At 37.2% G+C, this 576,716-nt stretch overlaps 2 protein-coding genes across 8 annotated transcripts; both read left to right on the forward strand.

Annotated features, from left to right (window-relative positions):
- The first annotated feature begins 2,006 nt into the window (after positions 1-2,006).
- On the forward strand, positions 2,007-310,471 carry DACH2 (dachshund family transcription factor 2). 3 transcript variants are annotated; one of them, XM_074882876.1, is made up of 13 exons: positions 2,007-2,584; positions 158,820-158,935; positions 208,658-208,789; positions 237,753-237,908; positions 240,701-240,873; positions 252,302-252,437; positions 254,293-254,373; positions 254,681-254,710; positions 291,981-292,126; positions 292,659-292,806; positions 296,805-296,948; positions 299,977-300,042; positions 309,599-310,471. In XM_074882876.1, exons 1-13 carry the CDS (start codon positions 2,082-2,084, stop codon positions 309,634-309,636), a joined length of 1,869 nt encoding a protein of 622 aa, XP_074738977.1. In that variant the 5' UTR covers positions 2,007-2,081; the 3' UTR covers positions 309,637-310,471. The 3 variants fall into 3 exon arrangements, with proteins under 3 accessions (XP_074738977.1, XP_074738978.1, XP_074738979.1); XM_074882877.1 differs by lacking the exon at positions 254,681-254,710 and having other exon boundaries at positions 299,977-300,047; XM_074882878.1 differs by lacking the exon at positions 254,681-254,710.
- Positions 310,472-446,558: 136,087 nt separating this feature from the next.
- On the forward strand, positions 446,559-546,566 carry KLHL4 (kelch like family member 4). 5 transcript variants are annotated; one of them, XM_074882635.1, is made up of 11 exons: positions 446,559-446,755; positions 523,892-524,065; positions 524,523-524,659; positions 528,392-528,588; positions 531,703-531,915; positions 532,972-533,158; positions 536,187-536,411; positions 538,827-538,989; positions 542,166-542,378; positions 543,976-544,147; positions 544,909-546,566. In XM_074882635.1, exons 1-11 carry the CDS (start codon positions 446,745-446,747, stop codon positions 544,966-544,968), a joined length of 1,752 nt encoding a protein of 583 aa, XP_074738736.1. In that variant the 5' UTR covers positions 446,559-446,744; the 3' UTR covers positions 544,969-546,566. The 5 variants fall into 5 exon arrangements, 4 of the variants coding, with proteins under 4 accessions (XP_074738736.1, XP_074738738.1, XP_074738737.1 ...); XM_074882637.1 differs by lacking the exon at positions 446,559-446,755 and adding an exon at positions 446,781-446,993; XM_074882636.1 differs by lacking the exon at positions 446,559-446,755 and adding an exon at positions 454,794-454,903.
- The last annotated feature ends 30,150 nt before the right edge of the window (positions 546,567-576,716 follow it).

Raw genomic sequence — 576,716 nt, forward strand, 5'->3', positions numbered from 1 at the left:
GTCCAGAAAATGAACCCCCAAAAGTTTCTATTTGAACTTAGTTATTTGTTATTTCTATCATTTCCAGTATATAAAAATCTCAGATGAGTTTAGGGCTTGATTTTACTAAATACTTTGCTGAAGTAAATACCCCCTGCCCCACAGAGCTTCCAAGCTAAGGTTCTGATTCTAAAAAGATGTATGAACTAGTTAGGAAATATGAGCATTCTTATTGAAAGGTATTCATTTAAATCTAGCTTATGTGAAAATTCTGCCATAGTTTTAGGCAGCTAGAGTAGGGGCCTAAAACAAGTGGCTAGTCTTCTGAGAACACACATGTAATCAGTGGAGAGAAAGTGAGGTTCCTCCAGAGCGTAATTTAGATCATTTAAGTTAACAAATATAGCAATTTAGTTAGTATACAATCATCTCCCCTCATCTAAAATTGGGTTACTCATAATGCATAAAATATTAAACTTTGCAAAACGGGTGCCTAACTAAGCAAGCTTAACAAAAGGAAGGAGAAGATGGCATACACAATCACTGCCATCATGGAAATTGTTGAAATGCTCTGTTGGTATTGCTTCTTTGGTATCCCCCTGAAAAGTTTTGTTCATACTTTTCTGCTTGCTTTGTTTAGTGAATGCTTTAGGAGGAAGCTAAAAAAAAAGGGGGTGTGTGTGTGTGAAAAAGTTAAAGGACTAGGAAAGAAAAAGAGATAAAAGATTGAAAAAAAAAGTAGAAACAAATAGGAAAGAAGGATATTGATACAAAGGAAGAAACAGAAGAAGCTGGGAGAAGAGGCATAATCTAAGTACACTGGGAGAAGCAAATAACCAACCTAGCCAGCACGTCCTGGATGCTGCTGGGTGTGTATCTGTCAGACTCGACTTCTTCATATAAGATTTGTCTGACCCCCTTTCAGGACAACTTGTTCAGGGAGAAGGGACACGCAAAACTTAGCGGTGCTTGTGTGAACTAACCTGGTCCAGGTGAAGGAGATACAGGATCTGTCTGGCTCCCAGGACTGCTGGGTTTTACTTGTGTGCAACTGAATGAGTTACCATATGGTGCTTCTGGAGGCTGCCCGACAGTCAGGCGTGAGGAGATGACCGATGCTATTGTATCTAAAACACAATTGATGCCTCACTTGAATCTGGAAGTTTCAAGCAATTACACGCAAGACCTCCCGAAAACGGCCGTTGCTTCCCGTGACTGATCACCCCCTCCTCGTCTCCCACCATCTCCCTCCGTCCCGCCCGCGCAGCACACGCTCCCTTCTCCAGAGAGACCGAGTTTGCTTTAGACCTGACTCTCTCCCGATACGCTGCGACTGCTTCCACCACCACCTCCTCACAGAAAACAGTAACGACGCAGCATCGGCTTCTCAGGCAAGAAGTGGAAAGTCGGATGCACTATTTCTCTAACGGAGACGCGCACTGCTACCCTCTCCCCACGCCCCATCTCTCCTGATTTCTTTCAGCTGTGGCAGGGCACAGGTGTTTTAACACTCGGGAACGTACCAGAGCGCATCGACGGCTGAAACTACCTTGGAAAAGGGGGGCGGCCGTGGGCCGGCCCCCAGCTTTGCCCTCCTCTCCCTCAGCGCACCGGGGCAGCGCCCGCGGGATCCCCTCACGGCCCAGGGAGAGCCCGCCGAAACTTTCCTACCCCGCGGCGCAGAGAGGGAGTTTTCGGGAGCGCGGGCGAGGCGCTGGCCGGGCGGACTCTCCTCACATACCCCCCGCCAGGCCGCCCGCCAGCCCCGGCCCGGCCGCCTCACGCCCCGCCGCCCAGGTGCTGCGGCCGGCGCTGCCCCGCCCCGCCCCGCCGCCCGGCAGCCACTCGCCGAGGCCGCGCTGGAGGCGGGCGGGGCGCATTGGCTGGAGGGCGCTGTCACTCTTCTCCCCCCCACCCCGCCTCCTCCTCCCCTCCCGCCGGCAGCGCTGGGGAGGGGTCTGGGCGCGCGGCTGGCGGCGGCCGCTGCGTGTGGGAGGGCGGGCGCGCGGCGCTGTTTTTAGTGGTACCGCAAAGAGCGCGGCCAGAGAGTGCGCGCGAGGGGCGCGGGGCTGAGGCGAGCGGCGGCGGGAGCCGGGCTGGCCATGGCTGTCTCCGCGCCGCCCGTCATCGCCGCAACTTCCAGCGGCGGTGCGGGGGGCTCGGCGGGCTTGTTCCGGGCGGACCCGCTGTACTCCAGCCCCGCGGAGTCCCCGCGCCTCACCAACAGCCTCGTCAACAGTTTCCTCTCCTCCGGCAGCGGTGGGGCCGGCGCGGGCGGTGGTGGCGGCGGTGGCGGCAGCGGGGGCGGCGGCAACGAGTGTAAGATGGTCGACCTGCACGGGGTGAAGGTAGCCTCGTTCCTCGTGGAGGGGCAGGAGCTGATCTGCTTGCCGCAGGTCTTTGATCTCTTCCTCAAGCACCTGGTGGGAGGGCTCCACACGGTCTACACCAAGCTGAAGCGGCTGGATATATCGCCCGTGGTGTGCACGGTGGAGCAGGTCCGCATCCTGCGGGGGCTGGGGGCCATCCAGCCCGGCGTCAACCGCTGCAAGCTCATCACCAGGAAGGACTTCGAAACTTTGTACAACGACTGCACCAACGCGAGGTGAGCCGCAAAACTTCGCTCTTCCTCCGGCCGCTGGGGGCCGGCGGCCCGCGGGGAGCCGCGCCCGGGGGTGGGGGAGCGACGGGTCCCGTCCCCTCTCCCGCGGGATCCCGCTGTGTGTGTCGGGGGAGGGGGGGGGTGTGGAGGATGTGGGGGGCGGCCCTGAGGGCTCTACGCGGGGGAGCCCCCGGGCCGGGCCTGAGCGGGGGCTGGGGGGGAGGCGGTGGTGCCGGAACACCGGGCCGACACGGGAAACTCTCCGGGATTTCTCCAGCCCTGAGGGGGCCGGGAGCGCCGGGCGATTCGGCGCGCCGGTCTTCAAACTTTTCCCCTAGCAGGGAACGCTGATAGTTCCCGTATACACTTTTTTTTTTTTTAAAGTTTTCTCCGTTATTTTTCTTCCGCTGAAACTTTGAGTTCTCCTCAGGATCCCTCGCTCCCGAGAGGGCGAGCGCAGGCGGCGGCGCTCAGCCGCTCACGGCCGGCCGGCAGCTGCCCGCCGGGGGAGGCCGGGCGGCTCCCGGGCAAACTGTTGCTCGGTACCATTCCGGAATAATTTTACGTTATGCAGTCAAGAGGTCTGGTGTGGCCGTAGCCCCTGCCCTGGCGTGCTTAAATCACTAAGCCCGGAGCGGGTTGTATTCATGGGAGATCCCTGCTGGGTCCTTCATCCTTGGGGTTATAATCCCGGTTTGTGACCTCATAGCTGCTGCCTTTAGAAATGATAATGATCTAATAAACACAAAAACCCTCTCGGGGCTTAATAGAAATACATAGTGGAGTGGGGTAGGGTGTAAGACAGGGTGTTTGGAGATGACGCTTACTAGTTTAGCAGTTCGTGAGATGCCTCTTCGGAAACATTTGCATTTCAGTGTGCTCCTGCTTTCTCCCTGGCAGGAAACTTTCTTTACGGAGGTTGTTTCAGAGAGCTTTGAGTGCGGTATCTGACTTGAAAGCATGCGAATATGTATTAACTTTGTTTTTTGTGTCACTAGTTCTAACCGCTTAGTACTGAACGTGTGGAGTGGGGTTTTTCAATAACACCTTAAGTACGCGCTAATTTGGGGCCTGATCCTGTTCTCGCTTCTGTGAGTTTAAGCAGGAGCAGACCGGACATCCATTCTTGAATAGCAGTATTTGTTTTGTTTCAAATTATTTTGTTACAGGTGACGCTTTAGAGATGCTTGCACTCAATTCCTAGATATGTTTATTTGAAGTATGTGGTTTTTCACTTGCTCGTGTGCTGTTTCTGTAACACTTTCTCCTGCTGCCTCTTTATTTCAATGTCATGCACCTCTGTGACATCACAACTGCTGCTTTATTAAATGATGGTGCTATAATACGGTCTGAGGCTAATGTATTTGGATAAAATTAGTGTAAGATTACTAAGGGACACACTTAACATGTAAATGCTTCTCTGAAATGTTTCTGAAACTCAGCTAGCATGAAAGTTGACCGTTAAAGAAATGTCTAATTTCTGTGACCGCGCCAAAGTTCTCCTTAGGGAAAGGCAGGATCTGATTTGATGATACAGCCTTCAGATGCAATGTGATGATTTCTGCTCTCTTACAACCAATGATTTTAAGATCCAGAAATGCTGAAGTGTTAAATGTTTGAAACTTGTATTTCACGACTTTTTTTTCCTTTGACAAAGATTTATGGCTGTGATAGGATAAGGGAATAAGTAACGCAGGGAGCAGCTGAGAAAGGAGGCCAGGGGAGCTGTAAGTGAGGAGCTGAGCAATGTTCTGAGAGAGTCTGAAAGGAGCAGTCAGTGGAATGAAGACCTGGTCAAAGGCTGAAGATACGGCAAGAGCACTGGTGAGGGGGGATCTAATAGGACAGAAACATGCCTGAAGGGAGTCAAAACTCTCAGCTGCGAAAGTACATTCAACATGTGTGTAAGCACAAGCTCTCCCTGCCTACTTAAGAAAACACTACGTATTTTCACCTGTTCAGGAATAGCAGATCCCTTTACATTTCTTAAAATGTTTCTCATTTATTGAAACATCGCTCAATGAAAATGCCACTGGTTCAAATAACCTACTGATATCAGTGTATTTCGCGTTCATGGTTTCAGGTGTAATGCACGGTAAGTGTTATCAGCACGTATGAAACTTTTCTCAAGTATTGTAACTTAACAATGTTAATTGTATTCCATCATGCTAATTGAATGCTTGATGTATTTACAGATTTATTTTTTTCCTTCAACAGCCCATACTTAATGGGAAACAATTTTGGATAAAATTAGCTAAATACATGAATGATCTAGTTTTTGTTTGCTGTGAAGTGACCTGGGAGCCACTGCAGTGCATGGTACCAAACAAATGAAATGCGATGGAACTGTTAGAGCTGAACATACAGTATTTGGGTTCTGTACCTGGGAAGTAAAGTCTTGAAAAAAAGTGATCTTTTAGAAGCAAGCCCTTCAATATGTGTTGTTCCACTGCATGACTCTAGCATTACTTTCAACTCGGAATATTGTGAGTTGCTTTTGTAATATATATATATTTTTTAACTTAAAGAGAATTGTATATATTTGAATACTGTAGAAATACTGAATTAAACTCAAGAGCTGCCAGAAAAAGCAATAAGAAGTGCTGGCTATCAATTGTTTTCCATGTGAGTTTACTTCTAAAAGTCAACGTCTATTATGTTAGTGTATACTTTTAATTATATTTTTAATTGGAATACAAACCATCAATTATATATAATTAAAAGAAAGAGAAATTCTACTTCTGTTGCTTACTCTGTTGCATTTTTCTTTAGTGGATGTTGTCTACAGAGCTCATAAGAGCTCCAGAGAAATATACCTGTAAGAGAAAGATTTTTTTTTTTTGGTATGTTTGTTCTGGTTATGTAATACTAGTTACCTGTACCTAACATCTTTGACCTCTGTATTTTTTTTCAACAGTATATGTATAATTTTCATTCACGAGTAAACAAAATGTTCCTCACTTTGATTATTGTTAGTCATCATCGTCTAATCTAATTTGGAAGCAAGGTTTGTAAAATGAAACTAACTGTTCATTTCATTACAGGTAACATCTTCAAGTGGATAGTGAGTACAACATATTTACAAAATTTAGTTACCAATTTGCAAAACCATAGAAGATCACTTAAATTATGGACACATGCTTAATTTTAGTAGTAAAGCATAATGTTTACTTGAAGTATAAAAATATAATGGGGTTTTATTTAAAAATCAAATTCAAAACTGTAGTGAGAATGTTTTTATGATGGTAAATATATCAATCCTTAAAATTAGGATTAGATGAGTATGATTATGACATGTTCTGCAGGGTTTTGTATTTGATGGATGCTGTTGGCTACTGAAAAAGCATAACGTTGGTCTGGATTATTCAGTGAATAGTAAGAATACTTCCCAGAAAACAGCATTTCAGTACATGGCTTATTTTTTACGATTTGAAGTATCCAGTTAAGCTAATATTTTTTATTTGGCTATTCACAAATAATAAAAGGCTTTAGAAATGAATTTAAGCAGTAAATGCAGACATTTTATTTTATGAGATAATGAGGGTCTAGTCATGTTGTCTATTAAAAGCTATCCTATAGTCAGCAATACTCTGTCTTTTATTAGGAGAATGATGTCAAGATTATAATTAAAGCAATTCAGTCATGTAGCACTGCACAGAGCTTCCTTGTATATTGTTTTTAAATGTGGCCATCTGATTATATAAAGTTCTTTGACTAAGTAAATATTTAGTATGCATTCAGACTTGCCCAAACTTGTAAATTTTGGAGGTGCTAGTGTGTTAAAATAATAATAAAAAAATAGATCAATTTCTGAGGTTCCTTTTCTTGGAGAGGAGGCTCCAAACATTCTCGAGAGAGATCACTAGAATAGTGCATTCTGCTAGAGATGCAGAAAGGAATTTTTCTACCTTCTGAACAGATTATTTATACTTTTGGAAAAATCCCTCTTTCTTTTTGGACATCTTGAAAGTCTGTGCTTGTTTAAAACTACTAGAATACTTGAGTATTTTCATCAGATGCATATCTAATCTGGAGAAGCCTTGATTAAAATTCCCTTCTTTTTTCATAGCAATAGAGCTCCCCATTTGAAGTGTAACATGCTTTTCCTCCAAAATGGAGTATTTGTATGTTTCCTGCATGTGTATATGCATAATACATATGTAATTTTCTACTAAGACTTCTACGACTGAAAAATACTGTGTTTTTGTAGCAAAGACAAAAAAGCTAAACAATTAGGTATTAATGATATTCTTGTTGCATATTCAAAAGGTCTTTGCAAGCATTTCTTCTCCTTTTTTTCTTTTCACCATTTCAACCTGCAGAACTCTTCACTGTCACTTCAAATCACACAATTCTACAAAGATAAAACAACATTTAAACTCATTTGCTTTGGGAGGGAAATTGAGCATTTGCACCCAATAAGCCTGATTGTGGAACTGCATGCAAATTGTGTTTTGATTTATCTCTTTTGCACTTTTTTCCATTTGAATTGATCTTGCATTAATTTTGCCAAGCGGCTCTGTGAGGCTGCAGATGTTGCCCTGTGTTTAATAAATCAATGAGACAGATCTGAATGAATCACTTCAGATGGATTCTCTGCTCGGTTTGATGTCTAGATGTTATTCTTAGCTTGTTATCATGACAGATGCATTAATGTTCCCATACACTGCCAGCAATGTCAAAGAGATTGAAGCTTTTAAAGTGGCGGTATCCCCTTTTCCCCCTTCTGTTGGAATAACTAAATTGCCTTTAGGAATAGGTCAAAATATAAATTTAATCATGGCATCATTGTGGGGAAGATGCTAAACTTCTGATCATATTATAACACAAAGTCAGACAAATACAGTTTCATACAGAATGATTAATTATTCCAAAATAGTGGAGATCAATATTAAAATCTAAACATAGGATAGCTCCTTAATAGAGTAACCACTTTCTCAACATTAATATTTCATTGCAATAAGAATGATCCAAATAAATAATATAAGACTAGAACATGTTAAAAGTGTTGCTATAAATAGAATATCATTGTGTCCAAATTGATTACAGGCTGAAGTAAGGCTTTTTTATCTTTTGTTTTAAATTCTTATTAATAATTTTCTTAAGTTAAACGTATGTGGATTCAACATCTGTTAGATTTAAAATAGGATTACTTATTTATTGTGTTTCTGTTACTACTTACCACTTAGTGCCGGATATGTTAGAAAAGTTGTCGATCATGGTTAATTTCTGATCTGTATAGTCTGGTATCCATTATCTTGGAGCAGAACCTGTGGAACGCAAATCATAAAAGAGGCTGGAATGTGTCTTTGTGGAACGGTTTTAAATTCTGGAAAAGATTGCACAAAGTGTAAAGTACTCTGCCATGAATAATGAAGATCTGTTTCCCACGTAGACTACGCACAGTGTTTATTGGCTTTTATTCCTTAGTGTTTATTAGACCACTTGTGGTCTTCCTTGTTTTTCTTCAGAAGATAAAATACTATTTCGTCATTTGCTTCAATCATTTTGTTAAAGCTGATTTCTTTCTCTGTGATGCTTTATTTTAATGTTTAAAATTATCATGAATGTTCCTTTTCCTAATCTCCCCCCCAAAGAGAAGAACTTTGACTTTTTGTCATTAAGGCTTCTGAGAATAAATTGGAGAAACTGGCTGTAACAGATCTAGATTTATGTTGGCATTCTTGGTATTCTTGCTCCAGTAGTTCCAATTTGATAAAGGAAACAATATATGTAATAGAAATTCACAGTTTATTCAAATGAGTTTAAGCTTTAGCATTGTTATGTTTGCCTTTCTTTCACCAATATATCAATGTGTGGCAATAGCATTATACTTAGAAAGCCTCCAGAAGTGACCAGCTCTGTAGATGGGAAATTATTCTCACACTGGGGCTGTGGTTGGACATGCAGCCTCTCTGTGTGCGCATTTGTTTTAAGGGCAGGTGAAAATCAGCTTTCGTAGAACTGAGGAGCACAGCAAAAATCACTGATTTAGAAAATCATGTTTTGCTGCATGGCAGTGGCCTTAGAGTCAGAAACTAGTATCAACCTCCCTTAGTAATTTTGCAGAAAATACTTTAAAAGACATTCTGAGGTGTTTTAAACAATTCTATCTTGTTTATTTCGCTACTTACAGACTGGAATTCACCTTGTGTAAGAGCTATTTGTCAGTATCAATATTAAAAAGGTGTTGAAATCTGGGCTGTAAAGTCCCTGTTTTGACTTTGCTGAGGTGAACCTCTCTTTCATGCCAGTGGAAGTTTGCCAGAACAAGGGCAAAGAACTTATGTTTCTAGGATCTGAGCCCTTCTTGTCAAAGGTGGGACATATTTACCTAAAACCTGTGTTTTAAAGAATTGCGTGTATATGGTGTTTTCAAACAGGTACTACATTTTTGTGTCTAATCTTGTTCTTCCTGAATGTAGGATCTTTTAACTTTTTCTGTGCCTGTTCCAGAAATGATAATTTTGGATTTTCTGAAATTATGAATGAAATTATCCAAATCCTTACTTCAAAATACCTGGCAAGTTCCCATCTAGTTTCTAAGTTCTTCATGTGATTATCAGTGTAATAAAACCCTGTAGGTGAACAGAAATGCAGCATTTTAATGATTCCTTATGTAAACAATACCAATAGCAAAACCAAACATAATGATACTTTAAAGTTATTGCTGTCTGTGACATGTTCCTTTGGTGTAAACTAAGGGAAGATTTTTATGTGTTACAATTAAACATGCATTACCAAGCACAAGTATGTTAGTTAGTAATGATTCTTAGTGATTTAGATTTATCCTGCTTGATATTAGAACTGTCCCTTGGGGCTACAGGCTTTTGATCTTTGTTCCCTCTTGGTAAAGCATGGTTATCCGAAGTGGTTTAGTAATAGGGTTTCCCCTCTCCCCTCATTCTACAACCTGTAAGAAACACTGATACCTATTAACTAATGTACTTCGATACCTGCCCCAGAAGGTTCCAATATCCGAATCCTGTAAAACATAAATTTGTTTGCTTTCCTTTCTTTCTGGTAGCACAGCTATGTTGTTGTTTTGTGTGTGCATATAAAGTTTATTGTCACTAGCAGGCACTGGGAGATTATATTTCCTTGTCAGTACATCTTGACCTGCTAAGCCCATTTTACTCATTAAAATACATTGTGTCAGAGCCTTTCTTGACGCAGTTACAAATACCACTTCCTCAAAAAGTAAGAACCAAAACAAATGAATAGTGCTTGCTTTATTACTGCATAGTGGCTTAAAGTGTAATGTTTAGCAGAGTATATTGTTGTGTATATGTTGAAGTATAAAATGTTCAATTGCAATTGTGTCTGATCTTATCAAGTTTCTGGAAATTGATATCTGGTAACAGCATTTAACCTACATCTAGTCTATCTGCTATCTATGTGATGGGTTAAAAAGAAAAAGTAGTATTGATCTGTCACTGGATTAAAGTTTGAAATCGGCAACAGCATGAGCACAAAAGGCTTTTTTATGATTTCTCAGCTTGCCATTGATCTACCAGTTTTATTGCATTCATTATTTATTAAAAGAATTTGCAAGCTAAACATAACGTTAAGCTAGTTTGCACACAGGGACTGCACTTAGGAAATTGAATGGAAATTGCATTAGAGATGAACATCTGTGCTATTTTTCCACTCGTGTGTTTATGGGTTTGTATAAAAGGTGTATTGGATTAACAGTTATAACCATTATAGCTTGCAGCAATATGTTAGAACCCTAAACATTTAGTAGTTATTTAAGAGGAAGACTCTTTTTACTTATACTAAAAAGTATGGTAATGCTATCACAAACAGTGCTTTTATTGGATTATTCTTTATTAATGGGCTTTTTACTAGTAATGTGTAAAACTTGAGGTATCTAGCTATATTATACATGTATTCTATTATCTATGCTGCATAAAGCTCCATTAATATTGTCATTAATTGAAGGTTTCTAGTGACAGTATTAGTTAAGGATTTTGCACATAGACACCAAAGTATTGAAATGTATTTTATAATATGCAATAGGAGTGTTAATTATTGAAGGATGTTCTTAATATGTGTTCCTTCAGATTTTTCCCAGTGATTCAACTAGTTTTCTGTCCTTCTTGAGCTAGGCAGTTTCTGTAATATATCGTATCGTTGAATCAGGTGAAAATCTGAAATATTTCGAACTCTTTTTTCCACTTCAGTTCACAAGTTCAGTTGCCCTCAACAGTAGCTGTAGTTGTGTGTGACATGTAGAGAGTAGACCTAGAATTCTGAGGTCATCACCTGTAATGATTTTAGGTTTTTTTGGATTGTGCTCCTTCTATAAAAGAGATTATTTTGCTTGAATACCCGATGGTGAAATAGGGAAGAACAAAGAAAAAATTACTTTGGGGTCTCTGGGTGAAAACGTATATATTTAGAATCAGGATGTTACCTGTTTTATTTGGTCAAAAAGTATGTGCAGTCTAGTCTGTTTATGACTCGAATGTACTCAAATATGTCATGTTTTGCATCATCGGTGCACTTCCCTTTCAGCGATTCTATTCGAGACTCAACCTGATACATCTCACCAGCTTGTAAGACTGTTAAGGGTTTCCCGTTTGAAGAAGCAGAAATGTTCTTCATACCGGAAGGTTGTGCTTACTCTTTTGAATGCCACCTCTACATTTCTTTTTTGTCTCTGGTAGGATGAACCCTTACAAGTCCTAATAGTGTTTTGAACAGAGATAGCTCTTATTTTTAGTTGAAAGAATCTCAGTACTATTTTTCCGCAGTTGTGCACTCGTTGTTATTAGTCTTCCTCATTGTTGTTCCTGTGATCATGGTTTTCGTGTTATATTTGAACATATTTATATTATTGAAAACATTCATCATATAGTTTGAACACATTTCAGCTACCCTGGGAATAAAAGTGGAAGTTAGATTTAATATGGGATTTATGTAATTAATATATATACACACATATTGATTAATATATCCACACATATATAAAAAATAATGCATTTTAAACTAAATTTCTGGATTATTCTGAAGCCTCTTCCAAACTGTGGAAATCAACTTTGATTTTTTTTGAAAATTTTGTATACGTACTTATAAAGAGAGAGGCTTTGGAATAATCCAGAAATTTAGTTTAAATTGCATTTGCTATGGACATGAACTGAATTTTCTAAGTTAACTTACATGGCTGTATGAGCTATCTTGGTGTCCTTACCGAAAGTCTTTAATTGTTTTGATGCTTCTCATAGCCATGTAAGTGAGTAACATTCTCAGCATGTAATTTTATTTCTGTCCAGTCTGTGGCAAGAGAACTTTTAGCTAGCGATGCCTTCATGGTACTTTCAATCAGCAGAACATTAAGTCATTTTCCTCTCCTGTTTCCAAAACTGTATGCACAGTGGAATTAAAACAGAACACTTTATATAAAAAAAGTTAGTCAAAATTATTTCACACTAGATGTGTACAGAATTCCAAATCTAATGTGTTTTGCAGAATCACAGAATTGTTGAGGTTGTCAGGGTCCTCTTGAGATCATCTAGTCCAACTCTAGTTTAAGCAGAATTGGCTAGAGCTGGTGTCCAGAGCTGTGTCCAGTTGGATTTTGAGTATTTCGAAGGATGGAGATTCTCAGCCTCTCTTGGGCAACTAGAAATGCCTGTGCTGTGGAAGAAGGATCTTATTGGCATTTATTGGGGTGACTGGATTATGTGGGAGCTGTTGAAGCTACGGGTAGATGTCGGCTAGCCACTGACATGGTCACTGCTCTACCGATGAGCTGCTTGGGCCGGCCCGTACGGATGCTCTGCCACTGCATTTGTACTTACTGGAGCAGCGTATGAGTTGTATGTAACCCTCTGAATCAACCGTGTCATATTCAGATTGAGCTTTCTCTGTCTCACAGATGATTTCCTGATATCCTATATGTGTGTGCTGATGAGCTGACTTGTCTTATTCCCCACCGCTACCTGAGAAAGAATATTTGTAATTAAAAAAAAAAAAAAGTAGCTGTAAGAAAGCTCTTAACACAGACATTGTGCCAGTAGGGGGATTTAGTTACTTCTATGTTACAGTAATTTAAGAGTTGCTAATTAAGAAGATCAAGCTAGTTTAAAGAAAAAATACTTTGTTTCATTTAGGACTTATAATCAGTATATTTAAAATATTATGCATTGTGCTTTTTTTTACACATGTAACGGTTGTTTTTGCCTAGTACAAGTTTTGTGTGATAGCTAATAGACTGTTTTTATAACAGTTAATCAGAAAATGTCTTGTGTCTGTGAAACATTATCTCTGTTGTTTTTTTGTGAAATTGATGAAGGCACCTCGCTTCACTGCTGCAGGTCTCTGGAGCTGCTTCTTTTTATCCCCGTATTTTTAAATGTTGTGTGCTGAAGGGGGCAGTTTTCTAAAAAGCCTCTCTGATAATACTGAAAAATAGAAGTAGGAAGAAGGTCAAGTCTTTCCAATGAGACTTAAAATACATGTTTAAAAAAACCTTCCAACCGCCCAAAAGAACAAGATAGTAAAATACTGGTAGTTAGGAAACAGCAGAACATGAATATTGAAGCAGGACCTAAGGTAATGAACTCAGTGTTTTTTGTTGTGTGAGCTTGTTATTGGAATATGTATTTGTAGGTCTGGGGAGTTTTTTGTAGGCTTGTAAGGCTTTTATTTTTTTGGTGTTTTTTATATGGCAATTCATGTATCTGATAGCTGACTTCTCCAAGTACCTTGACTTGAGCACCTCATCATTAAGAAATCATTTTTACCTGCTCCAAGGTTGTTCTGACTTTTTTTTCAGAGAACTGAATAACTAAGTGATATGTCAGTGCACTTAGTGCTCTCCTTGTGAGACTTGCTGAAAATGCCATATATCCCTTGTGCTCCTCTACTGCCTCACACGTGTGTGTGGCACAGCAGCGTGCTGCGCTCTGACTCGGGGCCGTACCTGTGCCGAAGGGGGTGATGCATTGCCTCGACTTTTGCAGCCACGATGCGTCGTTTAGAAGGAGCCCTCAGAAGAGGTTTGGCCAGAATGATTACTGTAACATGCTGCAAACCTCGCTGTCATGGAAGTGCTTAGGAAGGGCAATGGATCCTGTTATCATACGCTAGAAGTAAGACTTCATGTCTTGGATCACGACCGTAATCACTGTCACTTCTTTCTGCTCCGTTTTTATAAATTGCCTTACTTGGTGCACGACTGATTTTTGGTTCAAACAAATCTGTGTCTTCCTGCTGGAGCTCAAGAAAGTTTCTGTCTTGCAATTTCATGAAATACTCTTCTCTTGCATGTTAAGCTAGAGGGGTTTCTGATCATTCACTTACCTTGCCTTTTAAATATGCTTTCTTCAAAATTTCATTACCCCCCCTCCCCAACCAGCAGTCCTCTGATAAACTGTTCCATCTTCTTAGTTATTCATCCTTAAAGGTTTACAGTGTTAACTTTTAATCTTACCTACTGAAAAATTTAACCCTTTATATTGGGAGAGTCTGTCTGTATTCATGTTGGTGTGGAAAGAAAACAAAAGATATTTGTGATACATTTACTGTAGGCATCTTTACTGAGTAATGCAGTGACTGTTGTAGAGTAGTTCAGAGTACGGCAGTAGACTGTTAGATACATTTAAGAAACCCTTTTCTCTGAAGATCAGTCGAGTGACTGATTTCTTATGCTCGTGTATTCTGATCCAGATAGAAACTCTTTATAAGAACTTTTTTTTATCCATTCATGTGAAATTTATGATCGTATAAGCTCTGTATTTTTGCCATTTTTTCCAAAATTGGCTATTAACAAGAAAAAAATTAAATGCCTGACAGGGTTAAGCTATGTCTGCTGCTGAGTCTGGCATGTAAGCCAGCTAGCTTAGGGACTTACTCTACCAGCACTGCAATTTGATTTAAATAGTGTGTTGTATTAGGGTCTGAATGATTTTTTGGTTTTTTATTGCATCTGTGAGTGTAGTTAGATAGGTCTTGTATTGGCTTCTCCTAATGTACAGCAGGTTTGTCTGTTCCTGTGTAACTTTCTAGTATTTGTCAGCCAAACAAAAGTAGGAACCTTATGCAGGTTGTCCTCTACCTGCATGTTACAGAAGGTATGTGAATGTAGCAGCCTCCTAGTGCCTTTCAGTGCTCTGAGATGGGTGGATGGTTTCAGAAGGAGATGTGGTTATTTTAAGTTGTTGTCCTGCCAGTGTTAGGTTATAATAGCTGCTCCATACATCTGCTTTCTAGGGGGGGGGAAAAAAGGAAGGACGAAAGAACATCACACACCACATCTTATGCCCACCTACTGCTAGCTCACAGTGAAGTTGTGTCTCACAAAGTGTCAACCCTTAACAGGAGCTGGTTATTGATTTACAGGGAGAAGAAAGGAGGAACGGGGAGGCCGAGCTGGCAGATGCAGTGTGTTTGTCTGGGATTCCTGGGTGCTGAGAAAGGGTGAAGTAACTATGTGTTGTGTGCAGTGGGTGTGCGATAGGCTGACACGACCAGAGCATGTTAGGATTGCTGCGGGAGAGGTGGTGATCTCTATACTGCATGCAGAGTAAGTTGAATTTATTGCAGAATTTCTTGCTATGCCTATTCTGCGATTCTCCTTCCCCTTTCCCCCCCATTTTCTGCAGCCCCGGAATTTCTCTTTGACACCTTCAGGTACTTGTGGCCACGTGGCTACACAGATTCATCTTTCCCCCGTCACCTAGATTGATCTGTCTTTGACAATAACAACACAATAACTAAATACACAAATGGCATTCCACTGTAGACAACAAGTGCAGTTTTCATTTGTTGTGTTGAATGGTCATGGAGTTGTCTTCCAAGTTCTGAAAAAATCTTTTAAAATTTCCTTAAGATATTCTTGAGCATATTTTGACATAAGGGTTTAGTAGACCCTCTGGCCTTGTAAACATTTTTTTTTTTTTTTAATCTCTGAACACCTATTTTGGGGGAAGTTTTTTGTTTGTTTGGAGGGTTTTTTTGATGCTGCTGTTAATTTTTCTGCTTTCTGATTAGAAGCTCTTTTATAGTATCTTATGCACACAAAGTAGTTTATCTGACCATGTCACATTGTTTCCAAAATAATCGTTTATCTGATGATGTCACATTGTTTCCAAAATAATCGTTTATCTGATGATGTCACATTGTTTCCAAAATAATCCCTTTTGTCTAGGGCTGTGAGAATTTGAGTGATAATAAACAAATCTACAGACAGTAAGTGTGCAAAGAACATTTTTTTTTTTTAACTGCTTTGGATGATTGCTTAGTTCTGTTATGTGGCTGTGGACCAAATTGGAAACTTCCTTTTTCTGCTCTTGACTCTTCATAATGCCTTATTCTGAAACATTGTCTTGAATGGGACTTTTTTCAGAGCAGATCAAGCCTTTCTGTTCGTCATTGTGTGTCTTGGAGTGATGCTGTTGAGGATCTTAAAATGTAGGTAGTCAGTGGTGGTCAGGAACTGACCCAACTGCCTCATGAGATAGAAAAAAGCACAGGAGATTGAACACTGAAGGTATTTTAAATGTTAATAGCTCAGTTAAAGAATGCGATAATATTTGGCTATAAGGTTTCTATGCAACACTATAGGGGAGGCTGAAGGAACATGAAGGCTTTGGATCTCATGTGAGGGAGGAGATTGCTTTGTCCTTTTGACCTCATTGCAGATGAAATTCTGCAATGGAACCGTTGCAGAACCAGAGTCTTTCAATTGATTTCAGTGGTTTTGGATCAAGAGCACAGAAAGCAATCAAAACTAAATGCATGCCCGTGAAGGAATCTGTAAGTCACTTTGGACCACACCAGGAAATGTTTTGTGTGAATTCGGAAGTGGAACAATGAAAGGATCCTTAAGAAATCAGTTGTATCCCCTACATAGTTACCTAATCTCATATTTGGATAGCTTTTAATTACTCTCTTAAGTCCGTATGCTCATATAGAAAATAAACATAGAGAAGGTGTATAGTGGAACCCCAACACATTCAGGGAGAATATCTGTGTGTTTGATTTCTTCTGATGAAAGGCACTACTACACAAGCTATAAGTAGTAAAAGTCAATAAATGTATGCATGCATTACCTGCTAAACTTTTGCTAAGAATAGGGGATTATAGGTTGTTCATGCAAACTTGTGTAGGAATTTTCACTTTTCCCATTGTGGAAAGTGTTTACCAATGGTGATAAATAGAAAATATTTAGAATGAATAACTCAAAACTTGTTACTATAAACTTGTTACTGTGCATATGTTGTACATTGCTGATACTGAGAAGTCCTTACTTAATCTCAAATATATGAAATATGAGTATGCTCAATCTTGATTATTTTTACTCACGGGAGGGGGATTTAATATTCTAAGTGGAGGTGACTGCATGCAAAGAGTAGTAGAAAAAATTATGCACCCTACTAGTCTAAAAAGTAGGAAACTGATAATAATTATTAATAAGCATGTACATTGCATGAAGCTTACGTTATCATAGACAGCACCCTGGCTATTTAGTCAAATTGATTTATTCTTGCAGGTAGAATTCAGAAGAGCCTTGGGTTTTTTTCATAGCTGTTGATTCAAGTTCTTGGACATCTTAAAATCAGTTTCTTCTTTTATAACTCTTCAGTTGAAAATTATTTCAGCAGAGTATCGGGAAAACTAGTATTTAAGAAACTTTAGTTCTATTCAAGGCCTATTGATTTCAGAGCAGTAGCAGTCTCTCAGAATACAAGGGATTGTTCATTACTGGTATTCACTAATATAGGTGGGAAAACTTTAAGCTTTCTTAAGCTGAGACTGAAAAGATGATGAAGGGTAAACCATCAAGTACCCGGATTTCTGCATATTGTGGAAACATAAATCACAGTCAGTAATTAGTACTTTACACATGCACCTGATTTTTTTTCTGGGAAATCCTATGCACTTTCTGAATGGGAATGGCAGTTGCTGGACTATTTATTACTCATTCTGGTTCTGGTGGAGAATTTGGCCTTGTATGTCATTTAGACTTTGTGACACATGTAGCCTCCCAGGGCCTAATGACTTGTCTGCAGATGGGCTGTTATTTATTACAGTCATGTAGAATAAAATTGATTGTCTTCTAAAATTAATTTTTCATTTGCCTCCAGCTCTGCTTTAATAGAGGACACACAGTTGCCTGTTTGCAGAAATACTGTTTAATCACATTAATATCTCAGCCCCCCAGGCCGGTGAAGATAATTGTACAAACGAACAGCAAAATCTGTATCTTTAACTTCTTTTTATGATTAAATTATGCAAATGACTTATCTCCTGCCCTTCCAAGCACTAATCATCTAATTAGGAATGATGTGTTAAAGGGATGGTTTTGAATCAGGAGAAGGGGAGAATGGAGGAAGCAGAAAATGGGCCCTGACAATGAAACTGCTGAAGGTTCTATAGTGGTACAAGATAAATCTGTGTATTTGTTCAAAAAACAATAATAAAAGCTTGTTGTGCTATTTCTAGCCTTGCTTTAATGATCTTTATCATAAGAAGATAATTCTTCTGTCTGATCTTTGCCCATAGTTTTCCATATTAACTTTAAATTATTAAGGTTCAAGAACTGAGTCACTTAGTACTTTATTTTCCAGTTTTCATAAACAAGCCAGTGCAAGTGTCTCTTATCTGGCTTCAGTAGTAGTATGGTTTGAAAGACAGAATACATGTATTTGTACGTTGCTTTTTATAAAAGTGCTTGTGATTGTACTGCTAGATGTGCTGAGCCTGTCAGATACTTTTCTATTTGCATATCTCAGTCTCTCTTTTTTGAACACTTAACTGCTGGTTAAAAAAAACCCAAAAACTTTGTCTTTTAATATGAAAATGCAAGTGCCCAACTAAAGAGAATGGCCATCTCTTTGGTAATGACCTGTTCCTGGTTTGGGGAGTTTCCCTTTGAGTTATGAGTGAAGCTCTGCTTAAATTTAGATGTTTACATGATCATACATTTATATTTTAAGCATATGTATACAAAAGAATCATGCCTTGACCTCTCCAAGAGCCCTATTTTCTATGTTTTCTATTTCGTAAGCAGATTTTGGGTTTTTTTGTAATTCGTGTCTTTATAAGCAGATCCTCCTGCTTAAGGCACTTTCCCACAGTGGGTTCAAACTATCTGTGTTATTACTGTTGCTAAAGGTACGACAAACCAACTACTGTGTCGGGTGATAACACTGAGAGTTTGCTAACACATGACTTTTGTTTTCCCTTTACTCAGTTATTGATGTACTTACTGTACATGATTAAGATACAGTATACCAATAAAATAAGAATATTCTAGAGACTAACTGAAAATTTAGGTATTCCTACATGAGAATGTATTAATTCCTTTGTCAATATATGAGAAAGTATTCATGAGAGTATGTGAATTCATAGAATAATACACAGTAGGTCCATGTTCTCTAAAAGCAAGGTACAGACCAGTCTTCCAGACAAGATAAATCCTGCTGTGTTTTCTACAGATCTGGTAAATACCTTCACTCAGCTCTTGTCTTTTATAAATATATGAAATAGTGGGAAAAGGTTTACCATTTATGACGATCAGTTTTGAAAGTTTGAGGGACGTGTTGCTTGCAACATCTGCCTTATTCATTAAGGAATCCCAGCTACCCTGCTTGTATGTATGGCTTGTGCTTATGTGCATGTATGCATACGCATATGTACACACAGGGGTTCACTGATATAATCTGATAAAAGCTTAATAACTTCCCCAGGAAGGTGGGAAACAGTGTTTTATAAAGGGAGGTGTCCCACATAAATGCTGAAAAGCCAAAAGCAGTGATGTCAAAATAATCTTTTTGTTAATGATTAGGTATATGTCATAGGGATTTAAAAAGACAAAAATCACACAAATTAAATTTGAAAGCAATTAAAATGCTGACTGTGGTAGATAATCTGGCTTTTCTGTGTTGTTTTTGGATGGTTCAGTATAAAGAATGCAAGTCTGACACAAATGTAAATTGCTGGTGGAATGTTTCCATAAACACTTTATGGATGGGGAGGCTGCGTTTTTTTCTGTACCTTCTAGCACTATGATTGAATTAAATTTGTTCACATCTATCTTTATGTGTATTTGCATCGTTATCACCCCAAAATTCTTCACAAAAGGAAAGATTAGAAGACCTTGTTGAAGAACTCTCACAGAAAACTTTTGTACAGAGAACATTTGTATAAGTAATTTCAGTACACAAGGCCTAAGTATATTTTGTTAAAATTATAGAAGACTCAGAAAGAAGAAACAGTTTCTCATTGGATTAAAAGGTTCTGGGATTCATTGGGTTTCTAAATTGCTATGAGGGCTTTGAGCAGAATGGTTTTCCTCTTAGGATAGGAGATTCTATGATACTTAAGGAGCAAATAATCCTAGACGTCTTTCTTTTTCATTTGCTGGATCCAGATATTCAGTGCAATACAGATAAAAATAGAGGCCTGGTTCTTGCACTGATACTGTGTGAGAAGTCAATGGAGAGAGTGATGGACAGCATCCAGTTACCATTCTTTATATGACTGAATTTCCTAACCCTGATGGCTTTTTTGCTGAGGTATTTTAGTATGGTAGAACTGTAGTACTGAGGTCAGCACATCTGGGGTGGGTATCTGCTGAGATACCTCATTGCATCTGATAGAAAGTACTGTTTGTAGATGCTGATCTTTAAGGTTTTAGCATCAGTGATGAATCTAAAAACTTCTGTAGTCTGTATTGACCAACTATCATGTATAGGCAAATTGGAAGAAGGTGGTTTGCAGTAAGGGTTCAGATATCTCTTACTTTTCTGTGTCCACATAGGCTCAGGTCTTTATTTTATCCAGTTGCTGATTCAGATGTTTTTCTTATCTTTGTACTGGGCAGTTTTCATTGAGTAATGATACATGACAACAGATCTCAAATCATTTTATGAAATAAGTTGTTAGTTTTGCAAGAAGTTGAACTGGAAAGAATTCTTGTAAGACTTCACAATTGATAGATACAGTAGTGGAGCCATCTCATAATTTTTCCTTTTGCATTTGTGTTCAGAAAGTATTAAATCATTTAAGTACATTCCCTCGAGTTCTTCCTCTTGGTGGGTTAAGTGTTGGGCTTACTTTGAATGGCTAATTCTCTATGCTGAGATAGACGATAATCACTAAAAAATCTAGTGGCCTTTCTTAACACAGTGCCCCACAGTAACACTTAATCAAATTGTGAAGTCTCTTAAATGTGAGATTTTTAGCCAATCTTGACCTCTCTGTATGTTCTCGAAACTGCTTACTGCCTATGCATGGCATATTGAGAGAAGTTGAGATGAATGTATTTCAGTTAGAATTACTAATTGGCCTTTCATTTTATGAACAAAAGGATTATACCCAAGTAAAAGGGAGGGAAGCTAATACCGACTACTTTTTTTCTTTTGTTTTGATTTTTCTTTGTTTTATAATAATCTGATACACGGAATAACCCATTTGAAGCTATATTGTTGCTGACAAGTGGGACACCTGAACTGGGTTTTCAGTTTCCATGCGTCATGAATATTTTGAGGGAGAGTCCACTGCATGGCTCTGACTTTTCTGTGCATTATTTTTTGTTTTCATTCTGTGTCAGTGATTCTGCGTGTTTATGAGACGATGGGTGGTCTTACCGCTGGCAGTAGTTTTCAGGTGGCTCTTTAGGGGAAGAGAGAAGTTGCTGCATCAGTTCATGAGCCTGTAAAAGGGATTTTCTCCATGTACTGTTTGTACCTCCTGGAATGCTTACTGCTTTTGAGGAGGGTATTCTTAACCTTTGTGGAATGTACTGTCTTTACCTTTATGAGCATATGTTCCTCCAAAGAACCACCAATTAAAAGATCTTCCAGTTGTCCTTGGGATTTGTGCACTTAAAACACTGTTCAATAGCTGCTAATATCTCTCATGCTAATAGAGCGACTATTTGTAACAGTGAAGTAGATAATAATCTTTAAAGCAGTTAAGGTAAAGGCTATTTTAATATTTATCAAGTTTGAGTTATGTATTAAACTAAAATAAATTATTGCACAAAACACTAAACCAGTGTGCAGCTTCAAACCAGTATGCACTTCGCATGATCTTAAAGGAAGATCCCATATCACTGGTAAGGTCTAAGCCAATTGTGACATTTAGGGGCAATGAGAATTTTTACAGAGAAATGGTCTTGAGTAAGTTATCGATTTGTCTGCTAATTTTGTATTAGTTCAGTCTAGAAATGCAAACGTATTCCCTTCTGTGGTCTTATTGTGGGTTGGGGTAATTGAATATTTTTGAAGAAACATACAGTTCTGTCATTGAAAAGAGGTTTTGGCATATGTTGAGAAATAGTAGAACGCTTAAATGTTCATGGCTCCAGACTGTCAGTGTACATTGAGTATGTCATGCATAGTTTCTGAAATTGTGGATAATACAGTACAAAGCCATGTTTGTTAGATTTCCTTGACTTCACAAGAATACTGTGACCAATCTATCTTCACCCATGTGGGTGAAACTCCAGTTGGATATACTGAAAGCAATATGGTTTCATGCTTTCCATGAGTTAATACCTTTCTAGGAATCATTCTGATTTCTGCAGTACTTTAGACTTTGGTGTTTGCAGACCCTTGTTATTAGCCATGTTTAATGCAAAGCATGGCTTGGGCAGGTGGTCATCTCATCTTTTTCAAGTGGCTACTTTGGCCAGTTTCTAAGTTGGTACCCTAATGGTTCTCTGTATGTGCAGAACATACTTAGTATTGTTATTAATATCACAGGAAATTAATACCTGATTTTGGCAGTGGACAGAGTAATTGTTTGGGAGCTGGTGAGAGTGCTTAAGTTGTGTTCACCTTTATGAAGCATGCCTGTACATGTGTCTTCTATCTAATGGGTTGCTAAACCTTCCAACCCTCTGCCGGTAAACAGGATGAAGTAGTAATGGGGCACATCAATTTCAGATCCATTTAAATATAAACAGATTGCCTGAGGGCTCTTTATGTACTTACTTTTATTAAGAAAATACTGGTATTAGTTGTATCACAACAGGATCTTGTTCCTTTACCTTTGAGATCAGACGTGTCTCTAAACCTGTATAGGCAGCCTGCCTGTAAAATTATCTATCTGAATAATTATCTAGATAGCAAGGATATACATTATCTAGTTTAGCATTTCTTAACACAGAGCAGTCAAAACCAAGCGATTGTTAGGATTACTTGGAAAAGTGTATAGAACAAATGGAAAACAGTGATATATGACCATGTAGATTCAAGGTGCAATTTTCATCTTGAATATAATGCAGTTCTGGTCTCCTTCCAGCTATCTGCCAAAGGACACAGGAAGAAAAAAATCAGAGTGAGAAATAGAAAAATGATGAGGGTGATCGGTAAAGAGCAGCTCCCGTATTGTGTGATGAAGGGTGGTAGAAAGCTGTGTGAAATCACAAATGGCATGGAGAAGGTGAATAGGGAGTCCTTGTTGATGGTTTCTACTAATGTGAGAATTAGAGGACAGGTGACACTAACAGATGTTAAACTCAAAGCAAACAAAAGCAGGTGGTTTTTCAAATACAATAAACTCAAAACTCTTTACTACAGGTTGCTGTGAATGCTCAAATTTATGTGAGTTTGACAGACTAGACAAATTAGTGCAAGAAAATTCTCTGAGAGGCTATTGTAGAAAGATATGAGTTCTGATCAAAATTTTGTAGTTACTCAGTGCATATGAAGTTCTTGTTCTTCTCTGTGCATCTGCTATCAGCTGCCTTTAGCCAAAAGAGGAGGGAGGAGAGATACATTTTTGCTGCTTTGAAGAACTACATCTTCTGGATTGCTTCTAATTATTAATTATGAGGTACTTGTGAACATTTTGGAGGGACTCATGAAGAGGACTTGAAGTTGCAAAGTAAGGTAATTGTGTTGAAATGTAGCAAATTGGAACGAAAACCATGGAAACGTAGGAAACTTGTTAAATGGGAAATTCACTGAACACAAGAAGCCTCCAGAGAGAAGGGCATGGGGAGTGGGAACCTTCTTTGTGCATACGTGCACATATGCGGAAGGTGCTCTGGATACTACCAATCTAGCAATCCACTGATTTTATTTTTAAAGTATGTGAATAGTATCACTTCAAGAAGAATGACTGTGTGTTAGTGTTTTGCTGATTGGAGGCCTAATTCATCTGAAAGTCTCTGCAAAATCACCCTGGCTTCCAAACTGGGACACTCTCTATTTGTGAACATTGTCGATACCCAGCAGTTCATCCTCAAAAATGACTGTCCTATTTTATAGGTGGCAGAATTAAAATTGTCACAGAAGAAAGTAAGCTAAACTAGTCCTGTTCACCTGTTTAATTTGTTGGTTGATAAGCATTATACTTAATGACATATGTAATCCTTTTTTGTTCAAGCCTTTCGTTGATAAATAAAGTTGTAAGGCTTGGCTAATTAACTCAATAACTGGTAAATATCTGTTCTGTAGTGAAATATGTGATGTCAACTTGCTCATGAGTTCATTTCAATTCTACATTTCATTTGCTTTCTCTTGTGTTTTTGAATAACAGCATTTGTCCTCCTAGCCACAGCTGCTATTTGGCTTTAAGGAGAGATCAGATTTCTTCGAATAAAAACAGTGTAACTGTCAAGATAAATCAGCTGTGATTTATCAGTTATCAATAGTAGGAATTAGGAATGCAACATTGATATCACTACTTTTTTCAGGTGAACGTAACGTTTAGAAGAATAGGAAGATTTTTGGTATAGAGTTATGAACCTTACATGTGGGTTTAAGTGTGCAGATAAATGAGGTCTAACTGCCTTTCAAGTGGCCAAATCAACATAGTTTGGAAATAGAGGTTTTCTTAGATATGCCCTTTACTCTGTAGTGGAGTATGTAATAGTGGACTTTACTAATGAAACTTTGTTGTATAATGAGATATTCTACATTCAGTCTTAAAATAAACGGTGGGTTTATCTTTGGCGGGGCGGGGAATGAAAATCAAGGCAGCCCAAGAGCGTTATGGGTGTAGAACCACTGTAAGGGAGAGATGAAGCACATCAGGTGCCAGAGCTTTGATCCCCTTTGAGGATGCAGCATAGTGCCCTCTGGTGAGTTTTGGGGATTCACATTTGTTTTCTTCTCCTCCCCTCTGTTTCCTTATTGCTGCCACTCTTCCCCCCCACCCCTTTAAAAAAAATTTAATCGATAAATCTGATGCTTTCCACTTTTTTTTTTTTGAGGGGAGTGGGGGTGGTAGTGGAACCCAGTTGGTTCTGAAGTTAAACTCTGTCTGACTAACCAGATAGGTCCATATGGATGACTCCGCTCAGTAAAAACAAGAAAGCATTCTGATTGTATTCCTCTGAGGAAGATTCCTATTGCTGTTTTTGTGTTTCTTCAAGATCAGATTTGTGCTCATGATACACTTACTGGACCACAACAAGATGGAAAGGCTAGCCTGTAGGAGAAAGCATTTGACCTGTGGTCCCAAATGTTAAGGATCCAATTTTGTTTATATTTTTTTCTAGTATAAACTTAGTTATCTGTTTGTTTTCTAAGGGATCTCAGAATAGTCAGAAATATCTTCATACTCCATTGAGACTGATATTATGTGTGTCCAAGAAACAATTCTTTAGCTCCTTTAATAACTGTATTAAATAGTTTAGTACTGTTACCCTTAATCACATAACTGATAGTGACCTATAAGAAATAATGACTGTTCCAAGTCCAGAATTTTACAGTGACTGCAGTGACTTTTCTTCATGTAGAAAACTGTTTCAAGACTAGCTGTAGGCAGTATTTACTTTCACAGTTGATGGCAGGGAGAACCTAAACACCATCTTTTAAGGCCCTAATGCAAGAAGCTGTCCTTATCCCAGGTTGGTGCTGGGATGACTTGAACACTGGTCCCAAGACCGTTTGTAATTAGAAAAACATTTCTAGTCAGCTTCACAAAGTGGAAATCCAAATGAAACCAGCAGTCTGATTAGTAATAAAAGCTTGAAAATGATAAATTAAATCCCTTCATAAATGAAGGTTGTAGCAAAAGGAAGAATTGAACTGCAGATAGGCATAACTGCTTGACTTGTAAGTGGCAATTTAACATTGTGAACTGGTTTTATAAGTACATCAAATTTGTCAGTGTACACAACCATGGGGAAAGAAGGAACCTCTGTATTCCGGAAATATTCTAAAGCTGATTTAATGTAGCAGCACAAGAGGATAATAGCAAAAAGGAAGAAAGAGAGTGAGGAAAGGCAAAACCAGTTCATGTTTACTCTAGCGAATGCATCTGACATAATAGAAGTTCCCTTGTGAACTAGTGTATGGCATTTTCTCTTTGTTTATAGTGAAGTAGGATGGAATAAGAACAACATGTAAAAAATATTAAGGGAGAAGGAAGTAATGACTTGAAACTCAGGGTTTTTTGATCCCATCTTCAGATTTCAGGAGGCAGAGGCACCTGCTGGGTAGTAAAGGAGAGCTGGAATGCTGGGTGTCCCAGGTTATAAAAACACAGGGTTTATGCAGTTCTGGAGGCTGGCAAAGAAGGGGACAGCACTTAAGGATTTCCTCTTCCAGGCATCTTCAGTGCTTTACAGCCCCTGGGGTGTGAGGAGAGAGTATTATGGCTGTAATACGGGCCAAAGTGGTACAGAGAACTTGGTAAATGAATTCTGGTAGCCATTCAGCATATGGCTCTGTAAATCTTTGCAAATACTGTTTTTTTTAACTCCAAAGATGTTATTTAGAAATAAAAGTAGACAGACTGATAACTTGGTGAATTTTCAACTTTATCTGAACAGACGTGACTTAAGTTTTAGCAAGGGCAAGCTGAATCAATTTTTGCATTATTAAAAAAAAATCACTTTTAGGCAGATAATGCATGTGTGAATTATAAAGTGGGAATGAAGAAAAAAGTGAATGCCTTAGGTATTACTGTAGGAAAAAGTTTAAACGAATGGGAGCAAAGCTATCTGGGAGCATTGACAATGTGATCTTTTTTTGTTACCTGCCGACACTGAAAAATTCTCTTTTAGCAGGATAATAACCTCGGGTAGATGATTAATTTAAAAACAACCAACCACTGTGTGTGTCTATATAATATATAATACACACATAATAATCTAGGAAAGTAACGTACATCTGCCATAATACAGTCTTTTGAAGCTGGAGAGCTACTCAGAATCCAGTTTAGACTTTAAAAATCAATTTTTAGGAGCGGCCTAGTTTCTTTATATGGTAAAGTATAAACTTTAAAAGGATCAGTATTTCTCCATTACATTTTTAAAAATAAATTTCAGATAATTTATTTTACTGAAGACAATAGGAGAGAATAAGTCATCTTTTCCTTATGTATTCCTTACAAATTTTGTCCGTGACTGGTTGTTTATTTTTGGTGTAAAATATTTATAGAATATATGTAATATGGAAGGAATACATTCCAGAACTCGTTTGAGTAGAGCAGTTGCCCTAGAAGACCTAGTGGGAAGGGTGAATAGAAGACGGTTATGTAGACTGAACAACCTTGTGTCGTTATGTTTGGTTGTCAACCCACAGCTAATCAAGCATGAGCTAGTTTGATTCTTGGTTAGAAGCCTTGTAAGAAGGTGCTGTGCCTGGCAGGAAGTAGTGATTCTGTTTTGTTTGAATCACTGCAGAATCAATGTTGCTTGATGCTATGGAATGCGGCTAATGGAAATATCTTCTTCAAGATTTGCAGAACTGAGGTTGCATTTGATTCTGGTAATCAAAGAAATTTTTCTCTGTAAAAATTCCCAGAAATGTGGTATTCCTAGACAAAATGTTGTGGATTGTTGCATGATAAATTATCATTTTTATTATTTTCTAAATTTTATTTTGATATATATGCACTATATTTATGCTATATATGTATAATTCATAATATAAATTAAACAGTTGTTAAAAAAAAGTTCATTAAGCATAACAAAGTTTTATTTGCATTTCTATGGCACTTACTGTTGTAATCTCAGGATTTCCCTGAGGTGTTAAATCTCACTGTGTGCTGCAGATAAAAGTGCTGAAATAGTTTATGAATCTCAGGTCTTAATTTTCAGGTACTTGACAAAAAGCATGAAGATCAGATATCCCAGAGTTCACCTGACATTTTATTGGATATTGGGGCAAGATGCGTAGTTTAGTGGCTGGTTTTTAAAACTTAAGCCAAAGTCAGTCAGGGTCAAAGGAAAGTTAAGGCACATCCAAGAAACAAAATCTAGAGGCAGCTCTTTCTCACGTGCTGCAGATATAGCGGTGTAGAAGGTGTACCTTTACAGAAATCTGTTTAATAGCAACTCTGTATTATTATGGGATGAAGGTGAAAAGTACTTTCCAGATTCTCCTCCTTACGTTTTCATAACAGCAGCCTTAAATTTTACTAGTGTTTTCAAATATTTTGATTCTTTTTCATGTGCAAGCTCAGTTGGAATTAAGATGAAAAAGCCAAACAAATTGAGCTTGCCACATCTATGGTTAGGTAAAAATAGGGTTTTACTTTATGATATTAAAACAATGAATTACTAGTTCATTTATAGAACAGGCAGATCCTCTTTCTCAGTATATTCTGGTTTTATTGTTTATAGTTCTCTGAGTATCCCTACATAATTTGCACTCTACAGATAATGTAGACTTCTGAAGATTTTCAACCTGGAATTTGTATTTTCTTTTTGTGGTGAGAAGTAGAGAAATAGGGAACAACCCTCTCATCATTTATGTATCATGACCCAGCATCTCAGAGCCTTGGGCTATTATTTCAAAATCCAATATATTCAAACTTTGGCCTCAGAGAGCAGTAGGATCAGTACACAAGAACAATAGAGTGATAAATATAGATTTTTCATTAAGGAAAAGACTATATCCTGTCACTTTTGAATCAGTGTTCAAAAGAGGTTCTGAGAATTCATAGCCTCCTATAGGCTTTAACGTTATTTTTGTTGCGAAAAAGAACTTAACAGCCTTTTCATGTTACTGTGAGTGAGGCATTGTTGACACACAGAAATAAAATTTTAATATATGCTAAAGGAGAGATCCACTAACACTGTGACAGTAATTTAATGCGAGTCAATTTTGAGCCATGCATAATTACAGGCGTGGTGTGGAGCACTGCTCAGTCTTAAGGATGGTTTGTGTAGAGCGACACAGATCCAGTTGCAGTACAGTTGGCTCGCTGGGGTAAGCTTCAGTTTTGGGAGCTGGGTTGCCTTTCTTCACTGACTTCTCTCCTACACTAGAAATTTGGTAGTTGAATTATGGTATAATTCTTTGTAGCACGGAAACTGGATTTCTAGTACCAAAGTTAGGTTACTGAATGGATAGCATATGCTTTTAGGCGTATGCTGTATAAATGTACATATGTACATGTAAGCACACCACCCTCACATAAGAAGGGGTGTATCTGCTTAGGTTCTAGAAATTGCTGAACTTCTCAGAGCCGTTAACACATATGTTACATTCTGGGAGACTCTTTTCAGATTTTAGAAATGGTTTTTCTTTTCATTTAAACAGATTTTCACTCAATTTCTGTAAATAGAGCAGCTGTGATAGTGTACAAACAATCACAATTTATGCTGAAAAGTGATTTTTGTGCTGTTTGTTTAATTCTCAAGGAAACAATTTATGTTCTTATTTTGAAGCCAACAGCCTAACACTTGTTATTGAAGAATGCACCAAACAGTGAGAAGTTTTGGTGTCTGCAGTAAATTTAAGAAACCCATGTTTTTCACTGGGCTCAGTTACCACAAAAAGGACGCTTGACCCCATATGTTAATGTATATGTTCCTACTTAAACACATGTACTTCAAACTTGAATGTAAACAACAATACTGGGAAGGGTTCCTTATGTACTTTGTACATATGCAGTGATTATATATTGCTGTTGTACCTTTTTTGAAGTTTACCAGAAAGACCTGTGTTTGATTTGGTGGGAGGGAGGGTGGAGGTGGAATGATAAACTATGGGCTTGCTTTCCAGCTCCTGACGGGGAGATGCTTTATTCGGTATTGTTATCAATGCGAAAATAAAATTACAAAAATAATATTATTTCAAAAGTTTTCTGCTTGCTTTTAGCTGACAGGTCTCTAAGTGGATATAGCTTTTTCCACCTGCAATCAAATGTAATAAACCTTCTTCACTGCAGAAGTCAAATTCCTGGAAAAAAAGAAGTTGGAAGCTCACACTTACACCATAAAACCTTGTTTATTGCGACCATCAGTCTTCGAAGATATGCCCCACAATGGGGTTTGGTAAAGCCATTACAAGGTGCCGTATGAGTTCCATTTGCCTACAGTAAATAGAATGTCAGAAGTGTCAGGGGGAAATAAATATCGGGCTGGTTAAAAGGGAGCAGAGATGGCTCAAAGCATCATTGAGAGGATTGATTTATCTGGCATGCTGTAATGACTGCAGATGTGGATCTGTTATTCTAGATGAGCAATGAATTTGATGAGCTGATAACACAGGGCCAGAGAGGCCTGGTTTTAATTACTGATGAGGAATTTATTTGTGAAGCACTGTGATTTACTGAGGGTTTGTTCTGTTATTGACAGGTGACCTTGGGGCTTTTCTCTTTTGATGAATAAAAAAAGCGGCATTTTTTAAAGGAAAACTGTTTTATCAGTGCTATGAATACAGCGAGGTCATTTTAGATAGAGTATTGTCTTTCAAACCATCTTTATATATAATTATTTTTTTGTAGCAGTTGTTAATTGCCTCTTTCATTGAGATTGTCATGTATGCTACACTTGCTACTTGAGAGAGACTAATTTTGCTGCAGATTTTTCTTAGCAAGAGTATGTTGGGTAGAACTTTTGTGGTAGAGATCTTAAAGCAAATTACAAAACCTCAAATTATCCAAGTATATATTACTGGGTTGTTTTTTCAACTATGCGTCTCATCCAGCATGTATTACTTTTACTGTCCTGATTTTCCTTACAAGCTACCAAGGGGAAAAATATCTAAGAAATATAAGGAATCAAAAGGCTTTTTTTGTTTGTTTGGGTGTCTTTTTAGGTAAACATATTGTCTTAATTATTTTAAACAGCAATTTGAGATTTTCATCAGGATAGACTCTTTTACCTGGCAGAAAGTTACTGACATACCTATTTTTATACACTAATTTTACTTTATTTTCTCACCTAAAATATACTTTTCTTTTTGATCTGTACATGTAATGGGAATTTTAGAGTAGACTTCTGTGCTTATGCTCTTAATTCTGTCTTGCAAATTGCAGAATATTAACATCAGGATAAATTAGTTTCTGTCTAAACTGTGTCAGAACTGTGTGCAGGTACTGTAGATGTCTTCCAGTTTGTATGTAGTATTGGATATTAAATTATAAAAAGCTAAATAGGAAGCTATTTGGATGTAACCTTTTGTAGATGATGTTTTGCTGAGTGTATGTGATAATCTTACTGTATCCTAGGGAGAGGAAGATACTGGAGCAGGGAGGTAGAAGACCTTCTTTTTTGTTTCCCTTTTGTGAGCTTCACAACAGAAGTGGTATTATTCAGAAATTTCCTTTTTACTGCTTTACTGTCAACAATTTTTTAGTATGGAGAAAGCTGTTAATTTTAGTATTTTCATTCAGTATATTTTTGGGAAATGAAGAGACTTTTCTGTCTTATCTAACCAAACACCATTATTCATTTGACCTATACACGAAAGTGTGTTCAAACTACTTAGATATTATTTTCATTTATTGAAGCAGGGAATTACCAGCTCATTGAATAGGTGGTGACAGGCAGATGTCATGTCTGTTTTGATCCAAGGGTAAAGAAATGCTTTAGCAACATAATGCCAATGATGAAGAATTTTCTGAGGTGGAAGGAAGAAATGGGGAAATAGCTGAAGTCTGCACTGTGTACTAATGGGGTGCTAATACTAGCTGGAGTTCCAACACTTCTACACAGCAGAGCAGCCCTCTTAGTGAGCAATGTAGTGTGAACCAAAGGAAGACTGCCAGGCAGTAAGTGGGCGGGAATAAAGCATTATCAACCCTGTAAATAATGAAATTGAATCTAATATTATGAGGGGTTTTTTGTTTAGTTTTAAAACCATGAAATAGGTCTTTTCAAAAAGTGTTTTTGTTTGGTTTTTAGTTTTTTCGCAGACTTAGGTGAATTTTGTTTGAACTTTTCATATGAGTCAAAACCACATTAGAAATGGAGATGGAAGAAGGATGAGGAGAATTAAGAAAGAGGAGAAAGGAAGAATTTTCCTTCATTTTTATATGAAGTCTTACTTCCTGAGATACTAGAAAAAACAAAATAAACGAAGATCACTTGACTAAATGCAGAAAAAAAACCATCCCAAACCAAACCCACCAAAACCCGCAAACCCCTCAAAGCAAACACCTCCACTTCTCTACCTCCCCAATACTGTAGTTTTGCTCCCTTACTCTCTCCTTATATCCTTGCTTTTTCTGTGGGTTTTTCCATGGAAGGGGAACAGTTAGCTATTTGTGAATAGCATGTATCTTGTTATAAAAACACGCAGTGTTTAGCTCCAGGGGTAGTATTTCAATTAAATACATCTGTCAATTTTAGATCTAGTCATGACTTAAATATTGCAATTAAGCAAACTGCAGTTAATAAGGGTATTAAATAATGTTCTATTTTACGGATTTACTGGTTTTAGGTCTTTTTATAAAACCCATGTGATTTTTAAACCATTTAAGTATATTTCACCTGTATAACTGAGTATTTGCTTAAGTAACAACAAAAATCCGTCTCCACCTCTTTTATGGGACTTGGTTTGGTTTGTTCAGAGACTTTGTGCATTGAAATGTGCTAGTGTATTTTGGCAGTGGAAATGCCAGATTTTCAGCTTATGCAACAGCTTAAATAGTAAACTTGGACAGTGCAGGATCATAGAGGAGGTGGTGGTGGTTTTTATTTCATTTATTTATTCAGCAAGAGAGAGGTTCACCTGTAGTATGCTGTTGTCCACACAATAGTTTCTTAGTGAGTGTCAGCAGTTGTAGATATAGTTAGTAGTTTAACAGAAGACTAATACAGCATTAAGCCTGCAATATTTTGGATCCCACTTGAGCTTCCTGATGTGTGGTGGGTTTTTTTTTGTTGTTGGGTCCCCCCCAGCTTTTATTTTAATATTTTTCTTGAATAAAGCTGGCTTGTATTTTGCCTGTCCCTGTATCAAATGTCTTTCAGCCTTTACATAAGAGGAATGACTTCAGACCTTTAGAAAGTATCCTTGAGGCAAATGACAGTGCACTTCTTTATCTCCTTCAGTTACAAGTATTGGCCATGTTCATGTGAAGGGGCTGCTTTGCCAGATGTAATGGCAGCAAGGAACTGTGGTCACCGACAGATGTACTGAAAGTAATGGGACTTGCATGAATTTCAAATACATTTTGCAAAGCAATCCTGACATTAGATAAAGAGCTAGGTAGAGGCTCAAGAGGTGGAATCATGTCCCCAGATCTGCTGTAAAGTTCCTGTTGAACTCTGTATTGTGAAAGTGTTATCTTTAGGGAGACCACGAGGCTAACAAGGTTTGTGTGTTCAGGAGTCACCATGGTTCTTGGTTGGATTCTGTTCAGTGTCCACACTGTTACCCTGGGACACGGGTGGACATTGAAGACTGATTTGGTAGAGAAGCACAGGCCTGTAAAATGTCCTAATTATCCTCTAAGCAAGTCAAATGCTACTTCAGAATACTATGTGCAACTTCCCTGATATTAATAAAGTTAAAGAATATATTTTGTGTGTGTTTTCAGCAAGTATTTGGGTATTTATGTACAGTTATTGCAAGCTCAAATTACAGTAGGGGATCTGCACCTGCTGAGGTCAGTTGATTTTTTTGTCATTGATTACAACAGGAGATGACTGCATCCCACAATTTCAAGCAATTGCAATGCTATTTATAAAATTTGTTTTTTAAAAGCAATACTTATGTAGCATCTTAACATGCAGAATAAATATAACAGATTTAGCAGACTTGGAAGTTTTTACAGCTTCTGTGGGACTAGGCTGAACTTGGAAACAATGCTCCAGAAGACACATTCCTTATTGCTGCTTTCCCCAAGTGCCAATCTGTGTTTTGTGTCAGTGTAAGTATCAAGGATGCAGGGGACAAATAAGCTGTTGTACAGAAATTCTGCTTGTTTAGACCTTTCTTTTACTCCACTCCCCGCTCCCTGCCCTGGGATAATTAATGTAGTTCTTGTTTTAGGGTTATAGTCTGCTTCTGAATTTCTTCTTGCCCTCATAGGAAATGTTCTGTGATAGTTGTGTGCATGAAAATAATTTCTTTTATAAAGTTGGCATTGTAAATTAACTGAGACTTTTCCTAATTCCATGCCCTTCTGTAAAAGTCATTTTACTCTCTGTCAATACCTGTGATCCAAGCTGTTGGTATAAGGGAGTTGGTGCTTTAACTCCTCTTTCATCCCTGTGTGGCCACTTTGTGATTAGCGTTTAATGCCTTCAGCTTCATTGTCTGGATTTACCGGTGCCGTCAGTGAAGAGAGCAAAACTTGTGAATTCTAGGCCGCTTGGTAGAGTGTAACAAGAAGCTGTCTTTGTGAGAAGGAAATACAAACTTGGGTCTGACTCTGAGTGTCTGTTTAATGAGTATTCTATTTTTAAATTTTTTTTTTGGGTGGGTGGGTTTTTTTTGGTGGTGGTAGGGTGATACAGAAATGACCACATGTTGCTGCTTGCCACTAAAATTTCCTGGCAGCCCTCTGATGGAGCATACTGCTCTGGGCTCCAGAAATTGATTTCTGAGGAAGAAAACCTCACTTTTTTTCTCCCACAAAACCCCGCTATGTTAAAATGCTAAACCCCACTTTAATCTGTAGGCTGAGCTTCTTAGATATAGATGTGTGTATATATCTAGTGAGTGCCCTATTTGCTAGGCTGTGCAGAGACTTGCAACAATATGTAAACTTACGTATTTGAATTGCCCTCTGCTGTTGCTACATGACAACATGCAGGAGTAGCAGATGCAGTAGAAGGCCTGTGAGGCAGATAATCAAAGTGATTTGGAATATTAATGTTTCAGTAGCAGTATCTTACTTGAAGACAGTCTGTAAATGGACATAAAGATTCTGTTATGAATTATAATTACTTTAAAAATGTGTGTTTTCGTATTTGAAGATGTTGTTAGATGATTTTTCTAATGTTCATATGCAATCGTGTGTGTGTGTATATATATATACACACACACGTAAAGCAATCTAGAGGGGCAAGAGTTTGCACTTTCTGAATGTTTAGCCCACAAATGCTGGGGTCTTGCCCAGTGCAAGACAGATTATGGTCCTGTCTCTGCCTCAGCGAATTGCATACAGCCATTAGAGTGAGTTACTGCATTTGTCATAATTAATGTAGAAGCCTTAGAACAGAAATTAAGACATGTAAAGTGTGTTGAAGCTACAGATGTTAAAACATAGTTAACTGTTAATATCTGGTGGGTTGCATGGTACTGTTTAAATGTTCAAATGTAAACAGCCAGTCTGTTTCAGGGCAGAGTTATTCCTGGTGATCCCTTTATCCTGTGGAATAGAACAGTATTTCAATTTAACAGTTCTCAGTAGTTATGTGAAAATTGTGAAGCTGGAAGCAAACAGTATTTTCTCCCATTGTGAGTGGTGAGAGTTTAGGTAGTCAGAATGAAAAGTACTGATATGGCTTAGCTGAGATATCTAATGATGTTGTAAGTACAAAGCAGGGTAGCTGCAAGACACAAAGTGCGTGAAGGTGAAAAGTCAGTATTTAAATACATGTCAGGTAAAGGAGTAAGTGTTCATTTAAAAATATGTATAGCAGTACTTTCTTTAAAAGGTTGTAATCTTGAAATGTTATCTTTTTGATCATAGAACAGTATAATAAGGCACAAACATTCTAATTCAGTATGGTAATAATCTGAAAGGTGCCACGCGCTCTGAACATGCTCCAAAATGAGAAGCTGAACTGTCCTTTCAGTCCACGTAGAACTAGTTCTGGTATGACTCAAGTCACTGGTTGTTTATCAAATCCACAGTTGTGTAGAACGGAGCAAATATGGCTCATGTTGTCTGTGGAGTTTTATTAACACAATAAAATTTGTCTCCTCTGTTGTTGTCAAGATCTCTGGTAACTTTTGTGAATGGTATAATTGGAAAAGGATACAGGAGTGCTACTTGCTTTCTAGCAGTACCTGACATCCTGTCTAGTTTTATTGCTCTATGGTAGTAATTCCTGTAGAAATTCCAAAATATTTTTATTTGCACAGTTCATAAAATTAGATATATTCTGCTTAGTTAAATTTTGTATCAGAATCAACACAATGTTGAAGATGAAATGTTTTATTGTAGTTCCTTCACCATTAGAAGATCGGATTTTTATCATCCAAAGGGAATAGTGACCTTGCCAAGTGTAGGGAGCGGAGCTGGGTTGCAGCATTCACAGCTTTTTGATCTCAAACTGAGAAGCAGTACATGCTTCCATGGGCAGATGCTGACTTCTGTAACACAGCCAGTAATTACAGTGTTACATAGGTAGAGTAGAGCCAGTTCCATGTAAATTAGTAGCCAATACTTGTGGAAATAGGATTTCATCAGATGTGGCTCTGTACAAAAACTCCTTGTGGTATACCTGCACTCAGGTTTGAGCTCCCTTCTTGCTTCTGTCGAATTTGAAGGTAAATGTTTTCTTGACTTGGCAGTCCTACTTTAGTTCTCCTGTTATCCATATGGGACCTCTATTTTTAAATGTTACGGAAATTGTGTTTGGGTACCTTCCATAGAAGTAGAGACCTGCAGTTGATGTTTTTTTTCTTGATGTTGTATTGATTATTGGTATTGTTAGAAGGTATGCAAGATCGCTTATACCTTCAAATACCTCTGTCTAAAACAAACAAAAAAGCCATGCCTTAGTGACATTAAGTTAGTGTTGAGGGGACTCAAAGAATCTAACAGTCTAGAAGATGGTGGGTGCCTGTGTGCTTGCCATTGTGAGCTTTTTTCCATGTGAGGCTTGCATTTATTCAGAGATGCTGTGTACATGGCTGACTTCATTTAAACTGGCATGGACTCAGCCTTTGTAGTTCTTTATAAAATAGGTTGTTGCACTGTCAGGCATCAATAATGCCATTGTAGTGCACCTGCCAGCTTAATGAGATATCCTAGAAATTCATATTTAAGAAAATTCAGGTTCAAGTTTAGTTTGAAATCAATAATGTCAAATTCTTGGGGGGGAGGGGAGAACATGGCAAGGAGCACTAACTGAACACAAATGTATGGCATAACTGGTTTAGAGCCTTTTAATTCTGTTTACAGTATCTGTAAAGTATATGTACTTAAGACAAATAGGGGAATGTTTATTTAGTTTTTATTTAGATTTCTATAAATTTGTCCTATGAAAATTAATTTTAATTATGTTAGGATTTATTTATCAGTCTATTTTACCAAGCATACCTCTAAAATGATATAGTTTAGTGTGGTATTCATTTACATAATTTAGAAGTGAATAGTGAAACATGCAGTTTTGCAGAGATCATCTTTAAAATACTCTGATTATTGGCATCACCAATAACAGCTCAGATGGGATAAAGCAGCTCTGTTTATAGACACACTCACACTCAACATAATCTCATGTTCCAAGCTTTTTGTCACTACATTAAAAGTCATTTTTGGCTTATAGCATTACTTTGAATGTCTTCTAAGTAATTTTTTTTTCTTGTGGTATGATGAAAGAAATACCAGTTGAATAGTTAAACTTTGACTGGTTTTGAAAGAGGAAAAAAATGTCCAATTTCAGGAGCAGATTTGATATCTTTCTGGAAAAGAAAACACAGAAATCCATTCCTTTGATTTATGAGCTTGTGGTGTTAATGTTTGAGCAGATACTGGATATTTGTGGAAATATCTGTAAGTCTTGAAGGTTTCGCAACTTCCATCACAAAACTGTGTTACTATGGAAAAGTGGTGTTCACTCTTGACAAGTGTGACACTTAACCAGGGAATAAAAATAATACAAACCACACAATACACAAACTGAGGAGGGAGTTGTCTGTGCAGACAGTTTGTTGACACTTTATTGGAAAAGATTTCTCTGATCTGCTTGTTGGGAAGGAACAAAAATACATCCGAATGGGACAGAGTTGTGAACATTTTGTTGGGGATGTTGCTACATATACATACTTTCTAAATTGATGCATAGTTGTTACAGGTTCGGGGCCTAAATGTTAGACAGATAGACTGTCCAGGCCTGATGAAATGCCAGTAGCTTGTTAGGAAAAGCAGAATCCAACACTTAAGCACTTTTTTAGAATGAATGTCTTCACAGTTTTCCATGAAGATGCTAAAATGTAAGGTGTGTGGTTCTTGTCAAATTGGAAAAAATAGCGTGTCTCTTTTTGTTTTTTTTTCTTTTTAAGTTTGTTTTCCAAACATGGATGCAGAGAAGACAAAAATGCGCATTTTTTTCTTAGCGTAGGCTGTCAGAAATGACACTCATGAAGGTTTATTTCCGCAAAATATAAAAATGTGCTCGTAAAATGGATGCTCTCATTTTTTTTCATGTTTAGAGTTGGCTGTAGTGCAGTTGAGCATTTGGTGCTTCCCCCCCTCCTCCTTCCTAAAGATTTGAGGGTAGGGGCAACAGTGTTTGCATATAGGGTGGACTCTGGTACACCTCGTGTTGAAAATAGCCTGAGAGATTCTTCCTTTGTTGTCCCTTTCCTCCTAACGGGGTCTCGGCGTAGGGCTCTGAGCCAGACTAGCTCAGTGTGGATGTTGTTTTGGAGTCTTTTGAATGTGGATGTGAAGCAGTTTGTCTGTCCTTTGCTTCTCAAGAATTCTCTTTTTAAAAAACAAAGCTGTAGCTATGAAGTAGCCTATTTGTCCTAAAACTTATGAAAAGGAGGGGGAGGGAGTGCTGGGACCCATCTTTATAACAACAATCAGCCTTTGTAAGGTTTCATTCCAGGCTAATGGCTGGTGAAATTGTTCTGGGTAGTTAAAATGAAATGAAATGAATTAAAGAACATGAAGGAGAGCAAGCAGAATGGTTTATTGCTTTTCTTTGAAGGCACAATAGCTATACTCTGTCTCTTTTTGTTACTCATATCTGTGTGGCGGATATTTAAAGTCAGGGTTTTGAATAGCATGATGGCTAAATGAGGGCTATAAATCGAGGGCTATGGTGCAAAATTCTAGTGCTAGCAAGTACTAAAACACAATACCAAAGAGGCTGGGGTCTAAAATTGTTTTAGACTGATGAATATGCAGACATAAACCCAAGAAAACTATATATATTCCCTACCAAAAAACCTCCAGAAAACATTAATGTTCATTTTTTTTAAAAAAGCAAAACAAGTATTTTCAACACATTAATGCTTTCAGTTTATGTTGGAATATTACTGATATTTCCTTAAAAGCCTGAAAATCCATACTTAAGAGTTTTACTTAAAAGTGTGAAAAACAGGAAGTAGTCAAATAATTTTATTGATGTGAAAATGTCAAGAAGTTGGTGTATAGTATTTCATTTATAAACCTATGAATTTAGCCAAAAGAAAAAAAAAAAATCATGTGTTAGCTTGCTGATAGCAACACAAAAGTTTCCCCAAATGGGATAATGCAGCTTAGAAAGCACCTGGTTTAAGACTGTTGTTACACAGCTGAAAAAATAAAGTGTCATATCAGGTTGGGGTCACGTTTGTCTAAGAAAAACTAACAGGAGGATTTCTATTGTCAACACAGGAGATGAGCAGTACGATAACGGCAAATTATACTCTCTGATCCACCCCTCTGTTATAGAAGTGACTAGAGATTAAAGCCTCAGCCAGGAATTTCATTATTCTTACACATTTTTCACAAAGGCAGTATTTGCAAAAATACTGGTAAAGAAGGGTTAGAAATTTTCATGAAAGCATGAGATCATTTTTGACTGCGTGTGCATGCGCATATATATGTGTGTACTACTATAAGCATATTTAGAACCAAAAAAGATACACAGTGCATCTATTAAAATTAGTATATGTGCCTAGGCCTTAGGCTTCATAATGTGGAAGTAGATGTTTGCAAGGATTTAGTTCATGTTACGTGAAAGGTCTGGGGTTTTTTTGGCTTTAATTTTTTGTGGGGAGGGGGTGTGTGTTTCAAGACGTTAGCCTAAGAATATAAACTAAAATTGAAGATAATTTTGAATATTACAAGTTAATAAAAAGTGACAGGTTTTCAGGGGGTGAAGAATACAGAGCTTGGTTACTTTCCAAACAAAAAAAGTTTATTAACGATACTGGTTTTATTGCCACTCAATTAAGCAAAACCGAGTGGGAACCTAATTTTTCAGCTTTTTAATAAACAGTAGCTCTCAAGCCTTTTTGTAGTTGAGTCTCCGTGAGGAACTGGCAATGCTGAGTCCAGCTTTCTCCCTGGCTTTCCCTGACAGGCTGGGACCTCTGATGCTTCACAGCTCTCCTTGTTAGTCCCCAAATGTGCACGGTTGTGTCTCTGTTCCAGAGAGGTGTTTCTACTTCCAGCTGTTATCCTTTTGCTGCTCCAGAGGCTGTAAACCTGACCGGATCCAACTGACCTGTTGCAGAGCTGGTGAGGTGCCTTTGTGCTCCCGGTTTCTCTCAGGGTTGCAAACGCATGAGCTAATCTCTGTGGATCCCACTGGAGCTGAGGTTCTACACTGGAGTAGATGGACACCATCCTTTTCTTGATTGTTGAGGTCACTCAACAGAGTGGGTGAACTTTCATTTTCCTCACCTTTTCTTCCTGCACTAAATGTCAAGGCATTTCTTCTAAATACACAAATACTAAAGAAAAAACCATTTAGTAGTGACTGTGTCTGTCTCCAGTGAAATGCAAATGTAGCTAGTTCACCTTTAAACTAGCTGGATAGGCCCCTTGCAGCAGCTGACCTACAGCAGTTCATTGCTTAGGGCTGCAAAACCTGTGGAGAACAAGACATGTCATACTTTGTCAAGCTCCCTCCTGGTATCCTTAGGTTGCTGCCTTACACTGGCTGGAGTAAAGCTGCCTTGGTTCTTCATACAATTACAGTGGAGTCACTGCAGTGCAGACACAGTTCCATGAAACTATTATGTGCACTCAAAAAAACCCAAACTAAACCAAAACAAACCCAACCCCAGCATAAAAACCCCAAACAAGGTGGGTGGGAGAGTGATGTACTAAATCATGATAGCTCTTGTTCCATTGTGGGTGGACAGCCAAGCTGAAGGATGCGATGTGCTCCTGGGTGATGCTGTCTAGATCTGCCCATCAGTGTTGAGAGTTGTCCTGTGAGACTGGTGTGATGAGTGGCACCAGAGAGTGACTTTTCATCTCCAGAGTATGCAGGTATATCCATGTTAGGTGGAAAGCCAGCCAGCACTGATAATGGTTGCCTTGTCTTTCGTAAAGGGAGCCTGCTGAAGAAAGAAGATAAACCTCCCGAGTCACACTTGGGGCCCACAGAAGTAAGAGCAGATATAGCATCTATGACCAGGAAGCTAGATGAGACCTGAGGTGTGCTCCACTTCATATACCTCAGCTGCTAATGAACTGTTGTTAGCTTCTCACGGGCAAAGGCTGCGTTAGGATGAGCTATCCAGTTTTATCAGTAACAAGTATGATAAGCCTTAGAGCTTTGTTAAAAGAGTACTTTGGGGAGTAGAAGCAGGAATCTGAGTTGTAACCTGAGCATTTTGCAAGCGTGAAACCGCTGCACAACTTGTGATAGAAAGCAGCACTCATTTTTTTTATCATGTGTTAAGGAAGTTCATCCATCAGATTTAGGAGATGGATTAATTCCTACCCTGTGGCCTGCTGTGAAATTGCTGTTTGGCATTGCCCATCTATTATTGGAGAATGCTTTCTGCTGCACCTGGCTTTGTAGTTGTTTCCTTTTTGAAGAAGTTAATAATGCAAGGTATTTATTTGCATGTGCTTTACCATCAATAGGAAGTATCAGAATGTGACTCCAAAACGAGAGGTTGGCTTTGTTGGGTGGTAAGAAGTCTGGATGTGTGCCTGCTGCCATTGCCGAATATGAGCGTTCTTGTTTCCTACTTGGGAAGCTTTTTAAATTTCCGAAATATGGTAGGTGACTGACATATGCTTAGGCAGACACTAAGAAAAGCTTTTTGTAGTTCTACTGTTCTTTGAAAGTTTTAAATGTATATGTGTCCATGAAAATATTTATTGCAACCATATGAAATGGCCCATTTTTTACCAACTGCTAGTGTATTTCCATAACGAGCATGTTACATTGGGATTGTGTTTACTTTAATAAAATTCTTCACTGCTTCACCCTGATTGTATCTGTTCTTGGATAAGAATAGTTTGCAGGGCAAAATGAATGAGTAGCTTTATGCATAATACAAGAGTATCAAATTAATCAAAATGTAAGGTGCTTTCTGCTTTTTAATACTGACTAAATGTTTTTCTTGCAGAAGTTAGTTGAGTTGACTGCAAAATAAATTGTTATATTAAGATGTGTATTTTTTTCACCCTTTAAAAAAGATTTGTCTTGTTCTTTCTAAAAAGAAACCTGCCCCAGCGCATGCAAACCCTGTTAAGATTATTTAGCTATGGGAAGAATGCAGTGCTAGAGTGTATGTTTGAGGCTTAACTGTGACTTTGGGAAGCTGTGACAAATACTGAGGGTAGCGAAAATCAGAACAGTCACTCATGAGTTTGGTTTCTCAGGTTTCTAGCCTGATTCTGATGAGTGAAGGACAGTTGACCCATTAAACCAGATTGTTCTCTTCCAGTTTTCATTGCAGCTGAAAGCCGTTGCTGATATTATGAACAGCTAGTGGTGAAAAACTGGAGCCATTTCACACTTGTGTGCTTTTTAAAAAGAAATAAAAATGAATAAAAGCTTTATACAGACTACCAAGCAACCAGTATGGTAGGATCCTACAGTTAGTGGTACCTACTGTAGTGTAGCACTGCACAACTGACACTGTCATTTCGATTAAGTAAAATCCTTGGGGGAAAAAAGCAAGTAGTACATGGCTTAGGGTCTTCACCTCTTCCTTTTTTTCTTCATATACTGTGGATCCTCTTACAATTGTTCTTTGTTCAGAAACAAAAATACTGGGATGTTGCTGCTTGCTTCCCTGAAGTTGCTTGCCATATCGTTAGTACAGCTGTTGTCTGGTCTGTAAACCAGTAACTTTGAGGTGAGAGGCTGTTTTCTGTTCTCGCTGTCCTGAGCCATTCAGACTTTTCATCTGTTTTGCTGCTAAATTTTGCATGGATAAGAACGGCATTGCCAAAGGGCTCTTCTGTTACGTTTTTACTGTTGATCTGTACATTTTGTACAAGTTTGATAGTTCATAAGTAAGGACAACTGTGATGTACTGTTCAGTGTTAACATTTTTAGACTATGTTTAATGTCACTGATGAAATTGTGTAATAATGCCATGAGTTTACAGTAATTTAATACAGAATAAGGAACTTAGAATATTGATCTTTCTGGGTTATTACATTTGCTTTTAAAGGTAGATGAAGCATTAACACCTGAGACTGCAGCATTGATCATAACATTGTCACTGTAAAAGCCTAATGGCTGTCAGTTTACTTCAGAGATAATATAAAAAGCAGCCTACCTTTAAATCAGGTGATTAACTTGCTTCTCTGTGCTGAGGCTGGAAGAGCGTTTCCACTAAGTTTCAACAAAGAGCAGATTCACAAGATCTGCTTTCACCACACAATGGGAGTTTGCCAGTGATGGTGACGTGAATTTTCGAGTTGCTGAGCGTTTCTCAAGTGGGCTTCCCATGATGAATACTCAGCCTTTTCTTAGGTGATGTGCTGTGTTGAAAACCAGTTTCAGAAAATAAGTTTGAGGTGTGTAGGAATAGAGATATTTCAAGATTTTGTTTTTACAAATATTTGTGGTGTTTTGTGGAAAACTGACTTGGAAATGTCACAGGTAGCCAGTGATGATGATTTAGGGCATCTGTAGGGTGAAAAGTGTTGAGAAGATACATTTTGAAAGTAAGACCTATTTTCAGTGTTGCAAGTATTTTTTATGAAAAATCACTGTTTGCAGGTGGAAACCTTTGTTTCAGCTTAATTATATAGTTCTAATTCTGCAATGATTGTTTCAGTTTTGATAGCCTCAGTAGGTTCCCACACTACTTTAACTGTTTTTCAGAAGTTTTATTTGATGATTTCAATAAAAAGGTTATATGTGGTTGGTTTGGTTGGTTGTGATTAATGTATTTATAATAAAATATAAGAATTTCTGAAAGCCTTTCATAACAGTCTGAGAGTTAAATTTAAAATCTAAGTAGTTCTAGAAAATAGAGGTCTAAAGCACTTTTGACAGAAGAGGTAAATACTAAATTTTTATAGTGTCCAGGAATATGAAGAGAGCTGTGTATTAATACATGATTCTCAAAGGCATCTCCCACTCTCTTCTGCCATTTTTTTTCTTCCTTGTGCTGTGGTTGCTTTTTTGATAAGTAAATGTAATGAATTTAGGGAGTTCTGGGAGGACGGGAAATGAAAGGAGTAGACATTTAATACTGGTAGTAGTATGTATTTTGTACATAAAACCTTGAATTAAGATGTTAAAAGATCAAGAAGTTGTTAGTGTGATACAATATTTGAAAATGATTAATGAACAAATACTGTGGAGGGTTCATGATTTCCCCTCCCCTTTTTCCCCATCCTTTGGAGTCCTGAAGGTACCTGACAACCTTTAAGGTTGGGTGTTGATTTCTGAATCTAATAATGTAGTAAAAATCTCATAAAGTAAAAAAGGTCTCATGGTTTAAATTTTGGGGGTTGGTTTTTTCTTTTGCTTTTAAGCAGTTTAGCAGAAAGCAATTAAGAGAGCTCATTCTACTGGCTAATCAAAATCATAAACCAAAACACAAAATAAAGGCAAAGTATAAATTAGTGCTGCTGAAAAAATGCTCCCAAACCAGCTGTGCTTACATACATCAAGTTTACATTATTAACTATACCATTTCTCCAACCAGTATGTTGTCAGCACAGAGGAATGAAGCCTTCATCTTTACCCATTATTTCCTTTCATAAAAACTAAAATAACTTCATCATAAAATAAGATGGAAAATAAGGTCACATAGATGCACTGTTGAAAATGTGCAGTTTCATTCAAATGTATTTGTTTAAAAAAACCCCCCAAAACCGGTGAAACTGCATTTGAAGAGTTTGTTTAAGAGGAACTGCAGAGCTTGCTGAGATAAAGATGAAAAATGTGTGTGCGAGGTGGTGGTGCTGTTAGCCCCCGTGTTGGGGCTGACAGATCAGTCCAGAAGTGGCATCAGGGCAGGGAGACATCAGCTTCAGTAATGGAGAGATGTCTGGTGGAAAGATTGCTCTATCACAGTGATGGGTTCCTCACATGTTATAAATCTAAGATTGTTCTTCCCTGCTGCAGAAATGAGCAGCTCTTTCTCCTTCCTAGAATGAAATGTCGGATAGAGAAAGGAACAGAAATGAAAGCGAAAAGTGAGGAAAGTTATCTTTTTAACATAAATCTCTTGTGGAAACAGTATCAGACCCATTAGTGATTCGAAAAACAGCACTGTGCCAATCTTCTCCCTACGTATGGAAAGAAACAAGCTGCTTTATGGTATCTCCTCTCTCCCTTCCTCAGTGCTTTTAATCTAGGTGCAGTAGCAACGGACTGCTCTAAATTCTGTGTGGAAAGTGAGGTCCAAGGTGCTGACAGCTCAGGGAGCCGCTGCCTGTGCAGCAGTGAAAAGTTGGGAAATGGAGGTCCTGCACATTGTCTGCCGATTGTGATGAGGAGAGAGCAAGGTGTGGTTGTCCAGTCCCTCCTGCCCCAGAAGGGAAGCCCACAATCAGCCATCCAAAGAGGACCCCAAAGCAGCAAAAAATGATACTGTGGCAAGCACTTGCCAGGGACTTGCTTCTCTGCTGGGATGTCTTTGAGAAATTCGAGGATTAGCCCATGGTGCCTTAGGCACTGCCTATGAAAGCTAGCTCTGAGTATAAGCAAACTTTTGTTTACTTTTTTGTTGTTTTTTCTCCCTGTTGCTGCCATTTTTGCATCCTTTGTGTCGCTTAGTTTCATCTTGTATAGAGTTTCTTCATACCAGATACCAGGGTTTGCTTTAAATCCTTCTGAGTTTGTTCAGAATGCTTTGGGAGTCCTGAAAATAATGCTTGTGGTTATGTTTTTCTTAGATGGAGGCAAAGCTGGTGAACTCCGAGGTTTTTGTTGCCCTAATAAGCAAGTACTTCGTATTCTTCTTATTCCTCTGTAAAGACAGATACACAAGCATAACCTAAATTAATTTATCTTGGGAAATTTATATGGGCTTTGATAAAGCTTAGTTAGCTTGTCAGTATAGATTTCATAGTAGGAAATACAGAAATTTAGATGTAATCATTTATCTAACTTGCAAAGGGGAACTTGAAACAAAATTTGTTACTAAATATAATTCAAACCAGGCAGAAAAGCGTATAGTTAGATACATGTAATGTGCTTTTCAATGGGTAGATTGTGTTAAACTGACTTGATAACTGTGTTTGATAAGATTACTGATTTTCTAGACATAGGAAAGGCTGCCTTTGCTATCTGGACTTCTGTAGAGCATGTAGTATAGGAAATTCCTGGAGAGGTTGGTAAAAATGGGGAAAAAGTCTTAAGGATGTAAATTGTAATTTGTAATTATTAGGCTTAAGGAGGGTTACCAATTGAGTTTTCAAGGATTGTTTTGTGACTGATCTTATTTAATATTCTTACTGATCGCCCTGGCAAAAAGAGTGGGTGTGTGGTAATGCCGTTTGCTGATGAAAAATGTAAGAAGATATTGTCAATATATAGGAGAATAAAAAAGACAACTTGGTGACTTGAAGGACTAGAGTAATAGAAACGGGATGAAAATTAGTGAGTTGTAAGGCCAATAATTCACTTGAGACAACTGCCAGATCTGAAACACTAGGCCAGACAAAATAATGTAGTTGATTAAAAGAAAAAGACTGTAAAAGATGCTGAGAGAAGGAATGGTAGAGACAAGTGAGAGAAAGCATCTGGTTCCTATTAAAGCGCAGATGATTAAAGCTGTTCCAGGTAGGGTCTTGCCAGTGTCCTGAACAAAGGCATCAATACTTGTGTCTTTACAGGAAGCTTCACTCTTATTTTATCTAGATAATTCTTGTTACCTAGAATTATATTTGGATTTTTATGCTCTGCTCGCATTGGTGACTTGCTGTCAGCTTACAGTTGGTAACAGATGATCTGCTCCTCAGTGAAGGCAGTGGAAAGCCTCTGAAAGACCTTGGAACACTCTGTTAAAATGGTTGTAACTCAACCTTAACTACTTTTATCCGTCTTGTTAAACGTTTTCAGATATGTTTCCTTACTGGTTTTTCTTCACTACTTAAAAGTTTTTCTGCCTTCTCTGAACTGTGTATACTGTCTCTTCTGTTTTAGTCTCTTAATCGACTATACTGTCTTTGTCTCGCCTAATGTTTCAGATTCTTGTGCCCCTTTTAATTTGTTCCTCCCTTGATGTTTTCTTATTTGTATTTAGTGTTCTACGTATTTATTTTTACATAGTACTTTTGTCTTTTTGTTTGTGTAATCTGTATGTTCTGACTTTATTATGAGCAATCATTTGAATCCCTTCTGTGCCCAGTGGGACGCTTGGTTGTGTTAGGCATTGTGCATACACAATCTTCTGCCTCCGGACTAAACCTTACAGTCCTCAGTAACCTTTGTTTTTTGGGGGGCAATTTTTTTCTTCTATCTGTTCAATCAAGGAGAAGAACAAGCTAAGCTTGATGAGCGTTAGAGTATTAGCACTGTGGTTTTTATCTTGCCTTCTCATTTCCACCTGCGAGGAATAAATATTCAAGTTGTAGTGAAATAAAGGACAACATTCAAATCAGACAGCACCCCAGGAGGGTGAGGCCATGCTTTCACAAGCAAGCTGTTGATTCTTGTGACTGAGGTTGCACAGTACACGAATAAAGTAACAAGCCTGGTTTTAAAGGGATCCAAGCACTTGCAATTTAGTGAGAATGATCTGAAAAAGGTTCCTCAGAGCAACTCAGCACATGAATATCGGTGCAAGGAATGGAGAAACAGTGACAGGATGGTTGGTGTTGGAAAGTACCTCTGGAGTTCCTGCTCTCCAAACCCCTGCTCAGCCAGGGTCACCTATAGCAGGGTGCCCAGAACCATGTCCAGACAGCTTTTGGAGATCTTCATTATGTCATCTCAGTTACTCTTGATCTTAATTTCCTATGTTTATTTGACAATGCATATAGTTCAAATAATTCATAGGAGAGGAACAGCCCCAGAGGTTCCTCTCCCATGAAGAGGAGGGGAACATCCTTCTCCCTTGTTGCTTTTTTCCATGTTTTCAAGGAGTAACTACACTGAAGTATATTGCCCCTACATTTTGCAGTGAATGTTATGATGATTTGTACAATTTCTCAAAAAGCCCGAAAAAAAGCCTGCAAGAATGACTTAGCACTTGGTGACTGGGAGCTTGCACGTGTTCTTTTCCTGCAGTTCTGTTGTATTCTATATTCTAAGCTACATGCAGTGAAATTATCTACTGTGAAAATAATACAGATATCTTATTTTAAGACTTGACTTTGGAAAGTTGTGCTTGATTACACCAATTGATTTATTGTTCAGAAACATTCCAATAGTTTGTTCCAGTTTCTGAGCTGTCTGTGTACTGTCCACTCTGCTCTCTGCCCACTGCTCCTTTTAGCTATAGCACATAGGCTGCAGGCTATTATTTCTCTTCTCTGTGTGCCTGAAACTGCTAAAACTGGGGATAGCAGATGGGTAAGTGGATAAGAAATAGTGAATAGTAAACATTAGTTTTCATGTTTTGTCTTTTTAGACAATTATTTTGCAAACACTAATGTAACTTCTGAGATTTACAAACAGCTGGTGGTTGTTCAAAGACTCTGGAAGTAAAGCAGAACTGGACTGTTTTATTCACCTCTCTGCTAACCTCTGTTGTTGTAGCTGCTCAGCCTTCCCTCTGCACGGTTCCTTTCTCACCACCTTTGGGAGGTTTTCCTGCTCTTCCCCCCAAGTTTTCAGGTTAGTAATGAAGTGGTGTCCTCCCATAAAAATGTCATAATCCTGGAGTGATTTAAAGTGCTTCTGGATCTGAGATTGATGACACAAGAAGTAGTTTGCTGTAATACAGTTAAAGGCATCATGGTCTAGTTGCCAGAACTAGGAGTCAAGGAACTTAAGTCTCATTGCTGGCCCTATAAATGATTCTTGTTGTGACCTTGGACAAATCACCTAATCTCTTTGTGCCTCTGATTTGCTGGTTGTGAAATGGGTATACTACTGCTCACGTAGCTTCATCAAGCACAGTGTGAGGAGTGCTGTGTACAAAATAAATTTGCCATGAGGGGACAGCTTAAGTCTATAAATTCCCTATCAAGTAAAATTTATCTGCTTATCTGAGTTTATCTTTACTGGGAGCCTGGAAACAGAAGTGCATAAAATTCTGTGTGAGCTTTCTCATCAGTCTTGGCTATTTCAGGATCTCACCCTTTTCCTGTCCTGGAATCAGACACTTGCTTCCCTTGCCGTGTATGTTTTCGTTTTAATCCACTTGGTGTATTTTTCAAATTTATAGTGCCTGTTAAGAAAGCAGGTTTGCCCAATGGGCCAGTTGCTGTGTTTTAAAGAACGTATTTATTATATAATCGATTTCACTTTGCTGTTCTAATATTCAGCAAGGGTTCATTTTTCCACAGTTATGAACCTGTCTTGTGCTCACATCCTGGATGTATACGTAGACTACCTCTATTGACCTGTTGAAGGTAAAAAAGCAAGGAAGGCAGATGAAATACAGCCAGTCAGATTTTGTAGGCAAATATAACTTCCTTGATTTTTGTTGATTCTTATGGAATTTGCTCGGTTTCAACAACTGAGGATTTTAAGAAAAAATGGTTAATATTATGATTTTCACAACAAAGTATGCATTTGTTGGCAACAAGTACTCCTGATGAGTGTTACTTACCCTGGAATCAATGTAGCTGTCTTAGCTGCCTGAAGGTAAAATGTCTCCCTTCCCTTTTGTTCTTTGTTAGTAACTTACTGACTAGTCTCTTGGAAGCTATAAACACACATTTACGCATAAGCTTCTGTGTAATATCTGTTTTGCTTGTCTTTTAAATACATTCCAGTTTTAGAACAAAAGTAAAGTCAGAAAAGGTCCCTGTGTTGGTGCTAGCAGCTAGGAAACTTCCACGATCCTCCAATTGGAGGTGCTTTTTGTTTATTGGAAAGGACTGGAAGTAGATAGGAAGGAAATTAGATACAGTATGTGAAGGCTTATGTTCAATTCTTTATGTATCAAACAACTTAATAACAGAATTTAATTTAAAATTATTTTCCTGGTCTATTGAGGGGGTTTTGTCTACACTGTAGGAAGATTTTTATTACCATTTAACCTCACCGTTTGAGTCTTTTCTTCTTCACGTTTTCTTTTAAAAGATGTATTAAAAAGAACATACCAGACTGAGAATGGACATGACATTCAGGTTTAAAAACGGAGTGTTTAATGGAATCATGAATAAATGGAAACAGATTTGTCTGTCAAAAATTAAATAGGAGTATTCTTTGATTAATATCAAAATCTAATCTAAAATAGTTTTAGCCATTTCATACAGGTGACATCTGTGCTTAAATATAATTTCCTCTCCCTGTTCTGGCATGACTGTTAATTACTTACTCAATGTAGTTCAACATTTAGTTAATAAATATGTCAAGCTTTTACCATGGTGTTCTTTTTGCAGAGTTGTGAATTTGCAATTAGTTTTAGATTTACTACATGGTGACAGACAGTGCTGTATAAATAGAGGTTAAACACACAATTTACATATTAATTTCATGATTCATTTATTCAATGATTTATGTGGATATAGATTGTATTTAATCTCTGTGCTGTAGTTGTTTCAGGCATGACGAACAGAATCACTATACTGGTGGAGAAGTAATGATGTCTGTATTGAGCTACAGAAAGCAAAGAGGAAAAATAAGAGATTTTTGAAACCAAATTATTCATTAATCTCAATACTTTTTGAGAGGCTAGTGAAAAGCAATCATAGGTTTCTAAAGCGTTTATATACAGACACTTATACATGTGTACACATGCACATACATATACACTGAAGAGTTTGATACTCCATCTTGTCTCTATAATAATGCATATTATCATTAGGTAACGGTTTGTGCCCAATTCTGTTAACCCTGGAAGCCAGGAGATTAGTCACCATCTTCTCGTTCTAGGGTTCATACTGCATGTGGCCTATTGTCTGTGTTTCAGACTTATGTGCATGTGTGCTTAAAATTAAGTGTGTGCTGTGTATTGACTTCAAGTCTATATATCTATTTCTTGTGGTCAAAACATTTGCAGTAGCTCTCTCTTCATTTATTACAATGCAGCTCCAACATTGTAGGTCATTTTAAAAGGGAGTTTAATGAATATTATTTTATCTATAAAAACATATTTCTCTGGTTTTATCCATAAGTTGTAATTTTGTCTGTTCTAATTGAAGGGAAGAGCAAAGTATTCATAGGTGAGATGAGAACTTCAGAAAATTCTCTGTATGCTCCCATTTTGTATTTACCTATTATAGATACATGGATATATAAACTTAGACTAAGTTCATTGTAAATATAGTTAGGTTTATAATTACTTAAGCTCACACAGATGTATTTGATACTATGAATGTACTAACTTAAAGCATGTTTTTGGTTTAGTATCATTTTCCTTTCTGCCAACTGTGAGAGTATAAAGGCCTGAAGTAAAGATTGATCTTTGACCTCATTTAGCAGAAATGGACTTGATACACTTCAAGCAGTGTTGAATTAAAATGTATTTCCTATTTTGGTGTTGTGCTTGGTTCCTGTTCCCTTGCAGTACTGTGTGTGTAAATCTTGCATGCCTCTTTTTCCAAGTCTTTTGTGATAAAAGAGGGAGGCTCCACCTTCAACATGTTTTCCGAATCCCTCTAGACAAACAGTGATTTAGCACAAAAAAAAAAAATCATAATTGAAACAAATAAACCAGGGTAGTTGAAAACAGATTAAGAACCTGAAACAAAAGACATAATTACTCACTTAATTCATTAACATAAATGGCACATTATTAGTTGCTTTTTGAAAAGATGGGGACCTCTTCTCTGGGAATGTTCTAGGTACATCCTTGGCTTCTTCTCTCAGGCCCTGCTGTGCTGCGCCGTCCTCCCTGCACCTTCCTCCCTGCACCTTCACATATATTTTTCACATACATTTCAGTAGATTTTTTTTTGGAGGAATGCTTTGATTTTTAAAGGACTGAAAAGAGCCACTGATTAGGTGAGAGTAACGGATGAATGATATTTTTCTTTTGAGATAATTAGGTGATGGAGTGCTGACCACTGTTGGTCCAAAACGCTTCAAGTTGGAAATTTGGGGAGGGGGGAGGAGAATCCCATTTTGCTGCAAGGAATTGTAGCAGTGTGAGTTGTCTTCAGTCATTGAGCAGTGCCATCTAGAGTATACCCATGGGGGAAGATTCACACAGAAAGCTCGGGATACCTTCTCTCCTTCGAACAGAAGTGAAAAGAAAAAACAGTCTGGAAATTATTTTTCTTGGATTAAATGTCAAAGAAGCTGCATGGGGGCAAACTGACAACTTTAGTCTCTTTCTTATATCCATTCTTCTTCTCACACATTTGTTCTGTAAATTTTTATGTGTACCTAAGTATGCAGATGTGTGCAAGCACATGCATTTTAGTAGTATTTCCATTTACTTACCTGGAAAGAGTTGCAAAGTGTATATTGAAGCAGCCATTTCTGCTTTCTAAACCGAGTCCCTGAAATATGTTAGTAGAGGCAGGGAGCAGGAACCTCACTTCTAAACCCCTTGAAAGTGTAATGTGCTGAGTAGCTGACTGCAGGGAGCAGGTGTCAAACAATATTTAAATGACATTCTCAACAAAATAAATATTGAGCTGCCCTGTCACTTTGGTGGGAGAATAATCTGCTCAAAAAAAATCCCATTCATTGTAAACTGCCTCTGACATTTGTTCTTCAGGAATTATTTGCAGTTTATCTTCTGAGCTAGAGCCTTTTATCAGCACAGCAGTTGAACTGCAGTGCAAAAAAAAATGGTAATTGAGTATTTTATCAAACGCTTCCAACAAAACGGACTTTGCAAGTCGTAAATGAAGATTAAAACCATTGTTGGCAGGGATGAACAAATTGGAATGATTTATTATCCGAAACATCAATATGTCACTGCTCAGAAATGAAATAAAAAGAAACAAACAACTGCCCCCCCTTCCCCTAAAATGTGCACTTAGTCTCAGCCAAGCGATGGAAGGTAAATACATGTTTTAATTATTTGTGCTAGAGAGGCTGTTTAAAAAAAAAAAAAAAAGAAAGCATCCTCATAATGGCACAGCTGCTGTGGGACATTATGTGAGGAAAAGAGACAGTAATAAGAGAACTGTGTCAAAGGAAAGCAACTCTGAATGTGTACTTCAGCTCTCCTGATTACAGAAGGAAGATTAAATATTATAAATGGGGCAATTTGACAAAGTGGATTTACTACTTGTGTTTAACACCTAAAGAGCCAGTGTTTTTAAAAGGGACCTTATCTCACTTATGTGAAATGGCTTCAAAAATAATATGAGAGGAAAATATGTTGCAAAATTGTCTTATTAGGGTATATAAATAATTGAATGGTCAGGAATAAAATAAGTGAATCTGTTACGAGCTCTGTATCAGTTTCAAATTACAAAACCGAGGCCATGGGAAGAGTCTTACAAAGATTATAGGGCTTAGGAGTTTTATTTTCTGTATACATTCATAAAACAGGAAACTATATAGGCTTGATCTAGGGACTTGTTGACACCGGTTTGGCAAAAATAGCTCTCTTTAATAATGCATTTGCTGTCTCTATGGTGAGTAGCCCAGTAGGCATCAGTAGGCTATCAGGGTTAAGCAGCGAGGCCATGTTATTACTTCCCTTGCCCCTGCTTGAAAACTTCATTATGTAGACACCGTGTAGACAGCCTGCACCCAAGCACAAGGTTCTCGGCAGCTTGGGGGGTGCACATGTGTCTTTATGGTGTTACAGTAGTAGTTCTTCTTGGCCAGGAGCTGGCACATACTGGGCACGTCATGATGGGACTGCAGCTGTGGTCTGGAGGAGGCAGGCCGTGGCTCTCCGGGGATGCACGCTGCTTGTTCAGTCTCGACACTAGAAGGTATCAGAAGCTTAGGTGTGCTTAGGGAAGTTGGGATTTTCAGAAATTTTAATACACATTCGAGGAATATCTAATTTCTTATGGTTCTTAATCTCATGCAAACTATGACTTGTGTTTCCCAAAGATTTGTGATTTGACCAAATTTAGGGCTGGTGCAAAAATATTTCCAGGGACAGTTCTAGTCCCTACTAAAAAGAATTGTAGCATTTCCAAATAAGACACTCGGTTTCAAAGTTTTAACACTGAAAAATGTTCTTGACAGAGTTTGAGTTTTTTCACAAATTCACTTTCAAATGTGAAATAATTTCAATCTCCAGTATCTCAATTGGACAGAATTATATAACCGATTGATCTCGTATATGAATGATCTTAATATGGCATTTCTAATTATGGAGAAAACCGTTAATGGATTTATTGGAAAGAAAGAAAACATATGTTGGAAGATTGGGATGCGTGCAGTTTTTTCTTAGTATTTAAATGCCATAAAACTAGGGAAGGTGGTATGAGTAGAATCTTAGAAATATTAGTTTAAAACCATTTCATCCCTGTTTCTTACATCAGGCATGATCAAAGGGTTCTGCTTGGATCCTTTGTTTATGAAAAGATCAAAATGACTGGGGGAAATTATTTTCAGGTAGCTTACTGGCTGCTGTTTTCATTTCTGAATCAAGGTAATCACAGACTTGAAACTTTTTGTAAGTTTATGTGTGTGGAGCCATACTCTTCACATCCTCACTTCCTTTAATTTTCTTCCTCTTCTTTCTCAGTAATGTGCTTTTGTATTGAACACCATTTTTTTTTAAAGAAAAAAATAAGGAAGGTGGAAGAAAAAAGTGAAAGGTGCTGTTCTGACAGCAGGTTTACCCATAACTACTTTATTTTTATTATTTAAATGAGAGATAAAACTTGTGCACCAATATTTTACATATTGTGGGGTTTTTTGTATTGAATAAAGGAGACAATTTAAAAACAGCAAAAAAACCCAAACCCAAAACCACACACAGAAAACCGAAACAGTAATTAAAGCATTTCCTTAGCTTAAAAAAAAATTTTCTGACTCAAAACTACATGGTTCTTGTCTCTTCTGAGCGGTAGAAGTCTGTGTTTTCTGGAGGCAGAAGACAGCTGGGGAACTCAATCTCACTATGCTGGAGTAGAAAATTATGTCAGAGAAGTCTTGACTATTTGCTGTCTCATACCTTGTGTGCAAGGGGAAAAAAAGCATGGGCGAAGGAGCATAAAGCTGACTCCGATGAAGATTCATGCTGGTTGAACTAGTCATTACTGTTAAAATGGACAGTGTGAATATCCTCCAGGTTCATGCTTTAAAAGAGGACGGTTGGTCCTGAGAATGCCCAGTTCCAAGAGAATGTCTTAATGAATTGTTCTTCCTACCTCATAATTCCTGAGATGGCACAATGAAGATAATAAATCAAAAAACTTGCTTGGTGGTAGTAAATCTTGTTCCTAAGCGTTCATTAGGAATGTCAGATATCATTGCTTTTAGGTGGATTTTTACCAACCCCGATAATGGGGGAAGATGCACCAACTCTGTGTGAAGCTGTATAGCAGTGCAGCTATCTTTGGGGAAACTTTCACAAATTTTCAGGTTGAAGTGTTGGGACAGGGGTGATGGTAACATGCTGGTCACGTGGGGCCCCAGCACAAGGTGCAGCAGTTCGTCCCACATCCTGAAGAGCTGTTTCCAGTGGAGTTTGCAAAATCAGTCTTGGTGTCCCAGCTGTCATCCTTTGTGCTTTGCTAATACTTTTAAGACATGACTGGCTAGTAGAGGATTAGCTGAAAGAAATATTTGTCTAAACTTTTGAAAGGGTGGATATGATAAAGCCTAAGAGTGAGTAATTAAACCTTTCTATACATTGTTTTCCAGTATAAATGTTTCTGGTTTACTGTTATCAAAGTTTGCATGTGTGTTTTTCTTGTGTGTATTAAAGAAACAGACCTGTGTCCGTTAAACGTGACATTTTGCACTCGTTTAACAAAGTTTAGATGTATTTATGCCCAAGAAACTGCTTATTTTGTTTTGTTTGTTCTATATGTTTGGGAGAATGACATGTATTACACGTTTGTTGCTTACAACACATTACTTGAAGTTGCTGGTCCTTGCAGGCTGAAGGATCTTTTTTCTAGCACAAGGCATCAGGAATCTGTAGTTTTTTTACTGGAATGTTTGGAACTTAAATAGATGAATGTGCTTCTTGTGGCAACCTCCTTTCTGTGCAGAACAAATTTGCCTTGGAAAAACAAAACCGCTGAAAAACCGTTTGTGATTTTCTTGTAGAATTGCGGTGTTCTCCTCACAGCTGGAGTGTCTTGCCTTAAATACCTGTGTTGGTGTGAACTCTGGATGTGCCACTGGCATGATGTAGCTTCTCTTTACTGAGGAGAAATCATGGCCCTCGAGAGCCTTTTCGGAGGCTGCTTCATGATTCTCAGGAGGCACTGAAGGGGTATTTGCAAACATATTTTTTCTTTTTATTCCCCTTCTCCCCTCCCCAGATGTTTCTCTGTAAAGTAACCAAGAATAAAATACTATAGTCTTAAGATTTGTGACATACATGAAGTAAAAACCCATAGATTAATTGTGGTTGCCACTTCTGTATGTTTCTTGAACGCTGTTTTTAGTTGAAGTACTGCTCTCTCTTTTTCTGTTTCTTTCATGAGAGACATATTGTGTATGCCAAAACCAGGCATTATAGTTTATGAAAAAGACAATATTTCCCAATCAGAGTGGTCTGCCATAATATGTTAGTACAACCTTGACTTTTTAACTCTCTACTGGACCCTACAGAAGATAATTTGTTCCATCCGCCTACAAAAGCAGTTTTTAAAATATATGTATTTTGAAGGAGAAGAGTCCAGCCTGTTCTGGCTGTTTTTGAAATGTTTTAGAAGTGAAACAGATATATAGATTGATTGGTGAGATACAGAGCCTGTTTCTGCTCCAAAAGTTAGATTTCCGAGTTGTGTAGAGTACTCTTAATGTGTTCTCTGGTCATTGTTTTAACTGAGAAACTTGAGATTTGTTAAAGATAGATATCTCCTGCTGTTCCTTCATATTGCTGAGGATGTAAGAAAATAGTTTTATCATTTAAAAAAAGGCTTAATTTCTCAGTCTGATGCAGCTGCTTATATGTTGCTACTCGTTTGATTATTAAACATCCTCACCATTAAACTCTTAAGTGGAGGAGAAGAGGCTTCAAAGTGATGAAAGTGTGGGGGGAAACACTACTGAAGAATATGAAAAGAAGGAATTTACTGTGCCTGTGGGAGGAGAAGGCAGAGTGGGAGGTGCCAGGGGAATTGAGGGGAGACCACCAGTGTACAGGTTGTGATGTACCTGACATTTTATATCTGTAGCTTGGTAAGTGTGTGCAATTAATAGTGGAAGTAAATAGGAACAATTTCCATGTAAACTAGGCACTGGGAGGGAAGGATGACATCTGTCACATGCCTTTTTTCTTTTTTTTTTCCTTTGGTGCCTGTCAAAAGTCGAATTTTTATGTTAGATTGATGTGATGGTAGTGGTACCAATTTTAGCAGCATCAGAATCCTCTGCAGGAAATGCTGGTCACAGGCTCTTTTCCTTGACATGCTGTGTGCAGAGCTAACATACATTTACAGCCTGATCCTTTCCATAGCAACTGTGAGTTGTCGTATCTACCATGTTGTTGCTTCTGAGTAAACCTCTGACATCATATAAAGAGTTCTAGATATCTTTCAGTACCTTGCAGTAAAGGTGATCCCTGGGAATTGCTTGCTGAATAACTCCTCAGTATACTGTACATCACTTTTATTTGTTGTAATAAAGTTGGAGAGGCTATGTACCATCTGTACAATGTTGGTTGGAAGTTTGTTTAAAACATTATGTTCCAGAGCCATTTGGAGTTCAACAGAGATAATATTCCATCTTCTCCAATTAAAAAAAATTATCTCCAGTAACATAATATTAAGGTTGGAAAGTAAAGCTCTTAGTAATTGGGCAAATGCCAAATTTGGGAAATATGACCCTTTTCATACACTAGTTACATAAATGTATGATACTTTTTTTTATTAAACTACGCTTTCACAGATTCCTGAGTTACACGTAATGTGTTGAGGTAAACAATGTCTATGGAAGTTGGTGGGCTTCAGGAGAACTGGCTCCAGTGTCTGTTCTGTATAGCTTGGAAGAGGGGGCAGGAGGACTGTCTTGCAGGACCAGCCCTCTGGAACCGGTGCAGAGATGAAGGCAGATTATGAGTGGTCATCTCCATCCATAGTTGGTCCTAGACCTCATCAGAAATAATTAATCCCTTAGCAACCATACTTAAAGTAATTCTTGTGGTATATATCACGAAAAGGTCTATGCTGCCTCACATTCTGAACTGCTGGTTGCTTCATTGTTTGGTTAAAGAAATGTCTTTGAATACTGACAAAGACTTGCTGACTAAGGAACATCTTGGCTCTAACCCTATAAATTTCTTATATTGTAGCCATTTCTACATAATAAATTGGTCATATCATAGAATTAGAGCAATTTGACAGGCCTGTATATGGCAATTAATCTTCGTCACCTTTTCTCTGTTCATAAATTTAGTGTAACAGTTTACATGTTGGTACAGATTTAATTGTTATCCTTAAGAAATTTAAATGGGTGAAGTGTAACTTTCTATCCCACCTATAGCTATCCCACTTATACCAGCTCTCTATAGCACTAGCTTAAACTATATAGGGAGAATAACATTATCAAATTAGCAAGGCTTGAGGCATTCTATGAATAGTATCAAAGTATGTTATGCTGGCTGAATATAAGGTAGTTTTGGATTATATTTAGCTCTTCTGAGTCAACATCTTCTATCAAGTTCTAATATAATATGTAATAAAAGAAGTACAATTAAAATAAATTGTTTATGTACTTGTTTCTTCAATCAGCAGTTTTTTTCTTGGCCCCTAATGTCCCAGTGACCTTGAATTTTGAGCAGCTAAGTAATAGTACCTATTAAACTCTCTGCTACCCAAGCTAAAATAAAGTACAGGACAAAACATATACTCTGCAGGCTAAATAAAATAAGATTGTTACTCACAATTTTAAAGACTGCTTCCTTATTGTTTACCTTCCGATTTAACTTATGTTTAAAATGTGCAATAATTAGAACATGTATTTGGAAAAAAAGCCCAGCATTTATGAGCTGATTTAACCAACACTGAACGATTTTTGGGAAGTTAGTTTGGTATTTTCCAAAGGTGGTATCAAGAAACTATTTTTGTCTCTTCAGAGAAGACAAATATTCAAGAGTTCTTTCCGTAGTCTGAGTGGTAGTGATTTCCTTACCTGGAAGAAAAAGCTTCATTCATACTTAATTGTATGATGCCTGTAATGTTCTAAGAGCTGTTCTCTTGTTGATTTCTCTTCTGAGACTGCCGGCAACTGTACTAGGTTAGCACTGGTTCTGTTCATGTAAATTTTGAAGAAGCTGGACAGAATCTGTCAAATTTGGTCTCCTTGTGCATCCAGGTCTGCTGATCTCTGTGGCATACTGCTAAGTCAGTCTAATATTAATTCTTTGTCAGAAAAAGGTGACTTTGAAGTAGATCTCCCCAGGGTATCTGGGAGGATATCCTTCTGTGAAGCAGTGCCTGTGTGTATCTATCTCTGGATTTCAGAGTTGTGTGATCTCCTGGAGGCAAAATTTAGGATTATGCTGTTGGGCAGAAGGTGTCCAAAACTCTTAAGCTTCATTGTACCAAACAATCTTCAGATGTGACTGACTCACTAAATGGGTTTGATACTGAACTAGTAATCAAAAGCTGAAAAAGTTCTTCTATCCCCAACTGAGCCTCATTTTTCCAAAACCAGCAGGTTTCTTTTTTAAAAAAATTCCTGTTGCAGCCTTAATCTAGTGGACGTCATGGGAGAGAGTTAATATAGCAATAAATGTTGTGAAACTTCATTTTATTATGCAGTATATGATTGAAGTAAAACTGTGTGCCACTCTGAATTGCATTGCATAGGTGCAGTTTTTACCTTTTTCTTCTTTTAAGGTAGCCTTTTACTGGCTGCTGTAGAAAGAGAGCTACTTGCTTGAGGGATCAGATTTTCATACAGACTTGTGTATTCCAATGGGAAATGCATAAGTACATCTGAGACACAGCAGCATTTGTGATAATACTAGGCAAAATAAAATGGTGCCGACTCCCCAAAGTCCAAATAAAAATGTGCTGAACAGAAATTTGTGTAATTGCTATTAGATGCCCTCTGTTGCGGTGGTGTCCACAGTGATGCTACCGCCCTAGACAGAATTTTGGCAATCACTATTCTTTGATGTCCATGTGTGTATTAAGTATTCAGTAGATGTGAGGAAACCATACTTTCGTTTTTTCTGATATCAGCAATGTGGTGCTGGAGCGAAAGGTCCCCTGAAGTCCCAGGACTTGCTGTAGGAGGACCCTCATCAGCAGTTGGGGCGTGCTGGGGGGCTGTGCGCTGTTTTTTCCTGATGAACACGCAGGGTTTGAGGACTGAGGAGCAGGTCTCTGTTCTGCCACCCAGGCAAGTGCCAGCTGAAGGGCTTTGGGCCAGGCAGGGGGGTACCTGCCAGAGGAAGGTGGATGGTGGAGCTGTTACACTGCTCCTTCTCCTTCCCAGGTGTTTAACCTCCTCAAAATAGATGAATATCATCTCTAATGAGACTAATAAAACTGCAGACCTTTCATGATTTTTGCCAGAATAATGCTATATGTCTAAAATTATTTATAAAGGGAAGTGTTTTCCCTCTGTTACAAGTATCTTATTCCTCCCTACTTCAGAGTCTTCAACATACTTTCCTAACTGCATGATGTCCACCCATAGCAGCCTTTCTGAGGCGAGCCTCTGTTCCCATTTCAGACATCCTACCTCAGTGTTTAAAATACGTTTTTGGTGGGGCATCTTTAGTTAAAGAAGAGCTCACTGCTTGTGCTGGAAGTTTCACTCAACCACAAACATTTTTCACAAGTTGAACTTAACTACAAAAAGACTCAAAATTGCTACTTCATAGCTCTTTTTTAGCCCTTTTACATCCTGACAGCTGTAAGTGTTGGAGCATATTTAAAAAAAAAAAAAAAATCTTATCCCAAATTCTGAATTAGAGCAGGAGTTGGAGCATGTTTTTTCTTCTACCTCTTGAATAACGAGACTCTGTCAGGTCATTTAGAAATAATAATGCTAATTGTGTTGATTCAGGCTTCATGTATTCAGAAGTCTTTAGACTTAAACACGGCTAATTCATATATTTGTTTTGCTCTGTAGGTGGTGTATATGTATGTGCAGTGTGATCTCAGGGTTTTTCTTATTTTTTTCACATTTTTTGTAAGTTTCTGAGATAAAAGGACATAAAATGACAGTATTTCTAGATCTCAAGGGAGTCGTTTGGGTGTAGTATTTCTATTCAGCAATGGAAGTATGTTCTGTATATGGTCTTAATTTCTGTGTTTTCCATTGGTAATGTAGAATGTCAGCTTCTAGATTTATACCATAGCTAAGTACAAGGTTGCTTCAGTTTCATACTTAATTTCATTAAATACGTGGAGGTTTTCAGAATTTTCCTTCAGAATGTGTTGGCAGTACAGGAAGGATGGTTAGGTAGCATCATATTTTTGTAAATCTTTTAGAAAATAAAAAATTCTAGACAGCTAGAAATCTGACAGTTATGAAATCTGTGAGTTTGGAAAATAATTTGTAAGATGTGCACATGTTTAATTATTTTATGCATTTGGTAGCTGACTCAGGTCACATTTGCACCAGAGAATAAGTTACTGTGTGTTAACAAGTATACAAGAGAGATGGTTTTCTTCAAGTAGTTATCAGGTCTTTTGAAGTGAGAGGTAAAATGCAAAGGGAGGGCATGAGAATGACCCTGTGCCAGGAAGCAAGCTAACTAATTGCTTGATAATAGTGGTTTTGGGTCTTCCTTGTGCACTGATGTCTCCGTCTGCTGCCACTGATTGGCATTGTGGTGATGCTCTGTGCTCTCCAGAAAACAGAGTGGAGGAGACTGAGTGATGAGAATAGTAGATATAAAAATCTAACAAACTATCCTTGCTGTGAATTTTTAAATGGTAATTCTTTTAATTAAAGCCTGTAAATAGCTCAGGTAGGTCAGTTACAGACAGTATGTATCAAAGAGCATTACGCAAACTGCAGTTTGAATTTAAAGGATTTTTGTGTTGATTTTGGGAGAGAAGTCAAAGGTGGCCTGAAGAGAAGCGAAACAGCCAACTTAAAGACTTGGGGTATATTTCTCTTTTGGGGATTTTTTCATATAATCTTGTGACAGAGTATGGTTGGTTTAAGAATGGATGTCAAACTAAGTATGTACGTTCTGTGCCCAAAACTGGGTCCTCATCTTCATGGTAGTTTACTTCTGATGATCCTCGTCTTTACTCCAGCCATCCCCAAAAAGAGTTTTCGTTTTTTGTTCTGAGAAATCATCTCCAAGATTAGGTTTTACTTGGAAAAGACTTTGCAACTGTCTTGATCAGATAATAGGCATTAGAAAAGGAGAGGACGCAAGGAGGCTGTCTTTCCTTTCCTTGCCATGCTGTAGTCCCTGGGTAGGCAGGTACAGCCCAGCTGACAAATGGCAGTGCCCAGAGGTCCAGGGGAGATGTATGCAAGATTGGTGCTGAAAGGAGACTGTTTTATAAGCGGTACAATGAAGGATATATTCATTTTATCAGTACCTCTAGTACCATAATAGTTTTGATTAATGGAATTGGTCCTGGCTGCTGCTTGAATCTCAAGTTTGAGTGAAAAATCTGTGTGGAATGCGAGAGCACAAGTAACTGTGACATTGCATGAAACGGACCATTTTATTTCTTGCAATTTTCTGTCTGCAGCAAAGTTAAAAAACCAAAAGGAATAGGTTAAAGACTTTTGTGCTCTTGCAGTTGTGCAGAGCAAGTTCAAGATGTAGATGATTTCTATTTACACGGCTGTCAGTCAGACATTAAATTAATTACAAATAGGCAAAGATTTCACAATGAAACAAACAAGGTCTTTGACATAAATTATATCCTATCATTAAAATATTTAGAAATGTGTAATTATGGTATTTAGCAATGTTATTCAAATTATAATTAATAGGAGCCTCAATAATATTACCTCTTCTTAAGTGACTTCACATGTTGAAATGCTTTCTTTTATCTTTATGTGCATTTTGGATTTAGATATCCTATTTAGGTATTTTTATACTCTTCCTTCAGGGATCATTATTCTAGTGCATCGTGTGCAGAAGTTTCAAGGTCAGCATTACTCGAACAGTTGTAATAGTCCCAACAGAAAGATAAATATATATTGACTAAGGCTGGAGCTTCAATTCTTTCAGTTGCTGAAGGTCAACAGCCCCTCTGAGGTGCTCTCCAACCTTCAAATGTCTATAGGTTAAATCACTGATGAATTACTGCACTTCCCTAAATGAAGGAAACATATTCTAGACAGAGGCAGCTCATAGTATCATGCCTGTTGACTGATGCAGTCTTGAATAACTGAGAGGAAACACTGTTCTCAGACTTCATGGAAATAAGTACGAACCTGAACGTCTGAATTTGGTGCATTAGAGCTATAATGGAGAACAAAGCTCCCGTTCTTTTTCATATGAAAATCTTGTCCCTTGCGTGCTGGCTACATTGAAATGCATTTATGATAAAATATTTTTCACTAACTTGAACTAAACAGTAGCAATCACTGCTAGTGATCAGTAGCTCTTTGACTGAGAGTATCTGTGAGACTGCAGTGACAGTACTTGGTCTCAATATTCAAAGGCAAATTTCCTCAATACACTGTTCTTCTCGGCTTCCCTGTCACAGGAGAATATACAAACATGCCACACTGTAAACAACGCAGAATCTTCTCCTTCACTAAAAATATTTTGAAGGCTGGAAGTAATCCTCTTACAGAGCACTTCAAACCCGCACAGTAGGGTATAGTGAGACTAAATGAGATATTTGGCTTTGCAAATATTCCAACAGTATTCCAGAGAATATGATCTGCAAAGGTCAGCTTGAGATCACCAGGGGGGCAGAATAAAGAATCTTATGTTGTAGCTATGTATTTTATCTGTTAGCCTTTTACATAAGCAAGCGATGTAACATTGGGATTTAGACTTTTCAGCAAGTTTAAGGGGCTTTAAAATATATTTTGATTTAATAGTATCTTAAAATGTCATTTCAAAATGAAATACTCTTAAAAACTTCATTTTGGAATGTAATTTAAGGCACGTTATCCTAGATATTTTCAATATTTTTAATTTCAGTTTGCTATTTAGACTATGTATACAGTGAAGCATCCTTACATAAAATTCAAATTAAAATGTTACTTTTTAGAAGATCTATTTTTAAATGACTTCTGAAGTCTGAGTTGTTACACACAGGTTATTTGCTGCAGTTTTAATATAGCTTGTATCAGGAGGTTCAGATTGACCTGTAGCTAGTCTAGAATCAAGAGCTTTATTTTTTTATATAGAGCTATATATATGTATACATCTTTGTATATATATACTTTACAATTTATGATATGTATAAAATACTTTATACTGGGATCTTTGTTTATAGTATTTTAATAAGAAGCTTGCTTGTTTCTTAATACAAATGAAAAAGCTGATATATTTATCAACAGGGTGAATGTATTATGAAATATAGACTGACTAAATCAAGTCTTGTGGCCAAAATTTTGAAATTTAAGGAAAATGTTAAGCATCATAATGCCTGTAATACTAAGCATTTCTACAACTTGTTTGGTGACTGGTTTTACTAACGGGTTTTAAGACTTTAATGCTTGACACAACAATGGACTCATTAAAAAATTGTGGTGACACTATGCTGAACTTTAACTGACAGTAGCCTGGAACACCCTTGGAACTCGGGTGTCGTCTGTTAATTATAGTGTACACTGCTATTTCTGGATCTGCTGGGTACATCTCTGTTTATGGGCTACTTAAACTCTGTAGGCTTCATTTTGCCTACTCGTGAGGAAGTGCCACAACATCTTTCAACTGGTAGTACATATTAGCATAAGTAATTTGAAATAAAGTTTGTGACTTACTATTCTGAATTCCTATCATATTCACATAGGGAAAGTAGCTTTTAGGTTCCTCATTTCCATTTTCTAAAACTAAAATGAAATAAATCTTATTTTAGAGAAATAAATTTTAGTTTTCTAAGACTAAAGTGAAATATAATTCAAAAGAAGTAATTTTCTTTTTAAAATGAGTTTATTACAGAATTACTTACATAATTTAGCTTTTAGTTTCTTTCAGTGGTTGAACAAATACAGCATAAGGCATCTCAACTTCATCCGAATGGTAAAAGTAGACAGTATACTGATAGATACATTGCACTGGCTTTACTGTCTGGGTAAAAATAACCTTTTAATGTTGTCATTGCTCCAGTCTAATTCAGTTACATTATTTTTCTATCTTTTGTCATTTCATCCTGATGTGTTATGAATTTGGAAAGTTCCTCTTTTACTTGTCAACATAATTTTCTCTCATTTTCTTTTGTCAAAGCTTTTCAATTTTTACACTGAGCTCTCAGCTACCATGTCGGTATGTAATTAATATCAAAACAATTGCAAGTACAGTATTTGATAAGTTTTTCTTTGGCAAGCATAGCTATTTAGTGTAGTTTGTGCAAGAACAGGTATTTGTAAAGTTAAAAGACTTTTAAATATAAATTTAGAGGTATGGAACACATTTCAAGAAATCCAGTTGTCCTGGTGGCAGATGAAATTCAACCTCAAAACACAAGTGAGTGGATCCATTTTCATTATCTTGAACAGTTCAGAGGGATTATGTACAGTATAAAACTTCAGAAGCCTATTCCACAGAAGTGACTGTAACACATTGGGCAACATTTTTCTAGTTTCAGATTATTTTCCCAACTTTTCATTGTGCCATTTATTAAATGCCTTTGTTATCTGAATACAACTCTTGGGGTTTGGTCCAACAGCCTGTAGGAAGATGTGTTGCTAAAATGAGGAAATGTGAGAGAAAGGGAGGTTAGGAAGAATTGGGTTTCAGCAAATAAATTAACACAGTTTTAAAAATGCCCGCATTTCATAAAAATCAATGTTTAGATTTTATTTGCTTTCAGCCTTCTGTGTTGTGTTTTTTTTTTTTTTTTCTTCAAATGGAAGTTGGTTCCCATACATATACATGACACTCGGAGTTGAGAACTTTTATAAAACACCGCATCCTGTGAAATCTATGAAAAAAAACTTTGAACCTTGGTAACATAAGTCTTCGATAAGATTTGGATTGCAACGGTATACCCTTAGGGGGAAATTAGGAAACACTGAAACTAAAGAGTGTATCAGCAGATAAGTGCAACCTTCTGTTTGTGCTTGTGACCATATGTTATTGTCTCAACTTCTGACTCATTGGATTCTTCCTGAAAGATTAAACCACAAGGCTTTACAGTTTAAGTGACAATTACGTATGATTACTGAAGTCTTCTTAAATGCTGCTCAGTCCCATTGAATAATTTGGTATGAATTGTAGCACAAATGGGAAAGAAATTATGTGGCCACAAGCTGTGTTTGACGTGTTTCAGGTGTACCAAATCTGTGTGACCTTTATCTTGCTGTGGAAAGCCTTTGTTTTATTTTATTACCATTAGATTTCACTATTGATACAATTTCCTGCATTTCAAAGGACTTTAAATTTTATTGAAATTTGATTTGATGTATGAGGATTGTATTATTCTTGTCAAATTTGTTTTTGGAAAGGATGTTGTTCATCCTCTGCTGTTGTTGATCTTTAAAACTTAGACTGGTTGGGGATAAAATCCTGTTCAAGGGGAGGCAAAATTGATTTGGACACCTATAATCCTCACTTTGCTTCCTTTGTCCTCCTGAGCAAAGGTTGCTAGAGCAGAGAAGGATCAAATTAGATCAAGTTAGATTGGTCTGTCCTGTTGCGTGATTCCATGGGAGGGCAAAGCTGTAGATGACAACGGTGGTCGTCAATATTTCTGGTAACTTCCAAGTGCATCCTTTTATGGAGGATTGCCTGCAAAAGGTTGTTCCATCATCCAGTCTTCAGAAAAATCTTATCTTTGTTGAAGAGACTAGGGTTGCTGCTCTGTGTCTTGTCTCACTTGTCATTTTATCATCTTTTGGGTTCTCTTGCCCTGGGGAGGAGAATTGGAAAAAAAAGGTAAAAGTCTCATGATAAGGACAGTTTAGCAGGGCAACACAAGGAGAGAAAAAGTAATAATAACAATAATACTAATAAAAGAATGTATAAAGCAAGTGATGCACAATGCAGTTGCTCACCACCTGGAATCTGATGCCCAGCCTGTTCCTGAGCAGTGATCCCTCTTCCACCATGGGCTCCTCCAGTTATATACTGAGCGTGACATCATATGGTATCAAATATCCCCTTGGCTAGGTTGGGCCAGCTGTCCTGGCTGTGCCCCCTCCCAGCTTCTTGTGAACGTTAACTCTGCCAGCCAAACCTAGGACAGGTGATAATTTGTTGCCTGTTTTTCTAAACCTGCTATAAATGGAGTTTCTGTTGAGTTCTTTAAGTCTAATGCTAGATGGGCCAAACCATCAGAAATGGACCCATATGAGTGTCTCCTTAGACATTCTTACTGATACGATCTCATTGCAGTTATCAGTATTGATTCTAAGCATTTTTATTGTCTTACAAATAAAAAATGAACATTAAAGGGGAGAAAATGTAAAATCAAAACAATTTATTTCTTTAGAGACCTTAATGTTAATAAAGAACAGCATAAACTCCTTTAATCAATCAAAGTTGTCACTTAAATGCAGTAGCTTGGGCAGAGGATAATGTAATTCGGCAGAATTTTCACTGTCTTATAAGTACCAAATATAGATTAATATATAGTTCAAAACACTTTAATTTTTAAACTCTTGTCTGTCTTCTTCACTGCTGAAAAATTATTCTTGAAAAATAAAGAAACTGCCCTGTGGTCAAAGATAGTCTTAACTACCTGTCAATCAAAAGGAGAAGTTTGTTGAGACATTTAATTACAAGATAATGTAGTCATCAAAATCTCGTTGTGGTAACTGACAGCTCATTTTGGACTGAAAGCGTACAGCTACCTCCCCTGAGGTCAGAGATGTTCCGAGGTTAACGTAGTAATGACAAGTCCTTTATTATCACATTATGACATTGAAAAAAATTGCAATTATACTAATAAATTAATAACAGTAATAAAATGACAGTCATAATTGCATAATATACATGTTGTCAACGGCATTTTTGTTACATGGCTGGAATTCATATTTTATCTGCATATCTCCCAGTATATTAAATTTTCCCAATGCAGTGCAGGCATGCAGTGGCTTATGAAATTTCTGAGAGCCTGAGCAGTTAGAGTAACTGCTGTGAATGAGACTTTAAGGCATGAGTTGTTTTTCACTTCTATAGATCAAAAAAAAAAAAAGTGAAATTAAAGAATTTCACACTCAACTGTAATTAAATGTTAGTATTCATTTTTAGCCATATCCCTAAAGAAAATTTCTCTTATCAGATATAATAATGGATAAAAAACCCGAATGAATTAGACATGAACTCTTAAACTGTTGCTCCTCAGTTCATAAAAAGAAAATTAAATCAGACAAAGACTCAAGTTTGAGTGTACACCATGGATCAGTGTGGCACAGGGACGGTTCATATTACCGATACACTTTCCGTTATCATCCTGAGAATGGAGCAGCAGTTTTCTCCTTTTACTTACAGTGAAGTCAAAGTCTTGTCTGATCTAAGAGACGCAATATATTACCCCATGACCTGGTGCTGCTCGCAGTTTCCAGCACACAATGAATGTTCATTTACCTCTGTAAATAGGGAATTTCATGGCTCTTTTAATTCAGATCTTCTTTAAAACTTTGCCTTAGAGTGGGGTAAATTGCCTATGGACAGAACCAAACAAAGAGGATGGGATCAAGATATTACTGTGTTTATTTCAATGTTGTTGAATTCATAATGCTGATACTTAGATATCTTCCAGTTTGATAGTTAGCCATACCTTTAGTTTGCGTATGTTTAGTTTACTAGTTATAAAATTACAATGGTAATTGCAGAGTTTCACCCATTTATCCATCGACAGTAGGTTTTCTTCCAGTGCTAATGCAGCTTTTTCTGACATAATGCTGACATCTCTCTGTCAGCTTAAAATTAATAAATATCTCGTACACTTGCAGCGGGGACAAGTGTGCTTTGTCCTTTGGTCTTCTGAAGAGTTCATCTGAGCTGTTGACTCACTTGTTATTTTGCCTACGTTTTCATAACTACTCTGCTGGTCGTTGTGAACAATTTTGAAGTGATGTAGACGTTAAGGCTTTTCATCTTTTCCCAAATGCTGTGAAGAGCATTGTCCTGACATGCAGTATTTGTTTCAAAGTCTTAAGTTTCAACTTCTGTTTTTTGTGGATTAAGCTCTGTGTAACTTTTATCTCCAGTCTCTTCCCTTGTTTTATTTTCTTTTTACAGCAGAGTGTGAAAGCAGTTTTCATGACCTACAGTTGTTCTTTGATGAATTCGAATTGGGTTAATTCTTGCTTCAATTCTCTCCTCCCTCCCTTCTTCCTGCTGCTGCTTCTCCAGATTTGCTTTCTACCCCTGTGGTTTCATTGGTGCTCTTAGGGAACTGTACCCTATGCACACTGCATATCCAAGTGATTAACTAGCTTCTTTAGGTGTTGAAGAATTTCTTCTTTTTTCTTTTTTTCCACGAGAGCTGGACTTATTGCTGGTATTTCTAACTTAATGGGCACACACTTTCTGACCAGTGCAGCTGTGGTCTGTGCAAGAGCTTAAACTGGAGAGAAACAGGTTGCTGCGTGGGGTTCAATGAAAGATTGTAATGGGATTCTGGTTCTGTTCTTCTGTGTTGGTGAAAATGTATTTTATAGTCAGAAATCAATAGCAGAGGGATAAAAAGACGAAAAGATTGTCTGTGAGGTCTAGGGGGGAGAACGTCTCAAAAAACAAAGTACGCTAAGGACAAGGTTATTTACAAAAATAACTCATTAAATAAAGAGAATGTATGTATTACTGTAGTCCTTAGATATGGACAGCTAAACTTGTGTTCATGAATGTTAATGCTAGTTGTTATTTACTGCTGTTTATACAATTCCTTTTGAGCCATGAATGGCTTTCAAATTATTTTCCTTGTCCATATGCGTAGTTAAATAATTTTGGTTTATGTTTTGTCCAGTCTTCGCTTTATTTCCTAATTTTTATTTTTAAGTTTGTATTGCAGTTTTGGGGCAAGAGCCCTACAGTTGTTCTGCCCTTTAAATTATTTAATGTTTCAGTGAATACATAAATACACCTTTTTGTACAGTTACACAAAAAGTAAGGAAAAGCTTAGAGTACACTCACAGTGAGGCACTGTTATCCTGAGAGAAATCCTGAAATACTGCTTTTTCCTTTGATTTGAGTTCCTTTGGTACCTCCTTGGAAGGAGGTGGCAGATAAGGCGTTACTAGTATCTCATGATGTGATGTTGAAATCTGCTTGTGTTCCCCAGGCTGCTTGTTCTACAGGATTCCTTGGAAAGACAACTGTAATTTGGGTTTAGATTTTTTTATTTTATTTAAAGTTTATGTAACCTTACAAGGAGAATACAGAATTATTTCTCGCATAGACAATTTTAATAATTTAGATATCATATAATTAACATTTACAACATTGGATTTACTCAAAAGTTTAAATAATTTGATTGCATTTAGGTGAACTTGCAGAGAAGGATTTAACGTATTCCCATTACTCAGAAATGAGTTTCTTGGAAGGGTTCAACCGATACTTAGTATGTGAAGATGCTGAAGTTTTGCAATAAAAGACTTCCATTTTATTAATATGGGAGAAATAATCTGTTTCCCCCTACTTTTATCACAAACTTAAGATGGAAGCAGACACCAGATGTTGAAAATTTTGATTTAAGTTATTAGTAATTTGCAGGGATGTAAAATATTATCTGTATGATGATATTGCTGTCTGTATAAAAGCAGTTTGTTATGCTAATGTAGCTATTAAGCAATATGTAATAACAGAAAAGCTGGGCAATGAACCTATAGCCTGTATGAAAACTAATTCTGCTCCAGACACAGAATTTTAGTTTCTTTCTTCTTGTTTTCTGTTTTGAGCAGACCATTTGGGTTGGTGGCATCTGTCCCGTGCCATTCCCTTTATGCTTTGTATGCTGTGTCACCTCTTGGGTACGCTTCAGAAAGATCACCATCTGCGTGCTGGGGAGGAAGTGTTTTGCCCCTTAGTGCTAAGAGTTTGAGATTTTCCAATACTAAGCACAAATGCAATTTGGCAGTAGCCAGAGAATAATGTATTTGCAAGCAGTCTGTAAAGAGTGTGTAATATTCTACACTTTTTCCTTTCTAGTTTTCTTTCTGAAAACTCTTTTACAATTTATTTTCTTCTGAACAGGGTGATACATTATACATGAGGAATATATAAATGACCCATAGAGGACAGCTTTTTACTGTGACAGAGCATGTTTTATTTGTAGGTGATCGTTGCTCTGTCCTTCCTAAGGAAAGTAGGGTCCAACAACTGTGTTATAATACTTGGTTGGAAATTAATTACTGACTATCGTATAGAAGGAATAAAGCTAGGTTTTGGGTGTTTTTGAGCTCTGCTTAAAAAATAAAAAAAGTAAACAATGAACCAAACTTCAAGCTTCTAATAGTTATAATTAGTGCTGAGTATTTTTGGATTATTTTTTATGGCACATCTCATTCTTAAATTTTGTTGCTTTTTCCCCTAGCCGAACATTTTTTTTTTATTAATAGCTTTTCAGAGTAAGAAGCATAAATTACTTTTTTTCCCTTTAATATTAGTGACAGCAATTTTTGAATTAGATAACATAGGAACCAAAGAATTTGATGTTGAATAGATACATGAGTTGTAAGTAGTACGTTAGCTGATAAATTCCATAATGTTTAGCTCAACAAATTATGAAATGCAAGGAAAATAAAAGTTAAAACTAATGTTTCATTAATTTTAGTCTAGTTGCGTGAGTCTTACATATTTCAACAACTCAACGCAATATGATTCCTATTTTTCTGTTCATGTGCATGTCAGTAATTCTCTGGAGATACTGATGAATATCAAATAATTAATTCAGTTGAGAATGTTTCTCTGTAGCAATGGGTAATTTGTCAGCTTAAGGGGAAAAATTTTTTTAAACTATCCATTATTCCTAGATTTAGTTCGTATCAGTGCTGATTTCCTGTTCCAACAAAAGTTAAATGTGAAAGGTCCTTTTATTTGAAAGATTATCTGGGTTCAAAAGAAATATAAATGGTAAATATTACTGAGATGTCTGATACAAATCCAATTAAAAAAATAAAACAAAACAAAAACAAATTAAAAACCACACCACCTTTTAAAGTATGCAGAGTTGGTATCCCCCTTGTATTTGGATGTATTCACTGTTGGTGAGAAGTCTGTGCATAGTTTAGTAACAAATACCCATACCCAGTGATGCTGGGCTATTTAGCTGCACTTTTCTGAGGGTGGTTTGTTGATGTGCCATGTTTTGCTTTGGCTGTTTGTCTCAAGTGAAAGTAGACTTGCTTTTTATTTCCTTTTGGTTACACTGCGCTGCAGAGGTTATTGCTGCAGAGATGGACACTCTTGAAATTACAGGAATGGCAGCTAGAAAAAAAATCTTGAGAAATAGGAAACAGTTGAAGCAGAGGATGCTGATATACATAATGCCAAGATAACTGGTTTTGAGTGGAAAAAGTACATAATAGTTTCTGAATCTATATCAAGGAAAATAATGTAGGTCACTTAGGTTTGTAATCCAAGGCCAAGATGTTGGAATCATGCTGAATAGAAGTTTTGTGAGAAATGGCTCAATAACTATAAAATGTAAGTAATAATTATGACATCTTTCACACAGTGATATGATACAGATTTCAGGTCTTTTTACATACCTCTTTTTTACATAACTGTGTGCACATTATTTCATGTATTAATACTTCATACATTAACAATGTAATGATATTTACAAATGTGTATATAGAGAAACAGATAATTTCATAAGTCAGTATAGTTTTGTAAGTAGCATGTTGAATCTACTGAGATTAATTTGTGTCTGAGGGGACTTCAGTCAATAGACGTGATCATAATTTTTAGGTAATGTTCTAGGACTGCTTTGTTAAATGTACTAGACTAGGTAATCATAATAGTTTTCCATGGCCTTGGTATCTGTGGTCCCAGGGGTTAAGCCCTACCTTTACCATTGTCTGTACAGATGAAGGTGGTCTTTTGTTTTGCACTAAAAGGTGTTTGGAGTTTCTGGTTGTTATAGTTTAGCCTAAAGTTAGCAAGAGCCGATGTGTTGTGTCAAAGTCTGCTGTAGGGGATGTTTTTATCTGCAGGGTGTCATGGATTGACAGAGATATCCGTCCCTAACTGGAATACAAAAATTCCCATCTAACAATGAAATGTGTGGAAGCAGATCTGCACCTGGAACAGACTGGGCACATCCTGAGCCTCATATTTCATTACTTTACATTGCATTTAGTCACAGCCATAAAAATTTGATGTAAACCATTACAGTCTGGTTCAGTAGTGTGTTTCGATGTGTGTTTTGGTTTTTGTTTGTTTGCTTTTGTTTACATCAGTTTTCCACAGGTACAGTGATCACAAGGGGAATGTCGCAGATGAAACGGCTGTTGCTGCTGAGTGCTTCCCATTCCCCTCCCCTGCAGGAGTCACAACCTGCACTTTCATCCAGATCCCTCTGAGTATAGGTCATTCAGTAACCAGTTGAGTGTGTAGAATCTTGTTCACATTTAAAGTATAATTAGTTTCTTTATCACTTTTTATTTTTTTAAAAAAAGAAAGGTAATGTTTTGCTGATTTTACACAGACCTATTATTGCAATTCTTTCATTTTGCAAGAAAACCAGTTAGCAGTTAAAAGTGACACTGCAAGAATACTCGGAATGTTTTGTAAGAGAGAGCATGTCAAAGGCAGATAAACAGAAAGCTGCACCCAAATTTCAATAAGCATATTTTTGTAATCTCTGAAGAAATGAGAGGTTGGATGCACGTATAGGTATTCTATATATAGAGGATTTACTGTATTCCTGATATCTAAATCTACAGATACAAGAATTCCATTGTAGGGGAGAAACTGGTTGTCTCTGTCAAAAAGTTTTATCAGGATTCTGAAGTCAATAGGAATTAAACTCACAATTCTCATCAGAAACTCAGAGGTTTTGCAAATACGTTTATCTGTAGTGTACACAGTGCGGTGTCCCTTTTTGCCGCTTGTTTTTTTCTGCTCTTAAAACATTTATATTGTAAGATCTTACTGATCTTTATTTATAGTGTGTGTTTATGTGTATTTAAGTTTTTTCTGTATTTGAATTTAAACAAAATCAAGCACAAAACTCAAAATTTAAGAGCCTGTGTCTTTGAAGGTTTGAATCCCATGTGAATGTTTTATTTGATGCCATGTCTGGACTATTATTTGCAGAACTTTATTGCTTTAATGCTTACATCTCTACAAAGAGACTACAAAGCATCTCAAATATGGTAGTGCTTCTCTGGTTTGCTTAAAGTTATGTGTTGGCCTCATGCTCAGTCTAGGCATGTATAAACGGTTATACAAGGGGCTAAAAAGATGGAAAAGTTGTTCAGATTTTTGGACTTATTAGAGACATCTGGCTCTATGCTGGCCACCTAAAAGTAATTGAAGTTTCCATATGTTTATTAAAAAGTAGAAAGTTACTTATTTTTACTGTTGTCCTTCTTGCATGTAAGCTTGTTTTTGTGTCTCCAATTTGCCTTTTCCTGGTGGCTGAAGCTGATGTGTTCCTGACATTGCTGGTGCTGTGTTCACATGAGTCAGCTTTAGATGAGGTGAAATTTTCCTTGGGAGGCTTGGGGTAGGGGGGGAACCTTCTACAAAAGAAGTTTCAAATCTATTTTGTGCAATTCTTTTACTATATTGCTTCCCTTGTAATGGCGAAGGAAGCCCCAACAAAAATTCCCTTACTTTATTCTCACTTGTTATTATATAACTTGTGATTTATTTTATCCTTGTTACCTACATTCCTTTACATCTGATCTTAATCTTCCACGATCCCCTTTTGTTTCACTTTCTTTTGTTTGTTTCATTTTCCTTTCTTCCTTTCCCATTTGATCCAGGTAGTCTTTTATTTAGTGAACAAGTTTTGATGATAGTGTGAAAAGTCTGATCCTTGGAGCACACTCAAAGGATGTAGAACTCATCAGCAAGGTCACTCTGCAGATAATGGAGACCTGCTTGGCTTCTGCAGGGGGAGTATGTGGCTGGTGAAATAAATACTGGTGAAATCGCACGTAAGCCAGAGAAAATAAAACTGAAAGCTTTAATTCCCGAATGTGAAACTTAACACTTCATGTTCCATTTTCATCTTATATAAATAGAAATATTGAGAGACTGTGGTAAGAATCAAAAGTGATATCACCGTCATTCTCATGGTGAAGCAAAATAACTCTATCGAATAATGTGAATATCTTTATTTCTGGAAGGAGGAAGACACAAAAAAAGGAAACCAGAATGTAAAATAATCGCTTTTGTTCCCCCAAATCGACACTCCCCCCCCTCCCTGCTTTTCCCCCCAGACTTTCTGTTTTGTTTTGTGGTTGTAATGCAGTCTCCAGTCAGTTCTCATTTGAGTTAGAAGATGGGGATATTATATGCTTTTGCTTAGCTTTCAAGTCATTCACCTCTAATTTCTGAACTGCAATTAGAAATAAACTTTTTTCTGCCCCTACTTTTCTTTTTGCATTCTAGGGTAGCAATTAAGAAGAACTGGGTGAATAGGTTACCATTTTATCCAACTCTATTACTCTGACTGATGGAGCTATTAGATAAAGGCAAACTGTAATTCTTTATTACCTGCCTGGCTCATTTCTGCACTTTGCCCTGGAGAAGAGCTGCATAAAAGATCAGAGTGTTATTGAAAACTCTTGAGCAAATATTGAGCAACTTGCTTGGTCACTCAGGTAATGACAGAATTTCATGGAGAGGTAACGTGCACATGCGAGTGGTGCCCATTCGTTTGGGTAAATATGTGGTGAGAAACTGCTGGCATGGTATAGCTGAAGTAAGATGGCTTTCGGAAAGAATAGCTGAGAACACTTTGTGTATGATAAATACGCTTATAATTAGTGAGATCATTAGCATGGACACCATGTACTTAAGTATTCACAAAGAAGTCTTTAAGCTAAGCAGTTAGCTTCACAATGAAGGAAAGAGACAAAATGAATTATATACAGCTGAATAAGCTTTTCAGAATCTCCAAGGAGGTGACTTGTCTGTTGATGGCCAGTGGGGGTCGAAGAGTGAAATAATTACTTAACAGCGTGTAAACAATGTGAGATGTGAAGTGTGCATTTTTTTCCTTTTCTTTTTCTTTTCCTTTTTTTTTTTCATTGAGAGAGTTTCTTGTTGCGATGGCTCCACTGGGACAAGCAGCAGAGAAATTTGATTAAATGGATGCCTGGGGTCATGACCCTGTCTAAACATGCTGCAGCTCTCAGCATTAATCAAAGAATGTTAAAAAAAAATTCTGACCTTGCTGCATATGAGTATTGGTGAGCTCTGAATGCAGTCGTAGATGGATAGAGGGCTGTGTGGCTGTGTGAGCGGCCTGCTTACAAAGAAGAACAGAAGAGGAGGCAGGTTTCAAGGACAATGGCAACCCATCATGTTGTTTTAGTTCATGTTATGGGACTTTCATGTGATGATAGCCCATCAACAGCAGTGAAGTTTGGAGATCCCATTAGAATGCAGTTGGGAATGAAGCTTTTTATTATGAACTACTGCTGCTTGAACCCTGCGCATGGAAAATATTTACAGCTCTGTGATAACATGTGAGACCTGTGGGTTCAGAAGGGTTCTTGGCCACCTCCCCTTAGTTTAATGGATCTGAAGGAAGCAATTCTCCTTTGTAGGAGTAGCCAGGATTAGTATCATGCTTATTGTTTAAGTGTGTATTTTTAAAGAGTTCTTGTAGTACCAAGGTGAAAGGTCTTGATTTTTACTGAGCAAAGTACACAGTAATAGAGGTTACAGTAAATCAGTGAATGATATGTGGGCATAAGTCCACAAATTATTAATTTTTTTAAAAAAATTTATTGTATTCTGGATGCCTACCTGAAAACTCCTGATCCATTTTATTTAGCTCTCAGTAGCAGCAATTCTCATTGGAGGTAAGAATATTTTGGGTAGACAGAGTTATCAAGTGAGTCAAGTCTCATTAATGTTCAGTTCTGGAAACAGTCCAAGATGGGGATAGACCTTTCATCTGTCTTTTAATTCTTTACCTGGGTATTGGAAGCAGTGTAATCACAATACCATACTAATTTCTTGCCTGTTACCCTGCTGTAGAGTGGGATACTACTTCTCTAAAATGAGTTTTGCAATATTTCATTGTGTTTTACTTCTATTAGATGATATGAAAGACGCTACATAAAGAACAGTCTTGTGGATAATATCATAGGCTCTGAATTAGAAACTTAACCCTGCTTAGTAGAAGTGCATATTCTGAATTGTATTTTGTCCTCCTTTGAACAAGTATTTTGAACTTCTCTTATAGGTAAACCAAGTAATAAAATGGAGATGATACCTTTAAATGCCTTTAACTGCATTTAAAGGCGCATTGGTTAGCTTTCAGAAGGCACATGCCTTAAAATTTATTTTCCAGTAATGCCCTCCAAATTCTACTCTCTACAAGGACTTTGTTGGATGCTCTTTCCTGAGAGAAATTAGTAAATTATGTAGACAACTTGCACCTAATCTAAGTAGGATTTAAGGGAAAATAAAATACTACACTAGTATAGACCTTAATTTTTCAAGAAGGTAAGAGTACAGAGGAGATGAGTAACTCCATGTTAGAGGAATCAGTTTCATCTTTCTGTCTATTGTTCTCCCTAATGGTGTCACTATTATGAAATGTTCTTGAGCTCATTAATGGAAACAGCTCCCATATATCCACATGTTGGAATCTGGTCAAAAACAAATGCCTGAAATGAACACATTAGAAATTACCAATCTATCAACAGGTGTAAATAATGTGAATATATGTGTAGAGAGCATCTATATGAAGAAAATATCCCAAAATTTGGAAACACCTGAAGTAGCTGTATAAGGAAAAGCAGTAGTAGGGATTACATTCAGTGCTGCAGCATGAACAATAGATCCACACTGTGAACTGTAGAAACCTTCAGCTGAAATTTTAAGTTTGTTTTCAAAGTGTACTGATTCATCATGGAATTCATCATAGAGTATGGACCTTCATTCAGAGGTCACTCGTTTTACTGTCATGACTTTGCACGAAAGGCCTAGCAAGCCAATTTTCAGTAGAGCTATACTGTGTGTGTTACTGTGATAGAAAAGTTGCAAAAAGCAAGCCACATACTTGAATTTCAGAATTACAAAAGAATAATTTATGAAAGTTGGTTTAAAAGATCATTTATGTAATCTCAGAAAAGTGGCCTCTTCTGAGACCTAGCAAGAACCACCAGTTACAAAAGGGTTTTAAATTACAATGTAAATCACTGATGATAAAAACAAAACCTGGTCAAGTTGTTGCTGACTTCTGCATGGCCTTGTCAAATTGAGACTACTAACATAGGGGTGATTGTTACCATTATTTTTGTTACTCTTGCTGGACTTCCTGGTTTTAGCTCCTACCTTTCTTGAAATTTCTTCCTGAAGAACAAAATAACTTTATCTTAGCTCTGGACCTTCTCACAGACATAGTAACTTTTGAAAATTCACTGATTGGAAGAAACTTAATATTTGAAAAATATTCAGCAATGCTAGTGAGTTTGGTTGTTTTTTTGTTTTTGTTTTTTGAAGTGGAACCACAGAGAACTTGGAGAAGCAGAGGTGCAATTTTTTACTAGTTTGGAGGGGCAGTTCAGGTTTCAGACAGAGGTAACATCAACTGTGTATAGCTATCATCTAGAACATGACATCTGTCATAGCCTTCTGCAAGGAGGTAGGAGCTGTTACGCTGTGAAACATGAACTCAAGGTGAACACTGCTCAGAGCTAGTTCTGTGCTAATCCTGGTGCCTACAGGGGAGTGCGTTTAACTTCAGCTGCAACTTCCCTGTTTGTGTGGGCAACTCCTTCCTCTCTGGCCCTCCTACTCTGTCTTCTAAACATCTTACTCTTCCAAAACAAGCTGTTGTTGCTCTGTTTCCCCACCAATTTAGAGCCAATGTTCTTGGTTCTTGTGCTTGGGAAGGGAACAAGACCTCTTATGCCTCCCAGTTTTTCCTATATGGTATCAAACAATCTCTTTGCAACTGAAGAGCAATGTTGAGTGCCAGTTACAAGAGCAGCAGAAATTGTGACATAGGGTTGGATTGAATTCCTGGTGGTTTCATAACAGCTCTAAACAGTTGTCAGAATACTATATACTTGGCTTTGTTAAGAAAAGAGTTAATCCAACAGCAGGTGTTTTTCAAAAAATCCTCCTCAGTTTCCTACCTCTTGAGCCTTTAAACCCTTTTGAACTCTTTGACGAGATTTGGACAAGTGATGATAATAAAGGCAATGGGTGTGCCATGATGGGCCCCAATACTTCTCTCTGAGAGAGAATAATTAAGTTTTAAAAAGTTTCTTTTATGCCAGTATCATAAAATTCATTACATCTGTCAAATGCATGATTGTTGCGTACGATCCCCTGAGGACCGTTATGTCCGAAGCCCTTCTGGTGGGGAGTTAAGGTTGTTCAGATACTTTAACTGTGCACTTCTAATGTATATGATTTGGGTGCAGTTAATCTCTGAATTTCTTAACAGTGCTTCTATGATAAATATTTTGTAATTGTAACTTTTGAAGTTTTAAGTCATTGATAAACATTCCTGATTTATTAGCTTTATTTTACACTGGTTTTTGTCTGTGATTTTGTCTGGTACTTGCTACGTATTTCTATAATTACCTATATTTGTATTTAAGAAATTATGCAGAGGGGGGCTGCTGTTGAACTGAAGGTGATGGAGGTCATTGCGTTCATGTCAAGCTGTTTGTATCTTTATAATTACAGTGCTGAAGAGCTGTTTTGTTCATTACAGAGCAGGTTATTCGTATATAAATTCCTTTCTGTGAATGTTTCTGAAAAAGAATAAAAAAATCATGGCACATCAGTGTCCTTTTACCATTACGCTATGACAATCATAACACATTATGCCATAACTAACTTGAGGATTTCCCATTTATGAGACTTTTTTGTAATAAGCCTTATATAATTGTAAAAATTCATTTAAACACCCCCACCCATTTTTAGTCACTTTAGAAGCAGCATTTGATATTGTAAAACAACCTAAATGGACAATGACTTTTAAATACCTTTATTGACCTATGCTAAATGTAACTTGTATTATTAAAGTTGGAATTTCCTTTATCTAACACAGAAACTTTTTTTCACGAACAAAAAAGTGCTTATTTTTGTGTAATAAAAATAGAAGAAGAGAAGATGACCAGGTCTCAAGTTGTGCACATGCATGTAAGACTAATTTAATGTGTTTTTTTAGCAAGATGAGTATCTTGAGTAGGAGTTAACTGGTTAAAAAGAATACATTTATAGAAGTTATAGATTAAGAAAAAATATGATAGTGTTCAGTAAAATTTTTTAGATAATTTTTCACAGACTAGTCTTGTGTATTCAGTGTTTCACATCATAATACTAGGCTTTTAAGGTTTACTGTCAACTTGTTTTATCTGTAAAAGTGAATTTACTGATTGTGAAAGTGGAATTGATGCATCTGTAGACTGCAATTCCTAGCTAAATACCTGTTTTATCCATACTTCAGACACATTGTGAACCATTGCAGGGTTAAGAATGTTTTTTTTCTGTTCTGCCTCTGCAATACTTAATCTCTAATGAGTCTGCCAAGAAGTGTGCTAGTCATGGCTGAAGTACTCCTGATGGGTTGTTCTGTTCACTCTGGGCTGGACTGACACCGCTGATGATTTTTTCATTGGTCATCAAACATCTGTCAGATGGCGAAAAAATTTTTTCTAAGTTACACAGACCTATACCTACAACTGCAGCTGACTTAAAATGGTCTCATGATCTTTGCTATTCCTTTTTGCTGCTTGGGTCAGTACTTTCTCCATTCCCTCCTTACATTCATCTTATTCCTGCAATTCTGCTCCTGTTTGCTGCTTCTTGTGTGTGTTCTGTAATACAGTCAGAAGTGCAGCTTGCAAACGATTTTTCTTTTTTTCCCTGTTCTTTTTTCCCCCTTTTTTGACATGACATTTGATGCTATTTTTTGATCCTCCAGTCAAGAATATGAGTGTCAAATGGGTAATATTTTGGATGTGCAAATAATCATCACAAATTTTTTTATTAAAGTTTTTAACTAGTACTGGTGTGCGTAGCTAGGCTCACCAAGAGCAAAACATTGTGTGACTCTGTAATTAGCAGAGGATGGGGAGTTGCATGTTGCAGGTTGTGATTAAAGTGATTTCTATAAATGTCACAGTTTTAGAGTACAAATAAAACCAGTATCTGTGTGTCTGTAATCTCTGTACACATACTTAAATACAGAGCCTGGAAGCCGTGGTTTGGTTCCCTTACAAGTCATGTGTTTATTCGGATATTAAAAGGAACTTCATGAAAAGCATACTTTTTAACAAAATATTTTGTTAAAAAGAGTTAAATTTATTCATCAGTCTTGCTAAAACAATTCTACAGTAAATATTTTAAGTAAGTTTCTTAGGGAACACAATGGGCCATCTAGACTCAAGTCACATTGACAGCACTAAAAGGCATTGCTCGATTTATGAGAGCGCTCTGTTTACCCAAGAATGTAGAAATTTCCCTTTCTAAATGGGACAGCCTTATCTTTATTATTCCAGTGCCTTTTAGTTTACAGTTCTGCTGTAAGCAATGTTTCAGGAGCTTATTTCAGGATTCCTAAATAAATGAACAGACAAAATTAATGCTCAGTGCTAGCAGTCTACATTTTATATATTGTGTGATTGAAAGTAAGCCTTGCAGAGCAGCAGAAAAGAAAAATGACGATGGTACTTTATTTATACAGAATTTATGTGATAACAGAAGGTAAATTGAGCTTCTGAAAATAAACCTTGTTTACAAATCTAGGTGTTTTTTTTAAAAACACAAGCCAAACCGTGATGGCAATGAAAATCCAGTTCCAGGAACATCAAAGAAGCTATCCCTCTTCTTTTTAATCAAATATGTGTCAGAATAGCTATAATTGTACATCATATTTATTCAGTTGATGCAAGACCACTACCAACCTGCACATACCGTAGCTGGTTTGTAAATGCTCCTCTGTCACACGAATGGGAATAAAGCCAATTTTTTATTTGCAAAAAGCAGCATTCCTTTGCGTAAACCAAATAGTGTAATGCTAATTGCGTTGTCTGTATCCGGATGTCCCCAGGAAGTATCACTTCCATGCGTTAATACGGACGCAGGGTCTTTGTGTGCAGAAGAAAAGTTTTCAATATGTTGTGTCAATAGTAACTAGAAAAACAGCTGATGTGAGTTCAAGCACAGAGCATTCTTTCCTTGCAAAGATAAAATTCTACAAAATATAGCAGCTGATGGGAGCTAGAGCGATGTGTACTGTTTCCATCTTAAGATAAAAATCTGATAAAGAAAACAGCTGATGTAAGTTAAAACAGACTGTACTATTTATATGCTAAAAATAACATTTTGAATGCTTTTGCGTTGAGTTATCTTTGGTGCCTTGAGCAGCAATTAATAATTTACTCTCTTTCTTAATCTGGTTTTCTCCCTTTTTATCAATGGACCTTCACTGGAAAAAGCACTGACAAGTCAGTAAGATTCTGTGATTTGATATACTTATGTCTTTAACTGATGGGTTGTTCTCTTTTTTAAGCATACTGCTACTGCAGTACCTCTCTCATCTGCAGCTGATATTTTACTTAATGTGCTTTTCTCAATTCTGTTTTGTTTACTTTAGCATGTGACTGCTTCCCTCTTCCAACCCCATCTTCATCAAATAACCCATCATTCTTCAGGGTGAACCTAAAAACACCCACCACAACCCCCCCCACTCTAAACAAAATCAAACAACCCAAAAAAACAACCCTGATGCTTGCTGTACCAGACTGATGGTTTCATCTGATTTAGGGAAACACTTTGGCCCTGCAATAAGGCACCCAGCCAAAAAAACCTATCTGTTGTTTTTACGTACAAGTTAGTCAGGTTCCAACAGTAAATTTTTTTAAAAATTATTTAAATAAAATGAATCTTTAAAGTTGATCTGTTTTTCACTTCTTTAGTAATGTTTGTTATCCTCTAGATTTTTGCTTGAGGTCTTGCCATCTTATTGTAGAAACTAATTATTATTTTTAAAGTTGATGAGAGGCCCATGGTTTAAAAAAATTGTAATCTGAACACAGGGCCTAAAGTGCAGTTTGGAGAATAAAAATCCATGCTAACCAGGTGGCTGCGCTTGAGTGATCAAGATTTAACATTAGTTTATATCCTTACCCACACTTCATGGTGATTAAATATGGAAAAGCTTTCACCGAACTTCCCATTTTGTGTATTTTCTTTACTTTTCAGTATGTACACCAATTGAAGAAAATCATTAAAACAGTTCATATGTTTGCCTAACTTGGCTTTTTTTGCCCTCAGAGTGCTTGTGCTGCTTAAATGCATTTTGAATTTTCCCAGGCTTTTGAAACAAGTGATGAATCAGCCAGTGCAACAACAAGGCATGCATTTAGGACTCGTCACAGCCTCCCTACCCGTCCCCTGCGTCCTCGGCACAGGGACGCGCTCGCACGGTCTCTCTCATTACAGCCTAACTTCAGATGTTTGTCTTTCCCTAATTAGATACACGTAATCCATTCACCCGGGTTGTGACGTTCCCCTTCCCTTGTCCTCGCTGTCTTCGGCCAGACAATGAGCACAAAGATACAGTAGGACTCGTTTTCTCATTATTGATTTCACGCACCAGCTGGCAGCTGTTTTAGCTTGTTCGTTTTTATAACCCTCTGGGCAACTTTTTAAAAGTACTTTTCTTTGACCATCTGCTAAATGCAATTGGTTTAATAATTAAAGACTTGCCATCCCTTTTCAGATAAATACAAATGCTGTTTCTGCAGCTGAGAGTTCAGCATTTTTGTTTTAAGCATAGGTGGGATGTTTTTTGTCAGTGCTGGGAGCGATGCAGTGATACAGTTACAGCTCCTTCAAGGATCTCATCTCTCATGTTAATAAGGGTGGGGGAAGGAACTTTTCTATGGGTTTGTTTCACAACCCAAACTGAGTGCGGGGTGGGGGAAGGAAGGGATTGTGTCCAAGCTCTGCCTGTTTTTAAGTCCTGAGAATTCCCAATTCTTGCATTTGTAGGAATTCAGGGAAAACCTGAAGTGCGTAAGTGCACAAGCAGTATATTTCAGTCTGAATTGTGTATCAGGGCTGGTAATAAGGAGCAGAAGCATTCGGAGGTATTTTGCCAGTGCTGGCTGTGGCTGCACTGATAGTAACAGGCCCTGGAACCACCATCTGCCTCTTCCCTGACTGGGATTGGGGCACAAACTGGAAACTCATGGAAACTGTAAATGTTTCAAACTTTTCTGGTACATTCATCTTTGGTTTTTTCTTTTCCTTTTGAAGTGACAGAAAGTGAGACGCTGGTGTCTTACTTGGACTAATTTGAGATAAGATTATAAGGAGTACGTTAAAGTTGTTTCTTAAAAAAAAAAAAAAAAGTGCTTTATAAAAGTATAAGCAAAGACAGGAGGACACTACTATGAATGGGTCCCTTGGAGCCCATGGTTTCTCCATGTTGTGTGCTTCATAGGCAGGATGTGTAAAAAAGATCCAACCTTAGTTTGAACTCATCTTTATGCTGTGATTAGATCTAAATTTTCCCATGTTTCCTTCAAAAAGGGCTGCTGAAAAATCCTTCTGTTTACCAAACAGTTTACCATTTGTTTCTGATGTACCTCAAAGCTGACCTGTAGGATTACTCTCTTGAGAGGTGAAAAAGGGTAATTCATTTTTTATGTTCCTTTAATCTTAGAATTCCTTCAAAAACTCGCTATGCAGGAATCGGTGCTTTTTATTTTGCTGTGGCATCAGTTATTCACCAAGCATTCTTTGCTGCACAATATATGCTTACAAAATTGGTTAGAAATTTGTGTGGAAGAAGAAAGCCTATCTGAATTTGTGAGGGTTTTTTAATACAATTGAATGAGACTCTTTTCTACAGAATGAAAAAGGAAATAGTCATATGTTTTCTTAATAAGATGAAAGATATCTGTGTTTGCTTTGAGATTTTTATGTTTATTTGTTTTAAAAGTATTCCCATCTTTAATATTTTTGTACGTTACAAACATAATCTTGTTCCAGACAGCTGTGATCTCTGGTCTCCTCTAATTCCTAAAGTAGACAAGAGCAAGTCAAATTTTCCAGAGTATCTGGCTAAATATCCCCTGAAATATAATTGAACTGAAAGTGAATGCTTACAGTAAAAGTTCAGATTAGAGTGCAAAGTTTGCATGAGAAATTCCTTTCTTGAACTTAATCCTGTGGTGGTTTTCATATGAAGCATTCTCATCATAGATTTCATGGTTGTAGTATTTTTTTAGATTGCAACAAGTATGCAGTAAGCTGTGTAAACCATGCTGTGCTTTGGATAGGTATTTTTCTTTCAAACAAACCTCTTCATTTTCTGCTGCTTAATTTCATGAGCTGACTCACTTTGTGAGGCTGTTAATTACAAGCCTGTTGAACTCCATATAAATGTGAAATGGGCAGAGGAGATAAATACAATTTCTTGTATTTGTTGGAATAACACAGTTGACAAAATCAATGACAGCTGAACAAAGGACATTTAGGTCAAAATGATGTTTCTCTTTAGTAGTTTAGAATTATTCTTCCTTGAATGCGCTAAACCTCTTAAAGTGTTTCACAATACTTTGTATAGTTTCTTTGAAGTGTCCTTTTCCTGTGCTAAGTTTAGTTATAAATGAACTGCAGGCAGATGAACAGCTGATAGGCCAAGGCAGGGAATTTGGTTCAGGATCAGGCCATGAGTTGTGGTGCAGGCTCTCATGGGCACAGCTCTACCGTGGATAGAAATCTGGTCAAATCCTGCAGATCCTGGGACGACTGCAGGAACCGCTGCATTTGATTTTATTTAAATATAGTTAATGCTCCTTGATTTGCTCCTTGATACTGTTTACATTAACTTAGGAGTGTGGGAGAAACTGCTCATCCTCTGCCTCTCAGTGCTGGTCTATGCAGACATCTGAATGCTTCCTTCTTTCTGAAATCTTTGTAAAGAGGTTAGGAAGGAAAACTCTTAAAAGCAGCTCTGCTGACCTTTTCCTGCTTTGGAGCTGCACCCCTTTTCCAGAGAGAAGGGCAGAAACTCTGGACAGGGCTTGCAGCACAGTGCTCCATAGGTCTAAACCTTGTGAACAAGTGGATTTATTGGGTTTTTTGGTAGCATTTTACACCCAACTTCTTTCACTATGCAGAAGGCAAATTTTTCACAAATAGCGCAGTCTAGAAGTAAGTTCAAGGTGTGTAAAAGGAACAGTCATCATAAAATGTGTTCATGTGTCTGCGGTTCCCAGGATAAATATTGTTGTTTGCGCTAAGTAATGATTTGACATTGGTAAATTCTGAAAGCAAGAAATGGTGTTTCAGCAGTTATTTTTTTCTTGGGTTTTTTCTTTTTTCTTCTGACAAACCTTACCCAGATTTTTTTATTCTCAAGTGGCTTTTTTGGTTGCTGGGCTGTGGGGTGGTGTTTATGACAGGCAGGTTTCTTTGGGATGTGGCTACAGACAGCTGTCTCCTTTTGAAAATGGACTTCTGGCTTTGAGGTACGGTTTGAAATGGATGTTGACATGTGTAAATTAATCCAGTTTGTCACATACATTGGAGTGTGGCAGTGAGTGGGTTTTTTTCCCCCTTCCTCTTCAGCCTGTCCCCTTTTAATAAAAATATAGACAGAGGTTTTTTTACGCTACAGCCAGAATCATTATGTAATTACTTAATTGATCCCCTATGGGATATGCCTCACATCTCTGCTACAGGACTCCACATCATGGTTCAAAACCAAAATGTGAAAGGATTCATTCTCTGCTAAAATGTGCATTTTCTGTACCATGCCATTGATTGCTTTCAGATGGTGAACCGGAAAGGATTTATGTCCTACCACACTTTTCTGTAAAGACTGTCAGTAAAAATGGGATCTCTCTGCAAAATTTCAAGTCCTGAATAATTCCTGTGCTTTTAAAATGGGAATGCAGACTCTTAAGTGGAGTAAACTATTGATAATGCTATAAGCAATACACTAAAAATTTGATATATCTAGTTTTGTCTCTAGTCTAATAATAATACTTATAAATAGAATGTTTTATTTATGGCACTGAAGGAATTTAGCTCATTAAGTGGTGGTCTAGAATGATTTGCCAGTTTTGATCCTGTCTCCATGATGGTGCAATACATTGTGTATGCCCTTGTTTTCCGTCCTGTGGAGTGACTGATACCCTCACCTATATATAGAAACAGTCAAACATTTTTTGCAGATCTAATGAGCTGGATTTTTCAGATCTGTTCTCTAGCTTGTGGCATTTGTGCAAGCAATTTATGCTGATCTCAGTGAGATTTAATTGTGCAAATAATTCCCGTAGGACAGAAGGAGACATTAAATGCTTTGGACAGTACAGGAGAAAACACGGTTGGTCAGTGTTTCTATGGTATAATCTTTAATTACAGATAATATAAAATAAATAGTGTATTGAGAAGTTTTTTAGGGAATGTTAACACTAAATTTTCATTTTATTTCTTGCTGTACAAGTAAAATGTTAACTGCAATTAAAAGCATGTTTTCAAAGGAGGATTCAACTCAAGCTAAGAACCCATTGCTCAAAGTAGTTCACGTAAAGATATTATGCCGATTTGCATGTCAGAAAGCAAAGCTGTTTACATCAAAGTATAAAAATGATTTTTTCTAAATACTATAAATTTTGATGTATTATTTCAGTTTTATGCAGGTTCAGTTCAATTAGTATATTCTAACTTCTGAAGACCCTTTGAAAAAAAATCATGACCACAAGCACTGCTGGAAAATAAAGTCTTCAGTAATCTTCTGGAATAGAAAGAACAGCTTATTTAAGATCCATCATCTTAAGTTCTGTAAAACTAAAAAAAAAAAAAAAAAAAAAAAGACAAAAAAACCCCAAGACCAAACCTTAAAAAAATTCCAGATTGGTATTGTTGATGCTTCCAAGTGAGTGAAATGCATAATGGTGAAGATGGCTAGATAGTAATTATTTTTCAATTTCACATACTTTGTTGTCAAACAAAATAGTTTCTTGAAGATTTTTTCTATTTGTTTGCAAGTTATGTCAAATACAGCAAGATTTGTAGGTGCCATTAAAAATCTATATTGATTTCCCACAGTCAACTGGGAGTTTTCTTGAAAAGTCAGTCATTAGTTGAATGAGTGTCCAAACTATGTTCTATTTTCTCTTAGTAGTTCAACTTTTTAAGCAAAAATGAATATTTTGTAGTAGGCTCTGAGTTCTGGCATGTAAAGATTCATATTTTTCAACCAGTGCTGCTGCTGTAGTCATGTGCTGTTCTGCCCCGTGTACCTCTGAAAGTGATGCTTGAGGCTTCATTATTGTTTCATGTTCTAATTCAGTTGGATTCAATCTTTGAGCTTTCCTAGTATGCAGTGCTTTACTGTCTAACCCTGAATATATATTTAGCCCTGCAGTGATTCATTGTGCTGGGCAGTGACAAACACCAATGAATTGGAAACTCTTGGCCTGAGGATCTTGCAAACTCAGGATAAGGGTGGGGGAACAAGATTACAAGCAGAGTGAACAAGATAATGGCTGGTGATGGTAGACCTCTTTCCCCCTCTCTAATGCCTGAGGTAGGATTTAATTTAAGGGGTTAGAGGAGCAAATGAGAGGTAAGAGGTCCAGAAGAGAAAGATGCAAGACAGGGCAAGGCAGAGGGTTTCGGTGAGGTTAGGTGACTGTCCTGCAAAGGACGGCGCTGAAGAAGACAGTCTGTTAGCAGCTGGGGAAGGCGTGTTTGGAGGCTGTGGAGCACCTGATGATTTACCCTCAGTGCTTAACCTGCTCTGTGGGTTAACTGCACTGCCTACTGCAGCTCCTCTAGTTTCTTAGCTTCTTTCTGCAAAGTGATGTGGAAAAAGAGGGGGGGTTATTACAGGGGTAGGGGTTGAGGTTAGCTAATGATTCCTGTTACTCCATCCATGTCCTTTCAAGTTCGGATGGTGTAAGTTTGGATTTGGGAGACTGAAGGAGCTAAAGCTTTGCAATATGTATTATCTGCCTCCTGGGATGCAATCGTGCAGCTTGTCCTTGTGCATTCACGGTGTCCTGGAGCTGAGTGGAAGGAATTTAGCTTTTCATCTTGTTTCTGTTGACAATTCCTTTCTTACACTCCTGAGGAGAGATTTTTCAGAGAGGAGGTGGCACCATCTCTACAGGTCAGGTAGAGTGGTTATAATTAATTGATGATACATTGTCCTTACACTTACTTTCACGGACAGCTTATGGGATATCTACGCTAATGGATTGATCCCGTTTAATGTATATTAGTAATTAAAGAAAATACATTTTTAAGAGGCAGGATATATTTAATTTTAATAACTACCTTTCCCTGAATCAAGAAGTCTTTGCACAGAACTCTAATGGGTAACATTAGTCAAATCTGTGATAGATCAAATTGTTAAGTATGAAGGGTGTTGTTAATGTAACGCAGAAGAGAAATCTTGTGAGGTAACTCTGAATAACACACAGAAAGAGTGCATTCATCATGGTATGCTGACAAAACATCTGAGTAATGATGGCCATTAAATCTTTTGTCATGGCTAAGATATGAAAAAAGAAAACAAGTTAGTGTGAGCCATTTAGGAAAATTGCCATTTGACATGTAAACCTTTCTGTCTCTATGTATTCATTTTTATATTATGGAATGAATTTGCATTTTAGAAGGAAACTTGATTTGCCTAGCAATTATGGGGGGAAAAAGGTGAGTTTCAATCTCTAGTTAGTCAAACATTTAAATGGAAAGAGCGGAGCTTTCTTTCTTTTTTAATTTAATTTATTTTTTTCCCTCCTTGATCCTTGAGTTTGGTTTTAACACAGTGTGAGGGGAAAAAAGAACCCCACAACACTGAAGAAGATTTGATTTATTGATTTATTTATTTTTGAAAAAGACCCAGTATCCTACCTTCTCTATTGTCTTTGCATGACCCTGTGTGTGAATAGATTTTAATTGGGCTGCCTTAAAGCCTGGGAGAAGGGAGTGATTCAGAAACGCTCAGTACTGCTCTTGTTTCCTGTATAAATAAGCTTGCTGAATTTTGTGGTGGGGGATTGGAAGAAGACAAAATTCAAACAGAAGTGACTTCATAAAGTACAATTTCAGTGATTATACAGATCTGTAAATATCTAGTCCTTGCTGATGCTTGTGTTGACAAATGATGGTCTGTGTTTATCTGTCTGGACACAGATGTTTTTGTGTACTAAATTACGAGTTTATCCATCAAAGGCAGAATCTAAGTCAAGTTTCTGCTATAGTGCATGTTCACCAAAGGGTTGTTGGGAAGAGCAGTACCTCATTAGGCTCAATCCTGTCCAGTTTTTCTGTAATCTCTGTATGCTTTTAAGTACAGGTGATGTCTTTAAGTTATACCATACTGTGCATCTTGAAAGTAAGAAAAACCTGTAGAAGCCTTTCTGAGAAGGGCATGAGTTTTAGGGAGAGAATGTCTGTCCTGTCGGAAAGCGATGGCCATTCCTCTCCGTGGCACTGCTGCTACCTCCACTCCACTGGTGATATGTGGAATTTAGTGGAGGGCATCTTATTCTTTTGGTGACATGGCTATTAATTGCCCTTTCAGTTTTATCTGGTATAGGTCAGGAAAGACTGTGCTTCTGACCAAGGACATAGAAGTGGACAGAAAAGATGTGATTTGTGAAAAAGCCCTGTATTTTTTTTTTTTTCCTGATACTTGCTTGATGTTCCTTTGGCTTCCTTGTGCTTTCAAGGAGAAAAGGGTAATATTTTATGTAGTTACAGCTAGGAAAATATATATAAGGAATCACAGAAATACTTTACTAATCAAAAAGAAAAGAAGGTATGCCGAAGCAGTACAAGGCAGAATAGCAGCAAATATCACATAAAAGATACTATTAGACATAAAGAGAAACAGTAGCAATTGAAATCTCCAGGAAGAAAGAAAGAAAGAAAAAGAAGTTTCCAGAAGTCACATAATGGAATCGAATTGCCATTCTCTTCCCTTTCTCTCCCCAAGCATATTACCACATTTTGCATTTTTGGACTGCGTGATGATGCTGAGAGGGCTTTAGTGGTGGTTGACCCACAACTTGGAGTTGAGGCAGTTTGCTGCTATGTTGTTTGGACACACATACTGTATCTGCTTCTCTAGTATTTTTGTGTTTAGTCTCCAGTCTGGCCACATCTGTGGCATCTTATGTTCACCTGAAGAAGAGGAATACTGTGAAGAGTGTTGACATTTCCTCCAACAAATGGCTTTTTGTGAAAAGAACAGCCATAACTAACCAAGCCAGGAAACTCAAGAGAAATTGGAGTTAGGCTGTAATCTTTTAAACTCAAAATTGATACCTGACAGCACAGACTAATGTGGTGTGAGTAATGCCAGAATTTGAGCTGCTTGTGTACATTAGGATATATTTAGAGAAATTAAATTACTTTTAGAACTTTGAAAGTTTTAATTCTTGAACTGCTTGACAAAAAGGACTTTTTTTTACTTAATTGTGAAGACTTTAAACTGATTTAGTTTAAAAGAGCATCTGAGACCATCAGTGCAGTTGCTGAAACTAGCGGTGAATGGAAAAACTGTGACAGCAGTTTTGTTAGAAGAAGTGGGAGATGCTGAATTGAATTATTTGCACAAAGAAGATTGGGGCCGATTCTATATCTGACTTTCCCTGTTACCATATCTCAACTTTAATATCTTACACCAAGTTAAACGTGCATTGGGGTTTCAGGAGATCTTAGATTTACTGCTAAAAAATAAGCAAAGAGTGTATTGAAAGATGGGCTGTTTATTTGTAGTCTATGGTTCTGTTGTACTGTTAGAATATTTGTTGGGATAGCTGCTTAGATAGATATAAATGCTTGCGTGATGACAGATGTGAATAAAGCAATGAACTTAAGAGTATTTGGTGAAGTCACTGAATCATAGTCTGTGAGAGAGCATTTCTGAATTGCTGTAACAGAAATAAGAGACACTGAAGAATTACAGTAAGAGAAGTAAAACTCAAGAGTACGCAGTTATTCTGATATGGTGGCTGAAAAGCCAACCGGTAGTTAGTTATCAATTTTAGGACGTTGATGGAATTGGCATTTTGTAGCAGCTGGTTCCAATACCACATTTTCATAAGAAGATAAGTAAGAAGAAACTATGATGTTGAAATGAAGAAAGAGTGTGTGGTGAGACATTTTGAAGTTGATAGAAAGGTCTGTCAGGTCACCAGAGTGTATCCACAGAAGCAATGTTCTGTTATTATATTAGGAGGAAATGAGGCAAATTACAATAAAAACTACATTTAGCTAAGAAAGAATTTGTAGCAAAATGATCCAGATGGTTTATCTTAACCCTGACAGCAAAATATATTAACCAGATTAGAAATTTAGACATCAGTGATATGGGAGGGACTGTTTGGAGCAATGCTTCTGTGGCTCAGAAAGCCCTTGTGGGAGAGACGTCGCCTTAAACAGCGTAGCTGGTGAGTCATTGCCTTGAGAGAGCCAGAACCCATGACCAGCACTAACCCCTTAGTATTAGTAATTAAATTATTACTGCGTTAATGTGTTTGGAGAGAGTAACCCAACCAATAGCCTTTCTCTGGAGACGAATTCTTAGGTTTACTATACACTTTTTTCCTGTGGGGGTGGTGGTGAGAGAGGGAGCTCTGGTGGCCCTGCTAAAGATACTGGTGTTGTGCAATAAACAGGCTGATTAAAGATGACAAAAGTGAGCAGCCTTTGGGGAATGCTGAGTGCTGCTTTAAAAAAAAATCTTCCAGATGACTTTGAATTGCCTCAAATTATATGCAGTAGACAATCAGATGAACTTTGCTATTTTGCACAACTGCTTATTAAAGGTCTCATAGCTTCTCAAAACTCATCCTCTGTTCTTTTGTCCAAGACATGGCATTGAATATCTGTGCTAGCAAGCACAGTGAGACTTGGTTGTATACAAATTACTTAGGCTGTACATTGATGCTTATACTTCTAACAATTTTGAGCACTTACCAGTTTAGCTCTGATTGAACTGAAGTCAGAAGAAGAGGAAAAAGTTCAATTTGCCTTTACAGGTATTTTCTTTCAGGTGTTTTTCTTTTACTCACATTATATAAAATGTATCTACCGTCTAGTTTTCTGTTGTATTTCTTGCAGCAATATGAAATTTTAAAAATTACTTTGCTAAAAAATTTCTATTAATTCTTGCCCTTGGATGTGTCTTCATCTAATTAGGGAAATGGCAGCACAGCTTTGCAGTAGTTAGGGTTTGGGGGTTTTTTTGATTGGTTACTTGATTGAATTTATTTAAATAAATGGTCAAATTTTAGTGATGCAAGTTTTATTTTAATAAACATGGCTCTTTGGAAAACCTGAAACTCATATATGCAACTTGGAAACAATTCATGTGTAACTCATGCAAGTTTATTGAGTTTGTTTTAGTGTAATCCCTTCCAAGGGTAAACTTAAGATAGCTTTGAAACATTAAACAGTGTGGTATTTAATTAGCAATATTTATACAGTAAAGAAAGAAAGGCAAATTCTGGAAATTCTTCTGCAAGTTGTTACAGCAAAGTAGCAGCCCTAAAAGAACTCAAGTGGATTGAATCTATTTATAATTTTAAACTGTAGAGGCATCTGTAACATAGCTGAAAACACACATGAAACATGGAGAGAGGAAAAAACTGGGAAGGAGAAGGGGTACAATAGCCAGTAATGGAATAAGAATCTAAGGAATATGTGTAAAGGTTATGAAATCTTCTGACCTCACTTAGGATATTGTTTTTGTTCTGGTTACCATATTCTTTAAAGATGTAACATTTGAAAAGGGGAATTTGATTGACCTTATGACTAAAGATAGGAACTCTAAAGAGAGGCTAAAATCATGAATTTCTATAACCTTTAAAGAGCAAAGGTTGAAAGGCATTTAATTGAAAAATATAAAATCTTCTGAATTATATATCACTATATAACTCTATTTCTTTTATATCAGAAATTATTATAAAAGGAAGACTATTTGTCAGTTGAGGAGCAAGTAACTCAGCAACCTCTTGCTCCTTTTGCCTTTCTGTTTCAAGCGCAAGGTCCAACAGGCACCAAGAAAGCAGGCTTCCCTTTCACTTTTAAAATTACCAAAGCCTATTCGGAAAAATATAAAAATGTGTTAATAAATGAATGTGGAGAAAAAAACAGAAATCTGAAATTACTCTCAGATGTTCAAACAATCTTACTTACTGATCATTGCTTGAGAGGGTTGCAAGGATTCTTCTGAGTTTGGCAGTGGTTATAAAGTTGGTCAGCCTTTTTGAAGTGCGCACAGACATTGGGGATAGGCATGTCAGGGGACTTAGGTTATATTTTGTGCATATTGTAAGAGCAGAAATACCGCTATTTTCCTTCCAGTAGGACATAAAAGGACATTGTGTGTGTGGCGGGGGGTCTGGAAGTATTGAACAGAGGTTGAAGTGGATGAGTCAGTATCTAGAGACTAACGCAGAAGACCCTGACTGTTGCTAGCTGACACTGTTTGGTGATTGGTCTGCTCTCGGAAATGTATGATTGAGTCTCGGTAGTTGGCTTGCGGTCTTCAACAGAGACCATGGTACAACTTTACAGGAAAACTTGCAGGATTTGGTTCCTCAAAGTTCCCAAGGTAAGGGAGTGGTTCCACACCCACACTCTTCAGGAGAAATGCCTCACTGCTGTATTTGTCTGCTAGCAGAACTCTTCCTGTGAAGGAGCAGTGGGAGATGAACCAAACCTGGAGGAAGCTTTGCAGCACTGTTGTAGCCTAAAACTCTTCTGGAATTACCAAAACACAGTATTTAATTTAAAACTCATTACACATGTAAACAGGTTTTAAGAGATGGTATAACTAGATGAGTTTTAAAATTATGCTATTCAATAAGTATTTTGTCTAATTATGTAATATTTCAGCTTTATTTACTCACTGAAGAGATTAGCATAAGAAGACAGGCTGGTAAAATCAAGAATGCCTGAATCTTATATACTCAAGAAATATACCCAAGAAAATAAGGTGCATTTATGGCCTCATGTTTATAATTTAAAGGTGCAAACTTGAAAGTTTGGACTTGAATTTTTTCATATGTAAAACCATGCTTTGTGATTTACCAGAAAGAACAATCTTTATGGTAAAATGCTCAGGTCCGGGTCAGTCTGCATCCATCTGTGACAGATCATTCAAGAACCATGTTTTAAAGTAGTTGGTAAAAATAAGAAACTGATAAAAGGAAGATAAGCAGCTGCAGTGTCTCTTATCATGTAGTTTGGTAGGCTTTGCAAGGCCAGTGACACCAAAAAAGAACTGAATCAGCTGTGCTATTAACTTGTAGAAATGAAATAACTTTCCTAGGAAAAGAAGAGCTCTGAGGATACACTCGGCATTTCCCTTTATCTTTGATGAATGTCGTTTCTTGTACTCTTGATCTAATGGAGTTTTTGCCACTGACATCACTGTTTAGATACAATAATTTAAACATGTTCATTGAGTTTAAATTAGGCAGCTTTTAAATGCAGGTCTAGTGCAATCTAGGACTGTGCAATAGTTTTCTTATTTGCCTCTTTCAGTATACAGTCACGTCATCTAAACATTTTATGCCAAGAACATTAGGATGTTTTTGTTATTTTGTATTTGTAAATAACTACCATTTTGAGAAGAATGTCTGGTCACTTGAGCTCATGTATTGATTGAATCTTACTGCTGAATAGGATCCATGAGAATGCTGAAGGTCCCATTAGAAAATACATAGCTTGATATATACTTGATGAGAGCTACATTGATCACATTCACATACTGAAACAATTATTGATGGAATCTATGATGAACAAGTCATTCTAGTTGTGATGAACATTGGCTTCTAGCAGACATTTGACACTGAACCATGAGATTCTTTGTTGTTACAGCACATCTGAGAAAATCATTAAGCTTTTTGAAGCCTTTACAGGCTGGGTCTAAGTATTATTTGCATTAAGACCCATCAAGTTCCTTTCACATCAATTTTGGCGTTCTTGTACAAGTACATTAGCAACTTTGTGTTATCAGTAGCTGTAGCGTATATTACAAGCAGAAGTATAAATGTAGCTCACTTAATTATCAGCATGTACATGTTCTTCCTATGCAGACAGTAGCAAAGTACCCTATGAGAAAAAGCAGAATGTGTTTAAGCTGTATAAAATGTGCTTATAACATTGTGAAGACAAACTGCAGCAACTCTAAAGGAAAGACTTGGAAATATTTGCTGTTCAAAGTTCTTTTGGTTCCTATATTCTTCTCGTGGAAAGGAAGGTTGAAAATCAGAGAAATGTCTTTCTAGGATTGTTTTAACCAAGCTTACATCACTGGGAAGAGTGTATGCTGTCATTTAAAGAAAGTATGTGTTTGTGTATTTTTCACACTGCAAGTCACAGGATTTAGTTGAGAATTCTTAGAGTGGAAGCAGATTTCCAAGAATTGTAACAGTTTTTGCAATCTGAAATGAAGAAAACTGCCTGTTAAAGTAAGCAGGAAAGTCAGTAAACACTCTCCAATGACGTTCAAACCATTTAAATGGTTATGTAATGTTCTGTAAATGATATCAAACTGCTTATGAGCAATTATTTGCAGCCCATTTCATGTCATTGAACATGAAGGGAAGAAAGATGTGCTTGGATTATTGGCAAGTTCGTTACGTGCCAAAGTATTATCATATATATTTGGGGCTATGAAATCTGCTTCCAAGAGAAACAGGAAAAATTTTTGACCACCCATAGACTAGTTGAAGACAGAGCTCATGAATTCAACAACACAATGGTTAGAAACTTGACCAGCAGAGGAATACACTTCGTCTACTTAAAGATCTGAATTGATTTGTGTAACAGCCTGAATAACGAATGTGGATTTTTATTTTGGTCTCCTGAGTGAGCGATGCTGTTTCACTCACTGCAAACTCTTGGCTTATGATTTTTAAGTTAAATTTGCTTGGTATAATTTTAGATTCAGGAAGAATGGAAGAATGTCGTTATCTTAAAAATACAACATTTTTAATTGTCTTTTCTGAAAGACATTGATAATTGCTATAATGTTATACAATAGAGAATAGCTTGCAGATTTACTACTGTTCTAGTATTTAAGTCTTTGGAGTTCCCTGACCCAGTGTACTCCGGCCTGCGGGCTTACTGTCAGTCCTCTTGACCTTTTTGCACTTGCCATTTTCTTTGTTTTTTCAGTAAAGTGGTGTTAAATGTAATGAAGTAGATATATAAAAGCTAATAACTGCTTGGAAAGAAGAGACTATTTGATATAAGTGCATGTAAAAGTCTCTTATGAAAGCAAAACAGGGTCATGCTTTGTACTTTACGTGCTGGGTAACTGATGGGCAAAACTCCTTGCCAAAGGATGTTGAAGGGCAACCGCAAGGCTAATTATTGTCCTGTATCTTCCTGTTTCCAACACACACACATATATATTTTTTCCAATATTCTTGAGGACCAGAAATTGGAAGGTCATGAAAAAGAGAGTTTAACGATCTTAATGCTAGTAAGTTTTGCATCGACCTACATCAGAAATGCATGAAGTAAAAAAATGTTAAAAAGGATTATTCAACCCACCAAACTTTCCCATTAAAACAGTTCAGCAGTGATTTTTTGCTCAGGATCACTTTCATTAGGTAACCACTAGGGATGTGCCACATGTAGAAGAATCAAATAGATGGAGCTGACTCACACTTGGACTTGCACAGGTATATTTGCAGAATGTAGGCCCTGAATAATTTAGAAATCAATAGTACAGAAGAGATGCAGCTCAGTCTTACAGCGTACTGAAAAAGTTATAATTTCGTAAATTTTTATTTTATTTAAAACCTGGGCCGCTCCAAACTTTGAATATTTTTCAGTTTTCTTTCCAGAAGCTCTTGGGTGGAGGGGAGGTGGGGGAAAACGTGGGAAAATACTATTAAATGCAGAAGATGGAGTAAAGGAATAAAATACCCATTTTACTTCAAGTTACTTCTGAAACCTGCTCCCAATTTTTGTTTTTTGCAGAATGTTTTGCAGAACTTTCTGGTTTTGAAAAATGTATTATTTTAGCTAAAAAAGATGAAAAAAATTCTAACCTTGTGTTTTCAAAACATTTAGGATTTTGCTGTTTGCATAGCAATACATGTACTCAGTTCAGTGGGAATTCAGGCACTGTGTGCTTTGAAACACATGAAGATGGCATGTTGTATGCCTGCTATGATGGATAACAAATTCATCTCTGAGTACTTAGCTGCTTGTTGTGCTGGTCTTAAATTCTAAGAGTTTCTGCTGCTAAATGCTCAAATTTGCCCCTTCCCTCCAGATTTTTGGAATAACCGATGTGAAAATCTCTGGGGAAGCTGCTTTGGTGAAGTGTGGTATCAGTACTAAATGCGTTGCAGCCTGTACAGAATGCCTGTTAAAAGGCATGATAAAAGCAAAGTGGAAATGCTAGAGGGTTTTGGAAGAAGCATCTTTTCACATGTGGTCACTCATCATTAAAGTGAGCTAAAACACTGATACATTCTCTCAAGATAGAAGTTGTGGGTTGTTTTTTTTTTTGTCGACTAAGCTGCTCCTGTAAGCACATTGCAGGTAACATGGTACTCCCTTAGAGCTTCCTGCACCAGAAGGCATGGTTTAGCATTGGGTGATCCTTGGCAAGTAAAAAGTAAGATTTAGTACATTTTTAAAAGTTTTTTTGTAGTGAGTATGGCATCAAGTGAGAGTTACACAAAGATCTTTTCAAGCATATATGGAAAGAAAGTAAATTTAGTGATGTTGCTTCCATAACTGTAATAAAATTGTTAAGAAAATTATTAAAAAATTGAAGAGTGACATTGGTGATTCTCCACATCATTTAAGCAAGAGTAAATACAGAAGAAGGAAAAGACCAGAAATTAAAGTTCTTCAAGAAATAGTGAGCTACTGGGTGGTGTTGTCAGGGTAACTGTAAAGGGTGAAATAAAATATCATTAGATTTGAAGGCGTTTGGACTTTTGAAGCTTTTCAAAAAGTAGAAGTTACTTAGGCTCCCAGCTATTCCTAGGGAAACGTTCTTGGCATACACGAATGCATTTTGAATCTTTCCAGTAATGAGGGAACGTTCCAATTGTTAGGGGTTTAGCATTGCAAAGAATGGATCTTTAAATATCATAAACCATTGGAAATACAGATACTAAATGCCACAAGAGTACGTTTCTATTTGGGTAGACAATGTAGAGGAGAATAATCTTAGTAGGACTCATTTGCTCTTCAGATGCTTCAAATTTATGTCTGTTTGTCAGTGCTGCGTGAATCAATCGCCTTTAAGTATTTTAATACATCTTAGTTACACTTTTCTTGTAACACAGAGGAAGGAGAATGTTCCAGCATTCTACCAAGATTGCAAATTCAAGTGTCCCCTTCAGCTTACTACTACTGGAAAAGGAAGCAATGTTAGAAGAAAATGTTTTGAGAAAATAAGTGTTATATAGTTTAAGATAGTACTTTATATTTTTGTTTGAAGTACATACAACATAGAAAATGTGCAGGGTGTAATAAACAAATGTCCTGAAAACAGAATATATGGATTTTCTTGGCTGATTTCTTGTTGTAATTACATCCTAGTTGGGAATACCGTGCAAAAAAGTTACTGTGGCTCCCTGCATCTGGGGCTGGTTCTGCCCTGGTGCTGAAGCGGAGTGATGGAGCAGTCGCAAGGGCACTTCGGGTGCCCCCATGGGGGCTGCCCACAGCTGATGATTCCCAGGGCCACTGTACTGTAGCTAGAGTGGCCTCCCCTGCAGGGCCTACCCTAGCCCACCTGAGGAGTGTGGGCAGCGGCGTCATTAACAGCTGCGATGTGAAACTCGGTCTTTATTTTGTGATGTCTGGGAGGGGATAACTGTGTATAGAGAGCTTCTGTTCAGTACCTTTTTTTTTTTTTTTTTAACATGTCGGGGTGTGTGTGTGTGTATGGATGGTGGTTTTTTCCCCAAGACTTTCAGCTGCTTAGAGAAGGTAACCTGTCATGGCAATGTTTGTCAAATTTTCCAAAACTAACCATTCTGATAGGGCATTGAAATACACGAGTGTGAATTTACTCGGTGAAAAATGAGTGGTTTGCTTTGGCTTTTTTCAAAGGAATCTTTACCCGCTCCCCCTTCACGTATTCATGTTTGTACCGGGTGGGCGGTGGGGAATGACAACTGATTTGATTTTTGGGGAGAGGTTTGGTGAATGAATCTAAAGTTTTCATGCGTTTTTCTTTTTTAGGTTTATTTAGTAACAACTTTAATGATCCCGTTTGGGAGTACTTTGTTAAGGGTTACAGAAAAAGTGTCACAGTGACAATTCTCAATTCTAAAGAGAGATTTGAAACATCTTTCACTTTAAATGGCCTGCTAAATGTTTTGGAAAGTGAAACAATGCAGCAGTAGTCTGCAAAGCAGGATGTTCTTCTCATCCTTAGCAGTGAGAGTTTGTTCTCTAGTTTCTATGCCATGAGATAGTAGCATCGTTGACTTGCTACTATATGAGCTCTCTCTTGCTGCAGTTTGTTTATTTATTCCTGCTCCCCCCCCCAATGGCAAGAGGACAGTTCATTCCTTCTAGATGCAGGACATCTTGTTCCTAATGACTTAAACTCATTTTTTCCCCCTCCTTGCATTCCAGATGCTCACAGATGATAGTTCTGTTATGCTATCAGGCATATTTGTTAATAAGAAAGTAACTTAAGTAGTTAACATAACAGAAGTTGATTTGACCTGCCGATATGCATTTTTGCAGAATAAACAAAGCTTGTTATCTGAGATTTTATTTATAAGGATCTGCTCAAGTGATCTGAGATCCCCCCTTGTTTGCATGTCCTGCCCTAGACCTCAGCACATAATCTCACTGTACTGCTGCCCTTTTGACATCTGATTGCCCTTTCCATCAGTATCCATCCAAAAGCATATTTGTCTAAAAAGGAAACAATTAAATTCCAATCTCATACAGAAAACCTTTACTTTTCAAAGAAAACATACTGAAAAAGTCACAAAGTCGTACATGATGGGGAACCCTAGCTAAATCAGAACCAGAAGTCATTAGGCCAAATTCAGCTCCTGCCAAAATAGACACCAAGTCACTGATCTTGATGATACTTTGCCCCTGTTTATATTAGTAATATTATATGCACTTAGTTTTTGTTTTCCATTAAATCCTGTAGTAAGACTATGTTATATTGTATGTGACAAATATTAACATGTAACATAAAAAGTATGATTGGTGAATACATCAAATATGAAATGACCTACGTGTTATAACCAACTATGACAATGGACTAAAATGACTGAATTCTATGAAATTCAGTTTAAACAATGTTACTGTCATCAAATACTTGTGTGTCCTATTTCATGAGAATCTGAGTTGCATTACAGCATTTTTCAAGGATAGCAATACATTACTATAAGTGCACAGTAATGCAGAGAAAGAGCAGATCTGCTGCTTTCAGTGTTTGCATATCCTTTTCTGTTTGTACATCTTCAAACAGTCCCACCTGGGAAACACCTTTTTTTCCTTCACGCTGAGTATTGTACCCTGATTTTGACCGTAGTCACAGGCTGCATAGTTTTGGATTTTAAGTTTGAGCACCGTGTTTTCCATTATCTGTGGCTGCAAACAGCTTCTAAAAAGGTACAAATAATTCATAATGTATTATCAGTGGCATAATTGAGTTATACTCTTCTAATGTAGGTTTGATAGGGAAGCAGTCCCCATGTCTTGTCTTCAAAGCCCTTCACGCTGATGATTTACTAAAGGGAGTTTTGTCACCGGTGGCTCATTGTAACTTTCTCCAGGAGCAACCAGGTAGATATGCAGCGTGGCGCTGTCAGAGTGAAGTGCAAACCCGATTTACTGTGTGGCCATCCTAATTAACATCAGCAAAGAAGAAAGGAAAGAGGCAAATGCCTACATCTTACATGTAGAGTAGAAAGTGGTGTAAAGGGAAAAAAGACTTTTTTTTGTGTGTTTTTTTTTTTTAACTGTTAACATTCAGCTGTCAGGTTGTATCTGTTGATTATATACTATAGATTAAAGGTTGATTATATAAACTTAAGGGACTAACGGCTATTAAGACTTGTTTTAGTTTAAGTGTGTACCGTATACGTATATACAGCTAACAATGTCACTGTTTCTTCCTTGGTTTGCTGTTGAAAAATGAAGATGTTTGTAATTTGATCTTTGGAAGAAGAATACAGCCTGGATGGCCACTGATCAGATTAGGAACTTTTCCCTGTGTTCTTACCCAGACTGGTAAGTCTGCAGCATAAAATGAGGAACGAGCTGTGAGGAGGCTCATGGCTCTTGCTGACAACCCACATCCTTAACAGTAGCAAGTTGAAAGTTGGTGTGGACAGATTTTACTCCTGTAGTTTTTTGGCAAAGGCCTGTTTTTATCAGTGAACTTCTGAACATAATTCTTACCTGAAAGAAGTTGAAACATCATAGTTTTGTCATTAATTAAATTTCCCACAGCTACTGTTTAAGATAGAAATGACTGAAATGACATTTCCAAGGATCTGGTATGTCAGTGACATTTCCCTGGGTACCACTTCTCTGCAGGTGGAATTCCCAGGAATTATTAAAGCCCCATTACTGATATGGCTAGCTAAATCCCAACCCAACCTAATTTTGTTACGTCTCCAAGTATGCAGGCTTGAATGTGTGTGGATTTACAGTGCGTGAACAACTTTGGAGATTTCTAACTGCTAGCAAGACTTTCTCTGTTTAGTCAGTTTTATGTTACTGGAAAGGGATTAACTGGTGCATTCCAAACCAGCAGAGTTAATGGACTTGTAAGCTATTATCTCCTAATTGTAGGATTGCAACTTGCTCACCTATGCAATCTTTTTGTCCAGTTCAAGACCAAAAAGTGTGCTAAATTTTTGGTGGCTGAGAACTAGACAAGTGTCAGTATCAAAGGGACTCTGCCACTATAGCTGGTGACTTTACTAACAGCAGTTTAGCTGGGAATGCCACATGATGTATCTGTCCCTTAGCAGAATTCTTTTTGAAATATATATAGACTGAGAAACATCTATGTGCACGGAGTTACCGTATAGTTGTTAGGGGAAAAGAGATGCATTCGCTCGCTTGACTGTTTAACAATTGAAATCACAAAAAAAGACTGTAAATGCTTTCCTATTTGATATTCAAAGGTAAAGCAAATTCAGCTAAGTGAATTTAAAAAATTGGTCTTAACGATGAGGTTAATATTTTTTCCCAGCTCTCTGATTGACAGTTTAATGGAGATTTTATTGTGTTATGTTAATGATGTCATTGGAATATATATTTCTTTGTTTGCATCTGTCACTTATAGAGTTAATTAATATTCTGCTGGTTTCATATAGCTTTTTTTACAAAATCAGTTCTCGTTGCATATATTAGGCAGCTGAGTCCTTAACTTACAAAAGAAAAAGTTTGCAGTGTTCTGACCAACTAAATGTCCTTACAAACAGAAATGCATTTTGCTAGTGATACCTTCTACAAAACAATACTAAAATATTGGTGTAGTACATAAGCCTTTTACCACCCTTGAAAACCCAGCTTGAACCTTGAGCTAGTCATTTACATGATGTTTCCTTGGGATTACCTACATTCTTGTCCACTTTGACCTTGTAATTTTGCTCACAGTTGGAAATGTAATGCAGAGTGACTAAGATAATGTTGTTTACACAGACTTTAAGTGGAGTGACATTATAGTCAAGCAAGTGTCACATCACCCAAAGTGAAGGAAGACTTAATTACCATAATCCTGTGAATACTAAAATTCCTTAGCCATGTGTAGCATAATAATGTAATGTTCTGCATGTTACATTTAATAAGCTGAAGGTAATGTATTAACTCTCGGGGATCTTTTAGTTATCTTAAACTGAGAGCAGACAGATTTTAGCGGGTCAGGAGAAATTCTGTGGTCAGTGTAGATCCTTGGTGTGTTACACTGCTAACAGTATACCATCTTCCTTTAAATGTGTAGTTTGACAGGCAAAAGAAAAGTGAAGCAACTGTACCAGTGTCTCTGATCTAATGGGTATAGTCTGGGTCCAGGATTTCTGCAGGTGATGAAGGCTAAAGTTCATTAAATAAAGGAATGATAGGAATGGGACAGTCATAAAAACATCCTGTGTGATGGCAAAGATACCATTAAGTGGAGTGTTAAATACTGCAAGACTGGAACAAGCCATTCCTTAAATATTCAAACAATCCTACCTTTTTGCTGATAGTCAGTGCACCAGCCTTATGTACTAACCAGAATAAGAAGTGAGATCTTGGATGAGTATATAATCGTAAAAGGCAAATCATGAGCAATTATTGTGATTCAGAAAAGTAAAGTATTTGTCATGCTCTATTCTGAGCAGCATGTAATAATTTTATAAAAATGGAGTGACTATTCTTAATATATGTTTTTATTTCAGTAACACTAAGTAGTAGTGCACAGGCTACCGCATGCATTAAACATATTTGCCCTAAAAATCAGACTATTTAACAGCTGAAAGAATGCTGTTTAGGCAAAACCAGAGTACAGCAAATAGCTGTTTTCCTTTTACTACTTGAGAGCCCAGAGAGTTCTCCAGATCCTGTCTGGCCCATTGTCCTGTTGTTTGGGCACGACACTTCTGTGGTCAGTGGCCAGCAGTGATGGATTCAAAAGCACGGGTGAATAACCCACTGTGATATAGTATTGTTTGAAATACAAGTTTTGAATTTGCATCTTACTGAGAGTAGCAGCAGATATAATGGTTCATCTTGGAAGGTGGTGTGTGCTTTTATGTAGGAACTACTTTTTAAAATAACTGTAAGTATTTAGTTTGAGTTTAATGTCTAAGGTTTGGTTCTTGGGACTGCAAACCAATATAAGTTTACATAAAAATGTGGAAAAGCTGGACATTGAATAAGTAATATGTGTTGCTGCTGTATGATAACAGAATCATCTATTTACATTTCATAGAATCACAGAATCGTCTAGGTTGGAAAAGACCTTGAAGATCATCTAGTCCAACCATTAAATGATAAATGATATTAGTGTACAAACAGGCAGAAGCACTTGAGTAGTGATTTGATAGATGTTGTTAGTTTGTGCTGGCACAAAAAATCTTTTCGCTTACTTACACCAGCGTGTAACCTTGATGCAATTGCCTTTAATGGAATTGGTCTTATTTGTGGAGAGGGGGTGGGGAAGAAGGCTTTCTGTATATTTGTAAGGATTTTTTAAAATGGCTGTTGGCATTAAGGATGCTCTGTGAAAGGAGGGTGCAAACTGTCATCGCGTGGCCTGTGTTAAGGTTTTGTTGTATTACAGCGGCCTTTGAAAGATGTTCCTTAGAAGTGGTGCTCTGCCCTGGGAATGAAGTGTGGAGGGAAGGCAAGATGGTACCCTGCTGTCTCCTGTGGCTATCCAGGAGGGCATCTGTTTCTGAAGAAGCAGCAATGCCAATAGGAGCACAGGTTGCACTTGGGCGTGCAGCACATCGTGCTCCCTCCTTGCTGAAGCCTGGCCTGTCCTTCAGCCAAGGACAGGCTGCCCCTTTGGTTTTGTGCCCCTAATTGCCTCTGTCCTATGAAAAACCAGTGGGGGAAGGGGTGGTCAGTCTTGTAAGTATTTCTGTGGTAATACTGAGAATCAAATCCTCTATACACTTCCAGGAAAAATAAATCAAAATTTTGAAGAATGACGTGAGTATAGCAAAACAACTGTTAGCCGTCGTCCTGATGCAGAGAGGTTCTCTGCTTACTGGGGTGTTAGTAGACGCGCACATACATTAGAGGCATGCTAATATAATTTTCAAGATACCTCTTTTTTCTGTTTAGTTTCCAACCATTTTGTGTGTTTAAAATAAAGTGCTAAATCTCTGATTAGGGAAAATAATGTAGACTTGCTGTTTCTCAGATTGTTTTTGTAAAATTAAGCCCTGCTTAACGCTGCTGATTGCCAGAGGTCACTCCTTGCCCTGTAGTATCCACTTAGGGTATTAGGAGCTAAATAATAGAAGACAAAACAAATGCAAATCACAGAGAATGTAGATTATATATGAGAAAAGTTTTGTTGTTCTTTTTTAGAAAAACAAACTTCCAGTATGAGCAGTGATTGCCTCAGCTGTGCTACGTACTCATTTATGCATCCATGCGCTCTCTCTGCTGGCTCTCTTGGTAGAATAGGATGATTTGGGGCTGCCACTTGAATTTCTGAAACAAGACTAAAAAGCTGTGGAAAGCAGAAGCAGCATTTCATGAAAAACCACCTTTGCGTAAACTCCTATTCCAGCCTGTGCGTTGTTCAGGGGGTTGTTCGACGGCTGCTTGTGTGCAGATTATTTTTCATTGCTTCAAGCTGACCATATTTCCCTTTGAAATCAGGGCATTGGAGCTTTAACCTTGACACTGTGGTAATGCAGAAATCCTGCTGCACAGCCAGCGAGCTGGTGCTGGCGAGCGCGGAGCACCTGTGAGCACAGACTGTCGGGCTGGATCGGGGGCCCCAGGAGTGCGGAGGCTGCAGCTGCCGGGCTGAGCAGCAGTTGGAAGCGCTTCCTCGCTCCCTCTCGCCAAGCCCCCCGAGACCCACTAAAGGGTTTTAACTTTCTTTGGATGTATAATTTTTGTTGATTAACAGGAGTTCTGGGAAGGAGCCCTTTTGTAAAACTGATGACAGGGAGGAGCTGCCTGGGGCAGAGGCTGTCAAATGATCTCCTTTGTGACTGCCATAGTGCAAATATTACCAAGGAACCAAAAATCCCTTCCCTCTCCCTGGGGGCGGCAGTGCTTGAACGGGAAGCTCTTCATATCGCCAGAGATGAATCTTACAGGTTCTGTCTTTTTTTTCTGCCATTTCAAATTACAGAGTGGTTTGGAATATGCAACTTTACAATACCATTCTTTGGAGCAGAAAGATCAGAGACTATTCCAGAGATCAGGATGCCAGATCTTGGCTTTTGTCATTGCTGACTGCCTCAAGTAGGTTTGTTTTCCTAGATGACTGAGTAGTTACTGCTGTCCTGGTTGAGAGCATTTTGGGTCCCAACATGTTTTCATTTTCCTTGTAGAGATTTCACACGCTCTCCTGTATTGGTACAGAACGCAGAGGGTGGGGAAGGCTTTTCCAAGACATCCAGAAGTGCTGATCATGAAGATCTGGAAGAATGGTCAGAGTGACCGGTGCTTGGGACATGATAAACACTGTGTTTAAACACGTTTAAAGTTTAGTTTGGATAAAATCTGATCATACTCCTTAAATGGAGCTTGACTGGAGGGCCAGTGTCAGTGGCCACTGGAGTGTCATCACTTGTGTCCATTTTGCAGGGGAAAGACGCAGCATTTTTGTTTCAAACTTTTCACAGTATAATACGAATTATTCTACTATAAAACTAAACCAGTTTTTCTATCATTTCTTTTCCATTCCTATAAAAATCCTCCCAGTCACTTAAAAGTTATATTTTTGAAAGAAGTGGGGTATAAATATGTAATTTATTGATCATCATCTGTGCTCAGAGAGAAGCGGAAGGGTCTGGGGAGGCAAAGCCCAGCGTTGGCGTGGGGAGGGCAGCGCTGCCTGCCCTGCCTGCACCCAGCTTCATGGAGAGGCGGCAGCCTTCTCAAATTCCTGCAACTGCAAAACTAATTAGTGAAATTAAGTTGAAAATGCTGTAAACAAGTGAAGTTGTTATTCATTCCGTACGGCACTACAAATGTGGGAGGACATGTTAAATGATAAATTAGGCATGAACTGCTTTAATCTGTAAGCTGAACATGCTAGCGAAGGGCCTGCATTTGTAATTAGTATTGGGGGCCACAGGAGAGTGGTGCCTCTTTTAAAACAGTGACAGGGAATTGATCAGTTTAGGTTGCTGTGGCAACCAGGAGCCCTCCATCGCTTTCCCCGCATTCTCCTATTATGCCGTCCCTGCGTTTAGAAATATATTTATGAACTGTAAAGATAAACTACTCAATAATGCAAAAGAGGCTACGATGCTCAAATGCCAAACTGACGGGGGCCAAGCGGATGCCTGACTACCCGATAACAAGCTTAAGTGTTCTATGGTTGTCATGACATTTCTTTTACAAAGCAAATGATGTCTGCAGAAAAAAAAAATCTTAAAATTAGCCGAAAATGCAAATCTCTTTATGAGGCTGTCACCTTCATAATAACAGACAATAATTGATGATTTATGAGATGCCACCATAGCAACCAACTCCTTCAGCACCCCCTGGTTCCTCTTATACAATAGGCTTGGGCTCCTGTGAAAAAGTTTCCAGCGTGAAGCTCAGGAGATCTTCTAGCATCTTACTCCATTCGGTCTTATTAAATGAGATTCACAAATGTTGCAGGGATTTTTGTACTCATCCAACACATTAAGCGACTGTAGTACCTTTTGGAAAAGCTATGTAAGGCAGGACCGAAATAGAGTGGTTTCAATCAAAACCTTTTTAGGAAAACAGATCATTTTTATTTGCTATTCAAGTTGAAATGGAAGCTGAGACACACAAATTGCTGCCGTATACTTGGCTTTTCAGAGTCCTTTGTCTAGTACTTGTATTTAAAAGTATTGGTTACATAAATCATCCCATTTTTTTGCCTACTGATGTATAAGTTAAACTGACTATTATGGAATAAATGATGTTTTATTTGGATTGCAATTTCAATGACTGCAAAAAAAGGCTTTTATTTACAAACGTGTATTTAAACATGTATTTACACGTTATTTACAAACGTGTATTTAAATGTCTCATGGTTCGTTACATCTGAAGTGTTATTCATGAGAAATTTGCTCTGTAAAAAAAGTTTGTAGTCCTTCAGATTTCCGTCTTTTCTAACCGATAAAATCAAGTTCAGGAGAATTAGGGTCTGTAGTCTTGGTTGAAGGTCATATGGTACTAAGAGGTATCAGGTGTCTTCATGTCCAAAGGCCATGTTATTTGCTCTTCCTCATGAGAACCCTCATATCACAGTTCTGCATAACTTTGTCCCTAAATTTGGTACCTAGAAAGGCTAATTTAGTGTTGAGGGAGAAGAACTGGCATTTGCAGTTTCTGCTTAAGGTGCTTCCCCCCCCCCCCCCCCATAATTCCTTCTCCTCTCCCTGCCATTAATGAATGGAGATTCCAAATGTGCCTTTTATATTTCAGTTCTCTTTTTTAAAATGAATTGCAGTAGGAGGAAAAATCCACTGATTAGAAAAAGCATTCTTAGAGTAATATGTTAATTCTTAGCCCATATCTTAAGATCCATACTCAGACAACGGTTCCAAAAAAAGTAATAGAACTTATTTGAATTAAGAATTCATGATCTTTCCCATTCTTTTTTACTTCGTCAAATATGACAATTAGAGCTGTCAGTTCCAGAAAGTGATTTCTGGTAGAATATTATCTTTCGGTCACCCTGCCTGGTTTGTAGAGAAAAAGAGAATAAATAGATGGAAACCCTTTATGTTGTTACTGGTTATATGTAGGCATTTACTTTTCTGTTCACATTTTGATATATTTTCCATTTCTTAATTTAACTCTTTTTGTAACTTCTTATGGAATAGTTTTTATAGAACTATTTTTTTTTTTTTAAATAGAGATTTCTTTACGTATTTAGGATGAAAACAAATAAGCTTGGTGGTTTCCCCCCTCCCCGGCTGTGTCTTCTTTGCATCCTCAACTCTAATTTCAGCAGAACTTGCTTCTGTCCTCTTTCTCTGCCACTGACTGCTCCAAAACAACAGACTGACCAAAAAAACCACAAACTCTGTAACATCTCCTACCTCTTTATGGATAACCAGGTTTGAATACTGTAAAGAAAAATACACAGAGTAAGAACAGGAAGTCAGAAAGGCTGTTACCTACGGTGATCAGTACAAAATGGGTATGATTTCTATTGCTGGACCCTTGAACAACCTCTCCTATTTTGTATGTTCTCTTTCTTTTCCAGTGTTGATATAGTTTCAGGAGTATTGTGGGCATTTTCTGTGCTCCTCTGGAGCTGGGCTCAGTGTAGAGGTGTTCTCATTAGCATTTTACAAGCTCTGTGTGTGCAGCAAGTGTAGAAATTGCAGTAAAATTTTTTGCAGCGTATTGACCTGAAGTCCATTTGAAGTTGATAAATACCAGCTGTTCAAACAGAAAATTAAACAAAAGCAACTCAAAACTTACTCTGAAGTAAACAGGTGAACAGTATGTAAGACAAAGCAGTTCCCCAAAGGCATTTTTAGTACATGGTCATTATTTAACTCCTGACTGAAAATAAACAATGCTGACAGAGTGTGTGTTGGGGGGCTATGATATATGAACAGTGTCAGTACTGTAGGCTGATAACCTATAGCTTGACATCCTTATCTATAAACTTTGACAGATACATCAGTTTGTTATTGTCACTTTATTAACTTGCTTTTATGATAGCAGAAGATAATCTTTCTCAAAGTCTAACACAGCTAATACTTTACTAGGTAAAACATTTTTTGTTTTCCCTCGAAAGGAAAATCCTTTACAATTCATTACGTATTGAAACAGGATTCACAATATGGAAAGGAGTTGTTTGCATATCAGCAGCAGACAATAAACTGTTTTGTCACATTAAATTATTTATGCCAGAGTCATTCCGACAGCCTCTCTTAAAAAAAAAGAATATATTGCTAGGAAATGTAGTTGTGGCTGCTCGAACTGAACACTTGCTTAATAAATTAATATTTTGGTCTTGTGATTTTTAATTGGAAAATAACAGCTGTTCCTAGTTGGAACTGTCTACTTTGTCTTCTGGTGGTTTACAGCAGAGCTGTAATAAAGATTTCACAAGCCTTCTCGCTCGCTCTATCCCACTCCCCGCTATCCTGCCGATGCCACGGGGGTGAGTGAGGGGACAGAGCTTGAGCTGAAGCAGCATCACAGCATGTACAAAAACAGTGCAGACTTTTTTTTTTAAACTCTCAATCTTACTTCAGAATGTTAGTATGAATTATACTTCCAAATGAGCATTTTTTTTCATGTTCTCTGAAACTGAGTTCTTTACAGTTTGTTTGAGTCTGAAACTTTGTCCAACATCTGTTGCATCACTTCATGCCAGACTTTTTCCTCTTAACACCTTGCCCCGTCTATCCTACGCTTAACGACGCATTATATTTTCAAGGCTGTATATCCATGTGCGTTTACCAGTGAAGGAGATGGGAAATGATCCTGTAAATGCTCATACGTTTGCTTATTTTTATACAGAGCAGTAAGGCAAGGCCAAGCTGCTCACCAGCTGCCCGTACCCACAGCACGCTCTCGGTGTGCATCAGCAGGGTTGTGGTCCTTTGGGGTGGGTGGGTGGGTAGGGGAGTATTGAAGGGCTATAATAGGACAGCAGAACTCAAGTTGCACAAGCAGCCTGAATTCTGAAATGATACGATTTTGTGGCGCATGTGTTGTCTCAGCAGTGGGCTTTTACATTACTGTGCGTAGGTGTGATTACTTGAGATATTTAGAAACGCAGTCAAAACCCCCAGAACTTCTGTAATCTGCAGCCAATGTCACCTATAAGGATCTTATAGTTACTGGATTGTCCAGACCTTTCACAGGGACTGGCGGAATAGCTGTACGTGCTGCAGTTGTCCGTATGAGCCAGCAGTGGAAAGAGGGGACGCCTTTGGCAGTGCTTTTCATTGATATTTGCTGCTGTGGAAATACTGAGCTGCACTTGTCTTTGGAGAGTACTTCAGCGAGTAGAAATTTTCTGCTAGTCTTTCACAGCTCACATGACAGGCTTTTCTTTCCTTCTCTGCTCGAACACCAGTTCTTCACTTTTAACATGCCCTCATCTTTCATCTGTCTTCTTCAGACTTGCTCTCCAAGTCCTACTTTTCTTGCCCTGTAAGGTCTTGTCTCACTCCACTGTACTCCAGTTATCCTGAAATTATACCTCTGCTCCCACCCTAGTTTGTAATCTTATTTTCCAGTTGTTTCAGGTGTCTCCTTTCCAGGAAGTTCTTTGTCCCCAGTCTGTCAGCACAACCATCTCCTCAGGATCCTTGCCTTTGTTGGCCTTAGCTTCATGTGTCTTCCTTCAGCTGCTTACCTTGAACACAACTCTGGTTTCTTTTTGCCTTTAAAAGATTTGCAGGGGTAGGAGATAATTCCCCAGTGTCTTGAAATGTTCCATTTCTTCTGCAAACTATGTTTATGGCAGGGAGTTGCTACTGAGGCTCATTCTGGGAAGCCAGAATAGATTTGGGGAAAAAGGGGAAGGTAAAATTAAAGTGGCAGTGACATGGGCTTACTGTTGATCTAGGCAGTAATTTAGGAGAGGAGAAGGAGGAGATCCAGGCAGGAGTTTAGACCAGGAATTGAGCTGAGGCCCCAGTTTGCTTTGTTGTACAAATTTTAAGAGAGTAGACAATGCTAATTATCAAATGCATAACACTGGGAATGGGGAAAGGATGTTAATAAAAGGAAGGTTCAGTTTATGAAATCCCAATTAAGTATGAGAAAATATGGATTTTCAAAACTTGACAGCTTTTCCAAAAATGGGTGTTGTGAGGGTGCCCCAGACCCAAATCTATTTCTGCTGTATAGAAGTCAGTATTATGAAACATAAGAGTGTAAAAGGACTATGTGTAAAGAAAATGCTGTCATCATAGCAAATGGCAGTATTTTTCTCTTGCCTGTTTCTCCAGAATGGTTCAATGAGGTCTTATCAACATTGTGCATTTGTATGATTTGCATAAGAGACACTGCAACCAAGCCTGCCCAGGGTATATTACTGGAGCTTACAAATATTTATTGTTTGGTTTTATTACGGTAATAGTATTATGTAGTATAGCATTATTACTTCACAAATGAAATAATTTGTGTTCCAAGTCAAAGCTGTATGGATGAGAAAATATTAGCTTTTATAAATCATCCTGTTTCTTTTAATGAATTTGTAGATACATGCTGACATTTTTGGAAGAGATGATGCAGAATAAACTCAATCTTTAAGGAAATATATGTGGCATCAGAGAAAAATCTTGCAGTGTAACATTTGGTCTCTTTCTTCTGTTCTTTATTTAGGTGAAAGTAATGTTCTTAATTTAACCAAATGCAAGTTTAGCATGGCCTAAAAAAGTAAATCATTAGAGAAAAGATGGTCCCTGGTTGAATGGCTGTAATGAAACATAGCTTGAGGAAGACAAACTCCTAATTCCTCTAAACAGGTAGAATTCTGCAGTATGTTGGTAACTAAACAAAATGGTCATAAACAGAAAGATTTTTTTTAAACAAAGTAAAGAATTGTGAGCATTGATATTAATATCATAATGCATTGTAATCAGTGTAACTCTTCAGATATTTTCCCTGACTCTCTAGATATCTAGTGCTGCATCAGTTCTTTTGCAGCTGCATTGCAGACATGCTGCCACACAATTTTTGGTACACCCTTGATGACTTTTACTACTATATCACATTGTCAGCTGCATGACAGCAGCAGTGTTCCTGGATCAATATTATATTATGTCATTTTGTGTTGTGAAAGAGAGCCGTATAAAACTTCTAGATTTGTTTCTTTGGAAACGTACAGCGGAAACTAAAAATGGCCTGATAACAATCTGCAGTAGTAGTCGTGTATGAAACTGGAAAGGGGTGGATGAGGGAAGTAAGTGTGTAGGAAAACAAGAGGCTTTGAGATATGAGAGAGGAAAAGTTAACACTGCTTTTACATACTGGGTTGTATCGTTGCACTCAGAGACTTTAACAAACTGCAGATAAGGTTGTTGTACCTTTGAATCCACTGGATTTTGCTGCATTTCTCAGGTAGAGCAAGACTATGCACAGTCTGTTACCAATTATTTATGCAAGAAACAGGGTAATTATACCTACCCACATCAGTTAGTGGATCAGGAACTCTCCTGACAGTATGATTTAGGAACTACCTGATTGTTCTGCTGGTTTCTTCCTCTTGTAACCTGTTGTTCTGAACAAGTGGTAATGTTAATACCAGAGGTGAATAAATGTGTTCACTAGAATGCACCTCCTGAAAAAGTTGATGTGCATGTTTACATAAGAACTTGCTAATGTAGTCACAAAGATTTTTAAATTAGGATTTGGAGTGGAGTGACAAAAGCTTAGAAGTTAGTATAAATAGTGACAACTGGTCAAGCCTTTACAAAAGCAGAAGTATGAAGTTGTTGTTAATGTGTTTAAAGCAGGTATGAGAAACAGACTGCTGGCTTGGTTCCAGATCACCTTAAAGTTGTGTTGGATTCTAAGCAGTACAGGGAAATAAAACAGGAAAAACAACAAAAAAAAAATTCAGTATATGATCATAATTTATGTTTTTTATGAAAGAGAGTTGATCAGATAATTCACATAACTAGAGTATTATTGTAAAGGATATGGCTTGTTCAGGAAGCAAAGCAACTAAAGAGGAAAAAGCTGTTGCCTTATAAAAGAGGTCATGTGCTCTTGCTCCATGAGGGAGGTCCACGCTCTGGAGGGAAATGGCCTGGGAGAAGAGCACTGGATAAGATGGTAGCCTGCTCTTAAAGGCTACCAAAGCATGAGGGATCCATGTGGATTTAGATAGAATCATCCAAAGCACAGGACTTTGTGGTAATGGGAATTTTCCAGTCCAGACATACAACCAGCAAGTTCTGGAATGCTTTACAGAAGCTTTTTTTATGTATATACATAAGATAGAGAAAGCAGCTTTAAAGGAAAGTTTCTCATTTTTTTTAAACTCAGGTGTAATCAAGAAAGAAGAATTAGTTGAGAATGTAAAAATGTAAGGGAAGTTGGGTGAGAGTGGCTATGAAATGATAGAGTTTGAGCTGTATGACAAGTAGAAGAAATAATATATAATGAAAATGATGCTTTAAAGTAATGCAGACTGATGTATTTGAGTTGGGAGGTAAGAACTCCATGGTGGTAGAAGGGTAAAATTTTCAATAAACCCTGCAATTCCTTTAAAAAAAATTAGTATGGGCATAAATACAAATGATTCTGTTGCAGAGCAAAAAGAGCAACTGTAGAAGGAGGTCAGGTTTGCTAAGTTGGGAATCTTTCTATGACAGTCTCAGAAGCAGCATGCTAAAGAGGGAGATCAGTGAAGGCAGTTGGGTTAGAGCAGAATAGCATGAGCATGTGGAGACAGTATCAGAAAGGCCAAAGAAAAGCAATCAGCAGATGCCTTCCAGAGTAAGAGGAATTGGTTCTACATGTTAGATTAGATGTTAGATTAGATGTTTTCAAATCAGTTGGGTGTGATGTAGTTAAGGAATGGTGGATGAGATGTTGGAGTAATTAACAGCTAACTTTGGTAAGTCATGGAGGGATGAGTGACGTATCGGGAGAGTGGAGAGAAGGAAAGAGGAAGACATGTTTGGAAATTATAGACCACTCAACTTCAGATCAACTAGAAAAATACTGCGACTAATAAACTGTTTGTGAGTGCCCAGGAGATAACAGACAACATGGATTTGTCAAGAGCAAATTATGTCAAACTAATCCAATTTCCTTTTATAAAAGAATGACAGTCCATAGAGGACAAAGGTGAAGCAGTGGATGTCATGTATCTTTAGGAAGGTTTATGATAGTGTCTCACATAGAGTGGAAAATGCAGTCTAGGTGAAACCAATAAGGATAGATGCAAAACAGCTTTGAAAATTGTACTTGGGACAGTATTTATCAGTACACTGTCAAAATCAAACGCAGGGGAAAAACTGGGAGTACAGCAGTTGTGTAGATGATCAGTGTACCATACAGCAAATACAAGTCAGCAGTCCTGTGGTGATGTGAACATGGGAAAACTGTGCTGGGTGGTATAAAAATAAATATTGTAATTGCAAGGCAGGGTGGAGTAAGTTGAAATTTTGTATCTGATTTTTGAAGCTAAAATTTAAGAAAATCTTGGACCAAATTAAGGGAATCAATCAAGTGCAACAAGCGTCAGAACTCTGGAATGGTTCATGTGGAAAACAGCAAGTAGTAAAACACTGATTTCAGACATTTTCTCAAAACTCACCTTATGTTTACTAGTTAACTAGTATGGAATTCTGCCTCTGTAATACTTGGATATTTAGTAATAAGTTGAAACTAAAGTATTGTTGTTTCCTTCTCTTCCGATGTAACAAGGAGTATATTATATTCTGTCGTCACAGTTTGGCTCCTTATGCCCGTTGTAACTGGTTGCCAGGACTGGGATTTATTCCTCTAACCCTAAAGACATGGAGTTCATGATCTCTCAAAACTGCTCTGTGTATGGAAATCTTTAATTTGCCTTTACCTATGGGGGGGGGGGGGACAAAAAGGAAGAAGACACACACACACACACACACACCCCCCTTCCAAGCCTTCAGGCTTCACTGTCCACTACAGGGCATACTGTGTTAAATTGTATTTCAAGAAAACCTGGCATATTTGTTCTTTTGGGGAGTTTTATTCAGAAAATGCAGCTCAGTCAAAGTGTTAAAACAATGTATCTTTTTAGGAATACATAACTTTTGTTATTCCTTGTGACTGTGTTGACAAATACTCAAGAGGAGTCATTCCACTTAATAAGGATTTTTAATAACATTAAAACACAATTTATTCTTTCCTTAATATGACAGGTTTTTATCTCCAGGGGATGACTGGGTATAGATTATAGTTGAAGGGCCAGTTTCTTTGCTAGATTAGTCTTCATTGAGGGTTCTAGAATGAGGAGGAGCTAATCCCCATGGGTTGGGTCTAGATGCCCGCCAGTCATAGAGCTTGGTGAGTCCATCAGGTGTGCTTTCCCACTTGTGTAACAGGAATGATGTGTGTGTCTGTCTAACTGAAGCTGTAATTAATTCTAATCACTTCCATTCCAAAATTGTGAATTCTAGCAGCCAAACTGTATTTTTCTTTATGTGCCAAATGCTACATTTCATAAATATAATTATTAGGACCAAAATGAATATGAATCTGTTTGCAGTATAAAGGAGAGAGTAGTACCAATGGTGATTAAGACAGGGTAGCATGATGGGTTTGTACCCAAATATTACTGTTTGCACAGATAGGATAAAAATGAGTTCTTATTGAACTTGGTCTGAGAGGCAGGCTACCTGGATTACAGTTACTGGGTAATTTTCTGGTCTTTTGCTTTCTCATATGCAGATGCTATCAGTTACATAGGATTAAGTTGTGACCTAAGGATTATAGTTCATGCTTAACATCTGGGCTAAGTTTTTGGATGTTTATTTCCCGTCTTATTTTCCTGCAAATTACAGCCAATATTTTTACCATAAAATTTTGTGTTGCCCAGGACAGTGTCTTAAGACCATTTCAGTTATCTCTTTACACTAGTTACATTCTGTGTTTAAAGTATAGTCTGTAGATGATGTAAAAAGAGGAGATCCTCATTTTCATTTTGCCATCTTATTCCGAGGGCAATTGCATAGGATTGTGCTTGTTAACAAAAGAAGGAGTCTGATTTTTAAGGGCTGCAAATCAATCTGTAGGATGGGATTTGAATCACTGTCAGTGGAAGGAAAGTGTGTTTATTATAACTAAAATCCCACGTGTTCATAATTGACATAATTAGAGGCTATATGCACAATTTCCCTGTAGAAAAGAAAGATAATGATTTTGAAACCTTGTTTGTTAGGGCTTTTTAATATACTTTATTAAAAAGGAAAAGGAAATCTGGTATTTGCAGCGGTCTATACTCTTACTCATGTGGGAACTTCAGATAAAATAGTGGCTTCCTTTACATGATCTGTACATCATTACAAATCATCATGCTGCATTCTGTTTCACAAAGCCTGGTTGGAAATCATGCCTTTTTGTCAGGATATATTTGGATAGCTTCTTGATTTATCTCCCAAAAATTAAGTTGGTGTTGCTGGAAGCACTTTATTATTTTGCCAGGAATACATATTCTAGATGTAATTTTCTATTGACTTATATGCTTTTGCCATAAGTTTCCAAATCTAATCTAAGAGAGCATGATTTCCTCAATATGTAGAATAGGAAACCCAATGTTTTCTAAAAAGTAGATACTTGAGAACTACTGTATTGTTATGCTGTCTAAAGAGATATACCTCAACTCCTGCTGCTCAGTCCTATGAAAATTCTAATTTTCTAGACTTTTAGATCCTGCTGTTGAAAACACTAAAGGGAGTCATGCCATCCTGTTGCCAAAATGTTGGTTACAGGCTTTAATATAAAATGACCATTCTGTAGTCAACATGCTATAGTGACACCAGTAATAGGTAGCATGCAGGCGATGAAATAATACATTTCTTATATTTTTGAGAATCTTCTTCAAGTCAGCTTCAGTAGAAGTTGATTCAGTAGGAACCACGAACATTTCAATTTGCTCTCTCCAAATGGTAGTTTTTGTAATAAAAAGTGAATTTTAATGACCAGGGAAAGCTCATTTGAAACAAAGAAAGCCGTCTGTTAGTTTTATTTTGATTGACAAGCGTGCCAGGGATAAACTGTTGGCTGACACTAGAACATGCCTCATCAGAGCAGTCTACAATGTCCCCAAAGTCAGCTGAAAACGTTAAATAACATAGAGCATCAGGATCTTGGAACGGTTTGAGCGACAGGAAACAAACTGTTTTTTGTTTTTCATTTGGTTTGTTTGTAGGTACAAAAAAGAGTCTGGTGAGTGTTTACATCTTCCCATGACATTTTGCACTAATACTGTTGCAAACAGATTACAGAGTAGAATATTAAATAAATACCACAAAAGGAACTCCTGGTTTTCAGTTTCCCCTAGTGCTGAATGACAGTAATCCTCTCTGACAAAAGAGGGTTATTGCCATTAGTTAATCCTGTTATGTAGTTCCCTCAACAGCCTGTAACACACGTTGATAGAGACTGGGAAAATCTAAAATGTCAAATTAAAGAGGCCACTGATCATCTTGACCATAAGGCGACCATAGAAGCAACCCAGAGCTGGATATCTGCATCAGCAGAGTATTTACCTTCTAGATCTAAGCTGAAACGATGCATTTGGGCTGAAAGATGCACATTGTTGTTGTCATTCCCTGTTGGCTGCTGTTTGCCCAGTGAAGGGATGATTTCAATCACCTTCTACGCATGCAGTGTATCAACTTCAACGTAAGTAGATAACAACACGCAGGAGTTAAACCTGTTTAGATCATTTTTCATGTGCTAAGCCCTGCCAGAGCACAGAAAGTGAAATCTGCAGTGTGCAGAAATTTTAGCTAAGTTGTTGGTGTTGGGCAGTCATCAAGACTATTTTTGTATGTCTTCAGTTTTAGTTAAGTCCTCCCAGTAATTCTAAAGTTACATGTAAGTTATGGGTCAGGTGATTGTTTAAAAAAACCAAAAAGGCATCCATGGACAGTTAGATCATCAAAGCTGGGGCTCGTGGTGAAACAGTTAATGAATCTGTAGTTAATTTAAAATTATAAAAGGAGAGTTCTTGTGCATTAGGGTAGAAAGTCTGTTTTGCAAAGTAGAGCCTTGTCTTTCACTGCTGCCTTCAGATAGCAGCTAAGACTTTGGAGTCAACTGAGTCAGTTACTATTAATCATCTTTGTTACCATAATGAAGAAGAGGCAGTTTCTTTTCTGATCTAATACTGTCTGCTGCTTTACAACAATATTTTCTAATAAAGTCACTTCACATGAGGATGGTTTAAAGCATATCCACCATATCTGTTACATGGAGACAGACGTTTTAATTCCATCCTGTGAGGTTGAGGATGCTCTTCCACTTATATTGTGACTTTGAACTTCATTAAAATTCGAGTGATTTGCATGATTTGTGTGCTTTCCCTATTTCAGAGCATGCAGCAGATTTTTAAAGTTGCTGCAGATCTGAGTGAAACTTCAGCAAAACATAAGTATATTGTTGTGGCAAGAGACGCTAGTTCTTCTTTATCTGTCAATGTATTTTAGTGCTTTTCAGTAAGAAAATAAAATGGGAAGGTTGCAGAACAATTAAAAATATTGGGCGCTCATGACATCTTTTCATATGCATATCCATCAGTTTTTTTGGTAGCTAATACGTTTCTAACTAATTTTCAATAGTCACGAGTTTGGCTCCACTAATTTTCACAGAACAATTAATAAAGTTCTTATGCAGCATATAATTTAATATCTAACACTGGAAGCAATCTTTAATATATGTTCTAAACATTTAAAATGCATTTAGTTCTGGCAGTTTTGAATGCATGTAAGTTATTTGCAGGGTATTTGAAAATATCTGAACTAGTCTTTTCAAAATGGAGTGCGTGTGTGTGGGCCTCAAGTGTTAGACGTTAGGATCTCTTTGGGATATCCAGTAGGAATAGTTTCTCTGTGTTAGGCTGAGTTTTTTTCTGAAGACCATGGGATGTTTGGTAAAGGAGAGGCAATTATGTTTTAGCTATCTAATCTATCAAATCACAAACTGATTTTTTTCAGAATACAGGAATTACTTCAATTACTGCTTTTTCTTTAAATAAGCCTACCCTGAAAGCCTGTAGCTCACTGTGCTGCTGCTTGGAAAATGGCTAGCCATTTATTTCTAGTCATAGCAATTGAAATCCAATATTTATTCATTTACCACTCAGTAATATATTTGACAGATGTGTTGAATAACTGAGTAAATTGCTGCCTTTAAACTCCTACCCTTTTTTTTTTTTTTAATTCACAGTATCTAGAAACACTGTTGATAATATAGTAAGTTACAGTATCTACAAATTAACATTGTTGAGATGCTACTTACTGTTGTGATTATGGCTTCAGATCGGACTCTTTTTTTTTTTTTTTTTTTAAAAAATAAAATAAATCACTGATTCAAATTCACCCTGAATAAGCTATTACTGTGAGTAAAGTCAGTTCAGAAAATGCTGTAGAAGTCAGATCCATAATGTTCATTTACAAAGAGCAGTTGGTTTGGGTGTTTTGAACCCGCTGGAGGTTTTAACTATGATTGATGCAAGTTGGAATCTCACAGCTCGTTCTCTGTATCTTGGAATAGATACGGTGTGTCTCTTTCTTGTTTCTTTTTAAAACCTTAATTCATGCAGCCCAAATATCAAAGTGCTGTTCCCCATGAAGATGTGGAGATGAACTCAGGTCTCCGTATCAGACAACAGAAGGACCCATGCAACCTGCAAATCCAGCGTCAAGGGGTGATCCACTGTGGTTAACGGAGGATGTAATGGATTGAAGAAATAGAGTAACAGAGGGTGTTGGTTTGTATGGTCAGCCCTGGGATGCTAGTTGAAGAATCCAATTTTATCTTTTTATCGTGAGACAGATCTTAAAGATATCTGTATAAAAGGTCTCAGGACCACAGATAGTAAGATCCTAATAATAACGTAAATTAAGTGCACTCTTCAGTGTCCAGCTAGATGTAAAGTTATGCTGTGTGCTTTGTATTTATGTTACTGATACAGAAATTGTAAGGTGGAGAAAAATACTGTAGAAGAAAACCTTCAAAATAACTGTGTTTATATTTATGGAAATTATTCTCACAGACTAGTGGGAGATTGATTTGCCAGGGCTTTTTGAGTACCTTATACCGTTGCACCTACATCTGCTTGCTTTTGGTCATAGATATTCTGTAGGATATCCAATACAATTTTATAGTTCTGTTTCTTGTGAAGACATTTTCACTGCTGAAATAATCCTTCATTTTCTTGAATTACTTGCCTAAACAGTGGATTTATCCACTGTTTGTTGACCTTTTGTGATGGGGTGACTACATGGAGGTAACAGGAGCTCTTGTAGAGGGAAGATGCAAAACCTGACACACGGTTGTGATGGGTCTGGTCACTGGGCATCAGACTGTAAATACAGCATTTTTGTTAGGAATATAGCATGCTGTCCTTTTGGGCTGAAAAAATTAATGGTCTTTAAGAGAGGTGGAAGATTCCTTGTCTTGTTATTTTTTCTGGAGGTATTAATTCATCACTTCTACTTTTTCCAGACTAAATGGTGAAATGGAGAACATCTTTCCATGTTGACTTCCTTGCTCATGTTTTGTAACAAGAGGAACTGCTGCAGAGTAGCAAGCGTAGCTGACTCTGCAGATAACTGAAAGATGTAGCAAATAATTGCTTTTGTAACTGGATCAGCCAGTGGTAGAAAACTGATGAAAAGAGTTTTTTCAGACTTTGATTCTTCTTAGTGAACTAACTATGATTAAGGCCCTTCCCAATAGTAAGACCATTGTGTTAGCCACTCTCAAGTACTAAATTGATAACGGATAGTAAAGTCTGAACATTTAAATACATCTTAATAAGCCTGCAGTAGGGCACATCTATCTAAAGAAAGGCTTTTAATGAAAGTGTGTTACTTGTCTGCATTCCCTATTTTGGGATAGGCAATTTGGGAATACCAGTTTACCTTCAAAAATATGTTAATCCGAAGTACAGTTTTGTTTTTTTAATCTGGTGGTCATTTTTGCTCAAATAATGTGTTAAGAACCTTAATGGCTTCTGCCAAGCGTTAGTAGGGACAAACAGAACACAAAAAATGGGAGTGAGGTTCCCTTTTCCTGCAGGAGTGCTGCAGGTGATCTGTTCTCACAGCATTTTGTAGAAGCACAAGAGATGCAAATAAGTGAGTCCTGATGAAAGAGTACATTTTATTTTCTCACTTCATCTCCTGCTAGAAAAGCTTAATGGTGTTTTAGAGCTGATATTACACCTCAGAAAAGGGGTAATGCATCTTTAAAAGCTAAACTACATCTTCTTTACTTTTATCAAATTCTCTATAAATCTTTCATGACAGTTTATTTAACAAAGTGTCATTGAAACTGTATAGATGATTGATGTGACCCATGTAAGATCAACATGAAATGTTTGTAAATGTCAGCAAAATGTGACCATCTAGAAGCAAGTAAGGATGGTGTTGCTGTGAAAGTGAAAAACAAACAGAAAATGTTTATCTTATTTCTTACTTTCTTGGATGAAATTACAAATTCATAGAAGTAGTATTATATGATTTTTCTTGGACATCATGCCATGAAGCGGGGAGGAAGATCAAAACTTGTCTTGACATACTGTGCTTTTACTATTTGCTTCTTTTACCATGGATAATAGTTTCTCACCTATTACAAAAGGATTCCAATTTCACTTCTCAGAAGAATAATATTAATTTGGATAAAAAAGTAATAGAAAATTGACCTGAGTCTGAATGAACTGGCTTTATTCAAGCAGTTGCTGTCATCAGGAGAGCTGGAAACCAGTTGAGGGTGCCTTGACCTACTACTACTATGAAGAATGCTAATCATATGAAATCAGATCTAATGGTACACGTGCACTGTCACCAGAAGTTTCGTTAAGATGTTAACCTGTTAACTCTATATCAGTGCCATGCTTCTGATTTTTGTACAGTTAATTAAAAAAAAAAAAATCAGAAAGATTCTACCGGAATCCTTCTGAACTAATTTTTGAGGTCACCTTTTTGTTCTTCATTCCTGACTTATCTTTTGCCAGGATCCATGGGATCCGGGAAAACCAGTGACTTCTGGGGCTCTTTAGAGCCCTTTGAATATCCTGGGGCCTTGCATAGTACCAGCCTTCAAATTGGCTCATCTTTAATGCTGCACAAAATGGCAACATATACTATCTTATGTCCTGCAATTTATAGTTCTTTGTTGTTTTGGTGGATATTTATACACAGGTAATGTTCTGGTTCCTTAGAACCAGAATTTTGCAACAAGAAATCTATTGTTTGTTATTTTGTTCCTGAGAATAAGTATGGAGAGATGTTGCAGAATATTTTTTGATCAGAGGTAGATGTTTTTGCATGAGTTGGTGAGCTTTAGCTCTTCAACTGTTTTACCTCTTTTGGCATAGCAGGTGCCAGGGTACCGCTGGGCCATTTACAGGTCCTGCGTGGAGGCAGTGGAATACCTGGAGCTGTGCCCCAGTCACTTCTGGCTCTGCAGTATGTGCCGTGCACCGCCGGACACTTTGTCTTACCCCAAAACTCTACGTACTGAGCTGCTCTGGGAGCAATGCGGTCACTTCTCTTCAGTGTAGATGTCTGTAAAACAGTCCTGGAGCTCTGCCATCAGATTTGCAGCAGGTGTCCAGTTTGCTGTGTTCTTTACAGTAGGTATGATCAGCCACCAGAATTTGAAGGGAAAAAACAATATTTATCACCAGATAATTACAAGCGTGTGTGTGTATGTAAGTATGTGGAATTCTTGGTTTGCTTCTCAGCCCAGTTTAGTACAAACCACCTAAGATCTTAGGGCTCAGACAGGGTCTCCTGCTTCATTCATAACCAACCAAAACAGCTGTAATCCTCGTGAGCAGTGCTGCTCAAAGTGTTCCGAAGGAAGTTCATGAGAGCTGGAGATAAAAACATTTTTGGTCAACAGCCAAAGAGAGTCTGAGCTCAAGCCTAATGGTTTTTATAGCATTGCAAAACTTGCCTGTTTGCCAAGACCTTCCCACAGTAACTGAAGACAAGGTACAACAGCTCACAAACATATTGTTAAAAAAAAGAATCTGAAGGTGAAAATAAAATCCGTTCTGGTATCCACTTGGAGAAAAGCCTTTTCAAATTACTATAATGAGGTGATAAGATACATGGTGTTAAAAATCTTGTAAATCAGACATGTTTGTATTGCTTTTAAATTAAACTGAGACAACATCAAAGGAAGGTGATTGAAAAATTTAGTATCTAAAATGGGAGACAAAATAGAGGAGAGAACAAAAATCAAATACTGTATGCTAATGTGTTTTCAGATGCTACAGGATCAACTAAGCATAGCACAGAAGCTGTAGTCAAATTAGCCAGTATTCCCTGTGATCTGACTCAGCCATTCCTGTTTTTTTCTTTTTTTTTTAATTCCCTATATTACATATTGTATGATGTATGTGTTTAAAATGAATATATTGGCAATAGAGTATTACCTATTTACCGTGTACTGCAGCAGTGCCTCATTATATGCCATTGTATGGTAAATGGAGAATCTTTGGCATTTTTGTGGTAGTAACAAGAGTATGTGCTATTATGACAAATAACACTAACATCAGAAGCTCAAGTGTCAAGTAGCCTTATTCAGGTAACAGGAAGCACTCGCGTTATACTGATACCTCTAATAACCACAGTGCCCTGTTTTGAAAAGTATTACTTCAGATGCACTTAAATGATTTGAAAAGATACTTGAGTGCTTTTGGAAGAAGCATTGAGAAGTTCTGGACCATAATTTAGTTCTGTGTGAAGATGTGTGTGTGTCTGCATAAACTTTAATTTAAATGGAAGACTGCTTAAGTTCAAGTAAGCCTGTTTGTGACAGATAAATGGTTAGTGAACTGTAAGCAAAGCAGGGTGTCTTAGTTATTTGTAAACTGTCTTCATTTCAAAGTAACCTACATTTGTGAGTTAATTTATTTTTTAATCATAATTAAATGATAATCTAGCATATGGTTATCATAAAAAATACAGTAAGTAGGTGGAAATTAAAAAGTGGAGAGTTTGTGAGTTCATGCTGGTATTATTAACTGGTCACTAGTAATAAAAAAAGGCATAAAGAAAGCAATAACCAAAGCAGAAAGGATTATATAACAAATAATTTATAGGTAAATATAGATTGCATATTTTTTAGGAAGTTTGAACAGGCAATCAAAAGAGCCTTGGTGTTGCACAGTTGATTATAATTATTCAGCCTCCCTCACTTTTCTGCCTTTCCTCCCTATCCCAGTCTGCCAGATGAACGCCTCTCTGTGCGCCAGTTGGATCCTTGCATCTCACTTGCACAATGAGAGTATGGTTATTTCTTATAACCATGGTAATGAATATGCAAATATCATTAAATTAATTGGCAGTTACAGTTTTCTGTGCTCTCACAGCACAGAGAATTCCGAGCTGTTAATAGAAAAGCAAAGAAACTGAGGCCTCTAGGCGACCAATATAAATTCATACTTTTTTTTCTCCATTTGTTCCACGGTACTACATTTCCTGAGTATGAGTGTTGCACGTGCTCATGTTTTTCTGTAAAACTCCAAGAATCTCTTTCTCAAATTCACCTTTGACGCAAGTCCAAATAAAAAAAAACAAACCAACAAACCAACCCCTACATGTATTCTGATAGTACGAGCTTTGCTAATCTGTGGAAAAGAAATGATGGAAGCAGAGAGAGAAAATTAAAAGCATTTTTTGTTTGCAAATGTCTTCAGTATATGGATAGTTCTGCTTGCTTCCATGGCTCCTTGTACTTCAATTTAAAGTATTGATATAGAGGTTTAAGGAAGATTTTGCTACCTGGTTTTATGTACAGATACATATACACGGTAATAGTAAGAGCGTCAAGCTTTGGTTTTTTTCTATTAAAGCCTGCAGTCAAAAGCAGGGTTATTATTTAGTCCTGATTATTATAGCTATTACCAGGAAAGCTCTGATGCTTTTACTGCAGCGCACAATCACACTGTGTGTCAGACTAACATAGGTCAGAAAGTTGCTTAATTAGAATGAGTAAAGGGCTATCACAGTTGTACAGCATCCATGTATTTGGGTGCATTGAAAAATTCATGTTCATATTTAGACGTGGCCTTTCATAAGCATTTGCTGCCCTACGTCCCTCCAGTGTGGAGTATATGCATTTAATTCTTCCTTGAGTAATTTAGGAAAAAGATAAAGTGTACTAAGAACTGCTGAAGCAGTATTATTTTTGGTGTTTAACCATATATGTTTCTACTACTTAGAATGCAGATAAATTGTGGGAATTCTTTTTTAGCATGGATGTGTGCCCAGTTCCGAAAACTTAACCTTTTTTTAAGGGAAAAAGGGAATTTGATCTCTAAAATCCCACCTGAGCAGTGGTTTCCTATTGCACTTAGTTTCTGTTAATTATATAGAGCAGGTAGTCAGTAATCTTTGAAGATAATAAAGATTAATCTCTTTAGTGTTCTCAGCTAAAGAAATAAGTAAAATGAATGGATAGTTGTGAAAGAGTGATATGCAGTTCTACTGTGTCTTCTGATTACTTTCTACGTTACATCCTTTGCATACATTAAACATTAAAACTGTAGAAATTGTTCTAAAAATGACTGTATAGTGTTTTTCCTTGGCAGAAAGGAAAACCGATGGCTTGAACTGGCAGCCAGCCAGTTCAAAATCTCAGTGGAAATCTATAGCTGGCTTAGACTTTGGTCTTTAATTGAAAAATGAAAATTAAAATGTAAAATGTAATTTGTTCAAATGTAGAGAAAATTGAAATATCTACAAATGTACTTTCTTGTCAGGGCTATGCAGGTAAAATGACACTTTTCTACAAATTATTATTTTTGATGTAAAAGGCACACATAATTTAGTGACAAGGAGTTTGGACATCTCAGTTTGAGACTTACTTTGAAGGGTACCCATGGGGGTTAACCATTAGTTGCATATTTTCTTCCTGAGAGAGAAATACTGAAGGTGAAAACCAGCAAAGCTTTTCATGACAGAAGCTCCAGGATGATGTACTTCGGGAACCAGAGGAGCCGTCTTCTGATTTGAAGTTATGGCTTGAACCATCTGTCTGTTTGAACTATCAGAAGGAAACTGTAGATGTGGTTTAACATTATTTAAATTTTAAAAACTTCAGTGTAATGTTTATATAGTAAAAATCCAAGGTGCATTAACGTATGGAAAGCTATTAATTTAGAACAGTTTTCATTTTCTGTTTTGAAGCCAGATGTTTGTAGGTGTCACCTTCCAATCTAATGAGTGCTTAAATGGCTTTCTCCCCCCTCTTTTAACACTGCATAACTTCATGTGAAGAAAAATCAATTCCCAGAGGCCTGCGACACGTGGATGTATTTGATGAATGAGAAATAGTTAGTGCCATTTGCTCATAATAAAGCTTCTTGCAAGAATTTAAGACAAACAGCTATCATTAAGCAAATAGGGTAATACTGATTTTTTTGTGAAACATCAGATTAAGCTGTCTGCTATTTAGTGACTAGATAGAGCAGCCCAAAGCATGGGTGTTATGCTCACCAGAGTTAGTGAACAAGGAGTGAATTTGCCATCAACCCATTATTTTTGGTTAGGAAAAAGAGAAGATGTTAGCATTTTGGAAAAGTGGAAAAACCAGGATGAATCTAGTAGTGACAGAGTCGGCGCTGCTGGTGTATGTGTGTGGGATGGGGCACTCAGGAGTGGTGGGGGTCAGAGCTGAAGGTGTCCAGCAGGCAGGACGGCGCTCCCACCATGTTGGGAGCTCAGGGTTGATTTCAAAGGCTGCTGCCTGCCGAGGCAAACAGAGGGATGCTGGGAAATGGCCTTTCTCCCAGGTTTTCACCTTTAACATCATTTGAGACACACAGTTTTGTAGGTTCTCTCCTGTGAACTATATGCACGATTCACAGAATTGTGTTACTTTGTGCAAGATGGAGCTATCTGCTAACTTCCCATGCGCGCACACACACGAAAACCAGCGGATGCCAGCTTTATAAACTATGTCAAACTTTAATTAAAATAAACTAATTATTTAGTAGCTACTGTGGGACAGATGTTATTGAGACTTTTTGCAATGAACTGTACAACAGCAAGATAGGGAGACTTTCAGGACTGTCAATATTATTAATTCAATTAATACATAAAGCCATGTAGCTTTTAACACTGTTTTTGCCTCCAGTGTATTTGTAGCCTCTATATATTGATCTTCTTACAGATTCATTGTAGAATATGTTTTGTCTTCTTACATGCAGTATAATTACACTTTAATAGTTATACAAATAAATAATACCAATATGTTAGAAGAATAATTTCCCATTCCAAATCCTTTAGTTTTTCTGCTAAGTGCAGCTATTATGTAAGCCATAGAGCTGTATATGAATATCACATGTAAGATGAAGCTTTCTGGAGGGGTAGGGGAGGATGTCATTGCACACAGTGTGAGTGACTGTGCCACTCCTGTGTTGTGACAAGTCATCACATAACAAGCACAGATAAATGCCCCGCCCAGAGTGAAACGCCATTATTATATATTCTGTTTATAAAACACCGTTGAAGTGTCAGTCAATCAAAAGAGTAGTGACATGTCTTAGTGAAATGAATGGGTTGGTGAAACTGCACAGTGTGGGGTGCTGAATGCATCCAAGAAGGCAATGGATGGCAGTCACGTGGTGAAGGGACTCTGAACCTTCTGGTGTGTCACAAGTGGGTGATTTCATGTTTTTGTGCTTATTTAAACTGATTACTCTAAAAACATTTGTTGTTCTGTGTATAGCAGCTGGTATGGTTTTATTTCCCAGACTATTGTACTATAGAAATGTGTAGAATTTTTTATTTCTGAGGTGTAATCTTTATAATCATAGAATCATGGAATGATTTGGATTGGAAGGGACCTTAAAGATCATCTAGTTCCAACCCCCCTCCCATGGGCAGGGACACCTTCCACTAGCCCAGGTTGCCCAAAGCCCCGTCCAACCTGGCCTTGAACCCTTCCAGGGAGGGGGCAGCCACAGCTTCTCTGGGCAACCTGTGCCAGGGCCTCACCTCCCTCACAGGGAAGAATTTCTTCCTTAGATCTCATGTAAATCTCCCCTCTTGTCAGTTTAAAACCGTTACTCCTTGTCCTGTCCCCACAGCCCTGATCAAGAGTCCCTCCTCAGCTTTCCTGTAGCCCCTTTTCAGTCCTGGGAGGCTGCTCTAAGGTCTCCCTGGAGCCTTCTCTTCTCCAGGCTGACCCCCCCCAATTCTCTCAGCCTGTCCTCACAGGGGAGGTGCTCCAGCCCCCCAAGCATCTTCATGGCCTCCTCTGGCCCTGCTCGAGTAGGTCCATGTACTTCTGATGTTGGTGTCCCCAGAGCTGGACCCAGCACTGCAGGGGGGTCTCACGAGAGCAGATTAGAGAGGGAGAATCCCCTCCCCCGCCCTGCTGGCCTCACTTTGCTTGAGGCAGCCCAGGACATGGTTGGCTTTCTGGACTGCGAGCACATGTTGCTGCCTCGTAGTCAGTTTTCCATCCGCTGATACCCCCAAGTCCTCCGCAGGGCTGCTTTCAATCCACTCATCGTCCAGCCTGTATTTGTGCTTGGGATTGCCCCGACCCATGTGCAGGACCTTGCACTTGGCTGTGTTGAACTTCATGAGGTTTGCACAGGCCCAGCTCTCCAGCCTGTCCAGGTCCCTCTGGATGGCACATCCCTTCCCTCCAGCGTGTCAACTGCACCATGCAGCTCGGTGCCAATTGGCAAACTTGTTGAGGGTGCACTCAATCCCACTGTCCGTGTCACCAACAAAGAATCTTGAAGGGATGACTGATGATGAAACGTTTATTTTTCCTTCCCACCCAACAGTTTCTCTAAAATTCAAGTTAAAAGAGAGTTAACAAAAGATAGATAGTTAAATCAAAGCTGTTGAAAAGTGTGAACTTGAAAATCTCTTTCTGAATCAGTTGTGTCAGGGTTGCTTTCTTGTGATTTTAACAATCCCACTGGTTCTTCAGTTGTCAAAAGATTTCCTGGAGAAGCAGGAACTGGCTTCTAATCTGAAAAATAAGCACATTAAACTCCCCAAAATAATAAAAACAGAGCAGTTGAGTCTGAAGAACAACATAACTGCATTTTCTTTTCCTTTTCTGGATCTCATTTGAAACAAATAGCTCAATATGTAGGGCATATGAAATTTTGAAGAGGGATATCTTTGCATTGTAAAAGTTAATTTAATGCTTGTGAAGGATGCTGGAAGCATGCTGAAGTGAGCTGGTATTAGACGAAAGTTAATAACTGGACAACATCAAACTCCATATTTGCCTCAGTATGTCTTAACTGTTCAGCAGAGGGGTTTCAGAGGTGTGATATAACTAAGTCACTTTTCATTGGTCAGAAAGAGTCATTAAGAAGTTGTTGCTCACATCAACTGTGGTTTGTCCTTTGATCCATTAACTGACGTTATGCAAATTATGAAAAAAATTACAAGGTATTCACAAATTACTGTTATGTGTTTATATTTTATGCAATTGCTTTAATAGCAGCTAATAGCTAGAAACAGTTTGGAAACAAACTGTTTAAAGCAGTTGGATAAAAAATTGGGTGGAAGAACATAAATAATAGGCTAGTTTTAATAACATAATAAGAATACAATAAATGGAGCAAAACCTCAATGACTGTAAGGTATGAGCAGTGTCTCTGTAACAAGTGGTTATTGCATTAGCCTTTCACCTTTTGAGATTTGAATTTAAGACCTGGTTGAGGCTGCAGTTAATGAAGTTGAGTGGTTTCACACATTCTACTTGGTGCAATTATCAGTGATGGCTCTAAAATGCCTCGGGCTGGGCTAGCAGATGCATTGCAGGTCAGTGCTTAGTTGCCAGAGCTATGTGAGGACCTTACAAAATGCCGCCTTTGCTGGCAGTTTTGTCCCTTGGTACATTTGTAATCAGTGTGTTAATTCAAACAAAAAAATGAAAGGAAAAAAGATCAGCCAGGGTACTGGCATTACATTTTGCTGTTGCTCTTCCCTGAAGCCACTGCCTTGGATGTTGGATATACAGGAAATCACTACCAAGTCACTGGTAGGGAGGCTTGTTCCAGACCGACTGATCAAAATAAATGTGGAATGGAGGTTTTATTGAGACTTCACCCACTGTTATGACAAGCCATTAAAAAAATTAATCTAATTAAAAATACATATATTTAGCCAATTGTTTCTACTTAAAAGGCTTGTATGAAAGGAAGAAATTTGTTTCCCAGATTAATTTTCAAGTCATAAGTTACCTTGTGTTCCCAGTGTTAGATGCTTAATGATTATGGGCTAAGCCTAAATAAGAGTATAAAACTGATTTAAAAGTAGGAAATGTATGTCAGTATTGGGTTTGATTTTTTTTTTTTTTTTCCTTGTAGTTTGAGCCTATCATTTGCATGTAGGTCATGTTCTTGTGGTTTCTTGGAGGAATTCTTCATTAAAGCTGTGACCATCCTGTCATTGTATGACTGCAGGTGTATGAATAAGGAAAATGATACTGGGCTGTGATGTATAGATATCCATGAGAAAGTAGCTGTAGGGATGAGGGAATGTGGTTAAATAGGCAAGGAAATGTCAGACGTGTGTTTGGGCACTTAGGCATGCCTGATCTGCTCCTGTGCTGATACCGGTTGTACAAATACTGGTATTAGTGTAAAGCAATTATGAATACATTCTTATTTAGCTGGAAATGGTAATGATGCTTTTAAAACAAAATGTTCCACATGTATATATGGCTTACCTAAAAATATTTTTAAAAGCTACAGAAAATTACTGGGAAAATTTCGGAGGTCTGAACATGTTACTAATTGAGAAAATCCAGGAGAGGGGCTCAGCTTCCTCCATCAGAGTCGGGTGACTTAGTGGGTGTTCTGTGAAACTTCCTTCCATGATAGAAAGAATATTGACTCTCTGATCTGGTTGCTTGAAGACTCCCCCAAATGTTCATCTTTAGCTGACAGATTGAGCTGAAAAGAATCCATCATGTTTGAGTCGGGTATCTATAAGCGTGCTCGGGGCGGTGTGTGACGGCGGAAGAAGATCAGCCATATGGAGGTGGCTTTCTCCGAGGTACCAGCGGGTGCAGTTGGTGTGTCTCAGTGCGCCTGTTGGCACTGTTGGCAGCCCCGCTCCCCGAGAAAGGCATTGCTTTCAAACATGAGTAATTGATGAATTGTATGTAATATGCAAATGTGAATGCATAAATCTCCTGAATGACAGCTTAATTTATGTGAGCCTTTAAGAATGTGGGATTAGATTTTAATTAAATATCTTCAAAGGCACCCTGACTTACTCAGTTTTTTGGCTGCTGTCTGTATGAGAGTTTAGGAGGGGACAAAATCCTAATTTTAAACATATTATTTACTGTTTTTCTAATGAATTGTCACTGAACAAAAGCTATATATATCGATGCGTGTATTTTAGGGACTGTGTTAGATAAATCTAGTGGTAGTGATAATCAAATAGAAGTGCCATGAAACTTGTTTGAATTGAAATCATTACTGCCGCTAGTTCACTTGTTTCTGTATGTTTAAAATGAGTGTCCAACTTAAAGCAAGTATAAATGTTTAATTTAATATTTTACATTCAAGAAGTACGTTAAACTGCTAAAACCAAGTATTTCCATTTTAACAGTTACTGTTGCTTTGACTGTTAGCCCAAATGTGATGAACGGATTGGTTCTGTTAGGGCAGTTAGAGCTAAATCCCAGCATGGCTGCTTCTGCCAGTTCATAGTAGCTGCAGGAGATTATCTACGTATGTAGAGCACTTTGAGGTACTAGAGTATAAATAGCGGGCACCTAATTTCCATGATCCTAGAAGGGGCAGATTTTCCTGCCCTGGTCCCAGCAAATGGCTTCAGCAGTTGATGAAGTTGAAGCAGGCGGGAGCAGTTCAGCTGGAGTCAGCAGAACCATGGGGAGTATTAAGTGTGTCTCCTGGTGTTTTGCTGGACCAAGATTATCAGTCTTGAAGAAGCAAAGCCAGTGTGATGGGAAGAGGATGTAAGAAGACAATGAGAGATTTTTGCATGGAATTTAAATATGTGTAAAAGTCATAGTTAGACCCGAGTAGTGCCATAGTCTTAAAATTCTTTTTAAAAAGAGGCAATTAAGCTAAGCAATGTAACTACTCCCTCTAGTTTGGCCAACTCTCTGAAATGATACAGCAAAAAAAAATGGTTTGTTACCTCTTCATAAAGACCTTTCATTTAAACAAGGAAAGCCATGGTAAATAACAAATGTCAGCATGAATTTTTAGAATTGTATCCTGAAACACTGCTCAAAACAGATGAAAATGTAGATATTTATGATTAAAACTGTTTAGAAAAATGTCAAAAATATTTCATGGTACCCTGATACATTTCAGAATTAAACATGTTCATTAAAATGCTATTAGCCACAATGTGCTAGTAAGGCCCAACGACATTGTAGAGGGCAGGATATGAGCGGGAGGATCCTGCTCTGTGCCGTGGATGGTCAGTGGTCTTTCATATGCAGAATGTGAAATTGTGGTTGATCACAGCAGAGAAATTTCTTGAGCTCCATTACACTTTACAAATTCTAACAAAACTTGACTATGTCTTATCTAGAAACACACCCAGAAAAAATTAAAAGTAAATTAATTTCAAGTAAAGTAGTTATTAATTTTTAGTGTAATTTAGCAAAGAATTTAAATATATACATAAGGGGCACCAAGCTTACTGAACTCATCTATATGATGATGCCCTTTAGGTATTCATCTGTAGTGTTTCCATTTACATTTTGCCCCTTTACTCACACCCACTGAGTTGGATCCTTGCAATAAGACCAGAAGTTCCAGATCTCTTTTCTGGCTGAGGAACCGTCTTTGAATTGGTCACCTGCCCTACCTTTTGTGCAGGCCGTTACTCCTGTTGCAGGCATAGAGCAAAGCTCGCTCTTTCTCCATCTTTTGGGGTGGTGTGAAGGTGTTGGTGCTGACTCTTTCCATCCAGGGAGAAGCAGGTAGAGGAAGGGGCAGGAGCTTTGTTTCCTCCTGTGTTCTAGGTCATTCTTCTCCTTCTTTCTTTGCTCTTTGATACCATAATACTAGTTCAGGGAAAGTAGCTGAGATGAGAAGTTTCCCAACAGTGGCAGAATAGGCATGTGGCTGTGCAGTGGATGTGAGGCCAAGAGCAGAGAGTTTGCAGCGATATTCTAGAGGCAGATAGTTGTGAAATACTCATCAGTTGGGGTAGATGTTGATTAGAAACATTAAAGTTGGAGGAAATTGGTTTTGAGTCTTGTATTACACAGTTTTTTGGGCTGGAAATAACTTTACCTTAATTTTAATTGTTACTCCTAATGTAATACAATTGCAAAACAGGTCAGTCGTGTAAACAGTACAATATGTAAGCACGCTGTATTTTTCAGTTTTTTGGTGCAAGTACTTAACCGCATCCTTTGGTCAACTGTCTTCATTTAGTTCCTGTGTTTTGAGCATGGTGGTTGGAGAGATGTTCAGTTATCAGTATTAGAGCTTGCTGTCTGAAAGTATTGACTGTTGCATAAACCATGGTAACAGATGAAAGAAGAAACTTACAGTTGCTGTAAGTACAGTATTTTTTAATGCCAAAAAGTAAACAAAATCTCTAGGTATGCTGCTTTTTATTATTGAGACTAAGGACTAAGAATTTCTTGAAATAGGATTGTAGACTACATACAACAGTGAGAGAGATTCCTGAGATTCAACAAGAAAACACTTCTGGTATCAAATAGAAATCTCCCCTTTTAAAAAAACTGATGAGGAGAAACATCACCAAAGTAGGAGACCAGAAGCGTGCCTGGAAGGAGTTGCCAAAAGTTTGAGAAATAATCTCATTAAGTGGTGCAACCCCCTAAGTTTAAACTGTTTTAGGTTTTTTTAGCTGTTTTTTGTAGGCAGAGATGTGAGATAGTTATCACCCTTTTTCTCTCCCCCCCTCCATTTGCACCCTTCTGGGCCTTCTATATTTCAGGGTATCTCCCTTACATGGTAGGGTCTGGGGGGAATATCTGAAGGCAAAGTCTTTTCTGTACATCATTAAATCTTCTGCATTTGGACACTGATGGATAATGTTAGCTAGATATTTTATTACTGCATTATTTAATTATGTTGACCTGTTCCTAATAGATTAATGTTTCCTGTAATTATGCCTGCATTTAAAACTCCAGCCTTTGTAACTTTAAAAAATAAAATTCCAATAAAAATAGCTGTACAGATAAGAACGTGGTACTGAATTAAATTTCTTTCCGGACATTTTTGGTTTTATGTTGCTAAAGAGCAAGAGCTATTTTAAATCACAAGATTGAAAAAGTCAAGTTAAAAATAACCCTAAAACATAGAAAGGCTGGTGATGGAAAATGTAAATATATAAATACATAATTGTTAAAGATAAAGATAAGGGTAAAATTCAAATATAGAAGAGAGAAAAAGCCAGTGCAATTTTTTCTGAACAGCTCTGTGTTGATTCATTTTTAGTTTTGACCAATGTCTTTTTAGTTTGGAATCATTTGGATAAGGGGCTGCTGCTTTGTGAAACACTCAGTTGGATCCTGATAATTACTACAAATTTTAGTCTCCTGTACAATATGATAGGTCTGAATGTCTTTACTAAAAATGCAAATGTTAAAAATATATGGCAAAAATTTTCTGGACTTTAATGTGCACATCAGTTATCAATTGTGTATTTTTTGGCTGGAAAGTTAGAATTGATGTCCAGTTTTGTTTTGCTTTTTTAATCAGTCTCAGATGCTCTTTTTTTCCTTTTTCTGATATCAATATAGTATGCTGATAAAGTTTATCATAAAACGAGTGTAGGCACAAGTGCTCGTTTCTCCCAAAGACTTTCAGAAACTGAGGTCTAATATATTTAACTGATCCAATCTCAGCATCAATTTGTAAGGCAGTATGCATGTATCGTAATTAGGTGTATTTGAATAATTTATGATGGTCCAAAGTTTAATTCCATTAAGAAATGCACAGAAGGATAATCCTGGAGTTCTTACTTGGTGCACAGACTTGCAAAGAGAGATTCTGTCTGCTGCTCCCAGGAGCTTTGAGGGTGTGAGCGTTTTATAGGGTCAGTCTTGTTCAGGTAGATGATAACATTTCTATCCAACTGTGCTATAGTAGGGATTAATAGGAACAGCAGCATTTGGTCCACAACGGAAGGGATATGCTTTCTGAAGTGTGTGATCACGCTTCAACCTATTTATAACTGACTTGAAAATAGCTTCTTATTAAGAAATCTAAACTTGAGTAATTTTAAATCATTTTTATGCTCTGCAAAATCACTTTAATCACTGTTCGAAAGTTAAAAATGAGCATACTTCAGAGAAATAATGCAATATTAAAAGTGAAGTCCATTCCACTCCTTTAGGGAAAGCATGTTTTAAGAAATTAAAATAAGAAAGAAATTTTCAAGGCCTCATAAGTTCTCTTTTTTTGTTTTGTCTAGGAAATGTCTGCATCCAATGACAATAAAAATGAATGAATAAATAAACACAATGAGAACATGCTTACCAAGCACCAAACTTTGGGATTTCATGACAAAAATTGGGCTTACAATGAATTACTGAAAAAATGTTGTTGTACATTTTCCTTTGAGATTACAACAGTGCAACCTAGGCAGAATTTCGTCCCAGATGGATTTTATGTGATTTGAAAATAAATGACTTCTCATGTATTTGAAAAAGAATCAAGTTATGTACCTTACACTTCTTTTAATGTCAGTTAGTCATGGTAGAATAATGCTTTAGAATAACTGTGCTCTTTTAAGTAGCACTGAAAATAACCTTTTCAGTTAGCTAAGGAATTTATTCCGTCATTAATATTTGCTTAAGGAAAAGCTGTACAATTAAAGCTAAGGAGCAGCAGTGAGCAATACTGAAGGAGAAAACTGAAAGTGGTGTAGCATGGCCATTCTCAGAAGGAAAAGCAAGTTCGTTACGCATCATTACAAAATAATGTGTCCGGTGCAAATCTCTGTACTATACATGTTTTAAATCTAAAATACCTCTTTGGGTATTCTGAAATAGTGGTCAGAAGTGTGGAGTGGTGAAATCTTTGTAAGGGCTGTTTTTCAGAGTTGTATAATCAGGGCAGCAAAAACTTAACCTGTTCCTTTCACTTCCTCAACTCTGCCCACAGGTGTCCTGCAGGGATTTGAGGTATTCTGTGCCTTTATACCACTTGTGCTTTAAAAATGATAATTGTTGATTTCTACAGTGTCATCAGACCAGTGAAAAAAGTTGCGCTGTTTTGGCTGGTATATGCCAAGATCTGCTTAGATGCATTGTTTGATTTTGAAGATTCTTTTTGCATCTGCTATTTACCACCTATAATATAGTAATGTAAATCTTAATCTTTCATTTTAAATCAGCTCATTCTTATGACAATCATTTTGACTGCTGTGTTTTCAATTCCCTCTAGCTTGGTAATATCTTTCTTGTAATTAGGTTGCCTAGAAATACACATGCAGTTCCAGGTATAGCCATACAGGAGCAGATGAGTTAGGGCAATTTTTTCCTTTTCTGGCATGATGCTTCTAGGCATGCAGCCCAGCCAAAAGTTGGATATTTTCCTTGTTTTATCACATCTGCCTAATTTGCAATCTTTTATAACACGTAAATGTCTCTCAGCGTATTAACATTACAGATGTTGCTTCTCTTTTTCAGAGCTACATTTTCATTATTTTTCATGCTTCATTAATTTTTCTTTTTTTAAAAAAAAGAATTAATTTTTAAGCTGCTTTTATTCATTCCGATCTCACTGATGTTTTTTGTAATGTTTCCCCTTTCCTGTCAATGCCATCTTTTCTGTGAGGTTTTGTTTAAACTCTTCTGCTTTCCTTTTAGAATGTTTGTGAGGATACTAGATGGAGTTAGAGCCAAATCAATGTATTGCTGAATCTTCAAGGTAGCTCCTCTCCATACCATCTTTCGCTCCGTTTCAGTCCATGAGTGCTCACATCCACACTAATCTTGTATTAGAACAAGCCACTCTGTTAGTTGATTTTTGTTTTTAAATAGCAGTCTAAATGTATTGCATCTTTTTCCCCATATATCAATTAATTCTGCAAGTCTCTTTCTAGAAGGATTTTACTCTGCCTAATGGCAATGCAACTGTGTGCTATCATCAGCCTGAGATCGTTCTCTTTATAGTAGTTTAACTATTTATCAGAAGCAGAAGTTATTTCTCCAGGTCAGTAAATACCTAGACCTACCTAGACTGGATACCGACATAGAACAGATTTTCATGCTACCTTATCTGGAGTCCTTTAAAGTATTTTTTCAATAAAAGCTACTTTTAAAATTAAGGGAAAAGAACTCATTGGTCTGGAAACTAATTGCATTGCTTGAACTCAGGTTTTGCTTATTTGTTTGTTTATAATAAAAGGAAAGTTAGTAGTTAATAATACTATTTAGAAACAGTTTTTTCTGCAGCTGTAAATTTTTGCACTAAGGTAATGGGTATGTTTTTATGTATTGTTGATACAGAATTGAAGCTGTCCCCGCATGATTTCAGTTGCAGTGCAGGGTGAATTTTCCTGTTTGTAGTTATTTTAAGTGTCTCTGTAATACAGACTTTAAAAGACAATCCAAATACCTCTTGACAATGAACAGTGCTTTCCAACTTCAATAAATTTTGCAAGATTATTCTGTAAGAAAATGCTAACTAAAACCCCAGAGAATTCTGGTGGCAGTGTGAGGAGCGTAAGTGGTAGTTGTGTTTCTGGTGTTCAGACACTGTTTGATGTGTGTTACAGAAATGCTTTCTAGTCCTACATACTTTGGTATATGCCATAGCCTATAGGGTGTAGTTAAAGGCTCTGTTGCTGCTCTCTGTGAAGTTACCTTTGACTTTGAAAAGAACATCTGTGGTATTGGAAACAGGATTAAAACTTATGGTTGTATTGAAACTGCAGAAGGCCCCAATGTCTTGGTCTTAGCTTTTGGACAGCTGTTGGAGGAGGGGCTAAGTCAGAGTCCCTGTGAGGGGGGAGCCATTGTGGTCACTCAAAGATCACAGTTCTGTGGATCTTTATGTTTCTTCATTATTTCTTTAATTTGAGATTTTCTTCATGAATACTGAAGTAAAGGAACCAATAGTCTTAAAGAATAGTAATCTGTTCCTTTTTGAAGGCTGATTGTTTGCATGCTGAGTACTAGTTGCTGCTGTGGCTAACTGAACAGTGTCTCTAATGCCTGAGATGCTGGAGAACTCACACTGTCACCTGGTCAAAAATGGTACTGATATTTGTTCATCTTTATGTTTATCCCTCTCTTGATGAAATAGTGCGAGTCTGATTTTGTTTTTCATATAGTTGCTGATAGTAGGTTACTTTCTTTTTCTAGTAACACTGAGGAAAGATAGCTATTGCTTCTCTTCTGAATTTATTTTTTTTTAAAAACCCTAGAACTCTTAAATTTCAAGGAAAGAAATGTGTATCTAAAATGATAGAAACTGGTAATAATGGGACACATTAAATTATGGGAACAAGAGCAGTCCAGATGACCATCACCGTGGAATTAAGCAGTTGAGTTTATTGTCAAATCAGTTAGTTTACTGGCTGATGTATTTGGTAATTCTTGTAAGTTAATTAGTTCCAAGCAGATATTTTACAGCACTATGGCCTGGCTGTAAAATAATGCAGCTGGGTTGTTTTCAAATGGGAGAGTCTTCTTATGTAATTTCTCTACAGCTTTAAAAAATATCTTAGTGTTGTCTGGAATAAAGCTAAGCTGGAAATTCTGTCAGCCATTTAGTCCAAGGTGATTACACCAATTTGAGAATGTCAACAATTACACAGTACTCATGCTTAATTAGTAAAAGGGAAGCACCTGTATTTTTAGAGGAAAAGACTCCAAGATTAGACTGTACAAATTCAAGTTGTAACAAAAGACAAAAATGAGCATATTATTCATCCTTGGGGAAAAGCAGTCACTGGATGGGCTCCGTTCACGGAAAAAATGCGACAGATAGTTCTTTTTGCATATGGTTTCTCCATGCTTTTGTACTGATGTGTATCAGTAATGGTGTTTACAACTCTTTTGTCTGTCCAACAGCAAAACAAAAAAATTAAGAGCACTTCTGGTGGTTAGACAGACCTGTAACATTCTCACTTTAATATCTCAAATTTTACACTTGACACATCATTCCAGACTGAAAATGTGACTTTTTATTTATTTTCTTCAAATCACTTTCTTGAAACCACCATCTGGTTGAGGCATTAAAATAGGCTATATTGCTCGAAGAGTTTTATTAAGACCTTTCTTTGGCTGTTAATTGCACATTTATAATTATGTTCTTAGAAAAAGATAAAAGAGTTTTGAAAGATTATTCTTGGCAACAGACCTAAGGTGAAAACCTGCTGTTTTAATGCGTAAATTATAATGTGTGTGGTTGTGAAGAGTGGTTTTGTGAAATGCTCAAGTAAGCGCAAGAATCTGAGAGCTGTCAAATAGTTTGCACTCTTAAGGGGCTAATGTTCATTGAAAAACAACTCATAATATGCTGTGCCTGAAGGTTAAATGAGTAGTTTAAGTTAAACACAATCACCAACTTTCTGGAAGACAGATAAAGGAAACAATTGTTCCTCAAGCAAAGTTAGAGAAATGAAAAAACAGCCTCACTTTGATGCCTGTTTAAAATCATTAATTTTCCTGTAAGCTAATGTAAATCAAGGATTAAACAGAAACTGTTACCATCTGACCCTTATAAACTAAACTTCTGTGTGGCTCATCTATTTGAAGTCAAATCTGTCCATACATCTAAACAGGAAACTGAATGAAAACATTTTTTCTTTTCATTTCCTATATCCTGCAAATTTTTTCAAAACCTATTTCCTTTCAAAATTTAGTCTGCATACTTATACATCTTTTTTTTTTCTCTGTAGGGTTTTGTAAACTGGCCACCAGTTACTATACAGAGTGTAGTGTAAGAGCGTGCTTTCTGGGTACTGCAGTTTACTCATCTGTAAACATTTCTGAAAGTACCTATTTTTGCTGGATGGTTTTGGACTCTGTGAGGGATCCAAGCTCATATGTGAGTGCCTGTGTAGTATATAAGTATCATAACTATGATCAGCTGGATTTCATGACTGTAAGTGGCAGATGCTGGGGATTCAGGATTACAATTTTTACCTACAGTTCAGGGTGATTTCCACCTTGTAGATCTGTATTTCTCTGTCTGTAGTGACATTGATCTCTAGAAAATACTTTGAACTCTACAGATTAAATTGCTATCTATTAGATTATTATTATTACTATTATTTATTTGCTGCAAGGATAAATGACATAGCTCTGTTGCTCACCACTTAGGTTTGACTACTGTTGACAGTTTAAAAAGGTGGTAAATATCTTAACAGATACTGCTGTCATCTGTCATGTTGGAGACATACATAGCGTGTGGTTTATAGAAAACGCTTTGTTCACTGAATGTGTCTGTTTTCTTGTGTGTGTGTGTTTGTCGGTAAAATTCTCATCTTAATGAACTGACTTGCTCTATGTAGCTTCATTATCAGATGTTTCCATGTCAAAAGATTGTCATTTTATACCTGGTCAGTTCAGCTTCATAACAACATTATGAGCAGTCTGAAGTCAGATTCTTCACTCTTCAGCAAATAATCTAACTGTAAAGGTCAGATATGGACAGTGAAGAATTCACAGCCCTTAAAGGTACTGAGTTGTCTCTCTCCTTTTGGTCATATCTCTGTCCTGCCTTTGTAGCCCCTTGGTGCAGGATTGGCTCCCAATATAAGTTGCTTATAGCAGCACTGTTGCTGTTTATGATGTGTCACTCCTAGGTAACAGACGTGCAACAACTTCTGGTGTTGCACTATCATGTATTGAGTTTCCAGAGAGTCGCTACGTGTTTACTGCAATCCCCATCTTCGGTAGAGTTACATGGATAGCTGATACCTGAGTATTTCATGCAAACAAATGCGAGGTATGCAGTGTTTCTAGGCTCTGTGTGGCAGTACTCAGTATGTTGCTCTACACAGTCATTTTGGTTGCTTACCATTGTTTCTCTTCTCTCCGTGCATGGCTGTAGCCTAAAAAGGGGAAGTTCTGAATGGTTTTCATTTGTCACACACCTACAAAATAATTTTGAGATACACGCCTGCGCAATCTCAGTGTGGAGGGCGTACCTCGGCTGTCTTGGTACTTGTTCCTTCTGCCAGTTTGGCTATGAAAGATGTAGTCCCACATCTGTGTCCACCTGATTTAAATGCAGTTCTGAAGAATCCTGTAGCTGCTGTTTGGCGACATAGTTACCCCACGAGTCCTTCAGGAGAATGTCCCTCCCTAAACAGAATAATATATTCAGTATAGGAGGTGTTTTATTTTTTCTTCAATAACTGGATGAAGAATATAAAGCCCATTGCTTTTGAAAAGAATTCTTATGCATGAGGAGTGGTATGCAAGCATTTTCATTAAAGACATGGTGCTAAGGAAGATGATGCTAGAACAGCAAATTGCTGCCATTCACAAAGGAGGAGTCTGTTACAGAACATGGAAAAGGAAAATGTAGAGGAGCTTTTGGAGCCCTAATAATGGGCACTTGATAATGCACTTTTAGCAAGATACCTGACAAGAATTCTGTCTTAATGTAGTGTCTACATGCTTCCCCTCTTTTTTTCTGTAGTTCGCTTGAGTTAATTAATAAGTATGTTGGAGGATCGAAGCGGGAGAACAAGCCTCAGAACTCTGGAACTGACACTTTTCAAACATACAGCATCAGACCAAGACATAGCACATGTCAGAACTGTCACCTTCTGCAAAAACACCTTTTTTCCTTGATTTTGCAGTTAATTGAATAATAGTTGTATTCATCTGGCTCTTCATTGTTGTGTAAAAGCTGTGTATCTTGGACTGGTCCAGTGGAAGACAATAGCAAACTTACTCTGCTTAGCAGGATAAATGGTTACAGTGTTAGAGCATGATCCCACTTGCATTGAAAGAAAAAAAAAGTTCTTTTAATGATTTTGAGTGTAGCAAGATAGGACTTAAATGAATTTGGCTCTCGACCAGATAATCCTCTTTTGTTGATGTTAAAACACTGGCCACAGCAGTGATTACAACATAAGAATACAAAAGAGGCTTTATTTATACTTTACTTTTTCTTTCATGTTTCCAATCATAAAAATAAATGTCTTATTAGAAAAGAAAAATTTTACTGGTTTGCTTTGCATGCTAGGAGGCATTAAGTATTTCCTTTTTTTTAGGGGAAATGTGTCACTTGAGTTTAAGTCTGTTAAAAATAAATGAAGATAAAACTAATTCAATTTTAGAATATATTTTTTTTATTTGTTGAACAACTGTTGTTTTAAAATGGATAGCCTGCTGAGAAAGAAACAAAGCCACTTCAACAAAGCAGGAAATCAATAACCACAAGAAAGCCTAAAGAAAATTAATGCATACAGTGTGAGCAAGTGACACAGAAATTATTTTCTGGTGTAAGAATGGTAATAATAGAAGGCATATGGAGTGGATGAAAAGCATGATAGAAATATACATAGAAAAGACGTGTTCTCCATTCCTATTTATAAATAATGACCTCTGTGTTACAGTATTTAAACTTTGAAGGGTCTAGATGGTGGTTTCTTCCTGATTTCCCCACCCCCTAGTCCTAGGTAAATATTTATGCTTGCAAAATTTAGTAGGCCGGCAGCCATGGAAACGTATGTCTTTCATTTATCTCCAGGAAATCTGGTTACAAACACTCTTTTACTTGAATTCTTTTAGTCTTTTTCAACAGCTTTTAAAAAACCATCTTTATTAAGGAGCAGTGAATTGTGCATATGATGTATGATTGCAATTCTGGTGAAGTCAGTGGCAAGACTGTATTTGCCCAGAGCAGGAGCAAGATTGTGCTTACACAGTCTCCTGCCATACAAGCCAATACACATCTCTGTATTCTTGAAGCCGAGTTAGATGTTAATTGTTCAAACTGAGGGAAGCAGCAGTGGATGCTAGTAAGTTAACACATACCACATACTTTTTGGGAGAGTCAAACTTTTCCATCTGAAGGGAGATCTTTTGAAGAAATCAACAGCAGGTATGACTTGTCTGATAAACCATTGTATCTACTGTAGGAGATAATTTATTTCAGGAAATCACTGAGCTTGTGAATAACTCATGCCACTTTTCAGTGCCCTGAACTGATTTTGACTTTTTCTGTAGTTGGCGGCTTCTGGTTTTTCCTCATCATATATGAAAAAGTCTACATGATTTTAAAAAATGCATTTACAAAATGACATTGTGTTTCTCTGTCAGTGGCAAACCAGTTGTAACTGTGGTGAGAAAAGTTTGTGGGTGTAGCTGTCAATAGAAAAGCAGAAAAGCTTTTGGTCAGAAAAGTACTTTTTTAAGTCAGGTATAAAAAAACATAAGTAGTATTTGAAGCTAACTATGAGTTGAGAATAATTACTGTCACTTGGGTTGGATATGTATCCGTTAGACCACCTGGGAGGGAAAGGGTAAACGTTGCTGGTGGAGCAGAGGGAATATTACCAGGAAGGGCAAGAGTGATGCTGTAATCTCTTAGGGGAGGGAATGAGACCTGCTGCTCACAGAGTGCAACAGGGAGAGGTCAGAGAGGAATTAGATATCATGAAACTGGTGTCTTTATTGAATCCATGTTTTTGGTAGCTGGCTGAGTTACAGATTCTAGTTGAAATGTACTCCTTCTCATATAGTCCACACTGAGGTTGGCCAGATTCAGAATTAGAGTGCAGCATTGTTTGTTTACACAACCTTTTCAATTATCTGCCAATATAGAGAGTTTTAATCGGGTAAAGTTTGTGTGTGTGTGTGCATATGTGCACGCAAAATACGGCAAGCTTCTAGGATTACTGCAGGGTAAATTGTGCTTAATGTAACTGATGTTACTACTCTGGTTTTATACTGAGGTAACAGAGAGAAAAATTTGGTCATAAATCTTGTGTGTATCAAGATACTCCTCTCCTGCCTCTTCTCCAGCTTCAGCTCCCTTTGCTGCTCCATGAAGCTGTTCATAGTAGTGACAGTCCTGATGTGATGTTCTTGAAGAAAATTCTCACCTTTTTCAAGAGCCATGTGGCAGTATTGAGATAAATGGTACAAATGGACCAAGGTTTGCCTCAGATGCAAACTAAGTTTATTAGCATATAATTTTAATCAGGCTTCAGGCAGATTCAATATCACCTTGGAGAGCAAGATCCCTGATCTCGTTTGGAGAAGTTTTAACTTCAAGAAATGTTTGTTAGGCTTTAGAGTCTGTTCCTAAGCCTGTTACTAAAGTCAGAATCTCTGAGGTCGGGAGACTTATGAAGGTGATACCTACCAACCGCCATCACGGTGTTTCTCAGATACCCTGCTAGTCCTTACAAAAGCTACCCTTTTATTCCATATTGGTGAGGCATTTACTCCTTCATAATAACATTACTAACTTTTCTGTCTGAAAAAATTCATTAGAGTTATTTCCTTTAAATTAAGTCACATTTTTTTAAAATATTAATACAATTCTTCTCTTTAGAGATGAGGGGTTTTTTATAATTTATTTCAGTGTTACATGTTGAATATCCCTAGTACCAGCAGAGGCAATACCGTGTACATTTGTGATAGTTTTTAAGTCACTTGCAGGAAAAGTAATGTGAATATTTGTTGGACAAGCTGCAGAATTTACTGTTTAGCATTTATCTTCATACGAAAGTTTCTTTTTTCTAGAAGAAAGCTTTTGAAAAAATGTAAAAAAAAAAAAAAGCACAGGGTTGGTTTGTTTGCATTTGTATGTTTATAGTCAAAATTAAGGCTTTCTAATGTTCTTAGAGTAAACCTATACCCTTTGCTTATTAGCTGAAGACTAGCTTGCCATGTCCAGTAGCACAGTCACCCATTGAGGGTCAGGATAAGGACAGGGAGATCTCCTTGCCACAGAGGTGCCGCCATCTTTGCTGGTGGGCTCAGTGGTGCCCTGTGGTGGGGCCATTGTGGAACCAGAACCAGCGGGAACCGGCCGTGTCCGGCCCGGGGTGGCCCCAGCCTCCCCTCACAGAGGCCGCCCTGCTCCCCCCCCCCCCCCCCCCCAAAACCTGGAGACGTAAGCCCAATACATAGCGGAAGGCCTCAGAAGCATTATCTTTTGATTTACTGCCAAAAATATTAAGATGTTATTTGTTCAGTCTGCAACTCCATGCATGTGGAGAAAAATTCTGTTGAGTGTGCTTTTCAGAGTAGGGGGAAAAGGCCAGAAGATACCCTGTGGCTCAGAAAAGAAGCTGGACAACACCAGCAATGAAGGTTGGTTTTTGTTTGGTTGGTTTTTTTGTTGTGGTTTTTTTTTTAAATAGTAGCAAAAAAATTATTGCAGTATTGATTATTGGAAAAAAAATAAGAATGCAGTGGCTAATCCATTAAGTAAGGCCTTTAAAATGAAAACTGAGTGGCTCTCCCAAAGCTGTGCTATAATCTTGCAAGTGTGAGCCCGAATCAGGATTATATGCTCAGGAAGGAACATATTTTTTAACTCAAAGGAGAGGAGTGTTTTTAAGTCTCTAAAATACAGAATGATGGCTAAGATTTAGGGGGAAGATCCAAGACTGGACTTACACTGGTATTGGTGCTTAATGCCACAGAGCTATCTACCAAAACATTATCTGAAGACATGTCAAGGAGCAAGTAGCCAGGCACTTGACGACATCCCCACAGGTTCATACTGTAGTGGGGATTGCTCTTCAAATATGTGCAGGTATTTGGTAGTTTCCCTTTGGAGTGCTTGCTAGATGCCTCTATTTTCAGAAGCTGTGAATACTTTAGCCTCAAACTGAAGGAATGGCATTTAATGTCCTCAGATACAGGAAGGACATCAGTCTCCAGTGTTGTGCTGGTTCTGGGATCATCCTGATCAGTGATTTCCACTTGTGCCTTGGGAGTTTTACTGACCGGTAGGGCTAGGCTAAGCAGGGCTGTTGCAATGGGCTCAGCGTACGGTCCCATTCATATTAGCATCTTATAATAACAGGAAGATTTTAAAGACAAATTTAATGTGAATTTTGAAAATTTTGCTTCTACCCTTTTTATATTTTTGTGGTCCTAAAGGTTTCTGTTTTATTATTTAAAAATCCTCCTCCTTTTGTACATTTGCAGTAGAAATAGTAACCTTGTTTATCTTATATATTAAATACTACCAGTCACAAAATCTGGAATGGTAAAGGTGAAGTAATGTAGCTACTTATATCACTTATTTCATTTCATACTGTTCCAGGACCACCAGCTACCTAAAGTGTATTTTCCATGTTGCAAAGGTTAACCTTCAGATGTGTACTTCTGGATACAATCACCTAATCATAGAGGCTCCTTTTGATTGCTGTGAACAATTCTTCCTTTCAACATGGATATAGGTGCAAAGGGTGGTACAGAGGACTGTTTCTATGTTCTTTCATTTATTATTCTTTGAAAGATGAATTTCTATTTTCTAACTTTGAAGAGTCTTTGCAAAATTGTGAAAACACTGAAACTTGTAATGCAGAGATTAAAAACAGTTAAGGCAAGAGTAGTTTCCAGCTGCATCAAAATTGAATTGCTATGACAATATTGTACCACCACACTGCAATATACCACTGTTGCGGAATTAGCTATCATCTCATGTGGTTATGTGATACTCGGTGCTGTAAATACATCAGGTCTTGCTATTAGGTTTCTGTCCATAGATAATAGGCTTAAACAGTCACATTTTTTACAAGTTTCATTGAATTGAGTCTTATTGAGATACAGCTCAGTGGAAAACAGCCGTATTTCAAAAACCTTTCTTTGTAATAATGTTCCTCTAAATTGGCATTGAATTCAGATACAGGTCAAAAGTAAAACTTGTAAGGATCTCATATAATTCAGACACATATGACATATCATGAGTATTTGTAATAGATGGTGATTGCCTGCTTGGAAAGTATCCATGCAAATATTTGTAGAAGTATGTGTGTGGAAACTATAAAATAGTGCTTGAAAAAATTGGTGCTAAATTAACTCAGAGGAAAGCAGATTTATAGCTCCTCAGTGTAATGGCGTATCTTTGCACTAGGTTGGTCTGTATGCTGCAATGTATGTGATGTTCAGCTACATTAATGAAAGTGAGTTTCCTCCTGCCCTTTCTCATTCAGTTTTCAGTTCGGTACTATTTTTTGTCTTTGGGGCAAATCCTCATGATTTTTTACACATAATTTTCTCATTCAGGTAGTTTCTTTTTAGGTGAGACTGGGGCTGTTCATTGTCACCATGAGGTCCTCACAGGTTCCTTTTCCTGAGAGACGGTCCGTGATTGAGTCCCACAGTCCTGGCTTTGGGACCCACGTCTGAAAGGAGTAATGGCTGGGCTGAGCGATATCCTCCAGCCCGGGGCAGCACCTGCTGACAGCCCAGAAATTGAGCTGTCAGTTGGGGAAGGAGCCCATCAGGCTCTGAACAGACCCGCAGTGAATAGCAGCAGGTAACAGAGACCTGCGTGGTCCTGTGCAGTTGTCCATATGCTGTGTTGAGGCTTCCAGAAAGAGAATTACTGAGGCTTTCTGGGGCTCTTTGAGGAAGGCAAACCGTTAAGGGCTTGCCCATGTAAAATCTTTATTCAGTCTGTGTCTTTGCCAGCGTCAGCTGTAGGCTGTTCGGAGTGGAGCTGTGTTTGTTTCCATGCTGACCCCAGTGCCTGTCTTGTCAACTATTTACGTCAATGTTGTGCTTTCACATACAGGTGGAATAATCCCAAAAATGTTCTCAGTGACTTTGTTCTACATAACAAATAGTCAGATATTTTAGGAAATGAAAAAATATCCAGAATGCAGATTGCATAATAATATTGCCTATAATCTCCAGTGGTTCACAGCTTTCACTGGAATCAAAATCCAAGTAGAATTATCTGCGTAGGTGAGTCAAGGTTTGCAAGGCTCATTATACACTTGGCAATATCTCTGGGACTTTCACATTTGGTTTAGCTGGACATCTTGGGTGAGCATTGTTTTGACAACAAATGTGTAATTTAAATTTGTGGTTCTGGTTATGTAGTTAGTGGCACGATTCCAGCACTGACAGGCCCCCCTCCTGCTATGTTTAATCTAGGTAGAGTAGGTAACAATAGTTGTAAAGACACAGGCAGGAACTTTGTCCCACTGGGTATGATCACAGTTGCTAAATGAACTGTATTTTATCCGTGCCACTGCATCTGCACTGCTACAGTTACTAATTTAATGTAGTTATATTAAATCAGTGTGTGTATACGTACATGTGCTGTAGTCATGCTTTCAATTTCATTACTGACATACCCTTAAATTGAGCTGGTGCAGTGTGTTACATAGATAGGCCTTTCGTCTTGTCTGCAGCTGTGAATCACCACAATTCTGAAATTTGGTGATTTATTCCCCTTTTTCCTGTGACAAGTGTTATTTGACAGGAAAAAATTAACAGCAGGAATGTTGAGGTACTTCTATATCTGCAGGCAGAGTCATAAGTAATTTCAGAAAGAGTTATTTAAAGTTTTAAATCCCAGTGAACCAAAAATCCTTTTTTGGTTTGAAACTTATTTTGAAATGCCTGACTTCAGAAGTAAGCAGTTGAACTTTTTTAAGTAAGAACCGATCGCTTGTTCTCTATTGCAAGTAGATTATGGTGACATTTGAATACTAGAATTCAGGTAATTTTTTTGACTGTAGACCCAAACTCAAGTTTTAAATAAACAACCTAATCAGTAAATAACCAGACCTTGTAGACCTTGGTGGGGATAAATCTGTAAAACATGTCTCTATGAATTGAATAGTTTTACGAAGAGTATTATCCGGTATTGACTCTTTCATAATCTTAAGTTTTTCATGTAGTACTCTAGCAGGGCTTCTTAATATATTTGTTTAAGACATTTATAGAAAGCCTGTTTAAATTCTGTATTATCTTTCTGCACAGTTAAAAACAGGTAGTCCTGAATTTGTGATCTTTTTTAAAGTGAGATAAGTAATAGACTGCACTGAGATATATTGAGACCATGTTTTCAAAAAAAAAAAAAAATTTACTATCAATTAGGTAATTTTATACTTCTCTATACCACTTCAGTATTTTTCCAGATAGCTTTATTGAGGATGTTTCAATGAATCAGATACACATTTATTTTTTTAAAATAAAAGTATTTTCTTTAATCCTGTTGTACTATCTGAAGACCTCTTCATGTGGCAGGCAGAGAAATGCCTGCCCTGTCTCATACAGCAGCTAGACTAAGAGCCACAGATAACTCCTAGTTATAACTCTCAGTCACAATTACTGCAGAAGGAGACTTCTACTTTTGCACTTCTCATAATTCTTAGTGTGTGTTCTGTTTATTGTTTTCTGAGAAGCATCTAAATTTACATATCAACTGATCAGAGAATGTCAGCTTTCAATTGTGAAACTTTGGGAAGAAAACACCACCGCTCTTCTTTACTCTTCTGACCCTTCCTAGAGAAGAAACACTTAGAAGTGTGACTTCTAGAAACTTAAAGATTACAGAATTAAAAGCCAGATAAAAACATGCAAAATGAACTTTAAAAACACTAGAATTTTATTTATTCTTATGATTTCAGGGTCATAATTTGTGAACATTTGGGGTTAGAAGTACTGTAACTAGGTTAAGTAAATGAAGTATAAAATAGCTTCACGGTTACACTTTCTGTCAGGTGAGTAGTCAACCCTTAAATTGTCCATTCCATCACCTTCCTTTCTTTGACAAAGAAGAAATATAATGAATCTTTATCAAGAAGATGTCAACACTGGTATTAATAATCAGAGATATATTTGGGCTCAGTTGTGGAAAATGTGGAAACTAAGAATTTGCTGTGGGCTAAATAAGGGAGAATAAAGCACAATGGATTGCACCTCCTCTCCCCAGGCAGGCAGCCTTGTCTGCCTTGCCAGGGGAGCCAGCACTCCCAGGATGTGCAAGACACAGCTGGCATCTAGAAAATAAATACGTAGGTGTAATTTAGAGTGATAGAATAGAGGGTTTCTCTGCTCCCCAGAAGATCTTCAGGTGGCCAGTTGAGGAACACACAGGGTGAAGGGACTTGGCTTGCCTGACTCCCTGGCTTGTTCTCCAGGGGATCCAACTTGCTACTGTTCGGTGTCTCACCTTGGACCTTGGTGACAGGCTTGGTGAATCACGCTTCCAACTCCTCCATGTCATTGTTGACTGTGCTGGTAGAAGCCGAATGGAGGTTCCTCCAGGAGTACTTGGGAAGGTGCAGCAGAGCTGCCTCGAGGCAGCCCCTTTTACCAGCCGGGAGTTTGAAGCGGGACCCAATTTTGATGTCTGTGCATGAGAAACTGGCTGTGGGCTGTGAGCTGGGGAACCTGGAGACTGCAAGTTAGAAGGGGAAGAGTGACCATATAGACAGGGCCAGCTGGTGTGATTGCTCACTTGCTGTCGCTGCTGCCTACCCAGCTGGTGTTGCTGGGGAACTTGCTGGATTAACCAGCCTAGTTCTCGGTAAGTGAAGTATATGTGATATTATTCAGATCTATATGGACTTGCACTAATCTATGACTTTTAGGAAGAACACAATGATATAATGTGCAACTTTCCATTCTTAATAGTAAAGTTAATCACAGAATTACAAAATTTCTCACGCACAGACATCAAAATTGAGTCCTACTCCAAACTCTGGGCTTGTAAAATAATAAAGATGTATTCCACTTTAGTCCTGGCTCTGAACAGTTGGGTGGTATTAAGGAGTGTCAGAGCTTTTCTCCACAGTTCCCTTCTGTCCACTGGAGTGAGAAGGGAGCGCGCTGAGCCCAGGGAAGATGAGCTGTGGCTCTCCTCGTGCCAGTGTGGGCACTGTGTTATAACAGGAGAGTTGCCATAGGGACCAGGTTCTAGTTATCGGCTCAAACAGCTTCATGTATGATTAATGTTAATTGCCCATTTTGCATGGATGACTTTTTTCCTCCTGCTGAATGGGCTCTTGTTGCCTTTGATGTGGCTGGTGATCCAGTGTCCTGCAATGGTTAGACAAGTGATCAGTTTGCCAGCGCTGAGAGGAGACAGAATCAGGTTGCAGCGAGGTCAGAGTTTGCTTCTCTTCTTAAACACTGAAAGGTCAAGTAGAGTTTAACTACCATTGGCTTCTTTGAAATGTTGTAATAAATGCCAAAACAAGGAGATTATTTTAAATCCATGCTACAACTAAAAATCTTAAGATAATAGGAAATAATTTTAAATCAAATTATCAAGATGTTACATTTATTGGTAAAGGCTTCAAAAAGTACCTTTCACAATCACTAGGAGGTATTTCATGGTCCTTGAGAAGAGCAAAATTTTAATTTGTGGATCCTGTTCCAGTTTCAGGAAAGCAACTAAGATTGTGGGGTTTTGTGGTTGGTTTGGGTTTTTCTGGTTTTTGTTTTTGTGTGTGTTTGTTTGTTTGTTTGGGTTTTTTTACTTCTGAGTACTTGCACCAGTTACTGCTGCTATTATCAGACCGATTTATGCAGCATGTCATATGGTACTTCTGTATTTCTCCTTTAAGCCTAATAAAATATGTTGCTATTGAAGAAATCTGTGATACATATGAGAGCTTCCTAAATCACAAGTCTACATATTTTTATACCAAATAGCTCAAGCCTCATGGAATCAATAATTAATTTATTAACTGGATATCTTTTGAAAAAACAAAATCAGCAGTCCTTGCTAGACTGCCTACTGCCAATTCATAAATAGTTGATGACAAAAATGAAAAGTGTAGAAGTAAAATTCAAATCTTAACGATCAAAGTATCGGGTACCTCATCTATCACAACTTGGAATAAATATATCACAGAATGTGTCATATCTCATTGACACTGCAAGACATAATGCTTTCCCTTGTTATCTAGCTAACTGCCAAGTCTACAAAGTTTATAGGCTGCTAAGATAATGTGCTGGTGGTAATCCACTTCAGTTGCAGAAATATGAAGTACTGTTGAAATATATTTCTACTTGGTTTATTCTTTGCTCTCAAGAGGATAGGATACTATTTCAGTTCCTCTAAAGAAGCCCAGAGAATGAAAAGCAAAACATCAGGATAAATTATGCTAAATGGTGGACTAGACCCCAGAGGAAATCATGCTTCTGTGGTACAGTATTCCTCCATTTATCTTACAAATGTTACATCTAATGTTAATTTTGTAAAGGGAAAGCATTCAAAGATTCATCTGATCCTTTTAATAATAGCTTTAGTGTTATAGTGTTATTTGTCAAACTCATACCATCATAACTTACTTTTCTAGTTTTGACAGACCATTCATACTGAAAATATTTTGGGCTACTAATACATAACATTTTATTTCACAAAACACAAATAAGCTAGTAATTAAACTCCAAAACTTAACAAATAATTGCCAGCAAGCAATTACCATTCAATTAAAGAGTAATTACATGGTTATTTGTGCCCTGTAAAATAAAGCATTACTGAAATCAGTAACGCAATCAATATTTTAGCAGAAACAGGATGCTGCAGTGATGGACCTTTCAACCTGTGCTGATTAAATTGTCATCCAAATAACAGTTTCCTAGTTAAATCACCACATGTTTATTTGTCTTGATTAATATGCAAATTCACTTCTGATTCTAGTAAATCTCCTATATTTAAAAGCACAAAAGTAGAGCACTATCATACATCAACAGTGATGTGCTGTATGTTTCCACTGATTAATTACATTTCATGAAGTGTTGATAAATTTGTGGATTTTATGAAATATAGTTGTCTGTAATGAGTGTAAAATAGAGCTATAAATGATGGAGCTGATCAGTAATTTTAACAAAATCACAAAAATAGCCTTATTCTATGTTTTGATTCAAATTAAAAATCCTTGGGATGTCTAGGGAATATATAAAACTTTGAGAGGAAAATAATAAAATTAGCTCTCAACAGGAGCGGAAAATAAAGGAAAAACAGACATTAATGATTTCTAAAGATTTCACTATATAAATTTGAACTGTCAAATACACTGCTTAAAATTTAATTTAATCTCTGACAAATTTAATTCCAAACAAAATACAAAAATGAACAAAATTCAGATTAGTTCATTTTTCTCTTCCAGAGTTAGTGATTTTGCGGGGGTGGGGTGGAGAGGATCACAAGAATGACTGTATAACCATAGTGTTAAACATGGGTAAAACACTAAAACCTCCAATCATCTTCTCTTTCAAGTAATTGATGACCCAAGGGCTTTTTGGGTTTGTTTCTGGTTTTGAGAGATGCTAATAGAATTTTAATCAGCTTAGACTTTGAGCTGGCCAATTTATTTGCATATATTTAGTAAAAAAGAGTAAGATTACTAAGTTTATTAATGAGAAATGGTATCGTACTTCTGTTTTAGTCTCCATGGTCTTCACTTGTGACCATAACTCTTGTACTTTAAAATGTTTTTAAGAGATAATCTGTAAACTAGCAGTTTCTAACTGAAGTAACATCTAATTTAGAATTGAGTCATTTTCTTTTCACAAAGACCTATTGATGGCGAATATAAAATTTATGTAGAGATTTTAGAATCTCAAATATATTTAAAGCTAATTGTTCCTGTTTATGCTTCCTTTGTTATCAATTAGGAAAAGATTTTTCTACACTTCTTGAATATATAACTTTCTTGAATGAGATAAATGAAAAGGTGAAGAAGAAAATGCAGTAAAAGAGCAGGGTGACAAAAGATTAGGAGAAATAATATTAAATAAAGTTAATATTTATATGCTAACGCTGTTAGCATTTATATACTAATACATAACCACAAATGATGTCTTACTCTCCCCAGATGATAATTCTACTTGCCTTACGATCTCTGTTCAAGGCATGTATTAGCAATTGTCTCCAAATTGTGAGAGTTAGATATGTTTTAAATAGTAAATGTGAAATTTGTCAAAATTCTAGACTTCGTAAGACGATAGGAAGCAAAGTAGGTACTGGGAGTGTTAAGACAGACCAGTGAGATTCCAGTGCTTGGTGATGCCAGCCCTAGCCCTGACAACAGCATATTCACAACATAACGTAAATCCCATAAAAATGTTGAATCTGCTAATGTTTTTGTTTCCTTTCTGTATATCTTATAAAAAAATAATATTTAGAGCAAACATTTGTCCCCTGTCTCTATGAAATTTCTGGTTTCATGTTTAAGTAAAAATGCCAGAAAAATTTATTTCAGGCCAAAATGGAACTGGAAATGTTTGGATTCAGCTATGTTACCACGGTACTTTGTGAGTGCTGGTGTCCTCCCAGGCAGAAGATCTTGCCTCATGATAGGTGACATGGTCTCTGGTCATCTCCGGGCAACCTAGGTGGAAGTGTGAGGTACCTGCTGCAGGCTCGGCAGCTGCGTATCAGAGTGCCAGGTGGCTCCATACTCTGTTCCCATGGTTCAGAACCAGGCACAGAGCATGAAAGGTGCTCACATGTCGACTGCAGAACACAACGTACAAGACCCAAATAGTTCTTTCGCAGGTTGTGTATGAGTGACAGTCAGCTCTAAGTAGCTTCCAGCTTTGAGTTTTTCATTTAAAACCTAACATTAAATTAGAGACAAAAGACTTTGATTTTATTTGAACAGGTTCAGCTGGGAACAATTCCATTCAAATTATTATGGCTGCAACTGTAGAAGTAAAACCAGAATCTGGTCCCTAGTAGTTACTGCTTTATAGTAATATTCACTAAAAGGGTGTGAGTAGGTTAGAAGTGTGCTGCTTTTTTTTTATCTTCAGAGTCTATCAAACCCTCTCCCCAAAATTACCACAATCCCAAAGACACCAAAAGCCAGGGAAGACAGTGCTGTTTTCCCAGTGCTGCTTGCCATACTTGTGTAAGCAGGCAGGATGTAAATGCAGTCTGTGGGACTCTGAGAGGGACCTGAGTAAGTTTTGGTGTGAACTTCTCTTTTGTCATCTCCTAAAACTTTCTAAACTCTGGGCATCTATATGGGTCAGTGCACAACCACAGGTTGGAGAGTTTCATTTCTGCTTGTAGTATATGCTGGGAAACACCTACAGATCTGATCTGCTAAACCTGTGGGCTGTGTGTTGTCTGCTCAGAGTCAACAGTCATCGACATAAACTGTTGTCTGTGCAAAAGCTGCGTAACCAGGAGTGAAACTCCACGGTCTCCCCTCCTCTTCCTCTGAAAACCCAAATCATAAATAAAATGTCTCTTCATAAAAATAATTGAAAACTTTTTAAAATGTTTTCTTAGATTGATATCAACATACAGAGTTTTATGCAAAAGATTTGTTAGTATTTGAGCTTGAGAAGAGTCAGTTTTGTAGTTTTGTTGATTGAGCTCTTCTGCTGGAGAAAGCTGCTAATTTTAGCTGTTTTGTAATTTTTTTTCAGAGACAGTAAGTGCCAAATTAGCACTTACACATTCGGGTGTATAAGCACAGACTTCTGTAAATCAAAAGAGCAATGATTCTTTTTTGTTTAAAACCCCCACATACCGGCCTTATACTGTCTGTTAGACTATTCTTGTGCAGTGGATGATTTCAGCAGGTCATTTTAGTAGAGAATGCATGTGTGCCTCTGACTTCCTGTGAAACTCAAATACTCTTATTTTAGCTTTACTTTATTACAGCCTAGTGGATCTGGGCTCTTGTAGTAGGCTTTACTACATAGCCATCATAGTATGATGAACAACTTAAAGCATAAAAAAGAAAAATGGAAAAAGTACTGAATAAAATGAAATACAAAATGGACAAACTCAAAGCTAAAAAGAGGGGGGAATAGTTTTATAGAGATAAAATAATAAACCAAAAAAATGATTTTGTGCTACTTTGATGTACAGTAAAACAAAATAACACTAGCACACTGTGAAAAATGAACAGGTTAATGGTACCTCTGTGTAGTGTTGCTGGAAGTTGTCTTCATTTAAACGCAGAGTTTGTCTTACATTGATGGAGGGCTTTGCCACTGTAAGCTGATAGAGTGAGGTTTAACTTAAATTTCTTTGTGAACTAGAAGTCATTTTGGAAATGCTTTCTATTCAAACCTCATTCATTGTTGCAGCTTAGTTATTTTATACAATGTTTCACTATATTTTGTCAAAAGCTCTATTATTCAACAGAGGAAAATTTGTTTTGACCAAAGTGAAGCAGCAATACTTTTCCAAACATGAGGAGTTGCATTTTTATTAGCTGGCTTGGGGAAGAATTGATTCAAATGTTTTTTTGGTCTGTAAATCTCTGTATTATGATGGCAGCTGGGTAGGATGATTACATGTATGCACGCTGATGTAAAGGATAAATGTGGTAGTTGAAAACAGTAGTTAAATGTAACAGGTCCATAAACAGATGTTTAACATTTTGTATTAAAAACTGCAATCATAATTTGTAAACTGGTCAAGGGACAGGGAGATTTTTGACAGGAGTAACATTCTTGATGTAACCTATCTGTAATAATTAAAACCACCAGTCAATCAGTAAAGCTAAATAATCAGTTTTGGAAAAGCTCAGTGTTAAATTATTGCTGCATCATCAGAAGTAGACAGTTACCTGCCCTGGTTCAGAAGGCAAGGTTTAAGATTATGTCGCATTCAGGGTTTCAACTTCTCATCTTTAGGCAGCACAACTTTCAGTTTTCTGTGGTGCAGGCATGTAGCACAGACTTTGGAGCAATTACTGCTGAGACCCCTCTCCACTAGCCACCTGTAAGGTCATGGAAGCCCTGGATATTGGAGGAGCTTGACTAGTGTATGGATAGTAGAGGTAGATATAGATGTGCCTTCTGCGAAGCAGCCCGATCAGCCCTGAGCTGGTCTGTAGTGGCAGCTGGAAGCAGTGTGGCTCTAGTCGTCCTGCACAGGGTCTCAGCTCATAAATTCTGGTGCACCCAACCTGAATAGCTCTGGCATCCCTGTAGTCATTGCATCATTAATCCACAACCCCTGTAAACCGTGGCTTGGGAGCTGAGTAATGCGTCTAGTTGCATTTTCAAGACTTGGCACGTGAATTACACATGCATATGAATTTCTTGAGCTCCATTTTACAGACAGTAATACTAAGAAAAAGATATTAATTAATGCAGTAGTGGTGCAATAGGGCTAGAAATATGGATTGTTTTCTTTATGTTTCTGTGGTGCAGAATAAAAAAAAAAAATCTTACTGGTCATTTATGTGACTTTGAGCTCATGATTGTGTTAACTGTAGGTGCTGTTTGGCAGTTCTTGTATGTTTAATCAATGTATTTTTCTTTTTTTCCTGAGCAAGAATTTGTAATATATTTTTGTGTATCACTGATAGTTCATATATTTTATACAAATCAATACCATATATAGTAAGCAAATATTTCAAAAAGAAAATAAGTTTTCATTTATCCTCTTATTTCATCAGCTCACGACCAGGAAGACCCCCCAAGCGTTCACTAGGAGTTGCGATACAAGAAAATGCACGTCTTCTGCCCCATGGAGTTCCAGGCCTCTTATCACCAGGACTTATCTCTCCGACAGGTAATAAAATCCATCAGATGATCAGCCTCATCTCTTCATACTGCACAGCAGTTAAAATAAACTAATATTGATCTAACTGCCTTGTCCTTCAGGGCTTTTTCAAGCTTTACCAGAGGTTACATTATTGGATTTTTTGAGTGTTCATGAAAACTCTGTTTTGTTGCTGCAGTGACTGAAATCTAATGGATTTGTAATTTAGTTCTTTATTAATTGTAATTTCCTTACAGAAAATTCCATTAAATGCGTTATTTTAGTAAAAGAAAAAAAACTGAGAAAATGAACTGTTGTCTCAGAGAACCTGTAGCATGCATTTCTTCCTTTCAGATGCATGTGTATTTTTGTTCTCATGGGATATGAACAGCATGGCTGATGTGTATTGTATTGTAACGTTAATGTATGCTGGGAAGATAGAGAAATGCTTGTACAAATTATAGAAGAAACACTTGAAAAGCAGATAAGTCCACATTGCCACAGTGGATTGTGCTTTAATAATCTGTATCCAATATCATAATATGGAAAAACTAGCATGAAAATATGTGAAATTATAAACAAGCCCTAAACATAATTTAATGCATAGTATTTTATTTCACTTCATTAATTTATTAATAGTGTTTCAATTAAATCCTGTGCTATCCTGATGAGTGTTTTAATTTTTTATTAATTGATGTGTGCTAAAGGTAAGTTTAGTTTGGTTATAAAGCTATATTAACATACTATATTCATAGAAGTAATTGTTTAAATATTCAGCAAGCTTAGCAGTTGTAGGATTACTGTCAAAGTCCAGTCTAAATATATTGTACCTCCATAATAACCAAATGTAGTGAAGTGCTTAGCAGAATATATAGTCATAGAACATCTTACAGGAAAACAAGAATTAAAAAAAATGATAGGGGTTTAGTGACTTCTGTCTTGATCTTGCAGATTACTCTGCTTGCAGAACCTATTGCACTGCAACTGCGTGCCTCAGTGGGTCTCAACGTTCAGGGGAGTAACAAAGCTGAGATCTTTAATTTCTCCTACAACTCCAGGTGTCACGAGGGCTTCACAGTGAACCAATAACCTTTGTCACTGTGGAAGTGGGAATGAACATGCTTAAGCAACAGTCACAGTAACCTTAACTGATGTAGTTAATCAAGTACGAAAGCATTTTGCTAGACCAGGCGCCACAGTTGAACTAGTGCAACTTCATGTACTGTTCATATATGTGTCAGGGATCAAGAACTTTGTTTTCACTCTTATGATGACCAGCTTATAGATGAGGGGCTTTTTTAGTAGCTCTGTCATGTTCTTAGCTCAAGAATTTCATGGATTTTGTGTTGTTTATGTTATTACCAATAGACAGGAAAGCACGAGAGCCACCTTTCATTAATAATTTCTTGTCAGAAATCCAGAATATTCCCTATTACTTTTCCACCCTGTGTGTGTTCAAATAGGACATGAAATTATGCAGGCTACCATACTGCTTTAAATTGTGAAATATTTTAGGATGCAGTGTGCTGAGTATGCACAGTAAAATAGTATCAGACACATTCCGTGTCTCACAGATATTTTAAGTATCACGGAGTTTGAGTAAAAATTCTTTAAGTTGGATTTCTAGACTGTTGTAAGTTGTTTGGAGTCTGAAGTGATGACTGGGATACATCCCACTTTATTTAACACATGAAGGTTGCATGAGAAGATTGGCCCCAGGGGGCTGTCTTTCAGCTGAGGCCCAGTGTGGTCACCTCCGTGACCCTGGGAGCTGCCTGTGAAAACCTCTGCATGACCAAGTGCCAGAAGTCACAGACAATGTGCCTCGAGTAGCTGAAAGGGAATTTTGGGAGCAGCTTGTAGGTGGGAGAAAATGCACATTTCCAGAGCACTGCAGTCATTGAGGAGCCTGGACAAGAGAGGTCCCGCAGATGAAGCAGCTCTGCCGCGAGCCCGCAGCAGGCAGCTCCACACTCATGGCCTCTGTAGTCTTGTCACTCAGGAATCAGAGCTCTTAAACTTTTTGAGTTGCTTTATCTTGTTCATAAAGAACAGTGTAAAAGTTGGGGGAATGGCCGAGTAAGGAAAGGTGCCAAAAGAGCCACTTGTAAACTAGATGGGGATTTGAGCTGTTGTAAACTTGAGGAAGCACCTGGGATATGAAGCCTCCATTAGCTTTATTTATACCAATTTACAGTTAATTACTCACTGCTTTGCTCTGGTTGCCTTCAACACTTTTGCAATTGGATTCTTTCCTTTTGGCTGAACTAAGAACAAAATGTGTTTTAACACTTCTCACAGAATAGCATTTTTCTTCCAGACTTCTGAGTGGTGGATAATAGACTAGAGTAAAAGTTGTAAGGATATTAACCTGTTGTCTACGTGCTAAGTTTTAATTTGGTTATTTATGATCTCACTTGCATATAGTTTGCTCTGGTTCTGACAGTTTTGGCCCACACAATTTGTATGTAAAACTGAATCCATTTCTGCCCCTGGCTGCCCCCTGCTCAGTGACATGGTGGCTTGGTGGAGGCTTTCTGCTTGGGGTACTCTCTGCTCCCACGTGGGGGTTTTGGACGGTTGTGGGAGGGGAATAGGACCAGGCCTGGGGCAGAGACTGAGGAAGGTTTGCAACATGGTAGGACTGGATCCATCCCTTCCAGTAGAGCAGGTGCTTATATGGAGGCAAGAATGACTCTTTACATCTTGTGGCTTCTTTAGTTACCTGCTTCCTCTAACTGCAGTGTAATCGCCCAAAGCATTTCTTTTGGATGTCTCCTTGTCCACTCCTTGATAATCCATGTCTGATCTTGCCCATTCTCCCTACAGCACAGATAGGCAGATGGTTATGTTAATCTGCCTGTGTTGTTAAGAAAAAAATAAAATCACACACACTCTTCTTATGTGGCTACTTCATTTTCTAATGTGTCTAATTTAGCACCTGAGTGGTTTTCTTCTTCATATAAGCTCATTTTAGTAACAGACTCCACATCAGCAAATGCAGCATCCATTCATTGCAGTTTTTCATTTTTACCTCCTCTTTAGTCTTCTGTCAAGTTAAACTGAAGGAGTGTGCGTCCAGGCTTGCTGTTGGTTAGATGGATAGGTCTCAAGAAGTTGCTGTTTTGTCTGCAGAGCTCACAGATCTGTCTGTAGAGGGTATTACAGAGTGATGATTAGTAACTTCCTGCAGACTTGAGAGAGCCATCTGTGTTTCCACTCCTTTAAATGTGCTGTTATTTTCATCACCCATTTGGTTTGTGTCAGCTCAGTTTACATGGTAATTTTCACATAATAAACAGGTAGTTAAATTAGGCACACCGAATTTCCCAGTGTAGAGTGTAATTTTTTTTACCTCTTGGCGAAGTGGTCTACAACTACTCTTATACATAAGTAATTTGTGAAGGAGGTATAAGTGAGGCCTTGACCTTTTTAAATATTTGTAGGTACCTTCCACCTTTTGAGAATGGGAACATTTGAGTTACGATGAGACTCAAGCAGCAGGGTGGTTAGAGCTGCTGTGACTGAGAAAGGTGAGGTGGTGTGTCTGGGATGCATGTCACCAGGAAGCGCTTGTGTAAACAGCACAATAACTGTGCCCAAACTGCATCCTTCCAGAGCTGATGTTTAAGTACTGTCCATTTCATGTTAACTTAGGAGAAAGTGGTTTTCTTCTTGTATTCATGTAGGAAATGTGGAAATCAGCATGGTGCCCTTGCCTGCTGTGAGAGCAAAGGAAAAATCCTGTATGTCACAGAGGGATGGTCATCAAAGGCTCAGTTCTTCAAACAATGCAGTGTGATGAAGTGACATTAACAAAAAAAGGCTTTATCTCCTATTAATGTACAAGTCTTTGTCATCAGTGTATCTTAACAAGACAGTTGGGATTTATTTATGGAATAGGTTCTCAAGGAGGTTTTAGGATCTGAAGCAGTAGTTTGCTGTGGGGAGAGAAGCTGAAATCCCTTATCTGATTTAAGCCAGTAGTTCAGAAAACTGGTGATATGGAATGAAGCTGAAAGAATAGTTGGATCTTTTGATAGCTATCTGTGCCAACTTCAGTTCTCCTACACTTCGTTTAGGTTGTCCCCAAAAAAAGGTTAGAAAACCACTGTATGAAGTCTTCATTGCAGTTTTTCTCTATTCAATTTGAATTTCTCTTTTCAATTAGAATGGCTACTATTATTTCAATAAAAACAATTTGAGGGCTGCTCCATTTTGTTTTCAAGATATTGGAGAGGGTGGCTCATGAAGAAAATCATCCTGCCACTAGAACTTTGTTAGATTGTGCTACAGGGCACAAACCTGCTTTCTGGGGCAGTTGTTTTTTTTTTTCAGGGGGTAGGATGGGCATCTGACTGCACAGGGGCTGGGAATCCCGCAGCTGAAGTTGATGGGGAGCTGGAAGGTCTGGTGAGGCTGGGTGCAAGGAAGATGGATGCAAGCCTGTTTGAAACATTTCTGTTGCCCCTTTATGTTTCTGAGATTTGCTGTCCAGAGGTGCGAGCAGCCTGGTGGGGCCAGTACAGTGTACGCTGGCAGGGTAAGTGCAGTATAGGCCAGTGGAGAGATTGCGGTGAGGATTTAGGGCTGAGGGCTGCTGAATGCTCAGCACAGGAGATGGGAGGAAGCCTGGCTGATGGGGAATCCTGTGTTAGAAAAGGAAAGCAAGGCATTTTCAAATGGGTACTCAACTTCGGTGGCCTTTACTGGATGCGAGGTGAGAGAATTCAGAATTTCAGAGGTTAGACAGAGATTCACCCGCAGTTGATGGTGGTTTGGTAGTGAAAACTTGTTGGAATGTGCTGTGTGCAGAGGCTGGTGGTGCTGCCAGGAGCGGGCAGGGTGTCCGAACCCCTTCCTGGTGTTAATGCCTCCTGATTAAACCCACTGCCAGCACCTATCATCAGGTCCCTGCTATTTTCTTACATTGGTCTGCCCAGGTGACAGAAGCAAACGACCTGCATCTCCAAATGTGTAAGATAAACTGCTATTTCCGTTATCAGCTACATTAGTTTCACCTCCCTTGAAGTGATCCTTTTTTATTTCATGAACAGACAGTTAAAATAGACAGTCTCATTTGCTGTTTGTCTAGAGTTTTTGAGAATGTAATAATTCGACCTGTTTGTACAGATACAAATACTTTTTCAGTATAGTTTTGTCTTATTAATAGTTAAAAGAAGCTGTTGTGAACTGAATAGCTCCATGTAATTAATATTTTAGTGAAATTAATATTTTAATAGATATACTAAGTCACATCATTGCAGGACTCAAATAGAGTAGCTCACAGGAGTATGATAACTTCATGTGTTACTTCAATTCACAGTGATAGCAGCAGCCAATTAGTCTTTCTACAGGGAAGAGAGGATAAAACAGTATTTGCTGCAGTCTTTAGGCACTTCAATTTGGTGTATCCTTGTTAGAGGAATGAATGAGACTAGAGGCTTTCAAGGTCTTTGGTATCCAGTTGCTGTTTATCAAGGGGCACACAGTCAGCCAGCACAGCCCCGCTGATGCGCAGAGCTGCTTGTGGGAACTCTCTGCTGCTGTCGACCCCACGGATTGTATCCTTCTTTCCATGTGGGACTGGTGCTGCTCCAGTGCCCACCAGTCTCTCCTGGCAGAGGACCTGTAAGATGCACTCAGGGTCAGAAGAGCCGCAGGGGCAGCAAGGACGGTCTCTTCTGGAGGGACGCAGTGGAGCTGGAGGTGGCGAATCTGTTCCACGTGTAGCATTGGCTCAGAGACTGGCATTGCCAAAACCAGGCTCTGAAGGTTTGCCTCTCTGTATCGTAAAACCTGCTTCCAAGAAAGAGCTGTTATTTGAAGCAGCAGCATTCACTCGGGGTCGCTTTACAGAGCGTCTATTGACCGATTTCACCTCTTGGGGTGTTGGATGTAGGGCTGCTGGGACTGGCAGCTGCTGGCAGGAGTCCTGGAGCCTCCAAGAGAGGGGAGCGGAGGATTGTAGCATTAAGGGAACCCTTTCCTTTCCTTTCTGAGCACACTTAACTGAACATTTTGTATGTTTACATCCTATTTCCGTGGCTCATTTCACTGTTTACGATTATCCTTTTTTTTTCCAGTTGTCATAGATGTCATCTTAAAGTTCCATTTATAATGAGAAACATATGCATGACACTTTCATTGTTGGCATTACCTGGCTTGGTAGAAATTATTATTTTTAATCAAAGGCAAACATACTGATTAAGGATGCCACAACACTCCTCTGCCTATGGGGAACGTTAACAGTTTATAAATTGTTCTTGGTGACAATTCAGTAGTGAATTACTTTGATATATATGGCTAATAAATTAATATGATTAAGTTAATGAGTGGTACAAGTGTTGGCAAACTCCACTTGTCGGGCTTTTAATGCTGCTCCACATTTGCAGCTCTAGCTTCCCCCTGTGGTGAGAGGATCAGTGCTACCTACGCACTGTCATTGTGATAAATGGCATATCCCACAGTGCCCTGCACTCCATCTGGTGTGTCCCCAAAATGAGAAATATTTTATACAAATCACACACTCAGAAGCTCAAAGGACTGTAAAAAGATCTATTTTTTCAAACAATAATAAAAATGCATACATCTCTTTAGCAACTCTTCATTTTTACTGTCAGAATGAATGCATATAGCTTTGGGAAATGAAAGCTTGTGTGAGTAACATAGGAAAGTTATCCACTACACAGTAAAGCTGACAAATAAGTTACATGCTCACTCTTTTATTTTATCATGAAATGTTCTTAGATAAAAAATGATGTTAGAACATCTATTTAACTGGATTTTAAAATTAAAGACCATGTATGCCGCATGATTGAGTACCACCCCATCTCATGCCAGCAAATTTCTATGCTGAAGGGAGCATGAATTTGAGTGAATGAGGAATGCAAGATCATATCATTACTCTTTAAAATGTAGCCATTCAGTAGAGTTCTGATAATCTAAAAACTATACTTGGTGACTGTGAGTCACTCGGTTCCTCTCTTTCCTTTTCTCTTTTATTATTATCTTTCTTTGGGGATTAATTTTTAGTGTCTGCTTTATCTGGGTGGGACATCACATTTTTGACAAATGAATAGTTAAAGCTGTTGAGAATTTACTGAATGGTTAACCTTGTTGTAGATTTAATTTACACATAGCCTCAGCTACTAATTATTGTCCGAGAAGTGTGAAACTCAGTAATATACTTTCATTTTTAAGCATTTGCACAGATTTTTTTTTTAAAATTTGATCGTACTGAGTTCCTGCATCTTTTGTGATGACAAAGTTCAACCAAAGTGGTCACACTGAGAGAATGAAGACTATATTATCTTGACACGCGGGGCAGGTCTGTACTGAATTTATCTTGATTTGCAGATGGAAGGGAACCATTTGTAAAAGTTGGCTGAAATACCATAGAGTTAGCAAAATCAGTAAATTTTCATCTGTCTGGTTTTATAATTTGTAACATTCTTTACTACCAGCTTTTCTGTTAGCCTCATGCCTGATGGCATTGAGGTCTAAAATGATCACAATACCTGTCTGCTTCTCTCTGTTGCATCTTTAACTGACTTTGAAACTGCTTTAGCTCTTTTAAGTCATCATTAAGAAATGTCTTAAAGTCAAAAATAGTATCAGGAGGTATGACAGATTTATCTTCATTGCTGTTTTCTGGAGGACTGTTTCGGCAATAACAACACACTTTTAGTTGAATAGTTTTTGTAAGGTTTTATTTTCCTTTACAATAACACGATTAAGTTGAACAAATAGTTACAGTCTGAAATGTTTTCCATTCGGTACCGTTAACCACTATCACAACAAGTGTATTTAAATGCCTTAAGAGTGTTTGTGTAAGAATCCCAGATTGCATATTGTGCGGTCTTGCATTTTAATATAGGAAGCTGGTTTTTGGATTCACTGAAGTTATATTGTCATTGAAGAATTTTTACACTCATGCTAATGGAGAACATCAGATGTACTGTAGGGTGATAATCCTGTGGTAGGCAAATCAAGGATCTTCAGCTTCTGGGCTGTTACCTTGGGTGACATAAGACCTATTCATGATTCTCCATTTTAAAAGAAGGATATTTTATGCTAACAATAAAAATTGGAATATTGTGGTATACAACATCAGAGACAAGAAGCATAGATCGTCACTGATACCTCTACTCTGATTTAGATTTATCCAGCAGTATTTTAGAAGCTCAAGATACCAGTACACACTTAAATTTTTATTCCTATGACTTTGGAGAGGTAACTGTCTATAACTGTTTAAATAGATACAGTTGTAACTGGCTGGATAATACATCTCTGGTTGCAGAAAAATGTTGATCCATCATCTATTTGCAGTGCTAAAATCTACTATATTTACATAAATAATATTCTCTTAAAATGTAACATTCAGAGCTATATTAGATTTGAGTAGGGTGGTTTCCTAAAGGAAAGCTTCATAAGGCTGCATTTTGGCAAAATTCTTGGTATAATGACACTGTTGCAAATTTTTCAGAAAAAAATAGGGAACAAGTCTCACTGGATTAAAAAGTAAACATGTACTATACTTAAATCCAAGTATTTCCGTAGTTACAATTCTGGTCAGGTATTAAGTACTTTTAATGTAATTTAACAGCTGGTGTTCTTTGGTCCTTGTCATATAGACCTCTGGAGACCTAAACAAGTGAAATAAGTATGTTTTTAAGATTTGCAAACAAATAATCCCGTTGATCTGGATTGGATTACTTGTTTGCTTAAACATAAGTGTTTTGCTACTTACTATAGTGTTTTGGAGAACATTTGCTGTGAGGATTCTTTTGCAAAAGTGTGAATTCAGTTAAGTGCCTATGTCAAACCAATAGTCCCTTTTCATTGTCCTAGTGGTCTTCATTCTTCTACTGTCTTGTGTGGACTAGGGTCATATTTTTTGAAAAAAAGTTGGAAAAAATGTCGATGACATGGTCCTGATTGGGAAGTCACCTGAAAGATGACTGTTACTTGTTCTTTTTTGGCCACATTGAGCAGCTCAAAGTGATGGGAGTGGCTTGCACTTGGATTCCAAGGTGATGGATGGAAAATCCTGCTTGTCTGAGGAGGATGATTTGCAAAGCACCGGTACTAGTTCTCCCTTCTCCTGGAAATATTTCTCCTGGAATTGAGACAGTGATTACAAATAGTAGAATTTTTTTCATTTGCTGCTGCTGATTTCTTGATTAGCCTTTGCATTGGTTTTGCAGAGGAGAGAGCTTGGTATGCTGAAAGTAAGAGGGTAAGTATGTTCAAACTAGGCAAAGAATGCTGTGTGTGATCAGACAGGGACAATTTGGGCCTGTCTGTGTAAAGTAGTGAAAAGCTGCCCTGGTAATCTGGGAGAGAAGATTTTGGCATGTTTTTATGCATGTGCAGAAAATTGAGAGAAGCAAGTCTAGCAATGAAGGCTGCCTCAGTGTCCTTTCTGGAGAAGCTGCGTGTGTAGCTGATCTCCCAAGGAGCAGACCTTTGCTATATAGAAAGTACAGCGGCTGCAGTTGGTGTTTCCTCCTGCGCAAGAAGAATGTGCTCTTCTTTCAGCCCTTCCCAAGTAATAAAACATGATGCCAAGTGCTGGCAACAAATTAGGATTCATGATGAAAAGGAAACATCTCTTACTGAGCATTTTGAAGAGGTGCACGTTTTTTTATTTTGAAGCTAGCATAACTAAAATAGATGTCGTTGTCTGATTGTTCTTGTTAAGTGACTAGGACCATATTAAGATTTCACTGCAAATGTATTTTTATTGTATAAGCTATTTTATCACAGTCAACATTAATTGGTGTAAAAAACCCCAAGCTGACTTAATGAGTGCAGTATCATACACCATCCTTTTGCTGAAGAGCGACACCTCTTCAGTTTGCAGAGAGGCATGCTGATAGCAACTGGCGCTGCTGCTACCCTGTTGTACCTGTTTTAAAGATACATGTAGCACCAGAGTTCTGGAGGATTCAGTCTAGAAACTGAATTCATCCTGAAAACCCTTTGCCTAGAAAAATAATTCCTAGAGCTACCAACCTCCTGTGGCTTGAGTATGAGAAGCTTTACTTCAGAAAGAGAAGCATTTTATATAATACATGCCTGAATGTTAATGACAGACATTTTATTAGGAAAGGAAAGCCTTTATTAAAATATAATGATCTACATTGTTTTTATGTAATCTAATGAATTACAGTAAAAGCCTGAGAAATGAGCTGGAAAAGGTAGAGTACTCTCCCATGAAAGCGAGCTATGATAACCTTTTTGTAATTCTTTAACATGTTGAAAGAGTATTTCTACACAGAGTTATTAAATTAAGCAAGGTCACCTTTTCATTTTATTAACAGATTTAGTTTGCCAGATCATGGACTTTGATACTGAAAAATGTGGATGAATCATGCAGTAACATATGTCAAATAGAAAATTGGTTATAAAATGTTAAATCATTTTGATACACATTGTAACTTTGTTTTTACCATTGCACAACTGTAAAAATTAAAATGCTTAATTACTGTTTTTCACATTTGCATATTGATTGGATATGCTTTAATAATAATAATGATATTTCTAAGTGGATCATCTCTCCTGACCGAGACAGTCTCAATCTAATATTTGCATAAAGGGAAGAAAATATTCTTTCCAAAAGGAATATAAAATTCTGTTCTTTTGACATGCAGTATACAATCATTACTTTGAAAGGTTAGCTATAAATAATAACCAGTGAAACTGGTCATAGGCTTAAAGATGAGCACATATATTGCATTTATCAGTCTGACCCCAGTTCAGCAAAGCAGGAATAAAACTGGCATAGTGTCATGCAAGTTGTTCATGTGCAATCCTAAATCTCTGCATGTATATTATAGTCTTTTTATATAATACGTGTATGAGGACGAAAATTGTATTTAACGGGTGTTACATAAATTTAACACACTATCTTGCTGTAAGAAGTTCTTTAAAAAGAACTTCATAGTCATTTCTGATTAAGACAGAAAATGTCATTTATATTTCCAGTCTCTTGGAATTACATTTTTCCCTGTATTTGCATCTGTCAGTTCTTTTGTCTAAGTGAAAATAATGCATAAGCCCTTTCCTGGTATGTGTAACAGAACTGAGAGGACATCCCATCAGTAGCATCAAACTTTATGTAAATAAAGGAGTTAATGGAATAAATTATTTTCGTATTGCATATCTGGTTTCAAATGAAAATACAGTAATGTACAGATGTAGCTAAATCTCACTATCGTTAACAGCTCAGTAGTTCTGCACACATATGCAGAAAACACGTTCTTGCTACTCAGGGCACGCAGGCGGGGTGCAGCAGAGTGCAGTTGACTTGGCCCTGGCAATCGCAGAGCAGGTGACTTGATTACACTGAAATCAGGCAGAAAATGTCCTCTTCTGGCCACTCGAGTGAATCAGTCAAATTATCGAGTGGCAAAACTAATTCTATGCCTTGGGCCATCAGAGCTGCCACTTCCTATAAGTCAAGCCTTCACTTAGTGTGAAATTGTTTTTTATTTTATTCTCTTTCATTTATTATGCTTATTTCAGCTAATCCACTTAGTGAATGTGAATTATCCAGTATACTAAAGCGATTTCAGATGTGCAGCCTTCTCATGCTTTACTGGTGAAATACGAGGGCTGCTCTCCTTTTAAGGCACTCCTGACTCTGTTATGACCTATACAGTTAAAGTAATATTTCAATTTTTCAGATGAGAACTCGAATGAGGAGAAGAGGTTGAATATGATTTAGAATTAACTAAAAGTGCATATGGTTGAGCTTTCTTTTAAAAGCAGATATAATTCAGATGGGTCACATTTTTAAGAACTAGAAACATATCTGCAGTGAGTTGTAGGCCATTAACTACCAATTCATTTGAAAGAGTTTGACGGAACAAATATTCCCTCGGAAAGCATTGAATATTGTTTTCAACTTTAAAATATTGCCTTAAATTCTGGCAGAAAGAAAGCTGAGATCTGCTTAAAGCGCTCATACAGGTGATATACCCTAGGCAATCCTTGGGTATATAATTCTGTCCAAATGGCAATCCCTCATTTGACTGTGCCCTCTGGTACACTGCATTAACATTTTCCAATAAAAGAAGAGCAAAACATACGGAGTCTTTTATTTCAAGCAAAGAAAAATCAAAAAGAATAATGAGAATAAAAAGTGGAATGCCTGTGGCGATGGGCAGGGGAAGTTACAGGGGAGTTGCTACAGCAGAGTGCATCGGGATAGCAAAACAAAAGTAGCCAGAAGGCACCTCCCATAGACATCTAAATATAGGTTTCCTATACGTATAAGTACAAAAATACCTAGATGTGTGTGTGTCATGTGCTAAAACAAAGAGGCATGATTCAGGAGAAACCAGATACATTTTTTTAACTCATATTCACACAGTGCTTTGAGCTGACCTATGTCTTGGGCAGATGAGGGGACTTAAGTGTGAAAGGAAGTAAGCAGAGCCTGCAAAAGAAAAGTTGAAAGGATCATATTGAGATTAAGATGGATGCATTGCTGACAGTGTCAGAGCAACCGCTGCTAAATCTGGGAGGCACTTGAAAGAGTCTCTCTGTTTTGTTATATATGGAAGTCAATAGGTTATTTGGGCTAAGAACACCCTATTATTCAAATTCAGCTGACCCAGAAAGCCTTGCCATCTTTCGGTGGCAATTTGGAGGGCTTTGCCATTTAGGTGGTGGGGTTGGTATTTCCCAGTACAAAACTGTTCTGTTTAGTCTTGTATGACATATGGATATATTGATCTCATTTTTTTTTTCCTGAAATGTGTTAGATTAGTCTGTATAAGGCTTCAGAAGGCTATTTTGTGTTTGCAGCTGGATTACATTGCTGAAAACTTCTCACCAGAATCTCTTTTAAACCTATTGAACATCAAGGAAATGTACCATAAATGTTTTGTCCTTCCTGTTTTGGAACTCCTTCATTAAAATTTTTAATTATAGATAATATTTCTTCATAGTAGCTTATCAGTCCTATGTATTAGCTAAGTGTGAGTCCTAATCCTGTTGAGAATTTATGTTCATTGATGGAAAGTTTTCACTGTAGATTGTGCATAGGAAAATATCGTGAGAATAGTTTTTTTGCCCATTGATATGGACATGTCCTTCCCTTTCTGATGTGTCTCTCTTGATCTCCATTTTTCATTGCATCATATTACTCTGCCTTTCCCCTTTATTTTTTTGCCCTTGAATTTTATGTCTACACTACAATTTGTGTTGACCTTGAGGTTGCCCTCAATTAGCTGAGCCATTTCAGTATCATGGCCCACACCAAAATCCTCTGCAGCGTGCTTCTGATTTGAAAAGCAGAGCCATCCTAGAAACTGGTATGCGACCGTTTTTCTCTTCCTTTCAAGTTAGTGTTTATTTCCAGGCAATAAAGAGAAGGAGTGATACAAAAGAGATAGAAATCAGAAGCAATAAATCATAGGATTGCTTCTGGTAGGTTTCCTGTGCTCAAGCCTGCAGTGTCTGCGCCACCTGCAAACGGAGGGGGATTAGGAAAGGTTTGGATGGGAGAGATAAATCTTATCCCTGAAGGTTCAGCAAACCTCTCAGGATCCAGAGGGTGCCTGCCAGGGATCAAGATTGGGAATTTGATGAGTAACGGTCAGACAGCAGGTTAGGCTGGCCTCACGTTTGACCCTAAATAGGAGGATGGTGTTGGAGTGGCTGAATCACAGTATGGTCAGGTTCTTTGCTCTGCCATTGATGACAGAAACCCCAAGACCCTGCTTTGTACGTCTCCTCCTATGGCCATGCTTGGTTGCGTGCCATGCCCTGTGTATGGAAAGCCAGTGTTGGCCAGTCTTCTTTGGCTGTCCCCATTCAGTATTGGAATTTGTTCTCTGGACAAAGTTCTGTACTGAGAGCAGCAAACCTTGCTATCTCCTGGCTAGGTGGGGAGTGGGTTTGGCTTGTGAGTAGACAGAGATGAGGGTAGTTTGTATTGTTACCGTAAAAGATGTGGTACCATCAAAGGATGGCCTTTGATCTCTTTGGCTACTTCCTGTTCTTTTTTACCTCTTTCTCTTATCATTCATCAGGTATTTTTCTGTTTTTCAGATTCTGATCTATGGAGCAGCAATGGTCCCAATGTGTATTTGTGTAACATCTCTCTAGAACTTCTCTGCTGATACAGTAAAATTAACAATGAGATCCAAGTAGTTTACTAGATAGTAAAATATTGCTTAGTTTTATGATTCACTACCTGCATATTTTTAAAGGCTAAGATGATTAGCCACTATGTTAATTGAGGAACTGGTTGGTCTTGGTAGTGAGCTGATTTTCCCTTGTTTTCCTGTTTTTCAGCTCAAGATGATCATATTGGTCTTTAAAAGAATGGGTGAACTGTGACATCTAATGTTATCACTCACATGTCACACATGTATTTTTGCTAGATGACAGTCAGTAATATAACTCCAATACTTCTATCTTCTGCATCATCAATTTCTGTTTTTATACATCTTCTGTGAAGTAACAAATGGAAATTTTGCAATGGATTTTGTGTGATGACATTCAATTGCAATTGGAAGGACAGTTAAATATAGTGGTGAAATGATTTCTCACAAATATCAGTTAAGGGGCTATAATCATCTCTTTTAAAATGTGCTCAAAAAACTTTAAATTTTTTCAGCCACATCTTTTTTTTTTTTTTTCCCCCAACTTTAGGTATTTTATTTTAGCTTAAAAAATAAAAGAAGTTGCATTTGTGTGCCTGAAATCAGTTATCAAGATTAGAGTCATTTGAATGTTAGGTTTTGACCTGTGCTTTTGTAGTGAGATTCCTTCATCAAGAAGTTGAAATAAAATATCAATAACTTCCTCTTAGTTTTTACGTTAAATCCCAGATTAAAAATTAAACTTTTTCTGAAGTGAAAGGTCTATGCAGTGTTGGTGAATCTTGGTTTACCTGTGACTCTGAAGATTCATGAGTTAAATTAATAAGATAGAGGGGGTAGATAGTGATATTGTCAGTCCAGACTTCTAAGTATGTTAGTATTTACTATTGATAAAGTAGTCCTTGTTTGCCTGGTTCTACACATTTACAAGAAATGGCACGACATCTGTGCTAGTCCTAGATAATTGTTTCTCCAGCACCTAGATCACATTCCCCTGCATAAATTTAAGCCTTAGTGAAACTGGATTTTTAATGTAAATATTTGTGACTATGGTTTTACTTTCTGTCTTGCTTGGAAAAAAAATTAAAATTCTGGTTACCTTTGCAGTTAAATAGACCAGCTGAGAAGAGTTCATAAAGACATAACATTTTGCAGCTTTGTTTGTATTAAGGGGAATTCAGGCACTCATGGCAACTTTGGCAGGAAAAGTACTTAGGATGGCTGTTGTACTAAGGTTAGTATGGAGGTGGCCACATCTTGATTTTAGAAGGCTTTCAGTAAAAGCTGTCCTGCCTCAGACACGGGTTGGTATTTTGCTGGTGGTTAGACATGGACAGAGCATGGAGGTGGGCTGTGGTGGTTGGAGCAGGGGCTCAATGCATCGTCTGTGGTGTCCCCTCTTCTGTATGACATTCTGTGAGAAGGGGGCAACTTGGCTGTAGTAACAGTTTTAATCTAGATCTTTCATAGCTGCTGACGATTATCTGAAAGAGGGTTCTGCTAGTTAGGTAGTTTTTCTGGTAGAGGGTGTGGAAATGACTGCATGCCTAAGAAAATGAGAACTTGTGGTATGGCTAAATGTTCCCTTGTGCATCTCTTACATTCACGCCATAATACACTGGAGTGTCTTATTTTCTATATTTCTTTTTTGTTCTTTGCAGACAATTTTATTGGAGACAATTAGCTATGTAATGTATATATTAATCAGATGAACTTATGATTTTTCCTTTTGGTAGGAATGCCTTGTTTTCTCAATTTGAGACATTCCTTCAAATCTATGGTGAACAATATCTATAAGCAAAAGGGAATTGAAGTATCTTCCCCAGGTTAGTTTTAATTTTGCTCCATGGATGAAGGAAGATGAAAGGCAACCTCTTCCCAGGATTATTTAACATTAGACCTTGAACCTAATTAAGGGATTTGAGATTTTTTTTTTTATATCGATTGTTTCAAAAACTGAGAATTATTTAAAGCACCTCCTAATGGGAGGTGCATGGCTTCTGGCATGAGAATGGTCTGGGAACTCATGCGGGATCTTCTGGCATCCAGTCCCCATTGTGCCATTTTGCTGTGTGTTTGGGTTCTGAATAGCAGATGTCCATCTTCTTGCATCCCCTCCTCTGAAATGATGCCAACAGTTGGATTATACCATGTAGGGAGTGAGGAGGTTGATTAGTCAATAGATGCAAAATACTTAGTTGGTTGAAAATGTGTATAGTACAGTGAGGCCATGAGTATTAGTCATGTCTTAAAAAAAATCTTGCACTCAATTTCAGGGCATTCTGCCTGCGTAAGAATAGTGAGAGCAGACTTTCATGGTGAAATTGTAGAGAACTGTCATAGATTAATTAAAGTTATAGGCCCTCCACATTTGTACTCTATTTGGGACGTCACTTCCAGTAAGCTTTTTAAAAGTGTAGTGGTGCAAATGGAAAAGTTTCAGCAAATATGAAATGTAACAATGAAGACTTTTGTTCCTCATTAAACCGTTTCTTTATGTTTCCTGATAGATTTTTGTCTAAACACTTGCTAATCCCAGAGCTCTGACAGGCAAGGCCTGCTGAATTAGGCCAACCACTGCTACAAATAGCTACTGCACATGAAACAGTAATCATTGCTTTCCAGTCTATTATTAGATTAACTTCATAGGGATTGCTTTTTTCTCCTGTGAGTTGATGCATAAATGACATGCTTTACCCTCCAATAAATCTAACAGCAGAGTGGCTATGACATGATGTTCATACCCCTTAGTCCCATGACAGATTATTTTTGATGGCTGCAGAAGTTTACAGCAGCTTGAAACCATTAGAATTTAAAGGCATCATTGAAATTTTACAGCGTACCTGACTCAGACACAACAGGGCTAGTACCAAGCTAAGTTTGTGGTGTATTGACTCCACGTCGTGATTACCTGTCACAGGGAGTCTGTCTTAGTTACACCGATCCCCAGCTGTCGTTCGGTCTCACGGCACTGCACCTTTGCAGTCTCTCCTTGGAGAACATACCCTTCTGTGCATAATGTTCCTGTGCTTGAAACTCACCTGGAGACAGTCGGAACAGCTGAATGCGTGTGGAGACAGTGTTGTGCACACACAGGACTTCATATACTTGCATGGGTGAACATACTGAAAAGCATTTGAACCTTTGTTGCTTGTTAACCTTTTTTAAGATTGTTATATTGCTGATGGTCACTTTTCCCCCACTTAGCAATAAATAGAAGTTTGTATTGTTAAAGGATGAAATTCAATTTTAGTAGCATATATGTGCTTTAAATAGTGTTCTTTTTTTCCAGATTTAAGAACTTTGTTTTTTCCTGGTGAAACCCACATAAAGTTTGCAAAGCTCAAGACTCTTCAAATCCAAGGTGTTTACTACTATTTATATCTCATGTGAATGAATGACTGTATTTGGCTCTGGTTCTGAACTGTGTTTACCTGTTGTTCCATCCAGCTGTCTAAAATGTGCTGCTTTTAGATGTAAGAATCACAACTATAAAATTGCTATCTAACTTAATAGGAAGATATACATTGATTTCTATTGATTTGTATTTGTGTTTGTACATACCTAAAAAGCATCATACCAAATCGAGCTCTGTAGATTTCCATAAATCTCTCAGTAGATTTCTATTCTATGCGGTTCCTAAAAAAAAAAAATGTTTTTCATCTAACAGCTTTGATTTTGTATTCTGGACAACATGATTGAACCTGCTTGTGTTCGTAACTTCTGTCCTATAATAGGTATGTCAAGCAGATTCAGGTCGATGAATCTGGTATCAAGTAGAGAGCTAATCTTAACACAGATCTACTGTAGCCTGACAGTTTTATATTTGACAAATATCCTTTTTAAGGAATGGCATCATAGAGAATAAGATATGAAGATAGTATCAATGATCATTATTGTTGATAGACAAATATAAAATTCTCCAAAGAAAGCTTTAAGGTATTTGCTCCAATTAGGCTGCCCATTTTTCTTAAAACAGATGTTTAGTAGTTACATGGATTGAGTCCCTTAGTAAGCTGTTGTTGGAAATGGGTTCTCAGTTCTGCATATATTGTGGTCACAGGCTGGCTTTTTCTGAGTACTCTTAAGCATAACTGTCCTTTTCTGTTTGAGAGAGAAAATAGAACAGGAAATGACAGAATTTTTTGTGGAATTCTTAAGCTCTATAGTTTTATGTATCAGTATGCTTATAATCTTTTTGGAAATAGGGCTGATTTTATTAGGGTAAAATATTTATGCATTAAGAGGAGGATAATTAAAAAAGGTATTGAGAAGGCATTTGGAGCTTCCAAAGGTGAACTTTCACTACAGAACCTCGAGCATTAAAAGCTATGCTCATTAAATCAGGGAAGAGAATTAATGCATTCTATACCCAAGCACGGATTGAATTCGGTCTTATTAGGACATCTTGAAATTTGATTTCAGGTGTTTACAGCATTCTTGAACAGGGTTTGTGTCTCATCTCCATGATACTGTTTACTTGCATATTTGAATACTTGAGCTGCCTAACTTAAGTCTAGTTGTGGTTGATCTACACACTGTCGTGACAGCAGTATAGACAAGGCTGTGTGGTTTTTATGGTGCTGTGCTCGCCCATAATGTCTGCAGGAGTGACCTCTTTTCTTTCTCTTAGTATGGATATTTATACCTATTTTGTGATCTTTAGTTTTATAAATGATGATGAAATTATAATCAGTTAGGGTCTGTCTCACAAAACCTTCTGCAGATGAAACAAAAGGTGTTGACAATACAGGGAACCATACAATTTCAGAATTATGCCATTTTTCTTCTGACCCGTAGGAGTCAAAACTGAAGGGAACTGAGGAATAGTCCATTGTTTATGTCCATATGTAACCTTGCAACATGTGGATTAAATCTTCTCTGCACCTGTAGTATAACATTTTCCTCATGCTACAGAATAATACCTTAACTAAAACCACAGCAGCTTTCTAATGACTTCAAAGAAATGAAAAACCACATTCAGGTTGAAAGCATTTTATTGTTTGTAATTTTTAGCATAGTGCATATTAAATGTAATAACTGATGAGTTTAGTAGAATAATCTCTATTACCATATGCAAAAAACATGCTTCATGAGTTATATACATCTTTAAGAACTGTTAACTTTTATAGAATTTGCTGCAACAAATCATTCTGGGAATGCTGTATACTTGTGTTTTCAATTGAGGTTCCAACATTTGGTTGAAGTATCTTCCGTACTTCTATCATCTCATAATTTCCGTCAGAGAAAAGAGAGAACGATCTGTGTGTTGGGTGGGAGGATGAGGGAATGCTAATTGAAACCATGTAATAAAAAGGTAATTTAGCAAAACTATTAGTTTTTGGTTTTTTACTATTTTAAGCCTATTATTTTTAAAATTACTTCTGTATTAAAAAGGCTGTAAAACTACACTGAATGTCAGCACATTGCATCTTAATTCTCATTTTCCTTTGCATGAATAGTAAAATCTTTATAAATAGAGAACTAAAATTAATTGAATAAACTTCAGTTGAACATTTTTATGTTTCTGTTTGAATTAAAAAAAGCATATTGTAGACTTTTTCAAGAACATTTAATGGTTTCTAGCATTGACCACACCTCGAACACAGTACAGGAAAAAAAGTGCTGATGGAGAGAAACAAAATCCAAGAACAAATGTTAATTAGCATTACAAGATTTACAGCTGTGTTTACTGCTGTAATGTAGTTGCTAACACCCGTATCTATTGCTGGATCATAGTTCTCCATCCAGTAAAGAACCATTGTCAGCGACTGCTTTTTTCAGCCAGCGAGTTGCACCAGCTCAGCACGGAGGCCTACCTGGAAAAATGGGCTACAGGTTTGACCCAGATAACTGATTTTTTGGCAGTTCTCTGTTAAGCTGAATTGCTTTCTCCATCTAGTTCCTACAAACCCCTCACAAGAAGGGCCTTTATATTACACTGGTAATACTGAGGACTTGGCAAGCAGGGGAGGTAGTGGCAGGACTGGAGCAGCAGAGCGGAGTGCAGCTGCTGCTACTCCTGGCTTTAGGCAAGTCATTATGGGGTGTGATCTATCTGGCCAAGAAACTGAATGAGAACAAAGAATCTATAGGTTGAAGTGGATCACAAATGGAATTGGTTGCTCCTGGTTTGGTAGCTTGGTTTCGGTTGTTTTTTTGTAAAAAGCTAGTTCTTGCATTTGGGGTGTATTAGTATTGTGTAGCTGTGCTGGTGCGTGCATTGCAGGGGAGGCCTGTGCTGCAGTACCGGGTGTAGAGAGGTGAGCATCCCACCTGCAGAAAGAGGTAGATTCTCCTCAGTTCTTAGGGTTTTGTGGTATCTCTTACACTGCAGTACTGAATTCTTGTTGTTACACAGAGTGGGCTTTACAGCACAAGATGAGGTGAAACCAGGCTGTGACAAATAGTCACAGGAAACCACAGAGGAAAGCAGAATGCAGAATGAGCAGCTTTTCTGTATCTCTGAAAGGTACCGAATGCTTCCTGAAACAGCAAGATTAGTGTTTGGTCTTTTTCCCCAGTCCCTGATCTGGAAGTGATGTTACCTGCAATTTCTGAGCCAATACCGTGGCTTAAATACCATTTACTTCTCCTGGTGTATCTTGATCAGTAATGGATGGCAAATTTTACAAGTGCCTCCTTTTTTCTGAAGTTGAAAACGGCTACAATCCATTTAGTGTAATAGAAATCACAAAGCAACCCACGTATATTAATTAGAGGACATACAAATCAAAGATGTTACTGTTCAGTCGTTGTTTCTAATGGTTGAAAATGCTGTAATAAATTATTAATCATGTTCTGTTACGCCATAACTTCCAAAAGTTTTATGATTTTTCAGGAAATATAACATCAATTTAGAAGTATGACTGTAGCAATAAATGTAGAAGATAGCATTTAGTAAATCCGGGATACTTATATATAAACAACGTTTTCATATGAGTATATTAATATAAATAGAACAACTGTTTATAGCAAAAACCTGTTGTTATTAATGATAATAATCATTAGTGAATTAAAAGATACAAGAATTCATTAGAACGGATTCCTGACATTCTTGAATCTGAAGACATGGTCTCAGCAAGGCATAAAGTGGATTAGTGCCAGTTTTTCAGAGCATTAAAAAGATTTCTGAATCCATACATAAAAGGTTTCCATTAGCAAATCTTACATTAAACCAAATTACAAGGTACAAATTGGGTAATTCATATGGCAGTTAGAGTGATCTAAACTTTTTATTTCCTGATGATGATTATTGTATTCTGTAAATCAATACACATATATATTTAAAGCTACCGAATAATTGATGCTGATGAACTCCTTCTGCATCCCTGCGTGATGTTTTAAACAGCTTTTGCGTGCAGTTACATTTTGAAATGATGCTTGGTCTTTTGAAACAGTTTAAGTAGTTTAGGGCATGTTTACATCCATGAATGCTGTCCATATCAGGTGTCAAGGTGAAAAGATACAAACCCTCTAACATGGAGTTCGCTGTCCTTGTGCGGGCAGGGAACTTTTTTTTCGATTGTTGTCTTGGCATTTCAATTCAACTCCATTAGGCTCCTGAAAATCAGTAACAATTGAGGTCATGGCGCAAAGTAAAGTAATTTTTGCTGCAGTGGCCTGTGTTTACAGGAAATGATGAAACATGATGTTAATTCCTGTTAGCTACTATCATATTTCCACCCCATTTAACTTTGGGCCACTTTGAGGGTGTGTAAGAACCTCATGGGCTCCTGTCTCGATGACCCAGTTGTAAGGCTAAATTGAAGAATGTCCTTCTGGATTTAAATATCTGAATCTATGGTGCCTAAACTGGGAGGTTCTGGTATTGTTTTTACATATTTTCTAAATTTTATATGAATATACACATTTCGCAAGAGTTTAAAAAGGAAGTTGAGCACCTAAGTCAACTTGGGGAATATTTGCTGGAAGTGTAACTGTATTTCACTGCCTGCATACTGCTCTTTTTTTCTAGGAAGCAACAGCAGCTTTTCTTACGTGCTAGGAAGAACTGGGAAAGGTTCCCAGACTTGGAGCCTATGGGCTTGGTTGCAGCCTCTCTTCTAGCTGTGGTCATTACATGTTACTGGCTCTATCTTCATGGAGTCCTCATTAGTGCTCCCCTGCAGAGAGCAGTTGTCCCCTCATATCTCCAGGCTGAGCTGCTCAGGACACCCTTTCTTAACCCTTTTCAGTCAGGTTAGTTTAACAATTTAACGTATTTTTGAAATGAGGTACAGAGCTACAGCAGGAGTGGCACAGCTGACACACCTGACAGCAGTGTCGCGCACAAGTTGGTAACCTGTGCCTGATGTGGTAACTTCCAGAGTCAGTAACGCTGCAGTTGGAAGGGATAAAGTAGAGTTAAGCTCTTTTAAAATCAGTTTCTACTCTCCAATTTGGGTGTATGAATGCAGTCCTGTTCCCCTTGTTTCACTTGTGGGGATTTGCGAGGTTGGATGTTTCCTGGGTACCCAAGTCCTGCTTGCAATGCCCTTCAGTCTCCAGGACGTTACACAGGGCAAGTAGACATGGCACAAGACCATGTCTTCTGGAGTGGCAGCTGTTGCTGAGTAGGATCTATTAGGACATACCAAACTACTGGAATTTTCTTCATCTTAGTCAACAAATAGACTACAGAATGAAAATAGTTTGTATATATTGCTACCCAGAAGTATATTACAATTATCTTTAAAGAAGCTCATCCAGAATTTTCCAAACATCGGAAAACAGTGAATTACAGTAAATGAGCTGCTGTATATTCAACGAATAAGTAACAAAGTAAATGATCTATAGCAATTTATTATAGTGGATTAATTGTTTTACCTTCTTGTTACAGTTTTAAAAAATTTCTTGTAATGGCTTAGTGCCATGTCTTAGGGTTGCCTTTGACGCACCAGTAGCAGTGCTAGAAAGAAAATACTTAAAGCAAGGTTTGCCCTGGTAGAAGATCTGAACTTTTCCCATTTTAAATATGAAAAGTCAAGAGAGGTGTCCACTTAGCATACATAGAATTCTGCTACTTTATTGACGTGTTCATACACAGTGCAGTGCTTCATATGCCTTCGCCTGACTGCAAGGGAAACCCCATGTTCACTTTCCTGAGCTCACGCCCGTTACTCCTCTAAACGTGCTTGTGTGCGTGGGCCTACGAGCATGCACGTGTGTGTGTGCGCATGTGTATACACACGCGGGTCGGAGCAGTGTTGACAGAGCTTTTCTATTTGCTGTCAGTTATAAATGCTGGGATTACCTGGGCGATTGTTTTCTCAGAATGCCATAATGTAATCTCAAACCTAATACTCCAACAACCATGCACTAATTAAAACTGCAATTATATTTTTGCTCAAACAAAACGACTTAATAAACATTATCACAAACTGTTTACCCTTCCCAAAAACAATTTATGCTCACTAATACAATTTCCCATTAAAACTGCTGCCAGGTAAATTAAAAACTCTTGAAATAGTAAGTAAGTGGGAAATTAATTCAACAGTTTAATCTAGAGCTAATAACAGTTGCAAGCTCAGAAAAAGATTGCTACAGCGGGGAGTTAATTAACAGCTTATTCCCCATTTGATAAAAGTAATCCACTCTAATTCCAGTGTAATTTACCTCAATGTAATATAAAACCACAAGCTGCTTCTGGTGCTAGTAATTATTAGCTTTGTCCTGTGGCCACACTGACAATAAAAGTCAGCAGTATCTTAATAATAAGAGGCAGTCTGCTAAATGCCCACAATTAAAGATGTAACATGAAATCTTGAAACTGCAACCATCATGTATATTGCTAAACAGACTGGAGGTACAATTGCAACAGAAAGAAGCATGTCTAATTGCTGTCCCTAGTTCTGATAACCAGGTGTGCCTTTCAGAAACCCAGGTTACTCTGCTGCTGTAAGTTCTGTCTAATAAATGCACTGGGGAGGCTATAGGATACGGGTGGCAAACAGGTCTGCTTGTTGTTCCAACTTCTGAGCGAGCCAGAAGTTTTTGGTGCATTTTTATTATTTTCTCTGTTACGCAAATGAAATACAAAGTTTGGAGCTCTTGACCTGAAATACAATACTGGGATCATAAATTCAGTGTGGCTCTCTTGACCTCAGCTATATTCAAGTCTATTTTCCTTCCTTTTCTCTTTTCATGAGGTTACAATCAGGGATCAGGTTTTATACATTCATATACGTATATGCATACACACGTACACGTGCACAAACATATATACAAACATTCACCTATACAAATATATGAGAAATATGTTTTATTATAAAATTTCTTGTTTGATCCCAGGATAATATTTTCTGATAATTATTTTGATTTGCTCTTGAGCAATCGTGACAGTCTATCACTAGGGAACTCAAACTTTATTTAAGTATTGCCTGTTTTTTTGGTTTGGTTTCTGAGTATCAGGTAGACTCCCTGGTTGACTTGCATGATGTGTTCTTAGCACTTTTCCATTGTCACTGATTTAGGGATGTCATAGTAAGGATAAGGATAAGTTAGTACAGTGTAATCACAATTTAACTTAAGTGCATGAAATTAAATGACCTATTTTATCATATAAATACTGATACTTGAAATACAAAATGTATGGCATGATTTTAACCCATTGGTTATTAACAAGGGGTGAGTGGTTTTGATTTTCTGCTGTCACCTAAAACATTTGTTTACAATATTGATGTACTTGAATAACTCCCTTCTGAGACTTTGATGGATTTCTCAGAAAAAAATTGCCTACTGAGACACGCTACATTGGTTAGCAATTGCTAACAAATACATCTGATGTTATAATTGTGGGGGTTTTGTAATTATTCTAATCAGAGAAAGAATTAACTTTAAAGGCTGACTTTGAAAATAAAAAGCACAGGTTCCAGGATTGTGTGCACATGTCATTATAAAGGTGTCAGAGCTGGTGCAAAGGTGAGGACAGTGGCCGCAGTGATGGTTCAGTTACAGATACAGTATTCTTTCCCACATGTTCTTCAAGAAATTTGAATTTTCTTGGGTTAGTGCAGATGTTGAGAACTGAAGTAATGCTTTTTGCATGTCAGGTACGATATTCTGTATACTGTCATTTTTCTGCTAGTGCCAGTTAGCAAAGCCAATACATGTTTTTTCTACATAGATGTGGCTCTTCCTTATTTAAATATTAAGGGTTTTTTTCAGGTGGAAGTTTTGTCTGCTTTGAATACTGATTTTTAATTTGTCTGAGTAATCAGCTCTTGGGCAAGGAATGTTTTCCCAGGGAGAGCTGGGAAAGGCCACTGTATTGTACGTGCTTCCTTCTTGGCAGGGAGCCTGCTCTCCTTCATTGAGGTGTTATTTTTTTAAACTGCGAGGATGGTTGAACACTGGAACACCCAGTGGTGTGAAGTCTCCATCCTTGCAGATACTTGAAACCTGTCTAGACACTGTCCTGGGCAATCTGTTCCAGGTGACCCTTTTTCAGAGTGGAGGGTTGGACTTACATGATCTTCCAAGGTCCTTTCCAACCTCAACCTTTCTGTGATAATTCTTAATGCGCTGGAATTTCTCCTTGATCTAATGGCAATTTACTGTTTTAAGGTTTCTCTTTCAGGCTTTTTCCATCAAGTAAGACAAGGTAAGAGCTGTTAACTGAAAGAAACACATGAGAGAGGGGTAGACTGAACACATGAAATGACAGTTTTTTATTTCTGATAGCAATAGTAAGAACTCTTAGGAGAAACTGTTAGTGTCTGAGTATAGCTATGCTTAAACTATGCTACCCATTCCCACTTCATTTATTTACGTAGTTAGCAACAATTAGGTCTACCAAGTTTAAACTTAATTTACAGTTCTGAGTTTGGAAAGATTTATTTTTCTTGTTAACCAAATTTTCAGTAAAATAAATAATCTTGACTGTAAAGGATTTTCTTTCCTTCTGGCATAGAAGTCATCCATAATCTGTATTTTGTCTCTACATAAAATCTCTAGTATGAGTGAAGTGATGCTTAAAATTCCGTAGGTCAAGGATTGAAGCCCAATCATTGTGGATGCTCAAAGTAGATAGGCCTAGAAATGAATTAGCACACCTCATCAGCTGCTCATCCTTGCTAATGCAGCCCTCCGTGCTTCCATGGCAATCACTGTGTCCATGCTGTCAGAGCTGTAGCAGACCTGGGGCAGACTTAGAGCGGTTCTAGCACAACAGCTTGAGCTGAGTTATGCTCAGCCCGAAATTATGCAGCTTAAGGAACTGCTCTGCAGTGCAGTTTAGGCCGAGGTGTTCTAATGGCCACATAAAGTCTTAGATTTAAATATGATTTCACAATTGAGTAATTTGTGGTTTTTGTTTAATTGCATTTGACAACTCAGGAGAAAAACACTTAAGAAATATTTGAAAAAAAGACAGTTTGGTATTCTCGTTGCCTGTTCTTCAAACATATCTGCAAGGTTATCGTTATGAAAGGTTGTATAGAAATTAATACAATATTTGCAAGACTTTGGTACTCTTGACAGTTTTAATACTTATTTAGTATTTAACTTTTCAACTAGACTGTGTAGGATATGATGGTGAAGGGCTGAGACTTGCAGGAGAGACTCGGGGTATTGCTTTGTGTGTCTCACGATGGTGAGTTGAGCAAGGAGGCTCCTTCCAAGTGGTGTGTACCGTCTGTTGTGTGGAGATGGCCAAGAGAGTTCTGTGGCTACTTCAGAAATTCTGTAATTTACAGACTGACGGATTAAAATAAACTGACACCAAAAGAGCACCTGCTGGGTCAGAGGGGACGGTGGCTTCTGCTGGCCATGGAGCAGGGAGGAGGTCACGTGGTAGAGGGCAGGGCAGGGAGCGGGCTGGGTGCTGTTGCAGGCAGGCAGGGGGATGAGCAGGGCACTTGCCCAGAATCACCCTTGGGTCGTATGGACAGACGCCCTCAGCGCTGGTGCGGCTCCCGCTGGCCCCTGTCACTGCGACGCAGACCTCAGCTCAGCACAGCACCGTGCTGAGGATGGGTGCTGTTCCACATGTCCTCTGCATGGGTACCTGAGGCATGAAGCTGAGAGACAAAGAAGGTGCCTCATGTACAGGGCACAAACATCAGCTCTCTTCAGTTGGTTATTCACCAGCGGTATCATAGTCAGTCTCAAGGTGCATTAAAATAACCTCAAGGACACAACTTGATTTCCATATCAGGCATGGTTAAACTTGTTAGTCATCATGGATAAATGTGGAAAAACCTCAGCCACCAGGGACACAGGTTTGAACCGACTCTTCTTGCCTGTTATAAATGTACGTTCCTAAAGAACAGATACATTTGGAGAGAGCATATGCAATAAAAAACAGTAGACCATTAGAATAATTTTTCTTAAAAAGTTTAAATTTCACCAAAATATTTAAAAAGCAAATTAACTGTTTGTGTACAGCAATCCACAAAAACGAAGTTATGCGATATTCCAAGTTCTCCGTTTGCAATGATTCTGACTCTTCCACAAGAACTTTTACACTGAGTAGGGTAAATTTGCAGAGCAAGTGGTAGCCCATGGGCCTGGATTGCTCTTGGATTGTGTGCATGAGTAAATAGCAGTCTGTTAGAGGACCATACTGGTGATCTGTATGGGCCTCCTGTGTAATCTGGGCTATGAAATTTCACCAGGCGATTCCTGCGTTAAGCCTGCAACTTCTAACTAAACTCAATCAGTACCTGAGCAGCACATCCAGTCCCAGCTCAAAGATCCAAGTGAGGGAGAATTCATCCCATGCCCTGGCAAATTGTCCCAGTGTTTATTTATTTGTCCTATTAAAAGTTGACCTTTTTTTCCAGTTTATGTTAAACTTTCTGCCTATTGCTGCAGATTCATTGAACTTTATCTCTGTGGTCAAGTGCTAGCCGTTTTTCTTTCACCTGTTGCCTTTTTCTCTCACTTGACCCTGAAGTCAATGAGCTGGTAGCAGATGTACCTAGTGACCGGGAAAGAGCAGGTCCCTGACACAGAAAGAGAAATTATATTAGTAGTGTTGGTAACAAAAGTTGATGTGGAATACGGCTGCAAGCAGTGGGGGCAGGGATTGGGATTGACCATGGAAGGAGGATTTCAGAGCTCTATGTTCAGGAGAGAGCTAGGTGATGCCATTCATGATTTATATACAGTTTAAACTCATGTTTATAGTCATACAACTTGTTAGCACATTTTTAGCAAGTAATTTATTTTCTTCTACCCAGTTTGTCTGGCCTTTCAGACAACTTCCATTATGCTAATGTAATTAATATACATTCTAAAAAGCAGGATTGCAGCAGTTTATTTCAGGAGTGTCTACTTTGCTTTTTTAGTTTTCTTTCCCATGCTGCCACTCAACATTTCACAACTAATGCTAAAAGAACCTGCTTTTCTGCAATTCTTTCTGGCATGGAAGGGCTTTCCTGTATTTCTCTGCCTCATTGACTCTCCATCTCATTTAAAAATCTTTGCTGAAAATACATCTTTTTCCCCTTGCATGACCCTCATAATTTTTATCTCTCTCTGCTGTTATTTTAGTACGTAATTTTACTTTTAAACTAGCTGATGGCCCTTCATTTGAGAAAGGGCAATCAATAAATTATGTGCTGATTGTGGATATTCTTCATATTTTTGTATTTCATTGTCCACACTGTAACAGTTGATATATATTTTTGTTGTACTTTTTCACCTTCTTCAGGGTACCATTATTCTTGGCTTTTAATAATTGAAAGAAAATTCAATCTTTTTCCATCACAAAAGAGAAAGAACGAAGGAATGAATATCTACTGCTAAATATCATTTATATCAGTTAATGACATTGCTGAGGAAACACAAGCTTGAGCAAACTCAACATGGGTTGACCAAAGAAAGTGAATGGTTTTCCTGAATAATTTTTAGCTCATGTCACTAAATCATCAATTATCAGCTTCTGGAGGTAGTAAACTTCTATGAAAAACTGACTAAGAATTTCTGAAATACTTTTTTTGTGAAAACAAACTTTTTGGGGGGAACTTATGTGACACCTTTAACAAGAGAAGTTTTGGTCCTTTTTTCCCAAGGTGTGAAGGGGAGCTCTGCATCCTTCAGGATAACTTCAGGGTGACTAGAACCTGAGTGTGCAGACCGGGCTGTGCAAGGCTTGGCTCCATGCCTGTGCTTTTCCACTGGGACAGGTCTGCATGAATAATAACATCCATGGGAAGTCAGTCTCTCCTGACCCGGAGGGTATTTAACTAGTTACTCCAAGGACAGCTCTACCAGGAGAGGGGTGGGAGATGGTGGTGTAGCCCAGTGTCACACTGCTGCCCAGATTTTGGAATTCTTTGTTTACGTGCAGAGGCAGCCATCATAGGAGCCGGCCTTCCTTGTTGCCCAGGGTTTTCTTGCCTCTGACAAAAATCTGTTTTTCAGTGGAACACTTCTTCATCCAAAGGCTTTTAAATGGGTTTTGCTATAATTTTGTGTGGTTGCGCCTTTTTTTTTTTTTCAATGTAAAGAGGATACTAGTGACTATAACTAGAATTTGTAATTAATAATGTTTGCAGGAGTGAAATTTAGAGAAATAAGATCCTACCTACGGTAAATATGCTCAGTTCTGACAACGCAGAGATCTGGATATGTGTGCAGGTAATTAAGCACAAATAATATGTCCTTTACTCCCAGATGTATACTGATATTTCTTGTAGGTTAGTTCTGTGGTCTCATTACATGGAAATTAAGAAAAAAAAAAGATAGGATTGAGCAACTTTTGGCAACTTAGATAATTTTTCTGCCCATGAAACTTCATTTTTAGCACTTTTGTCAGCAGTGGTATTTCTTGAAAAGATGATTGGAACATATATGATGAGAAAAGTTTGTCTTAATGCTGTTTTATGTATTTTTTTATTCATTTAATATAAAATATCTCTTTATAGAGCACCACCCATGTATGAATTACTTTCCCACCTTTCAGGAACGGTTGGTGCAGATTCGTCTTCATGCTGTCACTTGATAACTAAATTGTAATATGTAAAAAACCAGGAACATATTCTTAGGTCATCTCAATGCATGAATCCAATCTCGTAAAGATTTTCATTATAGTTTGAGGGATGAGATGTGCATCTTATTCATTTGCTCATACAGATTCTAGCTGCTGACCCATTCATCAAATGCACAAGTCCAGGCCAACAGGAATGATCTCTCCAGGAAAGATAAAGAGCAGAAATTTCAAATGAAAGACATTGTTCTTTGTACCAGCTCACCTCATCTGCCATCACTTGTAATTGATATTATCTAGCTTGTCATCTGCCACTGTATCTAAGCACTGCATATCTATGAGAGCAGCTGGGGAGAAGGGGTAAATAGGAGCCATAGAGTTTATAAAATAAAATTAGGGGAATTCCATTTCCCAGGTGTTTCATATGCTGTTAAGGGAATGCTGGAATATTTTTAAGTAGCCTTTCAGTTGTTTCAGCATAGCAATTTCTGAAAAAAAGAGCAAGCAGTAAACACATTATTGGCGAGGGAATGTCATCAGTCAGCCAAAAGCAAACACAAAGAGACACTACCTTGCAATCTGAAAATGCTGATTGCACTTTCCATGAAGCCAACAGCAAAAACATGCCTATTTTATTTCTTACTTTTGGTAAACAGCTTAATTAATTAATATCTTGTTGGCTAATGCTGTGCCTGCAGCATTGCAAATGAATGTGTTCCATGTTGGACTGGTAGAGCTCCAAAAACTTTGAAGCTGACACTCAATTTTGTAGATGTAAACCAGAACGAATTTAGTATGATACATTCTCAAACTCCTTAGCAAATTGAAAGGGCAGGTCTTAAAGCCATAAATGTTATTTACTAAATTTTAAATATACTCACCAGTAAGTTGTGTCATGAAATATGTCAGTGTATCCAGAGTACCTCTTATCGTGCCAGGTGATTTGGTAACAAATAATCAGTGCTGGTCTGTTTTGCCCAGAAGTCTTTGATACAGAAGACTCCTGCTTCAAAGATTACTTTCCTGGTTAAACAACAATTGTCATATTACAGTTTGCTGAATTGCATGAAAAGCTCCTTAGAGTTGGTCCCTCTGGTAGAATTAAAAATTTGGTAAGGAATATCTCGGGAGTGAGCAATGTACTGGCTGTGCTGCAGATAATGTTTGCAGGAGATGTGCAGAATTCCTGAGGTCTGGTTCATTATGATTATTTACTTAGTTACTGATTTCAAGATACATGACAACTTTTGTTGTGTGCTTGTTTCTTTCTTTTTTAGGAGTATTAACATGAGGAATCCTGATAAAATAGCTTTCATTTCTCTCTAGGAGTGTATGGGTAAACAAGGAAGAGGAAGCAAGTTGCTGTAACTGCAACAGTGCCACTCTCAAAATTTAGTTCTAACTATCCTGGAAGTCTCTTCAACTTGGTAATAATATTGTTTGCAAACTCCTAAAAGTGGATAGCCAAAATATTTATTTTAATGTGCATTTTTATTAAACTAGACAGCATTATTACTGCCACAGATTAAAGACCTGTAATGTGACTTTAATATTGTTATTAGATGTTACTGTCTTAGGATAGCGCTCTGAAGATGAAATAGTTCTCATTTACTTTTCACCATAATGAATACTAATGTGTCAGGGGACAATAGGCATCTTCGCCTTCTGTTCAGTTTGGCCAAATAGGAAAGACAAGAATGGGAGACAACAATTAGTCATCTGTGAGTGAATGCAACTGGAAGTTGTGAGTAAAGCCAATTGAAATCCAGTCGTACAGATCTCCCTCTCATTTTTCTGTTCTGACTAAATAAAATAAGAACAGACAGTAGGTTGTGCAGTTTCCAAGATTTCTGGTGGGAATTATTCATAAGAGATTTGTTATTTCTACAGTGGTTTACAGTACCATTTCATCTCATTATTGGTGATGTTATGCTCATCATATTATGAGCTCTTTCAGGAAGGGAAAAATAACTGATTTCCTGGAGAGAGTTTCTTTTTAGCACTTGCAGCTAGAGAGTAAATATTTTTGCTCAAGAAGAAAAATATTTAATCTTCTGGATGAAATTAAAGTAATGCTCTCTTCAGTAAGTCTGGGTACCTATCACAGGTGTAACAGATAGAACAAAATCTAGTTTTATTAGTATGTACATAGGAATATGTCTCTTTACCCATTGTTAAAATTGTTCAGGGCAATTTTTTTCCAAGTTAGGAGCCTGCATTTAGTTATCAGAACTTACTTGCTCTTTGAGCCCACAATGGAGTATCTTAAATATAGTTTATAGTAAGTAACAACAGGGACATATGTTAAAGTGGTTACAGATAATATTTTTATAGTCTTAAAATGTTTTGCTTTTGGCAATAGAGGTTACATATGAACTTGGTACATATGTGATCTCTTTCTCACTTTGCTCGGCCTAAGGGGCTTCACAGATGTTGGGTAGAAGAGCACTCTTCCTCTCCCATGCTTGCATGACTCAGTCCAAATTCCAGAGGTTTGGGAGCTCTAAGGCTTCCAGCCAGACTCACTGTCTGAAGAATTGGCAAAAAGTTTGTGCATGCTTTTGTCACACATACATCATCATAACACAGATATTAGGAGTGTAGTTTATCAAGGTGTTACTGCTAAGCACCTAAGAACAGCAGTGAAATTCATTGGATGCAGTTGTATTCCATCACCGCAGTTTTGAGTGCTGTTGAGTCTGGAGTATCCTCAAAATCAAATTCAATCTATGTCTAGACATGCATATAATGTGAGAGTGTATCTTCTCAGTGTTGTGGGTTTCTCCCAGCAATAAATAAGCAAAATACAGCAGCATATGTTCTACTAGGTTTTACATTATTTAGGAGAAGACAGTTCTGTGGGATATTTTAATCATGGAGCTAGTTAACATTTCATTTTAATTAAGTATTTTTATCATGTTACCTAATGCAAATTATTCTTTTAAGAAGGCTAGCATTTTATATCAAGCATAAATGAAGCAGCAGCACAGTACTTCTCTGTGTGCCCTTGCCTGTTACTGCAGGGTCTGTGCACTGGCAGCGAGACTTGATGGTGTGAAAGCGCTGAGGGCTCCTGTGCTGCCTGCGAGGAGCGGCCGCTGCTGGCAAGGCTTGCGTTTAGTTCTGTTACACCTTTCTGTGCTGCTATTTTTCTTTGGAAAATTCCCATATTTAAAAAGAAAACAAAAGAAAACCTCATAGTGTTAATTTTTGGTCTCTGGCTGTTACTTTTTAAAAGGTGTAGTTATTGATGTCTCCATACCAGATGGTGTGATCCCATGATGCCTCTTATAAAATGTGATATATAAGCATATATCTCAATAGTTCAGTGTTCATAATACAAATCACTCTTATGATATGTTCCAACAGATAAGGCTGATCCTTTTATATTCCCACTAAGGACCAAATTAATCAAGCACTATTTTGCTTAGTTTTTGCTTTATATTCTGTGTATTTTATTTGGTAGGAGTTAATTTTTATACATAAATACTCTCTTGTTTTTTAATAAATTCCTTTTCTTACACAGAATCAGACACAGAAGATTATGAAGAGTTTATTTATTTTGTTATTTAAGAAGCATAGTATTTTGAAACTTGAGCCCACCAACATAACGGTTGGAAGACTCAAGAGATAACTGTGTTTACCATACATCTGAATTATTTGTACAGTATTCTACTAATTAGTCATTCAGCAAATTTCTATATATTCCATATAAAGAGGTCCTTTCTGATTTTGAGCTTCTTTGTTCAGAAATTCCAGTAGGAACAAATTCCATAGTTTAATCTGCAGATAAACTTATACGTTCTCCAGGAAATGTATAAAATGCAAGATGTCGATTTGTGCTACTAGACAGTGAAAAGGACGAGACCAAGACCTGTTGTGGTGGTGACTAAATCCACTCTATAATTAATGTTGTAAGTTTTCGTATCCTTCAAGAAAAACAAGGGCTGCAGAATAGCAAGCGTCTGGCTCTTGAAACACAGGAAGTTATTTATTGAAGTTCTGTAGGCTTAATGTCTTAAGGATAGAGAAGTGAAAATAATCCTAGCTTCAAGAAGAACAGAAAGTTTTCAATGCCTGAAGAAACATAACTACGAAGAGAAACAGGGCATGGATTCCATGTCGGGTGTTGTTTGTTGATCAGCAGAAACTGTTGAGAATTAAAGCATATATATTTGCTTGTGTGTGTATATATATATATAAAAAAAGTGTGTGTGTATATATATATATATATATATACAGGTACATATGTAATTACTGTCAACTTTGAGTTTATCTTAAAACTCACATCAACTGACTGTAGGTCCAGTTAATCTCTGTGTGTGTGCCTTCCCCTCGCCTGCTGCGTTTTGGTGGAATATAGGTGTTCAGCATATATCCTCGTGCAGCAGGCAGGGAGACTCCAGCAGTGACTGTCCCACATTTCCTTTCTTGATGGCTGGTTCTTTTGCATCCTACTTCTGTGTTGCCTAGAGAGAGACGGGGGGTGGGTACGCAACCTTACTCTGTCTAAAATGCACGTTTACACTTCAGCTAATATCCACTTGCTTCAGTGGCTTCCATCCTCAATGTATTCAGTGTTTCCTGTCCTTCAAAACAAGATACTTCAGTACTTCTCGGCATAGCTTTTCTATGTTGGTTTAAAAATTAGCTGTCTTTCTAGATATGTTTTTTTCTTTCAATTTCTAATCCTTCTATTTTAAGGCAGGGATGTTTAAGCATCAGGTTTGCAGTAGTGTAGATCAATACTGGCTTGCCTTTGAAGTTAGGTAGAATTTGAATGGTAAGGTTCCAGTTTGGCTGGAGGTGTAAGTCTTCCGGTGACAGTAAACAGAAGTAACTGAGGTGTTGAGAAAGTAAAAAGGTTTATTTGTGATGTATGGCAGGGTCTTGCAGGTGGGTTTAGTACATAAAGGGACGTGCATATTTGTAATATTTGAGAATGACATAGCTAAAATATTGCTGGGTGCAGGTGTTCTGTACCTGGAGAGTCAGATCCAAGCTTATTAGGTTTTCTGGTCTGCAGAGATCTTCAGTGTCCAGGTGGGTTCAGCAAATCATACATATTGCCTCAGCAGCAGAAATATGGTACATAAAGTAATAAATAATATAAAAAGGAGTAACCATGTCCTTTTTTAAAAAAAAAGGCGGGGAAAGCCTGTGATACTGTCCCTTTTTAAGAAATAAATAGTATAAAGGAATGAATGAATGAATTATTGCTTTGTGTGGTTCAATTTGTGGCTAGATGTTGGAGAGCAAATGGCTGAGGCTTCTTGTGCCTTTTTGTTTTGCTTTAAGTGGCCCTTGAGAAAGGCATTGTGATAAGTGGAGAAGTATATGGGAAATCACCTCTTCCTTTCCTAGGTTACTTTTAGGGTTTGTGGTCAGGTATGTCTCCTTTAATGATGATAAATACCTGACCTTATATCTTTGGAATTTCTCAGCTCTTTATCAGTTCTTTATCATTGTTATAACACAGTAATATAATAATTTGAAAGTAAGATCAGGAAGTTCTTCCCTTGTGTATAATTTCTGTGTCGTTGCTAAAACCAAAGGTTTGCATAACACAGATACAGTATTTTCTGTGGTAATATATTTTGTGGTATAAATCATAAATTCTTACCAAAACTCTAAAGAAGCAATTTGAAGCTAGGGGCTGGGGCGTTTTCTGCCATCACTGTTTTTTATCAGAGAGCTGAGCTGGCTGGGCTGATGGAACTCCGTTGTAAATTTTGACTGTGTAGCCTACTAAGTGGTTTATAGGTTTTTGCAGTGCTTCTAATGGCTAATGACAATTATTTTTTTCTAACAATAATAATAATTTAAGCATGTTGTTTTAATGAATGTCATCTTTTTCCTCAATTAAGCAAGTTGTCTTCAGTTACCAAACACCATTGTTACTGAAGGAGTTGAAAGTAATAGCTTGCAGATTGTAATCCATTTCTCCCTTACTACTATTTAGTTTACAAATTTGGATGTCCATAGTACTTTTTAGGAGGATTACAACTGTGAAATAATTTTGTTAAAAGGATCTGATACACACTCTTGGCTAGGGACACAGTTGTTTTATTTGAATAATTCTAATACATTTTCTCAGTGCTCTGCACCTCCCCTTAAAATTTCTTGCTAAGAATACCAGTGGTCCTGATTTAACAGTACTAGTGGGTAATAACTCTTAAGTTTGCCTATGGTTAGGAAAATATTTCTTAAAATTGTTTATACCTATCTAGCATTAGCAGCAACAGCTAAGTTTGACCTACTTCATTCCAGTGAGAAAAAAATCTAGCCAAATACTTAGAGAAGTTTTTCCAAATGTTGGTACATGTTAAAGTCTTACTGAACTATTAAAACCTCAGGACTTCAGCTAATTCATTTTAGTTGTGATATGGCCTAAAGTTGAAGTATTTTATAAAAGCTAAACAATGCCAAATGCATTTGGCTGAGATCAAAAGCCAAATCTATTTGTTCTCTTTCATCTTCAGTGTTCCATTTCCTAGGAGTGTGACCTTAGTCAAACATCTATTAAAGTTAGCTTTTGATCTTACTCCCTTTTCTTAAAAAAAGAAAAAAAAAGTCAATCTTTAAAATTTTCTTCCAGAGACAATCACACTATTGTGTTTTAATGTTCCAGTAGTGTGTGAGTAAATAGGATTCTCTGATGTATGTGATAGAACAGTGGTTAAATGGGACAATCATTTTTGTGTCAGAGACAAGAATCAAAAGGAAGCATTCTTCTGAAGCTGTTAACTGGAAAAATCCCCCCAGGTCAGTGGAAACATGTTAACTGGTCAATGTGCTGCATTTTTTGGTCCTTTGATGAAAATGCCTTGTAATTTGATAACAGGTAGCTGTTCATTTGTAATACAATTTTCTCTTCACCAGTCAAAGCTGCCTAGTGATTAATCAGTAAAAAGGTTAATTTTCTTCTCAAGTATGAGCAGTTTAGTGGCTTTTTGAAAGAAATAAGGACTGATGGGTTTGTGGATATTACATCCTTTATTTCCTGAATAGAATTATAAAGATGTTTCTTGGTCATCCTACACATTAGGGCAGCCCAACTGACATTCACTTCTCAGCTTAAGTGAAGTCAGTAGGTCTTTCTTAAATACATGCTAGTTCCTAAAACTATACAGAGGAATAAAATTACAGTTAAGATTTTTATTTACCATAGTGAACTGGTCAATTACAAATTAATCCACAATAACTATCCTATTAAACCTACTCTTATCAATGTCGTGCCACTGTTAGGGAAATCTCAATTAAAGGATATAGTAGGTAAATACTGAAAAGATTTATTTAAAAGTAGTATCTATGGAAGAAATAGAATGTGTCTTTTTAATAAACCATTAATTTGATGGATGTATTGCATATTAAACTTCTAAAACCAGAGTTAAATGCTTACTGGAAACACATTGGAATATTACCTAGATAAGTTTATAATAATATATAACACTCAACCTATCAATGTGGGAAAAAGCCTTAAAATAGACTTAAACCTCCCAGCTCTAAAAAGATAGCTGCAAAAAATACAATATTAATATAGAGAAATGGCTGAGGACTGCAGAGTGTAATAATTTTAAAGGGAGTGCTTGCAAGGGGTTGCTTATATAATGTAGACTTCTGGAAAAGCAAGATGAAGAGATACCTGCAGTACTTTTCTGAATTGGCTAAAAAATTTTCAATACATCTTGGACATCATTTATATTAAATAATTTTTAAAGTAAATTTCAATAGTTTGAATAAAAAAATCAGAGAATCTATTATAAGATATGAATGTACTTTGACTACTGAAATAGTTGCACAAAAGCTAAGCTAAAAATGTTTGTTGCCATAGTTTTAGAAGAAATGAATCTGCTATACTGATGCAGACTCAGGAGTAAAGACCAGTAGAGTTTATCTGTAAAGATTTGCAAGGGCAAAGAGAATATTTGCATAATTTTAGATTACTGAGTGTTTCAATTCAGTGACTAAATTATTCCTCTCCTTCTTGAGCCTGCATTTGGCTTGGAGGCTGCAAGTTAATTCAGCTTGACCAATGAATAGAGACACATCCTTTAAGATTTTTTAAATGGTGTAGTTCATCTTCTAAGTATTATTTTTATTCACCACCTGGAACAAGAAAATAAGCTTCCAGTCAGTGTCTCAACTTTGAAAAATGTTCCTTACCTTGCATAGCATAAAATGGAAATAGCTATTCTGGCATAACTTCATAAACAAAGAAGATATTAACCTATTGGGACTAAATTACTTGTCTCCTTTGTTATTTGTGTAAGTAAATGTGCATGAATAAGCTTCAACAAAACTATATGAAAGTAACTTAAAAACCAGAGAGATCAGAACAATCAGAAGCAAAAAATGCTTAAAAAAAAGTAGTTAAGGTACACGCTCCTATATAATCATGTTCCATACACTCTCTGCTTGTGTGATCAATAGTCATTAATTTACACCCCAGAGGAAAATACAGCGCTCTGTGTTTCTTTACCTGTGGTCTAAACATAGCTAGAAGTTACATCTAGTTTCTCCATCCTGTGGGCTGCCTCCTTGTTTTTCCTTTGCGGTATTAGAAATTCACATACCCATCACCTATTTGCAGAAGGTGCGCAAAGCAGCACCTCGGCTTTGACCCAAGGAAGTGTTTGGGCAGCATTCGCTGCCTGACATGGTTGTTCTTGACTCACAGAAATTTGCTGGAAAGTTGCATGAAAACTTGTCCTTTCCCATGTATGGCTGATGGGATTGCTGTCCAAACCCTGCTGAAATAAACTAATCTAAAACATCTCATTTTCGTCTTAGAAAGAAGAAATACATGGCATATATATGCCATGACACATCACTAGTGCCAACTCACCACAGAACCGTACTTAAAATAATCAATTACAATTCAAATTACTGGTGAAAGGGACTTCGTGGCAAAAGCTACGTTCCTGATGACTGTGTGAAGCATAAGATTATGACTGTTTGGGATGGATGCATTATTCCACTCCCTGAATTTAAAAAAAAAAAAAAACAAACCCAAAAAAAAACCCCAAACCCAAAAAAAAACCCGCAAACAAACAGATTTTGTTATGCCAGAAGTGTATAGAGAAAGAGATCATAATATAGAAGAGCAGGTAGAATCTTCATTTGAGGAGGTGGAGACCTGGAGTCTAGTCCTTGCTCTCCCATGTGTTACTTTATTTTACATTGAGCAAATAATCGCAAATTCGTTTAGGAAAACTATGAATCAGCTATTCCAAGAAAATTTTAAGTCATGTTTCTACACTATGTTCTACATCTTTTGTCAAATTGATGGTAATTGTAAATGTGGTATGTTCTACCTTAAAGCTGGAGGTCCGCTTGGAGCCTGTCACTGATTTCCTGATTTTTCACTGAACTGTTTTCCTTTCTTGCCAGACATTACTGCTTTATTAGTCTGTCCTAATACCATCCAAAAATACTTTCACTGTGAATAAGCTGTGGTATTTCAAATGATCTTAAAGTGCTAATATTTTGCTTTCATTCAACAGCCAGAATTGAAAAGTGATTATAGGTCTCAGAAGAATTTATGTTCTTAAGTGATGCTGCTTTCAAACTTGCATCTTCTGAGGTTGTGTTAATTAAATGCCATTTGGAGAAGAGTGCATGGGCTCCCTCTTTTCATCGCTTAGGTTATTGTGCTTCAAATAGACGTAATAATTTTGTGGGTTTTATGAAGTGGTCACACATTTCTCAGCCTTAAGCCTGCTAAGAGCAGTGGTAGCTGTGTTATCATAGCATTCAGTTTCTGTTCTGGCAGAGGTCTTGAAAAATTGCTTTTGTGGAAGAAATATCATGTGTAGGGGATGATTCTACAAAGTTGTGCAAGTGGAGAAGCCTGGCTTAAATTTTACCATCTGAGCTAGCACTAGTCGCCACCCCAACTGATGATCTATCCCCAGTAATTTTGGTAAGAAGAATCTAACCTTTGCAAACATTCCCACTGATTTTAAATTGATTGCAGCGGGATTGCTGCAGAACTGGAGGATTGCAATGCCTAGGAGGAAGGCAGAATTGTATCCTTGGTTGAGTGCTTCATCTACGCTTGCAACTTAAGCTAGTTTGAGTTTGATGAATACAAATTTATTTCCCTCCTTCTAGCCAGTGCGAACCATAATGGAGAACAGTTTATTGTTCACAGTATTTCTGCTGTTCATTTGCAAGCAAAGTTTCTATGGTGCAGTTGCCATCTTGAGCAAAGAGGGAGCTCACTGCTGCTGTTTGTAGCTTGGTGAGTAATAATGTGAAATTATTATTTGCTCAGTTTCAGTTCAGTGAAAACATCTGATAAAAGACTGGAGTAACATTTCTCCCCTCTAACACTTCAGCTTCCAGGAGGGGTTAGGGAAGGGATCTGCGCAGTATGATCCTTGAAAGCCTGTAGTGTTGGTCAGCCTGGTCCTGCTGAAGTGAACAGTGGCTAGCAGGGGTAATATTTTAACAATCCAGTCTCTAACAGCAGTGCAGATCTTGACAGTTTATTGAGGTTTCATCTGAAATACTGTAGCACAATGAATTTATGGAACTCAGTATTCACTTAAAATCCTTGAAATATACCATTTTTTAAATGGTGATTTGAGGCAGCTGGGACATAGCTGAGCTGTGCCATCTGATACAAAAAAAATATTTATGTGGTATTTTCCAATCACAAGTAGGAAGTAGCTTGAAATCACTCACAAAGATATCCTTATTCTCAGAAGACTTTCCAGCCCAATTAATTTTACAAACTCAAGAGATTTGTGCCGACTCCAGATAAGCTTTCAGACTTTTTGGTACTGAACTGAAAGGACCTCCAAAAACTTCAGCAATTTCCCCATCATTCCTCCTTATGGACAAATGCTTTAAACCCACAAAAACTGATTTAATGGGAAAAGAATAAATGTGGAGAAAAAAATAACAATAGCTAATTCTAATTTCAGATGGCAGCACATGCACCATGACAGACTTCTGTGATTATAGAGAAGTTACAGAATGTCCATAGTGAATATGAGGGCTGTTAGGTTTAAATGTATTTATAACATCATTTTAGGTTCCCATGAACCCAAATGTCTTCTAAAATGGATAACTAAGTCCTGCAATCGGAAGCAAATGCAGTGAGCTCTGAAGCCCAAGAGAAGGTGGCCATTAAGACCTGTTAGTGTATCCAGGCCCTGACTGTGTGTGAGCTTTCCAGGCCATTGGGCAGTCCAGGTTGTTTTGAATTTGACTCAAGTAAATCTGAGATTGCCCACCTGGGCTGCGTCGCTAGATGATAGTGCACAGTCGGGTGCCAGTGTGTGCCAATACCCTCCTTTGTCCTACCGAAAGAATTTCTGAAGGAATGCCTGCTCTGCAGGTTGTGAGGCCGGTGTCAAAGGTCTGGTTTCTTTTTGGGGCTGATGATAACCACCACTGTATTCTTTCCTGTGGCTTCTGATATTTAGCACTTTGGAGTTAACATTTTTTTCTTATAAATGGAATTTATTTTGTATGTTGCTCTCAGGGAGGTAATTTAACATTTCTGGTTCAGTTTTTAATTTTTCAAGTCCTTATCTCAAAGAATTGTAATCTTCATGACAGCATTATGAAAGCATAAGCGGATAGTTTGAGAATTTGGATGATTATGAGCATTAGTTTAACTTGTCTTATCCTTACTGAAATCTGAGTCCTAATGCATGAATTTACCACTCTTTTGATGTATGAAAACACTTTTTAAGTACACCACATAGTGTGAGAGTGTTCATTTTATGTTGAAAATTTTCAATGACATGACTGAAATTGCATCAGATATGCACCGAAGAACATACAAATTATCTGTATAAAGTGATTGTGATCTTTTCAACAATAATTCAATGGCTGATGCATGTGTCTTGTGTATGCTTCCATCTTCTGAAACCTGTAGATCAAAAATGGGATGGTCAGTCAATCAAATATACAGAAGATGGTAAAGGTCACAGTAGTGCAGCATACTAAAAGTATTACGCATTACAGTCTTGACAAATCATTCTCATGGCATAGATTGTAAAAAGGAGCAGAAAATGTCACAAAATTAATCAATTCTCATGAGACACACTGTAAGAATGAAGGAAAAAAAATTAATGTAACCCTCTCAGTGCTCTTTGTAGTTCTGATTTTTCTGTTTCATTCCAATAAGATAAGCTGCAATTTTGTTTAACATAAGATACAGGCTACCTTTTTGGATATGAAGTAATCTGTAAAATATGTAGCTTGGTATTGCTGTGTATCAGCTTGAACATGAGTGCTCATGTTAACATAGGTTTAAGTACAAATTCAGGATTAAAATTTCTATATACTTCAAACTGAGCCCCCTGACAGGTCTTTGGTCATATCTTCATGTGGATCGAGAATAAGATACATCTCAGGTACAAGGACTTGATGGAAGATGTTCATGTTAAAAATGTTTCCAGTCTTTCAGATGGATATCAGGGAGGGTAAGATTAGACTATACAAACCACAGAGGTTATAGCTGAGGCGAGAAGCCTAAATAATAGGGGCAGACATGGGATGAAAGCATCTGGAAAGCAAAATCTCTCCATATTTTCAAGTGAACACCCAGATTTGTAAGTATCAGGACTTTTGCTACTGTCTAAATATGTGTGAAATTAGAGAATGACAACCTGTTACTTCTGTGAATTACTCTATGTAGTGGCAGGGATGTTTTGATGTGTAAAGGTTTTAATCTTGTTTATGCTTAGGTGAACTTTTGCATGAAAATATAATTTAGAATTAAAATAAGGTGAGCAAGCACACCGTGTTAAACAAAAATTACTAGGATTGCAAAATCAAGCCGTCAAAAATTCAGAAACATTCGTGCAAGCCTAATTCTGATCCCTTGAGCATTTGGCAAAGTCTTTAAATTACATTATCACATACTGGGTTTTTTCCCCAGCATAACTGCCTGGTTGATGATAGAGAATCCATTGACCTGTGCGGGAAGCGAGGTTGTATGATGAAGAGACCTATCTGTAGGTCTGTCCCTATCTATCTGCTGCAGAAGTGGAAGCTTTGTAGGGAATATTCAGGGATGTGCAAAGGCAAAGAATAAGGTGTCTCAAGTAAAGACTGTGTGACAGTTCATTGCAGCAGCGAGCTGACTGGAGCTTCCCTGTGGAAGATTAATTTCTCACAATTCCAGACAAATATGCATAATACTTGTTCAGGATTTTTCTCCCTCAATAAGGTTCTTTTGCCCTAGTGTAATTTTCTTGACATTTTAAGGTGGTGGTATTTAAAAATTTTAGGCTACTTGAAAATTTTAACTCTTGTTTGAAATGTTTTGCTAAGGATGGTCTTCAGTAGTCTCTGAACTTTCATTAACTGAACACATGTAGAGACTTAGCCTTTATTTTCTCCTTCACTTTGTAGCAGGATAAATACTGTATAAATACTTCCAAATTTCTTACTCTAAAGATCAATTTTTGCTGTTGTTTGGGGTGCTTTCCTGTTGCAAAATGGGAGAGAGGAACATATTTTTAAAATATGGTTGTAATATCAGACCAACTGGCTGCAGGTAACAGAACAGATGAAAGAAATTCAACTGTTGTAATACATTTCTTGGCTATTGACTACATTTCAGCTTGGCAATGTCAAATGGATGTAGCATGGATTTCAGTCTGGGCTCCAAAGTGTCCTCCCAGGGCCTGGGGTGAATACTCACACAGGTTAGCCCGTGATAAAGCTTAGCACTATGGCGCTTACACTGAAATCCCATCCTCTACCTGCAGTGGCCAATTACTCACTAATTTCTTTCCTTACAGTCTCTCAAATGTTTCACCTGGATGGATTATTATGACCTATCTGAAATGGTAGCCAGGGTATCTTTGAACAGCTGTTGAAAACAGAACGTGCGCTAGAGCTAAAACTTTCCTACAGTTTCTAGTTGAGTCAGTTTACAGAAATGGAAAAAATCTGCAATAAAACTTATGTGTTTGGACCTGTCTCCAAACTGCTCTAACGCTTTGGTCATTTTAATGTTCTTATTCAAGAATTTGGTTTCACTCTCCTTTGTGTTAGTAGCTGGGTTTTACCTACTTTTTTATGACCAAGCGAGGATGATTCACTTCAGCTACAGAGAAACCTCCACTTTCTAATGTGAATATTTAAATTAATTAGCAAATTCTTTCCAGCATTCTGAAAACATAAAGTACGTTATATGTATTTATTTTTATTAATTTCCTTATTGGAAAAAATAGGAAAGCAAGCATATCCTTTTCAGTCTTCCAAGGCCTAATTTATTGGATGTTTCAGAATTGTTTTCACTGTTTGCAATATGGTATCTCATATTAACATTTCATACTACCAGATGTTTCATTATTCCTGTTTTAGCACATCATACTTGACCCATAGCAGATTTGAATGCAAATAACAAACAAGCTGATGCACAATGCTTGACTGTTAGATGGAAATAATATAGCAAGGCTAAACTGGTTTTCATTTTTCCTTTTGAATATTATTAATTGCAATGTGTTGACTGTTAATTTAATTAAATGTTTTGTTTTAATATAAGACCATTCTTCAGTTCACTGACTCACCGTTTCATTTAATTAATTGCAAACCTCAGGATTTGATTACTCATAGTTCTCCTTTAGTTAATTTACTTGTTCACAGTTTTGACAGAAAAGCTTTCAAACTAATATGAAGGAGGGGCACAGTCTAACTAATTAGGGAACTGAAAAAAAGAGCTGTAACTAGAGTACAAGATTAGCAGATAGTCAGGGTCACCTTAAAATGCTCAGAGTCCTTGTATTCACCATCAAAATCCAATTTTCAATGACTGGACATTAGTTAAACATGGAGGATTCACTTGCACACAAGACACCCTGCGTTCCTCTGTGCAGGAATGAAATTGAGTTTTGGTTTCTTATGTCTCCAGAAGCGTATTTGCTAAGGAGTAAATGGTGATGTTTACTCGAGGCAAGAGACACTGTGCCCTTGTCTCCTGGTGCTCAGGGGAGTGGGTGGGTTCAGCACTGCCTCGGAATGGGGGACCAGCCCTGAGGGGGATACGCTACAAACGACCTTGTGATCTGTGGGCCATGCAGTGAAAATTCTTTTTTTGTTGAAATAATTCCTGAGACTTCACAGAGGAATAATCTTTGGTAGTCTTTTTGTCTGTGTAGGGGATATTTGAGTAAACAATTAACCACTAACTTCAATAGGATGCAGACAAGGGACGGAGAAACCTCTCTGGCCTTCACACCCTCTCAAGTACTTACAGGTACCTTGGCTTTGGGAGCAGAGGATGCATTCAGTGGGTCCAGCCCTCACGGAAGCAGCCAAGCCTCACACTACATTCCTGTCTGTTCCATCTCCAGCACCCCCCAGGCAGTGGGTCTTCCCCAGAGCAGTGCAGCACGCCATGTTGAGTAAGCTGAGTATGGCCCTAATTTGGATCAAAAACCTTAATTTGAAAACTTCGGTGCTTAGATATACTTTAACTGTGGCTCAGAATACAGTCGCAGAATTTTACTTCAGTGTAACCTGAGCATAAAGTGTGCTGGTTTGTGTGTCCTTGAAGGGTTATTTCCGGGCTAAATTTGTGTGTTGTACAGCAGAGTTATGCAGACTTGTCAAAGGGAGAGTACACAGTGTCCTGACAAAACCGAAATTACGGAATGAAGATTACTAATGGCAGTTGGTTGTTTTGCCATATGCACGATGCAGGTGTACCTGAGCGCACACCATCACAATCTGTTATGCAATTGTAATCAAGATTCATATAGAGAGAGCTGACCCAGAACATGGCTCTGAGATTTCCGCATTAGCGCTGATGTGACCCTCTTGAAGATCCCTACCAGCTCTTCAAGGAGCCACTGTCTTTCAGCCAACTGGTGGCTTGTGGGCTACTGTTAGCAGGACTAGTTCTGCCAGCCACATGGTTTCTAGCAGTTTTGAAAACAAATCATTGCAACTGTGATGAGACTCATGCTTTTCTGTTGTTGTTGTAAAGGTTGTAAATGTTTGATAATAAGCAGTACATAGTTTATTTCCTGGGTGTTTAGTGATTGATCACAGCTGGCAGAAGATAACTGAAGGAAGAGAAATTTAAAGTGTAAATGGCGAGAAAAAAAACAGAAGCTTTGAAGTATGTAGTCCAGCATGTCGGATTTCCTAGTGATCTTTTTTTTTTTAGGTGAAAGTAGAGGGATAGCTGTATACGTTACAGCAGTTTTCAAGTACATTTTTCAAAGTGAGGTACTCTAAGTGAGATTCTGCTGCTGATAATGATTCATCTGAGAGGATGAAAATGATTCTTCGGTTCTTTGTAGATCTTTAGATAAGTCAGTTGAAGAATAGCCCTCTTTGCCACAGCTAGCCGGAGCTGAGTCAATTACAGAAAGGAGTTTTATTAATAGTTAAATTAAATAGTAGCTTCAGTAATGTTAGCCGCGGCAGTAGCCTTAATTGAAGATTATGCCAATGGGTGATTTGCTGTACGTTTTCTTCCATCATTTCAATCAGTAGCACACCCTTACTGCTGAAACCGTTTGCTTTAACCTTAATTTTATTAGCTTTCAGAAATGCAGAAGGATTAGTACAGTGTTTTTAAGTGCCTCATACAGTCAGATTCTGGGGCTATTACTGCTATCACAGTTCAAGTAAGAAATTACATAGACTGGGGAATAAGTGAATAAGAGTATAAAGACTTTGCTGATACCAAGCTTAGAGATAGTGTAGGCTATATCTGCTTCAAGTTTATGCCTGCCTGCTCAGGATCTTCAGGCTGTAGAGCTTTCTACATTAGGACTGTGCTTTAAACTTTTAATGCTGCAGTAGAGTGACTTTGGTGTGGCAGATGGCACAGCATAGATTTCTGATACATCACTGTTTTTTGGCTGTTGTCCTTATGGCAGCTGTGTCTGGTTAGGGAGCTCAGAAATGCCTGACAATAATTACCTTTAATTTCTGCAGGCGGCATCGTGATGATTTTGGGACTGTGTTTATTCTTTTCTGTTTGTTCCTCGGTGCCCTTTCTGCTTTTGTTATGCTTCTGATACAACTGTTCAGTAGTTTTTTGGGGGGGGGGTGGTGGTGTCTGTTGTTTTTATACAGTGCCCTGGGTAATTTTTTGTCTTGTCTTTTCTCTGAATGTTTTACTAAAGGTCTGAATTTACTTTCCATTTTCTGTTTATCTCCTTATGAATAGTTTCTTTACTCTTGTATATATTTATACTAAGTAAAGTTTTATGACTTACTGTATCAAGAACCTGTATAAATACTGACCCAGATGAAAATATTTCCTGGAATATTGGTTCATCTGTACATATTTGGGTACATCCAAATGACAAAATGTTATAAAAAACCTCCATGTTCAGACTCTTATGTTCTTTGTAACCTTCAAAATAAATGTGAATGCATATGGATTTGAAGTATAAAGTGAAAAGAGAGTAGGCTGTGAGTGGGTACAAGTTCTGAAAATGCTTTAGTGATGGCTGTACCTTAAAACTTAAATTGGTTGGGATGAGGAGGAAAAGTGCAGGTGTGCAGGTAGGCAGGCAAATCACACAGGTGCCTGGAAATCTTGAAAACAGTAAATTCCTCAGAAGACTTGTGTTGATGTTTGTCTTTTTGAACTTACTGAAAATGATGTGAAATTCACTTAGAGAGCAATCCCACTTCCTTTCGCTAGAAAAAAAGTGGAAAAGTTTATAGACTATTTCATCTTCAGAAAGTGTGTGAACAGTTTTATCATTGAAGATACATTCTTTGATGGATTAAGTGTGAGTGATGTCAGGCAGAGAATTTGTAAAAACAGGAGTTTAAACATCAGGATTTTATATCTGCTTGATAAAAAACCTGTAGCATTTACAAAAGAACTTTAAAGGGTATTAGAAAAAAAGGTATTTTTAAATAAAAAGTGAGTACTGTTACGGTATAGGTATCTTCTCTATGAAGTGACCTAAAAGATGAGATTATTGAGGATATTTTCTGGTTATATGTTTGTACTTAGTGTATATTAATAATGAAATCAATATAGTATTTCATGTATCAATGACAAAACAGTAAAACAAGTGCCTAATTAGTGTAGGTTATATATGTTAGATATGGCATCAGTGCTGTGGAAGTACAGGAGTGTGTAACTGCAGCTTGGTTTTGCAAATGTTGGGAGGCTCTTAGGCAAGATGGAAGGAGGAGGCCTGAAAAGAGGGCTTGTGTAACTCCCATCTCATAATCTGTCATCTCCAATTTACTGATATTAATCAGGAATATCTTTGCTGAAGTTAACCAAATTGCTGTATCCATATGTGATAATACCTCTCCCTCCCCCATGCAGTTGGAGTCTATGGATTGCTTGCTTACTTAAGTCATATTAAAATAATGAGAATGTTTGCGAAGCCTATTAGAAAAGCAGCAGAGCTAATCTAAATGTCAAATTCATAGCAGCTTTTAAAAGAAAGTATCTTAATTTATGGATGTGTGGCAGTATAGGATGTGAAAATTATTAGTTCACTTTAATCAGTATCTAATCTCTCAGTAAGCAGTACTTTCCAGAAACAGCAAATTATTTAATTCTGTTTCGATGTACAATATCTTTGTGAATTGATACAGCATGCACCACTGACAAAAAATCATGGGTTTTTTTTGGTAAATGCAATTCAGTGACTTTGTGAAACTATTGCACAGTTACAAGACAGCCAATAGGAAATATTTAGCTTTGCTTTTTAGCAAATGGCAAAAGCAAGTCATACTGTGCTGGGAGTAAACCCATTTAATCCATAACTGAATGAATACACAGTTATACCTGTAGAGACCTTTTGGTTACATGGCCTTATTCCCTGTGTTTTCCTGCAAGACAGATGAACTTCAGATAAGATATTTTCAGTCACATCTTGCCCAGAGTAAAAGTAATTTCATACTCTGTGGAAGAAAATCTGATCTCTGACTTACTGACCAAGTCAAAAGGATAAAATTTTAAAAGTTTACTCTTAAGGATAAAAAAGTATTTGGAATCTAAATAATAATAAAATAATTATGGTAATGATGGTAACCTGTAGCTTGATGCTACTCTATTTCTTCTCTGTTACTATTGGAAATTAATTGGTTTTTAGTAACTTGAAAATCTTCTGCCCCTAGCCCCCCTTAATTCTGTGAGTTTGTGATGGTCTTAATGGCTTCTTAAAGGTGGGATCAAGTTTGTAATACCAATACTGTACTCTTCTAATATTTTCCAGTAGTAATCATGTTAATCCAAACTAACAGACTTCAGAAAAACACAAAATAGTATTTGGATATATAATATAATAGTATGTACAACATTGATTGTTCTGTGTTAATTGGCTTTGAACTGTTGAAATTAAGGAATACTGTATCTTACTAGTGTACTTGGAAATTATGTAGCAGCTAAATAAGTCAACCAGAAAGTGTTCAAAGTGACAAAATAATCAAAGTGATGGGAAATTATATTTAAAAGTATACTATTAAATAAATATTCTTTATGCTATACATGTTAAAAAGAAGAAAAATAAACATGAATGAATTAAAAAAAAACTCCTTAGAATGGTGTACTGAAATAACTTTAAAATAAAGATAGTGTTCAGAATAACATTACATAACTGGACTAAGAATGTGTATTGAATTTATGTGACTTATTCTCACTGAAAGGAATTTTGTTCTTCATGTTTCTCAGTACTGTATGGTACGGTATGATATTATTTTTATTTATTTATATTTTTCCAGGTCTGACAGCAGCTGCCATGGCAGAGGCTATGAAGTTACAGAAAATGAAACTTATGGCAATGAATAGCCTTCATGGAAGCGGAAGTCAAAATGGAACAGAATCAGAAAATGAGGAGCTCAATTCTAATGCAGGTAAGTAATGCGGTGCGTGTGAGCTGCAAGGGAGAACCTGGTTTTGTGCATGGGAAACAAAACCAAAAATCTGTCTCAAATTCTTCTGCTCTTTTATTTTGTAAGCTTTGCTCTGCCAGCGTCAAATCAAAACTACTGCACCTATTCCTCCAGTACTTGCCAGTTTTCCTCCTAACAGACATCTTCATTAGTATTTTGAAAAATACTGGCAAAAGATTGTTTTCATTATGTTAGAACACAGATATTTTAAACTGTTCCCTAAATATATTTGTATTAACAAAAGGCTTCTCTATTGGCAATAATAGAGTGAGTCTAGAGTTTTCCTGTAAATGATGGAAGGTTTCCAAAACGTCAGGTTGTTGGAACTCATAATGAGTTGCACAGTTCACTGGAGAAAGGTAAAGTAGGGAATGCTAAATCACCAACTTTCTGGCTTTTCTGCATTTTGTTCTTCCCTTGAATGGATATTTGCAAACCACAGCTATGAAGGAGAGTTATGACAAATGTTTGTTATGGCCTACCTGGCTGAAATAACCTTGGGTAGATGACACTGACACTGAACACATGTTCAGTCTGTACTACTATAAGCATTGGTGTAAACTTGAACGAAGCTCCCCGAGTCCCAGCTCCACAAGAGTAGGGTTCAAAGTTTAAGTTGGAAATGGATCCTTTGAAGAGGATATCTTCTTTGATTATTCTAAGGTCTTTTTCAGATGAATAGAAGAGATTTTTACTTGGATAATGTAGAGAACCTAGAATAAGATCTGTCTCAGAAAGCTTCTAGATACCTATTACAATAAGAGCAGTTTCACTTGAACTCACTTTTTTTGACACAAACAATCGTACCGTGCACTCTTACCACTTTGGAAACCTATGCATCCTTTGTTTCCATTATCAATTCAAGAACAGAGGCATTGTCTAATCCCTCATTGCATTCAGATCTCCCATCGGCATTCACACGTCTCTGAAGTCACACATGCATCTCTAAAGACGAAGCTGCTCTAACAGTTTGCTTGCTTGGATGGGGTGTAGTGTATATGCATTGTACCATCAAAATGGTAATTTATTAGACCAATAAAGCAGCAGCTGGGAGGTCTTAGACTCATTTTCTAAAGGAATAACTTTGAATTCATGACAAATTATGCACAAAGCAGTCTTTCCAAAAGTGGTATTGCCTTTTGCTAATTTTGTGTACTCATCTGTATTGAAGAAATCTGGCTTCTAATTCATGCATTAAACCCTTTCCCAGCTTTCTATTGTGTAGGATATGTATTTCTTATTCACCTCTCAGACCCTAATCAATTAGTGCGTATTGAATTCAGAGGAAAAGCACTGAAAAAGCGTATTTAGTTTGTGTAACTCTTACAGTCTGTATATAGTTCAAAATTAATTATGAAGTTTCACTGAATGCTAAGAAACATGACTGAAGATAGAATTCCTACAGAAAAGCAAGGAAGCTTCATACATAAAAGATGTAGGGTTAGTATTAGGGGTTTTAAAAGCTGCTTTACAAAAGCTTCCTAATTTGAATGTTCATGGTTTCATGTGTTACCTGATACGGCAAAACTGGTATGCTTCATATGGGGAGAAACTACAGTACAGTAATTAATATTATTATTTTAGGTACCTCGTTGACAAGTTTTATGGGGGACTATCATATCAGCCTTTCGACAATACGTCAAGAGTATGCATATTAAATGTGGTTTAGCAATTCAATGAGTTCTACAACTGACTCAATACCAATTTAAATATTTGGAAAAATTCCCACTGACTTTAGCTGAAGTTACAGTGGGGCCCAAGGATAAAGGTATGGTGTCAGTTATGTAAAGATGTCTTCTCAATTCTTTCCTCTTTTCATTGCCTAATTCAGTAAAATTGCCAAGAGCGAATTTACTGGGTCAAGTGCCAATGTTGCTTGCAGACAGAAATAAGTCCTTAACAAAAAGAACTACTACTAATTATATTAAAAATCACAATTTCCCCTCTTCAGTATCTGCAATGGCAGCATTAGGATTATTTTTGTAATGCATGGCTTCTCTCTTTATTGGAGGATCATTTTTTAACGATTTACATTGAGCAGGTACAGCAGGGCATGTCAAAAAGGAAAACCAAAATGAAAGGAATGTAAAACTTGACTGTACATTTCCCTATACAAAATCACTGAGGAATTACCAAATGCTCCCTACAGAAAACTCATTGGAGACTGAGGTGGGGCATGAAGAGAGTGGGCATTTTGTTTAGAAGTTGATATACATTTTGTAACTTTGATTCACTGTGAAGAGAACACCATGATAATTCTGTGTGCATGAAAGCTTTACCAACTGTTTGTTTTGCTCTAGACTCTTACAGTTTAAATGACTATTAAAAACAAAATGGGGATGTGAAATGAGAAAGAAAATTGAATTTTGAAATTTTTTTTACTAAGAAGAGGTAAAAAGGAACAGAGCAAAGGAGTCAGAAGCCTCATAAGTGAGAAAAACATTTTACTTTAGGAGAGAGACCTACGGTTTCTTTGATTTGAGGTTGTGTTTAATAGCTTCTGTAATGGCTGCAACATGACTCTGCATCTAGATTTCAGCATGAGTAACAACCTGTTCGTGTTTCATTTAGCTCCAAATGAGAAATTCTGTCTTTTATTGTTTTAGGAAATTAGTCTGTGTACTATTGCTCCTGGAACTTTATAATTAATCACTAAAGGTTATGGCTGTGGAGAGTTTGTGGGAAATAGATGTCTGAATGATTATAATTGTAGCTGTCAAATCAGAAATATAGTTATACAGAGCAGAGGACCTTTTGCTTCCTTTGATTTTATGTTTTTTTTCTTTTTACTGTAACAAAGACTTGAAGGGTTGCAGTTTTACTTAAAAAAACAACTAGAGAGATTGTTGTATTTTTACCTCAGTGTTACACATTAACTTCCTTTGGTGAACATAAGATACAACACCACTAAATATTTCACATTAGGATGTGTCCCTTCCTCCTCATTCCATAGTCTGACAGATGAGTGGAATAGTCTCTTCTGCTGTTTGTTTTGAATTAAAAATGTAATTGATCAGTGTTAAGTCCTGAAACTTTATTGCCAGATTTTTTGGAAGTGTGTCATTATGTAGCAGCCATTAGTATAGTAAAAAAGTGTTGAGGTTGTCTTGTCATATTCATTTCAATCCCCATCTGTATCTGTTGAAGTTAGTATGAAATAATTCTGGATTTGCTTCTTTAGTAATGCCTAGAATGTCACTTCTGTAGTATCTTTGTGTGTGTGCACCTATGATGATGGAAATTTTTCAAGAATTTCTCTATCTGAATCCAAAATTCATGCTACCAACTTAAAATCTGAACTCTTAACTCTAGTGATCACTGACTATAATTCCTCAGATATTATATTGTCCTCTAGGAAATTACAGGTGTGGAATTGAATCTTATAACTGTGTCTAAGGAAGTGGGGAGTAAATGTGCCACTTCTTTTCCCGCTTCTAGTCCAGCTGGTATGCTTTTGCCGTCAGGTCCTATCTACCTCCTTTTTGTGATATTACAATAATCTCAGTAATGGTGGAGTTTAGTACTGGAATATTCTAAATAACTTACTAAAAAAAAATGCTGTAAGAGACAATACTGAAACTGTGAAAAAAAATGTACCAAAACCCAAGTATTACATGAATTTTTTAATTGAAGTAATGCATTAGTTCACATTGCTGTGAAGAATGTCGTTACACATTTGAACATTAATGTCCTCCTTCCACTCTCTGCAGAAGAAAAAGAGATTTTTTGCACCTTCCTACTCATCATATGAAGTGTTGAAGCAAACTTCTTAGGCAGTTGAAAATCTCATATTTAATCTGGCACTATAGGTTCTCTGGCCCCACAGTCCAGCTGATCTCTGCTAGCTGTTCCTGTGGCTTGGTGTCTGTCTCCATCTTCTTGTAGGATCTGGGAAAAAAAGGTTGAATTTAGAGAACCGTGTAGTTGGGGACATAGGTGTCTGGAAGTGGGAGAAATTAATCTCTCTGGAATCTCAAATTCCTGGTGGCCATAAGTCTTTCATAATCCTATTCCTCCTTCTTGGCTACTCCATGTGAGTCCTTGGAGATGAGACGGTTTGTTGACAGCAGTCAGTGCACACATCTGAGGATTGCCGGGAGTTCAGAGGGTTGCCATAGCTAAGGCAAGTCATGCTGTGAGGCATGACTGATAATACGTGCCAGGAGTGATATGGCCTTTCATATTCCACTTTGGAAAATGAGTAAGATCAAGAGTGTGAAGCTGGCAGCTGAAGCCAGGTATGCTGGATGCATGTGCAGATCTCTCAAAGCCCAGCCACGTAATCGATTTTGTTGTTCTATAGAAATAAGATAAACAAACCTAAACCTCTCTGGTTGCACAAAAGTGTTTCTAAAGATCATCTGTTTCATCATCATGCAATACTAAAATTAGGTGAAGTGTATTCTGGAAATTAGCATATAATTGCCTAGGGAAATTTGAAAGTTATTTGAAATCAGAGCTTTTTTTTTTTTAATAACATGGCAGCAGGTAATTTGTGCAAGTATGTGATAGAACTGGAACCTGAAGGATAGATTGCAAAATACAGTATTGGTGATATTACCTGAACATCCTTTAAGCTGCATAAGCGAAGAAGGATCAGTGCATAGCAATCCGTGACAGTACCCGTTTGTACAAAACCTCAGTGCAAAGACTAAAGCAGTTGTTTCCTTCTGTTGGCTTTTGGAGTTAGCATGCATGATTTAATAAATGTGTTTTGCTTTCCCAAGAGAGATATCAAACAGTACTAAGTGTTTCAGTGGTATTTCCTTAGGAAGTCAAAATGTTATTCTGTATGTAGAGTCTTGTTGCTGAATTTCCAGACAAGGAGCTAAGTTAGGCAGAAAAGAAAGGAAAAACACCCTAGCTTTTAGCATATGAGGATCAGAGAAAAAGCTCTATATAGAAAAAAAAAAAGTGTTATCTTTTTATCCTTTTTTCCCTTCAGTACCTGCCATGCAGTTTTCTCATAAATGCAAACATCCTTCACAATCTGTTTAAAAAACCACAAATACATCACTCAGAGGAATATTTAAGGAACCATCAGGAGGGAAAAAACTCATTGGTTTAATGGAATGCTGTCAAGGAAAATCAGCATCACAAACGACACAGGGGCAGAATTGATACTTTTGCACTGACATGTTAAAAGAAAATCCCATGCATTATTTAGAAAACCCAGAAATCTGTCAGCTGTATGATTGCCGAGTTAGCAGAAGCAGGAGGATGCTGCTCAAGTTGAAAAGAAACGCGTAGGCACAGATCCATATTGTAACCTTTCATGTTCTCCACCCACCATGAATACCCAGCTATTACACGGTCAGCATTTTTTAGTTTTTCTCTTTTAAAATTTTCAAGTGCTTGAAAAGTCAAAAGAGGTAGGTCTTTTATTCTAAAAAGCAGGATGCCGAGGCTGTTATTTTATTGTAAGGGTAAAAATGACAAGACCAGAGAACAGATTTTTTTAATCCTTGAGTGCCATGCAGACTTCATGTAGTCATTTTTCCTGTTGTTAAAGCAAGTATTTTTGTTACGTGAGCAGAGAGTTATTGTTTCAAAGATGATAATTTTATTTAACGTACACAAAACATTCATGCCATTATAAAAATATAACCAGTCAAAACTACTATTAATATTTTTAGAATCAATTGAAGAGCTAGTGAAGCATACATTTAATTTTCTTTAATTGTTCTTTTGCCAGGAGGACTATATACAGTCTTGAAGTAAGAGAGAATTTAGTATGTTTTATTTTCTGTGCCGTCCATCCAAAAACTAGTCTTGTTGGACTCTGGCTCTAACAGATCTATTAAAACATTTCTTCCTAAAAATTGAGACATCTGTGCTGTTTCTTCAGACGTGTACCTGCGCTGGTCGTGGTGAGTGTGAGGATACTTGCTTTTCATGCTGGAAGTTGAGAGTAGCATGCGGTGGCTATGTGGACCTTCCTGTTCACCAAGTTGTGAAGTGCAGTTTGCTGCTAGTTCGCAGCCATCGAACACAAATGGATTGAGCACTGGGATAGGTGGGATAGATGGAAAAGATGATGGTTTTGATACGCGTTTTTTCCTCAGCATGCTCCTGATGTTGTACTGTGATGTGGTACAACACATGTTACACAGCTGATGGGAACAGGCTGGGAGATAGGCAGTGATGGTCAGAGTTATGCAGAGACACCACTTAAAAGATCTCCTGGAGATCAGGAATGAGTTCAGAGCACTTCACGGCTCCTGTTCAGCCCGTCAGTCTGGGATGGGGGTTCTCTGGGGGAGATTGGATGCTGCATAGGACTGGGCCATGTTACAGCGTGCATCTGAAAAAAAAAAAAAAACCCAAACTACTGAGCCCCTGGACAAGACATTGGTTCTTCAGGAATGACAGCGCAGAGGCGAGAGAGCGGCGTGCTGAAGTCTGGTGTGCGAATGAGGCTCCTCTAGGTAATGATGAAGGCATGTATGGCCCCATAGGTGACCAGCTGTGAGGACATGCTCTGCGTAAGAGTGCTTATCCCAAGGCCATAACACCTGAAGAAGATTCACGTAGTGATAAAATTCAGAGGCTTTCAGGATGCACTTCCATACATAGGTTTGGAGGTGTGGTTTCTTGGAAGTTTCTTGAACCCAGTTGCAAGTGATGTCCAAGAAATAGTAAGCTTTCTTTTTGGTGAAAATGGAGTGGGGGAGCTAAAACATTCATGTAACACTGAGGCTTTAAAAGCTTTATCCATTGCTGCTTGTCAGAAAATGTCTGTGGTTGTTGTATGTTACAGAGCAATGAATTCCCTGCAGATAATTTAAGTGAGGCCTTCCTGGAGCCAGCGACTGATAATTCGGGAGGAAAAGGTTGATGTGTTGTTTTCTTTTTTAAGATACAGCTCCTCAAACATTAGCTGGGAAGTGATAAGTTCTTTTTTCAGTTCAGTTGTACCTTGCTTGTATTCTGCTCTATTCCCTTCTGTTTCTTCCTAATGGTGATGGCTTTCATGGGCCCTCTCAATTATCCTAAGAACCCAGTCTCTGTGTGTGAAGCTGGGAAACAAGATGCACATATATCTATTTCTTTGGAGAGTGAATGTCAGTGGATAGATTATGCTGTGTTGCCTCACCACTGGGCAGGATTCAATACCAAGGGTTTTAGCATGCTTTAGTGAACCACAGTTTCAGTGGAGTGCAGAAGTGAATTTGTTTCTTATCTGCAAACTATGTTAAGGTCCCATTTTAGACAGATTCTTAAGCAGTTACCTATTGAATACATGTGAGTACTTTAACTGTCTTTTAAAAAAAGTATTTTTATTCATTTAAATATAAGCATAAATCCTTTATAATGTATATGATTCACACATAAATATTGACTCATCAGCTAATATTTACATACTTGGATTGACTGACACCCAACTCACAAATATGAAGTAGCTCTGGCTGTAGTTTTAAAACTAATAAAGGAAATACATCTTTGGACAACTTCTGAAAATTAAATTCTCTGTGCTTTTCTCAGTAACTCTGAGGCATCTCTGAGAGAAATTTCTGTTTCAGGTTTTTGATGCTTATATATGATGAAATTAATTGATGTTTGTATAACATCATATGCTAATGTAAACTATTTTAAAGGTCAGGCAAATGTAGGTATTATAGAGACTTCTTTTTAGAAAAGTTCTTACTAAATGTCTAAGCTCTGGTTTGTGTGAATGTTTTTAGGGTATATTTTAAATGGATTCATGACAATTAGATGCTGCTAAATGTTTATGAATGAAGAATATATATTCTTGTAAGTTTATATTTCAACAGTTAAACATACCACAATCTGCTTCCTCAGTATATTTTGGCTGTTATCTTATTTGAAGTCAAAGAACTGCTGTTCCTTTTTTGCAGAGCATAAAGTACATTTTTTTCATAAGACAGAATTCCTTACAATGCTCTCTAACTTTTTTTGGAATAAATTTAATCTAGAAAATCAAGATTCATATCTATTAAAAAAACCCCCTTCTAACGCCAATTAAAATACCTCCGGGTGCACACAGCGTAATCATAAACAACCTCTCTAGATTCTTGCCATATCTACTATCAGAACTAAGTGCAGCAAAAGATAAACTAATGACAAAATGCAAATGGTATGGCTAAACTGCTTAGAATTGAGAGCTTTCACATGTCTGTCACCTTTCAGATCCTTTACAAATTTATAGTCTCAGAGTGCAGAGGTCTAAATCTTCAAAGCTTGAAAAACAGAGGTGCAGCATGAACTAATCTTCATTTTTTCCCCTATCTTCTTACAGCAGCACTAATGGAAATGTATTTTGTTTAATGACTCTGAAATCCTGTTTGTAATTAGATGTGGGAATTGGTCTTACTTTGTAACAGATGATACTGGAATAATAATATGAGAGATGCTACGCTGAGACCACTATCCTCCTAAATCTATATCATTTTTCATTTTATTGACAGGAAATGTGTTCCTGGAACAAAGAGATTGATTTTAAAGAGTAGAAAAAGAATATCTAGTAAAAACTCAAATGAAAACATTTTAGCATTACTTGAAATGTATCACAAGAGTACATTAACCTTTTAACTTTATTTTTAATTTTAGTAAACAGTCTTCTTATAATTGTTGCTTTGTCACTGATATGATCTTTGAATTAATGCACCAAAAGGTAGGGAACTTTAATTAATGACAGGGTGCATACAATTAAAATGCATATCATATTTCAGAAGGATTATTCAAAATAATTAATTTTGTCTGTTAAAACACTTTTACAGTCCTAAATGAAGTAATTAGGAGTGGGCACAGAACATGTGAGTGCAGGCTGAGCTCACACAGTCCCTTTAGAGTATTAGTCGTCTTCACTAGATCTTGATGTCATAAATCATTTTGGCCACTGTAGAGCCAAGGCTACATTTTTCCTTGGCTTTAATTTTAACATTTGTTAGTAGCAGCAGATATTTGTGGTCAGTATCAACCTGCGGAAGGAAAGACAAGGTCTCATGTTTCTCTGCAAGGCACAGGAGCTGCCATAGCGCTGTAGGGAGCGATACTTATCAGAAATATGCCAAATTTAGGACTTTCAGTATAAATTTTTATTAAGACCAATACAGATGAGATACACTGCACTTTAAAAGGAAAATTATTGCAGTTTAGACATTTTAGTAGGCTTCTGTGACTGCTGAAGGACATGGTGTGAAGAGTACTCTCCTGCCCTTTGGGAAGCAGAGCTGCTCTCTGAGGCCAGCGTAGGGTGAGAAGGGATCTCCAGGTGTCTCTGCCTCTCTGGTCTTGATACTTAGCGGAAAGGGGAAAGAAAAAGAAGAGCGTGGTCCAGATCTACCTTTCTGAAACACGTTTTGTATTTTATGTTAAACCACTACTGGATAAAAGCAAAATCAGTCCTGAGAGCAGGAAACATCAACTGGTGATCAGATGAACTCTGGCAATTAGGGATGCCAAAAATGCTAAAAGTACACTTAGCGATTTGCAGATTTTCCACAGTGCTACCAAAGAACAAGAATAGTGAAGTACCATATGTCAAATACATTTTTTTTTTTTCCTTTTGAGGTCCTTGTATGTACTCTGTTTCAACAAAATCTTATCTGCCTATCATTTTGCACAAAGTAACGTATTTGTTTGAACACTACGGTGTATTAGCATGCTTAATCAATGTGTTTTAATTTCCCATTTCAATAGTTAGGCATGTAAGGAATCCAGTACGTAAATAATTCCAGTATGTTAGGAAAAGCAGTATTAGTAATAGTTGCTTTTGTTAATACTAGGGAGTCAACTTCAATCTCACATTAATGATATTTTAACAATAAAAAGTATTTTAATATTTTAATTACATTATAAAGTCTGGAACATTCTGGTTAAGGCATATATAAGTTAGGATGAAAACTGGCATATTACCTTTGATGCAGGCCACATGCTGAGAGTCCCCCAAAGGATGTCATTGATAGTGATACAGCTGCCAACAGCAGGAGTCTCATGAATTACAATTTTAATCAGATTTAAAAAAAAAGTCCCCTAACGTACAGTTAATTTATGTTTGATGTAAGAAATATTTGTGGTGTGATCATTTGGAATATTTTCTCACTCAAAAGAGTAGCATTAATCCAAAAAAGCCCCTTTTAATAATGTGGGGTTTTAGTTAAGGATTCAGTACTAGATTTTTGCAGAGTGCCCTGAACTGACATTTTTGCAGCTGAGATTCGATAGCAGTTTTACTTGCAACAGTTGGCGCTGTTTAAATGTCTAGCTGATTTGTGAATTTGATGAGACAGAAGTCACAGTGGTCTCAAGTAATTCTGCCTTTACTTGCACCCACAAAGTAAGAGGCATCCCTTAGTTCTGGAGTAGGGACTATATGGGTAAACAGGACATACACAAATCAGAACCTTACTACTTTTTATAGAATACCTTGACTATCTTGAATAGTTATATTCAAGTTTTGTTTTCCTTTAATAAAGTTTTGATCCACAAGAAAATCGGGATTATGCATTTATTTCTGTGATTTTAAAAGTAAGCATCTGACAGTTTTGCATAATAGGTTATGCTTTCTGCTCCATATTCTGTTTAAAAAAAGCTGGAATCCAAAGCTGTGAGTGACATTTTGGTAGAATTTTAGCAAGTACAGTCATTACCAAATTAAAAATAGATACAGGTGGGTAGTCTGTGTTTTTAGCTCCTTTTAAGAAAACCAACCCCTAACTGTATACAAGAGCAGCAATTTATCAGATCATTCTAGTTACAATTATGAAAAACAAGCAATGTTGTTTCGGACCAAGAGTAAATGTACCTTTATCACCAGAGTGTGTTAGAAATCTTTAATTTCCATGCCTGCAACATCTTCTCCTCAAATGAAATTCTTACTCTTAATTTCTTAGAAGCGTAATTTAAATTAATAAGATCACTGAAGAATATTAAAACCTGGTCCATTTAGTCATGGAGAAGAAAATCTTGTTGGCACCATATAATTGAAGTTACTAATTTGTCCATAATCTAAAGGGAAAATGCATGGATTTTTAGTACATGTTTCAAATGCCATCTTAATGTGTTTATTATCTTGGAAACATAACCAATATTATTTTATCAGGTAAGTAACTAATAGGTATTTTAGGATGGCCAGTTCATGTGTTAGTTTTTGCAGATAGATGTTTCATGTTGGGAGGCACAGAAAGCATGCATCTCATGCTATTAGCATAGCAGTATCTTCTCAAACTGTGATGTTTTCTTGAAGAGAAGAGTAGGTAAGGCTTTACCTGAACCATTCTTGTTGCTGAAGAAGAGACCATAATGTAGATAATGATCCTCTGTTGTGGATAAACACTCAGGGCTGTACCCTGCAACGTGCTGTATTATGTTGCAGGGAACAGATCTAGGTCAGGTAGTAGACGCAGTTTAGCAGTGGCAGGGTGAGTTCAGCCCAGGCCATTGCCCTGCAGTTTGGCACTGCCTCTGGGTCTGGTCTCTGGCAGTTTGTAGTGTTTGGGATGATAGGAAGACAGCACTTTCAGGCTTCTTTTCTTGTCTACACTCTCAGTGAAGCAAGAACTCTGCCAGCGTCATGTCTGACTGATAGTTGTCCAGCTTAATTTTAGAGATTTTATAGGCTTACTAATCATGACCAGTTTCCCTAATGTTTAACCAAAGTCTTCCTTATTACAGTCTTCCCTTGCTGTTTCTTGGTCTCTACGCTGTGGGTATGGAGAACTATTTACTCCCTTTTATCACTGAACATGTCTTTTATCTAGAGAAGACTATTAGTGAGTCTCCTATCTGTCTTCCCTACATTAAACTAACCTGCTCTTCTGAACATGCCTCATACTGATGATTCTCGAGGTCCCTGGTCAGTCCTCACTGCACTCCTCTGGCCTCTCTCCAGGTGATTCATATCCTGCCAGTTCCCAGCCCAGCCCAGCGCTTCGGTCAAGGCCGTGCCGGTGCTCAGTGCAGCAATGTAGACAGGATAGGGAGAAAGAATTTCCTCCGGTCGTATGTACAGCTATCTTGTATAAACGGGTGAAAGTCTTATTCTCCTGCCATTTCCTGGAAGGAGGATACTGCTGACCTGTGTTCATCTGCAGTTAACTATCACCGCTAGATCTTTTTTTTTTTTTTTTTTGTTAATATTTTTTTTTTTTGCAGAAGAGCTATGCAGGCAGTCAAACACCATTCTGAATCTGGGAGGATGGTTATTCCAGCCTTTCACCTGTCCTGACCAAATTTTCACATTATATCACTTTTAAACGTTCACAGAGGTTTAGATAGATTCTAATAAAGATCCAGAGTTTTGGATAGATTGGTTAATTCTGCAGTGTATGCTTATGATATAGACTCTAACATGCTAACATCTGCCCTTTAATGTGAAGTGTTTCATTCAGTTGAGTTTGGCCATTTTATACTTTATTCTGTATTTACAGGTTGACTGGAGGTACATTCTGAAGGTAAATTAAAATTGATAGTTGAAACTGAAAAATCAGCATTTCCTGTTTAGATCATGTGCATTTTTTAAGCTGTACAGAGCCATCTGCAATTAATGCTCTTTGTTGTATATCTTCTGTATTTACAGTATATTTGACAATAAAACCTTTTTTGACATTTAATCAGTAGCAGAGTTGTTCCACTCTCATTATATATTCATGAACTTTATCACCAAGACAAGACATAAATGTTGAGCTTGCCTTTAAGATTAGACATGCATTGATATTTGAAACCTAGAAAATTGGAAGGTTTTGTGTCTGTTCTACATTTGTACAATATAAAAATGAGAATAGATTCTTCTTTTAGTAAGATGCTCAGGCTCCTCTGAAGACAGAGACAAGTGAAACTTTGGGACTAGGGGAACTTCCAGCATACCTATATGAGCTGTATATTCAGTTACTAATGTCATGGAACGTGAGAGGCTGTATTTTCCCCTTTATCTGCAAGGCATATAATGTTAGTCAAATTGTGATTTATTTTCTCATATTTAGGGTGGAAACTGGAAAGGTAGTAGGAAGACGTGTTGTGCAAGTTCCTGTGGTTCCTATGGATCTGTTTTCTGATTAACCATCTTTAAGAATTTGATGTAAAGGGGATTTTGACATGTCATCCTTGAGAAATACTCTTCCTCATTTGAAATGCCTGGGGGTTTTTTTCTTGATTTTGACAAAGTAGGTATTTTTTTAGAAGTTGAATCCAACTTTATTCCCTTCCTCTGTAAAATCCTAGATCCAGGGAGAAAAGTCTTTTAGAAAACACTAGAATAGCTAGCATGGGTAAGATTTTAATTTCGTTTTTTATAAATACCAAATGTATCTGGGTATATACTGTATGTTAAATAACATTTCTGTGTTAGTGAGAGATTGAACTTTAATAGAAAAACATTATCTAACCAGAAGGGCATTTGCATGAAACTTGTAGGTATCTTATATTTAGGAGGATAATCTCTAATGAGCCTCTCTGAATTTAAACTCAGTGATTCTGTCTGTAGAAGAAATATTTGCATTGTCCTATTGCTAGCGATTGATACTCATTTTCTATGCAACTAACGAACAGCTCTTCTTTCTTTGAAACTGCCTTGAATAATTACAGCCCAAACCCTGCCCCTGTACTATGTAAATGGAAAATCCAAGTCATCAGATAGCAGTGAATCTTCAGTTTGGATTAAAAAAAAGTATTTTATTTATTAGATGCAGTTATGGCACTGAAATAAATGGTTGGTGCAGTTATACAACACCTCACCTTCAAAATTTAATCATCTACAAATGCCATTTATTTTTCATAAGCTCCTTCCCTTTTAATATGATTCATTAGATACCCTTCTCTTTTTTTCCCCTGCTGTTTCTTCATCTATTTTGAATGTAGACTGCAGACATTTATTTCCCCTCTGTCTTAACTTATGGTGTGGTTGATGTAAAAATATTTTAAAATAATGTTCATATTATTTAAATAATTTCAAATTTTAAAGTTTGAAATTGCAGATCTATTCTGCTGTAACCTACTTCTTATAGATTTGTCCTGGAATTTTCATTGAGGCTGATTTCTTTACTTTTCAAGAAAATTTGTGTGTTTAGTATCCTCCCATTTACACCACATGTAATTTAGAAAATTCCCCTGCATAGATTTCCTCAAGCATGCAGCAGAAGTTCTTGCAACTGGTAGAAAGCTGAACATTCCCACTCCCCAGCAGGGGAGGGGCACTGATGGAAAAAGATACCTCGGCAGAAAGTGTGTGTTGCTTTACTCCCCTGTGGTTGGTTGTAGCTGTCGAATGGCTCAGAGTCCCAGCAGTGTGGGATTAAGGCAATTTCCCTTCCTCCTGCTGCGGAACGTATCTTTTGCACAGTCATCAAGAGCTGAGGCTCTGTAGTTTTACATGGCTCTTTCTGATTCAGCGTGTGAATTGGTAAAGAGGGAACCTATGCAGATCAAGATGAATGATTTTTTTAAGGGTTACTGATATCCAATGCACTATCTTTGCAAATGCTAGTATTTCCTCTCCTCTGTATGTCTGCAGTTGAATGTGGTCTGAACTCAGGGATTGAATTTGAAATTGGAAGTATTTGTGTGGCAGCACGTGAGGTATGTGACAAAAGCACGGCCTAGGTAGACAATTGCCTCCCAGCTCCGCCATTTTTAGTTATCTTAATTGTATACACGCAATAACTTCTAATTCAATTAAGACTAGCAATATTCCACATTAGCCTGTCTGTTAAAATCCATGCAGTATACTATAAAAAAGTCATTAGTTTGGTAATATCAATTTAACAAGTTTTAGCTCATTAACCTTGACACCAGCAGTGCTGGAGAGAGGAACCTTTTGATACCGTTTTTCTCAGCATATACCAGGGAGCTCTGAAAAGCTGTTGAAATCCGTGGCTGTTATCCTCAACCATCAGTTACAGCTGGGTGTTAGCTCTTCTATGCACATACCCCATAGTAAGCCACAAATTACATCTTTTCAAGTCAACTTTATAGATTGGGGTAGTGTTTATTCAGAAAAAACATTTTTTCCATAGGAACTTTCAGCGGGTTTTAGATGGTCCTTTAACAGCACTGCCAGCTATTTCCCATGTTCCATTTTTCAGATATATACCATTCCAACATCACTCTTAAAAAGCTTACCTGAAGTGCGGCAGATGAATGTTTGTGATAACATTTTAGTAAGCTGAGTAAGGTGCTAATTGCAGAAATACTACTTCAGTTACTTCTTTTTGCTATCCAGGTTTGCTTTTGAGAAATCAGTTACCTTTGTAATAATGTTGTTGTTTTAGCTTTAGAAATCTGATATAATACTGCTGTAGGTACCATTATAAAATAGGAAAATGAGCAATCCTTTAAAACTAGGGTACAAATAAATAAAAAAACTCTACCAGTCAAAAAGCTGTTGTTTATTGTACACTTACTTTTATACTCAAATTGGATGTGTCTGAGTTTCAGAATTGAGAAGAGGTAGAGCAGAACTCATGTTTAGCCTCATAATACAGCTGTAATCACAGGGGCATTTGAAAAACAGCAAGAAGGGATTCTATAAAAACAAAATGTATTTTCTTGGGAATGGCTTCACTTAATCCCTTGCAGTCATCATGTCTCTGTCACATTTTATGATTTGGGGATGGGATTTTGGTATAAAGAGAATTAGCATCCACCTCTGAGCAAGGGCTATATGAAATGGAGGAGAAAGAAGAGACTCGTACAGATGTTTTAATGTGGAAGTGGGAGAACAAAGCAAGATGAACATGGAAAACAGTATTTCATTTTCAGCTCTCTTTGTCCTATTCCTGTCAGTGTAAAATTTTTCGTGTGTTTATTTCTGTTTTATCACCTTCCTTTCCTTTGTTTTCTAGCTTGCTCAGTCAGAAACTGCCTTTTACTACCTTTTAGGCTATGGAAGTATTCTTGAAATTGCCATCCTTTCTGTGTTCAGTAACCTATTGAAGTCAGGGAACAGTTTTGATCCTTTTTCTCCTTTTGCCTGTGCTTAAGTGGGTCACTGTCCAGATTTGGGTCTCCCCATTGCATTGTGGTTTCTGCCCTTTCTGAAAGTCCCCCCTGAGCTTTGCCCCCCGGCCTGGCCAGAGCACGTGGCCCTCAGCCAGCCGTTGGTCTTCCTGCAGCAGCTCGTGCCAGTGCTGGGGGCGAAGGACAAGGGGCACACTGAGGTGTAAAGAGATCGGGCAAGTCTTGCAACAGTTTTCTCAAATGCAGAATAAAAGGCAAGAGCTGGATTGGGCATGGTTGACTACAGCAATGCTGACACACGTCAGGAGCACCCACAGAGCCGTGTATTTTGGCTTTGTTTGAGAGCACTCAAGTCTCTGTGATCCCAGGAGATGAAGGCTGGCAGCATGAGTGTCGGTAAGTGTGTACAGCTGTGGTGCAGGTGTGAGAAGGCAGGACAGAGCTGGAGGGAGCCGCTGCCGCTCTCCAGCCAGGTCATGGGCAATTCTTCCCACCGGAAAGCCAAAGCTCTGCTCCGTGTGACTTAGTGTGTACACAGTCAATCACAAGATTAAAAATCAACTCGGAATACTTTAATAAAGTGTCAAGCCAGAAGATGGGCAGCAAATAATTTTGCTCATTTACACTGTTAATGAGAAGAGGGTTTCAGTAAAAGACCAAAGGTGTAATATATGCAGTTTGAATATTGCAGACTAATAAAAGAATCACTATTCTGAACTATATGTTAAAAACTGATTGTATAAAGGAACAGTTACCTCAGCCAAATTTTCAGCTTCAGTAAGAAAAAACAAGGTAGATTTAAACTTAAATATAAACTATTCTTTTTTTTTTTTTTTTTTCCTCTCCTGGTATGCTTGCCTCATAAAAAGTGAACTATTTTTTATCTTCTATAGAAATCTAATCCAAAATGAAAAAGTACATTAGATAAAGCTAAAATTACATCACAAAAGTGCATTAGATAAAGCTGAAATTTTGGTTGACCTGTAGGTGGCAGGGAGGAGGGCAGTGTTGAGATTGAGAAAAGTTTTGCATATGCAAAAAATCAGGAGGAGATGTACTTTGCAGAAGTTCTGTGAGTTTGAAAAGGGATCATTTCAAAAGTTTTCAGCTTTGACAATATACCAAAGAACTGTCCTCTACAATACAAAGCAATTACATTGAAAATTCACATTACAACGTAAATCTATTAAATTGTTGCTCTTTTAAGATATTTAACATTTTTCTTCCAAAATTTGCTAAAATTCCTTCTGTGCATAGGAGCTAGGCTTTGTTTTTTAACTGAGGAGCGTTTTTCAAGTAATCTGTATTTTTTTTTAAATAACTGAAGAAAACATGGATGCAGGGAACTGCAATTTTATGAAGTCTTTCATCTAAGACCTAATTCAGATAGAATCACCTATATATGAAGCAGAAAATTCACATGTGGTGTGTAGTTAGACAAACGTGTGTAAGCCAAAGCTGCCTCTGTAAATATTGGTTTTCTTTCTAAAAGGGATCTTACATTATTTGACATTTATGAAAAACTATGTTAGAATCTTTTGTGAAACATACAGTGGCATTTCTTCTGGCAAATAGATTTTTTGGTATCTTTATGTTAAACTGTATATATGTGCACAGTTTTATATGTGTATGTATGAACGTATCTCAACATATTTGAAAGAAGAACTACAAATCAGGCTGCAGATTTGTGTCTTTTAATTTGGAGGTTTGTAGTCTGACCATGTTCACTTTGGATTTAAATACCTTTCAAGGTATTCAAGCTTGATTACTTGGCCTCACTTGAATAATATAGCTTAGAAATAAAGCTCATATCTGGGGAGCTGTCTTATTATGACTAAAAATCTATTACTTCTGAGACCTTTTGTAGAGTAAAATGTGTATTGTAGACATTTCACTTAAGGTTTTTTGACCAGTGTTTTTAAAAGCTAGTGCAACTGAAAAAATGGAGGTCCAGCTGCATAATGTGGAGCTAGACTTTAAATAATCCATATTTCAGGGGGATCATGCTCTGGGGTTGTTGTTTTGACCAATTACATGGATAGAGTATATTTACAGAATGAGACGCCAGGTACGAGAATCAGAGCTGTGGAACAGTCTAGGCTCTCTATGGCACTGAGGGAGGCAGAAGCCTTCATCCTTTTGGTCAAAGCCACAAAACCAGCACCAGTGCTATATATCACTGCCAGATCAAGAGCTGTGTTTTGAAATCACAGATACTGTGCCATAGGTGTGCTGATACAAAGTGCATTGCTCTTTAAAAATCTCTACTACTCTTTGGGTTTTTTTTAAACTGAAAACTGCCTAGAATCTCAGAATTGAAAATCATATCTTCAAGCTTCCCAAACTAAAGAGCTTTGGGAAGAGTGTATTTGTCATTATGTTTAATTTGCACATACCTCACCAAAGAAAAGGCCAGGGGAGCTAGGCCGAGAACACAGCTGTACAGGCAGCTCAACTAATTGCCTCTCCATCCTCAACCTCATTTATCTTCATTTCTTCCCAATTATACCAAATTATCAATAGTCTCTGTTGCATCAGAGTCTTAATCCCCTTTATTCAGGCAGCATTAGATAGTGGCAGATGAATTCTTGGAGGGAGTCAGGGTAAACAGCCATGAAATGCCACCTCTGGCAGATGGCATTGCTCACAAGAAATGTGACAAAACATTTGGAATTTGTTACTAGGCATTGGTATGAGAAGGCAAGCTGTCAATATTTTTTTAAATGATAATCAAGGTGGTGCATACTTATACCACAAGCAGAAATGAATCCTGTCCAAAACCTCAAGCTTAGTTAAGTTCAGCTTGGCACTGTGCTGTTGTATTTTGTTGCTGAAGCCTTTCACTTTTTCTTCTTAAGAAATATTTTCACTTTATCCGGTATTAATATCAACATTTTAATAATGTTCATTCTGATGATAGTTGTTATTTATGGTTTTGTATACCTCAGAAAGAAATACTCATTTGAAGACATAGAATATCCTTTACACAATAACAAATTTAGGATGCATTTTCTTGAATAGTTTCTTTAGCATTATTTGTCTTTTTAAGGGGTTTGATCCTGCTCCTTAGAGAAACTAATGCAAAGCTTCCACTGATAATTCATTTAGGAGATTTTGCACTAGAGATTAGATGAGAGCACCTAATGGCTAGGTTTGCTGAATGAGAAAGATGTTCTGAAAATCAAAGATTGATTGAACATGTGAGGTGTCCAAGTGTTGTGGTAGGTATATATTCAGCTATTACTATGAGCAAAAATGAAAACTGTTTTTAAAGGAAGTACCAAGTTGGCTGCTAATATAGTTCAAGATTTTTTGCATGTTATTTTTAGACTGACATTAAATGAAACACAGTAGATTTCACTGCTGACCTTTTATGTGAATTAGGTTTACTCACAGGCCCTCCTGGTTTTTGGCGGCATTCTAAATTTTTTTGAAGTCGGTAATAACTTAGTGCAAGGAATCAAATACCAGAAATAAAAAATAGTGCATCTTTAGATTTAGTATATACGTTGCCAATGTTCCTCATACTGACACAACTTGTTGGAACTGTGCAAGTGCAGGTGTCTGGACTTACTGGTCCTTCATGGAAACTGAGGCTTATGACGGTAAATCTTGTTGGAGAGCTTCTGCAGTCGTTCCGCTTCTATATAAAAGGATGTTAGGCATCCCTTTTGCAACCTCTTGTTCCCTAGTAAAATCTCCAGTGTCACTGAGTTCTGTGTAGATGCTTCAAGTTGGCAGAGGTTTGGAAGATTGTCTAAATGCATATGTATGACGTGCCACAGACTGTATTTAGTTCTTGCAAGCCACACTTTATATTACACAGACTTCTTTTAGTACTGAGAATTTTTTAAAATATTATAAATATATAATTCACTTATGTTACTACAAATTAACTCAGAAGATGACAATATGTAACTTGAACTGTTCATAGTAATTATTTCAGAGAAATAGTAAATGATAAATTGTTGAAACATGAATGATCTGATTTTGTACGATAATGTTACCTGTCTGGTGGACGTTCTCAAAGCCTCTCAAAATCAAACTAAACTATCTGGCTAGTTACAATAACATTCAGAGTACATGTATGTCAGTGGTTGTTTCAGTAAGTTGTTAAATATGGGAAAATATTAAGTAATTAAAAAAAAACCCAAACCAAATCAAAAACCAGTTGGTTTGTGGTGAGTGAAGGTGTCAATGATTGTCATCACTGGAATATGAATCCTAGTCCCTTGCTTGCTGGCTGCAGTTGTTGAGTTTAGAAGGATGTATGTTTTATCCTTTCTGGCAGCCAGCCCTACAACTGTGTTCAAGATCTGAAAGTTAAGCTGTTTTATTTCTGGCTTGTGCATCATCAACAGTAATAAAAACATGACAGACCAAAATTTTGACCTTATTTCTATTTGTGAAATGCGCGTGTTTCTGAAGACAGACTTCGGTCCTACAGTAGAAAACAGTTATTTTTTTTTGTTGATGGTGTTAAACCAGAAGAGATACCATGTTCTAGTACAGTATTTTTATCTTTGTATAGAAAAATAAATAGCGATAAAGTCACACACTTATTACTAAAAATGTTAGCAATAACCATTCAGAGGCAGAAGGGAGCAGATCAGTTGTGCAAGAATGAACCATAATCCTGTGGTTGCCTTTCAAAATAGTATTGAACATTTAAAGCTTGTCCTCTCTTTTGAGTTCACCAACATCCTGTCTGTTGAAATAATGATCTGTGCAGATTTTTGTAAGCCCTCTTTTGCCAAAAGCACATTCTGTAAGCTGTCAGGAGTAGGGGTGTCCCTGACCCAACTTTCCAATAAGAATGCAAACATATATTGTCTGCCCACTAGCTCAAACTTGCTGGGGTTCATACAGCAGTGCCTTGAGTGACAAAGAATAGAGGTCACTTACTATCTTTCAGGGAAAGAGATGGCATATGCTTTTGACATTGACATAGGTCCAAAAGAAGGTTTAGGTTTTAACTCTAAATTCCCTAGTTCCAAGAATAATACTACACATTGTATAGAAGAAACTGAATAGGGATTTATTACTTATTATTTCACCCCCTACAAGAACTAGAAGACATCAGAGGAAGGCTGCAAATGCTAAGTTAACCCCCCAAAACACACCTGCAAATAACATGAGGTAGCTTTTCATACAGTGCATAGGCAAGCTGTGGAACTCCTTGCTACAGGATATTGTAGATACAAAAAGTTGAAAACCATTTAATTTAATGGAAGTAACATCTATTAAAGGTTATTAAAATCAAGAAATTTCCTAATACATAAATTGTTGGAGAGTATTCTGGGAAAATGTCACTATAGGTTTTCTCTGTACTTAAACTCTTGAGTAAGTACTGCTTTTGGCTCTTGCTGGAGACAAGGTATTAGGCTGGAGGGACTGTAGCTGTTCATATGCAGTCATTCTGGGAGCCGTTATTTCCTTAGTTATATTGCACACACACAGACATACACACACACCCCATATCATGACTAATTTCCTTTTACGAAGCTATAAATATCTGAGTATTGATATGAAGATTACAAGCTTTTCCCCACCCCCCTACCCCCTTCATTATCACAGAGTTAACTATCAGGTAACAAAGAAGAAAGACTTCATTTATTAATTATCAGAGCTTTTCTCCACTGTTTCACATTCCTTCCTAGGCAAGCAGCAACTTGTTTTGATTAATATTTATGCATGACTAAAGCAGCATGAGAAGAGAGGAGAAGGGGTACAGATAGCTACCTTTGAGAAGTGCTTTTCGATATTAGTGTATTTTTATGAAAATTATTATAATAGTTTGTATAGTAGATATTATAATAGTTTGTAACTTTCTGTAAATACAATGTTTCATCTTGCTAAATCTAACCTTAATGGTGTGAGTTGAATCAGCTGACCCATTGGGTTATGTTTGGTATTTTGAGTTTAAATGAAGATACTGCCACTTTGAGCAGTTTGTGTTTTTATCAGATTAGTCCCTTACATCATACTGCACTGTCTTGCCTTTTCCTGCATCTCTCTATTTGTGTTGAAACATTTTTCCCATTTTTTAACACTAGTTACCCAAGGAAAATGCCATCCATATTTTTGCAATTGCCTACCAAAGGCTGTTTTGCTGAAAAGTGTTCATTGCTACAGCAGTAGTTCTTCTACGCTGATCTTAGGAAGTAGGAGAAAACACCCTGCTGTATTTTAGTAGCTATCAGCATTTGTGTGTATGTAATCTGAAGGGATGAATGACCCAGTCTGTTAGAGAGAGAACAGGTTTTATGCTGTTACAAGTGTTTGACGCTGACCACCTGATTTTAATTGTGAGATCTTGTTTTGCCTGGAAATGCTATTGTAGGACAGTCTTACTTTCCAAGGTAACTGACAATAAGACTACTTTTCTGGTATTGTGCTTTAGCACTATAATCATCAATCATAATTTGGGATCTTTAAAACACATTGCATTTACCATTCTTTCCTTTTCTCTGTTCATTTTAAAGGGAAGGAATTGATGGTTTGGGAGGGATGGCCAGGTTCCTAAATAAATATTACATCTCTGCTTTTATCTTCTAAAAAAAGTGTCTTCCGGGAATTAATTGTTCTTAATTAAATTGGCATCAAATATTCTGACATATTCCCAGTTATCTTCAGTATCCTGTTGCTGTGAAATAAACTTTGATTTTGCTGTCATTAAGACTTTTCAAAAAGTTTAGAAATTATATTCAGATTTCATATGCCTTCTTATTGTATAATTATCAACAGATTACTCCACCTAAGTTGTGACAGACATATTTTTTAAGTATGACTGACTGATGGACAGATTGGGAATTGCTGAATTAATGGGCACATTTCAAAGCTTTGGCAGGGCTAAGCAGTAATTACATCTGCTGAACCACTTGATAAGTTTTTGGAAGTAGCCCAGTAAAGCCATCACTGGATTTCTTGAGTTTTAATATCTTACTCTACACACTTTCATGGCTTTCTTGCAGGGCACAATCCAGAAGTTGATATAGCCGAATACACACAGCTAAACAAATCAATGCATTAAACCTTTAAATGCATTGCAAATCTTCCATTTAGATTTTCAGATGTGTGTCATGCTTTTGGGGGCTGATTAAAAAACCTCATTCCCATTTTAAAGAAAGTTTATTTGGGGGTAATAAGGGACCACAGAAAGTGTCCATGCTTATGTGGCCTCCGTAAATAACATCATTTACTGCCAATACGAGGGACAGAATTTGGCGTTAAATGGGTCCTAATCCTGACCCAGAACAGTTTTATGTTTTTCTGACAGGAAAGTGACAGTGTACCAAGAATATAACCTGGATGGTATCTTCCTATCCTTACTGTAGTGAGATTCTCAGTCTATCAAATATGACAAAAATTGTTTTCTACCTACTCTTCTCTTCCTGGGACATTCAGATGCTGATACCGTGAAAAGACTTGACAGGAAATTGTAGGCTGAAGTGTTTTCAGCAGAGGACATTCTGTGTAGGCCAAAAAAACGACCGTTTTTCCCAGTATCGAGGTGAGATTAGGATAAAGTAAACAGTCTGGGACACCTGAAAATGCTGGAGCTAGGAATGCTGGCAAATAGGCCCATGTTGTTTTAGGAATACGGGGGTTCTAGATAAGCCCAAAAATTTCAAAGGCCCTGTGTGTGTGCTGGACACTTATAAAAGAAGTTAGAGGTGATAAATACTTTGAAATTATCAATGCTGAAATAGCAATGCACTGAATACCTTTTTATTTGCAGCTGATCTTATGCTTAATATGCCCAACAGCATGAAGAATGTGTTTAAAAATAATTTTAAAATAAAATTGGACAGTGAAGATGGTATTGCTTTTAACAATTTGAGTTCAATTTTTCAGAAATGTATCACAACAAAAAATAGAACGACAGGCATAGATTGAAACAGTGTGGTTGTTCAATTCAAAGGTACCTCTGACAGAGTGGATTTCATTTAGCTAGACCAGACAGTGTTAAGGCTGATAAAATGAATTTGAAACCAAATGAAAAGAAACTGTCACAAAATTGAAGTTTGATTACTTTCTGGAGATCTTTCAATACCTAAAAACAAGACACTAATTTAATCGTCACAAATATATTTTCACCCAAAAAGTTTTTTGGATTTTGTTTTGGAGAACACAAATGCACAGAGAGGTTTATTGTTAGAAAACATGTAGCTTTAAGAGTTACTGTATAAAATCACTAGAATCAAAGAAGGGTGAGTAGCAGCATTTTCAGAAGAATGAAGCTGAGCTTATTCCTTGCATTTCCTTCAACTGAACAAAGTGAAACTTAAACAGAGGCATTTTGCTTGCAGACAGGTACGTGATTGTAAATAACCTTGCAGTGGCTTTGTGAGTACAGCGTGTGTCATCAACAGCACATGTGTGTATTCCTTAGGCTGATTTGCCCTGTTTGGTTGCATTACCTGTGATTTAACTCCCTGTGCATCTGAACTCATCTGAATTCGCTGTTCATAGGGACTTGGGAACAGAGAGATACAGAATTTGGCCACTGGGCTGTAAAATGGCATTAAGGGAATGCCTACCTCTCACCGCATTCTAATTTAGAAATGAATGGACTGGGGTTTGTTACATTAGTTTTGCGTTTGCTTAGTTGAACATGCACTGATAAATAAGTTCTCTCAAATAACCTGTTAAGACTGGTAAATACCAGATCTTAATTATTAAATATATCATAAATAACTCTTTCTCTTACCAAATCCATGTAGTGTCTCTCTTTATTTGTGCCCTTTGAAACATGCACTACATTTCTGTGTGGGTGACTCTGTACAGTGCAGACAATCAGGCCTTTTTTTTCATCCATAATGTGCATTTAGCTGCAAATCTGAAAGCAGAACTGTACGCCACACACTGCTGTGTGGCCTGAACTGGATGGTTCAAACAGGTCAGACCTTTTTTTAAGCTGCTTCTGCTGGGCAGCCAGTGCATTCTGCAGTCTTTTTGGATGGCTGACCAGCTGGTATCTCTGCCTTTTTCTTCCCGCTCTGGTGTGGCTACGTTAAGGAGACAGCAGTCTCAGTGCTTGCTTCTGACAAGCGTCAGGAGCTCTGGAAGATGGAGGTTCTTGTCTCTCTTGCCCTTTTTTAATGCTGAGTACAATCTGTTCTGGGACAAGATCGACTAGAATGCAAACAAGATAAGGAAAAATTACCTTTTTGTCCTTTATTTTTATCTGTTGGAGAGAAGGTCATATGGGCAGTGGGTAATAGTGTTAAATGTAAAGCTTTTTGTAAAGTATATAAATGATGTATTGGCATTTTGACAAATCAACAGACTTCTGAGTGCTCTAATAATATTCCTATGACACTTATGAATCAAGTTAGTAATACTTTAATATGAAATATTCTTTCTCATTTAAAATAAATAAAAAACTATGTTTCCCTTCATATACAAGAGTTTAAAGTAAGTTCCATTGCTGTTTTCTGTCGTTTCATTTTCTGTAGTGATGTATATTTGCTTTTTTCATATATTTTTTCCCCTTTTGTTTCATATATATCTAAAAGAAATTGCTTGAAGTCCACCTCTCTATATACAGTATGGATCATTGTTTAATTTTAGACTCCTTCTATATTAAAAAGTGAGAGCCTTCATTAGCATAGTGTGGACAAAGAAATTGTTTTTTCCTAATACAGATTTCTTCAAAGACCAAACCTTTTGAATATAATGAGAGAAAAAAATTTCAGCTCCTGAAAATTTATTTCTTTGCATGATTCATATCAGAAAGTTTCAATTTTAGTTTCACCTATAAGGTCATCATACCAAAGACAGGATTTAGAATCAAAACATGACATCTTTGCCATATTGATGGCACCTATTTGGACAAAAAATTACAATGAACAGAAATCTGAAAAATTGTAGCAAAACCTAAACTTGAAGTATCAAGGAGGGTTTACTTTTTCTAGATGCATTCACTTCTAATTGTTACAGTAACAAAGAATTTGAAAATATGCATTGATACATATATGTCAAATATGTATTTGATGATATAATATGCTGACAGCAGTGTTACTAAATAAGAAAATGTGTATGCTCCAAAATGAATACTTTTTTTAAAAAAATTGCATGATAGTAAAAGTACTGAGTATATTACCACAGGTTTACATTTCACGTGTTTGGTTTATAATGTGAATCTAGTTCTGGCTTACTATTAATTCATATGTAAATTTTTCTTACTGTGTGGGAATAGATACTGCAGGGAAGGATGCAAGCTTTCTTTTAAAACTATTATTTTTTAGCTGTGCAAAGGGACTGTGGGTGGGATGAACTGAAAGTGTCTGTGGTGTAGAGCACAGGAGTAGGACCCGTGAGACCTGATTCTGTTCCAGTTTCACCATTAGTCTACCAGGTAACACGGAGGAAGTTGCTTCATAAGCCTACACCTCAATTTTCCCACTTGTAAGTTGGAGATAATTGTACTGCCCTTATAAAACACATCACAATCAAACAGTTCTAGGTAAGAAGAAGTTCTAATTATCATTTTCTTTTTAGGAGACTTCCTACCACATAGTATATGCAGCCCAGATTAAATGATGAAGCTGTTATCTATGTGGTATACTGCAGACTACAGGATACATTTCATTTAACATGCACTTTTATTATACATCATACACTCAGCAGTATTTTTTTTCCTTTCTGTAAGGAGAAGTGATAGGGAACATAAGAATACAGGAATGGTCTGTAGAGATAAGTGTATCACAATTTATTCCTGTGTTGCTGGCACTGAATACTGGAGCAGATTTACAAGTGGAATTTGCAGGGAAAAAAGTTATTATTGTCCCCATCTGCAAGGAAAACTGGTCCAGTGATTTGGACTGTACGACATAATTTAAATTCAGTTTCCTCTTCCATTGCAGGTTTCCTGATTTCCTTAAGCAAGTCACTTTTCTGTGCAGTGCAATTCTCCATCTGTAAACCAGGAATAATTGTACTTTCTATGGAACGTACAACAGTTGTAAAGCTGGGCACAGAAAGCTGGTAGGGCACTCTGATACTACAGCTTCAGGGCCACAGAAGTATGGTGGGTAGATGCATGAGGCTTTGGAAAGACAAGAACTTCCAGAAACAAGTAAATGAGCTGAGAGTTTAGACCATCTGGGCCTGGGGTTCGAAGTATTGGAGAAAAACAAATGGGGCGAGGTAGACTTTTAGATGAAGAATGAAGTTTTTTCTTTTCATTCAAAAATCTCTGACAAACTGTCTTGTGCAGTTTTCACAGCCACTGCCCCGATACATGAAATTACATGTATAAAATCTATTTCTAAGCAAAAAAAATCATTATAAGGTACATCTCTTGTTTTTTGAGGAAGAATAAAGTCTAAATGTTAAACTTAAATTTACTGAAAAAGTGTATGGAGAAAAATAAAACTCAGTTGGTAAATTCAAATGCTAAGTATTCCCTCAGAAAATCTTTTTAAAATTACACATTTAACTTGAGAAATACTTTACCAAATAATACCACCTCTGTTTCACAATAGTCAGAATGAACTAAGTATCAGTCAAATGTTATTTGAAAGAGCTGATATACAGTATATTAAACAACAAAGATGCTGACACAGCTTTAACTGTAGTAGTTCTTCTAATTACTGCCCTATGCCATGTTATATTATATCACATGGCATAATTTAGTGTATCTTTCTTTGTCAATGTATTACTCATCATTTTACAAATTACAAATGTTTTATAGGAGGGTAATTCATACTTGGACATAGTGCTAAAATGATGGAGTGATTTCCTTTTTTCTCAATCATTGATCTTTCAAACTTTTTCATTTAGTGGTATTACTCATGTTTATTAGCTGAGTGTTGTCATAAAGAATGGAATTTTTCTGTTACTTTCATATTCAATTAAAATGGTTTTTTGCTTGCTGCCTTTATCTGCTGCATCACAGTAATCTGTTTACTTATTCTAATTGAAATTCTTGTTCATAAATTTAAAACAAAGTCAATACTGCAGTTAGACATTTTCATAACAATCTATAGTCTAATTGAAAATATGGGGCATACCTGAGAAGGGCATGTACTTAAAATACCTTTTTACTCTAGAAAAGTTCAATCTAACTTTTTTAAGGTGGTTTGGTTTTGGGACCGGATGTATTGTAGAATTCACTAACACGGTCTTCTTTATGGCTCTTTAAAAGGAACTTGTTGTTATTCACATGTGTAAGTGTAATATAGAAGAAAACTACAATCTGTAAAATTGCTGCAGAACACCCTCTCTTCAGAAGACCAAACAGATATTCTAGACCAAACCCAGGAGTACTCAGTTTGCTGTACTGTGGTTTTGTTGTAGACAGTAGTTACTGTACATAATAAGTATCTGGACTCTTTAAACTGAAATTCCTCAATACTGATGATTTCCAAGCCCAACCTAAAGCCTGGCTTGTTTAACCTAGCAAAGTGGTTTCACTTGGGACATCCCCAGGATCAAATCCAGCAGTGGAGGGAAAGCTGTTTAAGCTCAAAGATAACATAGCAGCAAGTTAAATTGTTGTAACCTGTTCAGGGATGAATTTAAGCTGGAATGCTAGTGAGCATTGGAGGGAGTGAGTAGTGGAGCAACTCTCCAGAAGATTAAGAGCAGCAAGAGACCTGATGAGTCCGAGTGTAGACACTGACTAGTCTCTGGCAGGGACTGGGTGGCCAAGTTCCCTGTGATAGCAGGAGATTGTGATTCAGTGTCTCAGACGTTCCCTTTTTGCCTGCCTTACTTGTGACTGATGTTTACTTGGACGATTTTATCCCTAAATATTTAGCTTTTCCAGTTTCCAGAAACTACTGTTATGAAGGTAGGTGATGCTGAAAGTTTCTAATAATATTTTTTGCCTGCTGCATATTTATTAATTTATTTTTAAAAAATTCAGGTGTTGGTTTTGGATGCTGTGGTTGTGCTAGGTGCTTAGCTATGAAGAGTATTAGCTCATTGCTAACCGAGCAAAATGTCTTTTGAAGAAAAGTATATGCTATCTGTGCTTTGTTTGTACCCTGTTTTGCAGGTGGGAGTGAATCCTCCTGGGATAAAGACAAGCTTCAGTCTCCCATTACAACAGGATCACAGCACAGCATTGGTCATCCCACACTGTCAGGGCAGTCCAGCCTTGGAAGTGCGCACCCACTCAGTCCTCTCCAGCAGAATCACCTGCTCACCAACAGTACGTACTGTGCTCTTACAGGGAATAAAAAAAAAGTACATGGAACCCTGCTTGGAGGCTGGACTTGCATTCCTTCCCAACCTCCTTGGGGGTGCAGGAGGTGGATGGGAGACACTCGAGGGACAGGAGGGTCAGTCTTCCTGCTGCCTGCTGCGCTTGTGCATCATGTCCAAGCTACCTGCTGGGATACAGCCGCCCTCTCTGAATAGTCACCCACTGCTGGGTTAGGGACTCTCAGTCCTTAACTGACATTTCCATGGCTGGACTGAAGGGAAAAATTACCATAAAGTTGCTTAAAATTTTAGCTATGTGAGAAAATTCTCTTCCAGGTGAAAATGCTGACAACCAAATAAAAATATGAGAACCAGCAATAAATGCAAAATGTCTAGCTAAAAGCGAGCAGAAGCAATCCCTCTGCCTTGTTCTGCCTTGTACCTGCCAGATGTGGGCAAGGTCATCCATTGAACCCAGCTACCCAAAGCAGCTGGAAAAAAATGACATAGATAAAGTTTGAATTTGGAACTGAAAGCTCCCTTCAAACCCATCTCTGTTCCTTCCCTTAAGAAGGGAGCAGGTGGGAAGCCAGCAGTTCCCCTTCTCCTTTGCACCTGAAGAGGGAAGGAAGGGAAGGGAAAGTTATTCCAAGAAAGATTAATATTGTAAAGATTAGTGAGGAGTGAAGTTAATTCAAACAGATGATGATGGATGAAGAATGAAAATCTCACTATTTCTGAACTCCTGTTATTTGTTTAAGCTCTTCATTCTTAAAGTTTTGAAAGTTGATTTTTGGTGTTAGTTAGATGAATGACATTTCTGGCTCCTTACTCAATTTTAGGAGCAGATAGTTCCTTAGGGCTCCAGACTTGAACAAATCAAAGCTCTTGAAATGACTCCTACAGTATGGGTCTGCTTTGTTCATTGGAAGGTATGGACCTGAGCATTTTGAGTTACGTGTCAGTAGTTAAGAATCCCCAGATCATAGGACTCAAATTCACTGTAGTTTATCCTTTCATTTTATATCCTTGCATAATTCGATACCTGTGTATATTTTATATATAGGGATATTGTGATCTTTGCTGTTGAAGAAAACTTTAAAGATTATTTTACAGTAGATTTTGTAGTAGGCAAATGTCTATAGGCTATTAAAGGGTTTATTGAATGTCAGACATTATGTCCAATGATTTGCAAGTGTAGGATATATTTTCATCATAGTCCTCTGAAATGTTTGACGGATTGTGTCTTAAAACTGGTGATGTGCTGTTAAATTCTGTTTGTAGTTTGCATTTAGTTTGCATGTCAATTGGACTTTAAGTAGACATACAACTCAATGTGGCCAGATGGTGTCTGGGAGTTTTGGAACTCTATAGAGTATGAAGAAAGATTATTGGGCTGTTAAGGGAGATATGCAGGGGAACAAAGGCTTATGGATGTAAGCACTGAAGGGGATTGTCAGTATGGTTTGAAGTGAAGGGAGATGTATGTGGGCTTTGTTTAGTATCTATCATAATTAATATTGTCATGGATCATCATATAAAATATATAGCGAATCATAATACATCACAGTTGTTGATCATGACATACTGGAGCTAAACAGAAATAGTGTGGGAGCTCAGAATATATACAATTCTGCCTTTCTTGGTGGGCGCAGTGGTGTTTTTATATCGCTATAGTCAAATTGAATTGGAATAACATAAGCTGTATCAGTCAATGATATATTTTATTGTGGATTCTGTCATACATCAGAATGGTGAGTGGCCTTCTCATTTAAAGTAGTTAAGATAGAGCCAAAAGTTAAAAAACTTTTAGAAATAATTAATGTGAATAGCATATGGTTATGACTGGGTATATGATTATGTTATTTACTACTTGTACCTGAATTTTTTAATGAGAATTTCTAATCTAAATTCATTCAGTCTGGCAGAATGAGTCCTATTTTTTCTGGAAAAATAATTTTGGATGCCCAAGGGTAGCTATCTTCAAGTAGTCTCTCTAAAGAATTCTTAAATGTAAAATAACCCAAAACAATTTTTTCAGTGAATTTATGTCTTGGTCTTGCTTTCCATTGTAGTCATTACTAAATACAGTAAGTAATACACATGATGAAACAGAAGAATCCAATTCTTGCCAGCAGTAATACCACCTTTTTGGCAATGTCGAGATCTGCAAGTCAGTCCAAATGAATTTCGTACTTTCTTAAACTGTTTTATATCCATAGCAGAAGACAATTTAAAGTGATTTTTTGGAAATTAAAACCTCTGGCAACAATTTTAACCTCTCATCACATGGTCCAGTTCACAGACCTTCTCTACAGTAGTTCAGTAGTGTCTGTAGTCCAACACACAGCTTCCTGTGTTCAAGAAATAGTCCTAATACAAAAATTTAGTCTCAGCTTACTGTGTATGTGAGGTAATAATAGCAAGAGGACATGGCAGGAGTATATTGTCAGATAAATATCCGTCTGATATATTGGAAAAACATGCAAATATCTGCATGTTTTGTGGGTTTTTTCTTTATTGCTCTTAATAAAGAAATCACTGAATTTATACACTTTCATTCATTTTGCTAATATTGTGTTACTTTACAGCTGTATGTTTTTTTCCCCTAATAGAAACCATACAGCCTTTTCTGGAATGCAAAGACAATTATTTCCTGTGTAACATCAAAATTATTAACACATAATACTACTGCGTTTGACTAGTCAATGTTCCAGTAGAATATAGACTCTAAAAATTAAGGTGTTGTGTTATAAAATGAGGGACTGACACCCATAACCTGCCCGTGTTCTCTTTTAGGGATAGACCTGCCGTTTATGATGATGCCCCACCCTCTGCTTCCCGTCAGCCTACCTCCTGCTTCGGTTGCAATGGCAATGAATCAGATGAACCACCTCAATACGATAGCTAACATGGCTGCAGCAGCCCAAATGCACAGTCCTCTTTCCAGGGCAGGGGCCTCTGTTATAAAGGTAAGAATCATCTGCGAGACTTAGAAAAAAATAGCTTTTTGTGGCTAACAAAAACATTTACAGTGACTTTCTTAAGGAGGATAACTAAGAGGCAGTGAGCTTATACTGCCTGTAGCACACCTGGTCTGCTGTTCCTGATAGTGCTTCAGTCTGAGGAAACACCCACGAGTACAGTCAAGAAGTTAAGATGCTCTGCACTATCTACAAATCTGTAATGTAATTAAAAACAGATACTAACACTCGCTACAGGCTGGGGGAATAAGTAGTACTGCATCTGTTAAAGCTCAAAAGCAATTCTAAAATGTTTAAAATCAGACTTAATGTTACACTTAAAAGAAAATGCTATGGAACATAAAGGAACTCTAGTGTGGTGCAATTCCAGAACAGGTTAATAGCAGAGAAAATCATCAGAAGTACCTTAGTGAGTATAGTCTTTGGTAGCCACACCTAAATTTCCTTCTGGCTGGATAAAACATGTTTATACTTTTGAAAGGCTTCTGATAGGCTCTTCCAAGCAGGTTGTTGAGAAAATTTCATGCCTGTGTTGAGAGCTGAAGTCCTGACACACACTAAAAAAAAAAAATATGTTGAGACAAAAATTTCCAAAGTAGAAGGGTATAGGATCAGTGCACGTGAGGGATTGGTGCTATGGGATTCTCTAAAACACAGTGTCCTCTTTTTTTTGAGCAAAATTGAAAGGTTTTATCAGTCTAAATTTTGTGTGTATTTACATGTACATGCATGTTTCTTCTTGACAAAATTTTGTCAGCTATCAAAGGTAGTTATTAATCCATTTTTTTTGTTTTTAAATATGTGAGTCTTTAGAGCTATCTGTTCTGGAAAGTGCGTGTCTTTATTTTTATATTTATGCTCTTTTACACTCAGGTATCCCCCTCATAATGGAATCCCAAAGTTTTGAGTTGCTTTATTCTAATAACTCTCACTGATTTGCTGAACTTAATGTCTTGTATCTTTATTGTAAAGCATCTTAATTATAAAATATGGTTACTTAATTATAAAATAAAGTTACTGTTGCCAATATTACAGGTCAGTTGTAAGAATAAATCTGGTGGGGTTGTGGTGTACTTCCTATTGTCACAGCTTGCCACTGCAGGAAATTTTGTTTCTACATCGAGCGGGAAAAGAAACTACGAGTACAAAGCTACATGTTTATTTTTCATACTCGTATTTAGTGATATCAACATGCTTTCAGGGAAGAAAGCAGATCTCTTTTGTCACATTATAGTAGCATAAAATATTGTATCTCTCTGTTGCTGAGGTTCTGGAGGTCTTTGTTTTTCTTCTGATCTTCTTCTTCGCCCTGAGCATCTCCAAAATTGCCTCAGGTTGTTTTTCTTCTTTGCTGAGAGTCCACTTCCAAGTTAGGGCAAATCTTGTTATTAATACTTTGATTTTGTTTATATTTTGTTTTCTTGGATTCTGGGAGGCTGGTAAAATTCAAGGAGGGCATTCCCCAGGTAGAGACTATTTAGGAATAAGATCTATAAAAACAACTTCTTACCATCATTGTATTGGCACAGTTGTTGATTGGGTGGGAGAGACATGATATCTCTGATGTCCAACTGTCCATTAGTTAATGCGAGTCACTGAATTGTTAGAAATTAATTGAAGTTCCATTCGTTTCACTCAGTAACCTTTTCTTTAGCTGTTCAGAGACCTCTTGAGAAAACCATAACTTAAATACAGCAGCGGAATATTTGTAGAAGCAAGTAGACTGCATAAGATTTGATTATATTTTAAATGCGATCTGTATGTCAAAATGAAGATTAAGTATGGATTTGTAAACAATGCTAGTTCTTTGTGATATAAACTACAGTTTTTGCAAGCAGTTAGGTTTAAGGATGCTGTTTAGCAGGCCCTTGCTGATGTTAGTTACTCATTTACAGCTATTTTTTCCCCAACACCTGCACTAGAGGATACCCAATATCTCCACAGCAACATTAGGTCTCACCAGCACTCTAGTGGGAAGTATTTCCTCTACATGATGTAGAGGAAGATACACCGGTAGCTAATGTGGCAGAGGTAAAGTGTGCATCCATTGCTGTCTTACTCTCGCCTGTCAAGTGATGCTGCATCTTTCTCTCATTTGTTCTGAGTGCTGAAACTGTAGATGAATTTTATTACAGAGACTGTGAGGCTCTTTTTGTCCTTTCCTTCCCTTATGTACAATCACCTAGCTCTGAATGACAACTAATTAAGATTAAATCCTTGTACAAAACACAATATGTAAAAGATACTGCTACTGTTGTTATCTGTCAGCAGTATTACTTTTATTATATTGCATTATTTAAGTACATTTAATAACTACAAAAAATGACTAGTTTTAGATAGATTGCAATTCCAGCATCATGTTGTTAGTTAAAATGGGAGAAATGAATCGAATATATTGAGTGCGTATCTATTTCCATATTCTGATGACTAAAATACCACTTGGCCTGTTTTCTACAGGTGTGAGAATCAGCTGCGTTATAAAGGTTTTGAATGAAGTCATTATGCTTTTTATATCACGTTTGCCATTTAGAAATAAGCTGTTCTACCAAGATATGCATGATCAGCAAAGTTAACATTTAGTGCTCCAGAAAGAAATGTCATAACTATGAAACTTGATTTCTTCCTGACAGGAACACTATAAATTAGGCAGGCACAATGGCCAGGCTCACAAAACCTTCTTAGCCATCTATAACATGATCTGATGTGATTATAGCAGCACCCGCTAGCAGTGCTATAGCTATAGTTCTGATAGTGCCCCTGTAATAAATCCAATCTTTCAGGGATTTATTGCACATCTGAAAGAGCTTGCTTTGTTTGAAACTTTACTCAAATGGTTCTGAAGAATCTGTGTATTTGAGGGTCTCACATGGCAAAAAAAATTTGTCAGCAACACTGACTTCGCCACCATGTCTCTTCTCCCTCTTGCATCTACTCTCCTGTTTTTGTTTTTTTGTTTTGTTTTGTTTTTTTTCCCCCCAGAGCTCTTTTTCAGCTGGATAAACTCTGCAATCCAGTTACCAGCCTAGGTGTAAAATGCTTTGCCAGCCTGGTCTTGAGGATCAGCCTGGGGTGAAACTTAGCTGAAGTACACTTGAATCATGGTTTAGGCTAGAAACAGTAGTGAATAAATGCAGCAGTTTACTGTCATCCAGTAATTTTGTTCCCGAAACACAGAAAAATCTACTCAGTGACAATATTTTAAGGTCTTCAGAAGTGAAGTTTGCATGGGCCCTTTAATACAAAAGAGAAAGTTTTTTTCACTGAAGTTTATAGAACAACTCAATTCCAGAGAGCAATAACTACATAACATCAAGATTTTTCTTTTATAGTGGACCTATAATGAATATGACTAATTATGTAACTAGTCAATATGACTATTAATATTCATTCACAGCATATTACACAGTTTATCATAAAGGAACTTCTAAGATTTATGCTGAGAACACAACTTGAGTAGAATGCTGAAAGCACACCTAAATTGTAACAGATCCTTTAAATTTAATGTGGTCCAAAGGAGTTGAGACCTCATGGCACAATGTGGACGGAAAATACATGAAGAGGTGTCACAGCAAAAATGGGAATAGCTCTTGTGTTCACTGACAACACTTCTGAACCTCGGAATCAGACCATGCCCGTATAACGGGCCATGTCTGTAGCGGAATGAGGCCTCACGCTGCGGATCCTCAAGCCGTGTACGATAAAGGCATCAGGAGTGTTAAGGTTGTGTCATTAAGCCTAAAGTCTCCATTTATACAGGTTAAGCCAGAAGGGGCTTACATGACTAAAAAACATTAGCTGACATGATTTCAGACAAAAGGCAGGGAGAGGGTGGGGGGGAGGTTTGGGGTTAGGGAAGTATAAGGAGGGCTGGCAAGAGCCAAGTTTCTGGTGCTGTGGCTGTGCCAGTCGGTGTATATTCACGGAAAGGTCACTTTCCCAGATGTCCTTTGAAACAGGTTGATGGGAGATACTGTGGTTTGAGTGGGCTTGAAATTGTGGGAACCGAATCCAAACCAGGGGCCTTAAGCTGCTCACTTTTATGTTATATTTCAAAACAGTACTGAGAGTAATGAGGCAAAATTTTATCACAGAGATTTGAGAGGCTTTTTTACCCTTTTCTCCCAGTTTTTCCTTGCTTCTTGTTCTATTCACCCCATATATTTTGCACTTCCCTTGCTCCACTTGCTCGTGCCTCACCCTTCCTCCTCCATTTCTCCTCCTTCTCGTTGTTCTCTCCCTTTCCTTCTGGCTCTCTAACAACCTCTTCTGAGCTGCTGAGAGATGTGCTTCTCCTGAGTAGGAGTATTTCTGCAAATTGGTTTCCTGCTGTCCATTTTTTCTTCTATCATCATTTCCTCATGCTTGCTGTTTTCCTATTTTTCTCTTAATCTTTTTCTCTTAATCTTTTTTCTCTTACTCTTTTTGCTATTATCAAGGTCCCAAAATGTCAAAAAAGACATTTAGGTGAAATGCAATTTTTTGTTTTGGTAGGGAAACTGAAATCTTGGACTTCACATCAACTCTACACAATTTCTGTCTGAATCTTTTGGTCAACTGATAGACAGTACAAAGCATTATTTGTACAGTGTGATCTAGACACGTAGAGATTTTTGAGTCTCCTTTCCTTTGTGTTCTGTTCTTCTCCTGATTTTGTGGGATTGTTAAAGCATTTGTAAAGGATGTATATGACATGATTTTAAATTCCCTAAAGAGAATACAGATGGGCTGTGTAATTATTGCTGAGAGGTGCTATTTTCTATGTGCTGTACAACTCATATTCATAATATTTACCTGACAGCCAGAAAAATGTGGCCATCTCAGAATGCTCTGAAACAATTCTTCTCAGTATAAAAACATTTCTCATAACAGAATTTATAACATTTAATTTCCTATCTTTCTGTGCATTCATTCTGAATTGTTTTCAGAATATTACAAGATTTATAAAATAAAACTTCCATAAAATTTATGTTATTTTTCTCATTATTAGATTTATTCTGTTCTGTTTCATAGCATGTGTTCGTTGCTGGCAGCTTACTGCTGAAATGGGTACTAGAATATGTTAGGGGAGTGACACGTGAGACAGAGTAGTTGAAGTTTGCTTCTTACAAGGCTAGTTTTTGTGGCTGTATCTGTAGCAAAGGAGAAGTGAGCGTGCAGTTTTGTATCTTTTTGTTCACTGATACAGAGAAACTACTATGTTGGGAGATGTTCAGGTCCCTTGCATTAAATTTCTCTCATCTCTTCTCCTTTGAAGGGAGGCATATCCCCCTCCCTGCAAGAATACCTGGCTTGTTAACACTGAGACACCTAGTTGCTAGGTTAAAGAATAAGCAATGAATACTTATTTTAAACTTGCAAGTGGGAAAAACTACAGTAAGAAGCAAGTACATCTCTTTTTTGCAGAGCTTGCAAGGCAGTATTGTTAGGCCAAGCACATACTAGCTTTTAGTTCTGGCTCAGATCTTTTTAGTATTGGCTTAGTCATTTGCATTTGTACTTAATAACTAATATAGCTATAAAGTAGATTAGATATAGCATTATCATCATTAGTCCTGGGAGTGCCTTTCTTTCATTCAGTAGCAGCACTGGGTGAAACAATTCATAGGAGGATTACAAGTAGAAAGCTTCCACTGCAAGATCCTTTCCAAATCTAGTCAATATTATACTTTCAGATTCAAAGTAAAATGTAAAGGTAAAATCTTAATATGCGAATGAAGGTTGCTGTAGTTTTCGCAGTGACTGCTAATTTAAGAAATGGTGAAGAAGAAAGCTCTTGTTTGGCTGTTTACCAATACCATCTGATTAGCTGCGGTTTTCTGTTTGGCTGAGCAGCTGGCAATTAATGAATTGATAGGAAGTAGTCACAAGGTAATGGAATTAGCAAGTGAACATCTGGTATTAAAAAATAGTAAACGTAGAAGAGTTTGATTTCTTAAATTTGGTGGGAAAATAATTGCCGGTTTACTACAACTGAAACAACTATATGTACACAGTGAAAAAACTTGCATTTTAAATGGTAAAGTACATATTTTTAAGTGAATGACTTCCCGATACACTGTAAAAGATGAATGAGATCCAGCTGGCTTTCAGACATACAGATCCTATCTTAGTTTTTAGACCAGCTGTTTACCTTGTTCATCTCCAGTTCTTACAGCAATTGGAGATACTATAAGTGGCTCAGAAGACCAACAAGTCATCCATACTCTTCGTGTGTGCCCGTTTCCAGATTAAATGATTCAAAATATAAACCTAACCACAAAAATAAACCTAACCATCTCTTGCCCAGAAACAGTAACTCTAACCATGGTATTTCTTGTCGGCCACTGTCCAGCATCATTGCAGATTTAGCATAGCTCCTGCTTACTGTGTCAGGATTATTCTTTTTTCTTTGAAAAGCCTGAATGCCAGTTATGTGTTGCTTTTCTCAATAATGCATTAGTTAAGGACTGTAAACTTTAGAACACTATTAAAAATGTACTTGTTATTAGAATTCAAATAGTATTAGTTTCAGCTAAAGTCAATTGGAAAGAAATGTGTGTCTTAGTATTAACTAAAAAAAACCCAACTTAGCAAGTCTTTGCTAACTGAAATTGAGTTAACTTTTCTTATTCTTCTCTCTTACTGAGAATTCAGCCAGGGAGATAGGAGCAGTGATATCACAGGCATGAATCTGTGTGGCAGTTTTGGAGAGGAGGTGAGGAGGTCTGCAGCCAGTCTACGGGCTGACTGCTCCTGGCTTCACAGAGCCCTCCGGAGAAATGAGACTCTGGTTCCTAGATTTTTTTAACTGAGTAGTCCATTTTGAGAATCCGAGTGGTGGTTTGGTAAGCACCGGGAGATCAAGGTGTGGCACAATAAACATTCCAGTGGGGAGCTAGTGTGCAAATTAATGTTGGAAAATTTATTCTGCCAGAGCCCATGAACACCTTTTTTCCAACGTGGTCATCTGCTCTGAATCTTTCTTACAATAGTTGAAAACTCTAGTCTAGACTTAAAGACAGTAGAATCCCCATTTTTCCTTCCTCTCTGTTTCATTAGCATGGTCTGGTGAATTCCAGCTCTCCTGCCACTGCAGAGCCCTGTAGAGTACAGAAGCAGCACCTCAATTAAACATGAAATATCAAGATAAATGTCTGAATAAAATATCCAGGACTCAGACAAACTTCCAAAACCTGCTTGTCAGCAGTGAAATGCCATTAAATCCTCTAGGAACTCATTAATAGATTAACATTTGGAAGAGTAATTACAGCGAGATTAGATCTACGAATAAAGAAAAATAAAGGAAAATCCAGCAGCATCATTTCTCTAAACTCTTGACACAAAATGGAGATCAATACTATAAAAAATCAGAGGTAAGGAATTAAGGTCAAGATGATTATGTCAAGAATAGGTAAGCTGTTCATATATATTTCAAATAAAACTAGTGTGGATGCAACTGTTATGTAGTGTTTCATATTATTTGTGTGCAATACTACCTCACAGGGGATAGAAAAGGGATATTGAGGTGAAATCAAGGATGTATCTGGAAATTGGATGGGTTGATGACTTCAGTGCCGTTAACCTAAATCACAACTAAAATTAACAATGTCAAGCTTTGTAGCTACATTTTCTGAGCCAAAGCAAGACACTGATCTTTAGTGAGACAGAAATATATTACCCTTCAAAAGGATTAAATACTGCAAAAGTCTTTTTTGAGAATTTATGTTACAGCTCAGTAAAGGGAAGAGAAAAGATAAGATAAAGTAGGTGCTATAGTTAGATAAATAGGTGAGATCTTGAGAAATGTTTTCATTTTTCATAAAATTCTCACAATCTGTAAATTTTATATATATAATTCATTGCATTATAACCTAGAATATGAATCTTGCAAATTTATAAAATAGGAAGAAATACAAATGGAAAAAATATTACTTTATTTAGAAATGCTTCTCTCTTACTGTGAGCGCACCTACTGTAGAACCAGGCTGCACAGCAGTGTGCTGCTGGGAACTGAGCTATTTTCAAGGGGAAAAAAAATAAAATATATGAAAAGTAACAAGGTTGTAAAATACATAGATGACAAATAAAATGAAGTCATCAACGTGTTAAAAAAATGTTAAGGTTTTAGATTTGCAATTTTCCTATTTAAATGCCCTCATTGATTTGTTACAAATACTGTTAACCCTGTGTTTGGAAAATGGTGAGGACATTATCACTTGTGTTCTCATTTGTAATAAAATAGATTAACTTGCTGTGAAATTTTAACTAGGCTGAGACACAACAGTAGCTACCTAATGAACCAGAGCACATTGCTGTTAAGTAGCTAAATAGATGCATACTGATTACAGGACTGAAAAATGGATCTGTTTACTTGCAAAAAAAAGAGTCTGTTCATAGTGTTATTCATTATAGTAAGGGAAATTCAGCATTACATTTCCACACAAACATTTAGAAATAGACAATTTCTCGATCCATATGCAATCTTACATGATGATACTCTATTCTCATTTGTAGTGCATATGATACGGAGAAAATTTCAGCTCCTTTGTTGCTTGTAGGGAAAAGTGGATCCCTGTATATGTAAATTTTTGTAACTAGTAAGACATTAGATGACATAATCAACTAATTCTCTTAGAAAGTGATTCACTGCGTGATTAAGAATGACATTATTTGACACTTTTATTTCTGTCTGAACATTTCAAACCAAGACCCTGAGTTTGAAGGCAAATTACTTGAAGCAGATTATTTTATAGCAAGAGACAATGGGAAATGCAGTTACCAGAAGGAGCTTGAATACTTTGCTTTTCCAAATCATCAGCTTTTGAATTACTCAGATAACTCCCATTTAAAATGACATATATGGCTGTTTGTGTGATATCTAAGTGTTAATTCATAGTCATATTTGTTCATAGTTTTTTTTGCAGAACAGTTGGCATGTCCTCTCCTTGGCTATTCATTTTCATGGTTGCAATAGACAATGAAATTTACTTAAACTATGTACTCTTCTGTGAAAGTAATAATTTCAAAATGATATCTTAATTGTAAATTGAGTACTCTTTGTGGTAAAAGGAGAGGAAATAGTGCCAAAGAGGGCTGTTAAAACTGAAATCCAGGCAAACAAAATTACAGTCGGAGTTGTAGCCTGTTAGGAGTAACCTATTGGAAGCTATTATTTACACAAAGGTGAAAGACACATAGTATTTATAAGCTCAGGATTACATGTATATGATTCATCATTTATTTAGGAGAATACTTCTTGGGGTAAGAATGTGACTTTTAAAAGTAACCTAATAAGCAGCCCATCCACAGAATGAGTCATGGCTCTCTCTTACTCTTCTGCTCATCTCAGCAACCTCTAAAACCACTGTTTTGGAAGCCAAGAAGACGACGACACAGGAGACTTTAAGATCAGTGACTTTGACTTTTTTCCCCCAGAATTTGAAAATTTGTTTAAAACCATTGTTTTCAAAAGTTTAAGAACTTGTGACTCAACAGAATAGAGTCATGTTTGTTAAAACTTAATAAACATTTTTAATTAACGTTCAAAAAAACTGCAATTAAAAGTCCCCCTTTAAGATTTGTTAGTTATTGTATGTTCATTAAATAACAGATAATTAGTGAAAACAGATCCATTGAGGATTAACAGCTATGTAATAGATACACATCTGTTACATGATTTAGAGGCTCAGTTGTTATTTAATGTACAATAACTATCCTATTAAAAACACATTCAGTGCTACGTTTTCAGCTGGTGTGATTGGAATAGGCAAATGCCACCCCTTGCTACTAGGAGGATCCAGTCTCAGATTCCCTTTGCATCATTCTCAAATGTATCTGTAAATATGAAGATGAGTGTGGTTTGGAGAGATGGTTTTAATGGGTAACAGAATATTCTTAAAATATCACTTACTGCCAGTGCTATCAATGAATTGCCTCAATAGGTTATGAACAGAAGCTATTATGTTAGCTATTTATAATGGAGAAACTATTAGAATCTACAATTCCCTTCCTAAAGCTGTATTATTGATCTAGGATACTGTCTAGCAAAAATTGCATAAAAAGTTCAGATGCTCTCTCATTTATTTTCAAAAGCATTATGGTAAATTGCCACCAAGTAGCCAGATTGCATACTCCTAATGAAAAATCTTTGAGAATAGGTTAGAAAGGCAGAAAAATTACGAAGTTCCTATGAGACAACTTCCCCAGATTACACTGTAATTGTGATTTTTAATGAGGTGGGGGCAAGAGGATCTCCCTTTTTGAAAAAAAGAGAGTTATATTTCAATTCTGAGTTTCTGCAGGGAACAGCCAGTTGCCAGGGATGAGGGCAACTCTGAAGATACAGTTTCTGGAATTCTGTAAATTCAAGCATCTCCTTGTGAGTGTGGATCTACACTTCCAAGGACTTGTAATAGAGGGTTTAAAACATAGAGGGATTTTAAGGTAAGAATATCTGGACTATCTCAGGCCATGATCTGTCCCCTTTAGAAGATTCTTACTTTTTATTGGTTCTGGGAACAGGAATGAAGGATACTGGAGTTGTGAATTAATTCAGAAAAATTATATGTGTGGAATCACTGGGTTGGAAGGGATCTCAAATGGTCAGATAATCTCTTGTCTTCCTCAAGACAGGATGAATTATTACTTATGCCACGCTTGTCTAACCTGTTCCTAAAGGTTTTTACTGATGAAAATTCTATGGCATCTTCAGGCAATCTGCGAGTATAGATACACAGAACTGTAGAATTCAATTTTGCTAAATTTTTATAATTTCTTTTTTTTTCTCCTTACCCAGAATGCTATATATATTTAAATTAGAGGTTAATGTCAAAGTTGTGTGTGCAAATGTACACATAAGAATTTGCAAGCACATTCTTATTTTTGTTAGCCAGTGGTGCTTTTCATGCAAAAGTGAAATTCTTACCAGTGCCACAGGTTTTAAAATTTGTCTGCATGCTACCCTGAGAAGATACTGATGTAATTTATTCAGGTACAGATTCTAGCGAGTTTACAAATTTGACTGCATTTAGTGACAGTTTAGTCCAAATCTAAACTGTTTACTTGAAATGAGACTCATATATGTCAATTTTACTATCCATAGATTAAAAATAGTATGTGAAAACATGAAAGAACATACTTTATGTTCCTATGTGTGAAAAAGTTAGAAAATAAAAAGTTACCAAGAAAAAAAAGAGAGGTGACAAATGCTGTCATGACACAAAGGATGAAAAGCTGTGCCCAGATACATTGCATGTAGAAGGCTGTACTTTTTTTGGCTATAGAAGACTATACTGCTCTTTCGATGTGAATTCTGTTCGCTATTTATCTTGGAAGGACCAGTTGTTATTGCTGTTTTAGCCAACTTCATTTTTTTCATTGAACTTCAGTGAAGTTCATGAATCAAATTGCACAGACCTTGTTTTATTTCTGTTTCAAGGAAAGGATTCAAGACAGCCCTTCTCCAGCTCCATCTCTAGAAGACAGTCAGCGGCCTGGGAGCCATGCTTCCTCCCATCAGAGCAGCAGCGTGTCCAGCTCGCCGTCCCAGTTGGACAACACACCAGACAGAATTGGTTAGTCCTCTGCAGCCTCACACCCCTTTGCAGTTACTGACCTCAAGAATTTTAGAAGTTCCTTGAGGCCAAAATTTATTTGCTGAGAAACTCAGGAAAGCACTCGCTTGCTGAAAAAAAACACAGGAAGTTCATCACTATAGTTTGTTTTATTAGGTTCATCACTATGCAGAGCCCAGCAGCTCAGATCCATTCTGTGCCAGTATCCACCCCTGCACAGAAGATATCACCCCTTCTCTGGTACAACCAACTTCTCTCACATGCTGGAGTAAGAAGGTGCCTCTGAAGGCACCTAGAATTGAAAAGTAGCAAGATATCTTTTTCTTTGTATGTATGTCAGAAAAGTCACAGATAATATGATGGCTTTTCCATTCCGAAAACCTCCTCATGCCCACACGTTCCCTCATCACCACGAGGCTGAGGGCTTTCTGATTCTTTTTGTCTCCACCACAGCTTTCACAGCCTGTGCACTATCGATCTTGTGTTTAAATGCTAATTCAGTCTAGAGGAAGTTTAGGTCCTATTCTTGGTGCTTCCAAGAGGGATGTAGGGCAAGTCAATTAACATCACATCAGTGTATGTCAACACTGTTGTCTTCACAGTGACTGGAGCCCATGCAGGCATTGCTGAGCTAGATTTAAACTACAAAAACAGTGCAGTCCGTGTAAGTCAGTGTAGACTTCACTCCGATCAAATAACTACTCAGCTGCTTGCTGGAGTTTTGCAGTTTTGACTGTGGTCCATGCACCTGTGCTGTGGCACTGCACAGCACAGTTGGCTCTACACAAACTAGTCAATAGAACCTGAACTACTTTACCTAAACATTTGCACACACAGGACGGAGACTAGAAAGTAGATTCCCCTCAGCTTTTTCATATGTAAAACAGGGCTAGAAATATTCAGGACAAGAAATGTAACTTCCTATAGCAACACTGAAAAAGGGACTTTTGTCCTCATTGCAGCTTTTGAAAGCTACTGTAACTTGTTTTATTAATAGTAGTAGCACACACTGCAAGCCTCTGGGCTCCAGAAATGGTGCTGAAAGTTTTTAAAGAAAACTTAAGCTTTATTTATGTTGAACCGAACATTTCTCTGTGTTGAAGTCTAGAGCTTATTGTTGTAAAGATGTGTATATATACTTTGTATCTATATATAAGAATATTTTTTTTACTTTTGCAGTTTAAAAAAAAAAAAGCTTTCCTTACAGTACGGCGATGAAGTTTTTTAACAAGTGTCCTCACTGGAATAACTTTAAATTCTTTAATTGGTTAATTGCAGAGAAGGAAATGTTTTAATCAAATAATAAAATGGGCATCCCGAAATCGTAAATTTAACACCTCTCACTGATCTTGCAGGTGTTAAGTAAATTTCTTTTAGCACTACAGCGTATTGTTTTTTCGCTGTCGTCCCATCAATTTGGGTTACTATCTGTCAATCTGTATTTTTTATTAAACTTGCTGCTTTATAGATAATTACTAACACCTAAATCCTTAGATGTATTTTTCCAAAAAATGATTTCTGTGAAGTACTTTTCTAATTAGTTAATTTGAACATTTCATAAGAAATCACATTCATCTCTGTAGTGATTTGGGTTCTATCTTGGTATCTTTGTTTAATCAACTTGAGCAAATTTGCTTTTGCTGTATATTTTACTTGGCTCTAAGTGTTGAACTGGGGCAGTGAAATGGTTGATTATGGACAACAAAAATGGTCAATTGCTTTAGAACTTATATAGTAGAAATAAATATTAAAATGCCCAAATATTGACAAAGATTTAATTTAATTTAGTATTTTCCTCTCTTCTGGCTTTTTTTTACTGACGGTGTTATATAGCTGTGCACTCTGATTTTTTTAGCTATGCTGACCAACAGCAGGGAAGGAGAACTCATTGATCAAGAAACTGGGACCAGCCTAAAAAAAATACAAAAGGAGAAAGGTAAAATTACAGACTGTTTTTCTCAGGCATTTAATTACACTTACTATGTGTTTTATTCCTTTTTGTAGTATTCTGCATATGCAGTGGCATTATATTATAAATTTAAGAGAGCTAAGTGCCTAATTGCAATGAATAATGTATCCAGTGAATTTACATGGTGTTCTTAGGAAGTGTAAACAATCAGGTCTTTGCTTCTCTCTGTTTATATAGTATGGGGCTAATATTTTGCTGGTCTTTTGACTCAATTATTTATGAAGTTCCTAGCAAATATTTGATTAGTCACATGGTATTGTTTCTTTGCCTCCAGGGGATGTGTGTGCAGACTACGCTAATGCTGGTACGTAGGTGAGGGAAATAAGCCATTTTTTGTGTCTAATAATATTACATGACCTCACGAGTGAGAGGCAGCAAGGGAAGGAGCGATGTTTGGCCTGTAGTGATTGTCCTGTAGGCAGGGAAGTGCCGCCTCTGCTCAGTTCTCCCTGCAGTGATTGTTGGGCACTGGAGAAAGCAAGCGAATACTTTGGTCTGTGCAGGTAAGCACTGGGGAAGTGTTTTAGTGGCAGAGAGCATGTGGCTGCACATCGAGGAAGAAGAAGCCATTTTGGTTTGTTGCAAATATAACAGAAAAAAATTCATATTAATAAGCGAGAGGTTTATTCTGGCAGTACATACAGAAAGGACCATACAAAATGAATGCCTGCAAAAAAATGAAGATGGGATATAGTTCTAGAAATAAAAGCTGAAGGTAAGTGGATACTGGAAAATTACTGCAAAGGCATATACTGAGGGAGATGTTAAGGTTTCGGAGTGAAAAAGATATGAAGGAAAAGAAAGAGAAGGAAGTGACCAAAAGAGGAGGCAACATAAGCTAAATGTACTTATAATCCTACTGTAAATATGAACATTTGATCATAAATGAAAACACAAACTGATTTATATTTTGATTGAGGTGATTTTAATGTATTTTCTGAGATAACTAAAAGATGGGTATAGACAATTTTATGTGCTGCTCGAAAGAGAATTTGAAGGCTCCATGTGCCCTGTGGTTCCAGAGTTGTATAAAACTGAGCAGATTCATGATTTTGTGTGATCAGCTCTTTCCATAGACATCTATGACTGATCCAGTCATGAGTAAGAGCCTGAAACTTCCTCCTTATATTTTGTATTTTCATACTCAACTTTCTCTCTTCTTGAAAGCTGAAGAAGTTGTTTTCTATTCACTAGTTTCTCTAGGCATTTCAGCACTTTCCTTATGAACCCCAAAAGAGCCTTTTTGTGCCATTCTGAGATAATTTTCTGTCTGGATCATCACACTTAAATCCTTCTCTCTTGACTTCTGTTGGCATTTATGAACCAACACCAGAGGCTAAACAGTTATCAACCATACCTTCATTCCTAAGATTAAAAAATTGTATTTCTGTAGTAATTACATAGGTGAGCGTTTAAATCTGAAATTGTAGCTGATTTTAATTTTGTTGAACTGTGCATGGTTTCTTGCCACATGTTTAGCCATTTTTCCGCAAAACAATTCAATATCCTATGGGGTTTGAAGATGCAAATCATGTAGTTATTGGTAGTAGCAGTTCTGTCACTCAGGATGGATGAAGGAAGGTACAGTTTAAGAATCAGAAAAGACAATTCAGAAATACCAAAAAGCGTGAAAATAATTTAAACCCCACCACCTGTGAACCCAATTCCCAGGCTCCTGTGATCATTGAATGTTCCTTGTAACATGTACGAAATCACAAAGATCTGATGCTAACATTCTGTGTACCATAATTCACCTTAAGATTAAAGTTGGATAGGTTTTTTCATTTCCTGGTCTACATTTTTGCATAGTATTATCTTTCTTTAATTGATTATGTACTGGGAAATATGTCTATACATGTGTTACTTCTGTGTGCCCTTATGGGATTTTTTTAGGATGAACTTAGTGCTCAGAGATTCATCTGCATCAGAAAAAAGTGCTTCAAAATGATGAGACATCTTAAATTATCATTTTAAAGATAAAGTTTCTAGTTTTCTACTTGGTCTGCACAGGTGAAGTTTTGTTCTGAAAACATGAGAACGAGAAATTATTCCTTTTTGTCAAGTAAAGATGTAATTTTCAAGGAAACCCACAGCTTCTGAACTGAAACCTCTTGATGACATTATAGTGGGACAAGTGCTGAAATTTTCAAGGCACCAGCATTGTATTTCCAACAAGTCCAAGCTGATTTTGCGTTTGGCAGTGTGACAGACCTGTATGACAGTTCCTGTAGGAATCTCTGTTTTATAAGATACAAGCACCCAATAACGGAGGGACTGCACCAGTAGGACAGTCAAAACTCTGCTTCTGAAAATCCCCAGCCTGTGTGTGCTGGGCCTTTCTGTCACCCCATACAATGTTTGTTATTCCTCAGTGATTTGTCTTGCTCCTGTATAGATTCTTTGTTCCTAATACTATTACAGTTCTCTTGTGTAATTATTTGGGGCTCTGATGCACCTCAAATCTGTTGAATGTTCTTCATAGTCAGATGTGGACAGTCACCGAAGTGTGTGATCTGTGCTGAGTTGCTCAGCAAAAAACATACATGTAATTTGTATACAGAACAAGCTTTGTTTTTCAAAACCTGCCATTACTTTTACCAAGGCAAAATATATTTACCATGGAAAAGATTTTCAAAGTTATTAAGAAGGAATGTAGTTAAAATAAAAGTATCAACATTTATTAAGTATGACAAGTAAGCGGTTTATACAACCGTGGCAAACATATGTTTTCACATCTGTTTTGAGTAATATCATCATGATTTTAAAAATGATTTATAGCTCTGCAGGCCATAAAATGCCAGCTTTGCTGTAAGTTGGAAGTTTTCAAACAACAAAGAAATTGTTGAAGGCATATATTGAACATGTTTTCGTGTTATACACCTTGATACAACTTTACAAATCTGAGCACTCTGTAACAATTAAGATAGCAACGAATGAAAATTAAGTAACTAAAATTTAGCGGTAGTACTACTTACGTGAAATCCTAGCATAAAATACAATGAAAGTTTTTGTAATGATTATAGGCAAATACTGCGATATCCTGCAGGATACACAGTTTTTGTTTTTCATGTCCCATTTTAAGTGATCTCAGCACCAGACAAAAGTGTGCTACTTTGTTCTCATCAAAGTAATTTCAAGGTAATTAGGGCTGAAGAGAATATCGCTTAACAGTTTTTCTTTAAAAGACAGTTAATTTGAAGTTGTTCCAATTATGTCGAGCTGTTTGCTTGTTGGTGGGCAGAATTTACAGAATTAGTGTCTGTCTCAGTGCAGAGGGGTTGGAGCCCATTTACAGACCATACCTTTAAGCTTTTTGAAGGAGAAATGCTATAAAATCTCAATTACTCTGTGTCCTTTCATCACCTTTTTTGGAAGTATGGTCAGGCTTAACATTAGAGGACAACAAAGTCAAACATCTTTATAGGCTTGCAGTTGGTTTTTTTTATACAAAATACATTATATTTTTGTCAAAGGTCTTTAACCATTGTGGCGCACAAGCATTTTGCCAGTGCATCCATGTCAGGGTGTGAGTGAGAACCATATGAGGAGTAATCTGTACTTTATTTTGAAATCACTGGTGAAAGGAAACAGAAAATCCCCCACAGAACATAGCCCCAAATGTTTATAGAAATTCTTCCTGATTCTGCTTACTTGCTGTGCCTGGTTTTAAGCAGTTACATTTTGCCTGCACAACTGCTCACAGAAACTAAATTTTAAATTCATCTGCTTCACTATATATCCTGGAAAAACTCTCTGTCGTATGGGAAAGGATTGTGTTTGACACAGCCCTGTATGGGCTTTATAGAAACCTCCATATGAATTCTGGCATTAGGAAGGTTAAACAAGCCAGAAAAGAATTTGGCCATGCCTTCCAGTTGGATTTAAATGCTGGTACAATTATTCTGTTTGACTGCATGACAAGAAATATTTCAAACTCCTCATTTAGGATGGAGTAATAAAAGGCACTGGCCCACCTCTTGCCCCAGTGAAATCGATGGGAATGTTTGTGACGTCTTCAGTGGGAACAGAGTTTGGCCAGAGCCTGTGTTTTGGAAGATTGCTCCCCCAGCTCGTGTTACTGGTTATTACTCCAGACAGGAATGGCACAAGCTCACAGGCTGCGCAAGTGCTGCTCATCCTGGACCGACAGCATGCCCTGAGCCCTGGTGACAGCCAGCACACGCCAGCCCTGCCCCTCGGCTCCGATTTTAGCAGGGGACAAGCGGGACCTGGGGGACCCAGTGTGCTTTGACCAGGCATTCACATGAGTGTTTGGGGCGCTGGAGCCACGCTCCACCCTAAGTGAACCAGAGTAAAATTTCATAGGAAAATTTCATAAATGACCAGTATCTTCCAACATTGTTAAGACTTTGAGTAAAATAAAAAAAGGCAGTCTTTGAGTAGAAATAAAGATTGTATTTGTTGAGAAAGTGATTTGATATGAATTTCCCAGAGCTGCTCTGTGGTGATGCTACCCTCCATTAGCCCAGTGGTGTGTGCATCTTCAGAGCACAAATCTGGACTCGAGGGCTATGTCTCATGTTTCCAGTAGTCAGTAGTCTCCAAAACTGTGCATCTGGCAGCTATCCCTTTTCGTTTTATTAAAGAACACCTTTCCCTTTATTACTTCAAGGAAATGGGAATTTTGCATCATTTCTGTCAGCTGAGTGAAATATTTTCAGATGGCCAGAGACTACGGTAATGAAAGAATAACTATATTTATTTATTGTATTTCATTAGCAGAAAAGAGGTTTTATGCTGTTTAAATTAATCATTGCCAAAGGACTGGGTTACTCATGGTGTGAGGGGAGGAGAACGAACAGGTGCAGAACACCTGAAACAGCAACAGGCCTCGGAGGTGGGGGTGTCCTCCAGAGAGAGGACTTTTCCAACAATTAATCTGAAAGCATCCAGATGGAGAGTGCAAGGAATAAGAAAGAGAACTAAGAGTACGAAGCTGTACCACACAGCGTGTATACAAAGTGTACGATAGGTGCCAACACTTCAAATGTTCACCATGCTGTTTCTTTGACATATCAATACTTGCATGTTAAAGATATAATGAGAAAAAAGCCATTTTCTTTACGAATGTGCTCATGAATCTCCTCTTGAGATACATGAAAAACTCCCCAAATTAGAAGTGAAGTCATGTTCCTTTTAGTATCGAAGTGTGTATATTAGGGACCCAGGTGTCATTTCATAAACAGTGGATGCACTAATACATGGGTTTAAAGGTTGCAAGGGTTTCTTTTTCCAAAAACCTTAAGTGACATGCGCAATGCAAATTTTCATTGGAAAATTCAGCGATATTTTTACATTTTCTGTCTTTTGAGAATACTAAAAGATAAGAAGCACAGTGCTCTATTCTGGGTAAAGGCTTTTTCCACAAGTTTTTTTTGTTGTTAAATTTAACCCACAAGTGAACTGACAACTGTTAAAATGGTGGCCTAACAGTAGATGCGACCTTTCGTCAGTCAATCAATCAAAAAAAAAAAACCCAACCCAAACCCATGAAACCAAGGCAAACTCTTATTAACACTTACATTCACAATATATGTAAATAGAAAGTAATAGTAAAGCTTTAATTTTTAAAGTGTCTACACTCATTATGATTGTGTGTTTAACCATTGCTCAAACATTTATAAATACAAGGGCAGTTACGCAAGAGATATTAATGAAGTATTCCAAGGTCACATCTTTTACATTAAGTTTATATTTGATCTTTATTTGCAGAATCAGTTTTAAGAGTGCATTTTTTCAGAAGAGTGAAATACCTGCTTCATAATTATCTTAGCAGATGGACCAAGACAGTTTCTTGCATTGATATATAATTTATTAATACGTTTTATTTATTAGATTTCAGTGACTTTAATGTATTGCTGTCTAAATGCTACAAATTATGAGTCTCTATATATGTGCTGTAATAATGAAATTTTCTTTACTGAAAAGGCTTTGGACCAGATTTTTTAGTAAGGTGTTCATGTAAGTCCATGGAATAAAATAGGCAAATAAGAACAAAATAAGATGAAAATAAGGTAGCTACTCTCAAAGTCAGGTTGTCTCTTCAGAGTTTACCATTTCCAATTTTCTTCCAGTACTGTGAATTGAGTGTTAGGTAGGTCTGTCTTAGTGAGGTATATTAGATTTGAAAGGCATGAAAACGGGAGAAAAATTGCTGATTGGCACCCAGTGACCTAAGAAAGCTTTTGGATTAGGCCCAGGGATCTTTTCCTTAGAGTTAGCACTTGTATTAAAACTGACCCTTTGAATTCTCTGATTCATAATACCTCTGATGCAAAGTCATTAACCTGAAAACTGCAGTTGATGACATTCTTAATGTCTGTGAGTTATGTAATAAGTTTGCCTTCAGTCCTCATTATGAGCAGCAACATCTGAAAAATATGCATCCTGAAAGGTCGCTGAATGGTTTTCTCATGTTACAGAAATCCTTGAGATCTCTGGGAATGCTGTGAGAGGGGCTCAGCCTCCCCCTGCCTGTGCTCTGAGCCAGCCCTAAGCACCAAACCTGCTCCTGAGAAACTCTCTGTGTGTATTTGTGGGCCCAAGTGCGTAACCATGTAATCATGGAGGGAAGGAATAGGTTCTTCTCTGTTTGAACTCATCCAGTAAGTCTTAGACTGTCCCCACTTGAAATTTTTGTTTGTACAGACAGTGTATGTTACTGAAAAGACATGTCGTTTTTAGCAAGGACAACAAAGACTACCATCAAACACTTCTTTACTAGGAGGCTACTTAGAAGCCAGCAGTATCTGCTTTCAGTACAGGTGTCTGTTATCAGAAAATGCGTTTTTGGTATATTTCATGCATTTGATTTAAGCCAAAGTAAGTGAACAGATAAAGATTTAAACTAACAACAAAAATTATTAATTGGTGATTTGAAAGTTTTGCAATATATGTGCCTGAGAAAGACCTTCAAGAAATTCATAGAAGCTGCACTTCATCAAATAGAGCTTTCTTTTCTAAGGGCTAGGCTTGAGAGTTTGTCATGTTTCCCACAGATGGATGTTACGTATCAGTGAAATACCAAGTGACATAGTGACAGTCGTGGCCCTGGCTCCAGAACCTTTGTTTCAGTCAAGAACAGAGAGGACCAAAAATGCTATTGATGGTGACAGCAGTGTGTGCTCCTCCTGTTGAAGAGCAAATCCAGCCTTTATAGATCACTTTGCTTTATATAACCTAAATGTGGAGAAGACAACTCGAGAGCTGCAGGGGCTTGCAGGGGGATGCTCTGCATGTCCATGCTCCTGGGCCAGTGGCCTTAGGAAAGCACAAGACGTGGAGAAGCCTTGGAGCATACCTAGCACAGGTGAATCATATTTTGTGTAGCATTTTTATGTATTCAGGACTTTTTTCTAAATTGGTCTTTTGAATATCTTAAGATCTCTCTGTGGAGCGTGTCTGCCTTCTGTGTAAAAGTCACATTAAGATGGCAATTAAGAACTCTCTTTTCCTTATTGGGGAGGTCTTGCTGCCCAGAGGTTTCTGGGGACAGGAAGGCTGAGGACAAAACCATACATTTAGGTGCATCTCCAAAGTGTGTACATGCTGTATTAGAACAAATATTCTTGATAATAAAAAGTAATAGATCCTTAGTGGACATATAAGGTAGTGAACTGACCTCAGACTGGAAGTAGAAAAATATTATCCTCTTGAAATAGGGAGTCATGAAACCAGAATGAGTATGTTCTTCATTATATTTCAGACATTGCATTGAATTACATCGATAAAGTTACATGATATCTTGTTAGCAGAGCTGATATGACCCAGATACTGAACTCAGAAGCCACTGGGGCTGCAGAACATGAGGAGGTCCGGACCACAGCCAGCTCAGGCTGTAATTTCAAGGAAATCAGATTTCATGTTCGATTGTTGGGGCAGAGGGCACCACTACAGCACTATTTACTGTGCTAGATATTTGTTTATTACAGCCATACTTATGTCTGGGGGTGGACAGTTCTATTAATAGCTTTTTCGTATTATCAGCTGTACTTTGGAAATTAAGCATTGTACCTGCAAGAGTGGGAGACCACAGTAGTAAGCAATTAATATAGTTTCAAGAATTTTAAAAAAAAGCACTTTATTGGAAAGAAAGATGGTCCATTTTGAATTCTTTTCATGAAACTCCCTGCACTTTTGAATAAGCTCAATATTAATGTTGTGATGTTCTTTTAATGATTTTTATTAATACCATAGCAGGTAGATGCATGGGTGAGACAGTGTAAAAATCAACAAGTAAATGAAGTATATATTATTTATGTTACCCAAAACCTTACTGTCCTCGCACAAAAAACCACACATACATAGAACTGTGTCTGGAAACCTTTTTTTGTTCCTTTTATTTGTTCTAGACTGTATTCAAGGTTTTTTTCATATTCATGTCGTTATTCTATATATTCTCCATAAATGAATTTAGTGGGGAAAACAATGTGCAAAATAATCAAGGAGTTGTCATGTTTCTGAAATGTCTCCCTGCTTTTCCTCTCAACTTACCTCAATCACAGGAGCAATTTATTTGCCAAAAGGATAAACAAACCTTAAATGACTGATTGTGAGATTAACATTATACAGTCATTATACAACCCTGCAAGTTATGGAATAACAGAATGAGAATAATAAGGAGGACATAATCATTCTTACACTAGCGGTAACATTTTATTAGTACCCATCTCAGCGAGCTGGCAAGTGTAGGGAGGTGCCCACGAGAGGGGCTGCCAGGTCACTCTCAGAGGCTGGTGCCTGCTGCAAGATGGGAGACGAGTGCTTACATTTGCTGAAGATTTCCAGCTGTGAACATTCTTCTTGTAGCAGGTACTTAGGACTGACAAAAAGATGGAAGGAGAGACGCCTGTGCCTTGCTGTATTTGGGATACCCCAGTCATTGGGATACTCTGTGGGAAGTAAACTTCCTTCTCAAAACTCCTCAATTTGCAGCAGGAGATTGAACCTCCTCTCCTATGTGAAATTTCTTTCAGGCTGCTGTGTCTCTACATCACATCTATCACACTACCTCCAGTTAAAGCTGATACACTTTGTCTGGGTGATTAAATATTCATAAGAGCAGGCTCCTTAACTAGGTCCCTTGGCCTGCTGCATTATCAGCTATACTGTTGAGCTGCTTTGTGGCTTTTCTCCCCTCCCCAAACTGCTTTACTAAATAATCCCAAACCAATAGTCTGATTGTTTGAAAACGGAACTCTTGTCTCTCAAGTGGCCACTCCATTTGGGGCTTATGAGACCATCAGCCAGGGGATACTGTCATCCCTGGGCTTACAGTCTAGCTCAGATTCTCCAAATAGGACCCAAATTAAGCTCCACAGCCAAAATACATGTGGCCAGAGGGACCTTGGGCATAAATTTAGAAGGCTAAAGGCAGCTGTGAGATTGGCTATTGGTTTTTTTACATATCTCATCAATGTCTCATCAACACATCTGTGCCCAGGATTAGGACACCAAGTGCCTTTGTAGCTTTAGCTTGAAGGATCAGACCTCTGAGAGATTTTGGGGCATCGCTCCTATTTCCATAACTGTAGTTCGCATGAATACCTGTGAAAATTGGCCCCTTAGTAACTGAGCCACTTTTAAAAGTAGAAGTTGGACTCCTGAGTCATTTTGAGATGTTGTTAATTTGCGATGTATTTGTAATGCTGAACCATGTTCATAACTGTTAAAAATGTATAATTTTCCCAAAAGGTCATATTGCACATGCACAGGCTCACTTATACTTTAAACTTTTAGCCATTAGAGTTCTCAAATTCAAGACAAATGAGTACAAAGCTAGAAAGACAGCGATTATTCCAATACAGAATTCCCCAGGCACACTTCTTTCTTTGGTCATGCTTGGCCATTGTGTGTTGCTCTCAAAATACCAACTGATTTATTTTCTTCTTTTATTTTGTAGTCAGTGTGACAGTAGTTTTGAAAGCAGATTTTTCTTCTATTTGACAGAATATGACAGGCTGTAACAAGTAGTTTAATAAATAAAATTCTCCTTCTGGGTGTATTTTGAGATGTTATAATCTATAAAACATTGTAAAGTTTTGAATCTGTCTATTTTATCCGTCACCTGGACTGCTGTGCAGTATTTTGATAGCTAGACTTCACTTGTGTGAATTTCCTGACATATCCCATGGCTTATTTGGGTGAGTGCTGTCAGTGAGGGGATACATAACTGTAAAATTTTTAATGACAGTTCAGTGGAGTGCCTCTTCTGGTGGGTAGAAGATACCTTTTTGATGTAGAATATGTTGGAGGATGGAGCATCTCTGGTAGATGGCTGAGCTGGAGCAGAAAATGGAATATGTGTGCGTACACGTGTCTATTCACAGAGGTCAGAAAATATGAATTGCTCAGAAAATAACATATTATTTATACATCTGAAACCTTTGGAGACGTTTTAGATGCTGTCAATTAGGAGATTGACCTGTATTTGTTATTGTTGCCTTGTTGTTGTTAGTTTTAAAATCTAGAAAGTGATTGTAATGAAGGTGCCCTCCAGGCAAAAGTGTGGAGAAATTCACATATTAAAGGAGGAGTCACCAGAGTTGCTGTTTGACTTTTGACATTATTGTCATATAGCCTACGGCATTACAGGCAGAAGGGATTTAGATAGAAAGGAGAGCTTGAAATTACCCTATAGAAAGAGTATATTTATATATACTGAATTTTCTTTTAGCTGGTGTATTTTAAGGAAAGCATAGTATTTTTGTAAAATAATAATAACAATAATAATCTTTCCATTCCAGCTTTGTGTAAAACTTTTGATATTTGGTATTTTTGATATTTAAAAAAAGAAAAAGAAAAACTATTCAATGAGTTCCTGGGAGATAGTTTTATTGTTTCAATAACATTCATTACTTATCTCTCTCTATGCACACATGTTGAAATCTCAGCAGAAAATAAGTCAAGCACTTCTGGATTATAGTCTTATTTGTAATAAGAATTCTCTCTAATATAAAACATAATTTTTCAGAACCCTATTTTAGGATAAGTGTTTTGTAAACATCACTGCCTATATAGCATATATTAAATATAAATCAGGCTGGAGTTGTAATTTTACACAACTAGCAGCTCGTATATCATCAATCGCATAAAATGCTGAAGCTAAATGGTCCCAAGTATCTGAAAAGTATGATTATCATTCTGTAATAGTTGTAGCTAAATTGACAGAATTTTGTGGGTTTTTTCCAGCAATGAGGGCTAACTTGCAAAGGTATGTGGATTAATAAATTTTAATGATAGGTAACTGAAGTCTCAAAATTTGAAATTTGTACTTTTCCTAGATTTTTTTCATGTTTGTGTTCCAGTGTCTCAAAGGCAGTGCATGGAGTCTCAGGCTGTTGGAAGCAGAAAAGTAACTGGGTTGGGGCCTCCCCTTTTGTACTCTGGTTGACTTCACTGAAATTGTGTTCTGATGTTCAAACGCGTAAGTGGAAGCTGTTGAGGAACTGGTTTCTCTTCTGTGACTCTACAAAAATGTCTGTTCCCATTTCCTCTTAAGAAAGCTTACAGCCTCAAGGACCCTCATTTATTCCCACATCTTCCTTCTCATCTGAAAAGGAATATCTCATCTCTCTATACACGAAACTGCCTATCTTCAAAATTGTATTTTACTATACGGGGGGGTTTACCTCAGAACAAAAGGGAACAGAGGAAAACAATGCACTTAGTTTCAAATACAGAATAGATAATTTACTTAAAGTTCACATACGGAAATAAAGATGAAGAGAAATACAGAAACAGAGGTCGTCAGGTTCAGAGCAGCCTCTTCAGCCTCTTCCATGGGCTATTCCAGCTCTCCCTTAAAAATCTAATAAAAGAAGAAAAATGTTGAAGTGTCTCTTTCAAAGATTTGACTCGTACCTTCACAATTCTGCAGTCGTTAGAATGAGAGAAGGTGATCTGGCCAGTTCATGTCTCAGCCTTCAGAGAAACAGGTTCATTGGTTGTGCCTGCAGTGCACACGTCCCCTCAAGAAATTACTGCTAACAGAGGAATGCAGTAGTGCAGCCCGGTTGTGCAGTCCCACAGTGCTCTCCTGGGGGAATTAATACGTCAGAAATAGGGTACGCCTCAGTGGGAGCCTGCTCGCTAGTGTGGCTGAACTGCCTGTAGCACGCAGACTATCTCGGGTCTTACGGACACATCCTGGCTGATAAGTAGCTGTAGCATAGATTTAGAACGTTTGCATCGCTAAAATGAGACTGTTTATCTAAAAAGAAAGATTAGAACAGAAGAAATCCAGAAGGCAAAATAATACATATTTAAACCTTGTTTTCCAGGCTGTTGAATCAATTTATAGTAATATGTGAGCGAGCAGGAAGGTAACAGCATCTGGTAGCAGTAAATGTTTCCTTTCCTGAGTTACCAAATTAGCTACGGGAAGGTGATCAGAAATAAAATATAATGATTTCTGATAGAAATAGGTAACACTGCATGGGCTTTGAGATAAGAACTCAACAAACGTGTAAAATAAATGCAAAACTAGTTTTGAAAAGGGGGGAGATTACCATTTTCTATGTTGTGTGCCAAGATTTGTGCATTTCAAATGTTAGCAGTTGGCTTCTTTTCAAAACTGATAAATAATGATGTTTGTTGTGGAAACAATTATCCTAAAAATAATTTAAAAGGATTGTATCCCCTTTTTGTTTGCCTATAAAGACCACATTCAATTTATATATAGACAGAAAGAGCTCCACTTGCATCTATAAAACAGTTCTTAAATCATTCTAAATTATTGATGTGCACAAAGAACTCTTTCCGCTTTTGTTTGAAGTTTTATTTCTGCGGCGTTGTGCTTTCTAATTGTACTTTCAACTACTATGACATCTGTTATAGTTGCTTCAAAAACTTTCAATACTTTTCTTTTTTAATGATAGACAGTCTTTTCAAAGACAAACTGTCTTCATTTTGAGCAAGAAAAATAATTAGTTGAAAAAAGATCACTGATTTGGCCGGGGAACTCACCATTTTACTTTTTTTTTACAAGTTGCTGTTTTATACGATTCCAACACCTACTCAACAGAAAGCTGGCCAAGAAGAATTCATCTCTGCAGCAATTCAGAAACTGTAGAGCATCAGCATATGTCCTTTGCTTCCCCGAGGAAATCCAGGACTTTATTCTACCAAAACGAGTACCAAGAAAGTACTTCACAAACTGATAGTCTCTATATGTCTAACAGATGGAAAAGTAGGCTACTATTCCAAGCTGCTGTGCCCAACAATATAGGAGAAAAGCTCATCAATTGGAGATGAGATTAATCCTTAAAAATCTGCTTAGAAATCCTTTTTAATATAACCAGTGATTTGATTATGTGGTGCAGCAGTAAACTTAGTTCTAATGATCTATGACATAATTGCAATCTTATCTCTGGCATAAAAATACAGGAGACATTTAAAGCATCCCAGATTAGGAAAGCACAATGCAAAGACATTTCCTTGTCTTTTTTTCAGAAGAGAGTGTTTTTCCCCTTAAGGTAGAATAGGCTTTCAGCTTTGAAGAATTTAAGTCCAGGACTCTGGTCCAGTTGCAGTACACCATAACTAACCTCTAAATTAGAAGTTGCCTAGAATTCATATAATAATTAATACAACACTAGGGGATTTAATTGACCACAAGATTAAACTATTAAGGAAAGAATTTCATCCTAATTGAGAATTGAACCCCTACCCTTTATTCATTGAGTGTCTGCTCTGCCACTTGAGTCGTGAATTGGGGGTTAATTGACTGTCTAGAATCTCCCAAGGAGCAATTATTTCATATAATGGTGCTAACACATACTGTAGTAGGGCAATTTTTAATGGCATCCTTTTTCCCCCTGGATTTAGAAAGATTTCATGAGGACAGCAAAAAAAGGATGCTGGATGTGGGGAAGGGAAGAAAGATGTAAACAAAAAAGGACTTGGAGTTTTCTTTCAAGTGCCGATTGATAAAGATCAAAAAAAGTATTGATGTGGGTTTGCTGCCAGAATAAGACCTCACCAGTTTTTGGTTAAGAGGCCACCTAACCTCTGGGTCTGTGGGTCACACTCAAATCCCAGCAATCTTCTGTGTTTCTGTTAAGATTCATTAGTGGTGGCCTGCAGTGTGGTCACTCTGACTGCACTCCACTGTGTGCATCTCAGTATTGTTGGACAAATGAGTAATCAGTTTTAGTCTATGAACCATGTTTTGCTCTCCAGTTTAAATATTCATGGCTACACTCTGTGACAGCGTCACACTCCCTGGGACAGAAGGCAGGGTAAGAGGCAGGGGTTTGGCCAGTGTCACAGAATCACCTACAGCTCTCAACCATTTTCATCTTGGTAGCTGTGACACTGAAGGCGTATTAGAGAGTAAGAGCTGTGTCTGCAGTGACTTGACTTGAGCAGTCCTGGACCAAAAGAGAGACTGACTGAGGGTCATTAGTTGCTTAAGACAGCCTTGAATACTGCTTGGGCTGGACAAGCATTCATCTGCGGCATGGAGGGGGCTGTGAAAAAACAGAGTAATGCTGACTCTTCCTCCGACCGCTACACTTGCGGATTGGTGCTGTAGTTCGATTCTCCTGTGCAATTAACATACCCATATTTTGAAAGAATATCACTTCTAAGCCTGTGCATCAGGTTTAGAATTGCAACCTTAAATCTTAGAATACAACCTTAAATCTTACATTGGTGTAAGTGGTGGCAATAATGTATGGTGTGAATTCTCTTAATATTTTTTTCTTTCTGTACCACTGTCTCATTGTATCTACTTTTTATTCTCCTTGTTCTCTATTTGATTTTTTCAATATGTAATTTTGCTGCATATTTAAGTGTTTGTATATTTGAGTCTTTTTCAGTGTTTGTGGAATACAAATTCATTGATAAAAGTTCAAATTTGTGGCAAAATTACATTGTTCAGCTCGAGTTGTTATAAAGACTTAGGAATAACCTGCAAGTAATGTTATATAAACTACTATAAAAATCATAAAAAGAAGGGGCTAGGTATACTTACATTTTTAACATTTTGTATTTATTTGCTTTCATGGTAATTAGTAAAATTCATTCCTTCATAGTAGATTTTTCTGCTTCATTAGTGCAAATTTGCAGAACTTTTCTAATTAGTATTCTCCTTTGAAGAATAAATAATAGAGATAATATCAGAACTTTTTAACTAAATGAAGACTTAGTTATGGATACAGTTAGGCATTTTTATATTTAAGTATATTCTGGTTTTTAAATGTTTATATAAACGTGCCATCTTTATAAATACTTGAAGAAACCCAGAATTTAGGAGAAGCTATTTTTGTGTAAACTTATCAAACATAAAAGGAAATGCAGAAAAGTTTAGCTTAAATTTTCGTTTTGATAATTAATTTTAAATCTTATGGGCAAGAAGGACTGACTGTGTAGGTACTTCATGCTTAAAAACATGTAAAATCACTGTATACTTAGAGAAGTCTGAAAAGAAGTCTGAAAAGGAATAACACCCCATAGCATTAAGGGTGCTCAGAATTAGAAGCAGTTTAAATACATTTCATGAACAGATACTTTACAGGTAGTGCTATTTAACATGTTAATGTTTAAGAGGGACTTTCACAATGTTACTGGTAGTTCACTGTGCATCTCATAGGCAATAAGTCTTCGCTGTAAGTCGCTCTGCTCTGGGATGTGGAGAAAGATAGTGCTCTGCAGGTGTGGGGTGTAGAGCCCCTGTGGAACAGCCATCGGCCCGGCTCATCCGGTACCCCCATGTGCTTGCACGCGAGCTTGCAGGGATGTGACGGGTGGGTCAGCTAAGGTGGACAGCACTCGCTTCTATCACAGCTCCTCGTTGCAGGGTGATGCATTGCGTTCACAGTTTAACTTCTGTTTCACATAAAACATATGTGCTCATATGCCTTTTGCTTACATTTGCATTCTGGTGATATCCGGACCAGCAGCCAGTGTATGATCACAGACCCACAGGTTGCTGCGAGGCAGTGTAGAGCAGTGCAGCCCATGGCGTGGAAAGTCAGGAGTGAAAGCAGTCTTAGAAAGTCCAGGTGACTCCCTTAGATGTGCACTGAAGAGTTATTTTAAAGTTGACTTGTACAAACACACACACTTTGTAACCTGCTTTATCTGCAAAGAAGATTTGAAAGATACTCTTGTGCTTATTTGGTATGACAGAAATATCAGTAACATAATCTCTTAGACTTTGTTTTTGCTGAAAGTGTTTTAGAAAGCTGAAAGTGTGGAGAGCGAGCAATGCACGGGCTGTCTTCAGCTGGAGAAACAGTGTTTGAGACTAAATAAATTATTATTTCCTCTTGCTTATAAACATTAGAAGTGAGCAGGTAAAATAGATACAACAAATACAAAACAAAGAGGGTTTTACAGTGTAATTCAGATTTGAGTAGGGTTTTGTAGTCACTCACTTTCATCTGGTCAGTAAAATCCTGGAGTAAAGACAGAGGAAACAAGATCTGATATTTCCAACATGAAAGATAAGCACAGCTTTTTCTGCAGTGTGAGGAAATAGTTGTCCCAGGTCCCATAATAACAGTCTAGGCTACCGAAAAGCTGCCACCATCTGAGGAGGAGGATGCTCTGGTGAAGAAATAGCGTAAGAATGAACAGCATTTCCCATTGCTTCTGCCTTGGGAAGGGAAAACCTGAGCATGTTCACAGTACAAACTAAGTGACAAAACCAATATTTTACACTCTGAGTGTGATTCCTTTACTGTTCTCACCTAGTTCTAACTTCTCCCCTTTAAATATAATTCTGTTCCACAGTTTTCTCCACCTGCTGTTTTCTAAAACTCGCACATGTCCCCAGTGCACATACACCATCATTCTTCAGTTACCCTCTATCCACATTTTACCCTGCCAATTCAGGCTCTATCCAGCACTCACCTTGCCTGCCTGTCTGCCTCCTTTTTTTACCTCTTTATGTCTTTTTTTCTACAGGAAACAAATAAATCCGTATATTGACACAAAAATCTCGAAGGTCAGAAACCTGTTTGGTTTTGGTATTTTTTAAAAAAATTATTTATTCTTTTTAAATAAGGACCACACCCCAAGAAAATTTTAACACTCTTGATGACTTCTAAGTAAGTTAGATAAGTGTAACTGACCTTCTAATATCACGGTCTGCAGTTGGTTCAGATCAACAAAAAAATCCAAAAGGCATCACTTAGATTGACTATATCAGAAATAGAAACTGCTGCTCTCAGAAATTCTGCTTTTTTTCCCAATACAGACCTGCAGTTCCCAGGCCTGCTGTACAACTGTTTGTTTATGTGCCTTGGCTCGATATTTGTTGGTGATTTTTCATGCTGCATGTGCAAGTCTGGTGTGTAACCAGAGCTGGTACATCGTCACTGCTCTCGTAGGAGTTAGCCCTGGCCTTACAGCCAGGTGAGGTGCATCCGTGCCGTCCCTCCCTTTCTCAAGTAGTTTATTTGTAATTGCATTGCAAAGTCACGTCTTGTACGAAGACTCCTGGTAAAGGCCAGTTAGCTCTTAAGAGCAGTTGCTCTTAAGATGGACTTTGGATGATCTTGACCCTGAATCAGGGTTTCTTATGTCATGGTAGAAACTGTGGATCAAATTTCCTTCTCATGTAAATTTGAAGTCACTGCTTGGAGTAAGTGGAAGCCCTCTATATTGTTTCCTAGTAGGATCAGAAGCGATATGTTGAAAGTATTCAGAATTGCTCAAGGAGTACTTTAAATTATGTTGTAATTACGGTCAATTCATTTCCCTTTGGAAGCTTGCCTTTAGATGGGCACAGTCTGGCAAGCTTCTCAGTCAGTTAACAAGCAAATAAAACCCCCAGCAGCCCCCTCCCCGTGCTGCCATAAAGAGGTCTACTCTGAAAGTTATGTGGAGCAGTGGGAAGCAGCCGTTCTGCTTCGAGCATGCCCTTGCCTGCAGCATTAGCCTTCACCTTTCTTTCACTGTTGCTGGAGGAAGTAAGTGATAGTGATCGACACGATTTCCTGGGCATAGTACATTCAGATTTTTATTATGATATTACCAGGACATATGTTTGTGGAAAGAAGATATATATATATCTATGTGTAGCCTCAGAGTATAAACTCTGTAGAAATAGTATATTACCTGCATGAAACTGAAAATATGGGTGACATAGCGTGCAGGAATTGGGCCCAGCTTTGCTTACAAATCAGCTTGATGATGAGGCTGCAAAAGTTATATTTTCACTGCTTTCACATACTGAATTTATTAGCTTCTTGAAATTGATTTTGGATGCCTTTCATTTGCCATTGGGCTGAAGTCAAAAGCAAAACGATGATACACCACATTTTGCTCACTCATCTTTTTATTGCCCAACTATTGTTATTGAGTAAAAGACATTCAGTGTGTTTCCCAAAGGAGACAGAAAGCACATTTCATTTTCTTTTTAATTGATGAAAGTTTAACTGAATGCAAGTCCTGCAATCCTCAACTTCAATATCCAGGTGGCAGTTATAAAGGGGTGGAGGGGACGGGGACTGGGATTCAGTTTAGATCAGGGCTGAGAGCAGAAGCCAGAAGGGCTGTCAAACTTTGCACTGTTTTATTTGCTTGGAAGGAATGGTGCAAAGTTAATATCGATGCAGTGCTATGAAAGTGTTCAAGTAGTTATCTCTGGGAAGGTAATGTGAACTCAGCAGTATCATTGCTTTGATCTTTGGTTAAAGTCTTACAAAACTAGATTGCTGTTTGATTGACAACCTTGTCAGAGAGTGAATGAAGACTGACACTCTAATATTGAAAACGCAGCGTTTACAAAACTTAAAGCCCGAGTTTTCTCATGACACTGCTTCTTTTGTGGAAGACTGAATTTCACATTTCTTTTTAAATAAGTGTATACCTTGCTGTGTGCAGCTAAAACTTACGATTTTAGACTGCTGGCTCACAAATACTTCTTACCCTAATAGTTGATGCAGATGTGTTTATAGCAACAGTGCTGTCATAATGTATTTGAAGAAGTAGGAGTTATTGTTTGAAGGCGTGAGCATGGTGGTATTTATCACAACTCAATACCAAATAATGATTGATCCAACGTGTGGGTGATTGACACAGAGGTAGCAGGCTGGAGCTTGATTTGGGAAGTATATCTGGCAGTTCCTCTGTGGTCTGATACAAGGGTTAAAGGTTTTCCACCAAATAATCTTTGTCCTGAGGGGCCATTGCTTATTCCTTGAATTGTCCCCTCAATACTCTCAAACGAACAGAGGCTACTGAAGGGAGCGTTAATCTGCGGAGTAGGCTTCTCCTTTCATGCCAGTAATCTGCTTAACTGCCAGCCCTCTCCCAATTGTGCTTTATTTCTTTCTAACCAGTTCTAGTGTCCTGAGTTTGAAGTCTACCATACCTTCTCTGCCCCTCAGTCAGATGCCTGAGGCAGACCTGGGCACCCAGCTGTCGGTGCCGCCGCTCGAGCAGGGCACTGGGCAAGGTGAGCTCCAGAGGTCCCTTCCAGCCTCAGCCATTCTGTGGTTCTGGTCATCTCCTGAATGATGTTCTGCCCTCCTGATGCAGCATTCATGCCATAACTTCCCATCAAACCTGCCTTTCTGCTTTGGGAAGTCTCTATCTTGGTCATGTCAGTACGGTTGCTTCCAGCCCCCGTGTCCAGCGGCCGGTTAGCGCCAGGGCAGGCTGGGCTCCAGCTGTCACCAGGGTGAAGCCTTGAGATGTCACCTACCTGTACTCTGTCCATCAAAGGTGGCACTCTATGTGTAATTTCCCTTACTTCCCTCAATTTCTTCTTTAAATTGGACAAGATAATATATTTTGTTCAGATAGCCAAAAAAAAAGGCCTTAAACAACTCCCACTATTTTTATGTGAAATGACATTGACTGCCATGATTTAAGTAATGTGTAAGAATGAACCAGATTGTGCCTATTTCCACATCAAAATACCTTAAGAAAGGAAATGTCTCCCCAAAATAATAATCCTATATCATCCAGAAGTGTTAGTGAGGAGACTCTATTTATATGATGCAGTTTTAAAATAGGCATCTGAAAGATTTTCACAGAAGGGGCTGATAAGCTGTGCTATAGGGCGTGGGAACTACTTAAATTGGCTTTACTGTCAAAGCCAGTGTTTTCTGAGACTACATCATCACTTTTTCCTGACCTTCTGATTCTCAGTTTACTTCAGTATTGCTAAATTCTGAATGCAGTTCCTTCCTTCTCTCTTAGGTTATATGTGTCTTCTATGAGTGTATGTGTGTGCGTATAGCCTTCAGTATCTATAGGAATATGCATAAACACTTGCAAACTGATATATATATGCAATACAACATCATATCTTCAAGTGTCCTTTATGCAAAACTATTAATTAAAAGCCAAGATTAAAGCCGCTTTCATCAGAAATGCAGCTTTGCTGAATAAACCTTACATTTGACCATATTTTCAAAGTGGACATGTATAAGTCACGAGAATAATTACCATTTCATCATTTGAAGTCTGCAAATGAATGATTTCAGAATGAAAAGCATATGTAGCTATGCTGATTATGCAGAATAAATTATTTTCTAACCCCACATTTATATCAGTACATTTTTTATTGTGTGGAAAACGCATGTCCACAAAAAAATAACGATCACCTAAATTTTGCTATAAACATTTTTAAAATATATATATATGAAATTCCTTTTGGAGATGTCTACAATCTGCTTCCATATTGCAACACATATGGTAGGAAAATCTTGCTTGCAAGCCAGTGACTGTTTTTAAACAGTTTTCAAAATTGCACTGAATAATAGCTCATGTACAAAAATTGGTATGTTTTGTATTTTATAACAAACAGCTTAACATTTTCTAAGCTGTGACAAATTTCTCCCTAGACAATTTTTAATGTAATAATAGGATTAGTTTAGCTGTCCCTAATTTTTTTTATGTACGTAGGCACTGGTGGTATATTAGGAATACTTGTGAGTCATTCTAGTTCTGTCTTAGTCCTTTCTTTAGTCTTTAGAGGCCTCTGTGGAGATAAAGGTTGTTACTGTTGAAGGCTTTGTTCTGGTCTGTCTTTTTTTTCCTTTCTCTCACTGCATGTACATGTGTGTACATGACACATAATGTAGATATTTAGGAACTAATTCTGTTGCTGTGATTTTGATAAAGCATTTCTGGAACTTGTTGTATTTCGATTAAAGATTTACAGCTCTCCTTTTGCCTCAAACCTCATTTTTAAAGGCCAGAAGAGAAAAGAAACCCCAAACCATAAACATGTGAAGTGAAATATCCATAGTACCTTCAGTTAATGGTATTTCCTTAAAGCAGATAAGTTACTGAGCCCCCTTTTAAAACAAGAGTGTTAATTTACTGTTTCCTTTCATCTGTTGAAATAATTACTTTTCTTTTTTGCCTTCAATAGTTTGTTCTGGTCGTTAACATTTCTGTAAAATTAAGTTTGAAAGGTGCTTTTAATGTTCACATAGACTGCAGTGCACATTTGACTGTTAAAACCAACCTACTTAAGGCAGAACTAATGTTTAACACTCGCAGCTATTTGAAGTAGTTCACTGCCCAGTTTAATGGTGCTGCCAAGGGCAATGGTCACATTACTTGCTATTATATTTTGGGGGGGTTTGTTACGCTGGCAATAAAGACGATCCATGCTATTTCTCAAAATATTGGCTTAGATCTTAAAGACATCATTTTTCTACTAACAAGCTATAAACTGTAATTTCTTAGGGAGCAGCAGGCAAGAAACACTAACTCCAGCTCTTGGCCACGTACTCCATTTAGGAGTCGTCGTTGCATGCTACAACGTTAGTGTCAAATGACTTTTCCTGCAAACTCTGTTGAAGAAGACAGTCCAACTACAGAAACCAACAGTGATGGTCAGCTGCAGCGGGAGAAGTGATCTTACATAATGGGAATTGGGTTTTTCGTTGTGCATAGTATCAAGACAGTCTTAAGACCTCTGCACAGGGAGGTGGAGAGCGACCCTGGGTAGCCCAGCCTGGCCTGATGGAACCTCGGTGTGCAGGAGGTGGGAGGGGCACGGTGTGGAGGCAGCTTGGCTGCTGCATTGTGAACCATCTCTGTTGTGGTCATAGCGAACGGGGAGCTTCTGTTTCATTGCATTTCTTTTGCTGGTTTAGTTGCTACAAAAGTGGATGTCTCTGTCCCACACTGTTTCAGTATAAAAATCTCCTCCAACCTTGCACTGAGAATGGACCTTCCCAATGGCCAAATTCACTTTAAGCCATTCTGCTGCTAACACTTCCTCAGTCTGTGGATTTTAGAATGTAGGACAAATAAGATTATTTATGGGAATCTTCAGGCAAATAGTACAGAAGAAAATGTAACTAGTTCTTTGTATAGTGGAGTTGATGGAAACTTTGCTGGAGTCTTCAGCACATCCAGTGGGAAATGCATAGTGTTGGAGTGCTCCAAGTAACCCGCAACAGAATGAGCGAGTAGAGCATAGACATCGTATCTATTCCTAGGTGAGGTCACAAATTTATAACAAAATGGCTGCTTTTTCTTCTTTGATAAGCAGGAACAGACAAGAGTTTTTAAACAATACATCTTCTCAACCAGAAAAAAAATTATATATATTTACTAAATAGTGAGTAAAGTGTTCCCCTTGGCTAGTCTAGTGCAATTTTACAAGCTTCAACAATGCTGAATGGATGTTATTGAGAAGTGAATTTGGCTCATTCTTTTTATGCTTTTAATAAATATCCAAGGGAAAGGCAGTTGTTCAAGGAAAATGAAATACAAATAAACATATTCTCAGTAGGCATTCTGGGGAACTTGGAGCTTGAGTTTTATGCTGGTTTTTTTTCCTGTTACTTGCAAGCAAAACTAAAATATTCATATAAGCTGTCAGTTCTCTAAAGGGAATTCATCCTTTTTAAAAATAAAACAAAATATAGATTCTGTGGATAGAACAGAAAGAACATGAAACATAACAAATGACATTTCTGCTCCAAAGTACATCATTGTAATGGACCATAATATTCTGGACTGTGGATACAAATGATTTTTTTTTTCACAGCATCCTGTAACAATTCTTGAGACACACTCATGCACAAAACATCATTTGTAATTATAGCAGTTTGCCATTTTCATCTGCTACATGCTTATTTCTCATTTGATTGATAATCCATGTACTTCAAGCTAATGAAGGTTCTTCATGCCGCCACTTAATAGACATTACCAGTTTTTACTTAAATTTCAGGACAACATCGGCATTTTTTGTTTGAAGGAAGAAGAAAAAAAAAAAAAGTAGTTGCTTCACAGTGCATTTTTTCACATAGATTTCTAGGGTGCCAGAGAGAGATACAGTCGGTGGAGAATGTTTATTGGTATAAAGAAGAATTTAGACTGTGGATTTCCTTTTAGAGTAGTAATTGCCCAGAATTTTCCATCCTTCAAAAAAATCGGTGATTCCCCAAGTAGTGCCTTGTGGAGAGTCAGGGGCACCTTTTTTTGGATCCACAATTATTTTAATTACCAATTACTTAATTTTCTGTATTGCTGTTATTATTTCGGACAATCTGACTTTGAAAAAAAAATTTTAGTTGTACAGTCTAATAGTTGTCACTTTAAACAAATCATATACAGAGAGTTTTTGTGGTTCTAGACTGCATATCCAACTTAAGATACCTTTGTCAGAAGCAATGCAGATTGATTTTAAGTCCATATTTACTACTAGATAGTATAAATCTAGACTTTATACATCATAAAAGCAAGAACATATTTTACTGTTTGAGAACAACTGAGCTGCAAAGGTTCCACAATACCTGAACAGAGATTGGCTCTTGAAAAACATGTATTTTATTTAATTTCTTAGAAGATATGTGGAAAATACCTTTCCAGGTAAGGTTCATGCTTCATTTTGATCCACTACTTGTTTTTCATCACCTACAGACTTGCATGTTTGCATAAACCACCCAGAAATAGCTTCGTCACTAGCTTCGTCACCTTGGGTTGCAGTAACCTTTGTGAAAACTTCAGAGCTCAAATGGCAGTGTGTACAGCATCAATACCTTTCAGAATTTTACAAAACTAGCTGATTAAATCTGATTTTAAATACTACTTTCAGTCTAGAACCCTGCCTTTTTAATAATCAATTAAAACATTGTTTCATTGTGTTTATTCAGTGCGTATAAAGCACTGCTTGACATGTATTAGACCTTACATAGCAGTACACAGCTGTAGCCCATCCAGCATTTTCCAAATGAGTTTGCACAAGGAATAAAAGATTGCCATCTGAGCAACACTGGAGGGAGACAAGAGCAGACAAAAGGCAGTTAAGCGCTACAAAAAAAGAAAAGACCCTGTTGAGAGAGAAATTTCTGAGCAAATGCCTCAATTTCACAGGGAGCTACTGTAGCAGGCAATGTACATTGATTTCAGCACATGAAGTGCATTGCATTTGGGATTCATTAAGCTTCATTTTGTGCACTATCGTGAATGGGTATGTCAGCTACTCTCTCAAGTAATGCACAGTTTCAAAACAAGGAGGTAGAATAAACCAAAGTGAAAATATTATGTGCCCCGCAAAGAGAGTAAGCCAGCTTTAAAAGGAAAATGCTTTGGTTGCTAAAAGCTGTAAGTCACAGTAGCAGTAATCAAAACCTAAACATTTTTAAAAGATTTTATGCTTACAGAGTTTTTAATATGACTTATAAACACCAATAAGTTCATACTCCTGACTGACTAGTGGGAGTCCCACTAGGACAGATGCGCTAATGGAATGCAGAGCCTTATTTCTGTCATTTGGAAGAAAATACACGGACAACTGTTTCATACATTTTATTCACTTTTTTACTGAATATGAGCAAGGTATTTTTGGTTTTGGTCATGGTTGGTTTTTCAACTTCTGTATTTGCAGCAGGAGGGTGCTTAGGATGGTGCTTATTTTCTCTCCCCTCTCCAGGCGTCGGCTGCCAAATGTAGAAGCCACAGAAAGTGGCAGGTCTATGAAGTTGGATTTTTGAGCCACCAACCAAATCCAGGGCTGGCTTGAAATCTGTTTGTGAATGCGTGGGGGGTCTGGAGTTCTGGGTTTCTGTGTAATTTTTTTGGTTAGTATTTTTTTTCAGTTGAGAAGCATGTAAGTCCCAGAGATTTATCCAAAAATCTGTTTAGTAGATTTTATTTAGTAATGATGATGCCAGTGGCATTTTTTGTTTGTCTTAAATTCTACTGTGAATTATAGTGATTTAGAAACAAAAGGTTCATGAAGTTTCTCAAAATTTTCCTGGAGTGATTGGTTTGCGATGCCAAATCACTAAAAGAATGGGATTGTACATACACATGGCTGTGATGGGGGATAAAAAAACAATTCATTGCTCAGTTCTCCAGCTTTTGTGCTTTGCCTTCAGCAGATATTAGGCTGTTATTAATGAAATTAGCCTAAGCAACAGGGCTTTACTGCCAGACTTTGCTCTATGGTACATTCTGCAGCAGAGCATAACTTTCTGCATCATGCTGTCCAGGTTGATGGCCCAGGTGCTTGAGGCGTCAGTGGAGAGAAGAGGAAAACTGATGACCAGTTGCTGGGAATTGTACTCCTGCACTGTACCAGTAACCTGATAGAGGAAAGCACAGGAGTCTGGAATCAGCCACTTGTGGTTTTGATACTTCATTTAACACTTTTTTTACAAGTGCTGTTTGTCTCAGCTGTGGTTTGGGAGTCCCTGCTGACCAGGGGGTCACTGCAGAGGGGCTATGCCTGGAGGGTGAGGAGAGGCCCGGAGCGTGTGGCAGCACAGCGTCCTGCCTGCCCCGCGGCCAGGCACCGCGCTCGGGCCCAGCTGGAGGAAGACTCCACTAGATTAACGTCAGGTAGCTGCTGTTTTCTGCAGAAAGCTTTCCTCTTTCTTTCCTTTCCCCAGTATTTGATCTTTTAAAAGAGCTCAGGGTAAGTGACAGCAGTAGACTTAACAGTTATTAGGTTGCAAAGTAGTGGATGTGGACTACTTGGTGGTTAGCTTACATTTATACTCTGATCGCAGCTGCCATTTGGGTCAGAAAGAGTTTTCCCTTTTGATAGATTGGCTGTGTGCTAGGAAAACTTGTCTTTCCCCAGAGCATCATGTAATTATTTGGTGGCGAAGAGTTGTGCTACGTTGCTATGGACATGCGGCTCTCCACACCGAGAGCTGCTGTAATGCTGATATATGTGAGTCTAATCATTCTGTCACTGAGATGTAATATCGATATGCCAGGACAACATTTCTATCAGAGGGCCTATTACTTGCCCTCTTGGTCGAAGAGGGGAGAAGGACTGGGATAAGCCGAATTCCGACCGTTTCTTAGCCCAGGAGAGGCTCGGTTGTGTTAGGGTTCAGTTCTGGAACATGTAATATCGGCACAATATAAAGGGCAGCACTTAGGAGCGCTGCTGCGCTCCGCGGGCCAGCTCAGCCCCGGGGTGGGAGGTGGGTGCTCGTCCCGTTCCGTGCAGGACCCCGGGTGCTGTGGCAAGGGCCAGGCTGGCAGGCAGGCGGGAGGCTGGGGTGTGCCGCAGCCCCGTGCCCACTGCCCGTGCTGGGGGACTGAGGGACGTGCTATGAGCCACGTGGGGGTCTGCGGAGCTGCTGCGGGGTTAAAGTTTTCTGTGGAAGTCTGCAGCAGGGCTGTGTCGGGAATCGTACTGGTAACAGCTACAGCTGCTGGTTAACAGAATTGCTGCTCGCCTGTAGAATTAAACCAATCAGAAGGCAAATTAAAAGGGGATGAATTTCTCATGCTTCTTGATAATCAGGGTTTATAAAATCAAAGTGTAGCTGAACCAAATTCAAATAGTAAGATATATAAGCAGAGTGCTTCTTTGTTGACATCTGAAGAATTCATAATTCATTCAGAAGGAAACTTTTAAGGTGATCATCTTTCTGGGTATATTTTCCTGTTAAGGCAATCGTATTTCTCCTAGCGATCAGTTTTGAAAGTTGTCTTATTTCTACAGTGCAAAAATCCTGCTGGTGAACATCCCCCAATTGCACTCATAATTATTTCTGATTAAAAGTGCCCTGGCCTGACAGCACTAGGGAAATTAATAGGAGAAGCTTTCTACAAGTTTTAGAAGATGAGCAAAGACATACTCCCTCTTAAAATTATTTAAGCAGGTGCTGTGGGAAGCCATTGCTTTTATAAGGCTCTTCAGATGTTTACAGCAAAACATTTTTTCCCAGTGATTGAATTTTTCGAAGTACTAAAATACCACGGAGAAATATGTTTCCCACCAGTTTTATGGCTCCCTGGATGCATTCTATACAAACCTTGTATCTGCCTGGACACAAACACTCTATTGCAAAAAGATATCTTGCCATTTTAACAAGCTATACTGCTTTGAAAGGATACACTGCATCACCAGTGGGAATGTCAGTACCTTAAGAGTAATACTTCTTTAAGGGTACTATTTTATTAAAGCAGACCTCAGTAATTTGTTCCTGACTGTTATACACCCTTATTTTATTAAAGGTATTTTACATCTGTGGAGGAGATTACTACCACTCCTATTTTCTCTACTGCTTGGCTTTAATGGATGGTGTGGAATATAATATTTATTAAGCCTAAGCAGGGGAGGACATAATAGCAGAATTGTCCTTTATAACCTATTTTACACAGTTGTAAAATAAACCTTAATAAAGCAGGAATAATTATCCAGGAATATCCAGGAAATGGAGTACTCTGCCAGCTTCAAATATTTGGAGGACTTAACTGCTGGTTATACATTTACTTTAAGAAATTGAAGTCAACAGTATTATTATTGATATTAGTTGGTACTATTTTAAAATATATTATGAGATGAACTATCTAGTGTGTTACTTAGCATAAATCATATAATGCATAACTATAATCTCTATATAGTATTAACTGTGTATACCTACAGAAGACAAACACATTACAAAAATATTTATACTTACTAATCTTGAGGTTTAGAGTTCCTTTACCTTATTCTGATGGCACCCAGAGCCCTGCAGCTGGCTCCCTGGCCTCCAGTCAGTTCTGCTGGGGATCACTAGGCCTTGATGTCAGGCAATAACATTGTTCCTTACTGCTCAGTCCTGGATGCCTTTAGATTTGCTTATGGCCAGAGAGGACTTACGTTTCCAGCCTGGTTTTGCACGAGATTAGGACCACAGACTTTGCACCTAGCGTATGCACAGTTGACATCTGAATAGTTCCCTGGACCAGGAAGACAACTTCAAAAAAGCCTTTCCTGGTGGCACATTTGCAGCTTTAGCAGGCAGCTGGAGTTTTTCGGGTGCAAAATGGGAACACAGGCATATGTGCTATGCTGGTGAAAATTTGGTCCCACTGATCACAGCTATCTGGAAGCATTTATAGTTGTGTGGCGTTTGTGAATAGCAAAAATGGAATCTTTCTAATGAGATCTGTTTCAAATTATTGGTTATACTACCAAATACTGCAATAAAGGGGGTAGATGATGAAAATTATTTAAAAGCACATTGTGTATTTTTATTACAATGAGTGGGACATGAAAGAGATTGCCTAACTGGAGGCACAGGCGGCCTTTTCTGGGTACGTGGTGTTGCTTGGCAGTTCTTGACTACTGCATCAACAGGCATGGTGGCCGTCTGCAGTGCTTGCCCGGCATGGAGCGCCTCACCTTCAGGCAGACCTGCGTAGGTGGGGTTTGCAGGCAGCTGCCAGCTTGTGCTGCCCATCCTGCCATTTACACCTCCTGGGAGCTACCTCCTGTCCAGACGCCATGTGGCTGCAGTTCACATGGCGCTGGGATTGAGTTACTGCCCTTCTCCCTCCCCGCGTGCCCCATGCGGGGCTGTTGGCTCCACGCTGAAGCTCAGTTTATTCATCTGCCCGTGGTGCTCACGCCCCACAGTTGTGTCTGGCCAGGAGCTGGATTGTGTCTGCTGCCTGAGGACGTGGCAGAGCAGGCGCGGTTCTGCCTGCGAGTGGACCTCTCCATCTGCGGAGGGGGGACAGATACTCTCCAGCCAGCCCTGGCTGCCTGTGCTGGTAGGCTGAAAGTTCAGTTAACAGACATTTCTTGAGCTTGAACACCATCAACCTGTTCCTATTTATCCTCATCACATCCAGCCCGTGTTTCTTCACCTGTCTTATGCAGTAATTTTACTGTTTATTGTACTGCTTCTTGGGTAGCTTTGTTCTTCTGTTTGCTGTATGATTTCTCTTGGTGGTGGCAGTCACTGGAATCTGTCTCAAAGGAAAAAAGGGAAAGATTTCATATTAAGGACCTAATGCAGCTCTGCAAGAAACTGATGCTTGATCAGATACTTCAGAAGGACTGGGAAAGCAATGCCTATCTTCCCCCTTCCTTCCTGATTTCTTCCTTCTGTGGTCCTATTTGTATTTTTTTTTTTCATAAATGAATATTGTGGAAATGATTTGGACTAAAGTTATTACATTAATTATCCAAACTGACATTTTTGCAGTGTGTGAAAGGACAGGGTGGTATGTAAAATAGATGCACTAAGAACACCTACAGTATGACAACAAGTAGCAGGGTAATTGCTGAAAATGAAGTCTTTTCTGCTATCCCTTCCCTTCAACATCTGTTGTTCCATATGGAGTCATAAATATTTGCAACAAAATAGTTGAAGAAATAATCTCAACATTAATAGGGAAAAGCTGAATCCGCCAAGAAAATTGAAGAATCTTTTTTTTCTTGGCAAGTTCCTCCTACCCATCCTCATCTGACAGTTTAAAATCTCAGTAGAAGAATAGTCAGACTACAGTGATGCTTAAAAATCACCATGAAAAAAAAAAAAACTTTGTGAATGTTAATAGGAGAGTTAGCTGAGAAAAAAATTTATAACCTCTTGATAATGGCCATGAGGAGGATTTTGTTTATTTTGTTTCATTTTACTCCTTTCTTCCACGCCACAGTAATTTTATTACTAGCCTTTTATTGAACAGTTCACATTTTCACTTCTCTCTATTGTCAGTAGACATAATGCTTCTTGTCGTTGTGAGGAATGACAAGGTACTATTACTAGCTGAAAGTAACTAGCTACTTTAAATTGCCATATGGAAAATGCGGATCGATAGTACTTAAGCTTCTACTTAGATTAAGAAGCAACTTAAAACAGAGAACGACTTCAAATGTTTTGGAGTCCAGATTACCAAAACCTGCCTGAGAAGCAGCTTGTAGGAGAAAGCAAGTATAGTAATAACACAGACAGGCTATAGATTGTAAATAATTCTTGTGAGTGTAAATTATAGCATTTTGAAGGCTTTTTATATATTTATTAGTAGCCTTAATTGTACTTACGGTTCTCCATAATGAACAGAATTTAATCAGGTGACATCAGTTGTATTTGTTTTTCATAATCTGTACATATTGAACCTTAGACTGAAGTTACTTACAGTGAAACACTTTAGTTCTGATGTCTAGCTAGTGAATCGTTGTACTTATCAATTTCATTTTTTATTGTGGCAAACCTAGTGTCTCATCTAACTCAGGTCCTTTTTTTTAAGGTTTGAATTAATAAAATATTTTCAGGTGTTTTTACAGTCACTGCCATGTGAACATCAGAGTATATTGTAAATATGTTGAAGTTATAAATAGGTATAATTTTCTGTGTTATTAATGAGAGTACATTGATGAAAATGTCAAAGCTGTATAATTACGCACCTCTTGATAAAGAGTGCACAGTAAAGACAATTTGTAAACTGTAATTTCACCCTTTTCTAGTGAAATCTTAATTTCTCTGCTTTTTGCCTCCTCCTCCTATTCAGACACTTAAGTGCCTGCTTTATGACGTCCTTCAGGAAAACACACCCTCTTCATTCCTGAGAACAGGTCTATGGAAAGGTGGTGAATGCATTGCTTGCGTGGTTTGCTTCCTCTTTTTTTACTACTACAAATACTCAGTTTTTCCTAAGCTGGCGCACTGCTCTAAATGTAACAGGCATGGCTTGTAAAAGCAACGGTAGGAGGGCTAAGGAGAATCTCCATCCTTTACTGGATACGGGGGGAAACAGTGGCAAAGGAAAAGGAAGAAGCTGAGGTACTTAATGCCTCAGTCTCTAATGGCAAGAGCAGTTGTTCCTGCCTGAGCTGGAAGACAGGGTTGGGGAGCAGAATGAAGCCCCCAGAATCCCCATAACGTAGCGACCTGCTACACCACTTAGACACACACCGGTCTCTGGGGCCGGATGGGATCCACCCGAGGTATGGAAGTGCTCACCAAGCCACTTTGCATCATTTACGAGCAGTCCTGGCTCAGCGGGGAGCTCCCAGGTGACTGGAGGTCAGTGAATGTGATGCCCATCTACAGAAAGGGCCGGAGGGAGGATCCGGGCAGCTACAGGCCTGTCAGCCTGACCTCAGTGCCAGGGGAGGTTATGGAGCGGGTCATCTTGAGTGCCATCACGCGGCACATACAGGACAACCAGGTGATCGGGCCCAGACAGCGTGGGTTGATGAAAGGCAGGTCCTGCTTGACTGACCTGATCTCCTTCTGTGACAAGGTGACCCACTTAGTGGATGACGGAAAGGCTGTGGGTGTTGTTTACCTGGACTTTAGTGAAGACTTTGACACTTGTTTCCCACAGCATTCTCCTGCAGAAACTGGCTCCTCATGGTTTGGACGGGTGTACTCTTTACTGGGTAAAAAACTGTCTGGATGGCCGAGCCCAGAGAGTTGTGGTGAATGGAGTTAAATCTGGTTGGCGGCCGGTCCCGAGTGGTGTCCCCCAGGGCTCAGTACTGGGACCAGTTCTGTTTAATATATCAACGATCTGGAGGAGGGGACCGAGTGCCCCATCAGTAAGTCTGCAGACAACACCCAGCTGGGCAGGAGGGCTGATGTGCTCGAGGGTTGGCAGGCTCTGCAGAGGGGTCTGGGCAGGCCGGACCGATGGGCCGAGTCCAGTCGTGTGAGGCTCAACAAGGCTCAGTGCCGGGTCCTGCGCTTGGGGCACAACAGCCCCGCACAACGCCGCAGGCTTGGGGCAGAGCGGCTGGAAATCTGCCCAGAGGAAAAGGACCTGGGGGGGTTGGTCATCGGCCAGCTGAGTATGAGCCAGCAGTGTGCCCAGGTGGCCAAGAAGGCCAATGGCATCCTGGCTTGTATCAGGAACAGCGTGGCCAGCAGGGACAGGGAAGGGATCTCACCCCTGTTCTCAGCACTGGTGAGGCCGCCCCTCGATGAGTGGGTTCAGTTTTGGGCCCCTCACTCCAAAAAGGCCATTGAATGACTCGAGCGTGTCCAGAGAAGGGCAACGGAGCTGGTGCAGGGTCTGGAGCACAGGTCTGATGGGGAGCGGCTGAGGGAACTGGGGGGGTTTAGCCTGGAAAAAGGAGGCTGAGGGGAGACCTCATCGCCCTCTACAACAACCTGACAGGAGGGTGTAGCGAGATGGGGGTCGGTCTCTTCTCCCGAGTACCAAAAGACAGGACAAGAGCAGAAAGTCTCAAGTTGCCCCGGGAGAGGTTTAGACTGGATATTAGGAAAAAATTCTTCACTGAAAGGGTTGTCAAGCTCTGGAACAGGCTGCCCAGGGAAGTGGCTGAGTCACCACCCCTGGAGGTATTTAAAAGACCTGCAGATGTGGCACTTAGGGATGTGGTTTAGTGGCAGAATTGGCAGTGCTGGGTTAATGGTTGGACTCGATGATCTTAAAGGTCTTTTCCAACCTGAACCATTCTGTGGTCTACATTTTCCCCGTGTTGAAAACAATTAAAAGGTATTATTAAACATTTCTTTAGGACAAATTCAATTGTTTCAGAGTGCACAGGTGAGAACCAGCTTGGACGCAGATACCATGAAGCGGAGCATAGTTGATGTTACTGTTTTGTGATAGTTTCCAAAAGCTTTTAAGGCAGCCTGGAAATGTATATATAATGATTAGATACTATTTTTAAAGTGAAGTTTTTTTATGGCAAAGCTCAGTAGTGAAAAATGCTTGTGTGCTATCAAGTTGTATCAATCATTTGAAAATGAAATAAAGTCTGATTTAAAGCTAGTGCGCTGGATTAATCAGCTACTCCCCAGTTGCATTCATTGACCCTGTTCATTCAGGGACTGTAATTAAGAAAAACAGCAGTGACTTTAAATTTGGCACCTGAATCACAAGGTTAAAGCAGTAAATTTCTAAGTCTGATTGGTGCCAGGTTAGGAGGAGGTATCTCTTTTCTCACTGATGAACAGGAGTGCTCAGCTCCTGGCAGAGATGCAATGAGTGAGGGAGAAAAAGGCAGGCAGAGGTTTATGGAGGATTTTCAGAGTTATTAAGACACTGAAGACAGATAACCCTGTCCTTGCAGACTTATAGATACAAAATATTTGAAATAAACAATGCTTCAGATTACGGGGTTTTCATACTTACCTTACTGTAAAATAAAATAATTCTACTAGTTTCTAGTTAATCAACACAGAAATTGCCAAGGTTTAAAATTAAATAAGAAGTCTCACTTTTTTTGAAGACTGCTTTTTGCAATCCAAAGTTAGAATTTGAGCCTAATTCTGTCACAATACCCATGTTTGGACAGCGTTGCCTATCACTTGTTGTGAAGCAGATATACAACTGGAAGTCAAGGGACTTCTTGCCTCTATAAAGATATATCAGTTTGGATGAGTCTGGAAGATCTTTGGGTCAATAATGCTATTTCAAATAAAAATGTATCTTATTTTCAGAGATGAGTAGAACATACAAGCCAGCTGATGTTGCAGATCCTCTTTTTTGTTTAATTAAAAGTCAGAAAAGTGCATTAGAGTATCTAGGCTGTTCTTTTGTGACTGTGGACCATGAAATGTAATCCCCATCACTCAGATATGAAGCTCAAAGAATTATAATTGAGATAAGCCATTTTAGTCCTTAGGTTTCTAAACTGTATGCCACAGGCAGGGAAGGGGAGTGATCCAGCTGCCATCTATGTCCAAAACAGTCTTACTAATGCTGGTTAAAGGCTTTCTGAGATCAAATGTCTTGGTCAGTAACGAACAGATTAATAATGATAAATTTTGTATAAATTATTACACTCTTCTCCATATGCCACATATTTATTTTATGCATGACTTATATTCTGTGAGCTATTTGAGGTGAATAATGCTTATAGAGCTCCAGATAGATAAAGTTTTGAAGTGTATGTGCAGAAATAACCTGGTGGTCTATCTAGTGTTAGGCAAGATGTAAATTGTAGCTTTAATATTTCTACCTTGTTTTGAGGTATGTGACATGTCAACTGTATCAGGTATACGAATGACAGCTTCCAAAGCATGCCTTCTGGTAGAATATAAACCAGCTGGCAAATAAAATTGCCTGTTGGTTTGGGCCATGCACTGTCATGGAGGGAGCAGTTCGCGTTACTCCTGTTCCCAGTGCTGCATTTAGTCCATAGGTTGATGTTTCATCTTCCAATCCCTATTTCTGCCACTTAGGCAGAAGACGGAAGATGAAATACTTCAGTATCTTGAATTAAGAACAAGAAACTTTCTAGCAGATTTCCATGTGCTTTCCCAGGATAATATTCCATTCACTGTTAGTGGTTACCGTGTATTTCTTTTCTCTGCAATATAATTCTTGCTTTCACCTATTCATCTGGATGCCAGCTAGAAATTAAAATAAAAAGACTGCACTCTAAATGGATTCCTGAATGCTATTATAAAGCGTGGCAGGTTTAACAAACAAGCTCGATAAAAGTAGTTCCCACTTTGCTTCAATAAATAGAAAGGTTGTTTGTGTCCTTGGTTAGATTGTAGTTGTCCTAGCTTTATTTCTTGCTTATTCTGTTGTACTATATGTGTGAGTGCAGCTTTTAGCATTTATATTTTTAGTGTTCTTTAAAATCAAAATGCTTAAATCAACATCTTTTCTATTCAAGAGATGCATTTGATACAATCCACAAAAAATGCTTCCAACACATGCCATTTTTAATTGCTTTACCAATTCTGATTTTTCAAGTCTAGCTAATAAATTTCTGCCTAACTGTGCACTTATTCAGAATATGGGTAAGATGTAGACACCATTCAGATGTGAAGACCTATTACAAGATTGAAATAGATTTCTAATGCATTTATCATTCATCTTTGCAGAGTGTGATTTCAATCAGAAAAAAAAAAAGATGAATGGTTTGACAGTTTCCACCCATATACGCTAAAACATAATATGCTTCTTCTAGTTTTCAGCTATTACAGACTTTAACATGCAATGTGACCTTGGTCTGCAAAGCATGTTTGGTTAGCACAAAAACTTAATCATAAGAAGTCATAAGTAGAATCCTTCTTCTTTACTGCCCTTTTTCTGGGACTTGGAAATTTATTGCTTCTGGGACAGGTAGGATATGAACAATGGGCCAAATAGAGTCCAGGGTTATCTCATCTGTGTGAAAACGGCTGCTGAAAATCGATGTGACCTCTGCTACACTGTCATCCCAATTCCCACCCTCTGTGTCCTATTTGTCTTTTGGTAGAAGCTTAGATCTGTGTGCTGTCTCTATGTGTCTCTCTTGGGCCAGATTATCAAAATGAATCATTGCCTGCATACCTCTTATATTTCTATTTATTTTCCTGGTGTTGACTAGGTCTGATGAAATATGATTCTTTTTGCATTTGATCCTCACTGCAGCAAGCAGCACCTAATTTAGCTGTGTCTATCTCTTTAAAGAAGAGTAATACTATTTTGAAACTTCAATCTGCTGTACAGTAACATTACAAACCATAGACCATGCAACCTGTCTTCACAGTCAATAGTAATTTTCCTTTCGGCCAATTCAATGTTATTACTTTCATCTCCAAATAGTACAGATTTCTAGAGATTTTAAAGCTGCTATAGTTTTGTTATGCATACGCCATGTATTACTTTCTTTTTCAAATGCCACTTCTGTTTAGTCTTTTGTGACTCCATGGCTTAGATATTATTTCTGTGTAGCATCATTTTAAAAACTCTGCCTCTGATATATTTAAATATGAGAAATGGTGTATCTGAATCAGTACGATCTCCGTGGTCTGAGTATGTTACTGGAGCTGAGGGGTTTTTTTTAAATAGATTATTTAAATTACATGACCACAGCTCTAAAATGATAGCTGTGAAGATGTGCAGAGGTTACTGACTTTTGTTGTTATTAGTCCTGAGGAATCATTATGAAGATGTTCCACTTAATGAACTCACACAGTGAAAACAAAATACTCCCTAAACAGAGATTTCAAAGAATACTTGAAAACTGCTAATGCTCCTGGTTTGTTGTCACTAACGTGTTTTAGAAGCACAGCAAAAAGCACTTGCTGCTCAGGAGATGCTCCTGGAGTTTGTTAAACTGGATAGTAGTACTGCTGTTGTTGTCAGATTCTTTCTGTGTGGTTTTTTTTTTTTTTAAATAAGAGGGGTGGGAGAAGGGGGCCTTTTGAATGTGGTATGGTCTAATTGTAAATTCTGGCTTTAACATGACCAAGACACTTGACAAATCAAACTATCGGGAGTGGCTGTGCAGTTGCCCTTAGGAAACACACGCATCGTGAACTTACGGTCAATACATTAGTTGCAAGCTTTACTAAAAAGCAATTGCTGAGAAGATATTCTTCAGGATTTCTGCAAGTGCAGAAACATAGAAACTGGGTTCCCCTGTAGTATTACTCAGAAATATTTTTTTAACATTTTGGAGTAAAAGAAATGTACAGAGTTTGGCTTTAAAGACCACTAGATTTTAATTTTGGGGTTTTCAGCAATTAACTCGGTGTTTTAAGCTGAGTATGTGAGGAAGAACTTCTCATAGCGATCTGAGAGGAGATACATTTACCATCCTAAAATATGTTTAAATTATCCTATTTTAAAATGTGGTGGTGATAGCTGGTGATAGCACTAGTTCATCACAACATTTAAAGGATTTTTGAAAAATAATTGCTAATGTTGCTTCTTTCCGGATGCCACTGTCTGTGCACAGCTTGATCTGTAACAACACCATCTATTTGAAACAAGGAGTGAAGGGGAAGCTACCAGGTCCCAATGCTACAATCTGTCCTAGCTCTGTGCAGTCAGGCGCAGGGCGAGGCCTGTGCCGGAGGCCGCTCTCCGCCCCGGCCGCTGCCCTCGCACCCAGCTGGCTCCGCACCGCGTACCTGGGGCAGAGAGAACTCGGCAGAGCGATTGTGGCTGCTGCCCGTGCCCGCGGAGGCTGGCGGTAGCAAGGCACTTGCTAAGGAAACCTGCGCTGACACCTCCCTGACAACGTGGAGTTGGTGCTAGCTAAGCAGGAGGGGATGACTCAGTTTGATAACGTTAAAGGAGTAAAGAGATGTGATACATTTCTTGATTAGAATTTTATCAAGGTTATAGCAACAAAAACTGCGCATCACAGAATGGTTAACGTGATAGAATGAAGAAAGGTTGTTCAGGTTTAATGAACTGCGTAATACCGTTATAATTCTGTAGAATTTGGGATATAATATTCTATTACAGCTGTGTTAGAGTCTTCAGTGTATTTAATATTGTTCTATGCTATTTTGTAAACTTTCCTTAGCAACAATTACAGCTGCCCAAAGGCTGAAACAATGTCAATTTTACTAACGCATTTGTATTTTGACTTCCAGGTAAACAGAACGCTAGTTGATAGAAATTACATTTGTCTATATTTCCAATGCTTTCTGATGTTGCTTTTAAACCTGTCTTTACAGAAGAGGTCCAAATTGCCATTCCAATAATGAAACCAACCTTAGATAAAGTCCAACTGGCTGGACAGGCCTTGCCTCCTGGATTTCCGGCGCCATTTCTTTTTGCTGATGGTCTTTCATCAGTAGAAACACTATTAACCAACATTCAGGTAAATTATTCTCTATAGGACTAGGCTATGTCATGATAGATAAAATGTGTTTCTTTTTCAATCTCTTTAAAAAGTTTCAGAAACTATTTTATATCTGCAATTCTAATTTTTTTTATTTAATGTAATGCTTAGGTTTCCACTATCTGGCATTATCGATCGTGAAAGGGTTTCATACATTGTCTACTTGACTTAATAGTTGGCAATAATGGTCATATTAAAATTCACCAGTCTCATTATTCCTCCTTTGCTTCTCCCTGCAGTTGACCGAGGTCAGCAATGATACGGCACTCTGTTTGTAATAAACCACAGCAGCAGGATGAATTAGCAAAAACTATACTGAATGATTCCATGCCACAAAATTGCTCATATGTAACATTTAGCTACTGCAAATGCCCAGTTGCATTCCAGGTCTATAGGGTCCTGCTTTTGATTTTTCTGTTTTCCTAGCGGGTGTAAAAGAAACAAATGGATGAATTTTGTCCCTGCTGAAACAAACTGGTATTTTCAGATCTTACATTTGTGTGTGTTTTAGGGCCTACTGAAGGTGGCTGTGGACAATGCGAGAGTCCAGGAAAAGCAGATACAGCAAGAAAAGAAAGAGTTAAAGATGGAGCTTTGTAGAGAGAGAGAACTAAGAGAGAGCTTGGAAAGGCAACTCACAGCTGAGCTGCAAAGCAGAGGTGAGTGAATGAAAAATGGAGTTTAGATATCTATTAAATGTATAACCCTTTGGCATTTCCAGCTGGAGCTATTGAGGACTCGGAGTTAACTGACATTCATACTTCAGTGTAATGCAGCAGTGGACTAGCACTGGTAATGAAAGATTTAAATTTAATAAAAACAGAATGAAGCACACTTTTCTGTAAGCAGACAGAACAGTGACTGAAGGATTATTTCCTGGAGGGCAACTGGCCGCAGAGAGTTTTGGCAGGTTCTGTGGAGGAAAGCTGATTCAGTTTCATGGCTTTCACATGTATTATTACCACTCCGCCTGTGTATTCCCAGCCTGATTTCTTCATTTGACAGCTTTAATTTCTTTTGTTTTCTGTTATTATCCTCCAAGCCTTGAGAATCAGTCTTACTGTGAGAAAGATAGTAATGTCTGTAATTTGAGTATTTAGGTGATTTTTTTTCATTACCTTACTACTTTTCTAGCCCATGTTTCTGTAGGTTAGGTGCTAGTCAGCTGTTTTTTCTTGTAGATAACTTCAGTGCGACAAAATAGACGGAACTACAAGAAATTTTCTCCCCAAGTACAAGATCTGAAGTAAATAACCCTAGATAATTTTTCTTCCATCAGGAGAGTGAGACACAATAGAACTCCCCATATGGGGCCTTCTAAGACAAAACCATGACTGTTTAGAAGCTTTTGATAATAATAGGCAATTAAATTGGTAAATCTGAATTTTTCGCTGTGATATTGCAAAGGCGGCAGTACTCGTTTTAAAATTCAAATCTGCATCTGAAGGCGAGCAATAGTACTTCATGTGCCAAAAGCTACTTCTAGATTACATCCATGAAATCAGAAAGATAAAACTAGATAAGGCTGAAAATGTAGGTTCCAAGTACTCTCTTCCTGTGCATTTTGAACTGAAATTAGGTGTGTAGAACAGAGCTATCCGCAGCGCCAAGTCTCGGTAAGAGGCAACAAAGAAGGGGGCTTCGAAATCAAGTTGTGAAGGGTCAGTAACTACTATTGAAGTTGTTGAATCGCAGTGGGTGTTCAGAAAGGCTGCATCACCCCAGTCTAAGATGACTGCTGTATTTCTATACAGACTGCTGGATGAGACTGCTGTATTTCTATAAACCCAAACTTCCCTCCCCATAGGCAGACAGCACACTGTGCACCTCCTGAGTCACATTTAAGTCAACAAAAACCTTAAGCCTTTCACAGACTTTGTTGGCTTCTGGCTCAAAAGAGAATTTCACCAATAATCAATATCCTCAGAATTGTTTGTCTTTCAGGTCATCACCACATGCTCATCTTTATTATTATAGAAAAAGTCAGAGGTAGGCTTTTTCACATGGGTTGCTCAATTTTCCAAAGTTATGTTCTACAGATCACATTTTGACATTCATAGTTTATTAAGTCTCTCAGAGATTTCCCATATAATAGTATCCTTTCCCCCCCCCGACTGGAGCATTCACAAATCCAGAAAGACCTGTAAAAGTCAGTAAGAATTCAGATGAGGAAGTGGTCACAGAAAGTTTGTAAATACTGTGGATTTTCCCAGAATTTTTCCAGATTTTTTAGAAAATTTTCTAACAGTATTTTGCGATTTGAAATTCACAGGTGTCTAATATACAGAAGCAAATAAATAAAAGGGGCTGCAAAATACTGCTTGTATAAATTCAACTTTAACAATACTTGTGAGCAGTATTTGCTAGAGTGTACACACTAGCAAACATGACTCTAAAATAGGTGGTAATTTTAAAAGGGCATTTATGTTTAAGCTCAAATTCTTTTTAGTCTGTTAGTTTTACCTACTTTTCTAGTGCCATCCATTTGTTTGATTCCATAATGAATCCATAGGATTAAGTGCTGCTCTGTGGAACTTAACACACATGAACCGAAGCAGCAGAGTGCCAAAGCATTCTCCAGTCCTCTGCGCGAGCTGCGATGGGTCGTAGAAGTGTAGTGCTTCCACATGAGCTGGCGTATGCTACGGAAGCGGTCTTTGACCCCTTCCAGAGCTTGCTAAAAATGTTCTCCTGCTGGTTCTGAGAAAGTACGTGGGCATCAGCCTCCGGTCCAACTAATCTTCCTCGTGCCAATCAGACGTGCCAGCCGATGGCAGATTTCCTGGAACAAGAGCTGCGCCCAGGAGGAGAGCGTTTTCTGGCTGCAGGATACACTCAGCAGAAGCGTGGTGATGGGTCTGCAGAGATCCTACCAAGCAGTTTAAACCAGGGAAGGGGGGCGCAGATCATACAAAGAAGAGACACAAGAGAGTGTTCTTGCAGCACTGGTGAAAAAACAAGTGTAAGAGCCCGATAAAGAGAGTTTAATAAGGATAATACGGACAGTCTGTTCACCAGCAGGAGCACAGGAAGAGTTGTTGGCAGAGGTAGATATTTTAGATGTAGTTCTGGCCCAAGTAACGGTAACCTTGTGCTGGTGAAAAATACAGTTAAATATGGGATTAAGATTCAGGGTTTGAAAAGGAAAAGTCTTAAAAGGTGCATTTTATTGCTTGAATTTATATAGGTGAGGGAATACAATCACAGCCAATGTCAGCAGTTCCCAATGAAGATATTGATCATCTGGCTACAATTAATACTATACAATTCTCTAGTTATAGTTTTAACTTGATTTATAGTTGGGTTTAAGGCTTGAAATTAGTCAGGAATACTTCTGTTTCTGCCAAATCTTACAGGGCTGGCCCAATGGCCTGTGGACAATTTTTGTCAAGGCACCGTTTCTGCTTTCTGTCTGTAAGAGAAGATGAGATGACTGTAACATGTGTGCAGATCTAATGCAGAGCTGGGCAGGAGCACTGTATTATTGCATTGTTACCTATTTTAAGTCCAAACAGCCACCTACTACACAGCGTTTTATGGAGTGCTTCAGTTAGAAGGAGAAATTGCTAATGAAGACAATATACTTGATTTACCAGTGTTATAAGCTTGTTTTCAACCTGCTTTCTACCTGGGAAGTTCCCTTTTAATTTCTCTCCGAGATTCTCAACATACACCCAATGCTTTTTTGTTTCTTTCCTTTCTTTGGCTTTACCTCTTTTTTCCTCCCACTGGTCATGACGTGCGAAGGTACTCGTGTTACTCAGTACATAACCCTTCTCTAGGCTTTTCATCTTTCATTTGAGCATGTACACACTTAACCCAGCTTCTGTATAGCCTTACACCTGGCTCCTATCTTGGGAGTGGCCCATGTTATTTCAGTTATTCTGCTTCAAAATGAACCCAACTGCTGCTCTATTTTTACAAAATAAAATTACCACCTAATTCCGTGGGGTTTCTCTCTGTACACCATTGGTATGGACATTTAGGATTCTCCAACACAGCACACACACAGTTCACCTGCAGCAATAAATTTCATTTCCTTTTAATGTTAGGAAAACATAACTAAAACTGAAGCTCTGACACATTCAGAAGACTTCCTCTGTCCGTGAGGAGTGATCAGGGAAGACACAACCAGTGTGTTTGGATTATCTTTCTAGATAAAACTACTGGAGGATGAGGGTGCAGCATAATTCTCAGCATGAAGGGAGAAGGTTAGAATGAAGGGTGAGAGATTTATTTAGAATTTTGAGGATGTACATTGCTGCTGTTGCCAGAAATTAGTTTAAGCCAATGATCTGCTCAACCAAACTCTGCAGAACTGTAGCTGGAATTTAGTCCAAACTGGTGAAGTCTGGGGCTGGCCCTGAGACTCTTGGGTTCTGGACAGGAGACTTAAATCCATGGGGCTGTTCCAGACTGAGAATAGGATGTAAGATCTTTAACAAGATCTAAAGCCCTTTCAGATTGTTTCGCTACAGGATATGGCGGGGGGGGGGGGTGGGGGGGTGGTGTTTCTGGTTTTATATCAGATTCATGCCAGATTTATTTTTTTTTTTCTCAAGGTAGAACTGGACCCTTGAACATAAACTCATTTGCTGTCTCTGTTATATATTAATTGTGCTTTAACAGCCATTTTAACAATATATTTACATTTCAGCAACAATTCAGAAACGCTTGAAGAAAGAAAAAAAGGCAAAGAGAAAATTGCAGGAAGCTTTGGAATTTGAATCAAAGAGAAGAGAACAAGTGGAACAGGCGCTCAAACAGGCCACATCAGGTGACGGTCTCAGGATGTTAAATGGTAATGTCTTAGTTGGCCTTTCACAGTTAGCTTAAAATGATGTTTAATTGAGTGGAAAAAAAGTAAGATGATGCACAAAGTCAATTCCAGAATAAAAAACCACAATCTTTTCCTGAAATAATTAAAAATCTATTTCAGGCCATGTGCTCTGTGTCATGAATTAAAAAAATAAGTAAATCTGCAACTAGAGAAACAGACAGAGCAGTTTACACAGACATGACAAGAAATGCTGAATATATTACCAGAGAAATCTGTTACAGTGCCAGCTAAGACAATGTGAAATTTGGTTCCTATAAGGTTCTCTGAACTCTTCTCTCCCAGCAGATTCATTTTTAGAACTGCTGAGCTTCATTTTAAAAGCCGTTTGGCTGAAGTTTGCTCAGCCTCAGGACCTATTAAGTTTGTTAAATATGTATCAGCTTTCAGAGCTGACTAGGTTTTGAATACTTCCCAAATACTCTTGTGAAACAAAAGCAAATCAGTTAATCTCCTAAACAGGGTGATTATGTTTTGGGTACTGGGAGGATTTGCCTCTTCTGCTTAATATGGTTCTGGCCAAAGTTTAGAGCTTTGGTTTGAATATTTAAGACTGAACATAGCTGAGTTTTAATTACAGGTTCTGTAGCTAAGGTTTAGTCCGTGCATCCCTACCCCAAAGTCTCTGCAGAGGCTCATGAATCAGCGTTACGTTCAGTCTCTGCAGCATTTGTATGTTGTGTAGTCTTTACGTGCACTTTGTGCTGCCTGCTTTGGGCACTGGTAGCAACAAAGCCAAAATAACATAAGCAGACTGCAAAAACGGCCTGAACCGCTGAGTAAAAATAATGAGTTTAACTTGTCTTGAGTTCTCAGCTGTGAGGGCTACCCAAACTGTTTTTTAAAGTTAGGGCAAGGCTGTCTGCGTGAACTGCCATCGCAGCACTCTGCAATGGACTGTGAGTTGTGATTTATCTAGGGCACCTAAGAGATATAAACTCCTTAAGTACGAGAGCAACATCTTTCAGAGACATTCTCATCTGCTGGGTTTTATAGTCCAGCATATCACTGTAACCAGGGACTGGCTGGCTCTTCTGATGCACCAACAGCGAATGGTGGTGATTCAGGCACGGATATACAGCTTGCAGTCGCTCTGTGGTAAGGGACGATGACCCAAGGGAGAGTGGGTGGACAGAGCCAGCAGAAACCTTTTCCCCCGCCTCCGCTGGGTCAAAAAAATGCCCAGATCGGATCCCACAGACACAGCCAGCACCTTGAGATGAATGTCAGAAAAAAACCTAAAATCCTGATGTTCTGTAAGGTCATTCACCCAGACTCTGCCATTGCTGGTGAGCACCTGCCGCTCTCACGCCAGTCAGGAGTACACAGCGGTTCTGGAAGCCACAAATTAAAGGGTACCAATGTGCCAGCAATGTGATTAACAGATCTTTACATCTGCTATTGTGGGCCTGGCTGCTAATGTTTTGATTTGCAGGCACACTCAGGTAGTCATATATATGTTAGTGCCTGCAAGAAGCTGATATTTACATGCTAATCTGATTGCACATGCAAATCAGGTAGCTCATTAGCATCTTAATCCACGATTTAATTGCAGGTACAATTTTATGACAACAAAATGTGAGGGGCTATTCTGAATATTTTTAATTTAGCTCTGACGGTCTGTCTCATTTAACAGATGCTGTTATTAGTTACAGATGACTTTGTCATTTTACATATATACAACATGTACTCTAAAAGGTTTGAAAAGAAAGAACCTTTTTAGATTAATAGATCAGTGCCCTGAACTTTCCTTCAGAACTGGAATCTGAGTAAGGGAAATCCTCTGTAATAGCAGTCACTTGTAATTTTATAAGAAAAAAATTGTATACATGAAAATATTATTTATTTACAGGGTTATATATGCACATACATCGCATATATTTCATTGACACATATGTGACTAAGATGTTACTCACAGTACTCTTCTGTATATGGACTGTCCTGTAATGGGTTGCCTTGCTTTGACACGGAGCTCGGTTAGGCTGCAGGGTGACCAGCAAAATGTCACCTGCGATAGGCAGCAACACACCAACTAAAGCCATCTGAGAAGGCGACAGCACAGTTACTCTCTGTTCGAGAGAGTCCAGAACAGGCTTCTACTCAGAAAAACTTCCAAACTGTATGCGCAGCTCCCTTTCAGGTGTGGGGTTTTTCTTGCTGTAATTTCTAAAAGTGCTGTATTATAAGGGAAGCAGATGTTTCTCCAGGATTTGAGGTGCCGCGGATTCAAATCACATACCCTTCATGGTAATCCTTGTTGGCACAAGGTGGATAATGGCATCTGTTATCCTAACACCCTAGGGCATTTGAGCCCCCACCCCCACCCCGAAAGACTGTGCATACAGAGGTATTATCAATATGAAATTAAATAGTTCAAAAGTGCATAGCAGTATGAGACTCTTTCCTGGAAAAAAGAGCACAATCCATTTTGGAAAGCTCTTCTCAAAACGTGGAAATGTTTCACATAACGTCACATACATAATGTAGGTTTGGGTGATAACGCACGCTTACAACATCCTGAGCTGAGTCTTTTAAATGCAGTTTGCACAGCCCTCTTCTGTAACGTGCAGCTGATACGCACCCGCGCAAACACGTCGACTGGCATTGGCTCTTTCAGTCTGTACTTGGTGGGTACATGGCGAGGAGAGTCAGTGTAGTTTAATATTATCACGGTTTAATTTCTACTTTTCTGTTCCGTATGTCAGATGCCCTCATTCTCCAAGAGAATTTTGCAGACATATTAATGTCACATGTTGGCTATTATCTGATCCTCAGACAAATGTGAGGCACGTTAAAAATAATTCACTGTGAGACCAGTAATGTTTGCACATTTTGGAAACAATTTACTACTGAAAATTCTATGAAGACCAAATGTTTTATGCAAGACTGTGTAACTTGGAGATCACCCTAGTTTGCTATAAATATTTTTCTAAAGATGCATGAGAGAAGGGCAAAGGGGAATGCATTAATCTTCAGTGTCAATGTCTTTCAGATGCTGGAATCCCAGATATGGAAATAGAACACAACGGAACCCAACATGACAGTGCAGCAATGCAAGGTGCAGTATGTACCGCTTCCCATCACATATGTGTTTGTCATGAGTCATATTAAAAATGAAATGCAGAATAGTTTCTGTTTTGCTGCTTTAAGATAAATGTAATTTACACAACTTCATGTTGTTTTCCTGGTTAGTACAGAAAACCTGTGAAAGACCAGTACTTTACAAGACTAGAAGTTAAATTTGTTTAAATAGAGGTGTGGGAAACTCATATTTAGGTATCAGGTACATGCGCTTAGTTCAAAAGTGATTTTACATATGATTTATCTTTTTTAAAAATTTCACCTCTGATCCTTACCTATCAAGAACATGGGTGTTTTCAAAAAACACATAAGCTGTATGTGGAAAAGGAAACTCATGTTCATGTTAGGAGCAATATATAGAGTTCCATTTTGCTCCCTGTTCAGTGACTGTTTGTAAGTACAGAACATTCCTGTACTGTCTGGGTGCTTCCCACAGAACAGTGACTGTGTTCTGGCTGTAGGCCTGCGGCGTGAGGGAGTGGTGTAGTCCTCAGGTAGGGGCACAGACAGGGAGAGCTTAAGGGTTTCCATTATCACTGGAAGCCTGTTTCAGACACGCAGATAATCCATAGTCACCTGTCATAAAATTTGGGCTGAGCAGTTTGAACATAGAAATTCTCTGACTTTGGAGAAAGTCCAGTTTTGTAGTGTTGTTTTTTTGTAAAACCAACCTCCTCCTCCCTTCGGTCCCGTGCTGCAGTGGTTACACACCCCTCAGTTCTGCGCTGCCTGCTGCAGCCCTGGAGACAGCTGCCTCTTTCAGTGTAACTGCTGCTTCTTGGGGCGCTTCCGCCATTCCTACTGATGCATGTCATGGTCATGTGCAAAAAATAACGTGCGTTGAAGTAACTGAAGACAGTCCCCTTCTGTGTAGACAGAAGAAGGACTGCAGAACAGTTATAGATACGAACATAACTTCTAGCATTGACTTTGCATACCTCTGGTGTGCATCTGCCGTCCATCTGTCATCCACGCAGGAAAGCTTTCAAATATTTTTACTGCTGTCTCTTTTTGTGATTCAAAGTTCATATGCTGTGTATTACAAAGAAGGAGAATCACAGCTTTGTTGTAATGCATATATATACCTATAACATATGTATGTATATATACGTACACATATGACTGTACTCTAAATATTGCAAATGGAAAACCGTTACTGCCAGAAATAGTCAAAATATTGGATAAAGACTTGGGACACACGTCTTTAAATTTGACAAGCAAAATATTCCTAGCGTTTCTGATCTGTTTATGATACCTGCTGAGATGAGTGCTCAGTGCTCTTCCAAAAAGATTCTGAGAGTCAAAGGTGCATCTGGACAGAACCTAGTAAAAAAAAGGAAGTTAATTTCAGTTTTCAGTTGAAGAAAAAAACATTACAGTTGGCTCAAATGTGTCTTCCCATCAAAAATGATCATAAATAACTGTGGGGAAAGTGATGCATAGTCACTTCCAACAACCATATACTTACTAGAAGGAATTAAGAGAACTTTCTTACACTTCCTGTAGTCTATTGATACACAAGAAAACCTTGTGATTTTATTATTTTTATTTCAGGTTGGGTTTTGATATTTTTTTTAATCTGATCCCAACTACATTATTCTTTAGTTTTAACAGGCTTTGGAGCATGAGGTTTTGTTGAGGTTAAAAGCCAAGGGAGAACTGGCCATCCACTGCTCTCGGTGTCTCTGAGCACGGTGCCCCTCTGCGAAGGCAGAACGGGCCTCGTGCCGCAGGAGTTGTAAACCTGCCCGTACTCCTCAGTGCCAGAGCACCCGTGTCTTTACCACGGTGAGGAATGGCAGCTATGCTGACTCCTGGGATGGTTTTGGTGGAGTAATCCTGTTCGTATGTAAACGTGTGAGAGTTTAGCCAGTTCCTCACTAAGCACCCTCAGCTGATAAAGAGGTTTCTGAAGAGCTCTCTGTAGAGCTGTTTAGATTTCAAAGCGTTTCTGTCCTGTAGCACCACTTCTTTCAGTTTTATTCATGCTGATACTGTAATATCTTTTTATTCTCTTTTCCTTTGATTACAATTTTTATACTTGACAGCTACTATTGCACTGCCGTACTTAACAATTTGAGCACACTCCCTCATTGCCCCTTCATTTGCTGGCTTTGTTTTTTGGGCCCTGGGAGGAGGAAGGGTCAAAACACATGTCCCTAATACAAAGCTGTTTCCAAGCTTCCAAAATCTCTCTCTATTGCACAGAAAAAAGCTTTAGCATCAATGCAGACCTTTCTTTTTCTGTTGTCAATAGCTCTGCTGGACAGAAATCTATCATTCACACAGTGCCTTTCCTTTGAAATTCAATTAGTTTCCCTGCCAGTATCTCCTTAAGATGGTTTAAAGGAAGATTACAAAAATACTGCACAGCCACCTTTCACAGTGATTAAGTCATATCATATTTTATGCTCATTTCTTAAAATGATTTTATTAACACAAGCTGTTCATACGCTGGGATTTTGATCTACATCATACATCTTTTCCATTTAGTTGACTCATTTTCTCTGTGCTTTGTATATTAATTGGACAGAAATTCTGTGCGGACACTTGCAACTTTTCTGAACTTTACAGTCTTAGTACCTCCATCCTCCATATACCTGATCTTCTAGTCCAGCAGAGCTTGATCTGAGAGAAGCTTTTTAGCTGACAAAATAGAAAAGTAATAGTTGCTGTAGTCACGAGTCCCCCTGCAGAGCTGAGTGGTGCGGAGAGGGTGATGCATGCACACCGATACCCTCCTGGTCTTGCTTCCATAACTCACTTGTGGGCCAGCAAGATAGTGCATCAACCATTTTATCAACCAATCTCCGTTTCACATAAAATAAACATACTGGGTGTCATTAAGTGCACCTTCAGATCAATGATTTTTGCAAATGACATTCAAGTACCATTCGAGTAGTGCATTTTTGCTGATAAAAGCAAATTAAATTAGCACAACTACAAGTGTGCTGATAAAAACTAAAACCGAACAGCAGCACCATTAGCTAACAAAGTAATATTTTCTCTTTACTGCTTTCTGCCATTTAGTTATTATCCTATTGGAAATCTAATTATAATCCTTTTACTCCCTAGTCAAACTTCACAGTTTTTGCAAGCTTAGCACTGACAAGTGATTTCATTACATTTGATTGCCCGCGCCCAGATTGACTTAACTTCACTCCGAGACCTAAAAGCCCTCTCAGTTTCTCAGATTCCCTGTTTGCACATTACAGCAACAGCTCCTTTAATTAATTAGCATGAACAGCAGTAACATGAACTGCTGAACAGAAAATAACATCATTTTATGATCGCAGGGAGACTTCTCCTTTTGCATGTTTATACCTTAGTTAACTTTTGTATTACTATATTTCATTGTTAAGGGGATATTGGAACAATCAGCAAAGCAATGTTATCTTAAAATTTTAAAAAATAGATGTTACCATAATACTCGATGATAACAATTTACAAAAAATAAAAGACTAAATTTCAAGAAGAGGGCAGCAGCACAGGCAGACAGACTTTCCTGAGGTGAAAACATGGTTCAGAGGAAATGTGGTTCACTGAACCTGCAACAGGAGGGTGACCCAGAGCGGCTGCTGCTGCTGCTTTTGTTTGTGAAATAACCTGGCAGAGATTAAGCACAAAACTTCGCAGGAACCGTGAATAACTTTTTATTTTTACCTGTTTGCCAAAGATGAAGGGCTGTTGAAGTTCAGACCGTATTTTGGGTTTTAGTATTTAGAAAGCTGGGCTATATTTTTTCAATAGTCTGATATAACCAGTAAGTTTTCAAATCCAGCCTATGGTAAAAAGGGTGCAAGAGGGACAGAAAAGAGAGGGGTAATGTTTTTAAGAGGTTTAACAACTTTGTTACTGTATCAAATTATACCTCCAAATGCTGCCATCCACTGAAACCAACCACGCTATGGAATTTCAGAGCATGCTGCAACTGCAAGAGACAAATTCAACATCTTGGAAATTACAGTGCTATTGTCTTGGTCTTCCTTTCACTGAAAAAAATGTTCAAGCACTAAAGTGAGAAAAGACCAGAACCCTGCGATTAGAAACTCTTGAGATTAAACTAAACCGAGGCCTGGTATTTTCCTTGTGAGTGAGTTCTTTGCTGTCTGTCCTCTTGAGACTCAGGCCTCTTCTTCTTCCTCCTGTCCAAGCTGTGCTCTGTCCCTAGTGCGTGTCCTGCTCTGGATACTCTGAATTGTTAAACCTCTAGTGGTTACCTTGTGCTGTGTCATATTGCAGTGTTTCTAGAAAAACTCTTTCGAAGTTTGTGTGCAATTACCAGGCTGCCGTCCCTGTGCACACACCGGCCAGGCACTGCTGAAAGCCCTCCTGTTAGCTGCTAACCAAGACAAGGGCCCTCTTTAGTACCGAGCCGTGAGATTACTGTGCTGACTGGCTATGTGGCTCACCTGCAGGTGGTATGGACGCAGGGCTTTAAAATTAACAGTATCACTGATCTTAGTCTCAGTGTTATTTCTACTTTTGGTACGCAGTGTTTTCCTGAATATCTCTCTGTAAGCACATACACACACGTATGAGGGAGGAGGCTGAGATTTTGTGATTTACTGGAAACAAAAGGTGGGTAAAGGTTTCCCCAGGAGACTGTTGAGTGTGAAGGTCCATACTTTTCTATTCTTACAAAGGGCTAAAACATTTATTCAGTAATTTAGTGTCAGTAGGCTTGAGTATTTCCTAAGCAGGAACCGCTATGTTATCTCCCTGTCTGCTCAAACTGACTGGCAATCCAGCACCTGCGTAGTTTGTATTCAATGAAGATATTCTTGTCCTTGGCTATTGTTACTTATTAGAAATCCTATTTTCTGTAGAAGTTTTTAGGTCTATTAACATGAATGTGGAAATACTCGACAGGGTCGACTCAGTAGTCCTAAGCACAAAGGAAGTGGGGAAGGAGCCCCCGATGCAGCCCCTCCCCGAGCGTGCAGCGCCCCAGGGCCAGGTGCCACCGTCCTGCCCAGGAGGCCCCACAGCTCGGCTGGCCCATCCACAGGGGCGGAAAAGAGCGAGGGATTAAAAGAAAGCAAACCGAACTTCGTTAGTACTGCTGCTCTCAGAAGCTGCATTTATTGTTCACATTCTTCTGTGAGTCTAGAGGAAAGCGTGCCCTGCTCACGGTGTGTTATTTTTTCTCGTTCACTGCTGTCTGGAAAATACTTACAGATAATGGAAGGGAAGAGTTTTGCTGGACAACTAATAAACAGGCAAAGAAGTCAGTTTTACTCACTGTTGTCATTCGGCCGAATGACTAGCCCAAAAACCAGGAGAACTGGCTGCAGGCCAGGTCTTTTTTTTTTCATGGTAGTGAAGGGATCCTTTTTTGGGTTTTGTAATTGTGTGGTCCCTACCCCACTAGCAGGGGCCCGGGTGCAGCCTCCTGCCAGGTCCATCAGCACTCCTGTTTGCCAAGAGGTTTAGGGAAGGAAGATTTTTTGAGGGTTGTCATGCACGGTAGAGGCAAACTATTATCTGAGGTTTCTTTTTCTTTCTGCAAAGTAAGAGACCAATTCAAACTAATTAGCCCCAGCTTTGTAAGTTCGATTCATTGTTATGGCACTGTATTTTCCATGTGTCGCTGCATCCAAAGCTCGGCTTGGCTCTGATCTAACTGAAATGCTGACTCTGTTTACGTCGCCTAGGAAGGGGGGAGAGATCAGCTCCTGGCCCATGTAGTTGCAGTAGCGAGTAAGACCCTTTGCTTCAACCCCTCAGGCAGGAGTCGTGCAAAGCCTCTGAGAGCGGGTCTGGCACGTGGCTGCCCCCCACCCTCCTGCCCACGGAAACACGGCTGCATCTCAGCTCTACCTAACCACTATTTTAGCAGCTCTCCCAACTCCTCCTTCACCTAAAGTGGGCGAAGTAGGATTTTTAGTTTATTATTTGATCTCTGCTACCCGTATTCTCTGCGACATGTAGTGCTGGGTTTTATTTTTTTAAATGACACAAGTAATTTACAGTTACTGATACCACAAATTCATCCTTGTTTTCTCATTATGTAGCAGATCCCAAATTTCCTTCCTCCAGTGACTTTCTCCTCCACTTTACGGTGTGCTACAGTTACTGAACCATCCCAGGCTGTAGCTGTGTCAGTTAATCACAGCCAGCCGGCTGCGTTGCCTTGCTCCCCTTCCTGGACTGGATTCGCACACCAGCATTCCTGGGGCTCATTTCTTTATGCAAGTTGTGAGGGTACACATGGTAGTTTTGTTTTAAAATACTTCTATGGAAATACAGCTGAATTACTAACTTAAAAAAAAGTTACTACAAACAAAGCCTCACAAAGGAATCAGAAAATTCAGAGATGTTGAGTACACTAAAAAAGAAAAAAAAAAAAAAGAAAAATCTGAATAAATATGCAGGTCATAATTGCTGCTTTTGGATTTGTCCTTTATACACACATTAAAACCCTGAAAGAAAAAGACAAACGATGATATTGTTGCTAAAAGGGAGTGCAAGAGATGAATGTATACCCTGGACTAACAACTCGGGGAAGACAACACCATCCTGAGGGAGAATTACAATTATTAGCATAGGCTCTGGCTCACTGAGAAACTGTGAGATCTTTACTTGTCTTAGACATTGTGAAGGGGGGAAAAAAAAATCCTTTCCAAATGTCTTGCTTATTAAGCCAGTCATGCATTTCACTGTAGGTTGTAAAGCAGTATAACATGCACAGGGGGCTCATAAGCATATTTTAGTGTTAGGGAATATCATTTATACAGTTTTTATATTGTCAATATTACCCCTAGAGAATGAGATTAGGCTTTAAACTACTGTAAATCTACGCTTTTGCTCACCTTTGTATAATTTCATTTTTTAATAGAATGAAGCCCACATAAATGAATATTTGATTAAGGGATAAACCTAATAAAAGAATACATTTATTGCACACAGATTTATTCAAATCTTTGCTATATAATACAGTAAAATGCTGTAAAATGGTATGTAGCTTGCAGTCAGCTGCACTGAGGGAATGGTGAATATTCTTCAGAAAGATGAATTTGACAACATTGCATTGTCTTTCATGTGTAAGTGGTAGCACAGATGCTCCTAACACTTTAATTCCTCATAGGTGGTTGCTGTATGACGTTGTTAATGCCATGGAATTAAGTTTATTGCACAGCAACAAAAAAGTATTTTAATTTCTGGAGAATAATTGAGAGCTTTATAAAAAAGGAAATATTTAACTATGCACACTTGCTGTTTACTGATCGATAATATCTCCTGGGTGGCTACACTGTGCTTGAGCTTTGGCATTTACTTTCTCTCTTACGGGTATTCCAGATACCTCCATTGAACTTCCCTTGAGAAATGAAGGCAATAGAAGGAAAAATTGAAACCTCTTTCAAAGTTTAAATAAAAAAGTCCATCAGCCCACAGTACCCTCAATGACCACCTCTTACATTAGTTTGAAAAATAATTTTTAAAATACAATAAAAATATCAAGAATTTAAAAAAAAATAGTATTGCTGATCCTTACTGATCCCATTTTTGATAAATCAACTTTTCCCTTGACTGCACGTCCGGATTCCTCCCCTCCTCTTTGCAGACAGAGTCCGTGTGCCAAGTGCAGCACCGTAAATGTGTGCACATAAGTGGTCTCTGCCTTCCTGCCTTCGTCTGGACGAACACGAAGGAATAAACATGTCAGAAGGTGCAGCCAACACTGGTGGCCAAGTAAATGGCGAGTTAGGTACCGAATTTCTGCTGCCTTCCATTGGTGTTATGTGGACTAATTTGCCAAGTGCATCTGCAAGCCCACCCGGCACAGGGGCTCGGGCAAGGAGACGCCTGTGTAGAGGCAGCTGCTGAGCCCAGGCCCTGGAAGAGGGGAGATGTGTGGGCATCAGGTGCCCAGGACGTGAAGTGCTGCAGCAGAATTGCAGCCTTTTGGACTGCCTATAAAGACTATTCGTAGGATTTTTTGAGGGCAGCCAAACCTACAGATTCTGGTAGTGGCTAACTTTTTTAGGCATACAACTTTAATACAGGCTTGATCACCAACAGCCTGAAATGGGAAGAAGTCACATGCAACTTGTAATAATCAGAAGGAGACAAAGAAAAAAAAAAAAAAAACCAAACAAACCCCACGGTGTTCAATATTTGCATTTCTGCTTAACCCCTCCCCAGGCTTTAATATTTGCCCTGCTAAGTTTAAGACAATAATTCTAATCAGCCCAAGGCCTGAAACTAATTTTAGTCACTTCTTTGGAGGTTCCCATGCTCCCAAACGTTCCTCCGGAGATGTTATGTCCCTGACTCTTCCGATCTTTATTCTTGTTTACATCCAAAATACATAGTAAATCATCTTTGTTTGGAGAGTCTGAGCCTCCTTAAAACCATGAAACATTCAATTACTAATTAGCTGTTTCCTGTTCCTAATGAAGTGAACATGTCGGATTTGGATTAAAATTCAGCTACTGCTCTCCTCTGTTTATGGTTCCAGATGTTTTTGTTTTATCTAGGAGGTTACTTTGACAGCTACCGCTAAATGATAAATCACTCATATTATAGCTGAAATGCATTTTGAAATTGAAATGTGGCAAACTTTGAGATTGCTCCAAGGATCAGTGTCAGTTAGCAGGTCAATACTTGTTCTTTCCTTATGAGTGTTCAGTATTGGCATATGTAAAACAGTAATGGGATAGATGTCAACATTATACAAAATGCTTCTCAATATTATCATTTTGCTATCATCTTCAAGATCAGTACTTGCAGGTTTAGCTGGGTGGATTCATGATTCTTTCTATAATGAACAAGAATATGGATTCTTGTTAGCTTTAGTTTCTGTGGGCATATTAATATTTTTTTTTTTCTCTGGGCTTAAAGTTGCTTAATGTGAAAAATCAGAGTTGATAGATACTATAACTAGGAATATTTTTATGAAGGAAGGAAGTGGCTTTCTACTTGTTTCCCTAAATAAAGAAAAATAATTTTAAAAGAAATGTGGCCGTTTCTGAATGAAAGAACAGCTTTCCAAGAACAGCTATTGATTTACTTCACACAATTTTATTTATTAACACACTGTTCCCTAGAAGGTTTTGTGCGTGTAATAATGGTACATTGTAAAGCTGGTGCTGTGTTACTCAGCCTATCTATCTTATGGGGGCACACAACACAACACAGGCTGCCTTTGGAAAAATTAAAAAGCAAATGCTGTAAAGGAAGAAAATCCAAATCAAAGTATTTATATACTCAGCAGGTGCTGGCTGGCAAGCACCTTTAGAAACAAGGCTGGTAGTTTTTTAGCCCAGCTGAGTGGCCACATGTGCAGCATCGGGTAGAAGTGGGCAGCGCACGGGACCGGCTCAGCGCTCGGTCCCCTCTCGAGGGCTTTGCCATCCAGCGCCTCTCCCGTGTGAAGCGTGCTCACGGGATGGAGAGTTTATAGCTGATAATTTGGCTTGAGAAGAAGTCCACAAACAAGGAAACCCACCTAAGTTTCAATTAATTATAAAATGTGTAACCATATAATTGACCTTTATTCCTTCTCTTTTTTTTTTTTTTTTCTCCAGAAAACAGAACATACATCAAACCCACTATTATGTACTGAAGGAAACACCTATTGTTGAAAAACGTATAATGACCACTATTTGAAGACTATATAGTTCATGAAAAACGTCCCTTCCAACCTTTGATGCCTTCAGTACTGTGTGAAGAACAGGATTTGTAGCATGAAACTTGAAGGACAATTTCAAACAATTTACTGTTGCTGCATCGAAAACTGCCGTATTAAGAAATATTGAGACTTTTTACAAGCTTATCATACCAAACCAAGCCTGTTGCAACAGATCATTTTTAGGTCCCCAGAGATAGAAAGGAGTTTTAGTATTTTTAAGCACATACAGGAATTATTCCCCCTTTCCCCCCAAAAACAGAACTTTTTTTTTTTTTCTAAGGAGGTAGCTATTACTGTATAGCAATGGCACAATGATTTTAAGCCACAAAGGTCCTCACTGGCTGTACATCATACAAGTCCAGTTTATCACTGAAACTGTTCAACATGGAGCTGTTTCGATTGTGTTTATAAATTAAGCTTTGTTTACTGAAGCAGATACTCGATATATATTACGTTTTAAAAAGAAATGTGTGTACATTTTTTAAAAGAATGATGTAAAAATTGTCCTTTCATTAGATGACCAATTCAAAAGTGTGAGCTAAACCCTAATAGCTGACGTAATATGAGGATTATAATTGATGCTTTTTTTTATGCTCAGTTCAGCTTGGCTTTTGGTCTTTTAAGATGAAAAAATGAATATGCAGTAGAGTGTTAGATAATGGAAACTTTTAAGTATGGTTTCTCTGTTGTACCATATTAAGTTAAAGTACACATTCTTTGTTAAAAATGTTCTTGCTAAAAATACAGTATTAAAAATTTTTTTGTTTGACTTTGGAAATCTTTTAAGATTTTTTTTTTACTGTGAATTCCCATAGTTACTGTACTAATGCAAAACAATATTTTGCACTATTAAAAATACTTGAAGAAATTACTTAATAAAGAGGGTGGGTTGGTATCAAACATTTTCCTAATTATTGTATGTTCCAAATTCTGAACTTTGCAAGTGAAACATTCCTTTCTCAAAATACGTGACTGAAAGCTGGTTGGAGTCAAGTGGAATTAAGTAATCACCTGTTTACTTAATCACTCTTTACTTTCATTCATGGGTCAAAGGCACAAGGCATGTTTATATATGCATACTTACGTTCACACACGCATACCCTGAATTAAATCAGTCACCTAAAACCAAAAAAAACCCCTTTAAATACATCTATGGGGAATGTATTTCCTATGATTATGTTTACTACTATCTCTAACGATAGCATTCAAACTTCCTTTTATTTTTATCACTAGATTTTTTTCTGGTTAGCAGACTTGTGCAAACTTTCAAAGTGTAGTTTCAAACCATACTAGGTAATACAGCACAATGGAATCATCTGATTTTCATTCCTAAAGATATCTTTTAGCTTAACCAGGTGTCAGTTCAAGATGACATCTTGGCCTCTGTTTTACAGGTGAGCAAACTAATTATCAGAATAGTCTTCCAATATACAGACATGGTTTATTCCACATTATTTTTATAGCAAACACTCGAACAAGTGCATTAATCACACTGCATTTGATCAAACAATCATAAATTGAATGATACAAAGAAACAGGAGCATTAGGAATTGTGAGTCCTCCCACACTCTTAATAAAAGCTCATGTGTGAGCACCTGAACTTAAATTCTACCTTTAACTATTAATTTTAGTTGCTATTCCATCAGGATTATCTGAAATGAGGGTTGGACCTTATTTCTAAATCTTATTTTTAAAAAGGATTTGAAGCAACTCTTGGGATATTGCAGCATTTCTGACTGAACTCTGGTATCACTCCTACAAATTGCAGATTTTGAAGAGAGCTCTTTGATGATGCAGTATCATGCATTTTAGAAAGACTTAAAGTAACTAAATATTTCAGTCTTTGAAACAGTATCATTTTTGCATTTTCCTTTAGTCTCCATAAAGACTATTTTAGCATTTTTTTCCTCAGTGGCTGATCTACATTTTTTAAGGCTGCACTGATACTGGGTTGATGAGCACATCATTGATTCCTAATTTGCCCTTCCCAGAATAGTTTTAAACGTCAAAGTACTGGCAAATGAGATTTCGGAAACTGATAAACTTCAGAGACTGAATCTGTTGTTAAGTCCTTACTAGGCAGCTTCTGATAAATATTGACAAACCAAGACATGAGGTTTTTATGTGTCAGCTCAACCTAATGAGCAACTTGTAACTAACACTTTCTGTTGGAGAACCATATTAAAGCCAGAACAAGAAACAGGTTTGGCCAATTGCAACTGAACAGTTTGTATAAAAATACAGATTTCCATTTTCTTAAATTTCATTTTACTTTCTCTGATCTCAGTAATATTCCAAATGACACCCTCCTCCATAGGGATCTGGCTGTGAGTTACACTGACCCAAAAACTTCTACATAGACGTTTCCGACTGATGCAGTATGAACCATGGGACGGCGACTGCGTGCCCGAGGTGGCGTTTCCCACACCGGGCTCAGAGCAGGCAGCACCCATGTTCCACAGCACTCTAGTTCAGAGCACAGCCTGTGCTCACTGCACACGCAGATGTTCTGGGATTAAGTCTGACACTGCATGGGATTTTTTTTTTTCCTCTGTGCAGTATTAAAAACCCTCAGTGTAGACTTTGTCTAGTTCCAGGCACTGCCAAGTGAACCACATAAGGCAAGAAAATAAGGAAATTGCTTTCATGTCGTATTTTTAGGTCTTTGCTGATCTTGTCATTCAAAGGCGAAGGAGGAGATGGGATTATTTACTCAGAGAAGACAAGACTAAGGGAAGAATTAATTGTCTTTCATATCTAAACGTAAGCTATAAGGAGCAGGAAGGTAACCTTCCCTGTCCCCTGTGGTTCCCTGTCCAGCACAGATCTGTGCGTGCTGCTTTCAGAAAGCTGCATAACCCCAAGACCTCATTCCTGCCCGGTGGCACAGCACAGCAAACACGGGCAATGGTGAGCTGCTTTAATGTCTCATGGACACAATCTCATATTTGGCTACAGCTCTCACCTCTCTTGCTCATCTTGTGATCTAAACAGTGGGACAGTCTCTAGGAGAGCATTGGAGAGGCCCTACCCTGCAGGCCAGGGCAGAGCTGGGCAGCAGGCAGGTCAGCCTTCACCACGCTCCTCCTCGTTTGCAGCAGTGAGCTGGCTACAGTGCTGGTAGCCCCTGAGGGATGTTGCATCTTTGAGGTTTTGGCTTTTGGGTTGGTTTTTTTTCAAATGAAAATGACTGAGAGGAGCGGGACTTCGGCAGTGCCCATGTCCCAGCACCTCCTAAAAGTGGGGGAGCAGAGGGACACTGAAACAAACCCATTCTGAGGCAGTGCCTGGGCTGCAGGAGGCTCAGCTGGGGGAGGCTGTTCGCAGGCTGGGGGGCACCGCTGAGGTCAGGGTGCAGCACCCGCAGCCCCTCCACATCTGCCTCTGTGACAGCTCCGCTTTCCTGCAAAGCGTCTCCTCGTTTGTAAATTGCCTTTGAAATGGCATTATGCCAATAAAGTTGGTGTTAGCTGGACACAAGGTGATCTTGGCTAAATGCAGGCAACTTAATGGACGATGTATTTCAGCAGTTTTATGAATCTTGTGTAATGCAGACTGCCATCATAATAAACTCTTAACAGAATCAATAGTGACCAATCTCAATTTAAAATCTGGATCTATAGTAATACACGGCGAGAACACTCTCCTTTAGAAATGCATGGCTGTGCATTAAAAGCTGAATGCTGGTTTAAGTAATTGTTATCTACAAGTGGCGCATTAATATATTTATTTACAGAATATTTTTGGTAACATGACAAAATGTGGGCTAACCCGAACTGTTACGAATTCTCTTCATGGCCTCAGGTGATCACACCGGCCCCTGTGCCCACGAGCCTGGTAATTCACAGCTCGCTGGCCCTGGGCCGAGGATCTGTTCACTGATCTAAAGACTTCCCGCTGTCCCACTGCTGCTTCCTGCTGAGGTACCTTCCTGGGGTGAGGAGGGAGGGAGAGGGAAAGGAATTCAGCGAGGTGTTTTTAAAAGCCAGGTCATGTGCTATCATCATTTGTTATACATACTACAAATGTTTAGGCACTTGTAAAATCACTATTAATAAACATTTTGACTTTAGTTCTGTCTGCAAATAAGGGTGTCGTCTTTGCTGATTTGAAGCTGCGATGGAAGGGGAGAAAAAAGTATTTTTTAAATGATGAATTTAATTATGAATTACTATGGTTTTATGTTTGTGCAACAGAGAAATCAATTGAAATGAGCCAGTTCAGTGTCAGCACAGCGCAAATGCTGCAGCTTGCTCCCTTTCCATTAGACCATCATCCATTTCTGCTTCTGTTAGCCAGCTAACCCTGGCATCTTAATAGAGCAGCCTTTGCATGAACATTGGCATGTGGTAATCTAAGGCAAGGGAAAAAATTATTTTTGGAGCTCATTTTTTAAAATAAAGAACTCTCATTATTTTGAGTTCCAGTTATAAATACAGTAAGATTTTATTATATCTTCATTATGTGATCTGTTGACATAATCCAAAAGTATGAAAGTAAGCACAGCACCATATATTAAAATGGTCTTGTGATGACTGATACTTCACAAATTGGATCTTTCATAATATTTAAACTTTTTAAAAAGACATTTGGCTTTGCATGTTTGAAAATGCACTGCTTTTTCAAAAATTACATTGAAATGTGTATTCACTGAGTAGTAGAACCCTTTCACCATCTATCAGTGCTTTGCTTTGGCTCTTTACAAGAGGGGTTAGTTGTGGGAAAAGGAGAAGTTTTGTCCCTAAAATATAATTGCTCACCTTCATGCTCTCAAATCTATGCGAGCTGCCCCAGCTGCCCGGTAGGAATGCTATGGCTAGTGTATCTGCCTGACCAACTGCAGATCTTGCCTCTAAGAGCAATCCAGCTCTGTGCCAACAAAGAGGGGACAGCCTCTATGTTTAAGGTCATTATTTTTAAAAACAACAATCATCTCGGACAGGTTAGGCCATACATAGACCTGCTGCTCCTGGTAACAGAGCAAGTGCCCAGTATTCCGGAATAAATTTTGGCTAGTCAGAGAGGTGATGGAGATGAAACAGCCAGAGAAGTGGCAAGTTCATATTGAACTATACAAAATTGGCCCAGCTCTAATTAATCATTGTGTGCTTCAGTCAGCCAACAGCGAGACAGACATACTTATTTTTCACAAGAAAGTCTGAAGTAAGTCCACGGGTAGAAACTTAGTCATTTTGCATTGTTAGGTGAAGACACGGTTTCATCATAGTAAAGTTTGCATCACAACTCCTTCATAATAAACACTGCAATACAGTATATCTTATATGAAGGTTATTAAGAGTGCTTTCGAAGTACACAGCCTTACATCACCGTTACAGATTAAGCAGTTGAGTGTCACAATATCGCACACGTGTACGCACGGCACCAGGGCGCAGACGCCTTTTGGACTGTGCCAGCAGCTGTCCTGAGGAGCCAAGGACGTGGTTGGGGTCACAGTACACTGACCCCCGCCTTTGGAGGGTTCCGTACCGGCATGGAGTGGCTGCATAGTTCTCATTTTAGGATCTGGGCTTTGCCTGAAGCTTTAATCTTATTACCAAAACACCTCATGCCTAAAATGAATTGTCCTGCCCTTCCGCCAAAGAGGCCAAATAGAAAGGAAAACCATTGGCATTAAATGAAACAAGATGAATTACCTAAAAAGAGACAAAAGAATAAACAGGAATGAAAAATAAACTTTAATTCGCTCAAGTACCAGTAGGATTTGGCATTGAACTTTAATCATATGTTTCATTCTGTATTAGGAAGAAATACCTGTTTCGTGTTTCCCCTGATGATTCCTGCCATTAGCTGAAAAGTCTGTTTATTCCCAGAGCTGTGCTGCCATCAGTTGATGATGCTGGGGCACTTACAGAGATGTTTTGGCAGGAAAAATGCTTTATCATCTGTAACATTATTATGAAACATAGTATTTTTCTTTGTAGACCAGTCCAAAGCAATTCCACATAAACTGTTCCATTCTCTCCCTTGGTGTCAGTTGGGTGGGAGGAGAGGGAGAAGGGAACCACATCCCGAAAAATAAGAAAACAGACAAAAAAAGCTAGTAACTTAAATAACAAGGAATAAACTCCCTATTGGGCTTTTTGTTAATAGTTCTATAAAACTGGTGAAGACAGAAATGGTACTCAGAGATTTTTGGTGTCAGATCAGTGCTTTGCATTTTATGTGATCATTTACACCTGTGCAAAGTAAGTATTTGATAGCATTTGACAGCTGATTTATTAGCATTTGACACCTATATTACAATGTTGAAATGACTCTACAATGTGCAAAGCAGTGGAAAAACCATTGATTCCTTTCATGGCTTTTTCCTGGTAGTTTAATACTGAGATTCCATTCAAAAGGAAAAAATTAATTCCTCACACCCTGATTGTAATTCTTTATTTCTTCTAATATGTATTATGTTCAGTTCATACTAACTTGGGGGAAAAAAAAAAAAAAAAGAAAAAGGAAGTAGAGAAAGGCAGTTGTGTTTAATTCGCAGACCCGATTCACAGATGCTGGCTCTGAAACCAAATCAAAAGCAGGCTACGCTCATAATGCTGCGAGGAGTCACAGAAAAATAAGTCTGCTATTGTGGGAAGAAACACTGCAGGACGAAGACTCTTGCTTTACATCAGAGCTGGTAAGTAAACTGCATATTTTTGATAGTTAATAGTTTTTCAAATAAACAGAAATTTTCACCAAATGACAGTTCTGTTTTCACTAAAATAATTTTTGGCTTCTTCAAAGCAAACCCTCAAGAAACGCCAAAGCCATGGTATTTCTTTTTCGCTGTTTTGAAGACACACAGTAACAGGCTATTCACGATCCGTATAAGAAATAAGGGGTTGATAAGTTTAATACTTTCTAGAATGTGGTGGACTTCTCAGTTTTAGAATTATTAAAATAATTGCACCAGTGAGGGGAAAAAAAAAAAAAGCAGTATCACCTATGTGCATAAAAAGTTATTGGAGCTCTGAGTTTACAAGGAGAATAAAAATCCCTTCCCCAGCCCAGGAAATCAAGCCCAATGAGAAGGATCATGAACACAGTAAAAAGACAGTCTAAATTATGCTATACAGTTTGTTGAGTATGCAATTATTTGAAATGCAATTGCCAATGTTATGTGTTGACAGGATGCGATATCTTAATGAAAATAATAATACTGTTTGCTCATCTGGTACCAGCCCGATTTCAAAAAGAAAAGCCTCTCAGATTTCACACATCATAGTAGCTTTTCCAGCTAAAATAATGTGGTAGCTAGTGTAGCATGAATAAGTTAAGTATCTGTGAAGTTCATGGACTGGTGAAGAGGGAGGACCAATTTGCCAAGCTCTGAATTACTGACAGACTGAATGACCCATGTCTAGTCTTGTCACGTTACTTTACATTACACATTGTAACACAATCCAGCGGAACATAACCTGGAAAAAAATTACTTCAGCACTAGATTGCAAGATTTTCAAGGTTACAAGTGTTTGATTGTCACGGGGCCCACATTTTCTAGATCAATTATAGTGGCCTTTTGCTGGCACCTATTGATAAGGCGAAGAAAGCAGCTGTTAGCTTTACCATCACTCAGAATTAAACTCTCCCGTATTTACCAGTAAATGTCTTTTGGTCTACACAACTTGCAACGAAATCAAAGCTCCTAATGCCCATCACATCAGCCCATTTTCTGTCTTCACAACACTGGTTTTACTTTCAGTTCCTCACTCAGAGCCATGTACCTAGCCAATTTTCATGAAAGGACAGTCTTAAATGTAAGTCAAAGGACAACAAAATTATTTATTTCAATACAAGAAAAGAAAGCAGGTAATTTTACTTCCTCGGCATGACAGCTATATCTGAGGGGAAGAGAAAGAAACAAACCCAAACATTTTTGTGCATCTTTTACCAAATAAGGGTAGCAAGGGGAAATAACTGAAGGTATCATTTGCTCAGGCTTCAGGGAATTATTGATTTCCAATGATAGTGGTTCCAGTATAGTGCACCCCAACACATAAGATTTTACTTATTTTATAGCTGTGATTTAGAAACAGAGAACTGACCAGGAGTCACTACTGATGGGATCTATCTGCTTAGGCATTTTGAAAACTGAAGATTGAAAGATAATGAAGATAACATCAGCTGCTGCAAATGAGCTCTGGTTATTTTTGACTTAAGTTTTATTAGGAATTTGACTGTGACATCCCTTCCTGATGAACACATCCACAGCCCATTAACGTCAATGAGAGTTATGCTTCTATGGCAGAGTGAGCAGATCTTCTAGTTGTGTATGTCCAGAGTCTGACACACAGCCTCGAGTTCTGTGGCTTACTCAAACAATGACAAGTTAATGAGGATTTACTTTGTACACTACATTTCTATAAAAGTAATTTTTTTAATAGCATAATGGATTAATATTTACTTGACGGTCTTTGCAGTGTTTATTCCCTGGTTTCTATCTTATAGTCTGGTTTCTATCTCACAGTCTTGTAAGACAGAAATAAGTATTTACTCCCTCTTCATGCATGCAGTTTATTCTATCTAGAACTGTAGCCAGCTCTATTCATTGTGTTGCCTTTTAGCTATATACTACAAAGAAAGGAAATTAATTGTTGTTAAACTTAGGTATGTGATAGAAAGAAAAATAAAGTTAGCACTGACTCCTGTCCCCATTATACAACAAGTCCCCTTCTCACCCTGTCTCCTCTGCCAATGTGTAGGGGGGTGTGCGTGCATGTAAAAATAAGATTACCTCAAGCTCATTACTGTCCTCTGACAGGGTCCTGCCGTAAAAACTTTTGATGAATAGTCAGCATCTAATTCCTGAGTAATAAAAAAAAAAAACTAAGTTGCTTGCAATCATTATTCCAAATGGAAAAATTAATTGTAAATAACTGGAAGTCAATTAAGGCTGGGTTCTGCCGGGTAATGCAAATCTTTTATAGTTTTGTTTCAGTTAACTGCCTCATTAATGATTTATAGATGTGTATACAGCTGTGGGAACCATAGCATTATCTAATGCACTCAGAGAATAATTACATATGAAAAGAACTACGCAGCTCAAGGGAAAAACTCAGAAATTACTTACTGCCTTAACTTCAACCATATTAAGATGCAAAGTATTTAGAAACCAACTGTGATGTTTTATCATATTCTTGAGGTTTTATATTCTTTTTAAAAAGGGAAAAATAATTCTTTCTGAAAAAATATTTGCGTACATCAGTATTACCCAGTACGCAAAAATCAAGATGTCTCAAACTGAGAATATAAGCCATTTATTTACTATTTAAAAGCCTAAGTTATAAAACATTCCCATTCCCTTTGTGCATCTGCTATACAGGAAAAAAGATATTTCTACAGTTAAACAATTCATGGGCATATGCATATATCTCCCTGATTTACACAGAGCTAGAAGTAATTTTGGAAAGACTTCAGGATTCATTTTCCTGGATATACAAATATATTGGTATTTGTTCTTTGGTGACACCATTGTTTAAAGTTTGAGGATTTTTTTGTAAAATATTCTTTTCACTCCTGAAACTTATTTAATTCTAGTAGGGCAGTAAACCTAAAGTTTGCACAATTTGCTACTTACTTCTTATAAATTCAAATCCAGTGATAAACTGCTGTTGGACATTTGGAAGCACCATAGAGGATCCTTTGAATTTAAGCCTGCTTTTCTTCTTACTTAGAGCTGAGGAGGTCAGGGTCTTTCTCACCAAAATCAGGCATCTGACACCCAGAACCTTCCCTGAAATTCTGAATACAGTTGGCTCCGTAACACTGCCGATCCTCAGTCCAAAGCTTCTGGCATCACTGTGAGCAAATTCTCTGTTGCACGTCTGTGGGAACAGGACAGAAAAGCAGAGCGATCTCACCCTCCGTGCTCTGCTTCCCAAAACCCTCTTTCGTCTTCAGGCCTGAAGGAAATCACCATCCCATGCTTTTGTCCATAAAGCAACTCCAGGAAAACAAGGGTGGTTGTGGGGAGCTGCTGTTGGTTTGATCTGTTTCTGGCTCCCACTTCGTCTAGTACCTGGTTGCTCTTCTGTTCCTTTGGATTTCCCAGATCCGTGTCTGGTCTGCCTTTCACCCTGTCCCTCACTGAGACTGACTTTCATGGGTATTTCTCCCCATGGTGTTGGCAATCAAGTTTCCTCAAGCTTTGCTACCATTCTTTCCCCACCTTCAGCCCAGCCAAGGACTGGTGGATTGAAGCATCCTCGCAGCCACCTCTTTCCCCATTACTGACACAGCACCACACCCAGAAGTTTCTTCTTCTTGCTCCTCCTTCACCACCTTCTTCAGGACTCAGCTCCCAACTCTTTCCTCTAGCCCAATGTGCTTGATTTCTTTGCTCAATGTGATGTGATCCATCACTGCTCCTGTTGTGTGATTTAGGGCAAGTACCTTTTTTGCCTTATATTTAGTAATGTTAAAATTCTGGACCAGTTATCTATTTGAATCAAACATAGCCAGAGTGAGACAAATAAAATTATTTTTATTTTGTCTACAGATGCTTTTACATAAAACCTACAACTAACCAATATCGCTTACTCATTTCACAAATCATGTCAGCACATTTCACCAGCTAGGAAAAAAGAAATCAGCCTGACATCCTTTTGGGGGGGAGGTGGGGTGGGGAAAGGACAGCAGAAACTCATTCCATGGTTTCACAGCGGCACTAAAGCACAAACGCTGCTTGGCCACCAGACTGCTGCCTCTAGCCAACTGGGCTGTAGGATTAAATGGAGCCAGAAATGTTCAGCATCCTGCTTGTTGTGTTAGAGAGTTTGTTCCATGCAGAGGGATGCTCAGATGAAAATTCACAATTGTCAATTTTGTCTTTGCAGAAAATCTGTGGTATCTTTTGCATGCCTTTTAAAGAACACGTTTACATGTTTATAATTATGCTGATACGTTTCTGTTATCACTGAAGAAAATTACTTATTATAGATTTTATCGACTCATAGAATAATTCAGGTTGATGAGGTCTCAGGAGGTCATCTATTCCTACCTCCTGCTCAAAGACTTATGCATCTACATCAGTGACCATGTGTGAAATGAAAATGAAGTCAAAAGCACAGGAATAATTTATTTGGAGATTTTATCGCCAGAGAATAAAATAGAAATAGACAATTGAAATTGTCGTAAAATATTTGTAACTCTGCAGTTTTGCCTTACTTGGTAATGAAACATTAAGTTAATCTACAAGAACAAATTAATGACTGCAAATCAAGTATCATTTAGCATTAGAAAAACGTACTTTTAATTCTAAGCTTTTGAAGTTGCACTGAATAATCTGCATAAGGAACAGCTAAATAAATCAAGACTCTGCAATCTGGAAAAGAAATGACCAAGAATTCATGAGACACAGGTCCATATAATCATTAACACCACAAAGAAAATGACAAGAGAGTGACTATTCAGCATTTAATACAAGAAATGAGGGCTGCCAAATTAAAGTATCAGGTATCAGGGTAAAGCAATAGAAGGAAGCAGTCCTTTCTACTGTGAGACCTCAGATGGAAAACTATTGCTGGGGCGTTACCTTACATCTGATCAAAGAGTGATTCCACAAATTCAGGCAAGGAAAAATAAAAATCCCAAAGCTGTCTAGGGTGATTAAGCACATGGATACAGGCTTTGGCTTAAGACATCCTCATGGATGTCCTCATGGATTTCTAGGCACAGAAACATATAGCCTTAATGCATACTTGATCCTACTCTTCCCTTGGCATATTCCTGGGGAGAGCACGGGCTCAACGCCCTTCGGTTTGACACAGTATAGCCATTCTCATCTTCTGCTATCTTTGTACATATTTTGTACATAATTGTACATATATGTACATATTTGTACATATTATCTCAGTGCAACTACCACAGCTCTTTCCATTAAGTCTTCCTCAACAGTAGCCATCTTTATGGTCATTTCTTAATTTCTCTTGGAAAATACGGTAAGGGAAAGAAAATGAGGTAACATATTTAGCAAACCATCTTCTAATTAGCAAAATTGTTTAGTAATTGCTCTTGTTTAACTATAGTTTATCACACATTGCACTGTGAATTGAAAAGAGTTGAAGACATTCTTAATTCTGGTTTTACTATACTTTATAATCAAAAGGGTAAAATAAAGCACATCACTATGATTTAATGTATGGTAGAAGACAGTCAGAAAAGCTTTCCAGTCCATATCTGCCAGCTATTTACCATACCTCTGTCAGATCTGAGTGTTTCATAAAGATGTTCGCTCAGAGACAAAAGAAAGAATGCAGATCAAATCTGCATCTTAGATCTTTTGCCCCTTAAAGAAAAACAGGAACAGTGTATTATAAACTGGATGTAATATTTTACTGTGATTTCCTTTGCCATCTGAAATTTAACTTAGAGATGTGATTGTTATGCACTCTGCCATCCTTTTTCTTTATGCTGTCCCATGCTCAGATTTTGTAGATCGGATATAAGAATAAGCTAAAAGCCACAAACATTGTAGTGGCACAGGGAACATGAGAGGAATGGAAGAGACACATGAGATGCTATGGGGCTCCCCTCCCACCAGTTGGCCAATGGAAGACGTGCAGTTCACAAGACAACAAACTCATTCCCTTCACAGGCACAGCTCACTTTCTGTTTTTTTTCCTAATCTGATAAATTGTCGTAACTGAAAAATCATGGCTAAGTAAGCATTTATTTTGTTTCCACACTATATCCTTCATTTGAAAGATTTGTAAATCAGACATGAAAGTCACTCACTCCAGGTTGAAGTCTGATGTTACAAAGGTTCAAGCTGGGAAAAAAACCCAAATAAATTCTGATCTATTATATTTACTAACTTTCCAATTATGCCTTTCCATTTTATACAATTCTGGAGGAAGGCAGGGGGAAATGACACATATTTATCAACGTGGTGTTATACTTTATTCTGCCTATATGCCTTTGGCAGTAACTTCAGAAGATGAATGCCAAACATAACCAGCTAATAACTCAAGAGCTATTATTCTGAGTTACAGACACCCTGAAGGAGAGCAGCATCAGTGATCATTTCTCCTCCTGGATCAAATTTTTGAAGTGTTCCAGTTGGATCAGTGTTTGCACAAGAAATGCTCCACCTTAATTCTCATGACTTCTGCTGGCCATACTGTTCTTCCCATGGGGTACAGTGAATACAACAAATGCATGTAGTGAAGACTACCTGACTGGTCTTGCAAAAATCCAAGCCGAGGATGAAAATTCAGAGAAGGCAGTACTGTTACTGAAACAGTCTCTTAGATTACAGTAGCTATAACTTCCAGAAACAGGTGAAATTCAAAGTTTAGCCTTTTCACAGTTCTGTTATTGTTCACATGAAGAAGTCTAAAAAACCAGTTGCATTTCCGGTCTGCAATTTCAAAGTATAAAAACTTTGCAAGAAGAAAATAACTATGAATAAACTAAGTGAATTCAAGAAACCTGATAAATGCTATTAGGACTGATGCATACAGCCACTAGCAAAGAACAAAGAAATGGCATAAACTGACTTGCCTAAAGGCTGAAGGGGATGGGCAGCTGAAGGAGCGTAGAGAAAAGAAGGAAAAGGATGTGTTAAGTGAAGTGCTACGGTTCATCACACAGTTTCACCAAGTAAAGCTGGAAAATTTTAAAGCAGTGCTCAGAGTTCAGCCTTTCTTTGCTGTACGCTGATGTCTGCTTTGTGCTTGCAGCACTCTTTTTGGAAATCCATGCTGCTTATCTCCTTTCAGAATCGCTACCGCCTGGACATTGGGATGCAGCCAGTTTGACAGCCAGTGAAAAATTAAGACAATAAACAAACATTAGCTGAAACCAAATAAACCCAACTCTATTAAAATGCAAACATTTGTTTAAAAGTTATTATAGTAAGAGGCAGATACAGGAAACCAAAACATACTACATCTTATAGCTACTCCTAACTCTGCTTTTTTAAAAATATTTACACACTTGTAAGTGGAGAAAACAGTGGGAAATGAGGCTGTGAAAACCATGTACCAAAACATATCTTTCCTGTGGTATATGTGAGAATTAAGACTGAGTCAGCTGACATAGCTTAATATTTCTGCAGATTAAAATTAGCAGTAAGACATATTCACTTTAAACTAATAGATTAATAGTTTACCATTTACCTCATCAGAACATTTTTCTCACATCAATATGCGTTCATACACAGGTGAAAAAATATTTTGTGAACTGTAAATGTGATTAGCCCTTCAAGTTATGTTTAATGCATTTTTTAAATTGATCATAAGTGCATGCGTACATGTGCATGTGTGCGCCACATTTCTCATCATCGTTCCATGGATTGCCACTAGAGTTTCATAAACCCAAAGCAATACTGGGAAATTCATAAGCACTGTGACCTCATTTGAAGAGCACCTAAAAATGCACTTACTTTTATTATTTAGCTATATACAATATAACTTTACATGTGATAGCTAATTTTGTAAACAATATATGCAATTTCATGTTCCTGTGGATGGTGAAAAAAGTGTTATTTTGTCTTTAGAGCTGTTACTCTCTCTCAACATAACGATACAAAAACCAGTAACAGAAAGACAACACTAATAACGTGTACTTTAACCATAATAATTTCACAGTCCTTGTGCTATAAAGGTGACGCATATAGATTTTATAGTTGGTACTGGTATTAAAAATACAGGTATAGTCTAAGATTTTAAGTGCATCGAGCTATAACAGAAAGTACCGGGATAAAAAAGATAATTTTAGGCAGCTGGGAAGACTTTGATGCTATTAATCGTAAAACAAATTAGTAAATCCAAGTTTTAATGGCAATTCTTTTCATATGGGCTCTAAAAGGGTCTGAAACATCACCACTGACAACTTTTCATAGTGAAGACCAGAAATTTTGGAAAAAAAGTAAATTCAAAGTAGTGATCCCTGAATTTGTCTGATCTGAGCTCTGCCTTCATCCACGATGACCTTACCCCATCTGTGGGATGACGTTAGGGGCACAGATGTATATATGCATATACAAGGTATGCAGGGGGAAGGAGGTGGGTGTGGGTCTACAAAGACCACCACATGAGAGATCCACCTCATTTTCATTTGCAAATGAGGAAAAGGGGATTAAATAAAGAATAAATTACATCTTTAACGCAATGTACAAATCTATGGAGGATTGTAATTTCATCAGCTCAAAATACAGTACACCTCTGCATCCACAGTCTTCCTAATTATTAATACTATTAGCTGACTACTAAATGTGAAGGAAGCAAGATACCATAAAATTCACTCTTTTTAAGATCTCCACTGACTCACTCTGTAGTTGAGTAACTAAGATTTTTATCCAGGGTGGCTCTACTATTCCAATTTGAGTGAATACATTGGCACTTTATTCAGTATTAACTGGAGAAAGGAGTTATGGTTGGTATACTATTGTGCTTGGTAGTTCCTATTAGCTTGACTAAACAACTTAGCATGCTTTCTGTTACAAAAGCTTTTTACATTGGACTCACCCACACATAATGTCTAATTTTAAACTTCAGTTTGACAGCTAGGTGCTTCACTAGTTGGCAGGGCACTGCTAATATTCTTTGTAAAGCTGGACTAGGTTGACCACCTTCGAAAACTATTCTTATCTACATACAACACGTATATTTTAGATCCTCTCTAAAAATATAATCTATCTGAGCACTTAAATATGTGCAATGAAGAGGCCTGTTTGTCGGAACAGGTTTATCCAAAACGAAAGCATAAGCATGTGTATACACCTATGTTGTATTAGAATCTACATTTTTTGGGAAGTAACGAAGTGCAGATATGCAAAATGTGTGAACACACAAAAGCACTAGGAAATGGCAAGATGCAACAGGGAAACCAAAAATAAGCCAATGGGCAGATTGTGTGAATATAAGCCCCATAGTTAGAACAGCAGGACTGCTAAAAGTCTTTCTGGACTGGGAGACAATGAAGTCAAACAAGGGGACCACAAACTTCGCAGTGAAGGTAGAGAACAACACTCACTTAAATGGATTTTTTTCAAGCCCTTTGGATTGTTATTTTCAGTGCAAGGCATTTAAGCTTCATTTGGGTCACTGTCTATACAACAGCTTGCAGATGCTACCTCTTCACCCAAAACCCTCCCCATGTGCTTCCTCTGTGCGGCTCCAGTGTCCATATCCCGAGGATTGGTCCAGGTGCTTGGCAGAGAGTGAGAGCTTTGCAGGGGCCAGGAGCCCTCTCAACGTGGTGGGCTGTAGATGAGGCACTAAGTGGCGGCTGGGTGAGGATCCAAAAGGGAAGCACTAGATAGCAAAAACTCGTGGTGCTGGGAACTGGTGGAGTATTCACTTATGTGTTAGTGCTTTTCATAGCTTTCAGGTCACAGCTATGTTTGCTGCAATAAGGTTTAAGAGAGATCTTGGCTGGCAAACGCCAGTTCAGTGAAGATGTGGGTTCCCCTGAAGAAATGGTGAATGCTGGTAGCAAGAACACCTCTCCAGCTGTGGATTATTGCCATGCTTCATAAAAGGGTCCAGAAGGGGCAGGAGCTGAAGGAAACAAATGTACGTGGTTTGGGTTGCTCCCTTCTTTGACACATGGCAGTGAGTTCTCAGCTGAGCCTGAAGCACCTGAGTTCATTTTAGTTGCATGCAGTGCTTATTCCAAGGAAAGGAGATTATGGTCCACCATCAGGCTGGGAAACAACGGTGAGTTGAAATTGCCTTTTCGTTCCATGGCCTCTCTGGTCTTGCGGGCGGGCTAACTCTCCTGATGGACAGTTGATGAAAATCTAATCAGTTATGTCCAATAAAGAGATGATATACCTGCATTGGCCAGGAAAATAATCCATGTAGCTTAAATTCAAGAAGAGGGTATCTTACTCTGTGCCCTCGTCCCTTCATTTTGTGCAGTGCCCAGAAGTGAGAGTGCCTGTCCATGTCCCCATGCCCTGAAAATCCTCGGCAGTTGTGAGGAGAGTTGGCAATAGCAAGGAATGACAGAAGGGCAAAATCCAAACCACTGTCATTTTAGTGTTTCATTGGTAATATTTTACAGAATTAAGGCTGCTTTTTTTTTTTTTTTTTTTTTGTTCTACAGCCTACAGACAGGGCATACACACATCCATTTATGGAATGGGAAGGGTGGAGCTTGTGGGGGATCTGATGGGCTCTGCTAAGGTAAAACTTTCCAGGGGCTCAAGTGCTAAAGCATGACTGTATCTATAGTGAAGCATTCAAAAGAGAAATGCTTACCCGGCTGTATCTGTCAGCCTTCCAGGGCCCAGAGACTAGATGAAAAAAATGGATAAAGATATTTTAAAAAAATCCCCTGGGACCATCTCCGTATTTAATAAGGAAAAGCACCTTCTGTGCAGCCAATAAAAGTTGAGTCTCTCATGAAGATTTATACCATATTACACACTGAAATTCAATGTACAACGATACCCTTGTGTACGCAGTTGTCAGAATAATAATCTTTGTCTGTCTGATCAACTTATATTTTATGCCAACAACACAGCATTTAATATTACACAGTTTCAGAGGAAGAAAATATATTTATTCATGCAGCAACTTGCCCAGTAGCTTAAACAGAAAAAGAGAAAAAAAAAATAGCTTTGAGTTTTTACATTAACTTATGATCCACAATACATATTTCTATACAATTTTAGCAATTTTATGCAGCAATATAAACTATGATTCTTAATCTAGTTTGTGAAACTGTCTCACTATTTTATACTGTCATGAGGAATAATACAGTTGGATATGACTACTGAAGTTTGCTTTTGGCATTCTCCTGAAATGAAGAGACTAAAAATACAACTGGCAATCAACAGCTTTTTTTCTATATTCTGCATTATCATATTCTGTGCTGTATTCTTAGGCTTTCTGTCTCAAAATATGTACCAAGAAACACTTAGAGAAGATATACATGGACTCCCCCACAATCAAAGTACTCCTTGTCAGAAATCAGTATCTCCAGCAGAGAAGGTCTACCCACGATATAAGGCTTGTTCCAAATGATGCAATGCTCTGCCAGATGAGAAAACTTAAGTAATATAGAAAAGCTCTGTTGTATGTAGATCCATTAAATCTATTCTTCTAGCAGCCTGCGTAGAAAACTGACAGACTTTGAATGATTTATTGTTACCTTTTTAAAGGCATCTACTTTTTACCTTACATTAATTTTTCTTTATACAACAGTACCTGACAAAAAAGAAACCTGGGGACACACCACCCCCTACCCTCCCCTGAAACAAGCTAATAAAAAGACTGTATGTAAGACTGGGAAGAGGAATAAAAGACGATGGTTAGAAATGCATCTGTACCCCAAGGTGTGCACTCATAAAACAAACCTGCACACTCATAAAAGAAAGGTGTATGACAATCTTTTAACAATAGTACTTAAACTTCACTTAAAGTTAAGCTTACTATTGCAGAGGAAAAGGCAAATACTTGTGAGAATGTAATAAAGTGGGTAGATTTCTTCAAGGATGGTGGACTTACCAAAACCTTCAACTACTCTGGCCAGGCTGAATGCCCTTAGGAAAGCATTGCCTGGTAATCCATTGGTGACTATTATTGAAACTTTTCCAAAAATATGTATTTGTTGCATCAAGACACAATCGAAGTTGCTGCTTCCTCATAACAAGATGTGATACCAGTGCGTAAAGAAGTGACTGATTCCAAAATCCACACGTGCATGTGCGCACACACTCACACAGATAATTTTTACATTTCAAGGAGTTACTGAAATTTGTTGGCCAAAGACTGACTAGCTCCAACACATGGCAGACTCAGACATTTCTTTTGAAACCAAAAAGAGGAAACACTGTCATGTTAATTACTGCAACCTTCCTATTTAGTTTTCTGTAGACTAGCTTATATGTAAGAATTCATATACCAAGTTCATTTATATGAAATAAAATACACATGTTTAAATATGGAAATACATACCACATGACAGAAATGCACATGAGAAAAACACACCTACACTATAGGAGTAGAAAAAAAGCTAAAGGAGGACACAGATTAAGTCCTGCTTTGTGACTGATAGGAATTTGTTTGCATAGAGCACATTTGGAGTGCTTTGATCATATTAACTATTCTATATAAAAGCAAACCAATGTTTACAGCCTACATTATATTGTCCCATGGGGAAAAAGAAGTCAGTAACAAATGAGCTGGCCCCTAAAATAACTCAGACGTTCATGGATTGATAGTCTGAAACTATTCCAGAGAGGTGAGAAAAAGCAAAGGGAAATCAAAGCATCAGAAAACAGAAATGCCTAAAAGCATAAGAGAGATCTTGCACCAGGCCAGCTTAACGAATATCAGAGAAGTTATGCTGATTTACACCAGCTGAGGAGCTGGCCAGTATCTTTATGTTCTTGAAGCTCAGACTTTAGAAATATATTCAGTGAGTCATACTCACTGTCTGAGAATTAGAAACGTAGATTGTGTTCAGAGTCCAAAAATAGATGTGATCTATTTTTATTGGCAAAGAAAAAAAATAGCTCCCTCCTTCCTTCACCAGAAATCTTCAAACCAGATCCACATGATACGAATGGAACACTTTTAACATGGAGAGATTTTGTTTGTAACTCTGTCAAATGTGCTTTAAAAATCTCTAAATGCTGAATAATAAACACACTGGATTAATTACTGTTACAATAGGATTATGACTGAGAGTATTGTATGCACACAAGATTTGAAGTTAAAATTAAAGACTGTAATTCTAATGAAAATTATAGATTCTTCATTGAAGAACAGATGTCAATATTCAACAACTGTTACCTAAATATGTTTTTGTTTAGTGGTAGCTTGGTTAGACTGATGATCTTAAAAATAATGCAGATTTTTTTTTGTTTAAAAATTATTCTACACATTTTAATGATCTATTTAAAAGATTTAATACACTGCTATTAGCTTCCAAAGATATACTGTGACACAAATATCTACATGCTGCGAATGTATTGCACGTGAACATTTGTGCTTGTCTAACCAGGCACATTAAATTGAGCTACACAGATATGTGTCATGTATTCCCCTTGGATGGTTCAAGCATGCTGCAGCTACAGTAAAATATCACCTGCCACTACTGCTCCATGCTCCCAGTCCTACTCCTATGGAAGTGGAATACTTCATATTTAATAAATATAATCAGGGTTTGCTATTCATAGGGAAGAGTCTCAACAAACAGGTTGACATCTGTTTGCATTTAGACATAGGCTTTTGGGTTCACATTTTTTGTATTTATCAGTCTGCTTAATATATTTGTTGATGGTGAATCTCAACACAAATTTTGCAGCTGGTGGAAAAGAAAATTCCTTTATACATTATATACAGCTGCATCTTAGGTTAAAACTGTGTAAATAAAGTTTTCCTGAGAGATTCCTTTATCTACTGGGAAAAATTTGGAAGATAACCAAGCATATATTAAATATTCCAGCATTTCAGACCTCATACAGGGTGTCCTTTTATGATTTAATAAATTTCACCTGGTTTTTTTTTATAAAACAACTTGCTTCTCCTAGCCATGTGTAATGAAAAAGTAGTTATATAAAATATATAGATTTCCTATTTAATGCAAAATGAAGTAGGTAAACACAGCTACTTAAAATATTCTTCCAGGGCTTCTTTTGCTATAAAACAAAACAGGTATCCCTGTTTCCTATTAATCTTTCTTGATGCATTCTATTCAGGGTGGCCAGCAAACTGATAAGATCTTTCCTTCAGATTTCAAAATTACTGAATCTGGAAATAGTTCTCATTTATCTCATGCACTGCTGAGAAAACAATCTCAAATCGTTGGTTCTACTGATGAAACTTCCTTAGCAACACAAGGGCTCCAGAATTATTTTTCAAACCTTGTCAATGCTTCCTGTGAGGTTTCCGTCACTGTCAACGTTGAGCACTTCGCAGATGAGGGGAAAAAAAAAACCCCAACCCAGAAAGCCGTGATAAATTAATAGAGGGTAAATTAATAGACTAAATGGAATTAATAGAAGCAGTGATAAATCTAACAGGGAAATTCCATAACAATAGTTCAGTGAATAACATTTTCGATTTACCAAGTCTTTTATCATTTAGATGAGAATCTATAGGGAAGTGACTATGTCCCAATGGTGTTAAAAAAAGCAGGAAGACTGAGCACTTGCACCTTTCGCTGTAGCATCACACTCCACAGCAGGGGCTCTGCATGGAGACTGCACCCTGTGGAACAACACAGGAGGACCCTCACGTGCCTTTCACTTTCGAAGCCTTGGTGTTAGACTGGACATCCAGGCAGACAGGAGGCTGCAGCTCCTCTCCAGAGCAGGAACTCCCAGACCAGCAGAGAAGTCTGCTCTGCTCAATCCTAGAGACTGGTCCTTTTGCCTGGCTGGCACTTTCAGACAGGACTTTTCAGCCATATTCTCTCATGGTATATTATATTTAGGCCACAGTTTAAACCTTTACCATATTCAGTTTATATCGATTAAGTCTCAAGTGTGCAGCTAGTTCCTTGAAGCTAGATTTCAATACTTGCTGCTCGAGTCTGTAAAGTGTCAGCAGTGCAGGGATTTGGCTTTTAATGTAATTGGAATAGACTAGTTTAAAGCTACTTTATTTCAGGTACCTCCAGTCTCAGGTTAGAGAGTGCTTTCTGCTGTGAAGATTTTTTCCTTCCCTGACACAAATGTTCACCCTAGTTCTCAAATTCACCAGTACTCATCTGACACTTCACAAGTTGCCAAATGTCTACTCAAACACTCAAAAACCCAGTTTCTGCCGAGTTCTAAACTAAGTGTTAGAGGATAGCTAAAAATTAGCAGTAGCATGTCTATCTAGGGCTGAGCAAAAGACACTGAACATTAACACTTTACTGACTGCTAAAAGATGGCTGAGAAGTGTGCTGGTTATCTTCTGCCAGCGGTGCTCTTTGCTCTCCTGTGTCCCGAGAAGCAGTTATGGATGCCAGGAGCACGCTAGACAACAGGGGACACTGCTCCTGTCCTAGCACTTTAAAGAATACCTGGAGGCAAAGGAAAGGCATCCTCTGTCAGCCTGAGCTTCCTGTCACAGGCAGGTTGGATTTCCTGGCAGAGAGTGAAGGATGAAGGCAGCTCAGGCTTCCACCTGCTGACAGTGCCTTCCTCCGCTGTCCCGAGCTGTGTCCCTGGCTGCAGAGGTACAGCTGGGGTGGCTCAGCTTTGTCAGTGAAATGCCCTGACTACTTCTTTTTTTCCAATTCCTCAGCAATTTTTTAAAGCTAGTTTGATTCATTATCTGTTTTACAGAGTAACTGTCACACACAGGTGTGTTGCCCAAACTAAAGTGGATACATGCCATATGCATGAAGAAGTGGTCAGGAAGGAAAAGAAATCGCTGCTGATACTGCACATGATAAACAATAATATTCTTAAACTATTTGCCTTCAACTTTAAATCTTCAACTATTCCTTGCCACTCTTTAGCCTAAGAATAGCTTAAACTTTTTAGAATAGCTGAAGGACTCTTAAGAATAACTCTTAAGAATAGCTTCTTAACCTCCTTCTAAATTAGCTGAGTGCTCCTCTTCTGATCCATTCTGCAGTGACTTCAGACAGACTATTTAAAGCCCAGGAGATTAAATCAGTAAGAACAGAATGGTAGATAAAATTTCAAATGTCTAACACTAAAACATCTACTGCACAAGATCATTGTTTAGATACAAGCTGGAAACAAATGATACACAATGAAATTAAATAGCGTTAATATTATTTGGTTTAAGATCTTTCTCTAAAAAGTTGAAAAAAAATTACATGGTCTTCTCAGCAAAGAAAAGGAAAAGTTCATACAATTCATATATATATATTTTAGTTGATATGTGTATCATTGAGTAGAGCAAATTCACTTTGCCTTCTTGCCCATCCCATCCAAATATTATCTGAGACAGTTCTGAGGAAACAGTCTGCACTGCTTTCACCTTCAAATACAAGATTAAGAATTTCAAATGAATCTATTGATGGGACCACAGAAACCTCTATCACTTCTTGGATGGCCTCCAGCAATGCGATACAGGGACACAGGCTTTCAGCAGCTGGGAAACACCAGCAGATGCTAAATTCTGTAATGCATGTCCTCAGCAAAACAGACTCAGTAGTATACTCAACCTGTCCTCCACTTTCTAATCTGGGTTTAAATGAGATCTGTATCAGATTCAAAGGTTTGTCCCTTATCTTCAGACTACTTCTTGCTACAGGTCCATGATGCCAGGAATGTTGGTCAAAGCAGTAGATGTAATTGTCATCTCTGCTCCTCCAACACAGTGGCAGTTTAGCTTCTACTAAACAACTAAAAATTGGCTGTACTGAGCCAAGTCCAAGGAAACAAATGCCTTCAGGAACTGAAGAGCACCACAGACTGCACCACACTATTCCATGTTTACATTTCTTATGTATCACAGATACATAAGATACATACGGAAGATCCATAAGATATGGATATTCAGTAGACAAGATCCTGTGAGACCCTGTCCCCAGTCTATGAAAGAAATCCTCTTCTTGAAACTTAAAGTTCAACTGCACAAGAAAAAATAATATGCCAGAGATGTTGTTCATATATCTGAGGATGCTGTGATAAGACTGTTGCATGTAAGACAGACGATTCTGCACAGAACAAAGTGTGCCTCAGAAAATACATGCAATTCTATTCTGCTAATGGCTCTTACAGATGGTTTTCAACTGATTTAGTTGTCTCTGAATAGTTTTAACCAGGATCTCAAAAACTGTAGAAGTATAGAAGTTGTAGTTCAAATTAAGAACATATTTACTAGATAATAAATAACATGCTTTGTACAATAACATGTTTTAGTACAGTAAGGGCTTTCAGGTGGTAGCAGTGAGATTGAGTTTGGGTCCATGCCACCTTTTACTCACTCACATACATAACGATGAATGTAGCCTATTTGTTGTACAGTAAATATACCATAATCTAGAATCACTATAATCAGCCTAATATATATTTTTGAACATGGCTAGACAAAGGGGTTCAGAGAGGCTAGTTGCCTTAAATTGTACAAGCCTCTATTTTAAATACTGAGCCCAAGATCCTCATCTACCACTGAACGACAGACCAAAAAAAATCACACAGAGGTATATAACCACATGGTCTTGTAGCATATCAGCAGTCCCCATAAATGTCATCTAGTCACATGTATGAATGTGACAATATACTAAAAACATCTAAAAAATTGTGTTATAGAATTGAGAGGTATAGAATACATTCAGAAAGACAAACTTATTGTGAGTAGAGTCAGACTTAGATAATTTAAACCTCTTGGAATAAAAGGAATATTGAAGAAAACAGGAAGAGCAGGAGTGAGCAATTGAGTTTAGCAATCTTCCATCCTCCTCCTAAGTGCTTAGTAAATGCTATTCATTTATTTGAATAATTATGAACTATGGTATTGCTGCTGCCAAAGTGACACTTTGTCCCCATACATTATTTAACCCATGAAATGTGGGAAGGAGTGCATGAAAGGTACAATTTAATATAAAAAAACTGAAATGTGGAACCCTGGTTATACTAGTCAAGTATATTTTCTAAACTTAAGACCATTAAAAATATTTCATATATAAGAGTTTCAAGCGACAAACTAATAGTTCCTGACATTAAGCAGGTTAGTTTGTTAGCTGACAACCAGAAAAATTAAATGCAAGGAAGTGAACAATGTTCAAAGGGATTCTCAGCAAAGATAAGATACTTTGTATTACAGATTTCAACCTTTAAATATTTGGTATATTTCTATATTCCATAAATAATAACCCATAGTCTACCATTCTGTACTATAAATACATTGCTTGAATTCAGATAAATGTTTTATATTGTTCCCTCCCTCATTTATACCTTTAAAAATGTGCAGCTATGATTTATGCTTTTGAGGATGGCATAATAGAATTTGACATTTTCCAGCTGAGGTGTGGCCTAGTTCCAGCTCCATGCTTCATTACATTGTACTCCCTTTGAGAGGATGAGAAGAGTAAAAATAGCCAGGTTGTTAAAAATGTAAAAAGGCATAAATGAATTCTCACCAGATGTCCTCTTCAATTGTCATTTTCATAAAATTATGGTTGTTAAACTTTTGCTTACCATAAAACACTAGAAATCAATATATGCTATGAACCATGTATCTGGAGGGATTGCTCCCACCTCACTAGCATCCTCTCTTCTTGGATTCTTCCATAATGTTCTTATTTAAAATAGTACCAAAACTGTGTATTAACGTGAAGAAAACTAACATATAGGCACTAGGTAGTAGAAGTCTGAACAATGTCACATGTACACATTTAGAGGCATCAAGAAAAAGAATATCTGAACCCACAAGTTATTTTCTTCCTTTTTCAAAACAGAATGAACTTGAAAAAACGCAGATACAAAAATGAAAAATGGCTCGACTACCCACATTCCACTCATTTTGATAAGCCACGTTTCAGGCACTAGAAGCTTTCATTACCCTTCTTTATTAGGCTCAGCCACAGTGCGTTCCTGCTCCCTGGGAAGCTGCGCTTGAGCAGCTACTCCCACCCGTGTCTGGTGCAGGAGCCAGTAAGCGAGGGCAGCATATTGCAGCCGTCAGAGCGAGAGCCAAGGGGATGAGCCAGCTCCTGGCAGCGGGCCTGGGCCATGCCCACCTGCTGGATGTATAGCCCTTGCCCTGCTCGAGGCTCCCTCTATACGCAGATGTAGAAGCCAGTGGCTACCTGGCCAGCATGGCACTTGCCCACCAACACACCTGCTCCGCTCCATGCTTCCCCAAGGCTCTCAGCAGGTACCGCTCTCCTTCCCCAACTCACAGGCTCATGGGACAACTCAGAGGACTGCCCAGCCCTTGCCCACACACTTTATAGACACTGTATGTGTATATATATACACACACATACATATGTATATGTATATATAGAGTGCACATAATATGCACTATATATAGTGCCATGTACCATCATAGCATGCTTTAACCAGAAACAGGTTATAAGGGTTATAAAAACCAAATGCAATATGTAAGTTAAAAAAGTAAACAGCTTAATAACTTTTAACAGACTGTCATTTTGGCAATGAGCAAATGAGGGTGTAAGCAACACATAAAATGTGTTTTCCTTATCCTGCTGGGCAGATTCAGGATGTTTTTATCTTAACATCAAAGCAGCTGGTTTTGGCACTTTCTCTACTTTTCAACGGTATTGATGTGTAACAAAGGTAACAGAAATGCCTCACAATTCATTCAAATCTGTTTTGCTGTATGCTGTACCAAATTATAATGTTCAAGTATAAAATCTATTTTATGGCTGTTCTCTCACTGCAAGTTGAATGTAAAATAATTGTTTGAAAAGAAAAATGGGAATTATGCCACTTGCAACTGTAAGAGCTCCTGCACATGGGTTGACTTGCTGGCTAAATGTCATAGGAAGTCTGGGATGAAGATTTCTGCTGTCTGAAGAAAAAGTGCTGCTCTTTGGTCACAAAAGTTGTTACAAACAAGATAGCCAAGAAGAAAGATTTGTCAGCTTCCCTCTGAATGGCAAAAGGTTGAGTAGATTACTCAATATTTGTCAGACTTGAGGTGATTGCCTGTCACTACACAAGGAAGTAAATAGTATTGACAGCTTTATAAGATCAAAATTCAAAGCCTGCAAGGATATGTATCTGCATCACACAGTACATTGCAAAGACATTCTGTTTTAGGAACGTGTTGTGCTCAACTGTGCAGAATAGAGTGCAGACAACAGCACGTGAGCCCCAGAGGATGATCCCTGCTGTGTAGTTCTGCCCGTGTTCTCCACCCACGTTACCTAGCCCTGCCACACCTTCATGATGCACTCAGCAGCTACTGGCAACATCCTAAGTAATTCTCTGCTATGCTGTATTGACATACCAGCGTGTTCTGAGCCCGTTTGAACATTTAACACAAAGCTGTATACCTGCATGTAGATGTGACCTAAAAAGCTTAAAGAAGTACCTTACATGATTTTTTTTTTAAATATTATTTTTCCCTGCACATCTTTATTCATGCTCAGAAAATCTCTGAGGAGTTGACATTTATGAATAATCCCTTGCATAATACTGCTCTTCCTTTCTCTAGGCTAGGGTGGAAGCAGCTATAGGAGAAGAGCATAGGGAGCCTGGATCTCCTTTGAAATCAGTGACCCTGTTACTAATATCCATGGTTTCTGAATGGAGAGGGAATCTGACCTGCTACAAATGCAGAGAGGTGGAAAGCAGAATAATAGGAAGGGTCAGAAAACACTTGATTAAATAATCTGGTAAATCTGGGCCTGAATGTGAAGAGAAGCAGGGAATAAATACAGAAAAAAAAAATCAGCATGTGAATCAAAGGGGGAAGCAGAAATTGAAGGGGTAAACTGAGCTTCAATCAGAGAAAGAGGAGAGCATGGAGCTTGTCTGGTTAAAATAAGAGGACTGAGGGTTTGTAGCTACTCAGCTGAAAGGAAACCAGATCTGCTAAATGGACTTGTTAGTGTTTTACAGACTAGCACAGGAGGCAGCACAGGATGGCTGGTAAATACAGCTGGAATTGAAGTGTGCTGTAGATGAGGTAAATCAGACTGGTGAAACAAGTAACAAAAAGAGATAGATGGTGGAGAGCAGGGAGGAAACCAGGACTCTCCCAAACCAGTGGAATAAGCAGTATCAGCTAGGTGTGGTTGCTCTGATGCAGTGTTGGTTTCATTTCCACTAGAATGCTCTAAAAGCATACTTCTACTGCTGGTTACTCTAAAAGCTCTCCAAAAAAGGTCTCTAGCGGAGTTAAACATCCAAGCACGTTGGAGAAGCATGTGGTGATGATATATAACATATTCTAGATTCATACAGGAGGAATATTGTGCATATCCGTATATAGTTGTACAAAGGAAAAGAAAACAAATAGAAAACACTTCAGAAAGCAGAAAGGTTGTTATTACCATCGCAGTTTTGGAACATGAAGATGTCATTGTACATTGTTTCTATACCAAAATAAATTAAGTTTGTTTAGACAATTAGCATGCACAAACACTGCAGCAGGACAACTATTCACCAATATGTTATTGTTTGAGCTGATTCAGGGTGAGCAATTCTATTTTCATTTAAATAAATATGCATTTGGTAACTCTGCTTTACAGTAGTGTATCTGACTACTCAAGTACTTCCAGCAACTGGATGTTTATAGTATCTGCTTTGATATTTTCTTACAATAATTGTATCAGATATGAGATCTACTGAGAATAGAGGGGGGTGTTGCTTTTTTTGCTTGTTTTGTTTTTGTTTTTTTTTAATTCTACAGCTATGCACACACAGAGTAGACTAGTAGTACACCATGCTCTCTACTCCACATGTGGACAATACAATCTATTATATCAACAGTAAGCTGAAAAATACCAGTCATTAAAAAACAGCCTGCCAACCCAACTACAGCCAAGAAACAGGGAACTCAATCATTGATAAGTTTGGGGGAAAAAAAAGAAAAGTGAAGAATATTTACTCAGCAGAGGAATGAAGCTAATAGTCTTCATCCCCTGCCTCTTATGTAGAGATTTGGAAGCTTCAAAAATATGGATGCTTTTATTTCTCATTTAATATAAGCTTCATCATGAACTTTCTCTAAGCATGGAGATCAGTGGAAAAATTCAGATCTTTCTGCTAATATCTCTCAGGATAACATGCTCAGAGATAGGATCATTTGCTAGAATCTTAGAAAATAGTGCAAAACAATTGCAAGCTCATAAACTTCCAAGATGCAAGTACTAAATCATAAGAAAACCCATATCTTGTCAGTCTTTGCACTGACAGTGTGCAGTATTATTCTGCTTGTTTTAGAAAGAGAGACTACTTATGTTACCTTATCATATTAGCAAGTCTCTTAATTAAAACTCTATCTGTGTTATCATCTAACCTTCATTTCCAGTCATTAGCATGACTAAAATGACCTGTAAGATTTTAAATACAATATCATAAGCAATGATTTCAGGGACAAAATAGCTATGACTTTAGAATTGTCAATTAGCTTAAACACAAAAAATAATTAATTGTTTAGTTCTGTCAAAATAAACCTTAATCCCCTGAAGGTTTCTTTCCAACAAAAAAGCAGATCCCGCCTATCTGCTTTTAACTGATGAGAGCTCTCATTACAGAGCCAAAGCAAAATATAAATGCAAACCAAAATACATCCCACAAATCTTGCTTTATAAAGTATTACTGAAAAAAAAAATCATACCCTGAAAAGAGAATTAAAGATTTCCTGGGAATGGCAGGGACCTCAGTAAAGATATTATAATGTGGCATTTGATGTTCTAGAGGGATTTCAACAAGTTTTGCATGGTCAAATTCCATTAATAAGTTGGCTTTCTTCCAAGGCTGTGTGTGTCCCTCTCATCTGCCATAGTGCCCTAACTGTAAGGAAACCTCACCTCACCTGCTCAGTCACATCTTAGCAATTTTAATTGCTTTTTCTTGCTCGTTACAGTACCAAACAGGCTTAGAAAAATCCTAGTATTTTATAATGCAGATTATGTGGGTTATGAGTAGAACAGTAACAATTTTGGTGGTGTTGTAAGAGGATTATAGAGCATATCGGTGGGGAAATGCCATGCAGATGGGTATTAATGATGATGTAAGGGGGAATAAGAGAGAATCAATGGAACTGGGTTTTACAAGTAACTAGTCAGGGAGAACCACTACTGCAAGTATTGTCACTACAGCCTTCTGTAACGAATAGGTTTTATTCTTGAGCTACACTAACGTTTGAATTATAAATACATATTTACTGTTCCTTTCACTTTGCAAAGCTTGCGTATGCGCAAACTTAGATTATAGAACATTCTGAGCAACTCTGACTCACAGTTTTTAGCAGATGACCTTTAATTAGTGGGAAGATATTCTATCCATATCATAATTCGTTCACTTGTCTTACTGGGCATTAGATGGCTGCTGTGAAGCATAAAGGATTTTTTTTTGTCCTAATCCCTGTGATGTGACATGATTAATGAGATGAAATTCCCATTTGGAGTTTCCTACCAATCAATAGGCAGATGGGCAGTAGTGGATGTCGAACAACAAGACAGCAGGAGTTGCTTAAGCTCTTGCTACTTTCATAGACAAAAAATATTTAGAGACATAATTTAAAGGAACAGATAATACCCATTTTTCACCTTTCTCTCCTCCTTCAATAATTGTTTTGTTTTTAATATATGTAGAAAGGCAAAAATGCTATTTTATGCATACTTACCATATTAAATTAAGTATGTTTGAAAATCTTACAGATGTCACTTATGCCAAGTGGGTAGACTGCATTGGTATTGAAAAACCATTTGTAAAACAATGTGTCTGATTTTTCTCCACATCCATAAGGATATAAACAAACAGATACATCAGAGAAGCCAACATAATTACAAAACATTAGAATAAAGCCAACATGAATATAAATTAAGCCAGTGATTATTTTCTTTTTTTTTAATACTCTAGTGAAAAATCAAATATATTTTGCATGTCTTGCAAAATATGGCCTTTTTCAGGAACCTCAACATCCCACCCCCTGACCCCATAGTCTTTGATACCTAGTAATTGACATATAAAATGAAATAAAGGAATAATCTTCTATAGGTTATTCTCAGCTGTGAAAAATTTTGATTTAAGATTATAAAATCTGAAAAAATCATGTGATTTTACGATTTTAAGTCTATACAGTTTAAGTCTTCTTTTTCTTGCTAGTAAAATTCATTTATAAGCATGGGTAACGTATTTAAATTAATTATACTACAGAATTTTATCACTGTATGTTCCAAGATTTAAAAAAATGAGTCAAATACCTAAAATAAAATGATAAACCAAAAGGTAAAATATCACAGACTGGTGGATCTTTACCAACCAGATTAAATCTGAGGAAATAATGCAAGTTTCCAAACAGTAGTAGCAACAGGTTTCAGGAGACTTCTTTCATAGCCCTCATGTTGCTGCTTATTTTCTTCTGGGCAAATCTTTTCTGCTTCTTTTAAATAGGAGTATTGATATTTAGTTATTCTGTATGTGTAAATGATTTATCTTATATTTCCTTCTCATTGCCTTACTCTTCCTCCCTCTCTCTCAGACAAAGATGCACACAGAGTAAAATTCATAACACACTCTTCCTAATGAACAAACTCCCACCGAGCACCAAAGTGCTTAATGATGCTCAGCAGGCAGAGTTCTGCAGTTCCCCTATGTGAGCCAATATATAATCACACTACAAGTTAAAATAATATTTAGGTTGCCAAGAGAAACACTGGAAAAGTAAGACATGCTAGATATAAATTTTTCCAAACTTTAATTCTGTTCCTTTGTGTCTTCATCCAATGTAATTGGAAAAAAAAAAAAAAAAGGTATACTGGCTAATGTATACATGATTATGAAATTAAAATCTCTTTGCAAGGCAGCCAAAGTAAATTTAGGCAAACTGCTTTAAATCACCCTTCAGTAGTTTACAATATACTCTGTTTCAGTTTTATGTATGTAGTACACACTACATATATTTATCTCATCATCTTCTCCTTAGTAATGTCTACAGACCAGATTCTGCAATGAATCAGATCTGTAGGTATGATGCCACCTGCAATGAAGTTTACAATTATTTAAAAAACCTTTTTAAAGTGGTCCCTTATTTGGGGGTTCTTAAATTAGAACTGGCAGTTAGCAAACTAGCTATCATGGACCATTTACAAGTACTTTCTAGGCCTGCTATTCAAACACCTATCAATTGATCCTTGGAAGAATAAAGCAAGCAGACCCTCAGAGGGATGGTGGTAGGTCACAAATTGTTCCCATCTGCTGGAAAGTTATGAAGATTTAGTTCACACAGGTGAGACTGCAGGTCCCCCTTATGTCCTCAGGCAACTGGGGTTCTCTCTATTCTTCCCTGTGTGGGGGTAGCTGGTGAACAGGTAAATGTGTGCCACTGTCCTGGCTTTTTCTCATATCCTTGCAGTCCCTTGGTGTGAGGGATCCTGGAACAGATTATTTTTTTTCTGGAGAAATTGATGTATACAGATGTGGTCTGAAGTAAACTATGGATTTAGGATACAAAAGGGATTTACAACCCTGTTTCCACCAGCAGTCAGTGAAGCACTGCATGGCTGGGGCACCCAGATTCTCACAATGATCACAGCTAGTGTCCAGCAAACACAAGCACTTTCAGAGATGGGATGTTCAATAACTTGTTGAATCTGCAAGAAAATAGCAAAGGCCGGGAGGAGAAGAATCAAGACTCCTGTAATAATCTGGCAAAAATCCTGTCATTGAGACCAACCTCTGTCACCACTGTGGTCCCATGCCAGTGATTACTGTCCTTATGGGGAAAACCAAGGGCACATCTATAGCTACATTTATTTAAAGGATAATATGTAGGACAATACATGGCTCCTCTGTTCATAACAGCATCTTTTCCTCATCTGTTCAGTGATGCTCCTAGAAGGCGTGCATGGAACAACACTGTCCCATTTGGGCTGTACCATTAAAGCAGACAGATGAGCATGATGTGTAAGAACAGCTATGGACAGGGTAGATTATGAACGGGGCAGCAGAATGTGCAGCTTACAGCTACGCACATGTACATATAGCAAAGGAACTGATATTGTATTAGGTGGTTTAAGAGATTATTGGATTAGATGGCAGAGAGCAATGAAGATGACATTTTAAGAGATTTATTTGTATAGTACATCACACCCAGCTGTAAGGTCCCTTAAAATCAGATAGCCAAGAGTAGTATTTTCAATTTTTCCTTTGAAGTTTTACTTCATGTTCAGGGTTTTCTTCATGAAAAGACAATGGTCATAGTTTAGCAAAACAATTAAGCATACTAAAACAATGTACTTAAATACACTGTACTTTTATTTATTTATGGTAAGGTTCACTTATATGCATGACCACTTTGATTTTTTTTTTTGTCTTTCCTTTGGATTCTGGTGCAATGGACGGTTGCAAATTGTTTTGCACATTTTATTCTCTAGATTGTGGACCATGTGTGAGTATGTGGCAAGTTCTGTTGAGAAACTCACACTATGAAAGTCTTGCCACTTTCTGACTATTAGTGAGGTTTCCTTCTGCTCTAAAAATTAAATCATTCAATTAAATGCTGCAAATTTTCTCCATTTCACATTGATTTAGTTAAAACACTGCAAGAACCACACAGCTGAAGAGCTAGATATAGTAGGCAAGGAGGCTTTTTTGTTTCCCCAAGGAATGACACATTCAATTACATATTGGGGCTCTGATTTCCTAAAAGGCTAAATTCAGGAAATACTGGGATTTCAGTCATCTTTGTATTTGACCACAGTCTGGATTTGGATAGGTTCCCAGAGCCAACAAATGCTGACCACCCAACCTCCTAAAATACTACATTAAAGGCCAATGCTTATTATTTATCCAGTGCTCTTTCTTTGTGTAGCCTACAATTTTCACTGTGGTAAAGCATGCAAGCTTTATCACAAATAAAAAAATCTTTTGTGTATTATTTTGTTTGTTGATTTTTTTTTAAAAATGTATTTATTGGGGGAACTCAGGTTCAGTCCTCCTTCTGTTTCATGATCATTGCAACACTTAACAGAATATAAGGCATAGTTTCCCCACTACTGATTACATAATAGGTAATGCTGATATAATTGTTATCATAATGTAACTGTTCAGTACTCACATGTGACGACATCTTGCAAATACTTTTGAGAAATTCTATAAGCCTATCTATTACCATACCTCATTTCAGTGAGGAAGAAGAGTTTTAGACGTGTTCCAACACAACAGATTTTGACCATAATGACTAAATAAACAAATGGTTTGGAAAGTGAAGTTCATAATTATCCTATTGATAATTATACATATAAAAATACATTTCTGTGTGGTACATACATTCATTGAGAATGAGAGTCCATTCTTATTTTAAAGTGTTCTGGAAGTATGTGAAGCTGAAAAGCCCAAGTTCGAATATTAACAACAATGCCTCAGGTTAAGATGAATATTTATTGCAAACTTCTTTTGAGAAATGGGAATGGTCTAAGCCATGTTCCCTTTTTTTTTTTTTCACCACAACATAGCAGGAAAATACTAAATATTTTAAGGTATTTCATTAGGTAATATGAGTATTTTTGCTATGTAAAAATATTTGGAGAGATAAAAGATTCATGTTTTCAAAAGGAAAAGGAAGCTAGTTGCTTGAAAGGAAGTTGTATTTATAAACATAAACTTTTACTGTTATAAAAGAAAATGAAGGTAGTTGTAAGGGGAAAAATGGGCAACTGCTCTTAACTTTCACACCATTAACACTTGTGCTGTGTGGAAGAAAGAATAAATAAGCTTTTGTTTTGAAGAAGCTACTTCAGAGCTGGCAATTACAGCTACTGCCTCAGGCTCCTGAAGGAAAAAGCTTTAAGTGCCAAACTCAGCTGAGGTTGTTGTATTAAATAGACGATAAGTAGAAGGTATTTCACAGGCAGAAACAGGCTTGCTCTAACCCCTACTTAGCTAGATGACTAAAAAAACGTTTGAGCATTTTTAATGCAATGCTGAACTGACTTAACGCAGCCTTTTAAAAGCCAGGGTACATTAGCTCGGGCCCAGTGTTACCACTGAGGTTCAGCATGTACTGACCGGGCTCATGTTGCTCTGCTGAGCTTGGAGCATGGGCAGAGCAAGACCGGTTCTGCCAGTAAAATCATACGCAGACGTGCTGATAGTCCGAGTGTGGTATGAACTGCCACTGGGCTTCTGCTTGCAGAGAGAGGCAGGAAGCCTCTCTGCTCCACAAAGGTCACGCTTACCCTGGCACTCGGTATAGGAAGAGTTTAAGTATCCATGTTTTTCTCAGCTTTTTGGATTGAGCCTCTCTTTATACCTAAGGAGTGTCAAAGAGCTTGTGGCACATGCAATACTTGAGAAAAAACAGGTCTTTTCATAATAATTTCACCTTGTTGTGAAGAAACAACAGGTTGTCTGTTCTCATGGACTAGCCAAGACCACTTGGCAGTGGGGAAGATGAAGGTCTCTGTTTCTCTACAGTGACTTTTTAGGAGGAATTATTAGCTGCCTTAGAATTCACAGGAATTCACTTCTGTTCTTGTACATGTCTACATAAAGCTACAGTCATTCCCCAAGTGTGGTTTCTTGTCCAATTCTCCTTCTGTCACAGGACTCTGAACCAAAGTCCTCTGACCAGTGCTTTCACTGGGTTTAAGTCATATGAGCTGAATTATCAGGAAAACTAAGGAAAAGGGCTCACCTACAACCAGTCATCAGTGAGCAAAAAGGAAAAAAGTAGAAAGTTCCTACTACATTCCAGAAAAGATATACATGATCTGTATATTAAATATATATTACATTTGAGTAAACTTGGATTTTGCTCTTATTTTATAAGCCTTTGTTTGTAATATCTGCAAGTGCATCAGTTTTTACATATCTTGCTTCCATATAGGCACTGAAATAAAAGTTTTTTAAAAATAGCCACCTGAAGAGAGCAATCTAGTGTATGTTTAGACATACAAATAGGTGTCTTGAAAATCAAGTGCATGAAGCATCTTTTGGCTCCCAATAAGTACAAATTATCAGTGATTAATGCTTTTAAAAATCATGGTCTTCAGGTATTGAACAGATCAGCAAAGCAGTTGATGTGGGAATTCCTTTAATTTCAGAAAACTCGTGTCTGTTCTGCTAAAAAGAAACATTAAAGATTTGCTTACATTACTCTCTTCTTACTCAAGTATATATAGAACAGTATACTTTAGATATCTAGTACTTCCTCTCCAAGTTGAGACTTGACTGGAAGCCATAAAAACCCCATCCCATTTACTCTTTTTAACTTTGTCATTGAAGGTCTGAAGAACCAATAAATATCCCAGCTAAAAACACCCCTCATTCCTTTAAAATGCAAGTTAATACATTGGGCTTTATATTTCTCAGCAAAAACCCCTCTCCTCTAAAAAATTAGAAAATAACTAATTGTTCTGCTTAAGACTGTCCATGACTCGGGAAACAGGAAACTCTATAGTGTATCAAAACCAGGCAACTGCAAAAGTTGAAATTGTGCAAATCCAGACCTTTTCCCACCAGGCTTGCACACCCAGAGTTGCTAAAGCTCATTACAATGTAGCATAAATGGAGGTCTAATTAACATAAGAAACTGATCCAAAAGAAAATCCCATCAACATACGTGAAAACGAACTTGATGTGTTTGAAATTCAGCCAACTACAAATTAATTCAACATAGATTACATATACAGGAGAAAGAGACTCCAGCAGAGTAACTGGCATTGTATTGGTATATATGCCAGAAAGATTCCCTTTTACCCTGTATCCCCTCCCACTCACTAAGATGAATTATATTTGTGCACCATATGTTCCAGCAAGAAACGAAGCAGTGGTCAACCTCTTATTCTTGATCACTGTAATTTCTTTCTAAATTAATTTGTGCTATGTGTGTTTCCCCTTTCTAGACTACTGATTCTGGGCCAAAAATTGTTATACTGCGGTCTTGTAAAATACTAAGGAATCTTATTACTGGACCCCTGAACTCTCATTTACAGTTGCTGATGGCGCTGATACTGGCATCCAGGCTGGTGCCACAGCAGTGTATGTGGCACTATGGGAATACCAGTGTGGCAGCAAGGAAGGATATAAAGATGCCTCAACTGTGTCTAAAATAAGAACAGCCTGAGAAAAGTGCGGTGCTGGTGTGGCTGTATCCTCCAGTATCCAAACTAGTTTTACTGTGAGCGTCGCTCTGTGCTACAGAGCTAACAGTGAAGGTAAGAGTAGACAGAAGAGCTGCCTATGGGTACATCTACAAACTCTTACCATGCATGTGACAGCCAACCGTGAGAAGGATGTTCTGACACAATCCTGATGAAAGAGATTTTTGTCTGCTGCTCCAAACTCACAATACTGTGTTAATGCTTAGGGTTTGTTTCTATGAAGTTTATGTGAAATTAAGGTGTGAATTCACAGAGCTCCACTTATCCTGCAGAATTACTGCCCAGGACTACCTTGACATAAACACTCTTACCACATCATAAGTGCTCATCTGAGCAATTAGTGTGGGAAGTTCACACCATGGCCAGTGACAGACTTGTTATGCCAAAGGCTTTCAGAAACACCATTTTAGCTGCCAAGTACAACCAGGTGCAGAACACTCAATCACACTAGTTAGAGTATAGTGCAAGTACCTGAGCCATAGCATTTGCACAAAGTAACCTGGAAATCCTGTTCCTACTCAGCCTGCTGCTATGTTACTGAGCAGTGGATATTCGTGTCTTCATGCTGGAGGAAGAACCATTTTTCTTCTCTTTATTGCTACGATCTCTAGATCTCAAATTATCTGAAATACTGTCTTAGTTAAGTTCATATTGCACTGCCCTTCAGGTCATAGCAGATGCCAAGGCCAGAATATCCTCTAAAACACTGGCAGATGTTTGTTTGAGTGGACTTTTATAGGTCTGAAGCCTCATTAGTTGTTTTCATGACCTGAATACTAATATAAGCAGGGTGGTTCTTAGGCTCTGGATCTCAATACTCAGGAAATTCTGATTAATTTCAGTCTATGGGTACTAGTTATCATTATTTAGAATAATATGGATTAATTTAATAAATACCTTTTATGCCAATAAACATTCTGTTTAAGTATAGCATATGATTAACAAAATCCCTATAATAAAGCTAAGTATTTTAAGTCAAGATGTCCCAGTGAAAAATAAATTGTTGGGTCAAGTGGCAAATGAAAGATATTCAGGATTGGTAACACCTCATTAAAAACCATTTCAACTGCCCTAAGGCAAGATGTTAATACACAGTAATTGTCTACCCAGAGTGAATCTTTTTCCAGTTACATGAATAATGCAAAGCAACTATTTAAATATGCTTGTTTATATCTTTAGCGGATTCACTATAGCTTCAAAATTAAAGACTAATTTTTTAATGTTTTATGCTACTATCACAAGTTCACATATAGGAGAAAGAAGGATGAAAACACTCTCCTCTTCAACTGCACCCTTCACTTGCAGAAAGCAAAGTATGAAAATAATTTAATTAGGATATTTGTGAATCCCAAGGAATTAGTACTGCTGCTACATCTGCATTCATCTTGTTGCTCCAATAAAACTGTAAACAAATAATAGGACACCAGTAATAGTAATTTAAACAGTGTGAGTGATGTCTATCGCTGCACCACAGAAAATTACAAAATGTTTTCCAATTGCCTATGTAAAGTTTTGTGTGTGTTCAGCATTTTAACAAAGAATATCAGTAAGCAGTGAAACAAAAGTAGCTTTTAATGTAGGTTAGCTCAAATTCTGATAAATCTCAAGTACCCTCACAATCAGAAGACATTCTCCATCTTCAGTCTGCCTGTACAGAAAGAATTCATGCAGCATTATCCTTAGCAATAAATAAATGATGATAGTGTTGCTTTCCTTATTCTGCTACATAGTGCATTCAATCTTCTATTAAATGTTGATCGGCTCAATCCTACAAGCATTCTGTACTCTAGTGTGCCAATCCCAAAGAGCAAAAAAACTCCAGAGGCTGGACCTGAAGTTTCCTGAAGGCACTAATACGAGTATAAAAAAAGGTGCTGGATTCCTCTGGAAGAAAAAAAAAAAGCAACTTTCCAAGGTGGACTTAAGTGGGTTGCATCAGGATTCCATAACACTGAAGGAATGAGTAGGAAGAAAAGCCAACCGATTGCCATATCAGAGTGAGAAAACTTTGGGAAGAATCCTACTGAAGAGTAAGTGAGGTTCCTACCAATGACAACATACATAAACTCAAAAAACCTGTAGAATTTTTCAAGTTAGACATAATATGCAAAGCTTGAGATATCTACAACACATTAACAGCATGTGATAATGCTTTTAATACACAGCACGCTGGGCATACTTGACATATCAAAGAAAACAGTATGGTTTTCTTAATAAAGTGATTTTGTTTAGCTTTAAATACGTGTATTTATTACGACACATTGTGTTAATTTTATTGTGACTCTCAGCCTTTCATGTTTTAAAAATTAGTAATAGATTATGCCGACACCTGCAAAAAAATGTAGTGACCATGCAGACAAAAGTCATGAAAAATACAGCACCAAAATATAATCTCAGAGGTGCACTGGGATTCAAATTTGCAAATAAAGCAGAACAGTTAAAATTAAACTAAGCCAGACAAGACTTAAATGTTTCATCATAAAGAGATATTCTGTAGGAACAAATCCTGTAACAGATTTATCCATCTCAAAATAATATTTTGATCATGTGTTTCAGACTTTGAATGGCTGGAAACAGAAAGTTTGCATTTCTGCTTGGATTACTATTTTATAAACTATTATCCAAATTTTTGTAAAAGCTGGAGTTCCTGACACTATTTCCTAAAATTGATATTTCACAAGATATTTTATGAAAGTAAATGTCTTGATATGCGATTAACATTAGGCCAAGAAAATCTGTATCTGTTATCTAAAATAATTTTTACAAAAAATACTTTTGGCTGCAACCACTTGATCAATGATATACAATTTGTATATTCTAATGCTGACTGTAAATTGAAAACAAGACTTAATATAGTGCTCCAGAATATTACTGTCATATATGAAGACTTTATTTGTTATTCATGCTTAGTGGTTAGTCAATATTACTTTCTTGTGCATCTGCTCTACTGTAAATAGCTCAAAAACATGGTCTTTGTTTTTGCAATCTAGAATAAATATTCTGTTTCAGTTGAACAAGAACATGTTAGCACTGGATTGAGTTTTTCCATCAACAAGACATAGTGGGTGACAAACACTAGCTCAAAGGCTTGTCATTCCCCAAAGCAGCCCACTCTTCAGAATTAAGTAAATTTTCCTGCTAATTTCTGGTAGTCTATGCTGAAAGTTTTGTATTAATTAGCATACAAATATAATTTAAGTAACTGTAAATTGTTTCAGTAAAGAACTTTTTATGCTGAGGAAATAGAATTTCCTCTAGTAACTACATAATCCTATTGACTTGTAAGGGTCCTATAACAGTGAGCCGCACAGGGCATGAATCTAGTGTGGTATGTGGGGAATTTAAATCTCTGTTGTGTTACAGAACAAGCTGCTCTTTTAATTAGATGTCTTAAGCTATATATTTCACTGTCTATATTCTGAATTTATGATCTAATCAAATCAGGATAGGAAAAATAATAGGAGAAGAAACCATGAAGTTAGAGTAATGACACTGATCAGAATCCACAAAAATGATGGGTTAAGGACATTACCACAAAGGACAGCAGAGAATGAGGGAGAAATATGCAACTGAAGAGGACACTTGCCTCACCTCTAATGTGTTGATTCCCCACTCTTTAATTTAAGTTAGGTGTGTCAGGATGCTGCTTTACATAAGTGAAGTTTTTGACCCGTGCTCCGCTAAAACTGCAGGGGATAACAAAGGAACCCCAAACTCAACTAGTAGATTCTTTGGTGTCATGAATCCCAGTATCAATCCACTGCTGAAGTTACTGCTTACAAAACAGACAATGAAACACAATTCCATGTTTTACTGTACAAAGGTCCTTCCTACTATCTATTTTCGGTGTCTTACTGGACAGCCCCCTATAATTGAAGGTTTCCAAGCAGAAGTTGAAAGGAATAGTAAGTTGCTACTTACTGTTTCTTACTTTTCTATATGAGTGGCATTTGTATGTCTCAGTCACCAATAATATTTTCAGTCTTGAAAGATTTCACCAAACTACTGTTTCTAACAGGTTTACATTATGCTATTAAAGGTAGCTGGAATCTTTCTCTTAAAAAAAACCAGTACAAATCGATATCTAGTAAAAGCACTTTCTTTACAAATATTGACTTGATTAAACTTCCTGCAAAATGTAATAAACTACGATAATTTGCAGGACTCTGTTCAAAAGTGATTTTTTCCCAAAAATATAACAACATTTAATTTTCATATTATGGTCACTTTTATGACAAATAACAGTGACGCAAACACGACTAAAGCTGTAATCCGGAAATCCCCTGACTTCCCAAACAGGCAATGCATGCCTTAGTAATAACAGATAATGCCATCTGGGTTTGCACAGATTTTTCAAAATGTAGATATCAATGCTAGAACTAGGTATCAGGTAAATACTGTGCAGTCTGAAGACCTCTGAAGAAATCAGAAGCAGTTTTGCTCTCTCCCCTATTGATACGTTTCAGCCTTAATTTGAAAGGCCTGTTTTTCAGAGAAGCAAGGATAGTTCATGCCTACCATACCCTTGGCCTTCCCTGCTGAGCATACCAACAAGAATGTCTCATCTCCATGTGATATTTAATCTAGACTGTAAGCCCCTCGGGGGCAGAGATCACACCTACTTGTCTATAAAATCTAATGTGCACATATGGCAAAGAACAAATAGTAAAAAGGATCACAGGCAATATGTGATGCTAAGTTTTGTTTACCTTTCCAACATGAGAATATATTTACACCACAATTACTTTCCAGAATACTTAAGCCTGATAAAGCCTGTGCAGCTCTAGTCAAAATGCACACAAGGGTGATGGAACACCATTCAGTGTAGCAACATGAAGTTTTATCATTAGCCTTTCTGAAGCAAAAGTGTTCTGTTAATAGTGTTTGATGTTTAAAGCCTAGTTAGGAATACCGAATCCTTTGTTTTATCCTAATGTATATCTGATGTGACAGCTGCTACCTGATTTAAGAAGAACTGGAGAAACTCCAAAAATGGCAACAGAATTTAAAGTAAGGAATGACAGAAGTTTTCAGCTTTGCAAAATTTTTTTCCTATTTCTTTCTCCAGTCAAAAAGTAGCATTTAATAGCTGCACACTGTCAGCAATGCACTACTGAGAATTGTTAATCTGTGAATAGGGATCTGGAAAGAATGATGTTACTCAGCAGTGTGCTAATCACCTGACCACGGCCGTTAAAAATGTCTTCAACCCAACAAAAACGTTCATTGCTAGCAGGCTATCACAGGGTGGGTTTGACTATTCTGTTTCCAACTGGAGGTTGTGCCAGAAAAAGCTAGCGTTGCATCTTAAAAGTAATTTAAACAAGCAGCCTGCTTTGGCCAACATGACAATAATCTGAAATAATGCAGGTGAAAAGCTAAAAATTGCCTTCCAAACGCGAACACCCTCTGTTGAAATCATAAAGTATGCACACGATCATTGGGTTAGAGCCGGGAGCCAGCTTTCTGCCAGAGCTGGCATAGTAGTAGAACATTATTTGGATTCAAAAACTATGTTAGATAGGACAACAACATTGTCTTTATGACTCATTTTTGTCAGACTGGATTCAAAACTTATACCAACAAATTTGACATTTCATACTGCTCTGCAGAAAGCAAGTAAAATGAGTCCATGTTTTAAAACAGCAGGGAAGCTTCCAGTGCTACAATTAACTGGTAACATATGCCACTGCTGCCAAGAGGATTTTTAATCTCTTTAAACATTAATGTAGCATTTTTGCTTCTGTCGCAATAAGGCAGCCATCTGTGTTTGAACCTGCTGGGAAACTAGGGATATGTTTACAGAGAGAGAAATAGAGAGAGGCAAAGAGGGAGGTAGACATCCATGTTTCTAGACCCAGCATCAAAAATAACAATTCAAACCTTTTAAATAGTATTATTAATGTGTCATATAGCAGTAGGAAGATTGTTAAAATGCTCAGACTGCTCAATTTAAAACTGTACAAAAAAGTAACCCCCAACCCAGAACATATTATCCTTATTTAATATACTTGTTTTTCTGCATAACTGTGAACGGTTAATAAAGGATTTCATTACAGACTTATTTCCAGGAAAATCCCAGTTCTAAGATTTCAAAACAAGCTTCTTATATAATATTGAGCAACAGTAAGAAGGTAAGAGTTTTGTAAATCCTTTCAGCATGAGCCTCCAATTCTGCATTTCTGTAAGCACTGTATTATAACATCAGGACTTATTTGAATGGAGTACATCTTTTAAAGTGAATTCAACTCCTACAAAATATGAGACACTAAAAATGCTGTACCCCCAAACATATATCCTTTATTTACCACTATAATCTGAGGCTATTCTGATAAAATATCACATTATCTGCCCACCTTCCTTTCTATCTGAAGCTCAGCTGACCTTCCTTCTAGTCTTTCTCACTCTACACCAGTACTAACTAATGCTATGCTCTGGACTTTAGCCTGGTTTCACAAATGCCATGTGGTAATCATGTCTGTCTGTCCTTCCCCCCTCCTCCAGGCCCTGATAAGGTTGAAGCCACTGGAAAATTGTAACTAAATATGAGCCACTTCAGAGAGAATTATTACTCTACAACTGTCATGAAATGGAGAGATGGAAAAAAAGCCAAATTTCCCCACAGCAGGAAGGTCTTCAACCAGAAATAACCAGACAATCGAGGCATATAAGAGCTCAGAAATAAGCACAGTCCCACTGAGTCCTGCTCTGCTGTTTAAGGAAAATGGGCAGGACTGGGGATATTCTGGACCAGGGAGGAATGAAGAAGGAAAGAAACTCAAGTGCCAGGGAGTTATAGTAAGGAAGACAGCACTAGGACAAAACCATATGAACCAGGCTCTCTGGCCATGTTTTTAATTTAATTATTTTTATTAGGAACTAACATCCCCTGAGAATCAGATACAAAAATGCAAGCTCACAGCTACCCTCTATAAACATATAAAAGGCTATGGACTCACCCATAATGGAAATGGGTGAATGATTTGTGGAAATATCAGCCCTGCTTTTTTTTTTTCCAAGTTCTGCCTACACTCCTTGGAATGACAGCCTTCAAAACATGAACAAGTCTCAGGAAAAGAAAAAGCGCAAGGGATTTGGCCTAACTAGCATAAAATTCACTCAAAATCGTCTTAAAAAACCATAACCATTGATCTGTCTTGCTTCTGGGGAAGATCCCAGAGCAGCTCACAGCTGCTCAGATGACTGCTGCAGAACCAATGTACCCTCAATGGCGCAAGCCAGCTGGATCCCACCAGAGCCAGCTACCCCACCGAGCAACACGTGGGACAAGTACCCACAAAAATAACTAGTTGCAATGGCATGAAAAACATCCCAAACCAAGGATGGATAGCTGGTAAAACACCAGCCCTGAGACAGATTACTGTAGTCTTTATGAATTCACATAGTTAATATTTTTAATTTGGTGGACTAAATTGTTAAGTGCTGACATCCAACATCTTTGATGAAGCTGCAGGTGCTCAGCAGTTTTAAAAATGTAGCCACACATATTTGGGCCCATTTGTTTTTCCTGGCTACAGCGATTCAGGTGGGAGATTTTAAAGAACTTAAGTATGCTTTTTGCTGCTGGGTTATTGCTGGTTGCTGTGGATATATTGACTAATGGATGGAAAGGGGATACAGGAGTGGTCTATTGTGTTATTAAGAATTGTCAAGCAGGAGATAAACCCCCTTTTAAATGGGTATGTGCATAGGTTAAAATACATCACCATGGATTTAGACACAACTGTATAAACCCTGGAGTGATATTTTTGGCTACAGCTCCTAATTTAGTTTAAATGTAAAATGGCAATAAATAACAGTTATTTCTCACACAGACAATTAAGTACCTAATATTTATAAAATACCATGTAACACACAGACCTCAAAGTCTAGGAAAAATCTTATACTGACTTTTTTTGTGATTTATTACATCCTATATATTTCCTATTACATCCCATATATTACCTAATGGAAGAAAACCTATTTGAAAAGAATTACTTCTTTTCTCATAAAACTTGTTTCAATTTTATCTCTTTTTGTTTAAAACTAGCTATTCTGAGCCCCCTCTTAGGTTTCCTGAACTTGGAACGGGCAGGTACTAGCTTGTATCTTTATTATCTGTTGAACTCAACCATTAAAAGGTAAGTGTAAGGCTATGACAAACTAGTTTACCTGCCAACAGTTAAGTTCTGACAAAAATTGTGAGCTGCTTGATTCCGAATCACTAAATACACACTTAATTAAGAATTTCCTACATTTTTTGCCACTATACTTTAAAAAAGTATTTTATCACAAACCAATTCTCTGAGAACAAACTAAGGTAAATCCTGGCAGACTAAAATAATAGCAGGACTAATGAGAGAAACTGAAAAGAAGGACAGCAAAATTTCTGACAATGACAGTATTTATGAGGCATCTGCACAGAGGCAGTGCAATTTGTCTAGATGACTCATCACTGCATTTTTTTAAACTATTTTGTCTATCTGTTTTTTTTAAGAGTTGGGGTTCCAGCTAGATTTTGGCTTTGAAATCACATACATTAAAAACATGAAGAGTTTGATCGAGCTATTCATATGCCCAGAGCTAAATATACATGTATCTTTTCCACTCATAAACCGAAGGGCAGTCTATTAGTTAGCTAACTTTTAAAAAGAATGCCTTTACTAGATATTTAATTCAATGAACACTTATGGGTAGTAGGTAATAGCAAAAGAATATTAAAGTTTTGTGGTGGATTAATTAAGGACCAAAAAATTAACTTAGAGAAAAATATTAATAATAAAAACCCCAGCATGAAATCTGCTGATAAAATGGTTACTAAAATGTAACCATTTGTCTTCAGTAGTGCTCAAGGAAATACGAATACTCAACAGAAAAAAACCCACAACAGACGAATAATATTCTGTAATTAACAGAGGCAGTCCAGAGAGCCTGTTATTTTAGCACAGAAAGCAATCAGATTACTCAAGTATGTTTTGCTTCTGTTCAACTCATGCTGACTTACCCCAGTCACCCTTTCTATCTTGTACATGAAAACAGTTTCCATGAAGACTTTCTCCGTAGTATTTTTCAGGCCTGAGGTTAGGTTGTACAGGCCCATAGTTCTCCATATCCTCCTTGCCTTCAAGAAGGATGTAGCAATCCCACCTTTGAGTCTTACAGCCAGATTCAAAAATTAAAATAATTTCTGATGGCAGGAAGAAAAGATCTCCGCCAGGTGCCAGTGAAGGTTGTCAAATATAAAGCAACACTATGGTTGGCAATGTAGTAAACTTGCTTAAACTATTTTTTTTTCTTTTTTGAATTTTTCAGCCTTGACTAAACTGACCTCCTCTTTGATTTGGTCAACAGAAATGTTAAATAAATCAGCCTGTCAACTTTTTAAAGGCACAAAAATAAATTAAAACATGAAAATCTGGACTCAACCAGTTGCTAACAAAGTTGCTGATCTTTTACAGAATAGAATATTACAGGTGTTCATTAACTACCCTCCCTGAAGGCTAATCTTAGTTAGAGGGTTTTATCTCAACTAAATACAAGTTATTTGATAATTTGTCAAATTCAGTCAATTTTCAACACTCTGCTTTATCAACTGTTAAATATACTTTTGAATATCTTAGTTTATTGAGTACACCAGCTTTCTTATTATTACTTAGAAGGATAACAAAGAATGTATGTATTGGCACATGCATTTTCCTGTTTCAGTTCTACGCTTGCCTTGTCCCAGTCAGTGTTTAAGCTTCCTGGATGCAAATCAAGACAGTTCAAACATCCCAGCCAGTTTTTATGGTAGTAATAAATCAGAAGCAGAATGAAGATTTTCAAAGACAATTACCTATGGAATTAACCTCCTCTAGTTAATTTTCTTTAAAAATCTTCATTCCAGTTGTTGAGCTAAACCACCACACACAGGTCTCACGTCAGATGGAATGAGGCTCACTTCTTCACTTAAATAGGCTGCCACATTCAAACAGACGAGATGATTTAGAAGGACAGCGATGTTTAATGGGTATATATATTGTTAAACACAATCATGAGTATAACTAACAGTGTGAATATACTGAAGTGATTCAAGATACAGTTCCCATTCATTTTTATGCCAGAACTCTATCAGACTTGAACGAGTACAAGACAAAACCATTATTCTGCTCCTTATTTCACTACTAGAAATATAAATTCCAGTACTACAGCTCTCAGACATATTCATTGTCTTTTTTTGTTTGTTTTTTTTTAATTTTTGGACAATGCTGCTTTTCAAAAAACTAGTATTGACTCATATGAATTACTGATCTTCTGATTGGAAATTTACTAGTGCCATCTCACAGAACAGAACATATAATCTTATCTCACACAGGACACGTATCAACTGCTACAAATGTCGCGTTCAAAATCACGTCATGACCAAATTCAAAGTTCATTTCTTCTGTCATCAGTTCTCTACCATTGTCGGAGCTTTCCTTACGCACAAATCAAACTGTTTTTCCCTCTCTCTCTGGATCAATTTCCTTCCACAATAAAAATCAATTCTCAGTCACTTTGTCCTCCACAGTCAAAGTCAATTCCCTTCACGCTGACATACATATTCAAATATCTCCCTCTGTAACTCAACACCACTTAGTGCATGCACCATCAGCATCAATTCAACCCACAATCAAGTCTTTATGAATTGATTTGGTTTACCCACAGAAAACAAAATTAATCCCCACTCACACTTGCTGGATCAATTTTCTCATCCCAGCTGAAATCTGTTTCCCCTCACTGACCACCCTGTTCCTCCTTGATCACGCAGAAATGCATTTCTACCTGGACTTGTGCCCTTCAGCAGCTCTGGTCTCCTCCTACTAGCATGTCCTTTTCAAGTTTTTATTCCAGCTTTCCCCTTTCTTATTCCTTGTTCCCAACTCATAGAAGTCCCAGAATACATATTCCATTCTCCTTTTCCTTTACACCTCTGTCAGGATCTCTTACACGGTATTCCTTCCTAATTCAGTGCTCCCTAATTTTCATACATCTGTTCTTTGCGGCTTCTTCAGCCCCTGTTAAAACTCCACTAGTCCTCCTTTTCCTTAAAGCATCTAATTCCACAGGGCGTAGATCTTACCACGCTGACTCCAGTAAGTGGCTGAAGCCTGGACTGAGGGCTGCTAAGGCATTAGGGGCCTCTTCTTGACATGTTGGAAGAATAAGAATCCTTCCCTCTGAAATTATTTCAGCAACAGATCCCAATAGCACTATCACGCCTACACATGAGACAGTCCAGCTCTGACAGGTGGAGTGAGAGAGTAGCTACATTTCACTTCTGTGGAATTGCAGAAGGCCTACTATGGGTGACAATTTGGGAAGATATTTTCAGCTTTAGAAGACCCCTAACTATTTCTTAAAACCCCTTAAGCACCTTTAAATTTCCTGTTGGAACACGATAGGACATGGTAGGCTTAGGGAAAAAACTTTCAAATTTACATATTATGCCTCTGTAAAATAGTCTCATTGAGTGCCTCAGAGTTTGAAAAGAACCTCTTTACATGTAGCATTTTTTAAAATTTTCTACTTAGCACAATCCCATTTCACTTTATTTTGTTTCAACTATAAAGAAGAAAATATACAAACTGTGTTCATAGTGTTACCTTTTTAGTACTGAATAATAGTACCTTGGCAAGTAATTCCAAAACTTGAGTGGTGACAGAATAAAATGAAAAAGGCTATGTCATGGAGTTACAGTCACATGGAGCCTGAAGCCTATTCATGTAAAGGAATTAATTTCATTTAGAACTGTAGGATGTTCTTAATAGCTGGCATATTTTCCTTTCAAAAATACCCACATACTGGTCCACTAAGCTTAAGTTAAATATAAGTTGAAATACTTCATTGGATCAAGGAATTAATTCTACCTGTACCTTTTCTTCCCTTTTATTTATTCACTTATTTTGCTCAAGGTGCTAGTTAGTACTTTCTTACATACTGATCTTTTGAGATTTCAATACTAGTTCTTGAAAACATATCCCAGTTGGCGTAAGTTGTCACAATTCCATTAACTATCTTCTCTGAACATCTCAGACCCAATCCTTCCCTCTAACAAATATTTTTGTGGGATGTAATTTTTTAAAAATGTTTTACAGATGGACTCTGAAGAAAACCCACCCACTCATCATATGTCTCTCATGGTGTTTTTTACCTTTTTGTGGATTTTTTTCCAGTCTTTTCTGATTATGTTTTGAGAATAATTGTTTTATAGCTCAAGAAGAAGGAAAACTGAAAACATTAGGAAATATTCTAAATAATATCCAAGCAGACTTTCACCATAATTCAGCTTTTGAATAAGACTTCAGCTGCAGTTAGATAGATATGATATAAAAGTGCAGGCAGAAAGCAAATGAGATCAATATTCAAGTTTTGGTGTGAAAATATTAGATGACATATCCAGAATATCTAAATTACATGGTCTGATGACATTCACCTTGAACTTTATTTCATGCATAAAAAAGAAGACCTGTAACTGCACTGGCTAGACTGTGTTAATGTGCTAATGTAATGTGCCTCAAATTTTTGACAAATGCATAATTATACTGATCACAGAACTATACTTGTATCTCAGTCACTTCCACAATATTAGTCTGATACATAACTTCAGAAGACTGCTCTTTCTAGCAGAATAAACAAAGGGCTTTCACTCCCCCCCCCCCCCCCCCCTAGAATTTACACTATTTCAGGAAAAAGCAATTTTATTCTTTCATGATTGTCTTCAGCTATTGTCTCTACCAGCATTTAAAAATTGTAATACTATTTGTGTGTTCTGTTTGTAATCAAACTCAGTGCAAAAAAGGGAAAAGCTTTCAACAATCACTGTGCAAACAACAAAACAATTTATTTTGTTGGCGTAGAGCAAACAACAAAAAACCAAGTTATTTTGTTGGCATAGAGCAAGTCATGGCTGACTGCTTTCCTGGAAACCTAGTGTACGAGGGTTCCAGTTCCATCCTCTTTATAAATGTATTAGTACCTATTGTTTTAGCACCAGGTGCACATGTTTGTCTACAAATTATTTTCCTTCTGAAGGCCAAAGAACAAAAGCCAAAAAGCCCTAAATTGGAAAATAACCTCATCCAAGCTCATATACAGGAAATCCAACACTCTCAGCTATATCATTCCAAAAAACATGAAGACAACGCACGGGAACTGCTATATGTGTATTACAGAGAGAAAAAGGACAGTATTTACTCAAGAAAACTCATGCAGTCTCAATGAGAGATTAGTGGGAAAAAATGTTCTTTCCCTTTACAGAAAGCCAGTATGAGTCTTACGAGCCACACTGCCAAAAGATACAAGGGACACAGAAGTAAGAGAATTATTTCTGACAGGAGGTTCCCCTGGGAAAACTCCTGCAAAGCGCAGTGTGACCCTGCAGCTGTTGTCACTAATGGGGACATTCTCACTGCACCAAGACGCCTCATGAAAGTTGATGTAGGCCCCAGCGTCTTCTCAGCCACTGTCTTTCATTCATATAATAACCAGTGGTAAGGTACCTTCTGCCTTGCACTGCAAATTCTGAGCATGTTACTTCTTTCATTTGAAATACGTATGATTTCCCATTTTTTAATGGAGTACCAAGTCTAACATGGTCTTTGATTGCAATAATAGTCTGATCTAATTATTTAGCAATAAGATAAAAATCTGAATATTATAGGTGTTGCTGTACAGTCAGAACAATGAAATTCTGGTGTTAAATGACTGAAAGCGTGCTCAAAATGTAAAGTTACAGGATGCTTTTTGTCATTTTCTTTTTTTCTTGCCAAAGACTCTGTTGAGAAACTGCACAGCTGAAGTTTTGTACCCATGTATAAATGGATCACATTCATAAGAAATAGATGAATGGAATGGCACTAAAAAAAGTGAAAATACTTCACGTTTTATAAGAATTTTTACAATTATCTTGCTCCTGCAATTCAGATTAAATAAATCCTTGCAACTCTTTATAATAACATGGTATCTGTTGCATCATTACAATGATCTGAAGCAATTCTGGAAAACATCACACAGAAGATCTACAGATCTTCATACCTTATGTGTTTAATATGAAAAGCTATGCAGAAGTCCACTCAGGTATTGCTAGTTTTCTGCAACCCTAGTTTTCCAATTTTGAATTATTTTAAAGAACACACTTAGAATATTCAGCTAGATTTTTGACAACTTACAGAGAGTCACCTAAGAGTGGAAATGAATCCTCTTACACGATGACAGTACAACCAGCAGCACCACTGCTATTAAGGAGCAGGTATTAGTTAGGATATAACCAAACAAAGATTTGCATTTAACCTTTCATATTTGGGGATCTTCAAAGATCTGACACTGCTACTCCTGCAACAAAAAGCTATGAAGAGATGCAAGGTCAATTAGCTGTACCATAATAATTTGGGGAGGGACTTATCCCAACACATCAGAACAGTGTCAAAATCTACTGAGCAAAGTCACTCCTCCATAGGGAGTATTTAATTTAGAAAGGCCATTTCAGTCCTATGTGAAGTAAAAAGGATACATCACCTCTGCCTGTGAGCCCTTTTTGCTTAATACCAGATAGGTAACATCAGCAGCTTAGAACGGGAGCACAATGTGTTACAGTTGCCAATAGTGATTTCCACAAACACAGTTCATGGATTTCTATGTTAAACAGTTTTTAGAAACCTTTCCTGTTGAGAAGCATAGGCGTGGGTTTAGTATTCAGGGGTACAGGTAGCAATAACATCATGCATTTGATTAGCTTTCACTGAAATATGCTGCTTGGCGCAGTAATGACACAGTTTAGAAATGGACATCTAGAGAGTCATTAAATTTTTAAGCCATATGGACAACATTCACCTCTGAGGCAGTGACAGAAATGATGGGGTGGAATGAAGGGGGAAAGAGTTGGGAGCCAGTAGATGAGTTTGCTGCTCAGAGAAAACACAACAGGAAAGGAATGGGAAAGGGCAGTTTCTCGAGAAGAGCAAGAAGAGGCTTCAGAAGTGGGATGTTTCCACTTACTTTTTTGCCCGTCCTGGTTCAGTTTGTCACCAACTGCTCACCATACAGGGCCATGTCTCCCATGAAGAACCTCGATCTGCTGCGATGAAGCTCTCTGTCCACAAGTCCCATCACAGTCTCCAAAAAGTAGTCCCAGGTAGGTCTGTGGGTAAAATAGGTGGATATTTACTCTGTGTGTGCTTTGAATCACCTCTGTTTTAGGGATGAATGAGGCAGATTAAGGAAGACATAATAAAAGTCACAGCAAGAAGGCCCATAGTCAGGCAGTCTCTTCCTCTAGAGGTTCACCGCTGGGTTTAAATGAGTAAGTGAATCTGAGATGGCACTAACAAGTAATATCTTTCTTTGGTTATATGCAAACCAGAAAATACTGAGAAATGATTATTGCCTTCCTAAGAAAAATGATTTTGTGAAAAAATTGAATGCTGAAAAAGGTAGGCTCCAAGAATGTCTCGCACTTGTTTTTTTGGGTGGAAGAAGTAGGGGAGCAGGGGAACACTGCAAACTCACCTGAAATGCAGCAGCAGAAAATATGAAATGAAGCCAAAGCAATTAAGCATGTGTGAACTGCTGCTAGCAGGGAGGATGCAAATTAGTCACCTGCATATTTGGCTTTCCAAATTATTAAGAAATAGTGGGAAGGGAAATCATCTGTCTTGGGGGTGATGGGATCAGCTAAGTATCTAAGAACCCAGGTGGGAGTAGAGGGGAGACAGGAACAGTTTTCTGCTGTTAGAGGGGGTCTTATAGTGAATGGTAGGTGAAAGGAAGAACCTGAGAAATAAGGTATGATTCCAAAGTTTGATATAGGAGACAATTCTCTCTTCTCCAGTCCCTTAAACCTCACACCAGAGGAAGACAGTACTATGCCAGTTGTGGAAGGCAGAGTAGCAGATGTCTGTCATGTGGAAACAATTAAGGTAGAAATGATGGCCAGCATTGCACAAGTTCTCAGGTGAGGTGAGTTTATCAAGTTGCTGGTGCAGCCCTTCCTGCAGGTAAGCGTGCTGCCTCCGCGGGCCTGCTGGCCCAAGACTAGCCCCTGCTGCTGGCACAGAGTAACTGTGAGAGAGATGACAGAGACAGGCAATTCCTACTGCTCCTTCAGAGGCCATTTCACTTTAATTTGGGAATTAGCTTCTGTTACAGTCATCACTTCTATAATGACATAAAACTAAAGAAAATAAAGAAAATTTAAGAAAAGAACTTGCTATGTTCTCAATGTAGTTGTATTTCTGTATTACAATCTGGCTCTTAAATATTTAACTTAGATGTATTCTGAAACAAATTCACTTTTTTTCCCTACTTAAAGACTGTAACTGGGCCAGTATGTGTTATTTTCAACTGTTTTCAGTATTACATTTTCCTCTCTTAATATTTGTTTTCAGGTATCATTGTTGGCTTGATTTTCCAGAGCTTAAAGAAGTGTGGAAATTTCATATTCCATTCAGCACTTTCTCATGAGATATGAAAAGAGTATTCATAGAAAGCAGTTGTATTTGGGTTTAACATTGTTAGCATTTCCTCTCATGAGGGATATTAAATAATTTCATGCACAACTGCTCAAAATATTTTTTAAACTTCTGTAAACATAAGATTGCCAAAATCTAACATATGTTATGTGGTATTTAATCCTCAAGAGGAACTGAAGGAACAAAACACTTCTGCTAAAGTAATTAATAAGCACCAATACAGATACCTAGAAGCTGTTCCATCAAAATGAATCATATCCTCCTGTAAGTCACACCCAATATTTAGCAGTCTAAAAAAGAAAATTCAATACACAAGAACGCTGGCTAAAACGAGTGCTGAAATCTTATGTATCGAGATCAAATCACCAAAGCTGTGCTACCTTCTGGTGCTCCTGAATTAGGAAAAATAGGGAAGTTATTTGTAGAAAATTAATTTTGCCTATGAGAAATCTGTTTTGGCACAGCATATGAATCCTGTGGGGACTGGCGATTAAGGTTAAAGTGTATGCTAATGAATTACTGAAAGTAAATTAAAAACCAGGAGAGTTCCCTAACTCCATTACATTTGTAAAGGTATTTTTACTTGCCACTTACAGAAGTGACAGGTAAGTCTTACTTTTTGTTTTACTACACTTTAAGGTATGCAAGATTCTCTGTTAAGTGAATCCCATTATAAATACTTGGTAAGTATTACAGTACTTCATGTATTTTGCCCTAATATTTATTAAGCAACAATAAAAACAGCTGATAGTGAAGTCAGTGGATTAAACTCAGGTCATGTGTGAATCTTTTCAATCAACGTAGACTTCCTCCGGGTGTAACAAAAAGTTAGAGCTCCTTCTAGCAGTTCAGTGGAAAAGTTCTTGTCTATTGTTAGAGCTGTGCTGTTCTGTGAAGGCTACAGAAAAATGATTCCAGTTCAGGATCCACAGCCTCAAACCTTCTCTTTTCACTCCTTTCCCTTCCATGTGCTAAACAGGATTTACTCTATAAAACCTTTGTGAAGATGCTGTCTGTGCTAGCACCAATGTCCTCTTGCATATTAGGCAGACCACTTATCAAAAAAGAGACCAGATTCAGTTTGCTGGTTAGGGTTGAAAATCACATCCGCTAGCCTTGGGACACTGCTCCACCTGGCCCCAGGGGAACAAGGGAAAAGGTGTTTTCTCCTCCTTCTTTCAAGGTATAACACCACAGAGGAAATAATTTAAAATTTAATGAACCAGAGGAGGAATAACAAGGAGAATCTGTATCTTAATCGATTAAGTATTTCATTGGATTACCATTGCTATTTCTGAAATCAGAACTGCTTAAATGTTTCACACTGCACTGAATGAATGTTTAAAGTAAAAAATAAAAATCAACTTCTGAGTCTGTATTAGAATCATGGACACCTCCATAGGTGGTGTCACTAGGCTATAAACTCATGTTCCTTTGTTTTCTTAATATTCCCTCTATTATTTTTTTTTTGTTATTTACCATATAAAGTTTTACACATAAAATCTTAGTTTAATATACTTATATTTCTATTTTCGCTGTTTATAATGATTTCAATATACTTTTTAATGACTAAGTTTGGATTTTGTTCAGTTTTTCATTTTGAAGTAATCTTGCCAGTAATCTTTATTGAAAGAATAATTCCAAATAAAAAATTTACTTTTGCTGATTCTTGGTTTTGTTTTTGATAATCCCCTTGATACTGAATACAGAAGTCTGGATGGTTTAAGATATTAATAAAATGCAAGGCCTTAATAAAATAAAAAGCCTGTATTTCTTCATCTGCACAGGATAAAGAATGGAAACTTCCTGCTTACAGCTTTAAATGCTGTCCAGGTCCATTGTCATGTAAATACATTATCATAGTTAAATAATGTAGTTCTTACGGTTCAATTCCAAGAAGTTATTTCATTCAGATGCCATTATTTGGTCCTCATTTTTGGTACCCTGTACGTGATAGAAGTGACGTAGACATTGAAATTTCTTTTTTCCTTTACAGAAGGTTCCTCCAATTCAGTATCGAGAAAATTAGTTGAACTGCATGACTAACTGTCAGTGCTGCCTTCATCTGTGCTTCTGCTGTGGAAATATTCTGTACATTTTCACAAAACTAATATCTCAATTTACACTAATGATGTAACTACTATATTATTACACACACAATTCTTCCCACTACCATCTCTGCAGAGGACTAGCCCTGTGCATCAAAGGCAGCACTCCTCTAGCTGGAGTTTTGCTGCCAATCCTCTAGCTACAGTTTCTCTGCTTGCTCTAGGGCAAAATTTAGCTCATTCAACAGAGATATGTATAACTTATTTATTTTTATTCTTAGTTGAAAAGGCTCTTAAATATCTTTACCACAAAGCAAAATAAAGTGGCCATGAAATTTTGGCTCATCAGCGGATGAGGTGTACATTAACCTAAGCTGCCTGTGATTAAACAGGCTGAGAGCAGAGCAAACTTAATTAGACGCAAGAATTTAAGAATCAGATTAAAGAACAGAAGATGAAAATCCCATGATGCCGAACCCTTTATTTAACAGAGTATTTATAAACCAGGTGTTTAACAGATATAATTTTTGCATCTTCTATGCAGGATGTCGTTCTGCAAAGTATGGTTTTAAAGGTTTTAGAGATAAAAATATACTTTTCTACTGAAAAAAACAACTGGGAACTGCCTACTAAGCTCCTTTCAAGTACATCACAAATTTACTTTTTCACTAAAAACAATTAATTTTTATAGATGTTGGGTTTTTTTTTTTTTCCTATTTTGGAAACAACCCAGCCCTTCCCCCCCAACATCAAGACTTCCGGATCCAGTTGTCAACTTCAGTTTGACAAGCAGTAGAGGTCTCAAAGACACAAAGTTCAAGAACTATGAAAATCAGCAGCTTGAGAGGAAAACCACTGTCCTTCAGAAGGAAAGCTTGAGAGTTCAACACGATAGTTCTGTTTCACCAAACAGTGTATTTTAGCTGGCCAGTGAGCGCACGCCTGCTGCTCACCCATTGCAGCTCGGTGGTGCCTCCCCCAGCCAGTAGCCAGGGGCTAGTGGAGCCTGCTGACACCATCTCGTGGGTTGGTGGGCAAAGGAGAAGTACTGGGCGTAAGGGAAACTCTGGTTCCAGGTCTTCTGTTTTGTGTATGTAATATGAACACAGGATACACATCTTCAAGAAATCAGGCTTCCTTGTTTCACAAGGTATCTTCCCAAGTTTTCATCACACAGCAATTCTTTGTTTGACACAAAGCTGAAGCTGAAATACTCAAAAATCAGGTTCTGAAAGAAGCTGCACTGAGAACTTCACATTTTTCACAGCTCAGCAAACACTGGCATGGAAAAGCTCTGTTAACATGGTCCACATATTTGTGCTGAAAATAATGTTTAGCCGAGACATACACATCAAGACAAAGACGCAAAAAATTCCAAATATTTTTCCACATAAATTCAGAGTGATAAAATATTATCTGCTAACACAAAGCAGAATAAAAAGGACAAAATCTCATTTTGCTAGGTATTTAAGCTCAGTAACTGTCTAAATGAAAGGGCATTTTCACTCCCTGCTTTTAAGAAACCAAAATTTATAGCAGTATAGTAGGAGCCTCAAGGTCAAAGGGTATATAGTCTGCTTGCTGCAATATAATCTGACATGATAAATCATGTACAAGCAGCCAGCAGTGCTGCTATCATGAATTTGTAGAAGGAGAATAGAAAATGATTTTTACAAAATATTCATTAAACTATATAGCAATTTTCATTTTTTATGTGTTCTGTTTTACTGCTTTGTTTTTCCTTCAACAATAAACAATCTTTAAAAAAAGCCCTTTCTCCTTCTTATCTCTCCTCCAACAAACATTATGCCACAGAGAAAAGACTGCTAATAGAATAGTTTTAGGGAGAGTAAGTAGAAGCTTTCTTTGGGACTATACCAGCACCATATAAAAAGGATTTTTCATGAAGTATGAAATAAAAAGTGAAACATACTCAGTCTCTTTTTGTTATGAAAAAACACAAACATTTGTGAGGATGATGGCAGAGGATCAGAGCTTTCAGAAACACCTTAATCTGCTGCTTGCTCTGTTTGTATTTCACTTGAAGAAAGAAATAATTAGAAGATTGACAAAAACCTTAATTAATTTGTTTAGTGCTAAATCCTGCAAATATGGTAGGATGTTTGAAAGCTATAAAGAACCAAAATCTCCACAGAACCAATAACATAATATGGGAGCACCCGAAAGGTATGTTTCACAAGATACAAAAGAAGATCCTAGAACAGCCTACGCCACAATTAAAGGGTGGGAGTAGGAGGGAATTTGAGTCTAGCATGTAAAATCTTTGGACTTTTAATACAAGCTTTTAGGGGCAATATAGACTAATAAAATTACAATAAATATGAATTAAAATGGGAAAAATGCCCAGAATCCTGTGCATTATTCAAAGCAGCTGAGAATCACCTTACTCTCAGATAGGATGGGACACAGAGAATCAGAGTGAATTCCATTACTTGCAATACTACCTAACTTTTAGTTGTACTGCCAGAATTGGCTTTCAAGGCGCTGCAGAAGAAATGCTGCTTTTTCTCCCCTTTCCTCACACGACTTATGCAGTGACCCCTAAGAAGCTTGACTTAAATCCATTGCTATGTGAGAGGAAAGTTTTCAAATTGAGAAAAAGAAGTGGCCATGGCTTCTCATAATTTAATATTAGGAAATATCCTAAGACCTCATACCAGAATGAACTGTCTACTAGCAATTGTTGCTTTTTTCCATTATCATTTTAACCTTTCAGATGATGTCATGTCAGCGCTTTATATTGCTACGTTATACTTCATGTTCTTGATCATTTATAAACCAGTACTTTACATTTGTCTTTACGATGATCTTGCAGTGGATTTAGATTTCTTCTAGCCACATTACTTGTTCAATGAAATGAGGGTAGATGGAGTTGGAGATAGTTACAAGGGTGAGAAGGGAACAAATCTCAAGGGATGAACCTGATCCATCCCACTGTATTAAACAGGCTTTGCTACAGACTTAAGAGGCTCTGCATATGGGGAAAGGGTTGCGTATTGATCTTCCAGAAAAGTTTCTCCCCATCTACTTTGTTTATTTCACTTCTTGTGTGTATTTAAAGAGAGTTAAAAATTCTACGCATTTAGAAAAAGATTGAAAAACCTAATGCCAACCGTACTTGTTACCTGTTGCAATTGATGATATGTAATTGTTAAAACTATTATCTTTTTTGTTGATATTATCTGTTAAATTCTGGCCTGAAACAAAGTAAATGAAATGTATCTTTTTTGTTTCTGTTTCATGAGAAATCCAAGGGAAAAAAGTTAGTAGTTTTTTTTAACCTGTGAATTTTCCAAAGTACCTACAAATTATTATTTCAGTACCTCAGAGTCTGGAATTGAACTCCCCAATTAAAAGGAAGAAGCTTATTTCTCTTGACTGTGTTACTCTTTTCAGGGAATACACCCCCTTTTTTCCTTTATGATCTGGATGCATATTTTGGCATATCTTTCCAGGCCGTATGTGGAATCATATAAGACAAGACTATTCTATGGTGAAATGGTAGGAACCTGTGGGCATAGACATCTGGACCTCTGTAGAATAAGCGGATTGGATGCAATAGTCTCATGCAGCAGATATGATCTCTAAGTTGTGGACCATTTAAATTTCTATAATACTTTAATGAAGGAGTCTTTCTTTATTAAACTTCTAAAAAATCTGCACTGTCCACCAAATGTGTTTTTATTTACAAGCTAGCAGCTGATAAAAATAGTCTGTTTTATAAATGTGATGGCTGGCTATTTAAGTGGTTTATTTATTATTATTATTATTATCTTTTAGGAATCTTAAGATTCATAGCTTAAATCCTTTGTTAGCTTGTCAGAAAGAACTAAATTCCATTTCACTGTCTTTATTTTATGATATCCATAGCCCCCTTATTTGACACTCTTTAATGCTATTCTCAGTGTTAGCTGGTGCCTGTAAGTAGCAATAATGAAGAACAGTAAATATTTCACTCATTCAGGACAACTGAGGCTATTCACATTGGCTATTTCTAAAGATCAAAACTGTTGAACTACTCAAAAGTTGGTAATTTAAATAAACATCTGCAACGAAGATATTAATTCTAATGTTTATTTCAGGAATAAACTATTTATTACACAAAATCACTGATTAATTTACAGATAATAAAGGCCAACCCCCCAGTCTACAAAATACCTGCCATTTCTATTTGGACTATCACTGATAGTATCAGCATTAAAAAAGGAAAGAAAGACTTGACTAAAACAAACCCTCTTCCTTTATTTCAGGAGTGGCAGGAGCAAAGCATTTACTAGCCAACTGTATACATTTCAGACCTTATTGCCCATATACACTAACTCAGAACACCTGGGCCACACGACCATCTGCCTTTCAAGTTGCAACATCAAATGCACTGCTGCTCCACTCCCTGGGCAAACTCGAGCAGGACTTCAGATTATGGATGTTAAAAGCTCTCATTTCTACACATGAAACCTAGTAGTGGTACTTATTAACTGAGAAACTATTTTGACTCTTTTTATATGGTGAAGCTTGAAAACATTATCCCTGTGAGGGACATATAAATGGAAATTAGATGCTGTTTTTTGTCCAGAAAGCAAGCAACTATCAGCACCATCAAATGTTTGCTTCTCCTTTTCTTTTTAATTCTTTGGAACAAAATGGCCAGCTGGCATTATTTCCATTTCTATTATTTTCTCAAGATTTAAAGAGTACGCCAAACTCACAATTACCATATATCTAGATGGCAGACAGTGTGTAATAGATAAATCTACCAGCATTGATGATTAGCCTTTAGCTTTTGAGAAGAAATCCTGCTCATATTGCACTCATAATTTAATTTAAAATATATCATATGAAAATTAAATACACCTCTCAAACCTGCTGTTATTCTTCATTCCACGTTTTTTCCCTGGATGTGACCACATTCATTATAGTAACTGTGAGCTACCATTTATAATTTTCCATGTCTTTTGTGTCCAGTGAACTAGAAATAGCTCAACCCAGTTCATCTGATTCACTGAATAGTGCCTTTACCTTAACCAGGGGCTAACAGAGGACATCAAATATTATTTGGAGTCACTGAACACAGAAGTCCAGAGTAAATATAAGCTGATATAATTCAGACCAGATTTGCTATTCATGTAAATAGATATAATCCCATTTTCAAAGACTGAATAATTTGCAACGTAATGAATGCTCTGGTAGAATTTATAAATTTTGGGAATGGTACAGTCTTACCCATTCTGATTCACCCATATAGGTCTAAGGGTCTTGTGCCATGAGAAAACTGCACAGGGACTGGCAGAACCTCCAGCTCTTCCACAGAAACCTTCTCAAACTCCCTAGAAGGGAGAAAAGAGGTCCTAACTTTCAAGATGCTAACTATAGACATCCTGTTGTCAGGAACAGTATCTATAGAACAGTGCTTATAAATTTCACAGAAGCCAGGACTGGGTACTTTATTGCTCCCAAATACCTAACAGTCAGTGGTAAGAAAATAAAAATTCAAGCTCTTCTGAAGCAAAGTACTTAATTCCACTGTTAAATTATGCAGAATTAGAATGGTTGCTGAAATTTTTGTTTCATGCTTTTCACTGGCAAACATGACCCTCACCCATAGTTAACAAATAAATGCAGCTTCTTCAAGTACCTTCAGTAAACAGTCTTTATTAAAAAAGTCCAATTGCTAATCTTTATAATTCAAAATACAGAATAAAACCAGACCTGGATGTATGTCTATGCTCCCCCCAGACTGGACAGCGTAAGTTTTAAAATAAAAAGCTGATTTGGTTACTAGGGAAGTGGCTTGGGAACTGGAACATCAAGACTAAACTCTGAACTGTTACAGATGTCCTTGATGGACCTTCTCTACCCTCAAAACATGGGTAGTAGAACTATTCTAAGCCAGAAAGGTATCAAACTCCCAACAGTTAACATTCCAGCCAAAATGACCAGAAACATCCATATATAATTTTTTGAAATTTATAATGGGAATATCCTGTTAACAGCAAAAGTAGCTGCCATGAAAGAGCCTGGTATCTGAGATCACCACAGTCCCTCTGCAGGCTCTTTGAGGCAGATGCTCTTACGTTTGGATTAGAAGGCCTTAGAAATGTACGCTTTTAGCGATAACTACAGACCAAAAATTAGTATGATTAACACAGTAATCCGTGAACACCAATTCAGCAATTGAATCTTTGCTGCTAGTCTATAGAACCACCGCTGTACTGCAGATCTGTCTTTTCAGACTGAAATGTATGTGGAAGTTGAGCTACCTTGCAAGTGCAACATGGCTAATATGTTTACTATACCATTAATAATGAAGAGAAACCCCATGAAGCATTTATATTTTAAATCCAAAAGAGAATTAGGTTAATGCAGAGGTTTCCAAAACTAGTCCTCAGCACATAAAAATGGAAAGGGAGTTCAAACTCACACACACAACTAAATATCTACAAGGGATCTGGGGTTGCATCCCTTCACTTGAAGTAATTAAAAGCAAACCTGGAAACTGTCATCTTAATAGGAAAATACATTGCTGCAAATCTTTAGCTTTTATATGTTTTGATTAGTCATTGACCAAATCAGTCTGCAGCTACTAATTTTCAAAAGTTGCCATTTGGTTTAGAGAGTGACCACAGTATGTGGCTCATAAGTATCAAGAGTCTTTGTTCAAAGTAGTACAATTTCTAAAGAAAAAGCACTTTGTTGGTCATTACTGCAAAATTCTTTTTTACAATTGAAACACGTGCCAGTTCACCTGGGAAGAATTTTAATACAGAAGCATTTTAAACGTTAACACCTACATAATAGCCTACAGAATGTGCCTAATAAAGGCTGATTTACCACTGTATTTGATTAAACTGTATCTCCATCTGCAGAAGGTAAATGGATTCTTAAATTACTAGGGATAATTATAGCCCACAAACCTTGCAGACCCTTTGCATCAGTCCCTGTGCAATGAATAAGGCATCGGCTCCACCCCAGCTTATTGTCTGTGTACCCTGAGTTGTATAATGAATGCTGCCATGTTATCTCTAAGTATGAAATTAAACACAATGAATCAGTTAAATCTCATAAAGTATTATAAGAAGCTTAGTAAGTACCCTACACTAGTGCTGGCCCTCCATGCAAAGAAAATGTCTCTCCTTACTAGACTACTGAATCCCATTTTGAAGAGAGAACAAACTCAAAAATACATCACTGGATACATCTAAATCTGCACCAAAGATCATGTCATCACAGTTATCATGATGGGAGAAAAATGTTATTATATCAATATTTCAATCTTCTAAACTATCTATATTCCAACATCTTTGCGAGTCACTGGTTCCCATATTTCACAAAAAAAGTTAGCAAGACCTTCTTTAATTATTAAAATCAGAAAAATAAAACATGACTGTTGCTGGTTTTCCTCAATCTGTCAGATACTTCTCTGCTTACACACAGTAATATCAGTACATAGCGCTACGCTGAAATTCAGACCTGACAGATGATTTGTAACTCACTCTCAAAACTTGTGCGGAAGTTCTGGTCCTCGAAACGACGCCCAAAAAGGAGACAATAGACATTCATAACAGAAGCAGGACAATCGAAAGAGATTTTGTTTTGTTTGGGTTTTTGTTTGGTTTGTGGTTGGGTTTTTTTTTCTTGTTTGGTGGGGGGGGGTTTTGTGTTTTTTTGTGGTTTTTTTTTTTTTTTTTTAAATTAAATGGCTAAAACACTGAACAGCCCAAATGCTCCAGTAAAGCTAAGTTTAGCTGAAATTTTAGCAGGAAAGTGTTTTCAACTCAGCCAAACAAAGTTATTTGAAGTAATTTCACCTAAACTTCAAGGAAAGTTCAGCAGATAGAAGGTTAACTGTTGGATAATTATTGAAAAAAAAAATTATTTAAAGTGGATACACTATCCTAAACTCAATGTTTCTGTATTAATGATGTACAGAAGCTGATTTTTAGACCGAATCAGACTAACATACAGATTGTATTTTGATATCACAGTTTCCAACTGCAGTTAAAACAAAGAAGGCAGGAAGAGATTTGAGGACTTTTGAATCCCACTCTGCATGCTGTAGTCAGTCTTCTGGAAAGGACAAAGTGAGAAAAAAGGGGCCATAAAATGTTTTCTTTTTTGATAATGGGAGAAAATTGTCCAGTTTCCAATTTTGTTGTTGACTTCGCTGATAAGAAATCTGCTGTTAATGAAACCTTTGATGATAATTAATTTAACAGCAAAAAAAAAGCTATCCATTGTCTTTTAATTTAATGCCAAAATTTACCCTTTTTGCTGGTATTTTATTAAAAAAGTCTGTTTCCCTTGAAAAGCCCCTAGGCAATAGTTTTAAAGTCTACAGAAAGTAGAGAGAGGAAAAGGAAAAGATTTGGCAGGACACTAATACAAAAAAAAAATTAAAGAGGTTTAAGCGAAAAGATCTTGACAATAAATATCTATCAAATGTTTATTAATTTTAGAAATGTTGTGCTAACACACTATGGGAAAACTTGGGGTATTGCGGTGGCACTTATTCCTACCTTCACAGCTGCTACAACTATATCACAAACTTTGGTATCTTTGGTTCCGCATCACTTCTGAAACATACCCCAATATTATTCCTGTTCTAAAGACACATAAAACTAAAACACAAGGCACTGGGTACATCTCACCTAGTTTTAGACATCTAAATGAGGCAACTAAGTTAGAATCTCCTGTTCCTTTAAGGACAGTAGAAAAGACAAGCACATCCAGACTGCTAATTTTATGATTCAAAGGGCCTCTTGGAGATGTCTGTCTTCATTCATTGACTGCAGAGGAGACCTATAACAGTTAAGCAGCTAAATTAGACACCCCAGTTCAGCACTTGAAAGTTAATCTGGGCCAAAGCAGTTTAGAGATTGTCTTTACATCATGACAACGGCAACCGAACTGGGAGCAGGACCTCCTCAAGATTCTTGTCAGAAATGCTCCTGTACTGATAAAAGAACTAGTCAGGAGAAAAGAAAAATATCCCTCCTTCTTCCCAAACTACCTTTTATAAGGTCACATCTAGAGAAAGAAGTTAAACATAACTGGGTCAGTGCGAAAGCTCTACATACAGCACAAACGATTCGCTGTGTCCAGTCCCAATTTCTCCTTGACTGCTGGGGTGTCCCATACCCTGCTAGTGCTCCTGCAGAATCATTTGAGGTGCCTCTGACACCCACGGTCCTGCTCCACTGTCAGTCCCTGCAGCGCTGGCTCTCCCACTCACGCGCTGCAGGTAAGCGGAACAAGGGCTATTCTGTCATCTCAGTCTGAACTACACCGAGCTGCTTACGCTGGCACTAAATCAGCCCAGACCAATACCTTTCACAGTACTCAGCTCTGCAGAAAACCACCTATCCAAAGAGAAATTGGTGCGCATCTCTAGATGGGAAAATATGTTCCATTTTGTGGGAAAATTGCCACACAGTATGCTTCTTCCAAGCAAATCTGATCAGCAACTCTTGCTTGCATCAATAAATTTTAGAATAATAAAATAAATCTGAAGGATATCAATTGGCATGTAAGCAAAAATATAAGGCACACGGCAAATGAAGAATGTGTTGGAAATATGTTAGTTCAGGTCTCAGTATTTCATGTCAATAACTGAATTCCTATTTTTAATTACTGTTTTCTGTAGTACTGTCACTTGAGTCTTAACTCCAGAATGAGTGAATAATTTAAAAAAACAGAAACAAAACAAAAACAACACAGCAAATGCAGCCTAGTAGGAAATAAAAAAATAACTGCATTACTTTTCACGTTTTTTTTTTCTCTAGGCCAAGTATTCTAGTGTTATGATTGAGGAATCCAACAGCCATAACACAAATTCTGCAAAAAGGAAAAAAGAAATTTCATCAGATTTTAGATTGGAATAGATATTTAATGGCTCTGTTCCCTAGCACTGAATGAATGATGTTCTGAGGGTGGCGAATGAAATTAAGGTTTGAGGTACAACATGTAACGTCACTACAATGTACAGTGAGATTCTGGACCTATCACACAGAAGAACTGCTACTGAAGGGAATTCCCAACGTTTAGTTGAAACATTATTTCAATGGACAATCAAAGCTGCTTGAGAATCTTCATGGTGTCCTGAAATAATATATATGTTCCCAAATAATTTCATTAATTTGGAAAATGATGTTATCACCTAATAGTTTTCATATAATACATTTTATTTAATAAAAAAAAAAAACCCTGGGAGTTACTATGACAACTACAACATCATATGATTGTTTTTCTAACACTCAGGCACTTTAAAGGAGAAACACACTCCTCAAGTCACATATGTTCTATTGTAAACTTTCAATTTTGCTCTAACAGATGGGATGGCTGAATTACAATAGAATCATTTATGTGTGAGGGAAACTGCAATTTCTTCTTTAGTACATGTTTTATTTGTCATAGTAGTTGATGCTGGGTCTTTTGACAACAAACAACTTTCTAGCCTGTAGAATTTTCTTATGCTATGCTAATAATACTGATACTGGTCCTCATGCTACGCAATGCCTATAGAGAGAGAATACAAATAGTAGAAAATGTAGCACATTAAATGAATGATCCACAATACACGTTGACCATGAAATGCAACCTGACATACATTTCACTCAGTTCTGAGTTATCTTAGACATTTGAGTGCCCTTGGTTCATCCTTGTGGACCAACCTTGTGCAACTGTGTGAAGCTTGCTTACTCCGCTCTCCTTATACTTTGTCAGAAAGTGGGTGAACACATCCAAACACAATATGTCACCTTGCCATTTTTTTGCAACAGACAAAACGAGTCCTCTTTTGCAAGGAAATTAAGAACTTGAACATGAAATAATTTTGTATCCGTGACTTCCTGTATTATTCACATTTGCAAGCTGACATCAGGTCAGCTTTAGTTAACACTAAAACGTTTTTATGTATGACAGTTTCAGCCACACTTAACACTGTTTTCTGCAACTAAGGGTCCTGAGGACATTTTAAAAAATTCCCCCTCCAAACAGAAATTCTTAAAGTGCACATAATTTTAATACACTATTTTGCTATTTTTTAAGGTCTTTTAATGACAAGCATTCAACATCCCTACCCTCCCTGAAAATTCAATGGATGTTCCAACTTTGTGCTAAACTGTCTCAGAATTATAAACTGCTGACAATCATATAAATCAACAAGAACTGTCTAATATCTAATTGTACATAACACAACATGCTACAGAAATGAAACACACCAATACAGCATCTCTGGAAAGCTGTATGAGCAAAATACTGTCCTGTAAATGATGGCCTGATGTACTTCATCCAAGTACAGATTTAATGTGTTAAAAAACAGTGAGAGTTTTCAAGAACAGGCACCAGAGGAAGATATAGCAAATAAGAGTTAAGTCACTATTAACTGTATATGTATTGAACCATTAAGTTTACTTCTGGATAGAAATATAATTATCAACATGTATTCAAGCCAAGAAAGTCAGGGACATAAGGATGTCCTTTGCTAATGCCAACATAGATTACAGAAAACTACTACAAACATTACCACACAACTGAAAAAAGGCCCAAGGACACAACAGTTTTCAAGTGATGTAAAAAAATGCAGTGGTTGGTCAAATTTAGCTGAAATCTAGCTCAGAAAAAGCAAAGCACAGACACACAAAACTTTTAAGTAGGAAAAGTATACTGAGAATTATTAATCTGGATAAATTACTTCTACCAATATAATAGAGGAAAAACATGATGGAATTGCAGCCTTATCCTGTCTGATCAAAATCACTCTTTTCTCTTGAAGGTGTTTAAATGTCTTTCAGATTATTAATTTTGAAAGTTCAAAAATAGCATTTGCACAATTTCATTGTTACACGAGGAATGAAGACAAGCATCCTCCTACTGCAGTGAGTGCTATATAGATTCTAATCTGTACCTTTTAGCGCAGCCCACATGGCTTGCAAACTATTGTACTAAGTGACAAAGGTGAATGAATGGATAATTAAGCTAATCATTTATGAAAGACCACATTCTGTTTGTATTAAAACCAACAGCAAAGTTGGTTTATCAGATCTTAAAGGTACACACATTTAAATTTGGAAATACAACAATTATCAATAGTAAATGAGAATACTCTGCTGCAATAAATTCTGAAAATCCAGTGTTAACACAATGAAAAATTAATGCTATGACTCTGAAACAGCTGAAAAGGAAAAGGATTTTCTCAGTGGATTTAGTATCTCAAGGCTTTCCACTGCCATAACTAAACTTTTGGATATAAGAACATAGGAATTTCTATTTAGATGATAAGTTCTAAAATTGTATTAGCACTGTTTCAAATCTTGAGCTACCCATTAGTTAAATACTGTGTAGATGTTACATATCCAAGATCACAGATGCCTCAGTTGTGCACATATTAGTAATTTTCTGTTTTTACAGTATTTGGGAATTCATCAGAATTTTCCATTTAAGATGAAAAAGTGGCTTTCATGCTTAAAAAAGAAAGCATAAAAAAGAAAATGCAGCTTTGAGTTTCCAAAAAAGATACTCTTCTTGAACTCTTAAACTAAAGACTAAGTTATAGACCACGTCCTTTGGAAGAACTGCATGTCTGACTGCCGGTGAGTGAGGTTAGGGCACCCTGCACCAGCAGGAGAGCTGTCTGATAATGTCTTTCAGGGTGCAATACCTCTGTTGGAGCACTCTCGGGAGGCCATTTTACTGGTCTGTGTATCACAGCAAAAGATGCCTGTAGTGTAACGCACTCTGAATAACTCAATCTGAAAGTTAAGCTAACAGACTTGTTGGACAGTAGTAAATCACTGTCAAACAATGAGAGACACATTGATGGTTATAACTCTTTTCTCTGTTGACACATCAATCTGTCTGTCATCCAATTCAGAAAAGAATCCATTACATTAATATGTTACCACAGGCAAATTGAGAAATTGTGATTTTAATCTAATCAGGGTGGTTATTTTTGTAAATATCAATTTTAGCTTGTTTAAATTTCTTCTTAAAAGAAATGAAATTTTAGTTTAAGAAATGAAACATTTAGAGCTGAAAAGAACTAAATATTAGTGCAACTAAATTACTTTTTTTTTTAGCAATACTGCTTCTGAAGAAGATAACATTGTGTAAAACAGAAATGAAGCTGCTACAAATGTTATCTTCCTCAAAACTAAAGTATTTTCATTCACCAGGATACAGATGCATCAGATATTTCAGGTATATTAAAAATTCACAAGAGTCTTTCCTTACTCATTCATCAAACAGAATTAGCTGATACATATTTTTTCAATCAGATACATACTAATGCTCCATCAAATAAATAACAACTCAAAAAGTCATCATTCTACTGAATCAATGGAGCTGCCCCTGCAGGCCCAGATGGAGACGAAAATCATAGAAAGCTGAGAGACAGGGTCCTTGAACTCATTTCCAACACCAAACACTGCACATTTTGCATACAAGCTCTTTTTTTCCAAGTTCACACCTGCATTTTTGGAGGAAATGGATTCAGACAACCATCGGAACATTTGATGAATCTGAACTAGATCTGTGAGAATTCAAGCTTGTGCATCTTCAGAGAAAAGCATTTCATGGTATTTCACCTTTAAAGTGGTATGGACAAAATCTTCTGGTATGGACAAAATCAAACCTAAACCACCTGAAATGAGGTTATTTTTCCTCTGAAATTTTATTCATGATCTTTATATTTTCAGCCTAATACTGCTCTCAGAAGATCAGTTTTGTGCCCAGTCAAGTTTAACTCATTTCCTTTCTGGTCCAGAAGTACAAAAATACTCTTCCCTAATTGAGTCCACATGGCTAGAACTTGAAAGCTACCTTAATGAGACTAAAATAATTGTTTTCAGCTTTTTGAATATTTTAATTAATGACAAGGAAAAGTGTGGACATTCACAAACTAGCAAGAGTATCCCGGGCTAAAGAAGCAAATTAGAAATTGTTTTTCAATAGATTGGATCACACAGGTTACCTTTGCAATTACTATGTATGTACTTTTAAGTGTGCCAAGAAAAGACAGAATTAAATTATACAATGCCAGTTGTGTACAAATGATAATTTCCTACTGATATTATTCTCTAGGCAGCTTCTCTAAAACATTAGAAAGGTTACCTACCTTAAAAAAAACCCCAACAAAACCATGTTTCTCAGTATGTCATTACTGTGTTGGCCCCTGTGTTAGCATATTTATGCACTTGGGGAAGACCATGGTGAAAATATATGGCAATTGCTTATAGAATAAAAATGTATTACTGACTCATATACCATTTATTGTGAAATTTGTCCAGATATCATAAGGCTTATGAAATTGTGATAGCCGCATATGAATCTTGACAGATGTAATAATGTAAAGTTAAGGCTCAAGCAGGGCAAAGAATTCATATCTGTCTATAGCCCGTGGTCTGTAACTTATTTACCTCCACATATACTTTTATCTTTGTATAAATAATTTTACCCTGCTGTTTACTTTTTGGGCTGTGTCTTGTTTCAGGTATATTTTAGATTACTACTCAGTAAAAATGCTTGACATGAATATTTAAGTACTATTGCTTCCATGGTAGGGAATCGAGAGAGAGAACGCGTATTTTTTTCCTGTTTTAACCTAGAGGTGACCTGCCACTGGAATGCAGTTTCCTCTTTCATCATCATTACTCCATAAAAACGCTAATAGCACTATGTCATGCAACATTTAGAAAAAAACTAACCAAAGAAAAAAAAAAAACACCCAAACCCTCACAGACCAGTAATTACATTACTACTTCGATAATAAAGAAAGGGAATTTTCCTTTATGGCTCAGAGGTGGACACAAATGCAACAAATAACAAGAAAGAAATTTAGAGCATGTTTTTCCTGTGACACAGTGCTACAGACTGCAGTCAAACGATACTAGCATGAACCTGGGGACAAGTGACACAGGCAGAGCAGCAGAGCCCACGTGCAGACGCCAGCTCGCCCACCACAAGGGCTAGCTGGAGTGTACTGCAACTAAAGGTGTTTTTCAGAAGCTTAAAGTTTGCCTGCAAACACTCACTTCGGACAAGAAATTGAAACTGAACAGAAAGCCTTAGGAACTCTTAAACTTGTTTCAGTCTACGCTTAAAATCTTTTAAAAATTTTTGGTAATTATTCAACACTGCTAGGTAACCACAATTATTATTATTTCCCGTGTACTGGTGCAGAGGAGGCTCTCTGTGCTGACAAACAGAAAACAGAAGCAGTAAGTGAGCTCTGATTCCAACTGTGACTACACAAAAACACAGACAGAGAGGGACATTTAAGGAAATACCAAGGCACTATTAATCAACAGGATAGACAACAAGCATAGCACATTAGCAGCTGTTTCCTTGAGAAATCTCGAGGAGTTAACCCTGCGAGGTTTCATGTGCCACATATCCTGGTGGCTGCACGGTCTTCTGGTCCCCCGGTGTTAGCTATGTAGGATGCTAGAGGGAAATGAGAACTTTCTTCAAAGGGGAACTACTAAAACCCACTAAAAAAAAAAAAAAAAAAAAAAATGGAGTGAGCTCAACTGCCATATAGTTCCAGAAATTTATGGCCATGCTAACAAAACTAAAACAGTTAATAGCGGTTAGAGGGAGCGGATATATAACTATACACTCTATTAATTGGAATTTCTGCAAACCCGAGACAGAAGAAGTTACTTCTTTTGCAGTATTTCCTAACAATTATTTGGGAATTTCCAACTCCCTGCAGGTTTAAAGAGATCTCAAGAGAAGCATAAAATTATTGAATTAGTTTTCAGATATGCTAAGCCTTTTAGCTCGCATTAAATCAATGGCAAATGAGGTATACCACATCTCTAAAAAGCAGATTACTCATTCAGGATCACAATACAACTTCAAAGTATTTTTAAAATTCAAAATGTATCAGTAGATAATATTTTGGTAAATTGAAAAGTCTTTTGATAGGGATTTTCATTAGATAAAAAGTTCCACATGACAGTTTAGTATGAATAGTACTGGAAAAGACAATAATTGCTCATATAATTTTCAGATTTTTTTTTTTTTTCAAATAATACAAACTACCATAGGAACCACAAATAAATATATTATTTCCTCAATTTATAGAAATCTTTCCATTGAGAGAGGGAAAAATGGAGTCTGTATGTAAATTATTCTTCTGTTCTATTTGTATTAATCTTACACTTCAGTTTAAATTAAAACTTGTTTCAGAAGACTCTTGTGTAGTGAAACAAAACAAATTTTAGTGTTTCAGTTTTGCAGATATGATTTAGCATTCAAAAAAGCACCTTTACAAACCAACTCATTCTGCTGCATTTTTTAACTTTTGTAAACAGATTGCAGAGAAGGAGCCAATGCAGATCTGGACATCTTGTATGTCATCAGGCACAGCTTTTGAGTTTTTTATTGCATAAGGGATGGATTTCTGACAACACATTTTAAAAATTGCTTCTTATCCAAAAAACGACAGGCAAGAAAATTACTCATGAAGAATAATCTTTGTTCAGTAAGTGTAGTCCCCCCACGTTCTTTGCAACGGCCGAGTAAGTTGGCTACGCGCGTGGAACACCATACGGATTGCAGGGGACAAAATCTACCCAAAACTGTTCGCCACAGTGTGTTTCCACAGCAGTTCATGGCTTCCACTCCAGCCCCTGGGCTTGTGAAGGAGCAGAGACATCTGAGCTTTCCATAACCAGAGGTCTGTAACTACCAAATCTGTTTGTATAAGAATAAAGTCAGATCTTTTAGATACCTATCACCGGGCAATACACTCTGATGAAGAAGTTACAAATTTTATTGATTTTTCAATAGTTACGACAGTTGTATGGATTATGACAGCTACATAGGATTTTAAAAAAAAAAAAAAGTTGTTAGTGTTTCAACACCATTTGTTATAGAAAATGATCATGATTGAGAGGGAAAGGTTTTTTAAAAATATGACCACTATCTAAGGATCTGGAAAAGTTAGGAAGTAGTAAATGGTCAATGTTCATCACAGTAAAGATTGAACAGAGTATTTTCAAGGTTTGGTGTTAAGGCATATAAAATACATTACATTTAGAAATGTAGTAACACTTGTATCAACAAATTATTTCAGGTAGTTATCCTAATATTTTCATTAAAAAAAGCAAATCCCACTCATAGACTTTACACAATTCTAAATTAACGTCATCAGCTGTATGATGGGAATTAAACTTCTCACTAGGCAGATCCAAAGCAGCTGTATTCAGTGCACAGGTGTAATCAAGAAATAAATATTATTATAGAATGATGCAGGAGAAAGACAAAACTGTAGTGCTGAAAAGTGTATGCTATTTCCTAAAAAAGTTCAGCTTTTATCTGTAGTAATGGTCTCTGAAAGATGATGTAAAAAATTTTAGGAGCATTTAAAAATTCTTACCTAAGGAAAATTTGGAAAGACTAGAAAGTCTACTTCATAAAGCTATGAATAAGGATACATCATACAAAACACACGCTCTTAAATTAATGGAATATATGGAACATGCACAGTTCTTTCCTGTGCATTCAGGAACATATCTGAAGTACATCCAAATATCAGGTTGCTGCTCTCCACTAAGCTTGTGGCCTTGCCTACATCATCATCTACGCTACGTACTTAGTATCTGTTTTCTTCATCTGGATTTTCTAAACAGAAATCCTGTCTCATCTCTCTTCTACATAATAACATGTGATTCAAACCCTTCAGCACTTCAAATTCTCTGTCAAACAGACAATTTTTGTGAACATGAATCAGTCACAGTCCAGTGACAACACCCATTTCTGCATGCATTCTCCTTTCCTACTTACTGGTCTCTGACCCTGCAGGGGATCTACAGTTACTGTGAATGTGTCAATCTGCAACTGTCCACTTTCCTTCAGTCTTCATCCATGGTCTCACACACCCAGCAGACCTCCTCTCTAGCAGCCTTCCTTCTTTCCCAAAACAGTAACAACATGTATGTTGTAACTCCTTTTCTTTAACTACTGCTAGTACTACTAATTACAACCCCTCAACTACTTTTTTTGTTTATAAACTTGCTGCCCTTCTCCAGCATGTTACGGTAGTGTAATTAATTTCCAGACTGACTTCTTAATTTCCAGTTCTGACATCTTCCTACCCATCTGCCTTTCAGCCTTCACATTGCCTTTAATCCATCTAACAAATTCATTCATATCTGATGGTCAGAGACTTAATCCTGGCCAAATCAGGAGTTCTTTCTGTTCTGATCTTTTGTAAATTCTCTGTTTCTCTCTCCTGTTATCTCTTCCCTTCATATCGTCTTGCACAACTCTTACATATTTGTTCTTTATATTACTTGACACTATTTCAACTATAGATACTGAGTCAAAAATTTACCTATCTTATTAAAAAAATAAATGCAATCTTTGAAATATACTTAACTAGCAATCATCTAAATAGAACTTGAGTCATACAGCAAAAAAAAAAAAAAAAAAAGCCAAACCAGTTTCAATTCATGCGTGGTATCTGTTACATCTACACCAAACAGAAGAATGAGCTGAACACAAAATGAACTTCTTGTTTTCCAACAAATGTTACTTAGCTTTACCTCATAACATTAGCTGAGAAGATCAGGCCTATGAAGTCTCAGTTTTCCCAGTCCAATGGGAATAGTAGAAAATAGTACACAACAACATAATAAAACCAGCCTGGTTTTACTTAAAAAACCCCAACCTAACACTGTGTCAACATCTTCTTCCAGTGATTGATGGTGTAATATGGAAGTGCACCAAAATACCAGTTTTGCTGTCATTTAGAAAAACAGACATATTGAATTCAACCAAACAAACAATTGTACAGATAAAAAAATACACTGACAAGGCAGGAACATAGTACAGTACAGAAAAGTATGGAGAAGTACATAGAGAGATAGCAGTGGTATTCTGGTAGCTGCCTGACTAATCAGGAACAAAGTGCTGACAGGCCCTAGTAATGCAGTGGAAAAATGCAGAAGTGAAAGCTGAAAATCCCACAGGGCTTTTTAGGCCCTCCCTTCTATGATTGTCTTGTTGATAAAGATGTACAAGCTCCCATGAACTAGGGACACATCTCAGGTCACAGCTTTTGCACAGTGCAGATGAATCAAGGAAAACAGTGCTAGAAGGGCCTTGGCAGGCAGGCTGAAAGAGTTGGAGAGACAAGTATTCTGCCCTAGACCACTCCATCTCACATACAGCATGCACATCTGATGCACTGTGGAACTGTCTTCAGGGGCTAAGGTGTGGTGGGCTCAAGTAGGATTCTTCAGCAAGAGTAACTTTTAATAAAGTAGCCCTTAGGAACAGCATAGACATGACTATGATGAACCAAACCCAGAATAGTTTTCAACATTTTTAAAGAAACTAAAAATAACTACTGAAATTCAGAATACAGATCCGATTTATCACAAAAAGTCTTGCTCAATTTTCAACTACATTCATATGAAGCTGCCTTCTAAGTTTTGTAGCTCATTTATTAAAATGTGTAACTTTGGTTCCGAACTCCAAAAGCTATGTAAACAGATGCATGAACTCTTAAAAGCTGCTATTAGAAACACCTGCACTATTCACAGCCCAGACAAGCATGAGCAAACCTAGACAATGGTCACGGCTAAAGATGGCAATGGCTGATTTGGTAATCATGTGGACTCTTCTGTTCTTGGAAACCATCCATATGATTTAATATAGTTTTCCCTACTTTTGTATGCTGTCACATTCTTATTTTACTCCTGCCAGGTCAGGAGTGTTTGAGCTCCTTCCTAATTAACTTCATGGTTAATGTTTGCTTAAGTTCCAAAATGACCGTGCAGTGCTACGGGACTACGAACCTTCCCATAGTACTACAACATTCTTGAATGGTTTTGTTACTGGAGAGAGGAATATTTGACCTAGAAGGAATAAGGTCTGCAAAGAGCACAATAGAATTATAAACTCAAAGAAGTCTCTGGAAGAGAAAGGGAGCAGTCCACTAACTCTATTTGACTTGAACGATAGCATGACTTAGGAGAGAGTTATGAAGCAAGGCAGGTAAAAATCAGAAGGAGATACTATTTTGAACAAAAGCAGAGAAGATACCAACCGTGAGAGGCTGACAGTGAAAAGGATCTTGTGCTGAGGACCCAGGTTGTCAGACTCCCAAGTTAGCTTAAAGGTCACCTCTGAAAGATAGCATTTCAAAGGGCAAATATTATAAGGTTGCCCTCTCTGCTCCTGCAGCTGAATTAAGCCTCCAAGAGCTCGACTTTGAAGGATAGCACTCTAGAGTTTTGCCTGAACTGGCCTCTCCTCCTGCATCATTTTTCTATGTTAGAAGACAACACTTTATATATTTGCTTCAAGATCAGCAATGCAAAGAGCAAGAATACATACACCAGTAAAGAACATATGCATTTATCACAATGACCATCTACTACAGAATACCAGATCAAGAAAATTAGGTGGACGAGGCTTTTTTTTTTGTGAGATACCGGTAGAATCATTAGAAATGAGTTTGCCAAAACAGGGAGTCTCTACATACTTGTATGTGTTGTAAAAGAAGTAAAACACAAATTGGCCTGCAAATTCTTAGAAAGCATCAATGACAGCTTTTGCAACTGAAGGCAGTAGCTACAAGAAATGCTCTTATTGTCTGTAGAGAGGCACTTGCTGAGAATGGGAGGGTATAAGGCAAGCTGAATGAGATGAGAAAGTTCAGAACCTTAAAAAACAAAAGAAAAGAAAACCAGCAAAATAAAATCTGTGCATCTTGGGTAGGCAGATCAAATGATGAATTCACTAAACATGAATTACTCACTGATCTCACATAGAAGAGAGAAGCACGCAGAACGCGGAAATGAGGTCAGATGGCTAAGGGAATGCATAAAAGACTAACAGAATTAATCTCAGAAGGACACAGATGCAGGTAGCAAGAAACATTAAAGTTATTAAAGAGAAAATAAGTCATGCTGTAAGCACATCAGCAGTAGGAAACGTGGTTCAGTAGTTCAATATTCAGTGGCATTATCAATAAATTACAATGTGCAGGCTAAAGTTTTCACCACATGTGCACCTACCTTCAAAAAAAGCTAAACATGTAGGTGTCTATCACAAATATGAACAAGAAAGAGGTGAAATCTCAGCCTAGAATAGAGAAATAACAGGTCAGAAAGCACTCATGGAGCTAGACCTTTTCAGATTACTGGGACCTGATAATCTGCCAGCTGGTTAACTGTTCACAGATCTCAAGACAAGTAATGGTATCTTAGAGGACTGAAAAAGGACAAAGTACTGAAAACCTGACAATCAACATATATTGCCTAGAAACTAACAGGAAATGGGAAGTGGTGCTGGGAATTACAGTGATTCACTCTGGGGTACATAATTAAAGACATTACTTGTAAATACTGATAATAAGGAAATAACAGTCAACAAACATTGCTTTGCAAAAACAATGTGAAGCAAATCCACCTAATTTCATTTTATATAGCATTTCTTTACTGCATATAAATTAAAAAATGAAAATAATAATAAAAAAATCTTGGAAGGCTCTGACTTAAAGAGACTTGCAAACAATTCTTGGGTTTCTAAAGAATGGTCTTCAAAAAATTAAATACTATCTCAGGAAAATGGAAGTGCTTTAGCTGAGCATGAGACTCACATCTACAGGATGCGGCAGGGACCTCAGGGCATGCCATTCCATATGGGAAAATAATAGCATTGTGCACAGATGTTTAACAGTCTTGAAAACAGTATCTTGACTTTTAAACATTTGCTCTTACCATGACACAAAACTCCTCTTCTTTAGGATTCAAGACCATATCATTTTAAAAGTTCTTTAGCATGAATTTAAGTGCATCTTTACATTGAAAAGTGACAAAATAAAAATGACATTTAACTGTCAGAAAACTGTCCTCTTAGTCTGAAACATTTTTCTAATTGTAAAGTCCCCTTTTGATATTGATATGATTCCAAGATATTTCTAATTTAATTTTACTACTGCTGTAAAAGAAATCCAGAGAAAGATCCTGGTCCAGCACAGTGTTTTATGGGAAGCAAATCTGTATTACGTTACCAAAGTTACCTTTGGTAAGAGATCAGGAGATCACATAGATCCTCATCCAAGGCAAGACCGTTCTCTGCTCCAAACTCCCTATGAATCTCCTGATCACTGTCTTTTCACACTTTGATCACAAATTCCATTCTGTACCTTTGAAAGTTCTCCTAATTCTTTTTCTAAGGAAAAAATATTCTTCTTAAACAGCTCCTGCCTTGCACTAATCATCTGGCTTAATATGTGTCATCTTTCTATGCTATCCAGAAGTGTGCTTAGTCTGCAAAAGTAGCGTGGGGAGATTTTTAATTCTCTTCTGAAATACCTGGCACTCAGCAACGTAAGGTGAAAGAAATTGAATTCTGTGGAATATCATTTGGCTTTAATACAATTTACCCTACATTGTACACTAACTCTAAATTGAAAAATCAGTGTTTTATCCAAGACCCCTTCTCAAAAAAAGATAAATTGTACACAAGATACCCTCTATGTTTTCTCACAAGTGTAGTCACTGATCCCTGAGTATTTGGTCCCTCCATCTTAGGATATAAATGGCTTTGTTATTAACCCTCAGAGTTTCTGACCTTGCCACTTTTGTGAAATAATAGCATAAGCTAGCGGAATTTTCTTTCAAATGAAATGTTTACTCTATAAACCTGTAACTGCTATATTGCATTATATTTTTATGTTTATTGTTATGAAATGATGTTATTTGTAAGTATAATTCTGTAATAAAAAGAAAACAAAGATTGATGCTGAAAGAGAATGAAATTTCAGAACACGCTATAAAATTAATCTAATACTGGAAAATCATAAAAAAGTACAATTACTCTATTTACAGGTGAAAAGGAAAAACAATTGCACACATAAAAATAAAAGCTTTATTGTTATAGTAAGAAGCTTATGAATATCAAAACAATAGTGAAATCCTCTTACAAACAAAAGGGTTAATCTTAATTGTGCATCAGTTTTTACTATAACACAGACTTCATTTTAATGCTGTAAAACCTCTTTCTTTGCTCAAAAGTACCTTTGCATAATGAATGTTGTAGCTATTGCAGAAGTTGCCTGAGTCTTTTCACATAAATCACACTGCAGTCAACCTCAACTCTTTTCGTTTTGCAAAGCTGATGCTCAATCATAATATCCTCTCTGATGCCATTCTGAACCAACTGGTACTGATGAAAGAAGCAGATTTTAAAATTTACCTAGTAAATATATTTACAGCCTTCAGAAGTATCAAAGGAGGATGCAAAAAAGATACTTTGGTACGGGGATGGTTGGAACATGTTAGGGATGGAAGGGAGAAGGAGCAATTACGACTACTGATTTATCACAGGATACCTGCTAACACATCTGGGAAGTTCATGGGCTAGAGATTACCTGTTGAATGGTTTAAAAGAATATAAAAAGTACAGTCCACAAGAAACATTAACATTTACTGTTCTAGCAATACTTTCAGTTTGGGGCATTTTTGTGTTAGGGAAGCTACTTCGGGAAAGTCTCGAGAAAACATTTGTTGCAGTTTACTAGACAATCAATAAAACACACCTATGATTTTAGGCCACTATCCTCAAAGGACAAAGAAAATGCCTCCATGTGACACAATATTCACAATCGAGAAGAAAAAAGAGATTTGGAAAGGTCTGAAAGCAAAACGGCATGCCTGTACAAAGTTGACTTCTGAGACACATCACTTCTCGCTGGAATGTACTTCCATAGCATAAAATAAATATAAAAAGATAAAGATAAAAAAACTATAGGTGGCTCCTCGAATTCACCCCCATGACTTCATATAGCATAAGGAGAAAAAAAAAAAGTTCTCTGCTGGCCTTCTTAAGGGTGGGTACCAACATCTGAAATGTTCACCAACCACTGATGATATTTACAATAGCAAAAGTGGCTGTTGTTACAGCCAAGGAATTTACTTGTAAGGGAAGATCACAGTTCATCCACCAAAGTCAGACGCTATATCCTCCTTTTGGAATTTAATGTGCAAAAAGATAAGAAGGAACCATATTAAGTCAAAGCAAAATGGAAAAAGCCTGTGGAAAGAACTACTTCCTGGACTATAGTAATTAAAAGCCTTGACATATCTATGAAAGAAGGGAATGGATAATCTTTATTATACTGTAAGCAAGGCAAATGGCAGATTGATATCCCTTGGCACAGGAATACGCTACTAAATATTTGAAGACAAGCTGTGACTTCAAATATCACATCCAACTGCAACTTTAATTTTTTTTTTTGCAGAAAAAGCAACTCATGCTGAGGAAGATATGGCTTATTTGAAACTTATTTACTGTCATAACAGATGGTGAAGACTAGAGAGAATATAAATGAAAAATATGGGGGCCCAATAAATGTCAAGGCTCCCAACTTGGTTTGTAAAATTAAAAGAAAAAAAAAGAAAGAAGCTATATCTATGCAAGATACAAAAACTTAACAGAATAGATTAGCTTTTTAACATCTTGGAAATAACCATTTTCTGCCCACACAACGTGAGATTAAAAATTGCACTGATGTTACAGTCATGGCCATCCTGAAAAAGTTATACAGCATTATCTATACAGATTTACCATTATTCAAAGCTTCTTTACAGATATTTATCCCCAGACCTCTGCCGGACCATGAAAATTTTATAAGTTACATCTAGGATGGTCAGGACAGTTTCCTGTGAACCCGTGTGGCAGAGTAGAAGGTGTGTTAACCGTGTTTGTAACCCTAGGAACCACAGCCCGAGGAAGCAGGTCAGAGCTAGAGCCAGAGCTACAGATCCAGAGCCTTCTCTTGACTGGGAATTTTCAAGTCTGGGGTTCTCATTTCTAAACAGAACAGAATTTCAAAATAGCAAAATCTTCTGAAAAACAGAATTATTCTTTGTGCTCAGCCCTCTCTAACACTCACATCAACATCTCTTAATTTCAGAGAGAACTGAGTACCCTTAGGACTCTCTAAAAAGCACCTGGCATTCTATAAAATTGTACTTGGGATCCTCTTCAGAGAAAAGGATGCTTGCATGATGCATCCTTTCTTATTTTCTGAGGTATGCAGGTGAAATAGGAACCACCAAAGAATGAACCATATCCATTCACTTATAAAGGGAAACTGCATTTGCATTGTTACTAGAGTCATTCTTATCTTGGCAACGCTTTTGATACAAGAAGCAAACAAAATTAAGGCAGAGCTAAAACAAAGTGAAAATGATGTTTATTAAAATCTGCAATAAATTGTCAATGTAAACTTACACAACGAAGCTGAACAAGTAAACCTCATTGGAAAGCAAAGCTTTCATGGTTTATACTGTGCAATGGATTAACACTGTAGTTCACACAAGAGTACAAAGCCAGCAGCAAAATAGACATTATTCTATATTTAGCTTCTCTGTTGCTGTTTTATATCACCTAGATGACTAGAAAATACACCACTTCAATGCGATATCTCATTCACTAAAATCCTTCACAGCTAATTTTACTTTAAATCTAGTAATGAATTTCAGAACATGGTAAGAAATGTAGTATTAAATACCCTATAATGGCACAAAGAAAAATAAAAACACGAGTATATTTTTTATATAGTTTTTCTTAATGAAAGACAAAGAAACATACACAAAGTATTTGAGTTTTTCATGCTGCTACCTTTTATGTTTTCTGTGCATTGTCTTTGAATGCTGTCCTCTTGATTATATTCTCTGAAATACTTGTTTGAAGTAAGATACTTTATTTTAATAAGTGGAACAAAGCTTTGAATAGCTTGGTTCAAAAAACAGTTTTAAATGAAAGGAGCTGTTGCTAAGCACAGGGATCTTTGCCAAATACTTTTTAAATGGTTTATTGTGCCCTAGCAATCCTGAGATTAAAAACATCTCTTGAATTACAATGACACATCAAAAAATAAAATTAATGTGGGGGTTTTCATTACAAGAATTGAGCCTCTGTGTGTTATTCTTTCCATTAGATAAGAAAGAAACATACTGTGGTACATTGTTTTTGCTGTCAGAGTGAGCTTTTAGGCAAATATACAATATTACACTGTATCCCTCATGGATTCAATCACGTACTGTACAAGTTCTTCTATTAATTTAACTTAATGCTGTGGATTTAAGGGATAGACTGTATATTTTCACATATTTTTCTGTACTGGGGATGAGTTATTTTTAGACTCCATAAGTCTTCATCAAAATCAGAAGATTGCGTTGCCTCATATGACTACAGTATGAATAACAGCATTGCCTCACTCTGTAACAAACATTTCATTTTCCACAGTTCTTGCAACAGTTACAAAACAATTGTTTTCCCAAGCTCTTACGTTGCAACACTGCGGAGCATATAGATCTCACTGTCAATGAGAAACCTGAATGCAGAGCGCTAGACATTTTAAAGAAAAACAAAATCAATAGCATTTCCTAGCTAATAAAGATGTCTAAACCAGTACTCTTAACAGCGTTGGCCTCATAACACACAAATTATGATTTAGAATAGGGAAAAAGGAAGTAGCAAAGACGACAGAGAAAACAGCTGCTAATTGATTTTAAACCAAACTTGATTTCCACATCCTGAAATCCTATTTTAGTTTGCATCCGGGGGGCTGCAAATATATAACAAACCAAAGACATCGCTCCAGATATGTCAAGCTGGATATGAAAGCAAGGGCATGCAGAATGGTGGGATTTTTCTTGGAATCACTATCTATTGTATTTTGCTCAATATTTCATAAGGCACCAGTGAAAGCCCATGTACCTTGCCAGGTAACATATGTACATGTACACTGGTACTATATGGCTTTAGCTCACAGGTTTTATTTGTCAACATATACTTTCCTGCTTTATTTCACAAGGACAAATAATATAATTCACCTGCAAGTTATAGATTATAGCAAATTAAAACAAGACACATTGTACATACTAAAACTGAGCAAAATCCAAACTAGGCAAATTGGCAGACGAACACAAGCACGATTGGAACAAGTGGGTCAAATTACATTTGTCTTGTTACTCATATACATAACACCTCAAGTTAACTCAAATAATAAATGCAGACATATCTAACTCAAAAGAATCACAGTGAAATCCTTCCACTTTTATATCTCGAATAGTTTCAAGGGTAATCCATTATAAAGATACCCATTCAGGTATCTATTAAGCCCAGAACATTCTTCTCTTAAAGAATTTCTGTATTTTAGTAATTGTCCCCCAGTGTGACACTCTTCTTTTAACAGAATTTGAACATACAGGTAGACAGCTTTTTTTTCTTCCCCATCTTAAAAAGGAAATATATGAAAAAAATCAGAGCAATACATCAAAAGGAAACCCAAGGTCACCTTCTCAAACTTGCCATGGATTCTTTGCCTCTCCAAGCTGGTACGAGTGCTTGGAATTTCAGTGGGGACCTAAAATGGCCAGAAGGGTGTTCCCTTGTGGTAAAGGCACTGTCTGTTGGCACAACATTGACATTACTCGAGCTCCCATATTTAGGGGGAGGGAGAAGGATGGTGGGAACAGAGAAGCAGCATGACAGATGAGATCCAGTACATTTATCTTCCAGAGTTGTAATTTACCGCACCCTTCAGCTACTAATTGTTTTCAAGAAAGGGTGAAGAACATGGCTTCGGATCAAGAAGTCAAGAAACAGGATCCTGGTCCACTTTCCACACAGTCCCTAGTGCTGAGCCAAGCTGATGAGCAGACTCCGGCCATACAGCAAGGCTGGGTACGACAGCAGTAGGAAAGGTGACTGGAAAATAGAGAAGGCCTGGAGTATAAAAATCACAACAGGGTACGTAGCATATCCTCAAAGCCAGCAGAGAAAAGGTGACAATAGCGAAAGCAGCAAAAAAGGTTAATGTGAGTTCAGCATAACTGAACCAAAATACTTGCATTAGCAGATCATGACTTAAACAACAGACATCACTGGGGGATGATACCTTTTCTTCACATAAGTTTCACAGTATAAACTAATCAGAATAATCTGCAACGAAGTTTACCTATAATTTAAACCTGCAATGGGTTCTCCTTTCCAAAAAAAAAAAAAAAAAAGGAATTTCATATTAATATTGTCTCACCTAGCGTTGTATAAACTATGCAACGACTGAAATGGATATGCATCTCTGAGTCTGAAACTTGCAGAAGGTTGTTTCACGTTCCCAAAGGCCTACTCACAGGAGTGAACTTAAAGTGGATGTGTTTTTAAAAGCAGATATTAAAGAGGCTGTATGTTGGTCAAGTTGAGAAATACCTGTACAAAATTATATTTTTAAGACACTATATATTTCAACTAGAGACACTCTATAGCTTAACTTTCCTCCTTCAGGAGATCCCTGCTGAATCCACTCATACACATAAGCGGGGTAATCAGGATTCTCATTGCCTTCAATCATACAGGACTAGGACCCCATTCTTCAATTCATCAAGCCCACTCATCTCAGGGGGAGTCCAAAGGCAGTGAATGCCACTAGGAAAAATATTCCTAAAACAGCCCCATTTGATTCCCTGCTCCGATAGGAAATAAGAAATAAAACACTTTAAAAATGAATCAGATCCCTTCAACCTTTGCTGAAAGAAGGCCATCACAGTTTATGGCACTGAAAAGGTGAAGAAGAAATATAAAAAAAGATGAAAACAATTACAAACCTTTACATGCCTCTTCGGGAAATATATACTTTTCTGTTTTTCTTTGATAATACTACATAACTCCAGATTTCTACAACACAAGGAGAATACGCAGTCTCACATAAAACATCCATCCACTAGGAAAGGCATTTATTGGTCTCAGAAGCCAGATATCACCAGAACCAAAAAGTACCATTATTTGGACAAAGATGAAATGAATCGTCATGACATTCTAACCTGCGAGAAGATGCACTCCTCATCACCAGTCAATATTCAATAACGCTCATTAAGAGAAGTAAATTGTGGAGGCTTCGAACACTGGCACTGGAACTCTCAGACTATGGCAACTTCATTTACTCCTATTTAGTTCTGTGGATTCTTGTTTATTCAGCATGAGCGACATGCCATATAAAGTAAGTCTGAGCTAATAATTTTCTCATTTCCTAAAAACCTTAACTATGTTAATAATTAGGGCATGTTTTCCTTATACTGATTCAAAAAGGAATTAACACAAGTGAATAAGCAGTAATTCTCATGATCAAATTTCCAATATTCTCTAAAGCATGAGATTAATTTTGCATTTGAGTTTTCTTATGACAAGGATCAGACTGCAATACTTCCAGGCGTCAATATATACCTCAAGCTTATAAATAAAAAAATGCCTATGTTGAAATAAGCATTTTGAACAAATTATGCAAATGTTAAATACATTAGAAAAAAATCAAAGGTAAATGAGAGAAAGTGACTCCATGATAACAGCTTAATATGAGCAAATTATGAGCCCATCCCCCATTAGCTACCCAAGACAAAGACTTCCTACTAAGACAGAAGTAAAACTTTTGAGGAAAAACTTATAAAAATGGAAAAACATGTAGTAATTACTGAGATTACTTGTCAGGAAGAAATTTTTGTATAAATTGTCCTTATTTCAGACAGTGTTAGTTTTATTTTATCTTCTCCAGCGGTATGATAGTTTCTTATTAGGGTACTTGGCTTAGAGCTTATTTTTAAATTAAATTTCAGTTATAATAAACTCTTGCATAGATTAAAGCAAACTATTACAGCGGTAGCTTGTAGATGATGTTATTTCAGTGAAGAAATGTCATAAGTTTAATGTTTCTCTAATGATGGCTCTGTTAGCTAATTGAAACAAGTACTGTAGAGACATTTTTCCTCTTTTGGCAATTACCATTTTTACTAACATTCAAGTAAAAAGTAAACACACTTTGGGTACTGGAACCTCCTTAAGCCCTTTTGTAAACTGAATACTGAAATTTCAAAATTAATAATAAATTGAATTAGTTTTCAGAGTGTATTTTATCTTTTACTTAATAAAACATTTGAACAGGGTAAATGAAGCACAGATGGAAAACTTGGTGACTGGCACACGCAGGTGGGGACCTTGGTCACGGGGATCCCTGCGCAGGCAGCAAGAAACCCTGCTGTACATATTTACCAGTCATTTATTACAGAGAACATACAGGGCTTTCCGCTGTCCACGCCAAACTAAGTGTAGCCGTTTTAAAATCCAAATCCGTTAGCTGAAATTGTCCTTCGTGCCCGAGGCCCGCTGCAGCCCTGAGGCAGGGGCACAGGGCACCAGCTCTCCACAGCCGCCGCCCCCTCGGACTCTGTGCACCTGCTCACTGGTGAGACTTCGAAAGCTTGAGAGGGGAAAAGGCAAGTGAGCGCCCGGTTGGCCGAGCGGCCGCACGGCTCCCGCTGCCGCCGGTACCGACCCCGGCCGCGCCGAGCCGAGACGGGCGCCGTGACCCCGCCACGGCCGGACACGCGCCCGCCCTGCCCCGCGCGCGCGGCCGCCGCCGGCCGGGCCGGGCCCGTGGCGCCACCTGGCGGAGCCGCCGCGGGGGAGAGCCGGGGAGCGGCGGCCCGCGCTGGGGCGCGTGCGTGGGCAAGCGGGTGTTGGATTGGGACACAACCCTGGGCTAGGAAAGGCGGGGCGGGGCGGCCGGCACACACCCCCCCCCCCCCCTCCAAAGCCAGGCCAGGGAAGCCCCAGGCTCGTCAAAGGGGGAGTTTCCGTCATTGCCCAAAGATGGTTCTTGCAGACCCCATCGGTTCTGCTTGATAACAGATTTCACTGCTGGTTTCATTCTTTATACAATCTCTACAAATACTGATTTTCCGGTACAGTTACCCATAGTTCAGTATCTCACATCACATATGGCCTTTAGAGCCATTCCTTCCTTCCTGTCTCTTTTGTAACATGATCTTATCTTCACGGTCCTGTGATTTTGTACGAGACAACGGTTGACATAACCACTAAGAGTCTTCCTTCTAATTATTTCCAAGATGTTGCATGTGATTGGCTAATCTTTTAAATAAAGTCTATAGTATTAGGTTAGCTCCAGAACATCAAAATATGCTGCTAGAGTAAATATACAAAGAAAAAACTGGGTATATTGCCTTTCAATAGGACAACTACAATTCTGTAACATTGCCTTAGACATTTATTAACCAATAGCAACCTATAGACAATACATATATACCCGTAAGTATACAAGTCTGTTATGTGTAACTACATATAATTCACATATGGTATATACTATAAACTGTTCAACAGGATAATAACTGGAAGTTATTAGTCCTTAAAGTGAAAATGCAATATTCATTATGCAAGTGACCCTGTGAAGCAACTTCCGTTCTGCACACATTTGGCAAGTACTCTTTGGGAGTAACATTACAACATCCAGCTGAAGTGTCTTCAGGCTTCTCAAGTGGACAACACAGGCTGCTTTTCTTTCTTTCCTACAACCATTAATGGATCCGTAACTTTCCCCTGCCAGTGCAAAGCCTTATGAAACAACTCACTGGTTGAGTTTACCTTTATTGTATGGCATGGAAAAGAAATTCTGCACCTAGGAACTTACCAAAGTCTTGGGCAGGGAAGCAATTTTTATAATTGTTTGGGCAATTACAAGAAAATACGCACTTCTCAATGACTCAACACATCCAGAATATCTATTTGCTTGAACAGTTCAACAGAACAGAGCTCAGGCTATCGTGTTAGTTCTGGCTGGTGACTCCAAACAGTGTTACAATCCCATGAGCCACAAGGCCTGAATCTCTTTTATGGACTCCTTATCCATTTTCCCAGGTGCTGTCTATGGAAATCAGCTTGAGAGTTGAAGATGCTGTATTTTAGGAAAATATTTCCATGTATTTTTTACATATGCTTTAAACCCATGGAATTTTAAATAACTGACTTCCATACTGAACAAGTGAAATTAAAACAAAGAAAGCATACACACTAAAAATTACTAAAATTATGTTAAATATTTCCCTTAACCTACATTGCATAGTATCAGACTTTTTGTGCATCCTTATTTCCTTGCTTTTCCTTCGTTTCTTTCCACATGATTTACATATGCTTAACTAAAATGGTACCTGCTTATCTGTCTGTACATCTTGTATAAATCTTTCTGAATTTGGCTGCGTGACCTCTTGTTTTTCATGGCCTGCCACTCCCCTGCAACACAGAAACCAAAGCGTGTGCTATCCCTTGACTGCATGGTCTTTTCTTTTTTCCAGACCATTGGTTTATAAAATGAACAAAATTGGTCCTAATACTGATCTCCTGTAGCACCCACTAATCACTTTCCTCTTTCCCAAGCCACTACCCACTCACAAATACCTCTGTCTTTGATGTCTCAGAAGATAATTTATCTATTCACATACTTCAGCTACTATAAAGTATCAAAATTACAGACCTTGCAGATTATTCTTTTGTGTTTTGCTCTATCAACAGATTTCCTAAATGCTAGGAAAATTATGTCTATGGACCCAATTTACCTTGTTACTGCATAGCAATGATTTGTGAAACATAATCAAATTTTTGTGGCTTCCTTTAACTGTAATATTCCAGGTTCCTCCACTGGGGCCTGGTATAAAAATAAATGGAGTAGGAAAAAAAATTAAACAGGAAGATCATTCTGTGCACCCGTTTACCATCACAGCTCAGGTAGTATCATGTCTCAACAGTCCTCCTATATGGAAAAATTTTTAAAAAACCCCAACGAACAATCAACATAATCTCTTATATCTAGACAGAAATGTGCAGGCATACAAATCCATGCATGCTCCTTTTAGGAATCCATACCTTGACTCAAATTATAGCAACAATATGTGTCTATTACTCTGAAAAGGATTATGTTCTGCTCACAATACAGTTACGGTCTACCTTTACTTCTACTACTCTTTTTTTCCTTATTCTGCTAGTAACTACAGCAGTTTTTCAGTCCTACATACCCAGCTATTCTCCCCACAAACTGTTACTCCCCTGGGCTTACCCAGTGATTTCCACGCTGCATTTCCCCAACGTGTGTCAGAAATGGGCCCATTTACACACTGGTCTGGGGGAGGGAGCTGAATGAGGCTCACCCCACCATTAGCACAGGCTGGTGGAGCCACGTTCCTGGATTCTTGCCTCCCTCCACTATTCCAGCCCATTCTGCACAGCCTTAACTCGTTCCTTAAATCATTATCTACATCTGCCTTAGAAGACCTTATAACATAGACTATTAACTCTATTCTTGTAAACCTATTTAGTGAAGAGAGATGTGCTGGTTCTGATGAGTACAAAGGATCCAGGAGAGAGATAACCTGTGTGTTTTCCTTGCACACGCAAGGTCTAATTTTCAGAAGCTTCTGCCCACCATACTCACACCTCTTTCCCCACCCAAGGCTTGAAGTACTGCAACAAAAGACAGGACCTACATTTTCCACTTCATCTCATAGCTACGTGTATTTGTCCATCATTCTCCCAGTCTTTCATTCAGTTGTTGTGAAGTCCTCAGGGTGCTTTCCCTTGTGTTTAACTACAGGTGGGTTTGAAAAAGGAGGAGCAAATCAAAGTACTTCCTCTGCTCCCAGATCCTTGTTTCCCACCTGTGGGGGCAATGTCTCAGGGGGAGCAGGAAGCCTTGTTTGTGCTCTCTGTGGCCACCTTGGCTTCACTGCAGCAGAACACAGGGCGAGAGACAGAGCACATTTGGAAGGGATTCCCCAGCCAATACTATGAATTATAAAAGCACATCAATGATCAAAACACACACGGCGTTCTGCTCCACCTACCTTGCATTTCAGCAATATTATTTCCCATGCCTATGACCATCTGTGACCTGGCATAGTCCTTTAGTCAGTAACCAGGCAAGATTACATACACCAAGTGCAGACACTATGCATAAGAATTTAGCAGTATCATCATTTGGATATTTTACATCTCAGGATATCTTAAGAAAGTACAGATTCTTCTGTGCCTCACTTCTTAACACTGAAGTTGTTAAGTAGCCAGTGAGCAGTGTGCACACCACCTCACAGAGTAACAACTCTGAATCACGGGTAGAAGTAAAGATTTCAAACAATGAGTGGAGAATATTGATGGAAAGGTGTGCTCCGAGTTGCTGACATCCTTTAGCTATAAAGCAAAAATAAAAGCAAAATAAAGTTTGGAGAAAAATAAAAGTTCTGCTTTATATTTACTCTGTGCTCACAAAATTCCTTCTTTCTTTCCTTGACTAGTCAGAGACATAAAAATTCTATTACAACAAAAGAATTTGTTCCAGACCCCATCAAATGTCAGAGGCATTCTGATAGCTAAGTGCCAACACAAGATAAAGATTAATAATAGTGGCAGCAACCTCCTTTCCCAAGACTTCTATAAAGAAAAGGGACAGAGAATACCAATGTAGCCACGTACACACTTCTTGGCTGCTACATTTTCATTTGTGTTGATTCCCGTGTAAGCCTTATCACGAATCCCTTGAATTATTGTCAAAATTCCTGTGGATTATAATGACATGGTATCACCACTTCAACCTTTTTCCCCCAGAAAAAAAGAGGAAAAAAAAAAAGTCTATGTCACAAGGCAGAAATATTGTTTTGTATTCCAAACCAGCAACACACATTCCTGCAAACACAGTGACTATATGGACGTTCCTCTCATGCATAAGAAGATCCTTAACAGGCTGTCTTTACTCACAGGGCCCTTTCAACAGGTACTCCTGCTTATGTCTGGTAGTGATATGTATTGTAAACGTGTACACCATCTTATTTTATATTAAAACAGAAACAGATTGTTTCATATAGTTGAAATAACTGATAACAGAAGGCATAGCCATGCTAATTTATGTTGATCAGGATCTGTGCACATTTTCAAATCTTTGAAGAAAGGCAACTAACTTAAGCTCCTATGTCTAAAACCATCACATAAAGCCCAATTGAAGGGAGCTGAAAAAATAGCTGCACAAAAAAAAAAGATACTTTAAAAAACAGTTAAATTCTTGTCAACTTCAAAATTGAAGCAAGGTTACACTAATTGCTATGCTGAGATTGAGAAGCACCCCTGCATTTTGACCATGAACAAGAATTAATGTATAGATTAAGATGCAATGAAAGAAGTGATTTCAAGTAAGCCAGAAACTCTTAAGCCAACTAAGAATCTAGGAAAGAAGTGTACAAATATGATATTTTACTTACATTATTGATGACAGAAATCTTACTTCTTCTGAGACATTCACAAGGATTTCCCCCTCTACTTTGTCTCAATTTCTACCCTCAGCATTACTAATAATGAATGGTGTCCCTGGGTGGTAACGGAGTCATACTACCAAGGTGTGTATATGAGCATTTCCTGCACTGTCATGGTAGTACCAGTGGTAATTTCAAGCTCCATGAGAAACAAGACAACAAATCAATGTTTATCAAATTGGAAAAAAAAAAAAAAAAGAAAAAAATTTAAAAAGCAGTGTTAGCAGGTAGCCTTCTGAAGTGTATTAGAGAGGGAGAGAATTACAAACAGTTGTTTGGCAACACTGAAAAGAATAGGAAAACACCCTTACGAAGAGCAGTGGCTGTGCTAGTATCAGTGGCAGCGTCTGCTCTATTTCTGACCTCCTCTGACTGCGCTGGTAGGGAATTACCAGGGGTTAATCCTGGCAAAGCAGCAAAAGAGGCAGCTTGAACAGGCACTGAAACTTAGTCCTCCACAAGGCTGGAACAATTAGGACAATTGATAACGGCCAAAACTGGTTCTTATCACTACGAGAGTAAATTACCACAGGGATCAGAAGTTAATAGCCAATTCGGCAGCAGATGCTTTTTGCTGTGGACGTAGACACACTGAGTTAGGCCTGGGAGATGGTGTTTCATTCTTCAGTGCAGAATCACATTTTTAGATAGCTAAATACATTAAAGCGTACAGGCAGGTATCTATACAAAACAAATATGGAAGCCTGGGCTTTTGCTAGGATGCAGATTTTCTCATCACCATCCACCACCTGCTTCACCATCACAACATACTGGCAGAGTACAGTTTTATTTTCTGATTTCAAATATACTTTTAGAGTACCAGAGATGACATCTATTTTATAAGCACAGGGCTAAAGAACCCCTATTCATGCATTACTAATGACTAAAAATGGCTGAGGATTCACACTAACAAAAAAACAGTTATCAGAAGCTGGATTTCTCAATCAATTATCATGCCAAGTAAAACTTAAATTTAAAATCTTAACTTTAATGAGTATATTAAAATAAAACCAAGAAGTCCTTAAATGCTTTTGTTTTCAAAAATATCAGAAAAAAAAAACCTGACTGCCAAAACCTCCCTTTGAAATTACTGCCTTCATTTATAAAGAAAACAGAATTTTCTTTCCCTTGCAGCATTTGATGGAGGCCTTGCCCTAGCTCTGCCCTACCATAGGAAATACAGAGAAAAAGGGATTTTATTATAGGGGTATTAAATTTAGGTTTCAGTCCTTAATAATGAATGTGGAGACACAGAACCTGGTACTATTGAAGCATAAGCATCATATAAGGATTTAAAAAATGCATTAATAATGCTTTGGCTTGCAGAGGTGGGTGCAGCCCTGGTCAGATGGGGATGGAGTTGTGTTGAGGGAACACTTTATAAACAGCTAGCTGTGCTGACAATGAATGAGACAGCTTTTCTCTCCTTGGTACCTCCCTGCTCTTTTATGTCCTCTACCAGTAAACCCAGGGCTGATTTGTATAAAGTAACTCAGAATAGAAAAATAAAAGTGGATATTTTCTATGCTGCACATCACTTTAAAATCCCTGACAGACTCAGGAGACTGAATTGTTAACTTTTAGAATTACAAATAGAGCCTCATTCCATATGGCGCTACTTTTCAAATAACTTTCCTGTAAATCACAAAAAACCAAAAGACTGATTCATTAGCAATGCCACTAACTGTGTCCATGACATGCACTCAGGCTCCTCACAGAACTGAACATGTCCCAGTAAGTGCCCAGTGAGAACTGTATCTCAATTCTCCTTCTTCTGTGTCTTTTTTTTTTTTTTTTTTTTAAAAAAACCATAGCAATTTCTCAAACTTGTGATTTTATTTTGTGTACCTTTTTTGGAACTCCTTGGCTCCCCGCTGGCTCTTTGCCAGGTGAATACAAGATCCAGTAAATACTCAACCTAAGCATTTTTCTGTAAGTTTTATGCAAAAGAATGAGGACATCACCAGCATTAGCTGTACTAGTGCAATGTTGCTGTTTTAGTATCACTTTCTATTAGTCAAGCATCAGTTATTTAAGTAAGGTACCCTTACTGAAGCTAAACACCTTCCTTCCATCACCCTTGTCACAGGACTGAGTCAGGCAGAATCTGGAAGTGAATGCGTTTTTATGTTGCAGCAACGTCCACAAAACCTCTCTGTCGCCACTGAAGACTGGCTGTATATTCATACTCTTCCCAGCTGTGTGCTACGCTCACTCCATACTGGGCAGCTTTGCTGCTCTTGGGAAGCCCTTGGCAGCTCAGGGAAGGTGCCTTCCTTTGTCCAGCCAGAGGATCCCACCTAAAACACACCTCCTCAGTGCCTGTGCCAGGGACACACAGGACTGTTGGGGCATTCGTAACATATCAGCTAACAAAACAGGTAATGTCTATAATCAAGCCTCAGGGAGCGCCATTTAATAACATCAGAATTCCCTCTCTTCCCCAAAAGATTGCTTCTTTTCTGGAGCATTTTTCTCTTACATATTTATTGTACACCACCAATGTCTCTCCCCATTGACTAATGTTTGGAATAGACCTGTGTAAGCTTTATGCCTATGGACTTCTACCAACTATAGTACAAAATCCAATTTTTCAGCAGCGCCACTAACAAACCTCATCTAATGTAGAGTGACCTGCTAAGTCATTTGCAGGATCCAGGGACAAATAGAGAGGGCTTTGCTTTCTTCAGCGTCTCAGACTTTTCCAACACATGGATGTGAATTCGATACATTGCTACTGAGAAATATTATACCTGTGATTTTTTTAGCTTTCAAAAAATATGAAAACTTTCCAAGAATGGCAGAATAAAGTATGGTTTTTTTGGTAACTCCAATTGTGAATTAGTTAAAATTGACAGTGCCGTAGGATATAAGCTTTGAACAACACTCTAGCATGCTATTATATAGTGAACTGTAGCATCCACATAACTCACTTCTGAGGTTATTTCATTGCCATCTGAAGCACGTATGGAGAGACAAGGCCTGCTCTAATTACAATATTGTAGTTTTGACTGACAGACAATATGTCTACAATCAACTCATTTGAAAGCCATGTGTTGCGACAGTTCCCTGTCCAACTCCAAAGTGCACAGAATTGAGACGAATCAGTGCCTTGTTACTATACACTAATCCCACAGCAAAAAAAAAAAACCACCTAAAAACACATGCATACAAGGAACAGCTACATGGGCCAAGAGGTACCCCAGGTTTTTTTGTATCTTTTCCTAATTGTTAGTATCTGTTGACTTTTTAAACGTGGCCAGCACATTTTAGAATAACACTTTAAAACATATATCCCCCAAACAAAACTACTGTTTCAAAACTTCCCGAACTTCACATTTGTTATTCTAAAGCAAATTAAATTTGAATATGAAAATTTAAAAAACTCCATTTCTGAGATCAGAAGAGAAAAACCTTTGATATTGTTACACATATTACTAATGCATACAAATATATAGCTGACACGCAAACAATGTTTTTATTCTGACCTCACACAGGCCTGCATAAGTATAATTATTATGCAGCATAATATGACAGAGATATCTGTCATTAGTAGAATTTCTGGAATTTTGAACATACATTTCAATAGCCTAAGTGGACCTAGCTTGGCAATTTAGCTGACCCTGGAAAAGAGTGCCTTATGTTCATCTTGTGCAATCTGTCCAGTAACAGATGTACACCATTAAGATGTAAAGTGAGGTGGAGGAGGAGGGGAACAGCAGGAGAAGAGTCAGGCCACTTAGCAGAAGAGCCATGAGTTTCAGTAGGCCAGCATGAAGGAAGCACAGTAACATACAAATCATTCAAAACAGGTTTCACATAAGCCTGTGATAAAAAAATTACTAATTTTAAAGTATTGAATTTACTTTATGTTAAATGATGTGTAAACATAAAAAAAAAAAAAAAGTATGTGCACTGTGTTTGTGGTGAGAGCATGAGATGGGAAGAGAATGCAAAGAGATTTAGGTATAACAGGGGGCACCACTACAGCTGAAGGAGTGGAGTGAATTCAATCAGCCTCAAGAGATACGTTGGTGTCAGATGGAGAAGCTTCCCTCCAGCACCATGGACCTGGGTCACCAGGAAGCATGAAGCCTACAGGTGGTAAAGTTCTCCAGATTAACAGTTTGTGTTGGTGACATGTTCAGATGTTTGAGTTACTTCGCCATAGCAACAGACACAACCTGTCATATTATTAACTCATCTTCCTTATTACTGCAATGAATATACCGGAGGAGTATGAATATACTGGATTTAAGCTCTGTGCTGCTGATTGGTTTCTGTGAAATTTTCTCACCTGTATTTAATTCAGTTACTACCAAAAATGTGTAAAAACAGACAAGACTTGCAATTAATTGTTTTTTAAATTGTTCAAAGTGCCACTTTCCAAGATTATCACAACAGAAAAATATTCATCATATCTGCCCACACCAAATGTTGATATAAATTATTAATTTAAGGCAAATGCGACAATTAAGCAGATTTATTAGCCTTAGCACATCATGCAATTACTAAACGTCTTTTTTAAAGCTCATCTTTTCTTTTTCTCGGCAATCAAAACTTCTTTTGTTTTAGGTACTGTATTTTATTGATACACATCATTTTGAGAATGAGATATCCAAGTTAAATTTAGTAGTGACAGCATATAATTAACAAAGTACATACAGATACTTATTAGCATCACAACAGCAGCCTCAAGGGAGGAAAAAAGTCTCTTTCAGACTGAATTTTCAATAAATAATTAACAGACAAAACGATCACCGTAACTGTCACTAAAATGCACTTTTATTTGCAGTCTTAGTACATGGACCGCTAATTGACTGAAGTTGGATTGTTCATACATGAAAGTAGTCTCTTTTGCCACAAAGCTGATAAAAACTTGGCCATTATTCTCACATCTGTGGGTATTTCCCTTGCCTATGGTATGTCTACTCTGTGAATAATAGAACGGTAATTTTCCATGTAATTGTCTAGGATTACAATTGTCATGTTTTCAGAGGTATGACACAGTCCGTAGCTATCAATATATTAGAAATACAGGTAGAAAATTTAAAAATCCACTTCATTATAATAAACATATATAAAACATGGCTTATTGGACAACTGTGCTGTTTACCAGAAACACTGCTTATTCACCACATATTCCTTTGGGTGTCCTTTATAAAAAAACAAGCATGGCTGTTTTTTTCCACCCCCCACTCACACATTACATGTTGCTCTGGGAGCTTAGATATTGTTTTCAGCTGAGCAAAAGGAAATGTCAGGGATAATTTTGATAAATGCGAGCTCTCTCATATTTTCTGTTAACAAGTGCTTTGTGTGTCTAATAACATGCACCTGTGAAGCTGATTTTTCTTCATGTGACCTCAAAGAACTAAAGAGAGACTGTACAGTAAAAAGAGACTATACCTACTGCTGGGTCAATAACATTGATGAAAAGACTTCATCAATGCAGAGATAAAATAAGGCCTTCTAACCCCCACCCCACTCGCCGTCCCTCACCTTGGCTGTGGGCTTACTCTCAGCAATTTTCTTGTCTGCTTGTTGTGGTTAGCTGGCCAAGTACAAACCTGGACCCACAGACATAGCGCTGTGACGAACATGCCAAGACACAGCACTGAAGTGAACACACCCCAGTAGCAGCCATCAGAGCAGAACTTCTAAATCAATACAAGACCTTTAAACTGTACCACTACCAGTTTTCAAAGGAAGCATACTCACTTTACATAAGCTATTATGACAGCCAACAACTCCTCCTTTCTAACAGACCCTTACTAGGTGAAAAATACTACAGCATAGAATATGAATTTATAATAATCTCTTCAATATTTTGAGTGCTATACTAATTTTCCAGTGTATTATTTCTTGTAGCTAAATGCCTTTGATACAGGAAACAGAGTATCAAATTGTAAAGTCCAGGAAAATTCATTATGGTTCCAATCTTCGGTTTTCAATCAAACATATTTACCGTGAGCACACTACATTGGTTTTTCCTCGCGAGTTATCAGACAGCATTGTTCCCCCAAAAGGGATGAACTGTAAGCTTTTAAAGTTTTCTATACAGACTGTCAAAATTTCCTAGGACTACATTGTTAAAGATATTAGGGAACAGTGTATTTTCTTGTTTTGAATACTTGGTTCTGTTTTGGTTCTTTTGTGCTGGGGATATAACATTAAAAAAAAAAAAGAACTATAGCCTGATGTGGAGAGTTCTAATAAAAAATATAAAACTTAATTTCTTTAAAAATTAGAATTTCCTACAGAACATCTATAGATACCTTTGTCACAAATGAACAACTTCAAAATTTCTATTCTGAAGGGTGTTTCACTTTTTATCATGTAACAACCCCTGTGAATCTAGGTAAATAGTAATGAGTTTCTTTCAAGCATTTGACAAGTATAAAAAAAGTGACTCTCCACTTGCTAATATGAATTAAAAAGAAAATTTTAGTCTATCTGTTTTCCTGTAAAAAGATTTTCTTAAACAGAATCAGTAGAACTCCAAGTGACAAAATATTTTTGCTTTAGATGAGACAACTTTCTCAGTTTTAAAGCAGTTCTTTTAAAACAGTTAAACACGTATTCGATATAAACGTTCTCCCATACAGATCCTAACATTAAAATACCTCACAGCTAAAAGAAATATGTCCTGTACTATATTAATTTGGACAGACTTGATCTTAGTCTATAAACCTAGACTAGGATTTGATGTGTCTGTGAAGCCTGACTGACTAGAAATCTGCTTTTTAAATTCAGTGGCTTGTAGTCAAATTTTATTTTTACTCAATCTCTGCTTCTGGAATCCTCTAAGCAAGGTTGTTTTATTTTAGGAATGCTCTTTTAGTCAATTATTTAAATTGTAAAGCTGAACAACAGGATAAAGCCTGTGGGGATTTGTTATGTACCAACGGGTCATTTATTTATGAATTTTTTGTGCTCTATGCCTGTTAAAATATTGATGTTCTTCCCCTTTGCTCCTTTTTCTGATTTAAGTAAAATGGTAGGTATTGAATTGAATTAATTTACAGATTAGCCATTATAATGAAGTCTTATTTAATCATTAAGACAAGTCAAAAGAGGGGAAACAGAAATCTGGCTGAGAGAGTTTCTGGAGAAGTACAGCTATTCAATAGTCAGGAATCCTGGGAGCAGTCTAGAATGAAGCTTCAGACAAGTCTCACCCACGTGTTGGTTTAAACATTGTCTACCTGGGTTACTTTTTCTTACGAAGGGAATGTCAGTGTCATCTGCATCACTCACTCTCCATCTCTCCCAAGGAGGTGACGCACAGTTTATAGCCTACCCTTACAGATGCATTTGATTTAGGTGCTGTAGTAAAGTGGAAGTGTCAAGGTGATTCATCTGTCTGCCACTGCTGACAGCTGTGTTACACAAAGTGCCTGTGTGGAAGGCATTGATTGGGCTAAAGTAGTAGGTATTCCAATATCAAAGGGAAAGGCTTTCTTTATCATTACAAACATAGCACTGGCTTTTGACCAGTGTAACAGATATAGCCTGCATGAACATTACGTTGCATATTCTGAAGGTGTTTCCAGGATTCTCACCCTACGCCAGGGACCAACAGCAGACTATGCCCTTGTAAACTTGGTTGAAAATGAAATTGTGTTGCCACAAAAAAAATTTTTTAAAAAAGGGAAGCGATTACAAATATATTGGTTTCATAAAAAAGATAAACACTTGATCATTATACTCTTAATCTGTCACATGTTTTAAAACAACATCCAATGCTAGCTAAAAATGTTAATTTAATTTTGCTACAAAGCCTACCTGGTTTTCTTTCAGTATGTTCCTGAAGTTTCTCAGCATGTTCCCATTCATTTATGGAAAATTACCACCCATTATTTATTTTGTGAATTGTCACGGCTACTTTTACCAGACAGCTACTTCTACAAGGTTCTCATATTAGTAAAACATTTCCTAGATATTACCTTGTAATCTAATTCCTGTCTTTTCATCCATACGTGAGAAATGGACCTTGCTGGTCAAGTTGAATGATAGACATGTATACATATATGTAGTCTGAGGCGTCATTTGTAAAAGAATGAATTATAAGAAGAGGTAATGGGAGCAACCTATGATGATACAGTGTCAACTAAAGCTATTTATCCATCATAATCCCTGCCTTTATGGATTAAAAATAGTTGTATATTCAAAAGTAATCTGAACTTCAGTGTATCAGTTGTTGATGTGTCAGTAATTTATCTAAAATAGCCCATATTTTATCATAATATCCCCAAAATACTGCAAGTTCATTTAATAGTGTGCTATGCTTTAGAAAAATATGCAGTTCCATTTCAGGAAAAAATGTTACATTCAAATTCTTCTTGGTGTCCTTGGTATTTTGAAAAAGTCAAGACACTTTGAAATTCTAATACATGGGTGTTTAAAGAGCTTCACAGATGACATTTTGCTATGGTAATATGAAAAACAAATGCAAAGAAAAATTATTCTTTTCCATAATAAAACTATAGAAATACTAAAATGCAGCTCATGAAATAATAAAACCTTTATGTATATATTTGATCAGCTTTGAAATATAAGTGCGTAGAGAAAGTTTCAACGATTGTACAATTGTAGTCTGCACTTGCAACAACTTCTAAACATAGTTTATAATGGAAAACTGGGTCATGAGGCAGTCTGTGGTTTCACCACAAAATTGGAAATCTAGACCTCCTGTATTTGAGTCAGGGCTTGACACCTGACTCTACAGTCTTAGGAAATTTGATATCATTTTCTGTTTCAATTTTCTACCTGTAACACCACACTTCCCTTTCACATAAGTTTATAAATAACCAAAATATTTAAGTAAAATCTGGGACTTACCATGAAATTCTAATTACTGAGCTATTTACCAGAGACAAAAAGATGGCTGACAATGCAGTGTACCAGCACAGTTTGACCACTAATTGTAATATATTAGGAGCCATTACTTCAGAATGCTGTTATGATTTTTAATTCTGAAGTGAGATTTAGAAACCTTAAAATACTATTAAAAAGACTCTTTATCTATCTTGCCAAAATAAGATTCTAAAAGTGATTAAAGGAAAATGAGGGATGAATGGACTGGTGGAAGTACAGACCTTGTAGGATGCAGGCAGGAAAGCATATAGTGTAGGAATATTTAAGAACATGTATGACTTCAAGAGCCAATGTAAAGGTTTTCTCTAGATATCAGGTGACCTAGTGGGACAGCAGTATAGCAGGTACGTAGGTCTACTGAGGTAAGAGCATCTCTAGTATCTTGTTAAATCTCTAACATACTTGAGGAACGATGAGTAGCAAGTTAAAACATTTCTTCTCTAACATTTACCAGCTGTTCTACTGATCATCTGCTCTGTAACTTCAGTCCAAAATTTATCATTAAAAAGATATGTAAACAAATAATGTAAATAAGGACCGGAAAGTAGTATTTCCTAATACTAAATTACAATGTTCTGGTAGCAGCTTGAAACCAAGCAATTTCATTGTGGTTTAGCTCTTTCAATGAACATTAGATTCAATTTAAGCAATGGGAATACTTGTATTATTAATCAGAATTTGTACTTTAATGCAAATAGCAATATGTAATGTGATGAAAAATTCTAATGCTATGTTGGAAAAATAAGGCTGGTATTGCATTTTTAGAAGAATGCAGATGAGGAATCTGGGCACGTGCCATGCTATGAAAATTTGATCTCATACAATCTAGATGTGACAGTCAGCCTCTGGTATGCATGCAGGCGAATCAGTTATCTGTTAGAGTGAGTCTAAGCAGAAGTGAAGCAATCAGGGACACTGGAGTTGGGTTTTGCTTTCTGCATGGGGATGGCTGTGCTACTGAGGTATCCGCTTGCTGGGTACAGCAGGTGTGACCAACTCATCAGTTACACTGTACTGTTATATGCTAAAATCTCACAACTGGAGTGAAACAGCTTCACGTGGTCTGTTGAAGAACCTGAGCAAGATCATGGAAAAGAAACCCATCAAATGTTATCAAGAAAGGTAAATCTCCAAGTACCATTTGGAGGACAAACTGCTGACAGTGGGAAAATATTCTGGACAAGTATCAGTCTGGGCTTGCTCTAGTCTCATTATAAACACTGGCCTAATCTTGAAAAATACCCTATTATAACATGATGTTCAGTTGCTAACAACAAACCTGTTCTGAAATAGAAAATCTTGAGGAAAAATCAGAAATTTTAGTGAGAAACAGTGATGATGACCAAATTATTTTTAACTAAAAAAATGTGCCTCAACCTCTCTGAACACTAATTGTGAAGGCAGATAAAAGATATTCCACTGCTACTTTGGCTGTTTTTACTGTGACCACTTGCCAATGTGCTGACACTCTTCCCTGTGATATTTAGTTTCTTCACCAATGAACTGGTGCTCCTACATAAAGGACCACTTTGTTTTTCTGATGCTCAGGGAAAAATGCTGGCCTTAGACCTCCAAAGATCAAGTATTCACATGACTGCTTATAAAATAGCACAAAAGTTATATTTGTTTGTATCCTCCTATAAAAATATTTGCTCTGTGCAAAAACAGTTTAGCCCCCATGTTTCAGAAAATAAGCATTTCATTGCAAGAATTCCTCTCATTTGGCAAAGAACATCTTTGATCCTGAATCTTACATACAAGGCACTCTTTGACTATACTCTTTGAAGCAGTTCAGTTTCTTAACTTTCACCTATTCTTTTATATCAAGTCATATTTGACCATCTTACATAATCCTTCTTTAAAATGCAGAAATATTCAGCTATTTTGCAAGACCGGCTGATTTTCTTCAGTTGTCTTTTCTTTTGCTGTTGGAATAATTTGCACATACTTTTTTTTTAAAAAACCCTACTTACATCACTATAGCTTAGTTCAGAAATTAAATTTTATTTGCTTTTTGTCTGTGTAAGGAATCAAATCCAACATCTGGTGCACAGAAATAACATGCATGCATATATTTCATATAATTTTCAATAAAGAAAGCTATTATTCTGACAACCATCCATCAGGTAGGGCTGTTCAAGGAATTTAGGCAACTAAAAATCAATAAAATAGTGGAAATACTTAAAATTCTTTACAAATACACTGACTTCAGGTCAATATATTTAGACTGAAAAGACATTAAAATATTTCTAAAACACACCTTTCTTTAATCTATGCTCCATGAACCCTCCATCTATGCAGTCAGCATTTAAAGGAATTTCACTCAGTATTTTCACAAAGTGCCTTTAATTTTAAGGACAACTGTTCTTGAGACTAAAAAAAGGAATACGACTTGAAAAAAAAAATTGTTAGAAGTGAAAACTCACTGATACGGTATTAATACAGCATTACTAAAATTCACAATTTATTATGCATTTATTTAATGTCTTAAGCATATTTCAATTTTGCCATAAGATTTTAGCACAAATACACTCCAGAATCATCTCTCCATGATCAAAGTGCATAAAGATAATGTTTCAGTGGGCTGATTATAAAGTTTGTGTGGATTCTGTAATATTTTTATAGGAATAAAATTAGGCTTGTTTTATGGAATAGGCACTATAACTTGGCATCTGAAACGGAGATTGCACAATACACGTAACAAAAAGAAATCTGAACTCCAATATCTTATTCAAAACTTTGTCATCACCCCAGACGTCTTATTACAAAATCCTCTGACCAACAATGATTCTAAAAAACCCTGTATACCGCTTATTTACACAGAAATTAAGAACTGATCAGAATATTGTTGAAAAGACTTCTTCAAACTTTTTTTCAGATTTTACCAGTCTAACAGTTCAAATTCTTTAGTTTTGTTCCTGAAGTTAAATGCTTTTCATATTACCTTATTATGAACCCATGCATGTAAATCATAGGCAGTAACTTGGGATAAATGTACTTCATCTCTATTTTGTGGTTACTTTTTTATATATATTGCTGAAATGAGAAATCCACCCCATAGTCCACACAATGATTTAAGGGATGTTCATGCAGTTTTTTCACATTATTATCAGTAGTTAAAATGAGCAAGAAAGGAAATGCTTACTCAAGCTATAGAAACATGAAAGAGAAAAAATTCTTTCACGTCTATTTTCCACATTAAAATAGCTTTGTCTGTTTCAAATTTAGAAGCAAGTAATAGCTAAAATATGCATTAAGTTCTGTCAGGTACAAAGCAGTACTAACTATTGCAGACCATCAAAACAGATTACTGGTACTCTTTTCTGAAGTGAATACTTAAGAGCCCAAATCACTTAGGTGATTCTGAAAGTGTTACATATCATTGTCGCAGTGCCAAACCAAACCATGCCAAATCTATGTTTCATGCCGTGTTTGCACATATATTAGACCAATCCTTTTGAGGACAGAGATGTGTTTTCTTGGATGTTTGCACTTTGCTATGTAAATTCTCAACACTCAGCACAGCCAAAAAACTGTTTCCTTCAGCTGAAACTGATATCAGAGGGATAATTTTTGTTTTGCTTAAAAAAAACCCCAAACACAACACTTTAGCCTTTAAACCTGAGCCTTCATTATTTACATAAACAGAAGTTCCACTGAAGTCATGGATATTTTGCTTGTATATAGTCTGATTTGTGGTCAATATTTTTATAAATGAAAGAATTCTAAAGAGATAATACTGGTTAAAATGATATGTCACATTCATTAGATTTATAATATAGTAAATCTGAAATTTCAGCATAAAATATTCCAAATTAAATACTGTTGAGCACAACTCAAATCAGTAACAGTTCAATTAACTGAATGTTATAACCAAGACAGATTTTGCTTTTTTCTGAAAGTCTGAGAGTTAGCATCATAAAAACACAATTTCACCTTCATATAAGTTGACCTTCAGACACAGGCAATTGTAATTTAAGACTAGTGTTGTAAGTGTAACTTCCAAATGAAGCTCTGATAATTGTTTTTATTAAATGAAACAAATACAGCAGCTCAAACTGTATTAGAGGAAAACAAAACAAATTATACATAGGAAATATTAAACAAACATTCATTTTCAATATTTAAATATAGTGTGCAAAAGTGTATTTCATCCTAACTGCTTTTGCATCTGTATAATAGCACAATTAATATGTCTTCCATGGATTACTTCATGGAAGATAAGACTTTCAAGAGAAATTAAATATGGATACAACCTTCTGGCTCAAGATGTCCCTAAACTGCAGATTGCTAGAAGTGTCTCTGGGGAAAAGGCAGGAGTGTCTGTGTGCTTGCTTTGCTTTTTACAATATTCTGAGACATCCTCTACGGTCCAGTGCTGCAGAGAAAGGCTGGTCTGACACAGTGTGGCAGTGGCTACGGACACCAGTCACTTAAGTTCTCAGCAAGGTGACTCTGGAGTATTTTTGTGCTATACATTTGTTCTTGAGAGAGGGAAGGGACTGAGAACAGCCTTTAATAAAGGGACACAGATGTTTGTGTTTATTGCACCACCTGAGCTAATTAAAATTCTTACCTTTTTAAAAAAGAAAAAAGCTCCCCATGGGAATGAAAAGTGGCTTTAAAAAAAAATTACAGATGGGATAATGAAAAAAGATTCTTTTCAAAATAAATTATTTGGGTTAAAATTTTTCAGAAAAAATGCATATTGTGACACTGATGTCCAATTTGTAAGCTTCCTTTGTCTGGATTAGGACATAAGGAAACAGGTTTGTTAAACAAGCTTATCAACGTTGCCTGAAGTTACATGCCAGTTTTGCAGCACCTTGTATTGAGTAAGAGCCTTCTTGCTTAACATTTAGGAGAGAAAAAACCTGAAAGAATCCTGTCCATCTTGAACACTTATAGGTGATAACCTTTGGCAGATAAATATTGTCATGGTATTACTGTTCTTACGTGAATACTAAAAAAGATTACAATCTTGTCGCATATTTCCCAGATGTTACTGAGCTTTGCCATATCCAGGATTTCTGAGTGAGACCCACAAGAAAATACCAGTCTCCCCCTAAAGTGATCTATAGTTATACAAATTCATATTTCTGTTGGAGGTGCACCTAACCTACATTTTTTATTTTATGTTTTATTTTCAAGGACTAAATGGTTTTTGTAGTGAAGTAGTTAATGAATATAAATTGAACCCCCCCCCATATTTCAGTGAACTGCTCTTGAAACCAAAATGTCAGATAAAAGAAAAAAGAAAGCTTTAATCTGACTTAGTTTTAGACTCAAATTCTTTTGTAGAGATAAAAGATAGCTGTTCACAGATAGATTTCTGTATTTACTTAACAACTAACAAATATTTTCTAAAGGTCTGAGAATTTTCCATACCATCTTGATACAATTGAATAGAAGACCCATTTAGCCTAATGAGCATTAAGATTAAATCATTTACTCACAGATCAAAGGAGATTTTAATTATGTAAACGAGTTGTTCAGAAACACAAAATGTTCCATTAAGCTTCACAATTAATACATACAATATTTATGAGTTCAGACTTTTTTCCTTGTTAAAAATTGATTGTTACATCAAAAAAAGTTTCCCTAGATGCACTGATTGAAGGAAAAATATTTTAAGCTATAAAAGTAGCAGGCATGCAAAAGATTTTACTGCCTTTTGCTTTGCCTTCTCCTCTTCTTTTCCCCCCTTTCTTTTTTTGTTGTTGTTGCTCTGAGCGTCTTGTCACCAGATGTTCATTATGTGTACAAAAATATTGAGTTCATATAAGTACTCACAGCACAGTCATACCATACTGTGTGCATGTCACTGGGGTCTTTAAATGGAACTGGTGCAAAATAAAGCACTTCCAAAAAAATCTCCACTTAAGGTCTCAATGCTTTCTATTTCTTAGAATATAAAACAACACTAACAAATAACTTGGTGCGAACAAAGAATTGAGCTCTGATTCACTGGTATGTGTCACAAATTTTTTTTTTTTAAGGGAACAACCTCAGATAAAATGAAGCATAAAGCAACCACGCCAAACAAGGGTCTCATCCTGCTTCTGTATTCAGACAGATGTAACCTTTTGGTGGCACAAACAATGCTGCACATGATAGATCATTAAATCACTATATTATTTCTAACAGGCAAGATTAAAATAAATGCAAAGAAAACAAATGATGGAAAGAATGCTGATAAAATATGCAAGCTGGATTAGTTATAGAGTAATTTATTTCTACTAGAAGTTCCACTTAGGAAAGCAAATCAAAAGAATGGAAGCCTGCTGACACTAAGTAATCCTGAAAAACACAGAGAACAGTTGTAGGAAAAGTGATGACTACTTAAGAGGGATGAAAAATCCATTCAAATTCTCAAGGCCAGAGATATGCATTAGCAAAATTTTCTACAAGATTATTTTCTACACTTGAACCTTAGAAACTTCATTTAAAGAAAAGATAATGGAAGAATACTTTTACTAGATGTGTTGGGTCAAAATTCTACCCTTAGTTGCAGGCTATGCTCTATCAGACTACAACAGATTAGTGCTGTTTGTGAAGATGCGTCTGAGAATACAGACTGCTTTTAACGTGCATCAGAGTTCTCAGCTTAGTTAAGGCTACTCAGAGGCACTGACAAATGTGTAAGTTTCTCCAGAATAGTCACTAATGATTCCATGTTAGATTTACAAGGAAGAAGCATAAAATATTTAAATATTTTATGAAATCTGTACCATTGTGTCAGTGAAAAATTCCAACACCTTCAACATTCTGTCTTAACAGAGCAGCTGAAGCTTTTTTTTTTTCATATATTAGGAACTCATCATACTTTAGCTCTTTCACTCAATATCATGATCTTATGATTGATCTTATTTATTTTTGGTTTGTGTGCAACTTGAAGTTGATGCCAGAGTTATTCTAATTATAACACAGTCAACAGAATGACAGAAATCTTATGTCCTGGAACTCCATAAATAATTCAATGGAATTCAATAGTTTATATTCATTGCAATCCTAATACATCCACAAACTTGTGGTCAGCTTTCAGGTATTTTCCATGTATTTACCTTTCTATTGAACTATAACTGCATCCCAAAACAGAGTCATCTGCCATGCTCCTAATACTCCTGCTTTTGGATACAGATGGCTAGCGATAAAAAGTTGAATTCACTATCCGTCTATTCACTGTCTATCAAAATAAGTGTGAACGTAAATTATACCAATCACTTTCACGCATGGCATACGAAAACTGATGAATTTGAGTGTCTATTTTTCCTTTTGATGGAGGAAAGAATCAACTGATAATACTCGCAGTAACTTCTCATTACTTATTTTTTCATGCACAATACTCATTTTCTGTGAAGTTATCCCTTTCCCCAGTCTATACAGAAATAAACAGTCACAACATACAAAGTAGTAACTCTGCAGCACATTCCCTCTTTCCACATAAGGGCCACGTAAACTTCAAGGTGGAGGTAACTGAGGAAGCATAGGTTGTATGATACTTCTCACACAGAGCCAAATCTGTAAAGTTATCACTTGTGGATTCACATCTGCTGTACACAGCTCTTCTGAAGAAGAAAGCAAACTGCACAGCTGTTAAGGCTGAAGCTGAAAGGAGCTGTGCCATTAAGGGAGATGATGCTATGAGCTGGAGTCTATCTGGCTGATTAAGATTTTTCCCAGTGGACTTCAGCTGATAGTCTCCAAGCCATGATCCCTTTCTGCACACTTGGTAAAATGGGGTGCATATTCACCACTCCATCAGTTTCGTTTTGGTGGGCAGCATGTTACTCAGAGACAAAACATATATCTACATGTATCTTTTGCCGTATGTTCAACAGTTTTAAAGACATTGACTCTAGTTAAGTCAAAGTAGTTGGGCATATAAACTAGGCAGAAGAGGGCAGAATGGGGAGGTTTTGAATTGCTTTGGAAACATTTAAATGATCCGAATTTCTTATGTGTATGACAGACATGAGAAAGAAGGAGAAATGGGAAGGTTAGGTGGATGAGATCCTAACAGGCCTTTCAATTGCCTTAGGGCTGCCTAATGTACCAGAGAGACAGGACAAAATATGCCATCAGTGCTGCCTCATGGACTAGGTACGTCACCTCTGAAGTGCTGATATTCAAAACATGCCTTCCACAGTGTTTTTCCAGTCCACAAAGAATTAAAAGGAACCAGCTTCCAAAGTTAGTGAGGTGGGGGTTTTTTTCTTCCATATTTGATAAAAGACAAAAACATTCTGTCTTTCAAAAATACAATTTCATGTTTTTCTAGGAAGGTAGTTAGTTTTTAGAGGTATATTTTAACATCAGGTAATAGCCACTGCAAATGTAAATGCGGTTATATAAACATGTCATTGTTATTTTTAAAGTTATGTCTTTCTCAACCCAAGAACTCACCTGAAGACTTAAGCCAAAGAGCTGTGTTTCAGAACATTAGTATTAATAGCATTATTCAGAAATAGAAAGACATCGAGAAAGAAGAACCACCAGATAGGAAAGAGTTCTATGTCTTTGCATTAAATTCAGACACCTTGTTCTCTCCTTTCTTCAGAATGCTGCACTAGCGTGATGGCAGTTGGGTGCAGGGTACTGCTGTCCCTAAGCCACCACTGGTCTCTCAGTATCCTGTGTTTATTACGTGTGGGCTAAAGCAACAGTGGACTTCTCAGTACACTAGCAAGTATCTCTTCCGAGAGCTCACAAAACCTGCTGAAAGACCCAAACAAATCCAAAGACCACCACACACCCATCTTCCTCAGAGGCCAGAAATTAATTTCCTCTTTTTAATATCTATCATTTACATATTCCAGTTAAGTGACAGAAGAAGGAAGAGATCAGAGCAAGAAATATGGTGATTGAGCCTCTCTTGCTGTCACTGCAAGATTATTTTCTGCAGTATATTGTTTAGAGCGTTTCTCTGTCCACTCTTAAATGACTCTAAAAAAGGGCATCCATCACTTTTACTGGAAAATGATTCCATAGTTTAGCAGCTGCCAACTACAAAAAAAAAAGGTTAATTTTTTCCTGTTTTAGCCCATTAGTCCAGAAGAAACTCCGCACCACCCCAGATGTTTGCTCTTTTTATTCACATACATACACCTTCCTTATATTATGTGCATGTGTTTAGTCTTTAACCACACCAGAAATCATGAATGTGATATATTTGGAATCTTCATTTTCTTCCGGGTGCAAAGACAAGTAGGGGGACAAGGAATTGAAAAATGTATAAAATGAAATTTAAAATATTCACATGGATATATTCCTTCATTCAAGGTGCTTTTAGAACAGAGATACTATTTAAAAATTAAAAATATAGCAAAACAGAAATCATACTGAGCCTCCATTTGAGGCAAATTTAAGCATTCAGGCCCATTATTAACCCTTGCACAGCGGTTTGAACAGTAAAGAAAACCCATTTTATCCACTGAAATCCACCTTATACAGGGGGAATCAAAAGGAAAATAGCTAAAAAGAGAAAGAGAGATAAGGCTACTACGAAGTTTTCAAAAATCACAAGTGTTCAAACAGAAATTAAAAGTGAATGCCTTTGATACATGTCAGTTCAACGAATGAAGAAATCTTCATCCAGTTTCTGCACTGTTACTTTGTTGGATTAGACACCGAGTAATGAGAACATTTTCATGTCATTTGCTGCTCCCTAGTGGAGATAAAACGTAATTTCAAAGTTAAAAAAGAAAAAAAAAAGCCAAAGACCAATTATTTGTAAATTTTGAGCTATAAGAAAAACTCAGTTACTGAGAGGAAAGTTTTCATTCCAGTGTCATATGGTCCTCATTTCTAAGGAACAAAAATGAAAGCATAAATAAATATGGAAATGTACATTTACTCATAACTATTTTCAACAATAGTTTAGGGTATTTAGACATTTACATTTATGATTTAATCAGGAAAATACTTCTACATCATGGATCAAAACTCTTTGTTTAAAATTAACAGGTAGCATTATTTGCTTTCAGAAGAGTAGAAAGCAATGCTTAACAAACTGATGTGTGACAGTAATTTAAAAATCCCAATTATTTCTATTGAAAAAAAGAAATCTATTTGTAAAAATACACTTTTTGTTCTCTTTCTGTATTTGCAACTGAAAATAGATAAGTAGTGAAACAATTTTCCTTGTATTTCATTTTTGTTCTTCTTCTGACTCCAGGCTGGCTGGTGGTACAACCTCATTCACTTTGGACAACTCAGGAATTACATTAGAGCTTAATAAATACAGTGGCACAGCACCATTTGCATGAAACCAGATGAAGTAAGACCTGTATCCAGCTATCTGCTGATGCCCTTTGTAAGTCCTACAGTTCCTCTTTTTTGTTGTCTTTTTTTTCCAGTTTTGTTTGGTTTTTTTTAACCAAGATCTTCAAACCGACAGGTTCACAGACCCAGTTACAATACTTCTTTTCACACTCTTGATAGCTATGCTGCAAGATAATTAGAATTTCAAATAAATATTATCAAACCTGTGACAGACACTATGGAGGAAACTGTAACAATAAAGAAGATTTAAAGAGATGACCACATACTATTTGTATCATCTATTCATTTTTTTAAACTGTCCATTTGAAAACCTGAAGTATGAAACCAAAACAGGATATTTTCTTTAGTTTTTCTTCAAAATATGCTAATATATTTTCCTCTAGTCTGAGAAAAACCATGCACAAGGAACACAACATTATGCTGGAGTACAGAAAGAGCTTACTTCATTAGCAAATAACAAAAAGCTAGGAGGTGTCCACAAGTATATAGAAAGAGAAGGTTGGCATTTAAAATCCTGAAAAACTAGGAAAATTATCTGAGTCCTCCCCCCCAATTCAGTAAGTGACTAAGATCTTATACCTAAGTAGAAATGGTTATGTAAACAAATACCAATCTTGGAACAAACTGATAACTGTTCCTCTGAGGAAAGCATCCACAGGTTACAGGAGATGACAAGTCACACATCAGCAAAGTGCCACTCTTCTGAAAAAGGCCAATTGCTGCATCTCGTGCTGTGTTGATAAACAATAACATGCCCTGAGAAAGCATAAAGTCTTCACTGCTAGTTTTGAAAAGGCTTGAGCTGAAATACTAAATCCAGTTTAAGCACTGCATTTCAAGTTGTGGACAAAGTAAAGGAGAGCAATGAGGATCTGCATATAATTTAGGGACCGGCGTCACTGAAAGAGTAGGACGAGATTAGAATAATTAAGGCAGATGTCAGATGATGCCCCACCATTCATGACTGGTTTCTGCTTCCTTTCCTCCAGACCAACAATTTCGTGTCATACAACCATTTTTATTTTTTTTATAGACTATTTTCCCTGCTGTTCTATGAAGGTGATTGGAACTCATTAACTGGTCACATTTCAGCACATGCCCTACAAGTTATTCACGGCTGATCTGGGGATGGCAGAAATAGGTTTCATGGATCTGAAAGGTTTGCTTTGAGTTCCATTTTCTCTCTACAATTTGCAGGTCTCATCTGGGACATGTTGTGTCCTATAGAAGCTTCTGGATCCCCTTTTTGAAGTGTATAGATTGTCTTGGTTAGTTAATATCTTTTTTTTTTCCTTAGGAAAAAGGGTTTTTTAGCAACCCTGTGCATTAAAGTTATTTTGAAACATTTAGAATTCCAATAGCTATTCCAACTTATACAACAGGCCACTGCAGAGTCAAACATTGCTTTTGTGAATAAAAATGAATAGTTCATCAAGAAATCAGTGAGAGTGATGCTTGCATATCAAAACCCAGAATTTGGCTCCTGTATACTGCTTCAGCTGATGAAATACACTTTAAAATCTAGACATTTAATAACCCTAAAAGCCTGTAGTGCAAAATGAAAAATCACAGTACAAAAAGAAAAAACTTTTTTGCTTAACCTGCACAACTCCGTAAATATGAATATTCCTGTACTAGCATACAGGCTTTCGGTTTGTTTGTTATGTTCGTTCCATGAAATTGATTCCCTAATTTCCTTGAGTGCAGAGATGGACTTGCTTGCTTTCCCTAATCACAGAGGAAAAAAGCAATAAATTATATACAACCAGAATGCATTTACAGTCTCTTCATTCAATTCGTACAGCATGTGCATTTCTAACCTTCATTCAATTCATACAGCATGTGCATCTAATTCTTCCATTAAAATCACATCAGTGTTGCCAAGTCACCTTACTCACAAATCATAACTCATACAGGTTTTGCTTTTGGAGAGGCAACCAAAAATGTCTTGCTGTGTAATGGCAATTCTCTAAACGTCAGCTGAACTGTGAGAAACCTCCTACATTGTCACCAACTACACACTGATTTGCTATTGAGTTACACCTTAAGGGATGGCTCTCAAGCATATAGAAATACCTCCATTTTAAAAGGTATTTGGATCACCTGATTTTCAGATGACTTCTAAATTAAATGAAAGAAAAATCACAGTGGAAAAACTGACTTGAAAGTTTTGGAATTGGTACTCGAGACTGCTCAGAACATTTGTTTTAGGGGTCAGACACATGTTTGGCAGCTGAACTGCTGAGAGACTGGGGGCTTAGTCCTCTTCTAGTCCTACTCACAGTTACCTCATGATTTTACTATTTCCATTGTTCAAAGCTTTTTTCAAAGCTTGCTGTAGTGATTAAGTAATTAAGAATATCTGATAGGCAATGGCTGAAGTGTGAACTGTATAATTTAGTTAAGAATTCCTCTACATGCATTCTCACTATAATAAACAAGGGAGTGGACCAGAATAAGCCCATTTTGGATTCTCCATTATTTTTCCCTTGTATTACTCTTAGAATAAGTAACAATACATTTATTAAGCACTTGCAAGCTTAAAACTTTATCTCATTTCACATTCATACAAAGCAACTTGTGACTGTTTCTCTGCAGATCTGTGCAGACACAATACCTTCAAGTAAGACCATGTACCTCATTTATTGACCTATTCGGCAATTTTTAGAGTTTGTTGCCTTGTGTAGTCATTCAAGGCTCAGAAACAAATAAAACAGAACATTCATTTTCTGCTCTCATCCCCTTTCTGGAGGGCAGAAGAGGTGATTTCTGCACGTCTTTTATGTGTCAAAGTACTTCACGTAGGATTGCCAGTTCCCTCCATTTCAAAGATCCCGTTCAGAAAGCCATTGTCTCCTGAATCAGTAGGTAATTTCATGGTATTTAAATAGATAAAAATGCATCTCAGAAATAAGAATCACACTAAGGGAAGGACACAGAACAACAGAGCATCTGTGCAGTCTTTATATAGAGGGAAACTCACCTATCATTAACTTCTGAGGTATTTTTGCAAATCTGAGTGTTTAAAAAACCCAAGCATCTTGAAAAACAAAAAACTAACTACTTTTGGAAGTGTACAGAAGCTGAGCAAACAATCTCTCAGTCTAGAGCTCATCTTTGCTGCTTAGACTGCAAGATGAAAATAACATGAAATATGAAAATTCTTGATCTAACCACTAGACAGAACAGAGACGCACTCAGTTATTGTGGGCAGCACCCAGCACTGTAAACTACAGATTCAGAACTGTCAATTGGCTTCATTCTTTTCTCCAGATGGCATTTTCTATAGCACATATTATTCATGTCTTAGATACAAACAAACACTTGCTTTAATTGCTTTGTTCTTACTTGAATAGTTTGGTTTTTAAACACCAAATCTTAATGAAAAATGAAGGTTAAATTTTGAGTTTGGGACATAAAAATTTTCCCCCATTTTCAATTCCTGATCTTACTGAATTAAAATTCAGCAGGTATGCAGGCACAATGTATGTGCTAGTATTAGTGTTATTTGCACTACAACATATTGGAAAATTCAAGATCAGCTTATATAGCCTCCCTGCACAGGAGAGCATGGAAACAGATGTGCAGGAAAGTGCAGGGTAAATGTTTTTTTATTATTATTTATTTATTTCTACAGTTTTCATAGTTTTTCTTGTGTATGAAATTAAGTTTAAAAATGTAAATTTGTAGAGTGCTATAATTAACTAGAATATGGTGGAATTAGTACTATTAGTAGTGATTTCTCATGTCACCCAAAGAAAAACAATAAAAATTAACATTACACAGCAGAAAATTCCTATTAGTTAAAGCTTAGTGGCGTAGCAAACAATTCCCATTACTGAGTAAAACAGGATTTGCTATATATATATATGGAATACATCTTAAAAGAAATAAGCAATTAAAAATTGACAAGACTACTCTAATGGAATGATAATGGCTGTCAAGGGTAATACGTAACCAGATAATAAGCAATCGAGTCGATAGATCAATTAAACCCATAAGAAAATTTGTGGGCTTTGTCACAGCGGTTGTACCAGGAGTGTATATTCTACAGAGAACAGTCTTCCACAGGAGGGGGGTGAACTAGATTTTTAGAAACTCTTGATTCAGAAATTCAAAGATAAAAAACATTGAGAAAACAGAAGTTTAACTATGTGAAGAAAAGTAGGAGTATTTTGTAGGAAGTATAAAATTCACTTTTGACCTACTGGGATTCAAAAGTCACTTTTACAGAGGAAAGGTTTTTTTCCTTTTATTTTTCTTTCCTCTTAGCAAGTATATATATTCTCAAAAAACCCAAGATATGTTTGGACTAAAGTGAACATTTAAATCCTTGGTACCTTCACTAAAGAAGCCTACACCTACACACCAGCACTTGTTGTTAAGTAGCTGAACCAAACAGATCTACTAGTGTTTTATTTATTTTGTGTATTGCAAGCGTATAGGCTGCAGTTTATCACAATGACGGCTAAATCTATCATCCTCTACCTGGAGCTATAATAGGAGTGCTCTCAAATCAACAAGTCTTTCCTTCAGAGTAACTGAACTGTAAATTGTCCTTGACCAGTCAGACAAACAAAAACAACCTTCCCTGTTAATCTGCTGAAGACAAACAGTTCACTGTCTTTCATCCTCAGAAGAAGGATGTCAGTGGCAATGGTGTTTTATATGTCACATCCTTCACACAATGCTATTCCGCTTTCAGGCTCAAAAGCTTAGTGAGATATTAAGAAAAAGATGCAATCTGGCCTCTACAAAAGTAAATAACAATTTTGTTTCTATGAATGTGGTTTAGGGTTGTTTTGGTTTTTTTTAATGAAAATGATGTTTTCCAGAACTTTAGAATGTATTAGGGAAATACAAGATTAAGTTGTCAGGCCCACATTATTGGAAGTTCTCTCTATCTAGTAGAAAAAACTTGTATCAAAACACAAGGAAATTTTTGTTCTTGTGCATGATCAGGAAACCAATTTCACAAAATACAGTTACAGAATTATCTGGGATGATGTGTATACTTCATCGTTGTAACTTTACAGATATCTATCTTATGAAGTAACCAGAAATAATTTTTATTTAGATTATTTTATGTGTTTCTTACAGCAGCTGAGTGCAGATATTTTGTAACTCCTCACTTTTTGTAACTAATTTTTTTAAGGTATTTTACAAAAAAAAACATTCCTGAAAGGCTCCATTAAAGAAATGCTGACACATTATGTTACAGTACGTTACAGTATCTTGGGTTCTATCAGTCACATTTCATTACTTTTACATAACATGGCTCTATTGATGCAACCTGATGTGACATGTCACACTGCAGTGTCAGCGACAAACTTTGACTAAAAAGTTTTTATCCTCAAAACCACTATGTCTAGATGAAACACATAAGAAATTACTACACATATTCCTTTATCACCACAAATAAACAACTTAAACCAAGACTTTACCACCATGCGTGTATGTTAGCACTGAGTAATTCTCTGCTATATCTGTGCATACTATGTGCAGTCAGAGTTGGTAGTAGTTAGGAGTATTTTACTCCTGACACATCTTTATTCAGAACATCCAGAGGTGCCTGGGTCAACAGCTTCCTATTTATTCAAATTTATATTGACTAGCTTCAGAAGGCAAAGCTGACAAAATGATTAATTAGACTTTATAACTCATTGGCAGCCTGCAGTTTAATAGAATTAGTAGAGCTTAAGTTCATCTTTAAATACCATGACGGTTTTAATTTTTAAAATGTCAAATTACATTTTTCAGTCAGTGCAAAATACAAGATGACTTATTCCAAATTTGCAGAACACCAAAAGACGACTAAATAGGGACCATGTTTAACAAACATTAATTGTCAAAAAAATCCTAAGAGAACTGATTCACCATTTTCTTCTTTCCACATTAAGCAGCAGTAATCCTTGTACAGACAGTAAGTTGACTGAGTACAAACATACTTGTGTTTATAAGTCCTGGCATGTATGCATTTTTGTGATCTATTACAAATTACTTAAACTTGACAATTTCAACAAAAATACTGGCAAACTAGATGGTGAAAGTGAAACAGTTACTAAACTAGTAACAATAGCATTTTGGTCTTAAATGTAAAAAGGGCTACATGACATGCAAGTTGTCACACATGCTTGTTTCATATGTCAACTATTAAAGTTCAAATGCAGGTTCTGATGAGCCATATTTAAATATATAAAAAAGTAAAATTTGTACTGAATAATAAGAAAGTATTAACAACATTTTTTTTTCCTTTTTATGCGTCTATTTCCACCCCTAGATGCTATTCTGTGGCCTGACTTACTATTACTTACTAATCACAATGTGTGGGGGTTGTTTTTTTAAAACACTTTCAAATATAGGCAAACAGGTTTTACACTATCAATTTTAGCAGGGGATGCTACCTTTTCGCAAAAGTATATATTAGCCAGAGACAGACATTATATTCATGTTAAGCAGCATTTCTAGCTGTTAATTTCTGACTAAGCTGTATTAAGTCTCAATCTCTATAAAGGATGAAATTTGGCAAAGGTAGACAGCTCTAACAAGAAATGGTCTTAGAGTGAAAATCTCCATAACACTAGTAACACTTCGCTGTATATTCCTTTTTCAGGCCTTACCTATCCCATTAATTTTGAAATTGTAGTATTAGAGAAAACACAAAACTGAAATTATGCTTTGCCCCCAGCCACTGAAAACATGTATTTTTAATCCAGCACTGACTTTTATAAAACACCCTCAACCAACTGAAAAAGTCCACTACATTCAAAAGTTATGTATGTATCCAAAACTCAGACCTTTGATTAAGGTTGTTTAAAAGATGAAAAAACAAGGCGAGAACAGAAAATCAGTCATTGTGTTTAGATGTCCGAGTAGAAACTTAGTCCTTTGAAAGTTTGGCTATATATATAAATATCTGAATAGGAACTACTGTCTACTGAGTTTCTTCAAATTTTACTCCTAAAAGTCCAATCAAACCAATCTTCATGCGATTTTAGCAGCAAAGTCTGATTCCTTTGGTACTGCGTGCTCATCTGTAGCCATTGTACCTCTTCCCACATCCTGTGGTCAGGTAAGCACACAACTCGTTCATTTTTATCATCTAAATGGGTACAAACTGTTCAGTGTAACTGAAACAGTGACTAAACGATCAGCTGGGGATGCCCTTGTTCATTCTTTCTGTGAGCCTTTCGAACATCACACCAGCCTTTATTCCTCTTTAGGGAACTGTCTCTCTTTTACATCCTGACCTTTACGTATTCCTTCAAGAGGGAATATTTCAAGGTATAATGATGTAGGATTCATGCAAACATTAAAACTTGCCACAGATTGGTCCTTATGTTTGTGCATTTCCTAAAGAGCTACAATAATGTCACAAAAGTAATCTGCAGACTTTTATATAACTTTATAGATCCAAACACAGCTGATCATCCAGCCTTCATGCTGATTCTAAACCTCAGTATTAAATTTGCTATGAATTTGTTTTCCTCATCCATTTCCTCTTTGTTTATTTTTGGTTCATGAATGCAGCTTGGCTAAGGAACAGGTGTATATGCATCAAAGTCATAAACTGTTTCTAGTTCATCTGTTTTCCCGGAACACGTGTGAATATGCTTGCATATATGACCAACTCGCAAGAAGACGATGTGATATCAAAATAAGAATATGAATTTAATATTAAACATGACTTAGCATTAATTCTAAACTTATTCCGTAGCATTTTACTTCAGAGACATCCTGGTTTACTATACACACATATAGGGTGTTAAGAAAAAAAAAAGATGATTTGCACAACATATAGACCATGTAGATTGACATTACCTCCTGAAGCCCACTTAAACAATACTTGATGAAGAAATGATGTCTTAAAGGGAGGTACTGCTGGGTAAATTACATAATAAATCATATTTTTGATGCATATTCAATTTATGTTAAAACTGCCTGGAATGCATGAATGATAACTTAGTTTGCAAGTCATTTTTTTTTTCTTTCTATAAAAAACTAAGACAGTACAAAAGAAGTCACTATCATTCAAAATGGAGAGTAAGTGCATATGTTTTAGGGGGTGAGCTGCATGAATAGATGTCACCACTCTCCCCAAATCTAAAATTGATACCATATTCAATCCATGGAATTTAAAAATCAGCTGGGCTGTCAATATACCTGCTACAGAGAGGAACATACACCCAGAGGGAATGAGATATCAATGATACAGCCTTCTCAACTGGGAATACTCACAGACTACTTTATGTAAATGTTAATGACATGTTACCATGGTGTGTTGTATAACAAATAAGCAGATCTGAAAATTCAAGTTGATCCAGTATCTAGAACTAGAGGTGGGGGTGGGGGGTGGGGAAGGACTTCTCTGTTTCTTATACCAGACCCACCAGAGAAGTGGGCTGGGGGTGCACAAGTTGGGAGAGGACACAGCTGGGATATCTGACCCCAACTGGCCAAAGGGATATCCCAGACCATACGACATCATGCTCAGCATATAAAGCTGGGGGAAGGAGGAGGAAGAGAGATGGGGGGCGGGGGATGATGTTTGGAGTGATGGTGTTACATGTGATGAAGCCCTGCTTTCCTGGAGATGGCTGAACACCTGCCTACCAATGGTGAGTAGGGAATGAATTCCTTATCTTGCTTTGTTTTCACTCACAGCTTTTTGCTTTACCTATTAAACTCTCTTATCTCAACCCACAAGTTTTCTCACTTTCACCCTTTCAATTCTCACCCCCATCCTTCTGTGTGGCTCTCAGCTGCCTACTGGGGTTAAACCACAACACACTAGAAAACCCCCTAACTCTGAGCTGGGTGAAGTACACCCCTGGTGAAGATGAAAAGTTCCCTTTCATTGGGATGCAGTGGATGACATGGAAGAAGTGCTTAAGGCAAGCTATAACTGCCAAAAGAACTTAACACTATGATGCCAGAAGCCCACATCAGATAGCAAAGGGAAACTACAGAAAGATCTCCAGATTCCAAATGGGAAAGGGGAGGATCAAGATACCTGCACTCTGTTATTTTCCATGCGATTAACAGACATTAACAAAGTCAGGTGAAGTCACCCAACTTCAGACAGAGATTGAACGAGGAGGTGGCAGCAAACGGCAAGAACAGTCAGTTCATTCTAATGTGACAAAATATCGCAAGACCACAGGAAAAAAAAAAAGAGTAAGAAGCAGGATAAGAAAAAAGGATTCTGGTGTTGATATTCAGTAATAAGCATCAGCAATACTAAAGAGATTAATCTGTTTGCAGAATTACAAAAGTTTTGAAGGTAGTGTTTTACCTCTAACTTCACAATTTATGAGTCTACCTTAAATGATTGGACACACAGTTCAGACATTAGACATAATGCATTAATAAATGTGAATTTTTCAAAAGTTTAGATCAGAAATTTATAAAAATCTGAATTTTTTTCATTCTCTTCGGAAATTACTTAGAATCAAGAAACTCACTAGTGATACAATACTGATTTTTGGTTTTTCATTCTAAATATTTTAAAAAAAACCACATGGCTACTTATTTTTGATCCATATTTACAAGTTCTCAAATTTTTCAACAAAGCAGTACATCTCCAAAACACAGAAGCTGCTGGAATTTTAGATAGCCTTACTGATGTACCAAAATTAAAATCAAGGAGAAGTACTTCTAGTACCTATTCTGAAAATAGCACACTACAATTTTTTTTTTAAAAACAGTTTTTCATTTTTTTCAGGCAAATTTAGGAAGCCCTCATTCATACATGTATAGTACACTTCCTTTTGGCCTTTTAAAAAAAATTTTATTTTAAATTGTGTTGTTTCTGCCTGACTTGATACCAAATTAAGTGTCAAAAAAATCCAGTTTTCACAGGATGCAGATACTCCCCCAAATCTGTATGTTCTTAGTACAAATGACATTCTTGTCAGCTTTTGCAACAGTGAACAATGCCCATGAAGTTCAGAACACTCCAAGGCATAACACTTAATCTCAGTTTTATAATAGAAAAGTGCCATTTGCTGCAACACAAAACTCACTGTATTTCAGATACTTTGAATTAAAAAAAATACACACAGAATACCTCTTACATAGTCATAAATATAGCTACAACATGTAAATATGCTTCCAAGAAACTATTAGACATTAAAGAGGCATAAAAATATAAAGCTAGTATATAAATATGCTGGAAATCCTGGAAAAGATACATATATATTCACATCATGTCTAACTGAAAACTAGCCTAACTTCTATGGTTGTAGTAGGTAGTTGAATATATCATGAGACATACATATGTGCGATTCTATGAAACAGCAGAAAAGCTATTTCCAATGTAAAATTATACATTAACTTTTGAGAATTATTACATTTCACTTCTGCACAATTTATATTCCCTTCTCAATTATCAGAATCAAATTTCTCCATGAATCTCTAGAATATTGGGAACAAAACTGCTTTGATATATTGACCAAAACAAAACTGAAAACCAGCAGAGTGCAGTTTCAGAGACAAGGCATCTTCTGCAACACTGATGGAATTCCCTCCTCATTTCAGGAGCTGGAAGCATTTCTACACAGACAGAATTTAAGTAGAAGAGTGTCTGCGATGGCAAGATAATAGAAAACGTCCAGTGTATCTATGTAGCCCTTTGTCTATCTCTGGGTTCTCAGTAAGCAGTAGTAACACACATAAGGAAACCAGATCCTTATGAGACTAAATTAAATCTAGCAGAAATTTGCAGATTGGGTTTTGATCATGAACCAACTCCGTCAAGAAGGAGCAGGGAAATAGCAAAGCATAGGCAAGCTTTGCCTGTTAGCAATGAAGTATTTGTGTATATATATTTTATAGAAAATGCCAATAGACAGGTCTGACAGTTCTTCAGGAAGAGGTAATTTTCCACTTAAATGCATATGCATATTAACTTCTGTAGTACTGTGCAAATGAAGAAGGCAATCTATAAGAAACCTAAAGTAAGCATGCTGAATGAGATTCAAAAGAGCCAATTCAGCATATATGGTATACATGACTGATCATAGAACGATAATGAATAACAATATCCCTTTGATGTTAATTAGTTGCACTTGATAAGGCAATGCTAAGTGGGCTTACAACAGTCAAGTAAGAAAAATCAAAACCTCAATAAAGCTTTCAGAATGCTAAAAATCAGTAAGGATTAAAACAAAAAGAAAAACAAAACTAACACTACCAAGGAGTCCCTAATTCACTGGATTATCTGAACTCCACAGTAAGAAAAAAGATTTAATAAAAAGCCAGAAACAGACACAATGAAGGTACAATTTCACCAGAAATGTCTATGCCTTTTTTTTTTTCATTTTTAAAACCCCAAACACACTCAAACAAAAACCAAAACCAAACCAACAAAAACCACAACACAACTTGCACTGCAAAGACCAAATTTGTTGGCACTAAATTCAAATGATAGTCAACAGTAAATGCAACACAAATTCATCTAAATTTTAACAAAACATAATGTACGTACTCATGACTGAGAGATTAGTAATATTTAAAAGGTGAATTAATGCACTTTTTCTTATTTTGTGCCAAGATTCTCTCTCAGATCTCCTTCTCTGAACTGAGCCTATCTTTCTGATCACACAAGACAAGCAGCATGTGAATTAGGTAAGGAGTAGCATTGGTTCCTCTCCTCGACAAATTCTTCTGGATTAAAGTAAAAACTATTTAGCGGTGGACTGAAGGTCTTGTGAAAAGCTGTACACCTGAATAGGGGGACTTAGTTGTGTTTGTCAGGCACCTTGAGAATTTCTTTTTCACCTTTCTCAGAAATAGAAATTACTGTCATATTTTGCTCCATCTTTCACGATATGGAGAAATACAGGTACTCATGCAAAATAATTTTAGAGACCCACAGAAAGCAGTTTGGAAAAAGACGCTGTTCTTAGTGTCATGGTTAGTGAGACTATTTAAAATTCTGCCCAGATATAAAAAAACCCACCAACCTCAAAAAGCTTCAAATTAAGACTTCCAAGTTGATATGCAATGACAAATTTTTTGTTGAAAATCACTTTGTTATGTTTAGTCTATGTATTTGGGTTTTATTCACATTTTAGGAAAGCCCTATGCTGTTCCACTGACAAACGAGAGTATTACGTATATCAATACACACAGACACTTTTTAAGCTTTCACTTTTCCAGCTTTGACTCAATATAGTCACAAACAAAAATGTATGTTAAGTATATTTTCTGAAAAAAATATGAGATGGTAAGACTGTGCTTTCTTGTTTTGGTACTCCTAAAAATTTATGTGTGACTAAATACCCCTTTCTTTCCACCTGCCCCAGGACTCTGGCAGCAGTAAGAACACAGACTGAACAATGCCAAACTTATCAGTAACAATGCAATATATTATTCTGTCCTTCAATTCAAATTGAGACATTATGCTTGATGCACACTATTCAAACTTTGCTCAGCAGATAGTGCTATCAATTTATTCGCTCACAGTCATTACTATGGTACTTGTGTGCTTTCCAAATGCTGCTTCTATTATTTTTCAAAAACATTGTTAGATAAGAGGTGTTGTTATTGCCATTACTAAATAAGGTGAAATAAAAAGGATTGGGAGCAAAACCATCAGTTAATCTTGATTTTCTGGCTGGCACAAGCGTTCAAATTTTTCAGTAATTCATGCTATAAGGTTTTGTCTGTTCAGAAACAGCTCCCAGTGATTTCAGTTGCAATTACTGGAAAAAACCCACTTACCATAATATATTAAACTGCACACCCAGAATGCAAGGGAAACACAAGTAGTTATTACTGCTAAACAAGACTGGAATAAATGACTGGCTGGAAACACACGCTAACTCTGACACACTGAATGCCATTTCAACCTCTACTTCAGTTACCTACTTAATCATTTGAAATATTTTTGAAACATCACAGATTCACTGGCATATATGGAAAACATTCATGCAAGTAGAAATAATAACAGATATTACTTAACATTAAAAAAACCAGGGCATATTAAGCCTGAAATTTTACGTTTGGTTAATGATATTGGTACCTAGCATGTTGCTTCAGTCAATTTCCTGGTAGGATGAATTTCTGTCCTTTCCTTGGTCTCTCTTCTCCATTTATACACTAAACCTTGAATAAAGTTTATAAAATACATAGAAAAAGCTACAGATGTAATATAAGCTTGCACAGATTTGCACTCACAAATCTAAGGAAGTGTCAAAAGCTTCTTGTATAAAAAAGTCATACAGCATGGCATCCTGAAGCAGCTATAAAACCTAAGTCTATTAACTTCCATGCCTTAGCTTAATTGAGTAGACTACTGCGTGTACCAGGAAGTCTAGCTTTTCACCTACTTAATAGGTAACAGTAAGAATAAACTACTGTTAATATACATTTTGAGAAATGAATGTGATAATACTAAAAAAAATAATAATACTATTTGTATCTTTTTAAATCTGCATTGTACTTCCCCAAATCCCAACAGCGCATGAACAGATTCACCTGGGGATGCTCATGGTTTCACCATTCAATTAATAAACTTGCTCTCTGCTCTTGGATCTTGTTCCTTTGCTGTTTGTGCACAGTCACAGCCAGACAGATATCAAAATATTCAAACTGAGTATTCCTGCTTTCATATGAGATTTAAAAATCCTGAAATCATTTGAAATTCCCTCACACATGAACACTTCTTCCCGAGGATAGGCAAAGCAGGGGACTCTGCTGACTTACCCCTAATATTTGATGTTCTTTGAAAACATCTTGCTGCTGCAACTTTTCTGCCTTGGCAATTCTATGGGATATCACAACTAAGTGTTACTAGCATAGGAAAGGAAAAATACACGTGGAAATTCAAAAGTAATGTAAGCACAAAGAAAAAAAAAAAACATTCTACAAATATTTCAACCATTGGATCACAAAAATATTTCAGTGAAGAAGCTCTAGAAGACGCCCTACTAAACCACAATTTCAACTTTATTATAGAAAACATGTCTTAAATTTGGTTAATTTTGTAAGTATGTTATAAAACAAGTTAAAATGGTCTTAAATATCGAGGAAAAAAGTCAAACTAGGGTAGAAAAAGGCCACATTCCTATTGTGTTTAGATTTCCGATAGCTCATCATACCTGCAGTGATTATGTTTGTAGCATTAGGTTGATCAAAAAATAGGAAAGCAATCTTATGCATTTCCTATTAAAAAAAAGAAAAAAGGGATCATGCTTTGATTTAGATTCTTATCATCTGATAGCCTTAACTTCATTGCTATGTAAGAAGATGGAGGAAATGATTTATTGTTGACTGTCATTCTTTCTGGAGATGAATAATCTTCTTCCTCAGTATTAAAGTGGCTTTCAGGCAAATCAATCAACCATAGATCATGTCATAAGACTGTCTTCTGATGTTAATAAAGCATTTGGTAATAAGGAGCTTTATGTGTTGTATTTATAGACACAGAAATACTATAATATCCTGTTTAAAAAGGGACAATCTCGCCTGCGATATTGTTTTAAAATAAGGTTTAACACACACACACATAAGTTTCTTAATTCTCCAACATATACTGTGTGCAAGAGAGCAACAGCTTGCTAAAATTCTTTCTCAAAGGGATCAAGGTAGATGACTTGACAATAGTCAAGTGAAGGTGCAGACTGTGCGAGTAATAGACATCATGTATGTGAAGGCATTTCACTTGGAAAATTAGCATTCCTATATATCCTAATGTTCCTACATAACTGAAAGACTGCCTTTTAGATTATAAGGAAAAAATGAGAGCAATTAATGTGGAACGGCATATATAGTTAAGCTGTGCTTTAAAAATGCTTCTTCTTCCATTGTTTATATCATAATGTGACAACATAATGAAGTGTCTGAAGAACACACAAGATTGCCCAGTCTAACTTCAGCACAAGCGTAATTTTCAGGTCAGGTATTCACAGAAGTGGGTAATTTAAATTATCTATGAATTCTTTCAAGTTACTGAAAAATCATTATCTCCATACCTCCAACAATATGGAAAAAATGACATTTACTGAAGAATTTAAATATTTAGAGGAATGACCGAATAATGACTTATGGTCATCATACTCAGTATTGTAACTGAACAATGAAAGAATAAAGAATTAGAAATGCATCAAGAGGCTTTCGGGAAATACAGAAAGAATTCACTCCTAAAACCTGAAATTTTGACTTAAATTATCTGCATGTATGTGTCAAATGTTTAGCCCTGCAAACTGATCTTTGTTGATATTAATGGTTTGGACATGACATTCTATTATCATCTCTTGAGTAGAGGTTGGCTACTAAGGAATAGCTGCAAGTATTAAAACAAATGATTCATCAGAACTTCCTAAGTGGCTGTCATGATCATGTCTGTTTAATATTTGCAGTGATATGGATATTGGGTAGGAATTTATAGATCTGCCATGAAAGCATAGACATTTTACTTATTGAACAGAGGCTTTCCCTGTAGGAGTGAATAATCCAGAGCTAGAAGGACTGACACCACAAGGAGAGATGGATAAGGCACAGTTAAAGAAGTGACCATGTTAGGAAGCTCCTTGCAGTAGTACAAAAATTAATTTTGAACCCCATATGGTGAAAAATCATATACTTAAAGGATTCAAAAAAAAAAATTGCAGGGACAGTGAGGTGGGCAAATAAAGTGATCTGAGCAGCTGTGGTTTGTATGCTCATAGGGAAGCAGTTTCATTATTGGTAGCCCAAAGATTAAGAGACTGATGTGAAAAAATAGGAAGAGATGATGGACTGTTTAACAGTTTGGTTGGATTTGGAACAATTACGGAGAAAGCAGCCATATCACATTTAATCTGGTGTGCCGCAATTAATAGGGAGGGTGAGTGAAGGGTTAAAGGCTTTAAATTTGCTTGTCTAAGATTTTGAATCCTTAGCAATTACTAGACAAGATCCCAGATTTTGAGTTGGTCAGAATGTGAACTACTTTTAACAGCATCTAAAGTTTTAATTTCTGAATAATATAAAGTAGCAGTTCCTACAATATTTATTTCCTATCTGAAATAAAAAGCAGAAACATCATTCAGCCCAACTTCTAAAGGGGTCTTAGAACTGGTGATGTGAGAACACTGCCAACACAACCAGGCCTCCAGACATCTGAGTTTAATTTTACTTTTAAGGTTTGTTCGCTCTTTTGCCTTCTTTGAAAAGCCTTACTTGGCTAAAAATTTCATTGCAATAATTTCATTGTAATTAATGCTTTATCTTTGTACTCATCTTCATGATTTTGTTTTCCATTTTCATTCTAGAGATCGTAGAGGGATAAGATTTAGTAGCCTCATATGTGTGAATTTAGGTTGAAGCAGCCAGTTAGATTAGTTATCTGGTTATACTGCTGAGTTATTTGCTATCCTGATGGCACTGAATTAGATTGCTAAAGTACAACCTTTACAATCTGTCACTTTTCCAGATCTTTTAAGTGCCGTTGATATCATGCTAGAAATTTCAATCACTAGAGTAGGAATAGCTTTGGAAATTATTGATGTCTATAATAAGGTAATATGTCACAGCAACAATGTCATTTTTGTATGGATTCCAGCCTGTGTAGATATTAAAGGAAATGAAATGGGAGATAAAGCAGTCAAAAAAGCTTTGCAAAATAATTCAGAAGTCATTGAGAAAAGAGAATTTGGTCAGTCAACAAACGAAAAAGCAAAGCCAAACAACTAATTCTGGCAGCTGAAGGTTAAAGAAGGGTAAGTTAATTCACAATAGAAGAATATTCTGCTTCTGTGCCCAGCTACCAAAAACCACAGAAATGGCAATAAAATAATGCCCAAGAACCAGAGGGCGTTTCTTCCTACATACCGTAAGGCAGACTAATTACACCTATATGCTAGAATGCTTTTTCTTAGATGCAAGTCCTTTTCACATTCCTTTCCTGCAATTAACATTCTCATCCAAGACTGCTTCAATATAAACTTAGTACAACAGTCAAAATATTGATCAGCAGTGTACAAGATTTTATATGCAGTTTAAGAAGCCTAATAGTTATAGAAGTGGACACGTTCTCGTATTTGAATAATTGGTATTAAATGAAATATAGAAGATCCAAGAAGAATGAAAAATCAGATAGTACCTTACAGCTTGCAATTGCTGGACCTAAAACTGTCTATTAAGTTATACTTCTATATTTCTTCAACTAAAGTGTAAGTAAAATACTATATAGTTTGCAATATATGCTTTCTTTAATAACATTATTATGGCATTTTGAGTTACTGAAAACCCAGTAAATAAAAGGCTGACCAAAGGCACTGTCATCACAATGTTTAGGGGGAAGAATATCACCACTAAAGTATAAGTCAGAGGTGATCATTCCTGCTGAACGTCATACTTCAATTACAAAATGTATCCCAGCCTTATACTGGGGAACACTCCCCAGTGAGAAAGAGTATTTTTAGGACACTATGATCAAGAATTCTAATTCCTATACCTATCTGAATAGCTGTTTAAGCTGGAGGGGAATCCTAAAGACAGCAAAACAATATACAAGCATTGTGTATTTTTGAAACAAAACTCAAATATATACTAAGTCAATAGGTAAATATTCACCTCCAGTAACCAATTCCACATGAACTATATCCATAAAGTTGTATTTTTATGTATACAGAGTATGAGGCATTTTTATATGTGTGTGTATATGTAAGTTGTACACGTTGTACAGCAAACAGTAGAAAGTACATTCACAAAAGTGTAGCTGTCTTGTATACCACGTATACTGTGGAGTTTAGGGTAATGTAATAATACTGGATGACATGTAGAGGCACATGGTGTAGAGTCACATTTCCACAGAATGTTCCAATGGTATTTTTACTCCAATAGTAATATATGACTTTCCAATACAGTAATAATTATAGAAAACAAGAAATAATAGAAACTGCATTGATGTCCACAGAGTTCTTTCCCTTTCCATTCTTGTTTACTATTGTTATTTACCTTTATGAAATAGTTAAGAGCTGGACGTTAAGCTCAGCTACAGGCATCTTGGGTAACATTACAGTAATAGACAGAAAAATTGAACATCACTATCTAAGGATACACTCCCAAATCAATCCTCTGAATCTTAATGAAAATCAATATGCATAAATACACACAGGAACCTAAATTTAGGTGCAAATGTAGATTTTTGGAAGATACTATTGATGTAATTTTTCATTGTGTCTCTTTTTGTCTGCCCACCCTGACATACCTTAATTGGGCTTGGTTTCCTGGAAACTCTGAACTGCTGAGCACCCATCACTGAGGGCTACTGTCCTTTTTAGTTTTGGTGGCATACATATATGATAGGAGCACCACATCCCTATCTGAAAGGGACCCCCTGATTCACCCAGTCTTTAGCAGATGGGGTCACGGTCACAGCACAGTGCTCTTCAGTGTCGAAGGAACAGCATATTTAAGGAAGAGAGACTGTATTTAGAACCAACATCATCAATAGAAACAGGATATCTAAAAAGCTCTATTTTATTTTTAAAAACATGTACTGAGAGCCGACACCTATCTATGCCAATGCATCGCTTTCAGTGCCCTTATGCCAAAACCAAAGACTTTCCATCATGGAAATCTTAATAAACATTTGACCATCAAATATAGCCTCTTTTCTTCCCTCTATCATGATTGTGGCAGGCTTTTCTTACCTGTGTGTTTGCAGAGTGCTGCTTGTCTGGCTGCAAAGCAGCTGAAAATACCTCTATCCCCTTTGCCTGTCTTGTGTAGAGGCACTTACACATTCTGTCGAAGCAAACAGCAAGGGGAACCACGCTGCTGCGATTTGTGTGGACTGCCAAGGAGGCTTCTGAACTTCATAATGAAGACAAGACTTAATAAGGCATGAAGGCTCTATCATCAGGAAGTGAGAGGCAGTGCCTCAAGGCAGGACACTGCCTTCTTTCTGTCTGTGGGCAGGACCAGCAGCAGTTCCTGGACAGCAATCTCTGCTGTAGAATATGAGCTGCTGCCAGTTCAACGTGCATTCAGCACTCAGGAAAACCCTCACCTTTATTTCAGCCTATGTCTTTACTGCTCTAAAATACAGTTTATCTTTCAAGAGGAGAATGAAGATTGATGACAGTACTGTTCTATATTTAAGCCTGAAGCACTCTCCCACACCTTTTGTGGTGGAAGTACAAGAAGTCATAGAATCACAGAATGGTTTGTGTTGGAAGAGACCTTAAAGATCATCCAGTCTCACCCCCCTGCCCTGGGCAGGGACACCTTCCACTAGCCCAGGTTGCCCAAAGCCCCGTCCAACCTGGCCTTGAACCCTTCCAGGGAGGGGGCAGCCACAGCTTCTCTGGGCAACCTGTGCCAGGGCCTCACCACCCTCACAGGGAAGAATTTCTTCCTTATATCTAATCTAAATCTGCCCTCTGTCAGTTTAAGACCATTACCCCTCATCCTATCCCTATACCCCCTAATCAAGAGTCCCTCCCCAGTTTTCCTGTAGCCCCTTTAAGTACTGGGAGGCCACTATAAGGTGTCCCTGGAGCCTTCTCCTCTTTAGGCTGAACCCCCCCAACTCTCTCAGCCTGTCCTGACAGGGGAGGTGCTCCATCCCCCTGATCATCTTCGTAGCCTCCTCTGGACCCGCCTGAGCAGGTCCGTGTCCTTCTGATGTTGGGGGCCCCAGAGCTGGACACAGCACTGCAGGGCAGGGGGTCTCTGGAGAGTGGAGTAGAGGGGGAGAATCATGGCAGTGTAACAGAGCCAGAGGTGTTTACACTAGCAAACTCCCAGTTAAAACCTTTCAAAACACCCGACACACAGAACTTCACATACACAAGAGCAGGAAGGAGAGATCTATTAGCAAAAGTGAAAAAACCCTTATGATTTATCAGATTGGAAGATGGAGAGTATGGTACTGTGCAAATCACCTTTCTTGGAAACCAGTATATGTTTTAACACGAGTTCAAACATTAAAAGGAAAAGAAAAGAGGAAAAAGGGAAATAGGAAAGGAAAACTTGAAAATATTTTACTACCCTCTAGTGGTGGAATGCGAGATGGACAAGAACAGAAAAAGTTCTAAGGTGCATACATGTACTTCTTCAGCTACTGAAAAGAAATTTTTAAAAAGCCTTTATTTTGTATCTTGCTGAATCATACTAGGTAGTATAAGACACAATATCAGGACAAAACTTCTTGCATCTACTAGCGTGGAATGCTTCTTACCAAGAATTTGAGCTTAAGAAAATTTGAGATATCATTGAACAATGGTATTATTAAAGATATTCTGATTAATATTAAATGAAAAATTCAGTGAAACAAACCCAGATTTTAAACCCATTTTTTATACTTAACTGAACACAATCTTTATATCTTGCTTAAGCAATGTTTAGTCAAATTCATTTTTTGTTTTACACTTTCCACAAATTTTAAATATCCCAAACTTATTTCAGAGCTTCAAAAATTAAAATGTTTAAGATTAGAAAATACATATCTATAATGTCAAAACGTAGAACAAATATATAGACATATGAGCCTCACAATGTCTGCAAATCTTTCTGTCCCATCGCTAGTTCAGGCAATGGATTCCCAGCATGTCTGCTAGGATACCAACTTTTACCATGATCTTGAGATATTTAATCAGTTGGGTTTTTTTGTTTTGTTTTAAATAGATGGATAGATGAGAGCCTCAAAAACATCTTTTGATCTAACATGAAAAGCTGAAAACAGTGGACTATACTGATGTAAATTAACTGAACCAGTATACCCAACATCAAAGCATCTCCATCTGCACCAACATTGTATCCTCACACTAATGCTCAATCAGAAAGTTCCAGGGAAAGGTCTTTCTAAATTGTTAATAATACAGGCTCAGCTTAACAAATACTTTCCTAAATCACTGATACCACACTATTTTTTAGCTGACCTTTTACAATTTTTTTATGTGGCCCCTCCAACATTTAAAATTCATGCATAATAATTCTTCATCATATCTAGGTCACTGCTAGGTAGCCATTCAGTTACCAAATTCATATCAGATTGTTTTGGGTTTTGTCTGAAACTAGAGATATCTTTAAATAAAACAATATATTATGCCCCTCCCAGGATCCCTCAATCCAACAATTCTTCACTAGAATAGTGGATGCTGAGATACTGTGCAACATGGGGAAAACACCCAGCAGTACAGATCTCAAAAAAACACAATCTAGCATGCCGCACCAACATCTGTGTGGCTCTGCTGGAAAGCAGCCTAAATCCTAAAAGATTGACTCCTGCAGAACCAGGTCAGACAGCTGAAAAAATCAGATGAAGCCAGTGAAGCTTTCTGGAGTGCTAAATAGTACAGTACAGACTGAATGGTCTTTGTGATGCTACTGCAGCTTAGTATACAGCCTGGGAGAAAAAAAGTCTGGCTAGAGCTGAGCTGCGTTGGTGCCACTGGTGTCCAGAAATACATATGACACACAGATATTTGAGATAGTCTTGCATAAAACCTGTTTGCCCTGCAGAGCTTATTAATTTGTCACTCAGCTGTGCAAAAACATCTATCTCACTTTCAACCCAGGCTGTGAAATGGCCAAGAAAACAAGTCTTCACTTCTCTGGGAAAGACCATACTTCCTTTCCTCAAAATGATCCAATGCCCCTGCTTCGGGGGATATTCCACTATCACTCTCCTTCTGTTGAGACATATGACTACAAACCTGCTCTTCTCACAAACAGATAAATGTTTCCTCTCAATCACAGTAAACTATGTCTGTCAGCTGTTTGTTTCCTCACAGTAGTTCATTGTATATTTTGTATTGAAGTGTACTTCTGCATTAAATTTTCTTGCCTTACTTAAAATGGAAAAAAACCCAAACAAAACAAACATGTGAAAAAGCCAAGGAAAATCACTGAGCTATTTGATTACTATGGTCTCTTGTTTCCATTAGTAGCTGCATTTTGCAAATAGCTGAGTATCTGTACTGAAGAGCATACCAGCTGTCAGGACATACCTGTGAACAGTTGACAAAAGTCAGTTCTTCTGAGCCTGAACTCCTTCTGAAGCTCTCTAAACTTGGTCACTCTGGAAAACAAAGGACAATTTCTCATTTTGCATCTGTGTTATGCTCTGCTGTTCCTCCAACAGCTCCTGTGCTTTTGTGACCGGGCCACTGCTCACTCAATAGTATCATTTTATCATTACTGACCATCACATTTCCTCGCTTACAACCTATTCACAACTGATTCAAGTCATCACCACTCTTGTTTACCATATCTGTTTCTGCTTCAAATCTATCATTACAGAAACCTTATATTTTTATGTCATACTCCTTTAACCGTGTTACTGTGGTTCCACCCTCCCTTTCTGGAAATTTAACAGAAAATTTTCTTTCAAGAAAACTCAGACAGGTACAATATACTCCTTGGCAAAAAGATGCTAGGGAACTTAAAGAGTGTGTACCTTCAATGAGCCTCCAATACAGCTACAGAATACAGCACTAATTAGGTACCTGCAGTCTTCATTTGATCTAGTCCCTACACATTTCTCATTGTTATATGCAGTGTTAACTGAAAGTTGGCTTTTTGAGCAGTTTCTGAACCAATTATACATATTAATTGGTCTGAACTTTTCAATTGAAATTTCCTTTTTGGGGATTCCACCCTCTATAAAACATAAACTATGGAGCAGCAATTGCTAAAGTTCCTTTATCAAATCCCATGCATTACTGTAATCCAATAACATCACAGACAATATTCTAATGTAAGCAAAACACTGTATGTTTTCAGATACCTCTTTTAGAATTTCACCTATTTGTAAAATGCAGCTACTAACAGAAATGAGAGACCACAGGTAATCTTTGGATCTCAGAAGTAATTGATCCTTAGTATGTACTCTATACAACAGATACAACTTTGATTCTGTACAAACAATTTTTCTGCCACATTTTTTTCTACTCAATCAATTCACCCTTGTGGAAATGACAACTATCAATTCCACCTGGCTAATACAGATGTGCTTGAGGAAAACAAAAATGTCACTACTTTCAATTACAAGAGCAGAAGATAAACGTCAACCCATTATAGATTATTTAAAGCTTGAGTCTAAACTTACTTATGAATTACTTTCTAAATCTAAATGCCAATATTATACTTAGGTTTATTGATTTAGACATATAAGCCTATTTACCTTCCTGGGTCAGAGTTTGCTTTTCTTTGCTAAATAACTGGTTACTAAGGCAAGGATAACAGTAGTGGTTTTGGATAATAATTTTGAGTTTGCCTCAACTGTCCAGCTTCATAAGTATGTGACAAAAGCCTGGGGGGTTTTTTTCAGTTTTTACAGCATGCAATGCATGTGGTGCTTCAGTACACACCAGACCATTTTTATATTTTACCTAAAGCTCAAGTCTGAAATTAAATACTGAAACTCCAGTTCAAAACAGCACTTTGACATATACAAAAAGGAAAAGCATGTTTGAAGTGAAACATATTCTTCATTGTATTGAGGCTTCAGAGAGGCCTTGTCTAAATTAGTTAACTGGACACGAGTCATTTCATCAAGGATAAATCCACAAAATGGAACTCACATTTCTTAGTTATTTGCCATTCTTTATATAATTACCTGTTTTGCAAATTCTAATGTGAATCACAGATCTCTAAAAGGACAGTTTCTGTCTTCCTCCTGCCCTTGTGATACTTCTACTACATGATCTTGGCTACAAAAACAACAATAGTGAAGGGTCTGACAATTCCTTTTAAAATTACAGAGATTTTCTCAGAAGCCCAGAAAAACTAAATTACTTTCCTGAAGCCCCACAGAAAAAAACTTGCTACTAAAAATGAACATTACCAAAATTTTAAAGAATAAGAACCTTAGCAGCAAGCAGAAGGATGAGAGAATAAACTTGAGGAAACCAACAATTAATAAATATCCTCTAAATAAGACTAATACTCACCAGCAAGCCTCCTTCCTAGAGCCATCTGTAGTCAGCACAACCCTACTATGCGCTAGAGCACAAGCAAATTCAACCCAGCCCTCAGCCAAAGTGCTGTGGCCCCTCAGCTGAATGGCTGCTCTAAGCTGCCCCAACACCTGGCAGAGCTGAAGAAATAACACCCTCACAGCTGCTGATGGGATTACAAATAAATAACACCCTTCACAGCTGCTGGTGGGAAAGCTTGGGCAGTTTTCATCAGGGTAATATTGGATTCAGGTGCCAGACCAGCAGTAGGGCTGGAGGGAGGCTCTGTGAGGGAAAGCTGGGGCTGCGCCCCCCCCCCCCCCCCTCCCCGACAGAACCGGTTCTAACTGGTCCCAGGCCAGGCTGAGCCCATGGTGGTGGTGGCGCCTCAGGGACAGCCTGGCTGAGGAAGGGCTGCGGGGAGTGAGGGGAGAAGTGTGAGAAATGGCTCTGGGAACAGTGAGGGCAGGGAAGGAGGAGAGTGAGGCCCAGAGCAGAGATTCCCCTGCAGCTGTGGGGAGGTCATGGGGCAGCAGGTACCCACACTGCAGCCTGGAGAGGACCCTGTGCCAGAGCAGGTGGGTGTTTCCTCACAGGAACTCTGGCACAGGGGAAAGGTGTAAGGAGAAGGGAGCAGTAGAGAAGAGCTGTTACAGACTGACCACAACTCCCCCTGTGCTGCTTGGAGGGTGGGGGGAAGGTAGAAGAGTTAGAAATGACAGAGTGAATCTGCACCTGGGACAAATGGTGTGTATGTGTGTGAGAGGAAGGTGTTGTTTAACATTGTCTTTGTTCCACACTAAGTAAATCTATTTTAATTGGTGATAAATTAAATTAATTTTCCCCGAGTCAAGTCTTGTTTGCCCATGATGGTCATTGGTAAGCAATCAGCCAGTCTTTTGACTCTCAAGTTTTTTCATCATATTTTCTCTCCCTGTCCTGTTGAGAAGGGAGCATGATAGAGCAGCTGGGTGGGTGCCTGGCAGCCAGTCAAGTCAACCCACCACACTCTGCTAAGCTTCACTCCAAGACTTCAGTGTAACCCTTGTAAGTAGTGGTCTCCCTCTGGCCCTTCTGCGCATGGGTGTCAGCAGAGAACTTGCTAATGCAGCTTCTCTCCTTCTGCACTCTTCAGATGCTCCAAAATGCCCACCTTCTTCAATAGAAAGTGGTAATACTCAGTTTCCTACTTCATATCAAGCATAAGATCCATGCTTTCTTCCCTAGAGCAACCCACTTATAAGGGAAGTGGTAGATGATAGAAGGTATACAACCCGAGGCTGCTGCTTTTGCCCTACCTTGCCTGCTTCCTATTGCCATAAATAGACTAGGCAAAGAGGGATGAGGAATTCATCTTCGTGCCCATAGCACTTGCTACCACATGCTGGAGTTGTTATGTCAGGCAGGTCTCCAGCAGTATCTATTATATTTTGTTCCCCTTTTTGCTAGAAACAACAAATGATGAGTAAAGCGATGTACATTTTGGAGAAGTACTCTTTAATATTCCAGGTATTTTAGTTTAGCCAACTTTTCCCCCAAACAGCAGCACTACCCAGTATAACTGAACAGTGCTGAGGCATTTTTACGCACACGCTGCCTTGCTGAGTGTCTCAAAGGAACATTTTAATAAGTGTCAACTAGTTTTCATGATCCATCTCTAAATGTAAACTCTTAGGAGACTTAACAGAATGGCATCAGCTTCTGCTGTGCAATCAATTGCTGCTTCCTTCTGATATGTTCCTGCCCTCCCAGTAAATTCAGGTACAAACATTTCAAACAGTGGGAACCAAATACTTATGATGGAGATTAAACAGAGATTGGCACTTTTCTTCTGGAAGTTCTGAGGCAAAGTAAGTTTTGTTTCCTAAATGCTATGGTGTTTTGGTTTTCCAATCAGGAAGAAAATTATAGTATACAAGCAGTAATTAATGTTTACTCTAGATGTCTACTCTGATTTATTTTTGACGATTATGTTTACAACTGACTTCAAAGCATCTCTCCTGATTGAAATCGTAACCAACCAAACAATGAGCAGTAAAAATGCTATGTTTTGGTTCCCATTACATATTTATGATGCCAAATATAATGAGTAATTTCAGACTGGAGATTATCCATGCAAAACGATATCTTGAAACATATGGTCTACTGTAACCAGATTATTTGCCATGCTATTTGTAGACTGGGATGCAGAATCCTCCTTTGCTGTCAAGGTAAAAGGTCTGGAAATAGCAAAAAAACTCAGTGGTGATCTAAACAACTGACATAATGGCACATCCTCGTCAGTATAGTGGTATTTCCATCCAACCTGAACCTCCTTTTGACCTTTATTTTTATAAGAAAAACAGAACAGAAACATATAGAGGTGATGGTCTTCACCGAGCAGAAAACTGCTGGAGGGAGGGCTGGAAGCGGGATTTCTGCATCTTCATGTGCTCTGGCAGGTTATTTACTCTATGCAATAATATCTGGATAACAGAATCATCCAAACCACTCAAAACAGGTCCTCTGCTCTGCTGCTGAGTTAATCCATTTTTGCTTTCACCTTTCTTGCCATGTGAAGAGCTAACAAGCTGATTTAAATTTTGATGCTCCACAGCCAGCATTTTTATGGAAATAGAATGGGAAAACATCTGACAGCATAAAACACAACTGTGGTGCTATCTGTAAGCACACACAGCAGCCTGGTAAAGAGCACAGATGCTGAAATGTTCTATAGCCTATTTCAAGTTCTTGGCTTTGTATGTCCTAATCTGGATTGGAGTCAATAATAATTGGGACAATAAAGTCAGGGAGAATAAAGGACAAACCTACAATACTGTGTGCTATATCTGAAAAAGAAACCTCTTTTGATAAAGAAATCTTTTTATGACTGGGGTTTTAGACACCAGTCATGCAGGATGGGGAGAAAACATGACTTTGTGCACTAGAGTTCTGTAAAGTTACAGCACATTTTGATCCTCGGGTCAGGACCCGCACAGATCTGAAAAACAAAAATGATGATGAGAAACAAAACCTGTTAATAGTCACATGCACCCTCACTTTCTACATGTTTCAGACATTCTGCAAAAGAGAGAGAATCAATGCAAAAGCATACAGAAATTTTTCTAAGCTTCTCAACCAGAATGGCATCTGATAGAGATTCCTGACCCTGTTTTTTAGCAAAATAATGTGACCCTTTCTTTTGGTCCTGGGAGCAAACAAATTTATTGCCAGCTGGCTCTGTTTGTGGGAGCTGTGGGAGCTGTCTCCTCACATGGACAAGGGTTCCTGTTGAAACTGCACACAAGAGAGTTGGAAGAGATGAGTATGTGAATTGATTAAAAGTGGGCTTCACTGGTGACATGCTACACTCACAGCTTTGTTGCTTCTCAGCAGACTAGAATGAACTTGCTTTCCCTTAGTTTAGTAATACATGACGGTGGAAATGTCTGTGATCATATCTACGTGGTTATTCAGGAGAATCTCACATACACTGTGGACATAACAGAGTCTGAATATCCCGATGTGAAGGAACTGCTACTCAAAAAACTTCTGACCTGAGCCAACTGATTGTCTGAAGAGACTCCCAAGCTCTGATGAATGTGTTCGCTGTGAGTATTCTCATCAGCTGAGATGGATATAATTGTATGTATCTGACACACTCCTGATACTCTACATCAAATCTCCAAAGAAAAGAGTGATAGTTGGGGAGTGATCATTCGCTGAGACAGCGGCAGTCGTTCTGACAAGTAAACTGCATAAAGCCACAGCTGCAGGACCCAGAGATGAAGCCAGGCATTAGGTGTCTTGAATACACCCAGCTCCATGTGCTCCCTCAGAGACTGGCAGGTTTGTAACATAATGGGCTGTCATGTTGAATGGACGGTGATTAGAGGACCTGGTTAGAGGAAGCTAAGTCTTTACAGAAGGATAGCATATGATTGTCCCAATGAACTCTGTGGGCTGAGCCACAGGACATAATTTTTTTAGAACTGTAGCACTTTTATTACTGGCCAAGTATGTATGAGTAACAGCAATTAGGGCTCAATTTGCTGAGTTAAAGAAAAAAAAAATATTTACTTGAATACTTATCATACACAATATGAAATTGCTATGTGATTAATTCAAATTTCCATAATCCTATTTTTCAATAAAAGTAATTATTTGAAGGTAACAGTTTCCATTAAAAGGAGTTGCGTTCAAATTCTTAATATGGTACTGGGAAACTATAAAACAGGTAAAGAAGACAATAGAAATTCTTATGTTATTGAAGCATTATCTATCTACCTAAGCATTTCAAGCATTATTATTGGTGTTTCAGTGCTTTTTACAGAAATTCTGATCAAAACCACCTAAAACTGAACTATATGTTCAAAATCCCAGCCCAGTGCCAATATTCAAATTTAGAACAGACCTCTCATATTCATTAAAAATAAATAATATTGATAAACATTAAAATTTCACATGTTACGCTTCTAAATATCTTTGACATATTTATAGGCAATCTAAATGATAAATGGAATTAGGCTCTAAACAAAGTCAGGGACATTACTTCACCCGGGTAAATTTTTTTATCTTGGCATTTTGCTTCCAATACAGATTTTTTTTCCAAAAAGCCAAAAAATCATAAGTACTTAGAGATATTATCCTCCTAATCATTGTCTTCAAATATAGTTATCTTGTATTTTATTTGTCATTAAAATATCATTAGAAAAAGCAATCTTTTTCTTGCAAATGTCTTGTAAAACTAATTTCTAAAATCATATGAAGACAGCCGCATTCATTGTGTAATGAATATTTATTTGCATCATTATGGAAGTGCTGTACATTATGAATGCTACACTTATATTTCAAACATAACAGCCCTCCCCAAACTTGTGCAGTGAATTATGAAATTATCCAGCAGAGGGACCCCTTCAGTTAAAAATTAAAAATCATCTATGAGTCAACTCTAGAATCAAAACCCTCAACGGTTTTATTTAGGCACACAGTCCCAGATAGTGCCTAAATGAGTAAGATCACACAAAGTGCAGCAATATTTGTGATACAAGACAGAGAGGTTTAAGACATAATAATAAATCCTCTCTTTGCATTCATACATTTCCAATAAAAAGATGTATAAGGTTACTTTGCTATGTGAGATTTTAAGAATACCATTCAATTACATATTATTTGGGCTGACTGGTACCACCATCCCCAAGTTGCTAAATAACACTATGTCAGTATTAGAGGTGAGAAAATTAGCTAGAAAAGCTGTATGTTGTTACCCAAAAATAAAATAGGAAACAGTGCCATGGCAGGAGCAGAAATTAACATCAAAAAATGTCTCCTTATTTAAACCATTGCCTTCCTTAGAATTAAACAGGGTGTCCATCGGAATTTGACCATATGAAAATCTCAAACTGAAGTAGCACAGAAGAAATGTCTGAATTCATAAGGCATCCTGTAATGGTGGAATTGAAGCATGTTGATGACTGGTACTGAAATACATATATTTACAAAATATGGTTCTGAAGCAAACACTTCCTAAATGCATCTTTAATTTGAGGGGAAATTTTATCAGGAAATGTATCTTTTGCAATAGTTGCCATGGCAGCTTACCCAGTCATGCTGTTGTAGAAATGATTAATTTTTCACATTACAGGAACTTGTTATTTTATAACTTTCTGCTTTTTATTCTTAGATTCTGTGAACTCCCAGAATATTATTTCTATCTATTCATAAGGGGCAAAACCTTTGTAACCCATGTTTATTCACATTGCAATATGACAAAACCCCATGCTTCTAGAACATTCATTCTAAAAAAAAATTGTAAGCTATGAAATTCTGCTAATGCAAATTCAGAAAAGATAGCTTATTGTGCTGTCTGCTTCACAGTGCTTTACAATGTTCTAAGATATTGACTACATGTAAAATGCTGCTTTACAGCATGGGCCATAACACAGCTGTGGTATTACATCAAGACTGAAAAGTAAATTGGGTTCCACCCACTACAAATTTAACCAGGTTGTATTCCTTTCATAGCACTCAGATATGGTTTTGAGACACAGAATAGCTGTGGGGAAAAGCATTTTGTTTTATAATCACTATTACTGTTTCATAAATTAGGTTACTTACACATAAAATGGTAGTCCGGAATCTGTAAACCCCTTACCTTTAAGGGTAAGTCTCTTTCATTAATAAGCAAAATTCACAGCCCAGCAACTTACTGTGATTAGACAGGCAACTGATGACAAGCTTTGAACCTATTTATTAATGATGATATAAAAAGACCCATTTTTCTGAATGTAACAGCGATATTATAATAGCAAGACACAAGGAAGCCATTTCCCTGCACACCACGTAATACTTTCCCTGTGCCTGTTGTCTGAAAATTTATCTCCCACCTCATCAGGCTGCCTTGAAGCTTCCTTCCTTCTCTCACTGCAATTCTCACCCATTCCCTTATGTTATCTTAATAACTCAAGTCCTCCTTCAAACATTCTTACACTTGCATGGCCTTGCATCATAAAGTGGTTGTCAGGATATCACCATAAAGTGATTATATTTTTTTCAATTCTTCATCAATTTTGATGGACATGTAAAAGTTTACTAAAGTTGAAAAATCATTTGGGGAAATAATTTTTTAATTAAGTATGCCAAGATGATGGAGAAGCTTATAAATGTATCAGAATAGCAACATGGGAAATAACAGAAAATAGTTTGCAGAGAATTATGTTATGACAGGCCAGTACTGATAATTTTTCATGATAAAATTTTCATTTAGTGTTTCAACAAAAGAGACAATTTAAACATTAAAAATAAATGTTCTCTATTCACAGGCTATCTTAATCTCTAATTTTCACATTCCTAATACTTTTTGGGTTCTCCTTTTCCCAAGCACTGCTAGAAGGAAATGAAATCCAATTGTATCTACCAATACATACACAGGATTTTTTTTCCCACATAAGCAATGTGATGATAACTATCACACTGAAGACAGATGGCAGATGCTAATTTCTACCCAGTTGACACAGAGTGAGTTTTTGATCACCATGTAGGGAAAGAATACAACAACTTGTAAGTTAGTTTGAAAGCCTCATTAGATGACCTGAATTTGCTGGGCAGAAAGCATATGGACAGAGAAATAGGAAGAAATTAAAAGCTATGTGATTACTTTTCCTGTCTTCCCAAATCTGCCTATTTGAGTCTATCTCAGTATTTCTACAGAGGTTTCTTCACTCATATATATATATATAGGTAAGTAACTGTGAAGTTGATGAACTCTAAACAGTGTGTGTGTGTATATATATCTCATATCTATGTAACTCTCTACATAAAACTATATATATATTAGAATCTCCACCCACGTTTCTAGTTCTTCAAGTTTTACAGCACTTCAGTAGTAATAGTGGCTAAATTTCTTAGCATCTTGGGATTACAGAGACTCCTCGCTGGTCATTTAAAAATGCTACATTTCCGAAGTGCGCAGTTAAAAAGAAAGGGAGGAAAATATAAGTTCAGAACTAAAGGTCTGTAAAATATTTCTCATTTTTTAAAGGTTGTGGTCTGACTGCACTTCATTGCCGAACACTTCAGATTTGCAGTAGTGCTCGGCTCTACTGCATAGAAAATATATGCCACATCTCATTTACTAAAAACTGAACTCACAGTACATCAATATGCTCGAAGACCGTATCAAACACTGTGGTTCCTGTAGCATAGATATAACAAATTTACTTCCAAATGCACTTAAATATGGAATTTCTTCCTGTACTTTATCTCTACTATAAAGCTGTCCCTACTATAAAGCATTTATACCAGAACATTACTTTCTATCTCTCATCAGCAGGTGGCTTCCTTCTGTTAAAAGTTGAAGACCTTAGTCCTACAAGGCACCTACAAGTATTTAAACAAATGGCCTTTATGAATGCCTAAAATTTGCTTTAACTAGCAAATAAAATAATGTTAAAATATATTAATACTGGGAAAAAATTGGGGTAGAGGAAGTATGAAATCTCAGGGTTTGTTTCTTAGAAAAGTCAGTTGTAATGTATTGTGTTCTCCCAACCGGAGAATCTAAAATGCAGTTCCAACTCCTTTTGCGTAGGTTGCATAAAACACGTTTAACATACTGCTGTGAGATGGATAAACAGTATATTCAGATAGACAGGCATCACTACAGAATCAAGACACAAAGTAATTCCCCCAGCCTACTCAGTAAAGCTTTTGCAGGAACAATTTTGGATATTGTGTTTCAGGAGGGACACGGAGAGTGTCTAGAGGACAGCAGTGAGATGATTCAGGTCTGCAGTATCGCATAAGTGAGAAAAACACATGCAAAAAAAAGACTACAAGAATTTGATTTAGTCTAGGCTAAAAAAGAGAAGATATCTTTAGGTCTCAAACACTTCCATGAAGAAAAAGGGAATAATCTACAAATACATAGAGGATTACCAATAAATAAGGGCTTAAATTACAACAAGAAGCATTTATTTAGCCCTTGAGAAAAAAAATATTGTTAAATAAAAGTGTTATAGAAGAGTCTGTGGAGTCTCCACTGGAAGAAGCTTCTTGCTATTTTCAGGATCAAAAGCATTCTGAAGACTGACAAAAAAAAAAAAAATACAGCTAACTACTGGTAGCACAGATAACAAAAGATAGACAACAAGATTAGACAATCAATTAGGGAACTGAAGATGAACAGTGATGAACATGTAGGTGGTATGCTGTGAAGAGAAGGGAACAGGAGCATCTTTGTTGTTTTTACTGGTAATATCTAAGTTGGTGGCTATCTCCAAACTCAATATCCAAAAGAAATAAGTCTTTGAAAACATTAAAAAAAACCAAAACAAACCAAACCACAAAAATGGAGAACTGTACTGTTCTTTTTTGTAGTGTCAATCTGTACTGATGTTAAAGTTTGTGCAGTATTATCTATACTGCACTACTTTGAATCTAATGGCAAAAGATTTTCTGAAAGCTCAGCCGGAGAGATGAACTTGCTCTAAATTATTTTTAATGGTATAGCTTGACTTTTTTTTTTTTTTATTTCAATGACATTTATTTTTCCCCAAAGCAATTTCAACTATTGCCTTACATAACTTTTACTTAATTTAAAATCAATAAAACAGTGGGCATATACCCTTGATATTAAAAAATGACATTTCTCCTTTGTTTTTACAGCACACAAACCAAACAAAAATCAATACTTTATCTTTCTACACTTGAATAAAAAAGGTAATAAAGCAGCAGGCTCACAGTGCTACCTAATATTGATTACAGAGTCTTTCAGGATAAATTGCTAAGATTTAAAAATAATTCTTGGTAAACCAGCACTACAGGTTTTTTTATCATTTGCCACAACAGTTTGGGGGAATACATGCATCAGAATATGAGCTAAAATACGTTACAGTAGGTATAAATCTTTGTAAAACTCTTCAGTGAAAAATGTACCCATAGACCACATTTAAAAGCAAATACGTTTTATATTTTTTTCTGTAGGGGAAAATGATGCAAGTTTCATCATAAAATTAATGGCTGACAGTCAAATACTCGTGCAATATATGGAGAATCATATCTAACAGCACAGATTAGCATTCATCAGGAGTCAAACTGTGGTTATTAGCAGAAGAGAAATTTAGAAAAAGTAAAAAGTTATTCTGAAAGCATTACTTGTTTTTTAGAAAAAAACTGCACTTTTCAAGATGGGCCTTTTTGGTGAGTATTACGGCACAGTCAAGATCTACCTTAGTGTTACGTATAAAGTATATTTTGGAGAGAATTTAAGCTAACTAATTTTTATGCATCAGATTAAAGAGCAACCTTTTATATTATCTTGAAAGGATTGCTTTAACAGATTTTTAAATTTAAAGTTCATTCCAATATGAATGTAACTCACTAATTTTATTTTCACAGAAAGGTCTAATGAATCATTAGCTGCCATTGAAATGTGGACATAAAAACCTAAATTTTAAATATAAAAGCAAAATTATTAAACAATTTGACTTAAAGGATGAGCCTAAACAGAAAATGGTTTTAGCAGACCAGAAGTGGTAGTGTATTGTAGAATATTATTCTGTAAACTAAATGAAAGCCATTATCAAACAATCCCACTATAATTCATCTTAATGTGTTTGCTGGATTCCTAAAATACTAACTGCTTACCAATACCGCTGCATAAAATACCTAATATTTTATCATGTGCTTTATCTTGATCCTCAAAGGACATTCTTAGTAAGTCATACTGTAACTTGCAAGAATTGTTATGTCTTAGCTTTGCAACTACCTTGTAGGAAATCTTTATCATTTCACGAGGCTTAAGATTTCTGGACAAATTTGTGAAGGTATTTTGTAATTTTACTTGAAAACTGGATTCTTCCACATTCTCATGGCTTACACAGTCCCATGGCTACATAAATTTTTCCTGGGTAATTTACTGTATAATGTGATGATGGCAAAACCTGGCCTGCAGTTTCATGCTAATTACGCTATAAACTTGAAGGTCACATAGCTTTTCTTGCTAACTTCTCTGAGAATTTTCTGTTGCAAAATTCAGTTTACACATGAAGCTTTAGAACGAATGACGAAAAGAAAGATTCCTCATCTCTCTAGGTTCTTGGATGCAATTTTAGGAAAAAAACAATTATAACTTCCAGTAAGCTTTTATAGTCCATTTTTGTGTCTGATAATCTTAACTTAAACTAAGGTATCTGGCACCCTGAGCTTGACCAATGGTTAGCTGATTTTCTTTTTTATATATGCTTCGCAGAAATTAGGAATGAAATTCAAGGCTATATTTACCTTTCTCACCTGGCTGTGTTAATCCAGAACACATTTAAGTAAACAGATAAAAAAAGTCAGAGGCACACACAGTGTCCTATCACATTTCTACTAAAATCACCTCAGATTCTGAACACCCCCCCCATACTTTACACAGCATACCACTATTACAGCCCTCACATAGGAAGCAAGGGAAAAGTGCCATCATATTCTCATGGAGAAATTTAGTCGTGAACACTAATGCTAAAATCTATACAGCTCAGTATTTAAGGAATCAAAACTTGTTGGATAAATTTTCACATAACTGTATCCTGATTGAACACGCTTCCAACCAAACTGGAAGCACGCCATAAAAATTAAGTGGAATTTTCTTTCTGACACCATCCTCTTTCAGCATTTTCAATTTAAGTATCTCCATTGTTAGTTCCAAAATTGCCACTGATTTTCCATTATTATAGGATTAGTTAAAAGATTAAATTAAAATTGAATTAAAATTAAAGTTAAAATTTGTTAGCCCCCCCCGAATAGTAAGGTAACAGTTTCTGGAGTGATTTCTGAAATAATTATATTTGGAGACTGGAAAATTTCCTGTAATCCTAAATAACACACAGTGGTAGTGGGCAGGCACGGCACAATCTTGTGGCTACATGTTGTTCAGAAAGCAGAAAGTGGAGACCTCAGGAAACGGTCCTTGGCAAAGGCGTTGTTTAATGTAGATGCTGAAGGAAGTTGAAGGGAAAACATTTATCAGAAATTTCCGTCCAGAGGGGAGATATGCTGCTTTAGGGAAAAATGCAAATATTACTCAGCAGCCCAAGGGCAAAGGAAATAGGAAATGGGCTAGAGAGTTCTCTGAAATAATCTGTCACTGAAATGTGGGAAAACATACTCGTGTGTTGGCAATTCTTTTATTTTAAAGCCTTCCTCAACTCAAGATCCTTTTGCAGCATCGTGCCATTATCTGAAAGTTGGCTACTTCCAATTCAAACTTCTTAAAGGTAGGATAAAAAGCTTAATTTGGTTCCTATCTTGACATATCATTTGCATGTTTATTTTTTGAGCCTTTGGAATACCTCATAGGAAAACCATGAGCTTATCACGGAAACAATACATCTTGGAAATGTTGTAACAGTTGACTTTGCTGCTTTTTACAGCCTGCAGAGAAACACCAATGATTCAGTCAAAATCTTCTAGGTGTCTCTGTAGATAGAAGGGCAGAGTATACCTCTGTGAAGGGTGTCACCTCTGAGCCTGCCAGTGCTCGGACAAGGGGTGGAGCAGTGCTTTTGGTAGCCCATGCAGAGAAGAGGAAACATTCTCCTCAAATGCAACACTAAACTTGTATGTGGGTAGAGAAAAAGATTGTGCTTTGAACTCTGCATTTTTAACCTCGAAATACTTGACTATACAGTCACTAAATATCAAGAATGTCTTAATTACAGGTAATAAAGCTGCTTGTATCAGTGATGACAAAATATATACTTTTTAACTATTGATATATTTTTAACATAATATTATTAGTCAAATGAACAGAACAGTAAGTCCTTATACAGAGGAATATACTAACAACCCTTCCTTCAGCCATATCTTTTTTTCTCCACTTTGATAAAAAAACAGAAGACAACAAAACAAAACTTTCTCAAGGGTAAAAATGAATGTTAGAAATCATAGCTGCTGCAATTAGAGTTGCATTATGTTTTGGACTTCAGTATCCTTGAGTTTTAATTCACGAAAATAATACTGGAATTGTAGTAAAGCCCTCAGTTTGACAGATGCTTTCCAGGCTTATCTGAAAACACAGTGGGAAAGAGAGAGAAGTACATTATATGGAATATTCACACTGTTTAATTCCAGATACCAATAATATGAAACAAAACTCTCTAGATGCCTCAGTGGAAAAGAGAGGCTCCTCCAGAGGGTGATTTAGGGCAACTAAATTAGACACGTTTTTCTGAATTGCACTCGAAAGGTTCATAAAGCTAGGCAAAGTGAATATGTCCTACAATGTCTGGTATCAAGAGTACATAAAAAAATTGCAAGCCAGGAAGAAGCAATACAATAGGAAAATAATCAGCATGATTGCAGTTGTGCACGCAACTGGGTGCTTGTCTTTGTATACCTCCTCTCCTGTCTCCATTGTTCACTGTTTGTATCTTTTCCCTCACGCTACTTTGGTTTAAACTACAGTACCATGTGTTCCTCACCATTTCCTTAATTTATAACAAAGATAAATGACTTCATCAAGAAGGATTCAACGAGATAGTGTACTCACATGCCTAAACGGTTAGAACATTTCTGAAGTAGACTTTAATTTATTATGCATGAACAGAGGAAGTGGATCTTTATAAAGTGTCTCCTCAGCAAGGAAAAAACGGTTTAAAAGTGTCTCATTCAAAAAGCATGATCACATCAAGAATGCTAAATGACCATGGTTGATGCAGCTAAATGTGACAGTAAAACAGCAAGAATGCAACAGAACTGAAGAGCAGGGCTCAACAGCAGAAGCTATTTAAGCTTGGTTTTGTTGAAAGAGAAAAGGACAAAGAAATTACACAAATCAGCTGGGAGATATGATCACATCAGAAAGCATTAAAGATGTTGTCAGTAGATTTGTTTTTATTTCTGTAATTCGTTATGCTTCACCGTGCAATACTGGGAGGACTGTGAGGAGTTCCCTGAGTCGTATGGCCGGATCCCTGGGTATGCACCGATTCTGCGGGGCGCGGATACTCTGCAGTGAGCTCAGCAGCCCTGGCTCCAAGACGCACATCCTGGTGGCAGCTCTAAAGCTGAACTGAGAGTCCTGCAGCTCTGAACCTGCCCACTGTGCACACTGGGGGTCTGACAGGAGTATTATAGTACTGGCTCATTTTCCAACTGTTCCTTTGAAAGGAAACCCGAGCGCACAATAGAGCAGGGCACCGCATGGTTTCCTCCCATGCGGATGCAGGATGCAGTAAAGCATGCCTGGAGAGCAGCATGGGGAGTGCCTCAGGAACTGGTCTAAAGTAGACTCAGCCTCTATTGCCAACTTGTATCAGAGTTCCACCACATCTATAAATGAAAAGGATGCTGAAGTAATCTATCAATAAAAAGTGCAGCATAAAGATAAGTCAAAATGGCTAGGCAGGGAGGAAGGAGTTAAAAAAGGGAGAGGTTATATACGTGAAGAAAATAATCCAGTTACTTCCAAGTTTCATGACATTTATACATAATTAGATAGTTCTATCTTTTTTTAAACACTGGGTATCTTAAAGCTATGTAGGTAGTGATGACAGCTAACTATTCATATGGCTATGTAAAGCGAGAGATCAGATTCTGATAAATTTCTCTAGCAGAGTTCATTTTAAAAAAAACCCCACAACCTTGCTGGCAGTGTCAATAAAAAGCACTGATCTTGCCTAATTCTCTTATGCAGTAGAACTGACCACCATCGGATCAGCTTTAGAGAAGTTTGGGAATATCAAGGGGATGAAGAAGTTTGTAATCCTCTTACTCTTCCTATAAATACTGCATGGATAACTATAAGGTTTAGGTTCAAGAACCACCAGTCTGGTTGTTTGTTTTTAAACTGTTAATTATTTCTACTATTAATTGTGGGTAGATATATTGTTCCACCTACTGAAAAACACCAAATATATTTTTAGTTCTACAATTAATAGAGACTTAACTATTTTTGTTAAAATCTGAACAATTTCAGGCTGTAACAAGAACATATCACCTTTACTTACACTTAGGGCTTCACTGTCAAAAAACTAACGAACAAAAAATACCCCTCAGAAAACACTCAGCACAGAGCAAGATAATGTATCATTTTAAGTATCAATTTTTGCAAATATATCTAATAAGCCTTCTGTGTTCATATGAGCATACTCTGAGACAGGGAAACAAGAACTGAGTAACTATCTGTCTAACTCCTGGGAACTGACCATTTTCCATTTGGAACCTGCCTGTTAACACAATTACAGCCATGCAAAGCAAGGCTCATTAACACTCTGTCTGTTCTGATGAGACATAATTGATTTAAACCTGTATGGAGCCAATTACACTCTCTGTAAGGATAGAAGGTCAAAATAGGCAGTTAGGCCAGGATATGTGAAACAACTGAATCCACAGATGTTGATCTCAGAGAACAAGAAACAAGTTACTCCTGGGATACAGAAAACTTGAGCAATCTCCACGTAAAATACATATATGTGATATATAGCTATTATAAAATTCCCAGTTAAACTCTTTTTACAATATGGTGCTATCTTATACTGGTACAAAATAAACTACCTTAGAAGACATCATCTTATACTGTCCAATAATGATATATCTAAAATATTTTTAAAAGTACTTGGTGGTGCTAAATTGTAATGGCATCCTACCACTTCATGTTGGACCAAACTGTGCAACACCTATTTTGCAGAGTTTAGCAGTATCTACTTTGCCACAGAATATACAAGGATAAAGTAATCCTTAGGGTACCTATGTGTTCAGCAGCTATATTTAAAAGTTTGACGCAATAAGTCTTTAAAACAACCAGATGAGTCAGGATTTAATTATTTGATTTCAATATCAAGAAATAAAATTGCATAATCTAAAGAGTGCAACATTTGAATGTTTTGCTCAAAAAAGGAACAGGATTGTCTGCTTCTGTTTCTCTTAAAATATGAAGTCTCTACATAAAACCTTGTTTACTACATGCTGGATAATTATCTTGTCAAATAATAAGACGGTGTCAGTTTTGTTCCATTAGCTAGCTGAAGATACTATAAATTACATGGAAAACGTCCAAGGAATAATAATATCTAGTAACACCATCCCTTGGAGGAGTTTTGGGTTTTTTCCTCTCTCTCTCTCCACTGAATATTCAGTGTAGAGAATTTTTAGACAGAAAGGCCCCCAAATTTAGCCCACAGACTGAAGTGTAAATACCCAGCAGGGGAAATCAGCTCCATCAAAATCTGTATGTCATATTATGTTTACAACCACATCCAAGTGTACGATGATTGGTATAACATAATCTAGATCAGGCTCACTGCACAAGGTCAATGGGATAGAAGAACTGGCATCCCTCTCGCTTTCTCTTACCAAAGAATATATATGTGCATCTGTTATAGCAGCAGTCTGGCCGACACTGTTGTTTTTCCCTGTATGCAAATCCAACATAGCACTTTCTCTCAAATGCTCTGGAGTGTATACTGCAAATAACTGTACTATAAATAACCTGCAAAAATATGCACCAAAAATATTTCAGTGTCTTAAAGCAGCAGTCTGCTTCGTTTTGATGAAACTCTAGAAATTCTTAAATATGTGACATTCTCTGAACTGAGCAGCGGGCTAACTTTACTCTGTAACTCAATTTAAAGACAGCCAGTGCTGGATCAGTACAAATAAAATAAGATAAAGCATGATTAAAGATTACAGCATTTTTAAGGCTCTTTGTAAACTTTACTGTTAAACAATAACAATATTCATAAATGAGTGGATTCAAAAGTCACTGAGAAAGGGATAAACCCCATTAACTGCAGCAATCCTGCAGGTCCTGTTTCTCAGGGCAACCCTGGATTGTCGCAGTGTATTTCATGGAACTTTGCAAGTACATGTGTAACAATGTAGAATCATGGAATAAATCAGGCTAGAAGGGTCCTCTGGAGGTCGTGGCCCATCTAGCCCAACCTTCCAGTCAAAGCAGGGTCAGCTGTGGAATAATAGCTAAAATGAAATTTTAATAAAATAAGATCTAGAAAGACATGTGAAAATAACAGCAAAAAGATGATTTTTCAATAGATACTAAAATGTCTGATTTTCAATCAGCAACCTTTAATAATCACTGCCACACATTTACCCAAATTAAGGACAAGAATGTTTTCTCTAAAAAGATTTTTTTTTCCCATTTATTTATACTTTTATGAGCATAAGAAGTGTAAAAGAGAACCAATAGTCTACCTGGTTTGCAGTCTTGCAGAGGAAAGCAATGGGGTACAACATGGTTCAGACTGAGGTATGGAGACTTACCTCTTTATGTCTTATCTCAGACACATATCAGCAGAGTCTGGTTTATCAATATTGTGAAAAATAGCCAGACAATGTCACATTTTAAATGATCAAAGTTTCTACTAGAGCGAAATGTTCTCTCTGTTCTTTGGACTACCTCAGGTCATCTGTCTGGGAGACCAAAACCGTTTATGACTCTTACGGGCAACCTACTACCACAGGATTTGGTGTGGCTTTTACTGTCTGATATGAATGTCAACCCCTCCCACCCACCAGCAAAATTCAAAGAGAAAAGCAAACTGTAATGCAAATAATATTTCAGCTTTTAGCGTAAGGTAATTAAGTATCTTAGCTTTATAAAAATGTTTTTTAAAAAATCAGATACTAAAAACTTGTATATTATAATCCAATACGCTCTTTCAATTCCAATTTTTGGGGTTTTTTCCCCCTATGCCTACTGTTCATGCTGTCAACATTTCACTGGTTCATTTTGGTGTATCAGCATCCTTAGAATTATAAAATAAATGTACTGTGTCAAAAAGCCTGAGACATGGAAACTTGTATAACAGCTTGTATTACACTACGTCAAAATGGAAAAGAACATGTGACACTGTTATCAACTTGTGAGAGCTGATATAACACACATTAAGTCTCTAGAGATACCAGCAGCATATTGAAGCTACTCATGTAATACAGCAAGTGAATTGCATGATATTGTTCATTAAACAGGGAGCTAGTGATAGTCAAAGATAATGGTTTAGAGCATGCAAGATAACTCGTGGCAGGTAAATAATCTATGATGGCTAAGAACTTTTGTACTTGTGAGGATACCCCTATTCAAATAATTTGAAATATGATTAGATCCTATTTTAATTTCCATTCTTTTTTCGGAAGACATAATGAAAAAGTATCTTTCAAAAAAAGATGACATTTGTCCATGTGACATTTTTGAATGTTGACTGAATCCACACATCAGCAAGTCACCAAAGTGCTTTTTCATTTTATATACATAACTATTCAGTGGGACTTCAGCTTAAATACATTTGAAAGCTTTGTGAGGTGAAAATCACGATGATATGACTATTTAGTTAAACTATTTAGTTAAACCAGTTCCTTCTTCTCAGCATTCCACTAACTGTTTTTTATTCAGACATTACAAAAATCCTTTCCACCCCACCGGCTCAAAACCTTGTCATTCCAAACCATACAGGATATCACTTCCCTCAACATGCCTGGCTGTAGTTCTGTAACATCTTTCATTTTACTGTCTTTCTCCACTTACCTGGCTCATTCTCTGTATCAGCAGAATCTTTCCTTCTTTGTAGCTGCTCCTCAATGGGAACAAACTGCTTGCAGAGGAGCAGAGGAGTAGAGAGCCGGGACAGAATCCCAACATTTTCTGTGCACTTTTACAAACTCCTGTTGATGGTAAACCATTTGGTATGACTGAAGTGAATGGAGGTGATGAGAGTGATTGGCAATGAGTATCGAACTATGTGACAGTGTTAGGAAGAATAAATACTGTAAAGTTGAGCAGAGGTAGAAAACATGTAAGAAGTAAGTCTACATAACTCTAGAAAATGTCTGCAGGCTTTTTTTGAAACATGGTTTTCAGTAGTTCAGAAATTTTGTTCTTTGCTGACAGCTATATTTTTACCGTGTGAAGCACAGCATTTATTATTCATCTTTTACTCAGTTATTCTGAGTTATTTTAAGTTATTCATATTTGGTTGTTTATTCATCTTGTATGGATTATAGTCTTTCACTAAATGTTAAGGAAGAATTTGAATATATCACTTAGTTTCCTAAGTACATATCCAGCACAAAACCTCTATTAAAGAAAGAAAAAACTGCATGGTTTTAGAAAATAGCAGATCAAAGCTGCCCGTGGAAAGGAATGGTGTCTTAATAAGAGAACTGTGATTGCTTTCCAAAGGCCAGTCTTAATCCTTTCATATAAAATTCATATATGGAAGTAAACTCGGGTCATGCTTCAAATAAGTTATTTCAGTAATTAAGTTATGAAGTCTAACTTGAGTATTTGTCTAAAAATACTAAGCACATGACCATAAAAAGCTTAAAACTGAGTTCCTTTAAATCCTAATGCATTATGAAATATTGAGATAGTCAGAAAAAAGGGCCATGAAAATGAATGCAGTATTGCTGACAGAGTTTGATGACAGATATTTTTTAATATACCGACTTAAAATAATTAATCTTTGAACTCTGACTTTACTGCACTAGAAAAGCTGTACACAAATTGAGATTTCTAACTATGCATAGTGCAAGAGCTCATTTATTTGGTCACAAACATTTTCAGGACTTACACATAAAGACATTATGGTAGAACTGGAAAATATAGGAGATAAAACTACTCTCTATCTCCATTTTGATTCCTAGTAACATAAAATCTCCTGCAAGGAATGAGATAAAATACATAAGACATGCCATGATGTAACCTACTAAAGACACTAAATGCTTTAACAGCAAGTTACAAACAATTATCCTTGGCTCTTGGATACTTATTCTCATCCTAAAATTGTTTTTTTTTAAGCCATTAAGAGCTCTTTAGCAAGACTAAGGCTATTTATAGTATAAAATATAGTTATCTAGGGTTTTAGTACTAATGCCGTTCTTACAAGAAGTATTTCAGTAAATAGTGTCTCCCTTTCAGTGAATATGTACTGTAAAAAACTAAAAATCAAGGCTAAGGTATAGAAAAGAAGGAAGCTTCTAATCTATCCATTAACAAAAGATTTCACTCTAACTACTGCATGAGTTTCTGCTCACACTCACTTTTGTCCTATTAGAGGACATTAATAAATGGCAATTTGCAGTTTAAAAGAATGGTGTTCTATCACTTTTTTCATACTGCAAGTATATGCAGAATTAAAGTGATCTTCCATTGCTTTCCACTGTCTGCAATTATTTTGTACTCAAGCTTTTTATCTATAGCTTCTTTATGTATAAGTTCTTCCCACTGAGAATTTGGCTGGTATTATTAAAGTCAGGTAATTATGTTGATTAGGTTCCACCAGTAAAGTGCCTCATCTCAGAATTTTGAAAATTTGTCTTGGTATGTTACTCTGGAAGGTAAAGTGCACAATCCTTTAACAGCCTTAGGTATTTGGTTCTTTGCATTCAAAGTCAGATAAAAATGGTAGTAATTGAAAAAGGGTAAAAATGTAGCTGTGTTTCCTTATACACCAAAAGACGGAAGTAATCTATTTTATATGAGACTTACGTCCTCATTATATTTAGAGTTTGGAAACATCTTCATGAAGAAGAGAGGTATTTAAGTTCTGTATTGCTTAAATAGATACTGAAAATTATTTTGCTGGTATCTGTTACTGAATTGCTGAAAGAGAATTAGCTTCCAAGAGGAATCAAACAGTTGGAAGCCTTATTTGCAATTCTAAGAAATAAAAAGTCAGTCGTTTAAGGAACCTATAAATTTTCCCTCCATGTAAACATCTCAGTGATGCTTCTTTTAAATATATTTTGTTTGAAGCAGTATTTCTAGATAAGAAATAATAATTACACGTCTTTCATCTGTTTGGTTCATCTGCTCCTACAGTTAATTTCTCTTTCAGCATTTTAATTGACTGTCAGTACTCTTCATGCTGTGGGAAGCGTTAAGTCGCAAGAGATTTATAAATGTTACAACTTTATTTTAAGAGGGACCAATAGGGTTGTTGTTATTATGTTGTAACAGCAGAAGAGCTAGCTTATGTTTAAATGGATTTGTTCAGTTTAGAAAACTCACTGTTTAGAAACAACCTATTTTAATGTCTTTATGAAACATAATGCAGACCCATGAAATGATAGCATGCTTATGAAACCATTACTGTGTGTCCCATGGTTCCCCTCATCTCATTCGTGCCCTGCTCTGAGAGTTCATTATCATCACACAGAATTAATGTGCTCTGTTCTGCTGAACTCACAACACAATATGCTGAACACAAAGCTCTGTGAACAGCTCATGGCTGAGCTAATAAATCCAGCCTTTCAGCTGTTCCACTGTTTACGGTATAAACACAACCCAACTGTCCCCTTGTCCTGGCTTTGGCAAAGGATGTTAAGCATCAATACAACAATAACTTCTAAACCTCATCCCGCTCCTTGGGAATCTTTCTCCCTAAAACATGCTCCTGCTTTTCTGTAAGCTGTCAGGGTTTCTGTGCCTCCTCCAACCTGGCCTATTTTTAAAAGCCAAACAGAAGTCTCTGTCTCATGCTTCAGTAGACCTTTGTTCTTTTTAAAGTCATTGTTGCACAAGCTTACCATATCTAGAAGGCTGTACAACAGCTTCCTGACAGCTTGTTTTGAAGAATTTTCTACTTCAATTTTTTCTCAGCACCTTGGTAGATTTATTTAATTGAGTACATTACTATGTAATATAGACAATTCAAAGAAAAAAAGTTTCATTAGGAAGACTTACTTTCCACCAAATCTTATGCAACAAACATTATTACTATGTTGAAGCAAAGTACAAACCTGGTAACAACTTCTCTACAATTTATCCATCTAGCTTTATACACCTTTGGACTTGGAATGATTAACCTAAAATGTGTGAGAATAGGCTGCTATTTCTTTCCTGTCAGAGATACATAATTTTTGTAATATAACTGTAATAGTTTTGGGGAAAAAAAGTTTTAAAAATGCAATATATACCTATTTTACTTACATGAAGTTACTTCTAGAAACTAAGACAAGATTTTTTATTTGTTCCAAAGGCATTTGTATTATTTAAACAAACATTAATAGCTAGATTATAATTTTTATGTGTTTTAAAAAAACCTCCAAGTTGATCTCACAGCGTTTCCTATTTAGAGAATCACATAATCTTCAAGAAACTGCGTTTATAAACAAGGGTACGGTTATTAAGATGAAGCATCTGCAGGTTATTCTATTGAAATGCACAATATAGCTAAAATCTGTTTGTTTTTAACTGTCACTGGAATGAAACCAAGAGTACAGTTTGCCTCCTTATTGCAAATACTAACAAATAGGTACAGAGATGGTTTTCTGTTTTGGTTTCTTTTTTTTTCCATTTTATCTCTGTTTTATCCATCTGAAAAGAGATCTCCACCCCTGGTCTTTTACTTTGGAACATACTGGGCTAGTGACACACTTTCTCCTTAAACACTAATGACTTTGTGAGATACTGAATGACCTTTATGAGAACCAACCAAAAACCAAGGACCATTCAGTCATTACATACCCTCAAGGAATTTTATCCACTATCAACCTCAGAGAACATCCAGTTCCCATGCCAGGAGGTGGGCAGTGCTGTGAGTGGAGCTCCAGGAACCTCCAGTTCAAGAGATCCTGAAACAGAGAGGCCTTCAACAACAGATGACAACCCAAAACCAGATGGTTTCAGGATTTCTAGGATTATTAGTGCTGTTTGTACTATTATCAGGATTAGCAATGCTTCCTTCTGGTTTTCTTTGCATGCTCAGGATTTCTTTGCATGCTAAGGAATAGTAGTAAGGGCAAAATTAATTTTATTCAGCCAGGAATAGCCCAAAAATAATCCCAGAAAATAACCTGTTCAAGGACACATAATCTGACATTTTCTGCTGATGTCTAATTTAAACAAAGCCATTTAGGAATACTTTGGTCTGGGAACAGGCAATGGAGCCTTCAAAATCTCCCCTCACCATTACAAATCTGAAGGGGTAAATGAATGCCAGACCATAAACCTACTAGATAAATGTCTACAGACAGCCCCAGTGAAAAAATAAAAACTGTTTCTCAGAGAGTAAAAGAACTGTTCCCTGGACTGTGTTTTTGTCACCCATCCATCTTGGCATAGAAAAAAAAGTTATTGGTGTATGGTGAATGGGAAAGGGCATGACAAACACGACTGAATGAGTTCTGTGAGTACAGGACTGCTAAAAGCCTGAAAGTGAGAATGAGAATTGGTTATGACTGGAACCTTTAAGTATTTGTTGAATGAGGTCCATATGAAAATTTGAAAATACGAGCCTTGCAAGCCATGAGCTACAAATTCCCTTCTGAAGGAGCTGTTAATGACGATAGTAACTAGGATTATCATCCTAAAATCAATTGAAATTGGATGTCTTTACACCACAAAGCAGATTAATGGTTTGCAGCAGCAAAGTTATTTCTAAACCCCTTCCCTAATTTACATAAAGCAATTAATATTCTGAAAGAATGTTGTCTGGTATAGTGGTGGAAATATAATTAACAAAATCAACACAGCATTTACATCAGTATTTGTTTTGATAAACAACAAAATGTGCTGAAGACAATGTTTTTGGAATAAATTGGTATTTGTTTTTTTATGGATGGCATGACTTGGCCTAAAAGCTTGATTATCATTCAGGATTTTAATTACAGCCATAGCAATGAATGCGTGCAAATTCTAACAATAGCTGTTGAGTTTTTAGTCTTAATCACTTTTCCCTCGCTGTAGGGAATATATTTTAAAAAGTAATTATTGTTTAAACAGCAATTCACCCTATAGTGCAGGAAATCCCTCAGGAAGATCAATGCAATCTTAACCCTAAGGGGCTTGACCAAGGCTGACTAGCAGATAAACTACAGATGATGCTCAGAACCAAAACAGTTTAGCATGAAAAAAATCAATTTAAGTTAAAAAACCCTCCCAGTAAAAATATTGCCTCTAAAATTCTGTGTACTTTAAGCTCTATGAAGGATTAATGGCTTTCACTCCTGAAAAGCAACAAAAGCCTCTCTCGTCTTAAGCAAACCCACAGAACTTTTCAGTCACATACTGTTTTCAGGTCCTTTAAATATCTGGTTTTTGTTGGCATCCATAATGATAATAATTTTCAATACTCTTTGTTCCATATTAAAAACTGCTGAAGTTTAATATTCTCCACTAAAAGTACATTCATAATTCATTTTCTACCAGTTGATACCTTTTAACAGTGCTTACAGCATTAATCTTTGGACTCAGCTGAAAGTCATAAAAAATAACTGGAATTCTTGCATTAGTACTCCAAGCTATTTTGTTTGCCATCCTACTATTTCATTTGGTTTTGTTGGCTTGAACAATGTCAATATAACTAGAAAATGAATTATAAAGAATAATTCTGAAGTCAAGGAGAGAAGGATTCAAAAAATAAAGAACCCCCTGATATTTCCTTTGCTATGTTTTGGGGTTTTGTTGTTGTTTTTTTTTTTTTTAACTTAAATATGACACATTTGTTGCTTTAATAGGTATTATTCACCTTAGATCTTTATGCCTGATCTAATATTTTTTTGCCAGAGTATGCATTTATATCATATACATGGCTTACACCCAGGGATTTCAGAAGAACTTCAAGTTCCGTTTTTTATACAATGATTCAACACATTGGTTTTTGGTTTTGTTTTTTTTGTTGTTGTTGTTCTTATACCAGTAGCTCTGAAAAGTGAAATCTGCCTTGAGTTTCTCTTTGCACTCCATAAATTTCAGTTTGAAATTAGACAGAAATATAAGACCTTCTCATTTACTTCTGTTCTTACACTATTTTTAGTCTGTCTTATAGTGGCCTGCTTTAGAGTTACTGTTTTATTCAAGTCTATCTTCAAACTAGTGAGCAACTCCATAGCAGGGTCTGCCACTGTGAGAACATGAGGGTGGTCACTGAGGGTGAGACCAAAGACTTCCTCTCACACTGACGAAAAGCAGATTAGCAGGAAAGTGTGCGACGGCAGATTAAGCACAGCTGAATGTCCCCAGAGCTAAACATGGTTTCTTGTATTCAGTTATCCTAATGATTCTCTCTCTGTAAACGTGTCCAATCATTCTTTAAACCCACGTTAACTTTTAGCATCCCTAACACCCTTTGGTAGGAATACTACAGTCTAATTCCTTCTCATACAAGCACCCCCCGACTTCCCTAGTTCTGAATCAGAGCAGGACATAGTATTCAAGATTGAGTGAGTCATGAATGCATTCATTGGCATAATGTTTTCTTCTCTATTTCTTTTCAAATATTTTCTAATTATGTAGAAATTAATATTATTAATAAATGTTATAGATCTTATCTTTTTTGATAAGTTTTACATTTTCATGGGACTATAATCATAACCTAAGATCTTGCTCCTGGGTAGTAACACACAACTCAGAGCCCATCATTTCATCAGTGCATAATTTGACATTTCTCTGTATTGAATTTCATGTGCCATTTTATTGCCCAGTTACTGAGATGTGCTGACTTTTTGTTCAAATCTACAATTCTTCACTGTCAGGCCCTGACTTTGCTATCCTGCTACTCAGCATCATCAGGAAATGTTAACACCTTATAATTCAAATCCTTTTCCCACTTGTTATAAATATTCTGGACAGCAAAGGTACAAGCACAAAGTCTTATGTAACTCTACTAATAATTTCCTTCAAGGTTAAAAATGACCTTTTACTCCTGCCTCTTGTTTCCCACTATAACCAATTATTTATCCATTTATGTACCTTGCTTCTTATCCCATTGCTGTATAATTTCCTTAAAGCATTGGATAATGATCTTTGTCAAAAGCTTTTTAGAAATCTACGTAAACTACATAAACAAGAACATGCTTTCTGAACCCATCAAAAGACTCATATGTACTTTGGGTCATAATTTCCTTTCTTCCCAAATACAGCAAATTTATCTATGCATGTACTAATTCACAGCTGACAAAACCATGAAATAAATAGGCCTGTATTTCCCTGAATCTAAAAGGTCTCAATAAGGCACGAAAAAAATGAAGAAGTCTAACTGCAATGGGGAGTGGAGGGTATGACAGATAAGCAGCAAAGCAGCGTACCGACTAATAAGCAGGATGCCTGTAGTCTAGTTAGAGACTGACATAGTTCTCTGTAAGACTTTTCTGTCAATATATCCAAGAGGATACGCAGACCAGGAAACATCCAGATGTGACACTTGGAAACAGGCAGCAGGAGGTGTAAACACATGGATTCAATAATTATTGGTGCTTGTGTGCATGCTTAATGTAAGGATAAAATGAGTAATCGATCAGGAAGTGAGATGTGTGATAGATCATAGCAGGTAAGAAAACATGGGAAATGAAGAGTTGTAGCTTGGCTTCTCTGGCTTATAGATGAAATGCTGTCCGTCAGTCACACTATAATTCTTGCTACCTCAGATGCAACATCAGATAAATGTATTCCCATGGCAAATCCAACCTTGAATCAGGGTTTTCTGTTTTTTTAAAGCCTACCTATACCTTTCCTTGAAAAATATTCTGGAAAAAACTGCCATAGTTGAGTACATGTCTTAATGCTAGTTAATACTGGCATCTAGATACTTTTCAAGACTACAGAAAGATATTTTCATATTAATTCATTACCAAGTGATTTTGGGAGCATTTTAGAATAACCAGACAAGTCCAGCCAGAAGAACTGGTTTTGTTCTGGGCTCTTTTAGAGAGCTGTGTTGCCCTCCATTCCCTAGCTACAGGGTTAACATCCATTATTTCTTTTCCAGCTTTGTCCCTTACTCTCTGCTGACACTTCCATAAGCAGTCAACAGAAAGACTTTTTTCCTTTGTTAGGCATCCTTCCTAAACATCACTTAATGTGAATTTCTATTTAGACATTTGTTTTGAAGAAATCAATACCATTTACATTTTTGCTCCAAATAACATTATTGTAATTAAAAATGTCAAAATTTCTACAAGGAATCACTGCTCTATAACTAGATAATTTCTAAAATGTCCATACTCATTAGTGCTTTAGCAATTTGGACTGGCACAAATATCACAGTTCGAAGTGCAAATGCTTTTGCTAGTATTTGATTATCAAAAAAGTTTCCTTTGGTCATAGGAACTACTAATCTAGAAACACATTTACAAATCATCTCATGTTAATATTCTCTGGCTTGGAGGCATTCAAGCATACTTGCTTGAATCAAATATGTAAATAAGAACCCAGGACAACCGTATTCTCAGTTTGTCATTTGACTTTCACGTGAACAAGGTTAGGTTTAATAGCTGAATTTTAAAGAAAAACCTGAGGGTCAGAGCTGCTAGCTTTATTAAGATGAAACTATTCCTACTGAAATATAAGACCTGCTTCTTCTAGTTACAACCAGTATTCAATTTTTGTAACTTTCAGTGAGTTCTTACTCTATCATGTGTGCAAATGTAATTACGTATGTAATTGAATTAACATGAAATTCTCATCAAATAAAAAATTACCTTTAGTCAGACTTCAGAAGAGAGCCCTTGGTTGAAATGCAAAGACAGCAAGTCGAATACTTGCTCTGAAGTACATGAGGTTCTCACTCAAAGTGCTATTTTCTCACATATCTGAAACTCAGGATTCTCTATGACACAGAAAGATGTGACAGGTATCTACCCAACTCCCACTATAACACTACGAACCCCATTTATAATATTTTAATTTAAAACATGTTCCTGAAGAAAAATACTCCCTTTTATCATGCCGGTTTTGCTAAGACTGTGATGTTTCTTTCACCATTTATTATTGAAATTGAATAGCCTACAGTTGCATCATAATGAACAGTAGCTATATACAATCTATCTCCAGGCTGCCCAACAAGGTGACACTGAAAGACATTAATTTTAAGTTGTATAAAATTGTCTTTCTTACTGAGCTCTAAGGTATGAAACAGTTCATGTTTTGACAGCTTATTTAACAGGCTTTGCTAACTTCACAGGCAGTTTTATCTTTGGCCATAAAGCAATGTAACTGGAGTCAACCAGTTCCAGAAGGAAGAAGATTACCGAAATAATGATATAAGAAATAGTAAAAATGCATACACTATAAAAAGCAAGGAAAAAAAGCTATTTTCTAAAATAAATAATTTCAAGTTTATGCTTTTCCTTCTGCAACAGCTCTAACATTCAATGTAATTTGCTGAACTCTTGTTATTCTAAGGTACATACCATGACTGTGTCACAATTTTCCTGTCTAATTAAATAGAAACAGCTTTCTGAGTCATATTCAAAGAGGCACTGCAGTCTTGCTAATACACTCACATGTGCACATATTGGAAAGGCTTTAACTCCAAAATAGCCTTTTATCTATTCTCACGTGGCTAAACATCTCAGTCTGCATTTCTTTTTTGAGAATTCCCCTTTAACCCTTAGTTCAATATTTCGTATAGCCTTGAAGAGCAACCTTGAACATTTTCTTTCATGGAAAGTTTTGTATTCTGTATATGACTTAAACAGAACATATAAGATTTTGAAGGAAAAATAAAGGACTTGACCAGAAAAACTACTTTATAGATAAATTAATCCAAAAAGTCTGTTTCCACTGTGCAAACAGCAGTATTAAAGAAAATGTTTGTTAAAAGTAGGGGATAAATATGGCACTCTCTCCATCAGAAAAACAGTATATGAAAAATATCATAAGAAGTAGTATACAAAGCCACAAAATATTAGACTTAAATTTTCAACCCTGTAATTACTCTTCATGATTAAAAAGCTTTGCTCAAAACTCTTAAAATCTAGCTATTCAATTAGCCTGGGTATTTTGATTTTTGCTCCAGTCATATTTCAGAGTTTATGAGAGTTTTCCCTGAATGTTTCATGCAAATATAACTAGGTTGTATTTTAAAAGATATTCCTATGCTTATGTTCTTGAAGTTGTGATGCTTTTGTTATATACACAGTTCAGTGATTACTGCAAAAATATCATCAGAAAAGGATGGGAAAAAAGTATAGCTATCAAAATAAATAAAAGCTCACTTTAATTTTATTACCAGAGAGAGTTCATTTTATGCCATGATTAGGAAGAACAAGGAAACATCATGTGTAGCCCATTTACTCGTTTAAAACTGAAGTTCCCTACAAACTTAAAATACTGCTTTGTATGCAATATTAATATTTTGGAACAGCTGCTGAGTAGCTTTCATTATATATTAAAGAGACCTGGACTTTCAAACTGGGTGTTTTTTAATGTGTCATCCAGTAAGGAAGAATCTGGTACTCAGAACACACCAAACTTAAGATCTATGTTTGTGCCTGCTTTTCATACAAAACTGAATGGTTAAAGTATTGCCCCCAGGTGTGATAACCTACACTATGCTGTTCTTAGCCTGATGCAAAGCCATCTTCCTAGGGAAGGGCTGTATATTATCATCAGATGTTACTATCATCAGATTGCAAACTGCTCTGGGGTAAATGTCACTAACCTTCCTGCAGCTAGATCAATGCACAGTCAAGTGCATTAAATGGACAAAGAAAGAAGGAAGGCTTGCAGCAGGCACCGTGCTTATCTTGGAGAGTAGAGGGTCCTTTTCCACATTTGCCTTATGATTACTTAAAAAATACACATTCTTGGAAAGTGGATAGGAGCCTACATAGCACTTCCAAGACAAGTGTCCTACCCACTGAGTCAGAGAATTACACTCTTCAGTTGCGCACTTTCTTTGGCACAGCACTGATTATTTTCAGTAGTGGAACTGTTTTAATCGGAAGGTATCTGAGACCAGATCTAATTATGGGGATACAGTACTTTTGTAGGAGAGAAGGAATTAAGAATTCCAATTGATTACCAACTCAAGTCTGTGACTAATCACTTACAGTCTTATATGATGTAGCCAAGAAAATGGTCTAACACATTAACCTGCACAAGGAAAAAGTTCATCTGGTAAACTCTCTCTTAGGTAAAGCTCCACCTGTATGAAAGGCACACTTTGCAGTCCAAGTAATATTTAACAGGAATAGACTTTATCTGAAATGAGCTGATAACAGTGTCCAAGGAACTGCTTGCTTCATAGAAAAATGAGACAGAAGAGCAAGAAATATTCACTAACTGTACTCTAAATAAGCAAAGTGGGATGGAATGGCAGTTAGGTGTTTGGTTTTTTCAAACATAATGATGTTTCCATGCTGTATAGCTTCAGAAAACTTATAACAGATTAAATAATTTGCAAAAAATATGTTCACCTTTCTCAGCTAATTAGTTCCTTTTCTAAAATAGATTTTTTTTTTTTAAACTAAGACTCAAGGTATCATACATCAGTGAATAAATCAATGTATCATACATCTGAATCAAAGTTCTAACAACATGGTAGGTTCGTGCAAATATCACAGAAAAAAACAGATCAGATTCCAAAGCTTAACTTCAATTTTCATCTTTTGTGCAATTTCCAGTTAAAAAGCTCAGTTTCATTGAACAGAGTAAGACTTACTCATTAAGTACCTTCAGGTATGAGAAACTTGGGAAATAACTGAGATTATTATGGAAAACTACAAAGAAATAATACAAAATCTTTCATATTACTGAGCATCAGTGTTCGAATCCCTCTGCAGCCATTGTCATACATTATGCAAGTGTTATAATGAACTTGTATACAAATACTAATTAGAAATTTCTTGGAAGTTTTAAGAACAGGAAGTTTAGCGAGCTCTGACAAACACTCTGTTAAACCACATGTCCTTTTCCTAGCATGACTTACTGACAATATTTATTCAAACGCGACTACAGGAGGATCAGATTTGGACTGCCCTGCTCATGCAGTAAAGTTCAGATGTAACTTAAACTGTTAGATGCAGTTATATTAGGCTGTATATGTGGCTGATACACCTTAAAACATTGACTTAAAACACTTTACACATTTTTGTATAACCTGTCCATTTTAACATTTGCCTTGGTATCATCTCATTTCTTTACTACGCAAGAGAAAGACATTCCTCTTGAGTAGTCCCACGAGTATTAATTATTCACTTCACTAATTTCAGTAAAGATAGAAGCCAGATATCTACCAGATCCAAAGTCTTGTCTACAATTAATTAAGCCTGTGGAAGAGATGTTAAATGCTGCACTATTGGCTAAATGTTCTCAGCAGCCTATATTCATGGATGCTCACTGTGCCCACTATCACTTGTATATCAACCACCAACACCGTGAAAGACAAGAGCTTCAGATATAACTAAAAAGGCTTTTATTTCCTAGGCTTTTGTTTGTTTATAGTTTTTTTAAAAAACAAAGGCCAAAACTAATCAAAGAGACTACAAGTCCCAAAAGTCCCTTTATATATTTATATTTCTTGCTCGCTAAAGTGTAGACTTTAAAACATGGAGATAGGAAGCAACTCAGGAAGCACTAAGCTGCAGTATCTGTCACTGATTTGCAGCACATACCAGTCACTGTTCCAATCCTCTATGTCATGGCAGTATACTTAGGAAAATTGGTGTCTGACTGCTATGTAACCTAGCCTATATAAAGAAAGCTTTGCAGTTAACACTTGCTTACATTCTGGAAAAAAAAGTCTCTAAAAACCGCCCAAGAATATTTTTGAGGATAGAAAGGAACCAGCATTTCAATTCTAATCACAAAATCACAAAAATTTATAGATCACGTCTACATTTGGATATACAAATATTTAAAAGAAAGCAATGAACACAAAGAATAACATACATTTCTATTAAAATTCAAAGCATTCTGTACCATAAGTTTTAGCACGTTCTCTGCATTTAAACACATTTTCTCATACAGAGAAGCAGCTCTCTGAGTCACGTCATTTAGAGAAATCTAAACTAACAGGTCAATGGATGCGTCATTAATGCCTAACATGTTAACATAGAATCTGGTCCAACCAAAACCAATGGATTTAAGACTGCATAGAGAGAAAAAAGAACACATTTCATTATTTGTGATTTTAAACAATGGCTGTGTAGGTCTAAAAAACTTTAAAATACTGCTGTATTTGTTCCCTCTGCTTACATACTGTATATATTCCTTCACAGACACACTTAATTGACTGGAACAATTCTACTTGGCTTCAGTGATTTTATAATTTGTCATAACCACCTCACTAGCTGTTGAGGAGACAGACTTCTTCCTCATACTGCCAAAACAATCCTATGAAATGTGGTTTAGTTTAATTAAAGTATAATTAATGCCTTGAATTTTAATTACTTCTGCTGTGATCTGAGATGAAAATATTCTTCTGCCAGAATAATACATTTAATATGAAATGGACATGCTTAGTATTAATACCCATTCTTTATCAACTTCAGTAATGAGTTCCTTTGATTGAACAGGCAGCATTTGGAAAAAAAACCACAAACCTACAGCTTTTCTGCCTGTCAGAATATACATGTCATTGCTGAAAATGGAACTTATTCATTTTAAACGGCTTGCAAAAATAAAATGGAAATCTGTTTTTTGAATGCTATAGGCTATCTATTAGATTTTCCTTTTTATCTAGTGATGTTACTTGGAAAAAATATTTCATGGTTAACAGGCAGGGAATGTTGAGTGACATGTTGACATCAAAATATTTTTGCTAAATGTACATGGTTTAAATTTTAATTCCATTCTGAAGGGATGTGAGAAGGGAAAATTCCCTACTGAGTTAAATACAGAGCACTTTCTCTTCAGAGTACTGATCCCATGTCAGGTTACTTGGAAAATATAGTGGAAATATTTATTATACAAATTGCTAAATGTACTTATAATTTGGCTGTAAGACATTATCATTGTCAAATATGACACAGTTAACATTAAATAGAATTTAACAGCTGACAAAATACTGAAGCCAGGGTAAAAAAATTCCAGTTCATTCAGTGTTTACCAGTTTACCATTAGGAAAGTTTACCATTATTTTTCTTCCTTTCTGAGCTTGTTAAATACTGTTCATTTAGGAAGAAAAAGCCCATACCTTTCAAACACATAAATAGAGTCAATTTTAATAGCACCTCACAGAAATGGAAGATTCAGAAAGAAAAATAAATCTAAGGTCTCTCAAAGTCACCACCAGTTTTCTGTTGGTGCAGAAAAACTCCCAGTTTGCTTTTGAAGATTCTTGGGGTTTGAGAGATGCTCAATCCTTTAACATTATAACAACATGAGAGGTAGCTTTAGCTGGAGCAGTTAATTCAGTTTTTTTATTGGCTAAATTTCATGTCTCAAAATTCATTTTGTGAATGGGAAAATATGGTATTTCTACCACTTAAAATGAGTACAGAGTATATAAAGGATTTATAACACACAGTCTCCTCTGTGCTAAATCAGTGATCTAAAAAAAGGTGTGCTATTGTTGCCACCACCTTCCTTTCTTTCTTCTCATGCCTTTGTTTCCATCTACGCCTCCTTGGGATTCCTTCACTTACTCCCAGAGGAGAAGGCTTAACAATCAGAGCTAAAATGAATTCAAACAATGACTATAAACACAAATTCCCCCCAGGTTCAGAATAAAATACCAATATATGCAAAAAAAAAAAAATCTTACAGATTCAGAAAAACAGAACTACAAACATATGCAGTTAACATATGCCTTAAAATGAACAGTATAGTTATTTTAAACATTGAAGTGTTTTTAATTTTCAAAGACAGGAAAACATCTTGACTAGTAGTAGCATTATTAAAAATCTGATGAACTAATTTATCAAATGCTAAATATTAAAATTTATTATAAATGCAACTAGTATAGACCTAAAATAGCCCAGCAGTAATCTACCTTAAACCCATAATTGTCTCCTGTCTTTAGTAGGAGCTTTCCTTATAGGTACTGAATAAATGCGAGAATTGCAAAAATAGTTGAAATATTCTTGGGCTTTTTGTTTAAAACATGAATTTATTCAAACAATGAAATGCAAATGTTACACCAAGACAGATTTCATCTGCCTTAGTGTGCAAGACGAAAGTTTTTCTCAGCTTTGTTCTCCTCCAAAAGCTGCTACTGCACCTGAAAATCTTCGCTATGTCAGAGCTGGCTCAGGCCCTCAGCAGTGAAACAGCAAAATTCAGGTTTGTTGCTCCAAAGATGAGGAGCAGGGGCCTGTATAGTGAGGGATGGGAACAGGCTGAGTTTGAAGCCAAAAAAGAGACTCAGTCTCAGTGCAAAGTAAAGAGCAATTGCCTTTCAGTAAGCTTCCCCAGATCTTGGACTCACAAAAAAAGCTGCATGCAAAGATAGTGGCTACAGCAATCCCAGCTTTACAGAGCTCTCCCAGGCCATCTTCTTTCCCATGGCTATTTTGCTGTCCTGAGCAACCTCAGCCCCTGTGGAGCTGACGACTTTTCCCGTGTCTAAAACTATCTGTCTCCACAGAACACCAGAACTCATCACTGCTTTCATGATTACATGGAAATGGTGAGTGATTGTGTGGAGGAGACCATCTAACTCAGGAGATGGCATTTGAAAGTTGTTTTGCTCATCCCCAATGCAGAAGGAAAGATCTTTGCTCTTTGTCCATTATTGAGATGTCCTTTACTTTCAAGCTGTACAGCTATGGATCTCCCAGACAAAACACGACATGCTGTGCACTGGGTATAGGTCGAGAGCTATTGAAACTGCTATAGAATCTTAAATAGTAATTTTAAAGGATAAAATAGCTATTGTGTTTTATATTATACTTTACCATACATGAATTCCATTTGTTATGAAAGCTGCTGAATTTGGCAGGCTTGTTTTGGCTCCCATGGGACAGGAAGTCCATTTATTTTTCCATGTATTATGCTATATGATAATCCTCACTAATACAAGAGACCTCTCTCTTAAGAGAGGTTAAGAGAAGACAAGCTTACTAAGGATTGTTGCTCTCCTTTAGATCCCCAGCTGCCCAGTGAAGCAATGAAGATCCATACATCCAGTTTCCTAACAAGCACAAAAAAAATTTATGAAAGGGTAGCTTGTGGTTGGTGGGTGAACCACTTCAGCTATGCAGTAAACAGCCAATTTTTTAAATTATTTTAAAAAAGGGGAAAAAACCTGAAAGAAAGGCTTTCATCTAAGCAATGTGATTTATAACATGCCAGCCCTTGGCTTCTATTTTGGCTGTGTAAGAAGCCTTACTGGGTCAGCTGGAGATTCCCTTGATGTTAGGTAAGCAGCTCTCAAGCAACTGCTGCTGAGCCCCTCACTTTCAGCAGAAGCACTGCAGCGCGGCTCCTCAGGCCACTGGGACCCCATAGAGGCTTGCCAAATCCAGTGCAGCTTTCAGGCTACTTCAGCTTTCACTGGACTCAAAACCTGCAGTGACAAAGGTGACTTAACTCCTCTTGCCTAGCACCATTTGAGTAGAGCTAAGGTAGAGCTCTATACTTTAGAGGTATAGAAAATTCTATAATTCTATTTTCACAATGTCTTCCGGAGCTTGATTTCAGAAAAAAAAGCCCAACAAATTTTTATTTCAGATCTGGTGTTTCCTGTAGAATGAAGGATATAAAAATAAGACTACATTAAACACATCTGCTCTTCAGTAATTCAGAGAAAATATTCCAGTTTTGACAATGAATGCTCATCACTAAAGTTTTTAGCTTTTTAGCAGAAATAAATTGAAAAGGAAATTCAGGTGGAATTCATGTTTCATTTGTTTAAAAGTCTTTAAAAGTGTGAAATCCAATGAAATTTCCTATCCCTCCTACTACTGCAGCACCTTGACATCAAAAGTCAATGTTTTGTTTCAATTTCTTGTAAACAGCACCTGTAATCAAACAGAAATCCTGCCAGTAATCCACATGTTTGGTATCTCTTCTGCTTCAATCTCAAATCCATAACATAGCGCTCTTTCAGCCTTAAGCAATAATCTTGCATTAGGTTTGAAAGATAAATTCTCAAAACTACTCCTCCACACACACACCACCCACAAAGTTATTTTAAAATATTGAAATTTATATATAAGCTTATATGAAAGTATATATGTTATATAATATATAAAAATATATTAATGTACATATACAAATTATATAATACACATCATACATATATAAATAGTTCAGCTTGTTAGATGTAGAACAGTCAACTGAAAAAAGGTAGAATCTTACTGGTAACACAAGTGACTCCTCTTTTAATTTTGTATTACGGATGAACCATAAAAAGCTTAATGTCATGACAGGTGTGGTATTTTATTAAACGGTGCCAATATTAACTAGATCATGAGAAAAATAACAAAAGAATTTGTGTAAATATGAATTGAACCTTGTTCATTTCATACCACCGAGTGGAAAAAAACCCCATCCAAACAAAAAAATATTGTTTTTTCTTGCTGCTAGCAAGAAAATATTATTGGAAGCCTTGATGCTTGTGGCAAATCATACCAGTCATCATTAATTTGAATGAAACTGTCAGTTTTGCATTATTTGACAGTCATTTCTAGTTGGGGCTTATTTTCTGTGCACATTTTGACAAGTGTATCACAGTACAAGTATTTCAAAAAGAAGAAACAGTTTAGGAAGCAGTCATAGAGAGATGCAGAGCAGTAAGGTATTTGGGCTAACAACCACGTCACACAGAAATCTGGAAAGTGGAACACCAAAATAGGTATAAATATTTCCAGAACAATAACAAACATACATGCAGAAAACAGTCCTTGAGATTTTGAAACCTGAGGATATGAGCATAAGTGATGTAATTAATTCTGTATTTTTTAGGTTTTTGTAGGTGACCAGCACTGTGCTTATTTGTGAAAAAATGTAAGAAAGAACATATGATACTGAGGACTGTAGATGCTGAAAATTGTCTGGACTGAGGATACTTCACTGAAACCAGCTGGCTAGATTTTATAAACATAACCCAGGAGCAGTAGTAAAGCTGTAGCCAAAATGTCTCTTCCCTCCCCACCTGGCACCCTGAGAGGTGAGTGCAGCTCTGGGGCTGGTCTGCTGGGCAATCTGCATCTCCTGCTGCGAGAAGAGATTAAGATCACACAGGCTGCTGAGGCCAGTATCGCTGTGTTACTCTGGAGTCTGTGCTAGTTTTATACTACAGTGGGACTACTACTGCTATTATTTCTCAATGCTGAACAAATTATCCCCTCCATCTGATGAATCAGATAGTGTTGGTCTTAGCCATAGGAAGATTTGGGAAGGCAGGCTGTAATTAGCCTGATTTCTCTGAAGCCACCCTACAGACCTCCTTTTGCTCCGAACTGAAGATCTGCACCTGGTCTGAGGACAACTGTTTTGTAACTGGGTTCCAGTCTGGACTGCACTTCCTTAAGGACAGCACTTCTCAGACTCATCCAGATTACTCTCAATGCAGAAGAAATGAAGATGACAGCATCCTAAATTCAGAGGCTATTCTAGAACAAAATGCATAATCACCCTTCTAAGTGTCTAAATATCTGTCTGTGAATTGCCTCCATTCAATATAAAGCACCCAATAGTTCAGTGAGATGATGAAAACTATCAAGATAGAGTGTTTTAATTCACCTTTATAAAGGGAAATCTTCTTTTTTTTTTTTTTTTTTTTTCTTCCCAGATCACTGTTCGTATTCTCAAATCACAGTCTATTTTTGGAAGGGCCTGCTGAACTGTTTCAGGACAGAACACATAATACCCTCTAAGGTTGCCTTCAGCATTCAACTGTGGATGAACTGGCAGGAGGTTCAGTAATACAGTGTTAGATAATGGGTTGCCGTGGCAACCTTTCTGCCTGCTGCCAAATTTTGGAGCTCAAGTTTAAAAGCTGATCTCAAAGCAAGGTCTTTTCCAAAAAATCTCTAAGCTCTTATTAAAAAAAAGCCATATTCCACTCAAAAAAATCCATCCCACATAAAAGAATGGAGCCCTTTCTTGGTCATTTACTTCCACTGCTATTACTCCAGCTCTTCTGACCGCGGTATTGGCTTCTCCTATATTAAAATGCTATATTTCCCCTATGAATTTGCCTGACTTAAAAATCAAGCATACAATGTTTATATACTTCTATTCAAGCATGTAGAAGATATGAATGCCATTTCTTAGGCAGGTAGCAGAGTTTAAAAGGCAGTTCTTTTACTATGGCTTTGCAAAGCGCCTTTATTCACCATGCTGTGCAGTCACCTGCCAACCTTACTAGACCTCAAACCAGAAATTTCCAAATAACTAATTTTTCAGTTTCCTGAAAGTTCTGGAAAAACAGTAGAAATGGTTGCCTTAATTTTATGGAATTTAAGGAAGTGTGAAAAAACTCCAAACCTATCAAATAGGTTTTATTAATACAGAAAGTAGGGCAGTAATGAGTTAAATTTGTAATAGGATTTGAATGTCATTCACAAACTGCAGTGATGGCACAATTCTAGCATTATGTTCCAACTGTTAAACCATCTGAATTTGGGTTTCCATCTCCCAGCTCTAAATTCTCAAAACAGATAATATATATTTAAACTGCATCATAATGAAAAAAAACCCATCTGCAACAACTCAAAAACCCTATACAGAGAAAGAATGACAGGAGATGCAGTACATAAAGGCTTTTTTCTTAATGCCAATCTCTTTCCACTTGGTCTTCAAAAAGGGCCCACACTTGGAATCAGCTAAAAATAAGAGATGCAGTTTAACAATCACTGGCACTTCAGATAAGAAAGATCTTCATCATCTTCAAAATCCTATGGATTTTCTCAAACTGTTCACTGTCAAGCAAATGCAATAATCCCTACATCAACTGGCAAGGCATCAGCAGACCAGAATTTCAATACACGTGATCTGCCTTGCACATCTTTCTTTTTCATGCTAGAAATGAAATGCCTTTGGAGCACCTTTGCACTGTTCAGCAGTTAGAGAATCCTGCAGCCCAGGCCAGTATCATGTCTTAGTTGTAATAAGGAGGCATTTTGTGTTCTCTGAAAAGAACAGCACAAATCAAAATGAATGTGATGACAAGTCTGCAAAAAGTGTGCTCTACTTAATTCAGAAGGCTTCTCAAAAGCAAGAATATACCGATTCTGTATCCAGCATTTCTCTTGCCTATTTTTCTCTGTCAGAACATGATGGTTCTGTATCACTAGAGTGTTTCTCTGCAGATAACATCACTATACCAAAGTCATGTAATGGACTACATGTAAATTCAATTTAGTCACTATGAATGGTGAAATCCTACCAAGGATGAGGAAGTTGCCTTTAACAATTTCATGTTGTGGTATATAAAGTTTTCTCCAAAAATTTTGGATTGCTGAGATCTGTTTGCTGCAAAAGCAGCGTAATGGGGACAAAAATCATAAAACACAGCACATCTGGTTTGATTCATACATAAAATATAAATCAGATTACCTGCCACAAAATATTTGGTGAATACCTTTCACAAATACCTTGGTGAAATACCTTATTCTAGGTGGTTTATTATACAAACATTGACTAAAAGCAGAATAATTGCTTTGTTTAATCTCTTTCTGCACTAAGTGCATGCATTATTATTGTATGTACTTTCCTAAAACAAACTGAATCTCCTTCATCAGCTATAAAAAAAGTCTTTTAAACTACTTAAATCATAAACCTCCCTGATTCTCTGTTGTAGTATGCTTTACAGAGGGGTCTTATTTGTACTTCCTATGATTATATGTCTGCGCACCTGCAAAGGTGTTTATTGTTAAGAGATTATGGCAACACATTTGAATCTTTAGAGAAAAGTTCAAGGATATTGCTCCACACACACAAGCAATACAAAAGAAGACTGTTTAAGACTCATATTATTTCCTCTGCAGTAATTTTAAGAAATGATCCTGTCTTTAATACTTTAGGAAAAATCTTAAATCCTTATAAACTCTAATGACATAGTGGTGTCCACAAGTTCACTGGTTCCTGAAAATTTTTGAGCATGTGAGGGCTTTATAGATTCAGATGAAAGAAGAAATTACTTAAAACCTCCCAGAATATATTCTGGAGTTCAAGCAAAAATGTTCCTGCCATGTCATAATTAATTCCAGAAAAAAGATCAGTAGAGTAGAAATTTTAGCAGTTTCATTCACAGCTTTTCAAATAAAATAAACTCCATCCTATCCCATAACAGAACTAAAACTGTGGCATTTTAGAAAATTCTCCCATTACTGATGCAATCAGCTGCCAATGTCTCACAGACATTGTAGATCAATTTTTTTTTTTTTTTTTTTTTTTTACAAATACACATAAATTATACACAGTATACTGCAGAAAGGCACATTTGCCAGAGGAAACAAATATCTTCTAACTTTTGAGAAGCCATGTAACAAGTTTAACAAGAAAGTAGATCTATTTATTTTTTCAATACAAGCACAAAATAATAGCTACTTTACTTTTGTGGTCCTGATCATAAGGCAGTGAAAATACATCTCAGAACCACTACAGCTATCCTTAATGTAGTTGGTTACCCACCTGAATCATCTGAATAGTTAATGAAAGCATACAAAGCTTTTGAGCTTCTGCTCTCTCATGGTTAAGGTTGACTTTAAGTCAGGGTGTTTACAGAATTGTGTTTCATATTGGCATCAGCCATCTACGAAAGCACATACACAGTCTGACAAGCTTGCATGACATTCTTCCATTTGACTAAAAAAATGTGATTTTTATAAAGGGAGATATTTACCCAGATGAATTTACTGGCAACAAGTTTTTCTGAAATACTAAAGTATATTAGGCAAACATACATTAGTCAAAGAAAAGCTATGTAAAATTCTTTGAGTACCTTATTTTAAGAGTAAAATTTGAGTAGCTTAACAGTTGCACTAATCTGTTCTAGTTCATTTCTAGTATCAAATATCCTCTACCCCAAACCCCTTCCACTAAAGTCACCCTACCCAATGCCATGACCAAAGCATACTAATGAGACAGAAATACAGCATTACTTACTTTCGAGATTTTCTTCTGCTCAGTATTGGTCACCCAGTGAAATAGAATGGAGAAGGATTGGCTTTGGCATGTAAATGTGGCTTGGGAACATGGACACTTTTTGGTATAGCCAGTACATTATCTGTCCCAACGTACTTCCTTCCTGGATGATACACATATACAGTCAGGCCAGATTAATTACTGAGGCAATCTGCTCTCTGGTCCCTGTTTTAATGAGAAAAGAGTCACAGAGAGCATAAAGGTAATTTATATATTGTAAAGCAAAGACAATAGCATATTACTTTTCTAAGAAATCATAAAAAGATTTCTGAAGAGGTTATTAGAGCTTTAGATCAAAGATACTTAAAAAATACCCAGTGCATTGTAACTTTTAGATCAATATGGCGAAAAATCCCAGGTTTTTTAGACAGTTTGCTTTTGCTTATTAGGAACTGATTTCTTTTCTTATCTGTAGCTGCACAAACGCACAGACCTGGTTTTATACACAAGGAGACAAGTGAGAAATTGAAAACTACCCCAAATACTTAAAAATAACAGAAAATATAGGAAGTATCTTGTTACCTTTACTTTTATGACAAAACTGAGCAAAATGTAGTCTGTAGTTGATGAACGCATGGTAAGCTTATTTCCCTCCATCCAGAAATGTTTTCACAACTGTGTGTAAGTAATGAGAGCTGTACCGTAAACTAGCCAACAATGCAAGTCTGAGACTTACAGTTTTGTAACACAGCTTCAGTAGCACAAATAATTATGTGAAACTGTGTATCCCTGACATTTTAAATTACTGTACAACATCTGCAAACTGACAGTCCGTGCCACATAATTAAGAAATAAGAGGTCTGGCAAGATTTATGGGTTGGGGAGAACCTGCTGAAACCTAATCGGTTTTTGACAGGACTGAAAAATAATGGACCAAACTTAATGACTATACTGGTGGACCATATAATTTCCTGACTAAGGACTTTTTAAAAAAGATTTTTTATTATCTTTATTTCCTTTAAAAACAAGCAATTCAGGAGACTGTCTCAAACTCAAAATGGAACTACTTATATTAGTTATGCTATTAATGAAACTGTGTGGATTACATAACACAACACAGGAATTTCCACATAGTTCTGTTCATAGTCCTCTGCTAAATTGAAGAGGTGGGAAATGGGCGTTCAGCCTAGGGGTAAATAATGTAGGAAGAAGTATCAAAACTGACTTTGAGGAAAATGAGGAAGATAGAGAAAATAAAAAATAAAATAGACTGCCTTGAGCCAAAAAAAAAAAAAAAGAGGGCTTTAATCATGCTATGGAATTCAGCACTGTTAGTTTGCAGTTAAAGAAAGCTAGCCTGTTGATAGAGAATGTTACTTCAGTGCTGTCTCTCCTGCAGGGAAATGGATGATCTATTTCAATTACTTTGAAGCTTGCTAAAGAGAACATAAAGGACAATTTTGCACTGACCTGGACTAGGTGCCTGAGATCTTCCCATTTCAGGTTCTCATTAAAAATTGAGATCGCAGCTCTGATCCATTTTACACTGCTAACAAAGTATTTTAAACAGGTTTCAACAAAGAATCTGATATTCCTTTCTAATTTCTGTTTTCCAAGCATGTTTTTTTTTAATCTTTGGACTGAAACAGTTTTAAATCTGTGTCTCACAACCCCCCAGGGAGGGTCCATGCAGCATTTCTAATGTGTCTCATTCCCACTAGGCAGAGACCATTTACATGGTGATGGCTTCAGGTCATACAAACTGTGTCCAATGGGTTGAAAAGTCTCTGAATTTTGTCGTTCAAATCCACGTCCCTCCATCTGAGAGACTCAGCTGGGATATGTCCTGCACTGCAAAGCTCTCCATGGGTGTTATGTGCTAATTCACAAAACCTGGGCTGGGCTGAGTATCAGCAGCACTTGATGAACACTAATTAAAGTTTGTAAAGAGTAGGACAGACCTGTTAGTTTTGCTTCATTCCCTCTTTACTTTTATATTCTGCTGCCCTATATCAGTATCACTTGTGAATAACATCTCAACAGTTCTGCAAACAGCTATAAGAATGGTGACACAAAGTAAAACCTATCCTTAGATATCATAGTAGCACCAAGTAAAACTATTAGTTGCTACATGCTGAGAATTCAAATACTGTATTTGTACTAAATATATACTTCTTTGTCCTGCTCAAAAATAGCCTGGCAATAAGCTTGCAGTTCGGTTTTCAGGAGACAATCTCCTACAATAAAGCCTTCATGGAGTTTCTACTAACATGTATAGCTAAGGGTGCAGCTCTTTCGTGGTTTAACTCTCAGTCTTGCAAAAGCTGATTTGTGCATCTAGCTTAATGAGTTAACTACATGCTGGCAATGCATGATGGCTGGTATAGATAAATGTTTTTGCAGGATTGGAGAAGCCTCTTTTCTTTGCTCCCTGTGGAGGGGGAGTGGGGCTGTTACCTGCTGCAATGAAGGGCAAAAAACTAACAGGGCTGCTGCTTTTCAACCACATTTGGACTCCTGATAGGGAATGCTCTTAATGGTGAAAAGCCTAAAATCCTTTCTGATTGTGTGCCTGTGAACAACTCCTGTGACAGGAGCCCATGCTGACCCAAGTGCTGAAGAGTTACTTCTCCTTCTCCGCAGGGTTACTGCACAGCAGGGCCTTCCCTCCTGCCCTGCTTTGTACTCCAACTATTGTAGTTATTTTGGGGACTGAAAAAAATCTGTATTATCCCTTTCACTCTCCCTGCCAGGTTTCTCTTTCTGTTGCTTCTCCCAGGCTCCCCACAGAGCTCCCCCCTTCCCCAGCGCCATGGGGCTCTGCAGGCCCTTCCCTGCTGAGTGTGCCATGGCTCGGGCCTGTCCCTGCAGGGCCCCCCCAGGCCCAGCCGCACCAGCGGCTGTTCCTCAGCTGCTCGGACTCTCTCAAACAGGCTGAAAAGATGCAGATAAATGAAGGAGAAGCCTCTGCCAGTCAGCGTTTCCCAGCCCTACCTTTGTCCAGCCAGCTGCTGCAAGCTGCAGGGGCCTGGCAGACTCCAGCAGCAAGGCCTCAGCATGCTGAGGGGGCAGGAGAACTGGCTAATGTCAAACTCAGACACGTAATAAAAGCCAAAAGGACAAACCTGGAGTCATGCTAAAGAGTCAGTCTAGTTAGTAATGGATGGCCAGAGCAAGTCGGATACAGATCAAAGAATCTTACTTACCAAGAGGGAACCAGAAAGTATTGGGAAGCTGCAGTTTTTCCTGAAGGATGTGAGCCTCAGAGGCAGTGTTTTGACTTTATACTTTCTTTACTGAAGGAGGAAGAAAAATATTGTTCAGATACTTACAATATGTTATTAATTGCAGAATGTGTGCAATGCACACAAAATACAAAAATATATTTAGCAATTACAGATTGTCAGAGAATTATAATTCTTCTGTACTCTCAATGAATTAAATTAATTCAATTAATCATAGAATCATTTAGGTTGGAAAAGACCCTTAAGATCATTGAGTTCAACTGTAATCCAAAAATCTGAGCCAAAAGAATAGATCAGAATTTTAAATATCTAAAATTGGACTGGGTAAGAAAATGTGTCATTGCCATCTATACAAAGCTCAGCTATACATCTTTAAGTACTTTATTAAAGTCTGAAATCTTCATGCAGTTGAAAATAACATCAGAGAATCTACCATCACACAACACAGTACAAGTAAAAGGCAAGAAGCATTATGTACTTACAATGGCTTAGTGTCTGAAATAAACTACCTGTCAAGGTATTGGGGGGAAAAACTCATTTGTTTCTAAAGGAAGGAAGGATGTTCAGAATGGAGAGATGATATGCAACACATTACATCAAATCATTAAGAGGTACTCAACAGACTTCATGAGTAGATTTTGTAATAAAAAAGATATAGTCTTTGTTATAAAAAGGATTTCTTATTTTTCAGTTTTGTATAAAACTTTTGGATTGCTGCAATAGATACATTAAGTTAACAAATATAGACTGTATACATTTACAACCTTAAATGTAAACTAGATGTCTCTCTGTGCAAGTGAATTTGTCTCCATTTTCAGATGTAAACTATTGTAAGAATGAGACTTACATGAATTGAACTTTACTTCCAGAAATGCTGAAGATCTTGGATTCACCCCAATTCAGTACTGATTATAAGAATACTGCCAAAGAATTTAAAATGCACTCTGGTCATCAATTTGATTATTAGCTGTATTTATTATTTTGAGTTTTAAACAAGGTTTCCTTCACTAGGCCTTAATTGATACTCCTGGAATAAAATAAAAAAACCAAGGAAGAGTTAACAATTTTCTTCAACATTTAATGCTTCATAAGAATGTATTAGAAGCATATAATTATAAAGCCTAAAAAGTAAAAGAAAACTGAAAAAATAATATCAACAGTTGTATAAAAAGTTTTGTGCGGTGTTAATGAAATATTGACAAAAATAAGATATTTAAGTTAAAGAATTCTCCACTTTAGAGCTAAGTGAAAAGGCAACTGTAATTTTGCAGGTTATTGCAGAAAGAAAATAATTCTTATATTGGTATGAAACAACAGACAGAGTAATCTTCACCTTTTTATTAAAGATTCTTGGTCTTTACCAAGTCTGTGAAAGAATGTGATTAGAGATCCTAATATATAAATGATGTGAATCACACAACAAATTTTTAGAATTTCGGTATTGTTTCCTTTAGAAGATAAAATATGTATTATTTACAAGAGGACTATACATCCTAGTAATACAGTAATGGCTTTTCTGTGGCATGTACTTGCTATTATGTAAGTGAGAGGTCTGCAAGTCAGAATGATTAGACTGTGTCAGGCAGAAGAACAATGAGGTGTGTTCCAGCATACAGAAAGCAATTTCAGAGGGAAAAAATACCTACATGGATCAGCAAGGAGTTATTAAGTAAGGAGAGGCAAATAGCCTTTCTTTTCCCACTGGTTTGTCCCATAACATTTTCATTAACATGAAACATAAAATTATGAAATAAAGCATTAAAGAAAAAAATCGACCGCTAACAGTGATTAAGAAGCAATTGCATGTCAAAGCCTTTTCTGTATGTTTCAATGGTTAGCTGAATCTTGTATTTTAAAGCAGTGGAATTTGGTAGGTATATTTTCTCCTGTGATCATTAATTCCACATTAACACCACCACAATTACAGACTTTGTTCTTTAAAGACAATTGTATTTTACATTAAAATGCTGATAGCATCTAGTATACCTAAACATTCACTCTATAAAGAAAGTGTAGAGCCATCAGCCACTCACCAACGAGAGGTATTATCGGTAACTTAATTTAGAAAACTCATTAAGCCAGAATGTCAAACACTGTCACTCCAACTGTGTCAAGCACCTTAAAATGTGTTCTAAAGCAAAGTAAAAGTACCTTATGATCCCTGATGTTAAAATTGAGACCTCAGAACAATTTTATGTAAACATCCTTTTAAATTGACATAATCAACCAAAAGCATCTCTCTTATTTGTGACATATGCTAAACTATATTAGTGAGATATTACCAATTTATTTCATCAGAAGTTTAATTTCAGGAGGCTTGCTAGGCTTAATTTATTCTAGAACAGCTCTCTGGAAGTGTATTTGCAATATGATTTAATTTATTACAAGAGAGCTGTCTTTGCTATGTCAAGAATTTCTACAGTTAATGTATGCAGCTGCAAGTATTTTCCTTAATCAAAGAGAAAAGGTCTACCTTCCATTATCAAATCTCATCAGTACACATATAACCATCAGTGATGGGTATTTCTGTTCTGCATCTATTTCTACAGTTCATCAATGGACCTTTTAGGAAACAGTGCTACCTGACATTATCACAGAAGCACCAGAAATTTCTGCTGACTAATACAGCAGTATTGAGTTGCTGTCTTCCAGACATGCAGGATAGACTATCTGCATCTCACTCAAACACCCAAATCTAAGCTGAAAACTTAAAATGAAGTTAAACTTTTTGTCTTAAGGACTGCTTGTCTACAGTTGTTCTACACCTAGAGAAAATCCTCTCACATCATTGATATTTGGTATGGCACAAATCACAGCAAAATTCATGTTCAAGGTTAAGAGATGTGGGACTGGATCAAATAAGGCTATTGATGAAACTACACTTTTGAAATCTACACTAAAACAAGAGATACTATTCTCCATCACATCCCTGTCCTAGCACATAAATGGATTTTTCAACCATATTATGCTAAATAATCAGATTTAATTTGTTGGGTTCTGTTCTTCTGTTTCTCTTTCAGTGGGCTGTATTTCTCTCCTCCTTTGGGAATCTGTCATGAATAGGCTTTGCCTCAGAATATTGTATGTTATATTCAGTAATCTGTGCTGGAGGTTTCATGTTATTCCTTTCTCCCTGAAATTTACTGTCACTTGCAAATTTGATCTCTATGTTGTTTAGTACCTTTTTTATTATTGATAAATATATATGAAGATAAAACATACTATATTTTACTACCAGTTCTCCAGTTTTCATCTTCTGATGCAGTACTCATATGTACAACATCTATGTTTTTTCCCCAGAAAACATGAAAATATTTATTAAAAATTACTTACACACCAAAATATAGCTGCTGAACTTGTCTATTCTAAAAATTGCAAACATGAGAGAACCAAAATTTTTTGCATGAGAAGGATACAACTTGAATGGTTTAAACATGGTTTTGTGATTTTTATATTCTGGGCTAGCATCACGGAGTAAAAGTGCAGCCTCAAGGCATCTTGGCAGCTGACAACAGCTAGAGCCAGGCTGAAAAACAATAATATTGTGATGTGGATCTGTATGGCTTTTTGTCAAAGAAAAAATTGAGTTATTTTGTGCTTTTTCAGGTGACATGACCAAAAATATGGTGTTAGGATGCTGGTGGACAGTTTGCTGACAAGGATATTGGTTTACAGCACTTTTTCAGATGAGCTTTGACTGTGATGCTTATAATCATACAATTTTTAAAAGTATTCTGTCCCTTGTAGGCTTATGGCATCACAAGGAGAGATCAAACATCTGGGAACATTGGTAGGAAAACTGATGACAACTGGGAGGGAAACTGAAGGTTGAATAAAGGTTGACGGATTATTATGCTACAAAACCCCAACAGTAACAGCCTCAAACTTACTTGCCTTACTTGTAAAAGAATTACCTTTAGATTAACATCCGTATGTTAAGCTAAAGGTAAAGCAGATGCTATACCAGAATGCCTGTTTCCAAACTTGTAGATACAACAAGCCAGCTGGTGTGAACTTGAGTATGTTTCTGTGTTTGAATCAATATGTGTAACTGGAAGTTATATAAGTCATTAAGGAGAAAGACTTGAAGTGACTGCCTCAAACCTCTCAAACACCTGCCCCAAGGCAGGTCATTTTCCCATGAATAATCGAAGAGCTCTGTAACCTCTGATGTCAATGATTCAGAGGAGATGCATGGCCACACGTTCTAATCATTACATTCCACAATGCACAGACATACAACTGCCTCAAGGGCCTCCCTCTCTTGAAATTAAAGGCAGCATTTTTTAACTTTTAAAGAGACAGTGAACAAGAGTCACATTCAAAAAGTTACCAGAGAAGATTGACCTTGGGCATAAGTCCTTATTCTGTCAAGGCTTTGAGATAGCATATGATACAGACCTATACTGACAAGTGTCAAATCTAAATACTAGGTTTTGTTGAGGGTATGCCAGATCCTTTCCACACTCTTTAATATCCATAATAATTGGTGGATATATAAGGGTTGTTATTATCAATGAATAAACAGAAAACTCCAGTATTTTCTACATGAACATAACTATCATGATCCTTTTACGTTTATAGAATGTATGTCATCATATGCTAAGAATCAATGCTTGTTTTGAGACAGTTGTAACATGTAATAAATGCAAGATGCATCTACCATTCTACTATTTACTAGGGAAGTAGTAGTCACCTTTTACTTAGCACTCATTAGACCACATATGGAATACTGCCAAGTTTGCCCATCCCCACCCCAACAGCACAAGAAAGATCTTGATAAATTTAAGTGAGTTCAGCAGAGGGTCACCAAGGTGGTTGGGGCCTGAAGCACTTGCTGAGGGAAGGGCTGAGGGAACAGGGCTTGTTCAGCCTGGAGAAGAGACAGTTTCAGCAGCCTCCCAGTGCCTATAGGAAGGTCATCAAGAAGACTGAGCTAGGACCTTCACAGAGCATGGTAGGAGGAGGAAAGATAGCAGGCAGTGGGCATAAATTGAAACAGGAGAGGTTCAGACCAGTTATAAGAAGGACTTTTTTACTATTAGGACAGTCAAGCATTGGAACATGTTTCCCAGAAGTATTCTGATGTCTCCATCCTAGAGGTTTTCAAGATGAAAGAAGATCTGACCTTGTACCTGGCCCTGTGTTAATTGGGAGGTTGGGCTAGAGAACTCCTGAGATCCCTTCCAACCAGAATTATTCTATGACACTATAGCAGAAAAAGGTAAGAATATGCTTTTCTGTGATACAGCCCATTATAGATTTACATAAAAACTATAAATAGTGTTGTTTTTAATATCTCCATAGCTCTCAACACCACATTTTCACAGTCATGTTGTGCAGGTAATTGTTTTCACTTTTGATTCAGATGATTAGTAAAAGTTCTATGCCAATTCACATAGGAAGCAGTGGAGAGTTAAGTTGATGGCATCTAATAAAGAAACTATGCAGGCATTTACTGCATTGCATTACTTGCATTTACTTCAGTTTCTATTTGTAATAACTGCTTTTGTAAATTGGAAACATTACTATCAAAAAGGAGAATGTCACCTCTCAGTAAAATAGAATTAAAGCATACAACAGTTTGTATTTCATGGTATATAGCTAAATTTCCAATTGCTTTGTTAGTTTTTTTTCTTTTTTTCTGTGAAACATTTTACGTGAGCGGTAATGAAGACAAACTATAGATCATAGCTGTCTACCTAGTGTTCAAGGTTATTGCAGTGTGGAACTAACAAGTTAATTCATGCATGCATGTTCAGATCTGTTTTCTTACAATAGAAAGGGTTGCCTTACCTCAAACTGTATAGAAAATACTCTTGCAAAAAATAATTAAGGGCCAGTAAGAGGAGAATGAAAATAATTTGTTCTGGAGTACTTGAACTAGTAGGATATTTCAAGAATAAGCAAAGCAACAAAGCTCCAAACAAAAACAAAATAAAACAAAACCCCAAAACTGACAGACCCTTTTTGACTCGACAGTAGATAGATTTGGATTCAGCTTTGCACTTGTTTCTAGGAGGTGTGCTACTTGGAGTTAATAGGGGGAAAGGAATGTTTCCTGCATTTCTAAGAGACAAGACATTTTTCCAAGTACTTTGTGCAGTTTCCAGAAAACAACATATAAAATATTAAATCAGTTATACTGAAAACAAAAGCTTGCTGTCCTCTCACACTACAAAGATGTGGCATGTTATATGGAGTGTTTAGTGATGTCAACACATTTCTTTTATGGGTTCTTATTAACTACTAATGCCAGGGAGGGTTGTTTTTATTTGGTTTATTTTAGAGGTCACTAGAGGCAACAAGACATCTTATACAAACTACATTAAGCAGGTCAAACTTGTGGTAATGTTTGTAATAAGAAATATTAAGTCTGAGAAAGAAGTGTTGTAGCTTAAAGATATGAACTTTCAAGACACTGAGTTCTTACGGAAGACAGCCTATATTTAGTAGATTAATGCTAGAAGTTATGCTGAAACAGGCAGTAACTAGTGAGAGATTCAAATGAATAAAGCTACTTGCTTGAAATCTTTTGTGACAAAGGATTTAGAATACTGCATGCAATATATTTAAATCATCTACACATATAAAATTGATTAGATTAGAATAATATAGAATAATTTTATTGAACCCTCTGACCAAAAAGAAGAGAGACTATGTCACTGTATCACTCCTGAACTGAATTTGGGTTACTGATGATGGCTTTTACTACCTCCTCAGTTCCTCGAGAGACTGTCCTTACATTTTTTACAGTAGCTATATGGTTACATCATAGTATTATCACACAGTGACTTGAAACAGCTTTATACTATTAATAACATAGCTTGACTGTCAAAATCCCATTCTTTTTAAATTTTGGATCTTGCTTAGAATGCAGTAACATTGTGAACATTAGTTTTAATCTATATAGCTTATATTGACTATCCATGAAGTGACAGATTGATTAGTATGTTGTCAATCTTAAAGACGTAAATGGTGCATGTCATGTTTATATCCGAGTTTCCCATTGATTAGTAACAGCATGTATGTCATAATGTCTTTTTATACTGTATTCTCAGTTGGAAATAACCATAGTTATTGGCAGTAGGAAACAGATTGTAAAAAAATATTTTCCCCTCATGTCTTCTTTTTCTTTTTTGAAATCCAGTTAAAGATTTTTCTATTAGAAATACAGATATTAGTCCTGTGTTCAATCGTTTTGATTTTGCATAGAAAAGATTTTTATGTTTTGAATAGTTTTTCCAATTTTAGGTCATAGATAGGTCTAAGTGATATTTCCCTTCAACAAAAATCAATAAAATCATAATTTATTTAGATACCTGGCAGGATTTAAAAGCATAGACCTAACCAACCAGGCAAAGAATGCCCTTAAATGATTAAATTCAAGTTAGTATCTCTGTAGACTACAAATTAATTAGTAAAAATCAAAACCAGAGCAAGTCATAAAGTAAAACACCTGTTTCTGAGAAATGCAGAACAAAACATTTCCTAGAAATGCAATTTTATCTCTCAAAAGTAAATATTAAGTTTGAAATTTCATATGGATTTTTTCATCTTGAGTATATTTAAAGTTATTTTAAGTCAAAAGTTGTTTGTTTAATCCACTCGTAAAAAAGCTTTCTTAGAAATGGGCTCTTAGAAGCTCAAAATGCACCTCTTATCTTTCTACTTTACATGTAAAAGTATGTAAAGCACCATTTGTACATGCAAAATTACAGATTGCCTTTTTCTGGCTCTGCTAATCCTTCTTGATAGTTGGGAGCATCACTCTTCATCAGGGGTAGGTTTTCTATAAGGGTAGTAGTCTGTAATAATTTCTCTTCATAAAAATTCCATGAGTTTATACATGTGCTACATCAAGAAAGTCTGTAGACTTTATAAGTAGCCAGGGAAGGGGCTGAGGAAAACTGCCCCCAGCACACATCGTTTCAACTCTCCTATCAGCTGGCAGAGATTGAGTCACTGCTTCGGCAGAAGGGAAGTGAGTCTGCAGAAGAGCTGTGTCACAGCTGTACCACATACCTGCAGATTGAAAAGATGGATGCTGCAAACTGGCAGCACATTTACAGTACCTTTTTCCTTGTTAGTGTTGGATAGGGTGAGAATCACAGACTGGATGAGGTTGAAAGGGACCTCTGGAAGTCATGTGGTCCACAGTAAACCTTAAGGGAAAAGAGGAAATTTAGACAATATTTTCTAAACCGAACTGTATATTTAACTGTTCAACACAATACCACTTAAACAACTGTGCTTTGGAAAGTGCTATGTTTCTGTTTCTCGGATCTCTCAAATAAGGCATCCAGAATAAATAATAATTTTGGAAAATCCTGGCCCTAACCCTTTGCCACCTTTCTTCATTATTCAAATCTGTTGGCAAGTATCTTTTCTTGGTATCAGTCCCTGACAGCAAATAATGGGTATGTTTTGGTGGGTTGAAAAGACTTGTTAGCTTGGGCAACTGATTAAATACAGGAGAAGAACAAGTATGACCAAAGGCTAAATTCCACACTCTCAATAAATTCATAATTGTTATTAAGTTTTACTACCTCCTCCATTTTACAATGTTGTATTGTGGGCCTTGATTTGACCAGTAGGTAATGAAATAATTATTGTAACAATTGGCTCTTCTTGAGCACAACACTGAAAAATCAAGAAAAATATCTCAAATTCTACTAAATATTATAAAAATCAGTATGAAATATTTTTATCTTTCTTTGCATCTATCCACATGTTTTTCATTCTTTTATAGCTTGTTCTTGAGCTGTGACAGGAGTTTCTTTTCAAGTCATGTGTTTGAGCCTACTTTTGTTGCACTAGTATCAGCACTTTCAAGTCCTTGTACATGGGAGATCCTTCCCAGTTGCCTGTAAAGTGGATATTTTATTTACTATTTCTTATTTCACTCTAATATTCTGTTTTCATTTTGAGGGTGACAATGTTCCTCCTGTTTAGCATGTTCTTAGTCAGACTTACTTATGCCAGGCTTACTTCTCACAATCTTTTTCCTTGGATCTTGTAGAAATGCTGTGATTTTTTTTCCAATTTTGGCATACAGCTTTGTAGGTGGGTTGCAATCTGTAGTACAGTTTGCAGTTATTTGAGGAAGCATTTGCGTCTAAATGTGTCAACACTTTCCCTTAAGTAGATCATCTCTATTGCCTCCTTTAGTAGGAAGTATCTAAAGTAACTGATTGTCTTAAAGTGATTTGCATTTGCTGAGATTCAAAGTTTTCTTTTAAAAGCAAGTTGAACTTTCCTGCAGATTTTAAATATAGCTACTTGTTTTTGTTTTTGTCATGTTCCTTTCCATTTAACTTTGACTTCTGTTAATGCTGGTGCTGTGCTATGCAGATGTTTCCTGGAGTATCTCTTTTACAAAGGATGGACTAATGGGAGTTCTCTTGAAGCACTATTTTCAAAACAGTGTAATAAAAATATTCAACTTCTTGTTCTCTTTATCTGGCCTCATATGCAGTGTTAAGTACACAGGCTGAGTACACAAACTGTGAAGACCCTGTAGAACACGCTGTTTGGGTAGAGAGCATAGAGCTTTATTACATAGGACTTTAGCTATCAACAATCTACACATATGTAGATCTTATTATGATGTTTTCCCCATATGCAACACTGTAGAGTATACAGGATTGACACAAGCTTGTAATTAACTTGACTTTCTAAAAAAATTAATGTCAGCATAGACATGAAATATCGAAAAATATGAGAAAACATTCTTAACTTTCTGTGCTTAGGTTGCTTTTTTGATTGTCTCATTCAGCGTATGCAGATTTTTCCTATTTGGGTCAGTGAGTTTGGCATTGAAGACCTCTAGTACAAAGCTATCCTTGACTTTTATCTAATAAAAAAAAATAATTTTTTTCTTGTCTGCCTCACATCCAGCAAAGATCTATATTAGCTCTTGCTAGTAACTTAGTCCTTGTAATACTGCTGACTTCAGAGTCTGCAAATGGTATCTTTCTTGAATTATTCTACAAGAAAGTCAGATGATTCCTTTTCATTATTCTTTGCTAGGCTTGTGGGAACAAGGAGAGATTTTTCTAATAGGCTTTTCAAACATGCACTGTACCACCAGCTCAGGGCAAACAGAAAAAGAATAAGAAATCATTTGCTATGTCTCTTTTGAGAAGACAATAAACATGACATAACTGCACAAATATATTTCACTTGCTTAAATTCTCAAAAGAAAAAATTACTAAGTTATTAACTAGAAAATCTGGACATTTTGAAATGCATTAGGAAACTCATTTCTAAAAGGTGTTTTGGCGGCAGATGAATGTGGGAGGCAGCTGCAGCTAAAAGTAATTTTTGAAGCCTATTTAAAACATGGTTTGTGACAGAAAAAAAATTCTCAATTTCTTCTTATAGGTAGTTTATGACAAAAGTAATTTTATAATCTGCTAATTCAAATATTGTATTAGGTATATACACTTGTAATCTTAAAACTCTTAATACACATCTTTCAAAATATCTGGAAGTTCAATATGTTTATACAAACCCTTTAAAATTATGCAAAATTTCCTGCTAGATGCCAGTCTACCATCATATTTAGTGCAATTTCCTAACCAGATCAAAGATCTTCCTCAAAAGCTCATACCCATTGAATCGAATGGAGGTTTTTCAGAGAATAAAGTTTTTTCCTCAAACTATTAGCAAGCCTCCTGTGGGATGAACAATTAGAAATCCTCTACAACTGCAGGCAGTGATACTTAGCTGTAGCTGTTTTGCTACCGGAGTTGAGATTTCTAGAAATCAATATCTCTCTCTCTCTTTTTCATAAATGAAAATCATATTAGTTTTACTTGTCTCTACTGTAGCCATTAGATAAACATCTCAAACACTCCGTGACATGTCACACACTCACAGGATAACAAGTTGGAAGGGACCTCTCGAGCCTATCTAGTCTGATACCTGCTCAAAGCAAGTCCAGTTAGAGCAGTTACACAGGACCAAGTCCATTTGGGATTTCACTTTCTCTGAGGAAGGAGATGCCACAACCTCTCTTGGCAATCTCATCCCACCTGCTTGATCACCCTCATGGGTAGAAGTTTTTCTTGTATCTAATCAAATTTCCCCATGTACCAAGAGGTGTCTGTTGCCTCTAGTCCTATCACTGGACACCTCTAAAATACCCTGGCTCTGTCTTCTCTGTACTCTCCCATTAGGTACCCAAAGGCAGCAGTAAGATGCCCCGGAGCCTTTTCTTCATAACGTTGAACACATCATATTCTAGCAGCCTCCCCTCATCCATCATATGTTCCAGCTGCCTGATCGTCTTGGTGGCCCTGGCTAGACTTACCCTAGAAATTCCTGTTCTTTGGAGATTTCCAACCATGAGGGGAAAAATTAATGCTGTTACTGGTGGATATTTATCTAAATGAGACCAAGCATATTAAATCAGGAATAGTAATAACAGAAAAATCATACCTTTTCACATTTAAAAGTTTGAACCGAGTCAGAGATACACCTAAAAATACATTAGAGATTTATAAAGAAATCATCAAGAAGTAAACACTCACATCAAGGGAACTTAGTTTTCTCACCAGAAGATAGATCTAAATGACTAAAAGCAGTTATGTGGCATATATATGTATAAACGGGGTGCAGCTTTATGCCACATACCTGCTTCTAATCATTTCAGGCCTGAAGTTTTGGAGTATCAAATCGCTTATACTGTCCTAGTACAGCACATTGAAATTTTAGCCAGAATGGTAACAAGCTGTGTGAAAAATAATCTACTTATGCCCTACCTGAAACATACCCTGTGCTGACTCAAGCTGACTTTTTGAGCAAGACAGTTTCTTCAGCAAATGTCCAGTTTTGCTATTTTACTTTTAGCTAGATACACTCTATGTCTGCAAAAACATGTACTGAGTTAGTAGGAAACTGAGTAATTCACAAACAGAAGTACTGTCTGTACATTCTCAAGTAAAATTCAAGGAATATGCTTTTGATGATATCTTGGAGTAAAGGGTGACTTCTACAAAAGGGATTTAAGGAAAGGAAACCAACAGGAGCTTTGTGACATGGTGAAAAATTATGGATTAAATGTATCAGAGCTGTTAAGAGGAACTGACAGAGTTGCTGAGATAGCTCAATGACCTGATTCAGAGAGTGGTGAGAAACCATGTTCTCTGTCCCCTTCTACAAGATTTTATCATACATTGTTTTATTAACTTGGTATATAGAGACTCCCTCCTTAAAACAGATCTCAGATTGCCATGCAGGCAATCCTGAGGAATACACATAGATGCTGGTAAGTCTTATTACTTTGTGAAATTGAAAAGAATAACATCCATAAGTGTGTACGCTGAAATTGAGAAGTTAAGAAACATTGCATTAAATATTTTATAGTTGTAATGCAAGAAAAAATACCTGAAATATTTGTGTCTACAGAAAATTTCAGATTGGTTTAAAATGTCATCATTAAAGTGTGAAAACATCTTACACTGACTTCTGGAAATATAATCTCTCTTACTTAATGGACAGCATTTTCTTTCAGCCATTCACTCCCTATAAATTCTTTAAAATCCCTGAAGTTTGGAAGCAGCTTCTTTATAAGCTTATATTCTCAACAAGCTTAAATTGGAACCCTCTGCTAAACTCACGAACAGGCCTTTATATACCTTCTTCTTAATATAACTTCTTAGAAGTTGAACAAGTTTTCTTGTTTCTATCCATTCCCGTAACACATAAAATGAAGTCTTTTAAAATTTGTTCCTTTAGGAATGCTTACAGCCTGATATTCTAACCAAAACCAGCCTTCTTTCATCTCATTCTCAAGTAAATATTACAGAACACAGTTTGTCTTAATGAAATATTGTTAAATAGAGTATTACTTTTGTAGGGGAGCTGCACTGGTTTGGGATGGCTGTATGTGAGAATGTGGCAACCTTTGCTGTTGTGTAAATGACAGCGCTGGGAAGAGCAGTGGCAGAGCAGAAGGGTTCTTGCATCAGAGCTGGTGAGACCCGGGGGCTGGTGCCTGAGTGTAAGCCAGCCTTTGCTGGGTGGGCAATTGTGACTTTTGACTGAAGCAGCCAAGGCACATGTGAGTTCTGACAACTGCTGCAAGAACAGGAACCCATCGCAGAGGAGTGGGGTCAGCGGAGGGAGCAATTATGCCAAAGCACTGCAGTAAGGCTTGCTGGGGCTTGTATTTTAGCTCCCACAGATAGTTTATTTTTTCATATAAGAAAGGATTCTTATCTGCAACCAAGTTTTTCTTGTTCTGTCTGTCATAGACATTTACCCTACTATCAAAATCACATTTTACTGCCATAGGTCAGCCTCAATGTTCTGCATAGCAACAAATATGGATTGGTTAGGTCTGTCAAATATCTTTCCTCAACTTCTTCCTTTCTGCCTTTTATGGCCAACTCTTTCTCATAGACTATCTTTTGTAGAAAGTCTTTTCTTTCCCTCTATCTATCTAAATAGTACAGTATCTTTCAACTATTTTACTGTTCTTCACTTGTCCTATCTCACATGCAGCTAGTCCATGATACTGCATATCATTTGCTTGAATACCATGAACCAGATAGGAGCATGGCAGCCCAGCATAAAGGCTGATAATTCCTTAGTCTTATCCTCTCCTTTTGCTTTTTCCTTTCAAAACTCTACTTCACATTTCTCTGTTTGCATTATATGCGGCCAAAAAAGAAAAGAAAGCAGATTTTAGTGTTTGAAGATTCAACATCCTGTCAGTAGAGTTTAGAAAAATAAAGAAGAAACAAATCACAATGCAGGCAGAGAAAAAGGAAGTTAACATGGGAAGGTCTGAAGAGGAGATGTAAGAAGATGTGTTGGAAAGGGATACTGTCCTTTAGTTCTGAATCCTGTTTTACTGACTCTCTGTTACAGCTTTTTTTATTTCTGTGCAGTGCTAACAATTGTATAGACCATCAGTAGCAAACTGTGGAGAACATAAGAAAAAAATTCCAGTTCATTTAATTATTTTCAAATTGCATGTGAAAACATTCTGTGTACATTATTTCAAAACACACAGGGAACAGTTCTCACGGCCCTGCCTATTAATGAATGCATGAGAATGAATATATATCATCTATTAAATATGCTGAAAACATGTTACAGTGTACACTATCAAAAGAAAGGTGTTTTCAAAAAAAATATCACACTTGTTTCACTGTCCGTGAGAAATTACGAGCAGGATGGCAAAGGGTGTTTACACAGGCACTTAGCCAGGAAACAGTGTGTTTTCCACAGATACAGTCATTCAGGGAGCACATCTCTGATTTTCATGAGCTCCCTCCCTCTGTTTTCATACCCCCGTAATTATATCAAGAAATCTATCTTTAGGTGAGAAAATACATACAGTTCTGCACAATGTATTCAAATGCTGCCTCTTTCCTTTAGGTAAGTGCTACCACACTGAGGCCATTTGTAGGAATTTTACACAGCAAGATAAACAAATGCAAACCCCTTAAGGAAACACATGAACTGCAGGATAGTTTCACAGTGAATCGTTACCAAAAATCTGCACAAGAAGACTATAAAAGAATTCTCTATAAATCTTCTGTGAAATTCAGCATTGCTTATTAGCAGGCTTGATGGAAAACCTCGTGAGATAGAAAGTCTTGTCACTTTATTTGTATGTGCTTTCCTGCATCTTAAGTCGCAGCTTCGGATCCCTTAGGATCATGTGAGGCTAGGTTATATATTAGAGAGCTGTGCTGTAGTGCCGTGAGTGTGTAAACCTAGCAGCTGGGTAGTGTTATGGTTGCTGCTTTCCTGTGCTAAGCTGATTTACTTGGTTAAGGTCTGACCTCATCATCCTGTCAGTATGGATTCCCACCTATACAGTTAGCAGCAGCTTAGCATCGGCTCGAAGAGCTTGCAGTATATTAATCAGAAGAGAGAGGGAGAGAGCTACCGGTATTTGTTCTTTTGTTGTCTTTTCTTAAGAAGAGGAGTTGAAACACAAGAGATAACAAAGAATCCATTTCCTTTCTAAAAGAATAGGCTTTTGTCTTTTTTTTTTTTTTTCCTGAAAAAAATGTCAGTATCTGGAAAGAAAGAGTTTGATGTGAAGCAGATCCTGAGGCTCCGCTGGAGGTGGTTCAGTCACCCCTCGCAAGGCTCCGCAGGCACGGGGGGCTGCCATCAGCAGGAAGGATATGAGCACAGAGGGACACCGGTTCAGAACAGGTTGAAGAGCCACTCTCGGGACAGAAATGGGCTGAAGAAAAACAGCAGTCCTGTCCACCACAATATACTGGCACCCGTGCCAGGTCCAACCCCAGTGCACCACCGATCTATTCAAACCTGGCATCAACAAAATCTCATAGAACAGCTTCGATCAAATGAGGATATTCCCAAAACAAGCACAGAGGAAAACTGTGTCAAAGAAGATTCAAGTAAAACCACACAGGAGTTGCAGATGATCACAGAAGAAAATTCAGATGAATCTGCAGAGAGGTAGGAGTTTTAAAGTCTGCACTTAGAAAGCCATACTTCTATCCAAGTTATTCCCTAAAACTGTCTTTGTTTTTAATCAGAGTTCGTTACTGCATTAGTCTCACTTTATATATGTGCACACCCACACTCAGATGAATAGGAAAACATTCACATTAAAAAAAAGAAGAGGAACACTGTCATGAAATTTTGATCTTTGCTTAAGATACATGATTTCATAACTATTCCATAAGAATAAAATCTGCCAATTTGCCAAATTTTGTCTATTACAGTTTACAGCACTTTTTTTTTTGTGTCTTGATTTATTATGTTTAAGTGCAATGAATAAATGAGCCTTCTGAAATACTGTCCTCATTCTGACTTTATCAATGGGTGCAACTTTGACAAATGGGAACTGCTGGAGGTGCACAGTCTGTGTGGTTGCCATCGATCTGTCAAATTTCTCACTGCTTTTTTTTTTACTGCCTTCTTGACAAGCATAATTAACCTTGAACTAAGTGGAAAGGAAGCATCTTTGCTAGCTTTTTTTAGAGGTTTATTTGAAGTCACTTTACTTCAACAGCTTGTTTAGTATATGAAGACAAATACTTTCTGCAAGGTCAGGTGAAAAAACATTACAGCTATGAGACCGTAAAGGTGTAAGTACAAACAAAGAACTATTTTTAAGATGTTAATACAGAGAAGAAAATATTAATACCAGTTATTTGATTAAGCATGCCTTTAAATTTTTTATTTTTTTTTCTCAAAATTGATGTCAGTATTATTAGCTTGTACAGCAACAATTCTACCCCACCTTTACCCCACCTTGGACTCAGATTATGCATTTATAATGCAATTATTTGCACCATTTGATGAGATTGCCATCAGTCTTTGGGAATAATTTCGGTTTCTTACATTGTATTTAAATACAAATCTATCCTACTTGAAGTTATAGTTTCAGTAAAAACAAAACTGAGAGTTTGTGTATTTTTAGCAGTTATTATTTTTCAAGTTGTACATCTGGTGTAGGGAACATCTGCAGACTGAACAGAAAAAAAATGCATTCCAAAATGTCATTTTGAAAACCGTATGAGTAGTCAATATGTACTACATAAAATCATTACAGAATAAAATCAGTGACGTAGGAATGTGGTAGTTCTGTATGTTTACTAGTGTACTAGTTTGTAATATGTAAGAAGCATACTCTTAGTATAATGTTTTGAATGACAGTACAAATTTCCTGGGGAAAAAAACCAAGTAATTTTAGGCACACCTTATAAAGAAAGTCAGTTTGATTTGAAGAAAAATAAGGAACACTGAATAATCAAAATAAGATTCTGTGTCAGGTGAAGAATAAGGTAAAAAAAGCATAATCAGTTCAGTTTGGAAGGTAATAAGCCCCCGTCTTCGAGAATAAGATGTGACATTTTCTCCAGCTACATATAAACTTTTTGCTGAGACCTCATGAAGTTTCATGCCTTCATAATCATTCAAATTTAAGTTCTTCTCTTGAGCTGTTTAAATTTGCAGCTTTTAGAAAAGTTTTGGGAATATATATATCTTATATCATTATATTCAAATATGTGTAATTTCTGTAAAGTTATCAGTAAAAGCTTTTTATGCATGTTGTAGGTTAAAACCTATCTTAACATACACCTTAAAAGGCTGAATTTGTAAGAAATTGCTTAGAAAGTGATTCATGACTATGAGTCTCTCTATAATTAAAATTTTATTTCAAGAAAATAAAATAGATCATTAAAGACACCTCAACATAGCTCCAATTTCTTAAATACGTACCAACAGAAATCATTAAGTAAATCACTGTTCTCTTCCCCTGTAGCATCTAACACAGGCCACACACAAATTAATATGCTAATTGATTGGGTAGAAATGAAATACTGAGAAGAAGAAATAAAGAGAAGCAGACTTATATCTGTATCTATCTATATCTAGTTGCTGGATATGTTTTCATCTCTTCAGAACAATGCCTTATACCTTTGAAAGCATCCTTTTACATCATTTTAGGCTGCCTTTTACTTTAGAAGTTCCAAATAGTCACAATCAATTGTATTGGGTCTGCTAGTAATTAACACATCTGAAAAATCAATCATTTGCACTATCCCCAGAGTCCATCTCCTTACACTATTAAAGCCACTGCATAATGAACTATACAGTTATGGCAGCCATATGCTCTTTTACATTCATACCTGAGCTCACCAAAGACAATCTCATAAAAAATTGCCTTTTATTCCATAAAAGGAATTGTATCTTCAGAGTGGTTGTCTCTAATCCAGCAAGTTTACCTCTGCCTGTAGAAGTCCCATTTTTAGCTGGACTCTCAGAGAGGACTCTAATACATGTCACTAGGACATTGAAAAGAGTAGAAAAGGATAGAAATCAGGCCAATACCTCAATCTTGAGCAGACGATGAAAGCAGTTTGTACTAGTGGCTTAATGCTTCCTATGAAAAAGCTTTGGAAATATGAAAACTATGTTCTCAATTTCTTCAGAAAAGCTTGAGATGTCTTTAGAAACCTTAGGACTTAACTTTTTCAGTGATACAGACATAGCACCCTGGGGTTGATGAAATTAGGCTTGTTTATTGAGGAGGAAAGGACAATAAGAAGGTTCAAAACAGTTCCATTTCAAATATACTATCATCAATACGCTTGTTTCTGCTTTCTTCAATCTTTTTTGGTACTCCTGTACCCAAATTAAATAGTGCAAGACCTAAAGAAACCCTTCTCACCTACAGGCTTGTTTCTGAATGATGTCCCGTGACAAATGACAAAGTAAATGAGGGCGTAAGTGACCAAAACTCATTAGTTTTGTAGTAACAGTAGCCAGTTAAGATGTGATGGACCAATCTATGCTAGGTACATAACAGATAAATACATTGCTTATTGGCACAAGGTTAAGTAAAGCCTCCCAGCGTGTCTGGGGACTGTCTTACCCAGTGTTGGGGGGGGAACATACTCAACAGGCATCAAACAGTTTTCTAGAAGCATCTAAAATGACAGGCATTGACCCGTTGTAAGATCCTTAGGGATGGTGCATCTACAGTTTTGAAAAAAGCTGAACAATGGATGATACACATTTCATTGACCTAGTCTGATTCTCACCAATCTATTCCTTGAATGAGGACTGGGACCTTTTCACAGGTGAAAAACAGAGGAACTAGCTAAAACCTGAATAGATACCAAGTTATTTTGTTTATTTGTACACTGTACTTCCCACTATAAAATATTACGGTATTATGAGGATGGTCAGAAAGCTAAACCCGCAGAGTATGGCCATGCAAAGGAAGAGCAAAAACCTTCAAAGACTTCAGGTTTGGCTTAAAGTCAGTAGGAGCTTAAGTGAGCTCTGAAGGAATGCATGGTAAATAAACTGTGAATTGCTTCTGGTTCAGAAGGCATGGTTGTGGATTTTTGTGCACTTTAGCTAGTTGATGATCATATCTGATCTCTAATTGTCTGGAATCTTTCGAGGTTCAGGCTCCTCCATCAGCTCCATGAAACAGAAGCAGTTCCATTTCTTTCAAAGAAAGTGATCTGACGGTGGTCCAGAGACATCAGAAAAACTCAAAGGATTTGATTGCTAGATTTTGTTTGACAGTTGATAAAAACTGCTCTTGTCTGTAACACATGAACATGCACTTGTGCACACACCATCTGAAAAAGCACTGATATCTCCTAATAAGAAGAATCCATGATATTGAATTGTCTTGATTACTTTCCTTGATAAAGTTTGGACTCACAGGCATGATTCTATTGACCTTTCAATATGAGCACTATGCCTAGTATTTATTAACATTATGCTACATTGCCACATCAATTCATGCATGCTTGCTAGGAGATATACTGATTCTGTAAGTATATTACTGAAGACAATGTGTGCTGGTAAAGTATGTGTGTGCCTCTTCCTAGTTGCCCAAAGGCAGTTAGATTTCAATAATGAATGTAGCATCCATTCACCATTTTTCTCTTATGCATTTTTTCTAATTCTATGGCTGAAAAATTGCTGACAAACTCTAGTCTGACTGACAAACCCTAGTTTTGCTAAAGATACATGCTTTCTAATTTCCCATATGAGAAAAAATATACTTCTAATTAATTTTAATAGAATCTTTTGATGTCATAATCCAAGCAGTCAGTACTGATGTACTTGGAAACAGATATTTGAGAGGAATATCCTCTTAATTGAGGCAATGCATTTTCTGTAGTGACTATTTATGATGTACAGTTATTTTGATAGTTCATCTTAAGACATGAAAACTCATTTGTCTTTTTTTTTTTTTTTTTTGTCAACCATATGGAAATAAGTAACAGACCGTTTCCCTCACTGTCTCTGACATATACATATACACACACATACATATACACGAATGTTTTGGATATTATCCCCTATATAAGGGTTTTCCCTGGGGTTCTATTTTTATTTCCAGTAGCAGATAGCAGCCTTGGCTCACATTCCAGCGTGACATAAAGGTGCCACAAGGAAAAAATACCCCTTTAATTGTTGCAGTATCCCAGAAGATATTGAACAGGTGCAAATGAATAAATCAGTGTGCAGTGCCTGACCCCAATTTCTTGAACATATGATATCATTTCTTTGGTTAGCTAATGTGGCACAGACCACGGGCACATGCTGTCATGTTTCCTTCTGCTGAGCACTTTTTTGGGGGGAGCCATTACACTACACATTCATCATGTCTTCTAAAGTTTGTAACTGATACTCACTGAAATGATGTCTGCTTAATTTTTTGATACAAAAGATCACTTCCAAAAAAGAAAACAGGTGATAATTTTCCTGGTGAAAACGGAACATATGGCTTATTCTATGAAACCACTGGTCAAACCAGATTGAGCCGGTTTTTACATTAAGATTACTGTTCTGGGTATCCAAATAAGCAGAGTCCTACCACTGAGTCATGAGAATGACTGTTAACAAATGACAATGCACCTAGTAAATGGAAGGACTATGATGTATCCTTTGCAGTGAAGATGATAAAGGACTGCATTCAGAGTAGAACATCACGACACTATTTTCCCCACATGAGTAAGAATTCAGTTTCGTGAACCATCCCTGATGCCTAAAGTAAAAGTTTAGAAATTATTATTCCTAATCTCACATAGCAGCAGCCTTTATTTTTAAATGAGAACATAACTGCTCCAATTTTATTTTCACTGAACTTCCAACATTTTGAAAAAAAGCTTTTAAAAATATTAACTTTAACAAATGAAAGGTTTGAAAACATAATAAAGAATACTGGACATCTAGTCAGATGGCATGTCAATCCTTCTATGACTAAATTGGATCAACTATATTTAGTTGCTTGCTTGGTTATCTGTAGTACAATTTAAGCTCATTATTTCCTTGATCGTTCCCCCATGGATATAGATAGCATATTGTTCCCCTTATTCTTCTTATTCCTACACAGTTCTTTACAGCATTTGTTTATATGTTTAAAAATTGCTATAAGTCTAAAGAGCTGCAATTCTTTCAAGCTTTTTTCAGAAGTCCTATGCTAGACAGCTATGATAATTTTTATTGCTCCCCTGCCTTTCTGCAGCATGTCTGTTTGTACTTGCAGTACTGTGGTCAGATAGGGATATCTTCTGGTTAAAGCCTGACAATTCTAGTGTAGAGGGCAGGATTACTTACATGTCATTCTGACTAAAAATCTCTTTGAATATCCTGCTCAGTGGGGCTTTTTTCTGTCAACAACATGGTGGTATTTCTCATGCCTGGCTTGTGATTAACGTGAAACTCCTGACTCTGTACCAAAGACCTGTTCCCTAATCATCTGTAAATTTTTGCATTTATTTGTTCCTAAATATAGTACTTTGCACAGATAAATTCCATCTCATGTTTATCAGATAATGTCTCCAATATGATGAGCTAATATTCAGTTCTGATTCTATGCCCCAATATACTTGCAGCCATTGTCAGCTTAGCATGATCTTCAATTGTAATAAAGTTCCCATCAAAGCTTTCTCTTTATTTCCTCCTCCTCCAAGTAATTGAGAAAATTTATGAAAAGTCATAGTGGAACTTCAGTGGAAAGTTCCTTAGGAACCCATTTGGTTCACTGATAAATAGGAAGATAAGTCATTGATAATTACTTTAAAAGTATGATTTCAAACCAGTTTTGCACCCGTTCCATAATGTCTTACTCCAAACAGTGCTTCAGGTTGAACTTAGCACTATCTGATATGAGACAGTGTCAAATAATATTCTCATGTCCAAGATATGAATGACAACTACTTCTTTTCTGTTCTCCATAATGTCTACTACAACCTATTAATGAACGATTTCAGATTATTCTGACATGTTATTCGTGACAAATTCTTGCTGTTAGTATTCTCTTTTGTCTCTAAGTGTTTAGAAATAATAATTATATTACATTTACACTGTAGAATTTGGCAAGAAGTAAGAACTAGGAAATGAAATTACATTTCTGTCTTGTGGAGAATTTTGCGGTTTCTTTAATACATTTAGCAATTTAATATATACTTCAGCAGTGTATTTTTAAAAGATGTTTTTATGCCAGTCTGCTATGGATAACCAAAGTGCTTCATTGCTACCTCAGGAACAAGCAAAAACTAATTGTCTTCTAAAGATGACCTTTAACTAAAGGCCAAAATATGAATTTGAAACTGGAGACATTTGAAATGGGTTATTTAAAATATTGTAGCTGATCTCCTCTCAGAAGTGATGCTTGAACAGCTCATGTGGCCTTTCAGTGCTTTAGCGCAGTGGAAGAGCAGTTTGCAGCCGGGGACTGAGGGTGACATTCTAGGCAATGATGGTTGATGAACACCCCATTGGCATCACTGAGATGCTGCATCTGCTAGTGCCAAAGATTACTTTAGTTTTACTTATGAACTGAACAAAGGCATGTGTAGCACATGAGATAATTAGTGACATTAAGCTGAATTTTAATGCCATTTTACAGGAATTCACTCACAACTGGTTGAAAAATGATAGGTGAGAGTAAACAATGTTTCCTAAGTGTAGAAAATTTGGGAAGTTATAGTAAGTGGCATCTGCTGCAGGATTAAAATCTAAGAGGAGAATTACTTTTTTCCCAGAAGTTGATAATTCACAAGGAGGGATAGGACTTTTTAGGCAATGTGCGAATGTAATGAACAGTGACCTATGAAGTCATTCTGACTAAACAAATGCTGTTGCTTCATACAACAGCTCTTAGTACAGAAATTAGAATCAATATGTCTCAAAGGCATCCTCAGATGATTTTTTTTCTACTTTCTCTTATTATGACATCTTATAAGGAACTTGAAAAGGCAAAAAGTATGTGAAATTAAAGTGGTTTGAAAGAATTCTTAAAAAATAAAGGAAGAAGTAGGTTTGTATTTTGAAATTAATTTTATGTTTGGCCTGTGGAAGGAGTGGATATTTATTGAAAAGAATTTTTTTTTCATAGCTGCATAAATAGAATCATAGACTAATTTAAGCTGAAAAGGACCTCTGGATGCCATCAACTCTAAGTCTGTGTCCCCACCCCTCACCAAGAAGGCTATAATAAGAAATAATATGACTTACTAAAAACACACAGTATTTTACAGCCTTACATTAAACATGTGTAGCTTTCAAAGATGAATTATTACAGGCAAGGGGAAAAAAATACCATTTAATAGTAATTTAAGAAACTAAGACAATTCTATTAATTTCAAAACAATTTCTTTATGATTCAATTATCTTCTCATTTCCACTCTATAGAGCTTGCTCTCAGCAAAGACAGATGTTAAATTACTTTTTAAAGAGTTATTACGGTTCCTAAAATCACTTCTTAATGTCTCCAGCAAAAGTTAAGGAGATGATTAAACACATGCGACCAATGCAGAACAGTTTTTACAGACATACTGAGCATATGCAATTGTAAAATCAACAGGAAATCATATGGTTATTGAAGCATTCTTGGAAAAGAGGGAGAGAGTTTGCCTGAGTTGAAAATTATAACTAGACAGCATTCTGAAAGAAATGACCAGTTTAATTTCACTGTTGTTTTGTGGCTGAATTGTTTACTTTGAACTATTTGAAATACTGTAATGAGGAACATTACTAAAATCTTTCACATTTAAAGAAATAAAGGGATTTGTTTGTTATAGTCAAACAGCTAAGCCCAATATATACCAATTTTTTTTATAGTTCCTTTCATTCTCCTAGAATAAAATAATGATACTATATTTAGAGAATGACTATACCAGGTGATAAGATAAAGAATATGGCTTGTGTATGGCATACCTGTAGGTTTGCAGGCTAAATGAATAAAAAAATGAAGCTGAAGCACTGTCGGAATTCACAGAAAGAGCTTAAGGTAAGTATAAGAAATCAACTTAAAAAATAGTCTCTAAAACAAAGCTATAACAAAATTTCCTCCTCTGTGACTCCACCTCAGTGTCTCCATCGTCAGATATACTGTCACGAGAACTTCCCACGCAGCCCTGACAGCAAATCTTCTCCTAGTCCACCCCCTTCCCTCCTTTTCCAAGCAAATCCTTAATAGTCAAAACTCAATTCAAAGCCAATTAAAATAGGTAGAACAAGACCTCAGAGCCTGACTCTTTCCAACAATTCTGCTCATCCAGTAATTATCAGCATAAAACATCTTTCACTTCATTCTAGTAACTGTTTCCATTTTATATGTTATCAGGATATTTCATTAAGTCCGTCTGCTGCTCACAGGTAACAAGGATAACTAAACGTAGTTAAAGGAACACCCTACCTTGTAGCCATTACTTCATTTGAGGTTGAAATCTATGATACGGTATCTAAATGACTACACTTTAAAAATGTTTCATTAGGAAATAGGCACTGTATTCTCATGCATGAGGCTGACATTTAGAAATGAAAGAGAACACAAAGAGTACATGATTAAAAGTTTGTTTCATTGTTTTCTCAACTAAAACCCATTTAGGCTAAACAAACATATTTATTGGAAAAGAAAACAATGTCTGATACCTGGTTCTTTCTTCAGTTTTGCTATACATATTTTGAAAATCTTTGGACAAGAATCTGGATATCTTACCTATATATCAACATCTGATTTAATCAAATTCAAGCTCTCTCAGCCAGCTTATAACTTTTTAAATGTATGACTTTATGACCAGTTGCATTAGGATCTGGAAATCAACATCCATGGGATATGTCTCAGATTTGTTGCTTGCTTCTTACATAAACTCAGAGAAATCGTTTAGCCTCTTGGTATCACAGTTTACTCACATTAAAGATAGCATTTGATACCTATTTTCCTAGGGACACAATAAGAACTGATCAGTATTTTCAAATATCAAAATTTGCCTGAAAACTGCTACTTAAATGCAAAGTGGAATGCATGTACCTTATGACTGATGCATTATATTATATAGTTGCACAGTTTATCCTCTCATGATAATATCAAAAGTCTATTACCTTAATTAGAAGTTTCGTGTTACAATAAGCAATAGAGACCACCAATATACTTATAATAAAATGTTTTGAACAGCAAACAAAGAGAATACATTTGATCAAGTGGACAGCCACTGTCACCATTTGCTATGCTGCAGTTTACCTGATAAATCAGAAGTCAAGAGGAAGGGAGGCATTCTTGCAAGAAATGAGCATTTTCAAAGCCTGTTCATTTAAATAGAAGTTGAGAAAATGAAGAACCTTTTTGAACTGGGCAAATATACCTTGATTTAAATGGAAATTGTGAGCAAACCACTAAGACATCCTAGGAGTTGGAGAAAAGCTATTTTAAGCTATTACATATGGTTTGCGTTGCTAGGGAAACCTCTTTTACAGTGTTCATTTAGCACAGATGCTCAGGAAAGCTCTGTGTCTCCATGTCATACCATTTCGGAATGCTTCAGAATGTGAAGAAAGAGAGATGCACATATACACACATGCAGACAAAAATATCTCTGTAATTTTATCTTAGTCATGTTCCATGTCTTTGGTGGAAGTTAGTTCTTTCCATTTCTGCCATGACCACAGTGATAAATCAAAAGCTTTGTAATTAAAACCCTCTGTTTCCAGACTGAAGCTATTTGTTCAAACATTGCCTTCAGTTTTGATCCATTTTGATCCATTTGGGTTCATGTGTTAGATAGCCATCTATTTAGAGCAAAACATTTGCCTTTGCCATATACATAGTGAAAATGCAAGGAGAAAGACCAGCTCTGATGACATTTCTGGCCCACCCTTTTGACCCTAGGGCATGTGTGACCTGCCAAAACATATCATATAACCTGCTCCACACAGGCCTTATGTAGCCGCAGTGTTCTTCATTCTCCCTTTAGCTCTTTAGCACCCAGGTAGGTGACAGCCTGATCGGCAGTTGCATGCTGCCATGCTCGGACACGCCTGCCTCGCAGTTGAGAGGACAGGAGGGCTCAGACCCTAAGCGTGCTGCTGAGCATGAAAACGTGTGCTGCCTGTTCCTTCCTTTTTCAGAGAGCAACAGCTCCATAAATTTTGAAAACATAGGATTTGAATTATTGAAAAATAATTAAGTTTTCAAACTTTGCAATATTTCAGTCTCTCAGTTTTAAAAGACCTTGTTTATAATTGGGGGCATGGCATATTATTACTGTACACCATTATCCATGCTTGGTGCACTCTTGGATCCCACTACAAAGAGAGTGTGTTCTCACTGTCTATCCAAGCAAGGTACTTCAAAATTGCAGTGAAACAATTCATGAATTCAGCCATATGAATTATAAGCCCTGTGCAGGATGGACCCGTAAATACATGCAGAATCACATTTTGGGGACATGTGTACATGCAGTCACATAATAGGTGTAAAACTACTCTTATGAGTATGCTGCAAACTCAGGAAGCAGCTCTTGAGAGTTTAATTATTGGACTATATGGTACACCAGGAACCAGTATTTTGAGTACTAAACTTCTAAGGCCTTGAAGTTTTACTTACAATTTAACAATGATTTGTAGTTTGAACCCTCCTCAACAAAACTTAAAAAACCAACAGAAAATGTTTAGAAAACATTTTTTAGAAGCTAAAAATTAAGTCCATCTATGGATGTGCTGTTGAAGGCACCTCATAATGTGCTATTAAAGGCACTTGACTTTAGTCAATAAACCAAAAAGAAACTAGCTGATAAAGACGACAATAAAAATATACTCTGAACAAAACATATGGTGTTCTACAGTTTGAAATTATGTTTGTAATGGATACACATTGATCTAACCAAACATTAATAACTGTAGAACCAAAACTAGCCAGTATTGCCTATCTGTGAACCATACTGTTATTTACATATCAGAGGTAATGTAAGAAAAAGAAAAAGATACCGGGTTAGAGACTTGTAGAGTCTTAGCACTACCAAAACAGGTTTAGGCTAGGTAGGAAAGAGGCAGAAATTGATTCTTGCTACAAAGTAATTTAATTGCGGTAATAAAAACCATTAGTTATTTTGGACATCACAACTACAGCTTTCTGCAGAAATTTCCCTATTTCATCCAACACACTGGTGAATTTTGTGCTTCTGTTCTCTGTCATGAAGTGTAATTAAAAATATTTGTAAACACTGAACTATGATTATATCAAGAGTTTTAAACCAAACATATGTAAACATCTTTTAGAACAATACTTTGTAAACAGCATTTAAAGATTAAAATGCTTGTTCTGAGTCATGATTTTCATGACTGTCTCACAGAAGATTGCTTCCAGTCTATCCAGCTGGTCATTCAGTTTACAGAAAACTACATGTAAAGCCAGAAATTCCCTCCTATGCCATTCCTGACCCTCCCTCCATGGCCCCTGCCCTTTCTATGTGCTAGTGCAGTGGCTTAGGATGAACTTTTGATCTTTCTGTTTGAGATGCTTGACCTAGTAAAATCATCCAGCAGTACAGCCAACTCAGTCTCTTGATATATCTTGTCATAGTGGATTTACAAGCAGTGTAAGACAGCTTCCTGGGAAGTTACAGTGTTGTGATCATGCAGGTGCCAGACTGTTCAATCATAAAACAGTGAAGGTGAAAAAAGCACAGAAAGGAACAAGGTTGTAAGTCAGGTCTAATTTTTTTGTCTTAATTTGTTTTTTTCATTCACTTAAAGGATACCAAATTAATCTATAAAAGAAATTTAAAGGGGCTTGGTGTTACGATACGCCAATAAGTTGCTCAGCATGAAGCTCCCATGGGATGCCACACAGCAGTAAAGCTCCTATGTGCCTCTTACTTCCTCATTCAGTATGTAGCTCAATTACTAGTTAGCTGTTTAAAGTTTCCTTATACTTTTTCACTTAGTGTTACAGTGAATTTGAACCTGAACTTAACACAATTAGTAGAAGAACAAAGTCAGGACTGGGACAGTTTGGCCTGTTCAGTGGAGCAATAAAGCTCTGATATGTTCACTAGCAAGCTACTGAGCTTTTATTCTTCACCTGGAATCTGCAATTATTTCTGTATATATTTTGCACAATACATCGGGTTGATACCTCATCTTTGAATTTTCACAAGTTGCTTTCTAAGTCTCTACAGTTCCTAAAACATCCTTTGTCGTTCCCCATATGTCAAGCCATTAAGTGAAAAGGCCGTTTTTCACTTTTAATGGCTACTGCTGGGACATTTCGTAAATCCATTGATGGTAAAAACGACAAATTTTTACCTTTTCTAATAAGTAGCTTTCAATCATAACCATAATTTAAAATAATTTTGAACATAGCTGAAATGTGAAATCTCTAATTTCTAGACTCCTAACTTTTTCATGTGTTACTTTTTTATCTATAAACTGTTGCTGAGGTCTTTTAGGTTTCAAAATTCTGTTAACTGGAGAGGGAACCACCACACATTCACTTTTTTTTTTTTTACACTTGTATCTCCCAAGCTCCCTTTTGTTCCACTTTTGCCAACAGCAAAAGGGGATAGTATAAAACAGGTCTTCCCCACAATCTCTCCCATCAGGAGTCTTTCTGAAAGGTACTTAATGAAGTAAGAATCATGGACTTAATTAGATTCATCTGTGTATAGTCATGCTTGGCTTAAAGCAAATTTTTTTGCCATTGGCTTGTATTTCGTTTTGTATGTCCTCTATACAAAAATGCCACAAACTCATGTCCAGCATTTAGTTATTATTTTTCATTTTGTACATTTTGACAGCTTGAGATAGTGCTATATCATGCCTTCTGGTCACATTGGTTTTTGTTCTTTAGAAAGATGCTACTAAATTATCTAACAATATTATCACTAGCTACAAGAAAGCTGAGCAAGAAATAGCCTCACTGAATCTCTCTTTTATGACTTTTAATTTCCCTCCAACAAAATCATGTAACATAAACGTTAGATTAGATCATGCATTGCAGTGACAGCTGCAGAATGCTTCTTGTACTGTTGGAGTCTGTGTCAATCAAGACAATGAAGTATTACTCATAGTGTACATTATATCATGTCTTGATGACTATGACAACACTATGACTTAGTGTTGATTTTCTTGTTTGTTTGAGGAAAAATGAATGTTAATTAAAATATAGTTTTGTTTAAAAATGAATTATACCATACCAGACATAAAATACTACCATGCAGGGAAATATTTCCTTCTTCTGCAGGAAATGGTTGAATCAGCGCATTAATGGTTAAGCACGCTGGTTCAGAGAAAAGGATAGGCTTTTGCTTGCTATAGTAAATAATAACTACAGGTCCTAATCTTCTCTGGTATAAACAACATAATGGCTAATGTCTTCAGTTTCTATGAAGTTGCTGCTTTCAACATCAAGCATTTACCCTAGTATTTTCTAATCAAACTTTTAAGTTAGTTCAAAAAAATCTATTGATGTCAGCATATGGAAATTGATTTTATCACTGATGAACCATAGTTACGGAGCAAGATTCAATTTTTGTAACTCAGTTTTTGTAATTTCCTTATCCCTATATGGCATCTGTTTAACCTTGTGTAGTTATCAAAGCAGTTGTAAAGGAATGACATGCAGACTTTACATCTGATTAATTCTAAATTAGTTTTCAGCAGTTACTTGTAATCTCAAAATATCTACTTTAAAACTTTTTATCTGTGACTAGTAAGGTGATAGCTTTTATATACATGCAAACAAAGAGTAAAAAGTGAAATCAAGCATTGTTTATGATTTGATAAAAAGGTCACATAGGTATTTGAGATAAGTAGCCCCCACTACCCTTGGAATCATCAGAACAAAGGTTAATTTTAAGATGGTAATATACATACTTCTTCCTATCTTTTTATCTGAAATGTTTCACTTAGTTATTATTCTCTCTTAGATAATGTAAATGAATACAGTGTTAATTCTCCTGGAGAATAATGTTCTTGAATGGTGATTTAAGATTTATCCAGTCAGGTCCAATTTAAATGATTTGTCTGAGACACTCACTTCATCACTGAATATAGACATATATCTATTATAATAAAGCACTCATGGGAAGTACAGGCAGTGTGCTCTCCAGACTGATTAGAGCTCCAATTTTTAAGAAAGTATCTATCTCATGCTATGGAAATAAGTGTCCCTAAGTCATGCCATTATAATGTTTATAGTAGTTTCATATTCAAATTAGTTGGAATCAGGAAGAGAGTCATTACTTAAGTTGAAAACTTCTACTATATTACAAATTCTAACACTGGCGGGTCACTGTGATAAAGTCCCTAGTTATACTGTGTAATCCAAGGGCCATCAAATATCAGAAGATCTGCTGATTTTTGCTCCTATAGTCCTTTTGGCAAATTCAACAATTTAAACCAGCTCACTTTGTCCAGCCTATGAATATTGCACTTTAGGCATCTATCTCGGAGCTGTGGATTTTACTCCCAGAGGAGCTGCACTACCACCCCGAGTCCTTCTGGGAAGGCACTGTGGGCCACTGCCTGCAAAGCCACAGAGGCCAATAGGACTTGCCTCACGGCCTTTCCCAACCTATCATTCTGACTTAAGAGAAGTGGAGGCGGGTTGATTCCTAATTTTAACGTCTCTTTAAATTTCTGAATGGGTCTACAATAAATTGCTGAGCAATTTTCAAAACTGAGCCACAAAACTCAGGAACAAAATCCCGTAGATGGTGACTTTTGAATTGGCATTTATGTAACAATGAAATTTTAAAATGTTTGTCTTCAGCAGTTAAACGATTCACAAAGTTGCACTATAGTGCAACCAAAGAAGATCCGGACCAGATCTTACTGTGCTCTTACACAGTAAGAAATTACTGAAACTACTTTCTATGTACATAGGAATATCCCATTTTTTAATTTATCTGTACAAAGCAAATTGCGAGCATAAAACTCTGCTGTAGGCACAAGATGCCAGTAAAGGAATGCATGAACCTTTCAACAAACTTTCTTCCTAGTAGCAAAATATCAATAACTGAGAAAGTACACGTGCTAATAAGAACAATCTGCACTGCAGTGAGCCTGGAAAATAATTTTATAATTAACCTCCTCTGTTAAAAAAAATAAATATAGAATTTCCAAAGGAAAACAGCTTATTGTAGAGAGTGTTGGGATCTACCCCTCTTTCTAAAATGAAATCATGATGTGGCCGCAGGTGACATAAAGTATAAAAGGCTGTACAGTGCTCAGGGGCTCTGCAGTTGTGTTGCAGCCTCTGTTTTCCAGTGGAATTACCCCAACCAAATACGTGTTTTCTACTTATAGAAGAATTCAAAATATCATAACCCAAATTCATCCTGATATGAAACATAATGGCATTCATCTGTATATATTATCATGTCTAGGGGGAAGAATAAAACTTAAAACAGCTACAGTACTTCCAGTGGTATGCTGAAGCTCCTGTGTTTAATGATATGCATGCTTATACTTGTAATCCCAAAAGGGAAAAGTTATTTTAACTAATGCCAACTGAGAAAAGTGACAGGTTTATGTTAATACTAGCAATAAAAAATTATTAAAAACAGGCAGTTTCAAGAGCTCCAAGATCTAAAGGAATTGTCAGTATGAACTTTCAATTTAGATAGGTTAGAAGTCAGCAGTCTCTCCTTTAACTTAAATAATTATACATTTCCATTGCTTATTTCCTAATTTGCTACATCATTTTCTGTCATTGTTACTACCTCATGTTAATGTTACTACCTCAGCAGTCATCAACATAAAGTACAATCTTCCATACTCTTTTGGATCAAAGTTTTTTACCCATACTCTAAAAACTTCAACACAATCTTTTTCTGTTATATTTATAAAGAATAAATAATAAAAGAAACAATTGCAGTAGAAATTTTAAGGCACAGGTTGGGACAGTTACTGATGCAGTATAATTATATCAGCAAGCAGTTAGTACAGGTGCATCAACTTTATCATTAGTTTATCTGTGTTCAAAATGGCTTCCTAACGGAAATATTTTTCTTAGTTCTCAGCCAACTGGTGTGGTTTATCTCTAACAGATGCTATGGTCCTACAATTTTATGTAGGAAAACAGCATCTCTCAGCCTGCAACCCCATGACATCGCCCAACAGGCAGAGGGTCAGAGCTCAAACAGCTGCATGGGAGAGAGTCTGCCTACGTGGGGGCTGACTGCAGTTTTCTTGAATAAGCAGAAACAAATGAGAGAAAAAAAGATGATGAGTTGCACTGTAAATATTGCTGCACAAACAATCTGAACTGATGACGTTGCAGTTTTATCTCATGCCTTGTCACCTCTAAAGCACAGAGTGCACCACAGAGCTGGTCACATTGGTGCTTTCAGCTATGATAAAGTTGTTTGGATGTCTGATGTCTCTAACTGGTATCCACTTCTCTGCTGATGGTTGGTAGGATTTGCAGTGCAGAGGTATGGTGATCCAAAATCAAAATCTGTAAGTGATGTTGATAACTGAATTGTTACTTGATTAAACTGAATTTCACAAATATCATAGCAGGTTAAATAGGTACATTCAACAAATATCCAAAAGAGAAGTGGTCACCATAAAAATATAAATAATAGCATTATCAAGAAAAACAAAATTAAAATCCTGCATTTTGTCACCTGGTTTTCATGCAATATTATGCTTCTAAGCTTCCTTATCATCATGTTTACTTTCTGGGTTTTGGCCGTAGGCACACTGAATGAGGCACTTTAAGAACATACTGAATTTTAATAAGGACAGGGCAAATAAATAAATGGCATTTATGTTTTATCATGTTCTATTTAAAGAATGAGAAAAATTGCATTTATCCTTTATGTACTGATTAATGAAGAGTACTGTGCTGATTAATGAAGAGTACTTTATGAAGACAGAAAATAATTTTAACATAAATCAAAACTTTAAAAAATTGTAGGTCTGGAATGAATCACAAAACCCATCACATCAATTCTCCTGACCAAAGAAAAGATGAAATTTTACCTCCACAACACCATTTTTGAGTCACAGCTTGTTTGGGGTCCAGTGTAATCTAGCTGTTACCTCAGCTGTCACTTCTTACCCTGTGTTTCATTCAGGTAATTACTCACATGCAAATGTGAGCAGATCTTTGACAAGTAAAAATTTGCCTACCATTCAATAAGGACAAGGGCACAGGTAGCTCTGTGAATTCATATTCTGTTTCCCAAAAGTTTGTGACTCACTATCATATATTGATGCAACAATTAAACCCTGTTTCTATCATATGCTTGTCTGTAATAAAAATACATCAGAAGCAAAATTTGCCTGGAATGGCTTCAGAACATCATCTGCCTTTGAAAGTGAATCCCTGATAAATTTCAAGCGTAGCTCTACGTGTAAGTGTAATATATTTATAACACTTAAAACATGCCATCCTAGCTTGATATGTCACGTGAAATGTTGTCAGAAGTCATCCAAAAGTCAAGATGACTTCTGACAATGTTTTTCTGCCAGTAAGCTTTGTTTTCTTGTTCAAAAAAAAAAAATTGTTATGACATGATTTGTTCTGAACAGCCATGCTGGCTGGTATTTACCTCCTTGTTATCATCTAGACACTTAATGCTTTTTGATTATTTCTTCAAGTTTTCTGTTTATATTGTCTGTTTCAAAATTTCATGTTTTTTTTTTTTTTACAAATGGTACCATAATTTCACCATCCTTCAGAAATCCTTACAGAAAAACTGAAATTACTTGACTTGGCTCTCTAAGATGAAATTCATAAGAGTTCAGCTACTTTGGAAGCATTTAAATATAGATTTACTCCTTCTCTCTCTAGGCTAATCCACATTCTTAAGCCATTATTACTAATGCTAACGGTGTTAACACAATTCAGCATCCTAGTGAACGCTAATGCAAAGATGACATTAAGCAGTTTGGGTTTCTCATTCTTTAGAACACTTTGTTGATAATTTTCCCTCCTGACTGAGTGGAAAACTAATTCCTCACTCATCACAGGGCTAATGCACTTTTGGAAACTTTTATTACTCAATATTCACGTTTTGTTTGTCCAAACTTTTACACATTCTATAGAAAACAAATATTTATTCATCTTCCATGCTTCCTTTCTAGGTAGGTTCATTTGAACCTTGAGTTCTCTTAATGTGTTGTTCACAACACATTAGCCTGTACCACACAGAACAAGATATGACAGGTAGACATATTCATACTAGCACATTTGCAGCTAGCTTGCCTCTCTTTGTATTACAGTCCACAGCATCCCTTATTACAATTCAGTATAAAGACATCAGACTCAAGGATATTGTTACTGACTTCTTTCTTTAAAATAGTTTAATCTCTGTCTTCTTTAGTTCGCTGATCCCCAGTACTGTATTCTGAAGGTCAATATCTGAATTCTCTGCAGTGACAGTCATACGCTAAGGAAAATATATAAATATTTATATTTGAATTTAATTTTTCCTTTCCATATTATAATATAGCTACTATTTTGAATCAGCTGCTGAAGATAAACCAGCAATTATAATATTAACAAAGTTAATGGAATGCTTTTTTTTCTTCCAGTATTTTTCAGTCTCGGAAGACCTTTGTCTTTGAAATAATTAATTATGTTAGTGGTATGTCTGCTGTAGCTAAAGGTCACTCTACAAAATGTGTGAAAAAATTACCCAGGACTGAAGGAAATTTTTAGACTTTAACTCCTTTTCTAAACATTTGCAGCTTAAAAATGATTGCTCTACCCACAGATATATACACACTATGGGAAATTATTTATTTCAATAAACTAGTACTGTGCATTTGCAATAGGGATGGTTGAATATTATTTTGGTTCATTTCTGCAAACATCAAGGATAAGTGCAATGTAATACATACTTAAATGCAATACTTAGAGTGGATATAATGAATCTGAACAAAAGATATTTTGAAAAAAACAATTTTCTGAAAAATATTAAAGAAAGCTTAAGAGATAAATAGCAAAATATGAATGTTATGAATTTGGCATCGAGTAGCTGATGCAAAACTAATGAGCATATAATCCAATTTTGCAGCTTCTTCATTTTCAATAAGGCATTGAAGGAAAACAAATAAGAAAGTATAGTCATTAAACTCACTGAGACAAATCAATTTTTGTAAGCTGTAAACTACAAAGGATACACATTATAGGTGAATTTGATTTGCCCTTTTTTCTTTAAAAAAGAAGATAAGAAAATGCATTTGAAATTGTAATAAAGAGCTTCAAAAGAAAGCTAGAAAGTTTATTGCACTGATTTGGTATATATTAATGAGTTTGCAATTAGTAGTTTAATCTGAGATTGCTCAGACAGAAACATACGTGCACATACTGTGAACATGCGCAGCACATCTGAGGATTTCAGCTGCAGCAGATCTGCTGTTTCTCAGGTGACGCATACACACACCTCAGGGCTGCCAGACCTCAGGTACACCAGAAATAATGTGTCTCTGCAGCCCATAAATGATCTTACATAGCCAGTGAGTCTGGCAGGGCCAGGCCTGAGTGAATACATTGAACTCTGGTGCATCTGAAAGGCAGCAAATACACTGGGGAACTGAAGGCTTTTGACATACCAGTGCCCAAAAGATGCCATATTCCAAAGGGGCTCTGGGACGTCTATGAATGCAGTACAGAAATCCAGAAAACTTCATGTTGATAGGTTTTCGGATATGCCTAGAAAAACCCAGACACAGAACACCCATAGTAACTGTGATTTTGTTCTATGCCATTCTGAAAAACTCTGATGTACAGTAACTTTCCTGTATTGCAGAGGGGATGGAAAAATCTGCTGTGTCCCTGTTCAATATTACATTATAATTTGATTTCTAATTATTTCTCTTAAATTCTGATTAGCTATTTAATGAGGTACAGTCTTTGAAAATGTATGATCTAACATGTCTATTTTCTGATAATATTACTGATTCAACCTGATTTACCCATTTTTATTTTTATATTTTCTGAACTAGATGTTAAATTGTGAATGTAATTCAATATTCTGCTGAATTTAATACATTAATTTCATGAAGAGATTTTATATCTCCTAATAATTTTTGAATATGCATTAACAGTATCAATGACAACCAGTAAATTTAGTCAACTAGCTGCCATTATTTGCTAGTTGGGCTTGGAAATTTAAAAAACAGGTGCTTTACATTTTAATAATACATTAAACTAATAAAATGTTTTTCTAAAAAAAATTTACCTATAACAGTGTTGAAGATTGCAGCATTTTTAAGATATAGGATATACATGTATATCAACAAATGCATTACTATTTTACTAAAAACAAATGAATATTAAAAAAAAAATTCTAAGAAAAATATCAAAAAGATGTTTCAATCTGCAACATAACCCATATTAAAAGGCAGTAAGGAATTACGTCTTAAAAAACCAGTATGGGTATTTATAAGTGGGACAGCTAACAGAATTCTGGAGTGGGAGGAATATATTTATAATGTATGTTTCCATGAAAAGGCAGAGAAATTAGTTTGTCTTTATTATTTGCATTCAGATTCTAAAGCCTATATAATGTACTGATTTCATCAGCTTTTAGTTTGGTAATTTATCTAGAATTATATGGTCCTTGTCAAATTGTCTTCTGATTCATTCTTATTTAGTAATGTAATCTAATGAACAAAATATGAAGAGAAACAGAAATAAGACCTAAAACCATGTAATATCCAAAATTTCATACCACTAGATATTTTAGTTGTTAGTATTGCAGGGAAATAGTGGGGTTTTTTTACTGTATACTCTTTGTGAATGATCAAGAGGCTGCATTTATCACATCAATGCTGTGCAAACAGTGCATCATTGACACAAAACTCAGAAAAAACTCAGCAGAAAACTCAGTAGAACCACTTACTACAGTTAACTGTAGTAAACTGCAGTTTACGTGCAGCCTTATAAATGAAAACCTGCAGATACAAAACAGAAAAAAATGGAAGAAGGCATTGCAAGATGAGGATCATAAGAGCTTTGTAATTTTAAACATTAAAGACATGGACCTGCTCGAGTGGGCCCAGAGGAGGCCACAAAAATGGTCAGGGGGCTGGAGCACCTCCCCTGTGAGGACAGACTGAGAGAGTTGGGGGTGTTCTGCCTTTCCAGGCTCTGGGGAGACCTTATAAGGGGCTACAGAAAAGGTGGGAAGGGACACTTTATCAGGGGTGTAGGGATAGGACGAGGGGTAATGGCTTTAAACTGTCAGAGGGCAGACTTAGATTAGATATAAGGAAGAAATTCTTCCCTGTGAGGGTGGTGAGGCCCTGGCACAGGTTGCCCAGAGAAGCTGTGGCTGCCCCCTCCCTGGAAGGGTTCAAGGCCAGGTTGGACGGGGCTTTGGGCAACCTGGTCTGGTGGAAGGTGTCCCTGCTCATGGCAGGGGGTTGGAACTAGATGGTCTTTAAGGTCCCTTCCAATCCAAATCATTCTATGATTCTGCGATTTCTGTACTGCCATTTAAACAAAAATTATATGAAGAATGTAATCAGCATTTATGCTGCTACGCTCATCACACTGCCTCTTTCCCTTGCAGGCTGTCAACAACCAGCAGCTCACTGCTTGGAATGAACACCAATGGCTCAGATGAGTATTTCCAGTCTACAAACCATGCAGAGCAAACTTTCCGCAAAATGGAAAATTATCTGCAGCAGAAGCAACTGTGTGATGTCCTACTTATAGTTGGAGACCAAAAGATTCCAGCTCACAGGTACATTTGCCCGTATTGTTTACATGGCTTCAAAGCCTGAAATTTCTAATGCTAGGTCAATTTATGCCTACCTGTTTAGTTATGAATGAATGGGTACTATAATTGGGACATCAACTAACAACAGAATAAAATGATGTGATCAACGTTTCATATTCATTATTTCAAATAGAATGAAATTCAAATATGAAACACTGATATTGTCCATCTCCCCTTCTTGCTGCTGTCAAGCTATAGCAAGATCAGTAAAGAAAATCTGCCCAAACAAGCACTATGGGAGAAAATTAGATTACTAATTACCCTTTTAACTTTATTGCTCACTGCTATAAGATTTGAATCCTATGCTAAAGATAATGTTTCTATTGCACACACAATTTATTACATAACAATACTGAATTTCATGCTTGCTGTTGAGATTATGAAGTAATGTGCAGTGCTCCTAAAATGCTTTCATTTCAAGGTTGGTTCTCAGTGCAGTGTCTGATTATTTTGCTGCAATGTTTACTAATGATGTGCGTGAAGCAAAACAAGAGGAGATCAAAATGGAGGGAGTAGACCCTGATGCACTGAAAGCTTTGGTGCGCTATGCCTACACAGGTAATTCTTCCTCCATTACCCACATCATTGTTATAAAGGAAGATAAAAATCTATTTAATGCATCTATAACTGTCACTTCTTCCATTTCATACTAGTACATGAATACATGCATAAATCATGCATACATGATGTAAACCTTTGTCTAGAGAGGATGAATAAATGTTACTGGTTTATATAGTGTTATTCTAGAAGGTGTGCAGAAAAGTTAACATATAAATTCATATTGACGTCTGTCTCTAACTAGATACAAATTATTTCAGGAATTCTAATGAGAGAAGAACGTATTTTGCCTGTTGCCCACCTCAAGTAGTGACACAGAAGAGTGTACTATGAACTTTCCTGTCATGGGTAGCTACAGAAATGGTCTGCCTGGGTGGCAGTTATTTGGCTCACTCAAGGCTCTTGAGTAGGAATAATCAGAGGAGAACACGAATATGTTCACACCCATGAGTAGAGCAACTTTTACCATGAGAAAGTGCAATCACATTCTGAAAAAGGTTTATTTATGTTCTCTTGAAAAATTATAGAGGTTTTATCTCAATGAAATTAAATATTTTAATACCAGAATGCTGTATATAAATTTTTTCCTTTATTTATTTTCTCCCATTTTCAACATTTACCCCTGTATTGCTGAATCCAGAATGGTTGAACCAAATAGCTAGAAAGACCAAGTCAGAGAACTGTGAAATCCCTTTCGTCTGCTCTATAGTGAACAGGGAAAAATGCTGTAGAACATGACCACTATGTTAATATATATTACAATTAGAAACATCCAGATTGTTCAAACTTATGTAGATTCTGGAAGTCTGCACGTTCTCGTATTTGGCAAGCCTCCTGATGCAGATGACAGCTACTCTAGCCAGAAAGGTGAAAGGGAAACCCTTTTTCCCCTACCAAGCTGTGCAGTTCTGTGACAAAAAAATGCCCAAATCTCAAAAGGAGAAAAGTACTCCCCCAGGAGGTAACAACACTTAACTGACCAGAATAACAACCTTCTGAATTTATGAACATTTGCTCGTGAACTGATCCATCCCCTCAGCTATTATCAATAACATTCACTAGATCCTTGTCATCTATGTCCCACACAAGACATTGCTTGTTTGCTTTTGAATGAAATAACACAATTTCAATACTGAGATGGGGAGGTTGAAAGACGTATCACAGTTATATATCAATAGTTTTGTAGTACTTTAAAAGGGCTTGAAATACTAAGAAAAAAAAATCAAAGGAAAACAAAGACCCCATTACATTCATGATATCGGCAATAGCATAAATGTTAAAAATAGACTTCTTCACTTGCTACATCAGGCACTTCATAAATCTGGACTGTTGCATTACGAGAGAAATCTCAAGAAGGTTAAACAATCTTCGACCCAGATGGGAAATGTAAATTTCTATACAGAAAATAGACCCCATTTGTGGGTACAAACAAGGGGATAAATACAGGGGGTGAGAGGGTGTCACAACCCGGACTGGAAACCCAGAGAATTGCAATGGTTCTGTGATCCCCTCTAGTTAAATTAAGGTGAAACGACACCAAATGACCGGTTAAAATGTTTTACTTGCAGTAGAGAACAATTTAAACTTGGAAAAGGATAATAAGCAATGTGGTCTCTGATAAATCTATAAGAAAGAAAAGAAAGGAAAGGAAAGAAAAAGAAAGGAGAGAAAGAGAGTCAAAGAAATCCAGATCACTACCCCTGGATCCAGTGTTGTCTCAGGTCTGGTGATCTTGAGTGGTGGGTGCACACACAGCAAAGTTTCTATCCCCTTTTAAGTTCATCTTATTAGCTGATTAGCATACTAGACAAGGAGGGGCAGGTATTCCACAAATCCATTTCCATAAGAGATGAGGAAAAAGGTGGAGCAGGGGTTCCAGTTGAGTTGGTGGCCCAGCTTTGGTTTTTCCTCTGTTCCCAGAGATTTTTGCTGACTTCATGCTTCTTATCTGTCATCCCAGAGGTGATCACCTCTTATCAGTTCTTGTTACCACTTCAGTGGCAAAGGTGTGAAGTCATTAGCAAGGCAAGTATTCAGGACAGAGCCACAAAGTATTGGGCTTAATGTTACTTGTGCTTGAGGGGAAACACCTGCTTTAGTCCATGTCTCCCCCTCTGAAGCTTATCTAAGGAGTTTGTCAATGCAACTGCAAGGGAGTGGGGGGTGCAGCCTTCCATACACTCCCGCTTCCTTGCAGGACATTCCTTAGACTAATCCAAAGGCCACAGCTTGTCCTTGAGGTTTTCTGTGTCGATGAATGGTTGAGGCATTACTTCTTTCAGTTCCTTGCAGAGGGAATGCTGTATCTACAATGCAGTGATATTGTGGCACTGAATTAGCATACATAACCCCAGGAAATAGATTAGTACAAGTGCAAAGAACCTGGGTGGTGGGCTGCTTATTATCCATGTGTATCTCAAAATCATCCCACTTGAATAAATTTCATCTCTTTCAGTTTACTTAGTACAAAACCACATGAAAGAACATCCATAAGGCTACAAAAGCAAACACCAGACTATGAAATAGTGTAAGTCTGCTTGTGAAATCAGGCTTCCCTCTTTGCTTTAAGGCATTGTATTGCAATCTATTTACAAGGACATGTACCAATTTTGCTATATACATTCAGTAACTATTCTGAGTTGTATAGTAAAAAGCAAACCCAAACATTGCTCTATTCTGCACCCTGCCAGCCCTTCCTCATTTCTTGCAGAAGTTGAAGGTATTATTTAAGTTACAAAGTAAGGGACATCAGGAAGAGATGGGATTGTGCTATGGTAAGACTGCTATGGAAAACAATTTTCCTAATAAACAAGCCTCTAAACCGAGTGCTACTTTTTTCTTAGGTAATGAAATAGAAACGTGACATTCAGAGATAAGAGCTATAACTTTCAGAATTGTTTACATATTCTACTGAAATAAATCAGAAGTGAACTTTGGACAAGAAACCTCTTACAGTTCTGCTCTGAAGATAATTTTGACTGTAACCTCTCAATACCACCCTTCTCCATGTGTTAAATGGAGATGGTGTGTATCATCTTTTCACAGAAGAAGCTGGAAAAGAAATCAATGTTTCTGAGGCAACTGCATGTTGTAATGATAAATGGAAAAACATATAAAAAACCCCACAGTTCTATTTTCAGAGTAGGATTTTAGTGCTGTGTATCAACTAGGGAATTGAACCTTCCACTGAGCAACAAGAATGGAAGATCTTATTAAATTAACACCTTCCAGTCTATCTATGAACATAACAAATTCCTCATGAATAATTTCATTAAAAATTTAAATAAAAAGTTGATGATGGAAGAAATCAGGTTTCCTGCACACACTGCTGGCATTTCCTAGCTTTTGATACTGAAGTTCTTGTGTGTAATATAAACTTATAATATATATTTTCATGAATTATTATATGAATTTTAGGAAAGGTTCTTCTCTTATCACACCTTTCTATTTTACTTTTTTTCAGGCAAAATCAGATCTAATACTGTTAAAGCTCCAATAAAAATGTTCCAATCATTCTATTCAAAATCCACCAAATCCTTTAAGTCTGTTAAAACATATGTTTAAAGAATCCTTCAGCAAGAAAGGAAAATTAATTTGTGAATCAGAGGACATTTCTATTCAAAATTTTTAGGAAGAGGAGAAAAATTGGGGAATGGGAAGCTTTCAAATAATAAAAATATAAAGAAAATGACTGAAAACCTCTGTTTTTCTCCCTATATGCAAACTGCACAGGTATTCTAGAGTTAAAGGAAGACACTATAGAAAGTTTGCTAGCTGCAGCTTGTCTTCTCCAGCTATCCCAGGTTATTGAGGTATGCTGCAACTTCCTCATGAAGCAGCTCCACCCTTCCAATTGCCTGGGGATTCGCTCTTTCGGAGATGCTCAGGGCTGCACAGAGCTCCTGAAGGTGGCACACACATACACTATGGTAAGCTGAACAATCTAACTGCTTTGCAATTGTAATGTTAGCAGCAAGTGTGAACACTCTCCTGGAGAACATATGGGCTTTGGTGAAGCAGAGCCAGCTGAGCAGGGCTCAGGGCTGCTGCTCTCTCCCCGACTGATGCAGTGGCTCTGCTCTTCCTATGCTGGCAGGGTCAGTTCTGTAAAGTCCCTGACGCAGGGACATCTGTGCCCAGCTCATTCTCCAAAGGGAAATTTAAGAACTATGACTGTTACAGAAGTATTGGAAGGAAAGAAAATCATGTTCAGAAAAACAAATGTTCAGTTCTCTTGTTTCCTATTTCAGAGTTTTGCCTTGTAGAAGGACATACTTATTGAACTTAGAGCTGCAGTATGATTGGTACATATTTCTTCCAAAAAATGTAATAGGGCCTTAAAATGGCTAATGTCAAGAGGCAAACAGCAATGGCCCATTCTTATGCTTTTGCTTCAACACCAAGAAAATTCTAAAGCTGATTTTAAGGTGAGACACACATAAAAAGAGCCAATATAAAGAATGTATTGGAAAGATTTGGAATGCTAAAAAGAAGCACATCACTGACTGAAGCATAATCCTTCTCTGGCTCAAAGCAAGAAATGAATATTCAGAGTGTGGGAAACGGAGAAACAAGATAGCTTGCTGTGAAACCAAATCAACGGATAAAAATTCAGGGCAACAAGATATGCTATAGCAACTTTAAACACAAAAAGAATAGCAACTGCAACAGCTAAATAGGTATAAAAAGAACTACTTGTTAGGAGAGACATGGCAGCTTTATGCTTGAAATATTAGTGTAGTATGTCAAAACCAGTTTAGAGGCTTCATAATGCTGAGAGCATTCCAGCAAGAGATTGTACACTTCCACATGCTGAAATAAATGACAGTGGCACGTGCAGATTGAGGGCACTGGTTGTGCTCCTTCTATCATACTAATGAATGGTTGATTTAGCAGCAATCTAGTTTGAAAAAGGGCATTTAAAATAGAGGTTCACTCAGCCTGTGTATAATGGCCTTGTCCTTGCTGCTCCACACCATTTTATACTCAGCCAAAATCAGGAACTTCCCCCCTCTGCTGTTGCTTCTTTTCTCCCACCAGCCCTAGCACACAGGCATCAACTTTAAGAAATTAAAATTCATGGTCCAGGTTGCTGCAAAATTGAACTAAAAATCATATGGTTAGACATATGGTTTTATGATGTCAGACAATAAGAGAGCCTTTTTTGTTTCGATGTTTTTAATCATTTCAATCCTCCAGTCTTCCCCAGGAGTTAGACTTTTACTATTTTTAAAAACTGTGTGTGTCACAGAAATGACAGTTGAGTCTTTAAGGACACTGTCTGATGTGAAGGATCATGATGAATCTATGAGACTCAGCAGTACCGTGCATATAGGCGTTACACTATGTCTTCCTGAAAACAACTGGGAGCATTTCCACCTCCTGTATCTTGCGTGCAACACAGATTGAGGATGCTGCCATGAAAGAGGACCTTGCATGTCATAAAACCACCTACCAAGTTTGCAGCTACTGCCAATCTAGAGACAGAAAAGGAAATTTGCACCTCTTTGAAATAACCTAAAAAGAAAATTTTCTTTTAAACCCTTGAAGTAGTATTAAGTAAACTTTGGAGAATAAGGGATCATAACAATGCATGCACACAAGTGTTGTGGAAGAGGATAAATAAAATGCTCTCTTTTGCTTCATGCCAACCTCAACCACTTGAAAATGTGCACCTTAGGGGAAAGACTCTAAAGTTGTACTGTAAATATAGAGACCATTCAAATGAACTAGTAGTATTTAAACATCTTCAGAAGACAATCACCTAGAAACACCACATCCATTCAATAAAACCAGATACAATGGAGACCTTCCCCTTCAATTACTTTAGCCATTGATGCAAAGTATTAACAGTTTCCTGCCTGGTATCTTTTCGTGCAGATAGAGCTTGTTCTGACAAACATCTTGTGCTATATTTGTAACTAAATGTGGTCTGGCCTTCCTGTTCCTATTCTCTGAATGTCACAAAATATTAAAGCAGGATATGCATAACAGAGCAAAGTTAACAGCTCCTTCAATCACCAATACTTCTATATTTCTATCCTTGGTACTCTTGAAAAGAGTTTCAGAAAGCTAAGAGACCACTGAAAACAAATAATACAAATATCTGTTACTAAAACTTCTTCATCTGACCTATTTCAATCTGGTTCCCAAATAAGATATATTACTTCCAGGTACGTAAATGGAACTTAATATTTCAAAAGCAGACATGAATTCTACATGCATTTTTTGGCAAGTAACATAAAAAAACTGATCTCCCTTAACAAAATTTCTTTTTTCCTTTGGAATTAGCACAAGCAAGCATACTTAATATATTTTAATATCAATTCTAATATTGTTGTAACTTGACTCTACAATATATTATTTTTATGAAAAATAATTCTTTGAAAGATCTAGGGTTTTAATATTTGTGGCCATTTCTGGAGCTGGTAAGTTTTATCATAGCAATAAAGACTGAGACCCCTTTGTTTGGAGTTGTCCAATTTTCTAAAAGTACTGTTAGAAAAGTTTAATTTTCCTTGCTGTATTTTCTGCTACTAAAAGCAGAGACATACAGTCAACACCTGGCACACCTCGTTGCAGAAGGATTGGAAGGTTTCAATGCAATTTGCTTAAAATTTAGTAATCTGACTGCACAGAAGTTACACAGTTTATTTGAAAGCCCACTTGGCATTCTTAAGGTACATATTCTTCAAATTTTGCTTCTATTAAGCTGTAATGTTAAGATCACATTGATGGACAAAACTGCCAGTGGCAAATCCCTAAGACAGGACATACTGACAAGAGGCCTGACAAACACATCTGTAAGCATGGTAGTGTGAAGATGAGCATTATTCTCGAGTTCTGCAAGAGAAAGGCATCAAACAGCAACTAAAATCTCCCTTGAATGGTAGAAGGAGATTCAGTGATCTTTAGAATATATATTGCATTTCCCTATACTATAGAACAGGAATGAAATATGTGCAAAGCCTACATTATCTAAGAAAATGTTATTTCAAGGTGTGAAAATCATCAGTGCATTGAAATATTTTTTTTCTGTTTAGGAACACTTCATAGAAGTAATAAAAAACCAGGAATTTCTTTTGCTCCCTGCTAATGAAATTGCAAAGCTCTTGTCCAGCGATGACATCAATGTTCCAGATGAAGAAGCCATATTCCAGGCATTAATGATGTGGGTGAGGCATGATTTGCAAAACCGGCAACGAGACCTAGGAATGCTTCTTTCTTATATTAGACTGCCTCTGCTTCCACCCCAGGTATGAATGTGAAGGGCTAACAGGGAACTTAACTACCACCTGAAATGCTTGCCTCAAGTATCATTTAGACAGAGAAAACAATTCTGTGGAAAGGTTCTGGTTTTCACTGGGGTTTTTGGTGTGGGTTTTTTTTTTTTTTTTTCCTTAACTGTATAGTAGATATGTTTATTATTTGTAACCACAGATGAAAAAAATCCCACAATGCCAGTGTAATTACTAGGCTCAGAATTATCTCTATAAAAGCATCAGTCAAATGATATTACAGAAGTACAGTATTTCTCTGTTGGGTAGCAACGGTAGTAGTTTTCCTCTAATAACACAGCAACTTAGATACCATGCAAAGACATTTAGCTTTACCAAACTGCAGGACAGATAAAGCGCAATAATGATTTCTTTATTACTAAAAAGTAGACAAAAAGAAAAAGGTCCAGATAATTGCTGACTATTCTGAGCATTAACATTACTTGTCCCTCAAGACTGAAAGAGTCACTTCATTGAACAAGTTTCAGAGGCAACATACTATTTTATAGTAAGCTGACAGCTTTATCTGTGTCACAGAAGAATCTATATATCTCTTAAGAAAAGCTTATAGGAATATCAAGGCTGTCCAGACACTACAGTTACTTTATGGATCTCCATGACTGAAGCAGCAAATAGTCAACTTTGGATTAAGTATCAAAATAGCATATGCATTTAATTTTAAATATATTTAACATATTCTAATATTCACAGAGGTGTCCAGTACTATATAGATTTGCTTATACTCACAGCAAAAGTAGTTTTGCATTCAGAGGGTACAGTACTACATTTGCAATTTTAACCTTTTCTAAAGCTTAAAAGAAAGTTTTTGGAAAAAATAAATCAGACATCATACTTAATGACTTTTTTTCCTCCTTAATATTGTTTTGCTTGCATTAAAGCAGAGTTTCCAGCAAAGATTGAGTGAGAGGTGAATTTAAAATGAGTGTTTGTAGCTACAAATACTTTAATTATTAAAGTATTTACAATTTTAATGATTTATATATATAAAAAAGATCTTCACTTTTCATTTCTTAGTTACTAGCTGATCTAGAAAACAGTCCAATGTTTGCAGACGACCTAGAGTGTCAGAAACTACTTATGGAGGCTATGAAGTACCATCTTCTACCAGAAAGACGGTCCATGATGCAGAGTCCTCGAACTAAGCCTAGAAAATCTACAGTGGGTGCGCTTTATGCTGTAGGAGGTATGGATGCCACTAAAGGTAAGTTCAGAAATTAATTTTATTAATTAATTGTATTACAGACACACAGGGAATATATGACAATTATTTAAAGATTTCTGTAGGAAAATAGCAATTTAGAGATGACAAATAGAAAAAAAAAATCACAGAACACAGTCCTATGTGTTAGATGTTTTTCCTTCTTGCAAGAATCATGCATTTGTAAATAATAGACATACATCTTGAAGTGCAGACTAAAGAAGTTTGACTCAGACGGTTAAATTTAAAATTAAGTTTTGTAGAATTTGTGCATATATTTTGACTTTACAAATCAGAAGAGAAAATTAATATTCAAAATATTTCAAGATTCATTTAGTGTTGTGTTAGAACCTTGTGCTCCATTTTTTGACAAAAGTTAGAAGGCTGGAAAAAATTTTAAAGAAGAGGAAAATAAACCCAGAAAGTATTACTGAACTATAGAGAACTTAGCTAAAGCTTATCAACCCTTATAAAATTTCATATGGAAAGATTTGTCTCTTCCATGAGTGCAACAGTACGTGCCACTTTTTTTCAGGACTTCATACACAGGGTTTTTTAAGGTTGTAGTTGAAAGTTAAGTCTTACAAAGTATTCCAGTTTTTATTATATGATTTTCACAACTGCAATCAGCTTACAGCTTTACACATACACTATTTTTTTAGTAGGCAGCATATTGAATAATTTTCTACAAAAATCTTAACTTCAAACTCACAGCTTGGAGCCAAAGAACTATAATTAGTTTAAAGTCTAGCAACTTGCTGAACGGTATTACTTTTAGCTGTGTGAGTTCACTTTTAATAGAATCACAAAGAAGCTAATCCATTTCATGGTTTGCAAAAAGTTGCTGATGACTGATTTTTCCTATATGAGAGACCTTGCAGAGCTACCTTACTATCGCTATGTGATCAAATCAAGTGCAAAATACACATTCATCACCATCACAACATGAAAACGCTCATTCCTAGGGCAATTTAGCAAAATGAAGTTAAACTGTAGCAATTAGTATAGCTTCATTAGCTATACTGATTATTTATGAATTATATAAAACAACCAAGAATTCAAGGTAATTTTTAAACTAACTTCTACCAAAATAAGAATAAAATTTTCTAACAGTTTTTCCTCAGTAAAGGTTATGCAAAGAAAGGGCTATTTCAGTCAACAGCTGCACTTCCTGTTGGTGCCTCTCTTACTTATTACCTTGGAATAAAGCCAATTGTTTGAACTTTTGCCTTTTGATGGTTAAGAAGAACAGCACTTCCTCTCCTCCCTGCTGTCCTCTACAGCTCTGACTCATACTTTGAGCCTGTGCTGGACTGTAAGATAAAGGAAACAGCACCTAAGAGACTATGATGCACTGGAAGAACAGTTCCAAGAAGGGAGTAACTACCATGTCTGGCAATAATATGCTTTCTGTGATAAACAAAACTCTCAGGGAATGCCAGGTTTGGCTTTGTGCTTATCTCAGGTGGTATATGAAGTCAAATCTCAACTTCAAATGATCAAAAGAAGATCAAAGAGCTACTTCTGGGCTTGTATTTTGAAAAATGAATTTATGCCTAAACCACATTAACTTTCAAAACCTACCTTCTAGCCTCTGTAAAAATTACAGCCTACAGGGTATGTATGAACACACTGTATACCTTTATGTATTTTTCCTGTTTTTTAGTTAGTGTGCGAGATACTTCTTTTGAAGCTGAGAACTCTGGGGCACTCACATATTAGCATAGCATAAATGAGAAGGAATCAAAGCAAAGAGCAAACAGACTAACAAAATTGAAAGAACAGTCAAAGAAATCCAATTGCTCAGAATAAAAGACGACAAGAAAGGGGAAAAAGTCGAATTTCTTTCTCTTATTGCAGATGGATCTGGTAGATTCCTTCCCAGTCTATGCATCCGGAAATGCATGTAGAGGAGAGAAAAAAATATAATAAGCTCTTATTTCACTGAATTTATTGAGTATAGCAGATGATCTCTAGCAGATCTCTAAAGCAAATGCTCCCTTTCTTTTCTGCTTTATTGCATGGTTGTTTGACTGTTGTAAATCATTCCTTAGCCACTAACTGCCTATTGTAATTCTCAAAATACTGCTCTAGTCTCAAATCCCAGTCAAGGAACAGGCAGGAAATCTGCTCTGTTTTTCTCATTTGGTTGCCTTCAGTTGAGCTGCAGCTGAGCTCCGTGGTGCACTGTGTGTGCAACTGGCAATTGATTCTTCCACCTTGGTTGTTACTCAGCTATCTCCCCACAATGCTAAATCAGTTCCTGAAGGAGCAATTATGGCTGCTGAGTGACTGACAGGAGCCAGCGCATGGAAAAGTGTCAGTTTTGAATGGCAAAGAGCTAGGGCCTTATGAATAGTTGCAGTAAAAAAATTACTAGTAGATCAGTGACCTGAAAAAACTGAAAATACAGCTTATACGTTACAGCAGACAAGCAGTTATTTCAAGGCTGCTGCAAAGGTGAACCCCAGGGAAGCTACTTGTGGGAACCAAGTTTGTCTTCTGCCTGTCTCCACCATAAAAAGGAAAATATCCAAACCATTCATGAAGATGCATGCCCAAGTCCCAAGACAGACACGTGGATACATTTTCTATTTTTGATACCACTAATGGTTTAAGCACAAACATGGTCAAGGAGTACACATCTGTGAAGTACATATTCATAAGGAATATTAAAAAACCCCAAACAAAACCAAACTATGAATAACCTACACTCACGGTATTTAAATGAATAACAGATTTAACTTATCTCCAAAATTTTCAGTATTAAAAAATTTGCTGGCTTTCAGTTCTGCATCTTCTTGCCCCCAATTTATTCTCATAGATTTGACAGTCATATATGCATGCAATTAATGCAACTTTCTCACTAGTTTCACATTTCGTAACTGAAGTTCTCAGGGAGCCTCAGTAAAAGTTCACACACGGAATTTCAACGTTTTAGAATTTAATAATATTTTGGGTTGTACCAACTACTGATTGCTGGGTACTGATCAGTTCATGGATATTCTCATAATACTTATGTTTTTAACAGGTACCACTACAATTGAAAAATATGACCTTAGGACTAACAGTTGGATACAAATTGGTACTATGAATGGTAGACGATTACAGTTTGGAGTTGCAGTAATTGACAACAAGCTCTATATTGTGGGAGGAAGAGATGGTCTGAAAACTTCTAACATTGTTGAATGTTTCAACCCTATCACCAAAGTTTGGACTATAATGCCTCCTATGTCGACGCACAGACATGGCCTAGGTAAGAGGTGCTCTTTCTTTGTAAATACCTTGCATCACATACACATGAATTTTGATAGACACAAACTCTGTTGACATAACTTTGCAAAGCATTTCATAACATGCAGCAATATTTGTAGAAGATATTTTTCAGACAGAGTTGCCTATTGCCATAATTTTATGACAGTGATACCAGTTAGTATTCACCTAACTTGCACTGGTCTTCCAGAGTTAATTTTGCTTTTACAAAGTTCCAAAACATAACCAACAGTGAAAATAATCAACTCTTTGTCCAATGTAGTGGTCAAGAGATATGTTTGCAATATAGTAACAATCTGATTTTAATTTTTTTTTTTTTTAATTATGACTTAAGTTAAGCCCATAGGTACCAAACACCTCTGAAAATCAGATCAGAGAATTACCCACATGGAAGAAAACATTGCGGTAAGGAAATAAGTACAACTTCACTAATAATTAGCTAGCAGCTAAGCACCACACAGCTCCTTGCTCACTCCTCTCCCCTCCCAGTGGGATGGGGAGAAGAATCAGAAATAGAAGTAACACTCATAGGTTGAGATAAGAACAGTTTAATAAATAAAATAAAATATAATAATGACAATAACAATAATAGAATAATAAATCAATTGTAATGAAAAGGAATACAATTTGAAAAAAAGAGAGAAATAAGCCCAAGAAAGACAAGTGACGCACAACACAATTGCTCACCACCCATTGACTGATGCCCGAGCAGTGATCCACTCCCCAGCCAGCTCCCCCAGTTTCTATACTGGGCATGACATCCCATGGTATGGAATAGCCCTTTGGCTAGTTTGGGTCAGCCGTCCTGGCCATGCTCCCTCCCAGCTCCTTGTACACCTGCTTGCTGCCAGAGCATGGGAAACTGAAAAATCCTTAACTTAGCATAAGGGCTACTTAGCAACAACTAAACATCAGTGTGTTATCAACATTGTTCTCCAAAACACAGCACTGTACCAGCTACTAGGAAGAAAATTAACTCTGTCGCAGCAGAAACCAGGACAAGGTCTTTACTGCACAATAATCCTTAACGTTATTCACAGTGAATGAATAATATGAATATGAAATCTAGACTTTACTTCTGGAACTATAAAAAAATAAGGACAAGTTTACAGTTGAGGAGACTGTAAGGGAGGGAAGATGAGGATTTCTGAATGATTGACATATCACAGTTCTTACGAAAAAGCTGGCTTCTCCAAAGTTTACAGAAGCAGATATTGCTTGGAATCACTGGTAAATTCAAATGACATAGAATATTTTTATTTTAATGAATAATAGAAAAAGATTGATCCAGAATTATCTGGTAAAGCTTTGCAGCCTATATCACCTTCTCCGTTGCTTGGTGGAGAAAGTATAGTGTAGGGTTGTTACCAGCTAGTCTGTCAAATTTATAAAAGCAAATACTAGTAGGTAGCAAAGGGAAAGAAGACAAAACATATTAAATAATTCTCACTGAAGTCTTTATAATTACCAACTGCAGGGGCATAATTCTACCTAACAAGTAGGTCACAGTGGTAAATTTGAGTGCTTAAAGTTAGGCTTCTATCTGTGTGTCAGCCTGGTTTGCAAAGCTGCCTTACACTTACAGCTCCTATTAACTTCAGTGTGATTTTGTGGAGAGTTAGCACTTTTGAAAAAATCAGGCCATGTATATTTAGGCCTGAAAAGACAGATTTAGAAAACTTTTAAGCAGCTAGATTCAAACATTTCCCCTTATCTAACAAAGGAAGAAAACAGCAGCGGCAGCAGCAGCTCCCCAAAGGAGGGGCACCAAAGCCCCTCTCTCTGGAGAAGGACAATGACACAGGCTACATCCAGAGCTTTGCAGAGATGGCCAAGTTCCCTCTCCTGTGCCTCAAGGACAACAGATACAAGCCAGCTCCTATCCAAAAGTGTGTTCCCCTTACAGGCATTAAAATGTTATGGTACTTTAGAAGTAAGGACTATCCATTCACTCAGGCTTCATGCTGGCAAGACTACAGAGCTTCAGCTGGCTCAGAATAAGGATAGGTGGTTTGATTTGGGCATATTTTTCATTGCCTGGCTCAACCTTTGCGTTTTTTTAAAATAGTAGCATTGTTTCTCATGTAGGGGCTCAAATTTGTTTCAGAACAAGGTCAATAGAAGTGGAAGAGATAAAAGTCCAAGAAGAGAATATCAGAACTAAAGCAGCTTTCCTCTAATCTTTTGGCACAAGATAAGACTTACTCAGAAAAACACTGTATATGAAGAATTTTGTTTATCTTTGTTTATTCTGCCAAATGACAAGGCAGCTTTTAGATAGTTTAATACCAGCTGAAATTGCTTATCTGCATACAGGGATTTAAAGTATGAAGTTAATACGCTATTGGTCACTGAAATTATTAGATACTGTAATTTGTCCCTAATTCTATCTTTTAAGGAGTAGCAATGCTTGAAGGACCAATGTATGCTGTTGGTGGCCATGATGGATGGAGTTACCTTAATACCGTAGAAAGATGGGACCCCCAAGCACGGCAATGGAATTATGTTGCTAGCATGTCAACCCCTAGAAGCACTGTAGGGGTTGCAGCATTAAATAGCAAGTATGTCAACAGGAAAAACTTTCTTTGATTTTTCATTTGCTTCCTTCTTTGGAAATACAGTTTCTTAAATTTTCTTTTTAATCTTATCGTAATTAATCACATCAAGAAAAGAAAGAGAAAACATAATGCACAAAAATAAGAAAAGAAAGCTCTTCCTCCGTTGCATGGTAAATTGTTTTCAAACTTGTAGTTGTGTTTTAAACATATTTCAGCCCTTTTAAGTTAGAGGAATTAGAAAATGTTATTACATGCATATAAGAATTTCTAGAATACCACATAAGGGGACCTACAAGAAAGCCAGAGATAGACTTTTTATAAGGGCATATAGTGATAGGACAAGGGGTAATGGCTTTAAACTGACTTTTAGCTTTTAAAGAGGGCAGATTTAGATTAGATATAAGGAAGGAAATCTTCCCTGTGAGGGTGGTGAAGCACTGGGACAGGTTGCCCAGAGAAGCTGTGGCTGCCCCCTCCCTGCAAGGGTTCAAGGCCAGGTTGGACGGGGCTTTGGGCAACCTGGGCTAGTGGAAGGTGTCCCTGCCCAGGGCAGGGGGATTTGGACTAGAACATCTTTAAGGTCCCTTCCATCCCAAACCGTTCTATGATTCTATAAGATCAACTACTTTAAAAAAATATTCTAAATTTATATTTACATTTTAAAATCACTGTGTCTAAGGAAGCACCATTTGAAAGAAGCTGTACGGAAATGAAGTCATCCATCCGTCACTTTACACCTCCTGCATGCATCTACAATTTTAACATACAAGTTGACAGTCAATAATAATTTTTAAAAGGTTCAAGGTATATGGTGTGTTCAAAAGGAAGTCAAGTTTAATAATAAGGTGTGGAATAAACAGCCTTCTATAAGTCTTATTCTACCCAGATTTATTCTGCTCTTCATCTATTGCTTAAACACACTATCATGTGTTCACTGTACACTGGTTTTCCCAACAAGATTTTCAAAACTTATTTAAACATCCTCCTAAGACACTAAAGCCACTCAAGCACTTTTACATGGGAACAGAAACGTGTGAATCTACTGTGTAATCCGCAGTAAACAGCGTTACACCGTTACATACTGTTGTACATTTCCATTTGAAAGTAATTTTATTTCAGGATGAGGAATAACAATTCATAAATTAATACCTAACAGAATTTTATTTTCATTCTTCAGCAACATAGGATAGTGCTGGAAATACAAAAACCGTGTAAAAGGCCCCAGGTTATGTTGGAGAGCATGGCTTCAGCCAACCTTCCTTCTTACTTAGATCTGTGGAAAGCTCTTAGCAATGACAGTTTGTAAGGCCTGGGAATATTACAGTTGCAGGCAGACCACTGCATTTATCATGAAACTTTATCACTGGCTTCCCTGTTAATTTCTTAAATTCCAGAGAAAGAGAAGGATAAAGAGCAGCAACAAAGACATCAGCAAACAGATATATGCAAATACAAAACTTCTTCACATACAAGTCACAGTTCTGCATTCAAACATGACATGATACTAATCATTAACTCAAAAGGCCAAGAGAGGCAGAACTGTCTGTTCAAGTGCCTGTTGTATCTCAGAGGAAATGTTTTCAGCACAAACTTCACCAGAAACTCCTGTTGGTACCTTCCACAGCAACATGCAGGAAACCACTTTGTCAAAGAGGAAATCCAGCCTGATCCTGACTCTGTTCTCAATCACTCCTGATACAAGCTGTCTCCAGCCTGGCTTAAATCACGTCTGTTAGTCTAGTGATGTAATTTCTGGCATACCAGGGGAAGCCAAGATCAAACGTCCATCATTCTGTGCTACTGCTGTGGTCTAACCAAGCAGAATGCTTCGCCTTTTCCTGTTTCCCTAAGTCATGCCATAGTTTCTGAGGGGCAACACTTTTTGATCAATAAATGGTCTATTGAAAACATCAGTCAATAATGGTATATTTGTTCTTTTCCTTAGAGAAGGGGAAACATTACCATGTTTCTAGACACATTATGGAAAACAAAAAATCCCAACCAATCTGTTTGTATATACAGTGATTTCCTCTCTCTGTGAAAGCTGTGTAAACAAGTAGTCTGTATCTAATGGCATGATGTGAAAAGAAAACAAACCAAGTCCTCACGTTTTTTATTGGTCAAGCAACAAACTGCACAACCAAACTCAAGTCTATCTTCCCTTCACAAACATTAGAAGAGAGAGCTAGAAATTTTCTATTATTCTAACAGTGGTCAAGAATTTTCTAGTTAAATTATACATCAGAGGGGTCTAAAAATTTTTCCAGTCACTGGAGAAAAACAGGCACTTCTCAACCAAAATTAAACTGATCTGTTTTAGGTGACTTTGTACAAGTCCATGTGTTCCCTAGGTCTTTAATTAGTTGCACTTAGTAAATTCAATTTCATGGCAGTAAGTAACAGCCAGGATATGAAAGGGACCTGAACAATTGGCATATTCAATGTTTAAACATGTCTGCTGTTACGTCCAGTATGCATACTATATAGTGTAGCAGCATCTAAGTTAGCTTGAAATACAAAAGAAATTCAGGATTTGTAAAATTGATTGACAAAAAGCCACAAACCCCCCATGCTTCTTAATGGGGATTTCCACCATTTATTCTTACCTCAGCTAGCTTAAATCTCCAGTTTTTTGCTTAATGCCTTTAGGCTGAACAGACAAGATGATATACCTGTATGGTAACTCTGTCCAGCAGATTTTCTTAAATACATTGGAATATATTGAATATATTTTTGACATATGTTTTTGATATATATATTATTAAAGCTCTTTTACATATTAACAGTATAGGAAAAATGCTTAATGTGATACTAAGATGTCAAATACTCCGTAAGCCTGTCATAGGGAATACTACCAGTATGTTTCAAACATATGTAGTATCTTTCAATTAAATTCTGTCTATAGCTCACATTTAAAGAAGCTGCCATGTATTTTTAAGCTTAATTTTCATATGTGACTGCTTGAAAATTTACACTGCAAATGAAGAATATGCATTCCTTCATACAGCATGCAAAACCCTTTGTGCAAGGAAAGTTCCAGAGCATAGCTGTCAGATAGCAAATACTGGGCATAATGATAATTTTAAAGTGGTCTGAATGAAGTTAACCAAATAAAATTCCTATTAAAATGAGAGACTAAAGACTGAAATTGTTTGCCTTCTTGTGGGTAATTATCCCAGACTGTATGCTGTTGGTGGACGAGATGGGAGCTCATGCTTAAAATCAATGGAATGTTTCGATCCGCACACAAACAAGTGGAGTATATGTGCTTCGATGTCCAAGAGAAGAGGGGGCGTTGGTGTTGCAACATACAATGGGTTTTTATATGCTGTGGGAGGTCATGATGCACCTGCTTCCAACCACTGCTCTCGACTTTCCGACTGTGTAGAAAGGTAAAGAATTTTTTCTTTTTCTTTTTTTTTAGCATTCCAGGAAGGAAATATAAAATAATTTATAGCAACAAGGGAAATCTCTTCACAATTGGAATGTTATGTTTGTAAAACATGTTATGCTTTTTAAAATAATATTCTTATTTCCAATGCTCTTGTGATAACAGAACAATTAACCTTAAGAAGCAAATTCCTCTCAGCTCCCCCTTCTATTTGAGCTGCCCAGGAGCCAGGTGAAGACAACAAGTAAGACAAATTCAACACATGACCTTTCTATTTCTCAAGTGCCAAAAATCTAGGTTTGGGCTACTTGTGTCATATATTGTAGGAACTAAATACTTTTCAGTTGTGTCTTCCTCTAATAGTTTGGCTGATATTGACCAAAAGGTTAAGATTATAATATCACATACTCAAACAGGCAGTACTCACTACACAGGTGTTTTCTGATGGAGGAGACTGATAGAAAGAACCTTATTTCTGTAAGAAACTATGTTGCTTTAGGAAATGGGGCTAAAATATATGCTAAGAGTCTAATTTAGGAAGCAGGAAAAAAAGTAAACATGCACCAAAGCACACCACTATAGCTTGAATTCACACTTTAAAACTAAATAGTACATTAATACATTGGCCTAATCATTTTGGTAGCACACAGGTGTAAGCAGTGAAATCCTGGCTTTATATCAATTTCTCTAAGTAATTACCATTAAAATGAAAATACTGTTTATCTAATCCTTATTTAATCTCCACTGATGAGCACAGTTCTTAAGAAAACGCAAATTCTGGACATTTCTTTTTCAGAAACAGAAGTATTGTGTGTCAAATGTTGCTTTGCCACTGTGGTGGCATGTGGCACAATGTAGGAGGACAAGAGAACACTTGAGCCCTGGGTGAGAAAGGAAAATAATGAGTGGGGACAACTCCTCTGGCTGTTTAATGGGCCGTGGGTATCCACTGACACTTGTGTCATTTGGGGACAAGAAAAGAAAACTGAGCAAGTATTCAACTCCCTGTTTGAATACCAATGGCTAAGTTTTGTTCTCAGTTAGATGGTGAAAAGCTGGAACTACCCTGGAAATCGTTTGAATTTATATGGGAAACTGACTGAGTACATACCAGAAATAAAATCAATACTGATATGAAAACCTGCCAGGCATTTTGTGTTACAAACTTTTATCAAGTCTGTGAGATATTTAACTTCTGCTATACTGAAATTTTCTGAAAACATTTGTTCTGACAAGGAAAACAAAAATCTTTATGGAGAAAAGAAGAGTAATATATTGGAATTAACTTTGCTGAGTCAACTGATGGCTATGCTATCATTCCCTCAGGCCTCATTTATACTTAAAATGTATTGATTGTTTAATCTGATAAAAATGGAGAGCCTGTAATCAAAAAGTGAAAATATGGGCATTTTTCATGTGCTTCAAGATCCCTCTAGTGGCTAAATTAAGTATTTAATCACATTACTCATAATTCTCTATACTAGTTCATGGTGTAAACTGAACTACGATTCAGGAGAAAATAAGCAAATATCAGTAATTTGAATTTGAAATATATTTCTACAATGTATTTTTCTAAATTTGATCATAAAACATCCTAGGTATGATCCTAAAACAGATGCTTGGACAACAGTGGCCCCCTTGAGTGTACCTCGGGATGCTGTTGGAATTTGTCCTCTGGGGGACAGGTTATATGCTGTTGGGGGCTATGATGGCCATACATACCTGGATACTGTGGAGTCCTACGATGCTCAAAATAACGAATGGACAGAGGTAATAGGAAGAATTGCCTAATAAGTAATAGGAATTCTTCCTGCAGATAGGAAGAATTCCGTCTGAATAATGGACAAACTAAAAATTATTATGTTGCAAAATTATCACTGTTTTTGTGAAAAATGGTATATTAGGATGCAGTAATACTGTAGTTGGGCTTGTATAAAATATCAGTTGCCTCTCCTGTGAAATAACTACAATTTTTTCAGACTAAAGGATGGAGGCAGTGCACGGGCAAGTGAGCCAGGTTGCACAAATCATTTTATACTTGAAGTGTTTAAATTCACTGCTGTTAGCACTGGCGTGTGTTTGTCAGCAGTGTCCTCTACTGGTGGCACTGCCAAGCTTTCATATTTATGACCATCACTACTGAGACCAAGAGGAAATATTTAAAACTATCAAGATCCTACTCAGTCCGTGGTTTTCGAACATAGGATATGAAGGACTTTTACAAGTTAAGAGCAACAACATCAGCCTACACTCCTGTAACTCTCAGTGGCTGCTAAAGCCTTTTCCCAAAAAGTCGAAACTGTGTTTTTAGAGCTGTAGTTGAATCCAATTTTTTTAGCAGTACAGTAGTTTGAATAAACAAATTGCTTTCCTTTTAATCTGCAAGCAGTTTCTTCTAGTCCCATCCATAGGAGTCTACTAAAAACCTTTCCTCCTTTTTCTTTTCCTGTTTTTGTTTGTTTGTTTGTTTGTTGTTGTTTTGTTTGTTTGTTTGTTTTGTTTTGTGGTTTTTTGTTTTGTTGTTTGTTTAGGAAGTTCCTGTCAATATTGGAAGGGCTGGAGCATGTGTTGTTGTTGTGAAGTTGCCCTGAGGACTAAAATATTGTGAAACTAAACTGGGTGGAGTTTCATGAAGACATTTCCACAAAGCAGTACTGACTATACACATCTCACTAGTCCTTCATTATAGAGAGAATACTTATCTCTGAGCCATTATGCTATTAGAGCACAAAAGTGTCTTCCTGCACTACAAAAATTTTGCATAAGTCAATTATTTTATTATGCCTAATACATAAAAATTCAATAATGTTTAAATAGTTCCGGTTTGTTACAAAAGTGTATCTGTTATTTATAAAATGCAGTAGTAAAGTGATAAACGGGTGTATAAGATTTGATAAACTTTGTTCTTTTCTCTGTTGGCAGTAATGCTAATGTTTCTAAAAAGAGCTTTTATATTCTAAGTAAATGAAAATGAATAAGAGAGAAACACCTTCAACATCGAACTGCACAGAAGTAAATATTTGCCCATAAATATCAGTGGCAACACAATATTCTCTGCAGAAGTAACTTCATTTTTATACTCAGAAATTAAATTACTAAATTAACTTTAAAATCAAATCAGAGAAGCATAGAATTTGGTTGTTATTCAACCTCCAGCATTGCTAGTACTGTGACAGAATGCCCATTTTTAGCAGTATATTAAATTGAATTGTGCAAGTTAAAAAGTAGTAGGGCTAAAGTATCTTCATGTTATTAACTATGTGCCAACAGAAAGAAATCTCTTTTGTCAAAACACAATGCTAATATAATTTGCAATCATTTTCACAGTGCACAGATATGTGATATTTTAATGCTGATCAGTGTGTCAGGTTATTCATGGATTCGTCTTTGCCCACTAACCATCTGTCAGTATGCATTAAACTAATTTGACTATTCTTGGGATAATCACCATGCATTAAATTTTAAAACAGTCATATAATTACATTCCTTGAATATAACTTACAAAATGAAATTTTTATATCATATTGATATGACAATCTTTGACCTCAGCTGAAGATTACCAGCTTTCTCTCATGTACAGCAGAAATATGGTAAGAAAAAAACCACATCCACTGTGTAACATTATATAGCATTTATATAAGCATGTTTATGGTTTATTTGAAATTAAGGGAATGCTAAGAATCAAGAATAAACAGGAAAAGAAACACCTGAAAACAGCACATAATATTCCACATGCATGATATTTTCTTTTTGTGTGCCAATTTCTAATGAAGGCTTTTATTTGTTTTGCATTAATTTCATTTTTTTATAATTTCAAATGCTGAAAGTGTATTTTAGAAAAAGAATGTATGTAAGATATTTTATGCTGTAAAGCACAATATTTGGAGAGTATCTACTTTAGTGTTTCTTATGTTGTTTTGTCAGTATCAGAAAATTCAGGAAAGAGGTGAAAATTCTCTGAACATGTAGACTAACTTTCCTGATAGGATACTGTGTTTTCAGAATTCAGCATTATGTTATTTTAAAAAATTTATAGTATTAATCCTATTGAATGCTTCTAAAGATAAAATCTCATAAGCATATTTATAAAAAGAAAAACATTTTTAACTTTAAAAATCAATTATGTTTATATATAGCATGCTACATTCAAATAAACTTTACTTTCTCTGCTAAGAAAATTCAGACTGTATTTTAACAACTTTGTGGGTTTTATTTTACATCTTTTCAAGAATAGAAAACACAGAAGTATCAATTGCATTTTTGTACTCTAAAAGATCCTGTCTTAGTGTCCTTTTGCATCTGGTCCGCATAAAGTAAAATTTATCTTCCTTCTAACACTTCCTTTTAGATAAAGTTCATATTTTTTCTTTCTTTGAGTTAAAAATAGTTAGCAATACTGTCCTGTTAGGGTGCCCTTTCTGTGAAAGGGGCTCACACACCCCAGCCTGTGGCAACCTAAGATGATTGCCTGCAGAGGGTTGAAACTACAGTACATTTTAAGATGATTTCTTTTGGGGACATTACATGAGGCTGCCCTACAATAGAAACTTACCAGTGTATCACCTTAGAACTACCTTCATTTAATTGTGAATTTCTAGATCAACACACAAATGTCTTACTCGGTGGGCCAGGAAATGAGCTTTATTTCATGACTTTTTATTTTGTATCTATTTTTGTGGAGGAAAAAAACCAAACCCAAACCACAAAGGAAACCCCCTACCAACCCAGAACAACACAAAAAGCCAAGCAATGGGGAACAAACCCTAAACTAGCTAGTGGGTCATGGGTTAGAGAATTCACATTGTAGGAGGAAGATATTTTAATTTCTTACCAAATCAATAATCTGAAGCAAATACAAGGGGGCTAACCACTAAGCTTGACAGTGAATCTGCATAGTAAGACATTTGTGAATATGAGGTGAATGGTAATTTTATATCTCTCTCCCCTGTCCTATAGGGAACCTGTCTGACCACCTACCTAGAACATCTTTTTGCAGCAAATATTAACTTTTAAACACTAATAATAAAAATACTCACAGTTTTGCTCTATTCATTGCCATCTCTGCTTAGGTCATGCAACAACCATGTCCACTCTTCTATATAAAGACTTGTGTGGATCACAGGGAGAGAGTCACTATTGCTTATCACTCAGGCTCTAAAACCATGCTTTTCTCATGTTCTCCTGTAACAGGACACCACTGTTTCCAGCAACCAGTATAGCCTCATTTATTCTACTCTACTCTTGCCCATTTTTAAAAATCTAAAATACAAATTATACAAACAATGTGCAACTAACACCAAGATACTTGCAAGAGGCACATCAGAATAGACACTGATAAACTGCCACTACCAAGGGGTCCTTCTCACAGAGCCTCTGCTTGGAATTTGAAGTTGCCCTGGGGTAAAAGAAGGCACACACTCTCAAGTAAGAGAAAGCGGGTGTGGGTCCTTAGCTAGTAGAGTGGCTTATATCTAAAAACCTAACCAAGTCTACATTAAGGAAAGAAAATGAAGACTTAAGCATAGAAGAGATCAGTTTTGAAGAATGGAAACTGTGGGTGAGTACCTTAATGCAAACACACAGGACCAGTCTTTGAGAGCTGCGTGGCTTGCAAGTGTTTTCAACTGTAGAGATGACATAGATCTCCCCTGTCTTTGTCCCCTCTTTCAGCTTGCAAATTTTATTAAATGCTTTATCAGTAAACAAGGCATGAGACTTAGGAAAAACACAGAGCTATAAATAACCCCCTTAAATGTATCTTTAAATATACTACCATTTCCATCGTTTAATAAAGTCTCAAAAATATTAGATTAAAATTACACCTTCTGTATTTCTTTACTGATCTCTAAAGAAATCATGTCATAAGGTTTGCTTATTTAAAAAACACCATAAGAAAGAAAATTTGTAGCATTCTTCTAGCTTGCAGCATGCAGCTACATTTATCAGTTTGATAAATTCAGTACCTCTTCCTACCATGAATCGCAACCACTGAGGTGGAGTATGTGAATATTTGCATTTGTGTGCTATGTGATAAGATGGTCTAGTAATTTCTATGGCAAGGCTGTGGTAACCAGTACACTTTCTAAAAATTTTAAGTTTAAGGCCATACCTTGTTATAGAAACAACACAAAGTTAAATATGGGTAAGGGGAAATGGGAAAAGATGGGAAGGGTATTAAGCAGAGAAAAGTCAGAGAGCAATCTGAATGCGACCTTACAAACTAAAGCAGCCAGCTTAGGGAGGAATGGATTTAAAATCCAGATGTGAAGAACTATTTCTGCATCTCCCTCTTCTTGAGTGAAAACTCAAGCTTCTGTGTGCAGAGGTGGTACTGAGGAATTTGCTATTAAGGTGCCATGGGAAGCAGAAGTGATGAAGTATCTGTTTCTTTACATGATACTTTTACATGCAACTGTGCAGCTGGGAATTAGCTTGTGCACAGGCTGGCAACTGTTTGAAGCTGTTGATATGGAAGGTCATATCAACTTGTAAAGAATAAGAGGACTATTACACACTCACATCCTGAATTAATTTCAAAATAATCTATTTTAGGATGAAATTATGGCAAAAATTATCATGCGATTAAAACCTTAAGTACTAGAAAATATCAATATAAAATTTGAGCACATACTCGAATTTAAGCAATAAAATGGCACAACTGAATTTTCTAGAGAAACAGTTTCTCAGTGTTTTTAGTACTAAAGTTCATTTTAGCTTTTCTTCTGCCACATTATTTGTACAGCAGTGAAAAGTCATGTGAAAGGAAACTAGCAATTCACAAAAGGAAACTGGACACCTAACAGGAAGGTAGAAGAAAAGCAAACTGGAGAGAATTTGGAGATGTTTAGACATTTTTAGGTGAGAGGGAGCGCTAGAGATGTTCTCTGATGAGGTGTCATCCCTTCATATTTCCTCTGTTTTTCCAAACATGAGTAGATGCAATAGTTACGTGTCATCTTTGCTTATTAGGTACGCTGACAGCTGCACGCACAGTTGGCTCTCTTGCAAAGTGTGGGAGGGAGCCATCCTCTCTTATCTCTGACCTTGTACTGCTCTGTGCCTTTTATCATGACTCTTGCTGGCAGAATGATTATTATTTGTGCTATTTCTTTTTTGCACAAATCATTGTGTTTTCTTTCTTTTTAAGACTCAGCCCTTAAACCACCTTTTTCCGCTTTGGACTGGGTGATAATCTCCACATGAACTGGACAGCAACAATATTTTAAATAAAGTATGCAAAGCAGGGATATCACCCCATGAAATTGATTCTGAAGGTTCAACTTAACTAATCATGTCTCCATCTACCAGTAGGAGATATTTAGGTAAAGAGCATAAGAACCAACTAGCTCAGAAAAATCCCTTCTATTACTTTAGCAATGTTACTTTCATTAATGTAACTGCATTCATCTTCATAAAACATCTACAAGGTAGGAAAGCAGTACTATAGCTATTTACAACTGTCACAGAAAAAATAAATTGTTTCTCTGATGCCATATTAGAAAAAAATACATGAAAGGAAGGACTTAGGCTCAATTATTTCAACACCCAGGTTAATGAATAGTCAAGTCTGTTTCGGACAGTATCTCCACTAAGTCAACCAGATTCATAGAAATTCAAAGCTTATTTGAACTACCTAGTCAACAAACTCATGCTGCCACCTTCTCTTTTTCTGCCTTCTTGGTTGAGGAAATTACAAAAACAGCTTCTCTACAGTACACGCTGAATAGGTTGAAGAGCGAAAATAAATCTTTTAACGTGAAAGGAGACAACTGGTTGCACGTGCCTGGAAGGAACGTCCAGGATAATTTCCTCAAAGAGAATCAATGAAGTGTCATGTGAGGCTAATCCTATCTCTTTCTACATGTGTATTTCTGTACATGGTTATCATATGATGTAAATTTTTTGCTTTCCACCTGACCCTACACTCATTTAGAGATGGGGTGCATGATGCTAAATACATGCTAAATACCTGGCCTTCAGTATCTGACTACTCAAAAGCTAAATCCTGCACTGAAATTAGCTCATTTTCTCTGACCCTGGACATCATAATAATTGCATGTTGAATAAACTGCAGTTATTTTTTTGTACATTTCAGCATGGGTCCTTCCCATGGGGAATTTTCATTTTATTGATTAGAATTAATTCCTGGAGAGATTAAAGTGAACTTCTGTAACAGTCATCACTGACGTAGTATTTTTAAGAGGTTTGTGCTAAGAGTACTTACAGTTGATGTTCAAGCTTCACCTCTTATTCCCTATGTCCTCTTACAAGGAAAAGGGGGAATTTTATCAGAACAGAAATCCTTTCACTGCCACTTCCCCTCAGAAAGATGAAGGTCTGCTTTTTTCCACAGTAAAACTATATTATTTTTATCTTTAAGATCTCTGCTGACCTCATATCTTGCCAAAGAAACCTGACACAAAATGCTACGTTCAACCATTTCTACTTTTCAATAAAGTTCAACTACATCGTTTGCACAGAGTCATTAAAGGTTACACATCTTTCCTTTCTCATGCCCACATCCCTGAGGACTTTTTTCTCCATCACCATTCTACATATGCAAAAAGAATTAAAAACTCTGATCTCTTGTACATGAATAATCATGTTTATGGAGTGTACAGAAGAGGATGGCACTAACTTCACATTATCAAGATTTTCACAAGACAACCATATATGACTGAAGAAATATCTGCCACTTATGGCTTGGATGACTCATTTGGGAAAGACTGTCCAGGAGTGATCTTTTAAATACCATATTTAAAGTACAGATTAATATTTTATACCTAATAATAGAAAAATTATATCTGAAAGCATGATTGCATGTTACTCCAGCAGGAAGTTTAATACAAGACACTTTCACTTCCACATGTCCTTTTTGGTGAGAGAATGAATCTGGTTTAATCAAACTCAATGTCCAAAAAAGTCTCAATTTACAGGAATTGTTAAGAAAATACCCTAAGGTTTAGCCCAAATGATTTCTGTATTTTGAAAGTTACAAAAGTGTTGAAAAATGGGGAGTGGATATGAAGCCTAGGATAATTTTGGGCAAGACTCTGTGAGATTGGATATAAACCCAAGATATCATCTAAGTAACTATAAGAATTTTGATTTTTCAAAGCAGGATTTCTCCATCTTATATTTACTCTTTGTTATCCCTTCTTGTGTCTGTAATTTAGGTGGCATTCCCTGATCCATTAGAGAGGCAGCCTCTTACATTCTCTTCTTTCTTAGATGTAGGCAGAAAAATATATAGAAAAGAAAAAAAACACCCCAAAAAACAACAAAAAAACCCAAACCAACTTTGTTACATAGACAAAATAATAAATCAGAGTGCCTCTGAACTGTCAGATGACAGATTGACATTCCGTTAGCAGATTATTGCTTTATCTTCTGTTCCATAGATAAACTTGGGAAAAGGAGACTGTCCCTTTCCCTGAATAAATTCACAACAGAAGTTGAGTAAATTCCAGTAAATTACAACAACTAGTAAAAGTCACAACAATCAACAAGACAGCATCTAACTTCAACTGTAGTCATCTGAAACTGAAATGTCCTCTGTTCTCCTTCCTCTGAGGGTGAAGTATCCTTCAGAACAATTATATGACTGTTATACACATATATTATCAAAATAACACACTTATAAGACTTTAATCTCTAACTAGGTTTTCTTTTTTCTTCTGGAAATATACATTTCTTCTGAACTTTACAATTTCATGAGCATATCGTTTTTAGTTTTTACGTATATGAGGCCCCCTGAGGTAATTTCCTTGTACGTGTTTTCTGGGTTTTTGCTCCTGTTTTTCTATAACCCCTTCAATTTGTGTGCACTTATAAAACTGCTACCCTTTGGCCACATAATTTTCAGCCTTTAAAACACCATAAGCATCTCTCTATTCTATTGCAAAATAGATTATTACAAAAATATTGTAATATCCCTCTAACATATTGCCAAGCAGAAAACATTTTGTAGTATTAAGAGCAAAGCAGAAAATATGAAGAAAAATAAAATAGGCAAAAATAGAGTATAATTTTTCATTGCTTGCATGAAACAGCCTTGTTAAAGCACAGTCTCAACTGATCAGTGCTAGATGTCTTAGAATTGCAGAAACCAAGGATTGAATAGCCTACATTCAAAGTTTACAGGAACTTTGTCAGCATTTCTTCAACCTGTGCAGTAACATGAGATCTTTTTATCACACATACTTCATTTTCTACACAAGATTTTCTCACTGTGAATTTCTTTAGTTACTTGACGTTTGTCAGTGAATTTTTCAGTCAGGGAAGACATGAATCTGTTTAACACAGACCCACTTAATAATCCAAGTCCTATTCCTCAGCAAATTGGATACAAGTTTGCTCATAATTTAGTGCTTGAAGAGTCAGGTATTGGATACTGAGGTTTCCTCATATTGCTTGAGTGTACTGTGAGACCATTGCAGCTCATGAATTCATGAGTTTAGGTTTAACAGTTTACAATACAGGGTTTGCTCAGAAGATGGTGCTATGTGACAATTTTTAAAAAATCCTGGCTCTTACTAAGAATGAGTCTACCTTGTGGTATTTTTTATCCTTTAAACATAAATAAGCTCTTCCCTATTTCATAACCTCGAGAGCCCACTACATTTTAAGTGAAACTGTCTTCAATTCCTATACTTTCACCATGTGCACAAACACACACACTGCTGACCTCTTAAGAGCAATTTTGGAATCAGAGTTACAGCAAAGCACCTTTTATAAGTATTTCCACAGCAACAGTTGGTATTGTTGGCCCTGTGCTTCTCCTGTGCTTTTGGCACACTGAAAAATTTGCCTGTTTCTTCTTTGCTGAGCACAAATCATGAAAACCATTTCTTTAGTTGCAAAAGCTCAACATGAAAAGCCATATGGACAGACTGATGAAGAGAAGCCTGTATTTTCCAATTGGCCCATTACCCACAACAACTAGCCAGCTAGCTCCCACCACTGGAAAGGTATGACTTAACCCAGACACATTTAAAATGCAGTCCCTGAGATGAGGTATCATCTGCACATCTTTGCCTTTTCTGAAAGGGACATGTTTTCTAAGCAAGAGAAGTCCATAGATGTTAAGACCGTAAATATAATATAATTCAATGATATTACTTCTGGAATTCAGAAGGAGATCCTGAAGTAAAACATTAAAAAAACCACAGCATATGAATTATTTCTTTCAGAAAATAGAGACCACTTTACAGTCAGCTTTATATGGTTTATAAGACAGTGCTAAATAAAAAAAATTCTAAAAAAATATGGTGGGGAAAGTGAAGTATAACACCACTTGAAAACTACCCTCTTCTCTGCCATACTATAGGGATAACCATTGATGACTGACTTGTTCTGTCAACTCAAGATAAGCCCAAACTCATAGATTTTTGACCACACTCTGTCTAGGCGAGTTAAAACACTATAAATGTACTAATAATCTGCTACGAACCACAAGTATTATATGGCAAATTTGCTTTTGCTTTTTTAGCACACCCCCCCCCCCAAGACATTGCCTCAATAATTACAACTGTGGGGCAAAAGAAACCTCAAAAGATCTTTATTTCTCAGGTACAAGCAGTAGAGATGGAATGGGATCCAAACATCCAAATGGATTCAATGTCTCAGCTTCCCAAACTGCTCAGTCTCCAACCAGTCCCTCTTACAAGCTAGAGCTAATATTTGAATGCAGCTCTTTACGCTAAGAGTCTCAGTGGCTGTCTTTCCCTCCCTTCCTCTCCTCTCCTCCCTCTCATCACCAACCAGGATATTCCAATTTCTTTCAAAATTTGGAAGCATCATTTCCCTAGAGAATGGCTAGGCTATTCTACCCATTACCTGCTCTTCTGTTCTCACAGACTCCTTGAAAACAAATATCCTGCTCTCAAATTCACCAAACCTCTACATGCCAATTACCTGGCTTCTCTACCTTTGAGTTTTTCCTTCTAAAGATTTAGCTTAATAGTTATATGACAGTACTTACATGTAAAATCATGCAAGATAAAATAATGCCAGTTGTCAAGAAAGCAGTCCAAGTAGGAACAGTTTTAATTTCAAGCATTCAAATGTAAGTTACTTTCTTAAAATAAGGATAAAATCAGCACTTCTGGATGAAAAAAAAGCTTATGTGTACAGCTACCGAACAACTGATGATAATTGAAAAACCGCATTCTGCCCAAGACATTTCTGATAAGAATTGATTATCAAAGACCTCATTAGTTTCTTTCACTCTGCACTGTTCGTATTGAACAATAGTAAATAAAAAGTCTTGTGATGATTGTGTCTTTACAACTTTAAGCATTACACTGATACTCAGAAAAACATGTGCTTGTCAGATTCACAGTTGGGAAAAACAGTTTGCCATATAAAGAAAAATTCATTTTAATCAGACTCAGTAATCAGATTCTTTTGTCAAACAAGGAGCCTGCAGCTGCTAGATGGAATCAAATACACTTTAAAAATAAAGAAAAATCACTGTGGCATGTTTTTCCCAAGCAACATTGTACACACTTCATTAACAATATTCTATAAAAATGAGAAAGATTGGAGAGAATAGATCAGGAGCCAAAACAGACATGAAAGAGTAGCAGAAAAAACAAAAAGAAAACTAGAGGGAATAGATTAGAAGAACTCTGAGGAACCTCTCAAACTGCATTTAATCTTTTAAATACAATAAAATACAATATAAAAATCTCATTTGATTATTTCCTACACTGAAGCAAAAGGACCATGAAGCAAAGCAGAAGCAAAGAAGCTGTGAGTATTCAGGAATATTCGTCATAGACTTTTTTCCTGTTTTCTTCCTGCCAACTAAACAATTTTGTCAGATCAGAAAGCAATGTGGTGTTTGGAATCTGTTCCACTCTATACTTAGTATCTTAGAGAGGAAAATTGTGTGTGTGTATATATATATTCATGTTTCAATTATTTGGCATGCAGACATAGCAACAGAGTTAAAATTCATAGTGATTAAATGCCAAGAGATTTTTATTTCATTTAGCAACAGAGGATTTAAGGGTCTTAACTGATTCTTAGTTAAAAAACAACAAAATCCAATATGTGCTAGAATTTTCCTAAATTTTAAATGTCAGTCTTGGCCTCTGTGAATTTCACTTTACATATACTTTATTTGTCTGTTATCTCCTTGTATTTGTTCTCTTTAGTTCACAGTCAAGCTTTTTTTTTTTTTTTTTTCTTCCCTTCACTAGGTTGTCATTATAAAGGCCTTATAATTCTCTCAGGACTGTCAAGTTTGTTGAGCCCTCCGGAGACACATATAATGCAAGTTCCACTACATATGTTGGCATCTTGTCATAAACCTACTGTAGCTAGAGATGAAAGAAAACTTCTGCTACAGTTATTTCAGGAATATTGTTTGGAAACTGATTCAATAATTGCTACAATCTTGAAAGGATTATAGTCCCATGATTTTTTTTTTTATTATTATTATTTAAAACAACATCTTCCCAAGGAAACAACCTTGAAATGTCTTTATGTAGTCTGATCACTTATTTTCCCTCATAGTAACTACCGAGGCAACCCACTTTTTTCCATGTAGCACATATTCATATCATGCCAAAATGGTTGGCAAAATGGCATTGAAGCAAACAGACATGCATGAGAAGAACTTGCTATAAGCCCCACAATATCTTACATCCAGCCTCGACCAATGGAGTGTGTTTTAAAGAAAGCCAAAAAGTTAACTAGGAATCAAAGTATTGTCTATTTGTTTCAAAGTGTACTGCAGAGTTACACATTTTATTCTCAAATTCTCATTTGAGAACAGACACTTGTAAGAGTATAAACACAGGATTTTGTAGAGTTGTGCTTGGATATTGATAGATAATTACAGGTAGCAAGCTGTTGATTTGAGCATGTAACTAACTTGTTTTTCACATGCTAGAGCTGTAGGCTTCCAAAAGAAACTGTTGAGTACATCAGAATAAAAAAAAAAAAAAACCAAAAACACTCCAAACCCAAAACAAACAAACAAACCAACCAACCAAAACCCAACACCTCCCCATACCAGTCTGCAATAAAATACTGCATTCAAAATCTTTCCCTATTGCTTCCCAGGTGCACATTTTGGACACACAACATCAGCTACATCAAATACTGCACTTGAGGACAATGAATGAGCAACAGTGTGATGTGATAGATGTAATGCCTCCAAAGGGAAACAGAAAACAGCTTCTTAAAAGCAACAGCTAAAACCACTCTTTTATACCTCACATATTGATAGAATTGGGACTTAAAGGGTCATTCCAAGAATCTAAAAGTAATTTGTAAATTAAAGTATACCTTCTGTGTGGTGTATTAAAAGTTTCTCTTTTCCAGTGTTAAAAGTTCATTTGCTCTTCTATTATAAACTGCTGTTAAATAAAATAAATTCAAGCTCTACAGTTCACAGAGAAATAAATTTCCATTATATACATCATACCATGCCTTACCCTTTTGGTAAACAGATTTTATTTTCTAAGTTTCGTGACCTATGAAAAGTACATATGCACTTCATAAAACACTAACTTAATTTTAAAATAAAGTGCCTGACAGACATGTATTCTAGTGTGGTGATGGGGTTTTTTTTGCAGCCTACTGTCAGCCCCATCTCTAGACACTGCAGTAGTAAATCAAGGATTTTGTTTATTTAGTTTATTTCTCAGTTTTTCAAAACCTAACCCACAAAGAAGATAAACTTGTCATTACTATGGCTGGAACTGATTACAGACCAAATCTCTGCTCCCATACTTAAGTAAATATGTGGCTCATGTTTGCAGGTTTGAGATATGGGTAGCTTGTCGGTGTTAATTATAACCAATACTAAAATGTGTCATCTTTTTTTCTGTAAAAAGGTTATCTACCCATTTCTGTATAGATTAGCTGATAAGAATAGGAAAGGGTTTTTTGGTTTCTGTGGTTGTGGACCCAGGTCATAACAATTGAGGTACTGTGTTGTCGTTCTATGGGGTTCAGGCTAATTCTTCAGTCTAAGAACTATAATTTCTGTTTTTACACATGGAAAATATGCAATTTTAGTATCTTACTGAAATTTCACATTAAACTTAGGAAAACTTGAGATACTAGTTTCATATTGGTACTTTTGAACCATAAACCGAAACAAGCAGAACAAAACCAAAATGGAAGTTTCTAACTGAGCTGAAACCTAAGACTAAAGAAAAGCATCTTTAAATGGTCATGTACCCAGTACATATCCAAACTGCATGTATTTGTGGCATTTCCTATAGTTTGCTTCATGTCAACTGAGCGTATGTTAACACAATGAGCTTTTCTGTCCCTAGCCAGCAATTCTTCCCACGCATCAGAAATTAATTCAAAAAAAACCTCTTCCAATAATAGTGTTAAAAGACTTGCTATTTTTATTAGAGACCATACCAACAATGATATTATTGATAATAATGATATGTATGTGAGATAATGCTGAATAAAGAAAGAGGGAGGAACCAATAAAGCAAAATTAATGAACTGATAGAAAGGCACTCCAGGTGATAAATTACCTGTATAATGTCTATACACATAGCTATACGTATTACAGTATATGTCAGTAACTACATGTCACATTTTACACTCTACCATGAATGTTTGTTCTTTGTTCTGTTTACTACTCCAGCATTTTATACCCTCAACATTTCTCTACTATAATTTCCTCCTCCTCTATTGAATTTTAAACACTCTTTTGAGATAAACATATAGTGTTGTAGTTTCCATATGGATATGGAAGAGAAATATAAATATATTTTTGAATCTTGAAAAACTGATAATTAGATGCTATAGTTCAGTTGTCTGATTTTTTTTTAAAAGTTAGATTCTTTATATTCTGATACAGATATTTTCTTTGATTTCAGGAAATTCTCCTCTTCTGCAGTTTTCATAGGAAGTGAGGGGAAACGTAACCGCCATTTTTAAAAAGGGAAATAAAGAAGACCCAGGGAACTATAGGCCAGTCAGTCTCACCTCTGTGCCTGGCAAGATCATGGAGTGGATCCTCCTGGAAACTAGTCCAGGGTACATGGTGTTGGGACCGGCGCTGTTTAACAGCTTTGTTGGAGACACAGACAGTGGGATCGAGTGCACCCTCAGCAAGTTCCCTGATGACACCAAGCTGTGTGGTGTGGTCGACACACTGGAGGGAAGGGATGTGCCATCCAGAGGGACCTGGACAGGCTGCAGAAGTGGGCCTGTGTAAACCCCATGAGGTTCAACAAGGCCAAGTGCAAGGTCCTGCACATGGGTCAGGGCAATCCCAAGCACAAATACAGGCTGGACGATGAGTGGAGTGAGAGCAGCCCTGCGGAGAAGGACTTGGGGGTGTTGGTGGATGAAAAACTGACTATGAGGCAGCAATGTGCCAATGGTATCCTGGGCTGCATCAAGAGAAGTGAAGCCAGCAAGTCAAAGGAGGGGATTCTGCCTCTCTACTCTGCTCTGGTGAGACGCCAACTGTGTCCAGCTCTGGGGTCCCAACATAAGGAGGACATGGACCTGCTCAAGTAGGTCCAGAGGATGCTACAAAGATGATCAGGGGCCTGGAGTACCTCTCTTGTGAGGACAGGCTGAGAGAGGTGGGGTTGTTCAGCCTGGAGAATAGAATTAGATTTAGATTAGATATAAGGAAGAAGTTCTTCACTGTGAGGGTGGTGAAGAACTGACATGGGTTACCCAGAGAAGCTGTGGCTGCCCCCTCCCTGGAAGGGTTCAAGGCCAGGTTGGACGGGGCTTTGGGCAACCTGGGCTAGTGGAAGGTGTCTCTGCCCGTGGCAGGGGGTTGGACTAGATGATATTTAAGGTCCCTTCCATCCCAAACCATTCTGTGATTCTATGGCTAGAGGTTAAAATAAGTATATTGCTTCTCACAACCGGTCATCAGCTTTTTTACCAATATCAAGAGCCAACAAACAGTGGAGAGAGTAAAACATGTTTAAAATAAAAAAAAAAAAAAACCTAAAAAAACAAAGGCAACCAGTGTGGTGAATCTCCAAAATTTTCTTTAGGTATAAATTCTTAAATTAAGATTATACTGCTCTGAAATTGTGGCTGAAAAGGAGCAGAAAAGTGAAACTCAGTCTCTCACTGTGGAGAACTAACAAGGATCAAACAAAAACAAGCAAGCAAACAAATTACTTGAGAAGGATCAAATCCCAAAATATGATATGCCTTTTGACTTTTTTTCATTTTATTGACAAGTACTAGAATAATTCATCATTCAAGCTGAGAGAATGAACTCTATGACTGACACCATTCAATAAAAGCAAGAAAACACTCAATATGTGCTGTAACCCTTCTGAACGAATGACCTTGGGATTTGCTTGCATTTCAGTCTTGCGAAAAGTTTGTATTGCATTAAACATTTTATCTTTAAAACTCTCTACAACTTGAAACTCCTGGCATTTCATGTCTGTCTAGTGGTATGCACAATAGTCTTGTAATTCAGTACAGACAAATTTTATTTTTAGTCTCCTGCAGGTGATATCTCAGAAAGTCACACAGTCTAGCCAGTATATCTGTAATGGCACTCCAAGCTATTTTTACAAAGCAAATAAATTTTTAAATATGGTATTGAATTACAGTATCAGTAATTTAATTTCTGAAACTTAAAAAAATTACCACAAAGAGCAGACTCTTTGGCTGATAGCGTAAAGGAAGAGAGAGCAAAAAATGGCATTTGAACACAAGAGAAACTGAGGTCTGAATCATATAGAAAATTTGAAATGTATTTGAAGCAGCATTTTAAATGAAAGAAACAAAGATACACTATATCCCTGACTGCATATTCATTACTTTTATGTTTTTTTAAAAGTTTAAAAGCTTGTTATGCATCTCAATAGTAACAGATTTAACAGCAGGAAATTATATTACTGGAGAAAAATAGATGCACACAGCTCTTACAAAAGAGAAGTACTGTCTGTGTATGGTAATGTTACAGTGGACTCCTATTTCTTTGGGGGAGGGAAGGGGTGACCAATTACTCAAAATGCTAACGAGGAAAGGGATTTGGTTGGGAAGATAACTCATATTAGAAGTTGATATGCTAATTAGGATACTGAAATGCATAACACTTTTTAGAAAAAATGGTTCTTTCTACTGCATATTTATTTATTTGAACTTCCAGTAACTGGATAATGATGATATAACTGACTAAATTCAAACTGTCATGAAATCTTTGTCATGTTTACTAAATTAAAGTACTTTTCAGTTACCTGTTAATAGGAAAAGTATTACTATGACACCAGGTTATGAATCTAATCATGCTATGTATTTATTTATTTTTATACTTGTTAAGAGCTGGAATGGCCACTGGACTTCAGCAGCTTTTTTTTTTTTTTTTTTTTTGAAAAGAGAAAAGAAGACAAAATGGTGTCACAAGATGGTGGGAACTTCAGGACTTCAAAAAACTCAACCTCTTTAGTTGTCTTCATCACCACTGTGCTCTTGTGTTGCACAGCACAAGCATACAGTCTCTATGGTCTTAAACAGAAGGAAGGGACAAAAGGAGATGTTTTCATGACTTATAAATAAGGGGGGAAAAACCAACACAATGAATCAGATGGGAAATGAATCATGGTGGTGTTCTGCACTATTTACCAACAATCGAGGTGAGAGTTCTGCACCATTCATCTTCAACATTCAGACTGCATAATAAGATAGATAGCTACCAAGGAAAACAAAAACCTCTATTATAAGATGGCTACCTGCTTTAAACTGTTAAATATACATGCAATTTTTGAAGTTCAACACAATAAATTATTTTCAGAACAACCTGGTGTTTTAGACATCCTTAGAAAAAAATCCTTCCATCAAATGACTTTATAAATCAGCATACCAGTCATGTGGGAAAAGCAAATAAATCAATGGTCTCATTCTAAAGTGCTTCTGCAAGGTAAAAATTTGAAAAGGTCAGAAACTGCTAAAGATTATCTTTACAGTCACAATTAGGGAGTTTCTCAGTACTGTTGGTTATTCAGGGTGAATGTAGCTATATCAGTTCACAACAGCTGAAGAGTTGGTGCAACGAGCCTCTTTGCAGAACAAAAGCTATATACCACGCGCGAGACCAGCAACCCACTGCTCTGAAAGAGTTAAGTGTGTTTAAATATAGACATAAGCAGTACTTAAAAACTGCTTGTCTCTTTTAATCTGTGAATAATTTGAGGAGCCTATAATCCATAGCCTTTAACTACTGATAGGGCAGATCAGAATGGAGAGCTGGCTGTGGATGTTCAGTCCTTAGAGGCTCTTGGGAAAAATTGAGAAAGTTTAAGAAAGGCCACACTGGTCTTCACATTTGTTTTACTATGTCTGCGGCACCAACAGGCCCAGAATGAAGGTGCCTGGCAACTACATTTAGGTCTGCTGCAATCTAACGATATCAGTGGGAATGCAGGAGAAAAGGAACCAAACCTGTGCTCTCTATGAAAAAAACAAATACACATCAAAGCTGGCCCAAGGCATACTGAAACCTTAATTTGTTAGCTAGCACTAACAGGGGCAGATACAGGTTTGTATAATCAATGAAACAATTAAGAAAGGTGATATTTGTGTCTGACGTAGGCTGTCCAGGAATTGAGACTGGGGAGGGGGGGAGGAAATCACAGAACTTCTTGAGGTTGAAAGAGACCTTTGGAGTTTGCTGCCCTGCTCAAAGCTGGGACAACTAGAGCAGGTTGCTGTGTCAAGTCAGGTTTTGAGCATCTGCAAGGATGGAAATGACACAGCTACTCTGGGCAACCTGCTCCAGTGCTTGACCAGTCTCTCCGAAATACATATGAAAAAACTTCTGTGTGGTATGGCCATGTCCATGAGCAACTTGATCTTATTTCAGAGTTAGGTCTACTTTGAGAGTCTGTGACATGAGGCGTTCTGTTATTGTGTTATTGTTTTTTCAGAACAACTCTTGCATTGGACGTGAAAGCTTTTTTTTTTTTTTGGTACGACTTGCTGTCTCTCTGCATACTTGGACAGCTTAGGAGAAGTTCTGGACTTTAAAGGCCAACATATGTACCTGGAAATTTCATAAGGCTGGCAAGGAGCTATAGCTCCTGCCTCAAACATAAAAGCAAAGTGCTCTAATCTTACTCTTTCAGAGTCTTTATTTCAGAAAAGCAGCAGAGGATCTAAGTTTCAGATAGAACTATATCAAGACATTAAAAAAAAAAAAATCTCATTTTAAAGAATTTGCACGCTCCACCAAATGTTTCTTTGGTCTTGGTCAGCATTAAAACATTACAGCCTAGAAGGAAAGGAACTGTCACACCTCAGCAATATCATATCATATCATGTTGTCATGCTGTGATGCTACAGGTTTTAATACAAGCACCAGAAACTACCAATAAGCTGTAATGTTGGTTATAGTAAAAATCAGTAGGACCTGACCTCTGATGTACTAACCTTACAAGTGGCCATACATAACTGGACAGAAAGATTGGAGCAAGTTTAGTAGCTAACTCTTAATTAATGCCTCCCCATCCTTCTGTGTTAGGATTACTCCTTTTGTAACAAAAAAATCACAAGTTTTAAAGAAAGCTAGGATATATTCTTCAGTAAATGTCATTCTGTTAATTTTTCAATTTTGTCTTCACAAGGAAGGGCAAACATTTTTCTGAAATCCCAGGAAACAGAAAAAAGTATTAGCACACGTAGCCTTAAACTGAAGCATTAAGTGTGTTATTTGTATATTTGTATTGGCTCTTTCTCTTACTCTATGCCTATTAAACAGAAATATAATTGCAGCTTAATAGACTTTTTATGAGTAGTATAATTTATGTAATGTATAATTTTTAATGTAGACTAAGGTTACTTTTTTTAAAAAAGGTAAATTAAACATTTTAAAGAGTAAAGATTGTAAGCAAATGGAAACATAACTCAAAGCTGGAGAAGAGTTATGCTACTCTTTAGAAACTGAAAAGTACTAATTTGCATTTCTGTAATCATTAATAGGGGTTATGAGGTGTCAATTATGTTCCACGTGTGACCTTTTTAGTTTCTAGGTAATGTACCTCAATTAATTGTCTGTGGCATCATAAAGAACCTTTTTCACTGCACCATGACTATGAAAAGCAATAAAATTCTTCCTCTGCAGCTGAAATATGAAATGCACAACTGACCTTAGCACTTAGCAGTAGCTCACTGATGCTAATGCAGACCTTCTATTGGCATAAATTACAATGCAGTCAAGATCTGAGTGCTCAGCTAATGCTTTCCTAGTTCATGGTAGATTTTTGTAAAGTCACAGAAATGACCATGCTTTGAAATTTCTGTTCAGTCCTCTGTTGAACTGCACATTGAGAATTCTGCTTTAACGAAACTGAATAAGCTGCTTTAAATCTCAGTGTAGAAATTGCTATGAAAGGCAAAACTATGATTCAGTTGTACTGTGCCTTTCTTAGGAATATAAATCAACTCAAAATCTTGACAGGCGTTATGAACAGAGATTGATGAAAAAACTCAGATGGGTGTCATGCAATATTTTCTACCCAAGAGCCTTATTGCTGTAAATATGATATAGAAATGTAATCTGAATTAAAATCTGTCATTAATTCATTCAGTATTTTGCAAACATTCATATGAGCAGATTTTCATGTCTTTTTTTTTTAATTTATAAAAATAACCCAAGAACCTTAAACTTATTGAAGGAAGAAAAATAATAATTTTTTCAGCTTTCAAAGTTATTCACTTGCATACAGAAGAAAGAAGCAAAAAAAAGTGGATGGAGAAAATCTAAGAAAATGCTGAGTGGTAAAACAACTGAATGTTAGAGTGGATAAGATGTAAGAAACCTCCACAGTAGATCTGTGTCTGCAGCAGGTGTGTTGGTTTCTAGAGGGATGATCTGGACAGAGAAAGGACCAAAAGTCAGTTCTCCTCTCAAAACGTTCAAAGTTTTCTGTAGTAATTTAAATTCTAGACTGTGATATATTAACATATTCTGGTCATTAAATGGTAAGGTAATTCAGTAATCATTTATTTTTTTTCAAAAATAGTTTTAGGAAGCCTAAATAGTAATTGCGCTATCACTTTAAAGAAGAAGAAATTAATAACTATTAAAAAGCCCCCTTAAATTTCCTCCCCTTGCTCCCCAGCAATGTACAACAGAAATGAAAATTTAATCAACAAACAGAAAGTAAACTAAGCTCAATGGACAGTTTTCTCTTTCTCAGCTTTCTAAAGCTTCAAATAAATGTTATATGTAAATACATTCTCCGACCTGACAAAGCCAAGGTGTAAGAAACTCTCTAGGGCTTCAAGTAAATGTTTTTTGATGCTAACAAAGACACTGTGAATCAATCCCGAGGTATCTACTGAAGTTTATATTTAACGCAAAGATTACTTTTCAAAGCCCACCTGCCAGTAGTAGTTTTATTTTGTTTTCATTAATTATTGACCCACATGTCTCTACACAAAGACGGACATGACAGAGGATTTATCTCAAGTCCAAAATCACAAGACTGCTTGACGTTTCATAAAGTATGTACTGACATTCATATAAAGTTGGCATTACTAGAACTTTTAAAAGAATAAAATTATATTAAGTGAGTTGAAGTACAAACATCAACATTTCATAAAAGTTTCAAGCAGTTCTTTGAAAACTAACATGCTCAAGCACATAATAAATGTGATCAGTATGTATCCAGATTAAAATGGACTTCCCCAAAACACCTTTTTTTTTTTTTCCTGACATTTTAGACCTAAGAAATAAAAACAGTTAAAAATTGACATGATTCCAATATTAAAATATTCAAAATGTCTGGTTTTACAAGTAATGAAATGCATTTAGCTGCTTTGCAAAATGTTGTCTTTGAGTCCTTAGCCTACCCAGTCTGTGTGAAAAATAGAATATACTCATTGTATAAGCAATTTTATGGCTCTGAAAAAATGTAGACATACGAAAGTCAGACTTTTGTCTTTCCTTACCACATAATAGTATTCAATCAGCTATACTATAAATAGGGAATTATACTTATTCAAAATATACCTCAATCACTCTCAGAACTTGTAGGTGGCTACCATACTAGTAGCTGTAACAGGGAGTGACAGAGTCTTAAGATTTTGCCTGTTAAAGCAAGATTTAACAGACACACAAAAATGTACTTTGTGTACTCAAAAACTACCTGGCATTTCAGTATAGCATACTTATTTTGCCTTGCTGGTTCACTGTTATAGCACAATGTAAGCCATATGAGGCACAAGCCCTCTCTCACTGGTTACTCTTTCTTTAAGTATGAAAGTATGAAACAAAAGCTTTCATATGTGTCCTGTAATAAATAGTATGGTTGAAACTAAATTATATCAATTCTCATGAAAAAAAGTACATAACTGTATTGGAGAAGACAGCCTATATTTTTAGTGGGCCCAGTATTGACCAAGCTGCTCACTTTGAACAGCTCCAGAAATTTAAAGACTAACTTTTCCTCCAAAACACTGCATGTGACATTGGAAAATGTCCATTTTCAAAAGGAAATCAGTACAAGTACAGTAAATGATGTGTAAAATTGAGTAGAAAGATCTTCACTTTTTCTCCATATTTATTGTTGCCAACTATTCTCACAATGGCAAGGGATTGACAGAGCATTCAGTAGAAGGTTCCATCCATCTGTAGCTTGTTTTCATTAAACAGTATAATTTTATGTCAAAGGAATTTATGTTCTGTTCTGACATGCATTGTACTATATGTCTTAAATATAATAAAATGATTTCTGATCACCAAAGTTTGAGAGAGATTCATTCGTTCCACTTACCTTATTCAGAATAAGCCCTTCGTTTCCTTCATAATAATTTCTGAAGCTTTTCTTTTGGAGAACGGTGATCCTGCTAGTAGGATAACCATGAATCTTGAACTCCTGATGATTAAATGGAAAGGTTTATATTAATATTAAAAATTAAACATTTGATTGCTTCTAATTACGGCAGTCCTGAAGGCTTCACTAGATTATAATACCTGAAGTGAAAATACATACAAATAAATCACGGTTTTGCTGCATTGTCACTTCATAGACACATAAAAGTACAAATGTCTATAAATGTTCTTAGAAGGTAGCTGAAAAAAAAAATCTGTTGTGTAACACTATTTGCCTTTTTAATTTTGTAAGAGTTATTTTAAACACATAAAAACTTTAAACACATAAAAACTTTAGATTGAGATAAGCATGAATTATTCTAGCATGCAACAAGCATTTAATTCTTAGAGGGGGGCATCCTTAAAACCTGGCTATAGCACTGCCTAACAGGTTTCTAGGCTTACTTTTTTTTTTTTTAAAAAAAAAACCAACTAATACTAGGTAAAACAAGACACGCTTTCAGAAGATTTGCAAAGGCCATTTGGGCAACACGTATCAAAGGGCTCCAAAGAGGAATAAGTATCTGCAGCAAGCACCCTGTCACCTTCTGGCATGTTGCAGTGGAACTGGGGAGCACGCCTGAAGTCTGAGGCTCCCAACAGAGGGATGACACATGACAACAACTGAACAAATACTGGTTCTGCTCTGCTAAGCAATCTATTCCTACATGCTGTGAGCCTCTCTGAAGATTCTGAGGATTTTGTGCTTTTCTTCTGTCTAGAGTTTCCCCAGGAGCAAAAATGCAGTATAAAAGACAAAATAAAATCTTCATGGAATGTTTCTTTATATTTATAGCACAGTTTTGATCACATTCTTTATGTATTTAGAAATTCATTAGCAGCATTTCAAGGTTGTTTGCCTAACTTGCTTGGTAAATCACTTCATGTCAGTAAGAGTCAATGAAGGAAAACAGAATAAAAAAGCCAGTTGTGGACACCAAAAAATTAGTATTTGCTACTTTTATCTTAAAGAATCATTCTGAATTTTAATCACTCTCAGTACAAGATATTGGTCCATATGTAAGACCACCTTCTGACCTGCTACATTTTTAATTCACTAGACTATACTATGATGCGAGAAAGGAAAAGGAAATAGAAAAGGATAGGAGGTTTTTTGCAAGCAGTTAAACTTGCTGCCTGTGTTGATGCCCAGCCCTGTGAGAACTGGCAGGCCAGTGAATTTCTGCTTCATTGACTTTCCTGTGAATAAGCATGGTCAGATGATGCTTGTGCATAGGATGTAAATAATGGCTTCTTTTAGGTCCATATCATTTAACTGCAGGATGCCCTGACTGTCTTCCCTGAGGGCTGAAGATCAATTACTGAAGATTTATGAGAGCTGTGTGTATTTACCCAAGGCTTCATTGGAATTAAGGCCAAGATGACAGCAAACGAAGGTAATATGTAAACAAAGCCAGCTAACTGGCCACTGGGCAGTCCTATAGGCAAGGCAATGTTTGAGGAGTATCTGTCAGCTTTTAAACCTCTCATACCTTTCATTGCTCATAACTGCAGATTTCAGTCAACTGTGCTGCCATTCCAAATGACCCAACTAATCATTTGATGAAAGACTTCATTCTTCAAATTTGTTCCTTTTAAACAGAAGGGCTTTGCAGACTGATCCTACTTAATCAGCTGCATACTTAAAACTTTAATTGTGTGAATACTACTAATTTAATTCCAAAATTACTAGTGAACAATTATCTTAGTATTGACTGTCACTTATATGCAAATCACCCACACATCCTGTTCAACTTTACAGTGCAGTTTCCTGTTAAGAGTCATTAACGCTATTTCCATATACTCTGTGATATCTCTGTTTTTACTGTAGCCATAATGAATGCTTAAATTCATAGTAATGAAGCAAGATTTTTTTTTCAGTATATCTTGATGACTTTTTCAGAAATTATCCTTGGATTTAACCTAGTCATTAAAAACCCCCACAACCTTCTCTATGCTTTCTATATTCTATATTTCGTCATCTTAGAAAGAAAGTTTAAAAAAAAAAAGACATGACTTTCAAGTCATGAATCAGTGAACAGACCTTTTTTTTAAAAAAAATACCCACCACTGTATGTGGGGCTGGCAGCTTTGTGCCTGTGAAAATGCTGTATCATAATCCTCACCAGTAGATCAATGAACTGTTGGACAGAACCACTCAAAATCTCCTCCCTTCCCATTATCATGCTTTCTGGTCTTCCAAGCACAAATTACCCATCAACCTCCTTGACCTAGTTCCAGAAACACTGCTGTAAAGAGCACCTGTCAGAGTGATGCATGTACAAGCCTGGGCAATGACAAATAGGAAGCAATAGCAGTTATCACAAGGAATAACAATTTAGCTACAAATCTGGCTCAACATCAGACTGGTTTGATTTCCCACTGCAAAATCTCAAAATTGCTAGTGGATAGGACATTATCATGCCAAATCTTCATGATTCACCATAGAACAAATTGCTAGAGAAGTGTGTGACTGCAGGAATATCCCCCAGTCCTCTAAACACCTGACACCAGATTACTTGAGGGAGAAAGTAAAGCCTGCAAAAGACAGCATGGAGAAAATACTCCCCCCTCTCTTATCAGATCAACTGCTAGAGTCGAATTCACAGCCTGACATCCTAAGGGTACTCACCACTGCAGTCTTTAGTATTTTCTGTCTGTTAAAAAATAGAGCTTAATTAAAAGCATATATGTTTCCAAATTGTAATTAGTTATACGTGAAATCTCCGGAGATGTAATGTTTGGCTTAGATTTTATGCTTATCTACTGTTTCTAGGCTAGAGGGACAAAACAGAAGATTTTCCTACTTGACATTTAGTTTTGGCATTAGTAAAGCTATGCAAGGAGAAAGGATAGACAGGAAATTAATTGGCTGTGTCCATTGCCATGGAGCCCTGAAGTTATCACTATAGAAACTATTATGGGGAGTCTGCCACAGTGATAACAGGCTTGTGCACTGCCGTCACTTTATAAATTGCCAGGGCACAGGCCAAGGGATGGAGCCGAGAGAGGCGAATGAGCTACTCATGTGTAGTAGTGAATGGACTCTCACATACTCATTTGTGGTCTTAGTAACACGGAAATTAAAGTCTGTAATAAAGGCTTCCATTTCCTTTAATGAATTAGTGACTTAAGTTCAAGGGGGTCTTCTGAAGTCAGAGTGATTCTGTCTACGGTGGCAATTTAACCCACCCTTGAACTCAAATGAGCACTGTAAAGTGGCTTGCATCCTCCCATGCGAGAGGAAGGGTTTGTTTCAAACTCAAGCCTAGTGCTTAAACTGTGAGCCTTTTGGAATGTCAGAGTCTACAGGACAAACGTCCCAGGCTGTGCACAGAGAAAGAGTACCCAGGACTGGTGCCTGGGGCAAGAACATCCTCTGATCATGCTGAACACGTGAAAAGGTAGGGCAGGAGGGCAGTTTTTACAGAGAAATTCCTGCCACAATTCCTACCTTATTGTGGCCGACATTTTAAAGTGATGAACTGCCTTGCTGGTAAAGATTTTCCAGAAGACTCATTACTGGTTTCATTCTGCTTCTCCTTCTGGAAAGGAAGGTCTGTCTCTGGAAGGGGGAGGAGAAGGAGAGGCAGTAACAGCCAGAGCTGGGGAAGACTCTCTAGGTTACCAGCCAAAAGGATGAAGTGACGTCACATCCCAGGCACTCATATTTGCTTTGTGGGGGAGAGTGTGTGTGTATGTAAGCTTCAGAGCTCACAAAAAATACATCCATACATGAGCAGAATTACCTAATTCCCTCCCCAGTCATGCAGAACTCAGTACTGTATCATCCAATTTCTCCTAGGCAGTAAGTGAAAATGCTTGCCAAACCCACAAATTCATAGTAACTGTAAATTCTGCAGAAATTTGTCTAAAGGCTTGGCGGTTTAAGATACATGTTTTGGCACTTCTCTATTTCAGTGTATTGAAAAAACAGAAGGTAAGGGTAAAATAGATCGCTAACACTAGAACGCCATTCTTTAGATGTGGCACATGCAGTATGTGAATTCATGCCAAGGAATAATAATCCTATGAATTAACAACCGACCAAGCGCCACAGTGAACCTGCAATACACACTCAGGACATTAATTAGAACTTGTAACATTCCTATCAAAGTTTCTAGCAACAGGTGATGATTGCCATCTTCCAAAGTGCATATGGAAATATTAGTGGCTGAAGTTTTCAAAAACATCTGCCTGATCAAGGAATAATTTTTACCATGATATCCAATTTTCTTTTTTATGCCAATACAAAATGTCATTCTAAAAATCTATCCCTAGAACACAGGTCAAGAGCAGACATCTATGTGAAAACCTTATGGACATTGTAGCATTTCTTAAATGCTTTGTAAGTTTTAGTGGTGAATCTGCAGGAGTGAGCTAAACATTTTCATCTGGTGTCCAGTAGATGGTGGCATAAGCTAAAATACTAAAATATTTGGTAAAAAGATGGCAACAGTGATAAAATTACAGCTTTTGTTTTTAATAAGACTTCAGACTTTTTATCTGATACTGGGATTCTTTCTACTTTGTTCTTCTTATTCCAATTGCTGTCTTTGTTTAAGTTTTTTATAGTTGGAGAGAAAGGTGTATTTTATTGTCTTCATTCAAATCTTAATTTTCATATTCTTTGATATCATATTTTATGTTGCAATTCTACTGAACAAAAAGGCCTTCCCTTTTACCACTCCTGATCATTGTGTGTTACTGTGCGTATAGTGAAAAAACAGCAATACCAGAGTTACTGTGTGTATAATAAAAAAAGAACTTGATTCACCCAGAGTTAGACATCAGGATGGGGCATGATAGACCCTCAGACTATAGCAGCATCGCCATTGCCTTAGCACAGGCCAAAGAAACAACAACAAAAGGGCTTTTCTGCAGGTATTTGCTCCATAGTGTTGTACACTGCAGTTCATAAATCATTCCTGTTCCAATACCAAGAAATGGTGAGAGAAACAAAAGCAATTTACTGTTCTTCGTTTCAGATTATTAGCAACTGGGAAGCGACTGATAGATTTGGTGAGACTGGAACAACATCAATGTTCAGTCAACACCCAGCCTAGCACCTCTCTATTAGGTAAAGAGCACATATAATCTAAGTTTTTCCCAATATGAAGCCAAAATTGGCTCTTGAATTAAATAACTGCTGCCTAGGTGGATCAAGGCGAGATGAAAGTAGAGATAAAATGAGCTTTCAGAACTTACCACCATTACTCAGAGTATCTATCAGAAAGCCACAGAATAATCTAATAACTGGAGGGCACCTTTGCACCAATAGAAGCAGTAACAAAACCCATCCATTTTCTCTCTCACTTGGAGTGAAGATTGTACTAAAGCTTAACAATATAGAGCATTGCAGCAAAAAGATAATATGAACAAGCACTAAAAAACTCAGCCCTTTCAGCAAGGCAAGGCACTGTGCAACTACACAAGAAATGCTTAGTCTAACAGTATTTAGTTCAAGATTTCTTAATACCCAATATCTCCAGGGTTCCAAGCAGCTCCAGTTCCTCTTTCCACAGAATTACCTACAAAAATTAGTTACAACCGTGAAAGAAAGAAGTCTCACAGAGTGAAACTTACAGTACAGAATTCACTTCTCTGAGAAAGGTGATGACTGCAGAACTAATCAAATTCTGATTCAAAAGTCTTTACTCAGTTATGTCTATATACACAAATGAAGATATACGACACATATGCTCACCAACATAAATAAGTATCCCTAAAGGCTAGGCTGTTTTACAGTTCCACAAAATAATCACACAGAAGTATTTGTAATGATTTTCAGGATATAAAATCTGAACATGAACCATCATTGGGATTGTTCTCACATGGTTCACGCTATGAAGTTGATGCACACGCATACATTTCAAGTTTTCCCTGGTGACGCAGTCCCATTTTCATTGTCTCTAAACAGATACTTGCACAATTAGAGACTCTGACTTTGAGTGTTATGGTCTCATTAAGAAATTAAGTTTCATAGTCTCTGTCATCTTGATCTAACAGGCAGCAAACATAACTACAATGTGTTTAAGTCAGGAAGAAGGGTTAATGGAAATGAGGAAAGCAGGATCTCATATGGGTAACAATTCACCTAAACAAACACATTTAAACAGAAGCTGTTCTTCTCTAAGGAAGAACACAGGTAAAGAAGGTATAGGCAAATTATCACGGAACAAGCTAGGTGAAGAATCAAAACCCACTGACATGAAATCAGACTGGTCGCAACGGTACTGTGCAGAATACCATTCCTCCTGGTACCAAACCACACTTACTACTGAGGTAACCTGACGGACAACGGACAACTAAGTGGAAGTATGTCTATTAATTTTTATTTGGAAAACTAACAATGGAAACATTTTTCCCAAATTGCCTCTGTTTTCAGGGCTGAGCACTAAGCATCGTTACTATACAAATATGTAATAAAAACGTGAAAGGAAAGGTATATCCATTTAGAAGGGACCAAATCACTGATATTGAATTAGCTGTTAAAATTTCTTCCAAACACCCCCATTTACCAGTATATCCATGTAAATGAGTGCAAGTCTGCATTTCTATTCTGATTAACAGCCTTGAGAGAAATAACTATAATGTCAATGCCTATAGAGAAGTATTATGGTGGAATTTTTTCCAGCAGTTTTAAGGGAAATTTGTATGATGTATTTAATCAACTAAGTATCATACAAATTTAAAAAAAAAACCAAAAAAAAAGAAAAAAACCAAAACCACAACAAAGCATGCACTGGGAAGAACTGCAAAAAACATAGAGAGGGAGCAGGAAAGATCATCATGGAAGAAAATATTGAACTGATTTATAATGCTCAGCTAACAATGAATAAAGAGTGGAACAACAACAGTAGAAGTGTTTTAAAGTGTTTTGAAGCTGGGAAATATTTATAGCCCATAGTTCATGTATTCAATGACATTAGACACAAAGGATATGTTAGACTTTCTACAGTGTGGAATTCTTCCTCGAAGTCCATGAGAAAAAAATGATCCATTGAGTTATTTAAAGTTAGACCTAACAAAACTCTAGCAAGTTTCTGATGAAATACTTAAGTGTTGACAGGGAACTAGACAAGGTTATTATCAACAATCATCTTTTCCATCCCTGAAGTTTGACTACATATTTTTTTGACTCTAATAAAAGTTACAGATATTCACTCTGTATAACTTTATGGAATGAGATTTCCTCAAAGCAAGTTACTGAATAATGACATAATTAAATGATTTAATCTCTGTTTATTTTTAAATGATTTAAAAAACAGAGATGGCATAGGTTAGTTTAGGCCATTCTTACAAGAGTTCACCACTGCAAGTTTTGTTCCTGTAATAGGTTTGCAAAGAAAGATTTACCTTCAGCTCCCTCCCTCAGCTCTTATTTGGATAATTAAACTGTTAATGCACTTCATCACTTACACATTTCTATACAGTTTTGACAACAGCAACACCCGTCTTTATCTGCAACAGACGGGCTTCATGAATCTTCCACATTAAAAGTGAAATGGGGCCATCCCACAGCATCACCTGCAGCAGGGCCGGCCATTCGGATGGGATGGGCAGCAGGAGGAGAGGTGGGGAGGGAACAGGGTGCTGGGAAGAGCAGCATTTGGTGATCAGCATATTGAGCTGCATCAACTACAGCCCACGCTGGAGGGTGGTGGGCACACAGAAGCCCAAAAATCCAGGTGCCAAAGCTAGTGGAGTAGTGAGGAGAAGTCTAAACCTGCCTTTGCTTCTCTGATAAAACTATGCTAGAGAGGCTAATTTAAAAACAGCACATTACTACTAACCACATGTACTCTTTCAAAATACAAGTCCTTGTAACAGACAGAGTAATGGAATAATTTCTCCAGTAGCGACGTCTGCTGCATAACAGAAGTGATAAAAATTATTTTTAATTGGGATGTGTGTGTCTGTGTGATAATGCACACACACACGCACAAATGTCTAGATTTCCTTTTGCTACTTGGTCACCAACAACAACATTTTATTTTTTCTTCTTTACCTAGGATAGTTCTGCATTACAGAAACATGTCTCTCAATATGAAACCGTGTGAATATTTGTTAGCTATAAGACCTTCCCAGGTAAGTCCCAAACCACTGAAGTTATCAAAAAGATTTCAAAAATTAAATGTTATTTGTCAGTCTCCTCTTCAGTTTTAAAGCTCTGTAGTACTTGGATTTATTTCTTCTTGTCCTGAAATCAGAAGCTTTTGCCAAGTTATATTTTGAGCAATAAGCCTTGCTATTTTTACTCTTAGAACAACTAGGTTCCTATCTTCAGTAAATGACCAATCTCATATTTCTATTTTGACATCTAATATTTCTCCAAGCTGAAAAAATACCATCTTTGTCTTTCTTGATGCTGTTGCTATTAAACTCTGCCATTCCCATTTAATTTTGCAGGGGCTGCTCTTTCCCTACACACACACGGGATGATGCTCTTTTCCCAGGTCAATCTGCGTGCTCTGCAGCATCTGTATGAGTGCCAACAAATTGTATAATCTGTCAACTTTGCTTTAGATGCTGATAGTTTATTGTCCCTTAATGTTTTGACACAAGGGCTACAGTAAAGTAAAAAGGTGGCTACGTCTTCCTGTATATTCCAATGATCCTCTCCTCCTGAGTAACTGCTGCAATTTTCTTTCTCTCTCTTTTTCTTTTGTTAGTCATAGTATAATCACAACAACCACTTTTCACCATTAACTCAAGTGGTACGACACAGTGTCTGGACAGAGAACACACAATTCTTTTTAAATGGCAATATTTCCATCTGACTACTTCAGAACGAAAAACCATTTCTAATCCTTTAGAAGCTACCTACCGGAAAGGATTACAAAAATTGCTAATGTAGAGGAATAAAGAAACAAGAGGCGATAACTATTGGAAATGAGGTAGCATGAAGGTAATGCACCTCAGTTATCCAGTGAAGTCTCTTTAATACACAACTGAATTTTACACTATATATAAAATACATAAAATAATAGAGTGAATATATAGAGAGTGTTGTGTTAAAAACAACATGTAAATTTGAAACCACTAAAGCAAGAACTCCAAATGAGACAAAAGGCAACTAGGGAAACCTGTTATTCTAAATGCAATAGATAGTCTGTCAACCCTTTTCTTAATCAGAATAAAATTGATTATCAAAGTGCTATTCGAGTTTTTACTTGAGTCTCCATTTCAATCTTGAATATGCTTGAGGTTCATTAAATGTTTATCTAGGACATGATTATACATTTTACTGAATCCTCAACACCAAAGCGTGCAAAGGAAGTAAGAATTATCTTCAGTTAAGACCCAGGAGGTAATTGGTGTATGCTGTCATAAAGGAGGAGGCGGTAGCTGCACAAACCCTTGTGGATTTTTGACTCATCAGAACAGACCATGAGGGTGCAGAGATCACTAATCCTTGGGACTAGACAGACAGTTTTTGGGACAGAAGGGGGATTGTCACCATCTGAGAATCAAGCCACTGTGTTTTGGGTAAAATAATTCACCACACAATCTGGTTAGGCAAGACGCCTCCATAATGCAAGTCAGAGATGGCCTTTGACTACATCTGCAGTCTGGATCATAACCAAAACTCCATCTGTTTCTGCTTGTATTACAATAGTCTTGATCAGAATGAAAATGCAATTCAGGATTGTATAAAAGCTCCAAAATAATTAAAACCTGCTTACTGAATAGTTTTTGTTTATTTTTGAAAGAAGATACTTTGTTTCTGAGGCCTGTTTTATCCCATAGTAGCATGCTTTTAACAAGCTTAAACATAACCAGCATGAGTTTAGGTGCTGGCCTTGAACTTTGGAGCCATTGCCCAGAGTACCATTTATGCAGCTGTAGGGTGCTAATCAGGACTAGTAACCAGAATAAAAATGGAGGTCCAGAGTCACTGTCACGATGCACATGGGACTCCATGATAAACACGAGCATGAAACCCAGATCAGAACAGAGTATTCTTTTCTTGAGCAGTAGGGAGCTAGGGCAAGCAGCCATCCCTGTGTGGTACAACTCTGTCTCCTGCACTGATCCTTGTGTTTATCGTGTCAGCACGTAAGAACATGTCTGTGCTAACACAACCTGCAGCTGCAGGAAGGAAACAAGACTCTGCATGCAGTGCTGTCAAATTTTACAGACTCAGCAGCCAGCCTCCTACTTTTAGGAATCCTGTACATTCCAGTGCTGGCAGTAAATTTCATTAAATCATTGTGAAATGTTAGAAACCTATCAAAAATAATGGAGATATAGGCTGGATATGAGCTGTTTTTCAGTGGTTGTCTCCAAAAATCTCAAAATCAAACCAATCAAAAACTCCAAATCTCATCTAGCTCTTGTGTTGCAGACGTACTATGGATACAGAAAAGGAATGGAGCAATGATTACACTACATCAAGTCAGCAGCCACCATACTTGAGACCAGTAAAAGACTGCAAGGGGCCAGAGGACAGAGTTGTTCAGGATTTCTGGTATTTTCACATTTTTG

The sequence above is a fragment of the Strix uralensis genome, chromosome 13 (assembly GCF_047716275.1).
Source record: "Strix uralensis isolate ZFMK-TIS-50842 chromosome 13, bStrUra1, whole genome shotgun sequence".
Taxonomy (NCBI): domain Eukaryota; kingdom Metazoa; phylum Chordata; class Aves; order Strigiformes; family Strigidae; genus Strix; species Strix uralensis.

What these genes read in the sequence shown, in the direction of transcription:
- KLHL4 (XM_074882634.1), top strand. Translation starts at nt 501,625, where the DNA reads ATGTCAGTATCTGGAAAGAAAGAGTTTGATGTGAAGCAGATCCTGAGG. An exon ending in TGCCTCTGCTTCCACCCCAG is followed by an intron (nt 531,916 to 532,971) that starts GTATGAATGTGA and finishes TTCATTTCTTAG; the next exon opens with TTACTAGCTGATCTAGAAAA. An exon ending in GACGCACAGACATGGCCTAG is followed by an intron (nt 536,412 to 538,826) that starts GTAAGAGGTGCT and finishes CTATCTTTTAAG; the next exon opens with GAGTAGCAATGCTTGAAGGA.
- DACH2 (XM_074882876.1), top strand. Translation starts at nt 2,082, where the DNA reads ATGGCTGTCTCCGCGCCGCCCGTCATCGCCGCAACTTCCAGCGGCGGT. An exon ending in AACGACTGCACCAACGCGAG is followed by an intron (nt 2,585 to 158,819) that starts GTGAGCCGCAAA and finishes TTATTTCATCAG; the next exon opens with CTCACGACCAGGAAGACCCC. An exon ending in CAGGGGCCTCTGTTATAAAG is followed by an intron (nt 240,874 to 252,301) that starts GTAAGAATCATC and finishes TTCTGTTTCAAG; the next exon opens with GAAAGGATTCAAGACAGCCC.